At 45.6% G+C, this 506,789-nt stretch overlaps 13 protein-coding genes across 20 annotated transcripts; 9 read left to right on the top strand and 4 right to left on the bottom strand.

The window, feature by feature from the left end:
• The first annotated feature begins 8,691 nt into the window (after positions 1-8,691).
• Positions 8,692-37,132, top strand: LOC125442951 (sodium/glucose cotransporter 1-like). The gene is made up of 15 exons (XM_048514756.1): positions 8,692-9,061; positions 12,488-12,559; positions 17,823-17,927; positions 18,250-18,309; positions 20,098-20,202; positions 22,479-22,584; positions 22,876-22,956; positions 24,245-24,456; positions 27,413-27,548; positions 27,784-27,891; positions 29,825-29,975; positions 31,241-31,409; positions 32,640-32,855; positions 33,706-33,811; positions 35,080-37,132. The coding sequence occupies exons 1-15, from the start codon at positions 8,936-8,938 to the stop codon at positions 35,292-35,294; spliced, it is 1,968 nt and encodes a 655-aa protein (XP_048370713.1). The 5' UTR covers positions 8,692-8,935; the 3' UTR covers positions 35,295-37,132.
• Positions 37,133-42,351: 5,219 nt separating this feature from the next.
• Positions 42,352-115,606, bottom strand: RSPH14 (radial spoke head 14 homolog). Of its 2 annotated transcripts, none has more exons than XM_048513988.1 (7): positions 115,421-115,606; positions 114,765-115,007; positions 113,520-113,622; positions 112,602-112,720; positions 45,772-45,997; positions 44,494-44,630; positions 42,352-42,672 (listed from the first exon to the last, which is right to left on the bottom strand). In XM_048513988.1, exons 2-7 carry the CDS (start codon positions 114,961-114,963, stop codon positions 42,434-42,436), a joined length of 1,023 nt encoding a protein of 340 aa, XP_048369945.1. In that variant the 5' UTR covers positions 114,964-115,007; positions 115,421-115,606; the 3' UTR covers positions 42,352-42,433. The 2 variants fall into 2 exon arrangements, with proteins under 2 accessions (XP_048369945.1, XP_048369946.1); XM_048513989.1 differs by having other exon boundaries at positions 114,765-114,981.
• Positions 60,412-107,225, top strand: GNAZ (G protein subunit alpha z). Its single transcript, XM_048513986.1, has 3 exons — positions 60,412-60,650; positions 81,178-82,480; positions 105,209-107,225. The coding sequence occupies exons 2-3, from the start codon at positions 81,758-81,760 to the stop codon at positions 105,551-105,553; spliced, it is 1,068 nt and encodes a 355-aa protein (XP_048369943.1). The 5' UTR covers positions 60,412-60,650; positions 81,178-81,757; the 3' UTR covers positions 105,554-107,225.
• A 1,785-nt stretch (positions 115,607-117,391) lies between the features above and the next one.
• Positions 117,392-138,253, top strand: RAB36 (RAB36, member RAS oncogene family). 4 transcript variants are annotated; one of them, XM_048514772.1, is made up of 13 exons: positions 117,412-117,450; positions 119,423-119,724; positions 121,675-121,762; positions 121,954-122,045; positions 122,339-122,404; positions 123,114-123,215; positions 126,746-126,810; positions 126,960-127,011; positions 128,902-128,983; positions 129,926-130,016; positions 131,456-131,575; positions 132,418-136,416; positions 136,534-138,253. In XM_048514772.1, exons 3-12 carry the CDS (start codon positions 121,694-121,696, stop codon positions 132,480-132,482), a joined length of 804 nt encoding a protein of 267 aa, XP_048370729.1. In that variant the 5' UTR covers positions 117,412-117,450; positions 119,423-119,724; positions 121,675-121,693; the 3' UTR covers positions 132,483-136,416; positions 136,534-138,253. The 4 variants fall into 4 exon arrangements, with proteins under 4 accessions (XP_048370728.1, XP_048370731.1, XP_048370729.1 ...); XM_048514771.1 differs by lacking the exon at positions 119,423-119,724 and having other exon boundaries at positions 117,392-117,450; XM_048514774.1 differs by lacking the exon at positions 119,423-119,724 and having other exon boundaries at positions 117,395-117,450; positions 121,680-121,762.
• Positions 138,254-141,487: 3,234 nt separating this feature from the next.
• Positions 141,488-243,207, top strand: BCR (BCR activator of RhoGEF and GTPase). Of its 2 annotated transcripts, XM_048515126.1 has the most exons (23): positions 141,488-143,139; positions 187,420-187,604; positions 194,769-194,873; positions 195,129-195,314; positions 199,532-199,639; positions 201,448-201,508; positions 203,439-203,491; positions 204,291-204,431; positions 212,829-212,950; positions 213,636-213,804; positions 214,700-214,819; positions 215,928-216,003; positions 218,442-218,546; positions 219,504-219,578; positions 220,149-220,246; positions 221,945-222,076; positions 226,942-227,001; positions 229,008-229,117; positions 230,697-230,836; positions 232,533-232,667; positions 233,382-233,487; positions 233,972-234,134; positions 234,747-243,207. In XM_048515126.1, the coding sequence occupies exons 1-23, from the start codon at positions 141,837-141,839 to the stop codon at positions 234,834-234,836; spliced, it is 3,843 nt and encodes a 1,280-aa protein (XP_048371083.1). In that variant the 5' UTR covers positions 141,488-141,836; the 3' UTR covers positions 234,837-243,207. The 2 variants fall into 2 exon arrangements, with proteins under 2 accessions (XP_048371083.1, XP_048371082.1); XM_048515125.1 differs by lacking the exon at positions 234,747-243,207 and having other exon boundaries at positions 233,972-234,719.
• Positions 243,208-245,974: 2,767 nt separating this feature from the next.
• SPECC1L (sperm antigen with calponin homology and coiled-coil domains 1 like) lies at positions 245,975-294,158 on the top strand. The gene is made up of 16 exons (XM_048514148.1): positions 245,975-246,223; positions 253,991-254,180; positions 258,713-258,866; positions 260,727-262,360; positions 263,364-263,571; positions 269,189-269,262; positions 270,263-270,438; positions 271,096-271,259; positions 272,656-272,747; positions 273,622-273,712; positions 276,518-276,601; positions 277,315-277,471; positions 280,743-280,845; positions 288,978-289,094; positions 289,845-289,904; positions 291,382-294,158. The coding sequence occupies exons 2-16, from the start codon at positions 254,028-254,030 to the stop codon at positions 291,469-291,471; spliced, it is 3,357 nt and encodes a 1,118-aa protein (XP_048370105.1). The 5' UTR covers positions 245,975-246,223; positions 253,991-254,027; the 3' UTR covers positions 291,472-294,158.
• Positions 294,159-300,887: 6,729 nt separating this feature from the next.
• On the top strand, positions 300,888-330,367 carry ADORA2A (adenosine A2a receptor). The gene is made up of 3 exons (XM_048515050.1): positions 300,888-301,021; positions 319,608-320,414; positions 329,062-330,367. The coding sequence occupies exons 2-3, from the start codon at positions 320,065-320,067 to the stop codon at positions 330,014-330,016; spliced, it is 1,305 nt and encodes a 434-aa protein (XP_048371007.1). The 5' UTR covers positions 300,888-301,021; positions 319,608-320,064; the 3' UTR covers positions 330,017-330,367.
• Positions 330,368-358,908: 28,541 nt separating this feature from the next.
• UPB1 (beta-ureidopropionase 1) lies at positions 358,909-381,550 on the top strand. Of its 2 annotated transcripts, XM_048514259.1 has the most exons (10): positions 358,909-359,259; positions 362,204-362,375; positions 365,844-365,931; positions 368,035-368,129; positions 368,876-369,037; positions 372,493-372,662; positions 376,599-376,680; positions 377,923-377,965; positions 379,043-379,197; positions 381,312-381,550. In XM_048514259.1, exons 1-10 carry the CDS (start codon positions 359,159-359,161, stop codon positions 381,393-381,395), a joined length of 1,152 nt encoding a protein of 383 aa, XP_048370216.1. In that variant the 5' UTR covers positions 358,909-359,158; the 3' UTR covers positions 381,396-381,550. The 2 variants fall into 2 exon arrangements, with proteins under 2 accessions (XP_048370216.1, XP_048370217.1); XM_048514260.1 differs by lacking the exons at positions 379,043-379,197; positions 381,312-381,550 and adding an exon at positions 378,202-379,007.
• Positions 381,551-384,101: 2,551 nt separating this feature from the next.
• On the bottom strand, positions 384,102-394,641 carry GUCD1 (guanylyl cyclase domain containing 1). Its single transcript, XM_048514261.1, has 6 exons — positions 394,131-394,641; positions 391,916-392,000; positions 389,998-390,163; positions 388,419-388,510; positions 386,598-386,839; positions 384,102-385,628 (listed from the first exon to the last, which is right to left on the bottom strand). The coding sequence occupies exons 1-6, from the start codon at positions 394,165-394,167 to the stop codon at positions 385,537-385,539; spliced, it is 714 nt and encodes a 237-aa protein (XP_048370218.1). The 5' UTR covers positions 394,168-394,641; the 3' UTR covers positions 384,102-385,536.
• A 63-nt stretch (positions 394,642-394,704) lies between these two features.
• On the top strand, positions 394,705-396,923 carry SNRPD3 (small nuclear ribonucleoprotein D3 polypeptide). Its single transcript, XM_048514262.1, has 4 exons — positions 394,705-394,863; positions 395,421-395,572; positions 396,223-396,415; positions 396,777-396,923. Exons 2-4 carry the CDS (start codon positions 395,447-395,449, stop codon positions 396,836-396,838), a joined length of 381 nt encoding a protein of 126 aa, XP_048370219.1. The 5' UTR covers positions 394,705-394,863; positions 395,421-395,446; the 3' UTR covers positions 396,839-396,923.
• Positions 396,924-398,483: 1,560 nt separating this feature from the next.
• Positions 398,484-405,541, bottom strand: LRRC75B (leucine rich repeat containing 75B). The gene is made up of 3 exons (XM_048513657.1): positions 405,077-405,541; positions 401,043-401,155; positions 398,484-399,923 (listed from the first exon to the last, which is right to left on the bottom strand). The coding sequence occupies exons 1-3, from the start codon at positions 405,332-405,334 to the stop codon at positions 399,365-399,367; spliced, it is 930 nt and encodes a 309-aa protein (XP_048369614.1). The 5' UTR covers positions 405,335-405,541; the 3' UTR covers positions 398,484-399,364.
• Positions 405,542-427,387: 21,846 nt separating this feature from the next.
• Positions 427,388-441,892, top strand: GGT1 (gamma-glutamyltransferase 1). Its single transcript, XM_048513834.1, has 8 exons — positions 427,388-427,570; positions 432,218-432,397; positions 433,697-433,824; positions 434,670-434,759; positions 435,769-435,961; positions 437,495-437,652; positions 440,253-440,402; positions 441,741-441,892. The coding sequence occupies exons 1-8, from the start codon at positions 427,554-427,556 to the stop codon at positions 441,890-441,892; spliced, it is 1,068 nt and encodes a 355-aa protein (XP_048369791.1). The 5' UTR covers positions 427,388-427,553.
• Positions 441,893-453,223: 11,331 nt separating this feature from the next.
• On the bottom strand, positions 453,224-491,292 carry GGT5 (gamma-glutamyltransferase 5). 2 transcript variants are annotated; one of them, XM_048514949.1, is made up of 12 exons: positions 491,126-491,292; positions 471,254-471,384; positions 470,401-470,490; positions 468,280-468,475; positions 466,954-467,111; positions 463,520-463,666; positions 459,588-459,724; positions 459,314-459,504; positions 457,658-457,755; positions 457,147-457,259; positions 456,168-456,278; positions 453,224-455,365 (listed from the first exon to the last, which is right to left on the bottom strand). In XM_048514949.1, the coding sequence occupies exons 1-12, from the start codon at positions 491,290-491,292 to the stop codon at positions 455,219-455,221; spliced, it is 1,686 nt and encodes a 561-aa protein (XP_048370906.1). In that variant the 3' UTR covers positions 453,224-455,218. The 2 variants fall into 2 exon arrangements, with proteins under 2 accessions (XP_048370906.1, XP_048370907.1); XM_048514950.1 differs by lacking the exon at positions 463,520-463,666 and having other exon boundaries at positions 491,126-491,247.
• Positions 491,293-506,789: the final 15,497 nt, after the last annotated feature.

Genomic DNA, 506,789 nt, shown 5'->3' with positions numbered 1-506,789 from the left:
CACAGCGTGGGGTTCTCCAGGCGGTGTCAGGGATGGCGGGTGGAAAGCAGTGCCTGGCGGAGGCAGGTGAGGCAGATGAGCCAAGCCTTACCTCCTTCCTCGCTCGCTTGCTCACCGCCTACCGCCAAGCCAGACCAGGCTGTGCTGAGCACCCCAAATTAAGGAGGAGAGGTGTGGGAGAGCGGTTGTTCACCCCCCCATGTGACGAAATGGTGGACGCCTGGGAACATATGACACCATATGTCCCTGTGGCCACTCCACCCTGGTCACATGTGATCAATTAAACTTTAATACATTACAAATTGTAAAAAATTTCCATTAAAACCTTCATCAGTGGTACAAATTGTTACAATACGTACCATAAACTAAAATTACTTAAAATCCAAGGCCTTTTGTCAACCCTCTTGGTTACCAGAGAAACAGAATGTTACGTAATTAGCTGTAGGTGTTTCCTCATTCTTGGAGTATCAGGCCCAGGCTATACACAGTGCTGGGGTAGACTTCTATGGCTGGAACTCCAGGTGTGTAATTTGGTGCTAAAAGGCAGCTGTGCTGGGTGTGGATATGGATAGGCTTGGCATTGGCTGGCACCACATCACTAGGGAAAGGGGTCCTCCTGCACCTGCAGAGGGAAAGGGTACCCCAGCTACCCCATACAAGTTTGTTGCAGATATACGGTGAAGCTGTTCTGGTGATTTAGGGTGGACTTTTACTTTTGGTCTTACAAAGAAGAAGAAGAAGAGTTTGGATTTATATCCCCCCTTTCTCTCCTGCAGGAGACTCAAAGGGGCTTACAATCTCCTTGCCCTTCCCCCCTCACAACAAACACCCTGTGAGGTAGGTGGGGCTGAGAGAGCTCCGAGAAGCTGTGACTAGCCCAAGGTCACCCAGCTGGCGTGTGTGGGAGTGTACAGGCTAATCTGAATTCCCCAGATAAGCCTCCACAGCTCCAGCAGCAGAGCGGGGAATCAAACCCGGTTCTTCCAGATTAGATACACGAGCTCTTAACCTCCTACGCCACTGCTGCTCCATTAAAAATTAATGGGGTGGTGGTGGTTGTCAATGGGAAACAGCACACGGTGGAAGAGAGTGGCTTTCCTTCTTCACTGCACATATCCAGTCTTGATGGGCCCCTATAAAGTTGTATATTGGGCCTTAACAAAACCATTTGTTCCAGAATTACAGAATTCTGGTGCTAGGTGTAATTTAGCTCTGCAGTTGAAACAGGGCGCAGCTTCCAGTGTGCTGGGAAACTCCATCTTACTTCCTTCTGGAAAGTCATTAGCGATATTGGGAAACAAGCTATGGAATTTGATTTGTGGGCGTAAAAGCGAGAGTGTAATTTTTTTCTGGAATACAGTTTGAAGAGTGGTAGAGGCCAGAATTCCAGGAACATTTCCCTCAGCCATGTAAATCTCTTGGGGAGGAGAGACACATCTGAACTTTAGGAGGAAGCCCACCAAGGCTATCAAATGATAACTTCTGATGATTTCCTGATCTCTCTTGGCCCACCCATGACATAGACTGTAACCAGAAGAAAGGAAAGAAGTAAAGCTAACTCAGGATCGCTTTAAGTGCTGTGTTATTGTAACCTCAGCTTGTGGGTTCTGTGGGGCAGTACTTGGAAGGAGTTGCAAAGAACCAAATTTAAACAAAACAGTTTACTTCTCTTTACAAATAACATCAAACATCAACATTTAATATTACAGTTCAAGGTCCTGTTCAGGTTGCATTTCGTCCTTCTAGTTACAGTCTACTGATACTGCCAAGTCCAATTCTTCTTTGCAAGTGGGTTGGCTCCTGAAGACTCCAAGGGCTTGATGAACAGGATGCAACATGATGAAGGTTTCCAGGAGAACTCTCACCCATTACAACCACAAAAAGAAACCTTGAAACAATAAACTCCAACATTTACAACATAGCAAAAATAAACTACCTTCCCAGTAGTTCCCAACAATATTGCAGTTTACCCAACAAGGTGTTAAGGGTTTAGACAAACTGCTGTCCGGAGTCTGGTAGCCTTGTCTTCTCCTTAAAGAGAGCTCTGCAGCCTTTCTTGGCATGTTTCCAGCCTCCACCCCCTTACTGGTTCAACCCATTCTGGGCATGGGGGTTACATTATTCTATCAACAAACAAAAGGGAAGGCAGCAGCAGCATTTAATTCTTCTAGGGCAGCCAAGCAAAAAACAAACCCTGAGGTTAGCTCTGAGTCCAGGCTATGCAGCTGTCTCATGGATCTGGAAAGGGCAACACAGTGTTGGAGCAGGCAGGATATTGTGTGCAGGTCCCATAAAAATGTCAGACAGAACCTAGAAAATCTTGTGTAGCTCACTTCTCTCTGTGATACCCCTCTGAAGATGCCAGCCACAGATGCAGGCGAAACGTTAGGAACAAGATCTACCAGACCACGGCCACATAGCCTGGAAAGCCCACAACAATCAGTTGAATCTGGCTGTGAAAGCCTTCGACAACATATGAAGCCCTTCATGACCCTAGATACTTACATATGCGGGACCACCTCTTACCCTATGCTCCCTATGAAAACCTTCGACAATACGTTGGTTTCTGTATTTGTTGAAAAGGGGTGAACTGGGGGCAGAATAGGCTGGGCCAAAGCCAGCCACCCATTACGCAGTCAGCTACTACAGTGGTCAACATACATCATTCTTATATTTAAGGATGGTCTGAGGGCCAGAGTAATTCCAGTAGTCTCCTGAGATGCTAGATAACTGTAATACTCAGTAATCTGTTTCATATTAATTCCGGGATATTAGAATCTGGAAGAGGTTCATCCCAGTTTTACTAATAGCTGGATGAGCTGACAAAAGGGACTGCTATGAAGGACTCAGTTAAACACTGTGTTCTTTTCCTTGTTTCTCCTTAATAAAGTTACTCTGTGTTCATTAAAAGAGACTTTCCACATATTTCTGAATGACAGCAGAATCTTACACTAACTAGTACTTGAGCTGAGATGAGCACCCTGGGATCTCTTATGGTTGGGAGATCTGTGAATGTGTCCCTGCATTGGTTTTTATTGGGAACTAGCGGGCCCAGCCACGCGTTGCTGTGGCTGAGTCTGGTGAAGTAGAAAAGAAAGAAAAGGGGAAGCGAATGGTTCGAGCATGTGTCATTGCACAATGCTTGCAAGGGAGGGGAGGGGCAAGGGGCCCCTCTCTCCCCTCCCTCTCTCCCGTTCCCTTGCATGGCAACCTGGCCGCTCCCTCCCTAATGTTCCCCTTCCTCTGCTAGGGTGGGTGGGCCATGTGCAGGTGGCTGGTCCTGTCCCTTTCACTCCCTTCCCTTGCAGGTGAATTATGTGGTGTAAAAAATGCTGGGAGGCATGAGCTACGTTGTGTTCAAATTTCACACCGTTTGGTCCAGCAAACCCCCGGACCCTCCCTCACCTTCCCCTTCCTCCACTAGGGTGGGTGGGTCATGTCCAGATGGCGGGCCCCATTCCTTCACTCCATAAGGCAGTGGTTTTCAAGGAAGGCATGGTTGGTTCCCTTGTATCAGAGGGTGTTGCTTTGACGGCCAGCAGATGGCGCTGTTGCGGAACAGAACTGTGGTTCCAACTGTCACAGGTGTAGCATGTACACAATAACTGGCACAGTTGTGACATGTACACAACAGGAGGTGTGGAAACAGTATGGAAACCTGGCCGCACACGAATTCGATGTTGTGTGAAAATTTCAAAGCAATCGGTCCAGTAGTTTGGGAGATTACCTGTCAGCAGAAAAACGCACTGATAGATTTGTATATCTATAGATAAAGTAAGAAGTGCTTGCAAAGAAGCTTTATAGGTTGTTTCTGCACAGCACAATTATACCAGGCTACAATTGCTATCTTACAATCTAGGTCTATTTTATCCCAGTTTCTCCCTTAGTTTCTGTGAAAAAATCGAGTGAAGACTGGGAGGAAATACTCTCATTTGTTTTGCATGAGCTTGTCTTTTTTGTCTTTTGTAAAAGACTCTAGTTTGTCTTTTGTATTTACACCACAAGCATATCCGCGCATGTGCAAAAACATCCCCTGTGTCCCGCATTCTGATTAGCTGTTGTTTTTGGACAGCAGCAGGGGCAAACAAAGCCCCCCCCCCCTTCCAGTTCTGGATAGGGCCTGGCGCAGGTCTCAACACAGCAAGCGGCAGCAAAAAACAATGGGGCAGAGCATCACATCACATTTTCACTCATGTTCTCATATTTTTGTGGAAAACAAGAAACTCTCCCCCCCCCGCCGCCGCCCTGTGATATGCCCACTAACATTCAGCCCAAAGTGCACTGGTTCTGCTCCCTTGGTGTTTGCATGGTAGCGGGTTCAACATGGGATTTTTGAAAAGAAAGCTCAAACTGGCGATTTTTGAAAATCCCAGGATGAGGGAAATATCGTGGGACATACCCGCTTTAGGTCTGAGAACTGTGCTAACTTCTTGGCCAAACCGGGATATTTCCCTTGCTCAATCTGGGATAGTTGGACTGTGCCGAAACTACCACAGAGAGCCTCGTCTTCCGTCTGTATTAGTGTGTGGAAAGATCCCAGCGAGACGATTAATGGCCACCACTGTGTATACAGTCACCCTAGTATCGCTCAGGATTAATTGAGATGAGGAAATATGTGTTCTTTAGAATGAGGTGTGGTGCTACGGTTGAAAGGGAAGGTTCACATTTCCTTGTTGCATTTTAAAATGAAGCTCATCTGCTAATGCAGGCAAACCAAGGAACACACCAGGCTTTTTAGCTCCAGTTTGCTCAAAAGGTTTGGCTACTCAGAAATTCCATTGAGGAATTAGCTCCATGGTTTCAAAGATCAGGGGCAAAAACATGGAGGAGGTCCTAGAATTGGTTGTTAGCTAAATGAAACATCATCGGGGTGATGCTTGGGATAAGCAACAAGGGAGGTCCTTAACTCCATGCCCTGCTTGTGGGCTTTTTGAAGGTACCTGACCAAGCAACTCCAGCATGTCCATGAAAGCAAACTGATTTTTTAAAAAGTAAGGGATACAGACTTCTGGTTGCTCTCTTTAAGGGGAAACATTCTTCCTGTCCAAGGCTGTTTCCCCACTTTTAAAATGATGTCAGTTTCGTCTGATCCAGGACCTTTTTAGCATGAGGGTCGTGTTCCCCGGGCTTCCCCACTGCCCAGCGCTCTGCGCAGGGTCATCAAAAGGCGCCGTTTTGAGCAGTGCCAGAATGACGCGCGCTGAGGGGCGCAAGAGCAGCAGAGTCGGGGCGGCTGCGTTGTCGTCGCCCCTGTAGTGGGGAGTGCAGCTGGACCCCACGCTACTTGGCGAGAGTAGTGTGCAGCAAACGGTGAGTGGGGAAAGGGCCCTAGTGATGCAGATCATCAGCTTTTATCTTGGTCCTGTTTGCGCCTTGAATAGAAGCCTTTTGTAAAATTCAGTAGGTGAAGCTGTAGACTAGAGGGAGATTGTCATGCTTAATTATCTGCATATCAAATGGTGCCAAGTTCATGAAAAGATCATTTAGCTTGGTGCTTCTTTTTCTACAAAATAGCTGCTGGTCTAGTTTTCCATTTTCTGCTGATGTGACTAGGACGGCTTCTCTCTGTCATCCTCTCCCGGCACCTTCAATTCAGGCCACTGTTCCATGTAGGATCAAAATAGCTTGAGAAGGCAAAAAGCTGTCTGCCCCGAGCACATTTGAAGGGGAGGCTGAACAGTTCATCAACAGTACAGTTAGTCAACACACAATACATGGAGGCCAGCATGTTAGCCACCACTTCCTGCTTTCTGACCAATGGGTTCTAACGCTCATCTCAAAGGCTTAATTCCAAGCCACTCTTCCCACAACTGGCAGAGTTGCATCTACCTCTCACTGAGGACATTGTTCCAGGTGACTCAATAAGCCAGGTAACAAGCCAGGACTTGCTTGTGGCTTGCACTGGGGCAAGTTGCCCATGAGGCTTCAGGTCCAAGAATTGAATTAAACTAGGGAGATTAATAACAGAAACAGGATTCAGTGGGTTCCACTCTACCTTTCTAGGGAATAGTAGAAACATCAGGCAATTTGGGGCAATCTGACAGAACTTGGTGAGTAAATCCTTCCGTGTCATATTACAATGGAGTTTGAACATAAAATTGTGAAGGGATTGGGACCTCTGGGTCCGTGTTAGCTTACAATGGAGTACCACGGGAAATCCAGAGGAGGAAAGGATCAGTTTGATTTGGTGTGTATGAAAAATGATAAGCTTCATGACAAAAATACGCTGGTACGTTGCCAACCTTCAGGTGGGGCCTGGAGATCTCCCTGAATTACAACTGATTTCAGACAACAGAAATCAGTGGAGAAAATGGCGGCTTTGGAAGGTGGAGTGAGTCTATGGATTTGCACCCCACTAAGGTCCAGCCCCTCCACAAATCCCACGCGAGTCCCCATGCTCTATCACTACATCTCCAGGAATTTTTCTACCTGGAGTTGGCAGCTCTGTTTAACAGCATACATTTATTCTGGCATGATGGGAAAAGATACCTCAACTGAATTCTCCCTGCTTTGCAACTGTTAAAGGCATTGGAGTCTTGCCAGCATGGTGTAGTAGTTCAATTGCCAGATTAGGATCTGAGACTTGGGTTCAAATTACCACTTTGCCATGGAAGCTTGTGTGGTGTCCTTGGAGCAGTCTCTCTCTCTCAACTCACGAGGTTGCTGTGAGGACAAAATGGAGGGGAGTTGAACAATGTAAGCCATTTTGGATCCCCATTGGGGAAAAAAAGGTGTGGTGTAACTAGTAACTAATTAAAACAATAAATAATGTTGGCCACCCTCATTCCTATTGAGATAATATTGGATTTATGTATATTTTGTATGCCAATAAAGGCTTATTGAATCGAAAATATTGGATTTATAAATGGTGTGTTCAAAGCAGCTTTGGCAAAACTCTCTTTCTGAATGGGTGTAAGGAAAAACGTACTCATAATCTGGAGGTATGCTTAAGCAATCTGGTGTCAACTGAACTGAAGGAAGAGACTTCTCTTGTATGTTAATCATTGCTATTAAGCCAGGTATTTTTACTTCCTGGTTTATTTTCAGTTTAGATTTATTCTCCATGCCCAGGTAAGCATAATTGGCAAGATTTTCCCTGTGAGGGTTAGTCTTTACTGTCAGTTAAAAGCACTACAAGAATGTGAAAACTTTTTTTTATTAAAAAACCACAGTGGAATTATAGCAGAGTAAAATGGTATTATGGAACACAGGGTGCTCATGGTTCATTGTGACAATTGATTCTCAGCCAGCAATTAACTGAATAATTACATAAGGAGCAGGAAGAAGCAGAACTTTAAATATACCCCCTCCCCCAATATCTAAATTCTCTTTGCTCCTTAGATTCATGTAGTTTGGTGTATCTATTTGTATCCCACCTGATCTGAGAACTGTCCCAAAAACTGATAGGTTTCCATAGCAATAAGCAGCATCTATAGCGGGGGTGCCCAACCTTGGCCCTCCAGATGTTCATGGACTACAAGTCCCATTAGCCCCTGCCAGTGTAGCATCTGGAAGGCCAAGGTTGGATACCTTGATCTATAGGATAACTGAGCAGTATTAAATGCCGGTTTGGGCTATTTTTGTTTTGAGAAAGTTATTTTTAGAGTAATGTTTTTCTTCCAGTGGATCTTTTTGGAGGCCTATTATTTTGGAAACCTATTGTTTTAGCATGCAAATCAATACCAAATTCAGACTCATTCCAGTTGTGCAAAACCTACATAGGTTTTCCAGTCAAGAGATGTGCCCTAGAATCCCTTGCAATACCACAGGGGATTCTGGGTATAACTCATCAGCATTAAGATTTCAGCTCTACAAACTCTTGTGCCTTCTTATTTGTTTATTTAGAAATGGTAAAAAATTGAATTTTTAAGATTGTCAAAAAGATCCCTGGGAATTAATAAGGGCCTCTGGACTCCTGATTCCCACCACCACCCCCCCCCCACAGCAAACTCACATGGCTATCCTTCTGGAACAATCCACATTTTGCAGGTCCTTTACATATGTGTGGCTGTCAAGGTGCAACCAATTTCTTGCAGCCCCAGCAAGGGGCTTTCAAGGCAAGTGAGAAAAAGAGGTGGCTTGCCATTGTCTTCCTCTGCAGAGTCTTCCTCAGTCGTTTCCCATCTGACCATGCTTAGCTTCCAAGAGCTGTTGACATAATGCTATACCAGTGGTATAGCATTGTGCTATACTGTGCCACCTTCCCTCCCTCTCTATATATCTCCCCCACATCCTTGCTAATCATTCATTGGCTTGTAGGGTGGCTACCTCACAGATTTGAGAATCACAGTATTGGTGTTATCTGGAGTTTCTCTGACACAAAGACTGCATGAGATGAAACAATTGCACTGTTTGGTATCTGTGGATTTGAACTTTGTATCTCTGTAATTAGAGATTAACTCAGCCCTGAAACACCACTGTGCAGTCTTGCCTCCTGCAGGCAACAAGGATGATACATCACAACAGGTATGTCGGTTGTTGAGTCCTTGGGGATCCCCCAACCTGATGTCACAAATCTTTCAAACTCTGGGTGAGCAGGGAACACATGAGTTTACAGGACAAGACATTCCAGAATAACCACTTCAGGACAGCATCTAGAGGCACAGAATATCACCTTGCCAAGCCACTCCTTCCACCTCTTTCTCAGCCACCTGTTCCTGGACTTCAAAAAGCTTCAGCACCGACCACTGTCGGGCATGTGCAGTTGGGACTTCTTCTCTGCAGTTCTCCGTCAGTGAAGAAGATTGGGAGAAAAGTGCCGTGCAGGAAAGGGCACATGCTAGGATTTAAGACATCCCAAGAATACAGAATGGACTTTTGAAGTTACATATTATAACCTGCAGAAGGGGACCACGAAGGTTTATCATTAACTCGGAGGTGTTGCCAGGTGTTATAAAAAGGGGAGCTGCTGAGGAGCAAGAGGCACACCGTCAGGATGTCTACCACCCTGTGGACCACGACACCCCCTGCCACTTCCGACAACACTGTTCCCATCAATAATGCGGCGGACATTTCAGTCATTGTTATCTACTTCCTAGTCGTCTTGGCGGTGGGCCTTTGGGTAGGTCTTGATTTTTCTCCTTTATTGCCAGTTTAGGTTGTCAGGGTTCAGGTGAAACTCGTGCAGAAAGCAAAATGTGAGAAACAGCTCCTTTGGGAAATTGGACGTGGAAGATTACAGGGTGCCTCAAGGGTGCAGACTACATATGATTCCCTGAAAGGGGGACGGGCAAGAATCGGACTGAGGCAGAAGTAACAAGCAGGGTGGAGGCGCTTGGAATTAGGACATTTAAGAAAAGCGAGAGTGTTAGGAATAGGGGCCATGACAAGAGCAGGATGGCATGACTTCTTCAGTGCCAAGACTGATGTGGGGGCAGTTATGGGAACTGGAAGAGGAGGAAGGAACACTGAGGAGATGGAAGAGCAGAGATTGTTTTGGGTGTGGAGGCTGTGTTCTTGACATGGAGGTTGGTATGGATGTAGTCTTAGTGAGGTTCCTGACAAGCAAGATTAAAGTAACATGCAGATCTGTCATCCAAATAATTTTCTACTGAAACAAAAGGCTTGGGAAGGTACCTCCAGGGTTGGCCAGGATGTTTTGCCAGCAAAATGGCTAAGAGCTGCATGGTCAGAGATCCTTTCCCAAGCTCAGTTCCCGTGCAGTGCCCAGTATGGTGCAGCCAGGCCAGGCCTGGTCAAAGATTGCAGGCAAACACAGGGACAGAAAGTGAAGCCTGTATCTCTGTGAGGGCAGGACTGAGAGAGAATTGGTGAGATATGAAGACAGGGCTTGATTTCTCAGGTGAGGTTTGAGTAGGGAGGCTCTAGAGGGCTTCAAGCTTGCCCTTTTTGTTTTAAAAAACTCTTAGCTTCTAATCTCAGCTGTGATTATTCAGTGGGGAGGCCAAAACTCTCTGCACAGGTTCAGTGGCACTCTCTTTGTTATGCTTTGTTATGTTTCAATAGAAATGCCAGGAGCAACTGCCAAAAGAAGCTTGCCTTAAGAGCAAACACGACCGCACATAACAACAGTGGGATGGAGGAAGGAAATAGGGTTCGGAAATCACCGGATATTTGGGGGATAGAGCCTGGGGATGGTGGAGTTTGTGCAGGGAAGGTCCCTCAGCAGGGTATAATTCTTCTTCTTATAAATATTTAATTTTGCAAAAAAAAAACAAAATATAGTGTAGAACATTATTAATAAAAGGGGGAAAGGGAAAAAACGAATTAAATAATTTATGTATAAGTGAAAAACAAAAAAAGAAACACAAAGCAAAAAAGGAATAAAAGAAAAAAAATAAGAAGAACTTCCTCCCAGCAGGGTATAATTCTATAACATTCCTGCTCCAAGGCAGCTATTTTCTCAAGGGCATTAATCTCTGCAGTCTGGAGATCTGCTGTAACTCCAGGAAATCTCCAGGCTACACCTGGAGACTGGCAACCCTCAGAGGAAAGGAGAAAGAAGCCAAACTGCTCAAGCTCCCTCCCTTCTCACACTTCAGTGGCAACTGGGGAGTCACATCTGTGGGAAAGGAAGGCAGCAGGGGTCAGCCCAATCTTGTCAGAACCTGGAAGCTAAGCAATGTTGGTACTTGGAAGGGAGACCACCAAGGAAGACTCTGCAGAGGAAGGCAATGGCAAACCACCTCTGCCTCTCACTTGCCTTAAAAGCCCCTTGCTGGGGTTGCCCTAAGTTGGCTGTGATTTGATGGCACTTGATACACACACACTTGGCGGGGAAACTGCTGGGTTCCCAAGACCAGCCAGGCAGGTGACTAGAAGTGACTGTACTGGAAGCGAGGCTGCTTAAAACCATCTAATAGCCCAGGGATATGTTCTAGAACCTGATTACCACAGGGATACTTTGGTTCTGCTTGGATAGTTGTTGCAAACTTTTATTTCCTGCTGCTGAGCCTTAAAGAGAGATTTCGCCTATGAAAAAATTTTCAGCCTTCTCCCTGCTTCACTTGCTAAACGTTTGCATGCCAGGCAGCTCTTAAAGATACAGAAACAGAGTCAGTTATGAGTTCTGACCTCTCATGACCTGTCCTTGGTGCTTTAACTCCACTGGAGTTGCACAGAAGAGGAGGCAAGTGGCAGTCTGAAGAAACCCATGGGTCCCAAAACCAAGCTTGGAACACTTGCTGCCATCAATACCCAGAGAGTATCTCCTGCAAAATGGAATATACATCTAGCACCATGTACCTGCCTTGCCGTGTGAAGGGTCCACCTGGATCTGGCCCTTGTGATAATCCATCTCTGTTGGGGTTCAGTTAATAATTCAAGATATTTGGCTATGTGCCCCTGTTCCGGTATTATTCCGAGCATGATTTATTTGCTTGCCCCAACAGGATATAGTATTCCTGTTCTAAAAGGTTTGGAAAATATCTCTGGGTGACAGCATACAGAGATCTTCAAGTCATTGCTCATACTAGAAAGGCCAAGTATGAGTGAGGTCACTTTTCAGGGATTATGGGTTAGTGGATAATGTTATTAGTGGTATTGGCCACATCCAGATGTGAATGTCCACAGCTGTTGTATTTCAGATATTCACTGACATATATTCATGGCAGAAACAGTCACAGTAAGTTAAGAGGAGAATCATGTAAGCTGCTTTGGATCTCCATTGGGGGAAAAGGCATGGTATAAATGAAGCAAATACAGAAATAAAATTTACTGGGAAGTCTCTTGGCTTCTCTATAGAATACTTATATTAAGCTTGCTGTGCTATACATTGTCCTTCTCTGCAGGCTCTGCTGCCGGACACATTTTCAGCCCAAAAAGTACATGGTTGTGCTCAGCTCGTTTTCCCTTTTTAAAATTTTCAATGAGCTGTCTTTGAAGCTTCACAGACATGATTTCAGAAGCCATGCTGATTTTCATATCGAGTCTGCATCGCTTCAAAGAAAGCTCATTGAAAAAAATTTAAAAGATAAAACGATATATTGCCAGAATTGGCAGGACGAGCTGAAAATGTGCCCAGCGGCAGAGCAAACATCTCGGGAAAACCTTAAGCAAAAAGCTGCAGGTACGAAGAATCGCTGCAGCGCCACAAAATGTCGGGTGCAAGAACTTTAAGCCTGGGCGGGAGGAAATGGGCTGAGGAGCCTCTTTGTCCTCTAACACCTTTTTTTGCCCATGCTGTCTGAACAAAAAATGAGGACTTTTTAAAGATGTCCCTGGGGGATCTTATTTGTGCTGTGCATAATTGGCCTCTTTCTTTCTGAAGGCAGCTCCATGGGATGCAGCAGCCATTGTAACAGTTATTGCCTATCCCTCCTGAGAAATTATGAGAGTGAATTCATATTACCATTTTCCCAGACAGGAAAAAAAATGAATTTTTCCTTGTGCATTAATACATATTTGTAACAAACAAGCATAATTATATGTAATTTATATAAATGGTCTAGAGACAGATTAATCTAATCTACACATTTTTCAACTGGTTGACAGCCCTAATGTCCTCTCAATTTCCCCCTTTCTCTAGGCTATGTATTCCACAAACCGTGGGACTGTGGGTGGATTCTTCTTAGCAGGCAGAAGCATGGTTTGGTGGCCGGTGAGTTGCATCTAAAAACTGTGATGTCTCTTATGTGTGTGCAGTAGTTGCTGAAAAAAATTGTTTTCATTCATGTTTCTCCTCCCAAAAGTTTTGCTCACTACTTCTGCAAGTGCATCCCAAAGGGAAAAGTCCCTGGTTCAAGCAACTGATTTTGCTCTTCTCCAACCATGGCGTTTGACTGGGCAGGATCATCGCAGGCATTGGTTTGGAGGGAGGTTATGGGAAGCATGCAAAGATCAAGTGCAAATGTGTGTGAGTGAAAGGGGTGGTGTAGTTGGATTTATATCCACCCTTTCTCTCCTGTAAGGAGACTCAAAGGGGTTTACAAACTCCTTTCCTTTCCTCCCTCACAGCAAACACCCTGTGAGATGGGTGGGGCTGAGAGAGCTCCAAAGAACTGTGACTAGCCCAAGGTCACCCAGATGGCATGTGTTGGAGTGCACAAGCTAATCTAGGTCACCAGATACGCCTCCACAGCTGAGCTCAAGTGGCAGAACAGGGAATCAAATCTGGTTCTCGAGATTAGAGTACACCTGCTCTTAACCACTACAACATGCTGGCTCTCCATGGTAATTTATCCCACTCCCATTGCTGCTACAGGGTGATCATCCGCTATATACAACACTTTTTGACTTTCATCCAAAGTGTCAAAAACTTATATCTCACATAAATGGGTTATAGAACTGCTGCCAAGGACCTACGTGTTTGATTGTATTCCTCCTGGTTTTAATATGAAAGCTTTCTTTAACAGAGTTTGGCTGTTTGCATGGCTGTTTACAGCTGGAGTTGCTCTCCTCTGAATTTTATGGCCCTTTGTAAATAGAAGCAAATGGCCTCTGCTGCTTGCCGGCTTGCACCACTATACGTCTCTCTGCGTCTCCATCCATTTGCAAAATGCCCCAATCTCTCACAGGCTTCACACTTCAGTTCTTTTTTCTCTCATATATTCAAGGCTTTGAGATTATTTGTGTCTTGAAGAAATTCTCTTCTAATAAGCTCCCGCTGTAATTAATTGATAACCTCCGACAAAAATAGTTTTGTGTTGCTCTGTATTATAGCGACCAAATGTTCATAACTCTTGGGAAGTGAAATTAATAATAACAATATCATGTCCTCATCAACAATCTGTTTTCTTGCTATTTTAAGCTGGTCAACCAGGCTAAACATTTGGGTTAAGTGTTTCCTCAGATCTCCCTCCTCAGATATGCACATAGTATATAACTCCTGTTGGTAAAACATTGTTGTTCTTGACTTCTTTCCTAACACCTTCTCTAATTCAACCCAGACATCCTTGACTATGTTCATAAGCAAGTCATCAGAGACAGCTGAAATTATAATGCCTCTGTCTTAGTGATTATTCTTATCCCCCAATTCTTGGAGGTCCTCTTGCGTGGGTCTGTCCAATGAGATCATGCTCCATAGCTTCTCTTGTTGTAAAAGTGGTTTTATCTTGTCATATGAGGTGTCATAATTCAAATCTATTAATGCCTCAATGAGGGGGACATGCTGATCTACCAGGGAGGTGGCCATCCTAACTCCTTTGTTTTTGTCTGCTAGCTCTCCTGAGCCTTTAATCAGTACAGCTGAGTCTGGCCCACACAGTGTTGGCAGATTGCTAGTTATACAAAGTGGCAGACACCCTAATTAAAGGTAAAAGTGTTTATTAGGGAACAGCCTTTCAGATAAGAAAGCTGAGAGACAGGGCTAGCTTTCATCTACCTTGCTAGCTAGGGAAGGAGAGATAGAACAGACTTCTAAGAAAAAAAAGGAGGAAATTAGACCTGACATTATCAGTCTAAGGACAGATAAGAGGTGACACAAAAGAATGGAAGGGTCTCCGACCTTACAGCCTTATCAAGCTGGCCACTTGCTTGCCCTCTGCTCAATCCACATGCTACTTCTAACAATAAGTAGATATGGTACGAAGTTAAAGAGGTGTAGCTGAAGAAATTTGCATCTGAAAGGTGGATTATGCACAATCTTAACACCTATAGTGAGTTATAAATTCTCAGTCCTTAATAAGCCTGAGAGGAGGATGCATTGCCATAAATTTGTTAATCAATTTTAATTCAGCAGTTTTGTGTTGGATTCTCTCTTTGATGGTTTTTTTTAAGTGAACCTTTAGATCAGCAAAAGAATGCCATGGAATGTTCCCTCACCAATTTCTAAAAATTGTAATTTTGAAGTCTGATTTATGTCCTTTTGTTGTTGCTGCCGTGGTTGTTGTAAAGCTGGCCCTTTTATCTCCATGGGCCCTGTAAAATGAGATATTGAGAGATTATTTTTTAGCTCTCACTTGGGAGGGTAAGTTTAAAATTAAACAAGTACTGTGGGAAGTAGAAGTCTGGGATTGCAGTTGCAATGCTGGATGTCTTTCTTGTGGCAAAATACCCTCTGAAGCAATATTATTCCCAGTGAAGGTAGACTACGGGTGATGTATGGATTAGACTGCACCATGAAAGGGCAAAGACTAAGAGGTTGTCCAAAGAATGCATCATGACTACTGCAAAGGTGTTGCAAATATGGGATAGTCCTGAGGTGGGAAAACCCAAACATCGCATTTCTCCTGCCAACTCAGATGGGGCGAGACCCGTTTAAATGAATCAAGACATTCACTGTATCTAGGGAGTTGCCAAATTTAGGATTACAAACACTAACAATAAAGCATGAAGAAAAACTCTATTGGCTTTGTTTAAAGACGAGGACGTAATAAGTGCATAAATCAGCAGAGGAGGCGTGGCTGGGATTTTCCTGCACTGAAGTATTCCTAGAGGGGTAGCAGTGACTGCAAGTCTTTCCTGATCTCTCAAGGAAAGAGTCAGAGCGGGAGGAGGGAACTGCTGAAAGAGTTCAGAGAATGCAGTTAATGATTTCTTGGGAAAGCTTTCCTAATAACCCATCATTAGCTGTACACATTCAATGAAGGGGAAACACTTACAGAACTTTCAGGAAGAGAGGCCTCACCCTAAAAGTTTGGGTTAGTCACAATGTGCCAGTTAAAAGAGAGGGGAACTCCAGAGGAAGCTTTGTAAGCCACCCTGCCTATTTGGCTACTAAACTAAATGCATTACAAGGGCTTGGCAATTTGTTATTGGCTACTGACTGCCATGAGAACAACTAAAGCATCAACTTTTCCTTTATAAATAACAGCCTGACAGTTTCTGTTCCACTTTTTGGTCTTAAGTTTGATTTATAATTAAGCAAGTGGCCAGACCCCCCCCCCCCACATTAAAGACATAGCATCTTCCTGATCCCTGTCAATCCCATACTGCCCTTTGCCTTCCCGATTGGCTATTGCCCAATTAAATCTCCTTCAACCGGTCATAGTGGAAGGCTTCAAAGGGACAGGAGCACTCAAATACCAGGGCCTAGGATTGCCAGCACCTGGTCCTGAAGCTATCCTTTCAGCGTTGTTACTGATGTGTAGCTTGCCCTCCCTGTCACAGTTCTGTTGCAGAGATTTGTTTGTATTCAAGTCTGTTGTTGCTAATAAAACCTTCTAAAACACTGGTCTTCTGGCCTCAGCCATAGCCAGCACGTGTGACATATTTCTGGCTAGGATCTGCATCCAGTGGCATTTGACAAGGAAGACCGGGGTTCTAGTCTTAATTCAGATGGCGCCTCAGATGATGCACCAGACACTGCCACTGGCTTGCAGATATATATGACTGTATATGATTGTGTGTGAGAGAGAGAGGCTACAGAACCCAGCCTCTCTTTTTGTCAATCATACACCTGGTATAAATGCACTTGGCATCCTTGCAATCATGCGGTTCTAATTCAAGACCCCTGCCAAGGGCCAAAACAGATGAAAAACTGGGGGTTCCATATTTGGACCTCACAAGCATTTCTCTGAGTAAACAGTAGTCATACCTGACCCCAAATGTGGACCCACCCTTTCCCGATTACTGTTCCCCATATCTGCTTTTTGCCCTCTACCCCATGACATCTGCATGAAGTTCTCTCCTTAACTGGACTCCCTTGGGTGGGTCCCCTTCTAAAATCCTTTCTCCATGAGTCTTTTGTTACATCATAATTAATTGCCACAGAAACTATCATGACATCTGAAAAGTATTAGATACACTTTTCCAGGAGGGAAAATCCCTGACGCTGCTCATCCTTCTTTGCATTAAAAGGCAGGAGGATGCAAGGAATCATTACCATAATAATGAGGAGGATGTATAGATGCTTTCATGGAAGGAAGGATCTGGGGAACTGTGGTGTCAGCTTTCATTGCTTCAGTTCTCCTGAAATGCAGAGCTGCCAAGTGTAGGATTGGGCAAGTGGTGATGGACACATCTGGCTCTAGGTGTGTGGTACTGACAGGCCAGATTAAATATGAGGACAGCACATCTGTCGTTGTGTTGAACTCAGATCTGCTCTCATCACAGCAGGACAGAAGAGTAGCAGGACTACAGGAGTATGGAACTATTTTATCCCTGCTCATCCCCCTGCAGTCTGCTCTGTTGCCTCTTACTGCCCCACTCTCTGCATTTCTCTCTTCTGTTGAATTCAAATGTGAACAGCCTGCTTGGTAAGGAAAATAGTGCTTGGAGCTGGGTGTCTTCCTCTTCACACACAGGCCCATGTAAAATTGATACAACATTGCCTTCCTAGTCCTCACTGAGGTGGTAAGTCTGTGCCTAGGCCAGTGGTGGCGAACCTTTGGCACTCCAGATGTTATGGACTACAATTCCCATCAGCCCCTTCCAGCATGGCCAATTGGGGCTGATGGGAATTGTAGTCCATAACATCTGGAGTGCAAAAAAATTCTGAAACCGCTGCAAGGCTATATACCTCAACATGCAAATAATTTCTTGCACATAGAAAAGGTGTCCATGAAAAGGGATTTAGCTCAGCTTTCTTCCTGACATGCTGGATTTCCAAGTACAGGGAATTTAGAGGATTACTGAAAATCCCAAGATTGGAGTAGCTCCATATGAAGGTTCATGGATCTTTTGCTATCATAGCTGGTTTAGCCACTGAAGCACTGGGATTTAGGGAGGCATTTTGCTTCTGGGGGATTAGAATAAACTCAATCTGAAATGGTAAATAACACTGTCTGGATTAATGAAGACAGCACTCTGGATTGCTGTCCAAAACCTCACACTGTTTATTGTGGCGGGAGCTTCCACCCACTGGATGAGAGTCCACTGCATCAAGTACAAAAAGCCCATTAAAACTTTTAAGATGCCCCGAGGTTGTATTACAGCAAAGATTAAGAATCTGACCAATTTCCCCCCCTCCTTTCTGTGTTCAGATCGGTGCCTCGCTGTTCGCCAGCAACATCGGCAGCAGCCACTTCGTGGGCCTGGCTGGGACGGGGGCAGCTGCAGGAATTGCGATTGGCGGGTTTGAGTGGAACGTGAGTGTGATCAGCTTCAACTGCATGTTGGGAAAAGTGGTTTTCAAATCCTAGCCTGAAATATGTATTTGTGTCTTTCCTCTGATTCCCAAAAGTGCCTTTTGCTGGTGTTGTACCCACTGGGGAGGGAGTAGTTCTGAGGGTGGGTGCCTCTAGCAGAAAATTCTTCTCCTTCCCTCCCAGGTTTCTCAGGGCAAAGCCTAAGCAAGCAGGTGTGGTTGTCCCTCTTGCTTCCCCACTGCAAGTGTAGTCTTGCTTGTGGGCAGGTTTGGCATTCCTGGTGTGTGACCTTTGTTAAAACTGCATCTTCCATTGCTCACAGGCCCTGGTTATGGTGGTGATTCTCGGCTGGCTGTTTGTCCCCATCTATATAAAGGCTGGAGTAAGTATACAAAACAGAGAGCCAATTTCCTCAGTCTAGCTCTTTATTTTCTGTATATACTTGGCAGGAGGGAAAAGGCATCTTCTGAGAACAAAGAGGTGTGGCTTCCTTCTCATCTGTTTTCACAAAAAACCCTTGATACAAACCCTCCATCCTCATTTGTGAACAAAACCTAGTCCAATCATGCAAAGTGGCATGAACTCCAATTGATTTATTGTTATTTAACTGGAGAATTTATACTCTGACTGTTTGGCGTGACATCCTCAAATCAAAAATGAAGTCAACAATATTGACAACAAACAATATTGACAACAAATCATATTACAGCAGCTCTAGCAGAATTATAATCATTTAAAAAAACAGCAAAAAAGCCAAAAGCCAAGATTTTCAATGTAATGAAAAGCATGAGAGACCAGGGCAGCCTTTGCCCCAGTATACAGTGTAAACAAAGAAGATGCAACAGACTGGCTGGAGGAGAGTTCTGAAGGCTGGGCCACCACCAAAAAGGCCCTCTCTCTGGTAACCCCTGCCTCACCTCTTGGGCATTAGGAATCTGCTCTTTTGGCATGTACATTTTTAAGACTGTCAATTCTAAGGTATGCAGGTTGACCTCAGGCCAGCTCTCCACTTCCTGCTCCTGACCAACAGGGAGGCAGAGAGCTGGAATGGTGGTGAGGAACTGGCGTGGGGGCAAGCCAAGTTAGCTTGTGTGCTGCTGCTGCTACTGCTGCTCTTTTTGGGACGATGGCCGAAGATGGGTCCCTGAAATGACTTCTCACTGCCCTGAGGCCTCCCTCCCTTCCTTATCACTCCCCTCCAATGTATTGTTGAAGGCTTTCATGGCTGGATTCAGATAGTTGTGGTGGGTTTTCTGGCCTGTGTGGCCGTGGTCTGGTGGATCTTGTTCCTAACGTTTCACCTGCATCTGTGGTTGGCATCTTCAGAGGTGTATATAACACAGAGAAGTAACAAGCCCAGAAAACCCACCACAACCACTCCCCTCCTATTTCCCAATATCCAGGAGATATCAGAGGGCAGGCTGTCTGTCATTCTGCCCTGGGCTGGGATGTGGCAAAGAGATTATTATCAATCTGCAGGTGGGGTCTGGAGTTTTTCCAGAATTACAACCCATCTCCAGGCTACAGAGATCAGTTCCCATGAACTACCTGTAAATGGCAACTTCAGAAAGAGGACCCAAAGACATCACATCCTCAACGAGCTCTCTCCTCTCCCCAAATTCCACCGTCCCCACACATGGGCTCCAAATCTCTAGGAACTTTCCAACTCAGAGTTGGCAGCCCTTGGCTAAAACCATTTAGCAGCTTTTACACTGACAATAGCTAGGAGTTAATGCAGACACCCCGCAGTAGGTTCAGACTGCCCCACTTACAAACTAGGGAAATGTTGCTGCTTAAATGGTGGTTCGTAAAGGAGGAAGCAATATGTGGCTACAAGCTCTGCACCTTTCCACCCACCCACTCCTGATTTGACACCTCTATCTGCAATCACCCAGTGACCCTTTTCAGCCCAAGCTCTTGTTGTAGCTGTAACCACAGGCAGATCATTTACAGCCTTCATCCCATCCATTCATCCAAACATCCCTGATCCTCATTACTTCCTTGAAAAAACAAACAAACAGATGGCTTCAGTGACTGAGATGGGATTCACAGCTGGGCCTTCTGGGGCCATACTGCATATTTTATTGGCTAAATCCACAATGCTCCCAGCAAATAGCTGGCTGCCTTCTATCTGCTCCCTTGAAACACTGTGCTCTTCTTCTCTTTCCAGGTGGTGACCATGCCTGAGTATCTGAGGAAACGGTTTGGGGGAAAGCGGATTCAGGTCTACCTCTCAGTCCTCTCTCTGCTCCTTTACGTCTTCACCAAGATCTCTGTGAGTTGAACTTGTTCACTTCCTTGACCTCTCCACCCCAGTTTGTGTGCAGGAAATGGGGATGGAGGAACCTTTCCCCATGTTTTATCTCCCCCCCCCCCCATTTTTCCCCTTGAGATCAGACTCCCTGCCCCATTGACTGTGCAGAAAGATTGTTACAGGACACAGATTGGCAACTGTTGCTGGGAAGAGCTCCATGCTGTGCATCTATCATGAGATGGACAGCATTGCCCACAGCAAACCCCTAGCGTATTAGTATAACTTTTATTTAAAGAAAGCAATGATTAGAGAGATCTGCAGCACAAGGGATTCCTAAATTATATAAATGTGGTCCTTGTGAGTTGACTTTTTGCTCTAATTCTCACCTTCCTCCCCACTGGCCCAAAACATATTGGTGCCTGCCTGATATATAAAATCCAAAAGGTGTTTCCTCTCCACGCCCTAATATGGGAACAGTCCACTAGAAAGCTTTCTTGCATGAACCCCATTGAAACACACACCCATTCTTGCACTTGTAGCTATCATGTTGCTTTTCTCCCCTTGTTTTCTCCCCTTGAAAACCCTGCCCAGTTGCTTTCTGGCAACTACTCTTTGCCCTTTTGCACAGGAGCCGAAAGATAATTGTACAAATTAACCTAAGAAGCCTGGCCTTTTACCGTCAGTCTCCACCAAGCTGGCAATAACTGATCTCTATCAAAGTTACTAATTAAACATTGATGGGACCCTCCTTAGTGGTATGTTTCCCTTCCAGGATAATTTAATCTTCACTGGTTGTAGGGGCCAAGTGGGATTCTCCCCTCTTACGTGCAAATTAGTCACTTCATTGACCTGTCCTGGGGAGATAGAGGCAGCCCCAGTCCAGCTGTTTTGTTGACTCCAAGACAATCCCTTGCAGGGCAAGCAAGGTCAGATCTAAGACATCTTGCTATCTGATCCCCTAGATTTGTGTGTCCCAGAAAACCTTGCAGTACTGTACCCTGGAACTTCTATTAGCTCTGCGAACTGTTTCAAAAACACGTATCTCACCTTTCCATGACAACTGTGGCACAACACAGCTACCAGAACTTAATATGTAAATAACAGTTTAAAATTAAAACAACATTGTACATCCAGATTTGAATGAGGAACCTGTATTCATTAACAAAAGCCATTCGGGAGGTCTATCCCCAATCTCAAATTGTCTCTAGTATTTGGGCATCAACAGGTCTTTGCTTTCCTCCGCTTTGGGGGTTTGCCATTTGTGTGTTGCTTGTGGCTTCCCAGGTGATGCCTCCCTATGACAAAGTTTAGTACATTAAGCGATATGATAAGGCTTTAAAGAGGGCCATAAAATGAGCTTAATTCATGTGTCAGATGCTGGTCATTAAACTAGCTCCTAGGAGAGAAGGTTTGGAAGGCTTCCTGGGAAAATTGGCATTGTTCAGGAAGTAAGATGACTCAGAGCTTGTTTTCTTGTGGGACCATGTGTAAGGCGAAGAGGCAGGAGCTTGGCCGTGGACCCTAAGAGAGAGAAAGTCTCCTGGGTGTCAGATCAGGAGCAGTCCAGGATATTTTGGCAGAAAATCCAATCTATTTGCTAGGCTACTTAACATGAGGCACCGTCAACATGGCACTACTGAAATGAATGGGGGCTGTGTAGAAGGACCTGTAAATTTTATGGGGGGGATAGCTGTCAGGGGAAGTGATCATTCTTAACATCTGGGAGCATCTGGTCTGGCCAGTCTCCGAATCAAAAGGCTGGGCTAGATGACCTTGACCTGATCCATCCAAACAGTTCTTAGGAAATTTGCCTTGATAAGATTGTTTTCAATTGGCTCGCCAAGCAATCTGTTTAACGTTCAAGTCACCCACCCACATGCTTTACCAATCTTATTTACACAAACGATATATTCCTTACCTTTGTCCAGGCATCAATATGTCACCCAAGAAAGGATAAGGAGTGGCTTCAGAGGCTGATTTGTAGCTGGTGATCCAGTTCCACAGCAAGCAGGGGGTGGAGAATGGCCTGACAACGTCCTCTTTATTTGACCTCTGACTGGTTTGTAGACAAAGCTGGTCAGTGGCACTTACAGTCCAAAGCTTGTTTACTCTGAAACAAGTCACACTGAATTCAGTTGGCTTACTTTCATGTAAATGTGCATAGGAAGGTCACAGCTTGTGTTTTTGTCTTGCATCTTTCATGCATGTGTGAACCTAAATAGCCACAGAGATATTACTGCTGTGTTCTACAGTAGACTAATATGTTGCTGACCATGCCATTTTTGTCCCTATTTCAGGCGGATATATTTTCTGGAGCAGTATTTATTCAGCGAGCTATGGGACTGAATATCTATGTGGCTATCATCATGTTGCTTGCTATCACAGCCCTATACACTATCACAGGTGAGTTCTTCATTTCTGCAAGTGAGTCTCCATCAATGACCTTCTTTTAATTAAAATAAGCGGCATAAGCTGCAGATTCCTTACCCAATGGAGGGGGGCTGCCTTGGGTTGCCAGCCATTTCTGACCATTCCCTGCCTGAATTTGGTTGAATTTTGTGGGCATCCTTGGTCTTACCAAGTGAGGAAACACAGTGCTTCCAGATGGGAAATTGTGCAGGGGAAGACCCACAGAGGATTTGGAAGACAGGCTCATTTACTTACTTTGTGGTTTTTTTGCCCTTGGGCTTTCAGGAGGACTCGCCGCTGTCATCTATACAGACACACTGCAAACTTTCATCATATTGGTGGGGTCTATCATCTTAACAGGAATTGGTAAGCTTGACTAATCCTCCATCAAACCTAAGTCCTGCAGACCACATAATCAAGTTCTCTGTTTTGTCATTGTGCTAGTGTTTCAGTTCCAAGGAAGGTGCACAGCCAGGAAGTATGCAGGCAGTTTTAATACTATCTATCTAGTCACGGTGTGTAACAGACTTCTCTCTGTGCGACACCTCTGAAGATGCCAGTCACAGATGCAGGCGAAACGTTAGGAACAAGATCTACCAGACCACGGCCACACAGCCCGGAAAACCCACCACAACCAGTTAAATCCGGCCATGAAAGCCTTCGACAATATACAAAGCCCTTCATGACCCTAGATACTTACATATGCAGGACCACCTCTTACCCTATGCTCCATGATGACATCTTAATTCTTCGGAGCAGGGCCTTCTATAGGTGCCATACTGCAAATGGGCAAGGTCAACAGCTGTTTGTGCATGTACATTCTCTGTTGGGGCCCCCAATTTATGGGATGGCTTGCTTGAAGAAGTCAGGAAGGTACCACATTCTGGCATTTTGCAAACTATACAAAACTGAGCCATTCAGGACAGTATTTTTACAAAGGAAATGATGTTTTATTATAACAGAATGATTCAGAAAGAGTGCTTTAATGAAGTGAAAGAGACTGTGTATAATATGTATTATCTGCACCAAATGTATTATCTGTGTCATTTAATAGGCCATGTTAATGCAGTCAGGAATCACTGACAAGAAATATCAAAAGGTTATAATGCAACCCATGTAACCCTAGTCATGAAGACTAGCGGTATTAATTGTTTAGAAAAAGCTGAGGCTTCCTCAGTGACAGACTTATGATTATAACCTTGCATGGAATTTCTGAAATTTAAATGGAAAAACATAGCCAGAAGATGTGGAACAAATTATCTGGCGATTGATTTATTTAATTTACATCTCGCCTTTGAGTAGAAAAACAAAATGAAAACTACCCAGGTAGCTTGATTAAAAGCTATACTAAAATACAATGAAAATATAATTTACAAACACAAAAGCAAAACTAGCCAGCCGCTAATAAAAACAGAGCCACCAAGCAACAATATGCAGGATAAAAAACCCCACAGCATCGATGTTATAATTGCCATTTTCAGTTCAGCCTAAATGCTCACAGAAGAGGGTAATTTTTACAACACTTTGGGTTTCAAGGTTGTACAACCATACAATTAGCACAACTCTTCCTTGGTGTGTGTTTGTGTATATGTGGCAACTCTTGCGTGTCACCAATGCTTTGTCTTGCCCTAAAGGATTGTATTATCTTTTGCAGCATTTAATGAAGTAGGAGGATACAATGCTTTTGTGGAGAAATACATGGCAGCAATCCCAAATGTTGGAAATGCGAGTATTCCTGAAAAATGCTACACTCCCCGCCCAGATTCCTTCCAGATCTTCCGGGACCCCATCTCTGGTGACCTGCCATGGCCAGGACTCATCTTTGGCTTGAGTATTCTGGCTTTGTGGTATTGGTGCACAGACCAGGTAAATACTCGTGACACAGATATAGACTGAGAGACCGGGCTCCTGATCTCTTTGTGATGCTAGATGTCAGCCTTCAGTTCCTGGATTATGCACTACACTGGATTGATTCCTTCAGTCTATAGTATACACCAGTGATGGCTAACCTTTTAGAGACCGAGTGTCAGGGGCGGAGCAAGTGAAAGCTGCATCTGGGACACATGTGAACCCTGTGCCCCTGCCATGCCACCGTCCGCTCCCGTCCTGCCCTGGAGTACCCCCCGGAACGCCCCCACCATGCCCTTGGAATGCCCTTGCCACAGCCCCACAGGGGCGTGCGCCCAGTGCATTGCGCATTCCTCATCCCCTTGGCACTATGCCACTGCTGAGTGCCCAAACTGGGACGACAGTGCGCATGCCCACAAAGAGGGTTCTGAGTGCCACCTCTGGCACACGTGCCATAAGTTCGCCACCACTGGTATACACTACCCTCCTTTTCACTGGAATAACTTCTAATGTAACAATGCTTCTATAATGTGAGTGCTGAGAGCTAACATCTCAGACAAGGCCTTGCTAGCTGAGAGAACAAAACTCTTGGGCAAGGATACTTGACCACAAGTCTCAAAAGCTGAGGCAGACCTTCCACAGGAGGAACAAAGTTGCCTGAGATGGGCCTAGATTCCCACCAAGAGACTCACAGCAATGTAAGAGGTCAGCAGACCTAGCCCAGTGCTCTGCCCCTGGTTTATTTACATAGCCCCCAGTCTTGATCCCAGTGTCCTACATAAGTTGTGTGCCATGGGCAGAGAGCTGGCTCCAGCAAGAAGGCATGTTATCTTGGGGATTCTGCACAGCACAGAGCTCCCACATGGCTAAGAAAAGTAATCCAAGCTATATAACACGAGGCAAGGCACAAGTAGCCTAGGCTGACCAGACGTCCCGCTTTTGGCTGGACAGTCCCGCCTTAAAACAATTTGTCCCGCGTCCCGCGGGTTTTTTCAAGTGTCCTGATTTTTGGAAGGCTGCCGCACTGCCTTCTGGGGCGCAAGGCAGTGTGGCAGTCTCCCACGCACGCAGCCGCAGGAGCGCACGGCCTTCTGGGGCGCTCCTGCTTCCCGCCCTGTGACAGGGCAGGAAACGGGAGCACCCCAGAAAACCGTGTGCTCCTGCGGCTGCGCGCGTGCGGCCGCCCGTCTACCCGCCCGTCCTGGTTCACAAAGGTGACCATCTGGTCACCTTAAAGTAGCCCAAAGCAAAGTCACTACTTAGAAAGAAATTATGTCAGCCCTGCCTGAGGCTACATTTTCTATCTGCAGAACAGAACTTTCTTCCCTCCTGCTGCTGCCGCCAACTGATTTCCACTGAATGCTGGTCCTGGGGGACTGGGGACCTTGAGGAATTACTCTGCTGGGGAAAAGGGAGAATCGCTGGGAATTGCCAGTTTGGTCTGAATCCAGACTCCAGCCTGAGATCAGAATTACCGAAAAAGCTTTGCCAAGGAAATTCTGTGAGGGATCAGTGTCCTGCCCCCAGTCAAATGTGCCAGAAAGGGTACCATGGGTAAAGCAACACAATAATAATTGCATACTGAGCATTTCTGAGATAATCGTCATAGGATCAGTATAACTGATTGAGCCCTGAGCCTCCCTTTATATATATAGAACTCAATTCGCCATCAGTGGTGTGTCCAGAGTCCCTGTGGCTTGCCAGAAGGAAAGGGATAGTATGCTTGCAGCAGAGGCCAGAAGGAGGAATTGATCTTTGTAAAACCTTGCTTTCTCAGCCTCTATTGAGGCAAATCAAATATGACAAACTGGAAGAAACACAGTAACATCACCTGTTTGAAATTGGAGTATATTGTTAATATGTAGGCTTGCAATATGAAGTGGTGACACGGCTGAAGCTGTTGGTTGAGGAGAAAGACTCTTGAGCTGAGGAAGGGATGGGTGAATCCTCCCTAGTTAGTTGGAGTTTCAATCTAATTGTGTGATTGCTGCTTAATAGAAGGGAGATTCACAAAAGAATTGATTAGGTCCTCTTCTATGGAATTGTCCACTCTGAATTTACAGGTGGTTGTTCCACAAGATCAAGCCAATTGATTAAATCCTGGTGAGAGAAATCGATTAACATTTTATTAGATGGACAATCTTTGGTTATCTCAATCTTAACAAAGCTGTTAGAGTCCTGTTAGCAAAAGGAGAAACCAGGAAAATCCCTTGAACCCCACATTAGCTTTTTGTCTCAGTAGTAATCAGTGGTATTCTGGGGGTTTCAAAAGTAAGCATGATTCTCTTTGCCTGTATCAAATGGTTCAGAGGATCAATTGAAATGATGTCTATTGGAAGATGATTAATCCTTAACAAAGTTCTCAAATGATTGATAGTCAGTTGTTTTATTTCCAGGAAAGGAGCTGTCTCTTGTAATGACAGATGGGTAAACGAACTTTTTTTGTGGCTGCAGAATTAAGTGCTGGAATTTCCTTTTGCCCTCTGAATGCTTTTCTTTCGTTAGAATGAAAGGAGGAACAAAAGAATGGGCTGTTTGCAAAAGGGTTGACAGGCTCTCTCTACTTTTTTTGCCAACTAATTCCTTAACTCTCAGGATGAGCTGTGTGCTGATCCAGTTCATTTTAATAAAAATAAGTTCCACAATTCTTGCTATTAGCTCAGTTTGTTTGCTTGGAGTTGTCCTGGCACCCCCACCCTTATCTGGAGCTTCAGCCAAGGAGGAGAAATGATTTGCAGTCAGAATGGCAAATGTCTTCTTATTGCTGTTAACGTCCAATGCAAAAATATTATTCTATTTTTGTCTGCTTACGGGCAGGCTATAAAGTTGTTTCCTCTGACTAATGAAACGCTGGTGTTTGCGGACTCCCATTGTTCGGTTCCACAGCAGCGCAGGTGCTTAGTCAGTTTGACTGTTAATCAAAAGCTTAAAACTTCTATGTAGCACTTACTTCCCTTGTATGTCTCTCTGCCAGGTCATCGTCCAGCGATGCCTGTCGGGCAAGAACATTTCCCATGTCAAGGCTGGCTGCATCATGTGTGGTTACTTGAAGCTGCTCCCCATGTTCCTGATGGTGATGCCTGGGATGATCAGTCGGATTTTGTACACAGGTGAGCACCAGCTCTCCCTTGACTGTACTAGCTGCTTATCTTTCTCAATTTTCAGAGGGGGGTGGGGATTGGGAAATTGGGGCTTTGCTTCTTCAAGGGCCCCTTAAGAGTCCTCTGCAACACTGCAGAAAATCCTCTGATGTATCTCTTGGGCTGTGCAATGCAACTGCTTGCAGCTGCAAAGCACATTAAGCCAGCCTGTTGATAACTCAGTCCTCTTGTCTCCTTTCTTCAGATGAGGTGGCTTGTGCTGAACCTGAGGCGTGCAAGGTGGCTTGTGGAACAACAGTGGGATGTTCAAACGTTGCCTATCCAACATTGGTGGTGAGGCTTATGCCAGATGGTGAGACTTCGGCCACAGCTGCATTGTTGGGACAGTGGACGTGCTTTGTAGAATGGTAGAGGTAAAGCTGGGCCTAGAAACATCAGGAAAATCATGCAAAGAAAAAGTTTGGTGGAAATGAAGACAGTTGTCCAAAAGGCTGCTGAGATTGTGGATACATGGCTTGGTTTGCAATCAAGAGGAGCCATAAATCTGGTTTTACCCTGTACTGAATCTCACTGGGGCCCCTGCAGATAAGAGACTTGTGAGTAATAATAAGGCTTGTGCGCGTTGGTGAGCAGAGGTTATTGTAATGGTGATAGGGAGCTGTGAAGGTGCTGAATCCCCACTAGCACACTTTTTGATTCTTGGCCAAATGATTAGCAAGTCTTGCCTATCTACATGGGAATAACGCCTTTAACGAAAAGTGAGATTCTCAGGAAGGCAAGCTCCCAACCACATGTCCGATTCTGTGCTGCTCACAGGTTGTTCTGCTATCCCTCACCTCCACAAGTATAATTTGTTTTTAAGACAGATAGCATTTGCCTCTTGAGGGACCCCACAAAGGCCATTTGAAATGCAGCTGTATGAACAAGATTACCTTGCAAAACTGGCATGCTTGTAAACAGCAGGCAGGTCGAAGTTGGCTGCAAAAACCAGGAAGCAACTTCAGCCAAGATTTCTTCTGCTAATCCAGCATTTCTTTCACGGGGCCCATTTTGTGTTTGGCCAACAGACCGCCAAAGATATTGCTAGGTGATTGTGTTTTGTGGATGGTTTATAGATGTAATGGATACATCTAATAAATAAATGAATAAACAAACAAACAACTTGATTAATAAATAGCCACATATGGTGGCATAGAATGTGGTTGGTTAGGTGGCAAATATTCCTGTCATCTGTTCAGTATTCCTGAAGCCTTGTCTCTGTATAGGATTGCCATCATCTGCATTTGAAAGATTTTTCATTAATAAGAGCCATAGTATTTTTTAAATTAAAGAATAAAGTTCTTCTGGGCATATGCCAAGTGCTTACCATTCTGACAAGAAACGTTTAATGCACCTCTGAAAGATAGTTTTCTTTTTTTACAACTCTTATAGAACCGCGCTCCCCAGAAATAACAATGAAAACCTTAACCACACACCCATATATTTTCCTGACTGTTTCTAGTAAATTTTGCTTAGATCCTAACTCTAGCTGCTTAAGCTTCACAGCCACTTGAGGTGGCAAAATGTATTTGTTTAAACTCAAATGAGCCTTACCTAAGTGACTGGAAACACTTCTGTCTCGTGGCCAGATTAAGGCATGCTGAGGCCATCAGCTAGGGCAGTGATGGCGAATCTATGGCACGAGTGCCAGAGGTGGCACTCAGAGCCCTCTCTGTGGGCACACGTGCACAGAGTTCATCGTGTGTGTGTGTGTGGGGGGGGGGTGATTCTCCACACACACACATATCTAGGCTGGCCTGGGTGCCTGTGCTCCAGGTGGCTGATGTCCGAGGGGGGGGGGGCAGAGGAGGTGGAGATGCTAGAGAGGCGCAGAGATGTGTGTGAGACTTGCGGGAGGCTAGAGCAGGCTGGCCCCTGCTTGAGTGGGTGGGGTGGAGACACTGGAGCAGCGCAGGGCAGAGCGGCGCAGGACTAAAACCTCAGTATTCAGGTTAAATTGCTGTGTTGGCACTTTGCAATAAATAAGCGGGTTTTGGGTTGCAATTTGGGCACTTGGTCTCGAAAAGGTTCACCATCACTGAGCTAGGGCAGGTTAAAGAGGCCTCCACACACTGCAGGCAATTGTAGAGTATTAAAAAATTAAAGAGGCCTCTCATATTTTACAGGCTTGTGCTGTAGCTTACATAGGTTGTGTATAAATCTTGTTTTGCTGAGTGCCTTCAGTACCTTGTAAACATTTTTGTGATCATTGTTCACCTCCTGCCTCTGTCTCGCTTGCATTTTAGGCTTACGAGGTCTAATGCTGTCTGTCATGCTGGCCTCTCTGATGAGCTCCCTCACCTCCATCTTCAACAGCGCCAGCACATTGTTCACCATGGATATCTACACCAAAATACGAAATCGAGCGTCAGAAAAAGAGCTGATGATAGTAGGCAGGTAATAAAGATGATTGACATGGGTTTGTTGGAGAAAAATTGTTTCAGAACACCAATGATGCTGGACTGCCCCCTTGAGGGGATGTGAGCTCATTGCATGTACATTTTCTGATTGCCTAAGCACCAAGCTCCTGTTATCCACTAGACTAGTAGTTCCCAACCTTTTTCATTTGCATAAATCTTGGCAACCCATTTCCCTAAAATTTTACCCATTAGCAAACCCATTAGATAATTTATTTCACATACCCCCAAATGCTCTGATGCATATCCCCGGGAGTACGTGTACTCAGGTTGGGGACCACCATGCTAGACTTTTCGTCGCATTTCTTCAATTATTAAACAAATTTTGCTTTGGATAACGTGGCTGCTTGCTAGACAAAGGCACAGTAGCATACACTGACTGTACTGTTTAATAGATCATTCTATTTACTGAAGTATTATTATATTTGCATTTAAAACATACTTAGAGATTTAGTTTATCTCTCTAAATATGCGATGTGATCTAGTTAAACAGCCTTTGCTCTCAACCTGTATTGGTTCAGAGGGTGGAAAATGATAGGAGAGGAAAGGTCTTGGTCAGAAAGAGGTCTAAACCTACCTCTTTAGGATGTGCAAATGAAAGGCATAAGGCCTTTTCTGCACAAGTCACCTAGATTGTTGCAGAATATTTTTGATCCCGCCCCCCCCGCCCCCCCCCACCACATTTACCATAATGTTTGTCCACAGTCACCTCCTCCAAAAGCTTCATGGCTGCCATGAGGGTTTAAAACATTTTTTTTTTGCTTATTTGTTGAATTGATGTTTCATTGATTCATTGCTTCGATGCTCTGTCGCTCTATTTAATTGATGCTTCATTGATTCAACCAAACAATGGAAAAACACACACACACACAAAAATGGTGAAAAGAAAGAGGCAAGGGGGAAAGAATTGAGGTCAGGGACGTGAAAAAATGGCACTGAAGCAAAAGTTGGTCAACAGCACAGAGGTGTGGAAAATGGCAGCAGTAAAGATAAAACGTTTTAAATATGACTGCACTGTGAGGGAAGCCGGTCAGTGTCAGTAAAAAGAAATGCTGTAAAAGGGTTTTCAAAAACAGTTGAGAAAAAGTGTTTTGGAAACACTTCCAAAACCAAAGGGGGTAAAACGATGTGGAACTTCATGGAGGAAGTGTTTTATTTCCAACCTGAAAATGCTGTAAGTATCTTGTGCAGAAGTGGCCCCGGTTGCCATACTCACTATAACTAATGCTTTGCTTGCATTTGCAGGTTGTTCATGCTAGTTTTGATTGGTATCAGCATTGCCTGGGTCCCTGTTGTACAATCAGCTCAAAATGGGCAACTCTTTGACTACATCCAGTCCATTACCAGCTACCTGGGCCCACCAATCGCAGCTGTCTTCTTTCTGGCTATCTTCTGCAGGAGGGTCAATGAACACGTAAGCATGATGTGCCATGATGGTGACACTTCCAGAAAGCCCAAGGAGGGCAGATGATCTCTGAGTCTCTTCCTGGAGAGATACATGTGGCAGGACCCCAGGGAGACCAACAAGAAACTGGTGAAAACGAGCAGCACGCTGAAGTTATTGGGGATGGCAGAGAAAAGCCGAGATAGAGTTACTGAGGCAGCTGATCCTCAGCACCTCTGCCCTATCCCGGTCTCCAGAGCACTCTCTTTTGGAAGCAGAAAGGTTAAATATCTGCAACCCTTCTCTCCAGTCACGGTCCAGAGTGGTAGTGGGATGGTAGGTGCCATATGCCCACCGATGTGGCTGGGGCCAATGTCATTGTTCCAAGGCAAGAAATCAATGGAGGAACCTTGCGATCCTGCTGCTGCAGACCCCTCATAAGAACAGAGAAATGGAATATCACTAGTCAACACTCTTCACAGCAGCAGTGGCGTAGTGGTTAAGAGCAGGTGCATTCTAATCTGGAGGAACCGGGTTTGATTCCCCACTCTGCTGCCTGAGCTGTGGAGGCTGATCTGGGGAATTCAGATTAGCCTGTGCACTCCCACACATGTCAGCTGGGTGACCTTTGGCTAGTCACAGCTTTTCGGAGCTCTCTCAGCCCCACTCACCTCACAGGGTGTTTGTTGTGAGGGGGGAAGGACAAGGAGATAGTAAGCTCCTTTGAGTGTCCTACAGGAGAGAAAGGGGGGGATATAAATCCAGACTCCTCCTCCTCCTCCTCCTTCTTCTCCTCCTCCTCCTCCTCCTCCTCCACCTCCTCCTCCTTCTCCTTCTCCACCACGGCATCAGAACTATGGTGTCTGCATAAGCCATATAGAAGGCATAGGGAGGAAAGATGAATTTGGGCACATTTCAAAGAAAATGGTCTTTTCAAACTTTGCATCCAATTCTTGCATATGTATGGCAGACAGTGTGCTAATTCCGCCTTGCTGTGCTCTTTATATGGCTGCACTCTAGTCAAGAACCCTTGATGCTCTCCTAGTTCCGCTTATGCAGCCTAATATGAATGGGCTACAGCACATTAGAGTACTGAGGATGTATATGTGTTGAATATTGGAATGCTTCCCACTACCCAAAAGCCCTTCACCAGACTAAGATGTAAGTCATCATGACTGAAGAAAGTGACAGAAAGCATGAAAGAAGATGTGGCCACAAATAGCAGCCAAATCTCTGACTACTGTTTGATGTCTTCTGCAGGGTGCCTTCTGGGGCCTGGTTATTGGGCTGTTGATTGGTCTCTCTCGAATGATTGCCGAGTTTGCCTATGGAACGGGCACCTGTGTGCATCCTAGTAATTGCCCAGATATCATATGTAAAGTTCACTACCTCTACTTTGCCATGATCCTTTTCGCCATCTCCCTCATCCTCATTTTGACCATCTCACTCTTGACCAAGCCCATTGATGAAGTACATGTAAGTAGTCCCGCCAGCTCCTCATTCTGCTTTCCTCTCCTCATCTACCCTCTGTCTTTGCTCCTCAAGGTACTGGCATTTCACTAAAGGAAAAATATATGTTGGGAATCGCATAAAGTAAGCCTGGGCTAATGCGGGCTCAGTCCAAAGACCTCCTTTGAATCCTCGCTGCATGACAAAAGCCTGTGTTCTGTTGGAAAATACCTGAAGATTTGAGTGGGTGGAGCCTGAGGAGGGTGGAGGTTAGGAAGAGGAGGGACTTCAATGGGGTAAAATGCCATACAGTCTACATTCCAAAATGGCCATTTCTGACTGTATCGATTAACTAATGTCTGTCACCTAAAGATAAGTTGTAATAATGGGAGACCTCTAACCACCACCTGGAGGCTAGCAATCAGGAGTTTGCTTTCCTTTTGCCATTCAAGAAACCCTTCTTCCTTTGAACTCCCAGAGCAAACGGGGTTGCCTCCAGCTTTATTCCTAATACTTCCGCTTTGTTGATGACCTTAACAAGCAATAGAAGCCCACTGGGTAGAAGGCTAGGTGTGTGTGGGGACTGGGAAGGTTCAAAATGGGGGAGGGCGGTTTATAAATATAACAATAAAATAAATAAATAAATAAATCAAAATGCCAAAGGAGTGACCCTTATGGGTCCATTGTGAATGTTTGGGGCCCGAAAGGCAAATTTCAACATCCTTGTGGGCTTTAGAGTTTCTGTGCTTAAATTACTAGGCACAGGTGTTAACCATCATCTCTCAAGCTCTTCTGGTGTTTGGGACCCCTGACCATTTCCTTTTCAGGTCTCACCTCCCAAAGGTCACCTGTGTGTTCTTGTTTTTTGCAATGGCAGCTCTATCGTCTTTGCTGGAGCTTACGCAACAGGACGGAGGAACGCATTGATCTGGATGTAGACGATACAATAGAAACCAAGGCGCCTGATTTTGGCAATGAAACTGGTACTTTCAAATTTAATATTTGGTGCTAAATAAGTGTTACTGATCAGCCCCAACTGGCCATAGTTTTTTTTCTGTACAGCATAGGGACATGTTCAGACAGGATACACATATCAGTAGCTTCTGCGAGCCCCAGAGGAAGATGACAGAAAATGTTGCTGGGAAAGGAGGACCAGCTGAAGAAGTCTGAGGGTCCTTCAAGGGTCACTTTACAAATAGGGTGACTTCATGTGCAGGATTCAAACACATGTCTCACTCACACTGAAAGCAAAATTTGCAGTAAATTTGGCAGGTTTTGCTCAGACAAAACATCTACAGGTATTTTGGAGGAAGTTAAAAGAATGAGCCAGAATTTTTAAAAACTCTATCCCGGTACCAGTGGTCCAAAGCACTTATTCCTGTACTTCCAACAACCCCATCATATCCCATGTCTTTGAAGCAAAAAATCAAAACATTGGGAGACCAAATTCATGTAATATGCAATTTAATCACATGTCTACAGTCCCTTTATTTATTTATTTATTTATTTATTTATTTATTTATTTATTTATTTGCACCCCCACCTTTCTCCCCAATGGGGACTCAAAGTAGATTGCATTATTATCCTCCGTTTTATCCTCACGGCAACCCTGTGGGGAAGCAAGCCGTAGCAAGGGGAACTGTGTCCGGGGCAAACGTCTGCCCTGCACCCCTGCCGCTCCCACGACGGGCCCACATTGGCGCGTGCCCGGTGCATCAACCCCCACCCCACCCCCTTGATGCTATGCCACTGGTGATAGGTTAGGCTAAGACAGTGTGACTGGCCCAAGGTTACCCAGTGAGCTTCCATGGCATGAGTGGGGATCTGAACCCAGGCCTCCCAGATACTAGTCAGACACTCTTAACTGCTACACCATACTAATTCACAACAGGCTTAAACTGGTTTAACAGTCATTCCCTGCTCCACACAAAACCCCAAAACCACTGTTTTGTGAAGGGGACAAAAGATCTTTAACAGAGAATTATCAGCTCCCTCACCAAATTTAACTCCAAGGATTCTTGGTGGGAAGCCATGACATTTGACTGGTATAAAATCAATGTATGTTTTAGGCTGGCTCACAGAATGACCTGCCACAGAGTGTGATGTTAACAGCACCTTTCTCTTCCAACCCCCTTCCCAGCGGCATCCCATACAGAATGATGGGTAACAAGGTGCTTTGGGTGTTAGATGGGTGGGTTTCTCTTTCAGGTTCCACATTTTTGGTCTAATGAAAGGTCTCTCTCTGTTGTAGCCCCTGATGAAGAGGTGCCCTGTTTCAAGAAAGCTCTCAATTGTTTTTGTGGCTTCGATAACAAGAAAGCCCCACAACTGACTGAAGAGGAAGAGAAAGCCCTGAAGATGAAATTAACTGACACAACAGAACACCCTTTCTGGAAGCGTGTCGTCAACATCAATGGCATCATCTTGTTGGCCGTGGCAGTGTTTTGTCATGGGTTTTTTGCATAGTTGTCTACAGTGCTTTTTTTTTAAAGTGAAAGTCTTCTCAATCACTCACTGAAATTGTACTGTGAGCCCAGTTATGTCCTTAACAAACCTATCACTTATTCATTTCTATTGAATTGATTCATATGGTTTAATCACATTGATTAACTGGAATTAAACAATCAGTGGGCTAAAGCGAAACCTTGAGGGTGAGATCATAGAGTCTCCAACACTTCATGAATATCTTCCGTCATGATCCTAGCCCTAGTGTGGCCTCCAGGTCCTAGGGAGGCCTATATTAAAGTAGCTAGCAGGCCTACATATCCCAAGCACCCTCTGGGCTTTGTGATTGGTAAAAGAAGAGTTTGAGGGAAAACTGGGGCCAATCAGGGTGGAGGGGTGGTGCCTGAGAAGAGTACATAAAACGCAGGGTTGCCAGAGAGTGTGCTACAGTTGGAGGGATCCCTCAACCAGAAATGGGTGAGTTGACTTGAACCATAGCTCCAGGAGTTGGCTAGGAACAGTAAAGGGTATTTATTATTTTGTTTATTAGCCTTTACTGATCTCATCCTATATGTGGCTTGAATTACTATTGTTATTAGACCTATTTAATAAACTTTTGTTATTTTGCCTGGGTCCTCAGGCTTCATTTGGTCACCTAAAAGGTATTTCCCTGTTTGGAAAAGAAGCAGTGTGGGGCAAGGAGGGTTCTCAGGGTCCGTACCAGAGTGGTGACAGTCAATAAAGATTCCCTCCTCCGCCCACCCACCCCCCGCCCAATAGGACAGGTACATACAAGCTCCCTTTTCTGAAAGGGATCATACTCACCACATCTTGGATTCCACATGCAAAGAAATGTGGTGGACTATCAGAACCACATCAGAGATGCTCAGGCGGATTCCGCATGGGCCAAAAACAGCAGTGTGAAAATGGTGTAAAATAGTTTAAAACAGTGTAAAAGGGTTTTGATCTGGTTTGAATTTTTTTTTTTTACAAAAGGTGATTTTAAAAAATGCAGCTTTGTTATCTAAAATGTTGGAGGAGTTTGTTCTGTCCTCCCATAACTAATGTGGTTTGTAAAGACAACATAAGGAGAATGTTATTGTTTGGCAAATACAGATTGCTGTGTGGAGTTGTCCAGATCCAGTATTGGGCAGAAACTTAATTGCTTGCTTGCTTTCTGCTTCATGTTTAGCATTGCCTTTTCCCACCCAGGATTGCATCCCCTGGCCCCCCATTAGCTGTTATCATTTGTCTTTTATCCAGGAATGGGAACTGAGACCTTGATTGCCAGTGCAATTTCAGTGGGCTTGAAACACATTTGGAAAACAGTTTTCTTTGATAACTGTCTGTTTATTATTGGGTTTGCCTTTGTACATTGAAGTTAATGTGTGTCTGTGTGAAAATACATGATCTTTATTTTTTGAAAGAATAGTTTTGTATTTTATGGGAAAAGGAAAGCCCCCTCCATTACTGCTGTAATAGGCAGACCAAAGATAGCAACCAGCATCTTGTCCCCAGTATGTGCCCAGTCAGATTTATGGTCCTGTAGGGGTCTAAGTCACAGCAACTGTTGTGGCACTGGGAGGGTGGACACCATAAGTTATGATTTTGAAGAACTGCTGAGGGCTCTGAAATGGCATTGGAGTAAACAAACGCTGGTACAGGCATGGCTCAGCTATTTCAGAGAGAGTGGGGATGGATTCTCTGCATAAGAGGTAGACCAGCTTGCTGCTGCTAAAAATGGTTTGGAAAAGATAAAAAGGAATAATGTATTGAGACATGAATCCAAATCCCTTCCTGGCCTTGAAGGTGTAAGCTGCCTCAGAAGATGTTTATGAGAATAAAGTAAATGACTACAATGTATTGTTATTTACTTAAAACAAAAATTATATCCTGCTCTCCTTAGCCATGTCAGACTCTTGGGATGGTTTACACATCATAAGATCTTGAATATCTGAGAGGCAGTGGCACACACTGTAATCTCTGAGAGGCAGTGGAAGGGAGCAGAAAACAACTGAATAGAGACAAAAGGTGAGCTCTGTGCTTGGGGGGGGGGGTTATTCTTAAAGCTAAATCTTTAACTGTGTGTGTTTTGAGGGTTTGTGTGTGTGTGTGTTTTTGAGAGCTTGGGAAAGCTTCTCTGGGGGAGGGGGCTTTGTTTTTGGCCATGTGATTGCTCAGGCTTCTGAGAGCTAGCCTGAAGAGTTGGATGATGCCTTCCTGAAACAGATGACCAAACTTTCATAAAGGCGAGAAGTAAGGGAAGATTTCAATTCTGCTATTTGTTGGAACTCAAATTTTGCTGGGACCACAAACTCCAACAAGTTTCTCACTTGCCTTGCAGACAGTTTCATGGTCCAGAAGGTGGAAAAGGCAACAAGGGGATCAGCTATTTTATATCTGCTCCTAACCAACAATGATGACCTGGTTAATTGGGTGGAAGTGATAGGATCCTTAGGTGGGAGTGGTCATGTTCTCCTGGAGTTTGCTGTACAATGGAAAGGGGATGCCACATATAGTCTAGACTTTAAGAAAACTGATTTCAGGAAAATTAGGAAACCACTGAAGGTGATCTCGTGGTTCAGAATACTAAAAGAGAAAGGAGTGCATGATGGATGGGAATTGAAGGCACAATTTCAAACTGTTCTAGTGAGAGGAAAAACAGGAGGTGTCTAAGGAAAACAGGATAAATGTCTAAAGAACTCTCAAGTGAGCTAAACTTTAAAAGGGACATGTAAAGGAAATGGAAAAGGGGGGAAATCACCAAAGACGAATTCAAACAATTATCAAGGACATGTAGGAAGAAAGTCAGAAAAGCTAAAGAGCAAAATGAGCTCAGGCTTGCCAAAGAAGTTTAAAAAGCGCTTTAAAATTATTTATGTACCAAAAGGAAGAAAAGGGATATGACAGGGTGACTGCATGGAGAAGATGGAAAAAATACTAACGGGATAGAGAAAAGGCATAACTTCTCAACTCCTTTGTCTTGATCTTTTCCCAAAAGGAAAACAGTGCTCAACCAGGAAGAAATGTAATAGAAGATACAGTAAGGAAAATTCAGCACAGAATAAATAAAGAGGTAGTACAAGAGCTACTTTAAACAAATTGAAATCTCCAGGGCCTGATGAACTACATCCTAGGGTATTAAAAGAACTGGCAGAAATAATCTCAGAACCACTTGCTATAATCTATGAGAACTCCAAGAGAACAGGAGAAGTCGCAGTGGACTGGCGTAGGAGGTTAAGAGCTCGTGTATCTGGAGGAACCGGGTTGGATTCTCCGCTCTGCTGCCTGAGCTGTGGAGGCTTATCTGGGGAATTCAGATTAGCCTGTACACTCCCACACATGCCAGCTGGGTGACCTTTGGCTAGTCACAGCTTCTCAGAGCTCTCTCAGCCCCACCTACCTCACAGGGTGTTTATTGTGAGGGGGGAAGGGCAAGGAGATTGTAAGCCCCTTTGAGTGTCCTGCAGGAGAGAAAGGGGGGATATAAATCCAAACTCTTCTTCTTCTCTTCTTCTAATGTCCCCTCATTAAAAAGGGAAAAAAGAGGACCCAAACAATTACTACCCTGTCAGCCTGATATCAACACCAAGAAAGATTTTAGATCAGATCTGTCAGCAGAGGTAATTTAACGCAATGTAGAACTCGTGGCAAGGAGAGAGTGGTATAGTCTTCTTGCACACAACAGGAACCTTCTTCACTCATGGAAATAAACACTCTTCAAACATGTTCTTCTTTCCATAGGAAGGCCTTACTTAACACCAAGAAAGATTTTAGAGCAGATCATGAAACAGTCTGTACGCACTTAGAAGGGAATACTGCGATCAATAAAAGATCAATAAAAGGCTTTCTCAAAAACAAGTCATGCCAAACTAATCTTATCACTTTTTTGATAGAGTTACAGGCTTGGTAGACAAAGGGAATGCTATGGACGTAGTGTACCTTCATTTCAGTAAGGCATTTAACAAGATACTCCACAATATTCTTGCAAGCAAGCTAGTAAAATGTGGACTAGATAATGCTACTGTTAGACGGATTTGTAATGGTTGACTGACCAAATTTAAAGGGTACTCACCAATGGCTCATCTCCATCCTGGAGATAAGTGACTAGTGAGAAGCCACAGGATTCTGTCCTGGGCCCAGTTCTATTCAATATTTTATCAATGACTTGGATGATGGAATAGAGGGCTTGCCAGTCAAATTTGCAGATGATACCAAATTAGGAGGGGTAGTTAATACTTCAGAGGACAGGGTCAAGATTCAAAATGACCTGGACAAATTAGAGAGCTGGGTCAAAACAAAATGTAATGTCTCATGTGCAACCCTTAACCAGTATGAAAAGACCTCCTGGGCATCTCAATTGGCCAGAAATCACAACTCCTTTAGTGCAATTTCTGTGCCTTTCTGTGATAGACTAGGAATATCCTATGACCCTCTCTATGGATATGCCTCACCATTCTGGACCAGTTTGAAAGGGTTGTAGTTGAGGTTCAAACAAGCCAACGTTCTGGCCTGTCAGTCACTGAAATTGCATTAAAACTCTTCTTGAAACCAGGATGGGGCAAGAAGACCTCTGTGCTATTCTGTCTCCTTAGAAAGCCCCTTTTCTCTATGAGCTAAGAGAGATTATCAAGCCAAGGCTGAAACCTTGCCCTCAGCATTTGTGAGGGACCTCAGCTGATTATTGAGTTCTGGTGACCTTAATTATAGTAATAATCAGTGCTGACTTCAAGTGAAAGAGAGAAGCAGACTATTGTTAGTTGAACGAGGCTTGTGCTGTCATAGCAAATGAAAACCTCATTCCTAAACCCATCGTCACTCACTGGGGTGCTGCAGCAGGCACCGACTGAGGCTGACACATTTTTTAAAAAGCATCAGGTTTAATTACAGGGTGCAAAGGTGCCAGAGCCTGATGTATTAATTGCTGCATTTGCCATAAGCAGGATGCAATACAAAAGTTGGGAGTGGGGGAGATAATTATTTCCGAGTGACTAAGTCTTTTGCATCAAGAACCCCTGGTATGCCCCTGGAAAACCTATGGTTGTTTCAAAACCGTTCACAGCCTTCTGTACATGAGAAGTGTAGAAGTTCTGAGGAGAAAGTGGTTGAACCAATACATTTTGTCAGAACTTTGAAGCAAGAGATTATTTCTGGAGACAAATGATTTGTGAGGGAGGGAGTTTGAGTCTCTTCTCAATTTATGGAGCAGTCAAGATGCAGCAGTGGTTAGTAGACTCATAAAGCCTGAAGAAAACATTAATACCCACAAATATTTAGGAGAAGGCACAGTGTTTCAGCAAATGCAACCAGGAAAATGGTCAAGAAGTGCTTTTTTGACAAGAGTTGAGCAGCACTTTGGGCGACCTAAAGAAGTAGGTGCCAAAATGCAGGTAACCTCTCTTTGCAAAGATATCCTGGACTATTTGAGAATATCACTAGGGGGTGAATTATAGAGCTATTGAAAACACTTGCACAAAGTCTGACTGTTGCAGGACAAGATGTGAGATGTTTTCTAGGGGAAGCAGCAGTAAGCAGATGTAAAGATTCCTTTGACCAACATGCACTTGGAGAGAGATGAAAAAAGAGAAAAGGGGTTGAAAGGTGCATAACAAAATGTGAGGAAGCATGGAGTAGAGGGATAGTTTGAGAGCTGACAGCTTTGCAATTTGTTGAAAGGAAGGCAACCCACAGTACCTGGGAACAGAAAGCCATGTAGCACATAATGGCCCAGAGTTGTGTTAATTTGGTCCTCTCTTCCATGGAACCAATCATTGGGGTTCTTACCATTTTAAATTGCAAAGTGGGGCCAAATTAACAGCTTGTACACTGATGTTCCATCTAGCCCATTTAGGTTTTCTATCTTATGCACCAAAATAACTTTGGCTGGCTCAGGACAGGAAATTTTGATGTGTGAGCATGAGCTGATCGACACAATGGAGGCTGCTCACTTAACCGATGTGCCCCAAGATTGCTTCTCTCAGCAAGCAAATGGCAGCAGCATTTTCTCTTAGGCAAAGTAATCTTTTGGCACCCTACAGTCTGACAGACTACATCATCATGAAAGCATCTGCTATAATAAATTAATTAGTCTTTAAGGTGACTTAAGACTCTTTGGTGGATTCTGCAAAAACCAATGGTGTGAAAATGGTGTAAACTGTTTTCACACCATTTTCACACCGCTGTTTTTGGCCCAAGCGGAATCCGCCTTTGTCAGCTTGCTTACAGTAGACTTCATAGGGCTATCCCTCTGGAATTAGCAGTAAGGCAGTGGCTGTTTTCCAGGAGACCACTGCTTAACACTACCAGTAATAGTTTGGGAGGGCTTTGGAGGAAGTTAATTATTCTGGAGTGAAATCATCTCAGTAGCCCTTTCTTTCTGATCAAGCATTTCCTTGCAGCACTTCACAGAAATCATTTACATATGGGCAGAAGAGAAACGCAAGCTGGAATCAGCAGGTTGGATGGGGCAAAATGGGAGTTCATACAAGAAGAAAGGGAGAGAAGAAGGAAAGTGCATCACATGGGATCACTCATAGCTGGAAACAGGGCTGCTAGCTACTTTTTAGAACACACACTTAGAACAACTTTCCTGTTAGCAAGAGAAAAGGGCATGCCCACATCTCCTAGGTTAACAGTGGAAGAGACCAAGTTCTGTAGCTAAAGTGTGGCATGTTGCTGCACAGAACTGGCAAAAAACCCTCCGTCTCCTCCACAAATAGACATAGCTACATCCTTCCCCAATACATTTCCCTGTTTTCCTACTTTGATGGGGTCCATGTACCTCTCCAATGGATTTAAACTTCGGAAGAACATAACTCATGGGTCTGGCTCTTCAGATACTGTGCAAGGATTGCTTTTTGGTAGCTTGTATTCTATGGCTCAGCTTTGCCTGTCTTCCCCTCTGCCAGTTTTGGACAATGCCTGCTCCCTGGGGCAACCATTTCACACTGCACCTCTGTGTTAAGCCATGTGGCTCCAACTCCTTCTCCTCCCTTTCTTTGGCAAAAAGCCCTACTTTAATATAAACACACAAGCTCTCCTAGCTCACTTGCATTAGTACAACTCCGCAAGTCTTTGGAACTGCTGGAAGTTTACTGTTTATTGCAATGAACACTTCACAACTTAGTGTACTGCTATTTGGCCAGTCTGACTTTTTTTTTTTAAGGTTTCCAAGTAATGACTTCTACAGCAATTGTGGCAGCTCTTCTCACAGCCTCACTGGGGTCTTTCATCAGTTCCTGAAACTCTCCCACTTGGTACAACAACGTCTTGCGACCTTCTGGGGCTTCTGCCAACATGGTCAGAGCTTTGATGGAGTACAGGCGGACTTTGCTTTTTTCATCATGGATCAGTGGCAGAAGAGTCTCAATGGCAGCAGCGTTGATTGCTGCATATTTCCCTGAACAGAGAAGAATACAGTTGGCAATTAGTAATGAGGGTGGCAAGCTGGGGAGGGGGAGGGGAGACCGGGCAGACATTCCTGCTCTATGCCTTATATATTTGGCTCAAATCCCACCAGTTCTGGAAGCGGGTTTGAGTATTGTGTTGTAAGAGAAAGTGTAAATCTGGAACTTCAAATATCACCATTCAAGAAATGGGGGATTTGAATCTGTCCACCCCCAACAGAATGGCATACTCCTCAAAGGTCTCTTTCAAGAAGAGGAGAAGTAAGGTTAGTGCCTGGTGAGTCTGAAGAGCAGAAGACTATTTACTGGGTTGGAGTCCTCACTGGAGAAAGCAGAGGTCGTATGCAAAGACATTCAGTGATACAACAGTGTATGGCTGTAACTCAGAAAGCTGCCTCTTTAACTGGGCAGGGTTCGGGCAGTTATGAGGTCCGGTTTTGGGGGATATATTGGCTCTGACAGCTTTGGACCTAGTCAAACTAGCCTCAGCCTCCTTAGGGAACATTCTCTGGGAGCTGTCCCAGGTCCTGCGGATCCTGGCCCTGCTTTGTACCTCCTTTTTGCTATGAAATTATTCCTGCTGAATAAATGAATAAATTATTCCCCCCAGGGGATTTCACAGCTAGAACACAACTTTACTGGAATTCCCATGGGACAAAAACATCCTGCAACATAATATACCTGTTAAAACAGGAGCAATGCTGTGCAAGGCAACCATGTCAGCACCTTGATATACTGAGTGGACACTAAGGCCAAATCTGCTCTTGGCTTCTGTGCCTGTCCTACAGCTCAGCTGCAACCTACATCTGTCCAACATTTGATGGGAGAATTAGGGCTACTTTATGCCCTAAATCAGAGTGGGATTCCAGTTGCCGGATGAGCCAGCTCCCTTTGTCTTGCCACCCCAATTCTATGCAACTGATGCACAGATATTTCCTGTACTACAGGGAAATACATCATTTGGAACTGGAACAGCAGAATCCACTGCAAGCAACAGAGAGCAGTACGAGGCTGTAGTGGAAAGGAGAAGAGGCAGAGACTCTGCAGAACACTTGGAGGCAGTGGCCAGCCATCGAAGAAAGTGAACCTCATGAAATCTGCCTAAAAATAAACCAACTACCTGAATTACTCTTGGGTCTCAAATACTAGAATTTAGCAGTTCTACTGCAGACCATCCGAAACTATTTGAATTAAAGTTATGGATAGAATTGACACCTGACAGATCCACCTAGGGATCTTTCATCCATGTATTAGGTTACAAATACTTTTGTGTATATCGGAAAACCCAATATTCACATAGCCTAACATTTTTTTTCAGCCATGTGCACCTTTATCAGTACACGTAACAGGGTACTAAAATTGGTTGGTGGCACCATCTGCTGCACATGGCAGCAAATGCACACTTACTGCCACTTGACATGTGAAGTGGCTTGTTTGGTGCTGTGTTGTATATCTGAGGCGGATTTGCTCCAACAAAACTCAGAAACTATGCAAGATCCAGTCAGCTTACTAGCAACTGTCCTGAGCTGCAGCATGGATCTGATAGCTCTGCTGTGAATATGAGCAGATTCCCACCAAGAAATACTTTTGCACCAGTCTGGACGTAACCTTGCAAAATTTACTGGAACTTGGCAAAATACCCCCACTGACGCTTTGTTAATGTCCTGTCCTTGGAGAAGAGTCGCAGAAAACTCAATTTGCTTCAAACTACCCAACCTAGGATTGTCAGGTGCTGCAACTAGACCTCATTCATTTCCCTTCACAAAGGGCGGGATCTCCAAAAGGGCTTGCCTGCTGCACTTTCTCCCTCTCACCTTGTGTTGTAACTGCTGCATTCATCAGTGCCCCAGCTGCATTGGCTCGGACCTCAGCATCCTCATCACTCAACAGGGAGACAAGGTCAGGGAAGACATCCTCTTGAAAGACCATATTCTTCCCCTCCAAAGGGACACTGAAGGTAACAGAAAGTGGAGATGATTTAATCTGTCTGCACATCAGACCACAGGGGTACACAGAGAGAGTAGTTTTGTCAGATGAATGGGTGATCTCAACCTGTATAACTTTCTACAAGGGTAGAGCCAGAGGTGGGATCCAGCAGGTTCTCACACGTTCCCGAGAGTAGGTTACTAATTATTTGTGTGTACCGAGAGGGGGTTACTAATTGGTGATTTTGCCACGTGATTTTTGCCTTAGTTACGCCCCTCCTCTCAGCAGTAGCGCGCAGAACTTGAAGCAGTGCAGGAGGTGCACTGGCGTGCGTGGCAGCCTGCGCCTGCGTGCATTCGTTTTCCACCCAAGGATCAGGGCAGCCGCTGCGTCCTTGCCACAGCCCCACCCAGTTCTATGCCTATTAAAGGTTAAGAAAGATAAAGCCCCGCCCAGGAATGCCCCACCCCCGGAATGCCCGGCCACGCCCCTGCGTGTCCGGCTCAGCCCCATTGGCGCTACACCAGTTTGAATCCCACCACCATGGGAACCTGTTACTAAAATTTTTGGATCCCACCACTGGGTAGAGCTACCATTTTTGAGCACTGGAGGCAGGGGAACTTTATGAGAAATTTACAACAGGGAATACGGAGCATGCAGCTGCTTCCTTGGCCTAACTGTGGAGAAAACTTCTTTAGACTTTACACCCTCTGGATAAAAACAAAGTAGACATGATTTGGGGGCAGTGGGGAGGATCCCTGGAATCCAGCATGGTGAAGTATAATGTTCAAATCCCCATTTGCCAATAAAGCACAATGGATGTTCTTAGGTAGATTACAAATGTGGAGGTTCTCCAGTATAAATTAGAATGAATGGATACTACTAACAGAAGCTCCCATTCACTCAATAGGGTTTGCGTAGGAGAACTTTCCACTGTAGGTGCCCTATAAGTCAACCTGTTATATCTTTCACTCTTGCCACTCTAAATGATGACCAAGACTGTTTGAGGTGGCTGTCTGCTTCTGACTGGGGGGGGAGGGGGTGGTCCTCTATTGACAGCCTCACATTATCCCAAAGATCTATCAACCTCTGTTACTGGATGAATTATTAACCTGACTGGAAGACCCTGGACTGGGGCCTTTGAACATGGTGTGTCTTTCCCTCACCTGATGGCCATTAGGGCCTCAGCTGCTTTACTCCTGATCTCCACAGAAGGGTGGTTGAGCTTCTCCTTCAGAATACGAACGGCTCCTGTGGCCAGCGCCTCAAAAGCCTCAACACGCAGGCAGCCAGACAGTGTATCCAATAGCAGCGGTTGAATCTCTTCATTCTCTGTTTTCAACTTGAGTACTAGAGAGGGAATCAAACTGCTTTCCACAATCTCAACAGCCCCTGCAGGAGCAAACAGAAAAAGCTGAATTTAGTGAATTATTTTAGCATTCCATTTCTTAAGACCGTGCGGGCTTTCCAAGCCAAGAGAATTGCCATGGCAAAGCAGAGAAACCAGAGGAAAACTTGCAGTGAAAGAGAACACACAGTCCACGAGTAACCAGTTGAAAACAATCCTCAGCCGCTTGGTTACTATGACTAATCCTGCTGTTGCTAGGAGAGATGCAGTTTTGCCGAATGTGATTCATATGCAGTTGGATGAGGTGAAGGTTTCAGTGTGTGAGAGAACTGGGAATTTCTTCAAAGGGATCTCTCCTGAGATAATGGCTAGCATTTTCTCCCTTAGTGGTGCGGTGTGGGATGGATAAGGGGCTTTCCTGGCCAACAAAAAAACAAGCTAATTTATTGGGAGTAGAATAGAGTAACTCCTCTTGGTTTTAGAGGCTTTGCAACATCTCACATAATTAGTTTGTTAATGGGAAAAAATGGATGAGATCATTTACTAAGGATTTTGTCTGTATCCTATTTATCTGAGTGATTGGTACACAGATGCAGTCACCAGCAAATCATGCAGTTTAATTTTTAAAAATACAATCCATCATTTGCAGCCTCTTGTATTTATTTATTTATTTATTTTTTCAATTTATATACTGCCCGATCCCCGCACACCTTAATGGAGTGAGGGGGTTTGTGTGTGTCAGTGAAGCAGATTAGTACCATAAGGGGCCTAGACCAGTGGTGGGGAACCTATGGCACTCCAGATGTTCATGGACTACAATTCCCATCAGCCCCTGCCAGCATGGCCATTTGCCCTTGCTGGCAGGGGCTGATGGGAATTGTAGTTCATGAACATCTGGAGTGCCATAGGTTCGCCACCACAGGCCTAGACTCTGTCAAGAGGCTAAACTCCTAGCAGAGTTGATCAAGGCAGGGAGGCCACAGCTGAGACACTAGATTAAGATGCATCCACCCCCTTCAGGCATCTACAGTTCCAATGTTGATGGGGGTGAAGGACTCCTAGAAGGGTAGTTAAACTGGCCAGCAGCAGTGGCGGGAGAGGTAACACTGGCTGAGGATCTTTCATAGATAATGGCAGTGCCAGTTCAGCTAACCCGGTTTAGTACTGCACAGAAGAATGTGATGGTAGACCACTTCTGATCATTTCCCCCCCGAAAAACCCTTTGAGAGTACCCAAAATGAAAAAAGGTCAAGTGTTGGAAGGTGGAACCTCACATGGCACTCGGTCTGCTGCTGGCCAAGAGTTGAGGACAACTATGAGTTAATGCTATTTTAATGGCACAACTGAACTAAAGTTGGAAGGACATTTAATTGTTGATGTGAATGGATGCAAAGGGAAAGCCCAAAGCTGCTCAACACATATAATAGTAACATGCAACATTAACAATTGGAGATATGCAAATGACGCCACATTTGTGTGATTTGTGGTGTCAGAGGAGAATTTTACAGACAAAAAGACAAATAAGTGTACTAGATCAAATCAAGTCTGAACTCTCCCTAAAAGGACTAAACTGAGACTATTTTAGTTTGGTGAGATTATGAGGAGATTGCTTTGTGGCCCCTTTGAGAACTGACTGATGTTAGCATTGCAACATGGTTTTCAGGGTCCTCTCTCATGGGTTTGCCATACCAACAGCTTCATTTCAGAAGCTGTGGTTTGCAGCTTCATGAAAACTGCCTTGCAGTCAGAAGATCTCTGCTTCAAGACCCTGCTTTGCCAACTGCTCTCTGATATTTTGCAACAGACAACACATTTTGACAGCTTGACCTTAAAGCATTTTAGATGAGATGCCATTGCTGAATGCAAACTATAAAAACACAAGTAGGAGCCCACAAGGACTTGTGGGAGGCATCTTATTTCACCTCTCCCATTATCTCCTCTTTCGGTTTTCTGAAAGACCCCATAGCCTCTCCTTTTTCCTGCTTCTGTCCTTCCCACTCACCATCACATCCAACATCTCCCCCTCTGTAAAAAAGCTTTCCCTCCTCCTGCCCCAGAAGCCTTTACCTTGGAAAACTGAAGCAAGTTTGCTGCTTGAGGGAAGTAGCTAAAAAAACCTCCTAGCCATTCTTTCTTGTGTGGAAAAAAGTTGGCCATAGCCATTTTATTAACAAAAATTGGTTCAAGGTAAACAAAGCGTAAGGCACAGCATGGGGGTCTGATCTGTGTACTGGGCAGTCCAATTGCTGTCCCCCAGATACCTAATTTTTTCTACAGCACTCCTGCTGATGGAAAATTATCACACGCTGGAGATTCCAGATGGGCGGTTGCCACTTCCTGAAGACTCTTTGCTACCAGGGGCGCAAGCCATAGAAGCCCATCGCCTGGCAGAGCAGTGCTGCTACTTTGCTGTGCACTCTTTACTCCTCAAACTCCTCATAAGGAGGTCTCCAATAAAGTTGTGTATTCTCTACCCACTGACCCCAAGCTAAAGATCAGTCCCCCATGCGCAATCCGCCAACCCTTTAACAAAACAAACATGCATTAATAAAAAGCCAAATACAGGGCGAGGTGGGAGGGAAACGCGTATGCTCCGGCACATGGGGAGGTTGTTAGGCAGGGCCCAGCCTTATATAGGCTGCCCTGGCCTGCCTCCCCAGTGACGTCAGGGCGCCCAGCGTCACTGCTTGGCGCCCTTGAGGCTTGCTGTGCTTACGTGGCACAGCCAGCCTGAAGCCTTGCGAGCAGTTGGGAGCTCGCAAGGCTACTGGGAGGCGGCAGCCCCCAAAGAGGCTGTCCCTTCCCCAGCAGCAATGGTGGCCACAGTAAGTTGCTGCCGCTGTTTTGGTGCTGACCACTGAGAAAGGCCCACTTGCAGAGTAGGGCAGGCTACATTTCACTTTCCCCTTGGTTTCCCTCCCCACACTATTTCCTCTTTGTCTCTGCCTATAAACCCTTTAAATTATCTCTTTCTCTGCTTCATTCTTCTTAGGTGTTCACCAACCTATCTTTTGTCTGCCTCTCATCTTCTGTTATATTTATAACTCATTTACTTCATTTGTACTCCTCAAACCGCTCCCCCCTGAATGAAAAAAAAAACCTAATCTTTGAAGTAGGTGTGATAGCTTCTGCTTTTATAGCAATGTCTCTGTAAGTCTTGGCCCAAGTGGCTTTTATGATGAAAGGTCAATGCCTAAATGTTTTAAAAGGAGTTGGAGTGTTCAATCTTTAATCCCGGCACAAGCCATCTGGAAAACTTTAAATACATTGGAAAAAAATGACAATTTTTTTTATTTTCTTCTGGCTTTCCAAGGATAGAAGGCTTTTCAGGATGTTCAGTAGTACTCCATAGTTTTCTCTGAAAAGCCTTTTAAGACCCAATTTGGGGACTCAGGAGGGAGATCAGTGGTATCATCATCAGCATAAAGTAGGAGTGGTATGGGTTTGTTTGAAAGAACTGGGCTGTGTGATTTAACATTTGACAATACGTGTACCAGATCATTAATAAATAAGTTAAACAAGACTAGAGCCAATACACAGCCCTGCTTAACACCTTTCACAACGGGAATCTTTGGGGTTAGGTCTCCAGAGTTTGTACATTTTATCTGGCCGGTTATGTTTGAATAGAGAGATTTGATGAGTAATAATAATCTAACATCGATTCCCATCTCTGCTAGCTTAAGCCATAGCAACTCTCTAACAACTGAGTCAAAGGCACTTTTCAGGTCCAAAAAGGCAGCAAAAATCTTAGATCGCACCCTTTTTTTTGTATTTTAATAACAGGAGGTTAAGGATCATACAGTGGTCAAGTGTAGAGCAGCCTTTTTAAAATCCTATTTGCTTGGGGTAAAGAATTTTTCCATCATTGATCCAGGTACAAAGCCTATTTAACAGATGTTTGGCATAAAGTTTACCAGAGACAGATAAAAGACTAATGGGTCTGTAATTAGCCAGTGATATGTGGTCACCCTTCTTGAATATTGGTGTTATTATTGCATTTACCCAAGACCCTGGGACAGTACCTGAACTATCAACCATAGTAAACAGACAGGCCAGAAGGGGGGCCCACCAGTCCGAAAATGCTTTATAAAAATCTGGGGGCATTAGATCTGGGCCAGGTGATTTGTACAATTTCAGCTGGGCAATTAATAGTCTGATGTCTGAGACTGTGGGCCAAGGTGCTACTTGATTGACTACTGTCAGGTCATTCTGTAAGGCCGATTCATTGTCTCCTTCAAATAGACTTTGAAAATATACAAACCAATTCTGGGGACTGATATTAGACATTAAGAAGGTTGAAGTGCGCATGGCTCCTGCAACTAATGACCAGAACTCTCTTGTATTGTTACTCCTTGTGGCTTGTGCTAGAGCGTTCCATAGGGATTCAATGGTCTTTAGTTTGTTTTCATGAAGCAGTTGCATTAGCAGGGACCTGAGAGAAAAATATCCTCGAGGTAAGGTTGCTGCTTTGCTACTTTTGAAGGTGTTGTAAATTTTTCTGATTTGATTTTCCCCTTCTTCTACCTTCTTCAAATTCTTTACATTCCTTTATTTAAACTCCTTTGTCTCAAAAAAATTCCCTTCAGTGATGGAGTATCTACTGGGACTCTGGAGTAATCTTGCAATCCTTTTACCTGTAATTGTTCTCCAAGAGTGCCTTTGGTGCTGTATGTCTCCTAAAAAAAAAATTCTCTGGACGGGATGTTGATGCCGGATTTTCAGCCAAGTCTTGCCTTGCGGCCTTTAGTGCCATCAGGGAAGAAGAAAGAAACTCTTCAAGTTTCCTTTCAGTGACCCTGTTCCAAATAATTCTTGGGGCTCTGGTTAAAACAATCTTATGTGTAAAACCAGAAAATCATCCAGCCTAGTATCCATTGTGGCACCTGATGCACAGTGACAGAGTATGGGCCATTTCCTACATTGTATGGCAGTAAAGCTAGTTATTACAATGAGGCTGTGTAGGAATCATCGACCAAGATAAAGGGTGTGCAGGCTGGAGGACAAGAACCTATATGTTCTGCTTATGCAGGGTGAGGCAGCTTTAGAATGACATAACTCAGAGGCTGTTCAGATTCCATTTGGTAAATGCCACAGGTATCCTTTAAATCAATATCTGACAAAGACGTGAGAACAGCCTTTGCACTTGCGAAGTTCTTCAACCACCTATTTGCCACTTTTGACCTATGATAAACCCATTTTACCCTGTACATTTGGGATGTCTCTATACTACAAACTTTAAACTGGTGTAACAGTCCATGAATATCTGAAGCTGCCTTATACTGAGTCCAAGTCAATGGTGATTTGTGGCAACTCTCCAAGGTCTCGGACTGGCAAAGTTCTTGCCTGGCATGGGCTACTTGAGGTCCTTTTTTGACTGAAGATGTCAGGAGCGGAACCTGGGATCTTTTTGTGCACAGCACTTGCTCTTTTGAGCCACACCCCCTTCCTAAATAATTCAATTTCTCTGGAAAAAAATAGGGACGCTCATTCTTTGAGGGTGGTTACAAATCCCTATTTGAAAACTTCCAGGATCTTCTCCAAACACCAAAAACTAGCGATTCTGTGGGGATGCCATGATCATTTCAGTCATTTTGATTAAGGAAAGCACTCATACCAAAAGCAAGGCAACTGTAAAAATGGCTACTTTTTAAATTTTTAGTTTTATTTGCATTCCATATATATTCCAAAAGTTGTTGTGTCATCCTACTTGTTTAATGTATTATACTTCATATATTGGCTTTTGTCTCACATAAATGTAAATAGAAGCAAAGCAAAAGCCCACGGGGGAAAAAACCTTCCCTATTTTTCCACCTTTTTTTGCAAGTTTTACAATAGTCCTGGTTCATTCATCTTTTTGACTAGCTCCCTCTTTAAAATCAGATATAGAACTAGGTTAGTTATATATAGAAAGACGATGTGTCTCTTTTTAGTACATGAAGATCTGAGCAGGACATTTGTTTTAATTGGGAAGGGACTACATTTTTAGTTCTCTACGCTTTTTTCCCTCCTGTTCAATAGTTCAAAGTATAATCAGATCTTGAGGCTTGAATTGTTGATTATTCACACAATTACTATTTATGTAATTTGATTATTAATCTCCCTCGCTAACATACACACTCTTTTTAGCCATATTAGTTACCAATATCAGATTCAAAATCCATAATGTACAAGTCAAACAATTGAAATATTTTTTATAATTGAAGAAACTTGCAATTCTCTGGCTGACAGAGTAGCAAAATTTGCTTTTGGAGAAAGAGGAAGCCTTGTCAGTGTTGAAGAGAGAATGTTGGCCAAGGCAAATTAGGAGGAGTCTTTGCCCTTGTTTCCAACTTGAAGTATTAACTTCCATTCCTCTTCTGAGCCTGGCTGCCAAAGCTGCTGCTGCTTTTCCTGCTCTCCCCCAGATGTTGAGGTGGGGGGTGGATCCCTCACTTGGGCCAATCTGTTGACAAGCAGCTGGCTGTTCCCTCTTTAATCTCTCTTGTGTTTGATCTAAAGCCAGCATTTTCAGAGCAATAAAAACTTTGGGCGGGGGGGGGGGGGATCAGTGGCACACCAATAACCTGAAAGATTGTTGCATTAGTTTCTCTACGGACTGATCTCGCTGTTTTTTCCTAGCAGTCTATACTGTGTCCCTTTTGTAATGGCTTCCTGCATTCTGAAACAAACTCACCCCTGGAGTCAATCCTGCAAAATCAACAGCTGGCCAAACTCCAAGTAAATGCTCACTGTGTCACAAAGCTGTAATGAAGCCCTTCAGCCCAGCTCTTGTCAAATAGATATTAAAAATTGAGATTGAGCATCCAGGGTGCCAAGAGCGGCCTGCTTTATATTGATTCCATCAAACTGAATGGGCAACAGCTCTGTCTGCTTCCCATGCTCCATCCCTAGGACATGCCAGAGATGGAATCTTTGACCTGTGAAGTTTGTGCCCAAATAGTAAACAATGTTCTCTGCCCATTAATGGTACCGCTAGAATGCCATATTGAAGCGCATTTGACAGCTGTGTCCTTATTCCTCCTTCATGCGTCTCCTAGCTACAACCATGGTTATACTAATGGCCAGATGCACCTCCTTATGTCTCTCTAGGGAGCATGAATGGAGAACAAAATAAAACTAACAAACCCAGCTCAGCTTCCCAAGAAAAGACCCAAACTTTCAGTGTGTGATACCTTTGCAAAGATGTTAGTATGTTTTTAAGAACATAAGAACTCCCACTCCCTATAACATGGCAAGCAGGCGAACTCGTTAAAGGATGCATGGTTTCGCTTCAGAACAAAAGTACGTGGACAATTTTACTGCCACAGTAATAGGCTCATGTGGCATGTTTTTGAATTCTGTCATTTGCTGAACAGAGAGTACAGAGAAGACATCCTGGCTAAATATATGTTTCTACTGAATCTTTGATATGCCAGTTTAATTTAGGCTGCTTCCACACAAGGAGGTTCTCCACAAAATCAGCAGCAGGAAGCTCCTGCAATTTTGGGGAGTGTGAGCAGGATTTGTCTGCCTCTCAAAATTTCTCCCTTTGAGCCAATTAGAAATAACCCAACTCAAAGGGAAGATGGGGAGGGAAGGCATGACTCCAAGCAGAATTTCTATCTGGATGTTGCACCCACAACCATCGAGGATAGGGATCAAAGTAAGTTCTGCCTTCAAAATTGATCCATCTATCAATAATTTGTAGCTACAATGATAGTGAAATGGGACGGGTAGCAGCTGTAAATGATCTTTGCTGACACCTCTCAAAGAAGCTCCTCCCCAAGCACCTTTTAAACTATAATGAATATGTGTAATACTTTTTAATTCAGTAAGCTTCATTGGGAGCCAGTTTGGCTGGAAAACAGGGAAAACACATGGGGAAAAAAGGTTCCAAGGCAGTGGTGGGATTCAAATAATTTAACAACTGGTTGTTTGCAAGTACTATTTTAACAACCGGTTCTGCCGAAGTGGTGCCAACTGGCTGAATCCCACCATTGTTCCAAGCTCTGAGGCCATGTACCTTTTATTAGTAAGTGCTGGTGATGCTTTTTTTTTTAAAGGGAGGGCTATTTGTCGCATCCTGCTGGTGAACTTCCAAAAGACATCTAGTTGACCACTACTGGAAAGAGAATGTTGGATTAGGAAGATCTACCTTGGCCTGATCCAGTAGGGCTGTTCTTAAGTTTATATGAAACTTGGAGTCACTTCATCTTGAAACCCCACAGGGGAAAGCTACCTAGGAGGTGGTTGGAGCAGAGGAACCACAGATGAGAAAATGATGAAGTGCCTCCTCTCAGCATTACTGCTGCCAATCACTCCCTCCTGAAGCTTTTTTTTCTAGTTTACAAACTAGCACTGGAGCTATAATGTGTTTGATTGCACATAGTTAGAGCCTCAGTCTGCTAAATTTACCTTCCTTTCTCTGCATGATATGCACACAGAGGTTGCTGAGTTTGTGATTTCAGCTTTGACTGTTCCAGTAAATACATTTTGTGGTTGAATTTCTCCAGCTGTTGAGCACCATCTGTTGTTGATGCTGCACCCTATATCTGTGTTATATCTGTGTTATCTGTTGCAATATGCAGCTCAAGTCAGTTCACATGCCCTCGAAAGGGCAGAATCATTGCTTTCATTTTCCGACCTTCCATTTTAGGGCTTTTCAGATGGCTTTCAAGAGAATATGGCAAGATCTTGTCTCATACGGATGAGACCATGATCTGTCATTATGAGAAGTTCCTTGGACTTACTCGTTCCTTCTTGCCCTTTCTCCTCCCCTTCCACATAGCTCAGCGAGTTAAGACATCTGAGTTCCCAACAAATCAGTTTGTTTGTATCCCAATGGGATGAAATGACAAGCTAAGATTATTCTCTTGCCTACAAACCAGAGTTTTAAATGATGATTAAATCTTGACTTGTTGGCAAGAGAGCAAACCTCAGGTTTCTCATTGTGTCCAGTTTAAACATCATGACATGAGGCTTGTTGTTAATCTGGACATATTCAGTGTCCAAGCTGAATGTGAGCAGAAGATGGGGCAAATGTGCAAGCCTGAAGATTTCCAAGGCTCATTCCCCTCACAATAAATCAAAGTTTGGCATCACTTCTGAATAGATTCATATTTTAAATGCACTTCCCTCCTGTTATGTACTTCCAACAATTCTGCTTATAAAATACTTTCCTCAGAACATTTTGTAAAGAAATATGTTTTATTAAGCAAACTGTAAGCCAGCGTGGTATAGTGGTTAAGAGCAGGTGGATTCTAATCTGGAGAACTGGGTCTGATGCCCACTCCTCTACCTGAGTGGCAGAGGCTTATCTGGTTCACCAGATGTGTTTCCACATTCCTACATTCCTGCTGGGTGACCTTGGGCTAGTCACAGTTCTCACATAACTCTCTCAGCGCTCCCCCCACCTCACAAGGTAACTGTTGTGGGGAGAGGAAGGGAAAGGAGCTTGTTAAGCCACCTTGAGTCTCATTACAGGAGAGAAAGGTGGGGTACAAATCCAAACTCTTCTTCTTCTTATATTAAGTACCCAGACAGTGTGGCTACCCTTACTTTGTAAGTTGCAACACTGCCTACTGGATGACAGTAAGCCTTCAAGAAGCCATATGTATGCCCTGTAGCCCAACTAAGAACTGAATAAAATTTTCCTGAGGCTCTTAAAGATGTGTGGAGCAAGGAGGGGATAGCCAAAAGGCAGGACAGGGCATCATTTTGGACCAGTCACATGTGTGCAGCCTAACTTATAGTGAGTTGTACAGATAAAAAGAGGAGAGGAGAATAATGTGAGTTGCTTTGGTCCTCACTGTGGAGAAGGGGATATGTCACAGCAGCTCTAAAGGTTTTCAACTCCAAGGTAGTTCAGCAATTTCTCTGTGGAGTTCCCTTATGGATAACTGCATGGAACAACTCCGTTGAAAGAATACAATCTGGCTTCCTCTACAAAATTCTTGGGTTACCACACTCTGTACCATACGCTGTACTATGCTTAGAAACTGGTCAGAACCTACTTGAAACAAAAGCATGGTTGAATACATTCAAGTATTGGATCAAATTATGTTTTAACTCTGATGCGCGCAGTTTAACATTGTGCGCCCTGACCTATTTGCCTCCGAATGGTATCTACTTCTTAAATAAAAAAATTACTCTCTAGATTTAATACTTGAAGATCTCTGTATGCTGTCACCCTGAGAGATTCTTTGAACCTTAAAAAGCAGACTTTTAGAACAGGAATACCTATCTTGTTGGGGCAAACAAATAAATCATGCTCACCCCTTTCTGTCGGAATAGTACTGGAACAGGGGCACATAGCCAAATATCTTGAACTATTAACTGAACCCCAACAGAGATTGATTATTACAAGGGCCAGATGCAATACTTTTCCATCTGCCATTATAAAGGGTCGCTACTTATCTATCCCTCTCCAGGATCGGGTTTGTCCACACTGCAAAAACCAAGTGGAGACTCTTGTTCACATTATACTTGACTGTCCGAGATATGGGGCATTAGGAATTTCTCTCCTTGGCTGGTCCTAGACAAATCTGAAAGAGACTCTGACAGCTCTGTTGTGGAGCTTCTGTTAAATAACACAGATGTTGTGCTCTTGGAAAAAGTAGCAAAATTTCTTTTACAAGCGATAGAACTTTGTAAGTAACGTCCAATGCTAGATACAGTTTCTCTGTCTGTGTTTTGAATGTATTCTTGATTTGTACTTCACAAATGTCTGGTAACGCTCTGGAGCCTATTTTATATGCCTAATAAAGGTGGTTGTTGTTAAACATAAGATTGTTTTTAATAGAGGGACACAGAATCAGCTGCCTTTGCGAAGCAGCCAGTATTCCTTGGCTGTGTGCATCTGTGTTTCTCCTAAAGCCACAGTGCAGGTTGGGCTGCTGATCCTTGATTGGCAGAGAGCTTTGCAGCAGAGCCAAGTCACTGTTTACTAGCAGACAGAACTTGGCAACAGGGTAGCAACCATTTGTGCTTCGTCAACACAATCATCCATAGAACTGTAGTGGCGTAATTCAACTAAGCTGACCGGCACAGACATAGCTAGCACACCCTGGTTCTTCGCTTGTTCCCTGTGGCAGCAGACACCGGGCACATGAGAAGAAAAAGATGGACCGGAAAAGCAGTTTCAAAGTCCTGTGCATGGGGAGGTGTGGGTTCCTGGAGCTAAGAACCTAAGCCGTGTAAATGAGTGTGCACACTACTGACCCCTTTTGAAACTGCAATTAAACTTCAGATGTACATTTCCTGTCTAGGTTTCCAACTTACGCAAAATGCCTTCCAGTCTCAGTTGTTACGCTGCTTGTTACTGCAGCCACAGAATGAAAGCGACAACCAGCTTTCACAAGAGCAAATGGACAACATGTTGATAAAAGAACACTATCAAGAAGCATTGGGTTTAATCTGCTGCTCTGTAGAGAAAAGTAGTTGCTATGGAAACAGTCTCAGTGTTTTGCATCTTAGTAATAGCTTCTTCCACATATTGACTGCCCTTGGTAAGAATCATGGCATACGGTACCATGTTTAGACTGTGCTGTCTGCCCACTATGCTTCTCTCCAGATATTATTTGTTAGCTTGATCTGTCAGGTGACCCTCTTTGGCTCCAGCAAGTACTTCCTCTGCAAGGGCATATGGAAAGGGCCTTCATCATATTTTACTGCACTGGAATGCCAGAGGGGCAAAGTGAACAGACATACGGCCTGATGCCAAGGGAAGGCAAGAAAAGACCAAGAGGGAGGTCAGTGGGAACAGGCATTCTGTGCTGCAGGGTAACAGTAAACTCAGTGGGTCTGGTTCACACAGCTTGTAAGTCTGCTGGACCACTGTACAGCACCCAGAGCAGCTAGGGTCCTACTCTGCAGCTCCTTTGGTGCTTTTGTGTGAGAAGCAGCCCGTGGATAAACAAGGACAATTAAAAAGTAAAAGCAACTCAATAACCAAAAAAGGCTCAGGAGATAGGAGTCACTCTCTGTGCTTAGAAATGCAATGACTAAGGAGACAGTGAGATAAAGTTTATAAAATCAGACATGGGAAATTTCTAAAAGAATATGCTGAGGTTGTTGGTTAAGAATCAATCGTGGAAAAATTGTGCATACGCAAGAGAAGAACCACATAAGTTGCTTTGAATCCCCAATGCATATGCAGGAGTTGGGGATTCTCTGCTGAAACATGCCACGCTCTTCAAACCCATACCGGGTTTTTCAAATCTGTCCTTGGAGCAATGATAAAACAGTCACATTATGATCCAAATACTGTGGAATACAAACATTCTAGATAAACATGGTAATTAAAATTAAACTTTATTTCCATTATAATAATTCTACCATAATTTTTAAATTACAACCTTAGTCAGAAAACTGTAAGACAACAAAAAGAAATAAAAACACGTGTCTCTGTGTGTGTGTGTGTGTGTGTACGCACAAACAAAGACTAGGTTAGCAACATCTGCTTTTTTGCCATCAAGTCTCAGCTGGAGGGTTTTCAAGGCAAGGAACATTCAGAGGTGGTTTGTCATTCCCTGCATTCGCATTGGGACTATGATACTCCTTGGAGGTTGCCCATATAATACTATCCAGGGTCAGGGCTGTGTGTGACTAGGCCACCCAGCAAGTTTCCATGGTGCAAATGGGAATGGGAATTTAAACCTGAGCTTCCCAGGTCCTAGTCCAACTTCTTAACCACTACATCATGCTGGCTCTCTATTCATGCATATATAATAAATATAAATAAATAATACACACACACACATTTGCTTCTACCAGAGACACCCGAGTTATGGTTATGGAATTGCCTGTGTACTCCATAGCTATTATTCTGTATAATACACAGGTCTGTATAATACACATGAAAATGACTCTTTCTGAATGGAAAACGTGACCCTGCAGAACATTAGCTTTGCTGTGATGCTCACAAATATAGTAATTAATGGATCTGGAAACTCATGGCATGGATAGAAAGAGACATTAACTGGAGATGCTAACTGTACTCTGATGGTCAAAAGGAACAAACGTGAAAGGTGACAAACGATAGGATAAGGTGAAAGAAGACAAAGAGAAGAAGGGTAGCAAGCACCACACCACACTTTGTTGAGCACCACACTGAGGATTGCTGGATTGGGAAAACAAACTGATCTTATGCATGCCACTGATAATCTACAATTCAATACCATGAGATGTGGTGATGAAGTGGTGTTAGACCTATTCACAATGGACAGGTCAGCAGAAAGCTATTGGCCAGGATGGCCAAACAGAATATTCCTTTAGAGGCTGTTCACATATGAGTATGAGGCTTGAGGAGGCTCTCTCCATGGTTTATTATGTTTTTTTCCCAGCCTTACCCTGAAGAGGAGTATCAAATATGGTCCCCTTCTTATTGTTCTAGGAACTCTACTGAATCTCAGGGACTGTGACTGGCTCCAGGTTATGTGGTGAGCTTAACCTCTGAGCGGGAGTTGTCCATCTCCCTCTACTCCTGAGCTTTCCAAAGACTGGCCAGGCCACTGACTGCAGGACAAGGGAGAACTTTAATTATTTCATTCTTACATCTCAAGGCATTCCAAGGCGCAAGCAATTGGATTCGGCAGCCCAGCCACTCCAAAATCCAAAGATTCTGAGACAGCCCTGGGAGGTGTAACATGCAGCGTGCACACACACGCAGTGAAGTACGTAGGTCACTTTGGCCAGTACAGATTTGGTCTTTTTCATATGGGAAGTGCAGACAGCGTGAAGCAGTTTCCCAGCTGTGTGGCTGCAACTTGGCAGTTTTTACTCTCAACATTTTGCCCACATCTATGGATGGCATCTTCAGAGGCATGTCACAGTGAGATGCGTTTCTCTCCATGTCACAGTGCGGAATGATTTGTGTGGCTGGGTGTCCATGTCATCTTACCATGACAGGCCTTTGAAAACGCCAGGCCTTAGATGCGACTGAACCGGTCGGAACAAAAGCTACTAGGCCACGGTCGCGAGTGAAGCAGTCTTCAAACACGGCACATGAGAAAATCCCCCCCCCCCCCCGCGTACTGCGCAGGGTGTTTTCTGCCCTGATTATTTTCACACTTTTCGAAATGAAGCAGCAATGCCCCCTTCTTGGAGAGGGAGAATGGAGCGGGGGGGGGGGCACTTTTTCTTCCTTGTTCTCTCCCCACCCAATTGCAGCCCCCCCCCCCTCCCAGGAGAGAAAATATGGATACCAGTACATTTGCCCCAGCGCAAACGGCGAGCCCCTCAACTTCGCACGCGACAGGAAGAATTGCGGCATTAAGAGGAGGAGGCGTCATGTAACGTGTGCACGCCTGTCCCGGAGGGCCCCGTCCGTCGGGGCGAAGGAGGCACGCGGGACTCTCGCTCGCCCGTCTCGCCCCTCGCGCGCGCTCGTTGGCTGGCGCTCTCGCCAATCTGCGTCCGGCCGGCCAACCAGGGAGCGCGGAGCCTCTGCTCGCTCGACAGCCCCGCCCCCGCTCCGAGGCTCCGGAGCGTGGCGTGCTCCTCCTTGCAGCGGGCGGCGAAAATCCCCTCCTGGCTGGCTGGCTGGCTGGCTGGGGGCGCCGCGGCTGAGCCAGCGGGTAGGGCAGGCGGCGGGCATCGGCAGGCAGAACCAGCCCCCGCGGCTGCGCGTCTTGGCTCGTCCTGCCGGGAGGATGGCAGCGCCAGCGCCGACGGAACCCAGCCGCCGAAGCCGCCCGCTCCTGCCCGGGCTGTAGGGAGGTAGGTGCAGCTGCCTCGGACCCCCGCGAAATAGGTCAGGGGCTGCCTCGGCGCAGCGTGCAGGGACGGGGCGCTCGCTGCAGGCGCAGCATAGGGATCCCTGGCTGGTGACCTTCTCTACCGAGTTTGGCCTTGCCCTGAGCCCTGGCCGCCCCCGCTCTCCCCGCGGCATGCCAAATGCAACTGGAAGGTTCCGAAAGGGGTCCGGGGAGCCCCAGGGCGGGGTGTCCCCTTGGAAAGACTCGCGACAACCCCTAGCCCGATGCGTCCCTTAGGAAAGAGCGCTTCCTGCATGCTTGCTGCTTTTCGGAGCAAAATCTGCTCTTGCTCAATTTGCCTGGAGGACGCCTTCCTGCGGGGCGGCAAGGGGCAGGATTGTGCCCAGAGCTGCACCTGTGGACAGCTCCCAGGCAAGCAACTTTGCAGATCTGGTAGGCCTCTGCCGCTCGCTGACGGAGAACTCGCCGCATTTCCAGCCGTCGTGTAACGCATGCTAGTCTTTCCCTCTGTCTTATTCTGCCACTGCTGCTTTATGGTGGCCGCGCTGCTTCATGCACGCTCCTGCGGCGTTTGCACGAGACGGTGATGGACCTAACCTAATTACTTCGTGTCGTTTGCATACAGCTAGACTTTAAAAAGGTCGATACTTTCTATTTGCGTGCTGCTTTCCGAGCGTGCTCTGCAATTCGCATCATAGCGGGTCACACCCTTTGGATGACTGTCTGAATCAGTTTTGCTGCAAAGATTGGAAGCAGCAGATCAGGCCAACAGTTGCCAGTGGGAATGCTGGTTGTGATGAATTGGAAAGGAGGGCTGGGGTTTGTTGTTGTTTTTCCCCCTGCTCCCTGGAGAAGGCTTTTGATATCATAGGTGCTGATGTCTGAAATCCAAGCTTGCAATTGGATTCCTCTTTGTTTGGATAGAGATTGCTGGTTCTTGCAGCTGGAGATGCCTCTGACGGTGGCAGGATGCATGCTTGCAACATGGCTCTCTGCTAACTGGCTGGGTTGGGAAGCTGTCAGCCCAGAAAGGATTGATCCCTGCCCTTGGGCGGAGGACATGAGGAGAGCATAGCCATTGAAAGGAATGGGTGGTGGTGATCAATTTGAAGAACGAGAATACAAACAGGTGGGCACGTGAGTGCCTTTCATATCAAGATAGTTTCAGATGACCCCCCCCCCCCATTTCCCATTTCTCTCTCGGTGAATCTGTGCAAACAGGCATGCTTATCATAGAATGCCCTTTAAAAAGGAACACATGGTTACACGAAGCCGTGTTTTGAGTGAGATGATTCTCTTCTTGAATTGATGATCACTGGTGAACAAGATGGAATCTGGCCTCTGGCAATGTTTGCCATTCCAGGGCAACCTAATTCAGCTTTTGAACAGCAGGACAAGCCTTTAAAGGTAGGCATAATTAAAAGGAAATAAGAAAATAACTGTTCCAGAGACTCTCCAGGTATGAAGAGTTGCTGTGAGATAATAGCATACAGCCATTCTGTCTGCCCATATTTTGTGTCTATTGCCTGACTAGGCTAAAAGTAATCCCTAGACAGAAGGACCAAGGGAAAGGGAGTCTGTTCTCCCTCTTTTGTGATTTATGTTGGCCACAAAGTGAGATGATAACCTTTAATGTTGGAATGTATGGGAACATAGTGGTTTCTACATCCCTTATTGACACAGCCCAGGTTGAACCATGTGGAATATACGTTAATGGGTGATTTTACCAAAACTCAGAAAATAATTATGTATTTAAATGGCTGACTTTGGTCAGTGTGGCAACTGGTGCTTGAATTACAGTAACCCCTATATTTTGCCCTCTGTAACTACTGTCTTTAGAAGGCTGCGCCATATGATTTAGCCATGGATAGGGGCCCACTTCCTGTTCTTCCACTATTCAAGCATGGATAGTGATAGTGGGTCATTTCGTTGTACTCTCATAAGGTATGTTAAGCCAATGTTCGCTTTTCTGTATTGAAGGTGCCCCTGAACTCTAAAAAGCATCTTTGGAGTTCCACCAGGTTAATGGAAGGCAGAGTTAGGTTCTTCTAGAAAAAACTTGATCCAGCTGGTGCTGAAGTCCTCATGAGTTTTGGTAGAAACAGAAGTGTAATGCTTAACTACTTTATGACAGGCTTCAGAGAGGTCATTGGCTTGGTGACAAATTCCGCAACTCTGTGCTGATGTCACTGATGATACTTTACAAGCCATCAAAGAAAAAATCATCTTTGCATTGGAATGTCTGACACTGTTACCTGACTTATGATTAGTTTATGGTAGTTGTACTACTGTATACTATCACTTTTATTATCGTATGTCACCATTTTTTTTCTTTAAAAGAAAGCAGTCACATAATTTTTGTGCTTGCATATATTGTGTTCTTACACGCACCAAGGAGCAAGTCCCTTGGCCCCAAGATGAGCTCCAGAAAATAGACCATTCTGCTCTTCAGGTATACACAGGTGTCAGTCTGTGTCTCAATCACTGAGAGAAACAGTAATAAAGAGGAACAAACGTCAATTGTTACAATGCCACCAAAATAATCCGTAGTCTTCTTGGCATACTTCTGGTTTATAAGAATAAAACCTGTTGAATAAATTGAACAGAGGCTCCTATTCTGGGCATGCTTTCTTGGGGTAAACACCAAGAACTTGCACTGGAGTTAGCACTTAATCATTTTTAATAGTTAGGGCTGGATGTTGGTTTATTTTCATATAGTATAAACCAGAAGCAAAGGTTGTAAAGCAGCAGTGAAACTGGGTAGCAAGAAGTACAACAAGGTTAGTTTGGCATTTCTTTTTAAAAAGTAAGAAAATTAAAGAAATGTATTTTCAACCTACTATTACTGAAATAAGTTTTCCACTTCCAAACAGGTCTGTTTTTTATGAAGCGCAACAGAATGAACCAAACCATTCCTATCAACAATATCCAAAAATATGAATTAACCATTCTACAATAGTTGGAGGCATTGCAGCTTTCTAGCAATAAACCCATACAGTTTTCACAGCAACCAAATGATTTTTCGTTAATAGTTTAGTCGCCCCTTGAAATGCATTTTCTACCAAAGATTTTCTACCAAAATAGTGATTAAGGGATCAGATGTTAACAGCTTCTTACAAGTTTACTAGACCTAAATGGTAGGAATAATAAGTAAAACACTGCTTTATACATTGGAAATCTGAACAGCTAGCTTGTTCCTTAAAACATCAAAGGTACTTGTTTTTTAGATGTTCAATTGTACTCAATTACACAGTACACTGGAACTTCTGTCAACAGGGTTTCTAGTGTATCTCTGAAAATCCTATGCATAGAGACACAAGTGACTTGGGACTGCAATGCAAAAGGAAGGGTGTTAAGTCTTTTCCCTTGTTTTTATAATCTCAAATGGCCCCAGGAGCTAATATTTGACCCACTGGGGCAAATATGCAGGTAATGTAGTTAACTCTGTGTTTGCCCAAATAGGACATAGCTCCTCTATGGGGCCATTTCCGATTTTGAAAATGGCTCCAGGGAAGGCTTAACCCACCCCACCCCCTCAGGGGCTGTGTGTCTGATCCCAACTGGATTCCTGCATGCTTGATTTTTAGAAGGGAAAAAAATGAGGAGCTCCATTCACAGAATTTCCAGCACCATGGCTCTTGAGCAACTAGAAACACTTATGAATGGCAATAATGAAATATATCCAATTTGACATGTAAATCTTCCCTAAGTTCTATCACTTCCCTAGTCCTTCACTGATAATTACAAGACTCCTTCAGTTGTCTGCAGTTTTTCACATTGCATTAATGACCATCAGCTCTTAATTCATGCAATACAAAATTCTATACTATAATTGATACCTACTGATATTTAGCTCCGCTTTTATGCTTCATGGGAGATAAACTTCCATCTAGCATTAAGGGACAAACTTCACATTAAGTATGTTAGATGTAAAAGAGGTCTTTGATGTAGGATGGTGCTGCCAGTAGAAGGTTTTTTTAAAATGCCCCCCAGTTGATTAAAGTGTGGAAAACAGGTACAAAATAGTTACTTATTTTTCCCCCTCTCCTGTTGCATGGTGCAATCTGGGAGGGAGATTTTAATCATGGAAAGGTGGAGAGTTGTATTTTCCCTTCCTCAGTGACCTGATAATATTTTGTATCTGTGGCCCTTTCCGCACAGGTGCTGTGTGGGGGTGCGTCGGCATAAACAATGCTGACACACAGCCCGGGACCGTTTGCATGGACGGTCCTGGTAGGGCTGCAGATGGTGGCGCAGCCTTCACACAGGCTGCGCCGTTGCTGAACGCTGTACCTTGTCTCATGGCTTCCGGCGTGTTGCAGAGGCCAGGGGACACCCCCCCGCAGGCTGGAGCGGCGGCTCTGGAGTTGCAGGCCAGGGGGGCGTGTCCCCTGGCCTCTGTGACGCGCCGGAAGCCAGGAGACGAGGTATGGCGTTCAGGGACGGTGGGGGGGAAACGGCGCCTTCCAGGTGCTGCCGTTCGCACGGCAGCTGTTGGAAGACGCTGCTTCCGAAAAACCTCGCTCAGGAAGCAAGGTTCAGAAGCAGCGTCTTCGCACCGCTTGGGGGTGGCAGCAACGCCGGCCGTGTGAACCCCTCCGGAGGGACACAGTTTTTAGCGTCCCTGGGGCGCTGTATTCCGCCCGTGCGGAAACAGCCCTAGATTTCCCCAGCATGTCAGTATTTGTGATGAAACAAGCTAATTTTCTATGTGTGACCTTTCCTCCTTTCATTTATCAACTGAAAACAGAAACTTTGAAGGGACTGGCATTTTTTCCCTCTTCCAACTTAAAAAAAAACAGCCCATAATGCAAATCACTCCATTCTGCTACCTCATGGTTTTAAAACTGAGTAGGAAGCACAAAACAGCTCTTTTCAGTAGACTTCTATATGGCAGACAAATTAATCCTAGAACATTTTCATACCTGTTCACTTCGTAAAAATCATCCATCCATCAGAGAGACATTTGTATTTTTTCTAGATGGAGGCTCCCAATCTATTCTGGACTTGGATCACACTGAGAATCCACTGGCTTTCTTTGTAAACTTAGGCTCATTCCGCACATGCAGAATAATGCACTTTCAAACTGCTTTCAGTGCTCTTTGAAGCTGTGCAGAATGGCAAAATCCACTTGCAAACAGTTGTGAAAGTGGTTTGAAAACACATTATTTTGCGTGTGCGGAAGGAGCCTTAGATTCTGCTCCATTTGCTGGGGATTCAGGCAGTAGTTGAGCTGAACTGCTCTGTAGTATTTGAAAGCTGGACAAGCGGCTGCAAACAACTATCCTGCTTGCTATCAAGGTCTGATGACTACCTGAGATACAACTTTGAAATATACCAGCAATCAAATGGAATTCATACTGGGGATTTTGCTGACGCTTCCATGCTGAGACCCATGGATTCATAGTCAAACATCATTTAATAAAGAATTGCATATTGGTGTTTGGATAAATTTGTTACCTTCCTTGAGCTTTTAGGACAGAATCACACTAAATAGATCATATAATAAATCTTCAAATAAATGTTATATAACGTAAACTTGCTGTCCCCAATGTTCTGATTTGTTATTTATCTTCTCCCCTGTACTTCCACTTAACAGAGAGGAATAGGGAAACAGGGGAAAAAATCACTTATTTGACCAGTTGATTAAATTGCTTAGGTCCGTAAACAGAAATATACATGCAAAATCATGTTTCCTTGTGGATAGTATATATAATTCTTGGAATGTTTCTATTTGTTGCTGGTCTATATGTGTATTGGGAGGCTGGCATCTGGCAAAGCTGTGGCCCACCCATGGATCAGCTGCACTGTTTGTAGGATTTGATGAGTGGTTTTTCCTGGAAGCTGGTTGTGCCTCCTTGAAGGAACTTGGGACTCACACCTCCAGTGATTCATGTGTCAGTCCCCTCCATAATGACCTGGGATTAATACTAGTGAGAGAAAACTGGTTGAGAATTCTTTTTTTATTTTGTCCTCTGGTTAATAAACCATTCGCCCCATGATCCCCAATATGGCAACCTCTAATGGGTTTCCTGGCATCTGCTTGTTTCTTGAGCCTCGGGAATAAAATCCATAGAGTTGAGGAACAGGCTAAAAGGTGCTTTGGGCTGCTTCTCTTACCACATGAAAGATTAACAAAGCACTACAATTCATCCCAGGTGCACATGTTAATAATGTGTCCTTGGCTTGGCTATAGACACAGATTTATTAATTTTTTTTTACATTTCTAGGTTAGATAACTGCATTAGGGCTGTGCAGTGAGCAAACCCTTCCCTTTCTTTGGAAACTGAAACCAATCAGCATCTTTTTCTCCAGTGAAAAAAGCTAGGAATCTCACAACATTTTGTGACTGGATCCACCCTCACCGCAGCCATTTTTTGCTTGGTTCTGTCAAATGGCAGCCACGTTGAGTGTGGCACCTATTGCCGTTTCTCAGCATTTCAGAACTGCAGGCCCAACAAGGTGGGGGGTCACCTACGTTATGCCATATGCTTTGGGTTCAAAGGTAGAAAAGTATACAATCCTGTCGAAGGCTTTCACAGCTGGATTCAACTGGTTGTGGTGGGTTTTCCGGGCTGTGTGGCCGTGGTCTGGTGGATCCACCAGACCACGGCCACACAGCCCAGAAAACCCACCAGTATAAAATCCTGCTTAGTGTGCTTCAAGGTGCTCTTTGGATCCAAGCTTCTCTTCTTGTTCCTACCATTAAAAAATCTAAGTTAGAATTACTTGGAGTTGCTGGTAGACTCTATAACAGTTTTGCTTGTAATCCATCAAGTGGTTAATTCTGCAGGTGCTTCTTGGCCAAGTCTGCTGTACCTTCACTTCAACATTCCGTAGAAGGCACTTAGAGCCTAGCCAGTTTCATTTCCAAGTATCAAAACATTTATTTATTCTGCCAAACCCAACCCAACTAATTCTTGCATCAGATATGACCTATCACACCTTACTGATAGTGCAAGAGGGGAATCGAGTCACCTTAACTACCTACTTAAGAACTTCTGCGGGGGTTTCAGATGATATTGACACAGCAGCTGGTCAACCATGCACAGAACTTCAGAAAACTGTATGCAGGGCTGTAGCTTTCAGTAGCAGCTGGAATAGTTACAACCAGACTGCCATGGACTTGGTTAAATTTGCATGGGATCAAGTCCAAACTCCATTCTGATTTGCAAGTCAGGCTTTTGTTAGTTCATGATGGCATTATTTAGATGTATATAGATTATATCTACTCCAATAGATACGTTGCTGGGAATATTTAGGATTGGGATGGAAGATGGGGTGTATAAAATGCTTTTTTACTTGTTCTCTCATATATCATTCTGGGTTAAGTAAGATATAAAGAATTTGGGAGAAAAGATAACTGGTTTATTTGACTTGGGTGAAACAACTGTTATGTCACCCTTGTTCAGAAAGCATAGGATGTAAGAGTTAGGCAAAACATTTTGTCCTCCAAGGCAGAAAATTCATATGGTGCTGTCAGCCTGTCATCCAAATCAATCAAAATAGATTGGTTAAAAACTGGCCTGTTGAATGGTTGGAAAAACCTGTCTCATCTACTTCGTCATTTAAGGCTTTGTTGTACATTATGAAAAAGGTGAACGTAAACCCTCTTTTGCTCCCTTTTCCTCTCACCAGACAACACTGAACTACACAAATGTAATAAAGTTTTAAAGAGATGTTTCGATTCAAAGTTCTCTCTGGAGAAGTTAGGTGAAATTGGAGTTGCATTTCTTTCTGGGAACAGAGGGGATGGGGAGAGACCTAACTTTTCTGTAACTAATTGGGTTTACTTTACTCTTGCCTTACCTTCTTTGTTCTAAGTGCTGCAGCCCTAGCTAGGTGTACCTTCTGGACATACTATGAGACCATTTCCTTATTTTCCCTGACAACCCTTATGTCTGAAAAGTGCTAACACTGGTTCTGAAAAAAAAAAGATTGCCTTCTTTGGGTGTTGTGTGCTGATAGGAATACAATTTCACCCTTTTTTTGGGTGAAAACTGAGTTCTGAGAAAAGATGCAGGACAAAGCTTCCCTTTCACAGTGAGCTCCCCCCCCATTATGTCTTCTTCCCCTCATTTATTGGGGGAATAACTTTTGAAGACCTCGTGTCCAAGCAGTCGTTGCTGCCAGAATAAAAGACCGAGGTGCAGACCTTCAATCCCATCTCAGCTAGCTGAAAGCCACTTCTGTTATTATTTTAGCAGCGGCAGTGTACTGCAAAGGCAGCTAATCAAAAGTCACAGATCACATCCAAAGAGTCCCTGTATCTGTATTTCCCTTTCCAGGACAGGCAATCTTGGTGTAGAGAGGATCTACAGTGTAGACTCCTCCCAGGGGACCTGGGACTTCTGATGTTACCTTTGTAAGCACAGGAAATAATAGCAGTAGTTGTGACTCCCATCCCAGTACTGCCATGTGAGAAGGGGCCCTTAGCAAGTGGTATGTAAAGGGAGAGGAATCTGGGTGCACAGAGAATATTGTTGAGCATAAGAATTCAACAGTAGCTTGTCCTGCCATCTACTCACTTGTGTCATAAAACCAACCTGTCTAGTTTCAATCAGTGGCTTTTTAATATTTGCTTTCCACAGAATTATTAACTAGCTGACAAGTTTATGCAGAAGGCCATCATGCATTCTGAAAAGCTAGTGGAAAGCACTCTTTGGCAGCTTTTTCTTTTTAAAAAATATTGCGTTCCACAAACTGTTTTCCCCAAACAAACTTTCACGTGTTAATTCAGACAGAGATCACCCCAATATGTTAGGATTCAGAACTGCATTTCTGTCAGAAAAGAAGTTAAGGGCTTTGTAATGCTATTGGCTCATAGCTGCAGGAAGTGAATACAGAGAGGAATAATTGGTGGGGGTGGATGCAGCATTAGAAAAAGTAAAAAGAGACTTGCAGGGTTTCCAACTGACAGTGTTCATGATAATCACAAGTTGCTTGCTTATAAGACACACTCTTGGGATTCTGAGACTTAACCCAGAATCCTGAAATTCCAAGGTTCAGAACCTCTTAAACCAGAGAGACTGTAAAGCCAGTGTGGTACTGTGGTGCGTGTGTGTGTTGAGTCTGTGGACTTTTCAGGAATTCTGAGAAAGCATACTGGCTACAAAATGGCTACCAAGGCGGCAGGGTCCAATTACAGAACACTGGGCAGTTCTAAGCTGGGGTGTCCAGCTCTGGCCCTCCAGATGTTCATGGACTACGATTCCCATCAGCCCCTGCCAGCATGGCCAATCGGCTATGCTGGCAGTGGAATCATAGTCCATGAACATCCAGAGGGCCAGAGCTGGACACCCCTGTTCTAAGCCAAGTGCTTCTATGACAGACGCTGCTGCTTCCAAAGAGTCGCTCTCTATAGGTGATGCCTCCTGATCTCAGCTAAAGCATGTCCTGCTCCAGTGAGGCTGGGCAAAGCTGGAACTGATTCTCTACTTTGGAGAAGAGATGCTATTTGGTTTCAAGAAAGAAGAGTGTTTGTCGGCATTGGGAGAGGTTGCCAAACCCCAAAACAAAAGAAAGTCTATGTCTTTGGCCAAGAATGTGTCTGGGATGAGCTGAGTTCAGTGTTTTGCTAGTCAGGAGTCAGCTGTTAGGGAGTGACTCAATGCTCTCTGCTTTTTTTTCCCATTAAAGGCACTTTGAGTTCAAGCATACACCAGGAAACAAACTGCAGGTGCCATTCTGAGAGTTACTAGATTAGAACGAGATGAGCCCAACTCAGCCATGAGGCCTACCCAGTGATGTATTGTCAAAGACTTTCATGGCCAGAATCAACTGGCTGTTGTGGGTTTTCCGGGTTGTGTGGCTGTGGTCTGGTAGTTTTTGCTTCTGACGTTTTGCCCACATCTATGGCTGGATCTTCAGAGGCATGTCACAGTGAGATGCGTTTCTCTCCATGGCACAGTCACTTATTGAGTGACCTTGAGCCATAGACTCTGTTAGCCTAATTGACTTCACTAGGTTGTTCTCAGGATAAAATGGATCAGTGGAGGGCCTGAGGTCCTTGCCTGATGGGTGGAACTAAAATGTAATGAATAGTAGGGATGTCAGAGTGATTTGCAGCTAGTGTGGAGCCTCCAGATTTTCTGTGATTAACATTATCAGCTTGGTTTGTTTCTGTTGCCTGGTCAGTGGAGCGGTGCATTTGGCTTGCTGTGCTGGAAGCTTCCAGCTCAGGTTGCTGACCTCTGGCCTCCTGAGGGGGACATTGAACCTTCTGGATCAGAACAGGTACAACAGAACAGCCCCACCTAGTATTAGGGAACAAGCATGTATTCATGACACATGCACACTTCATGTGACCAGTGAGTACCATCATCTCATGTTTCACTTCATCCTCCCTTCCTCTTTATATTTAACAATAATTACTAAAGAAATAAGAGTACCAAATTGTTTTCCTTCTAATTGTCAGAGTGTATATGCACAGTTGTTTTTGCTTTATGTTGCACTATTGTAAGGAGGACACGGAGTACCCTCTAATTATTAAAATTAGAGATTGTACTCCGTACATCATCTGTTGCTTTGGTGGTGTTTTGTGTACCAATACAACAACCTGCATAGGACCTAACTACTTTGGTAATTTTAGAGAAATTTTTAAAAGACAGCAACAGATAAGCCCTCCGGAATAATAGCAACATAAAATGGCTGTCTGTAATTATAGAGGTAAAATCAAGCCAATTTGGTCATCAAGATTAAAAGTTAAACAAAAAAAAACAGTAGTTCATTCTGGGTTTTCTTTGGTTAAATTCACAATGATTCAGCTCTTCCTGTCCCATTTTAAGAGACTGGTTGGACTGAATGTGTGAATGCTATTCTTAAGTACGACAGCATGTGTCTCTCTCCAGTCCTTATAAGGTTCTTGCTATAAAAGATGGTGGCTGCAAAATATAAATTCTTCACATGTGAAATGACATCTTCCTGATGTACCTTCTGATAGAAGAAATGGAATTATTAAAGCTCTGGTGCCCGGGTACATGGCTGTCATGTGAGCATCATTTTAATAACCTCGTAGAGGCTGTTGCTTTATGACCAGCTACTTCCCTGTTTGTGGAATACCTCTCTGCCGTGAGGAACTGAAGGAGCAGCTTTTTATTTAATATATAACCAACATAAGGAAATACAAAAAGTCGAAACAACAACACTATTTAACACAACTATTAGGTGATTTTACAGCTGGACATGTGATTTTTATCACACATTTCCATATATTTGCCTGATGTGTTGATAAAGTTCTTTATAACTCATGGCTTCTCATGTCAAGGAAGACCCCAAAACTGTACGGTCCAGGTAAAGGTTAACTAAGCTGCCTGACGTGACATTAGAAGAGGAAGTGATACTCGGTGGAAATAAACATTAAGTGATATGCAATAAAATGAAACAAAATCCAAATTCAGATGCAGCGCCTAGGTGAGCAGGGAGTGGCAAGTCACGCACAACAACACAAGCACCCAAGAATGTTAGCTTGTAAGTTTGCCAGAGGAAAATAGCCACAACTTTATTGGTTACAGCAGAGTCTCGGCATAGCATTGGGGCAGTGGATCCAGGCACTGGCTGTGTGCAGACTGCCTCTCCCCAGCTCACCTGCTGGAGGAGCAACCTGGGATGGCAACATGTGTGACTCTAGTTGGGCATAGACCATTGCATGATTCCCCAAGCCACTTGGTGTGAGCGTACCCCAACAGCTCCCTGAGCTCAGTGTGTTCCTTGTGAGTCTTCACACCAAAATCCACAAAAGGGGGGGGGGGGGCTCATCGGCCAGTTTCTCCCAGAAACAGATCTGGCCCCATGCTGATGCTGCCAACAAGTTATAACTAGAATAGAAGGAACAGAAATCAAGACCAGAACAACGCGATGCAAGTTGGAAAGGGCAGGTGAAGACATGCAGCCAGCCAACGGTCTTCAGCAATAAAAGGAGGCCCCTTTAAATCCTGGGCAGGTGGACCTGAGGGAGACCTTCCACTCTTCGATCTGCTAGCCTGTTTCTCCACCACCACCCCCATATATGCCAGTAACTGATTGGACAGGTGGGTGGGAGGGGCGGGCGGGGGGGGGGGAAATGCTGCGGACCCAAGCCCTCCCTGGCAGCTTTCTTCCTCTTTTCCATGCCACTGACAGTCCAGGCAATCGGAGACAGCATATCCCTTCCCCGCTTGGCGGGTGCCCTTGAACGGAGCTTTCTTTTGAACACACAGTTGTCTACATATGTGGGAGTTACCCCAGAAAGTAATAACTTGTTTCTGGGACTGGTACCTATTCCAAAAAATACCATTACATCCCTAGCTGAAAATATTCTCATAGTATTCTACAAAAATAGTTACTTAACTTCCATCTGATAGAATACCACAAAGAATCATGATGGAAACACGTTCCACTGAGTTATCTATTAGTATCATATCTTATCCATTATACAGTGATCAGGATCTTGAAAGCCAAAACTCCTATTGTTGGGTATTTGTGCTCTTTGCAAGTGTGAGTTGTAGCCATTTCAGCACTATATATGCTGCTGCCTGAGATGGGGAGAATGAGCTCGAGGGTGCGGAAAGACAACACAACCACCTTGTGTGGAATAAAATTTGGCCACAGCCTGTTTATTGGTATGCTGGCTGAAGGAGGCAGAGGCGCAGCATAGGGGACGGATCCAGCACTAGGAAGCACATCTGCTGTCCCTCAGTAATAACCTTCCCCCAGGCCGAAGCATGGGGGGAAAACCAACACCCAGAGCAGCAAGATAGCGGGAGCCATCTGGGTGCTGACCTCTGGATGAACTCCCCTTGCTGCCATGGGGAGCCACCCACAGCCCCTGCCTAGGCATGCGGTACACATGCTCGCTACCACCTCCTAGGCCCCCACCAAAAGAGGAGGCCCGGCATGCAGGCTCTTCCTCCCCTGAACGGATCAGCCCCCATGCACAACCCGCCAGGCTGTGACGGGTGAATGTAAATAACAACAAAGCCCAACAAACAATAGGGTAACACTACAAGGTCAAAACACGAGGGAGGGAGGGTGGAAGAAACCAAGGATTTCTCAGCCGCGCTTTATTGCTGTAACTTCTTTGCCACAACTTAAGAGTTGCTGATATTAGCATGAATGAGCTGTCACCTATCCTAGTGCTTCTATTAGAGTAATTGTGAACAGTTATGTACATATGCCTACAATACAATACCTTCCCCCATCTTGAACAAAAAGCTATAAGGTTCTAACTAAAAAAATTATTTTACTCTATTGTGGTCAGTTTCAAAGCTTCCAGTGTAATATCTACAATTTCAACTGACTGAATCAATGCAGGCTGGGAGTTCTGGGTAGTGACATATACATTGGAAAACATTTCATTGCCTTCAGTTTTATTTGCAGCAGCCATCTGTTTAGTTCACACTCCCATTTTCAGTCTTGGGAAGTACTATTTGGAAGAAAAGCAAGGAATGGATTATGTGAGTTTGAAAGCTAGCTGTAAGGAAACTTCTTAACAGCGCCGCTTGGCATCTTGAAAGGTGGGAAATCATAATGTGCTACAAGTGCCAATGTTAAGAAACTGAGTGAAGGAAAGAGGAACTTAAAAATGGAGCAGAAAATTTGTGAAGACAATGTTAATTGATATGATTCAGAACAGGCAGAGATGAAATGGCCATTTAATTCACAGACGGTTCCTGGTGGGCTGCTGGTGGACAGGAGCAAGCAGAGCCAAACACCAGTAGCTGTGCTAGTTCCACAGAGGGCATTTGGTTTTGATACTTAAGTAGCAACAATAGTTGGTATCTACTTACCCACTGCCTCCTCAACCACAGTGGGTGAGTCAATGCCTGGGCCTCTCAATTTGGCTTGCCCCTGTGCCATTTTAATTTCCCTGCCTGTCTCTGAGAGCAGGTATGCAAATAACCTAATAACTTTAGTGGCAAAGTTTGGCTTTCTGGAATTTGGACATAAAATGTTATTAGTTTAAGCTCATTTTGAATCTGGTCTAGATTCTCTGCAGTTCAGACCCAGATTGACATGGTCCTTTTTTGGACATACTCTCTGGAAGCCTTTGTTCCCTTTCCCCAAAACATACTTCATCAAGTCTGGAGGGCAGTAAGGAGCACCTACAGTAAGTGTATACCTGATGATGCAGACACAGAAACTGTTGCAAGTTTGTGGAGTAGCATCCGTTGATGGCAAGCTATGTGTAAATTTGAGAACTGGAAGTGGGTAGGAAAGCCTAACAACAGGGGTTGGTAGTGGGCAGACTGTCAGGCCCCATTGTGCAATCAGTGTCATCTTCAATGGCACAAAGGGGCCCAGTTCAGAACAGAAGTAACATTAAAGAATCTTTCTTTCTTTCTTTCTTTCTTTCTTTCTTTCTTTCTTTCTTTCTTTCTTTCTTTCTTTCTTTCTTTCTTTCTTTCTTTCTTTCTTTCTTTCTTTCATCAGTCAGATAAATAAATGCTCACTGAGGGTAAGGCTGCTTTGCCACCTCACCTACTTTCTTGAAGGTGACCAGGTAACATCTGATGGGACTTCTTTCTTGGACAAAAAACCTGGTCCATAGGTAGGACCTTCAGTGCCGAACTCAAAGCTTAAAATAAGTTTATTATGTTATACCATTCATTCCTGTATATTGTGTCATCTTAAAGGTAAAGGTAGTTCCCTGTGCAGGCACCAGGTGATTACTAACCCATGTGGTGATAGTCTATCACAACATTTACTAGGCAGACTATGTTTACAGGGTGGTTTGCCACTGACTTCCCTGGTCATCTACACTTTAAGCTGGGTGTTCATTTTACCTTGGCCCTCACTTAATTATTCTACAAACAGGATGAGTTCTATTGTCAAAGACATTTTGGCTTAGTCTCTTAATCAGAGATGGCCCAGGTAGTTTTGGTATCCTAGGCCAACCACCAGTGGTTTACAAACACACCCACCAGGGGATACGCATGGGTGTGACCTACCATGACTTGGGTGTGCTCTGAGACCTGAAGCCACCATGAAGCTGGAGAGAGAGAGTGTGGTGGAGCTACTGGGCACCTAGTCTTTCTCCCTCCTCCTTTGCAGGGGTGTGGGATGGGAAGGCAAGCCAGACCAGCTGCTATTCCCCAAGCTGCCCTGCCTGTAGTGAAGCTGGAGAGAGGGAGTGGAGTTTGATACAGTAGATCTGTTGGGGAAGGTAGGCGGTGTGATGGTGCTGTAAACCTGGGTGGTGGGGCTGGGGGTACCATCTGGAGCTGCTACCTGCACCAGCAACTGTCTTCTGGTGCCCCTGACACCCTTGCCCTCTGGTGCTCTAGGCAATTGCCTGGATCTGCCTAATGGGAAAGGCTGTCCCTGCTCCTATTTGCAAAATCCTTTATCCTTTTTTATTTAATAGCCATCAGGAGGTCCACCCCAGTTAGAGGACTGCCTACATTCTCCACCATTTGTGATAACTAACCTCGTCATGTTTTAATGAGGTATCATCAGCTCTTCTAATGGAGATCTATAGATCAGATCCTCAGTCTTTATTCTCTGTCATTATCAGTTGCAGCTTAAAGTAGAAGAGCAGAATTGGCAACCTACTTGCCTGAGTGGTTTGCAGAGCTATCACTGAGAAAGATTAGCTGGCTTTCTAGAGCATACACTCCTGATTTTAATCCATGTTTTTGAGGCTGCTGCTATAAGTTACTGTCATTCGCTAACAAACCCATCTGGCTTTCTGAATAGTGATGTGGAGAACTGCAGTCAATGCAGGTTCTGCTGATGTTCATGCTTCTCAGGTTGAAGCTGTGGCCGCAGACTGTGGCTGAGAGTTTGCTGTGCTGCGGTTTGCTGCTGAGCTGTCCTCTTTGTTTTCCAACTCAGGCCTCCATTTGGAAGTACCTGGCGTGGAAGTGAAGCTGCAACAGTATGGCAGCTCAGGTTTCCAGCCAGACTGTCTCTTTTCTCACAGAGTCCAGCCCAACTGCTCACGGTTCATCCTTATCATCCTTTACTTCTTTATAGGTTTGTTTGTCTTGTGGAGTCTGGGGTAGGGTAATGGAGCTGTTGCCTTGTAGGAGTGCCTCTGTGATGCCAAATATGCTCCACTTGTGTATTTGTAAATCACCGACTGCCCAAACAAGAGGCAGATATCATGGCATCCCACAGGAGAACAGGACTTGTTCCTGCGCAGCGGGCCTACCCGAAACAACTGAACACATGCTCCTTCATTGTAAAGATTTGGCAGTTTATCGGTTGCTTTTTCTCGAGGCCATCTTGAAGAAATTTTCAGTGAGATCAGACAAGGAAATAGTTTCTTACTTGCTTAGTGACCATCATCCCCACACTACTGAATCAGTTGCCAGGTTTTTAACAAAGGCACTTGGATCAAGGGTGAAACCTTTGTGTAAATTTTAGTCAATTGGTTTTAACATAATTTGTATTTTACCACTTTTTATATGCCATTAAAGGTATTGTATTTGTATTTGTATTTGTAAATAAAACAAATACTACAAAAATGCCATAAATATTAGCTCCTGGAACTTCTTGTCACTCAGAAGTTGGGTGTGAATTAAATTTCCTTAACATTGCTTTTAACTCACATCGTTTTAATTTATTTAATCATTAATAATTGTAATGTATTATTAGTTTCAATATGTCTACAAACTGCAAGAATGTCAGGAAATGCAGGATATAAATATTTTCAGTGAAATATTTGCAAACAATGAACCCCTGAGGCTCCAGGTCTCTTGGATAATTTCCATAAATAAAGGCTATTATACAGAAGCATGTAAGTGTGCTTGCTGCAATAAACCCATGCTTATTCTTTCCTGTCACGTTATTTTATTTTTTACTCATATCTTACCTTTTTGACCCACGGGCATCTTGAAGGCATTCCCTTTTAGCATGATTCTGAGATGGCCTCTCAGAACATCCAGCTCTGACTAGGGAGTTGTGGCCGATCCTCTCCTTGTCCTCCTATCTCACTTTCCTGGCTGCTGGCAGCTATGAGACTGCCTGCATTTTCCTCACTCCCCCTTCCCCAAATGACAGCAGTTTTCCTCACTTTCCGGGGACTGAGCAAGAGGAGCACTGACATTTTTATTTAAATAAAGAGGAAATGTGTGAGGCTACCAGTTTGATTACAAGAACGGCAGAAGAAAAGGGCTGCTTACACCTTTCTGGCTATTTTCCTAACTCCAGTTGCCTCCCCTTCCAATTGCTTTTTCATTCATGGGAAAAAGTAGGAACACACAAGGCTTCTCTCACACTAACTGGGTAATGCACCCTTGATGCAGTATAGCATTGTGTGAAACAGGAATACCCGGCTGCAAATGACTGCTGTAGTGCATCAAGAGTGGATTAGTCTATGTCATGGGTCTGCAACCTGTGGCTCTCCAGATGTTCATGGACTACAATTGGCCATGCTGGCAGGGGCTGATGGGATTTGTAGTCCATGAACATTTGGAGAGCCGCAGATTGCAGACCCCTGGTCTATGTGTTTGAAAGCAGCCTAAGAGTCAAAGGCAGCCTAGCCCCCCCCCCCCCCCTGCCCCATGGTCTGGAAGGACCTGCTGCATTTCCATCCCTGAAGAGAGATTTCTGCAAGCATGGTCAGTATCTGGATGGGTAACTCTGTAGTAAGCTGCCCTGAGATTACTGGAGAGCCAGACAGCAAGGTATTGATAAATTAAACTTTAACTTGGCATAAAAACAGTTATAACATTGGGTGTTTGGTTGAACTTTTTTGTGGGGTGGGGAGGGCTTTTTGGAAATCTGGAATTTACAATATATTAGCTTATCCTGTGGCAATAAACTGCTGCTAGGCTCTATTGGTGGGCAATAGCACAGCACGACAACTCTAAAGCAGATTTCAACCAATTTATATATGGGATTGGAAGGATTAAGCAATGAACTAGTGCCATGGACGGATTAGTTTCCATAGATTAAAGACAGAGGCCCGATCTAATCCAGTTATCTGGTTACTGCCGCTGCCTGGACCTCCTGAGTTCTTGAAGAACACAATAAGTGTCTTAAGGACTACAGAAGCACGTTTCTGTGACGTCATAAAGTGAAAGAGCATCTCTGGAAGAAAATACCGGAGGGCTGTGCTGACCTTTTTGATATGGAACTTTCTTGCTGATCAGCTTATGGCTGTGCAGCGGTACAGGATAAATGGGAAAATAATTTGCAATTGCAGTTCATCTGGGGAAGTCCTGTTTCAGATGTATTCCAGAGAAAAGATGAGGCTAGGAATGTTTTTATGGTGTTGCCTCTCCAGTGTTGCCTCTCCAGAGAAGGTTCTGGTTTGGTCTCTTGCTGCCCTGTTGGAAACTCTCTGAGTTAGGAATCATTTGCAGGTTTTCTGACCTGATGTTTTGAGTGAAAGATTTATGATATTTGAGTGAAAGATTTATGATATTTAATTTCACTCCTAGCAATAAGTCTTAGTATAAAAACTTCCAACTTTTATAATGACTTCTCAAAATTGAACCCACTTTGGATTTTAGTAAGAAAGGCAATATTTGAATAAGTAATAGCTGCAAGAAATGTTGAATAACAAATATACCAACATTGTTAGAAACCAAAACATACATGAATGGCAAACTATTGTGTACCTGAGAGCAGAGATTATTATAGTATGTTCTTCAGGGGTTTTTTTTGTAATTTTTGATTTGTTTTGAAATAAGTGTTCCAAACCAGAAATTTATCTTAAATTCAGGGTAGCCTTGATCTGGCTTCATAATGATAAACAAGACCCTCAGTAGTGTTTCTACAGTTCCATTTGCATTTAAAAGTTTGCTGTTCTGTTGAAGAGGGGGTGCACGTACAAATCCAAAGTAGTGTTTCAGAATATTCTGGAAAGGACATTGCCATGAGACAAGAGGGTAACCATGTACATCCATACATACTCTCGCCATCTTTTTTTTAATATTTAAATTTCAGTAGTAATGAACACTATTTAACTTTTGCCTGAGGCAGTTGTTGGGTTGTGCTTCTGGGGACCAATTTCTGCATTTTCTCAGGGAACAGTTATGAGTGGTACAAAAAAAATCTGCAAAGTCAGTTTGTTCAGACCCAACTTTTCTGAGCCTTGTAAACATCTTTGGAAATCTGACGTGGCATGGTGTGTGCAGCAGCCACAAAGTGGCTGCTGTAGGAGGTGGACCTAGCCACAAAATGATTGCCATAGCTTTACTTCAGTCACACAGTAAAGATTCTTGTGTTCTGGTGGCAGCTGCTGCTAAAGCAATATTTTTTAAAAATCTGAACAGCTAATCAAATCTCTATTAGCCTTGTTGGGCAAAAGCCCTACCTGGTCCCGCCCACTTCCTAAAAACTCTTGGCAGGCACCAGAAAAGATGTTGATGAGCATCATGGTGGGAACCCTGGTTCAGAATTTTGCCTCTGTAGATCAAACCCGCCCCCCCTCTCTTCAAGGCATCCAACATCAGCCACCTTGCCTTACCTCACAAAAAGGTCAGCTCTGATAAGAATATGCTGGTGATCCCATTATTCAAACCATAGAAGCAAGTCCCATTCTTTTCAGTGAGGTTTATGCCTATTTAGTAGTCAGAGGATAGGAAGGCACTTTGGTAAACTTCAGAAACTTAGGAAGTTATTTAAAAGTATTAGCTATCCGTATAGACAATTTTAGACATGTCCAACAAGGCATGACATGCTTATTATAGAAGTCTCTGCCTTAAAGAATGTTGTTGTTATTATGCAGATTCTTGCTCAAAAGTGATTACTATCTAAATTTCAACAGTGGGGAGACAACAAATGGAAGGGGAAGAATAGTTGGGACAGGTGTCACAAGGGATGAATGAAAACAAATGTAATTTAAGTTGGAGATAAGGACTGAGAGATTATGGATCTATTTGAATACTTTACTATTTGAATACTGGATTATGGATCTGTTTGAATACTTTACTATTTGAATACTGATATAATTAAGCAGAACTGAGCTAGAATGTCCTGCTCAATAAACATAAATTGGGGTGGGGGCCATGGATTCTGCAAAGAAATATTTGTCTAATTTCTGACTCCTTGGCGTGAGATCCGTCTTGAAAATTCTTTTCCACCATTTTACAAAAGAAAAGTTCAGCACCAAGAAGAAAGGAAAAGAAAACAAGGTATGGATGCACGTGCAGGCAATCATCAGGATGTAACTGAAAGAGCAGGGAAGGAACTTGTAGACACTCTCTTGTGTCTTCCACTTTTAGGAAAGCTGTCAAAAAAACAGGGCTGTGTGGGAAAGGGACTGTCATCACTTCTTGCTGCCAGAGGAGGGCTGGTAATCTGATCAGCAGCACTGTTTGCTTTTGTGTGAGCTTGGATAAGAAAAACAGCAAGCTGGAAAGACAAGAGTGTTTGATTTCCTATTGTGTCAGGCATATGTTTTCCAGCGCCCCCCCCCTTTGCATTTCTCCAGCATTCCAAGATTTCTTGCTTTCCATTGTGTACTTTCCATTTCTGTTGTCTAGTTAGATAATAGAAGGTTCAGCAGTACAAATGATGTGAGTGGCTCACATCAGAAAAACCACATGTCCCCGTTGAATTCATTTATCTCCCCCCCACCTCCACTGTCTTAACAGGTTATGAATGCAGATTCACAGATCGAAACTGGACCAGCCGGAACAGCTGGGTATCAAGGGAAAGCCAAATAAACACAGTACAAGATTTGACTGGAGCTTCAGCTGTACTTGACGGCATCACCCCAGAAACTGGAAAATATAAGTGAAACTGAAGCTCTTCAGAAGCAAGTGCAGCTTCTGACATTTGCACAGCAGAGGGGCAATGGAATTATGCCGGAGAACAAGAGGTATTTGACCACTCTGTGGAGAAGGGAAGTGTCTCATTCTTAGCAGGAATGTGCAACTATTTACTTTTGGAAAGGGGGAGTGCCATGAGATCTATTGAAGTGACTGTCTGTTTGTGGTTGTTACAAATAGCTTTGCAACCCTCCTGGGACTGAAATAGTTCCGGTCCATTGGGGCAAATCATACATTGGACAGTGTTATTTTTTTTTTAATTCTCTCTTCCCAGAGACTACACCTGGCACAAGCATTAAGGCAACTACAGCTCCTTTTTGCAGGCTGAGAGAGGGGGGGCAGAGGTAGGGGGTCAAGAAGAACGAATCTCAAAATCTCCCCTTCTGCTAGTCTTTTCTGTACCATGGGATGTAGGCAAAGCTCTGAGGAGAAAGAGGCAGCGCGGCGGTCCCGAAGGATTGACCGCCACCTGCGCTCTGAGAGTCAGCGGCAACGACGTGAGATCAAGCTCTTACTTCTTGGCACTAGTAATTCTGGAAAAAGCACCATCGTCAAGCAGATGAAAATTATCCACAGTGGTGGCTTTAATTTAGAGGCCTGCAAAGAGTACAAGCCTTTGATTATCTATAATGCCATTGACTCCCTCACACGCATCATTCGTGCTCTGGCCACCCTTAAGATTGAGTTTCACAATCCTGACAGAGCCTATGATGCGGTACAGCTTTTTGCCCTGACTGGCCCAGCTGAAAGCAAAGGTGAGATCACTCCTGAGCTGCTTGGGGTCATGAAAAGGCTCTGGGCTGATCCTGGTGTGCAAGAGTGTTTCTGTCGCTCCAACGAGTACCATCTAGAGGACAATGCTGCCTACTACTTGAATGACCTGGAAAGGATTGCTGCATTGGACTATATTCCTACAGTTGAAGATATTCTGCGCTCTCGGGACATGACTACAGGGATTGTGGAAAATAAGTTTACCTTCAAAGAGCTGACTTTCAAAATGGTGGATGTGGGTGGGCAGAGGTCCGAGCGTAAAAAATGGATCCATTGTTTTGAGGGGGTTACAGCAATAATTTTCTGTGTGGAACTGAGTGGATACGACTTGAAGCTGTATGAAGATAACCAAACGGTAAGTCTGTATTCAGGTTTTTTTTCTTTGCTGGTCTCAAGAGTTCCCCTGCTTGTATGTGGATAATAACCTTAGATTCAAGGCAAACTAGCTACTTGTTTCTGTTCTGAGTGCTTAATAAGAAACGTCCTGGTTCCCAAGTGTCTCGGGAGTTTCCCCCTCTCTCCTGGTGACAGAAGATAGGAGTTTTGAATCCTGGTTTGCTTCTCTGACCAAAGTACAGTAGTTTTTGTTATTCTAACAGAGGAGAGTAGAACATATTTTCACTGGCTGAATGCTTCTTTTGAGGCTCAGATGGCAGTGTTAGGATCACAGCGGCTCCATTTGTAGATATCATGGACTTTATAGTCACTTTTAAATGAGATATTAATATTCGTACAACATCAATTGTGACCTTATATATGGGGGAAATCCTGTACAAAGCATTCTGGAAAGACACAGCTTAAAAGGTGACCCCCAAAAAACTTGCGTTCAAAGTTTCAAAAGCTGGGGTAACACTCTGTTCTGCTTTAAGGTGGCCTGGCTTTGAGGTAGGCTTGATGGAGAGTATTATTAGAAGGTTGATTTATGGTGTCAACTATGCAGTTACTCTTATCATTAAAAAGGTCTGCCTTTACATTCTATTTTTATTGTTAATACCAGGGTTCAGTTGCCTTGAGCAAACAGATACAGTAACTATAGCAATGGCTGGATATGTAAAGTGCATGTAGATCATTGCATTCACCTGTGTTGTCCATTCTGTTAATGTTTCCAAGTACCCTTGCTTAATATTGGATTTAACTGTGAGGGTAATATACATAATTGCAGTGCTTCCTTTGGAGAACATTTCCTGTTTGAAAGTCATGGTACCCAGTTACTAGTGAACTCATTTTGTTGTGAAATGTGCTTCATACAGACAACTGTATTTAACCCTGTTCATGGTTATTGCCAATGATGTATGTGCTCTGCAGAAGACGATTTTGTACTATGTTGGACTTTGGTGGAGAATCTCACAGCTTGTCTTATGAGCTATGCAGCCAGCCTCTGCACTGCTACTACAAGTGAAAGCATCTTTGCTCCTTCTTGCTGACTCTATTCGGGGGAGGGAGGTAAGGGAGATGCAAAGAGAAGAGCACAGAAATGAGAGAAGCAGCTTCAGGAAGCAGGGAGGATCCTTTCCAAGTCTTTGATGCATGAATTCCTTTGGGAACAGGAAGAAGAGCTCAGTGTTCCTGGCAGTGTGTTCGTGACACAAATAATTCAGTTTGGTGTCTGTAAAAAAATACAGCCTATAGGTTTTGTAATGAAGCACTTCTATGTGATGGGTAAATGCACCCTTTTCTGTAGGATGGAATTATGTAACATTATACTGTTCTATATAGATTGGAGTGTCCAACTCTGGAGCTTCAGATGCTCATGGACTACAATTCCCATCAGCCCCTGCTGGCATGGCCAATTGGGCTGATGGAAACTGTAGTCCATGAACATCTGAAGAGCCAGAGTTGGACACCCCTGGTCCAGACAGAATCTGAGGAAGGAAAAATGAACACCGGGAACAGAGTTGGTGGTAACACATGGAACTTTGTTCTGTGCATGGTATTTGGGGTCTCTTTGCTTTAAAGAATTGCTGTTATGGATTTCTTTTAGAAAAATAATTTATCCCAGACACATTTTCTACGTAGCCTCTGAATCTTCTGCTTTAGAGGCTAGTGTATGTGAATGTTTTTGGAAGTACCCTAGTTTCTTTCCTCATAATGCAAATAATAGCTCTCAAGGCTGAAGGGAATTTATGTTTGATCCTCAGAGCATTATTACCATTGCTACTACCAACTGTCAAAAATCAATATCATCAATTATTTTTGTATATATACACTCTCTTTTCAAACTGAAGATCTTGGGGAGTCTGGAATAAAAAATGAGTATCCAGCTGTACCAACATCTAGCTTCATTATAACATTTCAAGGATTTGTTTTAACTGGGAACCTTTACCATGACTTAGATGGCCTTAATTTTAATAGAAGTTGCTAAACATAACAGCAGTAATACCCAAAGTGCTGTGGCCCCTTATGACAAAATCTTTCAGTTTTAAGAGTACCATTTTGTCAGTGCCATGTCTTTAAGTGGTTCATATGTAGTTCTGCACCCACTGAAGCCTATAATAGACTTGATGATTAGGGCGTGCTAACACTTAGGTTATCTTGAATGGACTTGAACACTAGAGGATTCCCCCATTGTGAACAAAACATAAACAAACACACCTCTAACATTCTTCCATCACCTAGTGGTTTGAGGGTTTTTCTGCAGAAAAAGTCACCAAGATTTTATATGTTGTCCCCCTATCATATCTTGTTGTTTGGTGTATGTAAGCTTTATTTAAGGGTTGGGAAACTTTACTCTGGATCCATGCCAGACTTTTCCATAATTGTTTGCATCCACATTTGTCCATCCCCTTGGATAGCCTAATTTTTCCCGAGCCTGTCTATAAGAATGCAGAGTTGGTTTTTTCAACTTGGTGCATACTTATAGGGGCCATGTGAATGTGAAGAGCAGATCCACTAGGTTAGTTACTCACTTATTTCTTAAGGTGTGGGTAAGCCTCTCAACAATGGGTTATAAATGAAGGTGAACAAGTGTTTGATTCTTAGGTGTTGACAGAGCTGCTTCATTAGGGAAGCTGTAAAGGAGTTCCTTGAGAATCCCTGGGTGTTCCCATTCATTCAGACAACCGAAGGAGAGCCTTTGCCTCTGCAGTTTTCATTATCTTCAGAGGTATAACATCCCAGTGCTGCATGGCACAATGCACAATGCCTAATAAGAAGTGAACATCTTTTGGAGTGCCAGCGTAAGGGCCCTGTCTAATCTGTATCAATACATTCAAAACCGGACCTCTAACACAAGCACTGTGGAGTGGGAAAGTCCCCCCCCCCCCACACATACTTGCAGAAGGAGAAACACGAGTGAGGATACAGTAAGTATGATTTAGCACCCAGCCACCATGGTCTTTTTCTTGCATTTCCGCTTGAGCCAACAACTCTAGCACAAGCAGAAGTTTTGCACTAGATAGAATCCTCTGGATATGCTTGGATTAAAATGCATGCTAGAAGAAGGAGGCAATGGATGTAAGAATGCCCACTACCGGGGACAATGGGTTCTGGATCACGAAGAAAAAGTACCCAGCAACAAGTCAAACGGTTAAATGGGAGGATTTTACAAAAGAGATTGAGGTCCATTGAACCTGTTTCTTTGACAAGGGGCAGGAGACCCAACATCTTACTTTTTCCTCCTTACAAAGTTATTTGGAGAAAATACTGAAGTCTTGTACATGCTGTTCATTAGTTATACATAATAGGCCCCTACTTGGCAGGGAGGAAGAACAAGCCATTCTGAGGACGCTCACCTTGAAACGCTAATGATTATAAAAGGATTAAAGAGATTATGTTAGACTGCAATAAAATCATCTACGATCTATAAGAACAGCTTCCAAACACTGTTACAGATGAGATGGTCAACCACTAGCTTTTGTGAGAAAAGTTGACATAACTCACAGGGAGATGGTTGAAGCCCACAACAAAAGGGGAGACTTGGGAGATTTACACTGTTGTCAAGACAGCAATAGAAGGAGCTCTCAAGGTTGTTCCAGCTTTGGCCCAGGTCCGGGGTTTTTACAAGTAAACTATCTGCTCTGAATAGAGCAATCCATGTGGATGGACAATGAAGCACAACCAGGGAAAGATGCAAGCTCTTGCTTCTTGAAAATTGGACAAGGCTGGAAAGACCCACTTAAGTATTTGCTGCTGGTCTGATTCTTTAAGGAAACCCCTGTCCCATTTATCCTACTGGTGCATTCCTGAAGACATTCAGAAATGATCAGAATTGTATATTCATTGGAGCAAAGGAGCCATGAAGAAAACAGGGGAAACAAAAACCAGCAGCGGCAGCTGGGGACCATATTGTACATGCAGCTCAACTAAGCACTTAAAACATGAGTGCTCATTTATGAGCTGTGACATTGACTAGAATGCAGTCTCAGCTGGATGAGCTTGATCTCCATATACACCCACATTTGTGATGTATCATAATGAGTGGCTGATGGCTGACTGCTCCAGCAGTTTCAGGTCAGGTTTTTGCCTTCATCTGTTGCTGCCACCACCCTATGGCACGCAACAGCTCAATAAGATATTCCATAAACATGTGTCTTTGGCTGGTTTTCTGAATCCTAATGATGTACGAAGGAGTCACATCAGATGTGGAGTTACTCCTGGTAAATTATCTGATATGATTGATCAGTATGAAGTGCATCCAACATAATGCTGGTGATCAGAAAACAGCTTTAAGTCAGATCCTGCTATTGAAAGAAGGTAAATTGGATCCTGATGACAGCCTATCCCTACAGATGGATTGATGTTACAGCTCAGAAGGCTTAGGAGAAAGATAAGACCCTCTTGCCCTTACAACAAGCAGTACCAGAGAACAAGAAGATTCCCCAAGACCTGTTCAAAACCCTGACAGTTCCATGGAAGGGGGGCTGGTGAAGAATTACAAAGGAATTATAAGACAACAAGGAAACTACTCATCTCTCAAGCTTCCCATGTTGAACCAAATGTTGGATCCGGCACAGTGTGTTCTGCATATGTGAAGTCCTCTGCCTATTGACCCTAACTTTCACACCTCCCCCCTCCAACAACTACTTGAAATGCCTTCCAAATCCTGTTTCTAGGATCAACTCTCTCCCAGAAGCAAAAAATTGAGAAAGCATTTTAGACTGCTGGGGGGTAGGGACCAAAAAAATCAAGCTCCGTCCCTCCATCCTTTGCATTGGATCCAACCCAGAGTTCTGAAGAATGCCTACGACCACCTCTGGGCAGGCTATCCTTACCCGAATAAGACATTGGCACAGCTTTTATATTGCTTATTTTGGCTGTCTTAAAGTCACAAAAAGCTGCTAGCCATGTCCAGTATGTGTCACAAATCTTCCATGGTCCTGTCCAGTATGTGTCACAAAGAGGAAATATCCTCTTTGCACTGGGTCCAGGGGGAAGCAGGAAGTTAGCCATGGACAAGCATCCATGTAGTTACTAGATCCTTCATCAGTCTTGGGAGACCCATCTAAGCTGTCTTTTGAAAATCTCCTTTCCTCCTTCCTTTTAAGGGCTGCTTTTATTTAAGGGGGAATTCCTGAGCTTTGGGGAATTGATTCTTGTCATGTTGGTGCTTTTGCACCAGTGAGAGGAGGGGGAAGGGGGTGAAGTGGAGATGGTAGAAGTCGTATAGAGTTAGGGTGCAGCTGTTCCCACGGGAGAGTTGACTTTTCCCACCCTGTGTGGAAACGATCCACGTGGTGAGGTTCTCATGACTTTAAAGAGAATTGGTCAGGGAGTCTTTGTTTTGGGGCATTTTCAGGATTATTATACAGCTCTGTTTGCAGCGGGGCAGGCATTACCTATCAGCTGCCTTTTTGCTTGCGCCCGTGTGTGTGTGTGATGTTTTGCAGGTTCTCTATTGCAAATGCGTGCTTTAATGTTTTAATATAATATTTAAATTTTATCTTTAATCCTATCAACATATTGATATGAAAAGGTGAACTATTAAAGAAAAGTCTTCAATACAGCATCTGTACATTTTGCCCAGACTTCCACAGTGAAAATTAGCATCAATCAGTTTAGTTTTTTAGCTGTCCCCCTCTACCTTTAACAATGGCAGATGCTATCACCCTCTTAAGCCTACCAGCCAGCCCCACTGCAAAGAGGACGAGAAACCGCAGGGTAAAGAGGCACTGGGTAATACTACCGAACATGCTCCAAAACAAAAGACTCCGTGGTGAATTTTGTTTGGGACCACGGCAAGCTCACCATGCATAAGAGCCCTTCGGGGACAGGGCGGTATAGAAGCCTAAAGTATAAATAAATAAATAAATAAATAAGAACTTGTTGGGTCCAGATGGTATACAGCTGAAGCTTCTTAAGGAATTTAAATGTGAAGTAATTCATCTCTTAGCAAAAATCTGCAAAATCAGTTTCCTTTCCAGAGAACTAGAAGTTAGAAAATGTAATCCAAGGCATTACAGATCAGTAAGTCTAACATCTGTTCCAGGTGAATTGATGGTAACTGTTGATAAAGACAGTATTTTTAGCACATCAGAACAAACCTTACCGAGAATGAATCAGCATAGCTTTTGTAAAGTGCTGTCTCTCCAACCTTTTGAAGTTCTTCAAGAGCGTTAACAGAGTTTTTGAGAAAAAAAAAGAATGCGTAATATATATTGCCTTCTTGTGTTTACATGACTTTTAAAAATAACATGCCGTTGAGCAGTTCATATTAGTGCAGTTCATGTTAGTAATATTCAGTGGGTTTGGTGTTATTTGAGGCCTACAGTTGGAAGGATGAATTCTTCTTACTTAGATACCTCATTAATCTCTTCCCCACCAAGAAAAAAATCCACCCTGAAAACTATTTCTTGGACTTGGAAAGGCCCTGTTGAAATACTTTTAACTGGAGTTAAGTTTGTAAGGGTGGGGCAATATGATGTTGCTTGACTTCTTCCTTTGGCAAATCAAAAATCACAAATTTTACTTACTGTTTTTATAGATATGAGCTTTAAATGCCTTGTTATTAAAAGTAAATCTACTTTTAAAAACAGGCAACTTCCTTAAACACAGATTTAGCTTTTCTATATAATGCAAAGGCACAGCATTAGCTACTGTTAATCTTCATTCACATCTTTCCCTAAAAATGTATTGAACTTGCAGATACTGGCCTATACCCCCATCACCTCAGCTCAAATAAACTTTTTGAAGCCTTCTAATGTAGTCCTTAGCAGAGTTCCATCCTAAACTGAGAATGGTACAACTTGGCTTAGGATTGCACTGTTTTGTTTTGTTTTTGCTGGTTAATGACTCCTGCATTTCTTTGACCTCAAAGCATTCTGCTTTTTAGTAATGCTATATATTGAAGCATTATGAGCCTGATTCTGTGGTACTTTTAAGGGATCCAGTATTACAAATTTGAGACATGCATCACCTTTGCAAACCATACAGCTGTATCAAACATACAAAAGTGCAGCTTTCACAAATGAAGCATGAAGCAATCTCCCTAATGTCAGGAAATACATACAAGGGAAACAAGCCACATAATCATATCCACTAGCTCTTTTAAGTGTGTTTGTGGATGGACAAGAAAATGGAAGATATCTGTTTTATACCTAAACAACTTTGGTAGATGGGCAACCAACAACCAAACAACAACAAAAGGAGGAGTGTAATGGAGAACTGTATCTCTTTATAATGCTTAGAGGATTATGTAATTTGGGGGGGGGCATGAATTCTGGTATAAAGTGGAAAAAATTACCCAGTCAATTTTTGGTGCATAAAAAAAATGTAGCATGAGAAAAATATTACAACTGCATTCTCACCCTCATACTCTTACCTAGTATAAGCAGTTCTTGCTGCTTCAAATTACAGTTAGACCCACAGTTATTACTATGCTGTGCCTAATTATACCTTATGAGTACCAGGACAGAACAGAGAGAAGCTGTAGGCAACTGAAATTATATATTTCTGTACTGTGCAGCCATAATTCATGCTGGATTCCTCAGCCACTGCTTTTGTGCCAGTCTACTTGATCTCAGTCCTGGAGTGAGCAATAGAGAAGCTTCCCCACCCTCCAAACACATACACATTCTCCAAAGCTGAATGGCCACATAACTCTCCTCAGTTTTTAACATTTTTAGTGTATTTGTTGTTTTAACACAAAAATACTATTTGTCAGTAAAATCTGGCATACAATTCTGTGGTCAATCCCCTTTTGACCTGTAGGAATTTATTGACCCCTTGAATAGTTCCATTGCGATATCGACCGTTTTGGAGACCCATGATCTAAGTCCATGGTGGCGAACCTTTGGCACTCCAGATGTTATGCTGGCAGGGGTTGATGGGAATTGTAGTCCATAACGTCTGGAGTGCCAAAGGTTCGCCACCACTGATCTAAGTGCTTCAAGATTATGGAATCCCCTCCCTAGTACAGGCTGGAGGACAATAACCTTTCTATGCTTTTCTCAAAGTGTGTGTGACTTCTTTGCTTTGGTATAGTATCACAGACTTTATTTCAGAGATGTTTATGCTACCTCTGCAGAGTCTTGCTTTATGTTTCTTGGAACTACTTAATTTTTTTCAAGTGGCTTGGGGTACAAAATTACAGTATTTCAGAGCAGAGCTGCAGTGTTTGGGTGGAGACACCTTTCTTCTGCTATTTTCCCGAAGGATCCCCCCCCCCACTACAATTTGCCACACAGGAGAAAGATATGCAGTTACCCTCCCCCAAAATAGACGAATAGCAGCTTTAATTTTAGAGTAAGAAGTAAATGGTGGGGGCACTTCCTTCTTTGTACACAAGAGAAAGAGTAGAGAAGCTGCTGCAGTAGTTTTATAGGGAATGACAAGAACGTGATTGCAGCAGCACTGGAGGAGCGTCAGAGACCTACTTTTAATGGCTTCTTGGGTGACTGGTCACTCCCATGTGAGCTGCCCTTGTCTAAGTTAATGCATTGCTTGACTTGAGTTTTATTTTGTTTTTCTTGATGGCTGCTGTCTTAAATTTTGTTAAAATAATTTGATCCACTGTTTTAAGTATTGTTGCCAAGTGTTTTGTTATTCATTCTGCTGTACACCACTAGAAGCACAAGAACAAGGGCATATAAATGTCTACAAGAAAGCAACAGCTCCAGCAATGAGCTCTGGCACTTGCCTCTGATGTGAGCTGCAAGTTAATGAATGATTCCTTCCGCTGTGTATTCCTTGATGAGTTGCCCCTGCCCTGGGCCTTGGAGCCCTGCCAGTTCTGCACTGGGTACCTCTTTATTATGGTTTTGCAAGTGAAGTAAGTGTACCTATTTTACAAGTCTGTGTTTAGCTAATATATTTTTTTGCTGTGGGTCTAACAGTGCAGTCCTGAGGGGAGGGGCCAAAACTGCTCTGGAGGCAGTATGACCCTGGCGCTGACCTAAATGCCACTTGTGCTGGCATAAGGGGCATTTATGCTAGTTCAGAGCCACTTATACTGGTGTTGGGGAGCTGCACAGCAGCATGGCACTCAGGCACCAAAGCTGCTGCAAGCCAGTGCTCTTCCAGTACAGGACCCGGCACTGATGCACTGCACTGATGCCACAGGGGGCATTCCCAGGGGGTGAGGCTGCTTTAGTTGGCTTCCAGAGCCCTTTTGGCCCAGGAATGCCTCCATTTGGTGGTACAGACTTATACCGGCAAGAGCTCATTGAACTGCCCAGGAAACTTTTACAGGGGAAGGGGCAGTGTCACTTTTGGCATGATGTCCATAGCATTGCAAGCCTCTTTGGAGGCAATGCAGCTGTGCTTTATCTGTGCCGTCCCTGGCGCAGTTTCCCCCCTCAAGAATGCATTGCCCATCTACCAAAACTACCACCAAAGTTCGGTGTTCTGATCATTTCAGTACTTGTATTTCCAGAAAAAGGATATTGTTATTTTTCCAAGATATGAGCATCTGTGTGGAGATGAGAAGCTTACGTCCCTGACTCTGTGCCTGCTTCAGTGCTACAGCATCTGCCACATAAATAATCCTTCTCTGTGTTTCTGAATATATTAACACCTATAATATCACCATCCCTATTTGCTATTTCCATGGAAACCTGAAAAGGAACTTGGAGTGATTGCATCCACGTACAGTGTTTAGATGAGAAAGTATTTCCCCCTTTTTTCAGGCCTTATTCTGATGTAAAGCAACCGTTTTGTATTGATTACACTGATTATGCTACATGGCTTGGCATAGTATTAATTGTGCTATATGGCTTAGGACTGGTTACAATTGGAAAACAAAACTAAAAGACACATTTCAGTGATAACAACGTCAAAAGCACTTCAGATGGAAGCTCACAGAATGTCTAAACTCCCTCCTGTAAGTCCCTTTGTCTGTCTCCCACCTCCTCTGTATGCTTGTAGCCTCTTCTCTCCAGGGGACTATCTTTTACTCCCCCTCTTTATCCATTTGCTTAGCCTGGCTCATCTGTGCATGGTTTCCTATTGATCTGCAACATCCAGATAACTCTCCTCAGGACTTAAAATCTCTAGAATGGCTCCTAGTGTGTTTGAGATGGAGGTGAGTTCTTCATAGTCCAAATGAATGAAAACAAAAAGGACTCTAGTAGCATGTAAAAGTCTTGCATATTTATTGTAGCATACAACAAATGCTACAATAAATGTGTATCTGAGAAAATTGCCTTTCCTGTTTCAGAGAAAGCAGGCGAGTATCCCTCCTGCAGCAGAAACCCAAGGATGATAGAACTTGGGCTTGTCTCACAATATCAGTAGCCTTAAAGTGTTCAAAATATTTATATTCCACTTTTCTTTCTGAAGAACAGGGATCCAAGAGGGCTCACAAGATGTACATAAATATAAGAACATAAACCAGGAAGAGGTGGAAAAAACAGCCAACTATAGATGATAATTACCAATTAACAACTGAGAAAACCACCCACCATTTCACCAAACCTATCAGAGTGTCTTTTTAAAACCTCTTTGAAATAATGCAGCCTTATAACAGTTACTTGAAAATTGGGAGGGTAGATGTTATCCAACTTCCTTTAAGGGCATGTTCCAGAAGACAGAGGCAAGAGCTTTAAAAACCTGTCAGAGAATGGCTGAATGCATCATCCCATATGATGGTATATAGTGTTAGCAAGAAGCTGGCACACAGGTTCATACTTGGAAAGGCAGTTCTTCAGATATGTAGGTTCTAGTAGTTTAACCCAGAAATGGACAGGCAACCAATTCAGATCTGTTAATATTTATGATATATGATCACATCTGGGACCTGCAATCATTGTATTTTACATTAATGGATGCTTCCCATTTGTATTTGGACAGCCAAACAATACAGTGTGTCAAAACTGTTCAACCTCAAGGTTATAGTAATGTGGTCCAGTGAGGTCAGGTCAGCTGAGACTGGAAGACATAACTGAAAGAATGCACTCCTCTAAATAGTACCCACCTGCTGTTTTAAAAGCAGTACAGGAACAATACTAAGCTTTTCACTGAGTCAGTAGGTGCTATACTCACTTCTGGAGTTCTGCCTCTACCCACTGAAGTACTTTACCCAAAAAAAGGCAAATTTGAGATAGGCCTGTAATTTCCTACCTCTTCTTCAGCTAATAGGTAGTTCAGCAGAAGTCTAATTATTACTTCTTTAAATGGATTAGGGAGGGAAGGAGTCTTGGTATAGCCCAGCCTCATCTGGTCTCAAGACGCTAAACTGCATGGGTACGTGGATGGGAGACCACCAGGAAGACTACAGAGAAAGTCAACGGCAAACTACCTTTGCTTCTTATTTGCCTTGAAAGGCCTTTGCTGGGGTTGCCATAAGTTGATTGTGACTTGAAGGCACTAACATATGTATGTAACTTGATTAGCAAAAAAAAATCCTCCACCAGAGATGCATGTATAATACTAGCAGAATTCCAACTTACAGGAGGTAGCCTTCTCAACACGCAGAGTCTTGTCAATATTGATCAAGGAAATAGATCAGAAACTATTCATGTTGTTATCCAAAAGAGAGTCACATACAGATGGAGTTAGGTCCCTGACACACCTGAATAATTGTTGAATGTTTCGTGTGTTCAGGCAGGGCCAGTCAGATCTCTTCTGAAGCAGTGCCTTCAGGTCTAGAGCATCACCAGGCGCTAACAGCCAGAAACAAGAATGGGAGCTGGCACACAGGCTTGGATGGGTTGGTCCAGCAAAACAGCTTCTCTAAGCCAAAACAGGAATCTGGCTTAGCTGTCCTGCTGGCAGGTGTTGAGCTCCTGAGGCTGCACTGTACTTTGGCCAGGATCCTGCAAAGAATTAGTGTTCTCACAGTCTGGCTCTGGGATGGGGCTGCATGAAGTCTGTTTAGGACTTTGCCTCCTTTGCACCACCTTGGCCCAGGCCTTCTGTCATTGCCATTCCTGCAGAATGACAGTGTCCCCTGGGGTCTGGTCTCCAGTCTGTATCCTACCCAGCAGAGTTATGGTGTGGCCAGTGGTGAGGCCTTCCTTGCAGGCTCAGCTGGGAGGGCCACTGGTGCTGCTGGACCATCATCAGCAGGTGCCTCAGCCATGTCAGGCTCACCCTGGTCCTGCTGGTCCTCCTCAGCTGGTGGCCTTGGCACATCAGGCTCTTCCTCTGAGGACTGTTGATTCTGAGTTGCTGAGCTGGTCAGAGGGGATGATGACAAGATGCAATTTTTCAGACATTGTGGTAGCAGAGGGAAAAAAAGCTTTCTCCTGGGGGCGAGGCTCGGGCATCCTGATTGGGTGATTCCCAACTCATTCTCAGGGAGGCAGGACGAAGTTTGTTGTCACTTCCTGTAGATGGGTTGGGCACACCCCTTCTGACGTCAGTATTGTTCCTGCCTCAGGACAGGGAGGTCAGGTCTTGGAGTCTCTCCAAGCCCACCTAGGATTTCTTCCTAAAAAACCTCTTCGTTTCTTTTGTCTTCCTTTCTCTCCCCCCCCCCAGCCCTACGCCCAAAAAGGAGCAGTTAAATCGGGCCCTCTTAGCAATGGCCTCTCTACGCTCCTTCTCACCAACCCCATCCGAAACTTTCGCTAGGGCCACGGCAGAGGGCACACGAGCCTCTACTCGTGCCGGATCAAAGCGTACCGGCCAGTCCCGCTCCTCCGTTAGCCCCGACAAGCCCAAAAAGGGAAGCAGCAAAGCTCCTTCCAAAACGGCCGCAAAAAAGGCGCGCAAAAAAGCCGCGAAAGAGGGATCCAGTGCGCATGCGGCCAAACGAGCGCACAGCGCAGACGCGGCTCCCGCTAAGCGCCCGCGGCGCCAGGACAACAACGATCCCTCGCCCTCCCCAAGGAGCACCACCGTCCCTCGGGACGAGGCTGGTGTAACTCCGCGCTCCCCTCCAAACACCAGCGATGGCCCAGGCAGAGAGCGTTCCGGCTCGTCTGCGGAGAGAGGGGGCGGAGCCAGTTCAGGCAACGAGGACGTTCCTAGCCTCAATGCGGACATCAATCAACCAACAGATGGCCCAGGCGGAGCTGCTTCCACCAGGCAAGATCGGGAAGAGAGGGGAGGGGGGCCCTCTCTCTTTGATATGAGCTCTTGGGCAAATTCTTCTCCTGCATCCTTAATGAAAGCCTTCAATCAGCATATTAGGCAGGAAATGTCCTTGCGTGAGAAGGAGAAAAAGAAATCCAAGCGCAGGGGGCGACATAGATCTCACAACAGAGATAAGCATAGAAGACATCACAGGTCTAGGTCTTCCTCCAATTCTCACAGCCCCATATCTTCCACATATTCGCGCAGGGACCCCCTCAATGCAGAAGAGGATAGCAGTGAGGGAGAAATAGTGGACTCCTCTGATCATTTCTCAGAGGGAGAGGAAACCGAGTTAGAACCTCAGGAACAGTGCCAAAGATTCTTTAAACAAGAAAACCTGGCACTCATGATGGCAAAAGCTATATCGGCCCTCGAACTCCATGACACCCCAGAAGCAGAGGAACCATCCACCTCCTCTGGGCCCAAAAAACCAGTAAAAGGGGTCCCCAAGGGGAAGAAAGGGATTTTTCCCCAGACAGTGGAAACTCCTAGAGCTCTCCCACTACCAGAATACTTTGAGACAAAAATGAAAAAGGAATGGCTCCACTTAGACATTAACAAGAGCTACCCCTCAATTCTGAAAAAATTATATATTCTGCCCGATCATGTCCAAGCCATGATCCAAACCCCTCTTGTAGACGCCCCCGTGGTCGCCCTACAGTCAGGAGGCCTAGTTACCAAGGACGGCCAAGGCACCCTTAAAGATGCCTCCGACAGAAAGGGAGATGTCACCCTCAAAAGATTACATGACAGGCTAGCCCTCTCCACCAGAGCATTAGCTTCCTCAGCCACTATGGCTAGGGCCGCCATCGTCTGGGCACGTCGCATCCTAGAGATAATCCCAGCCGAGCACAGAGGTATCAGGGAAGGCATGGAAAGGATGCTTATGGCGGTTTCATACTGGGCAGATTCCACCTTTGACGCCTTCTTGCTGACATCCCGAGCCCTAGCCCTGGGAGTCATCGTCAGAAGGCTAGCCTGGCTCCGGGCATGGCAAGCAGATTTCCAGTCCAAACAGGTCGTGGCCACCTATGACTATCATGGCTCACGCTTATTCGGCAAAGAACTAGATGCGGTATTAGTGGAATCAAAAGGACACAAAAAATCTATGCCCAGGTATGTCAGACCCGACCAGGGCTCGTCCTTCAAACCCTACACCTCCTTTCGCTCACAAAAGACACTGGCCAGAGCCCCTAGGGATGGTAAAAGATGGTCTTCTTCCAATACTTTCCGCAGACGAAACACCACTAACAACAATTTCAGCGGCAATAACTCTTCCTTTCGTAACTTCAACTACAGACAGGGCAGGGGCGGAAAATCCTTCCAACCCGACCGCGCCTCCAAACCATGACTATCACGACATCCCGGTCGGCGCCCGCCTACAACACTTCCGGCACATATGGACGGGAACCCACGTCGACCGCTGGACCTCAGAGGTAGTCTCCTCCGGCTACCTAATAGAGTTTTCCTGCATTCCAAAACCGCGCTTTCAAACCTTCCCGGTACACCGCAATCAACTGAAGAGGCTCAGAACACAAAGGGCCATACAACACCTACTCAAAATCCAGGCCATCGAGCCAGTGCCGACCTTGGAACGTGGATCCGGGGTATACTCCCACTTCTTTACCGTGCCAAAGAGAAACGGGGACTGGAGAGCCATCTTAAACCTTCGGTATGTAAACAGACACATACGTCTTCGGCGCTTCAAAATGGAGACCCTCAGATCCATTGTAGAGAACCTCCGGCCGGGGGACTTCCTCACCTCTCTGGATCTCACCGAAGCGTATCTGCACATCCCCATCAATCCACGGCACAGATCCTTCCTGAGATTCGCGGTAGGAGAACTACACTTCCAATACAAAGCTCTACCGTTCGGCCTTGCCACCTCGCCCCGCGTGTTCACAAAAGTCCTCCTCGCACCCATCATGTGCCTCCGAGAACAAGCCATTCACGTCCACCCTTATCTGGACGACATCCTAGTCCGATCGGAGTCCCAGAGAAAGGCAAAGACAGATCTGACCACCGTCATGCAGTGTCTCAAGTCACATGGTTTCTTGGTAAACTTGCAAAAAAGCTCCACCGTCCCCTCAACACGCATGGAACATCTCGGGGCAGTGATAGACACCAAGCTGAACACTCTCTTCATACCTCATGCCAAGGCCCTAAAGATCCAACGCCTCACGGCGTCCATTCTCTCGGCCAAAACAGTTGCGCTACTTCAACTGGCGAAACTGATGGGACTTTTTATATCGATCATAGATATGTTGCAGTGGGGTCGCCTACACGCCAGAACTCTCCAGAAGTTCCTGCGACCTTACCAAGGTCTCATCATGCGAAAGACCAACAAAATGCTAGCTATTCCCCCGGACCTTCGGCGCAGCCTCAGGTGGTGGTCACATCTCCAGAACCTACTAACGGGCAAAGTCTACCTACACGGAGACAGAATCCAAATCTTTTCAGATGCCAGCCTCAGAGGCTGGGGAGCACATCTCCAGGACAACATTGCCCAGGGCACGTGGTCTCCCACCCAGGCCAAACTCCCCATCAACCTCCTAGAGATGAGGGCGGCACGCCTGGCGCTCCTCCACTTCCGGTCCATCATCCAGGGCCGACATGTCTTGCTGAGAACGGACAATGTAGCGACCAAGGCCCATATCAACAATCAGGGAGGGTCGCGATCCCGTCGTCTCTACCAGGAGTCTCTCCTCATACTCAACTGGGCAGAATCCCACCTCTGCTCCCTCTCCTCAGAACACATCAAGGGGAACCTGAATGTAGAGGCCGACTGGCTAAGCAGGCAAACTATAATGGAAGCCGAGTGGATGCTTCATCCATCAATCTTTCAACTTCTAACACAAAGATTCGGAACCCCAGAGGTCGACCTGTTCTCCTCAGAAAAGAACCACCAGTTGCCAACATTCTTCACCAGGTATTACCACCAACGGGCAGCAGCAACAGATGCCTTGACCTCTCCGTGGCCTCAGACCCTTCTTTATGCCTTCCCTCCACTTCCCGTCATCCCCAAACTACTGAGAAAAATCTGGAGGGAGAAAGCAGAGGTCATACTAGTGGCGCCATGGTGGCCGAGACGACCATGGTTTTCATCCATTCTACAACTCTCCAGCCAACCCCCGTTCCGACTGCCAACACCTCAAAACATGCTGTCTCAGGGCCCGATCACTCACCCAGATCCCAGCTGGTTTTGCTTAACCGCTTGGCACTTGAGCGCACTGCCTTAAAGAAGAAAGGCTACTCCAAAGAAGTAATAGACACCATAGTAGCCTCACGCCGCCCCTCCACCTTACGCATCTATGATTCTTCATGGAGATCATTCGTGAGATGGGCCAAGTCAAACAATACGGACCCGGTACGTCCCAGGGTAGCACAGGTGCTAACATTCCTCCAGGATGGTTTTAAGAGGGGCCTCAGAAGTTCAACACTCAAGAGACAAGTGGCGGCCTTAACGACGGTCTGGGGCAGACTGCAGGGTGTACCAGCCTCAAAACACCCGGACGTCGTGCGCTTCCTAAAAGGAGTACGTCAAAGTCAGCCACCAGTCTCTCACCACTTTCCGTCATGGAAACTGAACATTGTCCTGAACGCGCTCACAAAATCCCCATTTGAACCAATCCAATCGGTTCACATCAAATGGCTCCGCATGAAACTAATCTTTTTAGTGGCCATCACATCAGCCAGAAGAATTTCCGAACTAAGGGCTCTATCGGTGAACTCACAACTGTGTGTGTTCCATAAGAGTAAGGTGGTGATGCGCCTAGACCCAACATTCATGCCGAAAGTAGGCTCTCCTTTTCATCTAAAACAAGAAATTGTACTCCCCACTTTCTTCCCCTCACCAAAACACCCCAAGGAAATACTTTGGCATTCCTTAGATGTTAGGAGGGCGCTAAAGGCTTACATCATCCGCACAGAACATATTAGAAGAACAGAATCACTTCTAATTAATGTGTCCGCCCCTAACTTGGGGGCACAAATGTCACACGCTGCTATCAGTACAGCGATCAGATCTTGCATCGTAGAGGCATACAGATCAGTAAACATACCCATACCTCCAGGAATCACAGCACACTCCACAAGAAGCGCTGCAGCAAACGCAGCACTTCGACGACTCATACCGGTGGAGGACATATGCAGAGCAGCCACTTGGTCCTCCGTCACGACTTTTATAAAACACTACAAGCTACAATCATTAGCGGACAACGACACCGCTTTTGGTCACAGGGTCCTAGAGCATATTTTTGGTGAATAATCCCACCCTACAGGGACACTGCTCTGGGAGGTCCCAATCAGGATGCCCGAGCCTCGCCCCCAGGAGAACGGTCCATTGGTATACTTACCCTGAAGGGGCCTTCTCCTGGCGGACGACGAGGGCGACGAGGGCATCCTGGCCCTCCCTCAACATTCACCAATCTCACCTAGGACACAGCATATCACGTTTAATAGAACAGAGTTCCCTAGCGGGGGACAGTTAATCCCTTTCAGCCACTTAGGCTCCTTGTAGTTCAGGGTAGATACCGTTAGTATCAGTTCCTTCATTATTACCCTATGTTATGGTTGTTGCTTCCTGTTATACTCACGTGTTGTACAGTTTTCTCTCTCTATACTACTATGTTACTCCAATACTGACGTCAGAAGGGGTGTGCCCAACCCATCTACAGGAAGTGACAACAAACTTCGTCCTGCCTCCCTGAGAATGAGTTGGGAATCACCCAATCAGGATGCCCTCGTCGCCCGCCAGGAGAAGGCCCCTTCAGGGTAAGTATACCAATGGACCGTTCTGTGGTGCCATTACCACCACTTTATAGACCTGATTGTATAGTGTGCTCTGTTTGCCTTGTCATGTATCTTTCACCAATGCCACTCAAGTTGTTTACCATGATTTCCTAAGTTCCCCAAGACACCAAGGGGCTGGGGCTCTCCCAGGAGAAGACACTAGGGACCATGCATTGAGTCACTTCCTAGGCCCAAGGGAGGCACTCTTACAGGATTGCTACATCCAGCATGGCCAATTGGCCATGCTGGAAGGGGCTGATGGGAATTGTAGTCCATAACATCTGGAGTGCCAAAGGTTCGCCACCACTGTCCTAGGCCCTCAAAATTCCTCAGATCATTCTGGAAACCTGTGGAGTCTACTGGTATGTAGAGGTGACAATTCTGACTGGTACACAGACCCTGTTGAGAGGGAGTACCATTACCAACTGAACCTTAAGCAAATAATGGTGCAAGTAGGGGGGAAAATCACATAAAGGGAAACTTAACTATGATAGTCCAGAGTTCTTTAGTACTTGACAACAGCAGGAATGAGTTTGTGGGAGAGAAAGACATTGTCAAATTGCTGGATTAATTTCAAGCTCTCTCTAGCTGGCAGGAATTTCCCTTCAATGTAATGCTCTCTCAGAATATGATTCAGTCATAGAGCCATTAGTTAAGAGCATTTCCCTCAGCAAACATGAATCTGCAGGAGCATTATTAGCATGGATGGCATGGCTGAAAAAGGCATTTGGCACAGCTTAAGAATTCTTGAACTAATACCAGAACTGCTATATGAACCTCTGCATTGCCTTGCAGAGGGGAAAAACCAGCCTCCTTGAAGAAGAAATACACACACACGTAAGCCATTGATGACTTTTACCAGGGTCTCACTATCTTAAAAGATGGGTGGACCAATATTGAAATAAAGGTTATTTATCAAGTCATCTCAGGATAAATGGTTAAGTTCAGCATTTCTAAACAAAGTGTGCTTAAAATGAACTCAAAAGGAAATGGATTGCAAGCAAATTGGAATAGACACAAACCATAACTACCATAACAAAGACTGGTCTAGCTATGACAAAGAATGGATATCTTTCATTTTTGTGGAAGATTTAGTGTAACCTGGAAGTTGAAACAGTTCTAATTAGGAGCATCTAATGCACAGGTGTCAAACTCGCGCCATCCAGATGTTATGGACTACAGTTCCCATCGTGATGGGAACTGTAGTCCATAACATCTGGAGGGCCGTGAGTTTGACACCTATGATCTAACGCTTGACCTCTTAAAAACTTCTAAGATTTTTTTTCTAAATAAATGTATTTATTGCTGCTCCTTTTCCCCATTGGGTACTGTGCCCATAGTGCAATACTAAATAGTTTTATGTACTAACTGTGATTTCATTTTAGCTTTTTTGTAAGCTACATTGATGTTTATATGAGTTAAAAATAAATAGATGCATCTTGCAGAACTATGGTTCTCACAACATGTAAGACCCCATAAGGCAGAATTCAAAGTTTTGTTCAAGAATAGCAATTTCAGAACAAGGGAACAAAGTGGGGTAAAGCTAAACTTGAAGTTTCCAGTTTAGCTGTGTTATCAGATTGTATAGGTCAATATCATATACCCATTGGACCTGGTATACAGTTGTGCTGTACTAAACTGTCACTTGTATTTCAGCTCTTACTCAAGGTTGAAGGGTGGTTGGGTCCAGGAACAGCCCAAGCTCTAAATCTACTCCTTTAAGGGAGTTAAACCCCATCCAGAAGGAGATAGCCTACTTCCTGGCTCAGATGCTGATTCCACTGGTATGGTATGGTTTCCACTGCCTCCCTAGGATCTGATGGTTGTGTGAGATAACAAGGGATGTCATCTAATTTGGAAACTGCTGCAGAGATTCAGACAGCCCCCTTCTTTGCTTCCCCGTTCACAATTGCACTTTTTATTGCTACCCTTTGAGGCACTGGCTTGACAATAGAGTTAAAATTAAACAGATGCAATGAGCACTCAAATACTTTTGATAAAAGTGATCTTCAGCACAAGTATTGCTGGTTTGAAGACTTCTCTGTCTTTCTTGAAAAGGATTAGGACCAATATTTTTGGAACTTGAATTTTAAACTGCGCTGTTCAAATCGACTACCATGGACAGCTCCATGTGAACACTAAAATCTAGATTGATGTCTCAGGCTGCTTGAAATATTGTGAATTTCCTACACTGGAAAGAAAAGCATGAACATTGTACATAAATCAGCACATGTGATTATCAGGGAAAAAAAACCTGTAGTATTTAAAAGGCCCTTAGTTCAGAGAGACTAAAGTGATAGTTTAAAAATGACTATTGCGTTCTTCCTATCATTCAGACTTTGTCCAAAGTGATCCATTTTCAGTGAAGACTGAGTTCAGGTGTCCCTTTTAACACCTTTTTGCCCTTAGGGGATGGGGCGGTCTACAAATATAATAATAAATAAATAAATACATAATAAATTATGCTTTTTCCTCTTAACATGTAATATGCATAATATTCATGTCAGTGACTAAGAGGGTAGTATGGGGTTCTCAAGTGGAAAAGTGGTTCCTAATGCTATATTCCTTGCCTGAGCCAACTTTCCAGTAGGGGTCCTCGCAAGGCTGTCCTGTTCGTTGCCTGAGCTAATTCTTGACTACATCAGTAGCAAGCCCTACACCAGTGGCCAGGACTGAACAGGCCAGTCTACCCCAGGCTGTTTGTGGCAGAAGGGGAAAGGCTCGCTGCACCCATAATGACTCCATCTGAGGTGGTAAGAGTAGACCTGTGGGGGCAAAGGCCTCACCACACTCACCCAGAACACTTCAGGCAAGCTACCAAGAACTGGGTTGGAGGGTAGAGAGAGAAAGTTAGACCTGGGGCAGAAAGACAGTGAGTGTTGGGGAGAGGCAGAAAGAGACAGAGAGAGCTAGGGTAGGTGGCCAGAAAGAGAGAATGAAAGTTGGGGTAGGTTGGCAGAAACAGAGAATACAGAGTTGGGGTAGGAAGACAGAAAGAGAGAGCTAGAATAAGTGGGCAGAGAGAAGTGGGATAGGGGCGACAGAGAGAGAGTTGGGGTAGCGGGAGAGAAAATTAAAACAGAGCTTGAAGTAATGGGGCAGAAAGAGAGAGCTTGGTAGGGAGCCAGAAAGAGAGTTAGGGTAGTGGGGCAAAAAAGATGCACCTTGCAGAAAATATTAAGAGAAGGGATGACAGGATGGACAGTGAGAGGCAGAGAGTACTTTCCATCTCCACAGGCACTCTGCTGTCTCCCTCCCCCCCTTTGCAAAGCCAGGATCGAGATTTGCAAATGGGGGGTGTGCCTATGGAGGTGGGGAGAACTTTCCTCATCTTCACAGGCACTCTGCTGGTTCCCCCCATTTTGCACAGCCAGACTCCAACTTTGCAAATGGGAGGGGGGATGCAAATATGGAGATGGAGAGAGCTCTCCTTGTCTTCACAGGCACCTTGCTGCCCCTCCTTAGCAAAGCTGGAATGTTTTTTTTGGGGGGGGTGCAATTTCAGTGCTTGCGCCAGGTGCCATTTCCTGTAGATATGCCCCATCTTTGTCTCTTGCCCTGGGAGGATTAGTTTTCTAGGGCCCGTTGTTGTTGTTGTTTTGCACGACGGGCTTTATTGCTAGTTTTCTATAAGGACTTGCAATAAGCATTTTTCTTTCTGTTTAAAATTAGTAGAATTGTTAGTGTGAAATGTAACTACTTTCCTGAAGGAAAATAAACCCTGGTATGTGATTTGAAGATACACAGCACAATCCAGGGAGGGCGTGAAGGGACTGCTGGAATCAGCATGCTCACACTGACACAGGTGTCCTCTGCACAGGCACAAGTGGTAAACAGGCCGGCGGAGGGGGCAAATACCCAGGCAGCCGGGTGCTGTGTGACTCTGCAACGCCTAACCCTGGAAGTGAAAACTGTTACTAATCACCCCAGCACAGGAAAACACGCTGCCATGGCTCGGGTATTCTGGGGACATTCCAAAAGGTGGAGCCAACCTTATTTGGTTTCTAGTAGGCTTTTAGCTCAGGAACGCTGTTAGCGCAAGAGTCCAACTTGCACCATCCAAAAATGTGGCATGTCCATTTTGGGCTATGGGAGATTCATTGCCGGCTGGGTTTTTTCTTATTTTTGCTGCCTTCTTCTGCCCCCTGGATCCCCTCTGGAGACAGCACAGTAGCGGTTCTTTCCTTGGCTGCTGCAGCCCTCTGAATTGGGCTGACAGAGTTTTAGGTTTTCAATATTCACTATCAGTAATGATTTCTAAATCTTAATTTATCTGAATCTGTCCAGTTGGTTTTCTTTGCAATACAATTTTTAGTAATTCTTTGTAATATAATAGTTTAGGAATAATCTGAGTCGCATAAATTGGGTTTATACCAGAGAAAGAATCCAACTTATGATTTGTGTGATCATTTTTCTAAAAGAATTCATTTTCAGAGCAGCTCAGATGAGAAACACATAAGACTTTAGCAGGAGTCCTCCGGCACATTAAAGACTAACAGGATTTTATTCCAGCATAAGCTTTCATGAGCCAGACAGTGCCTACCTGACATGCATTTCACTTTGACCCTACTCTTTGTTTATCTTTTCATACTTCCTACATAGAAGATCTTGCTAATGAACAAAACAGATGAAGATGGGCTCTAGTCTGTAAAATTTATGCTAGAATAAAACATGGTTAGTTTTTAAGGTGCCACTGTACTCTTGTTTACTTTTGCTGCAACAGGATAACATGGCTGTTCCTCTGGGATGTAAGATTTTTATTCACTAATGAGGTTTTGACTTATTCAGTTCATTCTATGTTTTGTTTGGAAGACTGTTGTTTTTTCTGTTCTCCCCACAGAGCCGAATGGCAGAGAGTCTTCGCCTTTTTGACTCCATTTGCAACAACAACTGGTTTATCAACACCTCCCTCATCCTCTTCCTGAATAAGAAGGATTTACTGGCAGAAAAAATTCGCCGTATCCCGCTAACAGTTTGTTTTCCCGAGTACAAAGGCCAGAATACTTATGAAGAGGCAGCTGTCTATATCCAACGGCAGTTTGAGGACTTGAATCGCAACAAGGAGACCAAGGAGATCTATTCACATTTCACTTGTGCTACTGATACCAGTAATATCCAGTTTGTCTTTGATGCGGTGACAGATGTCATCATCCAGAACAATCTCAAATACATTGGCCTGTGCTAGGGAGCCATGCAAACGTGTTTGGTTTCTCAAGGTGATGTAAAAAAGGCTAAATGGAAATGCCAGGGCAGCTTTTGGATGACCCAGTCATGGAAGGGAGAAATATGAAGTATGTTCACAGATCCCTTCAGCTGCCTACATGCATTTTTTTTGCAAAAAAATACATTAATTAAATGTTTTGGAATGTGCAAGGCCTCCCTAAATGGTGAGGTTTTAAACTGTATGGAAATGTTTTCACTACTATCACCAACACCACTGGTTCATTCTATGTGTTTAATTTATTATTCCTAAGATGGTAGAGCTATCCTATTCTGTGTAAGAGACAGATCATTGTCTTTGCTGTCCTAGAAACCATTTAAGGTCAGGAAGATGCCGAGGTGGTTGATGGGAGAGAGGGCTTATGCTGTGGTTCTTTTCCTCCTAAGAGGCTAGAGAACTGACATACCAGAAAATATTGATCCTTAACCACACCCCAATACATAATCAGTTGATGCATATAAACTTGGATCATGTATACAAAGAAAACAGCTTGTAGCGAATAACAAGTACATACGAAGTACACATGTGGTCTTTGTATCATAATTAATCATGAATATTTTACCCATTGAAAGCAATTTTAAAAATGTGTTCTGTCCAATGAAGGAATTGATAGTGCAGGAGAGTTCTGTATGTTTTTATCCAACTTGTAACCCTTTTTGCTGTTGACCTTCAAAATATGCAGCAAAAAAAGATATATGAATGGAATTATTAAATAAAGACTAGGCCAAATTGCAGACAGTGTTTCTTCTACCAGTGAGGAATTTTATACATCAAAAGTCTTCTTTTACATCCTTTTTTGCCAAATAATTGTGCTGTTTCATGAAAACTCTAAAAGTTTAATAAGTGGTTGCGTGTTCTTTTTTTAAAAAAATACAGATATATAAAAAAGAAGACATTTTGGAAAAAAGTATTGTTTTGTGTCTGGATTTATGAGTGTGCCAATGGACAAAACTATGCTGTTGCTCCAAGGAAATTCTGAGAAGTATGGCAACATTTAGAACAGCCTTTCCAAAAACAGGAGCCAATGAAACTGTACAATATAGCCTTTTCTTTTCTTTTTTGGTGTTTTTTATTTTTAAACAATGTGCTGTAATTACTAGGTGAACAGATGAGTGATATGAACAATACCTACATGTCTTGATATTTAAATTTTTAAAATTAAAAATGCAGTTAGTGAAATTAAATAAGTTGAAGCAATGCATTCTTCAGCTTCCTTTCATCCTGTATACAAATAATACTGGATGGTGTATTATTCTAGCAAATTTCCAGGCAAGTTTGAATGCCCAAGAAGCTCTGTGTGATATAACTAGAAACTCTCACACAGCAACAAGGCCATTGGTTGTGCTACTCTCCTCTTCTTCCTCTGATCCCATGCAAAAGGTGTCTTACAGAATTCAGAACTAAGTGTGTAAATAAATGTTCAAGAATTGTAAAGCACATAAATGTGTTCACACTTTCTGTCACATACACACATAGCAAGAATTCAGGGAGAATCTTCTTCCTCCCTCTGTTTCCCACTTGTGTAAAGATTAGTGCGAACTATCAGCCAAGGGCTCTAAGAAAAATATAGAGGAAACAATGAATGAAAATGCAGTTACAGGCTGTTCACTTCAAGGAAATAAATAATCTGAATGATCCCAACTAGTTCATGGCGTGCTCATTGTTGTAGATTTTATTATTCAAAATTCCATGAATGGTTTCCCTCTTCTTTATTTGCTACAGAGTGGAACTCTTATGAAATGAAATCCATTTTAGTTTACATGTTTGGTGGTCTGGCTATATAATTCTAGTGATCCGTCACTGTGTCACAGATACAAAATGATACTGTGTGAATTGGGAGGGCAGCTTCATTCGGAAAGAACTGCAAAGGCCATGGGTTGAAGGGTACCCTTGGGAGTGCTTTGTGAGAGAAACTTTCCCAGTATCATATTGTCTAGCTCCAGGGAGCACCAATCACAACCCCGATTTGTTACAGCAATCTTTAAAGAGATAGCTACTTTTCTTGGAAATTATTTTATCAGTGAGAATTCATGCTTTTGAATATAAGGCTACAGATTTGGGAACCAGTGTTTAAAAGGTCATTATAACGTCCAAGGCTTTAAAGGGCCAAGTAACCAGTAAAATGCCTAACAGACTGATCCTATACAGAACTATTTAGTGAATACTGCCATCTGACCTAACTTTGAAGTACTTGCTAGGTGGAGGGTGCAGCAAAAGAACTGGGTCACTTTTAAGTCTCCTTGACTTCTCACAGCCTGGTGCCACCTTGTGCCATTAGTGAGTAAAAGCAAACAGCTGGCAGGGTAGAGTGTCAAAGCTACTATGGATTGTAAGTTAATTTTCTTGGACCTATTAGCCACTGAACTTAGTGGGACATATTTCCAAGGAAATGTGCTTAGAAAATGTGAGTGACCAAGATTCCAAATCATACTGTAAGTTGGTTGCTGCGCAAGTATGAGGATTTATGGCAATTCAGACCCCTTGGCTGAAATCAAAGTAATCTAACTGAGGTTGCAGGTGGGAGTGGTCAACTGCTGCAGGTCTTTATGCCCAGTTTTTATCCAAATTAAAATTGTACTTAGATCTAGCCCAGCCACATAGAATCTTGTGTTTGGATAAAGATGTTGAAGGTAAATGCTCCAGTGCCATTCATGATTGCAGTAACCAACACTGTCCTCCCAAGGTTTCCCTCTTGAAAAATAAAAAAACACAATAATCATAAAGTATAACTTCAAGCTTCCAGCATAAAATACTGGCATGTCAGACGGCTGTACTATTTATGTATTTTTCAGATGCAGAAGTCATCATATTTAGGATATGTCTCTTTGTGCTTCCAGTTGTCATCAGATATGCCAGTGGTCTAAATTATGCTCCAGTGCTGCAGCATAACATTCAAGTAAATGTTCAGTTGTGTTTTTTTTAAAAAAACAATGATGAAATAAAGTCCAGTCTTGCTGAGAGGAGACATTTCCTAGCCGAACTGCCGTAATCTATAAATGTTCCACATCCACTGGTGGAGGCTGAAGGTGATGTGGATTGAGAGGCCGCAACCGGGCATGTGAACCCAGGACTCTGTTATTGCAAACAAACTGTGAAATAAACCACAGCCGTATTGGCCTTTTTTCCCTGGCTATCTTTTATTGGAGAGGCTGGAAAATTATGGAAGGCTTGGGTGGGTAAGCAGCCCTTCCAGGTTTAAAAGAAAGGCTAACAGATTTATCATGGAATAAGAAATCTCGTACACAAGAGCCTACTTCATTAGATTCTTGAAGTATTATCCTCAGCTGACAGATTAATATCTAACTATGGGAGAGAAAAAATTGTTAGCTTTGGGGTCAGTGGTATGCAGACAATGCAGTGTATGCCATTTTTATAGAAATCTCAACCATGTATGAACGAAGCACAGAAAATATTCACAACAGCAGTAATAGATGATGATAACACATTCTTCTTAGACTAATTCAGCTACTTTAACACCTATAGTGTAAGTGATAGGAATTCATTGTCCTAACTGGGTGTCAAGTTTCCCTACAAACCCTAATTCTGCAGCTTCACACTGAAGTTTATTTCTATGCAGAAACTATTTACAATGCACATAACTTTCCCCAATAATATTAGACAGATCTGGCTGTATTTTCTATATGCATAGAAACCCAATTTAATAAACTACAGCTTGGGCAACCTGTAAAAGTAAAATTAAGAAGGAACAAACATAATTTCACCAAAGAAGCAAAGGTGCCAAGTATTCTTTTTTAAGTAACACGCTTAGCATTATTTGATGGCAAGGTAAAACTACTCTATAGTTCCAGAGATCTTCTGAATTCAACAGGACTTAGTCCCCGGTAAAAGTGCAAAAGAGTGCCACTCCACATTAGCCCTTTTTGTTCTTCCTGTTTTGGGTGTGCTTTCTGCACATACTACTTCCTTCCCCTGGAACTGCAGGCTTTTTTTTATTTCTTTAAATTAGTACTGGAATGTCCTGATACATTTGATTCAGTTTGCGGGGGGAAAGCGTGGGGTACAAAAGTGAAATATATTTAAATTGGACTGTGCTGCTTTTATTTAAAGAAAATGGCAGGCAAATTCCAGTCATTTTTAAATTAAAAGACCACTGACAACAGTGGAGAACCAGGATTTTGTGTCTCACCTCTCCTCCATGGAGTTCAAGGGAGCAAATATACACAGGATGGTTCCCAGGTGGTCTCCCTTCTTGTAACTCCCCATGCTTAATTTCAGAAAGGTTACCATGCTAGATAAAGTGCCTTCCGGCCATGTTCAAGAAGAAGAAGATTACGAGACTTCCAATCAAAAAGCTTATACTTTAATGGAGGATAAATTGTTCCACCAAAAAGCATGTCAAGAGTAACACATTCTCCTGCATTCTTCTTTTGTATAAACCAAAGAAAAAGAGCAACTGGGCGTTAATATGTGTTTTTTCCTTAAACTATTGTGCCTTTTTGAAATGATTTTAACAATTTCTGCTTCTCTAACTTCCTCTGGCATCCTTGAATCAAAAATCCTTCTACTTTCAAAGAATAAATTATGCAATTAACTTTGTATCCATTTCTTCAGTTTTCTGGTTCATCAATTATACAGTATACTAACACCTGGAAGTATAAAAATGCATATGAAAATCCCTCCATTCAAGCAAACCTGGCATTCCCAACATAGTTGCTTAACTTCTGGTCTGTTTTACACTTGGCAACCTATGCAAAAGTATAGGTAGCAAAAAACCCCAACAACAAATCATTTTACTGAATTTTCACAAATAGTATCAATATTCTATGATAAATCTTATACTCTGCCACCACCAAGAAACAATTGTGCTTTTTCTACCACGTTAGAAACATTTTCTAGATACATTATGATTAGCCATTTTACAGGGCCATTTTTAGTAATTTACAAAAAAAAAAATTGAAAACACCAACAAACCTGCTGTAAACAACTTACAACCTTAATGTAGAATGGGTGGAGGGATGCCAGAAAGAGGAATAAGCAAAGGTAACCGGAGATAAGAGGAACATGCAATAAAAAATAGAATCAAGGAAAGGTTCATCATATTATACCAACTCAAATATGTAGCCTTACATACTCAATGACTCCTTCAACAGCCCATAAAATATGCAGTTATCACTGTCCCTTTGTTTCAGATTGGGAGGATATTCAGTGGCTTGCCAGTAGACCAAGATTCAGTGGCTTGCCAGTAGACCAATGCACGCCAAGATTCAACCCCGGGACTTCCTGATCATAACTAATGATTGTAACCATCTTGCTAACAGGAATTCAACAAAAACAATAAAAGTTCAGGTAACTCTCTTAATGTCATGGGAAACAAACAAAATATAAAAGTAAAGTTTTAAAGTGAGGTTCCCCCATAGACCTGCCACGCCAGCAAATCACAGACCAACAAATATCACAGGGCACTATACCGCAAATTTGCAAATACCAGTTTAATTATAATGGCCTTCCCCTGAAGAATTCTGGGAAATACAGATTAGTGAGGATACCAGGAATTAGATCTCTGCCCCCAGCCCTTCCCCAAAACTAGGGCCCCCTAAGCAGAGGGAAGAAATCTTAAAGTAGTAGTCAGAGCTGGTTCAGTGTCACAGTAACTACCAAAGTAATCATAGGATCATTAACGCTAAACAAACACAACAGAGATTCTAAAATATAGGGAGGTGTTTATTCTTAATAAGTGGCTTAATGTCATAATCCCAAATAGTCTCACAAAATAGCATTCAAGCAGAACATGAAATGATGTGCCAATTTATTAAGGCCACAAGAGCAAACTCTATCGGAATAAGGCCTAATCAATAATCTTTCTTGTAAAACCATAGAGGATAAAATATTTAATCTTTCAACGAGAAAAGCTTTACAGTAGAACGCGGTACTTAAATAATACTTTTGTGGAGGTAAAGACCTCAAGGAATCCCAAAAGGCAAGGATGAACAGACTCAACGAGCTCTGAATGGCAAACTCCCACAATCAATTCCTACAACTGACCTTTTAATCAGAGAAAAGGCTTTTGTTTTACCCATTGTAAGAGTAGTCAGTAATAAGAGAAGTCATCACACCAATTAGTGGCAGTTTCTGGTCAATGGCAGGACAGCTAATAAACCATCTTCAGCAAAAAAAAAAGTTTTAATCACAGATTAAAGGCACAAAGCCACGCTCTTGCTTCCAAGAATATTTGACCAAATTCTGCCCCTAGTACAACATTTAATATGGTACATTCAATAGTTTTCTTAAAAACTGAGTGAACGGTTGATCAATATTATCTAAGATAGCTGTAATCCAAATAGCAAGGCCCTTTGCAGACCAACTTTAGTGTGGTACAAAATTATGTCATCATCTGCATACAACGAAACCAGAACATTTGGTGGCAAAAGTCATCAACATTTGATGCTTAATCATTTAAATACAAATGAAACAAAAAAGGAGCTAGTAAACATTCCTGTCTTACCCCCTTTTCCAAGTTGACTGAGTTTGTTATAAATGTCCTTCATACCCACAAGGTACTTGGGCCTTCCAACCCAAATATAACCATTGTACAGCCCTAAAAGCCTAGTAGTGTGGCTAAGTTTACGATTTGGAACAATTTATAAAATCAATTTCTAGAATCCAAACCATCCCACTTACCCATTTGCTAGTTTATATATCTTCTTAAGCTACAACAACACTTGAAGAACCAGTACTGTACAGTTACTCTTAAATACACGATGCTTCTGTTGAATACTCAATTGTTCTACAATCGCTATTAAACCAGCTATTTCACTTATTCGCAAATCATTTCATCCAAATTCGTTTTAATATAAAGTGGTCTAAAACTGTGGACAAATTATCCAAACAAGCAGAACCAGAGTTTGACTATAAAACCTCCTTAACTAAGGTGCTGCAAAGATAGTACCCATTATTGTTCGAGGTTTGGCAGTAGATTCTTATTATTGACCAGCAGTAAAATAAAAGCAATCCATGGTACTTGCTAACAAATACTGAGTTTAACTTGTCGTACCTGTAGCCAATTCTGACATTAGTTTCAAAGTATAGTGCATGTTCCACCGACAGATGTCAATCGGATCATCCAAAAGTTGTGCTAGAGCAGGAATGATTCGATGTTTTATAAAATTGTACCTAAAGTCAGAAAGTACACATTTAAGTAACTAATCAATCCCATTTTTGTTCCATTATTCCTCCAAGATGCTCACTAATGTACATGGCTCTCTGCTCCTTCATTATATCCTCACAAAACCCCTGCAAGGTAGGCTAAGTCAAGATGGGGAGTGACCCATTCAAAACTCTCAAGTGAGCTCCTTACTATCTGTCTTTTCAGCAAAGTACTGATCTCATCCCAAATATATGTATCACAGCTGTGTATTTATGACTTGGACACAGATTTATTTCCATCTCTGGACTTGGTAACCTCTTGTAGAGATGAGGAAAGCAAAAACTGATTTTTCTTTGGAAACTGAAACCAAACTACATCTGACCTAAACCAAAGAGCTTAGCCCAGCTTTTCTGCACTTCTCTGGAGCAAGAGATGTTTCTAAAGAGCCTTGGAAGCACCTTGTATCTGCTGGAATACTTATTTAGAGGCAGTTGTCTTTGTCTGGAGGGAGACACTTGGTTGGAACTGTCCAACATTTTGTGGAACCTCACAATATATTGTTCTTCGCTCTGCCCTGCAGCAATCATTTTGTGGTGGAACTGATTATGTTTTCTCAAAATTCCAGAAGTGCCTGCAGGTTGGCAATACACATACACATGCACACGCATGGCTTCAATCACTATAAAACACAGTCTCCCATGCAACTAAGCATATACAACACTCATTTCCAGAACTTAGAAAATTTGTTGCCCAATGTAACTATGAATCCTTAGGTAAACGTCTATTCTGTGACAGTTCACATAAAACTCTGGATAAAATACAAACCTTCCAACATTATGCGTAGCCATTATATATAGAACCTCCGTTGTTTTCTGTCGCACAGTCTGATCTTCATCTAAAAGCAACTTTTTCAAGTTATCTAGAAATCCTGAAAAACAGAATAAATAATCCGACTGCATTCATAAATTTGGTAATTAATTCCGAAAATACAAAGCATTTAGCTTAAATGCCTGTGAATATATGCATCATGCAGCATATCCTTCCTTGCATAAATCCAGAGTTCCAAACATGCTCTGCCACAATTCCTTGAATTGCAAATGTTAAAGGATTTTTGCCATAAATTACTGATCTATCTTCATTTATTTTCAGGTTCTTGAATCCTAACTAGACCTTGTTTCAACTTCTCCTTATGTGCCTGGTTGCAGTTTCCTTGTGTGAGAATATTATTTATGTAATATCTGACACCATGAAGAAATGTCTGTCAGCTCATCCTTTGGTACAGCACTGAAGAGAAATGTTTGAGCTATTCAAGGTGACAAAGGTATTTTCCCCAGTCCGTCCTAAATTACACAGAGGTCCACAAAACCACCAGTATGTAAATGCATTTTTAAATTTGCTGAATTTTATTAATTTAAATATTTATACCCTGCCTTTCCTTGTTGCTCAAGGCAGCTTACAAGTCATAGCTGAAACATTTCAATTTAAAATCAGTACAGTAAAAAAAAAACCCAATATCCCCTTTTATCATAGTTATTGATACTGTTTGGGAAATAAGGAAATAAGGAATTCCCTACACAGTCATGCATTCACAGGTAAAATTAAATTTGGTGCACCTCCACACACACCTGAACTCCACACACTTTTCCCATTTTCAGATCATTTTATTATAATGTATTGTCGAAGGCTTTCACGGCCGGAATCACTTGGGTGCTGTGTGGTTTCCGGGCTGTATGGCCGTATTCTAACAGCATTCTCTCCTGACGTTTCGCCTGCATCTGTGGCTGGCATCTTCAGAGGATCCTCTGAAGATGCCAGCCACAGATGCAGGCGAAACGTCAGGAGAGAATGCTGTTAGAACACGGCCATACAGCCCGGAAACCACACAGCACCCATTTTATTATAGTCTGCTACATTTACATTTAAGAGGATTCAGAGATGTACCAACTATGGTACTGTTTAATTCAACTGAATTTGTGAGACTGTTACACTAGCATGGCAGGGACATTATGGCAGTTTAAATAGGGTGACAGTGTCCAAGTGAAAGGTGTTGCACCAGTGATGATCTCTTACCTATATTTATTGCTTGGTATGCATTCTCCGGATCATGCACCAGATCACACAGTGACATCAGCGCCCGCTGCCGGGTCAGCAGGTCAGGATCTTGTAATTCCTCGTTGAGTTTAGGAAGGGCCCTCCGGCCAAATGCAACGGGGGCTTTTGTGGGATCGATATCAGGAGGCAGTTTGGATGAGATGCGGGGGAGTGCCATTGCAAATGCCTTCTACTGCTGCAATCGAACTCAAGACAGTAATCCTTTTAGACGGGACAAGGAAGTCAGGAATCTATTGCACAGACATCAGGCTGGAGCGTAACTAATTGGTGGGAGATCCCCCTACCCCACCCACCCGGGAACTGAGAGAAGACTGGAGAAAGACAAACACACCCGCGCGACACATTTGCTTTAACTGCATGGTACACGTGTCGAGAAGATACGTGTCCGTTTCCGGCTTGAGTGCTACGGGCAGGGAGGGGGTCAACATTTAAAATAGGACTCTTTCACACTCTCTCTCACACGTACACTCACACAAATTCTGCGTGAAAAAAAAGAAAACGATAACATCGTGAACAAGCATTCGGGAGAAAGCAGAAGAGGGGATAATTGGTAATGACAAAGTTAAAATGCAAACGAAAATATAACTTTGTGGGCCACAAAGGAAAAAGCGCACCGAACGGCAATAGCAGAAGACCCCTGTTTGCAAGAGGGGCGGAAAAAACCGCCGAGCCCCTCAGCCAGACTCTCTCCACCCGGTTGCGCTCCGGAAACCCGCCCTGGTTGCTAGGCGACAGCGACTCGCTCGCTGCGGACGTCGATTTCTGGGAATATTGGTTTACTCCCGTAGTTAATGGGGCAGCCTGAGTCCTGCGTAACGCTAACGCCGTAGCCGCCCGTGGTAGTTGCAGTACCTGAATGGCCGCATCGACTGCATGGCGAGCCCAGCATGGCGCAAATCGCGACATTGGCGTACTGGAGAAAGCTAAAGGGGCGGGGCTAGAGGGAAAGAGAGGAAGTCCGCCCTTCCTCCTCGGAAGGTGGGAAGAGGGAGGCAGCCTCAGGCGTGGTTATGCCTGGCTCTGGGGTGGCGAGAGGTGCATTTATAAGGAGCGCATTGCATGGTTGCAAAGGTGAGGGAAAGAGCCTGGATGGTCCTCGCCTTCCTTATTCAGCTTGAAGAAGAGTGAGAGACTTCGGGGTGTTTGAAGCCTCAGACATCTAGGCCGGTCCTGCTCTGCAGGGGCGTTGTGCTGAGGCGTTACATTTCGGTTTCTGCCGTTCGAGCAGGGAAGACGGCTTTGGCCCGTCAGTTTACTCTGTCTATGACGACAAAATAGTCTGTGTGTGACCCTCTTGTAGCTAGCACAATGTTTTGGGGAGCAGCCAGTGGAGCTTCTTTCCTCGAGAGCCACTAAATGCAGGCAAGTGATAAAGCTGGCTGCATTAGTGGCTTTTGTTGTAGGATATGGCTCTTCTCCAACAGAAATAAACTGTGTGATTATTTATGTAGATCACCTATTCCCACCCACCCACACACTGACATCACATAACAATTTCCAGTTTTTTAAAAAGTAATTTATAAGATCAGGGATCAAGCAGGTCAACTGGATTTAAATGACTGGATACTGTCTTGTTATCAAAAGTCATTGCCAGCAGTAAACAAATTATAATACAATATTGAGTTATTAGTGCTCTTGATTACCAAATTTAAAAGAGATGAAGATAGGATTAAATTTAAATTTTTATAAATTTAATCCTATCTTGCAGGTCACTTCTGTACAAGGGTTTGACAACTACTTGTTCTATCACTGTGGTAAATTCAATGTTATCTAATATGATAACTGAAATTTGTTTTCCTGTACTGAAAATGATCCATTTGCATTCAAATGACAGTGCCTAGAAATGCAACTATTTAATTCAGGTGAATTTTCTTGCTACAGTTTATGAACAATGGGATGAGAACCACTGGGTTGGAGGTTTAAGATCGGGGTAACAGTGCAAGAGGAACTGGGTAAACTCTATCACCCTCGGTGGTGTGAATCTATTCTTTCCTTTTTTATAAATATAATGGAGCTCTCTTCACTGGTTTCTCAATGTCACATCTGGTTTGACCCTAAGATGTCTTGTGCCAATAACTCCCATTTTTGCCACAGTAAACTATGTAATTTTTACCTGTATATGGTATTTTCCTTAATAGAGCGTGGGGAAAATGTTGAAATCCCTTTCTTGAACTAAATCTGAAGGGCGGAATACCTTAGCAGGCATTAACTAGATGTGGTGATAGATGAATGTAAAGATAAGGTGCAGGTAGATGCCGCAATGCCTGGTGTGGATAGGCAATAACTCATAAACTTGTTACCTTCCCCCAGAGCTCAGACTATCATCTGATTTTTTTTTTATGAGAAAGAGTTATTTGACATCTCGATGTCTGGAATTACTAGCACAGTCCCTTTCACGTGCCAACCTCTTGCAAAATGGCGACACCCAGGAATAAGCTTTTTTTTTTCTATACTGTAGCGCTGGGTTTAGAGGACTGCAAGATCTTTCAAATGGTTGGCCAGTTGTTTTTTGCATTTGAGCTCCGCCTTGTTTGGAGGGCGGTGTTGAAAGTTGCACTTTGGTTGCCATGGTCACACCGCAGCAGGCAGAGTGGTTGGTATATATGTGATGTGACAGGGAGCTTGCTGCATGAACTGCTGCATGGTAAGTCATTTTCTCTCACTCCTTGCTGAACAATCTGAATTCTAAGGGGAAATATCCTGATTGCAAATGCAACAGTAAGTGTTTGATCTGCAGCAGTTTGTTCCATAGAATGTTGTTGTCCAGATACAGGAGGATTTATAGGAAAGAATTTGCTTTTCAACAAAGAAGAAAATCGATATTGTTGTGCGAAGAATGCATTTTTAAAACAATTTACCTGAGGGAGGGAGTTTTTTAGTTGGAACTGAACAGGACAATATTTTTCTGAATGTTATTTCCTGGTCGGGCCCTCGGATCAGGATAGGTTAAAAAATAAACCAACTAGATAAAAAGCCTGTTGACTCTGGCATGAGGCCCTCCCAGGGGGAGACTCCTGTATCGCTTTCAGTGACTATATGGGCTCAGGATGCCAATCACCTTTTCTATAGCAACATACAAAAACCTTTTTATTGGAGAAAGGCCTCAGTATTTTATTACCAATGGAAATGGGAAGATTTTTCAGCAACAAACTGCAAATTTCCTTTCTCTAAAGTAAAAATATGAACAAGTCCAGGGAAACAAATACACTGGCAAGTATTTGCAGCACAATTTAAAGTGGAAAAATTGACTTTTGCATGACTTACAGGGCAATTTCTGTCCTGTACCCTGCAGCCATTTATAGGGTAGTAAAATTTATCTTTTGGAAGTGTTTGTAGTTGTGCTGAAGTGGGGGTTACATGCACATCACTGAAAAAGATGGGTACTTTGTTATCAGACAAGCATGTCGAAAAAGTCAGCATAGACTAATATCAGCTCCACATTGGGGTATGTGAGTGGGTTTATTGTTATTGGTTTACCCATCCACTGCTACCTGTCATAATAGGCATGCCAAGATAATGACTATGTATCTGAGAATTGAGGTCAGACAATGGGATTTGTATGGCACATTTGTGTTCCAAAGTCTTCATGGTGGACCCAGCAATGATGCAGGGATACTGCAATGTATAATTTGGCCCTCAGACTGGGTTTTTTCTTATTAAAAAGTGATTTATAACTGGGTCATCGAAGCAACTGCTTGATTTTGAATTGTTCGTTCGGTGTTGCTTTTGCTAGCCCAATTAACATTTTCTTATCAGCAACAATAACAGTGCAGTCCGGGGCGGGGTGGTGGGGAAGGGGGCTGAAACTATTCTGAAAGCCACACACCAAAGTGGGTGCCCCAGTGTGGGTGCGCAGAGGGCAAATATGCCAGAGGGAGGGTCATTCATGATGGGGGTGGGGTGCCACACAGCTTCGAGCTCCCGAACTCCCGAAGTTGCCCCTGTGCCAGTGCTCCTCTGCTGCAGGAGCCCAAGCTGGCACTGTGAGGAGGAGGTGGTCTGGCAGCATTCCTAGGAGTATAATCAACTTCAGTCACCTTCCGCGGGACTTTTGGCCTGGGGATACCCACTATGCCACCCATCGACTTACACCACATTTTAGTGTAGCATAGCTCATTAGATAGCAGTAGGGGGTTTTCAGATCAGCCTGGGAGCTTTTTATTTTTCTATGTTCCACAAGCCACCTGAAACTTTTTAGAAGATAGTGTAGCTGTGCTGCAACTGCACTCTTCCAAATTTCCACAGACCCCTTCCCCCCAACTGCATTGTTAATTTCCTTAATCATTATGAATATGTTGTACATACAGGCAGGATACCCTCAGCTAAAATAGCAGGTCGTTTTATGTCTATATTAATGAGATTTTTGCTGATATTATAGAAGTTGTAGGTGTTATTTTTGACCACCCTTATTGGGGTGGAGAGGTATAATGCTCTGGGGAACCTTGAGAGTTGTCAGGGATCCACAAGCCCTTTGTAAGGCCAGGGGACCAGGGGACAAGCCCTTCTTGCTCCTATCTAACTATAATGGACACTGATCCCTCTTGGTTTTCTAGGATTGCAGCACAGACTTTTCATTTCGGGAAGGAGATAGTAATCTATTTCCTCTCTTTTAAAAGGTGGGAACTTACAGAGCTGCAGCTTCCCACAGTCAGCTAGATTCCAGATGAACTGTTCTGATGAACCATGTCCAGAACTGTTCAGATACTTGACGACAACAGCCAAAGTGGTATTTGCAATAAAATGAAAGGCAGAAGAATACCGTAGCCTCGAGAACTGGGAAAACAAATCAAGGGTATATGCAGCAATGGCAAAGTTAACAAACTTGTGAATAAGAGACCCAATCAAGAATTCCAATTAATAAAAATAGAAAATGTGTGTTTCATGCTACTTACCAAAATAAGATCAGCAATGAAGAAAGGTTGAAGAGATATTTTTAAAGTGTGCAAATGTATAGCTTGGTTTTAATATACTGGAAGTAACAATGAAAATATTGTCAAAGGCTTTCAATGAAAATACTTTTTTAAAAAGGGGGGAAACTATGAATATTTAAAATAAGTATAAAAATGACGATTTGATATTTTGATTTATTTGTTTTTTATTAATATGGTTTGCTTATAAGAATTTGCTTATGATTTTTAGAATATTGTTATACAAACATGTTAGCTTTCTAATGTTAAGAATTGTATTTTAGAAAACATATGTTCTTTTTTCTGTTGGTCTTATTGTTTTTCTTATATCTTTTTGCAATTATTGAAAAATAAAAAGTATGACCAAAAAAACAAAACAAACCCCAATGGCTAGAATATGTGTTGATTGGTTCTAGAAGCCAGTAGCTTATCCGTACAGATACTTGATGAGTTGGGTGGCACCAAGGACCTAATGCAGCTATTCATAGTTTCTTCCAGTATAAAACAAAACCATTTTTCTCTCTATATTCCAATGCAAAGACTTTCAGCATACAGAGAGAAAAGTAGGACACTTAATCTATACACAGTAACAGCCAACTGTGGTTTTCAAGGTTTTGGGTGACTCTGGTAATTTTTCATCCTTATGAATAGCTCTGAAAATGTTTCTAGGCCCCTTCCTACCCCCAGGTAGCTATCCTTTTAGAAGTTATTAATCAATCAAGAAATTTCTTGCTGTCTCCCCCTGTAAAACCCTATGTACTCAAGAGCTGAGTTAGAATAGAACTTGGGACAGCATTCTACAGACTTGGCCAACCTCTGTAACCTGAGCGTTGTAGGTCATGTACAGACAATATAAACATTTTACTTAAACTTGCTTTCAGAGTATATCTGATAGGACTTTCACTAGGTTGTTTTTGAAGACACAGTCCTATGTAGAACGTATGTGGTTTGCCATGTGTACTTTGAAAAGCAGGTATTTGGCACATGATGGGAGCCAGCAAAGGAGAAGGAAAGGGCTGCGGGTTATCAACATTTTCAAAATCAAAAAAGAGGTCCAAATTCCTGAAGTTTGAAAACTACTGCTCTAAAGCAATACATAAATGCTGTGTGATTATTGTTTTATTTTTTCTCTGGTGGCAAGTCTACCTAGGTGATCCAGAATGCAATGTAACCCTTACCCAAATCCAATCCCCTGCCCTAGACTTAACCCTGACTTGGTTTTTTATAAGAATTTATTCAGTCATAAATTGTCACCCAAACCCTAACTGTGAGCCGAAAGCTAACACGGACCATAGGCCTACTCCTAGTCCATGCCCTAGAACGCAATGTAACCCTTACCCGAATCCGATCCCCTGCCCTAGACTTAACCCTAACCCTCACTTGGTTTTTTATAAGAATTTATTCAGTCATAAATTGTCACCCGAACCCTAACTGTGAGCCGAAAGCTAACTTGGACCATAGGCCTATTCCTAATCCATGGCCTAGAACTGTGGTGGTGAACCTCTGGCACGTGTGCCAGTGGTGGCACTCAGAGCCCTCTTTGTGGGCAAGCGCAGAGAGTTCGTCGGGGGGGGCGGAAGATCACCCCCCTACACACACACATCTAGGCTGGCCTTGCTTCTGAGTAAACTCTCCTAGGGTTGTAATTTACCCGTTTGAAGCGTTGCACAGTTGCTTCACCAAATTTACTCCTGAGTAACGCCTTGGAGCAAACTTTTTTCTAAACTAAAACCTCAGTATTCAAGTTAAATTGCCATGTTGGCACTTTTCAATAAATAAGTGGGTTTTGGGTTGCAATTTGGGCACTCGGTCTCGAAAAGGTTCGCTGTCACTGCTATAGTTGATGTCTGATGTCTTATCCATTAGATTGTTGTTCTATTTTTCAGCAAAAAAAAGTTGTCCTTATTCAGATGGGCTCATGGATGGCAGTTGGAAACTGTTACATGTTTCATATTTTGTAGGACAGATTGAATTTGGGCAATGAAGACCACCTTACTGCATGTTGTACCACCAGTGAGCAGAGACAGAATAATCTCTCACTTCCCAAAGGCAAGTGAACTTTTCCTCTTTGTTCATTTCCTTTGCAACCCTTCAAACATGCCCATTATAAAATTGTGCTTCAGGCGTGGTAAAGAATCCCTTAAGATTTAGCAAGGGAAACTTCTGGGAGGCGGGAAACTTCTGGGAGGCTAGCCATCTTCATCTATAGAGACAAGCACCTGCTCTCTGTGTTTCTGCAGTGGTACACACCTGAAGCCTGCCTGCAGTTCAAAGATCACTTCCACACCCAAGTGAGGAGCGCCTGTCAGCGACGGAACATTGGTGCTGTCGGGTAAGTTTTATATCAAGGACAGTGCAACATTTGCATTCGAACATCTAGTGTGATGTGCTCTCTATTTCCACAAGTGGTGATAGCCCTATTTTGGTTTTTGAGAAAGCAACACTACAGTCTTATTTTTTAAATTTTTCTTTATTAATATACAAGTAGAGCACAGATAAAGATGAAGCGAAAACAAGAGGAGGGGTTATTATTGGGGTCACTACACTTGATCTTACAAAAAGACAAAAAAGCAATAGCAAGGATCAATGTTAATGAAATTGACTAATGTGAGATTGTGTTCACAGGCTGAAAATATCCAAAGTGGTTGTGTTGGGAGACCTGTATGTTGGAAAAACAAGTCTCATCAACAGGTACAGTGCATTGCAAGGGTTTGTCAAAACTGTGTTTTTGCATTTTATCAGCCCCTCCAGTTGACTCATTTACGGTGCTATAAATTCACAAATCAATTTGTTGAAATCCTTGTGGAGAACTCCTTCACAGAATGGTACAAGGCTTTTCCATAACTAATTTATAATTAGTTAGACAGTCATGCTATCTCTGATCTAGATTCAACTACACAGCGTTCTGTCCCATAACAGCATCAAAAGGCCATACATTATGTGGCTTGAGGTCACCCAGTAATCAGTGAGGAAAGAACTAGGTTAAGGGACTTTAAAAAGATCCTAATATCAGTTTCAGTGGCTGACTCTCTATTGAGAACATTGCATTTTATCTACCATCCAAGCAGATTAACTAATGCTGAAATGGTCTAATTTTGCTTCCTTCTTCCATCTTGGGCCCTTCTCCAGTTCTCTGCTGCAGGACTTGATATCAGACTTTTGTCAAATTTTTCAAATTCAATACTGGCTTCTTGAAATTTTGCATTTAATGTTGGATATCCAGTGTAGGATATCAATATTTTCTAGATGGATACTATTTCCTATACTGTAGCTTCCAAGATTTTTTTCAATCAGTGGGCATAAACAGTTCCTAGGTCAATTTTTTCTCTCTTCTTTCTCTATATTTCATCTACCACCTTTTCCTGCTTCAACTTTCTTGTTCTACTTTTTTCCATTGCAGGTTTTGTAAAGATGTGTTTGACCGTGATTACAAAGCAACTATTGGAGTGGATTTTGAAATTGAACGTTTTGAGATAGCTGGAGTTCCATATAGTCTTCAAATGTAAGTTGGAATGTTCCCAGTGCTTGCTACCTCTTTTTCTTTTGTGCATAGGAACTTTTAATAGAACCAGATCAAGCTTTAGCTAATGGCATAACTAAATGGGATAGTAGGAGATTTATGATAGAATGTCCAATTTCTTAAAAAATGTTAAAAGCAACTGATAAGGGGGGGCAAGATGAGATTGAGGCTGTGGTTCTGGAGAAGGCATTTTGAATCCTTTGCCGTTCAAACACCACTATTTCAATTGAAATAATTCCCCCTGAATGTGCTCTTTGCCCCATGGGAGGAGAAAAACCCACATCCAATATCTATACATTTCCCCCTGTGAGGTAGTAACAACTGGGGAGAAAGAGTGTTTAAATTGAGAGTGATATGAGGAAGGGGTAAAATCCTTCCTCCAGTGCTGCGGCCATGATATAATTTGAGGTATCCTACAGGTTCACGAATTCCTTACTGTTAAAACAAGTTTGGGCTGTGAACAACATTAGTTATTTGGGGAAATTGACTTTTCCAGTTATAAATCCTCATGCTTGGGGTTACAATCTGTTTGGAATTAAATTCTACTGAATCCAGCGGGAGTTATTCTGAAGTAAACATACGTAAGATTGCATCCTCAGTGGTATCTGGTGTTAATAAATGAAACAACACAACTAAGTACTGAAGAGACAAGAAATACTGTAGGCAGTGTTTTTCCCCCAAAGTTAAGGATTGCATTGTGGGCTGTAGTTGATTACGCAGTAGCATTTCTGAAGCTGTTTTTGTTCTAATGAGCTATGATCGGCACAAAGAAGAAAATACTGAAGAAAAGCTATCACTTGTTAGAAAACAAAGGACATCTTTAATATGGTTGCCGTGACATATAAACACAGGTTTTTGTGTTTGGATATGAAAGACAGAGCAGCCATCTGTCTTTGGACAGCAGGGAATATTTAAGCAGTATTTTGTAGCAACTGAACTGACACAGTTAAAACAATTACTATCTATGAACATGGGGGAAATTATATATCAGATTCCTTAACAATGAACAGTTTTCATTACTTAATGGTAACTCATGCACATATTATATAGAATTGCATCAAGTGCTCCTGAAGTAAAATGGAGGCATTACATAGGTGTGAAAATCAGTATGTGCCCCCACTTCTCAGTTCTAATTTTCCTGAGCTTGTTCATTCTCAGATGATCATCTCCCCCTGCCTTCTCTCTTCCCTTTCACTTCAGCTCTTTTGCCTGCCCCTGTTTGTCCTACATTCCTCTTTATTTTCCATATCCCCTTACTTCAGTGTTATTTATTTGGGCCCGTCCCTGGTCATGGCAGTGCTGAACTAGATATAGTAACATAAGAAACAGCCTGCTAGATCAGACCAGAGTCGATCTAGTCCAGCACTCTGCTACTCACAGTGGCCCACCAGATGCCTTTGGGAGCTCACATGCAGAATGTGAAAGCAATGGCCTGCTGCTGCTGCTGCTGCTGCTGCTGCTGCTCCCAAGCACCTGGTCTGCTCAGGCATTTGCAATCTCAGATCAAGGAGGATCAAGATTGGTAGCCATAGATCGACTTCTCCTCCATAAATCTGTCCAAGTCCCTTTAAAAACCATCCAGGTTTGTGGCCATCACCACCTCCTGTGGCAGCATATTCCAAACACCATCATGCATTGCGTGAAGAAGTGTTTCCTTTTATTAGTCCTAATTCTTCCCCCCTTGTAAGAATTTCAGGTGGCTGGCTCAAGACTGACTTAGATTTCCATCCTTCTGAGGTCAGTAAAATGAGTACCCAGCTTGCAGGGACTAAAGTGTAAATGACTGGGAAAGGCAATGGCAAACCACCCTGTTAACATAGTCTGCCTAGTAAACGTGATGTGCTGTTACCCTGTGGGTCAATGACGCTTACACCGGGGACTATTTTTACCTTTTAGATGCTATTTAAATTGTTGACAGCCCTATTCAGATAACTAGACGACTTGCAGCTCAGCTGAACTGGGTTGAAGTTGAGTGACTACTTGCTACTGACTTCATTGCATATTATTTGCTATAACATACTGAAGAGATGTTGGTAAAATTCTAAAAATAACCATGCACAATTAATTGAGATAAGTTTTATGGGTATTTTCTTGTTACTTGGTTTCATTACTTAAATGCGATCATAGATAGTGTACTGTATGATTCTGGTCTAGCCTTATTCAGGTGTACTTAAGAAATCCTACAGTCCAATCCAGAGGGAGGTGGATCTATGTCTGAAGCTGGCACAGCCTTGGTGTGGATGCCCAACCTGCTGGTGCAAGGGACAAATGAACTGGTGGAGGGGCCAGAAATGCAGGTGCCCAGGAGCTATGCGGCTCTGCAGTGCCCATTCCCAGAAGTGACTGCCATGCCCCAGCCCTGTTGACTCAGGACACTGTGCTGGCATGGCTGGGAGCATTCTGGAGGTGTGGCTTCCCCCCCCCCCCCCAAGATGTCCTTAGGATGCCTTATCTCAGCTCGAGCCATCCTATTTTGAGGATGCAAAACTACTGACCTTTTCCCCCCAAGTCATCTGCAAGTCATCTCTTCTTGCTGTGCAGAGCTCAAGAGCTAAGAAGGCATCTCATTTTTCCTGTCCAGTTGTTAAGGCTCTTGTCAGTTTTCTCCACCATTTGCATCTGACATTTCATGGCACTGCATGGATTCTCCATGTCTGCAGACACCCTTGGGAAATCTTCAGCAAATAGCTGCCGGCATGGAGAATCCCTGCAGCACTGTAAAATGTTGGGTGCGAGAACTTTAACCTTGAGCGAGAGAAAATGGCGGGCAAGGGAGGAAACCCTCTTTTTCCACTAATGCATTTTTTGTCTGTGCTGTCCAGACAAAAAACGAGGCAGCTTTAAAAAAAATGTCCCCAGGACATCTTATTTATGCTGTGCAGAATGGACCACTGTGTCCCCTTAGGAATGAATGAAATTGACAAGAGACTGCTGTAGAAATTATTGTGCATTATAGCAGATCTAATTTGGCCCAAAAAAGGTGTTTTTGGGAGGGGGTGGGTAGGCTACGTGTTTCTGTTCATTCTGGTAATGGCGCCTTCTCCAGTAAGTTTTTTTTGTGTGTGTGGGTAGTTCTCAATGGTAGATGCTGAGACATTTTTTGAACTGCTGCTTCAATGTAATTGTCCAGTAACATAGGCACACCTGCACAAAAAAAGGGAAGGGGTGTTCTGCATCACGGATGATATCCCGCCACGATTAGGAATGATATATTTCCAGCAGTAGCGTGTGGAATAGATGCAACTGAAGAGTCAAAGGGAAACGCGGCAGAAGGAATAGAGGTGTGCGGAATGATTTCACAGAAAATGTTTCCAAGACACAAGATTTGACCACTGAGAAAATGTGTGGTAAACTGTGCATGTGGAAAAGGCCATAGGGAGTGAGAGTCTCTGGTGAAGCGGTACCATACCACATTCTTCATCAATGTGGTTCAGTCTCTAGTTTCATCAGTGGGTTTGTTCAGGTTGTGCTCCTGTGGACTGGCCTGACTTTCCTTATTTTACCTTGCCCAGATGGGACACTGCAGGTCAAGAAAAGTTCAAGTGCATTGCATCGGCTTACTACCGAGGAGCAGAGAGTAAGTAGAGAGCCACTTCTGGAGTTACGACTTCATTCACATTTATTCCTCCTTTCTTTAGTCTTTAACATCTGTGTAATTAAACTCGAAAGACTTGTATTCTGCTGTCTCATCAAGATTTTTGTTTTCCTATGTTGTTTGCATTGCAGTTATTATAACGGTCTTTGATTTGGCTGATATCCAGACTTTGGATCACACCAAGTAAGTCAGTACATTTTATTTGCAATGTTAAGCTCTTATAAAGCTGAACTGGAATTCATTAGGTCCAAAATAGGAAGGCTGCAATGCCAAGCTATGGTGTCCAAGAAATTTGTCCCTCTAAAGATATGGTACCTAATGGGTTCAGTAGGGCATAAGAATTGCTGGGTTGAGGCTTGCTGGGTTGGATTTTTTTGGTTCCCCTGCTGTCTTCTGCAAAGCTAACTAGGGTATTCCTTAAAGTGCTCTGCTACATGTGCAATATGGAGGAAGAAGGTATATAAGGTAGGAGCTTATTAAAAGTGTATGGCTCTGATTCCCATCTGTTCATCCTCTTGTAACGCAGCAGTAACTCCACTGGCATAAATGTCAGAGCTGCAGCAGATGGTCTCTCTGTGCTTCTGTTGTATGTACATATCCTCCTCCTCTTTGCAACATATTTGCTTCCCCTTAACCTCTGATATTACCTGGGGTTTTTTTTGGTGTATGTGTGTGGGGGGTGTTGCTTTACACTGAAGAGAATCCCAACTCTCCAGGGTTTTTTTCCCTGAAATTGGAAGGATTGACTGAATCATTCCCTAATTTTAGTGGGCAGGAAGGACGTCTCCAAGGGGACCGGCACAGTGTAAAACAGTGTTGTTGGTTTTTTAAAGGAAAGAGCATATGGTGTATGTTCATCTGCCACTTGCTTTTTTTGTGCTTTTAATTTCCTCTACCACATGCCCTTTCCTCCTGTTCTTTTATTTAATTATTTAATTCCTCTCATATCTTCTTTCTATCTCTTGCTCTACTTTCACACCATGGGATCAATTCCATAGGGAATTTTTCAAACATCCTGATTTGGAATAAATAAAATTGTCACAACATGTAAGATTGACAGTTGATTTTTTTTCAATTTTTTAAAAAAATATAGATAAGAATTAACAGGACAGAAAAAAGAGACTGGAATCAAATCCTAGTTACAAATCATTCTGAAGACCTGGGCTCCTTCTGCACGTGCAGAATAATGCACTTTCAAACTGCTTTCAATGCTCTTTGAAGCTGTGTGGAATAGCTAATAGTTGTGAAAGTGGTTTGAAAACGCATTATTCTGCGTGTGCGGAAGGGGCCTCAGAGAAGAAATAAAACTGTACTTATATAAAAACAACTGTCATAATGGTCATTATTGATGTAAATTCTAATAATCCAAAATAAGTTTTAAAAAACCCAAAATGTTTACTATTCTAAATTTCTAGAATTCTCACAAATTAAAAGTTGTATTGGCATGATATTATTGTTTTTCATAGTGTGATTAATCATTTATCTGTTTCCCTTTAAACCCTTTTTCAATATAATATGTCATAAAACGGATTAATAATTAATATATATTTCTACAATTTCCTTCATATTTCACCATTATTGTTTTTTGGGGGGAGGTGGGATATAGAAGTATGCTTTCCATTTATCCTGAAATTTTTTGATTGGTGCCTTATTCACAAAGTTCATTAATTTTGCCACTGTTGCATAATCCACTAGGTTATATTCCTAGTTCTCTTGGCTTGGCCATTCTTATGCCTGCCTTCCTCCCCCCCCCCTTTTTTTTTTTTTGCAAAAAAACCCAACCTCTGGCCATGCAGGAATGGGCTTCCCATTTTGGCACTGCATGCCAGGCACCCCAAAGATTGGCAAGGTGGGTAGAAAACAGGTCCCCCTGCTCACCATGAGTTGGCCTGGTAATATCTATCTAGCTTGTTGCTGCTTCTGCAACAGGGGTGCTTTTTCCTGCCCTGTAATGTCCTGGTCTTGAGCCCGCACCCTCCCTGTTTTCAAATAGATGTCTGTACAATGCGCTAATCCTTACTCTTCTTTTATGGCATGTGAAAGCATTCTATTTCTCATCCTTTTGTGTTTCAGACAGTGGCTTGAGGATGCACTGATGGAGAATGAACCAGAGTCCAGCTTCATCTTTCTAGTTGGAACAAAAAAAGATCTAGTGGTAAGCAGCTAATCAATCAGGAAGAAAATAAGGCTGCACCAGTAGGTAGGGAGAACAGTTTATTTGACCTTTTAGATCTCAGTGTGTTTTGCAATAAACTTCATCAGAGGATCTCAGGCAGAAACTTCTCTGGCTTCCCACCTCATCCGTTTCTCTAAGATGATGGCCAGAAAAGTTGAGACCCCCCCCTCCCCCGCCCCAGAACTCATTTAGCTAATGTGGCTGCTAGAAAAAGTAGTTCTTTTATTTATAACTATACAGCACCTAAATCCTTTTATCTCCTCTATATGTTGCCTGCTGACTGTCACATTTTTGTGCTCCTCTTCTTCCAAGGGGGGAAGAATTAGGACTAATAAAAGGAAACACTTCTTTACGCAATGTGTGATTGGTGTTTGGAATATGCTGCCACAGGAGGTGGTGTTCACAGTTCAGTATTGCAGATCGCCCTTCAAAGTCTTGGTCTGATAACAAATGCCTTCAGGTACTCAGAGACGCTTCAGGTGCCCTTCAGGTACCCAGAGGACGCAAACACATTTTGATTACAGAATGTTTTGCCCCAAGTCCTTTTTCCAGTAATGGTCAGTAGCAAGGCTGAACACCTATCAGCGAGATGGTAAAGAGACAGAAGACCTCCCCTGAATCCAAATCCGTGCTTTCTAAGAAAGGCCATAGTTTAGCAGTGCTGAATGGATTCGCAGCAGTCTCATCAAGGAAATCTGCTTCAGAGGAAATCCACTATGTTAGGTTATTATGAAATTGCTGTCCTTGATGAGAAATCTCCTTGAGACGTTGCTGTGTTGCACATTCAGATGTCTACAATGACCTTGCTGAGTAGAACTCCTGAACAACTACTTCAGGTAATGAGCATGAAGTTTTGTAAGGGAGAAAGCACACAAACAGTGTAATAAACACCAATTCCTGGTGTTTGGCTTTGTTTTTCAGTCTGCTGCCACGTGTGAGCGGACAGAACTGGATGCCATTCGCTTTGCCAATGAGATGCAGGCTGAGTACTGGTCAGTTTCAGCCAAAACAGGTTAGTGGAGCTTATTGAAGTATGTCAGAGTATGTCAACTCTAGGGGTAAAGGTGACATAATTGTCCATGTGCTTGTCTGTATAACTGTTTGGAAAAGCAGTTTTCATTCGTAGTTGCACTCAGCATTTGATCATTTTCAACGCTGTATATGCTTTGGGGTTCTAGTTGATTTTACTTCAATGTGTGCCAGAAAGTTATACCCCAGTAAATTTGAACCATTGTGTTTTGTAGGAAGGATGCCGGATGTGCATTCTCTCTTGTTTTTATTGGCCAGATTTGACTTCTCCATATGCAGCACATGTGTGGCCCTGTATTTCACTATTCAAGTACCTCACTGGCCCATTATACGTAGAGCACTCCCCGCTGCTTGCCCCACAGTGCCTTCGCAGTAGGGTCTCCTCGTGTTTCCTTGTTTGAACACAAGGAGGTGCCTCCTGCCTGCTGCGGAGCTCACTTGCCGTCATTTGTGAGTGCTCCCTCCCCCTCGTGCTCTCCAGATTGCTGGCATTTTGGGGCAGCCTTTTAAAAGGCATATCTCTATTCCTTCCTGAAAGGATTTTTCATAATCATCTGTGAATATCGTACACTTAACTCAAGTTGTAACCCAGTGCACAGACAAGGAACCTCTTTTGTGTCATCCACTCCTCTGGTTTGTTTTTACTGAGAGATCTGATCTGTATTCCCTTTCCTTCCTTTGCCGCCTTCTGCTGGCCCAGCCAGGGATGAAAAGCAATGCCCTCCCCTTCCACCAGCTCCTTTATGCTCATGGGCAGAGACTGAGACGTGCCTCGCTTGTGCTACCCAGGCAGAGCTCCTGCAGGTGGAAGGTGGTAGAAAGTGGTGCAGAATTAGGCAAAGCCATCTTTCCTTCTCCAAGCTGCCTTGTGCCCATTCTCCAGCCGAGAATGAAGGTTGCAAGGTTATACCCCATCTCTCCATCCTGCCAGTTTCTGTTCCAAATTGAAGCTGTATCTAAATATTGCCCCCTCCCCTCCTCCAGCCCCCACTCGCAGAGCTGCAGGAGCAGAAGCCTCCCCTCCACCAGTGCCCCCCTCCCTTGCAATGTCCCCCCTTCTTGCCAAATCCAAGCGAAGGTGCAGGAGCACTTGAGCATTCCAGACACAACACAGCTGGTGACAGAAAGGCATTTCTTTAGCCCTTTAACTGCCATATCAATATTCCTCTTCTTGAAAAAAATGCCGGTCATCAATCCCTGTAAATAGCTGCAAGGAGCAGGGCAGGGCAGGGGGAGACTGGAAGGAGCAAAACCCCACAGCAAGAGAAAACATTGGGGTTTCTCTGCTGTCTCTGTGAAGCTTCCGAGATCTTTGGCACTGAAAGCACATTGGTACAGAAATCTCTCCATCGAAGGAAACATTCCCTTACTGCACAGCAGAGCAGCAGAATATAATCAGCCTCTGACTCTCTTTTTCTGCAGGGGAAAATGTCAAGGAGTTTTTTTCCAGAGTTGCTGCATTGGCCTTTGAAAAGTCCATGCTGATGGAACTGGAGAAGAGCAACAGCCGCATGGCCCAGATTGGTGCAGGAAACCTTATCAGTATGTCGAGCTTAGTAATCTTCAGGCTATTAAAAATCTTTATCATATTAAGGATGATGGATGTGAGAACCTAATTCCATTTGCCTTGGAGACGTTCAGCCCAGTCCACACCCCAGGCAGCCATGGATGGTGCTGCTGCTGTGCCACCCCGCAATCACCAGAAGGCTTTCTAATGGTGCGAGGAGGCAGATAAATGCCCACCCACCCTTGCTGAAGAGCCCTTAACGGACATCACTTAACTGGCTGCAAAGTTAGGGTGGAAGCCAACTAACGTTATCTTCACCCCTGGGAGTGCCTCCAGCAAGGGACGTAGGTAAGGGTTTTTTTCCCCTCCGGTTCAAACCCCTCCCATTACATGTCCAGCTTGCTTGAAAATGCATGGAATGGAACAGCCGGAAAGCCCGAACCCTAACCCGAACCCACCCCATAAAAAATCTATACCTACGTCACTGCGACTCCAGCACACCCCTGCTGTGCTGATGGGGCCAGCAGTGGCATGGGAGTGCTAATGCAGCTCCCAGCACTCTGTCCGTGCATTATGGAGAGCTGTGATGTCCACCTGCTGGCATGTTTGCCCGTCCGACAGGGCAGGTGCTCCAGGGAGGGCCAACCCGCAGTTAAGTGCCTCTGGGAGAGCAAATCCACAGGCCCGCAAGCTGATTTCCCTCCCTGCCACCGGATTGGGCTGTTAGTGCTGAAAGCACTGAAGCTGTCTGCTTTCTCTACAAGGTTGGGCAAAATTTTCTTTACATTGTTAGTGAGACATTGATAATTATTAACATTCATGGAAAGTGATGCTCATGAGGGATTAAGCCAATTATTTCTGTGTTTCCTCAATACAGATATAGAAGAAGCTTCAGTGGAGGCTTCAGAAACCAACCACCAAGCCAACCTAAATTGCTGCTAACGGCCAGACAGACTTCTCCCAACAGCAGTACTTCGGGAAGCTAAAACCTGGAACAAAGAAGAGAGCAGGGAAGAAGCAGTGTAAACCTTCCCTTTGCTTGGTGTTGTGTTGCCTTCAGTGGTGCAGCCTCCTGTGTTTGCACGATGGGAGTCTATCTGCCTTTTCCTGAAGAGGATGTTGGCAACTCAGCCTACCTTGTCTTCAAGAAAATTGTCATATGCTGATCTTATACAACCTGTTTTCTTCTCCAGGAGAAGTGATAGCATGCTTGACTATAGGGAGAATCTGGAACAAGCTGTTGTATCTTTTGGAAAATTGAGTTAGAGTCAGACTGATGGGCTCACCATTTGCACTCTCTTATTATGGCAGCTTCAAATCTTGGTTAAACTGAGCCTTGGTTTAGTGTAAACCCTGGGTTGTTAGCAGTGTCAGTTTAATCTTTAGCCATGGCTGAGATCAGCAGAAGGAATTTGCACTTGACAGAGGATAGAGTATGCAATCCCATAGTTTATTCCTGAATCCTGGTTTAAGAGATAGACCATATTAATTTCCACACTGGCCCATGAATGAATGTCGTCTGTATTATTTTGAAAAGCTTTATAGAATAAACCCACTATATGCTGTTTTAGATCTCAAAGGACTGTTGTACAAAGCACTGGACCCATTTCTAATGTAGTGCAGTCTATATGAAATCAGATACATTACTTTGAACTAAATATACTTCTGATTTCCTTTGTAAGATTTTTTTAGGAGCCAGATTTTTAGAAGCTAATTTATTAGCTTTGACCGAATCTAATCAGAGTGAAGTTCTCAAAAAGACCAGAGGTGAACATGTTCAGAATTCAAAACTGGTCCAAGACAAATCATTTGGTAAGTAGTTTGCCATCTGAGGAGGATTGGGAGCAAGAGATGAACCAATCTTGCCTTTGCTTCTGACTTAAGTTACAGATCTGAAGCCAAATTGTACCTCTAGAAACAGCTCAGGTTTTCTCTCTTTGTCCAATGATACCAGTGTCACATTATTTCGATGGGGAAAGACAGTAGTCATTCTCTTTGGAAGGATGAGAGAATGTGTGGGTTGAATGGAGGCAGGATTCTTTATCAATAGCACTAGCATTTTTAATGCTACTGTCATCTGACGTTCATGCAGCTCCTGTCACGTCTGTTGCAACAGGAGATGACGCTTTGAATCATGTGTTTCATTTCAGCAGATAGCACAGCCCACCTGAAAAACAGAAGGGCAAACAGAAGGGATGGGTTACCCCGGGGACACAGGCATGAATAACAAGGCACTGATCTTGCGGTCTGATCATACGCTGGCTCGAAGTCCTTGGCTAATTTTTTATTTTTAGCCCTTTCCATGTTTCAGGGTACAAAATAAAATACACATTACCCTGTAAAATCAAGGAAAAAGAATAGGTTCGGTGCAGCTCATACAAATCTCACATTCTGAAAATGCTAAGATGTTTGGGACTGCTTGTATTTGTCCATCTAAGGTGGGAGATGGGAGGAAAGAGAGGTTTATGAAATTATGTATAGGCTGAAAAATGACTGAACAGGAAATCTTCTGCTTTTTCATCATCCAGACTAAACATTCCCTAAATCCAGAGCTGCTGTCCAGCAGGGTAGTCATGCAGCTAGTTCCTGCTTTTACTCTGTAATGCCCGCTGTTAAGTAGGTGTATGTCCCTGCCTGTGTTCCACAGCATGGTCCCCTGATTTTGTTCTGAATTTATTACCCAACAATTTCATTGGGTGCCCCCAGTTCTAGAATTATGGGAGGAGAAACGGCCATAGAAAATATATGAAAAAAGTTCAAGAAATTAAAAAAAAACACCCAAGCTCTCCCCCAACAGAATTTATGACAGTGGCCAATAGTAGAAAAAAAATATGGACACTGTCATGTCAGTGACTGTTCGTTCTGGTAACTAAAAATGGACCTACTTTATACATAGGCAGTGAATCTTTGAGCTTCAGATGAGACCTATGAACAGAAGAAAGCCACAAGGTTTACTCTCTGCTTGCTAGCTTCATTGGGCATCAGAGGCAGTTTCTGGCAACAGAAGCAAGCAAGAGTCTTGGACATGTTAAAGCAGCAGCTTTCGTTAGCATTGCCAGTTTTGATCAGTAAATCTTGGTACAACCAGCTATAACCTATGAAAGTTGGAAATAGAGTTCTGCATCAGGTGGACCTTTGATTTCTCGTATCGTATGTCATTCTTTGGAGCATCATATTGGGTCCTTTAATAATGCGCAGTCCTTGCTTCCATCATCCTTTAGCAGTGTAATGGAATTGATTGGATGCCACCACTGTTTCATTTCATTTGGGGCTGCAACCTTTGCCCAGGGACACTGTGGGAAAATTGGAATAGGTTTTGTACCAAATCTTGTCCCATTTGTTCTTCCTAAAGCACATCTATTTTTATTGGAGGTAGTAGCTAATTGGTTTGTAAAAAAAAAAAAATTGGCTTGTACAAAAAAATACAAACCCTGTAACCTAACACAGATCACATTACGGCAGCCAAGAAATTGCTCAAACTGGATGATGTAAGGTTTGGCTGAAGGATAAGACACTCACACCCATTTGTTCGTAATTTCTTGGGCAGATGCTCATGTCGTGGCTTAGCTTTTATTTATGTGTGTTAATAAGGAAAAGCCATCCGAGAGAGAGAAAGTGCTCCTGTATGCTTGTCATGCAGCAGCCTGCCCTTCTTCTGGTAGGAGAAAAGGACAGCGCTGGCAGCAATACGGACTTGGGAAAAGGCCTGACATTGTGTGAGGCCAGCTGGCAAACCCTTCTCCTTGTCCTGCCCATGTGGCCACACAATTCCTTTACTGTCTCCCTTAAGGAATGATTTAGGGAGGCTTGCAGGGGGACAGGCTGTATAGCTGTGGTAAGAGGGAAGAAGCCAAAGCAATTTCTCCCACGAGGAACAGTTACCTTAACTGATGTACTGATTGTTTAGACAGTGATTGTTTAGACATACAAGACAGTGTCATGCTGAGGCGGAGACCCACCCTCTCAGTTTTTACTTTCCTTGCTTCAGTTCTGCTTGCTCCCCCTTCCCCAACTTCCTTTTTGCTGTCTTTCTACCCCCCTGGCTACCTGTGCCATCTTATTACCTGTTTGTCACTTCTCCTGCGTCATTCCTGTCAGAGCACGATGTAACATGTGTCTGATCATCAAAATCTAACTGACAGCTAGCTGTCAGATAACGCCTGACACAGCCTCATTCTGGGATTGATTGGCAATAGACTGTGATAGGCCAGTAAACCAGATGTAAGGCTGCAGTATACTGAGGACTATGAGGCACTTGTCTTCGCTTTGCCTTGCGAAGCACTTTGCTTGAGTGAGCTATACTTGTGAACTAATAAATGTAGGACCGCTTCTGTGAAGCTGAGCTGCTGTGTGTGTCTGACTTCCTACTGCATTCCAGTGTATTGTGCTACTCTGCTATAGGGGCTTTACTCCATACCTTCACAATTCCTCCTTTTCCCACCTGCTTGGCTCCCTCCCTATGTTGGGTATTATGTGCTCCCCTTTTTGGTTCCCATTTTACGTCACCCTTTCGATCTTCCATGTACCTTATTGCCTTCCTCTGTGCTTTTATTCTCCCACCCCATGCTTATGACTTTGTCTCCTCCCCACTTTCATACACTGGCTTCCTTTCTTCCCTCCCATCCCCATAATGTCACTTTGGTCCTCCTGTCTTCTCCACACTCCTTCCCATCTCCCCGCCCCCACCATTTTCTGTGTCATCTTCAGCTGCTGAGTGCTCTTTGTAGTTGCTTTGGGAACCCAAAATACCACCCTAATGGATTGCCCTGTGATGATGCTGTTGCCTTTGTTGATCACCCCTCTTTTTTTATAAAACAGATTTTCTGCAAATCAGAGAGATCCTTCTGTGTGGTAGAAATATGCACCTAAGCCAGTGGTGGCGAACCTTTGGCACTCCAGATGTTATGGACTACAATTCCCATCAGCCCCTACAATTGGCCATGCTGGCAGGGGCTGATGGGAATTGTAGTCCATAACATCTGGAGTGCCAGAGGTTCGCCACCATGGACCTAAGCCTTCTGTGGCCTGTTTGGAGGATTTTTGATTGGAATGGGGGCCATTCAACATAAATACTCTGAAGTCAGGCCCAGGATATAAGTAAAAATTCCATGCCATGGGACCATGGATAGATAGGAGAAATATTTGCAAAAAGAGCTGAAAAGGGTGGGTTTTATAAAAACATCAGAAAAACATTTTTGGGTGTACCAGAAATGGACAGTCAATGCAGATTTATTTATTTCATTTGTAATTGGTATACAACATATTAGCAAATTCATAAAATGAAAATGAAAAAATAAAATCATAAAGTCAACAATTTAAATAAATTTCCCAATATATTAGCCAGGAACAGCACCTTAATCCAGTCTAAACAAAATTTAAAAAAGGGGGGGGGTGTAGAGAGAGAAGCAGAAGTAGAGTGAGGTCAGTTCTGTTGGAGTGCTGTTGCTGCCATCAACTAAAGGCCTAACACAGGGGTGTCCAACTCTGGTGCTTCAGATGTTCATGGACTATAATTCCCATTAGAATTGTAGTCCATGACCATCTGAAGCACCAGAGTTGGACATCTCTGGCCAACAAAATAGCTCTGTCTTGCAGGCCCTGTAGAACTTTGATAGGTCCCGCAGGTCTCAGGTGTCATGAGACGGAGCATTCCACCTGAAGAAGCTCAGGCCCTGGTGGAAGACAGCCGGATGTCTTTCAAGGGGATCACTAATAAGTTGTTCTCCATAGAGTGAAGCACTCTCCTGGGGGTGTATTTGGAGAGGCTGTCCTGCAGTCCCAGACTATCAGAGTCAAGTCATAGGACTTATATTGTTTTACGTTCTGCTGTCTTTGCTAAGCTTCCATTCAGTCTTTTGTGACCACTAATAGAATAGCATCTACTTTTTGTCATATTTCAAAATCAGAGTTTTTTCACTCTTTGGATGGGATCACTAAAAGGCAATAGAACTACTTAGATGTATGTGTTTGTTTAGCCTTTTCTAAGGGCAGTCACTAGTGTGTGTGTATGTGTGTATGTGTATGTGGCGGGGGGAGGGGGAGCGCAGTGGTTTTCCACAATACTAAATACTTCTGTGAGCACATAGCCATTTTTGGTGCTGGATGCCACAGGAGTCTTGTCTTCATTGCCCCAAAGATTCATTTTTTTGTTTTCATTTTTTAAAAATAAGGCTCTCTGCCTGGATGCATCCTGCTGCTGAGCCTGGTATGTTGAGGCTTGATGTAGTTGCCATGTAAGAAGGACATTGTGCACATGTTCAGAAACACCCTCTTCATTAGCAGCTCATATATTCAAGGATTGCATCCTGGCACTGAAACTAGGGGAACTGATTAATCTCTGGGGAAAAGTCTACTCAGCCTAGGGTGGGTGGCAATGGGCATTAGTGGATGATGGCAGAATTTCAGGAGCTGTGACATTTCCTGATAGATCATCATCTATTTTAGTTACTAATATAAGCAACTGGAGAGCAAACAAGCCACTTGGAAAGTGTTGCTCCTACAAAATGTTCTTGAACAAGGATTGAAGACTGTAAATGAACATTGTCTATGCCTAAACTCTAAATGACTTTTGTTGAGAGCACTGGGTGTTAGCCTGTTTTTGAAAACCATTCTAGCTGTTTTATGGTCTTCTTACAGTTTGAGGTCTGTTTCATGTATATCTTTATGCTGTTTTATGTCTCTGGCTTGTTTTAATAATAAAGACTTAATATTAAGTGTCACGCCTAATTAAAAATATTTGTTTAAATAGGATTTTCTAAACATTTTGCTAACGTAGCATGATTTGATAGTGCTTTTACTACCAAGCCACCTTGAATAGGACAGTGGAGAGGTGGCATAAAGACATCCTACATAAATTTCAGAAGCTACACAAATTCATTTTTAGGAATATGGTGGCAGTTTAGGGAAATATTAGTGTTTTTGCCCACAAGAGGGTGTAAGAGAGAGATTGGTTATCTCAGCACTGTCTTTCTGCCACAAGAGGGCTGGAAAAAAGAGATTGGAAATTGAAGGATGCCCTAATGCTCATCAGTGAAGGCTGCAAAGCAAGGTTTTCAACATCTTCAATTGCTAGCATGCATATATGAGAAACAGGCAGTCCTCAATGTGTTTGTATTGGGCTTCTGATTTGATTGAAAGAAATACAGGAAGGTTGATCAGTGGTTCTATCCTATCATATTGCACCATGCGCTGTGCTTGGGGTTTCAGAATATGAGGTTTGTTTGTTTTTAAACAGACATGGCTACAGACCATGAACCTGAGCTCCCCTTTGTTGTCTTAAACTACATAATTCTTGGGCTCATTCTGCACACGCAGAATAATGCACTTTCAAGCTGCTTTCAGGGCTCTTTGAAGCTGTGCGGAATGGCAAAAACAGTTGTGAAAGCAGCTTGAAAGTGCATTATTTTGCGTGTGCGGAATGAGCCTTGGTCAATTCTCCTGTTTGATTAGCTGTTTCTGGGGTGCCCCAAGGAAATGGTAATCAACACTTCATTGTTACAGTCCCTGAAGAAAGATTAGAAATATGTTTGCAAAGAGCTCACTTTTCCCTATATAAACTCTACTGGTTTAGGCATGACCACAGTCACACCCATAAATCATACCAACAAAAACACAAAAGGACCCCTTCTTGTTAAAAAATGCTCTCCAAACCCCTTATTGCTTCATTCTTTAAAAGGTCTTCCCCTGATTAGGAGAATTATTTCCCATTAAGCAGAGAAGTAATGAAAAATTAAGTTCTAAAAAACAGTTTTATCAGAAGGATGCAGTTTTAATCATACTGATAAATTAGAAACATGAGAGGAAAGGGTATTTGATGTATTACCAAATAACTGCATCCAAAACTCAGAAGGCAAATTCATTCTAATGCTTTGGAGTGAACCTCTGACAATTTTTAGCCTTGGACTCAACATACATTGTAAATATTAATGAATTACCTGGCAGCCTCTTGAGTTCAACATCAAATGTTAATGAATGACTCACTTAATACAACTCATTTAAGTTTTACACACAGTTATTTTGCATGCCTCTCTGGGTCACTGAAAGAAAAGAGAGGCCAGCCACATGGCTGAGCTGAACATGTTGGATCTAAATAATGAGCTGTGTGCAAACAGGTGGGTAAAAGAGAACAGGTGTGCCAAGAAGAGGTAGGCATTGTTTTTTAACCAATGTGTAAATGGAGACATGGATGGTTTATGCTAGAGGTTACAAGGAGAAGTTGCAGTGAATGGGTTTGCCTGTTTACATTTTTAGACTTGGTTTTGCGCAAAGTGCTTCCTCTTTGCGCAAAGTTCTCTTTTCCGTGGGGAAGTGCAGGTGGAACAGAAAGCACTGGGAGCAGGCTTTTATTTTTTAACTTTGTGTTAAGGCTAGTGGGATAGTGAGGACTTAAACCAGTGGTTCCCAACCTGGGGAATGTGTACCACCGGAAGTATGCACCAGAGATTGAGGGTATGCAAATAAATAAATAAATAATGGGTTTGCTAATATGGGGGTACAATTTTAGGGAAATGAGTGCTAAGGGGTACACGAGTGAAAAAAGGTTGATAGCCATTGACTTAAACTATGCCAGTATAGAACTGGCAGTACTGTATGGTCAGGAAGACCTTATGACAGCAGCTAAGTCCTGCTCCTCCTTCCAACACCACCCAGTTTTAGCCCTGACACAGACAGAATTCCACAGGCGATGTGAGGTTGCTGGGCCTCTATCCTCTCTTCAAGAGCAATGTCCCCATACAGTCTTTGTAATTCTGAGCAAATCTCCAGAATGGGATCTCAGAATTACTGCCACTACTGCCCCACTGATTCCTCTCATAGGGAAATCTTCCTGCTGGGGCACGAACTGCAGCCAGCTGCTCTGCTACTCAATGCAGAGCCCCAGGCGAGGTGGATGTAGGTGGCCACAGCTGATCTGGCTGCCCGAGATTTGGACAGGGCAGGCAAGAGCAGCGGGAGGGTCTCCTTTTTCTCTTCTTTTCCTCCCTCTGCCAGGGTGTGGGGTTGTAGGGGGTAAGGGACCCCTGATGTAGGGCCCAGAGCAGTTGCCTATTGACCAAGCCTGCTCTGGTTATGTTATTATGCAGCATTATCCTATAAACACAAGAAGAACCCTGCTGGATTAGACCAGTGGCTCACCTAGTCCGGCATCCTTTCTCACACAGTGGCCAACTAGTTCCTGCACAGCTCTAGCAACAGATCCTAACACTTGTCTTCAGAGTCTGACTGCCTCTGAACCTGGAGGTTCCCTTTAGCCACCATGACTAGTAGCCACTGGTAAAGAACACCGCTTATGTCCGTGACCAGGACCAGGATCACCAATAAAGCTGTGTATGCTACAGACCATTACTAGACTCTGTGGCACTGAGTCCCACATTTAATCACTCCTTCAGTGCAGTACTGTTTCCTAAGGCTCACCAGCTGTCATAAGAAAGTGGCAGCCACCTCAGAAGCATAAACACCCTTCAAGGGGTGGGGTGGGGGGGAGAACATTTCTGAAAACATTACATGGAGCCATTTGCTTCCCGCCTGACGTCCCGGACTGCTAATAAAAACATCACACTGACAGCGGTGAAAATGAAAATCAGATCTAGCATTCTGGATCTCGCAAGCGTAAGCACGGAGCGAAACAAACAGCCCGGCCCAGCAAAATCCGTGCGGGGTGCAAACCCAGATGGCGGCCTTGCTCCAAGGTTCAGAGACTCAGAGCTCGTGCAGACACCGGCATAGCCAGGCCGGGCAAGTTGTCGCCTCTTCTTGGTGGCGCAGCCCGGCTACTCTCCCAAGCTGACCAGCCACAGCAGCAGCCATCTCCCCAACGCCGCCGCCGCCGCCGCCGCCGCTCCCCTGGGCAGCTCCTCCTTCCTCCCTTCCTTCCCGCTGCCCCTTTAAGGGGCCCGCCCGGCCCGCTGCTCCGCCCCGCCCCGCCGCTCCGCTCCGCTCCCCTTCCTGAGCCAGCCCGCCTGCCTGCCTGCGGGAGAGCAAGCCCAGCCAGCCCGCGATGGGGAGCCGCGGCCGTGCGCAGCGCCTGCCACCGGGGCGCAGGACCGGTTGGAGCCTCGTTACGGGCTAAGCGGCTGGGCCTGGCGGGTAGGAGCGGGGCGGCACGCGCGGCGGCAGAGCCACGGGCGGGCAGAAGCGGCCCCGGCCGGCCCCACCTGGGTCCCGGCGCGCGCGGGGTTGGGGGGCCGCTCCCTTCCCTTCCCGGCGCGCCCCTTTGTTTCCCGTCGGCCGGTGCCGCGCGAGATGGGCGGCGGGGCCGGCTGAGCCGCGGGGGCCGGCGCGCGCCTCGAGGGCGGCAAGATGGTGGAGCCGGTGGGCTTCGCCGAGGCTTGGCGCGCCCAGTTCGCCGACTCGGAGCCGCCCCAGATGGCGCTGCAGTCGGTGGGCGACATCGAGCAGGAGCTGGAGCGCTGCAAAGCCTCGATCCGGCGCCTGGAGCTGGAGGTGAACAAGGAGCGCTTCCGCATGATCTACTTGCAGACGCTGCTGGCTAAAGAGAAGAAGAGCTACGACCGCACGCGCTGGGGCTTCAAGCGCGCCTCGCACGTGCCCGAGGACGCCGACCCCCCGGCGGCCGCAGACGGCGGCAAAGGCGCCGGCGAGGAGAAGCTCAAGCGGGGCCTGGAAGACGCCGAGGCCCGCTGCGAGCCCGACGTGTCGCCTTCCAAGCACCGGCCCGCCTCCGGCCGCCGGCTCCCCAGCAGCAGCAGCAGCGGCAGCAGCGCCGACAAGGAAGGGGCCTTCGAGCCGGTGGGCAAGGAGCGGGCGTCGGCCAGCAGCGTGGCGGCGCTGCGCTCCAACTTCGAGCGCCTGAAAAGGGCGCCGTCGTCGGACGGCCCGGAGAAGCCCTTCTACGTCAACCTGGAGTACCACCACGAGCGGGGCCTGGTGAAAGTCAACGACAAGGACGTGTCGGACAAAATCAGCTCTCTGGGCAGCCAGGCCATGCAGCTGGAGCGCCGCCGCGCGCTGCCCTCGCCCCGGGCCCGGGCCGCGGAGGGCGTCTGCGCCCTGGACGGCGAGTACGAGGACGCCGAGCTGAATGCCCGCTTCCTCAAGGACAACCTGCTCCACGCCAACGGGGCTGGACGCCCGTCTTGGCAGCCGGTGGACCTGCAGCCCTACCAGAGCATCTACGTGGGCGGCATGATGGGGGGCGAGGGCGAAGGCGGCCGGGGCTCCCTCCTGCGCCACCCCAGCGCGGCCGAGCCCGAGAAGCACCTCACTTGGCCCCGGCGCTCTTACTCCCCACGCAGCTTCGAGGACATCGGCGGGGGCTACACGCCGGACTGCAGCTCCAACGAGAACCTCACCTCCAGCGAGGAGGACTTCTCCTCCGGCCAGTCCAGCCATGTGTCGCCCAGCCCCACCACCTACCGCCTGTACCGGGACAAAAGCCGGTCTCCTTCCCAAAACTCGCAGCAGTCCTTCGACAGCAGTAGCCCCCCAACCCCCCAGTCCCAGAAGCGCCACCGGCAGCAACAGGTCATCGTGTCCGAAGCGACTATTGTGGGTGTGCGGAAAACGGGTCAGATCTGGCCCAGTGACAGTGAGCTGCTGCCCGGGAGGCCCTCTCTGGAAAGTTGTTTCCATGGAGACGCTGGTGGGTACCTTCCCCCTCCTCCCCATAACGTTAAAGCATTTGGCCTGGAAGCTGGTGGTGAGCGGCTGAGGGTGTCCTTCATTGGGTGGGGTGGTTGACACCTCAGCTGTGGTTCCCTGAGATTCCCTAGGTAGGACTATAGGAAAAGAGGCCACCGTTAAAGTCCAAAAGGCAGACGGTGGGTGTGAAAGCTGGAGGCTGTGCGAGGCCAGATGTTCAGGCATCACTCTTGATCCCAGTGCCTCTGTTTTGCAGCCTGCATTTGGAAGAGACCAAGATGCTCTAGCCGCAGCTGCTGGGTCTTCCATTTCTTTAGGTAGCCCTTGCTACTGGATATGGGTCCTATTGTTGAAGGAAATCCTCCTTTGTGCTGTTATTCTGGGGCATTTCTGCTTTTGTGGGTGGTGGTGTGGGTGTTTCTGAATTGATTTGTTGGTGACATTGGGAAGCAAAAGCCTTCAGGATTCTTCTCAATCCAGCTGTGGTGCCCAGTCTAGTCTTATCCCTTCCTGATGCTAACATGACCCCGTCTCCCTGCACTTCTGTGTGGGGCAAATGGCCTGGTTCATTTGCTTGGACTCCCAAGAGCAATTTGTTCAGCAGGCCTCTTTTTTTATTTGTGCTTTGCTTTCTATGCACTCTGATCTCTGGATTGTAGAGTTTTTGTGTATGGGAAGGAGGCACAACAAAAGAATGTTAGTTCATGACCTCATAGCTGGAGGCTACAGTAACCTTCCTCCAGTCTCTGGACATGGCTGAAGATTACCTCATCCCTCCTGCTTCACCGAGGCAGGCAACTAGGTGGGATCTTTCAGTAGACCGAGTTCAGTGTTCTCCAGAATGGATCAGGAAGGAGAAAATGCAGGCGGAGCATTTATGGGCTTCCCTATGCTCTACCAGTCCTTGAGTGTTGTTCCCTGTGGCCAGGACCTTTCTGCACATTCCTTAAGGCACAAGCTACCCTTGACCCCAAGACCTGTGAATGGGATATGTGTGATTTGCTCCTAAAAATTGCAGTGGGGTTTGAATAATCATAAATAAACCACTAATCTGGAAAAAAAAGGAAGCTGCTGTGGGGAGGGGCAGTATGGGTACAGTACCCGTGGGACTTCACTCTCCTCTTTTTTCCCCATTGACGTTTCTCCCCTTGAAAAAAGGTGCCTTCATCTCCTCCCCTCCTCTTGTGTTAAACCTGGGGTGTCCAACTCTGGTGCTTCAGATGTTCATGGACTACAATTCCCATCAGCCCCTGCTGGCATGGACAATTGATGGGAATTGTAGTCCATGAACATCTGAAGCGCCAGTTGGACACCCCTGTGTTAAACTCTTGAGTGCATATGGGGAGAGACGGCCCAATTTGGATGTTGATTTAAGCCTAGTGGGACAAAGCCCCAGGGGGCAGGCAATTTTGACCAGAGGAACAGCATTGCGGAGGAGGGAGTTAGCTCTCCTCTCCAGGACCATGGCCCTGATCCATAGTTTTCTCTCTCTCACTCTCCTTCCCAGGGCATCTTGGAAGTAGTAAATACGCATTTGAGAGTTGGTCACAGGACTCCAGCTTTGTGTGCAGTTTGTTCTTCGAAATCTATCATCTGCCTGGACTGTTAGAAAAAAATGATTAGCAATGAAAGTGCAGGTTTATTGTTCCTGCATTCCAGTTCTGAGCCAGTGGCCTGCAGCCTGTGCTGTTTGAAGTTTCCTTGACAGAGTGCCAGGTGCTGTACATTGCACACCGGTGGGTCAGCCCTGCTTGGTGGGTGGGTTTAACATCCTGTTTCTAAGCTACAAGGGCTGGTGGAACTGAAAGAGGGAAGGGATGACTTGCCTACAGATAAGGAAAAGTCTTGCAGAATCATTTATTTTTTCAGCTGTTAAAATCCTGTTTTTTATCAATAGGCACTCAAGGCAGCTTAGGGCTCACCATTTTAATGTGTGGTATGCCAAATGCCAGCAACTAAAACCTTTAGCAAGACATTAATGGAGAGAGCATTATAGAGTATGTTGTGCTTGAGAGAAAACACTTCAGTGGTGGAATTAAACTGTATGTTGACTGTCTTTTCTAAAAATGAATGGGTTCACATTGTGCAGTTTCATTTTGCTGTTTTTCTTATAATCTTTTGTCTCACTGTAGGAAGCTGAAGACCCATTTTTTCTTCAGTTTCATGCTTTATGTTCCCTTTTCTCTGCCTTTGTTGGAAGGATTGAGTCTGACATCTGCAAAAGGAACAAAATTCCTGGAGAAGTGGGGAATCTCCCCAGGCTGAAGAGCCTGTGGGAAGGGGAGGGGGCTATCTTTATGCTCCTGAGTTGTTCCTTTCTCAAGGGCTGTTTTCATTCTTGTCTGGGCATTTGCAAATCTGTGAAGACAAACACACCTCTGGAGTGCTGTTTATTGCATGGAAGCTTGCTTGATGGAATGGGAGCGATCACTTGGAAGTAGGATCTTTATGATCACATTTACCTCTGCCATTCCCCTGTTATGTGAGGGAAAGGCTGTTTGGGTCTTAAGCTGGCTTGTGTGCATACCAACCCTTATCCCCTCTCTGCCTCCCTTCCCCCAGTCAGATTAGAGAGAGCAGGATGCACTGTATTTTTTTTACTGTGGGATTTCTCAGGTCTTGTGGATCTTTTGTGAGTCTTTTAAGGGGGAGGGAGCTGAAACTGGGACTGAATGCTGGTTGCAGCTGAATTGCAGCCATCTGTCTGGTGATGCCCTTTAGCTGCCTGGGGAGCCTCCCAGAGTCTTCAGAGTCCTAGTAGGGAACAAAAGGGTAAAAAAGAGAAGAGGTAGCCCTGGTTTGTGTTGGAGGGGCAGATGCAGCTGGCTGGGTTGCTGTAACAGGGAGGCAGGTGCTTTAACATGCAGCTTTGAATTCTTTTTATCTGTGGTTGAAAGCCATGCTAATGAAGAGACTTGGTGCTGGTCCCTTCAGAAAAGAAAAGACATGGGGTAGAACTGAATCCCCAATGTCTCCAGTTTTTAAAGAAAGATCAAGGAGTAGATGATGTGAAAAACCTGTAACTAAGACCATAGAGAGACAATACGGACCTTGATAGACTAGGGGTTTGACTTATTTATTTTATATATTTATATATTAGATTTAATATACCGCCCCATCCCCAAAGGGCACTTGGTGTAAGGTAGTTTTGTGTGTTCTTGTACAGTTTGCAAGAAATATTAAAAACATTGAAATCAGCAATTCAGTGGCAGAGAGAAAAACGAACTTTAAGAACTTCCCACTAACCATACTAAAGAGACTGAAAGAATCCCTGGCTAAAAAACAGAACAGTCTTCACTGACAAGCAAGGGAGAGTAGAGTGTTCTTCACTTGCTGCCAGATATACACTAGATCGGGTGTCAGGTGAGCCTCCAAGGAGAGGTAGTTCCAAAACTGGGGGTCTGTAACTGAGAAAGCATTGGCTGTCTTTTCCATCTGCCTCACCTCTGTTAGAGGATGGAACTAGAGTGCGACCGTGAATTCCTAAAGACTGGGCAGGAACATGGGGAAGAAGATGGTCCTTTTAAATTTCCAAATCAAGATAGCTGATGACCAGCACTTGTTGAATTGGTCTAGACTGGAGGCATCTAACAAGCCAATGAAGTTGTAAGGCTGGGGAGATATCTCTGTAGTTAGAACTGCAGCATTTGTTACCACTTGCAGCTTCCAGGCTGTCTGCAGAATGCATTCAGTAATTACCGTATATACTCGTGTATAAGTCGACCCGCATATAAGTCGAGGCACCTAATTTTACCACAAAAAACTGGGAAAACTTATTGACTCGCGTATAAGTCGAGGGTGGGAAATGCAGCATCAGTTGAGGCATCAGTAGGTTAAATGTTTTTGAATATTTATTTCAAAGAAAAACAGTAAACTGGCTCTGTAAGTGGAAAAGAGGGTCAACAAGAACAATATGGTATCAACAATAACTTTAAAAGTACAAAAACCTTAGCTCAACCAGCAACCAAGCTAAAACACAAGAGTTAAAATCCTTCAAAACTGGATTCCTCATCATCATCTGTATGTCCAAATGTAACCCAACTTAGATTTTAAGAGGGATATTATCAGAAATGAAAAATCTACTATTAGCTTCTATTGTAAACAATGGGGGATGGGGTATCCCCTTTGGAGGTCAATAACTTTGGATCCCCGGACCCAAACGTCACCAATCCTGGCTGGTATCATAAAGAGACTCTCCTGATGAGACCAGCCAGGTTTGGTGAAGTTTGGTTCAGAGGGGCCAAAGTTATGGACCCTCAAAAGGGTAGCCCCATCTACTAATAGCTTCCATTGAAAACAATGGGGAATGGGGGCATCTCCTTTGGGGGTCCATAACTTTGGACCCCCTGACCCAAACTTTACCAAACTTGGCTGCTATCATCAGGAGAGTCTTCTGAGGGTACCCTGAAATTTCGGTGCCTCTAGCATAAAAACTGTGCCCCCTGCTGGCCGGCAAAGTAAAAACACAAAAAATTTTTTAATGACCCGCATATAAGTCGAGGGGAGCTTTTTCAGCATTAAAAATGTGCTGAAAAATTCGACTTATACATGAGTATATACGGTAACTTGGTTGTGATTGAGGCCAAATCTCTGCTTGTGTGTGATGCAGAAGCTTTTGAACTTTGCAGTAGGCCTTTCATATGGAGTTGGGTCTGGTCTTTTTTGGCATGACTGCAGTTGAAACCTGATCTTGGGCCAGAAGTTGAGAAAGCCTTCATGTGTCTGTCTCAGTCTACTTTCTCAGGCCTTAATGCATGTAAATTGGGAAATGGGAATTATTATGGTCCATCTGTGATTCTGCTTCATTTTTCCTCCTGGCAGGGGCTCTTATGTTTCCATCTGACAGATATAGTTTTCTGCATTGTGTTGGGGAAAGACTCACTTGTCCAGATGTTAAAGGTACCGAGTCCCATTGGGAGCAAAGGTGTCATCTCATTTAGAGGGTGCACAAGTATTTTGCTTTGTTGGCCGTGTGCCGTACAAGTCACAGACCTCTTCTGGTGTGCTATTAGATTTATATTCTACTTCAAGCTAAGGGGAAAGATATATCATAAATATTTTAATGAAAATAAATTTAAAGCCTTGTAGCGTAACTAGGCCGTATGACCCATGCTGTTGACATTTGGTCCTGAGCAACCATGGTGCATTAAATTTCTTTGCCTCACCTGGCTCTTGAGCATGGGCGCTATGTAAGATGCTCGCTTTCTCGGACTGACTTTGCTTCAGAGGTTTTGGTGCTGTGTTTGGTTGGTCTTAGATTTCATCCTCTTCTGTGTGTTTGGGGGAGAAATGACTGCTTGTTCTGAAGCCTTTTCATGTTGCATTAAACATGTGTGCATTCCTTTTTGGGCTCTGGCTTAAGCCTTTTTTTGGTATGACTGAGGAGATTTTCCAGGCCCAGCCAGGACAAAACCCTTTCTAAGTGGTTGCTTTGCTGCATCCCAGTAATTATTAGTCTGTGGATTTTTAAACTGGTGCATCTTCCTCGGCTGAGGTGTGGGTTGAAATCTCTTACAACCTCATTGGCATTAGCTGTCCTCACTGTGATGAGTGAGTGAGCAGAGGCTAAACAGTAAGTCTTGTGACCCTCCTCTGTATTCAAGCTTGTTGCTGCCTTATTTCTGAAGATATAATACAAAGCTGTGTGTGGATAGTAATGTGAGATTTGCAGTTGTAGGTTGTGCTTCTTATCAAATGTGTGTGGGTGTATCTTTTCTGCAGGATCTGCTGGGTTCTTGTGACATGGAAAATACATTTAGATGTGCCAGTTCAAAGGTTATAATACATATGAACACATCTGAGATGAGAATGTTGTCTCCATAAGATGGCTGGGGTTCCACACTCAACAGTGAATCTTATCTGGAGACCTTGGGGCTGTCTCTTGGCATAGGAAGCTTCACACCATTGTTATACAGATAAAACTGGTGAAGCCCAATGTACTGGCTTGGCAGGATGAAAATGTGGTCAAATACAGAGATGAAATTCTTTTAGAAAGTTGATTAGGAGAAGACCGTTTTCTGATTAGTTTCCTGTGTTGATAGGGCCAGTTCTTCTCAGCATTAATGGAGAGAGAGGTTAACTCTCCCACACCTGCCATCTTGACAACTTTAATTTCTCTCCACCCTCATAGAAAAAAACACCCTACAGTATGTGAGAAAGATTAAGATAGTTTTGGGTGAAGAGGGAATGGCATGGGTGACGTTCTCTCCATGCCCTGATGTGAATTTCTCCTCTTCCGTCTCTCCCGCCACCCCAAATCTGCTGCTGCTGTTAGTTTCTCACAGTCATCAGATGTTTTGTCTTTAGAACTGTTTGCACCAGTGAGGTTTTAAATTCGAGTCGAGAGCTCTATATGTCCTTTCCCACTTGCATTTGCATTCCACCCCCACCCCCAGCCCCTGCTATGAGGCATTGAAGCTTATGCTTGAGTCATACAAGGTGACAGGAATGTCACTGGAGCATTTTGTCCCCCTTTGCTCGAGCCTGGCTTATTATTTGCAATGGCTTGCTGTTTGTTCATCAGATTTGCTTCAAGCTGGAGTCAATATAGACGGCAGGCTTTGTTGTGTGACTCCACAGGGCAGTCTGTGTTACTAAAAATGTAGTATTGCTGAGGTTTTTTCCCCAGTGCATTTTTCCATGTGGTAAAGGTTGAGGCTTGTGCAGGAAGGCAGTACCTCCCTGCTGTTCCCTCCTGGTTGGATGGTCATTTATAGATGCAATCTAATGACATGGAAAGAAGAACATAATTCTTTGATGTATAAAGGTTCATGATTAGTCATCTTCTGTCTTCCTGCCCTCTTCCCCCCACCCCCGTCTTTAGATTTCACAATGCCAAGTATTTATATATTTACAAAGATAAGGGTCTAGGTGTGTGGGGTTTTATTTAGGCTTGTATGAGGAAAAATATCCTAGTATTACAGAATTTGTCTTGACTAGTATATGTTGGGTCTATATGCAATTTTTTATTGTTTCATATAAAGTTAATTCTTGTGATTTTCCAATGCATCTTTGTCTTTTCTCAGTGATTGTGTGTATGTAAGTGTAGCAAGGGCATAGTTTTTAAAAAGAGAGCAAAATCCACTTGAATAAGGAGTGTACTTATATTTACTTCAGTTTCCCATCCAGGCATTGACTTCTGTAAACAAAGAACCAGGAAGTAGTGGCAAAACACTGCAACTGTGCCCATAAAGAGATTCACAACGGACGACTTTGCTCCATAGCAATAGGAGGAGTTGGTAGCTTGTAAGGGTGAAGCAACCATAGAATAGTTCAAAACCAACTGTGATTTTCTGTATTGCCGCACTTCAGCCCACTTTTAAGAATCAAGTGTAGCACCCTATGCTTCAGAAGTGGTAAGCTGAGCTGCTTTCATACGAGACAATTCTGTATTGTGCTCTTGCAGTCACTGCCACAAATTTGCAGTAGCAGTGGAGTTTCTTCAGGGAATGGTGTTCTCTGTGTTATCTGTTCATACTTGCCACTTTGCTATTGACATTTTTCCAAAAACCTTGTAATGGGTGTATTACCTCAAAGTTTGTTCAAAGTGCAAGATTAATATTTGCTTATATCAGTGGTTTCCAAAGTGGGCAGTACTTCCCTTGGTGGGTGGTGGGATTGCCGGGGGGTGTGTGTGTTAAGAGGCAAAGGGGAGGAAGGAGAGTGCTGGAGATGGGCCCCTTTGCTATTGTAATTATATGCAATTGATTTTAAAAACTGGCAAAAAGTCTCTTGGTGGTGATGAGTAAGATGAGAAATGGACAGGTGTAATGGTGGGACAGAGCATGCATCTGCATCTTGGGGTCCACACTGTGACCAAACTTGCTTTGAGTTCAGGCTTCCCAGAAATATTGTACCAAAATAGGTTTGAGAAAACAGCCTGTAAGGCAGGGCAAAATCTAGAATATGAACAATTGCTTGAGGATGTTGTATGGATGCTGAGGGGAAAAGCACATTGTTGGGTGCGGCGGCAACACAGAACTTAGGATCCATGAAGAAATTTCCCCAGTTGTCTTATTTTCCCTCAACGAGTAACAAGGCTATGTGGTGAACTGTGGCAGAACTTGAATGTTGCCCCTCAGACCAGGCACACATGTGTCTGGTTCCACGCATTGGTGGTATGGTGCTGGGACATGGCTGTTCTGATGTGAGATAAAGTAGCATTCTGGTTCTTTTCTTTCTATGTGTAATGTATCATGAACAGAAGACTTTTAAAAAGGAAGTCTTCAGAGAGCTAATGTGTTCATAATGATTCAAATTTTGGGATCAGACTTGATTGTCTGCACTTTAAAACTCTACTCAGTCTTGGGGGTCTCTTGGTGATTTGGGGCCAGTTGCTTTCTCTTCAGCTTAACCTACTTAATTTTATTGTTGTGAAAATAAAATAGAGGGGATGGGAGAACTATGTATGCTGTTTAGAGCATCCTGGCAGAGGCAGGAAACTCACAGTAAAAATAGCATGTGTAAGAGTGATATTGTTTTCTCAAGATCACTGGTGACGGCCGTCCCTAGTTCTTAGGATGTGTGTTGGCAGAACTTACCAGCTTTGCACAGGGAACTTGCCAATGGCTTTCCCTCCAAACTACTGCCCTTAAATGGGAGGTCTATCTCTGGACATCCCCACTGGTGGTGGCTGGTCCTTAAGCAGTTTTGGAGTCATCCACTTCCTGAACATAGTTGGACATGTGAGTATTCCAGGATGCAGTGAACAATAAGCCCTGCTCATGCGGATGAACTGAATGTGTACACTGTAAATTAAAGGGTGGAAAAGAAAACTAATGTTGACCACACTTAAATAGTCAGTGCAAGCCACTGTTCTTGTAAAGAAGGGATGGCCTCAAAGCATGCTGATTTTTAGACTGAGCAATGCTGATGATTCAACATTACCACCACACAGAGTGAAGGAGGAGGATGGTTGAGCAACATATGTTCCAGCTGTGGGACACCCACATCATGTTACAAATTGTGGAGCAACTTTGCTGGACACTGTTCTCAAATTAGAGGGCTTAGCTGGTTAATTATATGGTTTATAACAGATTCTTTGGTGAAACCTGCATAAATGGGCATAATTTTTGGAAGGAACAAAGCCACAGCAAGGAGGTCTCAGAAGAGGCATTCTTTCCTGTGTATGGAGGCCGAAGACGTCTCTTCCGAAGTGGTAACTATTGTCTGTGCTGTTAGAAGTCTCTTATTAAAAGAAAGAACATTTCTGACAGATTAATCAAGGACACTTCATTAACACATTAACTAATGAATCAACTAAAATCAGGAACCCCAAGTTCCTTGCTGCGTGTTTTTAAATTGTGAATCACCTCAACATTTTTTCAACGTTTAATATTTGCTTATATCAGAGGTTCCCGAAGTAGGTAGTGCCACCCTTGGTGGGTGGAGGGATTACCTGGGAGGGGAGGGCTAAGAGATGAAGGGGAGGAAGGGGAGTTCTGGAGGTGAACCCCTATTGTTCAGTAATCTACAATTGACCAGGGTAGAGCCTAGTTTCTAGCAAATGGCACTCCAAGTTTTTGCCTCCATATACTGCTGAAATCTGGTGTAAACATATCAGAATTTTTTAGTAAATATGCCACCAGGGCTCAAGTCACGCCAGTCCACTGAGTATGTTTTTGTCTCTATCATTTATCAAATTTTTACTGCTAAGTCCTTAGCATAATAGTACTGTATTTATTTTCCTATGTTCTCAGTTACTGAACCTGTTGATTATGAAACAAGTTTTTTAGCTATGGGTTATTTTGAAGTCTGCCCGATAGTGACATTTCTAAGTCATGTAAGAATTCAGAATTTCCCAATAACTGATTTCAAAAAGAAAAAAAAGTTTCCAAAAATGTTTTTTAGGAAACATCTAGCAGGTAGAAGGAAAATTTGCGTAATTGCAGGAAAATGTAGAGTATCACTGGATCATGTTAATCAATTTTGTTGAATAAATTAAACTAAAAAGTTTGTATTAGATTTTGAATAAATATGCAATTAATTGTTATTGTAATGAATTTTATTTTCTTCTTTAGTGGGTTGTCCAAACCACTATTCTGAATAATCCTTTTTATATGGTATAAGGGTGTGGGAGCAAGTTACTGGAACCAGTGGAGTAGTGGCCTGAAAACGTTTGGCTTATGTGGTCAATAAAAAGCACAAGAAAATAGAAGCAAACAAAAACTGTCATAAAATCCATAAAATCCTGTCATAAAATCAGCCAAGCATTAGATAGAAAATGCAGTGATTTTAAACACTGATGACATATATTCCTGATTCCGTTCTTACCAGCATCTTCATTGCTTCATTTTGAACTTGTTAATATTTCCACACAATCTGCAAAGGCAACTCTAAGTAGAAGTTTCCAAAGTCTGTGCTGTTTTCAAAAAGGGGTATTCAAGTGGTGTCATGTCACCTCCATAGCTAAAGGCAATTAATGCTAATTCTTGGAGACAGCATCAGGGGAAGGCCTTGGCCTCTGTGCTCTGTGTGTAGCATTTCTGGGGCATTTGCTTGTTTGAGAAGGTGCTAAATTAGATGGATCACTTTTCTGAGGAAGCAAGGGACCTCTTACATTTTAATATACATAATAAGTCTTTATGACATTAGTACGAACCTTAGCTGGCTTTAAAAATAATTTGTGGGGGTGTAGAGCAATCAGTGCTACCAAGGAAGGCTCTGCAGAGGAAGGCCATGGCAAACTACCCCCACTTCTCATGTTCTGTGAAAACCCCTTGCTGGTGTCCCCATAAGTTGGCTGCAACTTGACACACAGACCAATCAGCAAAAATTACCCATGGCTGCTATATAGAGCTTTCTTAATTGGAGACAATGTGTACCTCTGGATGCTACAGACAGCTAAGGGAGGATGACATCTCCATCTTGTTGTTCTTCTGAGCTTCCTAAGAGCATCTGGCTGACTAAAAGGATCTTTGAGACTCATCCAGCATAGACTGTTCTTATGGATGGAAAATGTTATTGCCAAAAGTGGAAATGGCCATCTGCAGTCTGAAGGCCCAGTACTGGAATGTTAATTTAAAACCAAAATTCTGTTCCAAAAGCCTTCAAGAAAGGTTGAGGTCATTGATTCATTGGTTTCTGGTAATTCTGCTCTGACCTGCCTTGGAGCTCGGCTGGTGATGCCAGCATAGAGCCTGGTAGAATTCTATCTACTTGCGTTGAAAGAAGCAAACAAGAAGGCCTCATAGTTCAGTGGCGGTTCAATATCCACCAATGGTCTACAAACAGAAATGACAGCAAAAAGATTCCAGCTACACTGTACTTGGAAATGATGTTTAGATTTAAAGTTTATTTTTAAAAATTATAGATGGCCTTTATAAATTGTGTTTTGTCATTCCAAAGCACTAGCTCTCACAATAGGTTGTGAGGATGTATGTGTTCATATCTATAATTCTATAGAAAATTCTGGTTTCTTTAACAGTTTTGTGTTTGAGATTGGCAATTTTCTGCCATGTTTTCCTGAGGGTATCCACGGGAGAGATGATATAACTGCAGACCCCAGTATTGAAGGGTTGTATAGAATTGTGCCAAATCTGAATTCAAAGATGCACAAATTATAGTTCTGTTTTCCAGTAGGTGAGTAGTATTGGAATTCTGAATAGCACTTGCAATAAACTGTTCACAGCAGGTGCTTTCTTCTTGAAGCTGTGAATACCAGGGGCTGGTTTCTCACTTGGTCTTTATGTCTCTGGATTTTTCAACCATTAGCAACTCATCATATCTCTAATGAACAAGGACAGCCTGATTAGATATTTAATATCCCATTAGTATTAATTGTCAGGTATGTTTTTAAAAAGTAGCAAAACCTCCACAGTTGAGCATCTGATACAACTGGGACACATTTGTTCAGCAGATACATTTGTATTTCTTATTAGTTATCCAAAATAAATGGCTCAAATTGAGCAGATCAGCTGTTACGTTTGGGAGAGGGAAGAAACGTGAATTGTTTTATCTTGGATATGTTTTAACAAAAAAAAAGTGTGGAACAGAGGTCCTTTAAATATATACCGTGTTAAAAACTCTGATCTAGGACCATTCAGGAAGGCTAGCGTTATCTTGCTTTATGATTCGTGTAACCTTATTTAAGATTTCTGTAATCTTATTTATGGAAATCAGTAATGAGGACCCAGAAACTGTTGGCTGATGAGGATGATCACTCTAATGAGCTTAAATGGAAGGGAAAAAAGGATTTAGGCTACTTCTAATATGATTTTGATTTGCCCCATTTCCTCCTTTCAACCCACTTCACTGTGCTGTGGGCTTTTTCAGGCTTTTGCTTTTGTTCTGTATATGCTGTTGTCAAAGAGAAACCTTCAGCTTTGTCTGCAGATTTTTTTACCTTGCCTTTTCTCCCCAGGTCCAGTCCAAATCTGTGTGCAGCACTGTTCTCCTCTTGCCCTTTTTATCCTTACAACGATAACCCTGTGAGGTAGATTATACTGAAAGAGAGAGAGTGTAACTGACCCTCGATTGCTCAGTGAGCTTCCAAACTCAGTAAGGTCTGAACCTAGTCTCCTGGATCTGAGTCCAACATTAACCACTATACCTTGCTGGCTGTGATAAAGGTGAAGCTGAAGGTAGATTAGAGCAATTGTCTTTTCCTGCTGTGTCCATGGGCAATTCTACAATACAGAGGTGGAAGAATAAATTAAGTGAAGATGGAAAAAGTTTTCTCCTTAAGCCAGAGGATGAAAATCTTATCCAGAATTTGTCATATGACTTGGGTATGATGCTGCTTTTTAAATCTGGGGCAGTGTACTAGAAATATTGGCCTACATATTGAACCAGGCTACCAGAAAAGACTGATATATTATAATTGGGAGTAGCATCAATAACTTCCTGATTGGTGTCATGTTTTCTCTGATTGTGAGAGGTGTTATCTCTGGTTTATTGTTCAGGGAATTTGCCATCCTTCAGACAATGGGAATGATAATAGCTTGCTTCATTTTTAAAGGTAGGATTTTCAGGACACGCTGGAGCATCTGTGTAGTGGCTTTCAGGAATATGAGGTACATGATCCTAGTCCCTGATAATTATTGCCTCTGCATTATCATACAAGATTAAGTGCAAAGATTTCTCCTGCTATTTACAGTATCCTGTGGAAAACGTGAACAGATCTCTAGGATAAAATGTTGTAATAAATGAAGCTGTTCTTGGTTGTTTCTGTGCAACTTGAAAATCCTGTTATTCGTTTTCTAACATTTGGTCAGTCTTCTGCACACTCATTCCTTCATCTGGTTTCCCTTTAAAAGGGCTTTGTTGTCAAATGCAGCCAAGGTAGCAGTAAGTGTGTGGAACAATCTTTTTAATAGGTTTATTCTTCTGCCTCTGGTGTTAAGTGGATTTCCCCATGTGGAAACATAATTTCTGTTCCTGGTCTGGCCCCCACCCCACTATTTAAACTTCCATCCCATTGGGTACAGCTGTATTCTTTTGGATCTCGCCATGGCTTCCTGCAGCAAATTTGATTTGGTGTCTATTTAATTAATCAGCAGTGGAGATAGTTACTGCATGTGGGGGTTACCACATCTCACAGTACTTCAATACCCACAGCTCATCTGTTGTTGTTTTTTAATTTTAATTTTTTGCAGTGTTCTATAGATGTCCAGTTAGTTTTCGCCTCTCTGTAACCTTAAAATTATAATTTATTTGGTATAGTGGCTCCAGTGTCAGACTAAAGGAAGACCTGGGTTCAAATCCCACTTGGCTGTGAAGCTCATGTGTGAATGAATTTTAGCTTTTAGCTCCCAATACCATGGAGCAATCTATGGGGCTGCAAATAATTCTTGTGAATATTGACATGCTTAACACTGTTGAAATGAGTAGCTTCCTACAAGAAACCTGTAGGACCAGTTGGTTTCTAATGTGCAACCCTGGTTGGTATTGTGTCTGTTCTAATATTAGGTCTCTACACTGAACACATTCTATGCCTATCATTTCTGTAAAACCTGAAGGTGCAGAAAAGCCTTTAACTACTTCTTATCCAGTGGAGCGAGGAGTGTTTATTTCTGGTTTATTATTCAGGGAGTTTTTCATCCTTAGCACAATGGGATTGGCTGTTACTGGAACCACATAAATAGCTGATGTCCTTGCAGTGATGTCATGTGTGCTATCAAGAAGATCAGAAAGGAGTTTGGGTTTTTTACCTTCCTTCTGTTTTGTTGCAAACAAGTCTGGCCAGCTGGGCATTTTTGCTAGTGTGGAGGGAGTCAACCTTGAGCCAAGCAGATGCCTTGGGCTATAACTACTTCCTCCTGAGGTGAATTTGGTGGGTAGAATGTCATCTGTTCTCTCCCTAAGCTGAGTTAGCTTTCTGTATGGCAGAACAGTGCAAGAGAAAGTCTGCTAGTAAAGGCACTGATTGATTCGTTTTAGTAAATATAGTGTACCTAGTTGGTACTTGCAGGAGCCGTTTGGTGTGGGGAAAAGAGGCAATCAAGAAAATAGCAGAACCAAGGGAATACATTTATTTCAGATTTGTTTTAATTACAAGCTGTTCCTTTAACCCATAGGCAAATGAAGCAATGCACACTTATTAAGATTACAAGGTACTCATTTTAAGACAATAAAAACTACTATAGCAATATCTTCAGCAGGACCATAAGGACCATAATTTTCATTTTTTTTAAATTGCCTCTACATTAACAAGGGGTGGAACCTCTCCTCCAAATTGGTTCTGCAAAGAATGCAGGTTAGCTATCAAATTGCAATCTAAAAATAAAATTTAAATAAACAAAAATACAGGGTGCATGTCATGAAAAATAAATGTGTTCAGATTGTTGAATCTGTGTATAAACCATGTGTTATAGTTATAAAGCTTTGTGAGGTCACAAGAATCCTTGAGCATTTGCAAGCTAACGCTGTTGTCCAGCTGAGATGGCATCTGCTTCACTGGACCTTACACCAGTGTAACTGGTTAGTGCCTTGTGCTCTCCCAACCATGACATCAAAAGCATGATAATAACAGCAGAAGAGAGCTGGCATAGCAACAGTGACCGCCTCTTCCTCAGAAACCCTAGCAACAAGGTAACGGCATCTCTCCCGATGACACCCCCATGTTAACTGTGTGCACAAGATGTCCGTGTGTTAATGTAAGAGCCTTTACTTTCTCTCCAGGGCAGAATGGGTTAGAAATAACATTGGATCCCTTCTAGGTAGTATAGAGTATTTTGATGATGGTGTTACTTGTGGCTGCTTGTTTAGGAATGGCCACAGTTCAGTTCATACAGCAGATAACTGCTAATGAGCTTGTGGGACAGCGGTCAATATTTGTTTCCCCCATTATTTGCATCTTTGGTTTTCAGGCTATTTATGTTTTGCAGTAAGTACAACAGCAACTGCAGTGCTGGTAAAAAGTTAGGCAGCAAAATGCCACTGCTCTTAACTCCGGAGTTTCATTATTCTTTTTCTGTTCTGCGTAATACTTCTGCCACCTCCTTGTTTTGGTTATTTTTAAATACCTGTTTTGCTCTGCCCATCTGAATTTTCTAATGCCCCTGTTCTACACCATCAGGAAACTGCAAGTGGAAGATTTTACAGATTTCTGGTCTCTTTCCCTTGCTGTTTTTCTTAAGAAACCAGCTCATTTTCCACTTGATGAGAAGCAGACCTGGTATCCAAACCTATTTTTGTGCTGTTGCATTGATTTCCAGCCAAACTGACTTTTCTTGGCTTTGCGTTTTCCTTAATACAGAATTTATGTGATTTTTCATTGCTTGGTGCAGCCCAGTTTGGCCTGAGCTCATCAGGGCTTGGGTGCTAAGCTGGTGAGTACAGACCACCAAGGAAGATTGCTGTTGCTTCATGGGGCAAAGCACTGGCAAACCTCTTCTTATCTCATGCCTGGAATGTCCTATGGAAGGGGTCACCATGAGTGGGTTGTGACTTCTCTTATGGCATGTGCTTCTCTTATTGCTTAGAGAAATGTATGTCTGGTATAGCTCATATTCCTCAGTCATAACCTCAGTCTTTTCTTTCCTAAGCAGAAGTCTGACGTTTGTTTTGGGAAGTTTTTCAGATCGGCACTTCTTGGTTCTTGAGTTCTTTTGGCCACTTTGGAAAAGCCAGTATCCTTTTGAGAGGCTGTTGCAAAATGGGATTCTTCGATTGCCTTTCAGAAGTAGAATTCTCCTGGGCTTTCCTCTCTTACTAGTGTACCAGACATAAGTATCTTAACTTAGATGGGAGGGGGAAGTTGTAAGGGTTGACATTCTTGGGAGTAGCTACCAGGCCATGGCTTTGTGGGACTCTTGAGATGAGCTAAAGATAAACCTGTCTTTGTACATGTGAAAGGCAAGGGCTCCTTTCCACAAATGTAGTGACTGCTCTCTGTGATCCATGTTCACATGCGATTCCTTTTTGCACAAGGTGCCAAATTGCAGTTGCTTCATGGAATTACATTCTTGTGGGTTTGATTTGTGAATTATTTTCTGCCTTGGAAATGTTAAAAATTGAGGCTGTAGTACACGAAGGCTTTTTAAAGTGTGATCTGGTCCTTGTGTTGCTTCCAGCATCCAAATGTGCCCCTTGCCTCATCAGGATAGTAACCCAACACCTTCTTCAAGAGCTCTATCAGATCTCCACTGAGGGAGAGGAATTCTGTTTTTCCCCTTTGGCTTTTTCCCTTCTGATTTTCTAGAATTCCTTTTGGCTGCTAGTTCTGTCCCAGAATGAACTAGTCATAGGAAAGCAGTGGCGTAGCTAGGGAAAATTGAGCCCGGGACAAAATCTGAGTTTTGCCCCCCCCCCCCCCCGGCATATGGGCAGCACCCCTCCCCCTTCCCCACCATGACCAAACACCATCACATTATAGAACATGCCCCAACACATGAATCTGAACACACCCAGTGCTCCCTAGTTTAAACAACATTGAAAGTGATGCTATTTTTGAAGGGGGGGAATCCACCCTGAAACAGCATCACTTTTAATGTTGTTTAAACTAGAGAGCCCAGATTCTCCTTTTAAATTCACCTTAAAGAGAGACTCTGGGCTCTCTAGTTTAAACAACATTGAAAGTGATGCTGTTTCAGGGTAGATTTCCCACCCATCCACCCCAAACAGCACCATTGTCAAAGTTGGTTGTTGTGGGTTTTCTAAGCTGCATCCGGCTGTGGTCTGGTAGATCTTGTGGCTGGTATCTTCAGAGGTGTATCACAGAGTGGCTGGTATCTTCAGAGGTGTATCACAGAGAGAAGTCTGTTATACACTGTGTCCAGACTTCTCTTATAACAGACTTCTCCCTGTGATACACCTCTGAAGATGCCAGCCACAGAGGCAGGTGAAACGTTAGGAACAAGATCTACCAGACCATGGCCACACAGCCTGTAAAACCCACAACAATCAGTTGAATCTGGTTGTGAAAGCCTTCAACAATACTTTCAATGTTTTTTTTAATCTAGGGAGCCCAGATTCTCTCTTTAAATCCACCCCCTTTGGAGTGGATTTAAAGGGAGAATCTGGGGAAAATTTGAGGGTGCTTGTCAGGAGAGCAATGTTTAAGATAACAGTACCAAAATTTTAGGCTATCTTTAGGAGACTATCCTGATTATACCACCCAGGTTTAGTGAAGTTTGGTTCAGGGGGTCCAAAGTTATGGACCTTCAAAAGGGTAGCCCCATCTACCATTAGCTCCCATTGGAAACAATGGGGGATGGAGCACTCCTTTTGGGGGTCCATAACTTTGGACCCCCTGAACCAACCTTCACCAAACCTGGGTGGTATCAGAAGGAGACTATCCTTATGATACCACCTAGGTTTAGTGAAGTTTGATTCAGAGGGTCCAAAGTTATGGACCCTCAAAATGATAACCCCATCTGCTATTAGCTCCCATTGGAAACAATGGAGGATGGGGTCACCCCCTTTGGGGGTCCATAACTTTGGACCCCCTGAACCAAACTTCACCAAACTTGGCTGATATCATCAGGAGAGTCACCTGACGATAGCCTGAAATTTTGGTACCACTAGCCTAAAAACTGTGCCTCCTGCAGACCAAAATTGGAAAAAACAGTAAAAAATACAGAAAGCTTCAAACGAACCTGCAATTTTTGCGCCCACCACAAGGTGGCGCCCGGGGCGCTTGTCCCCGGATGTCCCCATGGTAGCTATGCCTGTGTAGGAAAGCAAGAGGCTGTCAGCATCCTGCATCATTGAATGAATGGCATTCTTGTCAAGTCCATTCCAAAATTCTTGTCCTTCATCAGAGGGATGTCAGGGAAAAGGTTTGCAGATATCTTGACTGAGGAGCTGTATGTATGTGTACTACATACATGTGTTTGTGGGTGGAAAGTATATGAGAAAAGTGGTGCCACAGAGTTACTGCCTGCACCTGTCAATGAGTTAAGGTTACTCCAAAGAAAGCTGAGAGTTGTGAGGAGATATTGCAGGAATCTGCATTTAGAGTGAGATATAGAAGCCCCAACCATGGAATCTTCTTTAGCTGTCACTCTTGTTTGAAATTTTAGCAAATGTTGCCCAAGCACTCACAAATGCACCTCTGTATTCCATGAGGGCTAGAAAGTTGGGTTCTATGTTGTAACTACCTACACTCCTTCAGAATTCAGGCAGCTCTGGGGTAGGGCAAACACAAAACAATTTAGCCTTTTTATCATTTGTGAATGCACTGTTTCCCTTAGCAAAACCTTCTGCCAGTTACTTCTGGTCTGTCTCCTGATCTCACATTGGTGCGGCAGAAAAGAGTATGCCAAAAACTCAGGTCCCTTGGGTCAGAGAGTCCCAGTTCTTGCGTGTGTGCATTGATGCTGCAGTTTCAGAGGCTGCCTTAGCTGAGCTAATGCTGGAGCCCCACTCTGAGTTAATTGCACATAAGCAGGCTTGGCTGCTTGGTTTTCCAGCTGCTGCCACCATTCCCAGTTTTATGCTTGTGTGGATCCAGAGCAGCTGGTGGGGGGCAGCAAGCTGGCACAGTTCCATTTTCATCTTTCTCACAGAATTCAGATTATTGTAAAAACTGTAGACCACAACTTGAAAAACATTCTCCTCAATATCCAGCATGGTTAAGAGGAGTTGGACTCTAATCTAGAGAACCAGGTTTGATTCCCCACTCCTCCACATGAGTGGTGGACTCTTTGTCTGGTGAACCAGATTTGTTTCCCCTATCCTACATTGCTGCTGGGTGACCTTGGGCTAGTCACAGTGAGTTCAGAACTCTGTCAGCCCCACATACCTCACAAGGTGTTTGTTGTGGGGAGAGGAAGGAGTTTGTAAGCCCCCTTGAGTCTCCTAACAGGAGAGAAAGGCAGGGTATAAATCCAAACTTCTCTTCCTCTTCTTCTCCTTCTTCTCCTCCTGCAGGATTGCTCCAAAAGCAATCTGATTAAATATTCTAATTTAGTATTGGCTTCAATTTAGAGAAACAGGACAGTACTTGCTTTTTATTTTATTTTTATTCTTTCTCTTTTATTTTAATCTTAAATTTTGGATGCTGCAGGTGGGGGATACTGAGATAGAGTATCTTTCCTTAGCTTACAAAATCTCTGCAGCGGTGTGCAAACCACTGAGTGCTGAAAAGAGAGTCTGCTTTTTTCCTTTGTTCATTGACACCTAAATAGGGTGAGTCATGGTTGGGGTGTCTTCAGGAGGAGAGAAAGCTACTCTATCCGGGCAGTTCTCTTGGTATGCTGTGGTTTGAATTGGTCATCAACTACATCTAACTCTTTGGGCAACACTTTTTAAAAGGACTGAAGCAAAGCAAATAAATACGAATGTTGTTCCACCCTGTTCACTACTCTAGCTTCTCTGTGAGAGGGAAAGCAGGTAATAAAGACAGCAGTTTTAGACTTTATTCTGAAAGCTGTTTGATAGCCATGGGCAAATGGAATAATGGAGGAGTGCCTAAGAGTACACTAGATGCAGACTGTTTCCTTTCTTGTAGAGTAACCATGTCCAAGCACTACTTTTCTGGAATTCAAGGCCAAGAGTTGCACCCAAGGAAGTCGGTCGGTCGGTCGGTCAGACATTTATTTACAGCCAACGACCAGTAAAACAAAATAAATATGCATCAATTCCACAGTACCATTAGCATAAACTGTATGTGTACGAAAAATACACTAAAACACAGATCAAAGATAAAACATAATCTGCGGTATATACAGAGGGAATATTCTCGTGTAGCTGAATATTATTATTATTATTAGTTTGTTTGCTTGTTTGTTTGTTTGTGGTCAATGACCAGTACTTAAAACCCCATCTCACTATAATAGTGAAACAGTAGATAAATACATTGATTGGAACAGAAATTGGAGATTTAAAATTTACAGGCTTTTAAAAGTACTTATGCAGTCTTACTCTGGTTTCACCCAAGGATATCTGTGACCAGTTCATTCTGAGTGGGTGAACCTTTCTTGGCCTATTTAACCTGTTTTTGGCTTTTTCATATTATGTGTTGTCAAGAAGCAATTGGTTTGCCTTGCTGTTTTATCAGGAAGAAACAATATATCCTAAGGAGAGAAAATGGAAGAGCTGGATTGGGAATAATGAGTAAAATCCAAGTTTACTGAACATTATTGCCTGCTTTGTTGTTGATGGTACTCTGTGGTAGTGGTTCTTTGTTTCTGTGATTTCTTTTCTAGCCTCTTCACTCTCTTGCATCAGTTCTCAAACCCCTCCCCCCAGACTGTGGAGAGCTGCTGACTCTGGGTTCCTCTGTCTTCTTTGTGAAGCACAACGAAAGAGAAAAAGGTTCTGGGAGGTCTTGGAAGCAGTGCTGTCTGATAGGTTACTTGGTTTGAGTCCATCCAACTGGAATTTCATGTATTGCTTGTATGTTCCTGTGTTGGAGTGAGTGAGTCAGATTTATGGATTGCGAGAGATGTTTGTGCTTTTAAACACATGTTGGGCTGTTGCATGAACTGTGCAGAGAACTCATTCTGTCCAACTTTCCAAGGCACCTGTGCGTACAACATGGTTAGGAAAATTCTCAAGGAAGTATCTGCTTGTGTTGACATGCTCAGCTTTGAAATTGTTAATTTTTTCCTTTAACAGTGACGATGAAGCACCTGTGTGTGTCAACACTGATAGACTGATGACATTGGCATTGTTTCATATAGCCAAATACAGTTGAAAAAAGGGAGATTATAATGTTAATGAGGGAAAATCTCTCAGGTTAATCATTACATCCTCATCTTAGAGCCTTTGTGCATTTCCTTCAGGTGTCTCCAAAGTACATCTTTGTTCCTACAATAGATTCCTCCTTAAAGATTTTATAATACAGAGCGTTTTTTTGTTCTTACAGTAGCTCAATTTTTAATGGGGTCAGAAGTTTCCTGGGAGACTGAAAGGCCTGAATTGTGTTCTGTGATGCTCATCACAGTTGCATGCCCTTATAGCAATCTCTCCCCGAGGGGCTGCCTTTTTGCCTCCCCAAATGGTTGTCATAAACACTGTTTGACAGATGGCTCATCAACATGGCCCCTAAACAAGAGTATTCCAAGGATAGTCAGAAGGTAGAATGTTCTAATGAAATAGGGTGTTGGTTTGAGAACTCAAAATGGTTGCACAAGGGTTGAGGGTTGCTTTATCTGGGGAAGGTAGTGCTGCTAGAAGGGCAAACTGTTTGCTTTCCTGGTTGTACGTTCTAATTTTGGGTGATAGTGATGTTTAGCTTTAAAACTACAGCCAATTTAGCTTGGCATAGAGGCTTGGCTGCATGAGGCAGGTCAACTGCTAATGGTGAATTATGTTGATTAAAGTAGGATTTTCTAGTAAATAACAGTTATTTCTAATAGCTTGAGATGGGAATTGTTACTTGTTGGGTATTTATTGAAACCTGGGAGAATATTTAGTGTCTGATTTTCAGCCCAATCCAGACCCTGGGGTGGTTGGGGATGGTGCTGCTGCCATGCCACTGTTCCGCCTCCCAAGGGGTTCCAGGCAGTGCAGGGAGGCAGTGAAAAGCTGAAAAACCCCAGCTGCCTGAAAGCCTTCCATAAGGCTCAGTGAAATTATGCCACTTGTTTCCATTGACAATCCTTCCTGCATTCTCAGGAACAAAGCCCAGTAGAAGCCAATTGGTGTTGACTCCACCTCCAGAAGGCCCCGGCATGCCTCCAGCTGTGTTGGCCGCCATGTTAGGCTGGTGCAGCTGTGGAGAGGCAGCTGCAAATGGGTCAGGTGCTATAGAGCTCTGTGGTGCCTGCCCATTTCCCTGTTTGCCCCCTGACTGATGTAAATGCCACGCCCATGCTGATGCTTTTTCTGTTCTGCCATGGAAGGAGAATATAACCAATAGTTGTTGTTGGTAATACATTGGCACTAAAGGCCTGTGTGAGAATGTTAGGTTTGCGTGTGTGTGTTGACATGCCAGTGTATATCAAAGGAGGAAACCCATCATTGGGCACACGTCATCTGTGCATGAACAATGTAATGTGTTTTTTAAACCAGTTTGCTTGCTTTCCCTGAAGAGAAAACCTGCTGTTCCAGCCAGATGTATCTGTTGGGTAAAGAGGTGGAATTTCCTGTTCATCTCTAGTTAAGTTTGTGTGTGTCGGTGTTTTAAGCTGATCTTTTGTTTTTGGCACAAACAATTAGCAGCTCTCTTATAAACTTTTAAAAGGTAGATCATAAGGAGCCACACATGGCAAAGAAGAGCAGCAGCACAGGGGGCAGAAGATCAGGTCTTGTTTACCCTTTAGGCATTTTTGGTAATGGAGAGCGGGCAGTACTACAAAATGGCTGCTATAAGGACAGCCACAAAATGGATACAATGGAGTGTTGTGGCTGATCACGGAATGGTGAGAAGGCAAAAACCAAGCATCTACTTATGATGGTGGCAGATTTATTTCACTAGGTACTTCATAGTGACACAAAGGAGACATTTCCTTTGTTCTTCTAAACCATTTCCTACTCCAGTGAGGTGGGGGAGAGCCAGGATCCTTGCTCTAGGGTGAGAAACATTTGTCAAAAAAGCAATTGGTGGCCAGGAAACCAGTCATTGGGCACCATGGCACTCACAGGTACAATTCTGGAGATCAATGCTCTATATTGTCTGTGTTATTGACCATATGTTATTCCATTTGTCCCAAAAGGAGCTGTTTAAAATAAGGAACAGTTGCGGTAGAGACTACCAGAGCAATGGGCACTTGAAAATCTTATAAGAGCACCCTGTCTATGGATCCAGATATTTATGAGGAAAGTGAATTGCAGCTTGAGGGTGTTGTCCTGTCAGTTCATTGAAGATTTATGTGTGTATTCATTCTCCTCTGAATAGGAACAGCTCTGTAGCAGAAAGAAATCTTTCCCAGTAATTGTATTCTGAGGGCCCAACTAGAAATGTTAGTTTTAAAGAAGACCCAGCTATAAAGCATCACACCTGGTTTGGCCCTGAAAGCCTTTGGAATCAGATTGAACCCCCAAAGTTCTTTTACAAGTGGTTTTTAAGCAACCTTCAATTTAAGAAACATTTTAAAATCTCTTTTGCAGTTGTCTAAGCCACTCTTTGGCCTAGCTTGCCTGATCCTGTGAGATCTTGAAAGTTAAGCAAGGTTGGCCCTGGTTAGTACTTGGAAGGGAGACCACCAAGGAAGGCCAGGGTTACTATGCAGAGGCAGGCAACAGCAAACCACCTCCATTTGTCTCTTGTCTTGGAAACCCTGCGGGGTTGTCATAAGTCAGCTGCAACTTGACATTGCTTTACACACACACTTATGTATCATTGCATGATATGTAAGTGTCTTTGTCCCATGAGGTTAGTAGCAGTAGGGCTTGGTCATGTATCTGTGCATCTGTAACACTAGTTTCTCTTAAAGTTTGTGAGATTTGCTGGTATTTGAACCAGGAGCCTCCTTGGTCTGCAAGATGGTGCCACTTTAGCGTGCTGTGAAGGAGAGGCAGTAATATTGTCTGCATATTTCCCTGAAGAGATCCACCTCTATCTGCATAGCTGTGGATTTATGCAGATCAGGATAACAGAGCAGACTGCATCATTGGGTCCAGAAACATTTTCCCCCCTCATGGGTCCATGGGTCCCCCTCCATGTACAGGAGGGCAGGAGATTCGAGATAGTCTCTCATTATTTTAAACAAGTTATAGCCATGTTGAGGATGGATTCTGGTTTTTAACTACAGAAGATGGGTATTTGACCCTTCCTCTGTGCCATTTTCTTGATTTAATGTATTTAAATATTTTGCTTTTCCGAACTAAAGCTCAGAGTAGCTAGCACCATTAAATCTACTTAACTAAAATAATTTACCCATAATAACATCATCCCCATTGCCAATATCCAAGATTTGCCACTCACATAGTTCAATTATGAGTAGTCATATATACAGAAGGCTACCTAAAACAATTAGGTTGTATGTGCCTTCTGAAAGGCCAAAGCAATTGGAATTCGTCATATTTCCCTGAGAATTCCACTTCACAATTGCAATGCAAGTGATTAGAGGGGTCAGGCTGTCACTAAAGTTAACTGTACTACCTAATTAAAGCAGGTGGATAAAAGAAATTGTGTGTGCATTGGTCTATATCAGAAGAGGTGGCTCCTCAGTTGTCTGAGCCCAAGGTCATTAAGGGCTTTAAAGCTAATAACCAGCACCTTGAATGAACTCAGAAGCCATTTAACAGCCAGTGCAACTGCTTCAAAAATGGTGTTCTCTGTCTTCTAGTGAGCAGGCAAACAACTTCATTTTTGTACCAACTGAAGCTTCTGTGCTGGCTTTGAAAAAACATATTGATTGAACTTTGCAGCAGTGTAGCCAAATTGGCCTAGTCTGAAAAGAAGGACGATTTCTTGACCAGGTGCATCTCACATAAAGCACTTTTTGCCACAGTAAGCACTTTTACTGGTATGGGAGACTTTTTCAACCCCAGGAGTTGCCACATACAATGTGAAATAGTGTGGCATCTGTTGGAGCTAGCTTTTTGGGCTGGGTCCATAGTTATTTCTTGATGCTTTTCGGGTATGTTCTTTCTGTTGGAAATGTTCTGCATGGTACCAGGTTTGCCTTCTGAATCTTCTCTTCCTACCCTCTCACACAAATCAGTTTCCCCCACCTTCCCATGCAGCTGTTAAAATCTTTCTCTTTATCTCTATAGCAAGCTAGTCAGTCTAGTGAAGAGATCACTTTATTACTCGCCAGGAGACTACTGAATGTGCTGAATAACTTTTATGACCCTAATTGTGACGATGCAGTGGTGGGCAAATGAATGTTGGACTTGTCTTTGTGTGATTGAGGGTAGTCTTGGTTTCCCCTTTGCTCATAGAGCAAACAATCATGAGGTATTTTGTGGCATTGCTCCAGGGTAACCACCCACCATCAGCCTGCACCTGCAGTACTCTGAACAAGCCTTTGACTTAATTCAGAAATCTTCCTATCTACAACATCAGGCACTTCACAGATAACGAGTGATTCCTTTACTGAAATCCAAAACTAGCAACACTCATCCCTTGCAATTTGTGTGTCTCCTTCCCCTTTCTCGGGGCAAAGTTTAATGCAGTCAGCAGAATTTAAAGCTTGTCTCTGATCATAGCATTTCAGACTTGCATGTGAGAGCAGATTTCCTGTTTGACGTTTCACCACGAGGGAATTTTTTTACATACCATTTGTCTGTGATCAGGGAGTTCTGTCTGTGGGGAAATCGCAGGTGTAGTGTTGTATGTTTGAAATCGTCCAGTATTGCAAGATTCTACTGATTATAAGTTCCTTGAAGGAAGGATCTCTTTTTTATTTACAAATGCCAGTTGTGTTGATGGTGCTATTCAGATGAGTTGAAGAGAGTCTTATAGCTCTTTAGGGGCATACAGCTGACTTTGACATAGGAGTGAAGAGGTAAAAAATAAAAAAGGATGCCAACACTTGAATGCAGTGGTTAAATGTTTATATGGGTCTCTGTACAAAAAGAGGCTCTGCCTTTTCTCTTCAGTGTGTACGTTTACAGAGCCCCACATGTTTTGTTTTGTTTTTACTGTGTATCAAGTCCTGGCAATCAGTCAATAGAGGGTGGAAGAAAAGAATGCAGTCCATGTAATAACTTTTATTAGGACCAACCTCATTTTACACACAACATTTTGCTAGCTCATATGAACTCTTCGTCAGGCTGGCTGCAACAAAATTTAAAAAGATAGGATGGTGGGAAACAGATTCTTCAGGCCTTGGTGCAAAGGTCTGAGCTCTAAATAACCCTGGCACTTTGCTCTGTCTCTGCCTGCTGCTTTTCTAAATAAGAGATTCTTTTCCTCCCACCCCCAAGCAATGGTTTTAAATTGCACAACAAATTAGATTGGTCAGGAGACTGTTTTGAATCTCAATTTATTTATTTACTTATTCTCCACCTTTCTTTCCCATGGGCACCAAAAGCGCCCAAATCATTCTCATCTCCTTCATTTTATCATCACAACAGCCCTGTGAGGGAAGTGAGACCGAGTTTGTAGGGACCTTCAACATCTGAATTTTGAGGCACATTCTATGTTCGCTAAGTGCTTCAGCTAAGCCTGTGTGCAGTGGGCATTCGAGTGATGTTTTGTGGGTGAAACTTCAGGATGGGGCAGATGCCTGCTTGCCAGGTGGGCTATAGCATTAGGTTAATGGGCATTTTCCAGACCTACCAGCTGAACAATACTTACTCAGCTAAAGAAAGAATGTAGAAGAAGCCAAGCAACATTCTGCCTTTCAGTTGCCAAGAAGGGTGTGCTGAATTTCTGGCTTTTCACCCACTCTTTATGTATTCAGTGGAGTCGGTGGGGGACAAACAGGACACAGCTTGGAATTTCCTGGGTTTTTGTTCTGAAGCTGCAGCATTCTTTGGGGGCTTTATTTCCTATTTTTAATTTTCTCTGAAAACAAACTGCTTTCAGCCTTCCATGTTTGCTTTGCAGATATAAACCTCATAAAACCTGCTGAGCAAAGTGTCTTGTTTTTATCTGCTGGATAAACAGCGTGCAACATTTAACACCCAGCATGGCAGCTCTTCCGCAACCAGACAGCAGCTGTGGGTAAGGGCTGTGCACTGTTGCTGCCATTGCTTTCTTCTTACATATGAAATGAGGATCCTCTGTTTTATTTTAACAGACACATGGGAGCAGAGTGCAAGCATCTGTCCAGTTTGTTTTCACTCAGTTGGTTATAACTGATGTCCAAGGTGGTTTGTCTTCAGACTTTGCACTGTCAGTGGAACTATGGAAATGCCACCCCTAGTTTCTGTGGTTCCCATAAGTAGCTTGTGTGTGTGTACTAAGTGCTATCAAGTTGCTTCTGAGTCATGGTGACCCTGTGGATTGGTGTCCTCCAAAATATCAGTCATTAACAGCCTTGCTCAGGTCTTGCAGACTGAGGTCCGTTTCTTCCTTCATTGAGTCAGACCACCTTACGTTGGGTCTTCCTCCTTTTCCTGCTGCCTTCAGTTTTTCCTAGCATCACTGACTTTTCCAGTGATTCTTGGCTTCTTATGATGTGGCCAAAGTACAAAGGCCTCAGTTTAGTCATTTTAGCTTCATGGTAAAGTTCAGATGATTTGATCTAGAACCCACTGACTTGTCTTTTTGGCTGTCCATGGTATCTGCAAAACTGTTAGTTTGCCTACAGTTTGTCCAAAGAGGGGAGCAATTGCACAACTGTGGGATCACAGCTGGAAAAATATTTGTGCATGCTGGAATAAGGAACCAGCATTATTTTGGTGCAGTTCCACAAGGTACAAAAGCAAAGGTCTGTAGAAGTGTGTTGGCCCTAACAGACATTGTTGCTTGGATCCATTATTTTTTGTAGGTGTAAGAACTTGTGCCCACTGAGCTTGATTTTTTTCCTGCCTCCCCACTCCAGCAGCAGGCCAGAACTCTCACCCAGGGACAGGTTTTCGCAGGGGATTTTGGGGAACTGTGGGAGGGGAGAGGTGGAAAAACTCTGCTACGTGGGCAGAAGTGCTCTCACCACAGAAATGCCAATCTGGGTCCAAACCATAAGGTCAGGCAAGGCCAAAACATTTGTGGTCAAGGAATAATGAATGTAGCATTTATATTTCCTCTTCTTCTTGTCTGTTTTTTTAGATTTTTAAAAAAATCATCCAACAGAGCATCCCCATGCTGAACACAGCAGTAAGAGAAAAAAAATGTTGATCTAGTTTACAGAGCAGCAGCCTTAAAGCTTTGCAAGAAAACTGAAAACAATCCTCTAGTCCAAAAAGGAGGAAAGTCTTCTCTTGGCCAGCTGTAGCCAGGAGTTGAACCTGATCTCCCCTGAGTAAAATGGATGTTGTTCTACTCTAGCATATCATGAGGTCCTAACAGAAGGGCTGAGACTCGTCTGACTGCAAATTCTAATCCTGCTTGGCTTGTGAATCTCAGAAGGTTTTGCTTGAGTTGAGCTATGGTTGGAGGAGGGGAGTGTGTGTGGAGGGGTGGGGGTCGGGAGGAATATTTAAACAAACCAGGGCTATTATCTGCCAGACACTGACTGAAAGGAAGGCTTATCTCTTCTTTCCATGTGTCCCAGAGGAAGCAGGGATGAAAAAGGGAAGACCCCATGCTGCTTGACAACAGAGAATAAAGCATAACAGGCGTGGGCATTAATAACGGGAGACTGTGGAAAACAATTGCACCAGTCCAACGTCTCTTCTCCCAACCCCTCCTCCAACCCCCTAACACTTCTGCTGAATTTTTTTAAACAAGTGCAGTTTCCATTTCTAGCTGTGCCGACTTGGCATTTCAGCAAACAAGACTTGAGGTCAAAAAGATCATCTATCTACAGATAACTTTTTGTGTAAGGTTACCTGAAAAATGTGCCTAGTAGATTGTAGATCAGAGCAGTATAGTGAAGGGGTGTTTTTTTATTGGGGGGGGGGTGAGGAAGAGAGCTTTGTCATGTTGTATTTCTTGAAAAGGTCACAGTTTGCCAAGAGCGCAGGCACTGGGGGCAGGTTGGGCTGCTTTTGCGGCAGTACCTTTTGATGGGCTGGTGTGGTGATGTGTGACAGAATAGAGTTTGAGCAGACATTTAGGTTGCCATGTAGCTGGCTTTCTTTATTTGCTGTCTGGAATTCTGCCCTACTTTCCCATCATTTACAGCTTTCTTTTGCTTCTCGAGGACAACACAGAATTCGGATTTGTGGAACAATACCTCCAAAGGAAAGTTGTCATTTTTCACTCTGAATATGAAGTTGTGTTCTTTTGCTTGAGAGTGTTACATGAGCGTACCCAGATAGAATATATCTTGGCAGCTTACATATATAGGGCTTCTTGCCAGCTAGAATTTTATTGGCATGGCTAAAATTTTGTTCACTTGCCAGTACTGGAAGGTGCAAAGCCAGACTCATTTCTCAGCCTCCAGTTATTGCTGTTAGTGTGTGTTATCTGATACGTGCATTAAAGTGTGGTATGTTGTTCCATAGTTATTGTGCTAGTTTTCTGACAGCTACAGTGTTTGTCATAGGTGTTATGAGAGAAGAGAGCTCTGTGTCTCCTTGTGAGCTCTCTGGCATGGGCTGTCAGATCTTTTGCAAAGTTGGCAGCTCAAAAATATGAGATTAGATTTATTTCATTGTAGACACCTGTCCTTCAGAGGCTTGTGTTGAAGACTCGATGCAGACTCAATCATTCTTCTTTCCATCTCTATATCTCAGCACAGGCAAAAACGTTATGCCTAGATGTTTACCATGACAATGGGGTTCATTTATTATCTGCTGCCAAAGTGTGCATTAATTCAGTTTGCTCGGAGAAAACTGTCTCTGCTCAATCAATTTGGATCCATCCCCAAAGGGGATAAAATCCAGCATGCAACATATGGCATGCAAGCAACACCACCAGCCTCCTGCTATACCGGGAAGCAGTGAAGAAGGGATGAGTCAATGTAAGTCATGGAAGCACAGGTGGCCTTCTCCCATTTAGGGTGGTTACCTAGGGAGCGGCTGTGGCTCACTGATAGAACATCTGCTTGACATGAAGAGGGTCTTGGGTTAAATTCCTACAATCACTCCTTAAAAGACCTCTACCTAAGACCATGGAGAGCAGGGGCCAATCAGTCTAAACAACACTGACCTAGTTGGGCTGTGGAGAAATGCCTTCCGCCCCTGTTATGTTGATGATTTGGGCTGCATTCTACACATGCACCAGAAGTTTTAATACTAGTGGAAGGCTGACTAAAGGAAAACAGTAGGAGATAGTTAATCTCTCTCCCAAGCACAGAGCACACCAGTGCTTAGCTATGCAGGTGGATCTGGCTAAAGAAGAGCAAAGGGTTTGCCACATGACACTTTGGGTTGAGGTGCCAAATGCTAGACTGTATCTCTTTCTTTTGGGTTAAAAAGAGAGGAATAATCCCAAAAGGGGATGGACCCCCAAGGGGGAGTCTATAAATTCTCTGGACACATTGGAGAAGCTCGCTCTTCTATTGCATATTATTCATTTGTACCCCACTGTTCTCCCTAAAGGGGACCCAAAGTGGCTAAATCATTCTCCTCACCTTCATTTTGTCCTCCTAACAACCCTGTGAGGTAGGTTAGGCTGAGAGAGTATGACTTCCCAAGGTCACCCAGTGACCTTGGGGATTCTATTTTTCCTCTTCTGCTCTTCTTAAAGGCTAGGCCATGAAAGGCTAGCTTTTATATCAGGACTCCATCTTGACATTGTGTTGCGAGTCAATGGACAGAAGCCCTTAAATTGGAGAAGCTGGTAATGGAGGACTTTTCAATTGTCGTATTCCCAAGAGTTAAATAGCCTGTGTTAGTAACACTGTTGATAGGATGTGTTTAGAGTTGGGGTTAGAATACCACATGTTTTCAGCTTCTCTTTATAAGCTTGCTCTGTCTGATGCTTGAATAGATCATGAGTGTTTTTCTGTGTTTTTTTACTTTTCAATTTTTGCATTTATGTTTATTATAGACCACACATTCCATAAAAATAGCCAAGACACCATAGTGAAGTATTTGCATCCCCACAGTGTCTCGGTTGGACTTATTTCTTAGCTATGACTTTAGCACAAAACCTTAGGCTCATTCCGCACATGCAGAATAATGCACTTTCAAACTGCTTTCAGTGCTCTTTGAAGCTGTGCGGAATGGCAAAATCCACTTGCAAGCAGTTGTGAAAGTGGTTTGAAAATGCATTATTTTGCGTGTGCGGAAGGGGCCTTAGAAATCCAACTTCTAGTTTCTTCTCCCAAGTGGAGGAGTCTGTTTCCAGCTTTTCAAAAACAAACACTGATTACAGGTAAAAATTGGGTCATTGGGAACAGAGGCATAGCTGGGCCAGAGTGCACCTGGTGTGCACTCTGTGTCCATGCCCCCCGCCCGCAGCGCCTTGCCTCTCCGCCCCCACCCCTTACCTTAGTGCAGACTGGAGAAGTGGCCTGTTCCCTTCAGGCTGAAAATGGCCTCGTGGGAACTACACTTTCCATGAGACTCTGGGGCTTGCAAGGTCTCCTGGGAAGTGTAGGTCCCACCAGACCGTTTTCAGCCTGAAGGGAACAGGCTGCTTCTCCAGCCTGCACTGTTTGACGAAAATAAATGGGGGGGGGGGGGACGCGCCTGGTGCAATGCGCACCCCCCCGGCTGCCTGGTATCTCCGCCTCTGATTGGGAAAAAAAATCAAAACCAGCAGTGTAATGTTTTTATTAAGACCTCAACAGTTTTCTTACTGCTTTGAGACACTTTGATATCGCACTGCTATTTGGATTATTATGGATTGGTTTTCTACATATCACCAGCAATGAGATGCTCTTCCCTGATTGAATGGGTAAATTAAAATTGAAATGCTGTTAAGTACTATCAAATGTTTGCTGCTATTGAAAAATCTTTGGATGTCAGATACTTAGGTTGCTGATTATTCATACATCTTGAGAACGTGCATTGAACAGAATAATTTTAAGGAGAATCTTGAGAGCCAATCTGTTTTGACTCTTTCTAAAATTTGATCAGTATAAGAACTTATTCATCCCTGAACAGAATTTAGCAGACTTCAACCAAGACTCAGTAGCACCATTGGAAATCATTTGGGCCCATGTTGCCTTGGCAGAAATCCTCAGATTATATTATAATTTTGCAGTCTGCAGCCTTGGTGGAATTCTTTTTTGTTTCTGCTTCCTCTAACTGGTGGGTAGGCAGAGTTTTATTTTTAATTCTGGGGACCACTATATAGTGGTTTATTTGAACCACAAGAACAGGAAGGGTTTGGCTGTGGGACTTAGGAGTATGCCTTGTACAGCCAAACCCATTTCTGCAGCTGAATTTTTAAATCTATGCAATCCCACAGAAGTGAGCAACTATGCTACTTTTGGCTTTCACACACTAGAAATTAATTGGTACCCACTGCCATTTAAAGCAGAAGCTGAGCAAAGACAACCTCAAGGCTGGCCTCTGCAAATCTAGGCCCTGGTTAACCACATGTGATTTTGGAAGGTTTGAAATGTTCCTTGACCATGTGGGTGGAATCATGTTCATAAAAGAGAACCTGGAGCCCCAAAGGCAGGCTCTTTGTGTGAAGCGATCTTGTCTGATGACCTCAAATGAGCAAAGTGTTGGGGTGATGAGGCACCAGATTGGCAGCTGTGATTTGCACTGCCCTTAAACTTCTTTATCAAGCCGCGCAACAGCTATAAGTTGTCCATCTGCGAGGCAAGGAGAGAATTTTGTGCAATTGTGGTTGACAAAATAGGAGCAAGATAATTGGCTAATGGCATACAGTCCAAAGGAGTTGTTCAAGAGGACTCCTGTTTCTAGAACTGAGTGCTAAAGTTTCTTGCAGATTGTACCATCAGGGCTACAGATGAGACCAGCCTGCATGGCAGAATCTTGCTGTGTCGGAAGGAGTGGTGAACAGGAGAGTTCCTTGCATGTAACAGCCAGAGCTGGAATAAGAAGCTCCCCCAGCTTTCTGTGTGAGGGGCCATTCTAACATGCAACTCATTTTGCTCATTTTGCTATTGGAAGTGATGCAGTCTGGGAAAAGCTTTGTCAGGCAGCTTTGCAGATTGTATAGGCTGTCCATAAGAATTGATCAGCTTCTCTTATATGACATACCAGAGCTGTGACAGTACACAATGGCATGCAGCTTTCTATTGCTTGTTGGGGGGGGGGGGGGCTAATGGTTCCCAAGCAACGTTACTGTCTATAGCTGTGCACCTTTTGTTGTCTCCCTCCCCCAAAGGTTAATCCCCTGGATGCTTTGATGGCTCTGCTGCCTCTGTCTGCCGCCTTGCAAACCAGAAGCTATTAAGGTCCATTACTGCTGATGGCTTATCTATGTGGATTCCCCCCAGGATACACTGGCTTGGTTTCTTGAAGAGACAGGACTTGAGGCTCTCCCATTGCTGTTTGCAATCTTTTTTGACGTGCTTGACCATTGTGTGAGTTATGATGCTTGTTAGAATCTCAGCCATTAAAAAAAACCAAAATGCTGGTTTTGCAGAAAAATACGACAGACTGAAAGTCTGTTTAAGGAGGGTGGAGTGTCAAATTGAATAAAATAATTTTTTTTAAAAGCAAGAGGGCAAATAATCAAGCATGGGAAATTTGCCTGCAACAGAGTGGTAAAGGGAACATGTTGTTTCTGGCTCTCTCAATCCCTTTTCTGTTTCATCTCATTCTCCATGACTATCAGCACTTACAGTAAGAAGCTGATAAATCTTTCAGTGGAATAGTTCTGGATCGGTGCTGCTTTGCAGTAGGAGAACAAAACTCATCCAGAGCTTAAGAAAAACACTTCAGTCTGCAAGTTGGAAAAGGCTAAACTGAACCTTGACACAAACTGCCTGTTTTCCAAGTAGAGCTCTATTGCACAAGTAGTCCAACTGCTTATTGGCTCTACCTCACCAGAGCGATGGTGATGGTTTAAGGCATTGAAATGGGGTTAAGTGCCCCCAAAGGCTACATTGACTGCCAGAGCAAATCAAATTAGGGAAGAACCATTCTGTTGCCTCTTAATGATCAGCTGGCAGCGGGATTCAGCTGTGGTCTGCGACATGAGCAGAGCTGAGTAACTGGCACCCGAAGTACAGAATATGCAAGCAGTAGTGCCTTCCCATTGGGAAGTAAGGTGATGACAATCCACCAAGATATTCTCTTACATACAAGCCACACTGAAATGAGTGCCCTTTCCCTTCTTTAAGCGTGTGTGTGGCTATCGCGGAAGTACCTTTCGTCATAAGTGATCTGAGAATTCCTGAATCATAGTCCAGCTTCAGCCACTTTGCTGCATCTGTTTGCTTGGACTCTGCCCTTCTACTGAATGTCCAAGGATGCTTGCTTTCATCCTGTCTTGGTTCCAACTAGTCTCTAAGAGCCAGACAGAGTGACTGGATGAGCTGTTGATGAGCAAGCATTGGGGGAGGGAAGGTGAGGTCTTTGTTCAGGCAACTGTGATTGCAGTTCAGTATTGTTAAGAATGTAAGGGTTGTGTTTAAATTCTCAGTGGATAAAATAAACCTGTTAAAATATGAAGCTGTTTATCTTCACGAAACATTAAAGTAGAGCATTTAAGTTCAGAAGCTATCACTCAAAGCCCATTTACAAAGAAAAGCTTTTACTTCCCTCCTAACAAGTCCTAGAAGAAGATAAGTATCACATGGCAGAATTCCACAAACATAAGACTGCCATCAAGAAGGCTGCTACCTGTAGACATTTGCTTTTGTCTCTGGTTATAGCACTTATAGGAAGATCTTTCATTGGAGCTCTATATATCAGGAGCTGGCAGACTTCATGTTTTTGGGAGCTACCAGTCCCAAAATGGTGGCTTGGTGGGTAGAGCCAGTGACAAAATGGCAGTTTATAGAAAGGTTACCGTGTCTAAAAGCAGGTCTGCAGTCTGCATTTAAACTTCCCTCTCCTTTTCCCCAAAGCAAGCCAGCACCTCAAATTGTAGTTTGCCCTGCTAGGGAGAAATCCGGTTTTTCTCTTCAAGAAACAAATACTAACTTTGCTGAAGGAGAATAAGAGTCATTAGTGAGCACGTTCCTTTCCTGTCCTGAGTAAGCGTGTATGTGAAGGAAGAGATGTAGAAGGGAAAGGTTGCTGTTGCTGCAGTTTTCCCCTCCAGAACAAAGGTGTGAGAGAAGCCACTGTGGCAGATTAAAAATAAAAGATAAGAAAATTACTACAGAAGCAGTGGAGTTGGGGTGGAGGCATACTTTTTTTTTATTGCTGAGTGCCCATCTCTGCTCTGTATTACTCCTTCAATAATTCAGGTCCAGGCCACATCATGTTTTAATATTAAAAATCAGCCACGTGTCCTTATCTGCCAGTGAAGCTCTTGTATTCCATACAGTTTGCTTCCATGCTTTTAACCAGCACTAGTTTCCCAACTGGCTTCAGGGACAGCTCCATGCATAAAGCAATACAATAGTCAAATCAGCCCACAAGTCTACTTAAATGACCATGGCTGGTGCCTGGTAGCTCACTTGAATAATCTGAAGTTTAATAAAAATCATTTTCTAAAGTGGGAATCCAGGGGCAAGCCTGAAAGCAGGAAGAATTTCCAAACTTCAAACCTGATATTTGAGAGAAGACTCTACTCTGGACAGGCATGTTCGCATCCCATGGTGTCTGGGTTGGATGGGTCTGTTCATCTTCCAATCTAAGCAATTCTTCCGAGATTAGGCTTCCACTGCTGGGAAGGAGCCAGTAGAGTTGGGTGTCATTAGGATGTTGATAGCATGTCACTTCATGCTCACCTCTCACAGGAATCCTGTGAACATGTAGAATTGCAGAAGCCAAGTCATGCATAGCCAAAGCAAGCATGCTTTTAGAGTCTGGCAAGGATGCTTCTGTTGCAGACTTTTCGTCATGCTAGCATAGCATAGCCAGCTGGCAGCAGCTAGTCCCTTCCCCCATTTTACTAAGCTGGGTTTCCTGATTCTAACCAGGTTGGTCACAGTGATGGGTAATCAAGGTCTTCTTGAGGACTGACATGACATGTAAATGCATTGGTTTAGTGGGAACCAAGGGTTAGGAAGTGGCCTGGAAGAGCTCTTAAGTATCTGAGCAAAATGCCTCTTTGTAGCACTTCCTCAGCTCACCCAGGATCAAAGTATCTTAGCTATTTCCCACAAGCAATAACCAGAGGATAAATACAAAAACAGCAAATCCTTGTGTGGCTAAGAGTTCATCTTGTTTTCATTCCATAACACAGCTTCTCTAGCCCCATGTCTGCTTAGACCAGGCACCCTGCAGAAGGGCTTCCTTGTATCCCAGCATATTCTGGTGCTGTTCCATCTGTCCGTGGTTTTTGCTTTGTCTTGTAGGCTGATTGGGAAGTGGTGAATTTTGACAGGAGCACAAGAGAGGGCCTTTTCTGTTATCAGTGTCTCTGAGTTGTTACTTGGGAATTGTTTGCTCTGCAGGAACCTCTGTGTTTTGACAAGCTTTCACCCAGTGGTGGTGGTGGAAAGTGCCATAAAGTCACAGCCAAGTTGTCCTCTATATGGTTTTCAAGGCAAGAGACGTTCAAAGGTGGTTTGCCACTGCCTGCCTTTGTATAGCAACCTTGGGTCTCCTTGGTAGTCTTCCACCCAAGTAGCAACCCAAGTTGGGTAGTGGTCTCCCATCCAAGTACTAGCCAGTTTAGTTTCTGAGATCTTTCATCAAGTTGCTTGGGAAACCAGGCAAGGAAGCTTTAAAGTTATTATATCCGCCCCACCCCCATTGGATATGTATGCTAGCAAAACCTCAGCGACCTTGCTTGCCAGAGTAACCTTCAGTGTCCCTTTTCTTCCTTTCTCTCTCTCTCACTGCCCTGAGTGATTCAAGCAGACATTCTTCTAGTGGTGAAATCTGTTAGCAAAGTCTTGAGTGCCAGGTCCTTATCTGTCTGCAGTGGGGTCAGACTAAATGATCACTTAGCTCTTGCTGTTTTCTACACTTGGTTAACTCAATACTTTTAACCTTTTAAAATACACCATGAGGAATTTGTCTCGTCCCCGCCCCGAATGCATTAATGGGGCAAAAGAAGTGGCAAAAGAAGACACCTGGGTGTTTCCTGTCTGCTTTAGTTGAAAGAAGCCAACCGTGTTCTGAAAAGACCTTTTCCCCACTTGCGGCTTGATGTGCGCTAGTCTCCATCACCTTAGCAAGAGCCCTCCCTGTGGGCTGCTGCAAGAAAGTTAGGGAGGAAACCTGTGCTTTCATAGCTTAGTCGACTCTCTCTTGCTGGTGGTCCTTCTGTGCTTCCTTCCTTTTGCATGTCTTATGCTAGTCATCTCTGCTTTTTGCTTTGACAGCCTCCTTGTTTTGTTTAGTGCCCATAGGTCTGGGTACTTCCGGTGCTGAGCACCTCTTCTGTTTTACGGAAACTATAAGTGCTAAGTGCAGCTGAATTTGAGCTGTTGCTCAATGGAGCCAGCCTGAGAGTGGATCTGCTGGCGGCGCTTCAGGCTGTGGGCAGGCAGGAGGAGGGTGTTGGGTTGCAGAACCAGGGCTTTTTACATTATTTATCTTGGCTTCCTCCTCTGTCCAACCTGCTTGCCTGTTAAAGCTGTTGGAAAACAGAGCCTTGCTTGCCATGCAGAAGGCATCTTTTCTCTTTATGCAAGTTTTGTTTTCTGCCTCCAGAAAAATTCATGAGCCAGGAAACCATCTCAAAAGGCTTGCCCAGACTGATTGGATCAAAATCTGGTCTCATAGTGAGTTGTCAGCAGCACAGTTTTATAAGTTTATTTAATATACAGTAAAATCATAAAAGAATTATTAGGTGTAGGAAATTTAAGTTGAATACTGTTTGAAAAACTATTTTTGGAGTATATTCTATATATTTTTTAATGGCGTGTTTGGTAATGTTTAATCTACCTTGTATTTTTTGTGTGCAGTGTATATTTGCATCAACAGTCTTTGATGGTGTAGATTCAGAGTGGCAAATCTTCAATTTCCTAAAGGACAAGTATCCCCCACCCCAAAATGGACTTTCTGTTGCTGTGGCTTCTGATATAGAAACTAAAAATGGGAAATAAAATAAAATACTTTTTACTCCTTGCCAACTAAAGACTAAAGATGTAATGTTATTTTTTATTGCAGTTCAGAATTCTTGCTTTTTAATCTTCTTTTAAAATAAATAAATTAAAGACATTAGTACTTACAGTAGTGCAATTATTTCTGCTATATATATATTTTTTAAACTCAACATAAAGTTTAGGGGAAATATACAGATTTTGAATTGGATTTAGGACCCAGCTTTATATGTAGATATTACACTGAAACTATCCGCAAACAGTGTTTTGAAGCAGAGAATATTCATATGATTCTGCAGTCCTCTCAGACCTTTACCCCACAATGCCGTGAATGTTACTTGAGTGAAGGATGAATCAACTTTATGTTCTCTATGGCAATGTAGGACTGGACTTCTCTTCTGGCAGTGGTATGAGGGCTTTTTCAACACAGACTAGCTAAAACGTTAGCTGCCAGGCCTTCTAGGATCCTGTGAATGAAAATGAGAAAACTAGGCCCAAAGCGCTAGTGCTTTGTGATTTAAAGAGTGAGATGTGTAAAGTACCTGAATCTGGAACAGGTGCAAGATGTGATCTCCTAAGCCAGGTTTGGTCATATTCTGACCGTGTGCCACAGGAGGGGACTTGCTCTGCATTTAACTGGTTTGTTGGGAGCCTGGCTCCTTCAGGAAAAGCATGGTAATGTATTAGAGACTCTTTTTTTGTTGGATGATGCCCATGAAGTGTGGGCGTGACCAGCTGTCACTGAGGCAGGCTGTTGATGCCTTGCGCAGAGTCCAGTGGTTGTATTTTACAGTGTGGGGTTAATAACTAAGGAAGCTAAGGAAGGAGAACAATATACTGGCCTAGTCTGAGTCTCCCTCTCTTCCGGGAAGTGCTTAATTTGATGAACTTTCAGGAGATTCTGAAGGGCAGTTGCTAAACTGTATGAAAAGTGCTTGTATTTCAGAAACTGGAGTGTCAGAAGAAACGGAACTGATAAACATGTTTTTTTCTGATGCAGCACAGTTTAATGTAGCATGCATGTGAGTCACATTTAAATGTCTTCTGTGAGGTTTTTTAAAGAAGCAGCTTGGGCCAGAACCTCCTGCTAATCCTGGAACGTTCTGAAAAATGGCAGATGAAAGTTCCTAGTGGGTGTGATCAAACAGCTTCTATTGAGAGACAGGATTCATTTGGACATTACATAAAAACATGGTTTGATTTTACTAGCTATGGTGAGTTGGTCTTCTGATGTGGGGCACTCTGCTAAACAGAGTGGGCTCTGTTTCCTTAGTGAAACCGACCATTGGTCTATCCAGGTTAGTATTGTCCTCTCTGAGTGGAAGCAGCCCTCCAGGGTGTCAGACAGGGCTTGGACCAGGAAATGTCAGGGATTGGACCAGGACCTTCTGCATGCAAAGTGGGCGATTTCAACTGAACCATGACTCCCCCCCCCCCCCCAAGAGAGAACTGACTAATTAATACTTGGTATTTGCTTCTATAATAAATAGTCCAAAATACTTGGGTGACTGTTCTGTGCTTCCTTGCACAATAGGACACATTCCAGATTTCCTGTATGGATGTCCTTGAAATAAGGTACAGTTCCCTTGTGCCATTCCAACTCCACTGCTTACCTAAATCTAGTAGCCTCTTAGCTTTTTATATTAAGATCAAATTAGAAATGTTTCCCGGTTTGAAATTATTTGAAATTCCACCTCAGTCTTTGAAATTCCACCTCAGCCTGGATGTTGTTCCACTGTGGCGGCAAGGGTAGAAGCATAGCTTGATGGCAGCTTTAGTCCTGAGGTGTACAGAAGAAGAAGAAGAGTTGGTTTTATACCCTGTTTTTCCTCTATCTTAAGCAGGGGTCCCCAAACTTTTTAAACAGGGGGCCAGTTCACGCATGGCCAGAGCCCAGCCGGGGGCCGGATTCTGCGTCGCCTCTCGCTTAAGCCATCCCATCCGGGCCTCTGGACCCGCTTCCCCTGGCCAGGTGTCCCCCCCCACCCCTCAAGGGTCCCCTTCCAATCTGGCCCTGAAGCTCTGTCGCCTTTCTCTCTCCCCCCTTGCTGCATTGGTACGGTCCCCTCCGGCCGCTTGGAATGAGCAGCGAGTCGCCCGCCCTTAATGCTGTTTGCAAACCTGGGGAAAAGGAGGTAGAGAAGGGGGAGATCCGCTTCTGCCCAGCGGGCCGGATAAATGTCTTCCGGGGGCCTGATTTGGCTCCCGGGCCGTAGTTTGGGGACCCCTGATCTTAAGGAATCTCAGAGCCACTTACAATCATAATCCCTTCCTCTGTCTATGACAGGCACCTTGTGAGGTAAGAAGGGCTGAGAGAGTTCTGAATGAATGGTGACTGGCCCAAGGTCACCCAGCAGGCCTCATGTGTGAAGTCTGCTGCTCTTAACCACTATATCACACTGGAAATAACAAAGATGCCTATAAAATAAATACAGAATATAAAGATTCCTACGAAAGGGAAATAGTTTGGGCCAGGCTGGAGGAGGTGCTTGTCTCTACTTTTATGGAGTAACAAGCCCAAGACATTTTGGTGTCTGCGGAAGGAAATCCAAATGGCATCTCCTTCAGCATTAATTATCAGGGAGCACAATCCATCTGTGCAGGCCTTGGGGAAATGAACGGGAGATGCGGAAGATCATGCTCATTTCAAGGGAACATCAGCAGGAGGAACTTCCTGCAGGTTTGTGACTGAAGCCTGCCTGCTTCCATGCCTGTTAGCTTTCCCTTTTGTTGATGCTCTTAGTAGCACCCCATCTCCAATATCCATCGCCCAAGGCCGCTGCTTTGCTTTGCAGTAAGGTAAGGCTGCTTCCATTTGTTGTTTAGCATGCACACAATTGTACACACAAGATGAAAAGCTTGCCTGTATTCTTCTGGAAGGAACTGCAGGCTTTTAAAAAAACAGTTGTTAACCAAGGCATCAGGTAAACTGATTATTTCAACAGCGGATCTGACAAAGCTGGATACTTTGGAGCAAAGATATTTTTTGAAGGAAATCACACTGTTTAAACATGCATAGTTTCCCAAGCACACCTGACTGTCTTAGTGCAGCAGCATTCCCATAGCTCTTTCTGAGGTTTTGTGCAAGCTGGAAACAAATTTATACAATTGCAGAAGTGTAATTGTATGTGCAAAGTATCTCTGCTGATACCATTCTTGACAGAAGTTTGCAAAACTGCTCTGACCAGCTTCTCTTCCTTGAAATGTGCATGTTCTGAGAAAGACCTTGGGAAAAGCGAAGTGAAATAAGGACGAGGGGACCAGTGAGCCATCCCAGTATGACTTATCTTAGATTTGTGATGCAGTGTTTCTCCACACTGTGTGTACTCCTTTGCTTAAGATGGCACATCTCTTTCTGGTTCAGCAGGGAAAAGTGTAAAGAAAATTGCCCCCTTTTTTTGTCCAGGGCTTTATAGTAAGGACTGTCCCTAGTGTCCTTTTGGTTCCAGCCCATGAGCAGGCTTTTTTGAAGAAGCCTGGAAGAGATAGGCCGTCTTCTGCCCTAGTTTTCGCCTGGAGCATAAAGGAAAAGCATGGAAGAAAAGCTCAGTGCTGTTTGCCAGGATCAGCCTGTGCCAAGAGTTAGATGCCCACTGCCAGGCTACTGCTCTGAACTGGTAAATTCAGAAGAATGAAGAAAAAAGAGCAGAATGGCTTTGAGCTGTTTCTAGCTGGTGCTGTGAAGGGGGTGGTGGTGGAGATGAGGAGAATCATAACTGGTTGACATCCTGACCTCTGGGGGTTGTGAGCCCAAAAGTTCAGGAGCATCTTCAGAATCCCAGAAGGGGGAGCCTTTAGGGTGGCTGTGGTTTGGGTGGGGGTTGGGTTGGCATACAATTGAAGTCTTGACAGTGGGATCCTGGACAGGGACTCATCTGATTCGCATGCTGTGCTATAGGCAACTGTTATGCCTTGTCTCAACTAGAACCTCAATGCTGAATTAATTTGCAGCCATTTCCTTTGTATTGAAAGAAGGTGGTAGACATCTTAAGGGACCAAGAAAAATGACAAAACTGTGTGGAAAAGAATCCCTAGGTTACCCCAAACAGAATACAGTTTAAACCGCTGTGAATAGCCCAAGGGGTTCCAGAGTTACAGGGGGGAATAGGGTGAGCTGAGAGCAGAGGATATGTGAAGCCTAAGGTCAGATTTAAGTTGTGTGAAATGGCCATGAAATGCAACCTTGTTTCTGTATAATGTGATATTATTTGTGAATTCTAAAAATTGAAAATCAGGCAGCATCCTGCCACTTGATGCCAGGAATGTCTTACTTTCCCACATCCTTTTTTGTGGACCCTTTCTTGTGGACCCTTCTCATTCCCAGAAAGATAATTCCTGGGTTTCATGGCTGTGGATTATGGGGACTGGAGCAAGAAGAGCAAGGAATTGAAGTCAGTCTTCCTCCCTCTTCCCCAAGAATTGCACTACTGAGGAAAGGAGTCACTTCCATCCTTTTATCCTTCCTCACAACAGTCCACTAATCCTCATGGCTATTTTCTGCGTCAGATTCTGTAACCCCAGAAATTATATTTTTTTGGGAAAGGAGAGGGACGTAGGAAAATTCTGTTTGCCTTATAGTAGGATACTGCCCAGTGTGTTCAGTGTTAACTGATGTGTTTTAAGTTGGGGAAGAGGAAAGTAGCATGGAGTTACTTTGCAGCTGGGTCCTGAAAAGTAGTTAAGTCTTAAAATTGGAACTCACTTCAAAAAGTATGAGAACCGCATCTCTGAGTAAATAAATGAAGCTGTGTGTGGCAGGCCTCTTTGTGTTCTTCCAGACTCCTGTGAGACGAACTCCTGTGAGAGGGAAGGTTTTGGAGTTCAGTCATGGAAGAGTGCAGGAGGGACTGGAATAGTAACTAGACAGGTCTCTTGCAGTGACTGGTATTGCTTGCTATGTTTATATTTAGTGAAATAAAATATTCCACCTCTCTGCTCAGACTTGACATGGATTTCTCATTTTTGTAATGTAACCATCTACTTCACTGCTTTGTCTTTGAAAGAGGGAATCTTATCTTAGTGGAAAAAGAATCAAGTATGCTCCCCTGTGCCTTGAGGGCAGTGAGAATAGTTTGATTTAGCGCATTTCTTTTATTTATATTTATTAAACAAAGTTTTTAAAGTGCTCCAAATTAATGTTATGCCCTAATAACAAATACTTGGCCTTGACCTGGATGGCCTAGGCTAGCCGGAACTCGTCAGAAGCTAAGCAGGGTCAGCCCTGATTAGTACTTCGATAGGAGACAACCAAGGAAGTTCAGAGTAGCTACTCAGAGGCCGGCGATGGAAAACCATCTCAGTGTCTCTTGCACTGAAAAACTCATGAGGAGTCACCATAAGTTGGTTGTAACTTGGCAGAAAACACTTTGGCACTATGCCGTGCCCTCCTCTCAGCTGTCCTTGAAGGCTGATAACAGGAAGATTCCTTACTGGGAAAAACAATGACCCTGTGAATCTGGACCCATAGAAACAATAGAACATGTGTTTCTCCAATGTCAGTATTATAAAAATACGTGTACTAGTTTTATTTCACCACTGCTGCACAGATTTCCAGGTCACACCAGATAATTTTATACTTTCTTCCTGCTTACAGAGACCAATCTGGACATAATGTACAGTTGGTTGTTTGGGGCTTTCCAAGCTGCGTGGCCGTGGTCTGGTAGATCTTGTTCCTAATGTTTCGCCTGCATCTGTGGCTGGCATCTTTGAAGATAAAGGCAACAGTGGTTCCCAGTGTTCTTGGGCTTTTCTTTGACCTTGGAAAGGACCTGAATGTCATGCAGACCATTACCAATGATCCCTCACTATCTGGATTACAGAGTAACATTAAACAGAGCCTAGCACATTTCAGTCTAGGGGACTGCTTCTGAGCCTGGCCATACACTTCAGGCCTGTGGACTGCACTTGCACATTTGGGGTACAACTGTGCCATCACAGCTGATAGGGATGCCTATTCTGTGAGACCGGATTGATGTAAAATAAAGTGCAGTTCCAGTATGCTGCGTTTTAATGAGATGGGGTTTTATTTTATATAGAGCCAGGAAACTAATTTAATGGATTTTAGTTTTTAGTCGTACGTGCTCTATTTATGCTTATGCTGTTCACCGCTCTGAGCCCTCCGGGGGAGAACGGTATATAAATATAATCAATCAATCAATCAATCAATAAAAAGTTTGGAGATGATTTGAAGATTTTTCAGTGCATATTTGGGGAAGGCAAAATTTTACGGGCTTCAGCAGGCATTGAACATCGCTGCAGGGAAACCAAGAATGACAGTCAAAGATGACCAGAAATGCTATAGTATAACTCTTAGGGCTATTAAGAATGCTTCAGGGTAAGAAAGGGTGTTTACTGGCATGGTAATAGTTCAGTTTTCTGAATTGCTGCTTATTTTCTTCTCTTCTCAGATGCCTCCTTCAGTGGGATACCCCCCAGCTATGCCTATGATGTGGACAGGGCTGAGGAACAGCGGCGACATCATGACCAGATGCCCTACATTGATGACTCACCTTCTTCCTCACCACATCTCAGCTCCAAAAGCCGGGGTAGCCGAGAAACCCTCTCCTCGGGTTCGCTGGAGTCCACAAAATCAGTAAGCGCCTTTTATTTATAACTACAACCTGTGAGGATAAAGGATAGGCTAGAAAACACGTGAGCTATTTTAGGCTGTTAAATAATATGAAAAAGACAGTGAAATGGGCACTAATGCTGGTAGTGGGTACCTGTGTGACTCTGCATCACTGGGATGGGAACACTGGTGCTGGACCAGTGCTCCTCTACCATAGGAGCCTGTACCGGGACTGATGGGGGTAATTCCAGGGGCAGAGTTGACTGATGGCTTTCTGAGGGCTTTCAACCTGGGAACGCCCCCTTTTACTGCCAGCATGGGGCTTTCCCCACTTACCTTCTGCTGCGCTCTACTCCGGGAAAGTAGCACGGGGTCCAGTGGCACTCCCCACTTGCAAGGGCAGCAACCACGCAGCTGCCCCGACGCTGACGCTCTTGCACCACCTCAGCGCACGTCATTCCTTGCGCTGAAGAAACCGCACCTTTTTATGACCCTGCGCAGAGCACGCCAGAGTGGGGAACACGCAGAGTGGGGAACCCCGAGAGCACGCCAGGAATGACGTGCGCTGAGGGGGCGCGAGAGCAGCGCGCAGCAGAAGGTGAGTGGGGAAAGCCCCCATGTTACACCTGCACAAGGGCAGGTATAGCCCATTGAAATAAAATGGGGAGTTTAAGATCGTGGATGAGTTTTTTTGTTTTTTCCTCCCTGCCATGCCTCCCTGTTCCTTTTGGAAGTGGTGTGGCTACACTGTCTCCAGCTGCTGCAAAACTACCCCACCCTCCAGATTGGGTTGCTTGTTGTGAATGACTGGCTACGAGCCAGTGTTGTGTGGTGGTTAAGAGCAGGTGGATTCTAATCTGGAGAACCGGGTTTGATTCCCCACTCCTCCACCTGAATAACAGAGGATTAACTGGTGAACCAGATTTGTTTCCACACTCCTACATTCCTGCTGGGTGACCTTGGGCTAGTCACAGTTCTTCGAGACTCTCTCAGCCCCACCTACATCACAAGGTGTCAGTTGTGGGGAGAAGAAGGGAAATGAGCTTGTAAGACACCGTGAGTCTCCTTACAGAAGATAAAGGTGGGATATAAATCCAAACTCCTCCTCCTCCTTCAAATATGTATATTATTGTTCGGATTTTTAAAAAATGCGTGTGTTCTATGGCTTTTATAAGCCACTTTCAGAACACCTTAGTAACAAACAGCAGCACATGAAAAAAAATAATGAAGAAAATATAACATGGGGGAGGAAAAGAAGGCAGACAGTTGAGAATGTGGAGAGAGGACAGAAGAGAAATTTGGCCTTGGTTCACTAATTGGGTACCTGGGGCATTAGCATTCACAAGCAAGAATGTTAACCTCAAATGTCTATGAAATTAATATTCTTTACCCTGACAAGCTGGATTCCACAAGCTGTATGTGGTATTTCTGGTCTTGCACAGCTGGCTCTGCAGTATTTATAATTTTACACAATTTGTTCTGCTTCTGTAAACCAAGGTGTGCAAACTTGAAACCTCACCCACAACCCCTGGGAATTTTCCTGTTTTCTTTCAAGCATACCATCACATCCTTGTGTGGTAGGTTCTTTCTTCCTTTCCTCAGGGAAAGGGGAATCCAAGCTTTGCAGTTCTGGGTCCACAGATGGGATTGTGGCAGATTCTCAGGGTCCTTTGGACAAGGGTGATTTTTTTCTTGGCTTGGCTTTGCACAGGGTTTTGTTAGGCTTCACCAGCCCGTTGACACTTCCTAGGATCTAGTGCAGTGTGGTCTGCAGCTGCTTCAGGCACCTCCTGGTAAAGGAAGCTCCTGTACCGATCTGGATGTGCGAGACCTGACTTTCCCAGAGGCTGCCTCTGCCCTTTGCCAAGCTGCCAGTTAAATTTTTTCCTCCCTGAGTCTGTCTCTCTGTGTATGTGTGTGTAGGCAGGATGTCAGATAAAGCAAGCGCAAATTAACCCCTTGATTGATGGAAGACCTTGCTTGTTTAGAAATGCAAGAGGCAAACTGTTCAACATGATGGAAGTTTCATTGAAGCAGCACTGATGGAGAACAATGAAAGGAGCCTTGCAGCTTCCCTGTTTGATTTTAATCGTGTGGCGTTCTTGGAGCTTTTAATAAATAAAAGGGAAGAATTTTAAATCACTGGCACATTGTAAAGAAGAATCCAACCCAAGGAGTAACTCAGGAGTGTTTTCCTCTGTATGTTTTTTGCTCTGCAGAAACGAGCCCATTGGAGGCTGTTGCTAGTGCCTGAATTTCCAAAGCTATTCCTGCGGCTTACCTTTCTGTGGCTCCTTTTGCTTTACAATTCATTAGCTGCAGCTCGCACAAGAAGCAAGGCTTTTTAATTTCCCTGGAGTCTGGTTTGGCAAGAGGGGGAGGGAAGCGGCAGCTTGTGCAATAATGCCAGTGTGCTTCTGAAGGCTGTATTTCTCCTTGTCAAGACACTGATGGCAGCTCTGGCTGCTGTAACAGGGACTGAATCTCTGGAAAAAGAAATTCAGGAGCTGGAGCTTTTTCCCACCAGCTGTTGTAAAAAAACAAGAAGAAGGTCTTTAGGCTTCTTAAATACAAAGTCTTACACAATAACTTGTGCCAAGTCAGCCAGGCCATGGGTGGCACTGGCAGCTGCTGGAAAGACGGCCTTGCAGCAGCCTAGCCGGGGGTGGTGGTGATGGTCAGTACATTCTTTCCTAGATGGACGTGAAGGGCAGCCAAACCAGTTCTGAAAATTCATCATTACTGCTCCTTTGCTTGCAGCTACTGAGGAGTCAACCAGATGTTTCAGTTTCTTCCACATTTATTTTAAACAAAGTATTTTCTTTTTTGCAAACACTGCCTCTGGTGTTGCATTATCGAGGGGGAGGAGATCAGCATGAAGGGAGAGAGGAACATTTTCACACTCTTTTCTCTCACCGTTGTTTATTTTTTTTGCTGGAAAAAGTAAACACAGATGCTGTTGCACCCACAGAGGGGAAAAATACAGGTACCTCAATGCTCTTTCCAGAAGAAGTAGAAACAGTTTTAGGATGGCTTTTTGTCCGGCAAGAAAATAGTAGGAGAAAAAAAAGAGAGAGAAAGTCCTATTCATTTCTCCTCTGTATAGTCAAAGGCTTTCATGGCTGGAATCTACCGGCTTTTGTGGGTTTGCCAGGCCACTGTGTGGCTGTTGTCTGGTAGTTTTTGCTCCTCACATTTTGCCCACATCTATGGATGAGATCTGACTTCCATATGTCATGGCGAGATATAAAAACGGCGAGGAACAAAAACTTTCAGACCATGGCCCCACAGCCCTGAAAAGCCATAATTGCCATTTCTTGTCTGTTTCCAGGCTTTAACACCTCTGAACTCACACTAAAGCCCCACCTATGATTCCACTGTCTGCACACTAACAGCAGATTAATCCTCAAAAATCTGGCATTCCCCCCCCCCTGAAATTATTGTAACCAGTTTTCATGGAAGGAACTGGGAATGGGCCCTCTAGAAATCCTGTTTGGCAGGGAAGGGTGCGCTTACGAATGACTGCAGGTTTAACTTTGGATAGTGGAAGGATTGAAAGCAAGAGGTTCATGGATAGCCTTGGCAGATGGCAGGGGAGGTTCATACAGGAGAATTCCCTCCCTAAGAGATCTTCGGGAGACTATTTTGCATCTCTCAGAGTTGGCACCAGCACTTCCAATAGCATATCTCAAGTAATTGGTAATCACTGGCATCCCTGGCACCTGCTGGCTGACTCCAGAGGTAGCCTTATCTTACACTGCCCCTGTCCAACTGCATAATGTCATGTAGCTGCACTTGCATCCTGTGCTTCATGGGCTGTCCTGGCTTCCCAATCATCCTTGCAGTGCTACCCTGTTCTATGTGCATATGCCAGATTGACCCTGGCATTGCGAGCAGGACACATCAATTACCGGTAAACTGTATCACCCCTCCTCTTTCTTTCTTTCTTTTTTTTTTTTTGCAAATAGACAAAAGTAGAGACTTAAATGACTGGGAAGAGAAGGATCTGTCCAAGCAGCAGGAGAGAGAGCGCTTGGACCCTAGAAAGGCCAATACACCAGACCTTGGCAATTCGTTTTGAGGGTGGAGGAGGGACTAGGAAAGCCTTTCCTTCCTGAGGGCTTGGTGCTCTACTGTCCTCCCTTCAGCAAGGGCAGAGAAACTTCCATGCCCTCGGCTTGGGAGATATTCAGACCCCTGACCAAAGTTCATGCTCTCCCATTAGGCGCCCTTTCCGTCCTCAGCATCTCAGCTTTCCCTTCCTTGTGTTGCATTTTGTTTCCACCTCAAGGTCATCTGCTTTGTGGCAGGCTTTCACTTTCCCTTCCAGCACCCCCTCCCCCACAGTTCTCCACTTTTTTAACGGTTTTGCCTGAATGTACAAGCCCTTCCTGAGCAGAGGTTGGCATGTATGCCATTGGATGGTTATAAATAATACTGGCTTGCTCCTCCACCTCTCCCCACATGGAGCAGAGTTGGCAGGCTATGCTGAAAACATTCTCTGCTCAGCATCACTCAAGCAACGTGTGGCTTCAGCCGCTTGTTAAACAGAAGCCTCGAAAGATAATGTGCATTGTACAATTCTTAACGAATTGGCTTCTCCTCCACCCCATTTCCAGGCACTCTCTGGGGGCCTCCCTGGAGGCTCTGCTTTGCATTTGAACTACTTGTTAACATACTTTTCTAAAATTTCAGGAAGAAGTTTCTGTTTCTCCTGAAATGTGCTTGCTTGGAACCAATGTTTTCCCTTGCTGGGGGAGGTGTGAATGAAAGATGCTGTGCAATATTTATTATTCATTGAGTTTCCAAAGGTTAAATCTATATCTTCCAAATGCAGTGGCATAGCGCTTGGTGGAGGGGGGAGTCTTGCACCGGGCACACACTGGTGTGGGGGCGGGGGCGTTCTGCGGGCATTCCATGGGGCAGGCAGGGGCACAAGGCACGCACTTGCCCTGGGCACAGTTCCCCCTCGCTACAGCTCTGTTCAAATGAATATTAGCAGCTGGAAAAGGTCCCAAGCCCCTTGAAGGAGGCTTGCAGGACGGAGCAAATTCTGCCTGATCCTTAGGGTTAGTGCAGTTCCCTAGTTTTCTGTCATTCACTTCAACCTGCAGCAGACCAAGCAGTCTGGCCAATCAGCCAATGGCAGGTTGAGATCAGCCGTGACACTCTCTTAAGAATACAAGAGTTCTATAAATTGTGTATGTTGCTTTGGGTTCAATGCTTTGGTTTATTAACGATGTTATTCTGCATCCCACTGGGAAGGAAGCTTCACTACACAATGCCCTGAGATGCTAGAGATGTTGGGCTCCTGAAAGTCTTAAAGCCCATTCTTCTCTTCTGCACAATCCACTTTGGAATCTCATGAAGAATGCCAATCACAACACATCAAACTGGCTTCTGATGTAGATGAGGGGTGTGATAAGTGAGACCGCAGAAGAAAGAAAGGGAGCACTAGAGGCCTGGCTCATCCTGCCAAGCAGTATGGATTTTAGCAAGCTTCTATGAAACTGCTTTCGGATACTTTGTCATTCTATAATACATATAGAATTATAAAATCATAGAGTTGGGAGAGATCTCCAAGGGCCATAAAGTCCATCCCCCTGCTATGTAGGAATACACAATCAAAGCACTCCAGTCAGATGGCCATCCAACCTCAGTTTAAAAACCTCCAAAGAAGGAGACTCCACCAGCCTCTGAGACAGTGTATTCCACTGTTGAACAGCCCTTATCATCAGGAGGTTTTTCCTAATGTTTAGGTGGAATCTCTTTTCCTGTACTTTGAACCCATTACTCCTTGTCCTAGTCTCTGGAGAAAACAAGTTTGCTCCTCTCTTCAACATGACATCCCTTCAAATGTTTCAACATGGCTATCATGTCACCTTTTAACCTTCTCATCTCCTGAGTAAAAATACCTAGCTCCCTAAGCCACTCCTCATAGGCCATGGAATCCAGACATTTTACCATTTTGGTCACCCTTCTCTGGACCTGTTCCAGCTTGTCAATCTCCTTCTTGAACTGTGGCGGCCAGAACTGGACACAGTATTCCAGGTGCGGTCTGACCAATGCAGAATCAAGTGATACTATTACGCCCCTTAGTCTAGACACTATGTTCCTATTGATGTAGCACAGAATTGTATTGGCTTTCTTGGCTTCTGCATCATGCTGCAGACTGATGTTCAGTTGGTACTCTACTAAGACTCCCAGATCCCTTTCATATATATACTGTTGTCAAAACAGGTATCACCCATCCTGTATCTGTGCATTTCATCTTTTCTGCCAAAGTGTAGTATTTTACACTTATCTCTGTTGAAATTCATTTTGTCAGTTTTGGCCCAGCTCTCTAATCAGTCCAAGTCATTTTGAATTCTGTCCCTGTCATCCGAGGTATTGGCTACCCCTCCTAATTTGGTGTCCTCTGCAAATTTGATTAGCATATGCCACTAGTATGGGGGAAAGCTATTTGTTGTTGTTGTTGAGTTACAATCCCTCCCTTGATCTAACAAGTTCTCTCCCCTCTGAAAGTACAAAGGATTGTGTACAGGTTTCATAGAGTCTCCACATGTTAGAAAGAGTGTGCTTTCATGTAGCTCTGTAGTATATGTCTGAATGCTCTTCATCTGGTCACGAGAGTTCCTTGGGTTACAGGCATACACACTAATTAAAAATTCACACCAGAAGTGAGTCCAATCCTCTTGTCTCATTACCCCCCTCATACACACACCCTTAATCTTCCAGGGTCAAACTGCATAATGCATTTGGCCATGAGCCTCATTGTGGCATCGTGTGTCCAGTATTAAGTGCAAATGCAGCTATGCAATGAGGCAAGTAACACTCCCCCACCCTTCCCACCCCCGGACCTGTTTCAGCTTGGGAAAACAGTGTGGAGAGGAACCTCTTGTGCTGCTGTATTGATAAAATTTCTCATAGCTGTCATGTGGCTATAGGAAAAATGAGCTGGGCCAGATGTATTTATTGTGTAGTTTGTTCCCCGGTCTTCACAATCCCCTTCCCTCCACACTTCCTTCTATCCACTGCTACCCTGAACCTTTGTCAGTGTAGATATTTCTCTCCTCAGCAGACCATTAGAATATTCATGAACCTTCTGTGTTAAGGCAAGTTACCAGTATAGAAGCTGCCCATTTTACCTAGTCTAACTTTTTTTTTTTGCTTATTTGTTTTGCCTAGAGCGAGCCAGACTTGGAGAAGGGCTTGGAGATGAGAAAATGGGTCCTATCTGGAATTCTGGCTAGTGAAGAGACTTATTTAAGCCATCTTGAAGCTCTGCTGCTGGTAAGACTCACAGGAGTATGTTAAATGGAAATTCTCTCTGTTCAGAGATGGAAAATCAAGAAGGGGGTGATCCCTGTAGTGCTCTTGAACAATTACTGTTCATTTCAGTGAAGCTTAAGCGGAACCTCCAGGGTGGAATGATAGGTTGGTGAGCTCTGTTTGCTTCACTCCCCCAGACTGGAGGCCACACAAATGACCCTGGATCTTGGCTTGCATCTGTGAATGTACAAGATCAGTGGTGTCTTTTTTTTGCAGCCCATGAAGCCTTTGAAAGCTGCTGCCACCACCTCCCAGCCTGTGCTGTCAAGTCAGCAGATTGAAACCATCTTCTTCAAAGTGCCTGAGCTCTATGAGATCCACAAGGAATTCTACGACGGACTCTTCCCACGTGTTCAGCAGTGGAGCCACCAGCAGCGGGTCGGGGACCTCTTCCAGAAGTTGGTGAGTGAACGTCTGTGCTTTACTGAGCCAGCGTACTGTAACGCTTAGAGCAGTGGTGGCGAACCTATGGCACGCGTGCCAGAGGTGGCACTCAGAGCCCTCTCTGTGGGCACTCGCACACAGAATTCATCATGTGGGAGAGGGACGGAAAATCAACCCCCCACAAACACACACACACATCTAGGCTGGCCTGGACATTATCCTTTTCCTGGGAGTAAGCTTGGTTGCTGGCAATGGGGCTTGCTTCTGAGTAAACCCTCCTACGATCATGATTCACTCATTTGAAGTGTTGCACGGTTGCTTCACTAAGCTTACTCCTGAGTAATGTGTGTCTTGGAGCCAACCGTTTTTTCCTAAATTAAAATCTCAGTATTCAGGTTGAATTGCCGTGTTGGCACTTTGTGATAAATAAGTGGGTTTTTGGTTGCAATTTGGGCACTTGATCTCGGAAAGGTTCGACATTACTGGCTTAGAGTGTCAGATTAAGATGTGGGAGACCAGGCTCAAATCCCCCCTAGATGAAATTGGGGTAGTCACATTTTCTCTTGACACGGTCTACCTCTACTTGGTTGTTAGGATGAAATGGAGGAGGGAAGAAAAATGATGTCAGTTTGTTTAGGTCTTCAATAAGGGGGAAATCAGGGCATAAAAGCTGATTTGTTGGATTGGAAGGTGCATCAGAGGGAGAAAAATTGAGGAGACCTTTGGTGTGGATTTGGAGGTTACTTTGTATGTTGTGAATATATTTTCACAACTTATAGCTATTTGAAAATGATTTTAAGATTTGTTTAGCCTAGTTTATTCATATTTTAATGTGGTACTGGTACTCAAAATCCTTAAGTTAAATTAGAAGAAGAGGAGTTAGGATTTATATCCCACCTTCTCTCCTGTAAGGAAACTCAAGGTGGCTTACAAACTCCTTTCCCTTCCTCTCTCCACAACAGACACTATGGCCCCTTCCGCACACGCAAAATAATGTGTTTTCAAACCACAACTGTTTGCAAGTGGATTTTGCCATTCCGCACAGCTTTAAAGAGCATTGAAAGCAGTTTGAAAGTGCATTATTCTGCATGTGCGGAATGTTTGTGAGGTGGGTGGGGCTGAGAGAGTTCCAAAGAACTGTGACTGGCCCAAGATCACCCAGCAGGAATTTGGAGTGTGGAAACACATCTGGTTCCCCAGATAAGCGTCTGCCACTCAGGTGGAGTAGTGGGGAACCAAATCCGGTTCTCCAGATTAGAATCCACCTTCTCTTAAACACTATACCACTTTGGCTATCATTAGTATTAGTATCATTTAGTGTAAGTAAGTAATACTAATCAGTAAGTAATACTGATTTGTATCATTTGTGTACTGTAATACTGATTTGTTTAGATGTCAAATCTCTCATGGTCATCTTAGAACTTCACTCTATCTGTTGTCCCTGCTGCTCAGCATGGTTCCTGGTATACCACTGTTTGCCACTTACTGGAATGCACAGCACAGTGGGGAAGTAAATATGGCTGCTGGAAGACAGTTCCCCTGTGTAACAGCCGTGTGGGGCAGAAAGTCTCCAAGGTTAATAGCTGTGCTCCCCCCACCCCTAGTAATTAATACTACCCAGTCACTGTATCTCTACAGGGATCACAGCATCCTTGAACTTTGTCCCTCTGATCTCAAGCAAGGCCTTTGGAGCCCTCCTGTACACTGGTTTGGAGCTTGCACTGTTGTGTAATAGAGTAGAATGTAAACTTTCTGGTTCATTTGTCATACTTACTAGATCTTGAGACACTTCATAAGAATAAGTTATAAGGCACAAGGTGAATGAGGAGGGTGACAAATTCAGCTGCAATTATTTCCTTTGGTTACATTTCTCAGGACAAAATGTTTAGGGACTCATGCATTTTTACTCTGGTCATTTTTCAGTAGCCTTTTGCATTCGCATAAGAAGCAACATGGTGCATGCTGAATATCTTTTGGCATTTTGTAAACGCTTGTTAGAAATTCATAGGAATTGTTAAAATTTTGCCGTGGCTTCAAGCAATCCAGTATAAATTTTCCTACATAGATCTGTAGGTCTAGGGTGGCTGATTTGGTAGCAAAGAATTCTAAGTGTGATAGTCTCACCCTACTGCAGTCCAGTTTTCACATCCCTGCTATGTTTTGCACATTATTCTGTATGAAACAGAGTGCTACTGGCTCTTTCCTCACACCTAGGGTTTCTGTTTTTATGTAGTCAAGACTATGACCAAATAGGCAGCAGCACAAAACAAGAAAACCCTCTTCTTTCCAGCTTGCCTTCTCAACTTTGCAGAAGCAGACATAACCTTAGGAGTCTCACTGGGTTGGGGGAAGACTGCTGGGCACACTCGGGGGTTAGAGAAGCCAAACAGTTTGACCAGATGAACCTTAAGTGATCTGTGGGGCACTTGCTGCAAGAGCCTCACATCCTCCCCTGCTCCACACCCACTGCCTTTGATGGTCCCCTTTTACATTCTTTTACATATACACTTTATATATATATATATATATATATATATATATATATATATATAGAGAGAGAGAGAGAGAGAGAGAGAGAGACTTATATATAGAGTTATATATAGAGTTATATATATATAGAGAGAGAGTTTATATATATATATATAGAGAGAGAGAGAGAGAGAGAGAGAGTTATAAATATATAGAGAGAGTTATATATAGAGAGAGAGTTATATATAGAGATATATAGCATAGAGACATATATATATATATATATATATATATAGCATACATATATATATATATATATATACATATATATATATATATATATATATATATATATATATATATATATAAAAACACTATATATATATATATAACTATATATATATATAACTATATATATATAGTTCTTCAGAGCTTAAACTTCACAAAAGGCAGTGCAGAAACATAAAAAGCTCTTTCTCAGGAGTCTGGTGATCCCCCCAGCAGACTCCAAGCTGCCTGCATTCCAAAAGGAGCTTCCTCTCCTCTCCCCAGGACTGTCTGCAGAAGGGAAGGTTTCCAGCAGTCTCTTGGGTAATGGAATTCCTTCTCTTTAAAGAAAAGAGACCTGCATTCCTCAGGTGCTTCCGGTAGAGGAGGGTCATGCCAGGGTTCCCGCTTATGTATCCAAGCTGCAGTTCTCTTCTCTGGCTGCTTAAGGAATGAGGAGATCATGGGTCAAGGACTCTTGAGACCCCAGCCCACAACTAGTGGGTAAAACCAATCTCTACCTCACCTCATGTTCTCAATAAGGAGGAAAGAGGCCATTTTCTGCTTTTGTAACTTTTGGTTTGACATCTTTTTAAATGAATTGCAGTAAAGTCAGGGAATCAAGAACCAAAAACCAGGTGGAACTTTTCATTTCTGAACCAGAAGGAACTTGAGGATTTGCAGCATGAGTAGGAGATTGCAAGGAAGACACAGCCCAGGACACGGAACTGAGCCAGATCAGCCCCAGAAGATTGACATTGGATGGAAGGACCGGAGGGATGAAGGACAGCAGTCACTTAAGAGTTCAGGTGGAGGACCAGGAGGAAACGAGGCACTGCCTGTGGAGGAGCACACACACATGGCTGCTGTTTACAAGTCAGCTAACGAGATCAGTGTTAAGTCCCAGTGATTAAAAGAGGCTTATTCCAGCATTTCCAAAATTGCTGGTGCAGTCACTTCTTCCGTCTTGCCGTTCTTGTCTTTCAGCCATGAGTTCTGTGTTTGCTGATGTGTCTTTGATTTTTTTGTGTTTTGTGGATAGGGCCATCTGCTTATGGGAGGTTTTTGGCCTTGGTTCCTCCTTGTGGGCAGATGTTCAGGGATGGGCACAGCTTTTGCTGGGCTCTGTCTGGTTCATGCTACCCTACTGGTCCTCAGAGGTTGTGACTGCAGGTCAACTGCCTCTGGCAAAACTCCCTCAGTGGCCACACACAGGACACACAGACAGAGTGGCACTTGTATGAAAAGCTGACCACAGACATGGTGACTCTCATAGTTGTCACTGCCTGAGCAGGTGAGTGACCATTTCTTTTGCTTTCCCAGATCCTGAGGAAGGAAGGTCCCTTGGAATGTTGCACACTTTTATAGGAATTGTTAAAATTTTAGAGAGAAGCCCACATGACAGAAGGTCCCCTTTTCCTTCCTTGTTGTATTGTGAACATAGCCAGCAACCATCCCTCTTGTCGGTGTTTATTTCCTTTCATGTTTGTTTCTTACAGGCCAGCCAGCTGGGAGTGTACCGGGCCTTCGTGGATAACTATGAGGTTGCCATGGAGACGGCAGAGAAGTGTTGTCAGGCCAACACTCAGTTCGCAGAAATCTCTGAGGTAACGTCATGATGTTCAGACACACGCAGTGCCTTGGTCTGGCTAATGTGCTCAGATGGTGCTCTGGGGATGTTCTGGCTGATGCTCCTGGACGATTCCTGCTTGTTCCATGAGCCAGAGTTGGCTGCCTCTCACAGCTATTCATGTTACCCAGGATCTGCATCTCTCCTTATGAACTCCCCCTCCCCCCAATGAAGCAAGAGAGCCTTACTGTAATGAGATGCTAATCATGGAAATTCCCGGTGCCACTGATTCTCATGTGGCCTCTTTACCAGAATGCCTGTAATAGTTGCCTGAAATGGTGGCTGGAGGAATGGAATTAATGGAAGCTGCGAAGGAATAGTAGTGAGCCGAAGAGAGGCAAGGACAGTGTTAAAAGGACATACAGGAGAGGCACGTGTCAACCCTTGTCTGGAAAATCACAGGCTTCATTAGCCTCAAGTGTAGCGAGGAAGAGTAACACAAGAAGGTGCTTGTTTTCCAAGTGACAAGTGAATTCATAATATTATGTTGCATCCTGCTTTGATTTCCCTGGAAAGTAAAGCCCTTTCGAGTGGGATGCCTTGTGACAGAGGTTTCTTGGCCTCCTTGCACCCTGTATGGTCATTGAATTAGTCATCGTTTCTACATTTGGTATTGGGACCTGTTTCCTTATGTGATACAAAGTATATTGGCCCACCCCAGACACTGGGATATTCGTGAAATCCAAGAATTACACTTCTCAAGGAACATAAGAATACAAAACCAAGAAGCCTAATCCATATTTTCCCATCTCTTTTTTTTTTTGAGGCTTTTAGACCGCCCCATCCCCGGAGGGCTCTGGGCGGTGTACAACAGGTAAAAGCGGCAATACAGAGTTATTAAAACATTAAAAGCAGCAACAGTTGAATAATAATTTTCCTAAGTCCCACCTTCCCCACCTGGTATAGAACTTCAGAATTTATTTTTTTAAACTTGGAGAATTCCTTTCCCACCTTGCTTTAACTGGGGAATTACCACCTAAGCTAAACATGTCTTTCTGTTTTATGTAATGTCGAAGGCTTTCACGGCCGGAATCACTTGGGTGCTGTGTGGTTTCCGGGCTGTATGGCCGTGTTCTAGCAGCATTCTCTCCTGATGTTTCGCCTGCATCTCTGGCTGGCATCTTCTTTCTGTTTTGTTCCTCACTGTTCTCTTAACTTTTTACCATAAGCTTACTGCTTCTTGGATTCCTCTGCTTTAATAACACCTCCTTTTCCCTGTACAGATATTGCAAGGGATTTATTTGTTACCCAAAAATACAGCAAGGAAGTCTGCTACAGAGCTTAGTTAGATTCCTTCCCTAAATTTCCTTGTTAATAGATGCATGTGAGCTCACACCTGCCTAACATAGCCACTTCCTTCTCCTTAGACAAGAATGTCACAATTACTGGAATCCTTTCTTTGCTGTAACCAAATTGAAATGGGCTCCCTTTCATCCGTCCTTTAGCAGGGAGTCCTCCTGCTAGAACTGAAGGTTCACAGAGGAAGTATGTAAGCTTAGAGACAAAATGGTTTGGTGATGGGCTAGGTGTTGCTTGTAAGGTATACTAAACCCACCCTAGAGGACTCATATTGCTCTGTTGCAGCGCTACAGGTACATGGACATGGCTTGATTGTATCCCAGGCTTCTGTTTCTTTTACTTGAGAAATGATGTAATATCTTTGGAGTTAGTTTGAAGTGGATCTTCAACAATAGAGTGTTCTTAAGCCTGGCAGAATGCATTTGACAGCTTCATGCCTCGCCTTGAGGAAATCTCACCTTCTGGCAATTTTTTTTCTTTCTGTAGAATCTCAGGGCTAGAAGCGCCAAGGATTCTAAAGACCAGACAACAAAGAACTCCTTGGAAAGTGAGTAGAGCGTATGTGGCTGTTCTCCTCACCTGACCAGGCCTGTGGGTGTGTCCAGACAACCTTGCCTGTCTTTTCTTAAGAGAAGAACAAATTTCATTTTGTTCCAAACTATGGAAGAAGCAATAGTTAAGGATCTGTCACAGGATAACTAGCTCTGTAAATGACTAGAATGTTAGTCTGTGTACCTTTGAATGTAAGATTTGGTATTCTTGATTTTTTTAAAATGTATTATTGGCCAGCCTGTATTATGGGGAGATGACCTTGTGTATAGGACAGAGCAGAAGCCACAACAAGACCAGCTCAAAGGGCTGTCTTGTACTTCAGTGGTTCAAAAGAGAAGTGGATTTGAGTCATGCTTGAGAAAGAGGCCAAAGATCCTTCAAGGCAAAGCCTATCTTTGCATGCCTTCTTACAGTAGGTGTTATTTTTCAGAGGTAAAGGTGGGGATGGTGAACGTGTGTGTGTGTGATTCTGCCACCTCTCCCCCCCCAAAGCTCAAATACACTTTCCCGCCCAGTCTTTCTTCTCCAATGAATCTAGGCTATGTGACTAAAATGAACTTCTTTGTCTCAAATGATTCATGAGAGGGTGGGGACTTAGTTCTTTGTATGTAATGTGCCAGGCCCACTGTTTGCACTATATGACGACAGACACCTGAGGCTGTGCAGTAATAAGAGCTTCACAAAAGTGGAGGCGGAACAGGATTTCAACATCATTTCTTCTGGGGTCTCTGAAAGCAGGCTGGCTTCTGTAACATCATTTTTATTTTTGCAGTCTCTCTGCCCATGAAAGCTGCATATTGGGCTAGAAGATGCACCTGTCTCCACTGTTGCATCTTTGTGCTGTACGTTACTGTGCCTGCCGCGTGGCTGTCATATGCTCTGGACAAGAGACTGTAGCACTAAAAGGGCAAAGGGAACAGTCGGTTTCCCAAAGGCCACCTCAGCCACCGTAGGCTTCTCTGATATGTATGCCATTCAGAGTTGGAGATTATCCTTGCTTCTGGGCATGCCGAAAGGCTACCGGGTTGTAGGGAGACGAGAGGAAACAAAGGGTAGAAATGAGTAATGAGTATCAGTCGACTCAAGGGCTCATAGTGAGCACCTAATCACAAGCACTGAGAAAGATACATGAACCTGTGAAGTTGGCTTTTCTGAGTCATAATCAAGAGTAGCCACAGACCAATGGGCCATCTTTTCCAAGAACTTGCTTCACCCAGTGGCCAACCAGGTACCCTGGGAGACCTCCAAGTAAGGCATGGAGGTCAAGGTTTTCCCCTACTGTTCTCCCCCCATCCCATCACTGTTGTTCAGACCCATTGCAGTCTCTGAACAGAGAGGTTTCATTTTTCATCATACCTGATAGCTGTTGAAGGATCTGTCCTTTAATAAAATCAGCACCTATTGCCACATCAGCTGGTAGTGAATTCCACATGTTAATTTCTGACTGAGTTCCGAACTGTTACTTTTTATCTGTCCTGGCTGGGCCTTGTATCATGTCAGTGTAGTGTTATGACTGACTGTGGCATAATCAGAATCCTATTGTTGGTTGCGACTTGGAGGCTAAAGAGGGTATGGTGGCAGAGGGGGGAGATGCTTGGTCTTCTCTAACTGGGAGTGATTTCACTAACACCACCAAATTCTACTGTGGTTGGGAGTGGGACTGATCTCTATTTTGACTAGTTTATGCTCTTTTTCCCACTGTGCCTTTCCCACTGTCTCAATTTCTGACCTGGTGCCAGTGGAGTCTGTGGACACAGTGGTTCTGCCTGTGTTTTCCTTTTACCAGTGGTACAGATTGTTTGGTAGTGCTGCCTTCTCTCCATAGGCTGAGGGTGTTGGATTTTTCCATCATACTCTGCTCTCTTGTGGGTCACTTTTCTAAGGTAACATTTATTCTTCCACTCCTACTCTTTTTTTCTTCATAGCTCTCCTGTACAAGCCAGTGGACCGAGTAACCCGCAGCACACTTGTCCTTCACGTAAGTAGCTTTGTGTGGCTATGTTTAAAGCAGTGATCAGCACTAAACAGATGTGGTAAGTTGGGGATATTTGTGAATATCCTATAGACAGAGGTGGGATCCAGCCAGTTCTCGCCACTTCTCTAGGTTGATGGGAATTGTAGTCCATCAACATATGTCATGCCAGAGTTGGACATTCCTGCTATAGAGGTTTGCACAGGACAGAAAATAACAGAAGGTATCAAAACAGCTGTGAAAGGTCACAGGAAAAGGGCAGCAGTGGCTATATCAGAAGAAAAAAGTCTTATTCCGGGTATCTGAGTTAGAATTTCTTTCAAGAAAATGCATATTCATATGTATTGTCGTAGGCTTTCATGGCTGGAATCACTGGGGTGCTGTGTGGTTTCTGGGCTGTATGGCCGTGTTCTAGCAGCATTCTCTCCTGACATTTATATTCATAAATCTTAATATGGCTTGTCACCATTTTTTAAAAAAATGGGCTTAATCAAACACATTGTCTTCAGATGTAGCAGGAGTTGACTTTTTAAACTGCGTACTGAGAAGGTTAGATGGCAATTCATGTCAGAATAACTTTTCTTTGAAATGTGTCAGGGATACAAAACAAGGCATTTCACCTAATCACTGCTGCTTTTGCTTGTTTGCAGCAGCCCTTGTAAATTCTTCCCATTGGTTACTGGAAGGTGTTTTTTGGGTTAACGTTGGAAGGCCATAGAGGTCACGATAAGAGACTCATAAATCTTTATGTCTATCCTGGCTGGCCATCAGCTGGAATCTTTACAGTGTTTTTCTTCTGGAGCAGGACTTACTGAAACACACTCCTTCAAGCCACCCTGACTACTCACTCCTGCAGGATGCCCTCCGCATCTCCCAGAACTTCCTGTCCAGCATCAATGAAGAGATCACTCCCAGGAGACAATCCATGACTGTCCAGAAGGGAGAGGTGAGGCACCAGAGGGCTTGTGGGTGTTTATATGATGTCTTTGTGTGTGCCTCAAAGATGTTGGCCTGCTGAGAGTGAGAAATGGCAAAGGTGTGGAGGATATGTTTAATCAAAAGTACCTCTGGCAAAGATTTCATAATCACCTTCCTCTCTTGAGAGGCAAGAGGAGAGAGAGACACAATGTGGTAAGAGGAAGGAAGTTCTCAACTATTCCTTAATGGCTTAATTCTGGCTTCTAAATGCTGACTTCTAAAGTAGGGATTACTTTCTTGGGCTTCACATCTCAAACTGAACTGGGGAATACTGGTTGGATGGAAGGCTTGAGTTTTAACAGCTGGTTGATAATTTTGCATTCAGAGTTGCTGAGTTAGGGCAGCTCTGGCTGAGTCACCATCTCTTTGCCATCTGTGTAAAATGTTGAATATTATTGCCTGAGCCTCTGAAAGAAGGTGAAAGGGAAAGATGATTACAACAGGCTTTGTTTACTACATGCAGGATCTGTGTCAACAAAGATGAACAATGGAAGGCTGGGGGCAGCGGAAGATTGCATTAAATGGATGCTGATGGAAGGAAGATGCTGAAGGGGGGGGAGTTATTCTGTCACCGTCTCTGGGTGGGATGCAGGCTTTGAAGAAAGCCCTGCAGAATCTTAATGAGGAGAGGGCCAGGCGCGCAGAGGAAGGAGGAGGTGGTGTTGATGTCCCCTGTGGTGATCCATGTCTTTGTCATCATTCCCAGCTCTGAAAATGCCAGCTCGTAACATGCCTGGAAGGGTTTTCATGCATTGGGGGCAGCCCTCTACACCAGCCCTCCGTTCATACAGATGTTGGTTAGGAAGGACAGACTTTCTCCTTCCAGCATTTGCTGCTGGAAGCTCTCTGGCTGTCAGAAGCTCTCTGGCTGTTGTTCCCTTGCCATCTCTGCTTGCAGTCTTCTCTTCCTGTTCTCTGTTTCCCTTTCAGGCAGGCAGGATTGATGCTTTGGTTTGCTCAGCCTTTGAAGCTTTGCAACAAATTGTGATCTTTCTGCTTGTGGCCAGCTCCAATCAGGCAGATTGTGAAAGACATGGCAAACCACGCTTTGCATTTCATTTCTCATGTGCCATTATAAGATGAGGCATTTATTCTACACAGGCTTCTTTCTGTTGTTTTGGTATTCAGCACGAGCATGTGGCTGACTTGCATGTGGTCAAATGGCAACCCTGAAGTGAGAGGATGCGGTACTATGATTGGCAAACAGTTGGGGAGATGATGAGATGCAGATTAAGTGCTGCAGCATGTAATGCAATTTGATTCAAAACTAACACAATAGTTAGTTGTCTTAGTTAGCAATGTAGCTGGCTGCTTGGTCCAAGCAGGTAAAATAAATTGGTGCTTTGCCACATTGTGGTTTTGGCACCGCTGAGGGTTGTATGTCTTCCCTCTGTTTCTCCCTTGTTTGCCTTAAGAGGAGACTCTGCATCCACAGCGTGGGGTCTGTGCTTCAGCCTCTCTCCCATTTCAGGCACATCCCCTGGGGTAACACGACAGCATGCTGTTTGCTTCACCTGATACATAATGCATTTTTCTTTTAATGACTCGGGAGCCTGCTTTGATGGCTTTGGGGGCATTTATTTATCCTCCCTTCTCTTGGAAATCACTTTGGAGGAAGGCAGGACAGCTGGCGAGAGACCTCCTTCCTAGAGCTGTCATTCAAGGGCTATGTCTGTCTTTGTCAATCCCTTTTTGCTGCTCCTTTCCTCTCATTTATTGCCTTTGAAAGGCTGAATATTTTGCCCTCTCATTGGACTTTGTTCCTGATGCACTGGTGAAAGCAGCAGCCTGATGCTTAAGCTGGTTAATTGTGTGGAAGGGAGTAGCAGAACAGGCTCTGCAGTTGGACACCTGCAGCCACTGGAGTGTCTCATCTATCCTGTATTGCAAGGGGCTTCCGTTCCTGCCTGTTTACTCGAGTTAGCTGGCACTGGAACCTTCACCCAGCCTCCTGTCTCTGTCCTTGTGGCAAAGCTAGATTTGAGCCTGGTGGCACTTTAGAAATCGTCTAGATTTCGAGGTATAAGCTTTCAAGAGTCAAAGATCAGTCAAATAGAAGTAGGCATGCCTGAGCCCTTATATCTCAGAGATCTCCATTTCTACTTGTGTCTGACAAAGGGAGCTGTGACTCTTAAGAGCTTATACCCCGGAAATCTCCAAGGTGCGACTGGACTCAAATCTTGCTCTTCTACTGCAGATCAACACCTGGAACTATCCTTGAGGCAGTTATTCTTTGTGGGGAGGGGCTCTTGAGCCCACTGGAATTGCTTAACTAAGGTTGTCGTCGCAAGCCTGTTTCAGAGTCCCATTGACAAATCTAAGTAGGACTCCTTCAAATGCATTTATCAATTACATTCATTTTGCCCAAAAACTTGAGTGGCACACCTATGTATTTCCTTTGTAGCCTGAAGCCATGCATGACTTTTTCCCGCTCCGCTTCTCCGTGAGAAGGTTTCTGGTCAGTTGCTGCGTGTTTGGTTGCAGGCGATGAAACCAAAGAGGTCTTTGAACCCTGAGCACCTTTGTTTTCCTTTTGTTGCCAAAACTGAGGTTTCTAGTTCTTTGCCTGCAAAACCATCAAGGAAATCCTGGAGCAGTTGTGCCCCTCCCTGCCGCGCACACTCTGCATCCTTGTAGAGCAATTGACCTCCTTCTCTCTATCTTTCAGCAGCTCTGCCTGTGTCTTCCACAGCATTTTGTTCCTTGCTGTTAAGAGCCTAGAATTTGAAAGCCACATCTCATGTGGACTCAAGGGCCTTCTTTTCTTCTTGATATATGGTCAGAGACTAAGCGTGGGCTTTGAAAAGAGATTCCAAGTGGACTTGAGTGGGCTGTTGGTGCTTTGTGTGTCCTTTCTAGCAGATATTCTTCTGTGTGCAATTTTGTTAGCTGCTTCTATGAATTTCTTCTAAAGCATATCCATGGGGCGTTGTGCACTGACTGGTGCTATAACTACCCAGTGGGTGGCAGAAGCAGGCCAAGGTTGTTCCTGGAGACCCTTGTTGACCTTTTCCAGGCTGGGTTGTGTGTGCATTCGTATGTGGCACTGCCTTTCCCCCAGGTATACTTGACCTCAAAACTCACCCACCCCTCAATGTCTCCTGCCTGCTGAGCTCCTTCCCTCACTCCTTCAAGTTAAGTTATGGCAACGAAAGAGAATGCCCCAATGCTGACTCTGAGTTGCAATACCTACATCGCTGCAAACCTGAAGGCCCTGCAGATACTCTGGTCTTCCCTACAGTGCTTAAGGCTCCTAGGATACCAGTGGAGGTGGCCTACCTTCTTTCTGCTGAGGATTGTTGAGTCCTCAGCCGGAGGGCCCTTAGCATTTGCATGACTCCCAGAATCATGCCTTGCCTGCAGAATGACGTGTACTCCTGAGTCAGCCTCAATCACACACCCCTGAGTCAGTCTTAGCCACATACACGCGCAGTGTTGGTATGACTAGCCTGCCTCCTGCTGTTATGTTGTTATGTGGTAGCATCTGCTAATTCTCTTTTCTTTGCCACCCCCACCCCAATTCTCTCCTAGTTCTCTGGGGCCATCCTGGGGTATTCCTGAGTGGGGACTGGGGTTTGTTTGAATGGTGGTGAATGTAGTTGAGGTATTTTGTCTGTGAAAGGGAGAACCAGGGTGGGGAGAGAGAGAGACTGTCATTGGTGGGCTTGGGATGATAAAGAGTCTTGGAGCCTTCTGTTGGTAAGTTCCTGGGTTTCTACTGTTGATCAGGCATTGGTTCCTCCAGAATGGAGAATGGTAACCTGGATATACCTGACATTTGAGATCTCACTGAAGTCTTTTCTTTGTATCAGTGGGGTGAATTGGCAAGAGAATGCACGAGGAGCTTCTTCTGTGTCTGCCTGCCAAGCCTTGTACGAATTGCAGAAGCTGAGGGAGGGGAGGGAAGCTTGGAAGGTCCATATGAAGCTGCCTTTTACTGAGTGTGACCATTGGTCCATTAAGGTCACTATTGTTTGCTCTGGCTGGCAGCAGCTCTCCAGGATCTTAGGCAGGGGCCACCACCAATTGCCTGGCCCTTTTAACTGGAGATGCTGGGGATTGAACTTGGGATCTTCTGCATCAAAAGCAGATGCTCTATATCACAGGTGTCAAACTTGAGGCCCTCCAGATGTTATGGATTACAGTTCTACAGATGCTGGCAGGGGATGATGGGAACTGTAGTCCATAACATCTGGAGGGCTGCGAGTTTGACACCTATGCTCTATACCACTGGACCATGGCCCCTCCCACTCTTTGCTTCAAGTGGTTAGCTACAAAATGCTGAACCATTGTAATGCATGAAGCAGTGCCTTTGTGAGGGTGAAAGGGCTCTCAGCACTGCCACAGTTAATGCTGCTGGGTTCTTGAAGCATGAGACCGTCTTTGTACTTTGCCAGGGATGGCATCCTGGGATTGCTTGTCTGGCCCAGCGGAGTGGAACGCAGTTGCGTTTTAATCATCATTCATTAATTTGTTTCAAATTGAATTAGAATTCTGAATCGCTGAAGCATTTTCTCATGTTGATGACCCTTTACAGTTGAATCACTTCTCACCCAGCTTTAGTGGCTGGTTGGTTATGTCATCCTTTAGTTTTCATCTGGCATCTTTAGCTCTCCAATGGGAATAGGAGAGATAATTGTGCATGAACAGTGGATGCATTAATGCAGGCAAGCATCGCTAAAGCCTTAGGGACCTGAGATGGCCAGAAAGCAAATACTGTCCTACTGGTGGTCTGTCCATACCAAGCTCTATGTGGAATTCAGCTTCTCCTGTCCAGGGATAGAGATCACTAGTGAACCATTCCTTGGCAACTTCCTCTGTCTCTTTCTGACTCTCTTGTGTGTGAACAGCTGTTGTAATTGAAGGCTGAGGCACAGAGCTGTTAGTTTTCCAAAAGCTATATGTCTTCTCTCCCCAACTGCATCTGTTTCTGGTGCTCCTGCTTGATGCAAACAGGCATGAAAAGTCTAAAGGCCAAAGACTGCCTGCAGCTGAAACTGTACACACCAGTGTAGGTAGGCACATACTTCCAAACATGTAACATGTGTTTGGGAAGTAATGCTTTACAACATTGCATTTTGCACCGAAGAGAGGAGGTTCTTCTCCATCCATGTTGTCCCTACACCCCATATGTCCCTACTTGGCCTCTGCGATCAGCAGAGGCCAATTTGCTGGTGGTCCCCGGCCCCTCAATGATGCGGCTGGCCTCCACACGGGCCAGGACTTTCACAGCGCTGGCCCCGGCCTGGTGGAACACCCTCCCACCAACTGTCTGGGCCCTGCGGGACCTTGGTGAGTTCCGCAGGGCCTGTAAGACTGTGTTGTTCCACCGGGCCTTTGGAGTGTCCAGCCGCTGATATGGTGCCCCCCCACTGCTCCTGCTTTGGCACTGGTACAACAGAGCTCCTCATATTGAGGGACCTGCTGTCCCCCCCTTCTTGGGGTGGGTTTTTAAATTGAGCCTGGATGCCTCTTGTTTAATTTGCTAATTGTTAGCCGCTGTTTTTATGTATTTTAAGATGTTTTATTGACGGAGCCTATGTTTGTATTTTACCGGATTTGCTCCTGCTTATTGTTTATATATTATGTTGTTCACCGCCCGGAGCCCTTTGGGGATCGGGTGGTATAGAAATTGAATAAATAATAATAATAATAATGTGGGAAGCAATATCTGCCTGGGTTTCTTGCATGTTGCACCAGCGGGACCGAGTTCCAGAATCTGATCTTTGCAGCCTTTTTTGGAAGAGTATGAAAATACCTGGATTTGACCTCGGTTCTGAGACAGTTGCTTATTGTTTGCTGTAACGCTTCTCTAATGGAAGCATTTTGGATTTTTGAATGTGTTAGGAAAGTTTTATTTAGGCTATATTATTTTCACACTGTTTTGTGTTAGTGTTGGTCTTAATGAAGGATGTTATGTGGCTTTTGCTTTTCAAGATTGCTTTAGGATGTTTGTGCTTTGGATGTACATGTTTACCTACAAACTCTGTTTTAACAAATCCATTTATTTTAGATACAGAGGGAAAACTTATCTACCTGCTCTTTTTGTATGCTTGCTAGTAAAGGGACAGACTGAGAATTTGCAAAATATACTTAGTTCTAAATGGTATTTAACAGCTCTTGTGGCTATGGGTGAAGTAGCAGCAAAGGTTTTTGCTGGCAGGATTAGCAAACGCTACGGTTGAAAGGGAACAGGATGTAATTTGTTCCTGCAAATAATTATGACCCAGTATTGCAAAGAATAGTTTTTTGCTGACCTCTGGTGGTGAGTGTGAGATACATATAATTTGTTAAGCAAATTATATATGTAAGCAAAGAGGATGGTGATTTTGGTTTGACTCTTGAGGATGATCCATCCACAGCTGAAGGAAAATATTTGTCTTCAGCTGAAAACAGAGACCAAGCCAGACTGATTCCCTCCAGCATGGTTTAATTCGAGTATTATGATTGCTGGTTGGAGGCAGTACAAGAATGCTTCCAAACACTGCTTCCAAACACTTCATGGGAACTATGTAATTCTTGCAAATTGTTCACCATGTGGTTCCTCCAGAAAGTATTTCCAATAGCTACCAGGAATGTACTGTAAGTCATCAGAAGTGTTTCCCACACTCACATATACATGAGAGGGCTTAAGCACACAAGGTTTTTGTTGTTTTTTTTAAAAGATCACTCTTGTCCTGAGTCATTCAGTCCAGTAGAGCTCTGTCTACACACTAAGAGTAGTGTAGTGGTTAAGAGGTGTAGTAGTGGTACATGGTGTAGTGGTTACGAGCAGGTGGATTCTAATCTGGAGAACCGGGTTTGATTCCCCACTCCTCCACCTAAATGGCTGAGACTTATCTGGTGAACCAGGTGTGTTTCCGCACTCATACATTCCTGCTGGGTGACCTTAGGCTAGTCACAGTTCTTTGGAACTTTCTCAGCCCCACCTGCCTCACAAGGTGTCTGTTGTGGGGAGAGGAAGGGAAAGGAGTTTGTAAGCCACCTTGGCTCTCCTTACAGGGGAGAAATGTGGGGTATAAATACAAATTCTTCTTCTTCTACAATGTCAGACTGTATCTCTAAAGCAGGGGTAGGGAACCTGTGGCTCTCCAGATGTCCAGGAACTACAATTCCCATCAGCCCCTACCATCATGGCCAATTGGCCATGCTTACAGAGGCTGATGGGAATTGTAGTTCCTGAACATCTGGAGAGCCGCAGGTTCCCTACCCCTGCTCTAAAGGGATTTCCCCTTATCTTGCTGCTGGCAACTTTTTAATGAGAAATTCCAGTGAGTGGGTCAGGTAACCTGTGTTGTCATTGCTCAAAATGTGCAAACCGGAATGATTTGTCATCCACAAATTTTGGTAGAAAGCTGCTTTTTTAAAGAACTCCCAGCTTCTTTCCCAGGGTTGTGAGCCATGCTTCAAGAACTGTTTCCTCTGTGTCATGGCTTCTCTTCCATCACCTCTAGTGAGGGGAAGACTCAAGCCTTGAGCTACCAAAGGTTGAATGCCCACTGGTCAGTTGCTGGCTCCCAGGAGCAATCTGTATAAAGGTAGGGAACCTGGCTGGTTTATGGCATGACCATGAACAGTGGGCTCACTCCCAGATAACACACCATATCCAAACTGTCGAGTCACACTTTCCTGGCAGTAAGTTGCTTGCAAACAGCTGTATTCCCTGCTGTGGAGTCTCTGCAGTGTGTAAGTCTTTTCCAGATGCCCCCCAGTGGCCTCATAAGATTAAAATGGCTAGTAGGGGAAGAACATCCTTTGATCAACCCCTCTGACAGTTTCAGTGTTTCCACATCCTTGGAATAGAGAAAGGGGACTGGTTAGTCATTAGAATAAGAGCACCAAAGCAGAATCAGGAGGAGGAGAAAGGCAAACCTGTCTTTTATTTATTTTAGCATGCAGAATATCCCGTGCCATTGTGGATGGAACTGTTCAGTGCAGAACATGAGACTGGTGTGTGTGTATGGGGGGTGTTTTTCAGGAAATAGTTGTAGGGAATTTTACTGGTCTGTTTGCAATGATTCCTTGCCTGTCCCAGAATGAACTCAACACAGTGGGATTCTACACGGCAGTTTTTGTGCCCATTTCTAAATAATCTGTAAACTTAATGTTTGGGTGTAGGTGATTTGCTGTCTCAGTATCTGGAGTGGTTGTTGTTGCCCTGTTTGTTCTGGGGATAGCCAGCTAAGCCTGTGACTGCCTGTAGGCCCCCACTCCTACAATTGCCCAACCACCCTGCTTTCCGACAACTGAACATATCTATTCCCGCGGTGGGTGTTTCTTGGTCACACCCTGTCCCCCAGCCCAGGGATGCTGCTCTTTCTATCTGCTGCTTCCTTAACTGGAGCCATTTCTTTCTTTTTGGCAGCACCGGCAGCTCTTGAAGGACAGTTTCATGGTGGAGTTGGTTGAGGGAGCCCGCAAGCTGCGCCATGTCTTTCTTTTCACAGACTTGTTCCTGTGTGCCAAGCTCAAGAAGCAGGTTGGAGGGTAAGGATCTCTCTGCTGGATGATAAACAGGAGACCATGCCTTTCACGAGTGTGTTGGGGAAAAGCTGGCTGGCCAGCTGGTAACCATGGCAAGACCCAGGATGGGGCAGAAAAATCACATGTTCTGTGGGATCTGGAGCCTGCAAGTTGATCATTGTCATGTACCTAGGGTGGCTTCTGTTTGGAAGCTTCAGCTGCAGAAGTATGAGTTTCCTGGCTCCAGGTAGGGGTGAGCCTAGAAATCAGAAGGGATAGCATTGCACTGTCAGGATGGGCATTTGATCTGAAATGTGTGCCTGCAATTGCTTGTGAGGCAGTGCCCATGTCCTCCATTTGGGGTTCTTTTATATATTGTTATTCATGATTTTCCCTGGCCTAGGTATAAATATCTGTGTTGGAAAAATATATGAAGGGCCTCTAAAAAGCTTTGCAGGATTATGGAAGATGTTCAGTTAACCTTTGGGGTTGGGTCTTATCAAGATGTTGATATAGGCAGCTGCTAAAGAAGGGGGCATGCAAAGCTCCATGTCTGCATAAGGACCTTGCCGTGCTTGCATGGCCATGGCCTAACCGAATGCTACTTTCAGGCTTAGCTGTGGCCACACAGCACAGTCTTACGATGTTGTGGTGCTCAGAACATCCAATGTGAGTAGAGGGCCATCTTGGTAACCTTCTGTCTTTGCAGGAAAAGCCAACAGTATGACTGTAAATGGTACATCCCACTGTCGGACCTCAGCTTCCAGACTGTGGATGATTCAGAGGCCATGCAGAACATCTCGCTTGTGCCAGATGAGGAGCTAGATGCCATGAAGATCAAAATTTCTCAGCTCAAAAGTGATATCCAGCGAGAAAAAGTAAAGGCAGAAATTAAATTGTACCAATTGGTTATAATTTAACGACAAACCTGAGATTACTCATGCATTTCTGTACAGTCTTTTCAACAATCTCATGATTTGACCATCATCATTTTTATTTATACCCTGCCCTCCTCCAACAAAACCAGGCTCATGGCAGCTAACAATATTATAGTATATATACAATACATACACAATATACATAATATAACAATACATTTAAAACCACAATTTAACATTAAAATACCAATAATATTTTAAAATACCAATAATAATAACACTAACTCACGCCATGGTGGTAGAGATTGTACTCTGTCTTCCAGGAATGGAGCAAGGGGAAACTGTGCCCGTCGCTTGATCTAAAAAGTTGATGTGTGTTCTGAATGGGCTCAGCTGGATTAAGGGGGCCTAAACTATTTGTATTGTGGGCACTCATATATTCTGGAGTGGCACAAAGGTGTTGGGACCTTCCCACTGTGGCTGCTCCTCCTTGGAAGACTGGACACTGTGATGTGAAAAGCTCAAAATCTTGGAGTGAAATAAACTATGTAAATCAGTAGAATAGGTACACATGTGATTATTACAATCTACATTTATGAGTTCTCTCAAACTTGAAAGTGGAGATCCTACAAAAAGCAGCCAGGTGGCAAGGAGTGAATTGTTGGTTAACAATGATGTGGTTGGGTGAGCCAGGGCATCCTGGTGGGGAGTGACCAGTTGTCTTGTAGAGCACAACACACGTATGCAGGCACAAGATTTCAAATGCATCCCTGCAACTGAGAGAGCCAAGGACAAGCGTTAAGGAAATGTAAGTGCTGATGTGCTTATGAACACCACATGTCAAATGGTGAGAAGCAGAAAGTTCATGTGTATTTCCTTGCTTTTCTTTACCCAGAGGGCCAACAAGGGTAGCAAGAATACGGAGAGGCTGAAAAAGAAGCTTTCGGAGCAGGAATCCATGCTTCTGTTGATGTCTCCCAACATGGCTTTCAGAGTGCATAATCGGAATGGCAAGGTGAGAGGGGCTCGGGGAACTCTAAATTCAGTAACCTAAAATGTAGATACAGTAGAGTTATAGTATCCATCAGGGATATGCACTGCTGGCTTCAGAGATTCCCTTGATGTAGCTGACTGAAAGTCGCATAGTTAGCATAATTGAACTGAGGCTTTTGGCTTGTTTTTTCCCTTGAGAATTTCATCCGCACCATTATAGTTCCAAAGTGACTTATAAGTACACTAGCGCTAAAGCCCATTTTAAATTAAAATAAAATGGGCTCAAGAATGGGGTTTGGGTGGGCGTGGGACTCTCGTCCTCTTCCCTCAAGGAGAACAGCCCATATTGTTTGGGGCGAGGAAGGCTCCTGGGTTGGGGGAAGGTGGGCAGGGACAGGATGGAATGTTGTGAGTCCTGCACACCCATTGGCTGGGAGTTTGTCGTTGGACATTCTATCCCTTAGGTCAGTGGTTCTCAACCTGGGGTTCGGGACCCCTTTGGGGGTCGAACGACCCTTTCACAGGGGTCGCCTAAGACTCTCTGCGTCAGTGTTCTCCATCTGTAAAATGGATAAATGTTAGGGTTGAGGGTCCCCACAACATGAGGAACTATATTAAAGAGTCACGGCATTAGGAAGGCTGAGAACCATTGCCTTAGGCAATGATGTCTAACGATGGATATCCACATGTACAGTTTCCTCTGCAGATTAAACCAGTAGATTTTCTTGCCTCATACCAGAGTGATATATGCATGTGAAAAAAAATTGGGAGAGATTTTTGTTCACATAATGAGAAATAAGACCCTGTTGCCATGGAATTTCATATGAACGTTGCTTTCCAAGTGAGGCGATACAAGTGTACACCGAGCAAGGGACAACTGGGTTGAGTTAATTTAATTTCTGTGGTACTTCCACAGAAATTAAAAGAAAGATTCCAGTAAGAAGTTCCTTACTCAGGAACTTACTCCGTAGGTGTGGGGTTTTGAACTGGCAAAGCTTGGTGGTCCATAGCGTTCTGTCATTTTTTTTCCATTTCTAGATTGTTGTGACATATTTGAGCTGATACATAATGATCTGCATGATCAATAATTTAAACAACTTGTGTTTCTCTGTCTTTCCTGGGGCACACAGAGCTACACATTCCTCATCTCCTCGGACTATGAACGGGCAGAATGGCGAGAGATCATCCGGGAGCAGCAGAAGAAATGTATGTGAAGGGCTCTGACTTCTGAGGGCAAGGCTATGAGACATCCGGGGCTTTTAAAAAAAATTAGAGCACATCCTGTGGCACGTGCTTCTGTGTGCAAAAGATACATGTGCTCTTGTTCCCTGTGTGAGTGGCTGACTTCCTCACATACTGCTGCGTAAACTTCCCTACCTTCTTAAATTCAAAACTGGCTTGGCAAACCAAAATGTTCCCATTCATCACTACAACTGATAAATAGCCACTTCCATGTGGGGATTTTTCCTCCAGTGGAAAACAACATGGCGTGGGGGTGGGGATTTATATTCAATGTCATACTGTTTTGGGGTACAGTGTGTGCAGGGCAAGCAGTGAAAGCCCCTCCCCCCCCTCCATTGTATTACCCAAATCAGGGAGGCATTATGACCAACCGAAAAAATATCCAATAGGATTCCAGTTTCAGCAACAATATAAAGGACCCGGAAAAACCACTTCACCCTAGTATATAGGATATCTCTGAAACTGATCCATCCAGATAGTTTTCTTGTGTGTGTGTCCATGATGCAGACATCTCTCTCCCCTACAGCTTAGAGCTGCCACCACATTAATCAGCCCCCGCTGCTGTGCTTGCTTTGCAGAAATTCGCAAGCAATAGATAACCTTTCTCTTCAAGGCATGAAAAGCGTCTTCTGCTATCATTGCCAGTTTAAAATGCTGTGAAAGATGCCGCAGCTGTGAAATATACAGCAGGGCCTGCTTGACGATCAAGTGAGCATCGGCTGGAGTAAAGCTCTCAGGGCAGTATAAAGCAAACCAAAAATAAATGCAATCCTCAGAAGGTTTTTGTGAGGGGAAAAAACAGAGAAGAGAAAAATAATATAAGTTCCTTTGGACTGCCATTGGGGGAAAAACTGGGCCACGAATAATTAAAAAATTAAAAAGAGAAAGAAATGCTCCGGGGTGCTCTTGGAGAAGCTAGCCAGGATAGCCAATTAGGAGATACCTCTCCCCACCCACCGACCCACCGACCCACCCACAACCTGAGTGTGCCCCACTATACAAATTCCTCCCAAAGGATGAGATCAGAGAGGGAGACTGCTTTGCCCATGCCAGTCCTGGGGAGCACCCCAGAGAAAAACTCATCCCTGTTAAAGAACTCAACCTTTACAACAGCCAGTAGAAGGTGGAGGTATGTTTTTTGCAGAAAGGGAGGATAAATGAGCCAGCTGCTGCACAGTCCTTCCCTGAAGAAGGCAAGACCACCCATCTGATTCAATATAAGGCGACTCCATGTTGCCACTTCTCCAATTCACATGCGAGTATATTATAATTTACAAAATTCTGAAAGAGGCAAGGCCATTTTTCCAAATTAGATATTCTTCTCCAACTGGGATCTAATGAGACTCAAACCCCTTCTTAAAATGCAGAGCAGTGTGGTTCCAGCTGGATCCCAACAGAACATAAATCTTGTATTAAATACCCCCATGCTATTAAAACTTCAAAAGAAACTTCAAAGGAAACCAAAATGTAAAGGACTGTTGCCACTCCCACCAGGACTTGCTCTGATTTAAGGGAGAAATGGTGGGGTGGCTGCAGGTCATGTTCGACTGTGTTTAGCCTGCAACCAGGCTACTTTTGGGGGATGGGTGTGGAGGTAACCTGCCCATTTTTTAAAAATTCAGGTTTTTCTGCAACTCTAGTGCTTCCCTCAGGTTTGTAGGGGAAAAAATCCTCTTGCCTGTCCCTGGCCACTGGATTTTTTGAGCCGCATGCTAAGGTCCAGTTCAGAATTGGGTATCACGATAGTTTATGCTTTCCCTGTAAGCCAGAATTCCAACCTAGAACTATTTGGAATCCTGTCATTTGGAATCCTGCTGTTCAGTGAGAGAGTGCAAACCACAGTTCACCGATTCAGAGGTAATGACAATCTATTGTCTGCTGCGAGCCCAGAAATGTCTAATTTTATGGCTGTGCATACAAAATTGGTCTGGAGATATACTGTGAATGCACGTCTGAGGGTCTCTAGATTTTTCAAGACATCAGTATGCTGTTGCGTTTCAACCAAGCCACTGACTAGTGAAATAATCATGAGGTATACTAGTATTTTTAAAGATGTGTGATTGAACTGGAACTGAATATAAATACAATACAGAATTTTTGAGATTTGGGACATCTAATCTTCAGCATAGTTCCCTTGGCAGTGCTGCTGTTAAGTGTGCTGAGTTGGAACTAAATCCCACCGAGTTCTACAGAGCTACTGGGACTCCAGCCTTAACTTGTATAGGAATGAGATCTTGTTATGACATATCAGAGTACACATATAGCCACTCCTTTCATTTTTCCCTGAACCTCAAAATATCTAGAAGTCTTACCTCTTTGCTGACAGCTTGATCTCTTTCCAAGAGTTCAAAAGGACCCTGTTTTCCGTTTTTCAAAGCATTTATTCTTTTTTGAACCTGCAGGCTTCAAAAGCTTTTCACTGACATCAGTGGAACTTCAAATGCTGACAAATTCCTGTGTGAAGCTTCAGACTGTGCATCACATTCCCCTCACAATCAACAAAGAAGGTAAGGATCCCTCCCTGACCTGCCATCACACCAATCCCAGAATCCTGGCCTGTGACAGCAGGTAGTGCTCAGGGGTTTTCCAACAGATGGGTGGAAAGCTGTATGGAATCTATGTAGAGTCTTTGGTTGGCATCGGGTCTTTACAGCTCTAAAAGGTTCCTTGAGTTAGAGTGATCTTGAAGAAAAAGGAATCATCTGTTATATTGCCATTTCTCCCCCTTGTATAAGAAGTGAAGTGAGTTTTTGGTACAACAGAATAATGGATTTGTGATGGGGTGTGTGAAACTGCCTATCCATCTTGATTGTTTCTCTCAAAACTTTGACAACTGTGAGAATTCATTAATCTTGCCTTTGTGCATGTATGATGTGTGTATTTTTTTTAATTGGGCATTCTTATTCACAGTCTAGTCACCTTTTAACAAAAAGGTTTCATTTGTCTAAATTAAGTGGGGAATGTGTGTAAAACTAAACATACTTCTTTTTATGCTAGAGGATGTAAAAGGCTTAGAAAAATCCAGATTAAAAATAATAACTTGGGGAAAATATAAAAGTGGTTGAGAGGAATTCCAGTCCAGTGGATCATGATCTGGACTTGAGTGAAACAGATGATTCAAATCGTAGACTTGCTTAGATGGTTTCAGTTCCTTATCTGCTGAATGGAGAAAAAACAGTGCTTGCCCTGAAAGATTGTTGTGATATTCAATAAAGACATGGGCTGTGTAGTGCCCTGGGTCCCTGATCTGGTCATCATTGTATTGCACAATCTCTCAATGGATGAAGGAGACCTTTTCTCAAACTACAATAGAGGATATTTGAGCTAGTTACATTTGAGGAAAACACACTTATAACCCCCAGAACAAAATATGAAAATATTCCTGCTATGTTGGTGGAACTTGTGGAAAAGCCCTCTCTCTTCCCTGCCTCTCTAATAATAGTTGTGCTTTTTCACAAATACAGATGACGAATCTCCTGGTCTCTATGGATTCCTGAACGTCATTGTCCATTCAGCCAGCGGCTTCAAGCAGAGCTCAAGTGAGTTGTAGGTGTATGGCGTGCTTGCATTTGATGGAACACACAGAGCTAGAGTTACCTAATAGTTCCAAACAAAAATTTATTTATTGGAAATACTTACATCCTGCTGTCAAAGGATATATAAGTATTTATATATCTATACCCAAGGGCTGAAGAAAGGTCTTGGAAAATTCCTGACGATAACTATTCCAACAATAGAAACGCAAATTAAAAATTCCAGTAACGTACCAAGATCCCATTCTATGCCACTAATCCTTTGCCTGCATCAGGTCTTAAAGGGTAAGACTCAGAGCCTTAAAAGGGGAATGACTTCTCAGCTTAGGCCCTTGGTGTCCATTCTCTTGCCTCCCCTTGCAAATCATGCCTCACAGTCCAGAGAAAAGGTGTATGACTGAAAAACTCCAGGGGCTGGAATCATGAGACTCAAGCTGCAGGTTGCAGGAAAATACATATAACTATTTTGCTAACCCTGAATGTGAACACACTGTCAGATAATGACCAGCAAAACTGCAAAATGTTATTCAAGGTGATGATATTCAAGGTGTTGCCTTTTTGCCATCATTCCTCCAGACCTGTACTGCACCTTGGAAGTGGATTCCTTTGGGTATTTTGTAAACAAGGCCAAAACGAGAGTCTACAGAGACACAACAGAGCCCAATTGGAATGAGGTAAGCTAGAATGGCATTTGGGTCTGCCGTTCTATCCATTGGAGAAGCTGTAGCCAGTTAATCAGTGATACTGTTTGTGTCAATTGCAAATACTTCCTCCTTGCACGAGGGAAAGGGATTTCTTTTTTACTCCAGTGGAAGGGAGGCTTCTACGTTATGGTTCTGACCACCTTAGTAGTAGATAAGCTTCACTTTCCAAGGCTTCTTCATTTCCAGAAGCGTCTTTGCACAAACAGTCACATTACAGCATTCTATTTGAAAAGATGAGAGAACAAACCAGGATCACGGTGATGGTCTTGTTCATCTCCCTTTAATTTCTCTGAAGTCTGCACAGGAGAACTTCCTTCATGTGTTAAGTGAGGGTGGCTGGTTTTGTGTTGGATGCTGATTTTTTGATTGGCTTGTACATTAATCTTTTTGCTCAGGTCAAGTGGCTCTCACAATGAGTCTGACAAACAGAAGGCAAAGGCTTTTTCCCCCCTCATTGTTACTCTCTGGCTGCATCCCTGGGCCCCTGAACCTTCTTCCCTGTAGGATGAGGAGGCAGGAGAGGGCACAGTGTCCAGAAAGTGGCAAAGTCTTGTTCTGGAGGCAGCAAGACCCTGCAGAAGTGGTCAGACCACCTTGCTGCTACCTCCTGGCTGTTCAGTCGTTATGGTGTTGGCTGTTCAGTCGTTATGGTGTTGCATAGAGCATGTTTCGATGTCTGCTGCTAGTTCCATCAGATCTTTTTAAAGATAGCTTTTTAGAACTTACTGATCCTTTGGTATCTTTTCTGAAGAAACTGAGAATGTGCCTCTGTGATGGCCTGGAGGTGTCCTGCTCCTGAGAGATAAAACGGCCACTCAGCTGTTTTCACATTCAGCATCCAGCCTCCTTCCAGTGGGGAGCTGTGGGTTTCCTGAGGGAGAGTGGAGACAGGGGAGGAGAATTGTCTCAGCAAGGGAGCAGACAACGCCTCACATAGCTCTGCCTGGTAGTGTGGCAGAGTGGGCGAGGACAGAGTTGTGAAGCCTGTCTCTGGTGATGATCAGACCTGGAAACGACAAACCTTAAGAGAATTCACCACATAACCACTACATAATAAATCTTCTTTGTTATTCTGTTAGGGCCTTTCCCCACTTACCTTCTGCTGCGCGCTACTCGGGCCAAGTAGCGCGGGGTCCCGCGGCACTCCCCACTACAGGGGCGGCGACAATGCAGCCGCCCCGTCACTGCCGCTGTCGCGCCCCCTCAGCGCGCGTCATTCCTGGCGCTCTTCAAAACGGCGCCTTTTGATGGGGAAGCCCGGGCGCATGCCAGAAATGACACAGCGAAGGTGGTAGAAGGAAAAGTGGGGAAAGGCCCTTGGTTCTCCTGCTTCAATGATCCTTGTACTCTTCATGCTCAAAAGAAAACTTACCTCACAGCAGTGACCCAATGCCCTTACACTTGCCACTCTTAAGAGCATTTTGTAACTGAGGGGGAGGCATAATCTCAAAACCAAGCACAGAGACAATGTCTGTCACCTCAATATCAAGACTGGGGCTGTTATAGCTTCCCTCTGGTAAGGAGAAGAATATGTCAGTTGCCCTTACCCTGCCTTCTGTGCTCAAGAAGGCACAGTTCACCTGCGGGAAGAGCAATCAGCAGATTCAAGTGGGTTCTGTTTCCTTATTGCTTTCTTGGTTGGTAACCTTTGCTCTTCTTCCCCCACAGGAATTTGAGATTGAGCTGGAGGGCTCACAGACCTTGCGACTTTTGTGCTATGAGAAATGCTACAACAAATCCAAGCTCACCAAAGAAGATGGAGAGACAACGGACAGACTGATGGGCAAAGGCCAAATCCAGGTGGGAGTTTGCTTTTGCCTACCTGTTCAGGAGTCTGCAAGGATGCCGGAGATCAGTCTGCATGAGGTGTGGTCACAGCTGTGCTGAGAATCATGATGAGAAGATAGGCAACTAAAGTGTTCTCCTAAGAGATCGCACAACATTTTGTTTCCATAACCCCAATGGCTGCCTAAAGCCATCCTCTCCAGCTGAAACAAATTGAAGCCAAAATCCAATCCTTTTGTGCCAAACAGTGATGCCAGTGCCTAGAAATAAGGGCCAGTGTTCACACAATTCCCAGGTTTCATGGTGATCTGCCATCATTTGTCAGAAAGGGGGGGAAAAGAACAGAACAAGGCAAGGTCTGTCCACCTTACCACTGCCAACATCTTGAGTTTGCAAAGTGAGACAGCTGCCAGGCCTATCCACCAGCAAGCGAGCCAGACTGCCCTTCTGCTGCAGCTGCTGATTTTATTGATGCAGACACATTAATATTAATAGCGGCAGTGTTATCATGCTTCATAAAAGAGAGCATGTTCTTCAGTCCTTTGTCTATATCAGTAGAATCGGCAGTGCTAGCAATGTGGATGCCCTGCCTGGCTTGCTTCTAAGGAAGGATTGGGGAAGAGAAGAGAGGTCCTGTGCCAGTAGCTGGTTGTTGATAATAGTGATTCTGCTGTCTGTCACTTGCTGTTCCTTCTCATCTTCAGAGGTCCTATTGCTGCTTCTGCCTTGGCCCTGCATGCTCAATGCCAGCAGGGGAGAAGTGTCAGCAAGCTGACCCATATAAAAGGGTCAGTTTTGCTCCTGGGATGTTCCTCAGTTTAGAATATTTCTGTCACACTTCTTAGCATGGGATGCATGCACAGCAATATAGTAACTGGGTATAATGAAAATTGCCAAAATAATCCACAAATAAAAAAGCTGATTTAAAAACCCAGCAATTTGAAGGGGGTCCATTGAGGCCCCCTTCCTTCTCCGACTGTATTAGGACTTCTGCCAGAGCCCTCGTTTTGTTCATGGAGTCGTCATTTCCTGACTGTTCTTCAGCTACCCCAGAGGGATACTGTCTTTGGGAATGCCTGCAGCTGCTGGGAATTGACCAAGACCTCTTGTTGAGTCAGTTGTGGGAGGTGGAGGAGGACAGCCTTCAGGCATCCCATCCCATCCCTCTGCTAGAACCAGGGGGAAATGATTTGGGCTTAACCAAACAAAGGTCATCTTTGACATTGCTCTCTATTGTTATGAATGTTGTGAATCACAACATATTTTATTGTAGGGAGACAGTGAGGCTCAGCAACTGGAGTCTGGTGTGAACAGGGTATTAGTTCCTCCACCCTAATTTCTCCGTTGCGTGGAGGGTTGAATAGAGAGGAGAGCCATAAACAGAGTCTGAACAGGCTCCATTCCAAGGTGTCTTACAAGAACAGACAGCAACGTGGTTCCCTGTTCCTATGGAAAAGAAGGTGTAATTTTCTTTGTAGAGGCTTCCAGAGATTGTTGCTGAGATTTGGACTGGGGAGTTTCTGTGGGGGTATCTGTGTTCAGAATGTCTTCACGTAGCTTTCCATTCACGCTAAAAATCCTCATCACTTTGGATTTGTATGTATTGTACGTCTTCCTTGGTATTGATTGTGTGGGAGCATTGAAGTAGGGCCAGTGAAACCCAGGTTCAAATGCTTATTCACCCAATAAACTTACTGTGTCATCTGGTCAGTCATTAACTCTCAGTTAATGGGGGGGGGGGCGCAGAATCCCAGTGTGACCATGCAAAAATGAGTTGCATTGCATTCATATACTTAGCTCACGTGTTGATTTAACATAGTATTCTTTCAGAGAGCACTGTAGGGATTCCAGTATGGGCAAGAGCATCTTTAATTTGAAATTATCTTATCATTCCATTATTTAACAAAAAAGTGTTGCTGATTTACTACCACTGAATTTGGATTTTTGCCATTGCTTTGTCATGGAGCAGTATTAAAGATCAAAGGCACCTATAGTGCCTGTGCAAAGCAATTGCCCTCCATATGGGTGAGCCACCTGGAATTTCCAGACTCTCTCTCTATAAATAGGCTTAAAAGTAGACTTTTTCCATTTGCTGCTTATTTATATGTTTTCCCAGAGGAGCTATGTTATCTGTATATTTCAGCTGTCCTTTTCCCTTCCTCCCTTCCTCCCTCCCTCCCTCTTCACATAAATCATGTAAGCTACTGTGTTTCCCCAAAAACAAGACAGGGTCTTATATTAATTTTTGCTCCAAAAGATGCATTAGGGCTTATTTTCAGAGGATGTCTTATTTTTCCCCCATGATTTTGCACCCCCCACGTGACCAGATCAGCTACACTGGGAAAGCTGTAACTAGGGCTTATTTTTGGAGTAGGGCTTATATTTCAAGCATCTTCCAAAAATAAAAAAAATCATTCTAGGGCTTATTTTCGGGATAGGTCTTATTTTTGAGGAAACAGGGTACTTGTCTGGCCTATGTAGGACAGGGACTCCAACTTTTTTGAATCTGTGAGCACCTTTTGACTTCTGACACAGGGTGGTGGGCGCAGCCATAAAATGGCTGCTGCAGAGTACCACAGGAAGCCCAAGTGCAGGAGATGAGAGGGGGTAATCCAGAGAATACAATTGGAGCAAAAGGAAATAAATCCAACACTGGGGTGGTAGATGACACTAAAATAATGTGGTTTTAATCTGCAACGCCCATCCAATTGCCATTGGTGAGTGAGAAGCCCTGCTGGGCAAGAGCCCCATCTGGCCACACTCACTTTTGAACGCACTTGATGGAGGCCAGGAAAGGGGTTATTAGGCCTGACCTAGGAAGACTGGACTTCTATTGTGGAATATCACTGATTTCCTTTGTTAATTCCCCACTTAATTCTTTGTCCTAGTGACCTCATCCGAACTGCCCTTTCTTCCTCAGATAGCTCTGTTGCATGCTCTTTCCAAGTCCCATTCTTCTCTGTGGGTGGAAGGAAGAATCTGGAGTGGAGTATCTCTTCCCACTTGCTCAGCAGGCAGAGCATACTAACTTGCTGAACTAGTTGAGGCCAAGCACATTAGCTCCCAGCTTGTGGAAAGAGGACCTTCCCAGTTCTCTCTTCTGCACTTCCTTTCTTTATGTCTCCTTCCATTTCCCCCTGAGCTTCTAGAGAGTTCTTTATCCAACATTCTAACCTTTTTTTGAGAGGTTCTCTGTGAATGAGGCCTTGTCTTCTGACTCCATGGCCTCTGTTCTAGCTTCCAAGAATGGCCCACCATTCTTTGTGTCCCAAGAATGTTTAGCTTGAACGGAAAGATCAGGTACACCCCAAATGCTCTGAGATCCAGGCAACAATATCCAAAGGAGAAGAAGGCCTCCACTGAGATTGATGTGGTATGAATGGTTCCCATTATACAACTCGGCTACTGCAGAACTGGTGCTAGATTGAAATGGTACCATCTAACACCAACTTGAAGCATTCAAGATTGCTCTACAGGCCTTTTTTTAAACCAAGCTTTTCCTTTGAAATTCTAAATAACTTGGAGTAAATATTTCCAGGTGTCAGACAGCAGTAGTTGGTACTTGGCATCCAGTGGCTGGCTGGTAGTTGCCTTAGATTGGTTTTGTGAAGGGCCACCATGACTCCTGAAAGGCAGTGTGGGCTTGTTAAGCTTGGCAGTTTCACAAACAAAGGCAGGCATCTCAGAAGTGTTGACTCTAGACAGAGAGTGGACAAATTTCAATTCTTGGTAAGAAAAACCTCCGTTCCTTTTCCCCCTTTTTTTCAGGGAGTTTTCACTTTTTGAAGAGAAAAGGAAATGGCTTGTTGGGGCTTTGCTTGGCCATACCCAAAAGGGCAGGTCCTTCTGAAAGCACTCTCATCAAAGATTTCATGACACAGGAAACTCTGAGGGTTGTTGCTTACGAGTCTCACACAGAGCATGAAAAAACAAAATCTAGGAGCCGCTGCTAACCATCTTCTAGGAGTGTTTAGGTCTTTTTTTCCACAACTGCGTTTGCAGGTTTCATCAGTGTACTACCCTGTCTCACCAAGTCTGTGTCACAGAGAAAAAAATTGGCACTAATTCTGTCCCCAGTTCCATGAGATCTATGCAGTGCAGGAAGTTTGAAGAATGGTTTTGTTTTGTGCGATATTGGTGGGCACTGTGTAGTTCTACACTGTGTAATTCTCACCAGCAACAAATAAGTTGTGTCTGAACTGCACCTTTTCAGTTAAGATTGTCACAGGGTGAAACAAAAAATTCCCTGAAAATTTAAAAATTTAAAAAACTTATTGAAGATTAGTTTTTCTGCTGTTTCCCTGACATGCTAATTTTCTGTGTGCATGGTACGCTGTTAATACGAAGGAGCTTTTAGTCACACATTCATTTTGAGGTAGAACAGTTCAGGCACAGATTGACTGCTTCAACTGTAGTTTGGGAACACAAAAAGAAGCCTTGACTCCATGTTTTCAAAGCTAAGGTTTGGGCAGGTCTCAGTGGGGCTGATGAAACTTGGCAAAAGAGAACTCCGTGCCAGAAGCTCTGCTGGAAGTTTACTGGCAAACTGCCAGGTTTCTGTGCAATTGTATGGAATGTCTGTTAGGAGGATAAATTTATAATATAATTAGTTGTAGTTGGTTTGTTTGGCAAAACTTCGATGTTGTTTCTACCATTTAGGTTTTTTAACTGTTTGGAAGAAGATTTTGGAAATAGAAAGGGCCTAGAAAGGTTTCTAATAGTTTTTTTTTAATTAAGTATGTACTGTTTCTTTCCTATGAAAAATTAATCCGATTATCCTGATTCTTCCATTCTGATTACTTATCTTTAATGTAATGCATAGCACCCAATGTAGTCTCTGCAGCTAATCACTAACATGCTAACAAACGTCTGTTTTTCAGCTGGATCCACAGACATTGCAAGATAAAGATTGGCAACGCACAGTCATTTCAATGAATGGCGTAAGTACTGAGAGAATCCAAGATGGCAAGTTGGCTATCAGTGCTGTTTAAATTGTTGCCTTTTGAGGGTCTGGACTCCTTGTTGCCCATGATCAGTTCTCAATTTCTGCCTCTCTAGACCAGACACAACAGCAGTACACATATACAGCACAGGTATGCCAGACCCTGGTCAGTTACTCTTGGAGAGCCAAATTAATTGTTCACTAGGCAGCTAAGAACCAAACATGTTGGCAGATACAGGAGAGTTTAGGATATTTGTTTGCTCCTTGGGTGTGGCAGACTTCAGTTCTCTGGCTTCCTGTTCCTCTGGGCCAGTATGTTGGAAATTCAGCATTTAATATCTTGTGTGCAAGAAACAAGAAGGCAATATTTCCAATGTGAATGTTGTAGAGATGCAGAGTCTTATGGGGAACTTGAAAAATTCTGTTTCTGCATAGTGACAGAACACCCAAAGTAGCTTGCAGGTTCTGCAGATGGCTTGTGAGGTTTGGCCATGAGGCCAGAAACCTGACCAGTTGGGTCCAGTACAATAGTGAGTATGATCAGAGCTAGCCCAATATATTTTGATACCTTTTCTCTTGCCTTGAAAACCCTATGGAGTCACCCTCAGTCAGCTGATGTGCCCACAAGCTAGCTGAGGCACAGATTTGCTGGGGGTGCTCTTCTGTGCAAGCCTCATTGAAACGAGAGGGAAGCTCATGGGACTCCTGCGTGCCTCCCATTTATTTCAGTGAAGCTTGTGCAGGATAATGTTCTGGCCCCCTTCGGCTCTCAGATGTCTGTCTGTACATAACAATTGGGGTCTCTTGCCCCCTTTTTAAAAAAAAATGGGGAACTGCTTATGTCGTCCTGTGACAAAGATTATTGGAACTTATTTGGGTGGAAGGAGAGTTTTGCACAGTTGAGTTTTCTGTGGTATTTTATTAAAGTGTTTTTAGTATCCTATTAAAAGGGCAAACAAAAGTGGGTTAGAAAGAGACCATTCAATGAGATGCACAAGTAAGCTCTGTTCAGTTGGAGAGCTGGTTTTCTGTGGGGGAAGCCTCTCCAAGGGTAAATGTCATTAACAAGTAACAGGAGCTTTTTTCCTGTGTCTTTGGGCCTCTCCCCACTTTTCCCTTGGCTGCCGTTGCTGCGCGCAATTCCCAGCGCGCGGCATCCCTGGTGCGCGCCCGGGTATCCCCACGCCCCCGTGCTCTGCGCGGGGTCATCAAAAGGCGCCCTTTGCAAGAGTGCCAGGGATGCCTTGCGCTGAGGAGGCGTGACAGTGGCAGCGTCAGGGCGGCTGCGCTGTCACTGCCCCTCTCGTGGGGAGTTCCGGGGGACCCCGCGCTACTCTCCTCAAGTAACGCGGGGCTTAAGGTAAGTGGGGAAAGGCCCTTTGTTAGTATAGCTAGTCCAACCTAGTCCTGGACCATTAATGTGGAGGTTGGTGATGATGTAAAACAGCATGATCAAAGTCTTCCCCAGTTTATGTACTCCCAAACCACTTTAATTCCCCTTTGCCCTTTGGTGTGCTATACTTCTAGTTTTAGAGCACCATTAGGTCAAAAATGGCAAAAAAGTCACGTAGTGGAAGTGATCAGAGAATAAAAGGGAACAACAGAACCATCAAAATGTTGCATCTGCAGCTTTGGGACACATTTGGAATGAAAAGACTTGAAGTTGAATAAAAGTTCCTTCCTTTTTGTTGGACCTTTTCATTTTTGCTTTATCCCTCCTTTTGACATTGAGCTGTTGCGAACATTCAGATTCCTGAAGCTCTCCATTTCTGTATTTTAAAAAAATACGATCCTGGTACAGCATATATCTGAATTTCACCATACCTATTCTGGGCTGAAGAAAAGCAACCCAGACAGGCCTGGCAACTCAGGGCAGAGCAATGAATGAAGGCCCGAGTCACCTGTAGCATGCAGCACATGCCTTTTTGAATGGTTTACTAGCAAAAAAAACAACATGAGAACTGCTGTAGTTGGCAAGAATCTCTGCCACTCCATGTCTCATAGGCTGAAGTGAAGCTGTCCGTGAAGTTCACGAGCAGGGAGTTCAGCTTAAAGAGAATGCCGTCCCGCAAGCAGACTGGAGTCTTTGGAGTAAAGATTGCTGTCGTCACCAAGTGAGTCACTCTGTTTTGTTTTTGTTTTTCTTCCTCCAGGTTTCCTCCTTGAAGTAGATTTTTTTCATCTGATGCTGAATGGACACTTCCATCTATTTATTTTCCTGCTTTCACCTGAGTTGTTTTTTTTTGGGGGGGGGGGGGATATTGTATGTTCTGAGCTTCAGCATCTCTATGCATGCTTTTTCACATGCATGCTTGAAAAAAAAATGTAGCTTGTTTACTTTGAACATCAGGCATTGTGCTGTGCTTGGGAATCAACCCTTGGCCTTTTCCTCTGCTATAGATAACACACCCTGGAATTTTCCAAACTATTAAGCTTTTGTTTCATACTTAGCAAGTACGTGTTAACCTGAATGACAGTGTAGTATTTGAATCCCTGATTTGCGATGTTTCGTTTTCCTTCAGTGTGCTGTTTGTGAGAACTTGAGAGAAAATTATTTTTCACTGTCTGTGAACAAGATGACCAAGACACCCTTCAGTTTTACATGTACAAAAATTGAGAGGTTGAATGACGATACTTATTTTCCTAAATATTTTTCAGCCTGTTGCTTTTTTGAACAAGTGTGATACTAAATATTGTGGTTAACTCAATAAAGTTATAGGAACCTGGAGACGTTGAGCTGAAATGTGAAGGGGGAGAGCCACACTGATGGTTCTTCTCAGAGGGGGTGGGCTTCAGAAGCGGTCAGCTTTTGACTGCTGCTACTCTTCATCTCTCTGACTGCCAGGGAGTAGTTTGTATTCTTTCCATTTCCATAAAAACATTCCATTTATTGTTATACAGTCTGTTGACCTAAGAGTGATTGAGCAATTATTCCCACTCCTCACTCTTCCCATGCAGCTGAATAGATTGACAACATCACTTAATCTATTCTACTACCCCATCACTTCATGCTTTTTAATCAGTATGGAAATGATGCATTTTTCACTGTTTCCAGAATCAATTCAACAGATAAATGAGTTTAAAAATTAAGGATAACTTTGGTTTCACATTCTTGGTTTATGTGGAGGATAAGAAAAGCTGAATTTGGAAGGAGAGCTTAGACATGTAGAACTGAGGAAGAGACAAAACATCCAAGCTGCAGGATTGTATAGGCAATTTAAGATGCCAAATGAGAGAGAAACTGGTTGTGGTGGGTTTTCCGGGCTGCATGGCCATGGTCTGGTAGATCTTGTTCCTAAAGTTAGGAACAAGATCTACCAGACCACGGCCATGCAGCCCGGAAAACCCATTACAACCAGTTGAATCCAGCCGTAAAAGCCTTTGACAGTACGAGAGAGAAAGTTCAGCAGTGGAGATGGAGAGTGCTGGAAACTGGTTATTGATGCTACTAAAAGCCTTGGGATGTGATCAAGTCATTCAGAGACAATATGTAGAAAGAAAATAGAGAAGGATCAATAACAGATCCCTAGGGGGTCTTAGTGTGTAGTTTGGCACTCAGTTTCTTGGGGATTGCCCACTTCTGAATGAGATCCTAATAATGAAAGGTTGCAGAGATGGGGGGTTGAATGGACAAGTATCTTCCAGGCAAACAGTTTCACATTAAAATACCCCTTTGCCTTTCTAAACTTACAGGAGAGAGAGGTCAAAGGTGCCTTACATTGTACGTCAGTGTGTGGAGGAGATTGAGCGCCGTGGCATGGAGGAGGTGGGCATCTATCGAGTCTCTGGTGTTGCCACCGATATTCAGGCCTTGAAAGCTGCTTTTGATGTCAGTGAGTATATGCTTGTGAGGTTTTCCTTTTCCTTTTCCACTGAAGTCAATGGTCAGTCTAACTCAGCAGGCGTCCAGGAACAGCCACAGAATCCGCTTTATGGCAGAGCCCAAAAGTTAGTATGTATCCAGCATGGTTACACTTCATACCTGCTTGTGCCCCTCAACAAACTCCAGCTTCCTTATTAATATGTTGAACAGTACCTCAGATGGCCAAAGGAGGTCGCCCTGCAATTGCATACTGATTTCAAATAGCACTGCACTTCAGATGAGATGGTGTTTTACAGTACTTATAGGACAAAGGCCAGGGGAATAGCAACAGTTCATTGACGCTATCTTGTGACACCAACTTGGGGAGTGGAACCATTTCCACATCCCTCACATGCAGTCTAGGAAGATTTTTCTGAACTGCCTGCAGGAACGAGTGTTGGTGGTGTTCTATATTGAGAACGGTTTTGAACTTTCCTTGAAGTTGGGCTTCTGAAAATTATGCTGGAGGGGGTCCAACAAGGTTCCATCTTCCCTTCCATACTGTTTAGTAGCTACCTGGTAAAAGGAAACATGAGGGTTTAGAGTGAGTTGCCATCAGCAAGCTGATGACACAGAACTCTATCTCTCTTTTCCATCTAATTCCAGGGAGGCAATGGGTGTGCTTAACTGGTATCTGGTGAAAGTGAAGGTGAAAAACTGGATTGACTAGAAATGTCAGCCAGTTCAGAGTGTGGCAGCCAGAGTTCTGACAGTGGCTTGCTACAATAAGTGTAAGAGTTCCACGAACTACCATCACACTTCAGTATGGTATGGTGCACCATGTCCAATCATCCTTTCCTCCACAAGAGTGTTAAATTGCTTGTGACCTCTGGCTTGAATAAAATTGACAGTGTAACACCTATCTATTCTGCACCAACTACATTGGCTCCTTATTCTGAGCTTAGTTTAGAATGCTAGTTCTGACCTTTTAAAGTCCTAAATTTTTGCATCTCAAAGAACTTGAAAGGCCACCTCCATCAACCACACCTGGCCAACTCTGACACTGTCTGATAAAGTACTATCTGAGGACATTCCAGAGGTATGTTGGGTGACCCTCACAAAGACCACTTTGGTGGCTTCCTCTAACCTCTAGAACTCCCTTCCTTGGAAATTATGTCAGGTACTATTATTATACCATTTGAAGATTTTTTTGGGAAGACCTTTTAAAATTAGTATCTTGCCTTTTTTTTAAAGGACTTATTGTCTTAATATTTAAAAAATGATTTTGGTGATCCATCCTCCCCACACTGTTTTTAATTGTTGTTTTTGTGTATGTGTATTTTAAACTTCTATTTTTGAATGATGTGTTTTTGTTTGGTTTTAATTGTTTTAATATATGTTTTTATTTTATGTTTTTAACCAGTTAGCATCTTGGTGGCCCTAATGAGGGCAGAAAAGTGGGTTAAAAACTTTAGAAGAAAAAAATCTGGAGGCAATCCAGATTTCTGGTAACAGTGGTTTGCTTAATTCAGATGTCTCAACCAACAGTTATCACTAAATGAGAAATGGAGGAAGGATTCTGAGTGTGAGATGTGAGAGCGTTGGGAGGATCACTAATGTGGTATCCAAATTCATCAAGCACTTTAGCAAAGGGAACATCAAAAGCATCATATGAGGCGCTGGAAACTTTACTTCCCTCATTCCTTCCTCCATGTGCCCTCTTTCAGATAACAAAGATGTCTCTGTCATGATGAATGAGATGGATGTCAACGCCATTGCAGGGACCCTAAAGCTCTATTTCAGAGAACTGCCTGAGCCTCTCTTCACAGATGAACTCTATCCCAACTTTGCTGAAGGCATTGGTGTGTATTGACATAGGCATGAGTTCAATAGCTAACCAACATTCTTTTCCAGGGTTGCCTAATCAATAGTGGGAAAATCCAATGCAAGATGGTAGAAGCCTTGCAACTAGCTCTGGTGCAGCGGGAAGCAAGGGCTGATCTTCTTTTACCCAACGACTAATGACCCAAAGTTGAAACAAAACTTTTCCCTGCTTGTGCAAGTTACATCCTGGGAGGTTGTCAGCTGCTGATCTGTGAATCCTTATTCTCAGGGATCTGGTATGCTCTTTCAGGCCATCCTAATCTGTCAGTCTACATATCTCCTGATCTTCAGACCTAGCGGGTCCCTTTGTTGCAAGCTGTTTTGCACAGCAGATGGAGCTTAATAGCACCTTAATAGCACCAGTTCTGTATCTTGCAGTTTGAATTGTGAGTCTGAGTTTGTTCCATGTCACACTGTGGTTGTTGCTTTAGAGGGCTTTTCACAAAGTGAAACTTGGATCAACTCAATTTTGGAAGAGTACCCTTCAGAGGGAAGGATAAAGCTTCCTAAGGAAGGTATGGACAACTGAGCTTAGGATATCCAGAAATAGTAGAAATTCATCTGGAATGAACTTGGCTTTTCCTAGAATGTTAGTGCACAACACATTATATATATTCACTTGAAGGTCTTGTGAAACAGTACATTGGAAAAGCTCTTGTTTCCCTCTATTAAAAACTGTGTCTCTTCTGCAGCTCTTTCGGATCCCATTGCAAAGGAAAGCTGTATGCTGAACCTACTGCTGTCTCTTCCAGAACCTAATCTTGTCACATTCCTTTTCCTATTGGACCATTTGAAGAGGTAATGCCAATGCTGAAGGGAAAAACTGTGAACATCTATCCACACAATGTCTCTGCCTGGGAGAGACATTGTGTGTCAGGATGCTTAGTGTGTTTTTGACTGTGCACCCAAGTTGTATGTGATCAGATGGTACTGAAAAATGAAGGACTGGTATTATAACATGTCTGATGAATGTCTCCAGAAGGCAAATTTTCAAGCAATATATCTTATTTATTTCAAGTTCATTTTACAGTTTTGACAGTTTAAAATGTGCTGTTCAGCCAAACGTCTCTTTTCAGCTGGGTTCCAACAGAAATTGTTTTTTGATCCTCATTTTGCCCATAGTGGTAGCCCTTCACAAATATGTTTGATGCTGCCTCACCTTGCTTTCTTACAGCATACACTGTTGTGTATTAGGATACGTGGTATGAATGAGCTCTCTTTCAAGGTGTTGAAATGGGTTTGTCTCTCTCCCCCTCCCCACCTTTTCCCCAAACTCCTTCAGGGTTGCTGAGAAGGAAAGCATCAACAAGATGTCCCTGCACAATCTGGCAACTGTTTTTGGACCTACGCTGCTCAGGCCATCTGAGAAGGACAGCAAGATCCCTGCCAATCCTACCCAACCCATAGCCATGGCTGATAGCTGGTCACTAGAAGTTATGTCCCAGGTAAAAGGGAGTGATTCAGCCCAGGAAAAGTGTTGCAGCTTGAGTCTGTGGGACACACGAGGCCAAGGGAGAGCCTGGCAGAGTTTAGGTTTGTTCTTGGCTGGAGTGGTGGAGGTACTGAGGGACGTGGAGGTCACAGGGAGGGAAGAAAGCAGGGTCGCATGATGCCCTATCTGCTTCAGTGTTGTTGTGGAGATATTCCTAGCACTGATACCCAGTGAAGATATCAGGGAAAGAGGGAACTGTGCTATGACTGCTGCTTGATCAGTCTACAAAAACATGTCTTGCCTCAGGAAATCCATTAAGCTGTGTGTGAGTATTTGAACACTCCGCTATCCCAGGTGAGCCCAGAATATTGTGGCTTGTTTCTTCTCCATAGCCGCCACTAATTAACTTGGGATGCAAGCCACAAAGAAGTTCTCCTCCACTAAGTCTCTTGTGTGTGTCAGTGGATCATGTGCCCCAGTATGGTTGTTGTCTCTGCCCACTGTGCTGCTTCCCTTATCTGGAGTTCAAATTCTGCTGCCTGCAGCAACTGCCTCGTTTTGCTTCTGACATTGTTCTGGCCTCACACAATGCACTCCTTGATTCTGTGTCGTCTGTACTTTGCAGGTTCAAGTTCTCCTCTACTTCCTGCAACTAGAGACGATCCCTACACCAGACAGCAAAAGACAGAGCATCTTATTCTCCACTGAAGTGTAGAAGCTTTGTTGAGCACTGAAGGGGCTTATGGACTTGCCCTTGGGGTGCACTGCGTGCTCTGGGGACCAGAGAGAAACCATTCCTTTTCTAGACATTCCTGGCATGTCCTTGTCCACATGGGGGAAGCAAGTCCTCCTTCTGTTTTGTCTGGCAAAGACAGGCTGAAGATTAAGAAAGAGAGAGAGAGAGAGAGAGACTCCTGCCTGTTTGACCCCTGGTGGGAAGGACCATGCCAGGTGGCAGAGCAAGTACACTGTGAGTTTCCTCCACAAGAGGGAAGTGGTGGCCAGCAAGAACTGTGTTCGTGGCTAATCAGAGAGCAAGTTTCCAAGATACGTGTGTGTGTTTTAAAATTAATTCAGTTATCATTAGGAAGCTTTGTGATGTCTTTTTGGACCAGCTGTGAAGACAAAGGAAATGGAACAAAAGAGTGTGTCAAATAGGTAGCTTTATTGGCTGCTATTTTTAATTGAATACAGAATCTAGGGTCATTCATCCATGTGGCATTTCCTTGGAAATACAAACCTTAATTGATTTGGTTTCATATTTCTTACCTACCCTTACCTACCTCTTTGCTTGGACACATAAAGGAGGAGACACTATTTTCAGTCTCTCAGATTCCCCCCTCCCTTTGTAAGAGTGACTTGCTCAAGGAGGCAGACCCTAGTCTATTATATAGAGGTCCATATATGAAAATAATTCTGAGGAAGGAAGGGAAATACAAGGATAATTAGCAAACTTTTCTTTTTGTCTGGACCAAAACAAAAACAGGCAGTACGAGTCCAAGAGACTAGCTAGAAACTTCAGGCCTTTCAAATGTATTTGGATGACATGTAAAAGCAGCCTTCACATCTGTGGTTTTCTAACAAAAACTTTTTCTGATTATCTGCCCATGTTGACTCTCCAGCATAAACACGATGCGTTTTTCATAAAGATTTTTTCCAAGATCTAGATTTAGTCAATGGCTGTGTTTAGGGCTGGTTAAACTAAAGTTTTCTCAGTATAGCTTTTTTGATACTTGAATTTTTATTTTCTTTCCCGAGACTTTGTATGTTGCTTATGAACAGTGTCTTTCCACACCCCTTCCTTTTCTGGTAAATAGGAATGTTTTTATAAGATGTTTAATATCCTATACAACTGGCGATTGATGAACAGGTAGAATTTTGTATTTTTTCAGAAGTTGAAACTCTTGTTTATAATTAAGGTTATTGCAGACATTTCTGTAGTGGAATAAACTGCCCATGCCATTAGCACTAAAACAGCCACCTCTGGAAGTATAGTACTGAAAAAGAGTCAGTACTCGGAGTAGGAATCATGAACGAACTGCAGAGTCCCAGAGCAGGCAAACAGGGATTGTTTTTGCTCTGAGATTTCATTTGTCCTTGTTCCTGTCCCCCCAGTCATACAGCATAATGGTTAGTTATGCTTTATTCTACCACCAACTTTGCCAAGGTCAGAAATGGAGTGCTGACAAGAAAGAAGAGAAATCCACTTCTTGCTCAGAGTGTGAGGACTAACGAGTTCTACTGGGTGGAATGGGGGGGGAAACTTCCCCAAAAGACTCTAGTACCTCTGAGTTCCGATTAAAAAAAAGACAACTGTTCTTAATAAATGAGAATAAAAAGCAGCAGAGAAACAATTGTTTCAACAACTGCTCTGATTCTTACTGTGACATAATGCCAGCTGCCTTTGGTACTGTGACATCACAAATTCTGAAAGAAAGAAGCTTCATTGGCTTTGTCAGTGTTTTTCATGCTAATGGGAATTATTCGTGTAGGAATTTAATATCGCTTAGTGCTTTTTCCTGCCAGGGCACAGCTGTAGAAACCTCTGTTTGTGATACTGTGCAGCAACAACCTTTTGCCTGAATAATTCCACTACTTTCCAAATGTTCTTTCTCCTGTTTTCTTGCTGTTGACTCAATCCGTTAGTTACTCTTTACAGAAGTGTGGTTTACAAAGTATTGGGAAGGTTCTGCAAAGCAATTTGGAAGATATAAAATGTGCTTTTAAAGTTGGCTTGGTCTTTAATTATTTATTATTTAAAAGCAGTTGGATCATATTAGGGCAAGTGGCTTGTTGTCTGAATTGCCATTTTCTGCCTTGCTGTATTTGTCTATAAGCAACCTTGCCTAATAATGGTCTGCGTACTTTTGTCTCCTTATGTTCATCTACCTGTTCTTCCAGGCCAATGGTTGGGGGGTTGGGGGGAACCTCTCCAAAGGGGTATGACTTATTGAGGTAGAAGGTGAATGAGCAGGCTATTGCTCCATCCCTCCCATTGGGTACTGCACAGGAAATTGAGAATCCCGTAATCTGGATTCATTCATTATCAAAGCAGTAAAACAAGCTGCCATTTTTTAATTTGGGGAGTGGTCACACTGGGCTGAAGGACAGAGGGATCACTTAGTGGTTACAGGACCTAAGTGTACTGAACTGAACCATTTTTTCTGTGTTAGTTTGGTCTACTGATAGAAATGGGAGGAGGCAACATGGACCATCTGTCCAAGTGACCAAAGGCACCAGGATTCTCTTACGTTGCATCATCATCCTGTCCCTAATTTTGTTCCATCATTAACGTTTCTGTCTGGACACATTCTTTAGATTTATGTTTATGTTTTTATGTTTTAAAGTTTTTGTACCGCCCTCCCCCAAAGGGCTCAGGGTGGTGAATACAATAATTTAATATTTAATCACTTAAAAAACCCACTATTTTAAAACATAAAACAGTAAAAGATTTACAGAAGCCCGATGTTTGCCCTTAGTCTGAAAGGAAACCTTTATCTGTATTTTGTTCTAGAGAGCATCCCAGGGTGTGCATGCAGCTGGGAAATGGTAGAAGCAAATAGTAACTATTCCCTTCTCACTGTTTGCAGGCAGCCCAACCCTCTCCTGTCTTATCCAACTGTAGAGGGCCAGTGCCATGTGAACACAGAGGGACTGTGGTGATGCAAAAGGCATTGATTGGATTGCCAACGAAAACATAGCAGCTTATGTTGTACTTTGGGGGGCTTCTTTTGAAAGCTTCAGTTTTTAAGGGCTTCTCACACCTTTTTGGCCTGATCACTCTGTTGCTCTTCCTTTCATTGTTTGTTATTCCATAATCCAGGGCTGCAGTTTAAAACTGGAAAAGCAATACTACAAAGATTGTGCCAATTCATCTTGCCTGCCTTTTTGTGTTTTTAATTTATATAAAAATTGAAATGTTAATATTGAATTAATGCTGCATATTGTATAACTGCAAGGTAGTTGCTGTCTATAATCTTTAAGAGGGGTAGCTGTGGAGGCTTTCTCTGTACAGACCCGGGCTAATATTTAAATGCAGACATGTGGACTATAGGAGAGGTTGCATAATTCCTCGAACTACAAATGGTTGTTCACTGATAACAGTTTCCTCCAAAGTGGTGATTTTGGGCAAGAAAAATAACAGCACTCAATTTAAAATAATCTGAAGGGCAAGTTTGCTCTCTTTTTTTGACGCATTAACCAGGGAAGGCTTTTAGAAAAAAATTATTCTGAATTTTAAGTGCAGCTTCTTTATTGCCTTTACCTGGAGTACTCTTAAAACCACCATAGCTGCCTTTCAGTAGCTTGGTCTTCACATCATGATGGCCTTTCATCCTCTTGTGACCCAGATTAGGGTGATACTTGAGACTACCCCATGGTGGTAAAGACTGGGATTGCCTTTTTCAGGAGATCTCTGCCCCATTGCCTGACTAAGACTGCCTTGGCAAGACCATGGATTTTGGCTTCCTGTTTCCAGACTAACAAATGCCACCTTGTAAGCCCTGGTTTGGACATGTGACTGATATTTCTTTCTCCTTTCCTAATAATCCCAATGCCTCTCTCTACACCAGGCAGAGTGGGGTTTAATAAGGGGTCTGGGCACCAGGTTGGTGTGTGCACTATCATGCATTTCCCATTGGAAGAGCTGAATCAACGCTGACAAATGCAAGAGAGACCTCAAAGATCTCTGCTGTGACAGCTCAGCCAATCTTGTTGGAGACTTCTCCTTCAGTCCTCCAGAGAAGGAGTAAGATGATGGATTAGGAAGGAGACCTTAAGCATATTCCAGACTAGGGGACCAGAAGCAACACTTTTTTTTGATCTCTAAGTGCGTCCTTTTTTTTTTTCCCCTCAATACGGCTCAAGGGATCGGGGAAGATTTCCTATGTTTTTTTAAGTAGATGTCTTAAATAAGGTGGTTTGGGATTTGGCCAAGAAAAATTCACCTTTTGTTGTTTAAAGGGTACAGAATCTTTTCTACCTTCATGAGTTTATAAACAAGAGAAACCCAGATTTGGTCTACAAATTTTGAAAAAAAAAACTTTCCTGAGATGGACAGCAGAAGCAGATCAGGCATTGACCCTACCAGTATTAAGATTATGAGGGAACTTCTCTCATTTTCTTGTCATTATTCCTCTGAAGGATGAACTTTGGCAAGCCATCTCAACCCAATTGAAAACCACAACCAGGAAATTGGCTCTCTAGTACTGGTTCTACAGTGGGGATGACTGAGTTGAAGAGGTCATCATGTCTAGAGCTTTTGAAATAAGTGGGTGATCAGGCTTTTAAACTGGATTTTCAAATTGGTGAGTATGTGATTTTGGAGGTATTGAGTCATATAAAAGCCAAGGATAGCAGTGACTTGCTACAGAATCTTTTGGAAGCCCATTTCTGTACCTTAATATACATTTCTGGAAATCTTAGCAGCCAGTTATTTCTCACTTACGTGGTTCCAGTTTCCCTATCTGGCTCTTCTATGCTGTGGTTTTGAAAGATATGGGGCACAGAACACTCCCTGGTTCATAGAATATTATCAGTTGATAAACTGATGCCTTGAGACTTAAAACATTCAAGCACTCATTAGGGTCCTTAATATGCTACCTCTTTGTCTTACTGTGATCTTTAAAAATGATCAAGAGTACTCCAACTGCTTAATGAGTGTCAGCCATACACCACATCCACACAAGAAGGGCTCATCTTGTGTGGGAAAGGGGGTCCTGACAGATTGAACCACAGTTATGGAAATCCCTCCCCATGGACACTCTTGGGAAAACAAATCTGAATTTTTTATGTTGATTTTGGGTCACAAGTCGAATGTGTTTGGCTGTTATTAGCCGCTTTGGATTCTAATACATTTAATAGAACATCTTTAGATATGCCTTTTAAGGTATCATCTGTCCCAAACTTGTGGAATCAGGTGTGACATTGTTTCTCATGCAGCATTCTGTAGAGATTCCCGTGTTTGGTTGTGGTGGGTTTTCCGGGCTGTGTGGCCATGGTCTGGTGAATCTTGTTCCTAACAAGACCATTGCCAGACCACCAGACCATGGCCACACAGCCCGGAAAACCCACCATAACCAGTTGAATCCGGCTGTGAAAGCCTTCGACAATACATTCCCATGTTTCTCTGTTCGCCTGATCTTCCAATCTGCTACATCCTTGGCTCTGACCATGAATCTGCTCCACCCCATGGTGTATTCTGCATTTGAAAACAGTTGCTAGTGGTGTTATCTCAAGGGGAATGTATAGCCATTGTTCTTTCAAATGTGTTTGTTTGATAAGCCTCACTCCCTTAATACCTGTGCAGATTTTTCTCTCTGATGTTTCTGCAGTAATGAAACTGGTCAGAATAACAGGACTATGAGCAGTATCAAGACACTGCATGTGGCCTTTGTCATTCTTTTCTTACTCTTAAGTTGTGATCTCACAAGTAGATTAAACACTGGCAACTATTCTGTGCTGGTGATCTATGCAACTATTTTACAACATTTAAAAGCTAGCTATTTTCCAGTATTAAAAAAAGCTAGGTTTCACTTGTGTCACCTTAGCATGACCAAAAAAAAACTGAATCCAGGGCAGGGCTGTATATATAGTGCAGAACTATGCAGATAGCAGGAGCCACTGAGAACCACGCTCCTAAATTCATTGAGACTAAGTAAATGATCAGCTAGGCTTTTGAGGGAAGGGCAAAATGTGTCTCACCAAAAAAACTGGTAGTCATTAGGTTGAGATTTAGCTCCCGTGTCAGTGCGTTCCTTGCGTATAAGTGAATGGTTGCCATTCATTCCTACAAGAAAAAAATCACATAGCTAAAGCAGAAACAAGCTTGCATGGGTCACTTCTAGTCCAACCTGGAATGGATGGGGACTGGAAGAGCTTCCTAACTGTAAGAATGATGATGTTTAACAACAGATTGTCTAGAAAAGGTGGCAGATGCTCTATTGTCAGTGGTAAGGGAGAGAGAAACATTTGGCAGGATTTGCTTAGGTGGATTTAATGCCTAAGGCATAATAACTGACTTGGTGCATAGCCAAGTCTGTCTTTCATTAGAAATCAGGGTTTAGAATCCTTTGATAAGGATCATTTTTAATCAGGATGTTGTTTCTGATTGTTAGTTGGATTTGGAAATGACCTTATAGGTTATGATTATGTATTTGAATCTCCAGACTAACCTAGATCACAATATATCTGGGAACAGGGAATTACATGGTCTCATTGTGTGCTCTACAAGTGGAACTTTAAAATGCTTAATTTTGCTTAATTGTGTTACATGATACCGTTGTTTTATACAAACATTTGTCCTGCTGAGACTTTCTTAAAGGCAAGCTGAGATACCCTCCCTGTGCCAGCAAAGATGAGTTAGTTTTGAGAGGGAAGTGTACTTGCATACACAGACATCTTTTGTGCAAGGTGACACTTTCGTCTTTATTGGACAAGGAAGCAACTGTACTCTGTTTAGAAATGAGCATGAATGAGAATTCAGACTTTTGATAAAGTAGATGTGTGTATTGGTCAAGAAAAGAGATGACAGGTATTCCACTGATTAAATGCTTCCATAAATAAAGTGTAATGATGCAGAGCACCATATGATAACTGATAACATCAATTTCACATGTTGAGGTGGTGATCAAGTGGTAGCTGTGTTTATCACATGATAGCATAGGAAGTGCTTGCTCTTGAGTATGTCCATAAACTGTATTACAGTCATAGTAAGCTATAATGAATTTAGGAAGTGATAGTTGTCTAAAATGGAAATAGCAGATAGGGTATTTTATTAATCAGGGGTTTCTAATGTAGGTCAACTGACGGAAAGATTAAGACTATCTCAGCTCAAGGACAGCCTTTGTTTTTAGCTTGTTTGATGGCAAGAAAGATGGAGATGGTTTTGCATCATTATCCTCCTGCCCAAACCTTTGACATGAGCAGGGAGACCCAGAGTCTTAACCATGCTTCAATATTCTGTTTCTTTAGTAACATCGTCCATCAGTGCATGCATGAAACAGTGGCAATGAATGTGACCTAGCCAAAGCGTCACTCTTTTAGAGGGGAAGGGGGGAGGGGAGAAATGCATATTGAATCCTCTGTTACAAAAATAAATGGAAGTTCAAAACATGTAATTTTGCCTGATTTGTGTTATGTGATATTGTTGTTATTTACAGACACTTGTCCTGAGATTTTTATTTTTATTTTAGAAAATAAGCTGAGAAACTTTTCAAACATACAGAGGGTTGTGACCGTGTACACAAGAGCTTGGTGTTTGGTTTAAATTTGAGGGTTATTTTTGGTGAATGATCACACATAGGCTCTCAAATGTATTTGTCTGAAAATTACTTAAGCAATGTCAGTGTGGAAGGTGAAGATATTACACTGCATATACTTGCAAATAACATTAATACGATGTAGTAAAAATATAAAATGAAACCATGAAACCATATGGTACCGCTGAGATTGTGATGATAATATAAATGGAATTAAGATCTGAGGCCACTATGAAATATGCATTTTCCTGTTTCTTTTAAATGAGAATCTTTTCTTGCCTATGTAACATCTGTAACTTTTACTTATTTCTACTGTTGTAAGCATTTATAATTCATATGGAATAGAGGAAAGCAGATGAATAAAACTATTTATTTAAATATAAATGCAATTAAATTATATGCTTAGTGCTGACATTTTCAGCTGTAGAGGGGTTTTGGGGGTGAAGTCGCTGTTGGTGGATCATCAGTTTTCCACTGCAGAACTAATGTTTGTTGACACTGTTTTAACACTGCCATGGTTCATGTTCAAAGCATTTCTTGCTTCAATATCCTAAATATGCTGATGCTGAAAAGGAAAAAAATGGAGTTGTTTTGAAGAGGTGCTGAGCACACGGAGCTGCTGTTAAAGACATTGATTTTGTCTGTCAAGTCCAAAAATCTGCAGCAGAGAAGTAATCATGAAGAGTGTCATTTTTTTTAAAAAAAAGTGATGGAAATGAAAAGGGATTGAGAAACTGGTATTTGGAGAAAAGAGAAGTCTGAGGTATTTGTAGCCCTTGTTTGTACACAATGTTAAATAAATTTCTTCTGTTATCTCTGTTTAATGAATTCAAATGGTGTTTTATTCTCAGCAAGTTGTACTTATAAAACAAAATGCCAACAAATTTCTTGAAGACAAAACAAAATGCATTTCCTGGAGCCCCTGGTCCCAGGGCTCTGCCCCAACGCTTGTTTTTGAGTGGCAAGGCTCATCGATGGAATTTGTGATGAAACACCTCTGAGAATATGCAGAATGCCTTTCCTTTGCCCCTGCTGAGAGCTTCCAAAGGGACTATATCATAATTGATATATACTCTTGATAGTAATCCTTTCCAGTTCTGCTTCAGAAAAAGCATTTGTCAGCTTTTGATGTGTTTTTCATAGTTGTCATACTTCTCATAGCTTTCTTTTAAAAAATCCAAGCCATCTCAAGTAGTATAAAGCAAGTGGCTCTATGACCTAGATGCTACCATTTTGGCATTGTAGAAGTCACATTGTAAAGAAAGCTACACAATTTTGATTAGCAGACACAATCACTGACGTTCCCCAGTGCATCCATGTTTTCAGTGTTTGTTGCAGGATGACGAACTGTTTCTTTAAACACGAATTTGGTAAATTCAGCTGGCCTTCCCACTATGCTTACAAATACTTAAATGTAAGGATATGTCAACACATGATGTAGGAGAATGAGAGATAACCCTACTCTACCTGCAGCAACTGGTTATATTGCCACTATTAGCTAAAAACATCAGTATTCTCCCTTTACAGTAACAATCCAGTTTACCCAAACTTTTCTGCTTAATGTTGGGGTATCGTACTGTTTATATTGTAATTAAATGTGAATGTTGATAAATGCTCTGATATGGTATCATTTCCAAAAGTACTTTAGGAACTACATTTCAGGCAACTATTTTAGTACATTTCTTAATTTTCTTTTAATTGAGAATCTTGCAATGTTATTTGTGTTGTCAGCCATTACTGGCTACTTATTAATGTACTTAGCTTTTATCAATCAAACAGTTCCCAGTAGGAATAAGAAACATGATTAATTGCTCTGGTAAGTGCTTAAAGAATAGGACTAATGATCTGGTTGATGGTGCAATAGGGATTGTGCCTCTGAAAGGTAAAAACTGCCTGAAATAAACAAATTTAAGAACCTAACATATCATAAAGAGCTTTAATCACTATAATCCTACAAGTAATGTAGCAACCGGTAAATTCCACTGAAGTCTGACTGTTTGGGCAGATGACTCTACTGTAACCACAGCTCAGTAGGATAGTTCTGCTACCAATTTTCATGGACCGAAGCTGAGCTACCTTGAATTCCTATGGGTTTGCTCTTCAGATTGACTATTTCCAAACTTGGGTATGTATCTGAATCCTTAAAACATTCTGGTCAGGGTACTAAACTTGTAAATGGATGTTATGCTGTATTAACTCATTTGCATTCATATCTACTAATCTGCATTCTATATCTACTAATCTTGGAAAAGGAGGACACGCAAATTCTTTCCATGTTCAAGTGTCCCTGTCATAATTTCTTGCTATCCTTAGATTGATCTTTTCAAGGGCTTTTTCATAGCCAATAATCACTTTCATCGCAGTAATAGGTCATAACTTCAGAATTTCCACTTACTGAAATTAATACTGAAATTAATGATTTTTTAAAAAGGAAATAAATTGGAATAATATCAGATGGAAGAGAGAATAAGTCAAGATAATAGGTTTGTTTTTTATTGAGATTTTGCAAGTTTCCAGAACAAAAAGGAACAAAACCAGTTTACTGGAGGATAAACCAGGATTAGTGTCTCTTTCAAATTAATTTTACCTCTAAAACTTTTTGCTACATGCCTAGATGTAGTGAGGAGGGCAGAAGCCTGGGGCGCCATACCCTGGGGACATGTGTGGGGCGTGTTTGGCCATCTTCCCTTCCCTGCCTTCCAGGAGCGAGGAGCTGAAGGCGAATTGCGCTGCCTGGTGCTGTCTCCTGCGACCCCATGGTCTTCCCCTCAGGGGGCCCCCAACTGCATTACGCCACACCAGCATAGCTTCCACAGCCCTTCCTCACAGGGCAGCTGAGTCTGGACGGGGGAATCTCAGGCTCCTGAAGACCCCCCCCGCTCCCCCCCACTTTGAATCTGTTGTCCTAGTGCAGCTTCTGCAGCTCTTCCTCATTGAGGAAACGCTGTGAAGACTGTGCTGGAGTAGCAGAGGGTTGTTCAGCTTGGTGCCGCTCCCTCGTGATCTCCCTCACACACCCACACTCCACTGCCCCACTGTGGAGGCGTTGCTGGGGCAGCAGAGTCGGGGAGCGATTGCAGGGCTTGCCCCAGGTTCCATTTTCTGTAGTTACACCCCTTATTACATGGTGCCTAACTTAAATTTATTCTTCCTTTACTCTAGAAAGGAGCCCAAAAGGATTTAAGCGCAGGATCTATACTATATAAGGTAGCAAAGCAAGAATGTTTTGGAGTTTCTTGGGGTTGCAACATGACACGATCACCGAATTGTTTCCCAGCTGATTAACTATTCGCTATAGGATTCTGCATTGGCATAACATCTCACACCCAACATTGCCCGGGATTAGGAGGAAGAAACTCATCCACGTCACTGTCCCTGCACGCCTACACAAATTTGTTCCCTTGAGGAAGACTAACCAAGAGCCACGTTTTCGCTTCGAACGACGCACGTTTCCCACTCTTTTCAGCAGCTGAGATTTCATGCAGCCCACGTGAAGGGAAGAGCGACGCATGCGTAAAAAAACCCGCTGGGGCAGCGAACCCAGCTGTTTAGCCATCCTGCGCCTGCGCGTTGCTTGGCGCCTGCGCAGTACGGCGCCTGGCTCTGAAGCGGAGGAGTATAATCGTAACTGGGGTTGTCACCGCCGCTGGCCCTAGATGCGCTTCATCCGGTTTTCCCTCAGTGACTAAACTAGGAGGGGAGGAAGCAACAGTGGCAACAACGAACTAGCAGGCGACGCAACCCTCTGAAGGGCCGAGTGGGGCCGCCTCAGGAGGAAACGCCCCCCGGCCTTCCTCCTCATAATCGAGAAGGGGGTCGAGCGCCGCCGCCCAGGCCTGCCTCGGTGAGCCTCCCTGTCGTCCTGCGCCCCGTCCGTGTCGTGGCTCGCTCAAACGGACCGCACAGCGCCGGGCCCGCCTGTGGTGTTTTGGGCTTGTCCCGCAACTGGGGCGCTCCTTGCCTTTCGAGGGACCCTTTCGAGGGACAGGGCCCCGGTGGGACTCCGTTGTCGGAGCAAACACAACCGGGGGGGGGGGGGTCTGTCGTGGCGTCGAGGCTCCAGGCGGTGCTGTGATGGCAACCTTTGGGACGTCGCGCGCGAGGTCTTGTTTTGGGGGGTCGGTGGGCTACGGGAGGGGCGGGGGGAGCTGTCCCAGGTTGGTCTCTGGCGAGCGAGCGAGACTTTAAGTGGTCCTCCGAAGCTATCAGGCTTAGTGGGCGCTGGATATTTTTTTGAGCCTGTTAGTGTATACGGTGGTGCTTTCATCCAAGCGTGGTCCTAGAGGGAGATGTCAACAGTGGGGCTAAAGGGCCGTGGAATGCCGAAGGCGCAGCTTGTGACTTTTCTGTGTAAATGTTTTCGGGTTTTGAAATTGTTTCTATCGATAGTCTTGATGTACAAGCTGTTGGGAGCATTGGAAAGGGAGTGCAGTTTTTTCTAGATAAATTAATTCATAAATGGAAACAAGATAAAGGCTAGTAATAGCATAAGTATTCATCCTGTTGCCAGTTATTGGTCTCGTGATTGTTTTGCATACAGCTGATATTTGCATAGAAATGATGCACCTGCTGGATTTTTAACTCTGTTTTTGCAGTTCTTTTAATATTAACATCTGTTCTGAAAATAACTAAGTGGGCAATAGTTCATTAAAATGTGCACATCAGTAAATGTTTGTAATTAGGGTGCCATGTAGAATGTTTGCTTTAATATGCATAATCCTAATGGAAAGAAGGTTGGATGCTAGATCACTAGGACACCCAAGAAGATAGGTAATTAGTTAGTGGAAACATTTGTTATTTGTGAATGCTTTTGCAGATTTTGCTGGTAAGACTTCTCACCATTGTGTTTGAGTTTTGTTAAATTTTAAATGCTTTAAGAGGAAAAAGTTCACTTGACTGGAAAGTCATTGAAGCTGTTTCGTATAATGTAATGTAATAGTTATGTAAGTTGCATTTTTGTTTTCAAAGTGCTTTGTATGAGTTCTATCTCAGGAATTCTCATAATTTATCAGTATGCTAAACCCTTGCTGTTATATCCATGTTGCAGATTTACTATTTTAATTAATTAGTTTGAATCAGGCCGTTCTTCTCAGTAGGAACCCAAAAGAGCTGAAACTGAGAAACATTGACCAATTAGTTTATAGCTAAATTCAGACTTCACAGCAAGGTGAGATCAGTCACAAAAGCTGTTTGTCACAGAGCTTGATTAAATACAGTTTGGTTTACTTGCTTTGGCAAAACAAAAACCAAATACTGCTAGTGTGCTGAAAGTGAGAAAAAATTAAAGGTAAAAATTCACATGTCATGGTAATAAATCAATAAAGTTGTCCTTCTGCAAACATTAACCACAACTTTGGCAACATTCTTACTACCATCCCCAGATTTGCTTTGACCTGTGTTATCTCCCTGTTCAGCTTCTAGCTTGTTGGCTGGCCATTGACCATAGCATAATAAATGGCCATGAATTATTATAGTTCTGGTATTCGTGGATTCATCTTTGTTTTACTTCAGAAATCATTAATGAAATGACAAAAAATATGTTTATGAGTTCACATAAAAATGTTTCTGGATTAAAAGATATTTTATGTGATTAAAAGAAAAAACCCCAGAATATTGCAATTCTTGCATTTTTGAATCATTAATTAAAACATTGTGGTGGTATTAAACTGACACTGAGATTAAAAAAACTTTCATGCCTAAATCTCCTGAGCAGGTGGCTAGTTGCACATATGATGTTTACTTAGCAAGTTATTGTCTGGTTGGTCTTTCAGTAAGAACATCACTGGAAGGCTTGCAGATCCCTTGATAATGAAATTAATATTGCTGCTACTATTAACCAACAGTATTTTCAGGGAGTCTTGAAGAATTTATTTGCCTTTCTTGTTTTAAGCTTTGCCCTGGTAGTTTTGCTTATGTGGTGTTTTACATTATTTTATGAGAGGATTCCTGAAAATCCGTAGATATTAAGAATTGTTGAAGTCGCAATGAAATTTCCAAATAGATTTCTTTTTGTGAACTCACAAAAAGTTGTTGATGTATCACAAATGTTAGCGAAGTTAGTTATGGGGGAAGCTTTGTTTCATTATTGTGAATATGTTGAAATATTGAGAAGCCATCTGAGTACTTGAGCTAGTGTGATTGACCTATATGAACTTGCAACAATAAGTAAAAATCCTGAGAATACCATAAAGTAAACAGGCTTTGGTGATATAAGAACAGGCAATTCGTTCAGTTAACAGATTCATGGAACTCATCAGTAGCTTTTAGCTAAATGGAACCTCCATGTTCAGAATCAGTAACTCTCTGAATGCCAGTGCAGGGGGAGGCTTTGGCCCCTTCCGCACACGCAAAATAATGCGTTTTCAAACCACTTTCACAACTGTTTGCAAGTGGATTTTGCTATTCCGCACAGCTTCAAAGAGCACTGAAAGCAGTTTGAAAGTGCATTATTCTGCATGTGCGGAATGAGCCTTGCTTGTAGGCTTTCTGTGTGCATCTATTTGAAACAGGATTTTGTATGTTCTTGTACACCTGAGGATTTGTAATCCATTTTAGTGTGTGCCTGACAAAGTTAAGTTTAAAGGCAATTCTATCACCATTTGGAAAACTATGGAGTGTTAACTGGAAAAACGGAACAAAATGAAATAGGTAATGTGTTTGCTGATCTGTTTTGTATTTTTCTTGCTGACATCTTGTAATATGGGAAGCATAGTTCTTTAAGAAAAGTCCTGGCCCAGTCCTTTCAAACCGGTTTCTCACTGTGTTGCTTTATGTAAAATGATATAAGAAACTGAAATCAGTTCTTGTATGAGATGAAAGCTTCTAGAACTGCCTCATCCTGTTTATTATCTGCTGCTAAAAGTTTATTCTTCTGATGTCACTGGCTCCTTGCTAAGCTAAATTACTATGTAGCTTTTTGTTACAAATACATAATCATCTTTTCCTCTTGCACTGATTTGCATGCCCCAAATCATTATTTGTAATGAGATGGGATTCTGTCATCTTGCAACAAGTATATTGATTACTGTGGAAGAATTATTGAGGCTTTTAATTACCAAAATCACAAGTCCAGTATATCAGCTATAGTGGATAAAAATATATATTTAAAAATAATTAAATGATTGTAGCAACAAATTATGCATTTTAAAGGAAGTATCTAAATAATGAAAATGTTTCATTTTAATTATTGATCTATCTATGGTTTTAAATCAGCCTCTTTTCTTTTGATTAGCATTAAACCATCATAATTAAATTATATTGGGTTCATTGTCAAGGCACCTGTGTGGTCTCATGTGGATTTTGTTCAAGCCAGCCTTGGGGAGAGGTTGGACGCTCTAAGGGAAGGCACTCCTTTCCCCCTTTCCCAGATTGTTTTCCTGCCTTTTCAGAATGAAAAGGAGCGGGAAGGAGACCATTTCCTCAGTTCTCTTTGCCATTGCTGAGAAACGTTGGCTTCTGTGAATTTCTTCTTTTCTGAGGAGATAAATGAGACCTATTTCTCCTCTTTCCCCCCTATCAGCCTCGTAGTTTGCTGAGGAAATTAATTCTCTTGGGCCTTGTTCTGAGATTGCAAATGCCTGAGCAGACCAGGTGCTTGGGAGCAGCAGCAGCAGAAGGCCATTGCTTTCACATCCTGCATGTGAGCTCCCAAAGGCACCTGGTGGGCCACTGCAAGTAGGAGAGTGCTGGACTAGATGGACTCTGGTCTGATCCAGCAGGCTTGTTCTTACATGCCTGCCTTGAGGTTATAGTGGCATAGATCCTCATGTATTTTATTATAAGCTTTACAAGCAGAAAACTTATAAGGACTTAAAGGGGTCACTTCATTTTCCTCTGTATCCTTTTCCCCCACACTATCTTCCCTTTCTCCCTTCCTAACATCGCCCGTTCACCTTGACTTTCTGTACTTCCATCTCTCTTTACGAATCATCAACCAGCCTGTCTTTTATTTGCTCCCCAGTCTTCAGGCTTATTTATTATTTCATTTATATCCCTTCTTTCTTCCCAATGGAGATTCAGAGCAGTTTGCATCATTCTCCTCTCCTCCACTTTATCCTCATAGCAGCCTGTGAGGTAGGTTAGGCTGAGAGCTTGTGTGTGACTGGCAACCACTTAGCAAGCTTCCATGGCCAAATGGGAATTTGAAACTCAATTTCCCAGGTCGATACTCTAACCCCGTGGTGGCGAACCTTTGGCACTCCAGATGTTATGGACTACAATTCCCATCAGCCCCTACCAGCATGGCCAATTGTAGGGGCTGATGGGAATTGTAGTTCATAACATCTGGAGTGCCAAAGGTTCGCCACCACTGCTCTAACCACTGCACCACACTGGATGTTAGCTTTCTGTTCTTCCCTTCTCCAGGCAGCATCTCCCTGGGAAATTTCAGCCTTTTCTGCAAATCGGGGACTTTTCTCAGGTTTGTTGAATGATCTGTCTCGTCTGCCTGTGGCTCAGATCTCTGGATTTAAATATCCACAAACGGGGCCATACTGAGAATTAGATACATTTCTATTTTTAAATATAGTGGTAACACTGGTGTTATTTCAAACTCCGTACAGAGAGGCTGAAGTGATATTTGATCTTCAGACCAAATTTAAATTTTGAATTCAGATGGTAGGAAGTTATTGCTATGGAGTTGGAAGGTGTTTATTTTCTCTCCAGATATTTTAGCAGTTTGTTTTGGCCTCTGTAATTGGCTGCCATTCTTGGCATGGAAAATGGGTAACTCTCAGTGAAAATCAATGCTATATGTTTTTTCAAGATGTATTCTGAGTCAGACTAGGAGAGTTTCTAGCTGTTGTTCATTAGATTTGAAACCTCAAGATCCCATTTTATTGCCTGGTCTGTGTTAATGTTCTTGCAATCATGTATGTTTTCATCTCTGAAAACATACCCAAACATTATGCTTTTTCAGTTAACATTCTCTGATCCCTCAACCATGGTTTGGGGATCAGTGACACACCATGGCTTTGCAGCTTGCTTTTGATCTCCTGTGGATTTTCTCCTTCCTTTCCAGATTTCTGTCATAGTCTTCATCACTCCTCCAGCATGACACAGCAATGTTCTGTAATGTTCTGTATAAAGACACACAAATCATGCTGTCTTGAGTGTTGAGGAAATGTGGCTTTTGACAGTCCTGAGACATGTAAAAATATGTTCTTTTGGACTATGCTGTTTGTGTACCTAGGGTTTAAAATAATGCTTAAGCGAAAAGTATTGTCAACCAGAAGATACCAGACATAGAGCAGTGGTGGCGAACCTATGGCACGGGTGCCAGAGCTGGCACTCAGAGCCCTCTTTGTGGGCACATGAGCTGTCGCCCCAGTTTGGGCACTCAGCAGTGGCATAGCGCCAAGGGGGCGAGGGGTGCGCAACATACTGGGTGTGGCAAGAGTGTTCCGGGGCAGGGGCGGGGGTATTTTGGGACATTCTGGGGCTATTCCAGGGCAGAGCGGGGGTGTGGAAGGGGCACAGGGCGCACACGTGCCCCAGGTGCAGTTTCGCCTCACTCTACCCCTGGCACTCAGTCTCTAAAAGGTTCGCCATCACTGACATAGAGCAACAGCAAGATTCGATGAGGTCACCCAGTTTTATGTTTTCCTTAAAAGGAAGGTATGATAGGAGCCCAGCTTCATATCTTATTCATTGAGATGTCCATCCCTTAGGAGAACCTTTAACTTAGCCAGGTGTGCAGCCATGCCATCTGCTGTTCTGGAAGGCAGATTCAGATAGATTATGTCCTTGTGCTACAGGAGGAGTTGAGAGTGTGGGTCATGTACTTTTTGCTGCCCTTTTTATAAGGAGTCATGGGCAAAGATTGTTCTCCAGCTTGCTCAGTTAAGGCTTGTTAAGAAAAAAATAGCTGATGAAAATACTAATATTTTGAAGCATGTGGCAAATTTCTGTGCCTGTGTGATTAAAACTCATGACAAACTTGGTCACAAGGCATTTTAAAACAAAATGTTATTATGCAAGAAATGTTTTTGGATTTAAATAATCCCACCCTTAAGTTTCAGTGGCTAATTATATTTACTTTTTATTCTATTTTATACACATTATAAATTGTGAAAAATTCTAGTAATTTCTTGGATGGTATTATTTTCATCCCTGTTTTATTATTTGTAAATAAATAAATCATTAGTGTGGTTGCTGTACAGGACTGTGAGGCCAGCCCTTTCTGCCTCCTCTCTGCCATATCGTCTTTGCTTCTCCCTGTCTGCTCTTCCACTTGCCAGAAATCATCATTTTCCATGGTGTTGAAGGCCTAGGATAAATGAGTGGATTTACCCAAAGGACAGACAGAAGACTGAATAGAGAAACTCTGCTCCCTATTGTCTTTTTCATGCCACTGGGATGTAGTGGGCTCAATGGGAAGAGGACACTGCTGCTTCCTAGCAATCCACTAAAACTAAATCTGTTAGTCTCTAAAATGCCAGAAGGCTCCTATAACATACTACCTATCAAGAATTTTATTCTGACGTAATTTAGGAACTGTTTACCCTTCAGGCAAGCAAGTAGTGGTGATAATTGTTGATCCTCAGATTTTTTTCCTTCTATGCGCAGTACTGTTTATACACTTACATAATTTTATAATCTTCTAAAAGATAGTGATGTTTTCTAATTAATATTCCCTAACTTTAATTTTGTCCAGTCAAATTTTACCCTAGCAAATAAATTTTACATTGGGAGGAAAAGTATATGATTGCTTATCTTTAGTTAATTGCATATTTACTTTAAACAATTGCAGAGGCAGTTGGGAAATGATTTAAGCATAGGTGTGTCAACTTGGCCACAGATTAATACACACTGAAGGATAGCACTTGCCTTGCCAAGGGCATTGGCAGAATCCTTGTTTCTTGTAATGATTTGTGTGTTAAACTTTCTCACAAGATCTTAACCTAAGCAAGCAATTGCAGCACACTAGTTTTAGTATTACCGTGTTTCCCCGAAAATAAGACCTTCCCTGAAAATAAGCCCGATCGTGATTTTTCAGGATTTTTGGAGGAGGCTTAAAATACAAGCCCTACTCAAAAAATAACCCCTACCGGTAGTTACAGATCAGGATGGTGTGATCCAGCAGAGTACTTCCTGCCAATGAGGATGCAGCTTTCATCACACGTGACGAGGAAGCAACAGGGCTGCCAAGAGCCTGTTTTAATGAATTGTGAAGGTATCATATTTCCCCTAAAATAGCCCTACCCTGAAAATAAGCCCTAATGCCGTGCTGGCAGGGGCTGATGGGAATTGTAGTCCATAACATCTGGAGTTCCAAAGGTTCACCACCACTGCCCTAATGCATCTTTTGGTGAAAAATTAATATAAGATCCTATCTTATTTTCGGGAAAACATGGTGTGAAAATGGTCTTGGAAATACATAGCCCAAGACTGGGGCAAGGGGGAAACTAGGGATGCTCTTCTAGGACTCAAGAACAGACTGTGAGCTCATTGCCATGATATGGTATATGAATGTCAGAAATAAAATGATGCTTATTGAGCTTGCATGTAAGGGATGGAATTGGGCATTAAAATTAATACTGGGCCCAAGGATGCTGTTACGTAGAAATATCATGTGTTTCATTGTAATGTTTTTCCATTTCTTTTTTTCCAGACTTGTTTGTAAATGCCTGGCAAACAGGTAGCCAAGAATGAAGAAAGCAAACCGGACTGTTGGTTCAGCACCCAAAGTCCCAGGGATAGGTAAAATACAAACAGTAGAAAAAGTTAAGTCAGAAAACGGGTCCACAGTATCTGTAGTAGCGAAACTTTCAAAAACTGGAACAGCAGCAACTTTATTAAAGGTATTTCTCCTCCACCCCCCCCCCCCCCGTAATTAGACTTTAAATTGTGCAGCTGTTGGATAATTTAGAACAAAATATGTATGAGAAGAAGGCATAGCATTTAAATACTGTTAACACATGTTTGTGCTAAAGGGTTTCTCTAGCCATCAGCCAAGAATACAGCCATGACATATGAATAATTTTGTTTTTCATTTTTTATATTTTAAAGACTTAGTGGTTCATGATATTTAAATTTCATTGGAGCTCAGGTAAGATGTCATGTTGCACGTGTGGACATGTAATCGTGGCCTTCATTCTATGCAGGCCTTTCATTATGCGTCAGTGTGTTTGTAAGGCAATCATCCTCCACTGTTAGCTGAAACAATTGTCTCTTGTTTAGAAATGGAAGGAATGGGGCCAAAACCCAGAGCCTGCATTATTACCTAAGCTAAGGCCTGTAAATGAACACTCACAGGGAAGAATATAATCATTATTAGTTGGTTGTTTTTGCATTCTTTGTAATGCTTGGGCTGTTAACATTGTTGGTGCTGTGCTTTCTTCACATTGTGTGAAAAATAGAAACATGCCTACTCTAACAAGAAAATAGCTGAAGAATTTTTTTTCTAGCCCTGGTAAAATATTACCTCCATTTTCTATCTTATCTAGTACAAGTGGCATGTGATAGGTAAACCTTTACCACTCACTGTTTCCATTTCGGTATGGTAGGAAGAGGAAGTTAAGGCCACAGTGCGCCGGCCATGTAGACATTGTCAGCATGATCACATGACCTACAGATTTGTTGGAGCAGTTTGCACATTGATTCAAATATGATATTCAGCAGCCTACTGCAAAAGTGTGATGTGCACGTGAGTTGATGTTGTAAAATTAGTAACCCTTCACATAGGAGCTGACTAGGATGTTTGTAATGCTTATTTAACAGTTTTCAGCCGTCTTGCTAACATAGGAAGGGTAATGATGCATCCCTGGGGCGGTTTGGCCAGCTGCAGGTATACATTTTCTTGTTTTTGTTTTGTACCTGCATCTCAAGCAACATCAGTTACCCATCAGCCAATTTTCATAATCAGGATATTTTCCTGTTAAAAGAGGCAGTTGTGATGGTGCCGTTGGTTTTAATCTATATTGGAAGATGATTCATTTTTTTGCGCTGCATTTTGCAAGCGGTTGAATGGTATTAAGTCTACATAGATGTTCCCTTGCAGGAGGAATGTTTGTAAATGATACTTGTAAGTTGTTGGATTCTCTGTCACGTTTACTGTTTTGAAAGGGCCTCATGCAGTTTAGTGCTTGCATATTTCCACCTTCCAAAAAATGCAGACTTCTTCAGGAGATACCATTTTTAATTAACTTGAATGTCTGTAGATAAACTGATTCTTATTTATATTTCTGTAAGATGTAGATGAACTTTGATGGTTAGTGTAGTGTTTAGTAGGTTCATCTCATATCTCGACTGTAGTACTGATAGTTTGTGACAGGAATGAGGCAGGAAGTCCACCCTCATGTGTCTTACTCAGGTTAAAGTTTTCCTGCTTGAGAACTTTTAAAAAATGTTGTGATATTTCAGTTGGACATTTTAACAAATTGTAGGTTTAAAGGTAAAATGCCAGATTCTGACATCACATAAATTGAAGTTATGTCTAAACGATAGTCAATTTAGTGGTTAGATTGTTTACAAGTGTGAAAACCTGGTTCAGATTTCACTGTGAAGTTCCCTTTGGGCCTCTCACTCTGTTACAGACTGATCCACCTCAAAAGGCAGGGGGGGGGGCTATCTATACCACTCTGAGCACCTTGGAGGAAAAGCAGAGTTAAAATGGAATAAGAATAAATGGTGCACAAAGGGAGGGAATGCATTAGGTTTTTTTGTTTGTGGTTTTTTCATGACATCTGAATGCAGCCAGAGAGGCCTGTGCTGAAAGTTGAGAGGCCAAACCAATAGAAGGCAGTTTTCACTTTCTAGCTCTAGTTCTTACATACATTTTCAGCCAGTTCTGCCTGCTCTGTCATAAGCTCTTGTTTTGTTTTGGGTTGGTGTTTTTTTTGGGGGGGGGGGCGTAAAATGCTGATGTTTGTTGTATTCTGGAGGAATCTGTTTGGCTGGCTGTGGAAGTGGTAATCTGGACTAGAAGCCTTTTTTGCAAGATTCAAAATAAACAGTTCTTTATTTGAGACAGGATTAGGGCTTTTTTTACTTCTCAACTTGGAACATCATAGGAAGAAATGACAAGTTCTACACTGAAGGGATACCTCAGTGGGACTACCCCTAACTACTACTACTACTATCTGTTTCACAAAAGTTGCTTTCTCCCCTTCTGTATTCCTGAGAACTGTTTCCCAGCTCTTGATGTGGGGCGGAGTGTACAGGAGGCAGAGTGTGTATATATAGCAGGAGGAGGTTCTTGAGCTCTTTCAACAGCTCTAGCATTTGAAACGCCCAGCCTGAAGCATGACTAATGTTAATTAAATGTTTTCACTGTAGATTTTTCCAAGTTGAATCATACTAGAGTTTTTACAACTTGACCTATTTGGCTCAGTAATACATAGTTGTTACCTACATTGAGTTTCTATAATTAACTTGCTTAGCATATCTTTCATACTAGGTGTGGTGGCAGCGCAGACAATTGACAATAGAGCTTAACCAGCTTGGATTTGCTGGCACAACTAATCAGTTTTGCTAGAGAAGCCACAATCAGAAATTATCAAAGTTTGTTCAATTTGCTACGTTTTGTCTTTGTAAACTATTCATGGTTTTAGTGGCCGCCATGCATTTATTCCTTAAATGATAAGATGAAAGAAATTTTCAGCTGCCACTAATGCAATTAAAGCCCTGATCTGGGTGGCCCAGGTTAACCCAATCTTGTCAGATCTCGGCAATCAAGCAGGGTTGGTCCTGGTAAGTGCTTGGTTGGGAGGCCTCCAAGGAATTCCAGGGTCCCTATGTAGAGGAAGTCAATGACAAACTACCTCTTAAGTCTCTGTAAGTCAGCTGTGACTTGACTGCAAAAAATGTTGCAGTGAATGATAAGGTAGGCTTCAGTCATAAATTGGGATTACCGCAGAAAAGGTCTTCCTGAAACCCTGCCCTACCTCCCTTCTCTTACGACTGGGATCCTGACCTCTATTTCTCAAGGCAAACATGGGCTAACTGAAGTTAGGTATTCCCTGAAAAATAGTTGATTTTAACCACTTTTACATACCTAGAAAGAGGATGCCAGAGTTTTCAAGCATAAGGCTGACTATGGTCATGTCTCACAAACTCTGGAAAGAGTTGGGCTACTGCATTATGTACCAGTTGGAACACTCACATATTCTTTAGGAGCCGCTCTCTCTGCCCCCAATTCAAATATATTGCAGTGACCATTCTTTGATGTTACAAAGACATGCCAAGTAACTGCTTGGTCCCTACTAGCGATATAAACTTCAAAAATCATTGTTTTAATTCCATATTGGAAAGCTGGGAGAGGCATGATGACAATGTTCATTATATACCAGGAGCATTATTATTGTTTCAGAAAGTTGTATTAAAAAAATTAGAATCAAATTGAGTGAAAATGATGCACCCCTAAGGTGGTTTGGCCAGCTGCAAGTACACAATTAAGTAAAAAGGATGATCATGCTGTAAACAAAAGAAAACAAACAAAACTGTTTAAAAAGAGCCCTTCCCATTAAGGGATTAGAGGGAGGGAAAGAGAAGTTAGTGCCCAGCCCCCAGATGGGTTCTTTAAACTTTAAAGGGTCTCTTTCTGGGTAATTTACCTGGCTTCCAAAATCTGGAGGTCAGTTTCAGCACCCGTTGAAAATAATGGCTGTTTAGAGAAGCTGATTCTCTATTAACTTGCTGCCCCTCTTTTATGCTATTACGTATTGCTGATGTAGTACCAAAAATAGTGGGCATTTTTTGGGGTTGGCAATATTGGATTTCATATGCCAAAAACCTATAGTTAAAATGACTGTCTTTGATTGTATTGATCATACACATGATAAAGGATGACACCGCAGCTATTTGTAGGAATTCTCTAGTAGTGCAATGTTCAGAAGCAACCCAAGTCTATATACTTGATCCTTCAATGGGGCTGTAAGACCATGATATTTCAGGTATTAACCTCTTTGGGATACTGCGTGGCAAATTCAAGTGAAAAGGCTTTTTGGGGAATCACTTGCATAGGGATACATCCAGCAACAAAAACAGTGATACCTCAATCACAAAAAACATTGCTATGTCATTAATTGTTTGGTTTACAGTTGTATTTTGTCAGGTGATAGTAGAGGAACGTGTCACAGAGGCTAACAGAGATCTTTCTGTGTAGGAGTAACATCCTGTCAACTTCATCTTAAAAACAGCATCCTTTTTTCAAAATGCAATTAAAGATACTGTTGAAGCAAATAAATCTTGCCCTCTCTGTTTTTTACTTCTAAAAAGTATTTAATACCATGTATAATTTGTTAATGAACAATTCTTTTTAATCAATAACCATATATGAAATGTCTAAGTTTAATTACTAGTGACTTGGATTTAACATTATCATCTTGTCTAGACAAAGAGCAATGATGATCTTTTAGCTGGGATGGCTGGTGGGATTACTATGAGCAACGGTGTGAAAGGAAAGAAGAGTACTTGCACTTCTACAGCACCTCCCACTGCAGGGACCACTATGAACAACTTGGAGAACAAACCCAAACCTATTACAGGTAAAGGAAAAAATTGTCTCAAAGATTTTCTTCATGCTGATTCAGCAGCAAAGGCATTGCTCATCGTAATGTACATTATACAGTGGAAAATGGTGAAAAGATGTAGGATGAACCTGGCCAACAGTTGAAAGCCTCTCCTCGTTATGAGTTCTCCCATCTGTTCCATTTCCTTAGCCTCTTTGCCGAGATCTTCATACTCAACAGTTACACTTTCCTGAATAACAATCTTTTGCTTCTTTTGAAAATTTGAAGGTTCAGATATTTTATCCTGATTAGGATCACTACTGAAAAGACATTGCTATAGGCATCTGTTATCCTTACCGCCTTTAAGGCATTTAAATTAGAGTTTTCCATACAAAGTGGTGATCTATGTATGATGTTAATCTGATAACATTTAAGATTCATCTAGGTGATCCTTCTCATCATAGGCTGGTGTTCTGCTAGATTGATTTGGAGAAATGTTCACGGGCGTTGCCCTCTTCATTTTATGTTTGGCACTAACAATAGCTGACATGATTGACATCCAGATCGGCAAACTATGATTATGGCTTATCATTCTGATTCTGGTTTGGAGAGCAAGTATTTACTATACTGTGCCAGTGGGGTTATTATGGCCTAACGGTGCTCATGTTTAAAGATGACTGAGAGAGAAACTAAGGTTTGGAGAGAAACTAAGGTTGGTGGAGGCAGCATGTGAACCTGTAGGGAGCCTTCAGTCTTCAAGACCATGATGTGAAGGAATATCTAACCTGAGCAATACCTAGCAGATGGCATATTTTTACTCTTCTGCTTTTCAAAGACATCGTTTGTATAAATGTGCTGTCTAATTGTTTTTGAGATGGAATAATATGCCTTTAGAATCAGAAGAAATATGTTTACTATCAGTAAAGCCTGCTGTGGTAAACAATACAGCGGGCTCTAAACAGCTGTTGTTGGTGGGCGCAGCAACAAGACAATATATAGTTTCCCCTTTTTATTTTAGAGGATGTATCTTCAAATCTTCACAGACTTGATGTTAGAATTCATGTTGATTCTTGTGTCAAATCTGTGAAGCTTGCAAGACACATCCTCTAAAACAAAAAAAAAGAATGATCCTGCATGCTGGATTGAGCACACTCAGTCCAGCACCCGGTATCAGACTCTCCTCCCCCAATCTCCCCCCCCCCTTCCCAAGACCTGCAGGCCTTTGGAAACAGGGTGGGGGGAACAGTCCTATGTGCTGGAATGAATGCACTCAGTCCAGCAGTCAAGATTGGACTCTCAACCCTCACTCTCACAAGTCTTGGGAAGTGAGGTGGGGGGAACAATCCTGGGTACTGGACTGAGCATGCCCAGTCCAGTACCCAGGATCTGCTTTCTCTCCCCCCACCCCCCCCAGTTCCCAAAGCCCAAGATGTGGTGGAAGAGAGCTAGCAACCTGGGTGACCAGTTGCCATACAGGACTCATTTGAAGCCAAGCATCACATACAGCTTGTCTGGAAGTAAGTCCTATGCAGCAGTTGTCTAGGGCCCCTTCCGCACATGCAAAATAATGCGTTTTCAAACCACTTTCACAACTGTTTGCAAGTGGATTTTGCTATTCCGCACAGCTTCAAAGAGCACTGAAAGCAGTTTGAAAGTGCATTATTCTGCATGTGCGGAATGAGCCTTTGAGTGCCAAGATTAAAATATTTGCTCTAACTTCAAAAACACAATTCTTAAATCCAGTTTTAATAAAATGTGTTGTTACCATACTCTTGATAATTCAGTTACAACTATGAAGATTAGACTGTGCAGCACAGTTCTGGAGAACACAATGCTTTGTGCAGAATTTAATAATTACCAGCCAGTTTAATTGTTTTCTAACCTTTTAAAACACAGGTTCAAGTTCTGTAGCCAAACGTAACACTTCATCTGGAAATAAAGAATCTAGCTCTTCTCGGGAAAGAATTCGTGACCGTTCCCGGCTGACTCAAAGTAAAAAACTGCCGCTAACAGGACAGACCAGCAATGATCCAATCCTTGCCAAGCGCTCCCGTAGTCGTACTAATCCAGACTCTGATATTCGAATGACCAAGTCTAAATCAGACAATCAGATCAGTGACAAAGCTGTTTTGGAAGCAAAAGTGAAAGATCTTTTAACATTAGCCAAAACGAAAGATGTAGAAATCTTGCATCTAAGGAATGAGCTCAGAGAGATGCGTTCTCAACTAGGCCTTAATGAAGATCAGTATGAGGGGGATGAAAAATCTGAAGAAAAAGAAACCATTGCTGTCCACCAGCCAACTGATGTAGAATCCACGTTACTGCATTTACAAGAACAAAACTCTGCCATCCGGGAGGAACTCAACCAATTGAAAAATGAGAATCGGATGTTGAAGGATAGGTTAAACGCATTAGGGTTTTCTCTGGAGCAAAGACTGGATAACACTGAAAAACTATTTAGCTACCAGTCCTTGAGCCCAGAAATTGCAGCTGGAAACCACAGTGATGGTGGGGGCACCCTTACTTCTTCAGTGGAAGGTTCTGCTCCTGGTTCAGTAGAAGACCTTTTGAGTCAGGATGAGAACACCTTAATGGACAATCAACATAGCAACTCCATGGATAATTTGGACAGTGAGTGCAGTGAAGTGTATCAGCCACTCACTTCAAGTGACGATGCCTTAGATGCTCCATCATCTTCGGAGTCTGAGGGTGTGCCAAGCATAGAAAGATCAAGAAAGGGGAGCAGTGGCAATGCAAGCGAAGTATCGGTGGCTTGTTTGACAGAACGGATACATCAGATGGAAGAGAACCAGCATAGTACAGCTGAAGAACTTCAAGCAACTCTTCAGGAACTTGCAGACTTGCAGCAAATTACTCAAGAATTGAACAGTGAAAATGAAAGACTTGGAGAAGAAAAGGTTATTCTTATGGAATCCTTGTGCCAGCAGAGTGACAAGTTAGAACACTTCAGTCGACAGATGGAATATTTCCGATCACTTTTAGATGAGCATCATATCTCTTATGTTATCGATGAAGACATGAAAAGTGGGCGGTATATGGAGCTAGAGCAACGTTACATGGACCTTGCAGAGAATGCACGTTTTGAAAGAGAACAGCTCCTTGGAGTCCAACAGCATCTGAGCAACACTCTCAAAATGGCAGAACAAGATAACAAGGAAGCCCAGGAGATGATAGGAGCACTGAAGGAACGGAATCACCATATGGAGCGAATTATTGAGTCAGAACAGAAGAGCAAGAACACTCTAGCAGCCGCTTTGGATGAGTACAAAGCCACAGTAGCTAGTGATCAGATTGAGATGAACAGGCTGAAAGCTCAGTTAGAGCACGAAAAACAGAAGGTAGCCGAACTGTATTCCATACACAATTCTGGTGACAAATCAGATATACAAGACTTACTAGAAAGTGTCAGGCTTGACAAGGAAAAAGCAGAGACATTAGCCAGCAGCCTACAAGAGGAGTTAGCTCATACGCGCAATGATGCCAATCGCTTGCAAGACACCATTGCAAAGGTATTTTTTAAAGAAATAACATTGAACAAGGGGAAATTCTTTTCATATGACCTGCGTTTTGTGGAGGAGGAAGTAGAAGGAAGGGGGAAGGGGGACATCGACCTTTAATTATGTTGATTGTGTAGTTCCTTTTTTGGAGATGGTTTGTGCGGATTGTTTTTAGCTAAAAATTACAACTTTCCCTAATGATAGCATTACAAGTCTACTCTGTAGAATAGGCACATGTATTGGCTTTATCTGGGACCTTTTCATTTAATTATTTTAGCCTCTTTATAGGTCTCCATAAGCCTATTACTGGTGGGGACAAAGTCTTGGCTTCATCTGTGGGGGACTTTATTTATTCTCTGTTTAGGTTGCCATGAGCCTATTGCTAATTGGCATTACTTCTCTTTTGATAACCTGCCAAAAATATTGCCCTTCCTCTCTGTCCTCTCAGTAAAAGCTGGGGTTGTCTGTTGCTCTGATTACTGCAGATTTCTCTTCTCTGGTCTTCATTATCCTACTTTGATTTACTCACTTCTTTCTAGCAATCTGTTGCCAAAACCAGTCACTTTATTCAATCCCTTTGATAATGTGATAGTATTCTTTATATCTCTAACTGTCAGTCTGGTACAAATGCTTCATTCCTTGCCTTCAGAGGTCTTGATGATCTAGCACCCGCACATCCATACATCTGTACCCATGACCATCACTCCACCTCCCTCAACTACCCAAAGATCTCCCACCTTAAACAAAACCACCCCATATACCCGGAATTCCCTCCAAGAATGTCTCGTTAAGCTGCTTCTCATGATGAGATAATGGGATAAATGCTTTACTTTTGTATATATTTTGGAAGTTTTTGTAATATCCTAAAAATGAGATCAGATATGAGGATGATACCATTAAATATAATTATGTAATATTAATATTTTGTTATGGCAAGCTAGATTTTGTTGGAATGTAGAGCAATATTCAGAAGTGATTATCATAGAAGTAAAATAAGTAATTTTTTAAAATTTAGATAGAAGATGAATATAGAGCTTTCCAAGAAGAAGCTAAGAAGCAAATTCAGGATCTGAATATGACTTTAGAAAAGCTTCGGGCAGAGCTGGAAGAAAAAGAAACTGAAAGGAGTGATATGAAGGAAACCATATTTGAATTGGAGGATGAAGTAGAGCAGCATCGAGCTGTAAAACTACATGACAATCTCATTATATCAGACTTGGAGAGTGAGTAGTGAATCTTTCTTATGTAGGACACGTATTTTCTAAGTTACTGTGGGTTCCCATACAAAGAAGCATCAAAATAGTCTCTGACTGGTAGAGAAAATTCTCACACTCTAATGGTAAATATAGATTTATATTATAAATGCTGTTAGAGGTAGAGCTGGGTATCTCCGCATAGTTGTCATATAGTCCTTGTTTTGCAGCCCTAGGCATTGATTTGCGTGGTGCACCATTGACCTTTATATATAGCAAAATGGATAAATGCAGTAGGGCAAATGAAAAGTGGGATGGAACAGGCCAGTTCAGCAAGCACATGGCAACGGTGGTGGCAACTTCGTTTCACATTAATACAAATGATAATGTTAATGCAAAAATACACAAATTTGAATGGATATTTGCTCATCCCATGAAAATGCATCAGTAGGGATTGGTGCCCAGGACCACAATGGGAGGCAAAAACAGCCCTAGAAAATGACCACCCACCCCAAGGAAGAAGAGCAGGCTGCCTGATACACATGGGCTTCTGGCTTTTGGTGGCAGCACCTTACACCTGTCTTGCACGTGGCAAGAGCCACCAGCTTATGGAGGAGGTTGCCTCAGCAGGAGGGGGACTCTCCAGGCCATTGGCTCCCTGGGACTTTTCCTGATGGCCTTAATGGCCAGTCCATCCCGGTTTACATCTGTTCCTATTTCCAGTCTGGGCCCTGCAGATCAGCTACTGTTTTAATTGAAATGGAGATGAATACAATTATTAGTTTGAAATGGGGTCTATAACTCCTGGTGGAAATCAAAGGTTATTTTTAGCAGCTGTGTGACAGTGTCCGATGGGAAAAGAGTGGAGGATGACACCTTGTGGTTGCTGTGAAGAATAACTGCTACATGATGAGAAATTACAATGTACTTAAAATGTGGCACCTTTTAATATCTAGCTAATATTTCAAATTTGAGGGACAGAGCTTGTTCAGGTTATGTCTAGACAGTTAATTGGTATTCTGGGCAAGAGCAAACTAAAATTCAGGGAGCCTCTGTCTTCAGTCTAGCAAAAATGAATTTATCACACCTGTCTGACTCAGCCTCAGCCTACTGTCTGCATAATAAAGATAAATGTACTAATGAATGTGTAGTGTTACTACAAGGATTACAATAAAACAGCATATGCCGTGTGCCTTATATTGAGATAGCCAATGCAGCCAGAGCGCAAGGCTAGGACTGAGGAGACCTAGCCAGGAAAGTCACCTGATGTATCTCACATTATAGTTAAGTTCAGATGGAGCAGTGGCGAAACCATTTATGCCAGCTTGATCTCTTTGGTCAAGTTTTTTTTTTAAATACTGATACACTCAAGTTTGACATAAATGCTCAGTATTATTTCTTGACCTGTGAATTAAAAAGAAGGAAAAGTTATTCAGTGCTAGTTTGTTCCCATAGCCTGGTGTATGGTTCATTTTTTATTCTTTCATTTCTCTTTCTATAAAAGAAAAGAGTTCATAAAAAATGGGGGTTTGGAAGGCAAACCTGGTGTGGCATAGCAGTTAAGAGCAGATGGACTCTAATCTGGAGAACTGGGTTTGATTCTCCACTCTTCCACATGAGTGGCAGAGTCTTATCTGGTGAACCAGATTTATTTCCCCAGTCCTACATTCTTGCTAGGTGACCTTGGGCCAGTCACCATTCTTCGGAACTCTCTCAGCCCCACCTGCCTCACAAGGTGCCTGTTGTGGCCAGGAGAAGGGAAAGGAGTTTGTAAGCCCCTTTGAGTCTCCTTATAGGAGAGAAAGGGGATGGGATATAAATTCAGACTTTTCTTTTTCAGTATTTCATTGTGGCATAAGTCAGCCTAGCTTGAAGAAAGACATTCAGAGAGGTTGCAAAACAGCCTGAAGTCTCCTCCTCCTTTCAGAACCTAGCCAAAGCCAGGGGATGTTCAGAATGGAAGAATCCCAATATGGAAGCCCTAAATTCTGATCACTGCTCCTGCCTCTCCCAAAGGGTCTTGGAGCCAAAAGGTGGAAACATGACAAGCATGTCCAGTGCAAGATCAACCACTGCTACAACTCGAAATCAGCAGTCATCTGAATTGGAAGCAAGACATAGCCCTCCCTCTCCCCCCCCCCCGCCTTTCTATCTGAGTGTGAGACTGTTCCCTCTTTCTTCCCCATCCCCACATGCACTTTCTGTGATTGAGGGAAACATGCCCTATGCTGACATCTGGGCCTGGATTAGGAGAGTGATGGTAAAAGAGCTCTGTGCTTTCTTTCCCACCTTCCTGTAGCTCAGAGGCTTGAGAATCCATCCTCTTCTTTCCCTCCTCATTCCCTCCAAGACTGCACTTGCCCAGCCAACTTCTTCAGCAATAGCTAAAAATGCAGGAAAGCATCAGATAGCTAAAAACAGGGCAGAATGGCTGTCTTTCTCTCCCCCCCCCCACCTTCCAATTGCCCAGGTATCACAACCAACACAAATCTTATCCAACAGGTGACTGGTGTTGCCTGGGCCTCAACTTTTTGTTTCTTCTTTCGGCAAACAAAATCCTCTGTACTCTAGAACTCCAAGACAGGAGAATCATGGTCCCAAGATAGCCAAACTATGTAGCTGTGGCTGATCTTGCACTAGACATGCTTGTCATGTTTCAGCCTTTGGGCTTTCATAGGAAAATGCCAGATGAAAGAGGAACAGTCTTTTTCTCTTTCCAATAAAATATTTGTTACAGCAATTAAAAAGTTATCTTATACTAGGGCTGTCTTAGTTCTCATAGAGAACTGGACTCTGCTCCAGTTGCCTCATTAATTTCTGGGACAGTGGTCTCCAGTGATGGCAAGAACTCCTCCAAGGACATGGAGTATAGAAAAACAGTTCATTATACGTAAGTCCCAAGAGGCAATGATATGTCAGAGTGCATATCTGAGTTGACTCTGTATAACAGCCAGAAAGCCTATAATTTCAAAGAATTTAGAAATCTATAACTGAAATCTTATCAAACAGCCAGATGCCATCTGAACTGTACTATTAAGAAAATCTTAAACTTTGTATATAAGTCTGCTTCTTTCCTTCTTATCATATCCCTCCCTTGTCTTATTCTGCTGAGGAGTTTAATAAAATTGTAGTGTTTTTCTAGCACGATAATCTCTGAAATCACACACAGCAGAGAGAGGTGGGGAATCACCTCAGTTCCTTAAACTGGTTCAGATACACATTTAATGATGTATGGAATAGGACAATTAAATAACCCCCATCCCCCTGAAGGTTACATATAGTAAAGCTGACCATTGAAAAGTTCAGAAGAAGCAAATATCAGAAGAATTAGGGAACATCCTGCTTCTGGTAGGAGAGGTGGGAGATCCCCTGTTAGCATCACAGTTTCTTTATCCAGATTTTCTGAGTTGGATGTAATATTTGTATAGGGCAGGGGTGTCCAACCTTGGCGCCCCAGATGTTCATGGACTACGATTCCCATTAGCCCCTGCCAGCATGTCCATGCCCAGGGCCAGATCATGCACATAATGCTCAAGTCAGTGGTGGTACTTAGCCCTATGGAAACTGGTTTTGTGGTACTATGTCCTATTCAAATAGTATACATATGCTCAACGTCCAGTAGAGCAATCCCATTGTAAGGATGGAAAGGCACAATCTCCCCTCTCCACCATGCTTTAGGAGAAAGTTGAAGAAACTTGGAACCAACTTAAAAAAAAATCTCACTAGATGGCAGAGTTGGGTTTTAGAAATGGACATTTGTATTCTAGGAAGCCTAAACTGCTGAACTATCACAATGGCAATCTTAAACACATCCCCTCCACCATCTGTCAAGCAGACCTTAAATAAGTGTATTTTGTCTTCATGATTAGATTTTGGTCTTTTAAATTTACAATATACTTGATTAAATATTGAGTTTGTGTCATATGTAGCATTATTAACCATACAGATTATTAATTACACTTTTGTACACAGTTTTTATATGTGCAATAAAGTTATATGTACATACTGGTAGTAATAATGCTTAGGCTTGTATTATTCATTATGCTGTCATATTTAACTTTGTTCAGCTCCAACCACATAGTGAGGCAGCTTTTTAAAAAAGAATTAAGGAACAGCAAAATTGAGGTTGTTCCTGGTGTATTTTGCAATTCTGAAAGAAAGTAAGAACCAACTCTCTCTAAAAAGATATATTCAAGAGTTAGATTACAGAAATTATAGATTACAAAATCATTAAAATAGCCTGCAATTAATGCTGATCAAACACAGCTTTTGTCTGAAAGAAGTGCTGCCAGCATGGTCAGAATGTGTTTCACAAACCATTGATGACATATTCTAACCCTGAATTAAACAGCATAATTTATAATGACTTGCATTTCCAAAAATGCAAAGGTTGCATCTTTTGCTTTGAGAAGTCATTTACACCTAATACTCAAGGAAGGGTAGCATTTCTGAGAAATTTGGCCTGTATAAGTAAGCATTGGAAGGGAGAATGCTCTGGAAATTCTCTCTAGGATCCTCTGTTCTCATGGGCTTGAACAACTCTTTTCCTCATTTTTCCGTGCATTTAGCTGACACATGTTTGCTCTCATCATTCTGTCCCTAGTGGAACATGTTTGGTTCTCATGCCATTTTTAAAGATTTTCTTTTTTTCCCCTCTTAGTTCATTTACTAAGTCATATTTCTTTGCATATTTAGCAAGTTTTTAAAGTATTTTCATACCCTAGGGTATTCTGTTTTTACTACTTTTCATTATCTAATGGAGATCAACATACTCACCAATAGGTATAAGTATCAAGGTATCTATACAGGATTGGGAGGGGGACTGATTTCTTTCAGGATTCCTTATGTTCTTGGAGGCTTTCACAAGTATCCCCTGCCCCCCCCCCTTTTTTTTTTAACTGACACTTAGCTGTTCTGGACTTTGATTTTCTTTTGAACCATGCTTTGCACTCTTTAGACCACACTATTCTGCATACTTAGGGAATTCGCAGAGTCTGCAGAGACCCCCTGTTCTGTCTGTGATTGGCTTGTTGGCCTGATTCTTTAGGCTTTTGTCATCCATGTAGAGGCGCTAGCCAATTTAACTTTTAATAGGGTGATTCTGTTTTGTTGGTTACTCTGTTGCTTAACCAGCATCCATTTATTTTGTAGCATAGTAGTAGAGTGAGGCTCATTTTGGTGGCCTGCTGGCTTATGTTTAAAAATGTTGGAAGCAGAGTTAAAATACTTGTTGGAAGCAGAGTTAAAACTGTTGGAAGCAGAGTTAAAATACTTGATTTTTGTTGCATTTATCATTGAAAGAGCGTTACTAGTGTATTGGGGGTGGAGTCAGGAGAGATAATTGGAAAATTCTTTAGGGACATCTCCCATTTGAATGTTTTCTTTGAAATTGCCCCCTCACATATATAAAGTTCATGCTTGATATTTTTATATAACTGTTTATCTGTTGGCTGTTGTGATAGAGGAGAAACTGAATGCAATCCTCCTGTTGAATGCAGTCAGTATTTACGTTAGGCTTTAACAAATTGCCCTTGAAGAACTAATGCTGCCTTTTTAGCACTTCTGTTAGCACTTCTATTCCAGTTATTATTTCTATATTTAAATGTCTATGGAGACATATACAAATGGCTTTGTTTTGTTTTTCCAGATACTGTAAAAAAGCTTCAAGATCAAAAGCATGACATGGAAAGAGAGATCAAAACTCTGCACAGGCGACTCAGGGTGGGTAACACAGTTTCATGTGCTTTGTTGGGTGGAGCTATAATAATACGTAGTATAAATGAGTACCTGAGCAGCCCCGTGTGGCTGCCTGACATGGCGCTTTGTAGACATTGTTTCCCAATTTGGCATGTGCATCATGCTCCAAGGAATTAAGTGATGTTATTGCCCTGTAGGACTTGTGGCTGGCAGGTGGTTCCCATCCTGAAACTGCCAATGGATGATAAATAACTGACAAGTGTTTTTGAGCCACAATCCTCATTCCAGAGATGGAAGTAAAGGGTCCATCATCTCCAGCAGCACCTCACTCCAGCAGCCTCTGTACTCTCATCCCAGCTGCAGGGAAGAGCATATGCTGGCCAGAGAGAAAAGAGATTACAACCACCACCATTGTCTTGATATCCACTCAAGAAAAGAGCAAGTTGGCCATAGTGGGTGGGGTGCCTTCATAATCTCACTGTATCATCTGAGATGCTGTGCCTCCTTCTGAGGAGAAAGCCAGCAGGCAAAAAGAGAAGCCCTCCTTTAACTCCGGACAGATGGGTGCTGTGGTGGTGGGGTAATGATATCTTACATTATTGTGCTATGTTTGGGGTGGTATAAAAGGGATATAGTAAATATGGCTGTCTTGGTAATTGTTAAGGTGACATTCTGTACCAGTAGTATAATCATGGGGTGAGGTATGTAAGTACTTTTGGAAATAAACCCTGTTTCCCCGAAAATAAGACATCCCCTGAAAATAAGTCGTAGTAGAGGTTTTGCTGAAGTGCTAAATATAAAGCATCCCCCAAAAGTTAGACGTAGCAAAGTTTCTGTTTGGAAGCATGCCTGTCAACCAGAGCATGCAGCTGTGAAGCAGAAAAATAAGACATTCCTTGAAAATAAGACATAGCACATCTTTGGGAGCAAAAATTAATATAAGACACTGTCTTCTTTTCGGAGAAACGGAAATATCTCGTTGCTGCTAATTTTTTTAATTTATGTTTACATTCTCTTTTTTCAGGAGGAGTCTGCAGAATGGCGGCAGTTCCAAGCTGATCTACAGACTGCTGTGGTCATAGCAAATGATATAAAATCTGAGGCTCAGGAAGAAATTGGGGACTTAAAGCGCAGGCTCCATGAAGCTCAGGAGAAGAATGAGAAGCTAACAAAAGAGTTGGAAGAAATAAAATCACGCAAGTATGTTAATGAAGTTTATCTTATCACCGATAATATTTCTGATTTCTGAAGTTTCAAAAGTAAAGAAAACACAAGTTGTCATGCACCAATATAATATAAAATAAAAAACAACAGAGTTCTGCCCTCATATTCTGCCCTTGTAGAAGAAGATTTGGAACAAGAGACACACCTGTGAACATTTGAATAGTCACCTTGAACCAGGGAGAAAGGCAGGATATAAATGTTTTGATAAATTGATAAATAATTTAAAAATCATGCACACATCCTAGTGCATGCACATTCACACTCATTCCAAAGGAATTTTAAAGCAGGCTGGACAGGATCCAGTATAGTTTCACAGTGCAGCTCAGCTGAGTTGGATATAGGTTCCTCTTTAAAACTGCTTTCTCTCTAACAGCTTTAGGGATGCTTGGTGGGAGGAGACATGCTAAGTAGCTGCATTAGGCTGGTTTTTTTGGAGTAGATGAAGAAATGCTGCAGCACGTCTCATCAGTTTTGGGTTTACTCACTGCAGAAGCTCCAGCCACTGAATTTGAGTTTGTGTGTGTGAGAGAGAGTGTGTGTTTTCTCTTTTGACACAAACTCAAGATTCTATTTGCCTCAGCCTATAAGAAGCATTTTCTAAAAAGTTAAACGTGGTCTTACTCTCATTTTCAGGCAGGAGGAAGAGCGTGGTCGTGTTTACAACTACATGAATGCTGTTGAAAGGGACTTGGCAGCTCTGAGGCAAGGGATGGGGTTAAGTCGCAGGTCATCCACTTCTTCAGAGCCAACGCCCACTGTAAAAACTCTCATCAAATCCTTTGATAGTGCCTCACAAGGTAATGTTTTGTTAAATTGTAGCTGTGAATTGTGTCACTATTTGATAACCTCAGCGTATTGTTACTTACAACACAATCTTTTGCCGAATTCTTCTACTCAAAAGTCCATTGAAATGAAAGGCTTAGACTGCAGTAATTTTGCATAGGAGAGCACTGAGCAAAGATAACTTATTTGAACTAAGTAAAGATGATTGATTGAAGTCAGTGGTCTTAAGTGTAACTTATATTAGCATTAAATATAACTCTGTAACTTAGCATAACTCTGCTTAGGATGACACTAAGCAGTAAGATTTCTAAAATAAATATTTGTTGGAATTTGGGAAGCCCATAGACGTGCCCATTCAGATGTTCTGAGTCTTGTCTGTTTTCAGTGTTTCTATCGCTCTTCTCCAAAAACCTTGCCCGAGGAAACAAAAACTTCAACTTTTTTGTCTTCTGTAGAGTTGCTTAAGATCCTTGTTTGTATAGTATTAATTTATGTATCTGTATTCCATGGGAATGCGTATTTTGCCCCTCACTTTTAACAGAATACTAATGTAAATCCTGTTCCGGGGTTTGAATTGTGGCTGGGCGTTTGATAAAACTGAACCAGGAAAAAAAACCCCAAACATTCTTTCTCTGTATTTGGGGTGGGGACATTACCTGAAAAAAGACAGCAATAAAAGCAACCTGAAAATTTTGATCCACAAAAATGCTTGGGGGGCGATTTAGCCCCATTTGGCCTGGCTGCCTTAAAAAAGAAAAGGAAAAAAACTCTTTTCCTCTGTAACTCTTTTACCTGCAACTTTGGAGGTGGAGCCTGCAGTTTAATGTGGGACCCACGTAGGCCGAGCATGCAGTTGAACAATGGGCTTTGCCTATCTGGCCCAGCATTCACCTCTGCTCCTGCTTCAGACTCCATGTGAGTCTGGAGACCGCAGGCAGCACAGAACTGGAACCACGCTGCCTGCAGCCTCTCAGACTCACATGGAATCTGGAGGTAGGCATATATTTCGGGTTTGGGTTTAATAGCCCAAACATTTACGTAGTATTGACTTTTTTCATGTTTTAAATTTTTTTCTGGTTTAACAAGCCCAAACGCCTAAAATACGATCAATTTTTTTTCCTATTCCTAGCTCAAATACTATTTTAAAAGCATTTTCCACCAAAGGGGCACATTTTAGTTTTTATGAAAACACCTGTGTAGGTTAGTCAGGTGGGTTGCTTAAAGTTGGAGATGTGTCAGTTTCTTGTCATATCAGTTGGTCCTGGATTGGCCTCACATGAAGATAACCTCTGAATCCTAGGTTTTGAACGCAGTGAACGAATATTTGCACTATGTGTGTATTTCAGATGAGAAGAGATTTTTCATTAATTTTATGATATAAACATGCATCTTTTAACTTTGTTGTGGTAGTTCCTAGTCCGGCTGCAACTGCAATTCCTCGTACTCCTTTGAGCCCAAGCCCTCTGAAAACACCTCCTGCAGCTGCAGTATCTCCAATGCAGGTAGGTAGGGGTGGGGTGAGAGCATAGCTTAAAGGAATTCTGAAGGTTAGCATATTAAATACAAACACAAGACACAAAATGTTTACAGAGGAAAGGAGCAGCAGTGGCGTAGGAGGTTAAGAGCTCATGTATCTATTCTGGAGGAACCGAGTTTGATTCCCAGCTTGGCCGCCTGAGCTGTGGAGGCTTATCTGGGGAATTCAGATTAGCCTGTACACTCCCACACACGCCAGCTGGGTGACCTTGGGCTAGTCACAGTTTCTCGGAGCTCTCTCAGCCCCACCTACCTGACAGGGTGTTTGTTGTGAGGGGGGAAGGGCAAGGAGATTGTAAGCCCCTTTGAGTCTCCTGCAGGAGAGAAAGGGGGGATATAAATCCAAACTCTTCTTCTTCATTAATGATGTTGTGAGTTAGTTTAGGCAGTAAAAGTGACTGACTTGAGGTGAACCCAGTAAGCTGCTTGTCTGAATAAGAATATGAATCCATGTCTCAGTGATCCAAGTTCTGCTCCCTACCAATGTATTTTCACTGGCCTGTCTGATGCTTATACCACATTTATGTTCTTTAGCTTCCATAGTTGCATCATCAGTTCAAACGTCACAACTGTGATTGTCATTAATTATTGTAACAATGCATCTAAAAACTAATTAAAATGCCCACCCAGTATTTATTGCTATGCATTTTGTTGGCTTTCATCATGTATTTGGTTGGACCTCCATAGAAATGTCATGAAGTCTTAACAATTCTTGTAAAAGCCAGATAAGAGCATGTTGCTCTCCTGTGACTCTAAGGGGAAGAATGGGATGAAAACTATAAATGGATCCTAACATTCAATATGTAAACTGTTTTTTGCCATTTATCTATTTTTTTCCAGAGACATTCCATAAGTGGACCAATATCTACTTCTAAACCACTCACGACTCTGTCCGACAAAAGACCAAGTTATGCAGAAATCCCTGTCCAAGGTCAGTGTGTTTCCTTTATTCTACTAGTGCCCCTCCAGTCTCTCAAAGTATTTCATTATTATATAGTAGATGTATAAGGAATTTTAATGGGTTCAAGAAGGGACTGTAATTAAAGGTTGCTCTTTGCCTCATCAGTCTCAATATATTACTATTAAGTGGTCACAAAGTTATGTAAGATACTGTAATTCAGGTCTCTTCCCCACATGCAGAATAATGCACTTTCAATCCACTTTCACAGTTATTTGCAAGTGGATTTTGCTATTCCACACAGTAAAATCCAGATGCAAAGTGCGCTGAAAGTGGATTGAAAGTGCATTATTCTGCATGTGTGGAAGGGGCCTCAGTGATATAAATAGTGCATTGTATTTGTTGAAATTCTTGATCTAATACTATGATGTCATGTCATGTCTTGTGTTGTGTCTAAGGGACATAATCATCTTTGGTCAACCTATGCTGATGAAAAAATAACATTTATACTTCATATAAAGGAGCTTGATGAGAGAATAAATTTTGAATTTTGGAGTCAGATCTATGAGTTTCAGGAAAACAGCACTGGCGGCTGAGGGAGCAGACAAATCAGATTGTAGGAAGATAGAGCAGGAAAAAAAGTTGCAATGGCAGGATAGAGTGAGCAGTATTGTACAGTAACTGGAGAAGGAAATGGAGCAATGTGAGTGCCATGAAGAAGATTTGAAGAGGGCAGTGAAGTTTTGAATGGAGACCAAGGAAAGGAAAATAGTTAGGCATGTCTTTATGATGAAGATGCATTATAATGGGTACCTAGAGTTGATGTAGGTCAGGGAGTTGTGGTTGTGTTGCTTAGTGGTCAGCTGTGACTTTGACAGCACTCTACACAGTCAGTAGATGATGATGAATAGGTAATATACAAAGTCTACCAACTCTTGTTCTTTGAATTTGAATGAAACCTGAAAATTATGGCTGGGAACCAAAGAACTACTTAAGGAGCACTCAAAGGTTTCTGTTCCTCCAGAGGAAGTTCTGATTGACATTTTCTTGGAAGAATCAATCACCTCAGTGCCAAACTGCTTTTGAAAGTCCCTTCATAGTATTGGGGTTTTTGCATCCAATGCCCAATTCAATTAGGAGTGGGCAAAAAGAAATTATCAGTATTTTTTGGCTTTGGATTTATCAGACCCAGACATTTTTGAAAAACCTAAAAAAAGCCGATAGTATAGATCAGGTTTTCTGAAAATGTTTGGGCTATTAAACCTGAGAAATACACCTGCCTCTGGACTCTATCTCTCAGAGGCAGCAGGCAGCACAGAACTGAACCCACTCAGCTTGCTGCCTCTGAGTCCCACGTGGACTTCAGAGGCAGATGCAGTGTTGAACTCTGGGCCCAGCTAGGCTAAGCCCATCATTCAGCTGTGAACTCAGTCTGATTTCCATAAACACATGAAACTGCCTAATACTGAATCCAACCCTTGGTCCATCAAAGTCATTGTTTATTCAGACTGGTAGAAGCTCTCCAGGATTTCAGGTGAAGGTGTTTCATATCACCTATTACTTGATCCGTAACTGAAGATGCTACTAAACGTGGGATGTTCTGCATTCCAAGAAGATATCCTGCTATTGAGCCATGGCCCTACCTATGGCATGAATATGGAATACTAGCCAGTTGCTGCAGCATTTTCACAATTTTTAACCCCCCCACCCCCAAAAAAGACAGAATTAAAAAAAAAAACTATGGCAGTAAAGTGCATTTTATATCTGATGTTTGTTTCTCCATTTCCTTTTTCTAGCACTTGTAAAGCTAGTTTTTCTTGTAAATTTTCCTTGTGAAGTGCCCATCCTTTAAGAATGAATGGCTCTTGAGTTGGGTGTAGTTCTGTGATTTATGTCTGTTTGAGGGCCTTAAAATAGATGTTTCTCAGGAACAGTTTTAATATGATCAAGCCCTAAGCTTGACTTTCTGCCCAGAACAATGTCAGTTACGCACCTACATTATAAATTCTTTTTGGCTTTACATCAGTCTTTTTGTGTTGGGCTTTCTTTGTGAGTAGCAATGGGACTGTTTGGTATATAGAGAGTTATATTCATATATAAATATGAAACTTGCAGTGTTGTACTTTGGACTTGTTTCATGTGTTGCTAGCAGTGGTCTCTTCAGAGAAAAAAGTTTTGCACCATAAACAGGCAATTTGTATGTACACTGATCAATGTCTGATCCTAAATGATGTGATCCTATTTAGCTTAAACAAAGTTGCGCCTCATGAGCAACGATTTCCATACCTCCCCAGCCTTCTTTATCCATCTAGTGGACCCGCAAGGAACATCATTGGGGTTAAACTGGGGGACTGTAGTGGGGAAGGTGCATTGGCAAAAGGCACCTTTCCCTCCCATATGTGGAAATGCCTACCACAAGTGAAATGCCACTTAGGATCGAAGCCAACCTATACTAAAGTCCTTCAGGCTGGCAACAAGTTAAATAGGTAAACCATTGTAAGCTAATGAAATGTTTTCTACTTCTAAGTAAAGATGGGGTGGAATAAGATCATAGAATTTATTGTACTATTTAGAGCATATATTTTAACACTTGCCTGTTTTCTGTTTTCTTTTTAAGCCCTTCTTGCAGCTAGAACACTAGTATAGCAAAGAGAGGACTGAGTTACTACAACTTATTTCCCTTGTGTGCTAGTTTCTTATTTAAAGGCAGTTTAAAGTTGTATTCTTAACCTTTGGTCAGGAGTGGTGCAGTCCATCCTTTGAGCTCGTTCTTACCTGTGTATGTATCAGGCTTGAGGAAACTTTTATATGAAATGCCCTACTTTGCTTTTTGTACAGATCATCTGCTGAGAACTTCTTCCACCAGCAGACCAGCTTCTTTGCCAAGAGTGCCTGCCATGGAAAGTGCCAAATGTATTTCTGGTAATATTATGAATTTTCAGCATTGATGGGCAGCATTATTATCTGCCTCATCCTATTTTTGCAGTCCATTTTTTCCTTTGGAGCACTGTCATGCTCTTCACATGCTATATAAGATATAAAAAGGAATTGCATTTTTAAAGACAGCATATATTTGTATTTTGTGACACTGCAATGTCTGGCAGAGTGGGGTGGAGCTCTCTAGGGACTTGGCTGTGAATATAATGGTCATAGTACAGGAGGAGATTATTTTCTGTAACTTCAAAGACATATCTTCCTGAAACAATTTCCTGCACTAATTAAAATCTACATCGCTGCACTAAACATTCTGTAGCGACAGCAGTATTTACAAATCTAGTCTCCTACGTTGTTTTGTTTCTGTGTATACTTTTAATTGTTCTCTTTCAAAAGTTCTTAATAAAATTATTCAAAAAGTCTAGCCTCCTCCTGGGCAGCAGAATTTATACTTCTGAAAATATGGAGGTAAAAGCATTTAAATGCAAACCCACCCACCCCTAGAAATTCATTTTTATTCATTTGGTAAATGTAATACCACTTGATGTTGGGCTATATGGGTTTGCTGTCAGCCTGGACAAATGGCAACTCTGTTTCAGCATAGAGAGCAAAATGTGAACATCCTTTCTGCGGGCTATATTGTTAGCTCTTTGGATTTACAGAGAGATGGTTTCCAAAACATTTTTTCCCCTCCATTTCAGTGTCTCGGCGGAGCAGTGAAGAAATCAAGAGAGACATTACTGCTCCTGATGGAGCAACTCCAGCCTCTCTCATGGCCATTGGGACCACTTCACCACAACTTTCACTCTCGTCTTCCCCTACAGCATCTGTCACCCCTACAACACGTAATAGAATAAGGTACATATAACTAGTTACTGCAAAGCCTCAATTGCGCTTCCACTAAGAATATCTTGCAGAATTGTCCATGGAGAGGTTCTTTTACCATTTGTAGACCTTTTTTGATAGATAAAAGGTAACTAGAAAAAAGCCATTGCTTAAACTTTGCTGGATACCCAGTAGGTGATCATCCCATGAAAATTATTTATCTCATAATGCAAAATTAATAGATTGTATATATATTTTAATAACGAAACAGGTGAAGGGCGATAAATAATATGGACAATACAGTGATATGGACAATACAATGAAACACTCCCACAACGAAACAGCAAGAAAGTATTGCACAGAGGATAGTTAAGCACATCCATACATTGGTGGGTCTCTCCATTACTGGGTACATGCAGAGATCTCCCAAGCATTGCGAGATAGAAGCCGGGTGAGGTTTTTTCTTGGTATGAATGGCTTGACCGTGGTAGACTTGGCAACACCAGTGGATGGTTCCTCAGGGTGCACAATTCCATCATGAGCTTTAATAATCACCTGTTGTTCACCCAGATTTGGAAGGGGGGTGGGGAAGGAGTTCTTTGTCATCCATCATCAACCTGCCAACTGCATGCTTACATCCCACTCAACTGTACATGCTCCCAGGTTCAGTCCCAGCTGGACGGATAATGTTTCAGAGCAGAGGGGCCCATGCCAGCTATTGCTTGGGACTTCTTCTTGCAGAGCAGGTACTCAAGCTATTAACCTTGCAGTTCGAATCGCTCCTGATTCAGAAATAACAGTACAACCACCACTGGCCTTTAAAACTGAATTGTATGGTGTCTTGGTGGCAGCAGCAGATCAGTTCTTCTGGGCCAGGCTTGTGGTATTTGAACCCCTCAAGTTCTTCTCTTTGGGGATATGAGACCAACGATCAATTCTGCTCAATCTACCTTGGTGTGTATGTCTCAGTGTCTGGCTGCTGCTGTGCTTCTCAGTAGGTTGCTTTGTGCTCAAGACCCCATAATCGCTGTATTTGGTTGACTTACCTTCTCTATTCTCAGCCACCTTCCCTGTTGGGCCCCATTGTCCCTTGGCACTTCTGCAGCTTCATGAAAGACAGCAACTCTGGAGTGCAGCCCAACCTGGGCCATCGCCAGTGCTGCTCCTCTCCTGGCTGCTGCTTTTTGACCAGGGTTTAGTCACAGTATCTGTTTCCTTTTGAGAGACCAGTCTTGGTATGCAGCATGAGGTTCCGCAAGCACCAGCTCTGAAATTTGTCTAAGTATAGAGAAGCTGTGTCTGGATACACAAGCACAGGTGTTTATATGCTCCCAGTATTTTTCACTTGAATACAAACTATGATTTTAATTAAGTAAATACCTATTTATTTCGGAAGGTGTACAGTGGACTGGTAAATTTTCTGTAGATTGAAAGTTTACAGAAATATTTTTAAAACTCCCTGACATATCTTCATTCTTCCTGTGTTCATTGTTAAAATATCCTGGGGGATGGAAGTGAACGAAGGCCTATAATGCAAGCTTGAAACTGTTAATCAGTTTTTGATTTGGAATGTAGGTGACCTAACAAACCCATTTATAAGATTAATATTTGTTGTAAGCCACTTCTCATTGTGTCCACACAGTTAAATTCATTTGTTTCCTCCAACACTATTTTCAAAACAAAGAACTTGACATAAACTGCGTTCCTTGCAGGAATTTAGAAACAAACTGTACTGTTCTCTCAGAATGTTATGCATGTTTAGCTTTTAAAAAGAAAAATTATTCAAAGTCCCTGAACATTCTCTGTTCATCTACTGTGTTCCTTATCTTTGTATGTTTGCTGAATCTGCTGCCTAGTTTGGATGTAAAGCTCCAATTTAAATCTCTTTCAGACAAAGAAAGCAACACTGATCTTAAGCATAAAGAAAATGTAGTGACATAACATACACATGAGTACAAAATAGTGAAAACTACCAGGTCTTTTTAAAATGTCACTCTAGCGCAGGGGTAGGGAACCTGCGGCTCTCCAGATGTTCAGGAACTACAGTTCCCATCAGCCCCTACCAGCATGGCCAATTGGCCATGCTGACAGAGGCTGATGGGAATTGTAGTTCCTGAACATCTGGAGAGCCGCAGGTTCCCTACCCCTGCTCTAGCGTCTGCAGCGGAATAAGGTTTCAGTATATATCAGTGATGGGTGTAGAATTTATTTGAAGTCATAGTGAGACATGGGTAATGTCATGTTGTAAAATTCAAACTTTTAGTTTGTTTCAAATGAAATTCTTCAGTATGCAAATATTTTTTTTAAAGTGCAAGTCTAGTAGAGGATGAAAGGTGCTCTTTGAAGTATTCCTGCATGTATAGGCAATCAAGTACAGAGTATTTGTATTGCTGGTACAAGTTTTGCTTCATACGCATTAGGAAGCTGTACCCAGTCCATGGCCGGAGCGAGGGGGAGCTGTGCCAGGGGCATGCATTCGCCCTACGCCCCTGCCTGGGAACACCCCTGCCACGCCCCCGCCATGCCCCTGCACCAGCATGCAGCTGGTGCATCGCTCACCCTCCTCTTGGCACTGCGTCACTGACCCAGTCTCATTCTCCTTGCGTATATTACACAAGTTTGCTGGTTGAAGTGGAGCAGAAAAACTTGGAAAGTGATACTGCATTCTTTTCTACCCATTATCAAGGGCAGGAGGGAAACAACAATGGGGTTCCTGATTTCAACAGTAGCTAGAAGTCTCCCATAACATGTATTTCCAGTCTAATCGGTTTGAGGAAGGTAGCTTGTCAGTAGTTAATACTGCAGCTTGCTTTTCTTCCAAGGTGACATTTCCTAATCAGCAATAAACTGTCAGTAGATACTATCAGTTTATTTTCTAAATTCAAAGTAAAGCTGTTCTGTATAGCTTAATGTTTGGTTTAGGATGTGCCGCACTGTTTCTAACCATGGTTGTAAGAGGGTGACATGCATCGTTCCTCCTACAGATTCATTTATATCTATTTTAAAGCATTCCCTTCCCACGTTCATGTATCCCTGTGAAATACACACAGGAAATTATCCTTTTTTCTGTGTACTTGGGACATGGCAACGTCCAGGTCAGTGGCAGCAGATTGCTTACTAGGAATAGGCCCTGAGGAAGAAGCAAGAATGCTTATGAAGTATTGCATAGTCTACAGGGTTACCATATATTACTTAGTTTGGCCCAGCACAATATAAATTGGAAATGGCAAACCTGTTTTAACTTTTTTTAACAGCATGTCATTAAGAAAGTGATGCATTGTGAGCAGTACACTTTTTTTTCTAGAGAAGAAAGGAAAGACCCGTTATCTGCTTTGGCAAGAGAATACGGAGGTTCCAAGAGAAATGCTTTATTGAAGTGGTGTCAGAAGAAGACAGAAGGCTATCAGGTAACTGTGGCTTGGCTTTACTTTATTACAATTTTTACTTCTCCCTTCCCCAGCTGAGGCCAGCCCCAGGACAGCTCCCAACATAGTATAACATACACAGTTCAGTATGCAATATAGATTAACATAACACAAGAAAATAGTTAAAATACTCCTCTTTGTCAATGTATCAAAGTATAAAATTACAAAAGCTTGGTGCCTCAACATTCCTTTTCTTATTTTCCATACCTCATTCCTTGCCTCATTTCATAATCCAGCTACATCAGTGTAGCTCATTCGCCTATTTTCAGCCTATTCAAGAGGGGAGGAAAAGAGGGAGATACAAAGAGAGGAGGAGGAGGAAAAGGGATAAAGGGAGGTGGCAAAGAAGGGAAGGAGGCCAGCAGGGAGCAGAATGGAATGGGGGGAGGGGAATGGGAGGGGAGGAAAGGGGAGGGGAGGGGAATAAAGAGGAGGAAGGGAAGGACTGCCAGTATTGGAGCATCTTCCAGAAACCGTTAGGAGCACTAGTGCAGCTGATCCCCAGTTCACTGCATATATTGTGAGGGAACTGGCTGTATATTGTACTTGCAGGAAAACAAATTGTTGCGGTTATTAATAGTTACTCAGTTACTCTGCAATAACATAAATGCATCTTCTAACATCCCATATTAAAGGAGACTAAAAGTGCAATCCTAAGGAGAGTTACTCTAAACCAGGGGTAGGGAACCTGCGGCTCTCCAGATGTTCAGGAACTACAATTCCCATCAGCCCCTACCAGCATGGCCAATTGGCCATGCTGACAGAGGCTGATGGGAATTGTAGTTCCTGAACATCTGGAGAGCCGCAGGTTCCCTACCCCTGCTCTAAACTAAGCCCATTCATTTCACTGGGCTTAGACCTGGTGTAACTCAGTATACGACTGCATTGTTAAATGCCTAATCTCCTTTTTACACACTGGGAATTCCCATTATGTAGTCTTAATAGTAAGATAGGATTTACTCCAGTGAAAGCTCTCCAAGTACCAACAGCACCGTACTTAGAAGAAAGTATGTGATTCTTTTCATGTGTCTTCATACCGTTTCTAGTAAACGTTCACAGAGCCAGAAAGAACTACACAGGCTTGTCATTCTCTTGTTCTGAGGCTGATTTATTTAAACACAAGGTTTTTCAGACTAGCAAGGTTATGAAGTATCTAGCTAAATTTGTTTTGGCTAACTTGTATTACAAGAGTTTAGAATTTTGAAGCACCCAGAAGGTTTTTTTTTCTTTTTTTCTTTGTCAGTAGCTTGAGCCTCACAATACAGGGGGAAACTGAAAGACCACATAACAGGATGGGGAGGGGGTATGTAGGAAGGCTGCTCTTTCAGTTACAATGGGAAACTTCGAGCTGTGTAGACAGAGGGCATCCCTCCCCTGTTTCCTTGGCATTTTTGCATTTTTCAATGATTCTATTTCTGAACATAGGCCCTTGTTTGTGGAGGTCCTTCACTTCCGCACTTGTTGTTAAAAGCAGGATGCTAAATGTTTCTGAATAAATCATAAAAAAAGAAACCTCCCTGTTTTTTATCATGTATCTGACAGTTTTCTTAATTTGCCACAGAAAAATACTCAAGAGTTTGGTGTGAACAACCAGTACCAAAAGCTGGTTGTCTTGCTGATATTGATTGGCTGCTTGTTTCCAGTCTTCCTAGAGCTTTTTAACTGCTAAGAAAGGGGTGGGAGTGCAGACTAACTTCATGTCTGGCTGCTTGAGCTGCTTATGTGACATTCAGCATTATCTCTTCCATTCCCAATCTCATTGTGATGTGTCTTCTGTTGAGCCAATAAGCTGATTTCAGGATTGGGTAGAATATCTTAGTCGTAATGCCATAAGGAGAGGGAGACACACAAAACTTCTTGTACATAAGGCACTGGTATGTTAGACCCAAAGATTCCACTTGAGCCTTTTCCCTAATATGCAGTACTTCTACTTTTGAGCAATTCATTTTGTAAAGGACCATCCAAGCAGAAGTTCCTTGCCTGCAGATTGTAATAATGCAGACCAGAAACATCTGTACTACTTGGTTGTGTTCAGTATGTAAAATGATCCTTTTCTCCAAAGCACTTTCCTTAGGTTTCCTCTCAACCTTGTATATTTTCATAGTGTTTCATGGGAATTTGTCCTGGAGTTTAAAGTTCTTACCAAAGTACTGGTATCAACTTTCTAATATTTTCGTGGTCACTTCTTGTGGGAGCATTAGCTTATTTAAGTATTCTTTTTGTGATACTTATTCAGGTGCCCATGCTCTGCACCTGTACAGAACTGCATTTAGCATACTTCAGAGGAATGCCAGGGTCTTTACTGCCTTCCTTATCTTTCTGTTTCTTAAATCAACAGTGTAAAGTGTTGCTGAGCAGGTGTTTTTATGTGAATGCCTTTGTCCTCTCTCAATGTTTTGATAATATTTTGGGGGCAAGAATAGAATTACATTATACTTTTTGTCCAGAAGGATTTTTCCCTACCTTGTCTCCAGTTTCAGATCACCTCCCACTGAATAGGGTCTCTTTTCTCAAAGTTTTGAGAAAGGTGTGACTCTGCCTTCAGAGTTCAGTGGGAAGAGCAAGTCTTATCACAATGTCTGTCTTGCCTCTAAAGAGAAGGTACATCCATGATGAATCTATCTTCTATTTTGGTTTCAAGTTGTTTTTGCTGCCTTCCATCGCATAGGTGCGATTGAAAACTCCTGCCACCAGTGGGAACAACTACTGTCTTTTTTGTCTGGACAAAGAGCACAGATTCAGTTTTGCCTCTACTGCCAACAGTTCACTGAATAGATATGGTGGATTCTGCCATATTTCTGGTCATTTTATGGGAATGAGCTTTCCTAACATCTGACTTTAGTTCCGATAAGCTCATTTGCACAGTTGGACTCACTTTCAGTGCCACTGGTCATCTGTGCTTCAGCCAACATGTTGTCTCTGGGAAACATGCCTTTGTAGTCCTAAAGTAAAGCCAGTGTGGTACACTGTTGGACTAGGATCAGGGACACCCAGGTTCAAATCTGTATTCGTCTGTGAAGTTCACTGGGTAGCCATCTTGGTCAGTCACACCTGCCTCACAGAATTGTTGTGGGGAGAAAGTGTGAAAGGAGAAGACTTGTGTATCCCCCCCAGAGCTTCATGGTGGAAAGGTGGTATGAAAAAGTACTAGATGGATGAAGTACCAGGGTACCCTTAAGAAAGGTAGCTTCTATTTGGAGAGGGTAAGAAAACTAACTGTAGAACAACTAACAGTCTAAGACATTTTGGGGGTACTGGGCTGGAGTGATGTGACTGGAAGCAAATGTTCTGTCAGTAGATGTAGCATGTGGCTACATGGTCCACCTTGAAACATCCTGCCTTTCTTTAGTTAGAACCGTTCATTAGTTAGAACTGGGTTTTCTTCAAAAGCACATAATACAAATGCACAGAAGCCCTGTGATAACATGTAAAAATAGTAGGAGGTGCTCTGGTGCAAGCCCGTTCATTTCAGTGGGTGCAAAAATAAATCCAGCATGTAAGCATGGATAGGGTTTAATATTAATGGCTTTTCCCCAACTGCTCAAATAATGAGAGTAGGAGGCATGTTAAATGTAAGGCTCACTGAACAGCAGAAGGCGGAAGACAACTGCCTTCTTACATAGTTAATCATTGCTAAGAAATACGCCTCTGCTGCACGATGGGCATTTGTATGCACACCTGATCAATCCTTCCTTTCTGGGAAGGAGCATCAAGCTCGTATAAGTGCAGGACTGCTTGTTGCCCTTCCCCTTCAGTATATAATTTGGTGAATGGTGCTGTCTCATCTTAGATTCATCATATCCAAACAAGGCAAAAAGCACATGTCCTTCTAGCTGACCTGTGTGCCCTGTGGTGTGATTCATTAGTAGGATTTATAACATTGTAAAAGCCCTTTTCCCTGAATGTTGAATAGTGCCAGCAGCAGCAAGACTTTTCCTGTTTTATAGTGTTGGGAAAGGAACAAGAAATTGTTATTATTTAATAGTTAGAATTAATATAGCATTTTAGTATTTAAAGCACATCACGTACATGATCTTATAATCTTTAACAGTAGTCCTGTGACATAGACTAGTAGTATTATCCTCGTACAGCAAGTGGGGAACTGAGGTTGAGAAAGTAGCTTGTCACCAGTAGATTCATAGCAGAAATAAAATTTAAACCAGGCCTCTTGGATCGTGCATTATTCTCTTAACAATTACCTCAGCTTTAAAAATGTCCATCCTGTTCCTTCATTGAAGAAAAATTAGGGTAGTTTGTAACATAATGAAACTTTAGCAATGTTCTTAAAATTACATGGTTAAAATTTAAATACAGATTCGTCACTTCTGTTGCTCTGTGACTGCAGCGATGAGGGAAAGATAACACTTCCCTCTGCCACTAGCCAGAGGAAGAGGAACATTCTGTTTTGTGACCTCTACACAGGCATATTTATGGGGTCTACAACCTGCAGATAAATTTTTTAGGAGCCTTTTAGAGCTAAACTAAAAGATTTTGGGGGCCAGCTCTGACCACTTTAAAGAGGTTAGCATTAACAAACACACCCCAAGGGAAGAGCAGCCAAATTCTCACTCAGTGATTTGACAACTGCAGTAAAAGCTTCACAGATATTTTTTCTTAATGAATCGTGACCTGGATTCCTTCATCTTTTTTTACCTTTCTACATCTTCAGGTTTTTTTCCTCCCTTCTCAGTGGGGATGTTTCTTTATCCTACAGATTACATTTAAGATGTACTTACAGTACAGAACTAAACTATTTCATACAAGCAGAAGTGCCTTCTCTACCATGTCAAGATATACAGTCCTGCCCACACCATAAAATTATCCAAGCATCACACCCAATCCTTGAGACGCTGCTTAGTTCTTTGGGCATCTGCCTTATAGTTATCCAGCACTGTAGCTCAGTCTTCACTTGTATAATTTTCAACATGACCTGTTTGCTTACCCTGACTTCACCGTATATAATTTCTGCAATCAAGTAACCCAGTCCTATAGCCTTAAGTTTGAAACTAGTGAGCCAGAAGACTAGGTCATCCAAATTCAACATTGGACACGCTCTTCTTTAGGATAAAAGCAAGTAAAACACCAACAGCATCAAATTGTTGTTCACTGCCCTGAGCCCTGCAGGGGAGGGCAGGCTATAAATTGAATGAATGCATGCATGCATGCATGCCATGGACTGCTTCTGTTAAAAGTAAACAACACTACAAACTCTTAACATTGACCCACATAGCCACTGCAAGTACAGACACTTCCAATATCCATATTCTCAATTTTCTGGGCACCCGGATATTGAGCTATACTATAGAATCAATCATGGGCCACTTGGATGACATTTCTCAGAAGCCTGACTGCTTTCCTTGCAAAGAATCCACGACTTCTCCTCAGGATCAGTTACTTTGATATAGTTTCCTCAACACTGATCCTCTCAATGTTTAGGTTTTTCTCACAGGATATTGTTTCTTTGGTACTTCAGAGCTTAATTACTTTGATTTTAATAACAAATATCAGAATTCATAATGAGAGGATTCCTCTTAAAGCAATTTAGTTGATGATGATGAAATATAACAGGCCTAATCTTGCTTCCATCACGGATGTGTGAGGCAGAAGAAATTTCTAACGAGTTAGGAAGCACTTTCTAAAACACTTTTCCATTTGCAATTATTCTGCCTCAGGCCCCTCTTCTGCAAGTAATGAAGTCACATTATTCATAGATCAAGCTAATTCTTATGCACTTAGTATTCTTTGTAGCCTCTTTCAGGTTCTTTGTGTAATGCTACATTTTATGCAAGAAAAGTTAAAGCTTCAGATTCTATCCAGAAGTGTAATAGTTTAACTTTTGTCTAAATATTGCTTTGATTCTCCAGGTGAATTTAGCCCAAGGGGACCAATGTCTGTTGCTTATATATGATTGCCCATATGTCAGTATAACAGAATAAATTCTTAGGGAATAATCATGTGGTGGTATCAAATAATGATCTTCCATCTAGTGCCTGTATTGTTGGAGGATCCTGCCACTTCCCAATACAACAATGCATTTTCCTCTTCTGTAGTAAAATGACTTTATCTCAACTATTGCCTCCATTGTTCCTGAAATAGCTCTATGTGCTGTGGTTGCGGGTGGCTTACTTCTGTCTGTCTTGCATGCTATTCTTAGTTCAGAGTAATGGCATAGGGTGGGACTCACATTGCTAGTCAGTTCGATGCTCATTTGTCATGATTTCACATTCTGAGAGAAACATGGTAGCCTACCAGATATTCATTTCCTAGTCTACATAGGTATTTTTACATATACCAGAACACCTTTACTGACAAAATGCTCAGTTGAGAATTAAAACAACTTATCAACATATTTAGTTGACCTCTCTGTAGTCTCACAGTAAAACGTTAGATACCTCATGTCCTTATGTTTGAGCACCTTTCAGAGGAAGATAAGACCTGAGCACTTAGTCACAGGTGACTTAGCAAATTGATCAAACATTGATATTGACCACATCAGGTTTGCAGTTAGTCAGCATTCCTGCCATAAGCCCATGCTGTTGTAGCAACTTCCTGTTCAGCACTCTACCTCAGTCCATTTCCTTTAGCTGACTTCTGCTTGCTGTGTTGATTGGGTTAATGTTTGCAGCTGACATTAAATGATTGGCATTTTCTATTTTGAAGGCTATAATCCATAAGAAGCAGTGCCCCTCCTAATTATGCACATTACAGACAGCCCCTAAGAGTGATAATGGAAAGGTGTTACACTCTTCTGGTACACTAGTCAGTCTCAATACACACACAACTGTGAGGTGATTTCAAAGGCAGTGCAGGTGGATGCACAAACATATGTAGGGATCAAAGTGTTTGGCATTTCCAGAAACATCTATGACAAAAACAAATCCACCAGAGTGAAAAAAAGTGCCTCTGTTTGTTATTCCTTAACAGCTGTTCTTTGTGAACACTTCATAGCTCTTCAACTGCCCCGCATTTTAGCTGTTTAATTTTACCCATATAGATCACTGTAATGTTTTTAAAAAACCTCTGAACAGCTTGTAAAATGCCCACTATGAGATGTGATTTAAAGGGCTCATAAAGTAGCTGTAGTACTTTTGTTAACCAGTGGACAAGGTCCTTCCTGTTGACATGTTAAGAAATTGTTTTGACTTTAAACATTTAAACAAATGTTCAGATTTTCCTTCAGTGGAATTGGTGTGACAAAATGGATTTGGGTATTAAGGGAGCAAACTCTCTTGAATCTTCCCATAAGGTCACTAAAACACCTGTGGTACATGATGCAGAATGTTACCCTTTGATTTACTGTTTTTATAAGAAAATGTCCCTTTTTCTGGTAACTCAAATTCTAACGCCTTTATTCCATCAACTTTTTTACTTATTTCATCAGGAGGAAGAAGTCTTCCTTTCCCCCTTCTTTATGGTAAAAAAGGTGGTACTTTACTATAAAGAAGTATATTCCTTCATAGTTTGTAAGCTGAGTTGTGAGTAGAAAAAAGACTTTTTTGCACACTGGACAGTATACTAACAGTGCAAGCCTATGCAGTACTACTCCAGTTGATGCCTGTTAAAATTAATGGGCTTTAAGCTGGAGTAGCACTACCTAGGATTGCAGTGTAAATCAAATGTTTTGAATCTTCACATTCTGAGGTGTGGCACCAAGTGATTAAGGTGGGCAGATATTTACGATTGATTCTCTTAATAAAGAGCCCAATATGAGAGGGAAATGCAGTTTGAGTTTTTTAAAGGATATTCGAGGCAGCTTGTATAAAAATACAAAATTACCGGTAGTTCAAAATCCATTTGAATCTAGAAGTCTGAATGCTAGATGCTCCAAACGCAGGCTCTGATTTGGACTTACAGTAGTTAATGCGGTAGCCTGTGAGAAACTTGGTTGCCCTATACAGAGTTTTGGTGAAGCTGGTCATTTACTGATGTATTCTAGTCTTTCTGGGGGGGTTTCCCCATAATGTGCCTTTTAGTCCTTTTCTGCAGTTCAGTTTGCCTCTTTAGATGCCTTGTTCAGCACTCCTATGGTGAAAGGGTGCCTTGCTTATAAACTAAGGAAGCCTGAGAAGTTGTTTTTTTGTTCATCATATGTATGTGTATTTTCTCCTTCTTAGAATATTGATATCACAAACTTTAGCAGCAGTTGGAACGATGGATTGGCTTTCTGTGCTGTTCTCCATACTTACCTCCCAGCTCACATTCCCTATCAAGAGCTAAACAGTCAGGATAAGGTACTGTACTATATGTCTAATGTAATTGAAATACTTCTAGATGCTGTAACTCCCCAGCCACTTTGATATACTGAATTGCTTCTTGCCACATAATGTTGGTGCCTTTTGTAAGAACACTTCATTGTACCCCCACCCCAATAAAGATCTTTCTCAGTATCTGTAATCTGTGCAGACGTTCTGTCTGTGAACCATGGCACCATGACTATGTAGCTTCTTCTGTGAATGAAATCAGTAGAGCATTGGCCCAAGAGAGCATAATTCTTGATTCTAATGCAGAATTGTCTGTACTCACTTCCAATATATGTGTTTTCTTGCTTTCCCTTCCTCCCTTGTCTCGTGATGGAGATGCTTGACTACCACTCTGTGTTTTTTCCTTCCTCTACTGTCTCCCAATGCTGCATATTTCCATGCCTTCTTGATTCTTTGGCTCCAATAATTCCCCCAATCAATATGTTTTATTTTTTAATGTAATTCTTGTAGAAATCACTGAGGGGTAGTTTTGGAATGTGTAAAGCAGCTTCTTCACTAGATTTTCTGAAGTGGTGCTAAAAGCATTTCCTCTTAAGAAAAAACATTTTATATTTTAAAGTCATTAAACAGTGAGTGGGTGTGCATCCCCCAGAATGCTAAGGGAAAGTAAATTAACTTGCTGTTTTAAAATGTGATATACTTTTCGGTCAAGCCATTAAGGCATTTTTTTCCAAAAGTTAAATTGTCAAGCTTTGTAATGATAACGTACTGTGCTTTCAGAGGAGAAATTTCACTCTGGCTTTCCAAGCAGCAGAAAGCGTTGGCATCAAATCCACTTTGGTAAGTTGTTAATTCAGTCTTTCTAAATGTACATTTAATGTTACACAAAGTAATTCTAGGATAGAACCATGGGAAGTGCCTTCATAGTAAAAGCTGGAAGGTTCCCTTTGTGTAACATGCAAGTATCTTTCACTGATTCTCAGTTTCTCTCTTGCGGGCAGATGCTATTAATATGCAAAACAAAGCATACTGAAAATATACTGAAAGACTACCACAACTTATGCCTATCACAATAGTCGGGTGCACATTCTGCTTCAGATATTTTGGAGTTCAGAGGAGGCAAATCTGTAAAAATGTTAAAAGTAGTTGTAGTCTTTGCCAGCTTTTTGTGTGTGTACACAGTGGGAAAACAATGGTAGGCTGCCTTTAAAAGTCAAAAATAGTGCTGTTCCAAATAATGATGTATAGTATGTGAAGAAGGAACTGGCTTTGACCCACGAGACAGCCAGCTTGGTGTAGTGGTTATGAAGAAAAAAAGAAGAGTTTGGATTTATATCCTGCTTTTCTGGCCTGTAAGGAATCTCAGACCGTTTTACAAACTACTTTCCTTCCTCTCCGCACAATAGATACCTTGGGCTGAGAGAGTTCTGAAGAACTGTGACTAGTCCAAGGTCACCCAGCAGGCTTCATGTGCAGAAGAGGGGAAACAAATCCAGTACACCAGATTAGAGTCCACTTTTAACTATTACACCACACTGGTGGTAGACTCTAATCTGGAGAACCAAGTTTGATTCCCCACTCCTCCATATAAGCAACAGATTCTTATCTGGTGAACTGGATTTGTTTCCCTGCTCTTCCACATGAAGCCTGCCAAGTAACCTTGGGCTAGTCACAGTTCTCTCTGATCTCTCTCAGCCCCACCTATCTCACAAGATGTCTTTTATGGGGAGAGGGAGGGAAGGCATTTGTAAGTCTCTTTGAGACTCCTGACAGGAGAGAAAGGCAGAGTATACATCCAAACTCCTCCTCTTCTTTATAAGAGCCATGGCAGTATGATGGTTGGTCAGTGTTTCTAGATTGCTGATAATAACCACATCTGAAGGATGGCTAAATGTCAACCAACACTAATGTCAATTTGATGGGCTCAGTGGCAAAGTAACTGCTTGGCATAAATCCCCAGTATCTCCAGTTAAAAAGTATTAAAGATTAATTAGTAGGTGATGTGAAATACCTTTACTTAATATCCTGAAAAGCCACTGACACAGTGTTGATTTTGATGGACCAGTTGTCTGGCTCTGCAAAACAAATTCATATGTTCAATCCATGTGTATAAGAAACTACAATTCCTAAACAATTCTGTTTATTCTCTACTCCCAGAATGTGCCCAGGCAGGGGAAGGACTTGCAAACTTTTGTTAGCAACAGTCTTCTATTTGTTACTTGAAGTATTGTGGTTTAGCTGAACACCATGTTTTCCTAGACTTTTTGTAAGGATTGCATGTCTTCTGATATTTCGGTCTCTTTCCTCTCTTTGTTAGGACATTAACGAGATGGTACGAACAGAGCGTCCGGACTGGCAAAATGTCATGCTATATGTTACAGCAATTTACAAATACTTTGAAACCTGAGAGCCTGATAACAAGGAAGAATATCAGGGAACACCAAAATCCAACTTGATGCAGTAATCTCGAGGGGCACGGTCCACATCCCTCAGTCTCCAGTGAAACTCCTACTGTCTATTTTGAGTGGCTTTTGTGAACAAAGTTTTGTTATAATGCTTGTGGAAAACCTAAATAGCTAAACTAGCTGGATTAAGTTGTTAGTCCAGAAATCTTGAACTATAAGAACAGCCTTGTACAGACCTGAAGCTCTCCTACTTTTAAGGAAGAGAAGTGAACTGAGTGGATACCACAGAATATGCAAGATTTAAATGGACAGCTGAAAGTAAGAGATCTGTATAATAAAATCACTTAGACCTTTCTTCACAAAATGCCCACAAATATTGGGTAGATCGTCTGCTCATGGCACTCCCAAGTTATGAGAACAAGTTACCTATAATCTAGTTATTGCCTTATATCTCCACCTCAGCCAAGAGCACAACTTTTATACGGAATAAGAGGTTTGGTGTATGTTTTTCCCCTATGTCAAGCTAATCTGATTGAAGATTGGTGTTGATTTTGAGCTGAGAGTGGCTCAGTGAAAAAAGGACATGAGTTTAAGCCTACCTCTACTCATCAATAATGGCTTCCAACTTTATTACTGGATGAACTCCAGCAGTAGCACACAGTCCCCAACTTTCAGGACATGACCATATTTTTGTTCTCCTCGAGGAATCGTCTCTGTGTGGATTTTACTTTCTTCTCCCTGACCCATGGTTGACAAAGTGAAATATTTCCTTTTCAGATGATATAGTATTAAATGAGTAGAACATAATTGTTTTGGTCGTTACATAGGGGGTCTGCTCCTTTTTTAAAAAAAGGAGAAGTTTAGTTTGTTGCCACTGTGGTCAGCTAGCTTTGCAATGTGTTCTGATCTGTCAAGAGCTTCTGCTGCATATCCAAAGTCTAGTTGAAAGGGGTTTCCGTGATTTTCCCTCACAGGCCTTGTTGAAATGAATAGAACTTGCCCAGCAGTATTACTTGGTAGGTCATGTGTATTAGATTAAACTTATTTTTATATAAAGTTAACCATGCCATCCTAAACAGAGTTCCACCTTTTTAAGCACATTGACTTCCGTGGGCTTAGAAGTGGACCTCCACTTAGGATGACGTTGTAAAGCTGGCAAGGGAAGAAAATGCAAAGCCTACCTTGATTCTTGTATTGTGTTATTGGATCCACCTAGCAAAAGTATCTGGGTGAAAACTATTTGTGCAAGTGCCTTACTTGCCCCAAGCTGAGAGAAGCTGCGACTCCAGGGCATTGAACAGAAGATTTACCAATTCCTATGGATGAAGGGCTTCTATGATTCACTCCTTCAGAAATCATGAAAGTCTTCTCCTGCCATGAAACAGTTCAGCCACAGTGGAGATCTTGGAACTGTCATTGCTGAGGGTTTTGTTTGTTTGCTAATGAACTCTGTTAGCCTTTGTTTATAAATGTACTTAGCTGTTTTCTACTCCACAGGCCAATTAGGCATACTAATTTTGCAATTATTTCTGTATATTGGAGCTCTTAAAGGACACTTCGAATGTCATAGGTGTGTGAATTCAGGAATGTAAGCCAGATCCTGGAATGGTTATCAAAGGATCCCCAGGGCAGGGTACAGATGCTAGAACAGTATCTTGAAGGTGGCCAGAATGAACTCTGGAAAATGTAGCTAGAATCAGTTTCATTGTGCCTCTAGTAAATGCTCCATTTTGAACATGGTACAAGGACTACAGCGAAACTTGTTCATGGTGATAAAATGCCTTTCTGGGGCACCTCTTTTTTTCTAACGACTTCTTTTCAGGTCTGCTGCTGACATTAAGGATTGCTTCAAGTCCCTAAAATACTTCAGCCTGCGAATAAACAGGATTAACATTTCCCAATAAAGGGAGTAATATTACAAAATCATTTTTTTGTCCCATCAAAAATTGTAAATGGAACTTGCCCTTTTACATTTTTCCTTTTTGTTCAATCCTAAAACTAGACACTAAAACATCTTTGCCACTTTATTGCTAAGTCCACCACTCTGGTACAAAGGAGAGTGCATCACTTTATTGCCAATGAACTAGACAGTAGCTTGCTCTGCAGTGGTGCTTGTTTTATTTATTGCATTGTATTGCATTGTAACTGAAGAAACATAAGAGACCTCTTTCCTCTACATCCAATGATTGAGCTTCAGCCATTGGTAATGGGACACATTTTGACCAGAATCCTGTTCATAAACTTGCTGATGCAACTTCAGCTGTGCAATTAAATGACATGGACTTGGATGAAAGGGGGAGCTTAAGTTATGAAGGAAGCGAGGGGCAAACAAGTCATCATTTTGGTTTGGAAGTTGGTGTATGGAGCAAAGCTAACTGTCGGTTGTGTCCTTGCACTGATTGTCTGAAACTTTGTTGGCGTGAAGTCTGAACTTTAGAGTGATAAATTATTTCATCAAGAGAAGGTCTCAGAGGGATGGAATGAATTTTTTAATCCCTCTGAACAGCAGAAGAGGGGCTCGAGGAGAGGAGCTCTGCTCTTGGTTTGATATCTACAAAACTTATCTTGAGAAGGCATTACTCAGCTCATTACCTTTAAAAAGACCAATTAAATTACACTTTATTGTAAAATGCATTCTTGCTCTCTTCAATTTTTGTTCTATTAAATATTTTTAAATATAGGGTAAAAAGGACAGTGTGCTTTTTTGTAATTGGTTTGAGGGGGGTGTTTTGTTTTGCATTTCATTAGATATTTTCAAAATGCCTATGTGCTTAATGGAGTCAAGTCAAAATGAATAATGGTTGTATTTCAGGTGGCATGCTCACTGTTTTTAAGCCTCGGGTCCTTTCTGGAAATGAGCAGTGGGTGGCGTCTTCTCCCCTGTAGCTAGAGCAGTTAGAAGCCCGTGGAGGTCTTGTGGTCACTTCTGTCTTCTGCTGCCTGTCACACCAACTGCTCCTTCTGTGCTTTGTACAACCTTCCTTAAGTGAACCTAAAGCAGTCTGTGTTTCTTTGGGGACCTGTAGGCCTGTTTATACATGGATCAAACTTAGTACTATATTTCAGAAATGGAAAGAGGCAATGGATATGTAAATAAGACTTTTATTTAGAATAAAAGGGACAATATATCAAAAAGCAGAGAGAGAGACAGTTCAGAACTAAGCACTTGGTTCAGCGGAATATATACACCTGGGGGAAGTTAGTACACAATTTAGTCCTGTATAAAGTTATTTGAGGGAGAGGGTATTGCTACCTCAATGGACAATAAAAGGAAGAATGTAAAATATACATTGCCAGTCTGATGAGAAGGGCAGCGGATCCATGGTCTAGGGTTCCTTGAAGATTATGGCAGGGGAGATGGTGCTTGGGCAAAACAGTCTAACCTGATGTTTTGGGTCTTAAGGGCGACTGAATCCAAATTGTTTTTTTGGGGGGGGTAGGGGTCTGCTGGGGTTTGAATACAGGAGTGGAAAACCCAGTTTTCAGCAGAGCTGCAAGGGTCTGCTGAAAGGAAGGGTGTGTTAACTGAATTAAAATAAAATTGGTAATGGTATAAATTGACCTAGTTAATGCCTGCTTCTCTGGGCACGGCAGGATATTTGCTTTCATTCTGGGTGCTGTTGCTTAGTTTACTATTATAGGAGGAGAGTGTAGTATTCACAGAAGGGGAAGTTAATATAATTACTAAGCTTCTAAAAGGGGGTGTTGACAATAGGTGTCTTGGGGGTTCTCCTGGCCTTAGGTGGTGTTTTATTTCTTCTAGTCTCAAAGTTCTCTGCAGTGGCAGAAAATAGGCTTTCCAAAATGGGGAAGGGACCCAGTGTCCATTTTTCTTTGGCTAAGATGGTTGAGGGACAAGTTTCTAAAGGTGTGGGGGCTCTTGGGTAGCTTACGCTTGGGACGTGCTTTCTGGGCAACACTGTGGAATGGTGTTATGATTTCTAGGTTAGAGTATTTGGCTTAGCTGAGTTTATTTCTCAGTTGAACCCAAACAACCTCACACTGGGGGGCGGGGGATTCACCTGCTGGAAGAAAATCCAAAAGCTTCTTGAAGTCCAGTCTCCTCAAAAGTGGGTGGGAGGAGCCACCACTCTTCATAGGAGCCCTACAAGCACTCTCATAAGAAATTGCCTCCCGTCTTTTTCCTTTCTGCCTTCCTCCCTGCTCTACTTCATCACCAGCTTCCATTCTTTCTTTCTTATCCCGTGCCTTGTGACCTTAATTATCTTTGTCATTCCATGCTGGGAGCAGGGAGGTCTGGTCTGTTTGTGTTTACAGTAACATAGTGACAAAATAATGTAGGTTATTGCTGGAGAAATATGATTTCCTGCTGCAGCCGTGCTATCTAGAAGGGAAGGCCATGGAACAGCTCTGAGTGGCATTATCCATTAAAATGAATGATCATCTGCAAAAGCTCTGTGCTACAGCCAGAAGCAAATCCTGTGCATTGAGAGGGGAAATTAAACAAGGGCTTCCTTGTTGCCTGGAGTGGGAAGGTTTCTTGTTCTTCATACAGTTTAGTGACTGTAGTTCTTCACTGCTTCTCCTGTGTGTGTGCTTGGAGGGGAAAGCTAAGGAAATCAGTGAAAGGGTCTGGTTTTCATCCAACAAAAGCACAGATAAAACTAACAACTTGATGAGTCTTTCTTTCACGCAAGGCAATGAAGCTCTTATTAGCTACTGTACCTACAGTTGCCCCTCTTCATCTTCATTCTGTTTTTATAACTGAATTCTTCTGTATAGCAAAATTGACACTTGGGTTTTTTCTTTCCTAGTCTCATGTACTCCTACAGCTGGAATTTTTTCTTTGAACTTCATAAAGCATAATATAAAAAAAGTCTTGCTGGAGCAAATCAACATCTAGTCCAGTGGTTCTCAACCTTCCTAGTGCCGCAACCCTTTAATACAGTTCCTCATGTTGTGGTGACCCCCAACCCTAACATTTATCCATTTTACACATGGAGAACACTGATCCAGAGAGTCTTGGGCGACCCCTGTGAAAGGGTCGTTTGATCCCCAAAGGGGTTGCTACCCACAGGTTGAGAACTGCTAATCTAGTCAAGCCTTCCATTTCCTACAGTGGTCAACCAGATACCTCATGAAGACCATAAGCAGGACACAGAAGCCAAAGCCTCCTCATAGCACCTGGCATTCAGAGGCATACTTGTTCCAGACTTGGAGGTCCCAATCAGCCATCACAGCTAGTAGCCACTGAGGGACTTTTCTTCCTCTAATGTATCCAGTTCCCTTTTAACACCACCTAAGTAAGCAATCACTGCCAGATTGCCTGGCAGCAAGTTCCACTATCTGTTTGTTATTTATAGTCCCATCTTTCTCACTGAGACCTAAGGCAGATTGACCTGCATTACTACAAACGAGAAATCAGAAGCAAGAACAAGAGTTAAAAGTGGCACGTTAATGCAGAAAGTGGTACAATGCAGTGAGAACAAGATCTCAGAGAGAGAAAAGGGTGTGATTGGTTGCTTTCTGGATCTTCAGATCAAAAGGGAAGGTTTGCCACCACAGGTATGCAAATTTGGTGAGAGAAAGTTATACTCAGACAGCTGATAAGAGCACCTTTGCTGTGACACAAACTAGCCTTCAGCTGGCCCCTTTGTTTAGCCAGACACATCCCTAGGCTATGGGGAAAGGTTGGCTGCCCACTTCCTTCCTGTCAAGGGTTGTAAACCACAAGATGGATCCCAAAACCACCCAGAGGGTATCTATTTGAGGGGTGGGGTAGTGTCTTGCTCTGATGCCCTTCAAGACTGTTTTACAAAGGAGGGTGTCACTGCTAGATGAGCAAAGCTTTAATTGTGGGGTGGGGGGGCCGATGATTCAGTAGATATGATGGTTCAAAGGCATGAAAGGCTTTGTGTGTTCAGTATCCAGTAACTAATGGACATCCAATGAAGGGGCTGCAGATAGGGTATAATATGCATGCTTCCCCTAGCTTCTGATAGTAATGGAGATATGGCATTGTGCATTAACTTGAGCTCTTGAGTTGACTTCAAGGGTAGACCTGCGTAGACTACATTTCAATAGCCTAGACTCAATGTTACCTTTGCATGGGTACAGGTGGCCAGATAAGTTAATCTAATGATACATTGGATAAAAATGCCATTTTCAGTGCCTCTGACATTCCCAGGTGTGGATTTGCAGTGTGCTCAGTTTTTTACTATGGAGAGATTGGGCATGTTGCTCCAATTAAACTTAGTCACTCATTTTCACTTCTGACATATCCTTAAACATGTTAAGAAGATCAGATCCACAGCAGGTTTTGTGGGGTTGTTAATGGATTATTTCCCAAAGTTTTGCAGATGGTTACAAACCTTATTCTTCAAAGTTCTGTGTTTTGTGGGTAGGTGGTTATAAAGCGTTAGCTGCAGCTGGATAGGTGCTGCTGGCTATGAACTGAAATACCTGTTCTGAGTAAGCCTTCAAACAGGTTAAGTTAAACTTTGGGGGAGAATTGTAGCTGAGTGGCAGGGGGTTCCAGTTTAGTCCCCAGCCTCTCCAGGTAGGAAGTGCTGGGAAAGGCCTCCAGCTGAGAGGTTAGAATGCTGCTGCCTGTCAGAACAGACAATGCCTACCACGAGAGACCAAGGGTAGACGTGTATAAATCTTGATAGAGACAATAGAGGTTTATAAAATTACGCATGAGACGGAGAAAGAGGATAGCGGGAGGTTTGTCTCCTGCATTTTTAATACAAGGATTCAGGGGCACCCAATGAAAACTGTTGGCAAACAGTTTCAGGACAAAAGAAATACTTCTTTTCTCAACAATAATTCAACGGTGGAATTTACCCCCAGTGGTGGTGACAAGGGTCACAAGCATGGAAAGCTTTAAAAGGTGATTAGACAGATCCCTAGAGAAGAGGTCCATCGGTGGCCACTAGCCATGGTGATTGAAGCCTCCAAATATAGAGGCCATAAGCCTCTAAATATTAGTGCTAGGTGGTGGAACCAGGGGAAGGCCTTGGCCTCTCTGCTATGCCTGTTTGACCCTCCAGGGCAACTGGTTGGCTGCTGTGTGAAACAGTTTGCTGAACCACAGGTCTGATCCCAAAAGGTCTACTTATGTTCTTAATGGACTGACTCACTATAAGGCTACTTAGAATTCTGCAATTATTGCTTGTAAGTTAGGGGCAGAGCCAAGGTTCAATGCTAGAGCATCTGCTTTGCATGCAGAAGGTTACAAGTTAAGTATCCAGTTAAAGGATCAGGCAGTAGATGATGGGGGAAAGACCCCTACTTGAGGCCCTGGAGAGCCACTGCCCATCAAAGTACACGGTACTGAATGCATAGACCAAGGGTTGATACAGTGTTTATATGTGTGTGTTAAATGCCATCGAGTTGCTTCTGACTTTGTGGCGACCCTATGAATTAATTTCCTCCAAAATGTCCTATCATAAACAGCCTTGCTCAGATCTTGCAGACTGAGCGCTATGGGTTCCTTGATAGAGTCAATTTATCTCTCACGTTGGATCTTTCTTTTTTCCCTGCTGCCTTCAACTTTTCCTAGCATTGTTGTCTTTTCCAGTGACTCTTGTCTTCTCATAATCTGGCCTAAATACAACAGGCTCAGTTTAATCATTTTATCTCTGACCATATTAATACTTTCTTGGGAGGTAGCATTCCTTAAAGGAAGTGTTTCTAATTTTTTCTCCAGGAAGAGCAGAGTCAGCCAGCTGGCTAGGTAAACTGCACTGAACCCTGTGTTCCAACCCTTAAATGCCCTCTGTGGCAGTGGGGCAAAAGACATCGCTCCGCCTCTTCTGGCTCATTAAAAATAAGCATGATTCTGTAAGCTGCATCTTCATTGCCAAGTTCCTGTCTCGGTACAACTCTTGGCCCTGTAAACCTAGGGTGCCCTGCCCTCCCCGCTGCCATCGATCATCTAAAGAAAGGCTTCCGTGGCAAGATCATCTGATCGGGGCTGACATCTGTTCCTTGCTTCCAATAGTGCTTTCATTGTGTGAAAGTGAATTTTGTTGGACAAACCCAGTCCACATGCAACATCCACATGGCTGTTCAAACTGCCAACTTGACCTTTATTAATAGTCCACAACGGGTGCTTGAATTTACTGTGAATGGGGGGGAGGAGGAGGGGGGGCTGAATTAAATCTTTCTTTCCTGCTGACCTGGAAAGTAGCAGGAAGGGAAAGAGACCTGGCAATCCAGCCCTGGACTCCTAAGAACACACATGCAATGTGAAGATCCAGTTTGGGTTTTGCTGAATCGGATCCCCAGCTCTGCTCTTGTACATGGGAGAGAGGCATGTTCAGGAAACGGGGGGGGGGGGGGGGGTGCCCCGGCTGAGTGGGCAAATGTGTCTCTCTCCTACCTTTCTTAACCGGGAATTGCTCTTAGTTCCTAGCAGGGCTGTTTCCGCTGCAACTTCTCCATTGTGCGGGCTGACCTTCCTCTAACTTATTTTGGGCTCCTTACAGGTCGGAGTGATTCCACAGCACTTCCAGGGAATATAGATAAATACGTTTTGGGAATGTGCTAGCTCGATTCCGGTGGGTCCCATTGTGAGTCCAGCAGCACCACCTAAGATAGAAACACCGACTGTCCAAGTGATAAGCGTTAGTGAGCCAGAACTCATGAGATCGAAGTATCATCTCGGGTCAGGGCACAACTAACTGCCCGCCCCGCAGTCACCCCTCCTGAGTCCCTGCATCATGACGCACGTGCTCGCTTCATTCACTTTACCTTTTCCACTGGTGTGTTTACAGCGTCGTGCTGATACACCTGACACACAAAAATAGGACGGCCGGGGAGGCGCGAGCCTCCTGTGGGGGGCGTGCGTCAAGCACTTTCCCAATGGGCGGCCTCCACTCGGGTTCTCCCACGCCCCGGGGGAAAGAGAGGGCGGTTCTAGCGCGGCCGGCAGGGGGCGCGCCTGCCTCGCCCGGTTGAGGCTCGCGTTGGGCGGCAGGTCGCGGCTGGAGCGGAGTGGCTGAGCTGCTGGGAGGAGCCGCGGGCTGCCGGCGTGGAGCGCGGAGCCGGTGGGCGCTGGAGCCGGAGGAGCCAGGCAAGTGAGAGCGGCGGACGGGCGAGCGGGTTGCGCGGGGCTCCTCCGGCAAGTGAGGCGGTCAGGGTTGGCTGCGGCTCCGGTGCGCTCGGCGCTGGCGGGCAGCCGGTGGGGCGAAGGGAGGCAGGCAGAAGCGGGACCCCGAGGAGAGCCTCACTCGGTGTCCCGGGCGGGTTGGGAACCGTGTGCTGGCAGAGAGCTGGGTTCGGATCTTGCCTTGCCCGGCAGCGGCTCTCGGGTTGAGTTTTGCTCTGGTCAAAAGGGACGGCTAGTCACTAAGCGCCCTCCTGACGCGGGTGCTGAGACTCGGGCACCGGATCAGAACTTGCCCAGGGATGGACGAAACGGCCGCGAAAGCATCTGCCCCAGTCAGTTTGTGTGGGGCCACAAGACACCTTCCTTGGAGGGAGATGCGTTGTTACGCTGCATCTCCCCTCGGGAATTTGTGTCCAGAGAGATCGAGGCTGCTTTTTGTTACACCTTTATTCCTCTCATCTTCTGGGCGCTTCAAGGTGATGTATATCCCCTCCCTTTATTTTCCGCAGCTCCATGAAATAACTGAGGCTATGGCTGACCGATCCACGCCACCCAAAGTACTTCAAAAGTGTTTTGAACCCTGATCTTGCTTATCCCAGTACAGCATTGTGTAGAAGTGCTATAAACATTTGCGCGTCAGGAGCAAAAGGGTCCTCAGCTTGGTGTGTGAAGACAGGTGATGATATCTAAGGTGCTATCAAAGGGCTATGGCATTGTGTAGAGCAACCTAAGCAAAAGGTCAGGTCTCTGCCCCCAAGAGCTTCCAGTTTGAGTCAACTGTTGGGAGAAAAGGGGAGAAGCGGAAATTTTGACAAAATGGTGCCTATGAAATTTGGGTTTGAATTAGGGAACAGGAGGAGGCACTTAATGTTTTCTGTTCTGTGTTTGAGAGAGAGTAAGAGACCAAAGGAAGAAATAATTTCCAGAATGGTCCAGTGTAAAAAGAAATCAAACCAGGGAGTTTCAGAGCTGCTAAGTACAGCCGGCCTCACAGCTTGTTTATCCCTGGCAAGCAATAAGGCCACCTAGTCTGCACTGATTTATACGCATTGTGATGGCTCCTGTTATACAGACTTTAAGGCATTGTTTAGTAGGATGCATGGGAAGGAATGTCCAACGTTAAAAGCATCTGGAACTGCCTGGTGATCTTGCAGCCCTGTCAACCTCCATATTAACTGGCTCCAAAGACCTGGGATCCATGATTTCCCTTCTCCTGGATGTCACTGGAGGTGCCTTGCAGAGTTCTTTGATCTGAGCATACAGCATATTTTTTAAAAAAACTTTTAAGCTCTAACAAGCAGCCATAGGGGGAGGTGATAAAGAGATCACAGAATAAGGGGAATGGTCTTTCCTCCTTCAGGGATTAAAGAAATGGCGGGGGTGGGGCATTTTTGTTTGGGGGAAGAGTCCACTTCCCTCCCCCACATTCCCAGCGTCCTAGCCCTGATCTGTATCAGTTCTCAAACAAAAAACCATCATATCCAGCACAAATCTGGTTTGAGAGGATGAAGAGGCAAGGGCTTGCAAAGTCTCTAAGATGGTACTCCTGGCAGGAGGACAGCATAATATCCTCTGGGACTGAGCAGAGCTTGGTTTGTCAGACTGAAATCTCCCCAAGTCCTCCATTTGTCACTGGAATTGAATGATTCAATTTCCCCAACTTCGAGGAAATTGTAGCTCTCCTGCCTTCCAGCAACTGCCTGTTCTCATTGATCACTGCCATCCTTCCAGTTTCCAACATGCTTCTTTGAAAGGGGGCTGTGTTAACTCTTCCTCCTTGGGTAATAAAGGCAAAACTTCCTCATTGTGGTGCATGATGTGATAGAGTCAGTGCAATACACTATCAATCCAGGGAGACCCAGATTCAAATCTTCACTCTGTCATGGAAGCTTGCCAACTGGCCAGTCTCTCTCTCTCTCTCCCTCTCTCAGCCTGACCTTCCTCACAGGAGTTTTTTTGAGGGTAAAATGAAGCACCTGTTTCAATTTTCCACTTTCTTAATATTAGTAATGTTCTGTAGATTTAAATGGATCGGAGATGCTGTTGAAATGAACAGGTGGCATGTATGGGGAAAGTTGGTCTTGTAGAGGATTCATTAGATCACTCTGGCTGGGAAGTCATTGGTAAACAGGTCATTCTAGTAACCTTCCTCCTGGTAAGGTAGTGAAGGTGAAATGACCACCCAGGGAAACAGATTGTAAGAACATGGAGAACCTAAGGCAGGGATGGCGAACCTTTTTGAGGCTGAGTGCCCAACTGCAACCCAAAACCCACTTATTTATTGCAAAGTGCCAACATGGCAATTTAACCTGAATACTGAGGTTTTAGTTTAGAAAAAACGGTTGGCTCTGAGGTGTTCGTTACTCAGGAGTAAGCTTGGTGGTAGTTGGTGGCTTTGCTTTGAAGCAACCGTGCAACTCTTCCAACGGGTGAATCATGACCCTAGGAGGGTTTACTCAGAAGCAAGCCCCATTGCCAGCAACCGAGCTTACTCCCAGGTAAAGGATCGCTCTTTAGTTCTTCACATGAAAATTAGTGGGGTTTAACAGTACTTAACAGGGTTACCTACACTGCTTCCCCAAAACTAGGTCTTAGGTTTAATGCTAATAATTGAGCCTAGTGGCCCAGGCCAACCTAGATGTGTGTGTGTGTGGGGGGGGGCGACTCTGTTTGTGCGTGCCCACAGAGAGGGCTCTGAGTGCCACCACTGGCACCCGTGCCATAGGTTCACCACCACTGACCTAAGGTGTTCTGTTCTGGTCCTAGGAAGCCTGCGATCCATAGAACAAGTGAAGCAATATATTTTTCCAGACCAGAAACAGAGTCCTTTGGTGATTTAAAGACTTACAGTGTAATGGGGGGGGGGGGGGGGAGGAAGAGTGTGATATTGCTCAAGAGGCAGCATGACTGTGGAGCTGGCATAAATGCCATTTGTGCCAGCATAAGGAGTGTTTACACCTGAGCAGAGGCACTTACACTGGTGCTGGGGAGCTGCACAGCAGCGCAACATCTGGGTGGGGCAGAAGTCTATGTCAGCACTGAAGGTGCATTCCCAGGTGGAATCAGCTTTCATTGGCTTCCTGAGTCCTTTTGGCCCAGAACGCCCCTATTTGTTGGTGAAGATGTATGCTGGTAAAATTAGTGGTGTGGCCTATTGAGCTGCATAGGCCACTTACCTTTGTCTTGCTTTCATGGTTCAGCTAACCTCTTTGGAGGTGGCACAGCTGTGCCGTGACTTCACGATCCCCAGCTATGGTATAACTACCTGTCCCCCCAGGATTGCTCAATAACACAGGTGTCAAACTCACGACCTTCCAGATGTTATGGACTGCAGTTCCCATTATGGACTGCAGTTCCCATTACCAGCATGATGCTGGCAGGGGGTGATGGGAACTGTAGTCCATAACATCTGAAGGGCCGTGAGTTTGACACCTGTGCTCTATAACCTGCTAGCTGTAGTATGAGTTTGGCATTGGATACACCAGATTACTAAAGTTGACTACTGAAAGAGTGTGGAAGCGTGCAGATTGTACAGAACTGCTGAGGAGGCCAAATGAAAGATGTAACAAAAATGTCAGTTACGTAAAGAAAGAGTGTGAATTTGGTAAAGTAGAAAATAAGTGGGCTTCGAGTGATGCTGAGAATGTGGCTGTCCTTTTATGTTCTGTAGAGTGAAAAAGGGAATACTCAGGCAAGCTTATTTCAATCCGTGATAAGAATTTCTGTGGAAGTGGTGCCTTCTCTTTTTCCTCTGCCATCTTCTGTGGATGTGCCACAGATGGAGTCATTTCAGGGGTATCTGTTTTCTCTCTCGTTGCTTTAAAGTTTCACTGCTCTCCTGGCTTAAGCACAGAACTGGGAGTGGCAGAGTGGGAAGATGGAAACGTGCTCCAGAACCAGGCTGCACGAGTGCCGTCAGCATCCCAGAAAGAGTCCTTAAGTCCCCTTCGGACCTTGTGTGCGCCAAAGAAAAGCAAGGCAGCCTCAACATTTTCTATACGAGCATTTTGTAGGCACCAGTTCCTTCCTGGATAGCTAGAAGTATTTCAGTTCACTGTCTTAACCAGAATGAATTCAAAGGAAGAAACTGCACCTCTTTTCCTACCTCTGAAGAAGCTGCCTCTTTTCTCATCTGAAACCAGAATAATTGTTGAGGAGAAACGGAGGCTGTTCATCAGCTCAGTGGGGAAGGTGCCTGCCAGCTATAGACAGGGGGAGCAGGAAATGGGGATAAGTGTACAAAATTGAATTAGGGCCCTCGCCATTAAAAAAATCAATACGCTTAACTGTCATTTTTAGATAATTTGTTTTAAAAGCCCATTTAAATGTGGTAAATAGATCAGATGTCTGATTCTCAGTGCACAAGGCATCAGCAGGGTTGGGTTCATCTGGTGAAGGCCATTGTGTGCTTCCCCACATGTTTCAGACTCTTCACAGCCGGTTTTTAGGACCTTCCCCCCTCCCCCCCCCGCCTTGACTATCTGGCCTGTTTGCTGATCAGCGGTTGATGCGCACCTCCCCCTTCACTGCAGTCTGATCAGGGTGTCATGCTGTAGCCCAGAGCAACTTATTTGGGAGTGAGTTTCACGGAAGCATCAGAAGAAGTCAAGAGTTGTGCCTTTTGCAAAAGCAACTCTCGTTTGTCGCTTTGAGGGTTGACAAATTAGATTTGCTTTTATAAGAGCAAAGTTGGAAAAGCAAATGTGCCTGAATAAAAACTGATAGCCTCAAACACTGACTGCAGATGGCAACCAGAATGGCAACAGCACAGGAAAGGGATGCATGAAGATTTACTTTAAACGTGTTTATCCAGAAGCAAGCCCGGTTGGTTTTGTTGAGACTTCCTCTCTAATGAATGCATAAATGGCTGCTTTCTTTCTTCTGCCTTTTCAGAAGGCTGGCTTTTTTTTTTTGCTCCCCCAGCTTTACATCTAAAACCAGGAACATTGTCCTCCAGAAGGATCACATCGCTGCCCTCTTGGGGAGGAGGGCAAGATTCCTTTCCATTGTCTAATGAGGCGGCCATTTAGTCCCTGGGTGTGAGGAATGAGACTGAGAAATGATAACTCTGATAACTCTGGAGGAGTGTGGAGCCCATGAAATCCCCAGCAGCTCTCCCAAGTAGTGTGGATATTCCTGAATGGAGTAGCTCTAAGCCAAGGACCTTGCGACGTGCATTGCTTTTGATGGGAATCTTAGCAGCTTCCTTGAGGGCTGGTTCAAATGTCAGAATACACATGTGATACGTTGCATGTTTGGCTCTATCCAGATCAAGACCATAGAGCAGCAGAATATCTGAAACCAGGAGGAGGGTGAAAGCAGCCCTCCAGTCTTGGCCCTGCTAGGACCGCATTTCTGAGAAGTTGTTTTAGCTTCAAGATTGGAGTTGTTAACATTTCAAAACAATCAACGACTGGTTTTTACCCTGGAAATGTGACTCTGCCTCTGCTGCCCCTCTGTCATTAGGGTATAGCCAGGCTTGTCAGGGCTGAGCACAAACAATTGTGACTGGTAAATTTCAGGTTAGGGTTTTTAAAGCTAGAATTTTTTGATCAAGCTGTTGGCGTTATTCAGCTTTTTACAGAATGTTTTTTTTTGGGGGGGGGTTCAGTCCACACGGACTTGAGAAGAAGTGGTGGGGAGAACATCCCCCGCCCCATGGGGATTGCTTGCACAGAACTGAGCACTCCGCTCTCTACAAGCCACCTGACAGCCTCTCTGATCCCAAGCTGGTAACTGATTTTGCAATTGGAAGGCAGTGGGTGGGGGTTGCTTGCAGAGAGTGGAGAGCTCTGCTCTCTACAAGCAAGAGCCAAAACCTATTCAACTTTTTTGGCATCAGGCTAATTTGGCTCTACTGAATAGCCTGGATTATTTTTCAGGAACCTCCCTCCCACCCCAGAAAATCCTCCAATAAGTTTTTTTTGCAGAGGGGGGCAGTTTGGGTGATTCTGGTTTACCCGATCCCCATCCCAGTGTCAACCTGCCACTTTCCCTCAAGGCTGTAAGTTTATCAGTGACTTTCTTGCATCCAGATGGACATTCATATCTTCCCTTCCAAAGTGGGATTCAGTCAGTCCTGTGAAGAGATCTGTGCTTTCACAATGGTTTCTGAAGCAGAAGTTGTTTCCTCCTTTTTGGTGGACAGAGGTTCTCCAGAGAGGGCTTGGCTGGCCACTGCTCAGCTAGGATCCATAGATGCAAAAGTGATGATGGAAAGGGCCAACAAAATGCAGCTGACCTATGACAATCCTGCAAGTTTTTCACGGCAAGAGTGGGTTTGCCTTTTCCTGCTTCTGTACAGTGACTCTGGACTTCCTTGGCGCTTGCTTACCCAAGTACTAGCAAGGATTGACCCTTCTTAGCTTCCAAGATCTGATGCGGTCAGGCTACTTTGGACCACTCAGGTGAAGGGAGGCAAGCAGTCCAGAAGTAGCCTTTTTAAAAAGTCATGTAAGAACTTTTATTAGGACCAGTCAAAATGACACGAAACAGTACGTAAGCTTTCAGGTTCTCCCAAACTCTTTAATAGGCGAGGAGAGGAGAGAAAACATGTTTCAGGCCATGCTGTTAAGGCTTCTTTGTGTCCTATTGGATGCTTAGTGACTTCAGGGGGCAAACGGGTATCAAATTGTGCCCCTGGAAATGCTGGAAAGAAGAAACTGAAAATGGAAGGTGTCTTATTGAAAATGCAAAAAACGACACCTGGTCTGATCTCTAATATCCAGATGGGATACATCAGTCTTTCAAATAGCTGAGAGCAGGGAGAGACTGTGGCAGTCCTGGATGAGATAACACTCTTTTTGCATCTGCATTTAACATCTCTTTGGCCTGTTCTGCACATGCAGAATAATGCACTTTCAATCCACTTTAAAACAATTGTAAAATTGGATTGAAAGTGCATTATTCTGCGTGTGCGGAAGGAGCCTCAGTTAGACCGGTACAGAGGACACAGTTAGTGTGTCGAGAGCTAATCCTGAACTGTCTGTTTGGCCATGAACCAAAGTTAGACTCTCATTTGTATGTTGTTTGCAACCAATTACCCATCTGGCTGTTTGTGAGGTGTCAAGTCTGCTGCAAGGGTTAATTCTGGTTCTGCTGTTCTGCCGTGTTAATTTGACTGGGAGTTCTTGCCAAATCCACTTGGCCAGACAAAACACAGCAATTACAACACTCAAAGAAATCGGAAACATGGAGCATCAGGCTTTCAGATCAGAGCCAATAGTCAGGAGACCCGACTTTGAATATCCTTTCGGCCGCTGGCAGTCTGTGACATGTTGACCCAGGGCTTATCTTTGGAATCAGACAGTTATCCATCCTAGAATGAGAGTTTGTGTGTCTGCTGCAGGGAACTGCTTTGACCAGACTTATACCAGAACGACTTCAGAACTAGCGGTGTGGAAGGTGCAGAAGCCAACTTCTTGCTTTGTCACGGGGTGTATGGTTCTTCCAAGGATGCTGAAGGATGTGCACCTGTAACATCAGCAGCTACTGGAGGACCCTACTCTGAGGTTGTCCTGTAGAGTTTACAAGAGTGCCGTCTCCATTCTGTAGACTGAGGTGAAACAGTTTGGGAACATGATCTGCTTCCTGTGCTGACAGCTCTCCACCATCCATGTAGCAAACTACAGTTTGACCCTGGGCTCTGCACTGTTGTGAATCCACTGTTTACACAAACAGTCTCCAGCCTAGAGGTTTCTGTCAGCACCTTCTCATCTGTGGCAGCGTGAACTCTTCCCCAGTTCATTCGTATCCCTTGTGAAGCTGTTACATGACCTAGGCAGTTATAACATCTATGTAAGATCAGCCATGAGTACCTGAAGTGGATTGGGATACTTTTCTGCCAGAAATTGAAGGGCATTTTCTCTGGGCACTTTCGCACATGCAGAATAATCCACTTTCAATGCACTTTAACAATTGTTTGCAAGTGGATTTTGCTATTCCGCACAGTAAAATCCAGCTGCAAAGTGCATTGAAAGTGGATTGAAAGTTCATTATTCTGCATAAGCAAAAGTGCCCTCTGCCTGCTTTGGCAAATGTTAACACTGGGGGATCCTCTGGGGTGGACAAAGAGAGCATTTGTTGCACAGAATGTCCCAAAGCTCAAGTGGTTGGGTCATGTTTCTAAACTCAGTAGCTGACACTAATAAGGAGTCCCTCAAATGTAACCTCTGCAGCCCCCTGCAGTAAAGATCATATTTAAATAACTTAACTGACTGGGGGCTGATTGTTGGTCTTTCTCCTGCAGATCAGGATCTATGGTAGGTTTGCCAGCTTCAGGTTGGAAAATACTTAGAGATTTTAGGGGCGGAACCTGAAGTGGGTGGGGTTTGGGGAGCAGAGAATCAGTGGAGTATAATGCCAGAGAGTCTACCTTCCAAAATGGCCATTCTCTAGGTGAACTGACCTCTGTTGCCTGGCGATCAGTTGTAATAATGGGAGATCTTCAGCCATCCCCTGGAGGTTGGTAACCCTACTCTGTGGTGAGGATCGCCCTGAAGTGGCTGGATTGTAAGAGTATGAGCCCTCCCGTGTGGAAGCCACTCGCAGAAAAGTCATATGGTTAGGATAACATTTCTACCTAAGGTGGACCCTGTTTATAGGGAACTTCCATAAATGGGCAACTGCTGCTTTTGCAAGATCATGATGGGATATTTAATTATTTGTTTATTTATAGCCTTCCTTTCTCAAGGCAGATTACAAAATAGAGACATCCAATAGACTATGCAGTAGGACCAGCATTACAAAATTAAAGTCCAGTGCAATCAGTCTAAGGTATGACATCCCATAAGGCAGAAAGTGCATTCTACAAAGGTAGAAGACAGTGCATTAAAAGCAAGATGACACAGTTCCTGTCGTAAAGCCCTTTCTTCCAAACTGGATTTGCTCACTGATTTTGGAAACAGATATCATGAGCCATAGGATGGAATTGCCCACGGAGGGGACAATGCAACAGACGGGCTTTTTCTCTTTAAGCCCTATGGATGAGTAGAAATTGCCCAAGTCCTCCAGTGGAGCTTCTACTCCCTTCAGTGAGGCCTGTGGAGAAAAACCTCCCTCTGGATGAAGCATTTGCAGTCAAAGGCTTGTGTATCAAGTATGTTCCAAACACAAAAGAAAGCCGCAAGCAGCTACAGATTCTGGGCTTGGCTGCGGGGCACTCTCATTCTTTCGGTCGCCTCCTTTCCTTCGTGAAGGAGCAGCTGCGAGGGAAATCATCTCTTGTTAATATTTAATTTCCTCTTATTACTGGAAACAAATATCTTAAACAAATTAGAGAGATAACCAATAGGAAAGGGAGAAGATTTATATCTGCTTCTCTTTATTGTTATTGTGGTCGATATTTATTTCCATTACTGTCAAAAAAAACCCTCTTGTAAAGTGGCTGTCTCTGCTACCAACCCATCCTCTGCCGCCACCCCCCCCCCACTTCATTGCCCTGTGTTAATACAGATGTTAGAGCATTGGACCCGGGTCTGAGTTCAAATCCTCATGCTAGCCGGACAGTCCAACCCAAAGGGGGTAAGTAGAGCAGTGGACGGGGACAGTGCCATTGCGCTGCCTTTCCAGTCAGCAGCATGGGTGCCAGGGGAGAAGAAGAAACTCCCTACTCCCCTGGGAAAGCCCATAGTGGATGTCTCCTTTTTGGTGGTGTAAGTCTGCCCACTGAAGGGGGGCATTCCCAGGCTGAAAGTTCTTTGGGAGCTGACTGAAGTCAACTAAGGCTGGTGTGGCAAAGGCCTATCATCACCGGGCCAAACTTCTGGGTTTGGCCACCACCCTGACCAGTCAATGAGATAAGCCCCTCTACACCGGCATCCATGCCCATTTGGAAGTACAAGTGGCACAGACGCTGGCCCACCCTTCCACTGCTTCCAGTGCAGCTTGCATTGCACAGTTAAACATGTACTAGCTGACCTTGTATTAGTCACAGTCTTGCAGCTTAACTTACTTTACATGGTTGATCACAATGGGCACCCATGTTAGACTGTCTGTAGCAGTAGAAAAGAGCAAGAATTCAGCAACACCTTAAAGACTAACAAAATCACTGGTAGGGTATGGGTTGAGAGCCATCATGGTGTAGTGGTTAAAAGCAGGTGCACTCTAATCTGGAGAACCGGGTTTGATTCCCCGCTCTGCTACTTGAGCTGTGGAGGCTTATCTGGTGAACCAGATTAGTTTGTGCACTCCAACACATGCCAGCTGGGTGACCTTGGGCGAGCCACAGTTCTTCAGAGCTCTTTCAGCCCCACCCACCTCACAGGATGTTTGTTGTGAGGGGGGAAGGGAAAGGAGATTGTAAACCCCTTTGACTCTCCTTACAGGAGAGAAAGGGGGGATATAAATATAAGTATAAATCCAAACTCTTCTTCTTCTTGTATGAATCACAGCTCACTTCTTCAGATGCAGCTACAATGTGAGTCTTTCTGTCCTTAAGCAGAGAAGGGTGAATTCAGACACTTAATAGCAACAGCATGTAATTGACAATAGCAGATGTGATTGGATTAGGTGTGATATGGAAAGGAGTAAGAGGTGAGGAGAAATCAGCATTGGTTTTGAGACAGGAATCCTAGTCTCCATTCAGTCCAAGAGAATGCATTGTCTGGAGCTTCCTTATTAGTTGTAATTCAGCAGTCTCTCTTTTTAATCTCCCATTGAAATTCCTTGGTAAGAGAACAGCTGCTCTTAAGTCAGCAACTGAATGTCCCAGCCTAGAAGGTTAAAATATTCCCCCAACTGGTTTTTGAATGTTGTGTTTTCTGATGCCAGACTTGTGTCCATTTAATCTTTATCACAGGGACTGGCACGTTTGTCTCATGTAGAGGGTGGAAGAGCATCGCTGGCATGTGATGGCATAAATCACATTAAAAGATGAGCAAGAGTATGAACCTGGGCTGGGCCCAGTGATGGTGTTGCCAGGATCTACATGAGAGCTCAGTTGGCACTTTGGTTTGTTGAAGGCCTCCGTACTAGAGCCCATGCTACAGTTAAGTAGTTTATCATGGTGGGTGAGAAGTTGTTTTAAGTTAGCAGGCTGTATGTAAACAAGGAAGGGCCGCACCCACAGTGCCTTTCATTTGTGAGGGAAGTGTCAGAATCCAGCATTGGTTGTAGGTTGTTAATAATACGTTGGACTGGCTTGAACTGTGAGCTGGATGTAACCACCAGAGGGATTTTATTGTTATTTTGTTTGGGTTTCTTTTGTAGCAATCTGTGGCTGAGTATCACGTTGGCTTTATTAGAATTAGGATAAAAGGAGGAATGGAGATCTATGCATTATGTTGCCTTAAGCCCCTTGGAGGAAGGATGGGATAAAAATGTACTGGAATGATAAATTTTCACATTTTTCCCTGCCAGAAGTTTTGCAGGAAGTAGATTTTTTTTAACAAAAAATGCTTTCAGTGGAAGACTCAAGAAACATCCTAGCAAGCTTTCCTCCCACTCTGGCACAGGCTTCAAACTTTACAGCTGGGAACTAAGGGATTAAACTCTTGGCTAATGTTTTCAAAGCCTTGGATTGTTGCCTGGCACGCAAAGTATGATGGAATTTGGGGAAATCCATATGTTTCCTGGGGTACATATAGGTTTCCCAGCAGGCCCAATAGGGCCCCCTGGGACTCTTTTCTTGGAAAAAACTGGGGAAGATGGTCACAAAGATGAAGGCTGAAGCACTTCCTCCACCTGCACCGTGGTCCTGATCCTCATTGGGGACTGCACACAAAGGAGCTGAGGAGAACTCACAACTCACGTGTGACTGTGTTACCCAGAGCCAGCCTGTGTACTCTGCCATATGTGAAGAGGCATTTTAGAGAGGACGTTGCTCATGTTTGTTGTAAGGTGAGGTGCTGCCATAGTGGATCTCAACAAGCCTGATTTGAACATAGGATTAATCTTTTGACTCCAGTGGAACCTGGTACTGATTGGCTGAAAGTAACCAGCTTTTGCCGAGGTTGAACTGGCATGCCTCAGTTCTTTGACCGTCAGACAAGATTGGTCATCCATGGTTGCCTGTTTGGAATGCCGAATAGTAATACTTGATTTATCCCTTACTTTTTGCTCACATACATGGAGCCATCTCTTCCTGCTAGATCTCTTGGCATGTGAGCTTTTCTTCATAAGTTTGTGCAATGACACCCAATACATTTTACTCCAAAAGTGGCCAGTGAGAGGGGAGACCATGAGACAGCATTGTAAAGTATCCAGGATTTGAACTCTTGCTAGGAAACAATTGGGCAAAATGTCTTGGGTAAATGGACCTGCAGTGGGACAACCCTGCCTCCACCCTGATCCTCTGTTCCTTGTAAGCAAAGTGTGAGGTGGAGAACTGTGGTTAATAGCAGGAGTGGAAGCTGCTGTCAATGTGATAATTGGGATGGGAGAAGAATTAAATCTATCCAGGAGAAACTTGATGCCTACCAGTAAAAGACCAGGGTGAAAAGCTTGCATTGAAAACACTTCCTTAGTAATAGCCCAAGACGTAGGGTTGTCAGGTTCAGGTTCAGGGAAATTCCTGGAGATCCGGGGGTACAGCCTCGGAAAGGCAGGGCTTGGGGAGGGGAGGGACCTCAGCAGATCATGTTGCCATTCAGTCCACCTTCCAGAGCTGCCATTTTCTCCAGGGAATTGATCACTGTAGGGTGGAGAGTGGTTGTGATTCTGGGAGAACTCCAGGCCCCATCAGAAGGTGGGCAGCCCCACCTGCTAGTTAGGTCCCATGGCACATAGGCAGGGTAATGCAGATGACCATGCACCTAACCATATGTCCTATTATCCTCATGTTTTTTCCTCCACACCTTTTCCACTGATCCTGCCAACTAGGCATGATCTGGGAGTTTCATGCTTGAAACAACTTCCTAGTGCACAAGAGCCCAATTCAGTTTAGAACTGCAGCACAGCAGGGGGGGAGGGGGGTTAAGCCTCCCCCAGTGCTATTTTCCCAACCTGAAGTGACCCCGGGGTGCCATTGTTTGCACCAGTAGGGAAAGCAAATGTGTCCTCGTGATCTCATAAGCGCTCCCAAAGACCGCCCCTTCTCCTTTCAGAGAAACGTGCTCTCGCCAGCAACTGCTTTATTGAGTTTTGAGAAGACAAGTTTGTTGTCAGGAACCAAGAGCTGTAATGGAACATCCTGTTCTGAGGGATGAAAAATGGACAGGGGAGCAGTGATAGGTTTGAGAGGAGCACAGAACATTTATTTAATAATGAGAATAAGGCAAGAACATAGCCAAGGGTAATAAGAAGGAATGAATGCAATTAACACAGCTTGAAAAGTAGTGTCAATTCCAGCTGTTTTCGGGTCTGTTATGATAATAGTGCTGGTTTGTAAATGTCACAATCTTAACAGTCTGCTGTTCTGCACTGTGCCCCTCCCCAAAGCATGATTTTTGAAGTGTGCATGCCTCGTGTAGATCTTGAAAATATTGCAGCTTCTTGGCAGGTTTTTCTGTGATGGGGCAAAAAGGTATTTTTTCCCCTGAGCAGAGGGAAAGCAATGCAATCTTCCCATCAATTTATTTTCAGGTTGCATTGGACCAATGACTAAACTGGATGGTTACAGAACCATCCAATGGTCCTGGGACAGTGGCCTGACATGACAGTTGCCAACATTTAGGTAGGAGGAGCAGCAGTGGCTAGTGGTTAAGAGTAGGTGCACTCTGATCTGGAGGAACCGGGTTTGATTGACCACTCTGCCACTTGAGCTATGGAGGCTTATCTGGGGAATTCAAACTAGCCTGTGCACTCCCACACACGTCAGCTAGGTGACCTTGGACTAGTCACAGCTTTTCGGAGCTCTCTCAGCCCCACCCACTTCACAGGGTGTTTGTTGTGAGGGGGGAAGGGAAAGGAGATTGTAAGCCCCTTTGAGTCTCCTACAGGAGAGAAAGGGGGGGGGATATAAATCCAACTCTTCTTCTTACACTTCTAAGGCCTGAAGATCTCCCAGAATTACAATTGACAGGCAGACTATGGAGATCAGTTCTCTGGGGAAAGATAGCTGCTTTGGAGAGTTGACATTATGGTATTATCCCTCACTGTGGTCCCTCTCCTCTCCATACCCTGCCCTCCGCAGACTCCACCCCTACGTCTCCAGGAAATTCCCAACCCAGAGTTGACAACCCTACCTGAAACTGGAGCAATATCAGCTTAGTCAGGATCTTGTATTCCCTCAGCCAAAAAAATTACAATTAAGGGCACAGTGTAGCATTTGTGTTTTCCCTGTTCTGTAGTGGATGTGTATTGGGGTATGGAGGTATTCCAGAAGTATTGTTGCTGTGTGTGGATTGGTTCCTTGCACATGTGGCTAACCTGGGGGCTGACCTGTTGGGGGTATTACTGTGCTCTTCGTTCCTTGTTGAGTTAGGCTGCTTAGTCGTCTGCTTGTTGAGTTAGGCTGCTTAGTCAATATCTTCCATTATGCAGAGTGCCACACCTCCTCTAGATTCATAAGCCTGATTAGTTCTGTTTGGCCCTGTCTGTCCATCCCAGCAACCCTTTTCTCCCCTCTGTCTCACTCTAAATCATGCATCCCAACTGTGGTTTATCATGCCAGCAGTGATTGAGGTGACTGTGAATCTGGAGAAGGCAGTCCCTCCCTTGCTGAATCTGAAGTAGTCAGAGTAGGAAACCTCATTGGTCCCTCTCCCACTGTCCTGAAGAGTGCTGAGGTAATGAATAACAAGCAGGGGGAAGGATGATCCTCTGGAAGGATCATCACAAGAGGCTGACCTGGCATTTGTGCAAGACGAAGACCAGAACCCTTTACTGGAGGCACTTAGGATGTTGGTGGCAAAGAGTGACAGAGGTTAGAGATGCCTGGAGGGCCACCCAGATCTCCCACATCCTGTGGGAAAAAGGGGGTCTGGGTGGTGCAGGAGAAAGGAGCCATTCATCATCAGCTGCTAATCCTCCAGGTCTACAGAGGGAGGGAATTGGAAGTAAGGCACAATCACTCTTGGACTGGGCATCAAGGGGTCAAGAGCACAACGGCCTGTATAGTGGCTCATTTCTTCTGGCCAGTGGTGTCTGAGAATGTAAAATGTTTCTGCAAAACCTTGCTGGTGTGCCAAAGGATGGAGACTGGAGGTCTTTGCTTTTGAACCCCCTGCCCATTAGCCAGATGCCAATCGAGAGGATCGCCATGGACTTCATGGGGTCATTGCTCCAAATGGCACAAGGTTCTTGTTTCCTGCTGGTCATTTTAGACTATGTCATCCACTATCTGGAAGCGATTCCCCCAAGAACTCTCCAGGCCTCATGAGGTTCTTTGCATAAGTCCATTTGCCACACGAGGTCTTCATGGGCCAGGGGACTTTCTTTAAGGTCACCATAATGCAGCAGTTATACAAGACGTTTGGGATCTGGCAGTTGTTTACGGCAGTGCTCATCCTCAGACCGACTATCTGGATGACTGGCTGAACCAAACCTTGAAAACCATGCTGAAGAAACTAGCATGTGACAAACCACAACAATGGGATCTGTATACTGACCCTGTGCTGTTTGCTATTAGAAAGACCCCCTCCCCAAGCCTCCACAGGCTACACCTGGAAGCCCTGAGGGATCCTGGAAATTGTGGAGGAGCAGTGGGTATCACAAGCCTGGTAAGCGGGACAGGTCCCCTCTGAGTATGTACAGCAGCTAAGGGATTAGTTGGAACAGGCCCAGACATTGGCTGGCCAAGACCTGGCCCAGGCCCAATAGGAACAGAAAGGCTACTATGATTATGCGTCATGGGCCTGGCTCAGGGAGACTGGGTCCTGGTGAGTAACTGGGTGCTGGGGCCCAGCCTAGGTGACCCAAGACAGGACCCGTATGAGGTAACTAGGGTAGTAGGGCCGTGGTCCTATGAAGTGCAATGTGGTCCCATTTAGACACACTGGAAGTGCTTACACATTAATGACTTGAAGGAATGGCATCCTTGCCAAGCCCAATTTAGGAACTGACCCACTTGAACTGGGAGATGGAGAGATTCCTTTCAGAACCAGCTGCTAGTCTCACAAGCCTACAGAAGGAGGGTGTTGGAATTAGGGCTTGGTCACTCTTGGACTGGGCATCAAGAGGTCAAGAACACATTTTGTCCCAGTTCAACCCTGGATTAACAACCACTCAGATACAAACCATGGTCGAGCAGGCATCCCCCCTCCCCATGTTCTCTCAGATCCCAAGGTGCACAACATGGATCACCCACACCATAAAACCCCTTCCAGGTAAGGTAGTCCACCTGGCCTGGAGGCCCATTCTGTAACACAGGTGGGAGGCAGTCAACCAGGAGGTGGAAAAGATGTTGCAGATGGCCATGATCGAACCATCAAGAAGTGTGTGGCACAGCCCTATCATCATGGTACTAAACCAGATGGGACTCTCGGGAGGTGAATAAGTTGGCCAAGTTTGATGCATATCCAGTGTCCTGAGCCGATCTCGTAATAGACCAACTGGGTACTGTCATTACCTGTTGGCCTTGGATCTAACAACAGTGTATTGGCAAATACCAATGATTGAGAAAGATCAAGAGAAGACAGCCTTCGCAACACCAACCAGCCTGTACCAGTTCAATGTCATACCGTTTGGCTTACACAAGGCGTCTACAACCTTCCAACGGTTGACTGGGTGCTGGCCCAGTGTCACAGGTTCATTCTTGCATGTATAGATGATCTTTAGCCTGGACTGGGAATCACACCTCCAATATGTTTCATACTCTGGGGTGGAAAATACCCGGCAATTTTAGGGGTGGAGTCTTGGAAGGGTGGGGTTTGGAGAGGAGGGGGACCTCAGCAGGATAAAATAATATAGATTCTGTCTTCCAAAGGAGCAATCTTCTCCAGGGGAACTGATCTTGGTTGCTTGGAGATCATTTGTAATAGCAGGTAATCTCCAAGTGCTACCTAGAGATTGGCAATCATAATTTAGAAGGGTGTAACTCTGTTTAGGATTATCATCTTCTGCCAGGACAGCAGAAACATAGGATAGCACTATATTATCCTTAAAACACAGCTTCCCCCCCCCCCAAGCTTTTGGCAAAATCCCTTAGTTGACCCCTTGCCTCAGAATTGAGCTTTAGGATGTATGACTGGAATAAAGACACATTCTTCTTCTATTTCTCTTCTCTTCTCTTCTCTTCTCTTCTCTTCTCTTCTCTTCTCTTCTCTTCTCTTCTCTTCTCTTCTCTTCTCTTCTCTTCTCTTCTCTTCTCTCTTTTCCTTTTGGTGTCTCCCTTCTGTCAAAGTTTAAATTATAAGGTCTTCAGTGCAGGGATCTGTACTCAGTAAAGCTCCATGGAGTTGATTGGTTTGAATAAATAATAATGCTAATAGTCCACTTTTCCACAAGCTCAACAGCAAAAGACAACTTCTGAAAATATATAAAAGTAAAATATTTGTCCCTTCTAATAGGCAAATAACTGTTGTTCTACATATGAACTGGCTTTCTTCATTTGGTGAAAGAGTGAGGCGTCTTCTCCTCATGCAAATATTTCCGTGTCTGCTTCAGAGTACTTTATACTGGCAGTTACTCCAAAACTGAGCACTGTGCACTGAGTGGATGAAGGATTCAGATAACAATATGCAATAAGAGAGAACTCACTAGTCATAGCAGTCCCAACAGGGAGCAATCATCTGTAGTTCTCTCGTCTCCAGGAGGGAAGATCAGTGAGGCTCTAAGCCAATGAAATCTCCAATATTAGATTATTTCCCTGAGATCAGAAGTGAATCACAAGCTAATGTGGTTTCCTTTAATTTCCATGTTCTTTGTTCTTTATCATTTATATCCTGAGGCAGCTGGACTCTGGCCCCAGCCAAGTCTGCATTTGGTGAAGACAAGAATCCCAGCTGGCGAAATCTAAAAAAGGAGCCCAGCTTCTGCTTTGAGAAGAAACACATAGAAAGAGAGGGGGACAAATGTGTCTGATAAATTCACATGGAGGGGGCTATTTTAGAATCAAGTAATGAATCCTGGCCTGAACTGGTGAGCAAAGAGAGTTGACTGGATGGCAACAAAGAACAGCAGTCCAGAAAATCCATATCAGGTTCCTGAAGGCATAGATCAGTTTTCAGATGATAATCCTACCTTTGCGTTAAAGATCCAAATTTCTGGCCCTTAAGGTTGCAAAAATATACTAACAACTCAGACAGATTAAGGTCTCCACTGCCCCACAGAATACTTGCCTCTTCATAGGAATAGCAAAATCAGAATAAACCTTTGCAAAGCAGGTTTATTTATAAGAACAGATGTGTAGGTCTAAACCAGTGGTGGTGAACCTATGGCACGGGTGCCAGAGGTGGCACTCAGAGCCCTTTCTGTGGGCACACGTGCACAGAGTTCGTCATGTGGGGGGTGGAAAATCACCCCCCCACACACACACACATCTAGGCTGGCCTGGGCATGAACCTTTACCTGGGAGTAAGCTCGGTTGCTGGCAATGGGGCTTGCTTCTGAGTAAACCCTCCTAGAGTCATGATTCACCCATTGAAAGAGTTGTATGGTTGCTTCACCAAGCTTACTCCTGAGTAACGCGCACCTTGGAGCCAACCATTTTTTCTAAACTAAAACCTCAGCATTCAGGTTAAAATGCCGTGTTGGCACTTTGCGATAAATAAGTAGGTTTTGGGTTGCAATTTGGGCACTCGGTCTCAAAAAGGTTTGCCATCACTGGTCTAAACCGTTTATACAGGGCACAGTTTACCTTTTTTTTAAAAAGCACGGAGTACCCTGGACTTTCTGCTTTCTTATTATTTTAACTGTAACTACTGAGCACCGAGTGCGAGCGCAATGTAGTATGTTATGTTGAGACCAACCAAAATAACACGCAGGATTGAACAAGATTCTGAGTTCTCTAGAATTCTTTGCCAGATTGGATGTTGAAACCAAAAAAAGGCAAGGAAAGAAAAACAGGCATGCTGTTAAGGCCTCTTTGGTTGCTTCGTGTATAGGGTGCTTAGCTGACTTCACAGGTGCCCTGTCATGCTGGAAGGTTCTGTGTTCCTTGGTGTCTTCTGCAGTACCACAAAGAAAGTTACCTAAACATGTTTTTCCTGCCGTCCCTTCCCCATCTCTCTCTTTTTTGCACAGGATCAAACAGCCGGAGAAATAGGGATCTCTGTAAGAGTTGAAAGTCCCCAGCCTTATCCACTAGAATATAAAAGCAGAAGAGTGACTTATCCTGGGAGGTTTTGCAAGAAAGACAGGAAGCTGCAGAAAGGAGCTGTCAAACTTCAACGGTAATCTAATTTTCGCATTGGCATTAAGCAGACTCAGGACATATGTTCCGTTTGTATGTACAGAAACAGTACATATGTTCTGTTTGCTTGTTGAAGATCCATGTTATCTGGCACCAGGACTCCTTCTGTAGCATATGCACACTCTGAAAAGTTGCCAGACCTTATGGTTTGCCTGTAATAGGGATCTAGACCTGGCAAGATCAGGAGGAGAGCAGTGAACCTTTTTGGACCTTGAGTGGCTTGAGGTGTGTACCTAACACCCACCGCACTGCAGATATGGACACTGGGCTCGCTGCACCAACTTCACCATGCTAGTCCATGGGAATGAAGATTTCCCCTATGACGTGGTCTACATTATCTTGGAACTGGTCATTGCAGTGCTGGCCATCTTGGGCAACATCCTGGTCTGCTGGGCCGTCTATCTGAACAGTAACCTTCAGAACGTCACCAACTACTTTGTGGTGTCCCTGGCAGTGGCTGACATAGCAGTGGGTTTGCTGGCCATCCCCTTTGCCATCACCATCAGCACTGGTTTCTGCGCTTCCTTCTATGGCTGCCTCTTCATTGCCTGCTTCGTCCTGGTTCTGACGCAAAGTTCCATCTTCAGCCTCTTGGCAATCGCCATTGATCGGATTATTGCCATCCGGATACCTCTCAGGTAAGCCTGCACAAGGTCGGAACTTCATGTGTTCCCAAGGATAAGCTTCAGAGTACCAGGTGGGATACGGTTGGCGCCAACACTGGTGCAATTGTGATGATAACATGAGAGTAGGCTTGCAGGATAAAACAGCTGTAGGACCTAGCAAAACACAGGTGATGTCTGCTTGGCTGGACCCACTTCTGCTTTTCTTTGCTTCCTCTCCTCATCCCTTCATCCCTCCTATGAGCAGCCCAGATCTTGCTGCCACACCAGGTTTCATTGGGCAGGGCTGAGAGAGGAAGAAATGTGGGCAGAAAGTTCCCCTGTCGCAGCTTGTCTGCAGTAGAGAGGAAAAAAGATGGGAGGATGGTGGTACGAATTGTGTGTGTGTGGGGGGGGGGGGGGCTCAGCAACAGCAGCACTTTTCCCTTGTGGCTCCTGAGGGATGACATGTACACATTCATGGGCTAACCAGGAGGACACTTAGGAATACCTGTAAGAGTACATGTGAGAAACATCACATCTGGTTAGGTTCCTATAATGTTGGATGTATATTTGGCTATCTGTCTATCTATCCACTGCATGGATTGCTTGTTGCAGAATAGATAGGACCCACAACTCAGTGATGGAGGCATGTGGGAGGTCCCAGACTGAACCCCTGGCATCTCCAGTTGAAAGATGTGGGTAGCAGGGCTGGGGAAATCGCGGAGAGCTGCTCCTGATCTAAGTAGGGAGTACTGGTCTAAATAGACCAGTAATATGATTCAGTTAATAGCAGTAAGTGTAAAGAAGGACAGTTACTTTCTTTTAGCCACTCCCAAAACCTATTAAATCCCAGTTCCAAAGTGTCAGCTTTGTTAACAAGCTTTTCAGTGTTCAACCCGGATCTTGTATTTGTTTGTACTCAAAACCACCAGCTGCTTTCCTTTGCAATGCTCAGCCTCCAGGTCTCCCTTTGTAAGATAAGAACTTGTGTTTCACCATGCTTAGGTGACTACCCTATGCAAGATTACTCCAAGCTAAGCACAGTGTTTTTGAGGCATTAGCTTGGAGTAAGACATAGGATTGCACTGTGTCCCTTGCATCTGTCAAAGTGGCACTGACTGACCCACAAAAATGGATATCACTTTCAATGTCTTTCCATCTGTTGAGGAAATGTGATTGCTCCTGGGATTTAATTTCTTACATTGCCAACTTGTCTTTAATTGATAGTATTATTATTACTTTGTATTATTATTCTGCGCACCACCTTGGCCATTCTTTAAGTTGAAAGGCGACATAGAAATTCATTAAATTGATTTTTTAAAGGGTCTTGAAGGCACAACAGAACTGGACTTCACTTGTCTCAGTCTGCTGCCAGAGCCAGAGGAAACAAAGGGACTGAATTGTTATGGTTTCAGAGAATTAGCCAAGTTAGTAGTTTGCACCAAAATGAACAGGAGTCTTCTTGTGGCATTTGGAAGACTAATGCAATTTTATTACAGCAAATGCTCTTGTGTACTAACCCCCCTTCTGATTCAAGGCCTTAACTACAGCTAAAAAAACGAATGCCAGATGAAATTTTTGATTTCTGTGACAGTGTTTTATATTTAGATGAGCTATTGTTCAGTCTGCCTTAGAATGTTCTCCAAATGACACAATGTGCTTTGCCTTGAGCTGTGGGCCAAGGAAGGGCAGATGGCTGAACTATGTGGGATGGCCAGGGGTCTCCAAACATTGGGGTGTTGTGTGGTTTCCAGGCTGTGTGGCCATGTTCTAGTAAGCATTTTCTCCTGATGTTTTGTCTGTATCTGTGGCTGGCATCTTCAGAGGATCCTCTGAAGGATCCACGGTCATACAGCCCAGAAACCACACAACACCCCAGTGATTCCGGATGTGAAAGCCTTCGACAATTGATCTCCAAACAAATTTCCTACATTAAAAAAAAGTCAGTGGCAGATGCATGATGTAGTAGGGTTTCACCTGGGGATTTCCCACTATTGAACACCAAGATCAGTTCCCCTGGATAAAATGTCTGCTTTGGTAGGTGAAATTGATGGCAGTATGCCCTGCTGAGGTCCCTCCCTCCCTCCCGAGGCTCCAATCTCAAAATATCCAGCCCAACCCAGAGTCAGCAGTGTGGTGGGATGGGTTGATTTTTTAGCTAGTGGAGAGCCTGTGGCACCTGCAATGGTAGAGCACCTGGTCGACATGCCAGAGTTCCCACATTCAACCCCTGGCATCTCCAGTCAAAGGACAAGATAACATGAATGATCGCTGACTGAGACCCAGGAGAGCCACTCCCTGTCTGATGCGGATCTTGGTAGACCTGACTCAGTGTAAGCTTCATATGTTCTTCTGCAATTTCAATGATCTGAATAATCCCTTTGGGGGTGTGGTTTGCCTCATGAGGAAAGCATGCTGTATGGTACTGAATAATAGCCCCAGGGAGGGGATTTAGATTTTGAAAATGGCACTTGTACTTGGGAGGGAGATTTTAAAAACAGCCCTCTTCTTCATGAATCAGTGCCTTGAATGACTGCAGTGGACCTTTTTTAAAAAAAGTGGGAGATCCATTCATGGCTGTCGCGTCATCATCGTCATCCTGTCAGGCTTCGTTCTCAAGGGCCAGGAGGCATCAGTGCTCTGCATACATTATTCACAACCCCACCACTGTCAGAAGCAGACTCAAGTTACTTTGGGAAACATCTACACTATGTCCTGCTCTGAAAACCCTGCTGTGTTGTGTTGAATCACTCCAGATCTCTTTTTGCGGGGCTGCTTTTTTTTTTTTAAGATGCTGACTGATGCTGGACGATTCTGTTTGTTGAGCCGGTCAATGGAGACCTGCCCCCGTGCATGTCCACAGAAGAGTCTGGCTTTGATGGTTTTTCCCAGTCCTTCTAGGCTGCTTGAATGCAACTCCCTAGAGAGCAACAGGGCGCCTGAGGGCAGGGAGGGGTCGAGTATGCTGGGCAGCTCTCTCTCCAGCCGTGGGACAGCAGCTGAGTAAAGACCAGGCCAGTTCTGAGCCTTTTATTAAAGTTTGTACGTGTCTTCCGGCAATTTCTTCCTTCTCCCCCTCCTCCTCGATGATTGTGTCTTGGCAACATGTGATTTAAAAGCTCAAGTGGGACTTCCAGCACCCTCAACCTAAACAGAGGTTGGGGGTAGAAATGCTGGAAAACCCTTTCCCAAAGTGTAGAGAGAGGCTACATTTTCTTAATGGAGCACTTTTAATAATCATTCATAAATTAAGACAAACTACAGGGTGTGTGAAAGACAAAAGGAGACCCCCTTTCTTACATTTCAGAGGCTTAAAGTAGTGGCTTCTGTGAAATTGATCAAGCAGATGAGAAACTGAACAGCTAAAATGTGAACAGACATGTTAATGAGGCACTGAATGCTCACAAAGGCAGTGTGGATGGGCCAGCTGTTAAGCTATCAAAGGTTCCTAAAGTCACCATAACATTTGGAAAGAGCTCTTGCCTCCTAATGAGGAATTCCGGGGTTTTGCTGAGAGTTCTTTGGGTGGACAGTGCCATTCCCGACCTGTTCTTTCTTATCCATGCCAGTTCTTTGGCACCAAGGGCTAAGATGAGAGCTGTTACCAGAAATCAGACCCCAGCTGAGCTACATACAGATGGTTTCAAGTCCTTCTTTGGCTAAGACTCTTGAAACGCTATGACTGACATGATACTGGGAGTGTGATGGAAGAATCTCCTAGCATTCCCCACCCCCCTCTACAAATTAGATTTACCGGAAACTAAGTCAGACCAGAACTGAGGCAAGAGGGGAGGTGGGTTAAGTCTGCACTATTTTCCTTGTCTAAAATGGCACCAGGGACCCACTATTTGCTTTGCTTTGTGGAAGAAGCATATTGAGAGCCAGCATGATTTAGTGGCTAAGAGGGGTGGACTCTAACGTGGAGAATTGGGTTCAATTCCCCTCTCCTCCGCATGAACCCTACTGAGTGGCCTTGGGCCAATCACAGTTCTCTCAGAACTCTCTCAGTCCACACAGGCAGGCAGTGGCAAACAACCTCAGACTGTCTCTTGCCTTGAAACCCCTACAGGGTCACCATAAGTCAGCTGTGACTTGATCGCATTTTCCACCACAATTGGAGTGGCGGAGAAAAGTAGCCTGCCCACGGTTGTGAATGAATACTATACACATAGATACTATACACACATGTGTAGTATTTGAAACCTTTAAAATCCCCTGTGAATGATACTGTGGATTAGAGCAGCTTCCTTCCCCTGCAGGGGCTTAAACTTCCCCTAGGAGAGAGAAGCCAGCTGTGTAAGTGGGGGAGGGAAAAAGAGAATGATTTTGTTTTTTGTTTTATTGTGTTTGTGAAAGGAATTTAGAGTGGAGGAAGGAAGGGAGCTTGGGAGCCTGACTCTACCTCAGACAGGTCACAATGCACATGCAAGGCTCTGCTCAGGACTGGATCTAGGGGGAAAGGGGGGCAGGTGCCCAGTGGTGGGATCCAAAAATTTTAATAACAGGTTCCGATGGTGGTGGGATTAAACAGTGGCGCCGCCGCACACACGCACCTCCAGTCCCTATTGGGCAGGGAGGTTGCTTTAGTAACCCCTTCTCGGCACTCAGAAAAAATTAGTAACCACTTCTAGAGAAGTGGTGAGAACTGGTTGGATCCCACCGGTGCCTCATGTAGTTGGTGGGGAGGGGGCAGTGGCAAGGGGGGGGGGAGGGCCTCAATTGCCTAGCAGAGATGGCTCATTCTGCAGGACATGCCCCTTGTTCCCCCAGTTAGGCTGCTGCTGGGAGGTGGGGGAGGCTCAGTTGCACAGAAGAGGTGGCTCGTTCTGCAGCACAGGTGCCCGAATGACCCGTTTAGGCTGCTGCTGGGAGGTGGGGGAGACTCAGTTGTCCAGCAGATCTGGCTCATTCTGCAGTGTGCGTGCCTTGTTGACTTGTTTGGGCTGCTGCTAGGAAGGGGAGGCTCAATTACATGAAACAGGTGGCTCATTCTGCAGTGCATGCATCCCATCCCCCCATTTAGGCTGCTGGTAGGGTACCTGATGCACCCCTCTTTCCTACCACCCTAGCTTTTGCTCTGCTGAGACATTTCAATCCATGGAACAGCCCCCACCCCCAGCTATAAAATTGGGAGCTGTGTTATACTTGGCTTTGCTTTCTCATCTAATAAACTTGGTCTTTCCCAAGGAGCCTGATTTTTTACACCTTGGGAAAGGGGGGACCCAACAACAACGGAGGGCCTGTTCACATGCGTTATGTGTCATCAAGTCACTACTGATTTAGGAATCAGTGACCTCCAAAAAGTCCTTTCATTAACAGCCTTGCTTAGGTCATGTAAACAGAGGGCCCTGGCTTCCTTTATTGAGTCAATCCATCTCATAATGGGTCTTCATCTTTTCCTACAGTCTTCAACATTTCCTAGCATTATTGTCTTTTCCAGTAAGTCTTTCCCACTGACTACAGTAGCTTCAGTTTAGTCATTTTAGCTTCTAACAGCATAATTGCCAAATAAAGCTTTCCTTAGACTGCTACAGTGGAGCATGAGGTGCGTTTAGTGTTTCCTGTGTCAAAATTACATGTGAAATATTTTTAAAAAGATTTTTAAAAGTATTTTAGTATTTTAAAAAGGCTGGGAATTGTTTTCCTTGGATTGGGTTTTTATGTGTGCAGAGGAGTTGAGGGAATATTCAAGAATTATAGATACATAAAATAATGAAAAAGTGTAATTATTCATTAATAATTCATAGAAGTCAGCATAATTTATTCCATTATTTAAAAGAATTGTTGATTATATACACATACACACACAAACACACACATATATATAATGAAAAATATGTATATAATGGTGGTGTCATCCTGGAGCAGCCGATTCTCATATTGTGTCTTTGTAGTTTCAAAGACACATCATTGAAAAAAATGGGAAAAGCCACACAATGCGTGTCATTGGCAGGGAAAACAAAGTTTATTCATGTACTTTACAAGATGAAACAGTGGCCAGCTGCGATGCAAGCACAGGAAACAGCCCTGAGAAACCTGTCAGCAAATGGTGGTTGGCACGGAGGATCTCTGAAGTGGGCAGAAAATGGTGGGGGAAAAAACCTGATTTTGCTGACAGCCCTTTATTGTTCCACGCTATCCGAACAAAACAAGAAAAATGAAAATGGTTCTTTTTAAAACGTCTGCAAGATGTTTTATTTGTGTTGTTCAGAAAAGACTACAGACTTGCATTTTCCCCCACTACTGGACCCTTTTAAAGTAACTCTGCTCCTTCAGTACATTCAACAACCAATTTATTTATTTAATTGTAGGCTGCCTTACTCAGTGAGACTCAAAGTGGATTGCAAATTATAAAAACAAACAGCAGAGACCTTCACTAAACAATGCTGGAGGATAACTAGGATTACAGAATTGGATGCTGAAATAAAAAGGGGAGGTGATATGTACAATAAACATTGCGTTAATCTACAACCCTGTCTCTTGTAAAAGTGTCATAGCCACACAAACACATACACACACCTCTAAGCAGTTATAAGCCCCCTTCTTTGGAGAGATGCTCCCCCTTCAACTGTGGGAAAGTTTTCAAAACAATTCCGAAAACTATCCCTATCCCTAGTTGTTCTAGTTACCTGGAAAATCTGTTTTATGTCTGTCTGTGATCGCTGCTGCTTGGCAAGAGGGCTGCCAAGTCAAAGAAAGTCTGGCTTCCACATCCATTTTAAAAATTCAAACAAAAATGACAATCACGTTGTCCGTCACTGGCAAATTGGGGAAAGAATCCTATTCTTCCTATTCTTGCCTTTGGTTTTAAGAACATAAGAACTGGCCTGCTGGATCAGACCAGAGTCCATCTAGTCCAGCATTCTGCTACTCGCAGTGGCCCACCAGGTGCCTTTGGGAGCTCACATGCAGGAGGTGAAAGCAATGGCCTTCTGCTGCCGCTGCTCTTGAGCACCTGGTCTACTAAGGCATTTTCAATCTGAGATCAAGGCAGATCAAGACTGGTAGCCATAGATCGACTTCTCCTCCATAAATCTATCCAAGCCCTTTTTAAAGCCATCCAGGTTAGTGGCCATCATTACCTCCTGTGGCAGCATATTCCAAACACCAATCACATGTTGTGTGAAGAAGTGTTTCCTTTTATTAGTCCTAATTCTTCCCCCCAGCATTTTCAATGAATGCCCCCTGGTTTTGGGCCCATACTTCCTGTCCCATGGTCCAAACTGCACACTGGAGCCTGCCACAAGTCTTTATCAAGGGCTGTTAACCTAACAACTTTGTGGAATTGTTTTTTAATTTTTTCTCAGCAGAGAAAATCTTTTTTAAATAATCCATTTATTTCATATTATACAGTATATGAGATTACATAATACACAACGTATGATGCAACACCCGTGAGGAAAGATTTAACAATCTAAACAAGATTCAATATCATACGCAGTGAATAAATTTTCTGCTAAACACGTCTTGTTCACTGAGATCTCTCTGGGCATTTTGTTCAAAAGAGCTACATTAAAACCTTTTATATATCTATACGTAGAATTTCTCTCCCTAACTTGAACACCTTATTCCCAAGAAGTAACTAATGTTAACAGTAGCCCTAAAGCATGTCTATGAAATCCTGCCACCTCTCCTTGTGATCATGGTCTCCTCTCTCATCCTGTGCTCTGCAAGATCTTTGGAAAGCCTTAAGCAAGCTGATTTGCACCACACTGGCTGTTGCCTACATCTTATTTGAGGCTTACTCCACACGAGCCAGTGTAGCAGTTGCACACTGGGATAAATGACCCTGGTGCAGCCCTGGGGCCGCTTGTACACTTCTGTGTGGGTAGCCCCAGAGCTGCTGCGGCTCGTGGAGGCAGAGGTGTCGCTCCAAGGGGAATGTGGGGGGGTGACGTACCGGGTGCACGCCCCATGGGGCACGGCGAGGTCATGGCAGGGCGGGACGGGACGGGGAACAGAGGACACACCGGTGCATCGGGTGCTTTCCCCCCTTGCTACACTTCTACGTAGCGGCGCCTCCACATGGAGGCATGTCCTTTTAAAAAATCCTTACCTTCTCTTCCATGCGCAGATCCGCAGGGATCAGGGGACACACCCTCATGGCCATGGCAATGCCTTGAGGGTCGGAGGGCAGGAGGCGTGTCCCCTCGTCACTGTGGTGCTGCGCAGGGAAGAGAAGGTAAGTTTTTTTTAAAGGACATGCCGAAAACCAGCACCTCCCACCCAGTGCCGTTCGCTCAGCATTGGGTGCACAATGGTGTTTTTTTTTAATTTGCTAGTTTCACGAGTTTTGAAAGCACCGGTTGGGGGAGGGGGCAGAAAGGACGGCACTGCCTCCTTTTGGAGGTGGCAACCATGCAAAATTCTCTCTCCCCCCCCCCACTGTGTTTTAACTGGGCCCGCACTGGTGTTGTTGGCCCGTGCAGAGTGCGCCTCAATCATAGAGAGACTCTATCTATAGAATGTTCAGAAACAGTGTTGTTTATAAAAGTCACTTTGGCTACAAGAAAATGTACTTAATGTTTCTTTATTTACTTCATTCATACCACAACAAAGGTGAAGGAGAAGTAATGAGCAGTGAGTTTAATTCTGTTTTGTATTTTGTAAAGATTGTCTTGCCTCGGAACTGAAACGAGGCCAGACTTAATGCACTGACTGTCCTTTGTTCTCCTTCTAGGTACAACGCTTTGGTGACTGGCTCACGAGCAAAAGGCATCGTAGCCATCTGCTGGGTCTTGTCCTTCATTATTGGCCTGACGCCTATGCTGGGCTGGCACAAATGCTCCTCAGAAAGCAACGGGCAGAACCGCTCACTCACTGGTAACTGCAGCAATAACATGGTGGCGTGCTTGTTTGAGTCTGTCGTCACCCTGGAGTACATGGTTTACTACAATTTCTTTGCCTGTGTGCTCGTTCCCCTCCTTATCATGTTTGGAATCTACCTGAAAATCTTTATGGCAGCCCGGCGGCAGCTCAAACAGATAGAGAACAAGATGGTTCACGGAGAACGGTCCTGCTCTATCTTGCAGAAGGAGGTCCACGCGGCCAAGTCTTTAGCTTTCATTGTCGGGTTATTTGCCATCTGCTGGCTCCCCTTGCACATCATCAACTGTTTCAACTACTTCTGCCCACTTTGCATGCGCCCTCCCATTTGGGTGATGAACTTCGCCATCATCTTGTCCCATGCTAACTCTGTGGTGAACCCGCTGATCTATGCGTACAGGATCAGGGAGTTCCGGCACACCTTCCATAAAATCATTGGGCAGCATATTATGGGCAAGAAGGATCAGTTCAAGCCAGCCACTGCCAGTCGGAGGACTTCCATTCATGATGGAGATACTGACCATTCCAGCGTACGTATTAGCACCTATGCTCGGTATCTCTACCCCAGTGGGGACTCAGACAGCATCCACACTGAGAGCGATTTGGGGAAAAACGTGGCCTTGGAATGGCACCAGAATGGAAATGCATTGGATAGGGAAGCCAATGGACATATCCCACATTCCTGCAACAACCGGGATCTCATAAATGGTCCCAGGAAAATAGAGCTGCTCAGCAAAGAGTACGTCGGGGTTCCTATCACTTTGGCTGGTTTGGAGGCTTCACCTTTAGAAGCTTCTGATGTTTCCTGATGCTTCACAGGAAATCAGCTTCTGGAATGGATTCCTTAGTTGAAGTGAAAAATGTCCAGGTCATTGTTGATGGAAGGGGAAGGAATTCCTGTCTCGACTGCCAGGAAGACGTAAGAACTGCATAAGAAGAGGGTCCGTAGAAATGAAAGGGCCATAAGATTTTTTTTACCTTTCAAAGGGCCAGCTTGTGGGCAAGGAGAAAAAAAAACAGGCCAGTGTGGACAGGAGGGCGTGTGCCTTTGAGTCTCAGAAAAAGGAGCTGTTGCAATATTGCATCTCTTGTGCATCAGCAGTCATATCTGGCCTGGCCGAGTTGTACTTAGCAAAAAGAAATAAAAGGATGACTGGAAAGCTGCTTCAATGTGTTGAGGCACAGTGGAATGGGAATTTGCTTTTGCTCGAATCCATCTACAACTGTAGGAGCACATCGGTTCCCCTTCCTCAAGTGCTCCTAAACAGCAAAGCTTTGTGGCACTTCCTAAAGTTTGTCAGGGTGGAACTAGGACTGCCAACTTCCAGGTGGGGCCTGCAGTTCTCCCAGAATTACAACTGATCTCCATACTACAGAGATCAGGTCATCTGTTTAAAAAACTGCATCTTTTTGAAGGCATCCCCAAAAAGACAGCACATATCTTCCCAAAATCTTCCATCCCCAGGCTCTATCCTAAATCTCCAGGAATTTTCCCAAACCAACCTTATTGGAAGCCCCCCATCAAAGGCAGAGCTAAGAGTTATTGGTGGGAGAACAGGAACAATGAGTAGCATCCTTTGTGGTTTTCTTGATTTTCCTCTGGGTCAAGCCTTACCTATGGGCATACTGAGATAGTGGCCCAGGGTGCTCGTGATAAATGAAAGTGAGGGCAGCAGCATGAACTCACAAAGAATCTAAAGCAAGATTTTCTCTGGCCAAGAGTGTCTGGGCTCAGTCCCAGGACCCTTGTTTGAAAGTCTTCAGAGTAGGAACCTAGGGAGGAATAACACAGGTGCCCCGGAGCATGTGCCTCAGCCAAAGCAACAGGGAAACCTGAAAGTTAAAGATACTTTTGCTATCTTTTCCAACCAGTTTCAAATTATTTTTTTTCCTTTCTTGGTTTTTTCTTGGCACTTTCCCTCCAATTAAGAACCCCCCCAAATTTAAGATTTGTTTCACAGCCTCCTGACACTCTCCAGATGGGCATGAGCTGATTACCCAAAGAGTCAAACTGATCTGTTGTCTCCTCAGTGTCTGCTAATTAGCCTTCCTTTGAAGTTACAGTTCAGCCCCCCCCCCCCACCCCCATGCATAATCCTGAGTGTGAAAGAACTGTGGCACATATGTTTATTGTCATCTGTGAAATAATGGGGAGTATGTCTATAGTTTCAGACCAAGAGCACTTGGTGAATGCCCTGGAGGTTAACTGCATTCTGTGCATATTTGGTTCCTTATGTGATATAATGTATTCTGTTTCTACTACTCTTGGAAAGGAGCAGAAAACTCATAGTTGGAAAGATTGTGCTATCACAACATGTAGGCTGACTTCAGTCCTGCATGGTTTATTTTATGTGCTTGGTTATTCTTTTTAGAATCCATGTGGTCCAGTGATGGTGTTTTAAGTTTACAGAGCAAAAGCACATGTTCTGTTAACAGCTGAGGCACAATTACAATACTTACATACTCCAATGCAACACTATTTTTTCCCCAGGTTTGCCATGAAAGGGGAATCTTCTTATGTTTGCACACAATTTACTGTTATGTCTAGTAAAATATTTTCTTGGTGTATGACTTGTTTTATGGGGGGTCCTCTTACAATCAGAATTGCCTTCATTTTAAGTAAACGTAATAATTAATGTTATATAATTCTGAATATGAAGCTTTTTCTTAAGGAAATAATTCACTGGATCCGACTAATGTCCATCAAGCATTCACAAATGCTCCGTGGCCCAGCAGAAATTGGTCTGTTCTCTATATTCTGTCCATCTCTATTACAGACTCAGGGGAGCTCAGCTCACATACTAATAATAGATATCAAAGCTAAAATACACTCCTTACATAAAAGTAAGCAGACACACAACTAAAAATAACCTCATGCTTTGGCAGCTAAAAGTCGGTTTTATGAAAGAGACAAGAATATTATTAGAGACTTGCTAGGGAAGGACAGTGTGAGCTGGAAATCAAACCCTGGAAACATCCCACTTCCCCAACACATGTTCTTACCACTGATCAGATCCATGGACTTGGTTGCTAATGATTGGATAATGCCCTCTTTACTGCTGTGATGTCATCTGAACCAGGTGATCACAGTGGCCCTGTGAAGAACAAAATTCCGAGCTCACAATGACTGCATGGAAACATTGTCATGGAAACATCTAGACCTGACCACCTGCTGAAATACAAAGGTGATCTCCTTCCAAAGTTTCACCCTTCAATTCTTCATCCCTGAGCTACTGCCAATGGCATAAGACTAACATTCAGTGAATGCCAGCCTTGGGACTGACCGTCCCTCTGAAATAGTGTTATGTTTTGAGGTGAAACATTTTTGCTAGACAAAGCAATGACTCTGCCGTCACCACAGCCTTAGGTGAAAAGAATAAGCAAATAAGGGAACAATGGTTGAGACACTTGAGTTATATTACTGACATCAGAGAATTATCTCCCCTCCAGACAGACACAAAACCACCCGCATTGTGCAATTTTTCCTCAAGTTCTCTCATGTCAACAGTTGTCTCTTGTCTCATTCTGGTGGCTCACATTTGTATTATTTTTTTCTGCCCAAAGCTTTTGGCTCTTCATTTCTTTCTGCTTAGCTGCTTTCAGAATGCAGGGAGATGGGTCTTTCTCTGCTACCCTTTCCAGAGCTGGGGAAGGATAAGCCAAGATGATCCTCGGGTCAGTAACCCTTAGATTCACGCATAGTATGAACTGTGGGAAAATACCAGTGCAGTCTGCGTTTTCTCCAACAGCCACACAAGGGAGCATCTCAACATGTGCATGTTTCCCACATACCAGCCTCTCTCAAGTGCTGTATGAGTTTTGTGAGAACCAGGATCCACTGTCCAGTGTACTGCTCTGTCAGGGCATGGCACTCCTAGGCGGGTGTGAGGGAGGGAGGGAGGGAGGGAGGTCAAAAAAGAACACCATTCGCGCAATACCTTTCATTGATATCAATCAAAATGGCACAAACCAGTGTGTAAATTCACTAGAACTTTAAATCACACTGGCCATTGTAAACAAAAACAGAAAAGGGCTTGGAGGAAGCAGATTACCTTAAGACCTGTTCATATCAACATCCTGTGCTTGAGGCTGAACAGACATGCAGGGTATAAATGACGCTGGTGTCAGGCGGCACCCCTGGATTTCTGGGAGCAAAAAGTAACAAATGGTTTATCCCAACTGAAAACAAAAAGCCAGCAGTAATCCCAATAGAGAGAGGGTGTGTGTGTGTGTGTGTGTGTGATGGTACAACCTGTATTGCTGTGTAAATCATTGCATATGGATTTTTCTGGAAAGGTCCATGAGGAAGAGCTGATTATGGGTCTTCAGTGGAAAACTTTCTGACATCCTGTTTGTTCTCTGCTTTTCAGTCCTGTGTTCTGTACTGTTGCCAGAAGCATGACATTATGTTACTTTTAATGGCTTGTTAACTAGATGCAGGATTCCCCACCCCTTCACTGTTCTAATTCCTTCTGGCCAGCTGGCTTAATAAAGTAGCAGATAGGAGGCAGGCAGCCCACCTTTCAAGCAAATGCCCATCAACAACTTCAAAACAGAAAAATAGTGCACCCATTTTAGAAAATATCCTTATATTGCTTACATACTTTAGCAGGGAGGATTTTGCAGGATTTGGAAAAAGGTCTAGCCAGAGATTCCCTAGGACAGGAGTCTCCAACATGTCGCCTGTGGATCTCATGGAGCTCATTAGCACCTTTCTTGGCACTTGTCAAGTGTTTTTAGAAAATGAGCAAAGCAAGGCTTCTGATTGGCCATTGGAGATTTGATTGGCTATGCAGATTTTTTAAAATGTTGCTTTGGCAGCAGCTGCCAACTCACAACAAGCCACAACCCTCATTGTGTGTTTGGCTCAACCATTTTGTGGCTGTGCCCACCATACTGTGTCAGAATTCCTAAGGTGCCCACTCTCACAAAAAGATTTGGGATCCCGGAGCTAGGTCATTTAGGTGCCTCGGGTAAAAATCCAAAATAGAACCACCAGACCATGGCAAATTAGTATAATAATGTAATTTGTTTAATAGTTCCCTACCTAATGGTGGGGAATCACTAGCCTGTGGCCTGCCTCATGAGGAATTTGGAAAGTCAGTGTGTGAGGTTAGGGCTCATGTATAAGAAAGAAGAGAAGGAAACGATCTTCATGCTGGCTTCCCACAACCTTAGGAAGTCTAGTGAATATCCCTGCAATAATCCGCTTTGTTCCTGATATTTCAGAAGAACTTAAACATGGCTTCAGACTTTACTTCCTGTTGCAGCTGCGGAGGATCAAATACTTACTGTCATATATTCAGTACACTCTCTATTCCAGATGGCTGAAATGAAAAGGTTGATGTATTGATATATGACTTGAAAGCTGAATGTTCTGCTCCAGCTCAGGATATGTCATGAAAGAAAGAGCCTGGTTTCACAGAAATTAAGGCAGCTACTTGATTGATCTCTGTGCTTTGAAACTAACTGGGTAAATATATGTTGAAATGGTAGGAAGAGAGAATGAGCAGTTTGGAATTGTTAACATGCACTCATTCAGTTTTAACAGAAAATCCAAATGACATTGGCCCATTCCACACAACGCAAATAAAACATCTTAAGGACATTTTTTAAAAGCGTTTTGAGGAAGAATTCTGCACAGTTTTCCCAAAAAAATTGAAAAATGTTTTATTTTTCCTTTAAGTGCACTTACTGTTTGCGGTGTGGCTATGTGCTTCACAGTGGGGTCTCCCAGCATTTCTTTGTTTATATACAAGAAGATGCCCTGCAGTTTCCCCTGAGCCTAACCTCCATTTTGCCTGGCACCTGATTCTGGGTTGGGGCGGCTTTTTGCTGTCTGTCTTCGTTTAAATTTTTTAAAAGCCGTTTTCAGGATCTATTGCTCCTGCAATAGATTGAAAGTATCAAAAAGCCCCATCAATCCCCCGTAAATGCCGATGGGGGAGTGGGTGAAATTGCTCCGATGTGGGTGGGGGGAGGTGGGGAGAAGCAGAAAACCTGAAGGAGGCAAATGCATATTGGTCTGCTTCATTTTCCCTGCACAGCCAGGGGGAAAAAAATAGCACTTTGTCCACCTTCCCAAACTACAGGGCATCTCTGATCTGAAGCCAGGTGAGTTTTGAAGAGGGGAAAACATGCATAATTAAAAATAAAACCTGAAGGAAATGTATGCTGCATGCGTAGGAGACCACAAGTACGAAAAAGACCATTTTAGGAGCAACAGCAGAAAAGTGCAACCAAAATAATCAAAAGGCTGGGACACCTCTGCTACAAGGAAAGGAAGTGGGAGTTTGGAAAAGAACGGAAAAAACGGATTTCCCTAACTTCTATTGGATTTTAGTAAAACACCCATGTTTATTTGCCATTTGCCAAGAATTTTGGACATAGATCTGGCTGGTTTTAGAGCAAAACTCACAAAAAGTGTCCTTTGGAGGCTTTGGTGGCAAACTAAAAGCTGAGCAAAAATTGGCTCACAGCAGACAATTAGGGAAAGTCCACTAACACAACCAGGTAAGAAATCCTGCTGAGAAAGCAATTCTTATATAATGGAAGTTGCTTATGAGCACAAGTGGGGATTGTATCATCTGTGTGCAAACACAAAACTGCTTTTAACACACCATAGTTAAGCTGTTATACTTGCGATCAAGGTGGGTAGAAATACATGAAGAGTGATTTTCAGTCTATGTCTTATATATTAAGTGGAGATTATTCAATGCTTGGGAGTTCAAGCAAGAGGGGTGACAGGTGCAGTAGTTCTACATCAGCTAGATTTGAAACAAGCTGTTCTACCACAGACCAACATGGCTACCCTTGACACTGGTTTTGGATTAGTTATGGAGTGTAAGAATGTGATTTGCAATGGAGCAAGGAGATCTTGAATTAACCAATGAGAGCATCACAGAGATTATTAAGGCAGTAATAACTTATTATTGGTAGTGTAGTGGTTGAACTGATGGATTATGATCTGGGAGCCCCAGGTGGCTTAAGAGTGATATGGCTTAAGAGTGCCACCTAGAGGTTCTGGAAACTTGGACCCTTAGGGATTCCATTAAAATTCCATTCCACACTGGACCATCCTGGCAGATTTACAGAGCAATCCTAATGAGAGTTACTCCAGTCGAAGTCCTTTCATTCCAATGGCTGAAGACAAGAGCAACTCTGCCTAGGATTGTGGTGTTAATCTCTTTTGGACAAAGAACAATCTAGCTAGGACCAGACCATCTATTTGCCATAGACGTGCGGAACCATTACCAGGTGCTTGATAGAGGTGGGACTGTATTGTATATAGCTGTGATTGATAAAAGTAGCCTCTGATATCAGAGATAAGGATTTGTGTGGGATTGGAGAAATCCACTTGTCATTCTTAGAAAGGAGACTGGCTTAGGTCCAACTCTATTTAGCATAACTGTCTGCACAATTGGAAATTTTCCTTGCCTTCAGTCCTCAGTGGAAACTGGGTCCACAAGAAGATAGGTAGGGGAGAAGGATTCCTTTGACTTATTGTTACCACACAAGGAACTTTGTACAGGTTGAGAAACGAGCTATAGCATGGGTAAAGTGTTAGTTCATCAGTATTGCTTTTCATTTGACTATCTCTGTGTTGTTGCTGCTATGTACTTTCCCCTGTATTTTGTGTAGCCTTTTCCCACTCCTTTTGAATGCAACCACCCTTTCCCTCCCCCCCCCCTTTACAATAAACCTTCTCATAAAGACATTTGCTGCGGGTTCCACTTCATTTCTTTCCCATATGCTAGACTGCACAGGTGCTACCAGGTTGGTTATAAGTTATTTTATTTCTGTAGTTTTCTGCACGGGGGAAGTGCAAGTCAGTCTAGAGGTTCTCTGGAAGCCCTGAGTGGTGGCAGCTAGTCACCAGGGAACATTCCAGGGAGCCCTTGGCCTAGGATTTCACCAGCAAGGAAGGGCACCCTTTCCCCCTTCCTGATGCAACAATCAGGTCTGAATTCTCACTCTGCCTTGGGGGCTCACCTTGGGGAAATCACTCTCTTTTCGCTTCATGCACATCACAGGTGGTTGTTGTGAGAATAAAATCAAGAACAGGAGAAGGATGTGGTAAACCACTCTGTGGCCCCACTGGTGAGAAAAATGGGAGCCTTAGAAAATAATGAACTGCTTGCATGCCCAGTATAAGCCGTTCAGTCAGGATGTTTGCTCTTCTCATTGCTCCTTTGCATTGTACTCCCTCAGCAGGGCACCTTAATGCATCTCTTAACATCTCCTCCTGAACCACAAACACTTAATCTTCTATGATGTTCTTGGAATCGAATGTAGCAACATTCAAGTCTATTGTGTTGCTACGGCTGGATTGACAACAGGGAATATGATTAACTCTGCTGTTAAGAACTGCTTTGGTTAAAGGGAAGACAACTGCGTGACAGGGAAGATGGGAGGGAGGGGGGAGAGAGGTGCAAAGGAGAAAGCAGGGCGGTGCAGCAGAGGGGGATTTATTATTTATTTTATTTATTTTATTAGATTTAAATCCCATCCTATCCCTGCAGGGCTCAGGGCGGGCTACAATATAAAATAAATTATACTCTCGTAAAATCATATTAGTAAAAACATCAATTCAATATAAAATGATTAAAACAATACAATTTAAAACAATAAACAGAAATAGGAAAAGCTCTGCCTGATAGAGGTCGAAGTACAGGAGACTTAATGTCCTCTGTTGTATCAGGGCACCGTATCTTTATGATTATTGTTGCTTCATACTATTCATGATGCACCATTACTGAAAGTAATATGTTACAGAGGAGCCTAAGCAAGAGATAGGTCTCTGCCCTGAAGAGTTTCCGATCTAATCTGCAATAATCTAACTAGTGATAACTGGTATTTGACAGAGATGTTGATAAAACAGCAACACTGGCACAGAACGCAGGAAATGGGAAAAGAATGAAAGCAGAGGAAGGAGGATCTTTTTAAAGAACAAAAAAATTAATTATGTGTATTTTTGAAAAAGAGTGTTTCCATTTGTGCCAAGCTCAAAACATGAAATGGTGGTGACCTGTTTTATAATGCAGGGATGCCTTTCTTGTGGAACTCTGCCCACGCAGCTCCCATGGGTGGGTGAAGGTGCATTAGGCGCTCAACTTTATAGGGAAAACAAATATCTGAGACTGGGGCATTGGCAGCCACCAGAAAGGATCCACAGATTGACAGAAGGGCTTCAGTGATCAGAGTCCACCTTCAGCTCCGTTTGGCTTGTCCCTCCAGAAGAAAGAATCAGCAACCTGAACTTAGACCTCAGCTGCTAGGGGTCAACATCTGCACATCCATAGTTTTAGAAAGAGGCTACATCTTTTTTTAGAAGTTCTGTGATGCCCTCTCAGTGCTATCTTCCTTGCCAATGCTCTCTGAATGGATGGTTGACCCCAGATATCTATGAGACTCCTGGTTTCCACCTCCTCCCAGGCAAGCCCTCAATCCCGAAGATTCTTGCTGCTACCACTAGCCACCTCTCTCTCTCACACACACACATACACACAAAATGGCTGACCGACCTGGGCACAGTTTCCCACCTGCATAATTGTTCTTGCCATCAGATGAGAGAAGCCTTCTTATTGGTGGTGACTGTACAACAGATCTGATTGGGTCAACCCCTCCTCTTTTCTCTGCTACAATACAGTACTGTAATAATGCTAACAATTTCCCACCACCTTTTCCTACTGTAAAAATGTATGATTGATTCTTCCATCACAATGATAATAAATAATAATTAATAATATTCGTGACCATGAGAATCTGCCCTCTCCCCTCACAAATGCCCCATCATGGCTGCTTTACTGTGAAGCTATGTAGCTTCCTTTTTTAAACAGGCAGAACAAAAAAGGGGGGCAATTGGGACTGTAATTTGAACAGAATGTATTCCTGTATTCTGAAGGGGGAACTGGTGGAAAGGAAAGATGGCACGGGGGGGAAAGTGCACTTTGGAAACCACAGAACACACTTCGCAACATGGTGGGCAGAAGGAGAATCCACTTAAAATGGCAGTCGACAGAAGAATTGAAAGTGGAAGGAAAGAAAGGCGCAGGTGGGCTGTGAGATCGGAGGAAGAATTATGACACTTTGAGAGCTCCATTCCGCACAGAACATCAGGATACGCCTTGTGGACAACTTGGCCAAAGATGTCCGCTATAAAGTATCTTCAAAAAAAGACACCTTGTCAGAAATAAGGCAACCTGAGGACATCTTGGGAAAAAGGATGTGTGGAAAGCTTTCCTAAGATGCCTTTTTTTGCATCCTCGGGATGTCTTATTTGGGCTGTGAAGAACGAACCCATGTGTCCCTAATATAACAGACCTTCATATTTAATTGTAATTGTCATAGTCCACTTCTGGAGCAAACTGTGGCTGAAAAATGTGGTACGTATGAATAAATAAGGACAGGGAAGTTTGACAGTGAAAAGGGGGAAATGCATAACTTAGTGGCTCTGCTAAAGCCCCCATGCACTGTCCATTGTGAGGCACGGATATGTAGCCAAGTACACATTATTATTCATTCCAAAAGCAAAATGTGCGATTGTCAGCATTGATTTTTCCAGCATTGCATATAGTTTAGAAACTAATGTGAAGTGCATGATCAGAAGCTTTCAAAGTGGCTAGAGATTAAGCATCAGAATTCTGGGAAGCAGATCCCCTGAGATGGGCAGGCAATGCTGCTGCCAAGACTAGAACTGTATCTTGAGTGCATACCCTGTTGTTAAAGTTGCCAGCAATGTAGAACTAGTGATCTAGACAGTTTGGGAACTTTTGGTCCCACTGTTCCTAAGCAAGGTAGGCAGAAGCTAATTTCCCTGCTTCTGTCTTGTTCTCCATTCTTGGTTTTTTTATTTACTATTTTGAATGTGTGTGCATTGAGCATGGGGAAACCTGAAAGTGTGCACACACGTGTGGTGTCAGAGTAAGGGGGAGGGTAATGAAGCCTTCCCTTTTATGCCTCTTTTCCCTGTCTGTATCTGTGGGGCATTGGCATCCAGAGACCCTTAATAAAGGATGTTCCAGCAATCTAGCTGCAGGACCTGAGGCCTCTGAATAGCCCTACAACATTCAAAGTCTGCTTCTGCAGGTGGGAGCTGGTGTTCTTCATGTTCTCGCAGCTGTCCAGCCAAGTGTGAAACTGGGAAACTTTCTACAATACTGGATGTTTTTGTTCTGAAGCATCAAAGAGGGGGAAAAAAGCTGGAGGAACAATGGGTGTCAGAGGAACAAGTGCAGCCAGAGGAGCCAGGGGAAACAATGGCTGTACAATTCCTGAGAAGAAGAAACACCAGCGCACAATTCACCTGCTTGGGAAAACCAGCCATAACTCAGTTATACTCAGCAGAGAGGTACAGGTCAAACTGGGGTCTTGAGAGACGATGCTCTTAACCCTGGTCCAATACCAAGGTTACTTCTTTCCCCCTGTTTGCTCTTTCTTACCCATCAGTCTTTGCAGTATCTGTTCCCTTTGAAGGAGGAAGTGCTGTAGATAGGGTTGCCAACCTCCAGGTGGTGGCTGAAGATCTCCTGCTATTACAACTGATCACTGGGCGACATAGATTGTTTAACCTGGAGAAAATGGCTCTTTTGGAAGGTGGGCTCTGTGGTATTATTCCCCATTGAAATCCCTCCTCTCTCCAAACCCTGCCCTCCTCAGCACCCTAAATTGCAACCCTAGGGTAGATTTATCTTTTGAAAAGAGATTTGTCTTCTTTTTCTTTTTAATAAAAGGAACTTGGGTAGGATTTGGCTTCTGCTCAAGACATGGGGGAGATGCAGAGGTGGGATCCAACCAGTTCTCACCACTTCTCTAGAAGTGGTTACTAATTTTTTCTGAGTGCCGAGAAGGGGTTACTAAGGCAACCTCCCTGCCCAATAGGGACTGGAGGTGCATGTGTGCGGCGGCGCCACTGTTTGAATCCCACCATCATTGGAACCTGTTATTAAAATTTTTGGATCCCACCACTGGGGAGATGCTACCAAGCAGATCAGGAAAACACAAATAGGCTGTTGGTCTCAGTCTCTTCATATATTTATGCATTGCTTTCAGGCTTTCTAGACTGGGGACTCACTGAGCTGCAGACGCATAACAGGAAGTCCTGTGGAATCATGGTATCATGAAGGAAATGAGGAAACCAGGGAGTTATGATGTCACCGGCGTCAAAACCACAGGCCACAGACCAAAACTGGTGGAGACAGGAAACACAAGCCAACTGAGCTCCCCACCCCACCCTCTCAATATTTGCATCCTGTGGTGGTCAGAACTCCAGGAAAGCACCACTGAAACAAGGTTCCACAGAGGGACAAAAATACCCAGCTTGGCCTCTGATAGGCCATGGGTGATCTGATTGGCTATGCAAACGAAAATAATGTTGCTTCAGCAGCAGCTGCCAACACAAGATTGGTTTTTTTCTCTCCCCTCCTCTTTTCCTATGGATTTTAAAAATTACTCCTCATCTGTCCTGCACTTGGACTTTATTTATTTTTTTATTTATACATCAAATCTATAGGCCGGCCTTCCCCAAGGGGCCCAGAGCGGCGAACAACAGAGATAAAATAACATAATATAATCATTTAAAGCAGTTTAAAAACCCATAACACTACCCAATAAAACTATCTGAAAAATTTGGGTGTATGTGTTTGGCTCCACCTTCTGTAGCATCCTTTTTGTGATTACACATACCACCCTGTGTCAGAGTTCTGAACATGCTTACAGGCACAAACCTTTAGTGACCCAAGCTCTGGTCTCTAGATTTTTTGGAGGATCCAACTCTGGTCACAGCAAGAGGTAGGATCATCAGCTTCCCATATAGGACTTCAATTGCTCTTTAGCCTTTAGTAGTATAACAGCTCTCTAGTCTTGCTTGGGCTGTTCCTAGTCAACTTCTGTCAGTCAATCCCTGCCTGCTCTTTTGTGAACATATTCTTATGTTCACAAAAGAGCAGGCAGGGATTGACTGACAAAGTCCAACAACTATTTTTTTTTCAAGAGTGGCTGCCCACATGCTTTGAGAGATTCACAAGTTGAGACTACCTTTTTTTCTGTCTTCTGTGCCTGACATTAAAAGTTATGCTGCCTTTTTAAACATGAGAGTTCCATTTTATCTATTGTAGCCATAGTTGCTGATGCATCTTTTCTCTGTGAACATGTCTGCTTCTAAAAATAGAAGCCAGTTAAGCTTGAGGCCGTCATCACCATGTCTTGGGTTAAATTAATTCCATAAATTAATCCCATAAATAAATTAATATATCCCATAAATTAATGTGCTGTGTTCATCTGGGCCCCCAAACTTTTTTTCCTCTCTGCTTACAGGAGGGTCTTGACTATGGAAGAACACTATTTCAGAGCATCGTTAAGAATTGTTTACCATCTGTGTGTCCGGTCAAAGGAAGATAAAATAAGTATTGCTTGGGGTTGCAAGAGGTACAAAGCCCTGAAATTGCATGGTTGGTCTCTCATCCAAAAGAAGCTAATAAAAAGTCAAAAAGGAAACAAGGCAATTCAGTTATATGGGGGATCAAAGAAATGAAAGTAATGGGGCAGCATTAAATTCAAATAGCAGGGAAGATGCCTCTTGAACCCACATCCTGTTGTTGTTGATGAGGAATGCAGAGGTCCCAGCCAATAGAAACAATGCAGTATGATAGATCCAGATCATATCAACATTACATCCTTCTTAGGCTATATGGAAGGGACAAACATAAGTAGTCTAATGCCAGGACCCGGCAGTGTGCTCCCCTTCCTCTCAACAATGTAATTTGGCCTGGCTTTGTCTAGAGGGCGTTCCTGTCTTGGGAGCCTGGCTATAAGATTAACAGTATCCAAGGAGAAATCCTCCACATGTAGCAGGTGCGGGCAGGCATGTACGTTTTTGGCTCTTTCTTTCTAAAGCCACAGCTTTTTAAAAGAGCTAGAGGATGGGGCGGTATAAAAGTTTAATAAATAAATAATAAATAAAATAAATAAAAAAGAAAACATGCCTGTGCAGGTTTTTATTCTTTGCATATTTTCTGTTAACATGTATTGTTGGGAAGACTTTAAATTTGGATCGGCGTGAACAGGACTCAAATTCACACTAGGATAGTTTGAGCCTAAACAAGAAAAGATTAGGTATTGCCAGGGCCACCAACAGGAGAGGACTGGTGTTAGTTCCCAGTAGCCCAGGAGCAAAGTAGCTTCACAGCCCAGTGAAACGAAAACTATGCTGCATTCAATTAACGTGTTTCAGTTCATTTTACTTCTGATGCAGTTCTGCACTGCAGCCACTAGGGGCACAAGCAAGACAGAACAGAACAAACAGGTAAAGGCTTATTATGCATGGAATACATACCTGGGGACTCTTAACTGCACAGTAGGGCTGTAGTATGGTCTCCTCCTGTTTCTCTGTTCACATGCAAGGAGGCATTCACTGCGTGCTCCACAGCTGGCTTACTAAAGTCACAATGGGCCTCTGCTTTTCCTAGTTTTCTTAACTCTGCCCATCAACTCCCTCTTAAAGGCACAATTCTCATCACATCCGATAGCTGCAAGATAAAGGGCTTTGTTAAAGTTCTTTAAATCACAGTTATATCAATATGCCAGTGACTGCAGTTACATGGATGTTGTAGCCCATTTCCAAAAATACTTCCCCAGAAGAAAGAGGCAAAGTAATTACCTGGACCACACTCTGCTGAAGAAGGGAACATTGTCCTAGAACTGATATCTCCCCCTACACACACACAGACATACAGACACTTCCTGCTGCTGCTGTCATGAGAGGAAAGAGAGGCTTGTTATTAAATGGTTAGCCTACCATTTCTAATTCATCCTACAGACATTACCCCACCCAGCCTGTTGTTAACTGCAATGTCTCTGGAAGTGAGAGCACGAGGGAAATGGCTCATCCGCCATTTGGAGGTTTTCAACTGCAATTAAAGACAGTGATTTTGCAATGATACTCTGATATAGCAATATAATAAATAACAAAAATTGAAATAATAACAAATCTGAAAAGGGGGAAGAAGAGAAGTGTACATGGGAGTATGAGGGAGTGGGAGGGGCTGGCGGGTGGACAGAAGATGTCCGGGGCAAAGCTGTGCTCACTGACAAATCATCCCTGCTCTAGTGGCAAAGAAAATTAAAGTTGCAGTTAAAGTGGTATTGCTTGGTGCAGGGCTCAGGAAAATACATCTGCACAAGAAATCTGGCTGCGTCCAACATTCACCCCTGCTGCAAAGCAGACACCTTGTGCATAATGAGCCAGATGCTCTTCCTAGTTGGTACTGTTTGTCGCCCTTTTCAACAGCAAATTTTTTTTAAAAAAGAAAGCTCTCCATCGTTGCAAACATTTTAAACTATAAGACTCAGGAAAACATTTTCTATCATGAAATGTTACTAAGCCCATCAACCAACTTTGTGTGCCTTATTTTCTCTCTTCCCACACAGTAACAGAAAGCCAAGTGATTTGTTTGGATCAGGTTAGATCAGGTTAAGGGGAGGACAATTTTTTTTTTGTCTGGGGCCCCATGGTAGCTCATGGCAGCCCTGGCTGAGTGTCACTCACTCCTTAGAGCTTCTGGCTTAGGCTTTACGTGCAACATAAGGGAATGCACAAAATCTGAGCCATGACAAAAAAGTGTTTTCCATGCAGAGATAAGCTTGTGTGATTTCCATGTTGCTGCTACAATTGCCAATACAGCACAGTGTGAACAGAGCCTCCATGTGGCAACCTTCCCCACAAATTTCCTGTCTTAGTACTCCAGGCATGGCCACAAGGCGGGATTGCCACAGCCCTCCTCCGCTGGCTGAGGTAAGTGGAGTGGGGGGATGGGGATGGGGGCACTTGAACAGGTGTTGCCCCAGGCGCCATTTTCACCCAGTACACTTCTGGCCACACCCCTCCTGCACAACTCCCCCCATTTTTTAAAAAAAATGGCAATTAAATATCATTATAACAAACAGTATGTGATGGTCTCTGAATTCCCAGCTTTAATTTTTAATAAGTAAGTCTTTCAGCTACCAATTATAAAAAGCTTCTTGGTTGGGGATGGAGTGGCTTTTGTAGGGAAATCTGAACTTTCTCACCCACACAGCACCTATCCAGGTTTGTTGCAATATTTCTGAAATCACAGCAAAGTAGTTTTGGGAACGAAAAAGAAAAGCCAGAGAGAACCTGGAAGGGGCAGGAATGTGCCAAGCTCCTGTGGGGAAGAAGGAGAAAACCCACTTTCCCAACAGCTTTGAACCTAGGACAAATAGCTCATTTGGAAAAGGTCAAGTAGCAACAAAGATATAGACAATGATAAAGTTCCCTGCACAAATCTTGCAGTGCTGCTGTCCTAAGAAGAATTATAGCTTTCTAAGCCATAAACTTTTACTGGCTCTTTCTTAGGATAGTTCTGCTAGATAAGATGAGATCAGGGATAGAAAATAATTAGTAAAACACAAGGATTCCTGTTAAAAATCAAAGCATACTGCAGCCAAAGTCATTCCTAGAATGTCCAAGAAGAGCTAATATTCCAGATGTCCAGACACTATTTCATTCAAAGAAAATGAGGCCAAAGATGCAATGTTGGAGGGTGACGCAAAACTCAGATATATCTATCTGTGGAGCTTCCAGGCACTGGTACAAATGTCTGAGCAGCCAATAATCCAAAAAAATGGTATTCCAAATGGGAAGAGTAGTAGAGACACTAGATGAGTAGGTACCTTGTCACTCGCAGAACATGGGTAGTCCTGGACACATAACATCTGATTTGGGGACAGAGTCTAGCTTTAACTTTAGGGTCAAGGGCTTGAGGTCAAAAATATTAGTGAGTTTGTCAAGATAGTGATTTGCTTTTGATGTTGTCCTTGGGACACATGCAATATTTGGTGAAACTTAGCCTTTTCTTAGCCTGGTCATTACTAAGAAACTCAGAATGCCAAATGCACAATCAAAAATGGTAAACTCACTCCATCAGGCAATTCATGTTCCTAAGAAGACTCTTAGTTTGTGCATCTGTTAGGTTTTCTAGATGGGAACAGGAACAGACGGGTCTCAAGAGTGTGAAAATAGACATTGAAACCCCTCTCCTCACTACACCTCTGCACCCTGAGATTCCTTCAAATGGATTTTGTGTGCAGTTCTTTTTTCTATGGGACTATATTTCCCCCTTGGATGTAGTTCATCAAAAATTATTCATTGCCCTGACAAAAATTGGCCATTGCCCTGACAAAGATAGAGGCTTTATATGTTTTCACAAATGCTGAATAATGCAGTTTACAATCCACTTTCAATATACTTTACAACTGGCTTTTATAATGTATAAGAGCTAAATCCACTTGTTAATAAGGGTAAAGTGCATTGAAAGTGGATTGAAATTCAGTGTATGTGAAAATGGCCATTCTACATTCTACATACCACCATTGATCCTAAGCCGCAAGTGTTTACAGTTATATGTATGCCTGTTGACTGTCTGGAGAAGTCTAGCTGCTCTTTCATACTCACAAGGAAAAATAACAAAGGTGGTTTTGTCATAGCACCTTTTATCCAAGAATGTAAAAAAAATTATTACCAAACAAACTACAGTTTAGCTGTCACTATGCAGTCAGGAGAAAGAAGAAAAGCTGAACGGTACAGTTCCTGTCCTTCCAAAGGAGGTAGGGGAATTGTTCCAGCCAACCCAAACTAGGGCCCCTTCCGCACACGCAAAATAATGCGTTTTCAAACCACTTTCACAACTGTTTGCAAGTGGATTTTGCTATTCCGCACAGCTTCAAAGAACACTGAAAGCAGTTTGAAAGTGCATTATTTTGCATGTGCAGAATGAGCCTGGGTCTCATCTGTCACAAATGCACAACTGAAGTCAGCTTTCCTCATTACTTTTCTGTACTTAAAATAGGAGAGGAGTGTTTGTGAAAATCAGCTCTTCCCCATGGATGCCCACATTTGCCCTCATATTCCATCTGTTTGTTACATGTTCCAGAATTTGTGATCAATCTAAATCCCCTATTCCATCTGGGCCAAACCCTTTGAATCCCTATGCAAGTATAGACTATGGAGCTGTATTGTTCTGACCTCCTTTAGCTCTTGTCAATCACTGCTCACAAACACTGACTTCTTTCACATGGCACACATGCTCACAATCACGCGTTATTTCTCTGTTGCTTCTTTGGGACTCTGAAACCAGTTGTCGCTTTTGGGGTTTTTTTGCAGCTGTTCACACCAGACAGCTATGTATATCCACAAATGGCAGCAACATCAACAGAAACCAGGAAGCTAACACCAAGCATGTGCCGAGGGCGGGTGGGGTCTAATTTGCTGGACACACTTCCATTGTGTATTACATTTGGGTATGGCTCTCTGTCCTTAGCTGACTTTTAAAACAGTTGCAATGAATTTTCCACGCCCCCTTGAACACAACTTTCATTTGATTCTGTTTCAGGCAACAAGATGCCTCTACTGGCCAGTATGATGTAGTGGTTAAAAGCGGTGGACTCTAATCTGGAGAAGCAGGTTTGATTCCCCACTCCTCCACATGAGCAGCAGACTCTTGTTTGGTGAACTAGATTCCTCCCCTCCCCCCTCCTACACATGAATCAAGCTGGGACACCTTGGGCTAGTCACAGCTCTCTCTCAGCCTCACCTGCCTGACAAGGTGTCTGTTGTGGGGAGAGGAAGGGAAAGGAGCTTGTAAACCACCTTGAGTCTCCTTACAGGAGAGAAAGGCGGGGTATCTATCCAAACTCTTCTTCTTCTACTAAAAGGTGGTTTCCTCTGAGTTACTAAAGGGACCTGTTCTTATAAGCTTTTTGAGGGTTAATTTTTTTATTGCTCAGTCAATGGTTGCTCCCATTTGGGATTTCTTGTATAGTAAATTGTTTTGCCTGTTATGGGGCTGGAACAAAACAATAACATTGAGGCTTTGGCTTTAGATATTCCTGCAAATTGCCATCCCAACACCTGTTCCTTACAAAATAAATACTCACAATGAAAGATGGGAAAATGGCATCACTCTGGAATCTGCCTCTCGCAGTACTTGGTTTGCCTTGCTTCTTGATGAGGGTAGCCCTGCCTATTATGATTGCTTTTGCCGGTGTGACTCAGCCCATATCAGGGAGGCATCTAGCTTCTTCTGAACACATAGACACAAATCCAACAGCTTAAATTTCAAAGCATGAGGGGGTATATTCTTTAAATCCCTATGTATTATGTTTGGACTGTTTTCCATCTGTTTCTGGGAAATAACCAACTCATAAACTTTCTTATTAACTGGGAAATGGTTGTAAAAATTCTTCAAAGAGCTTAAGAATTGGGCCAAGACTTTCCTACCTCAGCTTTCTGTTAATGTTTGCAGTCACAACGATTAAAAAGTAGAAAAAGTCCATGTCTTTTGTAATATCAGTAAAAAATTATGAATGCCATTTTTGCCTTTGTCCTTCCAACCTCGGATACAACCTGAAATCCGTTACATCCAGTACTAACTAATCGAATGTAGATATTATTGGCTTTAATTTAAGTCTACTTTTTTCTCACTTCCCCTTGGAAGCCCAAGCACTGCTCAAGAGTCTTAAATGCCAAGAATAATGTACTGGAATGTGATTCTGAAACATCGTGGCTGGGGAAAGAGCTGTTGTGAGGGATGGGCACATCTGAAAGGGCAACCCAATGATACATGAATGTAAGCTGATAGCCTTTTATAATATGACTGTATACCTGGTAAGCAGAATAGCAGGATGCCCTTGACCTGCCTACCTTCCATAGGAGGTGGTTGTAGGTATGTCAGTGCAAGACCAAGGGGTCTGAAAGTCTGGAGTTGAAAAGTTGAAATGTATCAGGGTAGAATGTGAGTTCCCTCTCTGGGTGGATTGTTAAAGGGGAAAAAAATGAAAATTAAAGAGGGGACTGCACTGGTTAAGTAAAGACTTTACGTATTCAATATATTAATTTCCTAATGGTTTCTTTTATCTGACAGTCTCAGATTAAATTTGTTTTATGCAATATGAATAAACTCTAAGGATATGTCATAGCAGGTATCTCAAAGAGGAAGAAGAGTAGAGTTTGCATTTATACCCCACCTTTCTCTCCTTTAAGGAGACTCAAGGCAGTTTACAAACTCCTTTCCCTTCCTCACCCCACAACAGACACCTTATGAGGTAGGTGAGGCCAAGAGAATTCTGAGGGAACTGTAGCCCAGCAGGCTTCATGTTTAGGAGTGGGGAAACAAATCTGGTTCACTAAGTAAGATTCTGCCGCTCACATGGAGGAGTGGGGAATCAAACCTGCTTCTCCAGATTAGAGTCCACCGCTCATAACCACTACACCATGTTGGCTCATGAGTTACAGCTTGCTAGTTGCTGCAGAGTAGCTTGTGAATCCCCTGGAACAGTGGTTCTCAGGCCATCGTACCTGTACCTGTATGGGACACAGAAGTAGTCTAGGTGGGATACAGCATGCAGGGTTTTCATAAGCATTCAGGATTTTCATAAGTAACTAAGTCCTTATTATTACCTTCAAAGGTGATATGCCACCTCCTCAGTACCTGCCATGGATTGTCTTGCTATTTATCTGCTGTCTCACATGATGTCGTCTGCCTCATGTCTCCTTTCTGGTGTTGTGTCTGCTCAAGCAAAGAAACAGAGTTAACTTTATAACTTCAGACGTAAGTGCCCACTAACATGCAAACAATGGGTATCTGATTACCAATATTTAATCAATAGATCAGGTCATAAACAATGACTTCAGCAACTCATTTACATACAAACAGTTAACCCTTTTATAACTGAGTTGTGACAGACACTTGCAAAATCCCAACAGTTTCATAAGATTTGCTCCCCTCTGAGCTGCTTACCTGGTGCTCTTCCTAGTCAGTGTTCTGTTTCTAATAAACAACAAAACATGGTAGCATACCAGAAAGGTGAGTCGCTTGGGTTATATTCATTACACAGAAGTGATTCTCATTAAATAACAGTTTGCAATGCCTAAGCTGTAGTCCATTATTATGCTAAGTAGGCTTACACATTTAAGCTTAAGGTTTCCAAAATGTAGAAAGAAATGGGGACATTATCTATTTGCAGCTGCCTACAAGTGCATTAGAGTTTTGACATTTCTGCATTCTGATCACTGAAGGGAAACTTTATTTTGACTGCTGAGACATTGACTTGCTACATTTTTTGCATTTAGTAAGAATCTATGGGCAAGCATGCCCCCTGCTGTCTACAAGGCTAGCAGATTATTAGTAATTAATTGGAATGCTTAAAATTCCTATATGATGTCTATGTAAAATTATGTCCTTGGGGTCCAAAGCTGCAATCTAAAGAGGAAGTCAGTGAGATCTGTGAAATTTAAAAAGAATTATCCAGTACATCTGAGAAGTTCAGGAGCCCCACACCCACAAAACTGGGTTCAGTTACAGTCCTTTAAAATCACTCACACACACAAATTATTGCACTGTAAGTTTATTGTTGTAACCACAAGGTCATAACAAACATAACAACATAAAATACAGATACAGACACACAAATTAGATTTGCTAATGGCATGTTTAAAAACCAACAGGTAACCACAACAAATGAATGAATTAATGAGATCAGAGAAGGAAAGGGGAAGGGGGGGGTGAAAACCAGGAAGGAAAATAGTTCTGGGAAAGTGCTTTGAGTCTCAAGAAACAAGCGGCTGAGGGTGAAGGAATCATGAGTCACATCTCCCGGCTCTTCTATAGAAACCTGAGGACTTGGGACTTATTTAAAACAAAGAATCTGTAGATTCTCAGGATTCAAAAACATCTAGCCCTTTTTTGTTTTAAGGTCATATGCTGAGCTCTCCTCCATGCAGATATCAAGCACAGAATGGCAATAAGAGGCAAGATGTTGGTAGCAGAGTACCTTCACAGCAACTTGGAGGTGATGCAGGCGGTCTCTAAGGATAAGAGGGTCTCTGAATGCTTGCTTTGTATCTTCTGTGACCAGAGATTTAATTGCATCATCTTTCCAGTGATATGTGGATGGAGGAATGGAGGAAGGGCAAATTTGGTGTAATGGGGAAATAATGGCATAATATGCAGATCCCTTCAGAACTGAGGCAAGCCAGCTGCTATAGGCAGACATATTAATCAACAATGGAAACAGAATGTCCATTCTCAGGGAGCACGACACGAAGAAAGCGGGAAATGCTTTGCAATGTTTTAAGGAACAAAGTCACTGGATCATGTCAGGGTAAATACAATCCAGATGTGATTATAGCCCTCAAGGTCATCCTTTTGAAATTAATGTGAAGTTGTCATCATGATATACAGTTATTCAACCACCTCCCTCCCTACAGATATGATGCATGACAATGGATGGAGGTATGTCAAAAAACAACAACCAAGAGTAATTTAATATCACTTAAAGAAGAAGAAGAAAAGAAGAAGAGTTTGGATTTATACCCCACCTTTCTCTCCTGTAAGGAAACTCAAGGTAGCTTACAACCTCCTTTCCCGTCCTCTCCCCACAACAGACACCTTGTCAGGTAGATGGGGCTGAGAGAGTTCTGTGAGAGCTGTGACTAGCCCAAGGTCACCCAGCAGGAATGTAGGAATGTAGAAACACATCTGGTGAACCAGATAAGCAGAGGTGGGATCCAACCAGTTCTCACCACTTCTCTAGAAGTGGTTACTAATTTTTTTCTGAGTGCCGAGAAGGGGTTACTAAAGCAACCTCCCTGCCCAATGGGGACTGGAAGTGTGTGTGTGTGTGGCGGCGCCACTGTTTGAATCCCACCACCATTGGAACCTGTTATTAAAATTTTTGGATCCCATCACTGCAGATAAGCCTCTGCCACTCAGGTGGAGGAGTGGGGGATCAAACCCAGTTCTCCAGATTAGAATCCACCTGCTCTTACCACTACACCATGCTGGCTAAACATGCATTTAAATTTTCATTCCTCCATCCTTAGGGCCACCTTTTTATGACTGGAACTCTGTGGAAGAGCAGATGTGTAGTAAGCAAATCATCGGTTGAATCTCTGAACCCTAAATCCATGCCCTGCTGGTAGTCCCTGTATACCATCAGCAATAGGCCCTACCTTCCATGATGCATTTAATACATGGGTGGTTATCATCTTATGCTTGGATTTTCTCCCTTCTGTGGGATAATAGCGCAGGAGGGATATTTAGCCATCCCTTCCCCATTATCATGGCCCCAATCCTTACTAACCTTATTGGTTTTGAATTGGACTTCCAAGCATGGAACCCTGTAAAGAATAACAGCCAAGTTTGTTAATAATGGCATGCTTTATGGACATATCAGAGGCAGTGGATATGGGAGGATGAAATGGGAATTTCTAGGAGTTCTGAGGAAGCAGAATTTACTCCACTGAAGTGTTGATCTGAACAGAAGAAAATCGGTGATGCATCACAGTTGTGCCTACAGCCCAACCTCCCTAAAACTTTGAGTATGTTTTGCTTCAAACTGACCTCTCCTTTCTATCAAACACCATTTTGCTTTCCTATCAACATTTTGCCTGGTTTCTTAATAACCTGCTTCTAGATCATGGAGTCAATAGTGTCACAAACCTGAATTGAGCCCAGGAACAAAGGATGAACCAGTAGGTCAGCTTACAGATCCTCTTATCAGTATATTTCTCCAGCAGTGCAAACAGCAGCTCCCTGGGCCTGTTTAGCTTGGAAAAGCAGCATGACAAGGAGGCTTACAGCCCAGTCCAGAGATGGGGAGCAGCTATGTGACATGTGGGAACAGCGCAGCGAACGCAGCACTGTGCCGCCTCCAAAAGGACTTGGGTGGTGCAAAACAAACAAAAAATGCCTGGAAAAATCCCATTGGAAAACATGACTTACGCCACAGTTTCCTGTGGTGCAAGTCTGAGGCTTGCCGGGGGGGTGGGGGGGGGGGTGGGGCATTCCCAGGCTGAAACCCCAGTGGAAGCTGATTACACCAATGTAGCTCCCAGTCCACGGGCACTTCCGGGTTTGAGCACTGCAGTGCTGTGCAGCCCTCCCGTGCTGGGATGTTTTTCTCTCCACTGGTGTAGGCGCTTCTTATGTCAGTGGGGTGGACAAACTCACCAGCGCAGGGCCATGCTGTTTCCACAATCTGGTCCCCTCCCCCTGCCCAAATAGGGCTGCCCATCTCTCTTATACATTACTAAAATGGCGGGAAATCCATTCACAAAATTACCTGCATTACATGTAGCTACAGGCTGCATGCATTTTGCTGCTGAAGTATTTTGTTTCACTTTTATTGCATTTTATGAATACCTGTCTTCTGTGTTTGAGAACATTTTTCTGACTGGATTGTTTCTTTATCCAAGCACAGTCTGGTAAGAACAAGAACTGATATGTCCTGAAACATTCTGAACTCTTGATGTTGTAGCCTGTCATGAATTGGGAGATTCACTGTCTCAAAGCTGGATTTCTCTCTTATGGAAGGAAATTCTTTTTTAAAACATCTTCCTTGCTTCCACATGGTCTTCTTGTCAATCTTCACCTTAACTGCAACAAAGTCTGTTTCCCATGCACATTCTTTGAGCCATTTTGCAAACAAACAAGCCATCAAAAGAGAAGCTGCTGAAAGTTCAAGCTAAAAATAGAAACATAACTTGAAGAGTTCAGCTATGTGACCTCTCTCAGGAGACGGACACCAAAACAACAGCTCTGTGGGTTATTTATTTATATATATTTGTCCTGGAGTGTGCAGTTTGTACAGAACGCATTGAATTAATACCAGAGCACATGTAGCTTCTTTAGACTATCATGAGCAAAGGTATGTAATGCTACGGAGTTATTCAAAGCTGCACATGGCTCTTGGGAGTGAAGACTGGTGTGCCCCAGTGATCAGTAGCTAAAATGTTCAGACTTACTAAAAAAAACCCAAATACAAAACCTTTATTTTAAAAAGTGGGTAGAATTTCTGGGTAGATTGGAGTTGTTACAAATATCATGATTTCACAGAACAGTTTCTTTGACAAAGTTGACAGTGAGAAATTAGTTAATTACAAAGACGTGTGAAGTTAGAGGGAGGGAGGACCACCTACTCCACACCTCTTCCTGAACATCTTCCTGAAAGTAGGGAATACTACTTTCTCTTTTCCTTCCAGGATGTATCTGACCACAGCTCCACTGTACAAAGTATCTGTCTATGGGAACTGATCCCAGTGTATGCACAGAAAAAAAAATCGCCTCCTAAAGATAATAGGAGCACAGTCAATGAGTTTTATGATGATGCATCTAACTACACCCTTTGTATCTTAGAGACAGGAGAACTGTGAAGTCATAGGGCTGAGTCTACATCATGGAACATTTCGCCAAGCATATGTGACCACATTCCTACTGATTTTCTAGCATCTCATCAATGCAGAGCTTTTAGTAAAGTGTTTTTTATGCTGGCCAGGGGTGGCAGGAATTTGCTCTCCTTCTTTGAGATTTGCATTGATATCTTCTTGCCAATGTTTTATTTGGAGCATTTGCTTTTTATTTTGTAGTTTTAAATCAAGGTTTTAAGATGTTTTTATTGTTTCTAATACAGTTATTCATTTACCCGCTTCAGGTGCTATCCTGATGGCAGAGAACGTGGTATGCAAATCTAAGGCCAATTACCCGCTGCAGGCTGTTCCCCGCCCTGGCCCCACTCTGGCGCAAAAAGTCGCACCAGAAGTGCTCTTGCTTTCCCTGCTGAAAGTGAGAAGCACATGTGGGGCAAGAGGGCGTGTGTTGGGATAAGAACTGTTGCCCTGATGCGCCTCATCTCTCAGCATGCCGCAAAGAGGAAGCACATCGGGATTAGATTTCTTAGCCCAAGGTGCTTCTGGTCCCACCACATGCCAGAGTGCTGGTGGGTAATCAACCAATAATAAATAAACCACAACATGCATTGGCTTGAATCCCACATATATTTCAACAGGTGCAAAAAGGGTGTTTAATTTTTGTCAATCCCTCCCTTCCCACAAGAGACCCCCAGTTTCCCCCTGTGCTATTCATGGGATTCCCCCCCACTGCAGTACCATATTAGGGTGTGTTCCCAGCTGCTGCATGAGGGAGGAATCAGTGAGGGAAACATAAAATAGGCACTTATGCATGTGACAATAAGACTTTTATTCCTGCATAACCCTTCCATGAATACCCAATACAAATGTACTCATCTTAGTGCAATGCAACACAAGGAAAGACAAATAAAGAGAGTGATACCTTTTATTAGAAGAACTGACTGATTGTAAGATATTATGTATTTATTTGTTTGTTTCACTTAATATACCACCCACCCCCGAAGAGCTCTGGGCAGTGTACAATAATTATAGTCCTATAATATAGTCTACTGGAGTGAACACTGAAGCAAATGTATGTATATATTTATTTATTCAAATATTTTGTCCCACTTTTCGCCAACACTGGGGACAGCAAAAATAAATTTAAATACAAATTTAAACAAAAAGTACAAAATACAACAAGCCCCTTGGTCACAACTCAAGCCAGGTGATAACTCACAAGTATATCTTGGGCAGATGCTGGTTTTGCTGGCACATCTCAAAGGTCCTTTTTGCACAATCAAAATAAAATGTTTTGAGGCAGGAAATAAAATGTCTGCTCCAAGGAGTTCCACAATATTTTTAGCCCAGAACATTTTATTTCCAGCCTGAAAATATTTTAAATGCATCCTTGTAGTGATTCTTTTGCTGAAATGATTGTAGTGATTCTTTTGCTGAAATGTTTTCAAAATGTTTTGGTTTGCTGTGCATATTTCTTTAAAACGTTTCCCACGTGTCTCTGTAGTCCCTGGATTTCCTCCTTGGGGCCTTTTTCTAAGATCATTCCATCATCTTGCCTGTTTATTTTTGTCAGTTTTTTAATTTGCAGGGGGATGATGTCTTCGTAGTTACAAAAACACAACCTCTGAAGAATCGCATCACGAGGCTTTGAAGCATCTAAGCATTGAATCCATGGAGAAGTTAAAAATCCCCTTGGAATTATCAGAAAATGGCAGCTAGGAATCATTTTGTGGGAGGTAAATGCAAACAAATGTGGGGTGGGTTTGAAAACACTTTGCAAATGTTTTCATTTACTTGTGCAGAATAGCCCTATAGGGACACCAGCAGCAAACCACAAGCTGAGAGCCAAGACCAAGAGCTTTTGGGCTGACTCCTCTGGTCAAGCCTAGTTCAAAGTAAGGAAGAGAAAATTATTTGCCCAAGTTTTATTTAGCTGGCTCAGATGTTAATCCTGGCTATAATATCTTGTCTTAACCTATCTTGCAGGATTATTTTGAGCTACAATGGGATGGCTCTGTATGTTGCTTCTTGCACAAGACATGAAAGGATTTTTTAAACATGAAAGGATTTTAAAAGAATTTTTAAACATTAAAAGTTTTTTTAAAAAAACAAAAGTATTTTTATTTTTGTTTCAGAGCCAGAGTTCAGCCCTGATAACCCCAATCAAGTTTCAGCCCTGTTCAGTTGGTGTTCAGGTGAGTTTATTTGCAGTCATTTGACCAACAGATTGAGGACAAAATAATGCACTGCTGGGTACGACAAGAAGTTTGCTCTTAAGGGTACTTTTGGTAGGGAGATGACCTATGGATTTTAAAAATTTGGATTAAAGTTAAATATTAGTCATTCTTCCTCTGATGGTTTTAGTTAAGAAGATTAATATTTAACTGGAAAAGCTTGTCAGTAGTACGCTCTAAGAATGGTTCACTATATAAAAAGGTGTGTGTGTGTGTGTGTGTGTGTGTGTGTGTGTGTGTGTGTGTGAAGACTGGCTCAATATTTACTAAAATATGGGGAGAAATTGGTTTTCTATTTTTGACTATTATATTTTTTGATTATTATATCTATTCTGATTATCAGCCAAAGTGCCTTGTCTAATAGTTGGATCTGAGATTGGAATTTGGTATGGGACAGCTACAGTGACTCCGGATTTCTGTGGAAGATTAATCTTTTTGGGCTGTAGAATGATTTTCCAGCAATAACCGCACACTCAAAATCAATTGGTGAGAGCATGGTTAATCATTATGGCTTCTGGCACTTAAAATGTGTCCCACTGCCATTAAAGAGAAGGTTTGTGTAATGAAAAACATGGCCTTGTGTGAAAGGTTGTCTATTCCCAATGCATAGCTGTGTTTTACGTAGAAGAAATTGCTTTAAAATAAACTGGTAATCATCTGAGATATATATGATCTAGGACAGTGGTGGCGAACCTTTGGCACTCCAGATGTTATGGACTACAATTCCCATCAGCCCCTTCCAGCATGGCCAATTGGCCATGCTGGATCTAGGAAATTTAGTGGAAATTTTGCTGAACATTACTGGGGTATAAAGTAGCAGGTGGTCTTGGAAGAGGCATATTTTCTTGAATGACCATCTCTGAGGTAAATGGCACCAGTGTCATCTCACAGATATTCTTAGACTGTTCTTACTGAGGATAAAAACATTATTTTGGCTGTTGGGTCTTTTATACACATGCAGATATTCACTGTGAACAGCAAAAGTGCTATTATGTTATTGATGTAATGAATTTGGATATTGGATATAACTTAAATTTCTTTTCAAAATGACTGTGTCTTGTTAAAGCTGCTGATGCAAAGTACTCCAGGCATTCTTGGAATTTTAAAAAGTAGTACAAACTCTTTTAAGTGTTTTAGAGGGTAGCTGTGTTGGGCTGTAGTAGAACAGCCAGATTTGAGGCCAGTAGCACCCTAGAGACCAACAAGATTTTCAGGGTATGAACTTTCTAGAGTCAAAACTCCCTTTTGGCCCCATCGGGGTGGGGGCTAAATCCACTGGTGGAAGCCATGTGCAGCTGTGCTGGCCTATTTGTCCTCCCTGGGCACTTGCCCTGGCAGAAGGACAACAGCTAGCATATGTCCACCACAGCCCTCCCCAGTGCTGGATCCTTGCACCCCTGCCAGGGTAGTGGACATGGTCTGGAGAGCGTGGTGGGAGGAGGAGCCAATGGGACGGCTGACAAAAATGTGGCATAGGGCTATTTTGGCCAATAGGGACTTCTGGACGGTTGGGAGGATTTCTGAGCCTCCCTGCACTGCTGGAAGCCTTTTTGGAGGGGCAGCCAAGCATGGGTATGGTGTCGCAGCCAGGCTCCTGGCTCTTGGATGGGGCTGCCTGTCAGATATGAGTTGGTGGTGTGTGTAAAGTGTGAATGTGGAGCAAGGGAAGGCACATAGCATTACCCCACAAGCATGGCACAGCTTATTTAGTGCTTTCAACTACACTAGTACCAAGGACAAGTCCTGATGGGCAATGAAAAAATCCTGAAATTAACATATAGGATACACTTGAGGATAAGAAGCCAAAAGGATCTTTTAGATTCAGCTGGGGGAACAAGGAATCTTTTGTATGACTCAGTCGTCTGTAAATGGCCCACTATGTGGAAGTCAAATCTGCATTACAGAGAAGCAAAACACAGATCCCTATGTAAATCTAAACCCATCTCCCAGCTCCCCTTTGTGGGTCCCACTAGTGTACTCTTTTTTCAGTTGGGGTGTCCACAAAAATGACAGCCAGCCACTCTCTGACAATCTGAGTGACACACACGAAAACGAGAGGGCAGAACGCTGCAGGCGGCGAAGGGTGGCCTTTTGAAATGCTCCCTTGTGTAAAACGTATTTAAACATAATAAAATAAAGCAAGCAAATTCGTGTTGATTTTCGGTTGTGAGGGGTCCGAATCCAGCAATCAAGTCGGTGTACTAAATTCTGCCACCTCAGGCCCGGGTTCTGCTGTTTGGTTCTTCTGCCTCTAGAACCAAGGCTTGCACGTGCAGAACCTCTCAGCAGTTACACTGATATATGCGAAAGAGGAGTCGAGGGCGGCTCCCCACACATGGTTCTTGGCCCCACAACCCGTTGTAACGGAAACGGAGCCAGCCAAAATGGGCGGAGGAGACTTGCGAGCGGCCTCCACTTGAGGACCCTCCTCTGAGGGCAACGATCATTTCATCGTCCGTTTGCTCTCGGAGCGGTGACCAGCGCGGTCGGGGGACATGGCGGCTGGCATAGAGTCCTTGAATCGGTGCCTAGAGCGCTATCTCCCCGCCGAGCAACTTGGAGAAGTGAAGCGGATCCTTTACGGGGAAAACGGCAGGTTCGCTAGAACTACATTTCCCGAAAGGCTGTGCGTCTGCAGCCCCGGTCTGGCCACGAGGCATGGGCAAGGGTCCGGGGTCTGACTACTGTACTTGGAGGAGTGGCATAGACGTGCCAGGCGGTCTATCAAGCTGCTGCTCCAGACAGTTGCTGCTACAACTTATTTTAAACATTGGTTATGTGGAAAAGAACGGGGAAAGGGAGCGGCCTGGGGGAAGAGGGGTTGAATGTTTGATGACTGTGCAGACAAACACAATTCCCATCTCACAATCCAGGAGATTTTGAGTCCCTTTGAACTCTTCATCAGGCTATATGGTGAAGTACGAAAAACAGCAACAACAGCAAAAGGAGTGGGGGAATTAATTCAGTATAAGAACTTCAGTTTTGTGGGTCAGGCTTGGGCGTCTCTGAATGATTCCGCACAGCATATTTCTAACGAGTCAAAATCGTTAGAAATGAACTCGTGGGCGTTAATGCATGCTTTCTGTTACATAAGTTTTGAAAGATCTAATAAACTCCTTAATATATCGGTCTAAATCAGTAATCAAAGTAGCTAGCCACTCTCTCCATTAAGCCTCTTTGCTTCTATCTTTCTTGTGGTAGCTGTTTCCATGAACATTTATGTTTGTTTTCAAACAACATCAAATAACAAGACTTTTAATGGCATCAATACACAAAGTGTTTGTTTTCAAATGGTTGGGATACAATCAGACTTCTGGTTTAGGAGGGAATTTAATGTAATATAATTCACTGCTGTATGTTAGCCCAGGCATTGAATTTGTTTGTTGCCATTGGACTGTTCAGTTGCCGCCTTTAAAGTCCTAGAGTAGGTTAAGAGGGCAGGATCTTCCATGTCAGGGGTCTGCAACCTGCGGCTCTCCAGAAGTTCATGGACTACAAATCCCATCAGCCCCTGCCAGCATGGCCAATTTAAAAATAATAAATAATGACAAAATAACTGGCATGGACTCTCAGATGATGCAAACTCCAGTGCAACTGAAAAAGAAATTCAACAGATACAGCTTATTTCATAATGGTGTTTGCATACTGGGAAATTAAAAATGCCATTCAGTGGATATATTAATTATTTTTAAAGTGTGGTATTATAGTTAAAACACTGATGCGGATACATGTTCAGTAGCAGATCTTTGGGGGATACTTTACCCATTCCCTGAAGAATTTACACTTACCTCTTTCTTCCTGCTATGACTGTCTCAGACATGTCCATGTATGGTGACATAGTAAGGATTGCTTTTTTCCCTAGCATGTCGCTTGTGCCTTTAACAGCTGTGTGGCAAGAAGTTCAACAGGTGCAGGGTGTTGCACCATGCAGGTGCAGGGAGAAGAAAATCTTCACCTGAATTTCTGCTTGCCAAGGATCTAGAGCCCTATCACAAAAACCGTAGTATTTTAATTTGTTAACATTGTTGAGAATTGAAAGCCATTGACTTGTTGGCTCCCATTGTAGTCATTCCACAATTACATTATGGCAGGAACAATTTGAACAAGAGCTGTCAGACAGACTACTAAGAACCCTGACCATTTGCTCAGGCATTCATTGTGGTTGTGGGATCAAGCATATGGAGAGGCTTTTGGGGTTGTTTGTAGCCACTATTCTTGACTCTTCTTGTCTACAGTTTATCGGGTCTCTCTCAACTGTAGTTCTGGGATATGTATGGGGGAGGAAGAAAATGCTCCTTAACAAACTCTCCTTAAGATATCCTGTTTTGGTTTTTGACAGATATTCATTAACCCCTGATGACATTACTTTGTAAAATGAATATATAAAATTTATGAATAGTGAAGTAAACCTAAGGGCCTTCTAGTCCAGTTCTTCATGACAAGGCACTGTCATTGGCAGAAGTCATTGTGTGCAGCACAAGTAAGGTGCTTGTAGAGCAAATAGCTTCCTGGGGGTGACCTTAATTTTTCCATTAGTTTTGCTGCTGTACTATGAAGGCTGATTAAAAATCTCATAAATGAATGGCAGGGCTTCTACTTTTAGGTACTGGGGGGTTATAAAAGGATTCCACATGTGTGGTCATGGATGGTTTCCATGGGCTGTGGGGTGGGTTGAGAGGATAAGTGGGAAGTAAAGGATCAGGGTAAGCTGGGAGCGGAGGCCGTGTGGCAGATTTGCATTTGCCTCTGCATAATATGCAGAATGACCATAATATGCAGAATTGCTGTTGCTCAGTAATGTCTTGTATTTCTAAATATTAAAAATGGAACACAAATGTGTTCACTGATAACTGGTCTGAGATTCCTGTGTTTTACGTTGAGGGAAGGGGAAAGTAGCATGGAGTCATTTTGCAAGGGGGTATGTCAAGTGTGTCTCTCTGAAAAAAAATTGAGAATCTCTGGTGTGCCTGATTTAACTTTTTATGTAATGAGAGAGAGAGAAGGCTTCTTTGTACCTGCAGTAATTACTTCCCATTGGTAGGTACTGTTTTCTTGTCATGGAAAGACTGACAATTAAAAAAACCGATCATTCAAAAGATCATCATCAAATTGTTGAAGGCTTTCACGGCCAGAATCACTGGGGTGCTGGGTGGTTTCCGGGCTGTATGGCCGTGTTCTAGCAGCATTCTCTCCTTCAGATCCTCTGAAGATGCCAGCCACAGATGCAGGCGAAACGTCAGGAGAGAATGCTGCTAGAACACGGCCATACAGTCCAGAAACCACACAGCACCCCATCAAAAATACATTTTTGTGACTCTGTAATTGCTTGGTGAGTTATTCAATATTACACAAGGAGGGCAAGAAGGAACTAGTGAGTTAATCTAGGTCAAGCTAGTCTAATTTTCCTACAGTTTGCTTGTCCCTCTGGTTGGCCCCTGCTCTGTATTTTTGATTTGTTTTTCTCCCCCTGGTAAATTGCTGTTGCCATACAACAGAGGAAAGGTAGAATGTTTTTGTTCTTCTCTGTTCTGCCTTTCCAGACCACTGGATTTGCCTTCTGTTGCTACGTCAGCAGCCGCTGAAAGGAACTTTGAACTACTGGGCTATGGATTTGAAGCTGAACCAGAGCAATTGAGGCAGCCACGTGTTGTCCGGGTGGGATTGATTCAGAATAAAATTCCACTTCCCACAGATGCGCTGGTTGCTGAACAGGTACTAATGTTGCTAGTAAGGAGGGTAGTTGCTGATTAATGTCATTATTTATTTATTTATTTATTTATTTATTGTATTTGTATACCGCCCTCCCCGAAGGCTCAGGGCGGTTTCCAACAAAATAAAAGGTTAAAACATCATATATATAAATTAATTAAAATACATAAAATATTATCCTTGTTACTATACATTGGGGGGCAGGAAAATGGCAGTAGAGCTAAATTGTGAGGAAACTTCCAATTGTATTGCAGTGGTTTTAAGAATGCTGTATTCAAGGGTAACTGGATATCTGCCTGTTTCCATAATTCTGCACCTTAGTGTTCCATCTGTATGGTGCAGTTTCTGACATTATGGCGCAGGAACAAGGAGTTGTGAACTCCATGCATCGGAAATGCCACCTGATACCCTGAACTTCAGGCAATATGAATTACAATGTTCCTGTCTTGCAAAGTATTTCCTATCTCTCTTAATTTGTTTCAGCATTTCAGTCTCTTTCTGAAACTATACAAAATTCAGAGGCTATAGTGCATTAAGGATCCTTTATGGAGCAGCAGTGGTGTAGGAGGTTAAGAGCTTGTGTATCTAATCTGGAGGAACCAGGTTTGATTCCCCGCTCTGCCACCTGAGCTGTGGAGGCTTATCTGGGGAATTCAGATTAGCCTGTACACTCCCACACATGCCAGCTGGGTGACCTTGGGCTAGTCACAGCTTCTCGGAGCTCTCTCAGCCCCACCTACCTCACAGGGTGTTTGTTGTGAGGGGGGAAGGGCAAGGAGATTGTAAGCCCCTTTGAGTCTCCTGCAGGACAGAAAGGGGGGATATAAATCCAAATTCTTCTTCTTCTTCTTTATAAAAGATTTCTGATTAAAGACTCCATACAACCATTTCTCTTTCCTTATTGCAGCTGCCCATTGAAGAAAGCTGCATGCAAACTTTCTGCATAAAAACACCATAAAACTATCTCTAAAACACACCTCAGACCACAAATGGACGATAAAACATCTGGAAAGATAACTTCCCTAATTAAAAACCTGTGTGAAATTATATGCCAGCTTGTTTCTAGTTAATCTGTTCCTATTCTGATTATGGTTATAATGGCAGCTTTATTTGTTGTTGTTGTGTTTTAAACATCCCTGTGATGTTTTGCTTCTTTCTGAGGCCCCTTATATGTAACAGCTGTAATGGCACCTGTCTGTAGTATTCTGAGATGGATGATATGCTGCCTTTTTTTACCTTCTGTAGTGTTTCCCTCTTATTTTTTTCTGCCACCAAAGGCTCTTACCTTAGTTGCACCCAAAGGATAAAACGGCTTAGACATATTTTGTAGAATGACAGAAGGTGCTCATCACACAGGGGTGACTCAGAGGTAAAAGGGATGCTTTACTTTAATTTAAACAGTTGTTTTCACTTAAACATAGGCTCATTTCACATGGGCCAAAAACAGCAGTGTGAAAACGGTGTGAAAATGGTGTAAAAGGGTTTAAAGCGGTGTAAAAGGGTTTATACCGTTTTCACACCATTTTCACACCTCTGTTTTTGGCCCATGTGGAATCAGCCATAGAGTTTATTTAGAAATAATAACAGTATAATAGTTTTAGATAGGTATGGTTCTTTCCCATAAACTGTTCCATACCTAGCCACACAGGCACATTTTCCTCACTTATCGCATAGGCTAATGACCTCCGCAAAGAACACGTTTTTTTTCTAATTCCACAGGACCTCATTCAATCTCTTCACTCACTCAACTTCTTCTTGTTTTCCCACAAACTCTCTCTCTGTAAACCCAGTTAACTCACCCCAGGCTACAGCTGCCATCCAATCATAACACACTTCAATCACCCATCCAGTTCCCCTCTAGAGCCTGCATTTTAAACTACAGCAATATACATATAAAGCCCCACATTAAATCACAGAAATAAAACACACACAAAATATTTATATAGCAAAAACATCACAAATTGCAGTTGATTGGATGTAACCTCAGAGCTGGGTGTCTTCTTTGTTTTCATGGGTCAGGGATGCGCCCCATAATAACACCACAGCCACAGTAGAGGATCCAGCATTTTGAGAGGCTTGACTGTATGTTACCAGTTGTTACTTCTGCAGCCAGAGAACAGGGATTCTTATTCCTTGATACGACTAGCAGAAATAGGTTGCAGACTTGTGTAAATGATCTTAATTTGTATTGTTTACACAGGGACAGATTTATGTATTGAAATGGCTTGGCCTGGCTCCTGAGCCCCCTTTGTTGTCCCCTCCATATAGGGAAGTTTTCCAGACAGATCTGAGTAACTCCTGAGGTTCATGCTTCCAATGGGGAATGTTGTTTTTATTATTTCTTTATTTCAGTATCAAATCTTCTGCACTGAGCAAAAGAAAATGTAATTAGTCTACAAAGAGCTTCCTGGATCATCTTAAAACCATGCTAATATATTGCATATTGTCTTTTTCTAGCAAAACTTTTCTCTCATCTCTCTTCCTTGTTCCTTTTTTAAAGCACGGAGACTGCCCTGATGATACCCCCCCAGGTTTGGTGCAGTTTGGTTCTGGGGGCCAAAGTTATGGACCCTCAAAACTGTAGCCCCCATCTTCTATTAGCTCCCATTGGATACAATGGGGGATGGGGCACCCCCTTTGGGAGTCCATAACTTTGGACTCCTTGAACCAAACCTCACCAAACTTGGGGAGTAGCATAAGGACAGTCGCCTGATGATATGCTGAAATTTTGGTCCTGATATGTCTAAAAATGCACCCCCTGCAGGCACCAATGTCCTGGTGCAAAAAAAAATTTGGTCATGGTGGAGTGGCCGCTATGGGGGGGGGGGGGCATCCAACTCAGGTTTTGCCCAGGGCTACAGTTTGCCCAGGGCTGCCTCGTTACGCCCCTGATGTGGGCCCCAAACAGTAAAATCAGTTTAGAAATGGGTCCCACTGCAGAAAGCTTGAGAACCACTGGGTTTAAATGAAATAGAGATAGCCATTACCGGTAAACTCTGACAGTGCTTCATATTCTCCTTCATCCTTCAATGGAATTGTAGGGAGTGAAATTCAAAGGGAGTATTGTATTAGTTATAGTTGAAAGAGGAATATAATGCAGGGGAGTGCACCTGTTTCAGCTTGAGAAGTGCTGTACCTCCTAGTTTCGTTGTTCGAGACGATTTAGAATGGAAGGAGATTTTGAAGGAGTAGATAAGAATTTCTGCAGTAGCAGGACTTGCTTGTCTAAGATGCTTAATATCAGCTCTTCTTTAAAAACAGCCCACTGAGCCTACCAGTTCTTTTTATAGAAGCCTTTCAAATCCATCAGAAATTAAATCTGGGATTTAGTTTGTGGCTAAATTGGAAGAAAATGGGAATTTTATTTAATTATTCACTGCTTTTCAGCTGAAGACCTTAATTGAGGTTACAGAGTAACATTAAACTATTCAAATGCTACTTGTGAACCTTTACAGTACTGTTTCTTTCTAGGTCGCTGCCTTGCACAAGCGCATAGAAGAGATTGTGGAAGTGGCAGCGATGTGCAAGGTGAATGTAGTCTGTTTCCAGGAGGCCTGGAGTGAGTAGTGTTTTGCTTTGTTTCCCTTTGTTTGGTTTAATATCCCATACCAATTAAACAGCTATAATTAAACTGCAATAATTAAATAGAAATGCTCAAGATTGCAATAAATCAATGTTAGAAACCAGCATTGTGTGCTGAAAGAACCACACAGCACTCCTGCCACATTTTATGTTTTTCTGCACAATTTGAAGCAACCTGGAGAAGATCATGACCCTGTCAAGATCCCTGAAGCCTCCCTAAAAAGAACTTTCAGTAGCCATTCAATTCATTCATATGTTTCCCCTCACCTCCCATTTCTTTAAACTAATGTTTTCCAAACTTTTGATAGAAGATTTTTTCCCTTGAAATTGGAAAACACTTCACTGACACTCCAAAATTTTTTTATAATATATGAGAATGATCTGCCCTCAAAAGAATTGGCCTCCTTTGTGCCTCACTGGTCTGGAAGGAGACAGGTTTGGAGCAGTCGCTCATGTGGAGATGCAGCAGGCAGTCTTATCTGAAGTGGGTGGTTTTGTTGCATTTCTGCAGCAGTGAATGATTGGATGAGCAGATTTTCAAAGGCACAGTCTTCTTCTTGAGGTTAGAATTAAAAGAGTCCCCAGAGGAGCTAGGAATTGTGAAGCCCTGGCAGAAAATAAGTTTCCTGCTATGAACTTCGCATTGCTTAGCTCCAGATAGCCTGACAACTTGGCTCCTTGTCAAAGTTCTGTCCAGCTTTCCCATTCTGCAATTCTACTCAATTTCCTGTTTTGTAACCTCTTATCCCATCCCTCCCCAGTTTCACCCAGAGTAGAAACAGTGCAGAGTCACCTGTCTGAACTAAGACAGATTGGAAGAAGGCAAGGTCAAAACAGAAGCCTTTAATTATTTGCTTTGTTTGGCACAGTTCATGGGTGTGGTTTACATAAAATTTAAGAATGATTGTGTTAAAGTATATCTCTATAGGGTGAGACTCCTTAACACTGAAGCAGGTGCCAGACTCAAACAAGAAGACCTCAGAGGCAAACAACATTTTCTGGGTATCTGTAGATCTTTTAATGCAGCCAGAGGTGTATCATATGCCAGGGATCACAGTTTTATCTCAGCCAGCGTGGTGTAGTGGTTAAGAGCAGGTGCACTCTAATCTGGAGAACCTGGTTTGATTCCCTGCTCTGTCACTTGAGCTGTGGAAGCTTATCTGGTGAACTAGATTAGCTTGTGTACTCTAACACATGCCAGCTGGGTGACCTTGGGCTAGTCACAGTTCTTCAGAGCTCCCTCAGCCCTACCTACCTCACAGAGTGTTTGTTGTGAGGGGGGAAAGGAATGGAGATTGTAAGTCCCTTTGAGTCTCCTTACAGGAGAGAAAGGGGGGATATAAATCCTCCTCCTCCTCCTCCTCCTTCTCTTTCTTCCATGGAGCGTATCATAGTTCTTCCCTTCTCCAGTTTTTCTTCACAACAACCCTTTGTGGTAGGTTTGTGTGTGTGTGAGACAGAGAGCAATAAGCTCAAGGTCACCTAGCCAGCTGCATGGTAGGCTAGGGTAAATAGTGGACAACCAAAATAACATCTGTTATTGGTTTGGGAAGGAAATTCCTGAGTGAGTCATCCACATACTCAGAGCATTTTATGTTTGCTGTGAATTCTGAATTCAGCCCAACAGTGGGATGGGCTTGAAAAGATAACCATATTAATAATTTATTTCAAGATAAAGAAGTAGCCAGTCATCTGGCACTAAACCAACATACTTGCATAATAGTCCCAAAAATAGAAGGATCTTGTTGTCAAGTATGATAATTAAGGCTGCCATACGGTACATTCAGGTGACTTTGTGAAAATGAAGCCTAGCTTGTCGTTAGTTTCACTTTGGGCACTCTCGCACATGCAGAATAATCCACTTTCAATGCACTTTGGCAATTGTTTGCAAGTAAATTTTGCTATTTTGCACAGTAAAATCCATCTGCAAAGTGCATTGAAAGTGGATTGAAAGTGCATTATTCTGCATGTGTGAAAGTGCCCTTTCATAAACATGGTTAAGATTCAGTTGCAAGAGAAGAATGGGATTTGGTTAGAACCCCTAGGTGACAAAATTAATTTCTCACTCTGGTTTTTCTAGCAATGCCTTTTGCTTTCTGTACAAGAGAGAAGCTTCCTTGGACAGAGTTTGCTGAATCAGCAGAAGATGGCCCAACAACAAGGTTCTGCCAGAAGGTAGGGAACTGAATTCTTGCCTTACTGTTATTTTGCATTCCACTTCCAATACAGCCTAGGACTGTATCCAAACAGACAGTGCACAGTATAAAAGATACTGCTTGGCCATGGTTTACTTACACACTTTTAAAATCTTTACTGGTAAAAATTAAATTGTTTTTTTAAAAAACTGGAACATTTAGATTCAAAAGGTTTTAGCTTAGGTTTACTTTTAGAGTTTAGAGTTTGGATTTATATCCCATCTTTCTCTCCTATAAGGAGGCAGAGAGCGTTCGGAAGAACTGTGACTGGCCCAAGGTCACCCAGCAGGAATGTAGGAGTTCAGAAACACATCTGGTTCACTAGATAAGCCTTTGCCACTCAGGTGGAGGAGTGGGGAATCAAACCCGGTTCTCCAGATTAGAATCCCCCTGCTCTTAACCACTATACCACGCTGGCTCTCATTTGGCTTGAAATGATGACATACACACAAATATCTCCTGTGTCAAAAAATGATCACATATTTGGGTTTCTATGCAAGCTTGAAAAGAGCACCAAGAGCCATGTATGGTGAAAACAGGATTTGAAGTTGGATAGGATGAAATAAATTCATTAGTACTCACAAATATCTCCCAAGGAGGTTAATGCTTGCATCTGTTCCTATTATGTTTCTGACTTGCCTCATTTTTTAACAGTTTGAATCTGAACACAACTTATTCCATTTTAGTAATGGGATGTTAAACTTGGCATAAAATTGGTATCTACAGCTAGCCAAGAAGCACAATATGGTTGTGGTGTCTCCAATCCTGGAAAGAGATGATGTGCATGGAGGAACTCTGTGGAATACCTCAGTGGTGATTTCAAACTCTGGTGCTGTCCTTGGAAAAAGCAGAAAGAATCACATCCCACGGATTGGAGATTTTAATGAGGTCAGTGGGGGCTTTTAGCTGAAGCCATTGCTCAGCACTACCTAAGATTTTCTTTGACTTCATTTGAAACATTTTTGTCCTGCTCTCCCAACCAAATGATTCTTTAGACAGTTCAGTACTCAAATGAAACAATAACGGCAAATAAAATATCATAAACACAGAAAACAACAAAGAGCCTGCCCTACGCTGAAAATAGATTATCTGTAGGGCAGAGCTTCTGTTACAGACACCTTTCCCCCCCTCTCTCCCTCACTGCACGGCAGATCCGATAATCCCTGCTCTTTGTGGGAGTGGGCAAAGAGCAACTTTTTCCCTTGCTTGATAGAGAAGTGAAGCAAATGACCCTGCGTTATTCTTTCCTTTGGACTTTTTGACCCCACCCCAATTTCCCCGCTCTACTTCCACTCTCCTTGATGATTGGGAGGGCTTGTAAAAGCATTTTTTTCAACTTTAAACACTTGTACCGTATTAAGTCTCTTGAAATAATACTAGATCGAATATAAGAATATCAATATTCCCTAATATCGAAATAATGGGGGAACACGGGTTAATAAGTTAAAAAAAAAAACCAAGGCAGCTGCAGCTGGACAAAATGGCCAAATAGGGATCGGATCGGCTTGGCAGAGGGTTTTCCTATGGACTAAGAGGGGAAGGGTGTGTGATATTTCCTGGAGAAGGGGGGATTGAGGTTGACAAGCCTCTCTCTCCTCCTGCAGCAGCAGGAGCTACATCCAGAGGAGGAAGGGAGACTCACTGGTGATTAACTGGCCATTCTCTAGTCCTGTTCTTCTTCCCCTCCTCCTTTCTGGGGAAGGCATTGGTGAGTACGGCAAGCCACAGAGAGACCCCCAAGCAAAGTGAACTGCTGCATAATGGGCCAATATGATCACTAAAATCCGCATTAAAACAGCCAGGGAAGGATTTGGGCGGGGTGGGGGGGCTCATAACTATTTATTTCACAGTAGCTGAAACCATCCTTCCTTCTAGGCAAGGTTCACTGTTTCCCAGTTAGTGCCTCTCAGCTTGATCTGATAAGCCTAAAAAGGCATGGGCTGAACATAGAGGAGGGAGGCATTGCCTCTCCAAGCAACTTGGCCATATCCTCAGGCTACAGCAATGGCAGTTCCCCCAAGCAACTTCTACACAATTACTCTGACAGCATTCTGAGATTGACCTGCCAAACTGATGAAATCTTTCCAGGAGATTAATCTTCTAGTCTCTATGATAAGAGAAGCAGAAATCCTAGAGCATCTACCCTTTGTAGCTTTTGCTAGGCCATGACTATAATAAATTATTGATTGGTTGATATTTATATGCTTGTAGTCACTCTAAGACTTCTGTTTCTACTATGGGCAATGTTATTTGCATGATGCCTTGCAGACAAGTCACACGGTGAGCAACCCAGTTAGCCAAACGTTTATCTCTGGGGGTTTGAGGGTGAAAGGCCCCAGGACAGGTAGTTCACTAAAGCTCTGCTGGATAACTTCGTACAGACACAAGGATAGGAGAGAAGTGCTGTGCTTAACTGCCTCCACTCTTACTCATAGTGTTGGTATGAAGATGTGCTCTAGCTTGCTAGCTTTTTAGTTTTGTTTTCTAAGGCCGTTTCCGCACGGCCGTGGAGGCGCCTCCACGCCGGCAGAATTCTCGCCAGCGTGGAGGCGGAGGCCGTTCGCATGGAAGCATGCGGGCGGCCTCCAGACAGGCCGGCAGACGGCAGGAGCCGCTTTCTTCTCTCGCTTTCCATTGCACCGTGTCCCCGTCGTCGGCCTGCTGGCCGTCGCAGCCCCGCCCATGCTGCCCTCCGACCTCCAGGGGTCGGAGGACAGCGGCGGGGCTTCACGGCCAGCAGGCCACGACGGGGACACGGTAAGTGGAACGGGGAAGGGAAACAGCGTGTTCCCGGCAGTGCTGTTCGCACCGCGCCGCCGGGAACATGCTGTTGAAGGAAAAACAACCCTTTAAAGGGTTGTTTTTCAGGGCGGCTTGACGCCGCCCTGGGGGAGAGGGAGCGGAGTCAGGTCAGCGCTGCTGCGTTGCAGCAGCGCCGCCTGTGCAAATGGCTCCCTGGGGACGGCGTTTATCCCATCCCCAGGGCGCCATTAATGGGCCGTGCGGAAACTGCCTTTCCGATTTGTGTCTTCATGCATCTGACAAAATGGGCTGTCAGAAGGCATGAAAGCTGATGCCACAATAAATTAGTTGTTCGCTAAGGTGTCACTAGTTATTTCCCTGTATAAATTCCCCATTACTGTGTCAGTTATCCCAGTCCAAATAGATGGGATTCATTAAAGGATTAGTATAACATGCAATACAGTGATGTAAAGTAGGAGAAAAAGGTAGAGGGAAGTGATATGAAGCAGGACATATAAAGTTTGGATTTTAATGGGAGGAAGTAACCTCACAAGGAGTGGAGGAGTTGGAGGAGCTGGCATTTGTCCAAGATGTGACATCACAGGGCATATAATTCCCCACTGAGCTCTCTGCCCTCCCCAGATACTACCCACAAATCTTCAGGAATTTCCCAAGCGGGAGTTGGCAGTCGTATATTTTTCCATATCTTCCTCTAACCCTTCACACTTCTGATCTTCCCACCTTAGTTGTACTTCATTTTTGCTCTTGTAAAATCATGACCTGTGTTAAAAGATCTGAATGTTGTATAAATCCATCAAAATTAATTCACACACACAAACAAACACACAGTGTTGTGGCTATACTGTTTTGTTAAAAACCTTCAAATAGGAGAATCGAATTTGTACTTTCTTCTAGCTGTGCTCAGAACTAAAAAAGAAAAGAAAAGAAGGTGCTTGTTAACATTTCCTGTGATAAATCAGTGAGACCCAAAGGTAAAAGTTAACTACCAGCCAAAGGTAATGGGTGCGGGAGTTATTGATCTTTTCAGCTCCAAGGGGGAGTATGTTCATAAAATCAATTCCCTTTGAGACAACAAAATTAATTACTGTGGAGATGATTTGGACCTCCAGTAAGGATCTGGAAAGAAAGAACTAACAAGTTGTTTGTCTCCTTCCTTTCCACCTCAAAGCAACCATTTCCTTTCTTCATAGTCATAAAACACAATTACTAAGAAATCTCAAAGAGAGCAGGTACCTTCTTCAATACCATAGAAAAGTACCACAGAAAAGGCAAGGCTTCTCCTTGATTGCTTTTTGAAGAGTTTCACTTGCTCTTTAACAGTGGGAAGTGATGGTTTGCAGCATAGACTTTTGTTTGCACCCTCCACCACACTGCTGAGCAATGAATGCACGCCAGACCTGGAAAATCAGGAACATTGTGGCTTGGGGCAGCAGAGTGGTACTGCCTGTGCACCCTGTTACTAGACTAGCTCACTGGCCTAGATGCTTGCATTAAGAAGGAAGCTTTTTGAATGGAAGTGTATTGTCAATGTTTACGATGAAGTTTATTCCAGTCTTAATGCATTTGTGTGTGTTTTGTAGTCAACCTACTACATGGAAGGGAACACAGGACATCCAGTGTTCCAGACTCAGTTTGGGAAGATTGCTGTCAATATTTGCTTTGGACGCCACCATCCCCTCAACTGGCTCATGTACAGTTTGAATGGAGCAGAGATCATTTTTAATCCTTCTGCAACTATTGGAAAACTAAGGTATAGTTAGAATCTTACGTGCTCAATGCAGAATGTGTTATACTATGTCATCATCAAATCTTGGCTTTGTTGTCAGAAGTGTACTCTGATGGTTTCCAATGAAATTGTGTTCAGTTTTGGCTCATGTTGCCCTATGACTTCTGCCATTCCATCTCATAAGAGTGATAAGAATTTATCCTCATCAGCCCAAGGGCACTATAAAGACATCAGATCCTGTACTAAGAGAAATCAAATTCCGGACATGGAATATATTATGTGCCAGGATGCATTACTGCAGAAGCTGGAGAGGAAAGACACACTTGGATATTGTCAGCAACAAGATGAGTAGCCATGGCAGACCGGGGGCGGGGGGGGGGGGGGGGGGCTGATATAATTAAGAAAAGGTGACTACTAGACCATTAGAGTCTCTGTGGTGCTATCTAGAGAAGAGAAGTGAGTCTGGAGGGCACCAAGATCCTAACCCTGACCTGTTTTATTTTCACACTTACAGTGCAATCCATGGGGGAGGGGAGGCCAAATGAGTTGTGGAATCAACTTGAGGATACACCAATGCAAGTACCTCATATGCTGGCACAAGGGATAAATACGACAGTGGGGGGGGGGGCACTAATGCCAACTCCAGGGCGTTGTGCAGCTCCATGGCACCCAAACTTGAAAGCTGCCATTGTGCTAGCACTCTTCCAACACAGAAGCCTGTTCTGGTTCTGGTGGGGGCGTTCCTGGGGGTGGAGCCAAGTTTAGCTGGCTTCCTGTGGTCTTTTGGCCTGGGAATGCCTCCTTTGCTTGGTGGAAATTTATGCCAGCTGAAAGTGTGGCACAGCCCATTGGCCTACGTATGGGGTTTCACCGTGGCCAGAGATTTCTTCTGTTTTCCTTGCTTCCCATGACACCTTTTAGAGGCTGCCTCAAAACAGCACTCCCCACCCCCCACCCCACCCCTATGGATCGTACTGCCCCATCCGTGAAGTTCCTGTTAAGTTCCTGGAATTGTTTCTGGAAGGCTGAAAAATTCCTTACTTTTCAGGAAGACTTTTTGTGGAGAGATCATTACTTAATTGTTTTAAGTTTAGTTTTGGTTCTTTTTCATTGTAATCATTTATTTGTCTGTTTTGATCTTGGTTTGTTTGACTGATGTGAGGCAACTTGAAGGCCTGTGTGGCTGTTAGAGCAGGATAAATTAAAATGAAGAGACCCTTGTAAATGAAAAGACAGATCCTACAGCAGGTGAGACTTTACAGAAAGCACCCTGCAGACTGGGTGAAATAATTGTGCCGTGTATGTACAAATCCCATTTCTATAAAGATAATAGGACTATACTGTAACAGAATTATTCAGGAAGGCCTTTTATAAAGGCAAGGACTGCTGTGTATAGGACATGTTGTAGGACAGTCTCTGTACATATCATCCTGATGTCATTTCATTCTTTTCTACTGCTGTAATACTAATTTTCTTCAATAAAGCCACACTCAGTCCTAGTACGTGGCTTGTTAGATGTCTCTGTACATTGACTGTTTCAACCTATACTTGCACTTATTAGATGTTCCTGTTTAAGGACTGTTACCCACATATACTCTGTAATCCACTTTGAATCTTAGTGAGAAGGGCAGACTATAAATACTGTAAATAAATAACTGGATTGTAAACCTGCAGCCAGCTTAATTCCATTATTATACAACACCTAGATTTGAAGGTGCTTTGTAAATAATAATAATAATCTAACTAGGCCACATACGTGATTCTGACAGGCTACTGCCTAACTCGGCCAAGACTCTTTGTTGTTACGAGAGCTGATAAGCGCTAGGCTGGATTGTTCGGCACCAAAAGCATACTAAGTGAAGAAGGCAAGCAACTATCCCATGAATTGAAGAGGTTTTTACAGATTCAATCGTATCCCTCTCCGTGGTATTTGAAGGGAGAGACCGGAATAATCTTTTATGATTTGTGATACAGTGTCTACTATAATACGGAGGTTGAGGAGATTGTGCTTTACTTGTTTAGCTGTTCTGTAACTTTGTGTATAGGACAAATTTCAGAGGTTGTGTAATCAGAAACAGTGTTTTTAAAAAACAGTGAAAATTTTTGGTAAACACTTAGAATGGCTCCGTCTTAATAGTAGCCAGAATACAAATAGTCTTTGTGAAAATTCATGTTCATGATGGTTTAGACTGTATTTATTCTTGATTTCAGTGGATGATTATTCCATTACTGGCTAATTCTTTTATATGTTTTATTTGCATTTTGCTGTAATTTTGTGGCCTTGAGGATAAAACAAATTTATTTGGAGGTTTTGCAGACATTTATTTTAAGAGAAGAAATGCTGTATTTGTGTTTGACAGTGAAGGAAATTTGATGTGCATTCTTCATTGTCTGGGTGAGGCCAGGTTTTGCCCGCTTTTTCCTGCAATGTTTCATGCAACATCTTAAAGGTCAGATGTGGGATGAAGCTGAACTTTGGCTGGATTGTGCCTACTGTTTGAAATGCTGGATTGCTTTAATGCCCATTAGAAAGGAAACTGACATATAATTGTCACTTTTGAGAGGGTTTTCCCTGACTTCTCTGGTTTTATTGCGGCAGGATTATCGGTGCTCTCTCCCCTTAATTGCTTTATTACTTGACAAGGACATCAGATGTGATTTTAATGTGATACTAGTGAAGCAAAAGCATTCACTGGTAGGACTTTGCACTTGGACAGCATTTCATTTATCACATACACAGCATGTGTATTTTGCACAGGCAACAGCCCACTTTAAACAGATACTGGCTGCCTTCAAAGTCATAAATTTAAATCTGGCCTAATCTTAAAGGAGGGAGGAGATTTCATGTGACCCTCTGCATATTACAGTGAAGTGCTTCTCTACTGTTCCTCACTCTCATTTGGCTTGATTTGCAGAGGAAGAGTAGGAGCCCAGTCCCACAACCTGTGTTCATTGCCAGGGACAAACTCGACGTTGCATGGGATGGTTTTGTGTGGCCCTTCCCCAGATTTTCTTTAACTGAAGAAAGAGCAATTTGAGACCTGTGCAGAAAACCTTCTGGTGGATTGTGCCTCATATAGTGGGAGAGAGATTGCACCATTAGGGTTTTCTATCTTGGATGTTCATATATTTTATGCTGACCCTCGTGATCCAGGCACAGAGAGTGCCAGAGCTGGGAATCAGCCCCTGAAAACAGCTGTCTGCTTGTTCCTGCACCTGAGAAATCCTCCCTAGAATTCCTCTGGGTTACATGGGACTATAGGGTTTTCCATACAGGTCATCTTGCGCTGGCTTAGATGCTGTTAGAAAGCAGTTTTTTTCCCTGCTTCCTCATGGTATCATGGAGATTTCATGCACTTCCTGGATTTTTCCTGGCTTTGCTGCATTCTTTGGGAACTTTGCTTTGCCATTAACTTTTTGAAACAAGCTGGGTAAATGTATTGTCGAAGGCTTTCACGGCCGGATTCAACTGGTTGTGGTGGGTTTTTCAGGTTGTGTGGTCACCAGGCCATGGCCACGCAGCCCGGAAAACCCACTACAACCAATCAGGGTAAACTCTGTATGGCCAGGGAACTCCTGGTCTTTCCTGTTCCTGACCACGTTTGTGCTGTTTTTTTCTGCCTCAGTCCTGCTGGAGTGAGGGGTTCATTTTTTAAAAAAATGGTAAATAGCATAATGATGACATGTCACCTACTAATGGGGAAAATAGTGCCATGTGATGGCGAAAGGGAATGGTCACTGGTGAAACTGTGGCAGGGAAAATGTGAAGAAACCCACAGCATGGAAGTCCCATTGCCCCTGCATTGAATCCGCAGCAGCAGTGGGGAAACCACTGGAAAGAATAGTTGCGTATAAAACATGTAGAATGAAACGGGAAGGAAGGTGGTCTCTAAAATGAATTTTTCATGTGCTGCACTAATGGCTCTGCATTATGCATACTGTTTAAAAATATTTTTTCAGTGAATCTTTGTGGCCCATTGAGGCGAGAAATGCCGCCATTGCTAACCACTGCTTCACCTGTGCCCTCAACCGAGTGGGAACGGTAAGGTTTTTCAGATCTTTGAAATTTTAGATATATAACTTAAGCACAGGACTAATGTACGCAATGGGCACAAAGGGCAGTTTCCCATGCCCCACCACTGTTAGGATCCACAAACAGATACACAGTAAAAGTAACACATGCATGGATTGGCCAACCCATATAGAGAGGGAACAGGATATACATACTGACCCTGTCTCTTCCTATGCCTGTCTGGACATATGAGAGGCATTCCAGGTCATGGGGATAGTGTGCCTTGTGTGTACACAGGGTGCTGTGCCCACATTTAAGGGAAGACATTGGGGTTTATGCTAAGTTGTGGAAGGATCATGTTTGATCCCTCTTTCCTTCTGTGTGCATTGGCCTTCCCATGAACATAAGGGGTTAGCAGATCCATGAGAAGTCATGTTGTACAGTTCCCTCCCCCACACCCCACACATACACAGCTGACCTCATTCATGCGTTGTATCTGAAATGATGCTAGTTTCAAAATATAATACTTAACAAAATGATATAGTAGTAGTAAAATACCTGATCATAGATATATGGGGGAAAGGACAATCTGCCCTTTAGAATGGTCTGTAAGCAGTGTTCCATCTCCAGTTTGCCTCCATTGCCTCCTTTCTGGCAAGGACAGGTAAGTATGGGATGCTGTAGCATAGGAAAATATCCTGCTTGTCCTCATGCCTCTGGATAGTGAATTTTGGAACAGCTGGGTGGAGGAGAGGTATGTTTGCCACAAAGTGTGCCCTCGGAGGACCAGAGGTTGCCAGTAGTCATGTTGTCCCTGCAGCCTATTCTTCAGTCCCTACTTTTGGGGGCCTTTGGCCATGCCTCCACCAAATACATGTCAGAATACGAACTGTTGTTTCCATGCAGTGGTGTGGCTATCATGTTTTTTCCCAACCTCCCCTTCCCATTCAGTCCTCCCTTAGTGAGTGGCAGGTGACTAGTGAATGCTTTGGTGCCATCAGCAGAAGGCGGCGGTGGTAGAAAAGGCATCTTCACCTTGCCCCCATTATGCATGGGGTTTTGCCTCTCATGATCATCAAACAAACTGGTAGGCTGCATGTGAGACAGAACACTGTGGAGGGAGAAGGCAGTGCTTTATTCGAAAAACCAGATGGATCTTATTAGATTTACAAAGACGTTGTTAATCTAGTTTCCTGAAGGATGCGAGTGTCATGTTTCCCTGGGAGAGGCTGAATGAAACAAGAGTGCCATCTTCTGTTTGTTTAATTGCAGGAATTTTTTCCACATCCCTTTACATCAGGAGACGGAGGGGATGGTATGTCTGGCAGTTATTCACCTTTGGCTTTCTTTCCTATGGGTTGATGCTAATTGGGAGTCTGAAGCAACAGATCTTTGTTCTCTGCTATTTGCCTTCAATTGCATATCACTGAAGGTTGCTCTGAAGCGGGTGGGGGTGGAGTGATACTTATCTACCTGCTTTACATTTTTATCCTGCCATTCTTCCAAGAGGCTCAGAGCAATGTTTCTCTCTTCTGTTTTACTCTTGCGCAGAGAGTGCTTAACCTGAGGTCAGCCCACTGAAGTTCTTGGCTGGGTCTCCCAGGTGGATGCTTGGGACTACTCCACACTGGTTCTCTGATAACCTGGAGACAGTGGTTCTGAATTCAGCTGCTTGTAGAAAAGCAGTCCCATGGTAGCACAGAAAGACACCTGGATGGAAGCAACTTAGATTTGTTTCACTTGAACAGGAGCCTCGCTTACCACTCAATATTGTGCTGCAAACTGCCAAGGAGTATTTCAAAAACTGTCTATGATTTAGCTGTTCTGCTTAGCAAAGCCCCTTGTATGAATTGGAGCAGCTCTTTGAACCATGGCCATGATCTAAACCTAAAAATAAGTTTAAGCAGTTCTTTTGTCCTTTCATCTTCAAATCTGAAAAGGCCTCTATTTTACTTGCTAGGAGTATAGCTTTTCCATGAAATTTCCCACAATTATTTATATTTTAGAGAGAAAAAATCAAGTATGCTGAAATAATGTTTGTTGCTTTTGTGCATCCGGACAGAGCTTCGTGCTAGAAGTAGTTACTTTGCTGTTGTTTACAGACTGCCATCTGGAGAACTAATTTAGGCAGAAGAGTGGGGGCCAGGTGGGGGGAGAGCTATTTAACTCTTTTGTCTACTTTGTGCTTCCCTTTTAATCTCACTGGGAGAAATCTGCATTTTTTTCAATCTTGAATGTAATGGCAGGAAGCTGGGTATATGTATGTGTATGCATATACACCTTACTGATAACAAAATGTATCTTGAAACCCTTTTAGAAGAGCCCGCAAGTAGCATGTTCAATTATATAATTATCTTGCTTGTGACCTTTTTGTTTGTTGCTGTTTCTGAAGCTCATCATGATTTGGGTCATTTTTATGGCTCGAGTTATGTGGCTTCCCCAGATGGGAGTCGAACTCCTGAACTCTCCCGCACTCAGGATGGCCTTTTGGTGGCTGAGATGGACTTAAATCTTTGTAGGCAAGTTGGTGATAAATGGAATTTTAAGGTAAGGGCTTCTTTGTGCAGATTTGCTCAGATTTCTTTTTTTCCTACAAACATTTGACGGATTCAGTTTTTAAGGCAGCTTTCAATAAATGGATGATATATCCCACAACACTAGCTTCCACAAATTCTTCCAGTTATTTGCTACAGTCCCAATATAAATTCAATAATCTACATTCTTAAATAAGCCCAAAAGCTTAATGAAAGAAAATGGTATTCACCTGCCTTGTAAATTACGTCAGTGAGGAAGTCACACAAACCGCTGTAGAGAGGCCTTTCCACAGCCTTTGGGCTGCCAAAGAGATAGATGTTATGCTACATTTTAAAGTAAATGATGCAAACATATTTAATAGGACAGGATTAAATTGTCTAATAGGGGCACACTTGTAAAATGTGCACAAGAGGCCATAAGTTTCTTCTTCTTCCTGCTTTTTATGACTGAAAGGGACAAACTATTAAATTACTTTTTTTTAAGTATTGCTCTTTTCCAAATGCTAATTCCCTACTCCCAAAATATATCTGATGGCAATTAAAACGCATAAAAACAATACACAGTGAAAGCTAAAATTACAATAATATGTATTGGCATAATCGGCAGCAAGTGAATCTAGCAAACCAAAATCTCACACGAAACACAAGGAATTGAGCAACAGTCCAGATACCTGCCAGAACAGAAATGCCTTTGTCAGGCGCTCAGATGTCTGTAACTGAAGATGTTAAGTGGTTCTCACAGGGGAAAATATTGCTGGGGGTGGTGGTAGGTAGTGCTGCAGTTCAGAAGGCCATAATCATCCCGAGATCCTAACCAACTCATTCCAAGTTCCAAGGCAGCCCTCCATGAACAGACAGTTTGGGAAGTGTTCTTTCAGAGATGCTGGATCAAGACCTAGGAGTTGTTAGGTCAAAATGAGCACTTTGAATTCTGCCCAGAAACAAGTTGAAAGCCAGTGTGGATTGTTGCAGCACTGGGCTGATGGGTCATGACCCTGTTGATAATGTTGTTGCATCATTTAAAACTAGTTGAGACCTTCAAAGACCACATAGAGTGCTTTACAGTTCTGTATCTTTGACATGACCAAAGTATGGACACTGTGGCAAAGCCATCTCCTTCCAATAATGTGCAGATAACATGCAAGAAAAACTGCTTAAAGATTGCAAAAGAAAACAAGGCATCCCATTCCCATGCTTTGAATGATCCTTTATGAGGATTCTGATCCCACCAGAACAGGCTGAATGGCACCATCATGGTCTCCAGAGAATTCCCCATCAACAAGCACTTAGGCAAGCAGACAATCCGGAGGAGATACAATTCCGGTAGACCATGGCTTCTCCACTTCCTAGACTACCAAATTTATGGTGTCGGTTATGTTGGTTAAGAGAGTTCGGACTACTTGTGCTGTTTGGCTAGGTTTCAGTAGAACAAGGTAGGTCAGCTCTCTCACCCAGGATTAAAGTCTTTGTCATTTTCCTGTGGTATTTGGCAGTAGCATTTACAGCTGTAGACTTTATGGCACTTCGACTTGGTAACTACAGGAATCTGCCTATAGTCACATCTCTCTCTGCTATGTGACAAGACAGTGAGATGAGGGAGAGGGATTTGTAATGCCCTAAACAGAGGCAATATGCAGCAGCAGAACCAGAATGAGATTAAAACCGAACACAGCAGATGAGCCAAGGGATCCCTGCTCCTCCTCCTCTCATGCAACTCAAAGCCTGACCAGTTCACCATGCCCCCCTTCCTTTCACTGGAAAGGTTTTCCCACCCCCAGTGGACCAGGAAATGGATCCTATGATATTGCTAAAAGGGAGCTCTTCTGCCAACTCGAGGCTGTCTCCATCAAGCTTAAGCAGCTGCTGTGAGACAAATACCTCCTCTTTTGGAAAAGACTGCAGGGATCAATAGCCAGATATTTTCCATCTCTGGGAAGGAGTACTTTCTCACCTGTGTGGAGATGGTCAATCATATCTCCATGAAGATGGCAATGAGAAGCAAGGACCGATCATTTTTATGAGCTGCATTTGTAAGGCTGTTGTGGGCTTAGGACTGATATGTTTCAATTTTTATAGCAAAATATATGTGACAGAAGAGCATTCAAGGTTTTTTTTCCCTCTTTTCAGATGACTGGGAGGTACAAGATGTATGCCAAGGAACTTGCTGCAGTAGTGCAGCCTAACTTTGTGCCTAATATTATCCATGAGTGATTTTTCTCCCCTCACTCACATGGAATAGGGGAAGCACACTTCCTTTTCTCTTTTATACTTGATCTGTATCTCTTAGTAACATTCAGTGGTGGGATCCAAATTTTTAAATAACAGGTTCCGATGGTGGTGGGATTCAAACAGTGGCGCCGCCGAACACACGCACCTCCAGTCCCTATTGGGCAGGGAGGTTGCTTTAGTAACCCCTTCTCAGCACTCAGAAAAAATTAGTAACCACTTCTAGAGAAGTGGTGAGAACTGGTTGGATCCCACCTCTGGTAACATTCCTCCAGGGAGAATGCTTCAAAAGGTACGAATCAGTTCACCAACAGCAATTTTAGCACATGCGTGCACACACACCTGAAATGTGTATCCCCACAAAACAAAATATACCTTCATGCCAGCTGTTAGAAGCTGTTTTTGAAAGTCTTCTCTCAGATTCCAGAGGAGTACAGTGTGTGGCAAAGAGGGGCTCTTTGAGAAACACAAATTCAGAGTCATGTTGGATTTTTCAGTACAAGGCCCACAGGTTTTGAAATACTGCATTTTGCCTTTAAACCTATGGCCCCTTCTGTACATACAGAATAATGCACATTCAATCCACTTTCAATGCACTTTGATGCTGGATTTTCCTGTGCAGAACAGCAAAATCCATTTTCAAACAGTTGTGAAAGTGGATTGAATGTGCATTATTCTGCATTATCCTATGAATGGATAGAAAGTAGGAGTGCCAGTTTCCTAGGGGGAAAATGTCTTGCCCCTTTAACAGAGACTGTGTTTGGAAATAGGCAGTTGAAGTTTCTCATGGCACAGAAGTCTCTCGTTCACCTGGTACATCATATTTCATAAAAGGGCAGGAGATTTTTCTTCATGTTGTTGGCAACTGTAATGGAAGGGCTGGAGGCTTAAGAAGGAGCAGGTTTTCAAATGCTTCACGTAATAGCCACTGTCATAGTCAGACCATAGTCAGTTTTCTCAAAGTGTGCCACCCGAGCCTTCTTTAATTGGTATTCAGTTTTTGCAGGCAAAGCAGGTCCTGCATAGGAGCCATGACTCCGCTGTAGGTGTTAATGCAGGCAGGATTTTGCCCATTTGGATAGTCCCCACACCATCCCTTCTCAGAGTGAAGATTGCATATTGCTGACCTGCAACAGCTGAACATGGGCACATCTGTGTGGCTTGTTAAAAAGATATATTTCTGTTAACAGCTTTTTAAAAAATAACAAAAACCATTTAAATAACCAGTGTAGATTACAACAAATCTCTTCTGTCCTCCTATTCCATACACACTGAGGTTCTTAGTATTGAAGAGTGAATTTTGAAGATTGCCTGTTTAGAAACCATCTGCTATGAAGCCTCTCAGCTTGGCTGAAAGTAGGCTGCATACATCCTGCTCTTGGATTACAACTTAAACCTTTACTGGGCGATTCAATGACAAAATATATTTTTGGTATAAAGTTTCATCTATGTAAAATATTCCTTTTGTTGTGGACAAGAGCAAATTAAGGTGGGTTGTGACAAACATTTGCTTGAATTCAGCAACCTGATGAACGAGAAAAAAATGAGGGTTATATCTGTCTCCTTAAGCAGACCTTTGACTTTGGCACAAAAGGAACCCCCCCCCCCCCTTAACTTGGGATTTCCCTTAAATTTACAGAATCCACTGCTTGTTTTATATAGGCTTGTAATATACTTTCACTTCTCTTTGTGCAAAATAAGAAATAAGTTCACTGCTTGTACCCTCTCTGGTAGTTATGTCTGCCACTGTTATTAAGCCAGTATCTGAATTAAGGTTTGTTTGGTCTTCTTTCTTTCATTACCTCATTGTAAAACCTCGGCTCCTAAGCCATATAATCTTCGGGTCACTTCCTTAATTACATAAAGGAATGAGGTAGTCATGTTCACCAAGCATTTGTCCAAAATTGTAATTTGGGAACAGTACAGGTCTGTCAGATTACGTGAAAGATTTTGGTAAGAATCGGCAAGCAGTTCCGCTTAATTCACTACAAATATATTTAAATTCTGTGTCTTTTACAGTGCTACGATTCCTGGCTTTTAAAATCATAAAGTGGCCCTTTAGTATTATTAGCCTTAGAAGAATTCAGCAGTCTCTTCAGCGGAAAGGACTATTGTCCCTTCACTGTTGAAAATATACATCGTTTTAACAAAAGATTAGCATAATGATAGACGGGACAGAGATCTGAGATCAAGCTCTTGCCCCTCTTGTGTGGCTTTCATAGCATGGCTGGCCCCCTGCAAACTCCTGTGTTCTCCCCACCCCCACTCCTTGCAAGTGGACTCTAATGCTGGAGCTGTACATAAAACAAGGGATTCAGACAGTCCAAGTGACACACAGAACTATTTGGCGCCTGGTACAAACGGCCGCAACAGCAGGAGCCAAATGTTTGCCTCGTTTTTTAAGATCTGTGTTTATAGTGCAATGGGATTCTTCATTTTTCAGATTATTTAAAGCACTTGTCTCACTGCATTCATTATATGGGGTGGATGAGATTTTGAACCCAAACAACATGGCATTTTATGGCACACGCTCCTTAAAAACCCACAAGCAAAGTCCTGCCACTAGAGTCTCCCTATTTCAATTGTCTGTCCCTGCCAGAATTTTTTGTTCCCACTTCACTGGCTAATGTCAAGAGTGTCACCCCTGATTCTGTGTATTTGCAACACTTTTGAATAAAGTACACAATAGGCTATGCTGTATGAAAGTTTTATTTTGTTTTGTTTCAATCACCAGGGAAGCCCCCATCCGAGCATGAGTGTAGTACTGATGAGGTAGGAAGCGGGTTCTGGCTAGCACCTGTCCTAAAACTCAGCTAAGAGAAGTTTCCCTGTTTCAGTTCTGAATCTGGCTGTCTCTGCCTTGGAAGTCCCTGAATAATGTTGGCAACAGAGTCTAGTCTCCAATTACAGGTCTGTAGCAACTAATGAAGTTTCCCTCCCTGCCTGCTAGCCCTGTGCTGATTCTGCCAACTGCGTGAGCTTAAGTGAATTCTAAAGCATCGTTCTATGGCCAAGTCATCTGCTTACAGATTTGTTCTGACAGCACTGTGTCAGTTTAAAAACAAGACACTGAGGCTGAACCCGTGGGTGGCCATTAGTGTCACTCGAGTGGTACTGGAGGGGGACTGTATTCATAATCTTATGGGTTCAAGTGGTGGGGTTGCAGACCCCACTTCCACTGTTAATCACGCTTAAGATCAAAGAGTTAAAGTTGTTTAATTGTATAGTGTTGGGACTGCCAAGTTAGCAAAGGACTCTTCCCAAATTTACCTTGAAAATATTTATCTTCTTGAGAAGAGGCTCAGTACATTCAGGATTCTGGAACGCTTCCCCAAAAGCTACTCTGAGGAAGGAAGCAGAGTATCTGAAAATAAATGGGTGGCATGCAGTGGGCAGATTCACACCACCGTTTCCGAGGCACTAGTGCAGTCCCTATGCAAAAATGTTCCTCTTCACCTAATGAAACCATCTTCTGAAAGCACTTCCAGCCTGCTGCCAACACAGCTAAATAGATCTCACACTTGAAGTTGATGACTGAATGCAGAGATTCCTTCAGAAGAACGGTGTTACCACAAGCGTGTCCCTTTCTACTTCATAAGTAGCTGTGGGGATCAGTTTCCGTCAGTGCAATCCTTTTTAGACAGCAGTAACTTCTTCCTCTTGCTGCCTCAAAATAGTTTATTTTATTGTGATCTGGATGAAGGATGTGTCTTCATTCATTGCTTCTTCCTTTCTCCATATGCACTCAAGTGACGACTAACATTAATAGAACTGGTTTCTGAGAGTTTTATTCCTGGGAAGGAAAACTGTCTGACATCCAACAGGAAAAGAAAGTCTGGTTTTGCATTTTAAACTGAAGTGTGCAAAATTAAAATTAAATACATACACATCCCTATGTATGTATATAGCATAGTGTATGTACACAGGCTATTTCATTGTCAAGAATAAAAAGATGGCAATGGGACAGCAATGTACCTCTACCAACGTCTCTAAAGCATCCCTTGTTTGCAATTCTGCTGCAGTCTGGGAGCAAAGTCTCTGTGGCAGGAGTCCTGAGACAAGCCAGCTGCCCAGAGGTGCTGGGCAGGCTGGGCCAATGATAAACAGGAAGCACCAGACCCAAATGTCAGCTGTCTGTGTAAATAAACAGGATGTCTTCATCTGTGCCATAACTTGTCCTGGCTTCCTCAAAGTTATTGATGCTGGTGCTGCATGTTCCTGTGGGACAGGACCGACATGTATTCAATGAGGAATTGGAGTTTGAAAGAGTCCACAAGACCAGATAATGTGAATCCACAGTTAGAAAGCAGCGCTGTCTAAGTAGCAGCCTCCTGAATGATAAACCAAGCAGCCCATGCTTCAGAGACTAACTCGGGCTTGGATATTGATCAGATGTTTCATAGAATCACAGAGTTGCAACAGACCATAAGGGCCATCCAGTCCAACCCCCTGCCATGCAGGAACATACAATCCAAGCATTCCTGACAAATTGCCACCCAGCCTCTGTCTAAAAACTTACATAAAATGCAATTCCCCCCCCCCCGGCAGCCCCAAACCCACCAAAATCCTGTTCTGGCAGAGAGGATAGTCCCTGGAATTATTTCAGAAGGGAATTTGGAGCTGCCAAAGAAGGGAGGGAGGAGTAGAAAAATCACAATCCACTGGTGGAAAAACTTGTGCAGAAATATTAGTCTGGATCCAACCCTGAGTGCTGCTATAAACATCTTGCAGTAACAACATAGTTGTTAAAATATTTTACTATTATTATGTAAAATATTTTAAAACAATCATTCTAGCACATTTTTATCCTGCCTTTTCTTCCAAGGATGGATGGATTTATTAATATCTTGATTATTTTATATGTCTGCACTTCATCAGAAGTCAGTTCTGAATGTGGCAGAATTTAAACATTTTAATGAATAAAAAGCTCTGTGTAGTATGCATAGGATCATCCCTCTTCTTTCCTCACAACAACTTTGTAAGGCAGGCTAGACCAAGAGAGACTGCTTTGTGACATGGTGAGAATATGAGCGGGGCTCTCCAGTCACTCACACTGTCACCATTAATTCACATAGCAGACACAGGGCAGAGAAACTTTGACTAGCATTGTTTGAATTTTAAAAAAAATAAAAGCTCACAGAACTGGAGAGGAGGATAAACTAGTGGATACAGCGGGTGGCTACTCACGGTCAGCATAGGCAGGGTTGTTGTAATAAATACTCCCTGAGGCTTCGTTGTAGCCACACAACACAATGAAATGGCCCTGGTAGTCGGGGCTCCTGCAGAAGCACTTCTGTCCAATTGGGAGAAAGCAGCAGTATTTGACCGGGCTGGAGCACAGTTCACACAGCAATAGGACTGCGTTCACCAGCACAATGGCAACATGGCCTTGAGCCAAGTGCTCTTGGATGTCCTGGATAGTCACTGTGCTGTAGAAAAAGATGGAGAGAAAGTAGGCCAGTTAGTGAAGGCCTCAGTTATGTCCTTGAGGACTAGAATAGACACCAAGCATTTTTTGCTGTTCATCTAGATACTGTAAGTAAAAGCAGTAATTTCTTAGGCAATGTTAGCAGAATGTCTACACAACATGTGCTGAAATGCAACATATGGCCATGAATGTGCATTTTGACCTCAGGGAGTTCTTCCAGTAAGCATCTGGCATAGAGATATGAAGTAGTTTAAAAGAACTCCTTGTTCATTGCCTCTCCCAAGGGCTAAGCTGGCCACTGCAATGTGAATTCCATAACTGGCTCCACCTTGGGAAACCTAGTTGGGTGTTTATAATAAATAATAATAAATTAGCTTTGAGCCTGTGCCAGTGATAAGCATGTTAAAAATTTAAGGTAATGACTATATTTGTAAAAATTCCATATGCTTACACATATGAACCCTTCCATCTCTGCATAAAGCTTACGTTATAATTTTCAAGGACAAGAGACTGGGGCTACAATGGGAACACGTGAATAAGAAAATTCCAACTGCACATGCATCATAGTAAATGTTGTAATTTGGAGCTATATGTTGATGTGTTTTATTCTGGAATAAGAGTGTGGAGGGTTTAAAAGTCTGCACGACAGATCTCCATTAGCACATTAGTCCTGCATGGAGGATTTTAAAAAAATGATCTTTTCCCAATAACTGGACTGTGCTTGAGATGAAGCACTATTATTCTTAGCCATGGCCACAAGGCTTGAATGTTGAAACACATCTTAGACTTTGTATAATCAAAAACAACAAGAGCTCCCAGCCCCCAAGTTTCAAATGCGACTGAATGTTATTGGGCAGCAGTGGCATAGGAGGTTAAGAGCTCGTATATCTAATCTGGAGGAACCGGGTTTGATTCCCAGCTCTGCCGCCTGAGCTGTGGAGGCTTATCTGGGGAATTCAGATTAGCCTGTCCACTCCCACACACGCCAGCTGGGTGACCTTGGGCTAGTCACAGCTTCTCGGAGCTCTCTCAGCCCCACCCACCTCACAGGGTGTTTGTTGTGAGGGGGGAAGGGCAAGGAGATTGTAAGCCCCTTTGAGTCTCCTGCAGGAGAGAAAGGGGGGATATAAATCCAAACTCTTCTTTTTCTTTTAGCAAGCTATGTAATTTAAAAGAGAGGTCACAAAGTACTCCCACCTGGAGAGACAGTTTTGAAAACTAAAGCAACAACAGCTTTACGGATCTCAATTTTAACATGAGAATAAATCTTACATGGGCCTTGCTTTCAGAGAAATACGCACAGGATTACAATTCAAGAGTTCAGAGAGACTTATTTCTTAAACTTCATTCTACTGCATTTTTATCTTGTTCCTCCTCTGGGTGGCAGATACAGCTCTTCCCTTCTTCCCTGGGTCCCCCAGTACCAGTCTGAGAGTTGGCTCCCAATTCTCTAAGCCCAGCTGAAAATCTGTAGGAAGGGTTGACTTGAGAGCTTTCACATTTGGGTCTAATGATTCTAGAAGAGTTGTCCCATTTGCACAATAAAGCAAAAAAAGAAAAAGACACCACTGACAGCTCACCACTTTTCCACCAACACCTTGAAGGCTTTGGCTTGCGCAAAGAGCTGGTTGACTCGGTTCTCCTCTGTGTCAAAGTGTTTCCTGTAGAACGACTAAACAAAGAAGACAATGAAGCTGGTCAATATGACTCTCAACACGAGCAAATCTGAAGCAGGTGGCTTGTGAAGGGACCAAGCTATATTAGCATGTGCTGTCCGAAGTTAAGCATTGGGGGATACACAATTATGGGATCTAGAACAACACAGCAGTTCAGCAGAAGCAAAAATCAGACAGACTGCAATATTTATGAATTTTTAATAAAACTGTATTTTTTAAGAACATTAAAAAGAGTCCTGCTTAATGAAACCAGTAGTCCAGCATCCTATCTCACACAATAGCCAATCCAGTTGCTCTGGAGAGCCAATGAACAGGACACAGAGACCAAGGCCTTCCCCCTTAGCACTGATATTCAGAGGTTTACTGCCTCACTGAGAAGAAGCCCTTTACGTACCATGGATAATAGTCATTGATGGACCTATCTTCCACAAATCTGTCCAACCCCCTTTTAAAGTCATCTATGTTTGTGGTCATCAGTACATCCACTGGCAGTGAACTCTATAATTAAATTGCTTATTGAGTAAACAATTATTTATTTCTGTCTATTCTGTTCCTACTGCTAATCAACTTCATTGTGTAGCTCCCAAATTCTAAAATTATTATTACTATCTCCCTCTATCCCAGTGATGGTGAAGCTATGGCACGGGTGCCAGAAGTGGCACTTGGAGCCCTCTCTGTGGGCACGCTCACACAGAGTTCGTCATCGGGGGGGATGGAAAATCACACCCACACACACATATCTAGGCTGGCCTGGGCCACTGAGCATGACATGCATGCACCGTGGTGAGCAGGGAGGACTCGGCTGGCTGGCTGGTGCCTGTGCTCCAAGTGGCTGCTGCCCGGGGGGGGGGGGGGGGGCACAGAAGAGGCAGAGATGCTAGAGAGGCACAGAGCGGTGCACGCAGGACTTGCTGGAGGCTAGAGCAGGCTGGCCCCTGCTCGAGTGGGTGGGGTGGAGGAAGAGGGAGCCAACTGGTTTTTTTCTAAACTGAAACCTCAGCATTCAGGTTAAATTGCCAGGTCGGCAGTTTGCAATAAATAAGTGGGGTTTGGGTTGCAATTTGGGCACTCAGTCTCAAAAAGGGTCGCCATCACTGCTCTACCCACTTTCACCACATGCATAATTTTAAAGACCTCTGAATGATTTTTACAGACAGAAACCAGAATGATATGCAATATTTCAACTGAGGCTGCACCAAGAGACACACCATTTACTATTTCATTCTCAGTCCATTTCCTAATAATGTTTTATGTCGCCCTGAACCCTTCAGGGGAGAGCGACTCATACATTGAAAAAATAAAAATAAATACAATAAATAATGTCCAGCATAGGGTTTGCCTTCTTCACCGCTGGTGTTGTTCTCCTAAGGAAACCATGGACTGGCCCTCAAATGGCCTTCCTAAGGAATCCCAGTCTTCACTTTGTCAGAAAACCAGAATGTAGGTAACATCAACATTTCAGTGTTAGAATCAGGAAACTGACCTGGGTTTTGTAACCCTTGTCTACCCCTAGGGTCTGTGTACAGAATCTGTGCTTCACACCAAAATGGCGCATTAAGTAGGCCAAGTCAATGGTCCATATGCTTTTTGTCAGCCGGAGTTCCTGAATGGCCTTCTGAAATTGATCATCATTCAGAAGATTCAGGTATCTGTAGTTTAAAAAAATGGGCGGATTCAACATTAGGTAAAAAACAACGTTTTGAAACCTTTCATATGGCATATGGGAAACATAGAATTACAGAATCTGCCTAAAACAGATACCACCCCCAGCACCACAAAAAGAACTCAACATTCAAAGCAATGGGATGTTAAATGCTTGCTTCCTTTTGATTCTTTGTTCTTGACTTAGTGTGTTTACTGGGTAATGTATTTTTGTAAGTGTAAATGTATTTTAGAGCTCATTTTTGTAAATGCAGTAGGGATCAAAGAAAAGGGTCTGATAGTTACAGGTGGGGTTTTTTTGAGCAAGTGAAATACTGGAGGATAAAAACTTTGGCAAACATCCAATGGGAAGTTTCCTTAGACATTGACTGAGATACAGATCAAGTGATCTCTAAGACATGCGCTCATTCTGCACATGCAGAATAATGCACTTTCAAACTGCTTTCAGTGCTCTTTGAAGCTGTGCGGAATGGCAAAATCCACTTGCAAACAGTTGTGAAAGTGGTTTGAAAATGCATTATTTTGCGTGTGCGGAAGGGGCCATGGTTCAGAGTTTGCTTCTGTGCTCCCTGTTCCCCGCTAGGTGCTGCAACCCCCATCCCCCCCACTCCCATTGCTTTCTGTAACTACAGTTTAAATGTTACAGCCACATTAGGGCTCACCACTATGGTTTGAAATAACCAGGCCTCCCTTGAAATCACATTTTGAAATGGGCTTCCAAGCCATCTGTTTTGGACAACCTGATCAGCTCTAACCTTAGCCCCAATAAGGCCATAGATCTAAATTACGATTCACACAAACCATGGGGGTAGGGCCATGTAGGGGAAATGCATAAGCCTGTAGCACATTCCCAGAGTGGAAACCACGATGGTGTCTGAACTAGACCTGAATTGTGACAAACAGAAGAAAGACAAGGAAAACATTGGTGGTAGGAGAAACTTCAGGAACAGTAGGAGAGAGTAGCTCATTCAGGATCAGGGTTATGGGATGACCTGATAATGAGAAGAAACTTGCAGGAAAAGCCACTGAAAGAATTCAGAAATGAAGAGGAAAGAAAGTGCAGGGAAGGACGTTTGGTTTCGGAAACTGCTTGGAACGGGTAGGGCAAGAGGAGAGGCGGGTTACAAGTAGTCAAGATGGGAAATTACCAGCGCACGGACTAACGTCTTGGCAGAAGGGATGGAGAGAAATGAAAATCTTCTGCTTCATATCTATTAAGTAGACATCTAAATATTCTCCTGCACCTAAAGCTCATGTTCCTCTGTGGAAGGAAAGACGAGTTCAGCAGGGTAGCTAGCAGGTTGGAAAAGATGAAACCCAGGCAACATAACACAGAGAAAATCAGAACCATTGTTATTTGTGGGCCACAAACAGCAGCAACCTTGTGGAATGGAAAAGGGCAAGATATGCATAACACATGAAGAGGACAAAGGCCACCTGTTGATTACAGTTACTTAAAGAGCAATGCAAATCAGTCATATGATACAAGTGTATACCACTGGGGGAAATAATGATTTCTTAGATATTTTTTTTACATCAAATAAATCAGTCTCTGATAGAAGAATCTATACTGAGACTTCAGTTATTTTTCCTCCATGTTTTCTCCCTCTAACAACTGAGAAGCTAGCACTATAGCTAGTCACACATTCATTAAAGGGCCAGCAACCTTCACTCTTTCTCAGATCCCAAAACTATTTTGGTGGTAAGTGCTATAATTGGCCCCGGCCAAATTTACTTACTGCAGTACCATCCTGGAGCAAGCCAGCCCACAGTCCCAATGGTACCACTGCTGCAGAACTGGCACTTTCAACTGCACGTAGTCCCCTGCGCCAAAGAGGAAAAAGCAATTAATGAACAACATGGCAGAAAAAGAGACATTTTCCTACACATTTATTTGTCCCTTGGGGGAAGCCTCATCTTTCATTCCATTGTGTAAAAATCTGCATGCATTTTTTTAAAACTCCAGAGAACCTAATTTAAATAAAATTTATGAAGCTGATTATGCAAACTGGTATCACAGGATAACCACCTAATGGGATTATTTAGTGTTAAAAAGATGAAAGTGGGCAAAATGTTTATTAAAACTGGTTTTTTTTCATAGAAAAAAATCATGATTAAAAGCACAGTGTTTTAGCATGTTTTTCAGCATGGTAAATGGAGTAGAAAACAGCCAAATTGGGCAGTTTCAAAGCTGAGACCTCCAAATGTTCTTTCCCATCCTCTCAACCAGATGTTTGAGATCACCAGTTCTGCCCCTCTCCTCCTTTGCCTCCTCCTGCAACAGTATCAAATCCTCAGTCTTTCCTCTGCTCCCTTCTGTGTCATAGCAGAATAGAGTAGAGGAAAAGCAAAATCTCTGCCATTCCTGACAGGCACACATTCCTGACAGGCACACTGCCAGGAATCTTGCAACATGTGCAACTGAAGTAGGACACACAGAAACCAGGTCTGGAGTGCTGATGGACAGCCACTTTAAGGCAGCAGCTCAGGAGCAACTGACCCAGTACAGCTTCAGAGGTCAATCATGTTGGTTTGCAGTAGAAGATCTAGACAGGAGTCCAGTAGCGCCTTAGAGATCAACAAGAGTTTCAGGGTATAAGCTTTTGAGAATCGATGCTGCCTGCATATTTATTAGTCTCTGAGGTGCTCCTGGACTCGAACCTGGACATCAGAATAGGAGATCAGGTAGCGTGCATGGAGCAGGGCATTTCTTCTACAATTTTATTAATTAAACAATTTTGGCCAACCTCACTTCTCTTCAGACTGGATCTCTGCTCATTCAAAGTTGTAGGACTAGAGTCCAAACTGTATTCACTGTATTGGAGGTGGGGTCATAATAAACACAAACTCCCAAAACAACCTGGAATAATGCCCTGCTTTTATCAGGACATCTCCAATGATGAACTCTAGAAAGTGGCATCACTGTTTGAAGGGAAACTATGCAAATACAGTTTATAATTATTATTTATTAATTTTTGCATACCGCCCAACCCCCGATGTCAAAGTCAAAACTCAGCTTTCCAAACAGGCTTCTCATCACTTGAATGTGTGCACAATTGCAACTAAACCAATTACTCCCTTGAATAATGAACTTTGCCATATCAGGCCAGCAGTGAAATAGGGTCAACCCATGTAATTTCCCAGGTGTGCAGAAAAATGTGTGCATGCCCTAAAGGAATATCTAACGAAAACCCAGGTACTCCTTGCATTTCCGGAACCACCCTTGAAAGGAAATAATTGGGGCGGGGAGATCTCGCCTTGTAGGGCCTCTAAAAGAAAGGGCCTGGGTTTACTAGTTTAAAGACGAATCAGGCAGGCCAGGTAAGGAGCCCCATTGAGTGGCTGGTGGGCTGTGAGAAAAGTACTCAAAAGATGTTTAATCAACACACTCCCGCTTAATACCAGCAAGGGCTCCCGACGTGCGTCGCTCTTGTTTACGAGAGACGAGGAGTTCGTGCGACTTGTGTGGCCAGGAACAGGGCGTCACGTTCAAGCCTGAAACCCTGGCGGAGTGGCGGCTTCGAAGCGAGCCTGCAGCCCGTCAAGCCGCCTGTCAATGAGCTGCCGTGCCCCCCGCCCCCTCCAAGTGCCGGCCAGGGACAGAGCCAAGGCGGCCTCAGTCGACGTCTGCAGCACAACAGGCACCCTCACCCCTCCACCTCCGCTGGGCGCCCCAGCGCCGGACGGGCGAAGGGACCAGGAGGCGCCTGCCACATTTCTCCGCCCACGCACCCTGGACCACGCACACGTTACACGTCGTTCTGCAAACCTTCCCTGGAAATGTTTTTAAACATGTAAACAGCAACCGCGGGAGTGCTCGCTTGGCCACGGAGCGCGGCAGAGGAGGACTTCCCCTAAGCCCGGATCGCCACCCTGATCAGCCCACAGGCGGACCCAGCGCTCTGCACATGCTCCGTGGGCCTCCCGCCGTGTCCCCTCTGGCTCTTGACCGACCTGCGGGGTGCTCCGCCTCCTCTCTGGGACTCTTCATGGCGGGCGGGTGGATGTTGGACCAAGAAGCCGCTCAGGGGGCGGCCGCGGGCCCAGTCATAGCTCCCCCGGCAGCGGCGGCGGCGGCTCTTCCGCCTCCTCCCCCTCTTCCCCCGTCCCTCCCGGGCTGGCAGAGGCGGAGTCGCCTGTAGCGGGAGGCGAGGCGGGCTGGTGGGGCGGGCTCCTGTCAAGGGAATCCGCCCTGCGCCTAGGGCGTGCCCCCCCGCCCATAGAGGAAACGTTCTGTGGTACAGCCACAATCTCTAGCCCAATGTTTTTTTACACGTTACTGTTCTTGACACGATAGGGCGGCGGCGGGCGGGCGGGCTACACTCCTCCACGCCGGGCAAAATGAGCCGCTGGGGATCGAGCGCGAAACTGAGGCAACCTCACACCAGGCACCCCACTACAGCAGCCATGTCCTACGACCGGTGGCTTTGGAGTGGCGAGGCCGCGCCTTTTGCCCGCCTGACCTACGGAACTGTTGCCCGGGGCTTCTGCTTCCCAGCCGGACCTTTCAACGTGCAGCGTCCCCTATCATAGAGTTTAAACGGTCGGAGCAGAGCGGTCTCACGTTTCCGGGTGATTGGCGCGTTGTTTGGTGGGGTTCCGGAGAACGGAAATCAGGTAGTCGCCGCAATAAAGATCCCAGGCGTTGAAGAACTCGGTTGATGCCGTGGAGGGAGAGACTGCAAGGGTACGCCTGGAGTTTTGTTGATGTGCTTGTAGCGGGTCTCCCTTTCCCTCCTCTCCTCTCCTCATCCTCAACCCGTTCCTCGCCGCTTCTACGTGTGAAGTCAATGGCTGGGTTCTCCTGTAAGGCCTCTTCGCTTGGTTCTGTAGTTCTCTCCGGTACTGGCTTCTTAGCATCTCCCGGTTTATTTGGGTTTTTGGGATACTCTTTATGGCTCTTCGTTCTTTTTGAAGAGGCACGTGCTATTCGGGAAACGCAGTTAGATGTAGCATTCCGTGGATTGTTCACGTGGTCTGGAGGCACGCAGCAAGAGAGAAGGTTGTGGTCACTCGTGTGTCCCACACTCTACCCTTTCGTGCCCATGAAGGCTTGTATGGTAGCGGCGTCTTTTTTTTTGTTTCCTCCCCACCCTTTTTTGTTTTCTCCCCACGGTCTTTTTTCTCAACACTCCCACGCATTAGTATTCTTGACCTTTTTCGCTGACATCTAAGTTTACAAGGTGTTTTTTTTTGGCGGATAATAATGTGATGAATGACTATTTATTTTTACATCTCTTCAAGTTTGAATACAGACAACAACTGCTGCCATGTCTATTGGAGTGCCAATTAAAGTTCTGCACGAAGCAGAGGGCCACATTGTGACTTGTGAGACCAATACAGGGGAAGTCTACCGGGGGAAGCTCATTGAGGCAGAGGACAATATGAACTGCCAGGTAAATTTCCACTGGGAAATAGCAGTTGGGTGGTTGTGGGAAGGAATGGCCTTTATAAAACGTTCTACTTTGGTTCTTCATCCAATTTTGTGGCTCTTTAAGCCAAAAAAAGACAAAAAAACCCTTTGATGGACCCTTTCCCTACTGCAGAAGTAATGCATAAAGTGACCTGGCTGAAAGAAGTGCTGTCTCACTACTCCCCCCCCCCACCTTTTTGAAAAAAATTAGACTCCAATTCCTCCAGTGGCCAGTGTTGATCCATCCTTAGATGTTGTTCATGTTTTATAAGTGGGACATGAGTAATCTGAAAAGTATAGGGAAGGGCCATTAGTACACAGAACAAAAGTATATGCATATTTATTGAGTGTAGCCCATGGGTGCTATCATATTTAGTACAAGAAACACAAACTGAGACATAATGACTGTATTGGTGTTCCATCACAATTTGTTTTCCAGGAGTTCCCCAAGCTCTTAAAATCAGTGCTAATCTGTTTGTTTTAAAGCACTGAAAGCATTCTGCAAACTATTTGCAGGTTTTAACATTGATTCTTGATTAGACAGGTTTTTCTGTGTTGGTTCTATCACAAACCCTGCTCTCATGCTTCTTTTTGCAGAGCCTTTGTAAGTAACTCCCATTTTTTCCATTCTAGATGTCAAACATCACAGTGACCTACAGAGATGGGCGTGTGGCACAGTTAGAGCAAGTGTATATTCGGGGAAGCAAAATTAGGTTTCTCATCTTACCAGATATGTTGAAAAATGCTCCAATGTTGAAAAGCATGAAGAACAAAAACCAAGGTTCTGGAGCAGGAAGAGGCAAAGCAGCTATCCTCAAAGCCCAGGGTGAGTGCCTATCTGTGTGTAATTCCAGGAAAAGGGCTGAGATCTAGAAAGAAGGATTTTCAGTGTAGGGTGAGGGGATTTCAGCATTTGGCACTGGTGTTTCACCCCCTTCTCTCCCTTGGCATCAAGATACAGTTTCCCTGCATGTACAGTTTGCTTATCTGCTTTATATCCTTCCTTTTCTATTTTTCTGGTCTTTGCCTAGAATAGAAGTTTTAGATCTTGGAAATAAAATGAATGCTGCAAACTAAAATGAGCCCATGTGTGGTAGGTTGGTTGTGTGTGTTTGTATTTTGGTAATAGAGAACTTGGCTTCCTCTGGAATATTTACAAGGTTTGTGTGGATTTTTTGTTTCTTCAGTGGCTGCAAGAGGAAGAGGACGTGGAATGGGGCGTGGCAACATTTTCCAGAAACGAAGATAGGTTTGAATTGTGTCTCCTTGGTAAACTAAAAGTTGTCAGAAATTAATTGCATTGTGTGTTCCAATAAATTTTTTCTTAGAACATGGTAATTGTGTTCTGTGAATTAAATTTGTTTTTAATGTATAAATTGGCTGCTGCTTTACTAACCAAATTAAATTAGCTGTAGAGGATATAAATTATATCATTTTAGCTCCTATCTGCCACCTCTCTCTTTTCCTCCATTCTTGATTTGAATGACTACTACTTGCACACTGAGGCAGATTTCTTCATGGGATGGTTACAGTTGAATTAATGACAAAGATGCTCTTAACAAATTTTCAACCTTAGGACTCCACTTAATAACTACAAAAATATTTTTGTTGCATTTTTTAACTTAAGAATAACAGGGCAAGGTCATATCATCATTATATTTGTATAACTTTTTTGCCCAGTGGAATTGTTACGTAGTATTTGAGGTAATGTTCAGTGTCAGATTTTACAAAATTCAGAGTGAGGTATGCATAGTGAGCTTGCAGACATGCTGTGTTAATTTGGATCATCATGAATCCTGATGTTGTACTGAAGCAGTTGTAGATTTGTTTTATTTTTGGTGAACTATAGGGACAATGTTGTGCTTTAGTTTGAGGTATCAGTCACAACAGGAGAATACCATGCACTTAATTGATAATGTTGTTGCCATTGATGTTCAGATCATGCACTTTGATAGATGTTAACCCTGGCTAAGAAAAAAGATTTCTTAAGCAGGTAAGTATTGTTACCTGTAGCATTGTTATTTCGATGTTCTGGCCTTGACTATGATTTATTTATTGTTTGCTTATTACTGCTGTTACATGCCCACTTTCATTTTTGTGCTCCTGTTTGAGAGATTCACTCTATGCAGTGGTTCCATAAAGCTTTAGGAAAAGGATGAGCAAGGGCATCCAAGGCTACACTGACAACTTCTCTGCCCGTTATCCATGGTTAGTACATCAACTATTGTCCTACACGCCTTCACCTAATCCAAAGGCTAATTGTGACTTAGAAAAGAAATTGCAGGTCACTTGATAAAGAAAACTTAAAACTATTAGCTGTTTAAATGTATAAACTAAACTAGAAATCCTTGCTGCTCAAGATCCGGCTAGTTCAAATCAATATAAGACCTGCCCAGACCAAGAAGGGTTCTTCACCTTCAATGACCTTACAATTATATGTGCACACACAATTTCCATGAGCACTAAACTGCACTAGACTCAGTATGACAGCCACGTGATGGGGTGGAGGTAAATACTGAAAAGCAATGTGAAATTTCTTGTATTTTCTTCTAGTGAAGAGTAGTGAAATATATATTCCAACGCTCAAGAAAGTGACACAGTGTGACTACTTCTGTTGTTGCCTATTGCTTTTTTGGCTTCTAAAGTTTTTGAGGAAGAGAAGGGAGAGAGTGCTCAGCCTCCAAAGAAGTTTTAAAAATCCATGCTATTTGCTAGGACAGCATTTGTAATTACATTAATTGAGAATGAAAATACTCTGTTTAAATACAGAAAATGATCTCCTTCTGAGGTGCTCTAGCATAGCTTCCATTCAGTGAGGCAGAGCCTGAATAAAGAAACTTCTAGGTTAGCTGTCCTGGAGGACTGCACCAAGTAAGCTCATTAAAATATTCCACTTTTAGGCAAAACAAAGCCATTTATTGTCCTTCGTTGCATACAACACACTGCCAGTACTGCAGATAAATCCATGAAGTACTGCATTATCTGTTTCAATATCGGCCTTGATATGTTTTAACACCACTTTAAAAGCAAGGCATCCCCAGCGGGTATCAAGCAAGGCAGAGCTGTGATGTATTTCACATAGGTTCACCTCTCTCTATCAAGTGGCCCAGCAATGCAAGCATTCCCCTTCTCCCACCCCATCCTTATACAACAGTAGTTTCTGCAATCCTTGTTTCTTATAATCCCCAAAGACATGTCATAGAGACAGCCATTCCTAATGGCTAGGCTTGAAATATCCTGACACTGCAACCTAGTCACATGTTTTCGTGGTCTGCACACAGAGTTGATGTGGGATTCCACTGCCTTTTGTCTGGAGAGCGAAAACACTGCAGCACAGGGGGAGGGTGCTTGGCACAAGAGAGTAGCTGGTGCTTGCTCTTGTTGAGGTCCTCCCGATGAGCAGCTCAGCTTTTAAATGCAGAACTCTCAATGCAAATAGAAATCATAGTCCCACACACTTATAAATTGACAGGAAGAAAGAAGGCAACAGTTTGTTAATCCCAGCCAGTGCTGCCTGGAGGTAATTCTGAGTTCCTACAAATTGTTTGTCTACTGATGGGCTCCTTGTCATCATGGTGAGTGACTGATGCCCTGTTGTGAAGTAGACGAGATAAAGACTGGCTGTGAAGTATAGCAGCCTTTCACTGGAAATATGTTGATCAGGACTGTTAAAGGCAAGAGAAGTGCCAGATGGAACTGGCTGAAGGCCTGGTGCCTGTACAGTCAAGTACCACTACCATGGTTTCATTCTGTTATAGAAAGTCTTACTGCCCAGTCACCTTTCACAGGACTGCTGAGGGAAGATGCATGACTTTTCTTCAGCCTTTGGCTGCATCTGTACTGCTTGCAGTGCTGCTGCCGCCTCCGTGTCTTCTAGCTGGCCAACCCTGGGACTGCTAGTGAGCTCTGAATCACTATCGAGGGACTCATAGATGGTGGGCAGGGTGGTCTGCAAATTGAGACGCTTCCGCAAGCCGACCAGCAGAGGCTGTGGCATAGAAGACACATCTACATTGTTGCCAAGGTCAACCCAGGCCAAGCAAGGGAACTGGTTCATGTCCTTCATGACATCTGTCAGTTCTTTTACAGTGGCTTTGGTCAGGCAGTTCCCATTGAGGGAGAGATGGGTGAGCTTGGGCAGTGACCACAGAAAAGGAAGCAGGGAGTGCATCTTGTCATCATTCAAGTCCGTGAAGCTCAAATCCACTGTGTCAAGGTTGTGGCCACTGTTCTGCAGGTAATAGGCCAAGTGATGGATGTCCTGGGTGGAAAGAGGGATCCCTGACAGATCAATAGCATCCTGGCTCAGCTTCTTCTGTAAGTTGTTCTTCAGACTAGAGAGACAGTATAGATGGGGAAGGATTAGAAACAAAGACCTTGGCACCTAAGGACCTTCAGGGCAAGGGGAAACAGCTTGGTAATGCTGTCTTGGTTCTTTAAGTGGCACGCCTCTCTAATTTAAAAAATCCAAAAACTCTGGGCCAAGCTTATGCCAACAGGGTACTGTGGAAGAGAGTTGTGATGGCTCAAGATTTACAGTTTTAAGCCTGCCCAGAACTTGAGATACTCCTGTTGCACAAAGCCTAAACTTGGGTCACTCGCTTATCCCATTCTGCAGTGGTTTTGCATGCTCTCACCTGTGCACCCATAATATTTTGTATGTCAAGCAAAGTGGTTGCCATCTGACAGGACCATCCAAGAATACTAGAATCCCAGAAAACTCGTAGATGTGCAACTTGTATTTGTTAGTGGCTGTAAACTACTTCCTGGCAGGTGATTTTTGTGCCTGGAAACTGTTCACAGGAACGTATGTGGATTTGGTTTCCAAAAGCCACCTGGCTAGTTCAAGAGAATACCCAAAGAGCCTTACAGGAAAATGCGACCCAAGTTGCTTGGCAGTACATCTAAGGAGGGACAAGAGGCAACCTGGTGGGCTAGGAAACTGCAACTTAATTGTAGCAAACCAGTTTGGTATAGAGGAGGCTCAACTTCATTGTAACAAGTCAGTTTGGTGCAGAAGAGGCTCAGCCTCTTGGGCCCCTTCCGCACATGCAGCATAACGCTCTTTCAATCCACTTTCAATGCACTTTGCAGCTGAATTTTACTGCACGGAATAGCAAAATCCACTTTCAAACCATTGTGAAAGTAGATTGAAAGTGCATTATTCTGCATGTGCGGAAGGGGACTCAGGCTTTATTTTGGTGGGACTTTTTCAGAAAATTGCTGCTATTTAAACAGGGTAGTAGACTGTGTTTGAAATGAACAGTCAAACTGAAGCAGGATGTTAGACGGCTGGAAGAGATATGCTTCTGTCTCTTCAAGGAACACCAGGCAGCCCCTTACTGGTGTGCCATCTACCATTCTTGCTGCTGATGTCCAGCCAGCATCAAGAGCCTTACACTCATTCCGCCCCTACCCAAGTTTCAATCTGCACCCCACTGTGCATTTCTCACCTTGCCTGTGACTTCCTCCTGGGCATGCTATGCTGGTGCCATATTGAGTGAGGAGTCAAGTGATAAATCAGCTGCCGGCAGATCCGATCTGCAGACTTCCAAGGGTCATATTCCTGAAACCAAAAGATGAAACTACTGACAGGGAGTTGGTGGTTTTAATTTCTAGCACACAGCGATGAAACAGACTGGCAAGGCCAGAATGAAAATGTGGCACAAGACAAGCCCAAAACAGAAAGTGAGTGACTACTGTAGGTAAGATGGAATGGTTTTAGCTTGGAGGTGTAAGTGGCAGTGATTTATAGTGCATCTTGGAAAAGATAAATGCCAAAAATAGAATAGACACATTCTGTAGTAAATATGTGTGTGATTTGGGTAGAAATACTCACAATAGGAGCAGCAGCATGCTGGATTCTGAACTTAAATTGTGTAACGTGTATGACCATATTAAACACATTACATTAAAAGGAGTCACCTTTAAGCAATAAGGCCATTGAAAATATGTGGTATATGCCCATTATACACACACACACACACACACACACACACACACACACACACACACACAGGTACTGCCATTCTCTAACACTGTATATTTCCATCTAAATCTGCATACTACATATTTCAAATAAAACCCTGCTTTAAACAGCATTTTTGTTCCATCTAAATAGTTCCAATTTTTTCTACTTATTGCAAACATGAGCAAATTCCTTAGTGCAGCGGTTCGCAACCTAGGGGTCTCGAAGACCACCTTAGACCAGGAAATTCCCATCACTCTCTCAGCCGCAGCCATGCCGTAATGGCGGATCGGGCGCGGACTTTTTCGCCTTCACCTGAGACCTTCCATAGGTCTTCAGCTGAGAGGACCCAAGCAGCAACCTGCCAAGGGGAAAAAGCCCCCAACAAGACGCGGGAGGACGCCTGGGAGAAGGTAGCAGCAGCCGCTGCGGCACCAAAAACAAAGAAGACCCGGACGAAGAGGGGTGCAGCTCCTCTGTCACAGCAGAGGCTCCTGGCCTGTGGCAATCCAGCAGCGCCAGGATTCTATTCTCTAGAGACTGATGACTAGGGAAAGCGAACTGCAAGCTGGGATTCTGCTCAGGAGTTTCCCGCTGTTGCAGAGAATGATGCCGGATCCAGGCAAAATCAGGTGTGGTGGGCCGGGAAGGCGAGTCATCCAGTGGGGAGGGCAGAGAACACCCAGAGCAATCCAATCTCCGGTGGGCAGAGCAACCCCAGATCCAGAGGGCAGAGCAACCCCCAGCCAGGTGGGCAGGGCTACCTCCCCCATTCTTTCCTCCAATTCAAACGGCCAGGAAAACAGAGCCTTTAGAGCAGGCTCATGGAGGGACGCTTCTCCAGATGAACTCATGAACAGTTTAGAGAAGCCATGGGGGTCACCACAACATAAGGAACTATATTAAAGGGCTGTGGCTTTAGGAAGGTTGAGAACCACTGCCTTAAACTGACCACAGCCCTATTCTCGGACTGCGCCCTAGAACTCAATGTAACACTAAGGCAAGCCTGAGCCCCTGCCCTTAACCTTAACCCTAACCCTAATTTATTATTTTTATTTAATTAATTCAGCCATAAATTGTTCCCAAAATTGTAACAAAAACCCGAAACCTAAAACTGACCATTTCCCTATTATCAGACTGCGTCCTAGAACTCAACGTAACACTAAGGCAAGCCTGAGCCATTGCCCTTGCCTTTCCCTAACCCTAATTTATGAATGTTGTTTAATTTATTCAGTCATAAATTGTTCCCAAAATAGTAACAAAAACCTAAAACTGACCATAGCCCTATTCTCAGACTGTGCCCTAGAACTCACCGTAACACTAAGGCAAGCCTGAGCCCCTGCCCTTGCCTTAACCCTGACCCCAACTTATGAATGTTGTTTAATTTATTCAGTCATAAATTGTTCCCAAAATTGTAACAAAAACCCAAAACCTAAAACTGACCACAGCCCTATTCTCGGACTTTGCCCTAGAACTCAACATAACACTAAGGCAAGCCTGAGCCCCTGCCCTTGTTTTAACCCTAACCCTAACTTATTTTTATTTAATTTTATTCAGTCATAAATTGTTCCCAAGATTGTAACAAAAATAAATAAAATAAAAAATAAGCTAGGGTTGAAACTAACACAAGAGATAAAGGCTTGCATGAGTGTTACGATTGAGTTAATAGGACGCAGTGTGATCATGAACAGGGCAATGGTCGGATTCTGAATTTTGGAGTTTTGCCTACTACCACTAGCAGAACTGCAACCTTAACTTTTTATTTTAATTAATTTATTCAGTCATAAATTGTTCACAAAATTGTAACAAAAACCCAAAACTTAAATCTGACCATTGCCCTATTCTCAGGCTGCGTTTGAGAACTCAACATAACACTAAGGCAAGCCAGAGCCCCTGCCCTTGCCTTAACCCTAATCTTAATTTATAATGTTTATTTAATTTAGTCAGTCATAAATTGTTCCCAAAACCTTAGTGGAAAACATTTTTCCCAGGCCATCACATCACTATTGAATCTACCTGGGCACTTCTAACAGCCCTTCTGTTTCCTCCCCAAAGTAAGTACACCCTCCCCCCCACCTAAGGGGTAAGCAATAAGCCTCACTTTCTTGGGGCATTGCAGATCTCTGGCTAGACTCATCAGAAGGTCATGAGAGATGGGGTCCACAAGGTTGAGAAAGGCAGCATTCTTATAGAGGTAGAGATCAGCAACACTGTCAGGCACCCTGAGGGGAGGGATGATGCTCTGACTGGCTAATGCAAGACTGGAGCATGCCGCTAAGCCACTTTAAGTGATAGGCTCTGTGACTTGCACTCCTTTTTCCAAGCAGTCTTCAGCAAAATGTATCCTGAACGCGTGGTAGGTTTTCTGAAAAAGAAGTGCAAAGACCAACAACAGTTTCTTAACTGTGTACATCCTGCCAAAACCACCAGCTCAGAATTGTAGGGCATTGGCCCATCCTTCAGAATAATCGTCCTTGCATTTTTGCCCCTGGTTTTTTATCCTTTGGAGCTCCACTTCTCACCCAGGTGCCATTGTCAGAGCACTGTCAAACTACAAGTGTCTGATCAGCAAAATGCATTTGACAGTTGTCGCATGACCCAGCCTCATACTGGGCTTAATTGAATCTGCTCCATAATTGGACAGTAATATGTATAAAAGATTGTACTGGCTTCAGTGTGACTTATGTCTCCGCACTGTCTGGTGGAACACTTTGTCGGAGCAAATAACTTTGTGGAAAATATAAGTAGGACCGCTTCTGTGAAGCTGAGCTGCTGTGTGCACCTGAGTTCCTACAAACGTTCCTTTCTGTTTTGCTACTCTGCTGCCCTCGGATACAACCCCATCCTTCACAGGTTATGGGCCCAGCCCATAGGCTTACTCGTGAGTAAGGCCAGAGTGGTTCTGTGTTGGAACATCCTGAAGGGGAGTTGATGTTCCAAATGGCTTCCTCATCAGCTTACATGCCTGTGACAAGCCTAAATGTTCCTTTGTGTTTTGACACTCTGCTGCCCTTGGATATAACCCCCTCCTTCACAGTCATTCAGTCCCAAGAAATACTTGTTTTCCCGGGCTCTGCTACATGTATCTCTCAACCAGATTTGGGGGGGGGGGGGGGTTTGTCAGAATATTACCTGATATGTTCACTTTTATTTCATTAAATGAATATCTTTTACGCTACAGCCACCACCTCGAGCTTTGGTGCCAGGAGGCCAGGCGTGCGCGCGCCCCACCTCAGCCAGCTCCCGAGGCACCCAGGCCAGCTCCTCCCTGCCCTGCCCTGCCCTGCCCTGCCCTGCCTGCCTCCCAAGCAGCTCCGCGCTTCACCAAAGCCGGCCATGCTGCACTGCCCTCCTCTCAGCGCCAGCGCAAGGGGCGGGGGAAGCCCCAGCCCGGCACGCCCCAGCGGAGCCCCCCTGGCGGGTGCTGGAGAGCAGCGCGCCCGCTTCCTGCCGCGCTCCCTGGCCCTCCTCTCGGCCAGCCCCAACGCCTGGGGGCCGCCGCCGCCCCTTCTCGCTCACCTTTCGGAGCAAGCGGAGGACTTGCAGCGCCTGGTCCCGTTGGCGCGCGCGGAGAGTCGCCTGGATCTCGCGGATCCACCGCACTCGCCTCTCGTAGGGCGCCGCCTTGGCCGACCTCCGCGCCGCGGACAGCTTCTGCGAGCCGCGGAGAAGGGAGGCGAGCGGCGGGAAGCGGGTGGGGCGCCGCTCCGACCTCCGCCCGCCCGCCTCCTGCCGCCCCTCGTCCGGGCTCCTGTAGCTGCTCAGCCTGGAGCCCATGGCGGCCACCCACGGGGGCTCAGCCTGCGCGGCTGGGGAGCGGCGGTCCGGGAGGCCTGGCTGGTGCGGGGCCGCCCCCCGGCATCTCCTCCGCGCTCCCTCTCCCGGGCCGGCTGGCTGCGGCTCTCTGCGCCAGGCACGTGCACGGGGCGGGGGCGCTGCTGCTGGCTGCCGGAGTCCGGCTTGTGGGAAGCGGCGGAGCGCGGGGCGGGGCGGGGGGATTCCCAGCGGACGGCGCTGCAGCCATTGCTCTCGCTTGGGCCTGCGCGGGGGACCGGCCCGCCCTGGCATGTTCCGTCTCAACCCCCCCCCCCCCCCAAGTATTGTATGGCCCCTGCCCCACATGCCGGGCTTGGCTCCCTCATCCGCTTTCTCCCTGGGTCCACCCTCGGTGCCGCCTCTTGGCCAAGTGGCTTCCAGTCTCAGAGCTGACCCTGTTTTGCGCAGAGCGGTCCCAGGCGCCAGCAGTTCCGTGATGTTTCGCCAAGTAATTCTTTGTACGCTCCGAGCAACAGTAGGATCCGTCATGCTGAAAAGAAGCTCGCGGGCTCATTCAACCCAGTCTGAGCCTAGGAGCCGGGAGGGCTCTTTTCTTAGGCCACCCAGACCAAACACAGCATATCAACTGGCTGTTGTGGGTTTTCCGAGATGGGTGGCCATGGTCTGGTGGATCTTGTTCCTAACGTTTCACCAGCATCTGTGGCTGGCATCTTCACAGGTGTATCATAGAGAGAAGTCTGTTATAAGAGAAGTCTGGACACAGTGTATAACAGACTTCTCTCTGTGATACACCTCTGAAGATGCCAGCCACAGACGCAGGTGAAATGTTAGGAACAAGATCTAACAGACCATGGCCACTCAGCCCAGAAAACCCACAACACAGTTGAATCCAGCCATGAAAGCCTTCAAAAATACACAGTTTATCAAGTTTCTGAATTCCTACTGAGATTCTGTCAATGGACAGTGTGGACAGTGTATTGGACTGGATCCGGCCAGGTCTTTTGCTCCATTATTTCTGCCATCCAAGTGTCACATGGCTTTTGTCCATGCTGGTTCCTTGATCTCAGGATAGCCATTTTCCTGGCTTTTTCAGCAGCAGAAAAGCTTATTGGATCCACCCCAACACTGAAACACTGTCCTGAAGAAGACCTCACAACATTGGTGGAATGAAGTCTTCCAAAAAGCCTTGCTTGCTCAACCAAATGTGAATATTCTGGGGAACCCAGTAATTCAATATATGAGAACACTTTAGTGCTGAATATTCTGTGAATGTACTCATTTATTGTAATTTTCAAGTCCCATAACTGTGATTGTGCTGAATGTGTTTGCATACGTAATCCCTCTAAAATGGTGCTTAATGGCTGCCATTTTTGACAGTTCCTAAAGGTCACCGCGCCCTGACCTGGCCTTGTCTTGTCAGTTCTTGGAAGGCCTGGGTCACTGCCGGTAGGCAGGCAGCAGGAAACTCCCTCTGTTTATCTGTTGCCTTGACAGCTTTATGAGGGGGTGGCCATGAGTCAGTTGCAGCTTGATGGCACGTCACACGGAAAGAGATCACCTTATGAACAACTCTTTGCCTAAATTCTTTATGATTGTCATTCAGAAAACACTGAATTCCTATAGTAATGTGGAAGGAACTTCCTCTGTTCGTTCATTCTTTTGAGTTCCGGAAAAGGTTAGTGGATAGTCTGGACCTGGAAAAATGGCTTCCTTACAAGAAGGGAAAGGCAGCCAACACCCTCCTTTCCAGCCCAATGGAACAGCCAGTGGACCATGTTCAACGCTATCACTTTTTGTGACTCCTGACTCTTCCTCAAGGGAGTCTTTGCAATACTCAGGAGTCGTTCAAGACCTTTGGCACCTCAAGTGCCCTCCTGTGGTATTTTGTGTGACCATTAACTTGGCATCAGAGGCAGCCTGTAGCACTATCAGTGTTAAAGTGCAGTAGGGAATCCATCTGTTGTTTTAGACAGATGGCGCTCTGAGTATTTAATGCTAAGATCATCACAACTACTGTACAGCATCCCGGTCTGGCTACAAACACACCACAGAGACTCAGAACAAGTTCAAGCTATCTTAAGATGAGTGTGTGGGTGCACCTAAATGTGTCAACTACATGGCCCTTTGTATATAATCCGGCCAATAATTATTGGAGACAAAAGTGTGGATTACAACAAATAGATACTGGTTGAAAATCCACTATAGGACCAACGGAAACAACCTTGTCACATATATGTTAGAAGATTCAAAATTTACCCATTGGTCTGAAATAATCTGCAATAGAATAGGCTGGTTGTGAATAGCCCTGGCGGATCTGGGAATCGGTGGCAAATCTTATGTCTTCCAAGTGATTAAACAAATAGTTCTCAACCATAAAAGGCCGATGCTACTGCCACACATGCCAAGGATATGCTTACCGGATGCTTTAAAAGTATGAAAAGTACCAGAAAAGTATGGCTCAGAGCAACTTATTTGACCTCATTAACCATTCTGCTACAACTAAGACTATTTTCTCTAGCAAGGCTAAATGCCTTTCCCTCATCAGATAGACAGATTCTGACACACATCATTCCAGGAGAGGCTAAGTCCTTGTGGCACTGACACACCAGATACAATATTACATGTCGTCTTATACTGCCCGCTTCACAAAGAAATGCATTCTCCCCTAGTTAAGCCTTTAATAACCAAAGGAAAGAACAGATCAGAGAGATCACCTATCCAGTCTTTTTTGGCTGACAGAAATCCTTGTGCATAATTGCCTAAGGGATGGAATGTCTGATGACGAACTGCAAGCCAATGGCTGTGCACACTCAATGATGTTCCATCCTGTCTCCGCCACCTTCCCCCAACCCAGGCTGCTGTCCTGCTGTCCTGGAGGGAAGAGGGAGGAGGAGGTCCTTCCTGCCCTCCCCCCCTTTCTTGAGCCCCCTTTGTTTTAATTTAAAATGGGCTTTAGTGCTAGTAAGATAACAGCCTCAGTGGCATTTCTCCTGGCCACAGCACCGACTGAAAGACCTCAAATAGAATACTCTAAACTAAAAAGAGGAACAGCAAAATGATAAAGCTTTATGGAGTAGTTATCGTTATGAATATTTTATATCTTGAAATCATTATTGAGGACCAATTAAACCTGCATTTGTTTGTTTCTTTAAATACCATTAAAAGTTTCTGATTTCTGAAGTTTTTTTTAAAAAATGTTCCAGCATAAAGTTTATTACAAGGGCCCTGGATTATGTTTATAACCTTGGTAGAGTTGCATGTTGTAAAACCATTTAGGACATGTTTTTTTCATATTGCATGTTAGTTTGCAAGTCACAGTTTCCACAGGCAAAATGTCCCTGGGAAAGATTCATACCACATTGGACTCTTTGATGAACAACACATTTTTGAGTACTGCTGTGAACAAGACTTTCCCTCATATTCTCAGTTCTCATAAAAAGCAGTCATGGGTTTCTTATCACATAAAGGAATATTCTCTACCAAATACCAATTTTTACAAATACTCTATTTTATGCATACACTTACAAGAAAATTGTGGAAATTGCACACACATATTGTAAGAAAATTGTGGAAAGTGTAAGTTTTGTAAACTAACACACAATATGAAACATTTTATCTTTATTACCCGTTTTGAGTTTTTGTACAGATGTCAGCTCTGTTGCAGTTTTTTTCAATCTGAGTTTGTAGAGTGGCCTATAAATAAAATAATAAATAAATATTACATTGCCTACTAGATGTATCATTCTACAGACTGCATTGATTTGCATGGTATAACTTTTGAATCTCAGTGAGAAGGGTGGCCAATAAGCAGTGTAAAGAAACATGAATAAATGCCCCAGAAAAGAGTAACAACCTCTTTCAGTAGTTGTGAACAAATAGCTGAACTTGATCACTGAGCCTCTGACACAGACTAACCTCATGGGTTGCTGTGTCCCACCCAAGACTCACTCATTCAAAGCAATGTGGTCTTCCAGCCTTAATTATAATGCTGCTATGGTGTGGCTGTGATTAGCAGCTCAGAAAACATTAATACGCACAGAGTCACCTAATTGGGTCTACTTATGTAAGTGGCTTTTTGAGAAGGAAAACTGTAATTTGCCACTAGAGCTAGGATCCAGAGAGTGCCATGCGGGATTGTTACCGCGCTGCTCAGGATAACACTTTCCGTTCCAGAGGTATCCCGCTCTCGGCAGCGCCCAGGAACCCAAGCAAGACCCGACAAGGCTTGGATAAATAAAAGTGATTTATTGAGATGCTGACCTAAGTGTCAGCACCTCCCTTCCGCACAAAACACTGCGCTCACTTCAGCAGCCTTGGCACAACACCTTAAATTACACTTTCTCCCGTCGTTCCTGGCAGAATCAAAGACAGCCCACCACCATTCAAAACAACCAATCATTCATTTGCAACATGCAGGAACCAATCAGTGTCCGATAGGCATCCCCTTCTCAAGTTTCGCGCCAGAGCAGGGCGAGGCGATGACGTGACGCACTGACGGGGGACACACAAAGGTTTCTCTCCAGGTGTCCGGGGTCAGGCTGCAGGGCTCCAAAGGGAAGCTGGGATGACGTGAGGTCCCCTTATCTGCCTGCTGTGTACAAGATTAGGCAGGGCAAGGCGCTTCGGCTGAGGTTTCCCTTTGTCCGCGTGCATCAGGAGACTTTACACGTGAATGGGATAAGTCCGGGTGGGGCAGAGATGGCTCTCTGCCCTGGGCCAAGGAGGTTCCATACAAGCACAAATACAGGGAAACTTACAAATCCTATTTCAACCTAATACAAATCAGTTTCTACCTAAATAAATACAAGACAGAATAAATTTTCCAATCGTTTTAATTCAGACATAGTCCAGGAGCGGGATTCTCTCCTGGCTCTGCTATCAGGATGACGAAATCAGAGGTTTTGTTGCCATTTGCTTTGATGCCTTGCACAGAAGCTGGTGGACTGAGCCAACAGGGACGAACCAAAATCTGGGTAAATTCCTTAGCAAACAGTTACCATGCTCCTTTCCAGGAAACAAGGGCTGGGTGGGTGGGGAGTATGGAAATTCTGAGTGAAAGGTCTATTTCCTCTCTTTATGATGCTGACAAATTAGGTTGCATTTCTCAGAGGAGAATTGTTTTGGTGCTTTAGGTGATGTGATAGCCCTGGATCCTGTTCTGCAATGCTGCAGTGAGTCTGCTCTAATTTAATGGCACAGGTAGATTTGCTGTGATGGTACAAGTCACCACTTGCTTCTTTGAGCACAAGCTGTTCTGGGCAGAACCCACCAACAAACAGAAACATCTTCAGCTGATAAAACAATGATTCATGTCCTCCTCATCTTTTTGGAGATATTGGTCTCATGCTTTAACAGTGATACAGATCAAGAGGCACTTAATACTGGGTTCAGGAAATTTCCTTCCTGTTTTACAAAATAAAAATTTAACCTCCATGTGTTTATTTCTACAGCTTTAATTCCAGTAATTTATAATATACTACCATTTATCTGTATAACTTTCTTCTGAGCCTCTTTTCTCTTCCATTCCTGGGTCTTGAACCAACTAATACTGCAAGATGAAAACAGCAAGCACTCCCACAGTCTCGGAAAAACAGACATAGCTGTAAAGTGTATGCGTGTAGACCGTGGTAGCTTGTAGTGCTGTGGGTGTGACATTCTGCACATTCCTACAGGTACTCTTGTTACATTAGTGGTCTATTTTAAAGCAGGTTTCTTGGCTTGTGCTGTGACTGAGCTAGGATATTAAGGATCTCATTGAGAGGTAATGTATTTTAAGGAATTGCTTCAACTTTCCCCATGCCATTTCCATTTTTTCCCTTTTGATTAGTCCATTTTCATCCCAAAGGTTCTCTCTTTTCCCATCTTTAGATCAAAGGACATTACCATCAGCTTGGAAAATATAAGCAAGTCCTTTTCAGTCAATATGGTGAGAGAAAGAGCATTATGAAAATACCTTATTGTGTTGGACTAGAACATGGTCACAGTATGGGAAGAAATCGTTTTGAATTTGGATCAAGACTGGGGAAGAAGTGGCTTTGTAAATGACCCATGAAAAAACATTGAAGGAAGGATCCTATTTTACGTGCCTCTGCATGTTCATGGTGTAGTGTGTGGCTCATTCAAACCACTCTGATTTCTTGGAGACAAAAATAAGCTGGCTGTGGGTGAAATTGCGTGTCATGTGCAACCTGTTATTTCCCCCAGCAATTCTTGGAAAAGAAAGCAGCCACTGGGGCTGCAATTTAAAAGGTGCAGTTGGGGGGGAGGGGAGTACTTTTAATTCTTTGCCAGGTTTTCCCAGTCAAACTCCACCACCATTTCCCTGCTGAGGACAATGTATGAGTACAATGTATTGTCGAAGGCTTTCACGCCGGAATCACTGGGGTGTTGGGTGGTTTCCGGGCTGTTTGGCCGTGTTTTAGTAGCATTTTCTCCTGACGTTTCACCTGCATCTGTGGTTGGCATCTTCAGAGGATCAGATGGTAGTAAAGCAAGTGGAGTATATATATCTGTGGAATGTCCACAGGTATATATACTCCACTTACTTCAGGAGAAAATGCTACTAGAACACGGCCATGGGGGGGGGGGGGGGTGGGGGGGGGGGGGGGTGGGGGGGGGGGGGGGTGGGGGGGGGGGGGGGTGGGGGGGGGGGGGGGTGGGGGGGGGGGGGGGTGGGGGGGGGGGGGGGTGGGGGGGGGGGGGGGTGGGGGGGGGGGGGGGTGGGGGGGGGGGGGGGTGGGGGGGGGGGGGGGTGGGGGGGGGGGGGGGTGGGGGGGGGGGGGGGTGGGGGGGGGGGGGGGTGGGGGGGGGGGGGGGTGGGGGGGGGGGGGGGTGGGGGGGGGGGGGGGTGGGGGGGGGGGGGGGTGGGGGGGGGGGGGGGTGGGGGGGGGGGGGGGTGGGGGGGGGGGGGGGTGGGGGGGGGGGGGGGTGGGGGGGGGGGGGGGTGGGGGGGGGGGGGGGTGGGGGGGGGGGGGGGTGGGGGGGGGGGGGGGTGGGGGGGGGGGGGGGTGGGGGGGGGGGGGGGTGGGGGGGGGGGGGGGTGGGGGGGGGGGGGGGTGGGGGGGGGGGGGGGTGGGGGGGGGGGGGGGTGGGGGGGGGGGGGGGTGGGGGGGGGGGGGGGTGGGGGGGGGGGGGGGTGGGGGGGGGGGGGGGTGGGGGGGGGGGGGGGTGGGGGGGGGGGGGGGTGGGGGGGGGGGGGGGTGGGGGGGGGGGGGGGTGGGGGGGGGGGGGGGTGGGGGGGGGGGGGGGTGGGGGGGGGGGGGGGTGGGGGGGGGGGGGGGTGGGGGGGGGGGGGGGTGGGGGGGGGGGGGGGTGGGGGGGGGGGGGGGTGGGGGGGGGGGGGGGTGGGGGGGGGGGGGGGTGGGGGGGGGGGGGGGTGGGGGGGGGGGGGGGTGGGGGGGGGGGGGGGTGGGGGGGGGGGGGGGTGGGGGGGGGGGGGGGTGGGGGGGGGGGGGGGTGGGGGGGGGGGGGGGTGGGGGGGGGGGGGGGTGGGGGGGGGGGGGGGTGGGGGGGGGGGGGGGTGGGGGGGGGGGGGGGTGGGGGGGGGGGGGGGTGGGGGGGGGGGGGGGTGGGGGGGGGGGGGGGTGGGGGGGGGGGGGGGTGGGGGGGGGGGGGGGTGGGGGGGGGGGGGGGTGGGGGGGGGGGGGGGTGGGGGGGGGGGGGGGTGGGGGGGGGGGGGGGTGGGGGGGGGGGGGGGTGGGGGGGGGGGGGGGTGGGGGGGGGGGGGGGTGGGGGGGGGGGGGGGTGGGGGGGGGGGGGGGTGGGGGGGGGGGGGGGTGGGGGGGGGGGGGGGTGGGGGGGGGGGGGGGTGGGGGGGGGGGGGGGTGGGGGGGGGGGGGGGTGGGGGGGGGGGGGGGTGGGGGGGGGGGGGGGTGGGGGGGGGGGGGGGTGGGGGGGGGGGGGGGTGGGGGGGGGGGGGGGTGGGGGGGGGGGGGGGTGGGGGGGGGGGGGGGTGGGGGGGGGGGGGGGTGGGGGGGGGGGGGGGTGGGGGGGGGGGGGGGTGGGGGGGGGGGGGGGTGGGGGGGGGGGGGGGTGGGGGGGGGGGGGGGTGGGGGGGGGGGGGGGTGGGGGGGGGGGGGGGTGGGGGGGGGGGGGGGTGGGGGGGGGGGGGGGTGGGGGGGGGGGGGGGTGGGGGGGGGGGGGGGTGGGGGGGGGGGGGGGTGGGGGGGGGGGGGGGTGGGGGGGGGGGGGGGTGGGGGGGGGGGGGGGTGGGGGGGGGGGGGGGTGGGGGGGGGGGGGGGTGGGGGGGGGGGGGGGTGGGGGGGGGGGGGGGTGGGGGGGGGGGGGGGTGGGGGGGGGGGGGGGTGGGGGGGGGGGGGGGTGGGGGGGGGGGGGGGTGGGGGGGGGGGGGGGTGGGGGGGGGGGGGGGTGGGGGGGGGGGGGGGTGGGGGGGGGGGGGGGTGGGGGGGGGGGGGGGTGGGGGGGGGGGGGGGTGGGGGGGGGGGGGGGTGGGGGGGGGGGGGGGTGGGGGGGGGGGGGGGTGGGGGGGGGGGGGGGTGGGGGGGGGGGGGGGTGGGGGGGGGGGGGGGTGGGGGGGGGGGGGGGTGGGGGGGGGGGGGGGTGGGGGGGGGGGGGGGTGGGGGGGGGGGGGGGTGGGGGGGGGGGGGGGTGGGGGGGGGGGGGGGTGGGGGGGGGGGGGGGTGGGGGGGGGGGGGGGTGGGGGGGGGGGGGGGTGGGGGGGGGGGGGGGTGGGGGGGGGGGGGGGTGGGGGGGGGGGGGGGTGGGGGGGGGGGGGGGTGGGGGGGGGGGGGGGTGGGGGGGGGGGGGGGTGGGGGGGGGGGGGGGTGGGGGGGGGGGGGGGTGGGGGGGGGGGGGGGTGGGGGGGGGGGGGGGTGGGGGGGGGGGGGGGTGGGGGGGGGGGGGGGTGGGGGGGGGGGGGGGTGGGGGGGGGGGGGGGTGGGGGGGGGGGGGGGTGGGGGGGGGGGGGGGTGGGGGGGGGGGGGGGTGGGGGGGGGGGGGGGTGGGGGGGGGGGGGGGTGGGGGGGGGGGGGGGTGGGGGGGGGGGGGGGTGGGGGGGGGGGGGGGTGGGGGGGGGGGGGGGTGGGGGGGGGGGGGGGTGGGGGGGGGGGGGGGTGGGGGGGGGGGGGGGTGGGGGGGGGGGGGGGTGGGGGGGGGGGGGGGTGGGGGGGGGGGGGGGTGGGGGGGGGGGGGGGTGGGGGGGGGGGGGGGTGGGGGGGGGGGGGGGTGGGGGGGGGGGGGGGTGGGGGGGGGGGGGGGTGGGGGGGGGGGGGGGTGGGGGGGGGGGGGGGTGGGGGGGGGGGGGGGTGGGGGGGGGGGGGGGTGGGGGGGGGGGGGGGTGGGGGGGGGGGGGGGTGGGGGGGGGGGGGGGTGGGGGGGGGGGGGGGTGGGGGGGGGGGGGGGTGGGGGGGGGGGGGGGTGGGGGGGGGGGGGGGTGGGGGGGGGGGGGGGTGGGGGGGGGGGGGGGTGGGGGGGGGGGGGGGTGGGGGGGGGGGGGGGTGGGGGGGGGGGGGGGTGGGGGGGGGGGGGGGTGGGGGGGGGGGGGGGTGGGGGGGGGGGGGGGTGGGGGGGGGGGGGGGTGGGGGGGGGGGGGGGTGGGGGGGGGGGGGGGTGGGGGGGGGGGGGGGTGGGGGGGGGGGGGGGTGGGGGGGGGGGGGGGTGGGGGGGGGGGGGGGTGGGGGGGGGGGGGGGTGGGGGGGGGGGGGGGTGGGGGGGGGGGGGGGTGGGGGGGGGGGGGGGTGGGGGGGGGGGGGGGTGGGGGGGGGGGGGGGTGGGGGGGGGGGGGGGTGGGGGGGGGGGGGGGTGGGGGGGGGGGGGGGTGGGGGGGGGGGGGGGTGGGGGGGGGGGGGGGTGGGGGGGGGGGGGGGTGGGGGGGGGGGGGGGTGGGGGGGGGGGGGGGTGGGGGGGGGGGGGGGTGGGGGGGGGGGGGGGTGGGGGGGGGGGGGGGTGGGGGGGGGGGGGGGTGGGGGGGGGGGGGGGTGGGGGGGGGGGGGGGTGGGGGGGGGGGGGGGTGGGGGGGGGGGGGGGTGGGGGGGGGGGGGGGTGGGGGGGGGGGGGGGTGGGGGGGGGGGGGGGTGGGGGGGGGGGGGGGTGGGGGGGGGGGGGGGTGGGGGGGGGGGGGGGTGGGGGGGGGGGGGGGTGGGGGGGGGGGGGGGTGGGGGGGGGGGGGGGTGGGGGGGGGGGGGGGTGGGGGGGGGGGGGGGTGGGGGGGGGGGGGGGTGGGGGGGGGGGGGGGTGGGGGGGGGGGGGGGTGGGGGGGGGGGGGGGTGGGGGGGGGGGGGGGTGGGGGGGGGGGGGGGTGGGGGGGGGGGGGGGTGGGGGGGGGGGGGGGTGGGGGGGGGGGGGGGTGGGGGGGGGGGGGGGTGGGGGGGGGGGGGGGTGGGGGGGGGGGGGGGTGGGGGGGGGGGGGGGTGGGGGGGGGGGGGGGTGGGGGGGGGGGGGGGTGGGGGGGGGGGGGGGTGGGGGGGGGGGGGGGTGGGGGGGGGGGGGGGTGGGGGGGGGGGGGGGTGGGGGGGGGGGGGGGTGGGGGGGGGGGGGGGTGGGGGGGGGGGGGGGTGGGGGGGGGGGGGGGTGGGGGGGGGGGGGGGTGGGGGGGGGGGGGGGTGGGGGGGGGGGGGGGTGGGGGGGGGGGGGGGTGGGGGGGGGGGGGGGTGGGGGGGGGGGGGGGTGGGGGGGGGGGGGGGTGGGGGGGGGGGGGGGTGGGGGGGGGGGGGGGTGGGGGGGGGGGGGGGTGGGGGGGGGGGGGGGTGGGGGGGGGGGGGGGTGGGGGGGGGGGGGGGTGGGGGGGGGGGGGGGTGGGGGGGGGGGGGGGTGGGGGGGGGGGGGGGTGGGGGGGGGGGGGGGTGGGGGGGGGGGGGGGTGGGGGGGGGGGGGGGTGGGGGGGGGGGGGGGTGGGGGGGGGGGGGGGTGGGGGGGGGGGGGGGTGGGGGGGGGGGGGGGTGGGGGGGGGGGGGGGTGGGGGGGGGGGGGGGTGGGGGGGGGGGGGGGTGGGGGGGGGGGGGGGTGGGGGGGGGGGGGGGTGGGGGGGGGGGGGGGTGGGGGGGGGGGGGGGTGGGGGGGGGGGGGGGTGGGGGGGGGGGGGGGTGGGGGGGGGGGGGGGTGGGGGGGGGGGGGGGTGGGGGGGGGGGGGGGTGGGGGGGGGGGGGGGTGGGGGGGGGGGGGGGTGGGGGGGGGGGGGGGTGGGGGGGGGGGGGGGTGGGGGGGGGGGGGGGTGGGGGGGGGGGGGGGTGGGGGGGGGGGGGGGTGGGGGGGGGGGGGGGTGGGGGGGGGGGGGGGTGGGGGGGGGGGGGGGTGGGGGGGGGGGGGGGTGGGGGGGGGGGGGGGTGGGGGGGGGGGGGGGTGGGGGGGGGGGGGGGTGGGGGGGGGGGGGGGTGGGGGGGGGGGGGGGTGGGGGGGGGGGGGGGTGGGGGGGGGGGGGGGTGGGGGGGGGGGGGGGTGGGGGGGGGGGGGGGTGGGGGGGGGGGGGGGTGGGGGGGGGGGGGGGTGGGGGGGGGGGGGGGTGGGGGGGGGGGGGGGTGGGGGGGGGGGGGGGTGGGGGGGGGGGGGGGTGGGGGGGGGGGGGGGTGGGGGGGGGGGGGGGTGGGGGGGGGGGGGGGTGGGGGGGGGGGGGGGTGGGGGGGGGGGGGGGTGGGGGGGGGGGGGGGTGGGGGGGGGGGGGGGTGGGGGGGGGGGGGGGTGGGGGGGGGGGGGGGTGGGGGGGGGGGGGGGTGGGGGGGGGGGGGGGTGGGGGGGGGGGGGGGTGGGGGGGGGGGGGGGTGGGGGGGGGGGGGGGTGGGGGGGGGGGGGGGTGGGGGGGGGGGGGGGTGGGGGGGGGGGGGGGTGGGGGGGGGGGGGGGTGGGGGGGGGGGGGGGTGGGGGGGGGGGGGGGTGGGGGGGGGGGGGGGTGGGGGGGGGGGGGGGTGGGGGGGGGGGGGGGTGGGGGGGGGGGGGGGTGGGGGGGGGGGGGGGTGGGGGGGGGGGGGGGTGGGGGGGGGGGGGGGTGGGGGGGGGGGGGGGTGGGGGGGGGGGGGGGTGGGGGGGGGGGGGGGTGGGGGGGGGGGGGGGTGGGGGGGGGGGGGGGTGGGGGGGGGGGGGGGTGGGGGGGGGGGGGGGTGGGGGGGGGGGGGGGTGGGGGGGGGGGGGGGTGGGGGGGGGGGGGGGTGGGGGGGGGGGGGGGTGGGGGGGGGGGGGGGTGGGGGGGGGGGGGGGTGGGGGGGGGGGGGGGTGGGGGGGGGGGGGGGTGGGGGGGGGGGGGGGTGGGGGGGGGGGGGGGTGGGGGGGGGGGGGGGTGGGGGGGGGGGGGGGTGGGGGGGGGGGGGGGTGGGGGGGGGGGGGGGTGGGGGGGGGGGGGGGTGGGGGGGGGGGGGGGTGGGGGGGGGGGGGGGTGGGGGGGGGGGGGGGTGGGGGGGGGGGGGGGTGGGGGGGGGGGGGGGTGGGGGGGGGGGGGGGTGGGGGGGGGGGGGGGTGGGGGGGGGGGGGGGTGGGGGGGGGGGGGGGTGGGGGGGGGGGGGGGTGGGGGGGGGGGGGGGTGGGGGGGGGGGGGGGTGGGGGGGGGGGGGGGTGGGGGGGGGGGGGGGTGGGGGGGGGGGGGGGTGGGGGGGGGGGGGGGTGGGGGGGGGGGGGGGTGGGGGGGGGGGGGGGTGGGGGGGGGGGGGGGTGGGGGGGGGGGGGGGTGGGGGGGGGGGGGGGTGGGGGGGGGGGGGGGTGGGGGGGGGGGGGGGTGGGGGGGGGGGGGGGTGGGGGGGGGGGGGGGTGGGGGGGGGGGGGGGTGGGGGGGGGGGGGGGTGGGGGGGGGGGGGGGTGGGGGGGGGGGGGGGTGGGGGGGGGGGGGGGTGGGGGGGGGGGGGGGTGGGGGGGGGGGGGGGTGGGGGGGGGGGGGGGTGGGGGGGGGGGGGGGTGGGGGGGGGGGGGGGTGGGGGGGGGGGGGGGTGGGGGGGGGGGGGGGTGGGGGGGGGGGGGGGTGGGGGGGGGGGGGGGTGGGGGGGGGGGGGGGTGGGGGGGGGGGGGGGTGGGGGGGGGGGGGGGTGGGGGGGGGGGGGGGTGGGGGGGGGGGGGGGTGGGGGGGGGGGGGGGTGGGGGGGGGGGGGGGTGGGGGGGGGGGGGGGTGGGGGGGGGGGGGGGTGGGGGGGGGGGGGGGTGGGGGGGGGGGGGGGTGGGGGGGGGGGGGGGTGGGGGGGGGGGGGGGTGGGGGGGGGGGGGGGTGGGGGGGGGGGGGGGTGGGGGGGGGGGGGGGTGGGGGGGGGGGGGGGTGGGGGGGGGGGGGGGTGGGGGGGGGGGGGGGTGGGGGGGGGGGGGGGTGGGGGGGGGGGGGGGTGGGGGGGGGGGGGGGTGGGGGGGGGGGGGGGTGGGGGGGGGGGGGGGTGGGGGGGGGGGGGGGTGGGGGGGGGGGGGGGTGGGGGGGGGGGGGGGTGGGGGGGGGGGGGGGTGGGGGGGGGGGGGGGTGGGGGGGGGGGGGGGTGGGGGGGGGGGGGGGTGGGGGGGGGGGGGGGTGGGGGGGGGGGGGGGTGGGGGGGGGGGGGGGTGGGGGGGGGGGGGGGTGGGGGGGGGGGGGGGTGGGGGGGGGGGGGGGTGGGGGGGGGGGGGGGTGGGGGGGGGGGGGGGTGGGGGGGGGGGGGGGTGGGGGGGGGGGGGGGTGGGGGGGGGGGGGGGTGGGGGGGGGGGGGGGTGGGGGGGGGGGGGGGTGGGGGGGGGGGGGGGTGGGGGGGGGGGGGGGTGGGGGGGGGGGGGGGTGGGGGGGGGGGGGGGTGGGGGGGGGGGGGGGTGGGGGGGGGGGGGGGTGGGGGGGGGGGGGGGTGGGGGGGGGGGGGGGTGGGGGGGGGGGGGGGTGGGGGGGGGGGGGGGTGGGGGGGGGGGGGGGTGGGGGGGGGGGGGGGTGGGGGGGGGGGGGGGTGGGGGGGGGGGGGGGTGGGGGGGGGGGGGGGTGGGGGGGGGGGGGGGTGGGGGGGGGGGGGGGTGGGGGGGGGGGGGGGTGGGGGGGGGGGGGGGTGGGGGGGGGGGGGGGTGGGGGGGGGGGGGGGTGGGGGGGGGGGGGGGTGGGGGGGGGGGGGGGTGGGGGGGGGGGGGGGTGGGGGGGGGGGGGGGTGGGGGGGGGGGGGGGTGGGGGGGGGGGGGGGTGGGGGGGGGGGGGGGTGGGGGGGGGGGGGGGTGGGGGGGGGGGGGGGTGGGGGGGGGGGGGGGTGGGGGGGGGGGGGGGTGGGGGGGGGGGGGGGTGGGGGGGGGGGGGGGTGGGGGGGGGGGGGGGTGGGGGGGGGGGGGGGTGGGGGGGGGGGGGGGTGGGGGGGGGGGGGGGTGGGGGGGGGGGGGGGTGGGGGGGGGGGGGGGTGGGGGGGGGGGGGGGTGGGGGGGGGGGGGGGTGGGGGGGGGGGGGGGTGGGGGGGGGGGGGGGTGGGGGGGGGGGGGGGTGGGGGGGGGGGGGGGTGGGGGGGGGGGGGGGTGGGGGGGGGGGGGGGTGGGGGGGGGGGGGGGTGGGGGGGGGGGGGGGTGGGGGGGGGGGGGGGTGGGGGGGGGGGGGGGTGGGGGGGGGGGGGGGTGGGGGGGGGGGGGGGTGGGGGGGGGGGGGGGTGGGGGGGGGGGGGGGTGGGGGGGGGGGGGGGTGGGGGGGGGGGGGGGTGGGGGGGGGGGGGGGTGGGGGGGGGGGGGGGTGGGGGGGGGGGGGGGTGGGGGGGGGGGGGGGTGGGGGGGGGGGGGGGTGGGGGGGGGGGGGGGTGGGGGGGGGGGGGGGTGGGGGGGGGGGGGGGTGGGGGGGGGGGGGGGTGGGGGGGGGGGGGGGTGGGGGGGGGGGGGGGTGGGGGGGGGGGGGGGTGGGGGGGGGGGGGGGTGGGGGGGGGGGGGGGTGGGGGGGGGGGGGGGTGGGGGGGGGGGGGGGTGGGGGGGGGGGGGGGTGGGGGGGGGGGGGGGTGGGGGGGGGGGGGGGTGGGGGGGGGGGGGGGTGGGGGGGGGGGGGGGTGGGGGGGGGGGGGGGTGGGGGGGGGGGGGGGTGGGGGGGGGGGGGGGTGGGGGGGGGGGGGGGTGGGGGGGGGGGGGGGTGGGGGGGGGGGGGGGTGGGGGGGGGGGGGGGTGGGGGGGGGGGGGGGTGGGGGGGGGGGGGGGTGGGGGGGGGGGGGGGTGGGGGGGGGGGGGGGTGGGGGGGGGGGGGGGTGGGGGGGGGGGGGGGTGGGGGGGGGGGGGGGTGGGGGGGGGGGGGGGTGGGGGGGGGGGGGGGTGGGGGGGGGGGGGGGTGGGGGGGGGGGGGGGTGGGGGGGGGGGGGGGTGGGGGGGGGGGGGGGTGGGGGGGGGGGGGGGTGGGGGGGGGGGGGGGTGGGGGGGGGGGGGGGTGGGGGGGGGGGGGGGTGGGGGGGGGGGGGGGTGGGGGGGGGGGGGGGTGGGGGGGGGGGGGGGTGGGGGGGGGGGGGGGTGGGGGGGGGGGGGGGTGGGGGGGGGGGGGGGTGGGGGGGGGGGGGGGTGGGGGGGGGGGGGGGTGGGGGGGGGGGGGGGTGGGGGGGGGGGGGGGTGGGGGGGGGGGGGGGTGGGGGGGGGGGGGGGTGGGGGGGGGGGGGGGTGGGGGGGGGGGGGGGTGGGGGGGGGGGGGGGTGGGGGGGGGGGGGGGTGGGGGGGGGGGGGGGTGGGGGGGGGGGGGGGTGGGGGGGGGGGGGGGTGGGGGGGGGGGGGGGTGGGGGGGGGGGGGGGTGGGGGGGGGGGGGGGTGGGGGGGGGGGGGGGTGGGGGGGGGGGGGGGTGGGGGGGGGGGGGGGTGGGGGGGGGGGGGGGTGGGGGGGGGGGGGGGTGGGGGGGGGGGGGGGTGGGGGGGGGGGGGGGTGGGGGGGGGGGGGGGTGGGGGGGGGGGGGGGTGGGGGGGGGGGGGGGTGGGGGGGGGGGGGGGTGGGGGGGGGGGGGGGTGGGGGGGGGGGGGGGTGGGGGGGGGGGGGGGTGGGGGGGGGGGGGGGTGGGGGGGGGGGGGGGTGGGGGGGGGGGGGGGTGGGGGGGGGGGGGGGTGGGGGGGGGGGGGGGTGGGGGGGGGGGGGGGTGGGGGGGGGGGGGGGTGGGGGGGGGGGGGGGTGGGGGGGGGGGGGGGTGGGGGGGGGGGGGGGTGGGGGGGGGGGGGGGTGGGGGGGGGGGGGGGTGGGGGGGGGGGGGGGTGGGGGGGGGGGGGGGTGGGGGGGGGGGGGGGTGGGGGGGGGGGGGGGTGGGGGGGGGGGGGGGTGGGGGGGGGGGGGGGTGGGGGGGGGGGGGGGTGGGGGGGGGGGGGGGTGGGGGGGGGGGGGGGTGGGGGGGGGGGGGGGTGGGGGGGGGGGGGGGTGGGGGGGGGGGGGGGTGGGGGGGGGGGGGGGTGGGGGGGGGGGGGGGTGGGGGGGCGTGGGGGGGGGTGGCGTGGGGTGGGGGGGGGTGGGGGGGGGTGGGGGGGGGTGGGGGGGGGGGGGGTGGGGTGGGGGGGGGGGGGGTGGGGGGGGTGGATGGGGGGAGGGAGGGAGGGGGGGAGGGGTGGGGGGGTGGGGGGGTGGAGGGAGGGGTGGGGGGGGGGGGGGTGGGGGGGGGGGGGGGAGGGGGGGGGGGGGGGAGGGAGGGGGGGAGGGTGGGAGGGAGGGGGGGAGGGGGGGGGGGGGGGGGGGGGGGGGGGGGGGACGGGGGGGGGGGGGGGGGGGGGGGGGGGGGGTGGGGGGGGGGGGGGGAATGCTGCTAAAACATGGCCATACAGCCCAGAAACCACACAGCACCCCATTTTTAAAACTGTTTCATCTGATTTTGGGCGATTCTGGGCCACCAGTCTGATCAGATAATGGAAGTGAAGCAGGGTTAATCTTGGTTAGTACCTGGATAAGAGTCCACCAAGGAAGTCCATGGTTACTATGCAGAAGCAAGTTGGTCTCTTGCTTTGAAAACCTTATGGAATAATTATCAGTCAGCTGCGATTTGACAGTACTTTCCACCACTGGTGTCATCTACATATTGTATGCTGTTATGTTTCTAGTAATGCACTACTCACTAGGTCAGTGTTTTTAATTTGTAGAAAGACCTCACAAACCCTCTTTCCTGTTACTAGTTTGCACTTCTAGAGATGAGGAACAGGGCAACAGGATGTTGATAAGTCTAATAGCTGGGGAGTAGGGGAAAAAAGGCTGTGTCCTTGTACCAGTTCTTTTAAACCTATATTTAAATGACTTAGCCACCTGCACATAAATCAGTTAATTCACACTGCCCAAGTCTAGCTGGTCATCAAATTCCTCCACTATTATATGCCGATGATGCATATTGCACACTAAAACTGGTCTGAAGTGACTACTAGTGGCCTGTAACATATATTGTTCCAGCAACTGCTTGACACTAAATTCCCAAAAATATAAGATCATAGTACTGTTGAAGGCTTTCATGACTGGATTCAAATGGTTGTGGTGTGTGCCTGAGCTGTGGAGGCTTATCTGGGGAATTCAGATTAGCCTGTGCACTCCCACACACGCCAGCTGGGTGACCTTGGGCTAGTCACAGCTTCTCGGAGCTCTCTCAGCCCCACCTACCTCACAGGGTGTTTGTTGTGAGTGGGGAAGGGCAAGGAGATTGTAAGCCCCTTTGAGTCTCCTGCAGGAGAGAAAGGGGGGATATAAATCCAAACTCTTCTTCTTCTTCTTTTCCAGGCTGTATGGCCGTGGTCATCCTGAAAAATCTGCAGTTGCAGAACATGTGTTAAACAAAACTGGATGTAACATTTTATTTGAGAACACTGAAATTCTGGACAATTCGGACAATTACTAGGTCAGAGAGGGAGGCCATTGAAATTGCGCAGGGAGGCCATTGAAATTCACAAACTGCGCAGGGAGGCCATTGAAATTCACAAACACCTAGACAACTTCAACAAGAAAGAAGAGATTCTGAAAATTTACAAATCTTGGCTACCAGTACTTAGAAAATAGACTGATACCCCCCCCCCCAAAAAAAAAAAACAATGCACTCAACTACACCTTTGCATAGCAAGTTCCACCCAAACACTTACTGACTGGTTCCCCACCCTGGGACATGGACAGTAAACCCCACTAAACTTTCCCTTCTCACTAGACACATTGTGAAACAGACTTTTCTCTGTGATACAGCTCTGAAGCAGGTGAAACGTTAGGAACAAGATCTACCAGACCACGGCCACACAGCCCAGAAAACCCACCACAACCAGTAAGATCATAGTGTTTTCAAGATCTTGGAAGCCCTCCCAATGGCTGTTAGGAGGCCACCAATTGGAACAGATCAAATGCTTTAAATATCTGGGCCTGCCCCTTCACTATAGAGGGGTTGGGCTAGTCACAGAGACCATGCAATTACAAATTGCGTGGCCAGTGTCTTGGCTATCATGCGTTTCTTTTATAATAAGGGCAAACAATATGCACCTGCAGCGATTAAAGTTTTTAATGCCAGGGTATCCCAGCAGCTTTTATATGTGGTTTCACTTTGGATAGGCTCTTGGTCCAATTCAGTCGAGCTGGTACAATCGCGATTCTTGTATAGACTCTTGGGTATGCCTCCTTGTGTGCCCTACGCTACTCTGTGCCTTGAGACTGGACAGCATCTCTTGGAGTCAAGAGCCTGACTAGCCATATTCAAATTCTGGTTACGCCTCTGCTTTAACTGTGATGCCACTTCTCTGATTCACAAATCCTTACAGTTTCTCCGTCACTCTGAATGGTGGGGCCATATTGAGTCCAAAATCCTCAAGTTAGGCTATTCTTTGGATTCCTTGGCCATGTTTTCATCTAAAGAGATATTTCAGTCCCTGAAAAGGAGGCTGCTAGATCAGGAACGTCAGTTTTTAATTGAAAAAGCCACTAGGTCCAGCTTACCTATTGCCCTGGATATCCCCTGCATGGGAAGGGGGGGGGGGGGTAAATAGCTCTATCAAATAATTTCACCCAGGTTACGCAGAGCAATGATGTTGACCCGTTGCAATGCTCTTCCATCAGCTGCACTAACAGGGAGATTTGCTAAAATCCCGTACCATCAGAGGCTTTGTTCATGCAATGGGGACAGCTTATAGCACATATCTGATTCTACTGCCCCCTTTATACTGCACTTAGGACAAAATTGCTATCACCACTGTTAGTTTAAAAAGAGCATGTTTCCAACTCACAGAAGATTGTTTTCTTATTAGACAGTACCAGCCATGATGTAACTGATTCAGTAGCCAAATTTTTTGACCTATTTATAATTCAGAGTTCCAAGGGTGAACCTGATAATACCTCCTTCCTCTTCCTCCTTTTCATTTTATTTCATATGTATTTTTACATATATATATATTTCTTATATACATATATATATTTCTCTCTTTTCTTTTTTCTCTTTTGCCAGAATGAATTCATTGTTTATGGAACTGTATTATTACGTATGCCAATAAAGGTTGTTGATGCTAATTAGTTTTTTAAAAGTCTAATAGCTGATGATAGAGGAAGTATGGATCTGGGTCGATGTATCATTTTTCACCCTAAATTATGATTTTATATATATCATATTTGCCTGTGTAACAACAGCTGGAAATGGTCCTCACACTCTCACAAGTGGATTCATTCCTCCTGCAATTGGATGAAGTTATAAACAGCCTCCCACCTTTCTGTCCTTTACAACTTTTTTAGTACAAGTGAATCTGCTTAGTGGATGAATGTGCCAATGTATCTGATGAAGTAAACCCTGACACAAAATTTATGCTGCAATAAATTCTATTATCCCTTAAGGTACCACAGGACTCCTGTTTTATTTTGCTACTGCAGATTGATACAGCAGCAGGGCTGACCTAAAGATTTTTGGCACCTGAGGCTAGATCGCACAAGCAGCCTAACTCCCCCCTCCACCAAGCTGTAGGAAGTCATTGCTTGCCCTCTCCACCTCATATTGTTGTAATAATCTGCCTACTCTCCTTAACCCCAGCCCCACCCCCAGTCAGGCAAGATGTAGGAGGGCCGCCCATAAAGGGAAGGAATAAGGTAAAAAGATCCCTGCTGACCACCAAATGGTGCTGAAGGCAGCCCTAGATGGTGCAGTGGGGGGGAGGGGGTGACTGGGGGGTGACAGGGCAATCACTGAGGGTGGGCCACTGCAGCTTGGCTGCAGTAATCATAAAACATGAAGCCCATCCTACAGATGAGTTTACCACAGAGATATTCAAGGCAGCATAACAGGGTAGAAAGTGTGTTGGGGCGGGGGGGGGGGGAGAGTGAACCAATTCGTACAAATATTTTGATATTGGTAAATCCACAGGGGAAACTCTCCCATGCAAGAGCCCTGTGGCAAGAAACGGGGCCCAAACAGTACAGTGATAATTTGTGAAATTAAGTTCTATGATGATGTGTAGATTAAAATCTAAATGGCATACCGGTACATGCATGTTAGAGGGCATTTGCGCATGCAAGCAACATGCCTGTGAAGGCACAAAGCACTGGCTGAACATTTCCTGCTTTCTTGATTTTTCTGACATTCACAACTCAGCTGATCATGGAGCCACATTTGCTGATCGGGAATGGTTAAATCTTTTTTTAAAAAACTGTTCTCAAAAAGCTACAATCTTGGTCCAGGGATCATCAAAAAAACCTCACTGTGGGGACAGGCCTTACAGGAGGATTTATAATCCCTCTACTGGGGAGGCAGCTGTAGGAACAACGGAGGTTGTTCTGCCTAATACTGCTCTCCTTGCCATATCCCAGGCCAGATAAGCATCTTCCTTCCTTAGTATCTCTTAGGCTGCAGAATTTCAACCTACTTGTTCATTAGAATTCCACTAGAGTAGCTAGAATGCCATGCAAACACCACACTGAGTAAGAAGGAAAACTTACAATCTCAGGTCTTCTACTGTATGACAAGCGGCAGCTGTTCAAATGGTTTTTCGTTTTCAACAAGAAAGAGGCACTCACCCAATTGCTGGCACCAACATTTGCAACCTGGCCCGAGGCACACTTTAGGCCTCGGGCCTGAATCAAGTCAGTTGCCCTCTCAGGCCCCTCCTCACCTGAAGTCTCGCTTTCAATATCAAAGGGTGGGCTTTTCATCACCAATCCCAGTTGAACACTGGGTTTCAGGCCTTTCCCCAGCTCCTTTTTCTCCCTACCCCACTTCTCATGGAATCACCAACAGGGCACACGGCCAGCCATCAAGTGTCCTTCACCACCACAGCAGAGGCATCAACCTAGGCACTTCTTCCACTCATGCTCCATCTTGGGGCGAGGCGGGGGAGAGAATTTGAACTTCCAAGCCATTGCACTCACCTTCTGGCTAGGACTGTGCTTCCGCCAACCGCTTCTCATGGCTTGTACTCTTCCTTCTGTATTACAGGCTAGCTGGATCCATTCTACTAATGATGGTGGGTTATCTTGCACCAGGGCCCTCTGGGTCAAGCCCCCCACTCCAGAAAAGAAAACTGTCTGAGCCCCAGCCTTGCTCAAAGACAGGAATCAGTACTTGAGAAGCAGAATTCTTGTTTTATGGATGGCAAGCATAGGAAAGCTAATAACTTAACTGTCTGATCTTTACAAGTCACAGGTTATATGTTTCCAGAAGAAATACATCAGATCCTCCACCACCCACCACCCCCTATGTAAGAACTCAATTCCCAGAGAAGAAAGAGCTAGGAACTAGGAGGGGGAAGAGGTGGGGGAGGACAGCAGAGGCAGTTTCACTCAGACATGCACATTCCAAAAGGCAGATAACATCCTTGACTTGATAACTCTCCTTCTCAGAATGAAAGCGTGAGAAAGGCCTCATTAACAAATTGAATGGCAGGAACCGAGCTAAGTTGGTGATGGTCATGATACCTTGGTGGTAAAATTTGAGTGGCTTGTCCAAAGTGAAGGATTGCCTGTTGCCTCAGTACCCTTTGGGTTTTGTGCCCAGGACATTGGTGGTGAATTGTTTCCCATAGGCTAGGTCACTGTCTCCCTCTTTGCGGCTAAGTGCACCTGCAGAAGCAAGTAATGAGCAGAGTCACATGTGGCTATGTAGATACCTGGGGAACCTGTCTGGTTGCTTCTTCAGTTCTGAGGCTCTCAGCCAATGAACAAGGTGAGGGTGTGCTGCATCTTCTATGGTCTGCTGCTTTTTAGGTGCTCGCAGGTTTTGTCAGCAGAGGGTGGAAAGCAAGAACGAGTTGTCTGATTCATTGCTGCTGGGCTTGAGAAGGAAATATAAGTAGCGGGAGCCCGAGACTCCAGAAGGGCAGTTTTATATCACCTGGAACTGTGGCCTGAAGACTTCCTAGTCTGTGTTATCTTTGTGAACAACCTAACAGTGAAGTTGTGCAGAACCAACTTGTGGATAAACAATCTATTGGTTATTGTGGACCTTAAGAAATGCTGTCTGTCTGTCGGTAAGTGCATTCTTCAAGAGGCTGTCAATTCAAAACTAGAAAAACCTAGTTTACCTTGGTGGATTGAGAAGGTGGGGATCTCAAGTACCTTAGAGCAACAGAATTAGTTGATGGTGAAATGGGCTCACTTCTGACACCAAAGAAGATGGTGGGCACAGGGAAGGGGAAAAGGACTCTGGTGTGGAGGTTCCAACAGTATGTATGTAGCTAGGCAATTGCTAGGTATGAGAGATGTGGGTGTTGTCTTTCTGTGGTCCCTTTTTCCTTGAAGTAGAGGGTGCCCACTGTTCTTCTATGTCATGTATCTGTGAAGTGCTATATAATATTTGAGAGTAAACTGGAGTGAATATAGTGGGATTTATGTTTGAGTAAAAATACACAGGATCAGACTGTAAGGGGACATAGGTTTTTTTCACAGCACAAATAAAAGGTCTTGAGGACGTGAAATGAAGTGTTTGGGGGAGGAAATTTGCCTAACTTTCTCTCCAAGATGTCCTCAGTATGTTTTATTTCTGCTTAATCTGACTTATTCTGAAAATCCTAAACTAGCAATCTTTCCCCCCAAAATGGGTTGAAGACGCTTCCTGCTTGCTGTGTAGAGAGCAGGAAATGTCTTATTTTTCCCACTCAAGTTTAAAGCTCTCACTTTTGATTTCTCCACATCTTGTGCCTGCCATTTTCTGCTGCCCGGGGGATTCGCTGTGCCACCTGTCTTAGCTGAGTTGTTCACAGGGTGGCTTCTTCTGCTTGCATCACAAGCAGCTGCTATTTCAGCTTGTAAAATACACAAATAAACGTAGTTTTCCCTGCCAGGCATATGCACATGTCATTTTTTCCATTTTTCCCCACAATGAAGTGTCTTTGAAGCGACGAAGATCCAAGAAGTGGCATGGATTCTCATATCCAGTCTTTGAAGCTTCGAGGCTACCTCCCCCCAGAAATTTTAAAATGGGAACAGGACATGTTGCCATAATCAGTAGGAGAAGCTGAGTTCATTCATATACTTTAATCACTGACAAGGCACCCAGCCATGATGCCAGCAGAGCAAACGCCCCAGGGGCATTTCAGCAAATGACAGGCGGCAGGGAGGATTCAAGCCTCAGAATAGTGAAAAAGAGAGGAGGAGGACTCCTCCTCAATTGAATGCTGAATTTACATGCCACATTCCCTGTTTGCTGGAGGGGTATAAGAAGAAGTGAGTATCCTTTCAGAGCAGGGAAGCTTTGCCCTTCTCTATCCCCAGAAGCGTTTGCATGCAAAAGCCCTCTCCACAAATGCATACAGTGCTGAAAAAACTTCCCCTTTTCCCAGGAGCTGCACGGGACTGTTTCAATTAACAAGAACAAAAAGCAAGCCTTCCAGGCAGACAGGAGGGGGGAAAAACCTCTCTCTCCTCACACGCTGTATTTGTTGCTGTCTAGACAAAAAAATGAGGAAGCACTTTTTTTTAAAGACGTCTCCATGATGTCTTAAAATACTTGTGCGGAAAGGACCAGAGACCCCGAATGCTGGACTCCTCAGCCATTAAAATATGAAGTCACTTATAAACAAACGTTAAGAGGACGTTTGACTGGACTTCTGTGCATCCTGGCAAAAACAGGTTGCAAATCCAGAAATTCTCCTTATCCTGCATAGACTGCAGTAAGACTTGAGAGAAAATAGGTGGTATGAATTGTCTTTTATACTCTGCGTTGATTTTCCAACACTGTCCTCTGTTTTGTCATTTGCCTTCTAAAATCTGGCTTAATGTGAATATAGATTTCTTCAAGATTCACCCCTACCCCCAGCTGAATATCTCAAGAAACTCTTGTACGAGTGCACTTGCATGTAAACACACCCACGTTGATACAACATGCACTCTGCAGCTCTTCTTTCTTCCTCCCATGTAAGGATTCATTCAAACATGTTGCTGAATGTTTCTCATTAGCAGATATAAATACAGTGTGTTGTGACAAGAAACATTCTCAGGAAGTTAATGCTTGTTACAGTTGATTAATTCACTGTGCTTTGGAAGCCGGTGCAGTCCAGGCAACTAAAGAACCACGCTGTACAGCATAAGAACAGGTATAACAACCATTCACTGCTGAACACAGGGGTCATAAAGGTTCATGCTCTTGTAACCTTGTTTTGTTTTCTATATATCTGTGCATAGGTGTTCACAATTGTTTTGGTAAACTGGATTAAGCGTGCACTTAAGCCAGGTTCTGGGGAGAATTATAAAGACCATGTGGTGGTCAAGCGGATGAGGGAGAAACAGGCTGGAGCTGAATCCAGGGAGGATGGGCACAATGTAGCAGGATATATGGATGCTTTGGAGAGGACCAAGTTGCATGTTTTGGATGGAGTAAGGCTATCACTGTCAAGTCCAATGAACTATTAGGAAATTCTCTTGGACTCAGTTTGTGGTTGGAGGGACAGAGTGGCCCTGTTGCTAGGAGTGGCTTCTACCCTCTGCATTCAGTTTGTAAGCTGTCTAATCTTCTAGACCTGGTTTATCTGACCAAACTAATCCAGATAGGCAGGCATGTTGTTGTATGTATGTATGTATGTATGTATGTATGTATGTATGTATGTATGTATTCATTCATTCATTCATTCATTCATTCATTCATTCATTCATTCATTCATTCATTCATTCATTCCATTTATACCCCACCCTATAGTATACACCGAAGTCCCAGGGTGGCTTATATAATGGGGTTAAAAGTACAATCCTAAAAAACATAAAACATAACCTTTAAAAACCACCATAAAAACATCTTTTAAAAACAGTCCATAGAGACATTATTAAAAATCCCTACCCCACCCTCCCCTCAAATCAAAGCAAGTCTAGGGGACACCTTACTGACCAACAGTATTTATTCCAATGAGCTTTTGTGAGTCAGAACTCACTTCCTCAGAAGTGTTGAAAAAAAGAAAATAATCTTCCTTATTTTTTTGTGAAGAATACTAGAAAGTGAAATAATTTTTGTTCAGAAAATTACTTCTCCTTCTGAAATATTCTGCACAAATGATGAGGGAAATGATTTTCTTTCTGTCATTGCCTCTGAGAAAGTGAACTCTGTCTCATGAAAATTCATGCTAGAATAAACACAGTTAGTATATAAAGTGCCCATGGACTGCCTTGTTTCTGGTCTATTGTAATTGGCAGAAGCTTCAACCAGTGCAGAACATAGTAGCACACATGAACCCGGAACTCACATACCTGGAAGTCACTTCCCATATTTTTGTTTAGCTCACCCCACCCAGCAAACTCTTTTAATGATCCCTCTTAATCCAGCAGGTCTGTTCTGCACAAGGGTGATGCCTTCTTAGTTGTAGGATCCACCCTCCCTGAAGTACAGAACAATCTTCCAGAGAACTGTTGTTCTGCACAGATGATTACAACCTTTCAGTTACGTGTGGATGTGTTGTCTTATTACTGTGCCCTGTGGTTGTATGGGGTACTTTAACTGTTTAGCTGTGGTTATCCAGTAGTTCCTTCCTCTATTATTAACCTCATATAGCCAGAAGCCTTCAGCAATTATCTGGTCATTATTACATGTAAACCGTGCAGAACATCTAAGTAAGCATGGGATACACACTATTCAACAAAGAGACATCCCTTAGATTTGCTTTAAGAGCAAACTAGTCAAGGGGAAAGTAAAACCATCACCTTCTTGCTAATGCTATATACTACCAAGGATCTTGACCCTAAAATTCACCAAATGTACACTAATAAGTACAAGTAAATTGTATCACCACTGCTCTTCAAGCAAGATAACGGGGAAGTGGCATTTCCTAATGCAGTAAGGTTGTGAAATTGTTTTGCCAAAAACTGTGGGATCAGCAGGGATGGTGCTCTTATTAAATTTGGCTAAATGCCATTTAAAACCCCAACTGCAAATGAAGGGAGAGGAACTCTTACTTGGGTTATCCACATGTTTGATCTCCTTATCAATTGACTGAAGATAAAAAGTGGATTTTTAATTTCAAGTATCCCTATGCTGTATTCTGTTAAATGAAATGAATTAAGGTTTTATAAAGGTGTGTGTGCGTGGAGGAGATGAGATGGCTTCAGACATGGAGACCTATCATGATGGGGAGCCGACTCATCTGCAAAATTTTGCCCTGTTGGTCAAATCAGAGGAGCTTCCAATACAAGTTGCACAGTAAAAGCTAACAATTTAAAAAGCAATACTAGTAGTGGTTAACTAGAATCAGGCCAATGGAGACTGTTGAGTAAACATGGAATATCTTTCATTCTAGTTTTGTCCTGTGCCCAGATGTGGTGCTGTCTTGCTTGACTTGCCCCTACAAGGGATCTTGGCTTTAAGGTCCCTGGACAGTGATGAAAAAAACAGGTCTCTCTCTCCTTTGCATGTCCTGTTGTGCCCTGCTGACATTCTGTAGATGTATTGCTACTGCAGAGCCTGACAGCCCATCTAATCCTCTGACAAACCTCAGCCACTTCAACATCTTCTGGCTCTCCCTCTCCAGCAATGTCCTGCTGACATGCTACTTTTAAACTCTTCTCTACTTTTTTTATTAGTTCTATGGGGGCTTGTACATTTCCCCCCTTTCTAGGGCTGAAACCATCCCAGTTTGCTTTTTTGCCTTTACTTATCCAGTGGCTCTCCTGACCTTCTTCTGTGTGTTTTTCTTCAGAAAGATGAAGAGGAAGCATCTGTGGATTGGGATCCTGACAGCAGTACTCTTGGTTCTCATTGTATTCCTTGGAGTTTACTTTGGGCTGCGTTCTAAGTCCTCCTTTAGGCAACAAGATCTGCCTGTCTATAAGAGTGCAGCTGTGGCCACAGATGCTGGCCAGTGTTCCATTGTGGGGAGGTAAGCAGATCTCTTCACTTTCCTAAGGAAACGTGCAGTCAAGGAATATCTTATGTTGTGCAGCGAAGATGATGGAACAACACTGATAGTGTTCCTGGCAAGAAATCCTGTCCTTAAGTCGTGGCATATTAAAGCCAGTGTGTGAGGCTGTTTTCCATATCCTCTGTGTGGTAAGGCACACTGGTGTGCCTCTAGGTATTTTATCATCTGAGGAATGTTTGGCCTATTGGTAAGAGAACAGTGTTCTCAAAACGTACAGAGACCTAGCAAACTTTGAAGAAAATTTCAGAGGGTCGCCATGTTAGTCTGCAAAAATTCAAGTTTCAAAGCTCTCTGGAGCTTTGACTCTTGAAAGCTTATACCCAGAAAATCTTATTGGTCTCTAAAGTGCTACTGGACTCAAATCTAACCGTTCCAGCAACCTTTGAGAAAATCTGTTAGCCAGCAATATTTTAGGAGAAACCTCATAGCCACTTTCATGGACTAGTCCCTGCTCCTCTTTCCCACTCATTTCCCACCTACTTTGTATTCCTTCTTATGTGCAAAAACCAGAAATGTTGGTTTTGGTGTACAGAGCTGAAATTGTATTAAGAATACCATGGGGGTATGTAGACATAAATTTTAACTAAAGGTATTGATAATGGAAAGAGAGTGTGCTACTTCTTACAAGGAAGCGTTCTGAGGCTCGAAGTTACTCTTCCATGTTGAAAGGGTGTTTTTTTTTTCAAATGCCTCTTCTGTCCACTTTCCTGGTGCCTTTTACAACTGAAACCTTCTCAGAAAACCTGCTTAATGTTTGCTGTTCTTCAGAACCCCTTCTTAAAACCAGCTTCTTCCATCATCAGCATTTAGATTCCAGAAATTGACTTATACCAGCAAAGAGCTTTGAAGCATCTTAAGCACCAGCTGGGTTCTTGATGCATTTAGATGGTAACATTCTTGAGCCAAGGATGGATTATCATGCAGCATCATTGCTAAGGTTGCCAACATCCATATAGGGTCCAGATACCTCCCAGAACAATGGTTTACATACAGAGGCGTAGCAAGGGGGGAAAGTGCCCGGTGCACTGGTGCATCCTCTGCCCCAACGTCGGCTCCCATTTTGCCCCAGAATGCTCCCATCCCACCCCGGAACGCCCCTGTCCCACCCCGGAACGCCCCCGCCATGCCCCCGGAACACCCCTGCCATGCCCTGGGAATGCCCTCACCACGCCCCCACAGGGGCATGCGCCCAGTGTGCTGCACACACCCCTGTCCCCTTGAAGCTACGCCTATGCTTACATAACTTCTTCTCTGCAGGGATATTCTTCAAAAAGGGGGATCAGCTGTGGATTCTGCCATTGCAGCTCTGCTCTGTGTGGGCCTGATGAATCCTCACAGCATGGGTATTGGAGGAGGCCTCTTCTTCACCATACATACAGCTAATGGTAAGGATGTGTCTGCTCACAATTGTTACATACTGGACATACTGTATACATACTATAGCGACTGCAAAAAATGACCATGGCAGGACAATGGCTCAGTGACTACAATTCAGCGTTGTGTGCCAGGATCCCTGTTTGCCAGATGCTAAAAAATTGGTTAATAAAAAAGGGTGTGAAACAGAGTCAGCAAGCAACAGAGTTGACATATTGGCTTCAACATATTAAAAATAATTGTGTGAGTCAGTTGCTCCTAGCTATGAGGGGAGGCATGACCAACCGTATGCATGACCTAGCTCTTCTTGGGAAGAGTGAGCTGTATTGCTCATGTGCAGGAACAGTGCCTTCTTTGACATTTTAAAAGCAATCTCTGATTCCAGAAACATAGAAGAGGGTGAACTGAGTGGGCCCAGTTGATGAGGTAGTCCAGTCTTCAGAGTGATCGTAGCCTTTTTTGACATGCGTATAGAATGCTGACATATCACTGCAGTTTGCCATTTCTTTGAAATGTGGAATAAGGCAAAAACTTCCTGTATGTGTGTAACTTGGCTGATGTCCTTCTAAAGTGGCTTCACCATTTCAGTTGTTGTTCTGAATCAATTTTTGACAGTGTGATAGCAAGCGACATACGTAAACAAAAGAAGCTGTCTTTATACTGAGTGTGGTGATCAGTCCATCAAATTGGCATCAGCTGTCTAGCCTCAGGCAGAGGTCTTTCATATCCCCTACTACCTGGTCCTTTTAACTGGAGGTGGTGGGGATTGATCCTGGGACCTTCTGCATGCAAAGCAGAAGCTCTTTCACTGAACCACAGCCCCACAAAGATGATCTCATTTCTTCTCTTACTAAAGGGAAAGTGGAAGTCATTAATGCCAGAGAGGTGGCGCCGAAGAACGCATCTCTGAACATGTTTGGCAACAACTCAGCCCTGTCCCAGAAAGGTAATGTGATTTTTCTAAGAGGCAGCTGCTACCTGCCGATTTGGGTAGGCATTCATCTAAATCCTGGCTACTCTTTGCCTTGTCTTCTGCATGATGATGATAAAGATTCTGCAATATTTCACATTCACATGTAACTCACTTGTGGTCTCTTGAAATTAGGAATATCATGTTAAGTTAAGGATGTGTTGGTAATGGGTTGGATCCCAACATGTGATAGAAAAATTTACATAGTTCTATTTACATGAGCCAACTGCGCAAGAACTGCTACAGTACCAGGCAATTAAAAAAAATCCTCATCAGTGTTGCTGTGTACTAAAATCAAAAGGTAATTTAATACAGACACTGCAATCCCACTGGGAGGTGTGATATGATTTGATCGGTTATCAGGATGTGTTTGTAGAAATATACCTTATGCTATGTCTTGCACAAATGGAAATGCAACACAGGGAACTGTCAAGTTCACTTAGACCAAGGGCTACTTTCAATGTCTCTCCTGTACTTCAGTTTATGCAAGTACATTTGTGTTCATGGGATCCAACTCATGATCTCAAAGCAGAGGATCAAGTGGAGATGCCCATTCTTTGACCTTAGATGAGAATGAGGAGGGGATTACTGACATCAAGTTTGTCCATCTGGTTATTCATGCAAATATGTGTTCTCTTCAGTGGTATGACTCAACTGAAAATATAAATACTTAAACGGTGAACAACCAGGAACATTCTCCCAAAGTTCTCCTGGCAAGAAAGGTCATTGCCAGCCCTGTGGAGTCACAAGGAGACTGTTCTGGGAAACTATTCTCTTTCTCAAACAAGCCCAGGTCCAAGGCAATCGCCCCCAGCATTCCCATCCATTCAGCATCTTCTACAGCAAGGAAGCTGCAGTAGACAGAGACTGTGCCAGTCCACTGAACACCCAAAGGGGACTTGCCAACATTTCTGTTCTTGTTGTGCTGTTTGATGACATTGTGTAGGAATGCAGTCACCTGATCTTTGTTCTCTTCTTGCTGCAGGAGGATTGTCCATAGCTGTTCCTGGAGAAATCCGTGGTTATCAAATGGCGCACAAGCGCCATGGCAAACTACCATGGAAGGAGCTGTTTCTGCCCAGCATAGAACTGGCAAGGGAGGGTTTCCCTGTCGGGAAAGGCCTGGCAGGTGCTCTCAGCAGCAAGCAGCAGGCAGTTGAAAGCAATCCATCTTTGTGGTAGGTAATGCAGTTTCTTATATGAAGAGTTCAAGAGAGGTGAAGAGAGAACTAGTTACAGGGGTGTGTAGACTAGAAATGCCCAACTTCTGTATTCTTGGAGTTGGCAAGGTAATCTGCCCTCTGGACAGCGATCTGGGGTTGGAGTGTATTTTGCCCTAGAGACTGACCCACTTGCTAGTGACGAGGCTCTGTTATGATGGTAGTGTTATCCAATTGTAAGAACTATGCTGTTATGGAGTCCTCATACTCAAGCATGGCACTACTTGATGTAATGGTTAGAGAGTCAGACTAGAGACACTCTCAGCTTAACCTACTGCACAGGGTTCCTTTTGAAGGGAAGATCACAAAACTGATGTAGCCTTCTGCTACTGATCACATCAGAGCACCAAATAGAAAAAATATTTGTTGGTTGCCTGGAACAAATACCTCAGCCTTAGAGACTCTGGTTGGTTGGCTGGCACTGCAAAGATTTAAACCTAATAATAGACAGCATAGTTTCTTCAGGCATAAAGATGAACTGATTAAGAACATAAGAACATAAGAACAAGCCAGCTGGATCAGACCAAAGTCCATCTAGTCCAGCTCTCTGCTACTCGCAGTGGCCCACCAGGTGCCTTTGGGAGCTCACATGTAGGATGTGAACGCAATGGCCTTCTGCGGCTGTTGCTCCTGATCACCTGGTCTGTTAAGGCATTTGCAATCTCAGATCAAGGAGGATCAAGATTGGTAGCCATAAATCGACTTCTCCTCCATAAATCTGTCCAAGCCCTTCTTAAAGCTATCCAGGTTAGTGGCCATCACCACCTCCTGTGGCAGCATATTCCAAACACCAATCACACGTTGCGTGAAGAAGTGTTTCCTTTTATTAGTTCTAATTCTTCCCCCCAGCATTTTCAATGTATGCCCCCTGGTTCTAGTATTGTGAGAAAGAGAGAAAATTTTCTCTCTGTCAACATTTTCTACCCCGTGCATAATTGTTGCTCAGTTTGCAATACAAATTGGAAATTGGACCCTAGAGAGAGATAGACAATAGACAACAATAGCTCTATGTCTGTATGGTCTTCTCAGAAAAGGTTAGGTAAAATTTCTAGCGAATCATCTGGAAGAGATGTCACATATTCTCTAAGTTAACCCTTCCCAGGCCCTCAAAATTTTTCAGCACTTGGCAAGGCACTGCAGCATCCCTAGTTGGGACCTTTGTGTTGTAGCCTTGTAGAATCAGTTATCCTTTGACTTATATGCAGTTTAGGAACACATATTTAAATTAGTGTAGCTGACATGGTTTTCACTGCATTGTTCTAAGAATGCTAGAAGACATCTAGTTGGGGCATGTGTGGTTTGCTGTGTGCTTTGAATGGGAGATGTCTGGTGTGGGGCAGGTGCCAGGGAGGACGAGGGGGGGGGGGGCGTGGATTCAGGAAATTTTAAAATTAAAATGGGGGTCTTCGGTTGCTACAGTTTGAGAACTTCTGTTCTAGGCCTAAAGGCCTCTCGGTTGAAGAAGCTTGACTGTCTTCATTCTATCTTCAGTGAGGTTTTCTGCAAAGGAGGAAAAGTCCTCAAAGAGGGGGAGATACTCAGACTGCCTAAACTAGCGAACACCTATGAGACACTAGCCAATGAGGGACCAGATGCCTTTTATAACGGAAGCTTAGCTCAGCAAATTGTCACAGACATCAAGAATGCAGGTGAGAAACTGGTGGAGTACTTTCAATGGAAGAAGGATCATTTGGGTTTTTTTTTAATTATATGTTTACTATAAAGAAACAAGCTGGGGACCAGTGAAACTCACAGGTAAGGGACATTCCACACACCCCTCACAATACTGTCCTTCTTCTCCCTTTCTAATCTTTATTCTCCCACACTTCTGCATTTTCCATGCTCTCTCCTCCCAGCTCTTTTTCATTGCCCCTTCACTCACCACTTTTGCTCCCTCTCCATTAGGTAGGGTTTCCAGCTCCAGATTGGGAAACACCTGGATATGCTTTGGAGTGTGGACTCTGTGGCATTGTACACTGAAGCCCTAAACCTGGCCCTTTCCTAAAATCTCCAGATATTTCCCCAACCAGAGCTGGCAGCCCTCTCTATGCTGCTACTACTTTCTACCAAGTTGGAGATGCCTAGACCCAATCTCTACTACCTCAATTGCTTGGCAACCCACAGTGCTGACTGTGATTTTGAGAGCTTTCAGTTGTCACCCTCCATATGAGTAGTGTGTGTTAAAGTACTCGGTTGACTTCATAAAGTTTTAGGATTTTTCTGCCAACCTAGAGATTCCTTTATGTAATTTTTAAAAATCCTTCCGATCTATATTTGACTTTATCATCTGGATTTTAAAAATCTGTTTTCTGTTAAAATTTGTTTTCTAGAACCATGTTCTAAATGGCAATTGGGCAACCATACATTTCATTTATGAAGACCCTTTTACAGTGTATACTGGAAATTTATAAAAGATATACATGAAAGAATTCTACAAAGAATAAAAGACTTGTAGCATTTTATATACAAACTTGCACTAAAGCCCATTGTAAATTAAAATAAAATGGGTTGCAGAACGCTGGGAGGGAGGCGTCCTCCTCCAGGAGAGCAGCCCATATTGTTTGTGGTGGAGGAAGCTCCTGGGTTGAAGGAAGGTGGGCGGGGATGGGATGGAATGTCATGAATCCTGCACCCCCATTGGCTGGGAGTTTGTCGTGGGACATTCCATCCCTTAGGGCGTAGGCAATTATGCATAAGGATTTATTTGCTAGAACACACACACATGTGCACGTCATTCACCCTGATAAAGATACTAAACCTTAAAAAATCAGATCACTCTGGGCATGCTCTTACAAACTGGCATGATGAAGTTGTTGGGGAACATTGATCCAACCCAACCTTTCCTATATCTTTTGGAATATCACTTTTTCCATTTTGGTTTGTCATAACGTTCAGTATTTACTAAACTTGTCCCAGAAATGCTTCAAACTGGAATTGATAAAAAATGATTGATTCTACAGTGTTTCAATGAATTCCAGTGGAATTCATCTTGTAAACCTAAAATCAGGATTCCAGTTACAAAGAAAGAAATTAGTTGTTTTATTTAGCATTCCAGAAATAATTGATACCGTAAAGAGAGAACACGATTAATTGAGTATCAAGTAAGCACAAGCTCTCTACTACAAGACAAAATGTCTCCTGTCTGGAATTTGTAGTTAAACTAAACCATTGCATAATACTTGGAAAGCCAATAAATAATGGCTATTGGAAAGTTTTGTGCCACCTGCTCACAGGAAGTTAAGAAAAGCATATTCACTCCATCTGGAACCAGCTAAGCTGATCATGGTACTCAGCTTCAAGTTCTAACTTGGGACCTCAATCCTTGTTTTTCAGTTTAATAATTCAGCAAATCTTATACCTGTTGGGTGAAATTTGAATATTGTTGTCCCATCTTTAAGAAATGGAGAACTGCCCTTCAGACTAAAGACAAATAGTAGAATCATAGAACAATTAAAATTGCAATTAACCTTTAAAAACGATAACAATTTAAAATACAAACAACAAATCAGCAAAGCAAAAACTTAACATTGGATTGCAACCCAGAAGATCTCAAACTCACTGGGAGGGGGCCAGGCACAGCAAATAGTGGCCATCAAGATGAGGGGAATAGCGGGGGAGATAGTCAGTGGCCGGGCAACAGATAACCCACTAGGTCAGCCCACTAGATCCAAAAGGAAAGGATTTAATTGTAATCTTCTTACTATCCACTGGCCATTCAATATTCTCTTTTCTATGAGTGACTAGTACTAGTGAGTGGAAAACTGGAAGGGAATCCTGTTCCCCATATCTTCAAAAATAACATAAGAATTTTGCCGGTCCAAACCAGTTCCTGTGCTACTATTAGGTTGGAAAGGATGGGTGGCTAAGACATGATCCTGTGAATCTGTTCTTTTCTATTCAGATCCCCAGAGGGCCAAAATTTAGGGCCAAAATGGAAACAGCCTGTTTACTAGGAACATTTGAAAGGAGCGAAGCTTCTAGATGTACATCTAGGGGACAAGGGATGAAATAGCCTTCTACCCCAGCTCAAGATCAGAGTGCGAAATTTCATTGCATGAGCCAGGACTGACTTTATTCTGGTACATTCAATATGTGAGGGAAGAAAGGGGTGGGCAAGAGGCCATTGTGCAAGCTCAAATGATACATTGGTGGTGTTTGCCATGGGTCCCCAGTCATTTCCAGTAGCAAAAACATGTGTACCCTTAAATATTTGTGTACCTATGCAGAAGGTTAAGCATTTCTGTTCCAGGGGGGATCGTTACACTTGAAGATCTGCAGAATTATGAGCCAGTTCTAGATGAAAATCCATTAAAAGCGACCCTTGGCGAGTTCACAATGTATGTGCCCAACGCCCCACTGAGCGGTCCTGTGCTAGTGCTCATCCTCAATATACTGAAAGGTAAGACTGCCCTATTTCTCCTTGTTATATCCAAAGCATTTTGACTCACAAAGGACTATGGGGTGTTGGTTTTCTAAACAGGTCTTGACACCTTGTTACTATTCAATAAACAGAAGTAATGATCATACTAACAGAGCGGTAATATACAGTCATGAAAAGTGCAAAGGGAGCCCCTCTATATCAGCACAGTAAAATAGATGGGTTAGGGATTGCTTTTGATTTCATGCTAAAGTTTGACTGGGGATCGGGGGGGGGGGGGGGGCTCACCTCAAACTGTCCCACACATCAGTTTAATTACACTGACTGAAAATGTGAAGAACTCCTTTTCCATACAAAGGAAGTATAATGCAAATTAGGAAATATCTGATCTGATCTATTGCAGTTATATACCTTTGAATAACACATGCTAGTGACAAATGGGTGGGTTTTGAGCTCAGAGGCCGCAGCTGGAAACTGTGCACGGTCTAAAGGGATTCTTACTCTGATTCACCAGGGCTCATTTTATGTATCCTTGTTTCATTCTTGAAAACAGTTGTACTGGCTTCCTTTCTGTCCCTGTCTCCTGTGAAGTCAGGCAGTGAGAGAACTGACAGGAGCTTGGTTAAGGATACCAACAGTTCTTGGGAGGATCAAATGCTTGACCTGAAAGAGCCCTCTAAGGCTTTCAGGAAGAGAATAATTCAAACCACTTTGATCAAAGCAGAGTAGTTTTGGTAGAGCATGGTGCAGCACAGACCCAGCACATTTGAATCTGTTTCAAAAACAAGCATAAACAGTTGGCATTTGCATTCCACACCTTTGTAACAGTATCGGGTGGGTTACAAAAGTCCCTGTCTCTATTGTTGCTTTCTCAACAATCCTTTAAGGTTGAGGAAGGTTAATCATTTTGGTTGAGAAATTTTCCCTGTAACTTGCCTGAGGCCTTGATAGCTGGCCAGAGCTTTGAACCCAGGTCACCCACGCCCATACCTGCCTGAGAACTGACACACTCAAGGAGCTTTCAAAAGTTAGTCAGGCAAAACATTTTTTTTTGCAAAACCTAGCCTGATTCTTCTCTTTTCCTTCTTTGACGCTTCATAAAATCTAGCTTTGATAATATTTTCCACCAAACACCTGGGGGGCAGGTAGTAAGCTAAGAACTCTGGGATTTTTCCTGCCTCCCTTTGTAACACTGATGTGCTGGCTTTCATCCTCTAGTCTACATTGACCTTTGAAACAAGTTATGTTATTGATGGGGGAAGTGAAATGTCCATTTTGGCTCAAGTGCCAGTCTGTTCAGTTTAGGCTACGAAGATGTCTGCTTTTATGTCTAATGCCTAATCTTTATCTCTCTGTCAGGATATCATTTCTCCAGCCGCAGTGTTGAGACTCTGGAGGAAAAGGGCTTGACTTACCACCGCATTGTGGAGGCTTTCCGATTTGCCTATGCGAAGAGGACTTTATTGGGGGACCCAGCATTTGTCAACATCACTGGGGTATATAGCACATAAGCCTGTAATACAGGGAGGCTGCTCCCACATGGCAAGAATCTTCCCTGTTTGTTTCATAGAGCTGTGAATCCAGAGATGTTCACACTTGCAACAGATGTTTTCTGTACATTTTTCTCTAGCAGCCCCTTGTGGGCATGCCCAGTATATTTCTCCACCACACCTCCAGAAGGCCTTTTGTTGGATTTTTTTAAAAGCAGCAATTGTTATAGCATTATAACATTATAGCAATGATGGGGGGGGGGAGCGGAATTGAGCCCTCAAAAATCTTTCCAGTGGTGTAGAGTTAAAAATGGCAGCCATAAAGGGTCACCAGTAACAAAAAGATCACTGATGCGGGCTGGACCTGTCTAGATCAGGGGTAGGGAACCTGCGGCTCTCCAGATGTTCAGGAACTACAATTCCCATCAGCCTCTGTCAGCATGGCCAATTGGCCATGCTGGTAGGGGCTGATGGGAATTGTAGTTCCTGAACATCTGGAGATGGTTGGGGGGGGGGGGTGTGGGGTGGGGGGGGGGGGGGGGGGTGGGTGGGGGTGGGTGGGGTGGGGGTGGTGGGGGGGTGGGGGGGTTGGGGGGGGGGGGGGTGGGGGGGGGGGGGGGTGGGGGGGGGGGGGGGAGGGGGGAGGGCGCGGTGGGGGGGGGGGGGGGGGGGGGGGGGGGGGGGTGGGCGGCGCGGGGGGCGGGGGGGCGGGGGGGGGGGGGCGGGGGGGTAGGGTCGGGGGGGGGGCGGGAGGGGGGGGGGGGGGGTGGGGGGGGGGGGGGGTGGGGGGGGGGGGGGGTGGGGGGGGGGGGGGGTGGGGGGGGGGGGGGGTGGGGGGGGGGGGGGGTGGGGGGGGGGGGGGGTGGGGGGGGGGGGGGGTGGGGGGGGGGGGGGGTGGGGGGGGGGGGGGGTGGGGGGGGGGGGGGGTGGGGGGGGGGGGGGGTGGGGGGGGGGGGGGGTGGGGGGGGGGGGGGGTGGGGGGGGGGGGGGGTGGGGGGGGGGGGGGGTGGGGGGGGGGGGGGGTGGGGGGGGGGGGGGGTGGGGGGGGGGGGGGGTGGGGGGGGGGGGGGGTGGGGGGGGGGGGGGGTGGGGGGGGGGGGGGGTGGGGGGGGGGGGGGGTGGGGGGGGGGGGGGGTGGGGGGGGGGGGGGGTGGGGGGGGGGGGGGGTGGGGGGGGGGGGGGGTGGGGGGGGGGGGGGGTGGGGGGGGGGGGGGGTGGGGGGGGGGGGGGGTGGGGGGGGGGGGGGGTGGGGGGGGGGGGGGGTGGGGGGGGGGGGGGGTGGGGGGGGGGGGGGGTGGGGGGGGGGGGGGGTGGGGGGGGGGGGGGGTGGGGGGGGGGGGGGGTGGGGGGGGGGGGGGGTGGGGGGGGGGGGGGGTGGGGGGGGGGGGGGGTGGGGGGGGGGGGGGGTGGGGGGGGGGGGGGGTGGGGGGGGGGGGGGGTGGGGGGGGGGGGGGGTGGGGGGGGGGGGGGGTGGGGGGGGGGGGGGGTGGGGGGGGGGGGGGGTGGGGGGGGGGGGGGGTGGGGGGGGGGGGGGGTGGGGGGGGGGGGGGGTGGGGGGGGGGGGGGGTGGGGGGGGGGGGGGGTGGGGGGGGGGGGGGGTGGGGGGGGGGGGGGGTGGGGGGGGGGGGGGGTGGGGGGGGGGGGGGGTGGGGGGGGGGGGGGGTGGGGGGGGGGGGGGGTGGGGGGGGGGGGGGGTGGGGGGGGGGGGGGGTGGGGGGGGGGGGGGGTGGGGGGGGGGGGGGGTGGGGGGGGGGGGGGGTGGGGGGGGGGGGGGGTGGGGGGGGGGGGGGGTGGGGGGGGGGGGGGGTGGGGGGGGGGGGGGGTGGGGGGGGGGGGGGGTGGGGGGGGGGGGGGGTGGGGGGGGGGGGGGGTGGGGGGGGGGGGGGGTGGGGGGGGGGGGGGGTGGGGGGGGGGGGGGGTGGGGGGGGGGGGGGGTGGGGGGGGGGGGGGGTGGGGGGGGGGGGGGGTGGGGGGGGGGGGGGGTGGGGGGGGGGGGGGGTGGGGGGGGGGGGGGGTGGGGGGGGGGGGGGGTGGGGGGGGGGGGGGGTGGGGGGGGGGGGGGGTGGGGGGGGGGGGGGGTGGGGGGGGGGGGGGGTGGGGGGGGGGGGGGGTGGGGGGGGGGGGGGGTGGGGGGGGGGGGGGGTGGGGGGGGGGGGGGGTGGGGGGGGGGGGGGGTGGGGGGGGGGGGGGGTGGGGGGGGGGGGGGGTGGGGGGGGGGGGGGGTGGGGGGGGGGGGGGGTGGGGGGGGGGGGGGGTGGGGGGGGGGGGGGGTGGGGGGGGGGGGGGGTGGGGGGGGGGGGGGGTGGGGGGGGGGGGGGGTGGGGGGGGGGGGGGGTGGGGGGGGGGGGGGGTGGGGGGGGGGGGGGGTGGGGGGGGGGGGGGGTGGGGGGGGGGGGGGGTGGGGGGGGGGGGGGGTGGGGGGGGGGGGGGGTGGGGGGGGGGGGGGGTGGGGGGGGGGGGGGGTGGGGGGGGGGGGGGGTGGGGGGGGGGGGGGGTGGGGGGGGGGGGGGGTGGGGGGGGGGGGGGGTGGGGGGGGGGGGGGGTGGGGGGGGGGGGGGGTGGGGGGGGGGGGGGGTGGGGGGGGGGGGGGGTGGGGGGGGGGGGGGGTGGGGGGGGGGGGGGGTGGGGGGGGGGGGGGGTGGGGGGGGGGGGGGGTGGGGGGGGGGGGGGGTGGGGGGGGGGGGGGGTGGGGGGGGGGGGGGGTGGGGGGGGGGGGGGGTGGGGGGGGGGGGGGGTGGGGGGGGGGGGGGGTGGGGGGGGGGGGGGGTGGGGGGGGGGGGGGGTGGGGGGGGGGGGGGGTGGGGGGGGGGGGGGGTGGGGGGGGGGGGGGGTGGGGGGGGGGGGGGGTGGGGGGGGGGGGGGGTGGGGGGGGGGGGGGGTGGGGGGGGGGGGGGGTGGGGGGGGGGGGGGGTGGGGGGGGGGGGGGGTGGGGGGGGGGGGGGGTGGGGGGGGGGGGGGGTGGGGGGGGGGGGGGGTGGGGGGGGGGGGGGGTGGGGGGGGGGGGGGGTGGGGGGGGGGGGGGGTGGGGGGGGGGGGGGGTGGGGGGGGGGGGGGGTGGGGGGGGGGGGGGGTGGGGGGGGGGGGGGGTGGGGGGGGGGGGGGGTGGGGGGGGGGGGGGGTGGGGGGGGGGGGGGGTGGGGGGGGGGGGGGGTGGGGGGGGGGGGGGGTGGGGGGGGGGGGGGGTGGGGGGGGGGGGGGGTGGGGGGGGGGGGGGGTGGGGGGGGGGGGGGGTGGGGGGGGGGGGGGGTGGGGGGGGGGGGGGGTGGGGGGGGGGGGGGGTGGGGGGGGGGGGGGGTGGGGGGGGGGGGGGGTGGGGGGGGGGGGGGGTGGGGGGGGGGGGGGGTGGGGGGGGGGGGGGGTGGGGGGGGGGGGGGGTGGGGGGGGGGGGGGGTGGGGGGGGGGGGGGGTGGGGGGGGGGGGGGGTGGGGGGGGGGGGGGGTGGGGGGGGGGGGGGGTGGGGGGGGGGGGGGGTGGGGGGGGGGGGGGGTGGGGGGGGGGGGGGGTGGGGGGGGGGGGGGGTGGGGGGGGGGGGGGGTGGGGGGGGGGGGGGGTGGGGGGGGGGGGGGGTGGGGGGGGGGGGGGGTGGGGGGGGGGGGGGGTGGGGGGGGGGGGGGGTGGGGGGGGGGGGGGGTGGGGGGGGGGGGGGGTGGGGGGGGGGGGGGGTGGGGGGGGGGGGGGGTGGGGGGGGGGGGGGGTGGGGGGGGGGGGGGGTGGGGGGGGGGGGGGGTGGGGGGGGGGGGGGGTGGGGGGGGGGGGGGGTGGGGGGGGGGGGGGGTGGGGGGGGGGGGGGGTGGGGGGGGGGGGGGGTGGGGGGGGGGGGGGGTGGGGGGGGGGGGGGGTGGGGGGGGGGGGGGGTGGGGGGGGGGGGGGGTGGGGGGGGGGGGGGGTGGGGGGGGGGGGGGGTGGGGGGGGGGGGGGGTGGGGGGGGGGGGGGGTGGGGGGGGGGGGGGGTGGGGGGGGGGGGGGGTGGGGGGGGGGGGGGGTGGGGGGGGGGGGGGGTGGGGGGGGGGGGGGGTGGGGGGGGGGGGGGGTGGGGGGGGGGGGGGGTGGGGGGGGGGGGGGGTGGGGGGGGGGGGGGGTGGGGGGGGGGGGGGGTGGGGGGGGGGGGGGGTGGGGGGGGGGGGGGGTGGGGGGGGGGGGGGGTGGGGGGGGGGGGGGGTGGGGGGGGGGGGGGGTGGGGGGGGGGGGGGGTGGGGGGGGGGGGGGGTGGGGGGGGGGGGGGGTGGGGGGGGGGGGGGGTGGGGGGGGGGGGGGGTGGGGGGGGGGGGGGGTGGGGGGGGGGGGGGGTGGGGGGGGGGGGGGGTGGGGGGGGGGGGGGGTGGGGGGGGGGGGGGGTGGGGGGGGGGGGGGGTGGGGGGGGGGGGGGGTGGGGGGGGGGGGGGGTGGGGGGGGGGGGGGGTGGGGGGGGGGGGGGGTGGGGGGGGGGGGGGGTGGGGGGGGGGGGGGGTGGGGGGGGGGGGGGGTGGGGGGGGGGGGGGGTGGGGGGGGGGGGGGGTGGGGGGGGGGGGGGGTGGGGGGGGGGGGGGGTGGGGGGGGGGGGGGGTGGGGGGGGGGGGGGGTGGGGGGGGGGGGGGGTGGGGGGGGGGGGGGGTGGGGGGGGGGGGGGGTGGGGGGGGGGGGGGGTGGGGGGGGGGGGGGGTGGGGGGGGGGGGGGGTGGGGGGGGGGGGGGGTGGGGGGGGGGGGGGGTGGGGGGGGGGGGGGGTGGGGGGGGGGGGGGGTGGGGGGGGGGGGGGGTGGGGGGGGGGGGGGGTGGGGGGGGGGGGGGGTGGGGGGGGGGGGGGGTGGGGGGGGGGGGGGGTGGGGGGGGGGGGGGGTGGGGGGGGGGGGGGGTGGGGGGGGGGGGGGGTGGGGGGGGGGGGGGGTGGGGGGGGGGGGGGGTGGGGGGGGGGGGGGGTGGGGGGGGGGGGGGGTGGGGGGGGGGGGGGGTGGGGGGGGGGGGGGGTGGGGGGGGGGGGGGGTGGGGGGGGGGGGGGGTGGGGGGGGGGGGGGGTGGGGGGGGGGGGGGGTGGGGGGGGGGGGGGGTGGGGGGGGGGGGGGGTGGGGGGGGGGGGGGGTGGGGGGGGGGGGGGGTGGGGGGGGGGGGGGGTGGGGGGGGGGGGGGGTGGGGGGGGGGGGGGGTGGGGGGGGGGGGGGGTGGGGGGGGGGGGGGGTGGGGGGGGGGGGGGGTGGGGGGGGGGGGGGGTGGGGGGGGGGGGGGGTGGGGGGGGGGGGGGGTGGGGGGGGGGGGGGGTGGGGGGGGGGGGGGGTGGGGGGGGGGGGGGGTGGGGGGGGGGGGGGGTGGGGGGGGGGGGGGGTGGGGGGGGGGGGGGGTGGGGGGGGGGGGGGGTGGGGGGGGGGGGGGGTGGGGGGGGGGGGGGGTGGGGGGGGGGGGGGGTGGGGGGGGGGGGGGGTGGGGGGGGGGGGGGGTGGGGGGGGGGGGGGGTGGGGGGGGGGGGGGGTGGGGGGGGGGGGGGGTGGGGGGGGGGGGGGGTGGGGGGGGGGGGGGGTGGGGGGGGGGGGGGGTGGGGGGGGGGGGGGGTGGGGGGGGGGGGGGGTGGGGGGGGGGGGGGGTGGGGGGGGGGGGGGGTGGGGGGGGGGGGGGGTGGGGGGGGGGGGGGGTGGGGGGGGGGGGGGGTGGGGGGGGGGGGGGGTGGGGGGGGGGGGGGGTGGGGGGGGGGGGGGGTGGGGGGGGGGGGGGGTGGGGGGGGGGGGGGGTGGGGGGGGGGGGGGGTGGGGGGGGGGGGGGGTGGGGGGGGGGGGGGGTGGGGGGGGGGGGGGGTGGGGGGGGGGGGGGGTGGGGGGGGGGGGGGGTGGGGGGGGGGGGGGGTGGGGGGGGGGGGGGGTGGGGGGGGGGGGGGGTGGGGGGGGGGGGGGGTGGGGGGGGGGGGGGGTGGGGGGGGGGGGGGGTGGGGGGGGGGGGGGGTGGGGGGGGGGGGGGGTGGGGGGGGGGGGGGGTGGGGGGGGGGGGGGGTGGGGGGGGGGGGGGGTGGGGGGGGGGGGGGGTGGGGGGGGGGGGGGGTGGGGGGGGGGGGGGGTGGGGGGGGGGGGGGGTGGGGGGGGGGGGGGGTGGGGGGGGGGGGGGGTGGGGGGGGGGGGGGGTGGGGGGGGGGGGGGGTGGGGGGGGGGGGGGGTGGGGGGGGGGGGGGGTGGGGGGGGGGGGGGGTGGGGGGGGGGGGGGGTGGGGGGGGGGGGGGGTGGGGGGGGGGGGGGGTGGGGGGGGGGGGGGGTGGGGGGGGGGGGGGGTGGGGGGGGGGGGGGGTGGGGGGGGGGGGGGGTGGGGGGGGGGGGGGGTGGGGGGGGGGGGGGGTGGGGGGGGGGGGGGGTGGGGGGGGGGGGGGGTGGGGGGGGGGGGGGGTGGGGGGGGGGGGGGGTGGGGGGGGGGGGGGGTGGGGGGGGGGGGGGGTGGGGGGGGGGGGGGGTGGGGGGGGGGGGGGGTGGGGGGGGGGGGGGGTGGGGGGGGGGGGGGGTGGGGGGGGGGGGGGGTGGGGGGGGGGGGGGGTGGGGGGGGGGGGGGGTGGGGGGGGGGGGGGGTGGGGGGGGGGGGGGGTGGGGGGGGGGGGGGGTGGGGGGGGGGGGGGGTGGGGGGGGGGGGGGGTGGGGGGGGGGGGGGGTGGGGGGGGGGGGGGGTGGGGGGGGGGGGGGGTGGGGGGGGGGGGGGGTGGGGGGGGGGGGGGGTGGGGGGGGGGGGGGGTGGGGGGGGGGGGGGGTGGGGGGGGGGGGGGGTGGGGGGGGGGGGGGGTGGGGGGGGGGGGGGGTGGGGGGGGGGGGGGGTGGGGGGGGGGGGGGGTGGGGGGGGGGGGGGGTGGGGGGGGGGGGGGGTGGGGGGGGGGGGGGGTGGGGGGGGGGGGGGGTGGGGGGGGGGGGGGGTGGGGGGGGGGGGGGGTGGGGGGGGGGGGGGGTGGGGGGGGGGGGGGGTGGGGGGGGGGGGGGGTGGGGGGGGGGGGGGGTGGGGGGGGGGGGGGGTGGGGGGGGGGGGGGGTGGGGGGGGGGGGGGGTGGGGGGGGGGGGGGGTGGGGGGGGGGGGGGGTGGGGGGGGGGGGGGGTGGGGGGGGGGGGGGGTGGGGGGGGGGGGGGGTGGGGGGGGGGGGGGGTGGGGGGGGGGGGGGGTGGGGGGGGGGGGGGGTGGGGGGGGGGGGGGGTGGGGGGGGGGGGGGGTGGGGGGGGGGGGGGGTGGGGGGGGGGGGGGGTGGGGGGGGGGGGGGGTGGGGGGGGGGGGGGGTGGGGGGGGGGGGGGGTGGGGGGGGGGGGGGGTGGGGGGGGGGGGGGGTGGGGGGGGGGGGGGGTGGGGGGGGGGGGGGGTGGGGGGGGGGGGGGGTGGGGGGGGGGGGGGGTGGGGGGGGGGGGGGGTGGGGGGGGGGGGGGGTGGGGGGGGGGGGGGGTGGGGGGGGGGGGGGGTGGGGGGGGGGGGGGGTGGGGGGGGGGGGGGGTGGGGGGGGGGGGGGGTGGGGGGGGGGGGGGGTGGGGGGGGGGGGGGGTGGGGGGGGGGGGGGGTGGGGGGGGGGGGGGGTGGGGGGGGGGGGGGGTGGGGGGGGGGGGGGGTGGGGGGGGGGGGGGGTGGGGGGGGGGGGGGGTGGGGGGGGGGGGGGGTGGGGGGGGGGGGGGGTGGGGGGGGGGGGGGGTGGGGGGGGGGGGGGGTGGGGGGGGGGGGGGGTGGGGGGGGGGGGGGGTGGGGGGGGGGGGGGGTGGGGGGGGGGGGGGGTGGGGGGGGGGGGGGGTGGGGGGGGGGGGGGGTGGGGGGGGGGGGGGGTGGGGGGGGGGGGGGGTGGGGGGGGGGGGGGGTGGGGGGGGGGGGGGGTGGGGGGGGGGGGGGGTGGGGGGGGGGGGGGGTGGGGGGGGGGGGGGGTGGGGGGGGGGGGGGGTGGGGGGGGGGGGGGGTGGGGGGGGGGGGGGGTGGGGGGGGGGGGGGGTGGGGGGGGGGGGGGGTGGGGGGGGGGGGGGGTGGGGGGGGGGGGGGGTGGGGGGGGGGGGGGGTGGGGGGGGGGGGGGGTGGGGGGGGGGGGGGGTGGGGGGGGGGGGGGGTGGGGGGGGGGGGGGGTGGGGGGGGGGGGGGGTGGGGGGGGGGGGGGGTGGGGGGGGGGGGGGGTGGGGGGGGGGGGGGGTGGGGGGGGGGGGGGGTGGGGGGGGGGGGGGGTGGGGGGGGGGGGGGGTGGGGGGGGGGGGGGGTGGGGGGGGGGGGGGGTGGGGGGGGGGGGGGGTGGGGGGGGGGGGGGGTGGGGGGGGGGGGGGGTGGGGGGGGGGGGGGGTGGGGGGGGGGGGGGGTGGGGGGGGGGGGGGGTGGGGGGGGGGGGGGGTGGGGGGGGGGGGGGGTGGGGGGGGGGGGGGGTGGGGGGGGGGGGGGGTGGGGGGGGGGGGGGGTGGGGGGGGGGGGGGGTGGGGGGGGGGGGGGGTGGGGGGGGGGGGGGGTGGGGGGGGGGGGGGGTGGGGGGGGGGGGGGGTGGGGGGGGGGGGGGGTGGGGGGGGGGGGGGGTGGGGGGGGGGGGGGGTGGGGGGGGGGGGGGGTGGGGGGGGGGGGGGGTGGGGGGGGGGGGGGGTGGGGGGGGGGGGGGGTGGGGGGGGGGGGGGGTGGGGGGGGGGGGGGGTGGGGGGGGGGGGGGGTGGGGGGGGGGGGGGGTGGGGGGGGGGGGGGGTGGGGGGGGGGGGGGGTGGGGGGGGGGGGGGGTGGGGGGGGGGGGGGGTGGGGGGGGGGGGGGGTGGGGGGGGGGGGGGGTGGGGGGGGGGGGGGGTGGGGGGGGGGGGGGGTGGGGGGGGGGGGGGGTGGGGGGGGGGGGGGGTGGGGGGGGGGGGGGGTGGGGGGGGGGGGGGGTGGGGGGGGGGGGGGGTGGGGGGGGGGGGGGGTGGGGGGGGGGGGGGGTGGGGGGGGGGGGGGGTGGGGGGGGGGGGGGGTGGGGGGGGGGGGGGGTGGGGGGGGGGGGGGGTGGGGGGGGGGGGGGGTGGGGGGGGGGGGGGGTGGGGGGGGGGGGGGGTGGGGGGGGGGGGGGGTGGGGGGGGGGGGGGGTGGGGGGGGGGGGGGGTGGGGGGGGGGGGGGGTGGGGGGGGGGGGGGGTGGGGGGGGGGGGGGGTGGGGGGGGGGGGGGGTGGGGGGGGGGGGGGGTGGGGGGGGGGGGGGGTGGGGGGGGGGGGGGGTGGGGGGGGGGGGGGGTGGGGGGGGGGGGGGGTGGGGGGGGGGGGGGGTGGGGGGGGGGGGGGGTGGGGGGGGGGGGGGGTGGGGGGGGGGGGGGGTGGGGGGGGGGGGGGGTGGGGGGGGGGGGGGGTGGGGGGGGGGGGGGGTGGGGGGGGGGGGGGGTGGGGGGGGGGGGGGGTGGGGGGGGGGGGGGGTGGGGGGGGGGGGGGGTGGGGGGGGGGGGGGGTGGGGGGGGGGGGGGGTGGGGGGGGGGGGGGGTGGGGGGGGGGGGGGGTGGGGGGGGGGGGGGGTGGGGGGGGGGGGGGGTGGGGGGGGGGGGGGGTGGGGGGGGGGGGGGGTGGGGGGGGGGGGGGGTGGGGGGGGGGGGGGGTGGGGGGGGGGGGGGGTGGGGGGGGGGGGGGGTGGGGGGGGGGGGGGGTGGGGGGGGGGGGGGGTGGGGGGGGGGGGGGGTGGGGGGGGGGGGGGGTGGGGGGGGGGGGGGGTGGGGGGGGGGGGGGGTGGGGGGGGGGGGGGGTGGGGGGGGGGGGGGGTGGGGGGGGGGGGGGGTGGGGGGGGGGGGGGGTGGGGGGGGGGGGGGGTGGGGGGGGGGGGGGGTGGGGGGGGGGGGGGGTGGGGGGGGGGGGGGGTGGGGGGGGGGGGGGGTGGGGGGGGGGGGGGGTGGGGGGGGGGGGGGGTGGGGGGGGGGGGGGGTGGGGGGGGGGGGGGGTGGGGGGGGGGGGGGGTGGGGGGGGGGGGGGGTGGGGGGGGGGGGGGGTGGGGGGGGGGGGGGGTGGGGGGGGGGGGGGGTGGGGGGGGGGGGGGGTGGGGGGGGGGGGGGGTGGGGGGGGGGGGGGGTGGGGGGGGGGGGGGGTGGGGGGGGGGGGGGGTGGGGGGGGGGGGGGGTGGGGGGGGGGGGGGGTGGGGGGGGGGGGGGGTGGGGGGGGGGGGGGGTGGGGGGGGGGGGGGGTGGGGGGGGGGGGGGGTGGGGGGGGGGGGGGGTGGGGGGGGGGGGGGGTGGGGGGGGGGGGGGGTGGGGGGGGGGGGGGGTGGGGGGGGGGGGGGGTGGGGGGGGGGGGGGGTGGGGGGGGGGGGGGGTGGGGGGGGGGGGGGGTGGGGGGGGGGGGGGGTGGGGGGGGGGGGGGGTGGGGGGGGGGGGGGGTGGGGGGGGGGGGGGGTGGGGGGGGGGGGGGGTAGGGAGGGGGGGGGGGTGGGGGGGGGGGGGGTAGGGGGAGGGGGGGGGGGGGGGGGGGGTGCGTGGGGGGGGGAGGGAGGTGGGGGGGGGGGGGGTGGGTGGAGGGGGCGGGGGGGGGGGAGGGGGGGGGGGGGGGGGGGGGGGGGGCGGGGGAGGGGGGGGGGGGGGGGGGGGGGGGGGGGGGGGGGGGGGGGGAGGGGGGGGGGGGGGGGGGGGGCGGGCGGGGGCGGGGGGGGGGGGGGGCCATGCTGTCAGGGGCTGATGGGAATTGTAGTCCATAACATCTGGAGTGCCAAAGGTTCGCCACCACAGGTCTATGGCATTATAATTTGGAAGCCTGAGGATTTGAAGAAAAGCATGTTAGATTCTACAGGCTGCTGTTGGCTATCTGGTTGTCAACATCTGGTTCCCAAGAGAACTTTGCTGCTGTGGTCACCACAGTCCTTGATGGTGATGAAGCTCAGGCCTCCTGCAGTTAGGAGATAATTTATTATGGCTTTCTTAACCCTTATCTCATTTTAACTTGTTGGCATAGGTGTGTATGCACGTTTGGGAGAACAGCAAGTGTGAAGTTGCTCAGCATTGACTAAGACAAACAGAATCCTAGGAATAGTTGCTTTCGTGACAGTGCTGAGAACTCTATAAAATGTCTCTAGCTTCACTCCTACCCTGCCACAGAGATGTTAGACTGAAGAAAAAATATAGCCACTGTTAGAATAACTGGTGTGAAAGCTTTAACGCAAAGGGTGAGACGAAGGCAAATTGTTTTTCTTCAGAAGAGTTCTACTGAATGGTTTTGATGTTGCTTCCCTGTCCTCTCTTCAGGACTAGGTTGTTTCTCCACATCCTCTCAACTAGTCTTTCTCATTCTTGGGAGGTATCCCTTCACAACACACTCCTACATCTCCCCAGGATTGGTAACTGTGTGCCAGCATGTGTGGTGGTGGAATGTGTCATCATAACTGTCAAAAGTAGAGGCCAACAGGAGAGGAAGGTGTTAAGGCAACAATTTGTAGCCTATGACAAGCCTCAAATGAGTAAGGTGTGTTTTTTTAAAAGTACTTAGCTGAGAAAGAAACATAAAAGAGAGCCAGTAAAACTTATTTTTATTAAAAATATAATTTTGTAGAATATGCACTTGAAAGAACTATGAATTCTTGCATGGATATCCTTTCATTGGGCAATCCATCCCTGATCCCCGGCCAAAATCTTACAATCAGACTGCCGCTACTGCCTTTGTAATAAAGCCACCAAATATATATTTATGCCTGCATGGCTCAGTTTCCTCTGGCTTAAACTCCCATGAGCCAGAATTTTACTTAGGATGTCAAAATCTGCAAGCACCTGAGTAAAGCTATCGTACAAAAGCAGATTTTTCCCTCAAAATACAAGACCAAGCTTAAGGCAAGGGCCTCAAAGACCAAATCGCACAGGCACACAGACTTGTTTGCATGTTAGCAGAGTTTCCTTAGCGGTGACAGCAAGCAACATGGTGCGTACTCATCTACTTGCAACTCTAGTTGTTGAATGTAATCAAAACTTTGTGTTACTGACCATGTACCCTTACAACTTGTGTTAAATTTGCAAGGAAATATATTTTCCTCATCTGTTTTTTGTTACCGACTAAGTCAAAATTTTGATAATCAGACTTTTAAGATGGAATAAAGTACTGAGAAGGAAGTGGTGAGCTTTATGACAGGTTTTGAGGCTAGGCAACTTAACATCCTCTTTTCCAGCTCTGGATAGATGATAGAGGCTGTTTCAACTACTGTATACATCCCTTTTGCAGACCATAGGTACCGGATAAAGTGAGAGGAGTCGTTTGATGCTGATTATAAGGCAATTAAGAGGGCAATTTGTTGTAAACATAGGCAAGTTAGGACATATAACAGTAACGAAACACAGAGCTGCTCAAAAACAATTTAAATAATTCCAGCACCTATTTCTACCCAGATCAATAAGACACCATATGATAATTGTGTCAATCTACAAAAAGGGTGATATTTTGGATCTGCATAATTGCTGTCCTATTAGTTTGTTATCTGTAGTAGGAAGCTTGTTGGAAGAAGAGGCAATTCTGGATTAAGAACAGGCTGGATTCCAGAAAGGCACTAGTGCTGCTGCTGATTGCTGAACCCTCCAGTTCTTGATAGACAAGTACACTAACTTGAATGAGAGCATTCTGGTGGTTGCATTCATAGACCTCAAGGCTGTTGGAGGACATGAGTGTGCCACCTACACTCATTCACTGATCCCTGGAACTAGTCTAATCATTCATTATTTTGGGGCAAAAACTCCTCTATCATAATCTAATAAGAAAATAGAAAGGTGTACTTATCCTAGAACAGTATTTGACAACAGTAGCCTTGCTATCTCTTCTGTAAGGGAGGGGGTAAAAAGATCACATTATTCCAGGAAAGGCAGTCTCCACTGGAACAAGCCTCAACAGCATTGAAAAAGCAACTTTAGGACGGTTACCAGAATGCTAGCAGTACTGAGGTGCAGAGTAAAGTATGGCTCAGTTTGGTAACTACTGCACCTTCCTTTCCACAGACATCTTTTAGTGCACAGTGGCAATTCGTTCATAAGGCTCTGTCCTCCCATTTGGCATGTGGGCATTCCATTAGGAAAAAACAATTGGCTCAGAACATGCTCCTATTTTTCTCCCCCACCCCCTGATGCAGTGGAGCCAGCTCCATTCACACAGTCCTACTACGCTGGAAAAGAACATCCGAAGTGTGCAAGAAAGGATAGACAAAAGAAAGGAGAAAGAATCCAACTCTTGTTCTCTCTCCTCCCAGCAGGCTGTGGCAGAAGGGTTGCGTGAGGCTCTGGCTGTCATTTCTAAACAGCTGTTCTCGTTTACAAATATATATATAATTTTTTTTGCATTGTTTCAGCTTGCAGAAGGAAAGGCATAGAAGGCAAGGCTCCTGTGAGGTTGTCTGTTTGGCTTTGTGATGGATGCAGACGGGACAGCCTCGCTGTTTCAAAGCTGCAGCCTCTTCCCTGCAACACTCAGCAAAGGTGCCTCCAAGGCTCTTGACACTCCACAGTCTCTTTGCCTGGGCAGGATTAATAGCCGGATGCCTCCCCTAGCTTCCTCGGATCAGAGTAAGCAAAGATGCAGTGGCCTTCCTTTGAAATCCCTTGCACCACATTCAGTGTCCTGTTTGCAACAGAGATTTTGTGTCCCTTTTCTTGCAGTCTCTTTAGAACGTCCTGCAAGAGAAGAAGCGGAAGGCCAGAGTTAAACCCGGTCCAGTCATGGATATGGATTCAGGCGCAGCTGTATTGGGAACAATTCTTACAAAATGAGCCATGGTATCAGGCAAAGTGGGATAGTCTTTGCAGGAAGTGGGTTTGAGGCATTCTTCATGCGCCCTTCATGGCAGAAGCAGAAAGAGGGTCAGACCAAGAGGAGTCACAGGGCACACAGCTAGGTAGTTCTCCTGCACAGACCCTGTGCTAAAGTGGATGGGAGTTGTGTGACAGCACAGATTTATTTATTTAGTGTCTTTTTATCTCATCCTTCTCAGGAGAGGAGAGCTAGGCTGAGAGAAAATGAATACAGAAGTTGGGGTGGGGGTGGGTGGGAAGCAGGGCTAGGCAAACATAATTAACAGCTCCCTTCCCTCACTGAGCAATTTTGTGAGCCTTCAAGGGGGAGGGTTAAACCTTACTTTCACTCTTCAGAGGCTGATACACTAATCTGCTTGAGAGCTGAGGCCTACATTAAGGCCACAACATGTCTGGGGCACGCCTGTGGAAACTCCACTCACTAATTAGCATTGCTGGGAATGGGCTGCCAAGCTGAGCAATCAGCAGAGTGGAGCTGAGGAGACAGCAGCTCTGGTTTGGGGAGTGAAAGATGGCATGCGGGAATGATGCCCAACATTTCTGATTCCACCAACAAATCAGGCAATCAATTACATCAATGTTGTTTCTTGCACACACCCCGCCCCCAACTTCTGGCACCACATTCCAGTTCCAGACAAGCAGTGGAAGCTGGTTAGGGACTCACCTTATCAAAGCGTTGCTCAACTTTGATTGAGTTGCTCTCATCAGCAAAGAGAACAGACGCCTGGATGGCATCATCTAGCTCATACCCAAACCACAGCTTGTTTGCAATCACCTGCAATTGAATGAGCCTGGCAGTCAGAGGCGTTTGGTAAAGGAGACCTATCTGTCAGTCAGAGCCGTAGCAAGGGGGAACTGCACCCTGGGCCCCTGCCACGCCCCCACCCACCCCGCACCAACACGCACACAGTGCATCACGCACCCCCTGTCCCCTTGGTGCTACGCAACTACTGTCAGCAGATATTAGTCACAGCAGCTCAAAGGAAACTACAGAAGGAAATGGCATCTCTCTGAATACCAGATGCTGGTGGTGGGGAGATAACCAACCTGGAAGGATTATTTTACATCATGTCTTACATGTAGATTTTCCAGAGATATCTGGTGGGACACAGCTAGAAACACAAGTCTTAGGTTCCCTATGTCCTTTGGGGCTGGGATGGGGAAGATCACCCAAAGACAGCGGTAATGGCAGGGCAAACAGGGACGCCCTTGGCTCCCTTACTGGTGGGTATCTTTCCTGCCTTGTGGTGATGGAACAGTGACAACTACCTGAAGGTGTAGCTTGCAGGTGGACAGAGGCCCTATTTCCTGTTCTTGACTATGCACAAGTCGTGGGGGGCGGGGGGCTGTATACTGCTCATGCAACATACCTGCAACCACTCTTATGACCTCACACAAGGCCTGCAAATATTTAAATGCTGGTGAAAATGGTGTCTAGAGAAGCTGAGCTTGATATAATTTTCATATAGTGTGATTTTTTTTTAAAAAAAGAGCTGTCATCCTATAGGAGACCCACTATTGAGGAACATTACTAGAAAAGTAGGTTATAGCTTTAAGTCAAAAATAGTTTGGTGTACAGCAGCTAATAGGGAAATTGTTTCAAATGCAGATTCCAGGGGGTAGGAGAACAGAGGCACACTCACCAGGGCTACAGCAGGAGTGATAAGAGTCCCACCGGAGCCTCCAATCAACAGCTTGGACTCCCCATTTCTGGAAAGAAGGATGGCTGGTGACATGGAAGACGGAGGCATCTCTCCTGCAAAATGAGGATGCAATAGCGTTACTGACTTGCCTGAACAGAGGCATCTGGCATCGATTTTAAAAAATCAAAACCCCCAAAAGCAGTGCACTGCACTGCATGTAGAATCTTATTTGTAAAATTCTGGAGAACAGCAGGGTGCTTTGATTAGGAACAGAAGGCACAGAGACAATACATTTCTCTGTTAAGAAGTGTTCCCTTTTTGCCATCTGTCAATCTGTCAAGTATGTCTTGAACACTCCTTCATGGGGAGAAAGATTACAAAACGACCCCCATTTTGTGGACCATGCTGCTCCAGGCTAGTAAATTAGCTTTTTGTGGTTTTAATGCAGCAGTTCAGATTCACAAGGAGGGCTGATCATTCACTCCTCCTTGAGAGAGGAGATAGAGCTCACCTGGAAATATCTCTTTGTTGGACTTCTTCAGGCAGAAGTCAGCAAGTTCATTATTTAAGATGATCCCGGTGCTCTGGGAATACACCATCGACCCAAACCTAAGTGTGTGAATGAGAGAGAGAATGAGCATAGATCTGAGGGCATCAGCAGGAGGTACTATTCTACTACAACAGAACAGAACAACAGGATACCTTCTGGGATCACCAATACTGCACACCAGCATTGGCCAAACTCCATTGAAAATGGAGACAAACAGAATGCCAACATCCAAACAAGGCTGTAGTCCCACAATTCTTCTTCCCAACATTAAACAAATGAAAAGCAGCTGTGCAAGGTTCAGACGGGGAGTGGAGGGAAAGGGGGAGGAGAAAGAGCAACTTAACCCCTTCTTTTCCTGTCATTTGTCTGTTTAAAGTGCCGAGGCACTTTAAGCAGAGGGCCTAACTACACATGACAAAGTCCTTATGTCCCTCACATCTCTGCTCCAGTCCTATCAAACAGACATGCTCTGGAAGTCCCAAGAAGATTCAAGAATTGTGAGGCTTGGGCAAGATAAGGTAAATATCTACTTCCTCTTCAATCCCACAACTGGTCTCCTCCCCACAGTGTTGTCCAGTCTGCCCACTCTACAATTGTACCGCACTTTCCACCTTGCCATTGCTTTCCCTGTGCAGGCTCCCTCTGTTGACCTCTGAAGCCGCATATCTGGCTCTTGGATTTTGTTGCTAACAACCAGAGCCATGAATTCACAGATGAAAAGGGGCAAGATTCAATACCTTGTAAGGTCTCAGTCAGTGAGACAACAGTTGCCCGGGTACCCTGGGATTACTCCCTTGGAAGGGCTTTTATTAGAAACAGGCTGCTGTCTTCCCAGTACAATAGAATTTTCTAAAAAAAACCCAACCCTTTCGACTTAGTAATCTATGCAGAACCTGTTTTCATAGCTTCATTTATACTACTGTGTTACCGCTGCAAAGGAGCAGAAAAGTTGGAGATTCTTAACCAGATCTTTCAGCTCTCTAAAATATCTTTTGATAGGATCCACTCTGTATGGGCTTGTGGGTGGAGAAATGACCGAGGTAGCAGTACTCCGGAAGAGGGTAACCATGGGCATTTTCCCATTCTGGTTTCTTCGCTTCTAAGTTTCTGTTTCCTCAGGCAGGATATGTGTCAGTCATGCACACGTTTTGCTTCCTCCAGTGGCTGATTCAATATCAAACAGCTTTAAGTCAAGCACAACTCTCAGCAGATTTAAACTGCAGGTTTTTATGCCAGACTTAAAGCTGTTTGATACTGAATTAGCCTCTGACACCCCCTTCCCCCGCAATAAAACAGGAACTTACAGAAAATGAAAATGCAGAAAGGCCCCTTGTCACCATAGCAGCATTTTCCTAGACATAAATTTCCCACCCAGAAGCTGATTCTTGCCCCAGTAGTGAAAATAAAGTGAGTCAAATAGGAACTATGGGGAGGGTTACCTCAGAAAAGTGGTAAGAAGAGAAAAGGCAAATACCCCCTCTCTCCTAACACTGTAGCGCCATCTGTCTTGCTCCCTGCCCTTAACTCCATGGCTGCAATTAAAAGAAACCTGGAGACACAGAACATCTCACTGGAAATTTCTAGCATCTTGTCTAGTCTGGCCTGCTCCCCACTTACGGGTGGTTGATGGTGCTGGTGACCGAGACAGCGCTGCCATCTTCAGCAAGGACAGACACATGAGAGGTGCCAAAACCCACTGTTTCCAGCTGGGTGAGGTTGTAGTGGGTGGCAGCATGGTCCCCTCTCTCGTCGATTTGCGCCCTGACATGGTTAGCAAAGGAATCCGATACCAGCTCACTAATAACGTCCTAAAAACAGAGTTGGTTCTTAATCAAGCAACCTCCAAAATGGGAAGCTGGCAGCTGTACAGTTGCAAGCAAGCTCTGCCCACCTTCTTCATATGGGAAAATGCAGGATCTTCCACTTTTCTTTTCTGAGCATTAGCAAACTTCAGAGTCTCTGCAATATAGTGGTAAGCCTCAGCCTTCTCCCTGGGTGTGTTCATGGTCGCCTTGGTGAAATTGAACCCTGAAAAACCAGCAACAACTGGTGGTGAGCGTTGAGTGGCCAGAAATACTTGCTGAAGCTGCTCTCAAGACCTCCAAACCGCAACCAGAATGGAACAAGGCCAGGCAAACTAGCTGTGGAGGACAGTACAGGAGAGAACAAGAAAAAGTGGAGTCAGCTTCTAAAAGACCTGACTGTTGCCTGATAGATAACCTGGACTGGCAGCAGCACCATTAAGATGTTCAGGTGTAGAGAAAAGCAGGCAGAACTGAGCAAAAAGACCAAAAGTGGTAAGGAATGTACTTAAGCATCAAGTAAGAGGTGCACTCCAATTTCAATAAGGCCTGAGGGAACCATCCAAGACCAGCCTGTAGAACATTATGAAATCGAGGCTCAAACTAGACATTATACCTTACATGAGTTGGGACAAGTGTGCCCATCCCAACATACTGTCACATGAAGATATCTTACCTTAACAGGGCTCCGTTGGATTCTGAAGCACTGTTATGGGGGAGGAGAGGCATTCTTTGACAGCAGAAATGGTCTCAGAGGGTCCATTTGTTGCTCCTCAGGTAAACAGTCTGTTTTTCTGTGTGAGTCAGGATGGGCATCCATGTCCCAACCCAGGTAAGGTATAACATCTAGTTTGAGCCTTAGGGAGAAGTTGACAATCAAGTGACACAATACAATATCCTTGCATCCTTCCTATGTCTGCCACAGATCCTATTGACAGACATGTGCTGAGAGATCCATGTTTGGAACTTAATTCCCCAGCACACAATTCAGATCAGGATCACAGACATGAAGAGTAGGGTTAAGCTTATCGCCTGCAATTTTCCCAACCTGAAATGACCACAGGGAGTCACTGTTTGCCTTGCTGAAGAAATGTACATACACTGATGGCTATAACAAGTTTCCCAAACAGAAAACTCATCCTCGGTAGATAATGTTGCTGTTTCTACGGTAAATAATTTCACTTCTTCCTTTACCATTTGAATGGTTTTCTATTTCTGTTTCCTATCCTCTTTAGCAAATAGAATTTAACTTGCTATATTCAGAAGTACTATTTAACATATCTATTTAACATCTCTTCCAAACACACTTGTGTATATTTAGACTAAAAGATCTTCTACCGGAGTCAGGTATGTACTTCTGAATGTGCACACATATGTACCCCCCTTGCCCCATGGCAACAGCTCACAGACTCTTCCTACAAGTATTAATTTACTAAGTAGACTTGATGGGGAGAAATTTCTTGCCTGTTATGGTGGGAGGGGATGATGGTGTTGTGCTTATAACAAGAGCGGCAGAGTTTCAATTATTGTCTTGTGAAAGCAGCCGCCATGCCCTCAGAACTGCTGTGCTTCATTAGGAACTATTTACAAGTACAATCTGCAAAATCCAGGGCAGAAACATTTGTAACAAACCACTCACACACACACCCCACGTATTCCCGTATCAACAGCTTCACCCATGTCTTCCAGATGAAAAGCCATGTGCACCTTGTTGATGCTCAGTGTAGCAGGGCTGCTATAAAGGAGACATATGGGGGCTATTTGAAGGCTCATAGGATATAATGGGAGCCATGAACGCCAATAGACTTCAGTTGGTTTGACTGAACCACAATGAAACACTATAAAGGAGCAAATAAAACAAGAAATTGATCATGAAACATAGCAGAATGGATCAAAGTGGAACGACAGACCCACTGGGAGTAGAATGATGGTGTCTAGGAATGGCATGAGGCCAGATCTGGGATGAGGAAAGTGAATATGTGAAAGTCTGCTCAGATCTGAGCTGATCAGTCCTGGAAGTGGATGGCCACCTAGAGGCGAATGATGGTTCCCATAATTAATTATGGGATTTATAAGCCGCCTCACCCCCGAAGGGCTCGAGGCGGCTCACAGAATAGCTGCACATTCAACAACAATCAACAAAACATATCAAATACAGGAGTGCAGCTTAATTCATTAAAACTTAAAACTATAAAACTTAATAGCAGTTTCAATTACATACCGGTTGAAATATCAAAGCGCCCGATCTACAGGCCAACGGAGGGAGGGGATAGGTCGGCCCAAGATGGAAACCAGGGCCCGGCCAGATGGAAAACGGCAGCTTCAGTGGGGGGTGATAAAACCGCGGCCAGCCCCCCCAAAGGCCCGGTGGAATAGCTCAGTCTTGCAGGCCCTGCGGAACTCACCAAGGTCCCGCAGGGCCCGGACAGCTGGAGGTAGAGCATTCCACCAGGCAGGGGCCAGGGCCGTAAAGGCCCTGGCCCGGGTCGAGGCCAGCCGCACCATCGCAGGGCCAGGGATCTCCAGTAGCTCTGCCACAGCCAAGTGGGAAGATGCCTCCAAGACTGGGAAGATGTTCCCTGGAAGTCAAATTATTTCTGCTATTGGAGTGAAATTATGTCCCCTGGTGCTGAGATTAGGTTGGCTGGGACCTGCGAGAGAGCTTGTTCTGCCACTACCTCCCACTGCGGAACTCTCTCCTCCAGGAAATGAGGTTGGCATCATCTCAGGCAGTCAGGTCCAAGTGGACTGAACCCTTTGCTCTTCCAGATGTCCTTTGAATTGGACTAAAGGGATATGGCACTGACTGTGTTTATTCCTGTGTGTGTTTAGATGGTTTTAGGATTTTTTTCTCCCAAAATTGTTTTATTAGATTGTAACTTATACGTTGCCTTGGGCATCTTTGGATATAGCAGCAGTTGTTGCATAGAAATGAAATAAGAACATCTGGAACATCTGGAACAAGTTGAGCATGTACATTCTCCAGCACTTCAACTCATGTTGGGACACACTTCTAAACAAACAGCTCATCCAATTCTTCTTCATGGTCCCAACAGTCATTTATAAATACAGCAGCCACAGAAACCAAACAAAATATTACCCTTCCAGGAAACAAATGAATACAACACTGAGCCTAGCTGTAGAAAGCTGTTCTCACAGGTCCATTCTGCCACCAAAATATAATGCTGTGGAGGGAACTGCAGATACCTCTGCACTTAATAATCTGTGTTTAAGAAGTGTCTGGAAGATCTAATAAAAATGCAAGACTTATCTTATTCCTGCTTGTCTTTGAGTCAGACTCCTCCTGTGTCCTTTAGGTTGAAAGCAGCAACTGGTTGCTCCTTTGTCTTTTGTCTGGGACTTCACATACTCCCCCTCAATTAATTTTCACATGCCCAAAACATACATTGACTATTTATTCATATGATGCTTGCTATTCACTTCTGTGCAAGCCCTGGCCACAGGAAGCAAAAATGAATAGTAAACTGGCCCATGTTGCAAAACTAAATTGGCTGTATACCATTCAAATTCACCAATTAGTAATAAATGGAAGATGAGTTTGAAAAAGAAAAGTTCAGGAGGCAATTCTCACTAAGCATTACTTTCTAATTCAAATGGTTTATCTGACAATGTGTGTAAGGGGAAAGTGCCGTCAAGTCGCAGTCAACTTATGGCAACCCAATAGGGGTTTCAAGGCAAAAGACTAACTAAGGTGGTCAGCTATTGCTTTCCTCTGCATAGCTGAAATTCCTTGGTGGTCTCCTGTCCAAGTACTGATCAGGGACCAACCTTGCTTAGCTTCTGAGATGTGACGAGATCAGGCTAGCCTTGGCCCATTTAGGTCAGGGTTGTCTAATAATGCAGTCTGACAAAGACCAGGCTGTAATTTTTATAGTCTGTAGTCAGTTCATCAGTCCAGAGATGTAGAATACCTGAGCACCATGACAGACTGGGCAGAGCATCTCTTTCTGGCTACACAGCAGCACAGAAGGGGCCAGGCAGCTCTGGTTCCACCATTTACCTTTCAGGACGTTAAGGATGAAGAAGAGAATGGGCCCTGCTGCTGGTGAGGGAGCAGAATACAAAGTGTATTCACCCAGTGAAATATTCAAGGGGTTAACAACTTCAGCATGATAACTCCTGAGGTCATCCAATGTCAAAATGCTACCTGAAAGGTGAAACAAGAGAACAACATTGTGAAAATCTTACAGCAAGCATGTTAACTTTGGAACTTTTCTCTACTACTGTCTGAGTCATATACATCTCGCTATTTACCCAATGGAGGTAAGGCTTAAATATCCCCCCTAAATTGCAGCCTCGACCTGAATAGCACCCCCTTCCTTACTGCTAAAATACGGACAGGTCTGTCCCCTAATCTCCTCTTCTGCCATGCGGAGTTTGGTTCTCAAACAAATTTGTTTTCAGTCAAAAGCATTTAGTACAGATTAACAGTACAATCCTAAAGAGAGATACTCCAGTCTAAGCCCATTCATTTCAATGGCCTTAGACTAGAGTAACTCTGCATAGGAATGTGCTGTATCAGCTCTGCCCCTGAGGTTAAAGAGAGCTCTCTTACTCACAGATAGACTGTCCCTTTTGCTTACTAGTAAAGTTCCAAGTGTGCCACTGCCCCAGATGGCCATTGGTGGTCAGCAGCTAGAGGGCTATTGTGCTGCTGGCAGTACCATCAGGCCATTTGGCTTGGAACCACGGGAAAGACCACGGGAAAGACAACAATGTGAGACCCTGTACCCATTCTAATAGTTGTCAGGTTCTCAGGTTGTTCCAGGGCTGCCGTATATCCTGCCCTGTCCCTGCTTCCACTACATTCTTCTGAATGGTAGGACTCTAAACAAGTGGGGGGGGGGGGGGGCCTTCAGCAATTCAGAATAAACATGTGCTTTTGTTTGCATTCCTAATTATATACCTTTTGAACAGTGCTGAAAATGAAAGCTGAGAAAATGAGCATACTGAAATGTCCACATCAAAAAGTGCATTTAAAGTCATGAAAGATACTACAGCAAGCATTTCTATTTGTAGAGGCTAAACAAGACCCGTGAGTGTGGTTGTGGTGTTTGGAACACCCAAGCCTTCTATCATTTCTTGCAACAAAGCTCCAAGCTGCTTAGCTCTCTATGCAGATAAAGGGGTTCAAAGGATTTATCATTATGATTTTCCTTTTCTGTACTTTTTGAAACTGTACAAATACACACACACACTTATTTTGAGATGGGGCAACCAAATAATGCACAGCATTTGAAATTTTGCTGCACAGGTTTACATAAATGCCCTTTGTATTTTATTTTCAATCCTTTTTTCTAATAATCACTAGTGTGAAATTTGGCTTTTTTTTCCCTGCAGTCAAATACAGAGTTAACATTTCTAATGAACTAATGACCATGGCTCCAAGATCTTTTTCTATGTTAGCTCCTGACAGTTCTGATCCAGTCAGTGCGTGCGTGCGTGCGTGCGTGCGTGCGTGCGTGCGTGCGTGCGTGCGTGCGTGCGTGCGTGAGAGAGAGAGAGAGAGAGAGAGAGAGAGAGATATGGAAATGGAGTCCCAGGAAGGAGAGGAGTAGAGGCCAAAACAATGAGCCAGAGAGATGCAGTGGGTGGGTGAGCTGGCACTGCTGCCACCAACGCAGGAAATACAGGCCGAAGAGGAAGAGGAGCAGAGCTGGCAAGAGGTGGCGGCTGACCGAGCTAGTGGGGGTTGCACCGAGGCAAGCCCAAAGTGTCTGGACCAGGGATGGAGGAAAGAGAGACAGCTGCTGAGAGACCCTTCCGTTCTCTGTATTCTTTGCCTCCCTGCACCTGGCCCTTTTGCAGCACTGGTGGGCACATACCCAGTGCAGCCTCGACCATGTCAAGCCCTGCCAAGAACCGCCAGTAAGCCACCAATGATCCGCAAGGTCTGAAAAAAGCTCCTCCTTCCCTCATTCGCCCAGCCCAATCCAACCCCCAAACAGTGAACAAGTCTCTCTGGGGCACCAGCCTCTACATTCCAGGTCCAGCTGCTGTGTCCTGAGCCGGGTGGCCAAAGCCTGCAACTGGAACAAGCAGTGCTTCATCATGTTGAACCGGGCCAGTGAGACTCCTGTGGGGCCCCAGCTCCGCGCAGGTTAGAAGCCATGGGCTCTGGAGGCAGGCAAGGCCTCCCAGTGTCTCCAGTGGGAACTAGAGAGGAGGAAGGAGGTTGGTATTCAGGCCTGGGTGAGTCACAAGAGCCAAACATTAAGAACAGTGGTGCAAAGCATGTGCAGAGCGCCCAGTAAGTTAGCCTTGAACTGCAGCCAAAAGATTATGAGCCAGCACTTCCAGTTCTTTTCCATATGTTCCGGGGAGGTGGTGCAGGTCTGGTGTCCACACGCGGTCTAGACCGCCAATGGAAGAGGAGGACTCTCCCCTTTCCTCCCTGTCTTGACCTCTGTCAAATTGAAACGGAAGCGTCCTTTGCCAGCACTGAGCTGCCCTTGTTGAATTCCTGCCTGTTTAAGGTGAAGGGTGGGGTTACAGAGCCAAGGTCTCACTCGCTCCCTAATGTCCCCAAGATGCCTCAATCACAGACTCATGGTTCCCCCTTCTGCCACCAGCCACCTCCCTGGCTCTGCTCACATTCTGGAGAGGATGTTTCTGGGGGTCGGGAAGTCCCTCTGGCACAGGTGGGTGGGTGGAGGAGGCAGGGTGAGTGGAAGATGGCAAATACCTTAGGGAGAGGGAGAAATGGTCTGTGAGGCTGGAGAATTGTTTCAGCTCTGCTTCTGTTAACCCGAGGAACTCACTGAACGGTACTAAAAGTTAGCAGTGCTGGTTTGAAAAAGAAAATGGACAGCTCACAGAAGAACTGTTGCCTCTGTGCAGTAGCAGTGAAAATTGCAAATTCTGTGTTGGGATTCTTAAAATCTTTTCAGACGTTGTGTTCTCTATTTCCTGGGTTAGTTATGTGTGTGATCCTGCCCAATCAGTTTCCTGTCTGCTCTCCCCACATTTTCTAGAGCCCATTTTATTGGAACATAAAATGGGCTTTGCTGCTAGTGATTTCATAATATGTTCAATCATGTTCTCTGCCAATTGGAATATAAGAGGCGGGGTCATTTCTGAGCTTCCCTTTTTCAAAACAAGAGGAGCATTGTTCCAGACTGCTGGGACCCCTACTGGAAAGGCCTTGCTCTTCCCACCTGCTGAATTAAGACAGCATAGCTTTAATATCAATTGGCACTAATTAATAACTTCATTACCTTCATCAAGACCTTCTCAAGAAGATTCATGATTCAGTCCTTCCTGTATGCCAAACAGCAATGGGGTCGAGGAACACTCCAACACTCACTGTGAAAGACTCCACTGATTTGAGCTTAGGGTGAGGAGCCAAAAACTAATACAAAGAGGAAGGAAGAGCTGGAGGCAGAATCTTAAGAAGAGTAACACGGCTTGTTAGGAGACATCTTGGTTGCCTACCTTCCTTTCTCACATCCTCCACCAACTTCTCTGCTGTCTTCCCTGTGTAAAATTCGCCGGCTCCATTTTCTGCCACTGCTTTCAGGGTTTCTATCAGGGCTGGCCAGTGAAGGGTCTGTCCTTCTTGCAGGATATTGCCGTCATTTAAAAACAGTTTGCTGAAAGAGAGAGGATGTTCATTGCCCATCAGCTTCCCATTCTGGATCCTAACAGTAGCAGAATCTGCAACAAGCAGACTCACATATTTGCAGAGAGAGTGGGGTCCCCCCAAAGCCTGAAGCCAGAGAGAACTTACCACTTCTGCTCTGATGCAGCAATCTGCCTCCAAGTTTCATATCTCTCTGTAGTGTGGGGGCAATGTAGTGTAATGCAATTGCAGCTAAAAGCCCCTTCAAAGCCAATGGCTTACAATTTGGTTTTGTGGCAATAGCAGTGGTCAACTTTCACTGAATTGTGTACATATAAAAATGCCTTATGCCAAATCAGAGCACCAGTCCATATTGTTTGTTGTCTCAGGCACAGAAAGGTTCTTCCCAAATACAAGCTAATCAAAGCTTTAAGATTGAACCTGGGACCTTCTGTATGCAAAACGGGAGTCTACCAATGAATCATGGCACTACCTCAATTGTGCCTGGCATGCAGTTGTGTTCTCTCTGAAGATGGGCAAATATGTATATGGAACTAGTTTCTTGTCCACAGGATTCAGATATTGGATTTAATGAGGACTGGGATCAAGCAATCCAATTTTAGGGGGAGCAATGCAGCAGCCAGAGGCAGCATGACAAAAGCAGCACCACGCTGCCTCCAAAGGGGCTTCAAGCAGAGCAGAAGGGAGGGAAACTCAAAATCCCTGCCACTGCCTGAATCACTCAATTGCTGCCAATATCTGATGCGCCAAAAGTTCAGCATTCCCAGGTTGAAACACTGATGGAAGCTGACTACTGTTGGAATGCCCTGGCCAGCCCCTCCACCCTCTGCAGGCCAGCATCTGAGTGAACACCAGAGTTGCTGTGCAGCAGCCTGGACTTTTGGGTTTCACCACCATGGAACGAAGGGGCAGCCAGCCACTGGTGCTTCTGCCCCTCCGCCGGATGGGGGTGCCCCTTACACTGGTAGAGGGGGCAATAAGGGACTGTGAGCTGGGATCAAGGCCAGGTTGAATCCCTGGGCTTCCAGTTGAGGGACATCAAGCAAAGTCAATTGTCATGAGGGAATCAGATGTCTGAATTCTTGCCACTCCCAAGGGTTTAGTAATGAGAAATCCAAATGGGACATTTCTATCCTGTGGGCACCATATGTGTGGATATTTTAATGGGATTCTCTTACCTTAAAGAAGAGTTTTTCAAATGTCTCTGTAACATCGGCTCCATGAGAAATAAGCTTAAAACCCTTGGTATCTTGATTCCGGACTCAAGGAGCTCGATAGTGGGTGTGAACAGTGTCTTCCACGGCAATTTGCCATAGCGCTTGTGGGCTTCTTCATACCCACGAAGTTCCCCAGGAACTGCAATCCACTGCGCTCCTAAAACATGCATGTTTAATATTATACCATCACCCATACTGCTGAAGTTTTCCACAGACTAAACTTAGAGATAATATATCAGTATACTGTTAAAAGCTGATACAGGCATGAGCATCAACTAGCTGAAGGAAGCAGTACTTAATAGAAAAATGTGGAAAGAGCTTGCATATCGGGTTGCCAAGGGTCGAGAACGACTGAATGGATAACATCATCTTCATCATACTGTTAAATCTATTCAGACAACTCTCTGGTTCTTACTGATGATCCTCTAGCATTGTGCCAGGATTAAAGGACATCTAACAATCCTAGTTGTCACTGAAAAGCAGTGGGGATCTAGACCTGATCTTTATGACTGGAAGTTTTGGAGCAGATCTTGTAGTCTCTGGACAAGACATTTCTTGTTGTGCCTCTTTCAGTTAAAAAAAAGGGGGGGCATTACTTTGAGGCTGAATTTCTATCAGTATATGAAAAATTATAGCCGTTTGGGGCATGAGTGGCACAGAGGGGTAAGCTGCAGTACTGTAATCAAATCTCTGCTCCCAACCTGAGTTCTATCCCGATGGGAGTCACGTTGCCGGCACAAGGTTGACTCAGCCTTCCATCCTTCCAAGGTTGGTAAAATTACCCAGTTTGCAGGGGGTAAAGTGGGGAAGGCCATGGCAAACCACCTTGTAAACATAGTCTGCCTAGTAAATGTTGTGATATCACCCCATGGGTCAGTGATGGCTTGATGCTTGCACTGGGGACTACCTTTATCTCTGAGGCATGTAGTACCAATGGGACACGCTCCTACCTGAGCTCATTAACCTGTACAGTTTTCTATCTAAATTCCAGAGGAATAGCTGTGTTTTCTGATTGTAGCAAAACAAAACAGAAGTCCAGTCATACCTTAAAGACTAACAACATTTAATAGCAAACCAATTAAGTAGGAGGCAATTTGAAACATGAAAGAATTCACCAACTTCAGTAAAGGGTTAAGGTATGATGCCACATATTATGAACAGGATCTCTTTTTAGAAACTTTATAGATCACTCTTAACATACAGCCCTGATTGTGCCAGAAGGTGGGATATAAATCTTATAAATTAATAAATCAGCATTGTATAATGCTATAAAACTTTACTGCTTCTTTCTTCAAATTGCCTCTTCCACAATAGATTTACCCCACTTGATGGCCCTTTTGCTTCACCAACCTGTGAAAAGAGGTTCTTCCTTACCCTAGAGGTTCAGATCCCCAACAAGGAGATGCACACCTGAGTAATGCCACCAGGCCTCTTTTTACTCAAGTCCTCTTTCCCTTCTCCTACTGCAATCTAACAAGTAACAATGAAGAAACTTTTTTTTTCTTTCCACTGTGAGGAGGTAAACTCTGATTTATAAAAGTTCACATTAGAATAAATGTTGTTAGGCTTTAAGGCGTCACTGGACTTCTGTTCAGTTTTCTGTCTGCCAGTAATTAGAAGTTTTTAGAGAGACATCAGAATCTTGCCTATACTTTGTCTCAGGTAAAGATGTCAGTACACTCAGTTGAGGTTCAGAGGTGGGGAAAATTGTATGCTTCCGCATTAGAATATAGTCTTGAACAAATATGAGAATGATCACTAATTTTTACGTGCTGCCTTTGTCAAAACCATTATTTTGTGCATTATTGAACATGGTACTTTGATACAACAGCATTTATAATTCATTATAAACGACTATCAAACTTTCAAACAGATGCGGGAGCAGGGCTAGGTAGGCACTAGGACCCAAGTGGAGCATTTCAGAACAAAGAAGGTCCAGCATCCTGAGTTCCATGGCAGAGGAATATACAACCTACTAACAACTTTTTATGAGACAGAGAATAGTTAGCAGTGAGGCCTCCTTTCCACCCACCCCACCCCATCCATTCACATAAAGGGATGTGCCTCAGACCCCATTGTTACCTGGCAGGAAAGAGGGTTGACACTGATTCAGCAAGCCTCTAGAAATTGCTTGTGGGGCTTTCTCACGAGCATTAATCACCTCAACCTTTCCTGGAAATTAAACAGGGGCAATGTCACGAAGACTCATCCCAGACTCCAGTCTTGTTGTACTAAGCATGGAATTATTCCCACTCACCAACCCCCCCCCAACCCCCCCACCTCAAGCAGCTCCAGGGATGGTGGTAATAATTTCTATTGGGGAAATAATGTGTGGTTTCCTGTAGCACATTTCTAATTTTTTTAATCTTAAAGAAAGCATTGGGATATCTGATCATAGATCCCTACATAATGCGTTATTTGACTCTCAGGTTTGCTCAGAGATCTGTGGAAGCCGCATGTGACGCCCCTGCTGAAGGAGCAGACAGACAGTGCTGGTGGCCTAACAGATTTCCCCGAGTTTTGACAAGACGTGCTTTCTTCCCATACACTGTATGTGAATAAACTACGGACATCAGAATTACACATATCATATTGCTTTACTGTGAAAAGCAACAGTTATGCAATACCTTTTAATTAGGACCGACTTAAAATTACAGAATTGCAAAAGCAAATGTTTGAGCTCCCCAAAACGTCTTTGGGCTTGTTATTAAGTACAATGTGGAGGGCGTGTGTGTGTGAGAGAGACAAGTTTCTGAGCACGCTGGCAGAGTCTGCAATGTATAGCTTTCTTGAAACATATGCAAGAGGTGCTACCGATAACAACAGAAACAATACAAAGGACACACTAAAAACCTCTTGGTTTGCTGACAGCACCCTTTAGCATCTGTTTACTGAGTATCCACTGTAGAGACAACATTGGACTGACCTTACTTACCTGTGGATGCATTATAGATGGTGAGGATGACACCACCCCCTAAGCCCATGCTCTGGGGGTTCAGGACAGAGGTGCAGATCAAGGCAGCAATGGCGGCATCTACAGCTGAGCCTCCACGTTGCAAGATATCTCTGTCAGACACAAAGAGGAGAATATAAAGACAACATGCCAAAGAATAGGAAGAGGACATGTTTTCAACCAAATGATACACAAGTAGGCTAGTGATGGGGAAGCTGTTTCCACAGATGCAAAGTGGAAATAAGTCTGGATCTTTCTCATCAGTGGCCATGTTCCTATCTTGAGCCACCAGCTGTAGTCTGGGACCCACCCAAGGAAGCAGCATCTTTGGCATCAGCAACCAGAAAATTTCCTGCAGCACAAAGGGCTATTTCTGAGAATTTGTTGTAATGGTTAAAAGGGCAAATTCTGAACTAGGGACCATAGAGAAAGAGACTGGAACATAAAAGTAGCCAATATGTAGCACTCTTGCATACATCTGTGGTTTGGCCACAATTGGCATACTGGTTCTAGCCACCACATCTGAAGAAGGATATTGTAGCAGTGGAAACCGTGGAGAAAGGCAAAATGAGATGATCAAGGGGACTAAACCAATTTTAGAAGATATCATTGGCTAGGAGGTAACAACAAAAGAGAACCATTGCCATATTGCAGGAACAGCTTATGGGCAAACTTTCAGGTGTTACGAATTCTTCAATGCCAACTCAGGTATTTAAAACAGATTAAGTATGACTTGCATGGGAGATGCTCATTTTCTCAAAACCTCAAACAAAATTTGCTTGATGGTCTGTCCATACAGAGGGCACTTACCTTCATGGAAAACAAGAAGGGAGGCTATCAGTCATCTATGCTGCATACTTTTGCTGAGGGCAAATTTCATAGACTTGCACTCAATTCAACTCTTAAAGAACCCTCAGCTGTCTCAGAAAATAATATTCACCTTCAGGCAGCAAAAATCCTTTCACAGTTGCTCTCTTGGAGTGGGAGTCTGAACCAGATGGGTGTTCTATAACTCAAATATTGTGTTCTTTCTGATCCCAAAATTTAAAATGAAGGGAGACCATATTTCTAAGGAGACCCCTAAAGAGATGGCCCAACAAGATTTAAACTGTGGATTGATATAACCAAACCTGCTTACTGGTGAAACGAGCCACCTGGGAAATTCAATAAAGATAGACTTGCTGGAGTCTCTCAAAACTCTGCCTGTGGCCAAACAAACTCCAATTACCAACTGCTTAGGTGAACTTAGAGATAAGCTGATAGAATCTAGAGGGGACAAATTTAAATCTGGATACACTATAACTATATTGTCGAAGGCTTTCACGGCCCTTTCACGGCCAGAATCACTGGGGTGCTGTGTGGTTTCCGGGCTGTATGGTCGTGTTCTAGCAGCATTCTCTCCTGACGTTTTGCCTGCATCTGTGGCAGGCACCTTCAGGTGATACACTATAACTGTTGGACCCACTGGCTCAACTAAAGAACAGTCACTGTGATGGGTTTCCCCCACAGGAATTGTTATCTTTGTCTCAGGTTCCTAATATCTCTCCACCCCTCCTTGATCTAAACTTCTCCTTAGTCCTCGATAACATAGATGCAGTCAGTGCCCTGCAGCACATCCATCATGAGGACAGTGCTAAGGTGGATTATGTCCTTACCTCCCAGCCATTATCATCTATACCAGATCACAATGGGTGCATTTTTAGAGATTAAAATCATATGCTGGATAGGATCATCCCCATGGATGGACATCAATACCAGACGATAGGTTCCACACTCAAAATAATCTCATGGAACATAGCAGGATGAAGGAACAATAATAGAGACCAAGAGCTACTTAACTACCTGAGTGGGTTTGACTTTATTGCCCTTCAGTTGACATGGACAGCAGGAGATATTGAATGAAACGGATTCTCGATATTCTGTATCCCTGCCTTTAAGAACAACCAAAGGCCATCATCAAGCAGGTCTTGCTTTTTGTATTTAAAAACAAGCTGTTATCCTATACAACCACATCAATTTCCTGTCCTCCCATTATCCAGGCATTAACAATACAAGTTCCTAATTCTACAATACTGCTAGTCAATGTTTATTTATCTCCCAGAGAGAATTATGATGATCTCACGTCACTTTGGGACAGTTTTGGTAACAGACTGGAAACATTTGGCGGAACTCCTGATTGTAGGGAATCAAAATGCAAGAATAGGAGCCAATAACTTAATGTTAGCAGAAACTTTAGGCTTTGGACTTGAAGATTCTCTGCCTCAAATGCTGAGCCAATTTAGGCAATCTGAGGACAGCAGAATCAACACAGCAGGAATACTGTAAGCAAAATTTTATATCGCTACAAATAAATGCATCATTAATGGCCTATCTAATTTTCAAGGCTCTATTGAACACACATTTACTTTGTCTGTGGGTAGGAACATTGTAGATTAAGGTCACTGTTTCTCCCAATTGAGAACTAACATCAGCTCATTTCAGATCAAATTCAGACCCAAAAGCAATCATATGTCCCTGTGATTGTCTCTAACTTCTAATCAAAATGTCACCACATTAACTGGGCAATGAAAGATTGAGAAGCCCCATTTTAAGAGAATTTATTGGTCCTCACAGATCACAGAAATGACTGACCATGTAATCCAGTCCACTGAAATTTTACATTTATGGGACAACTTGCTAATCATCAATTCTCCTGAAGAGGTCTTGATAACATATAACTCATTTTTTTTTCACTTTTTAGCACATCCCCCTTCAGCTAACTCTCCAAAGACTTTCACATGGTTTGATCAAGAATGGTACCAATTTAAAAAGACTCTGCGACAGAAGTTTCATGAGGTACAGCAGAAGTTCCTTTGTCAATCAGTACATCTACCAAATTGCATCACTTTCCTTACTATCTGCTCAGAAACCAACCAAAGGTTACTGGAAACTAGAGCCTGGATTACAGCCATTAAATGCTAGCTAAAGATACATTTCCAGACATCAACTCTAAGTCTAATAGCTTATAGGGGTGTCAAACTCTCAGCCCTCCAGATGTTCATGAACTACAATTCTCATCAGTCCCTCCCAACATGAGCATTGGCTATACTGGCAAGGGCTAATGGGAATTGTAGTTCATGAACATCTGGAGGGCCACGAGTTTGACACCTCTAAGAGGATTCGTATCAATCCAAATGGTCCATAAAGATCCAGCAGAGGATTGCCCAGATAGGAATTGACCTCAATTCTCTACTCCATCTTGACAAATATTCCATTCTGAGAATAACCAAACAAAGACTATACAACTGTTACTCTCAACAGAAATTTCCCCTAGACCCAAAAGTTTGCTCCTGTCCACACTTTGGAACAGCGCCAAAACATAACTCTTGTTCAACCTATTTGTCTACTCTGGAGGACCCTAGCCACCAAAGAGTTTTTATGCAAGCCAGAATAAATGCACTACCTTCAGCAGTCCCATAGAATAGATATCAACAAATCCCACATTCAGAAAGACTATGTATCTGCAGAACTCCAGATTTGCTGATTCATATTCTACTGGAATGTCAGTTGCACAGTGACCTAAGGGAGACATTACTAAGAACTGAAGCACCATCTAATTGCAGTATAATGAAAGCAAGCTTCTTCGACTATTACTAGCCGACCAGAACCCAGCTGTTACCTCAGAAGTGACAAAGTTTCTATTAGCTACTTCCAATCAACAGCTGTCTAGTTTTGCTACCAGCTCGACGTAAAATACAGCCCCAACAGGGAATTTTATTAATGTTTTCATCTATCATTTTATGCTACAGCTTTTGAATGGGTCTGAGTGCCACCTGTGTTGCACATATGAATTCTAACTATGCCAATAAAGGTATCTATCTATATCTGCCTGTTGCCTTCTTGCCCTGCTTGCATGTTTCCTGAACCATCTGTCTGGCCACTGTGGCAAACAGGATGCTGGTTTAGACAGACCTTTCCTCTTATCCAGCAGGGCTCTTCTGATGTTCTTATGTAATGACATACAATGGAGTCACCTGATACGCAAGGCATTTTCTCAGGGGCAGCTCCTTGGTGGAAACAGCAGAAGAACAATCAGAGGAAATAAGAAATGGTCCAAAAGAACAAAATGTTATAAAACAGAAATTATTTATAAATGCTCTCCAAATGTTAGCATCACCGCAAGCATAAGCATTTCACGTAGATTTGTGCCTACTCACTGGACCGTGAATTTGTTTCCTTTTATAAAAAACCACCTGATAGTCCTATCTAACTAACCTATCAGTCCTGAAATGAGCCTGACCAGGGCAGATGGGTCTACTCTGTCCCATATGCTTGGTCTTTGATTTCTGCTGCACAGTTCAACTGATGTGACAAAAAGGATGGGAATATTTTTTTGGAAACAATAACAGAGTCTGAGAGGCTTTCCTTTGAAAGCAAGAGCTTCTTACCAAATATCCAGATATCCCAGGAGGCCTAACAGTACAATCCACAAAGGGGGGTGGGAAGGGCTCAAGAGATGGTGTGACCTCAATGTCAGCATAAATGCCACTTGCACTGGCAAAAGGGGCATATATGCTGATGCCAGGGCACTTATGCCAGTAATGAAGAGTCTTGCAGCAGCAGGAGACCCAGGCACCAGCACAGCTGTAGAAGCAGCGTTCCCCAAGCTCAGCAGCTCATGCCAGCACCAAAGGGGGCATTCCCAGGGGTGAGGCCAACATTACTTGGCTTCCTGAGTCCTTTCAGCCTGGGAATGCCCCCCCTTTGTCTGGTCAACTTATGCTGGCAAAAATGATAGTACAGTCCATTGTGCTGTATAGGGCCCTTTCACAGAGGCTGCAGGAATGATGCTTTTGGTTTGCTGGCCACAATGCAGTCAGCCCCTAAGGAAGCTATGTGGGTGCACTGTGGCTGTGCCATCTCTGGCTGTGGTGCACCTAACCCCCTATCCCTGAGATTGCACTGTTAGATATAACATTCAGCCAACTTGAATACAGCAGTGGTACAATTTTGTGGGTTGTTTTGCTGTCAGGAAAGTCCTGGATCTAAGATGGGGGATACACAACCCACCATGTTACTCCGCTTCAGGAGAGAGGATTCTTATCTACCTTTGGAAGATAAAACAACTCACGTTCAAAAGGAGAGGCAGTTTCAGATATCACCAGAGGTCCACAGCTGGCATCTTATGCCAGGTTTGGGCAAAAAAACCCCACCATGCTACAGCTTTCTGCCACCACTCATCCAACAATGGGGAGGTCTCCAAACAGGTTCAGGGCTTCCACTACTGAGAGGAAGGATGTCGCTCATAAAAAAGCAGCTTTGCCGTTTTCAAGAGATTGTCCTCTCTTGCTGTATTCCAGTGGCTAAACTGGCCCTGCAGGGCACATGGCCACACTAGATTAAGAACAGCTGTTTTAGTAGTCCAGCTTCACACAGCTGTTTTAGTACTCTGAACAGCTGCTTGCAATACTCCAGCTTCACACCTCATGGAATCCTGCCTCATTTTTGTAAGTTGGCTCCTGGGGATGTCATTTCTTTGCCTGGTGTTTACAGACTTTTAACTAGTATGATGATGTCACTTAATCTATCTAAACAGCCCGGAGAACATTAAAACATCTGGACAATCAGATAAAGAAGCACCATTTGCCTTGGCTTTATCCCTGAATGGGAGAAGCATGGAATCAAAACAGCCAAATTTGCTTAATCTGTAAAGGGACAGTTACACAAAAGTCCCATGGAGCCACATTTAATTTTGGAAGAGGAAACACCTCCAACTTCTCTGAGATGAGTCTTACACATTTATGTCAGCAGGACATACACATACAAATCCAAATGCACCTCATTCCCCTCCCACCTCAGTGGTGGGCAAAACAAACATTCAGCTACACAGAACAATTCACACTGTGCTATGGAGAGAACACATCGTATGGTGACATGCCTCTGAAGATGCCATCCATAGATGTGGGTGAAACGTTAGGAGCTAAAACTACCAGGCCACAGCCACACACAGCCCAGAAAATCCACAACAGCCAACAAAAGACAGGATTATTTATTATATAGGGGAAGACAACATATACTTAGAATTTCAAAAATCTTTTGTTAAAGACTCTCATTAAAAACTTCTGTGTAAATTTAGAAACCAAGGGAAAAGATTTGTAAATTGTTAAACAACAGGAAGCAGAAGGTAGAGTGAAAATTATAGTTCTCACAATTGAAGGAAATAAGCAGCACAGTCGCTCCGGGATCTGTCTTATCTCTGCAAGTATATAATGGTTCATCTGGAATCAGAGGTGAGCAGTGAAGCAATCAAGTTTGCAGGTGATTATTCAGGGTTATAAAACCAGAGAGGACTGTGAGAATCCCAGTAAGAGCTCTCCAAACTGCTGGGTGGGAATGACATGGAAAATTAGGCTTAATGTAACTGAGAATTGATGCACAATGGGGGGAAATTCTAAATTGTATAGATATTTACACAGACAGGGTCTGAACTGCTGCTGACTAACCAGAAAGAGATCTTGAGGTCACACTAAATCCATGATGCAGAAGTGGAACTCACTGTCTCAGCATGTGGTGATGGCCATCAGTGTACATCATTTTTAAAAGGAACTGAACAAATTAATTGATGATACATCCATCCATGGCTACTAGCCATGATGGCTAAATAAGAGGTCATACTTCTGATCCCCAGTTGTCGGGGAAGGAGAATAATAGGAGGAGCTTTGGCCTCTGTATATGAGCTTTAGAGATGTGAGGGTGTGTGTGTGTGTGTGTGTGTGTGTGTGTGTGTGTGTGTGTGTGTGTGTGTATGAGAGAGAGAGAGAGAGAGAGAGAGAGAGAGAGAGAGAGAGAGATTGCTGGCTACTGTCTTGTAATTCAATCTTGGGGCAACAGCAGAGAGACTTTATATAAAGTACGGTACCAGTTAATGTCTGCATATGCTTAAGTCCTTGGAAATCAGAAGTGCGTATGTAATAAAACAATTCTTTAGAAAAGTTGTGGTCTCTTTTTTTAATTTGATAGCAACATCTGAAGAAGCTTGGACCTTGCATGGTTCAAAAATGCTTGCTTTGCCATAAGCAAACCTTGGAGTATATTACTCACATGCCACATCTAGCAAATGAAGTGCGATGAAATTGCAACATCATTTAGAAGAACTCAGTGGCCTCATTTTTTTTTTCACCACTCATTGAGAACTGTCTTACTGTATGTATACAAAGTACCTGTATTTTCACGGTTGCGGGTACAGCTTAGACATCTACCAAAAAAAAAATTACCAGCAAAAGTCTGTGCCAGTTCCATGTGTCTGCCCTTCACTTGCAGACAGACACATGCAACAGACAGCAGGATAACTGACCTTTCCCCATGGCCAGTTTTTGTTACCCAAAACAACATAAAACTGCAACCCAGAACTCAACGTAACAATAAGGCAAGCCTGAGCCCCTGCCCCACCTTAACCCTAACCCTATTATTTTGTATTTAATGTTTTCAGTCATAAATTGTTCCCAAAATTTTAACTAAAAATAAATTAAATAAAAATAATAGGTTAGGGTTAAGGCAAGGTCAGGGGCTCAGGCTTGCCTTAGTGTTACGTTGAGTTCTAGGGCGCAGTCCAACAATAGGCAAGCCTGAGCTTGACCCTTGCCTCAACCCTAACCCTAATTTATTATTTTTATTTAATTTATTCAGAATATGAGAATTTGTTCCCAAAGATTATGTAAAAACCACCAAGATCCTAAAACTGACCTGTAGCCTTACTCTGCGGACTACTCTCTGGAACTCAGCTGTGTAACTTACTAGAGCCAGAGCCTGAGCCCCTTCCCTTCCCTTAACCTTACCCCTAATTTATTACTTTTATTTAATTTATTCTGTCATAATTTGTTCCCAAAATTGTAGCAAAACCCGAAACCTAAAACTGACCATAGTCCTATTCTCGAACTGCGCTCTAGAACTCAACGTAACACTAAGGCAAGCCTGAGCCCCTTCCCTTGCCTTAACCCTTACCCTAATTTACTATTTTTATTTAATTTATTCAGTCATAGATTGTTGCCAAAATTGTAGCAAAACCCGAAACCTAAAACTGACCATAGCCCCACTCTCGGACTGCGCTCTAGAACTCAACGCAACACTAAGGCAAGCCTGACCGCTGCCCTTGCCTTAACCTTAACCCTAACCCTAATTTATTATTTTTGTTTAATTTATTCAGTCATAAATTGTTCCCAAAATTGTAACAAAAACCCGAATCATAAAACTGACCATAGCCCTACTCTCGGACTGCGCTCTAGAACTCAACGCAACACTAAGGCAAGCCTGAGCCCCTTCCCTTCCCTTAACCCTTACCCTAATTTCTTATTTTTATTTAATTTATTCTGTCATAATTTGTTCCCAAAATTGTAACAAAAACTTGAATCCTAAAACTGACCATAGCCCTACTCTCGGACTGCGCCCTAGAACTCAACGGAACACTAAGGCAAGCCTGAGCCGCTGCCCTTGCCTCAACCCTAACCCTAATTTATTATTTTCATTTAATTTATTCAGTCATAAATTGTTCCCAAAAGTGTAACAAAAACCTGAAACCTAAAACTGACCATAGTCCTATTCTCCGTGTGGCAAGAAATAGTTGAGAGATGTATTTAACGACTGTAAAAAGACCTATTTTGTATGAGTTTAAAAAGTTCAGAAATATAGTGGATTCTAAAAAAAAAGATCACAAGATGGGTGACTGGTGATCTAATAATAACCAACACATTTGGAGGAGGGGGATGAAAAGTTTTTTATCAATTATGAGTGAAACAGCATAATTGATATACTTAACTACTGCATATGATAGAGCATCAACTATAAAACTAGTTACTGCCACTGAAAGGAGTTACAATGGTCAACATCAGGTGGACATAAAGTGAACGGAGACATTCAAATATTTAGAGACACTACAAAATGTAATGAACTATTAGAAAGACTGGCGGATGTATCTCAGAAGGGCTAGGATTCCACAGAGATAATAATACAATAAGCCACTTCCACAGTAGCTTTCTTGGAATTCTTGAGATTATGACTATTTGGCTAACAGAAAGAAACTGAGGGCAGAACAGTGCAAAGACATTTATCTCTCATGGGAGAGTCAGAATTAAGATTGTTGACTTCTGTGGTAATGGGGACTAGAAGGCCATCCTTGCAGAGAGAAAATGGAATCCTTTGTGCTATTATTAGTAATGCTACTGCTGAAGTTTTGAGCCATGAACGACATGTGATGCTGTTGTGATTTGCAGGACTCAACTACTGAATATGAAAGAACCTAAACTGTAAGACTTGTTACTGCCATTGAAAAGAATCACATTAAAGATCCTGAGGTTATCAACTTTGATTTTTAAAAGGAGCATAAAGAACTAAAATGCTAACTGACAGTGGAAGAGTCATAACATTCCTTTTTAGTGATTGTGGGGTCAAACATTTGCCAATGGCTTCAAAACATCAAGGAAAATAAGAAGAGTTCATGCCTCCCCAATGTCTAGAAATGGACTTTGTCATGTTATCTCCCTGTAGTACCCATTCTGAGGCCCTTTCCGCATGGGCCAATAAATCCGGACTAATCATGGGATAAAACCTGGTTGGGGGGAACTTTGCACAGATCCCTCTCCTAACGCGAGTCCGCTCTGCATTCCCCCCCCCCCCTTCAACCTGGGTTTCTCAAGAATTGTGATTTGTGTGATTCTTTTGTTTTAACGCGCCTCACAGCCGTGGCCAAGCAAACGGCTGGGCAGGAGGTGCATTATGAGGTTGCGCTTTCCTCTTTTTAAAAACTCCGGGCTCCCCCCTGGGGAGCCACGCAGGCACTTCTGGGGACATGAGGCGTCAGCAAGGCTCTGGGGGTTCATGTGTGCCTGCCTGCGTAACTGCGCATCAGTGGGAGGGAAGTTAAAAAAAGATGCATCTCCATGCGAAGGTGCACACCCTGGTCGACGTCGATCCATGGGACGGCACGCCATGCAAACTGCCTGGGGCAAGGATGGGTTCACGTATCCCGCTTGCAACTCACTTTAAATTTGCTGTGTGGAAAGGGCCAGAGTTAATGCTGCATCCTATACTGAAACATTAACGCTGGAACCTGTATATAGCAACTTTTAGGACTGGATCACATGAATAAGTTCCCTGCATGGAATATGCCTCTTCTTCAGCTAAAGAAGTACATGATTGATGGTTTTCAGTAGGCCCTTCTGCAAATTGAAGTTTTGGCAGAGAAGAATCCTGATCCATGTCAGGGACTATTTAATGCACATGGAACTTGTTTATAGAACCAGAGGCTTTTCCCCCATGTGAGGTTGAAAATGATGACAGATGGGATACATAGCTTGTTCTGTTTTCAGTCAGATACCTGTCAATGCTGTTTGTCTACTGACAAAGAATCAGAATAAGCGACGCACAAAGCTCGTGTACTGGAAGTGTTCTTCAGCTCATTTTCATTCGTTTTACTTGCTAGTTGCTATCTGATGTCCAGTTATTTTGTGTAACAATAACAGAAACAATGGGGGGCTGTGTGGTTTCCGGGCTGTATGGCCGTGTTCAATGGCTTTGCAGGTCTGCACCTGCCTGTCTGTGTATGTATGTGAGCAAGAAGAGGGGTAGAGAGGAAAGCAAGAATGGGGTGTGGAGAGGAAGACAATAACAGAAACAATGTTTTACAAGCCACAAGAATCTCTCCTGAATCAGAGGCTCCTTCCGCAAATGCAGAATAATGCACTTTCAAACTGCTTTCAGTGCTCTTTGAAGCAAAATCCACTTGCAAACAGTTGTGAAAGTGGTTTGAAAATGCATTATTTTGCGTGTGCGGAAGGGGCCAGAGACGGCTTTCTTTGCTGATATTATTAAAGTAAAACAACTGAGGGGATCAGGAGCCCAAAAGTCTACAGGAAGCATATCTTATGGCAGAAATCATGGAGATTCAGGTTCAAACACCAAAGAGCAAGAGGCATGAAACAGAACCTTCTGACTGGGATATATCTGACAAGCGGAGCTTTGACTCTCAAAAGTTTACTTACACACATACACACACACACACACACACACACACACACACACACACCCCTTGTTGGTTTCTAAGGAGCTACTAGACTCAACTCTAACTTGCACTAACAAAATGATGCTGTCTATTAATTGGAGTGTGCCAGTGGCAAGCAGGCTGCATTCTCTCAAGGTTTTGCCAGCTGCTGGGCAATGCAAGGGAGCTTGGGATAGCTTTGTGGGTTTTGTTTGGAGGTGAGAAAGGAGACAAGGAGTGGACTAAATGGGGTTAGTAAATGAACTGCCATCTGTCATACTCTGATCGGGGTGTGTGCAATATCTGAATGTAACCTATATTTGTCATGACAGACCAAGGGACTGCAAACAGAACATGGCTGAAATCATTCAATATACCCAATTCTGTCTCTGGTAGAGCTTTTTCTGGATGGATCACATGCAAGGATATTTTAATGAACTTAAACACTGATATGCTGGGGTGTAAGACAAATATTTTTAACAGGCCTACTGATGGGTTTTGAAAAAGATTTATTATTTGCTGTTCATTATCTGCATGCAAATATTACCTCAAAAAGGTTTTTGCTGTAGCACTTGGGAAAATTAGAACTAAGCATATGGTGTATCATTGTTTCTTGTAAAGGAAAACATCTAACATAAGGTTACCACAAAAAGCTTTATATATATATTACTATATATATGAGAGTGAACTTTGTGGCATCCTGTGATTTATTTATAAAATATTTTGAGGATAACATCACTTGTACACGTTCCAATTTTGATACTATATTAATTACAATGGCTTTGCTGAGTCCTTTCAGAGACAGAACTTTGTCCCATTTTAGTTGGAACTTTTCAGATTGTGGCAACATCAGGAAGTAGCGAAACCCCATGTGGATGCTAGAACAACCACAAACATAATTTACACTTGCCCTCTGGATGACTAGTAGAATTTCAGTGTTTCTCACAAGGAAAGATGTGTCCTACAAAGTTTAATGAAGCCCTTGGTCCAACCACTTTTGAAGAAGCTGTCCTTTGACATCTCTCCAATTTCTTCAGACCTATATCCAACAACCCATTTCAAGTTGATGTAATCATGTGGTGACTACACAACATCAGCCATTCTTGGATAAAACATCTATATCTGGCTTGATTCTGAAACTATCTCAGTTGCTTTAAAAAACTGAACTGGAAGAGCAGTGGGGGAAATGCACAGTTTTGATTCTCATCAACCACTCAAAGGCATTCAGTACCACTAACCATGGTAGCTTTATGGACCCGAACGGGACTGCGGGAGGAGAGGGCGATAGTGTCCAGAAGATGGTCCTAGGGGACCACAGCTCTTTCCCTTGATATTTGACCTGTGGGTTTCCATGTGGCTCCAAAGGAGACTCCGAGGCAGTGAATTCCACTGTCAAACAGCCCTGACGGTCAGGAAGTTCTTCCTAATGTTTAGGTGGAATCTCTTTTTCTGCACATTGAATCCATTATTCCATGCAGGCAACCCCCAGTGGGGCAAATAACAAAGCCCCTGTGACCATGGGGGCGACTAAAGACCCTTCTCTCTCCACACTGTGGCCCCAATCTGAATTGGGCCCTGTGGAGTTTTGGAAAAGAAGTTTCCTGCCACTGCTGTGTGGCTTTGGGGGATGTGGGTCAGTTCAGGGGAACAACTGAATCCATTCACAAACATGCATCTCAAATCTTTCAGGCCTAACCAGTTCTATTTTATGTGACCCTGTACATGATCTTTACACTAGTGAATTCCCATTTTGTGTTAGCTACTTTAAGGTGGTCAAATGTGAGTTCTAGTGAAGAATCCATACCTTTCCTGTGTTTTCATGCGGCCTCTATGATGGTGGTTTTAGCTGGTCCATTTTTGTTTCATTGATTTACCTTTGATTTCTCTTCTGACCCCTTGAAATATTTGCTGCCCCAAAAAACATGGGAAAATGCCACAGGTAACTGAAGAGTGGAATGAATAAATTTTACTTGTGCTATTCTTGCTGCAACTGATCTCAATCAGCTGTTGGTGCTACAAAACAACCTCCTTCCATGCAGCCATTCACAGTATATTGCTTCCTCCTACTATCAAAGTTACTAGGCAGAACTGAAAAATGCAAATTAAAGACATAATAGTACAGATTCAACCACTCTAATTTCCAAAAATCCCATTGCTATCTGCAACCCACGCTGAAGAACCCCCACATGCAGAAACACAAAAAGAAATGTCCAAGTAATGAAAAAACAATAGGAACAAGTAGTTGAAATTCCAGTGAATTCCCTAAGCAGTTAAAAAAAAAGGGGGGGGGGATCAGATCTTGGCCATGCCACAGACTGTGGCAGTATTTCAACCTCATTGTTTGAATCATTCAGCTTGATGAGGTCTCTTACAACACTATCTCAAGAGATAGGGGGGAAGGGCTGTTAAAGTTCATGGAAACAGATTCAGAGCAAGAAAAAACAAAGCATATAATCACAAACAGAATTTGTCTGTGTGCAACTTGATTCAATTTGTGTGCACGTGCCAACAGAATCTAGGATTGCCAGAAAAAAGTGACACGCTGCCTGCCCTCCTCTTTGTACCTTTAACAGCAGCTTGCTCTGTGCAGAAATGAAGTCAAGCTTAACACGGCATAGATATTATCAAGTGAACTACAATGTTCATGTCCATAGATCCAGAAGCCATCAAACAGACAAGAGTTAGTTAGCAATGGTGTTAGCAATGGTGGCCGTGTTTGACCCTTTTAACAAACAACTGATTTATCCTGCTGTGCCAAAAGCACACAGGATTAGATATTTATCCCAATAAATCCTAGGAAGATTACTCTTGTGTGCAATCTCTGCCGGTATGTGAAAACAGATGTAACTTCTGTGCACTAGTACCCAGAAGGGGCCAAAAGCCTGGGAGAGCAATGTGGCTTGGTGGAGAATTGGAGATCAGGAGATGGGGCCAACACAATACTAGTTACAAGAGTACTACAAACAAAAAAGCAGAGAGCTACTGAAGGACATGTAACCAAAGTTAACAGTGTAAAACCACATTGCAAGACAGGCTATATCTATTTTATATCTCAACCATTAAGAAATTATCTTTCACCTCATGGTCCACTCAGAGTACACTTAGACTCTGGCCCACAAAAAACCTAAGCTAGAAAATTACTGGGTTAGTCTTTATGGTATCACAAGACTCCTGTTTGTTTTTGTTAAGTGATGTATTGTCGAAGGCTCACCCGCAATACAATACAATCAACAACTCCTTTGCATAGCAAGTTCCACCCAAAACACTTACTGATTGGTTCCCCACCCTGGGACATGGACAATATATGCCCCACTAAACATTCCCTTCTCACTGACACATTGTGTTAACACTTCTCTCTGTGATATACCTCTGAAGATGCCGGTCACAGATGCAGGCAAAACATTAGGAACAAGATCTACCTGACCACGGCCACACAGCCTGGAAAACCCACAACCAGTTTGTTAAGTGACTTAGAAGATTATTTGATTTCATTTCTAGCTGAGGGGTCCCAATGCACAGCTGTGACTAGCTGAAGGCCACTGAGTATATCAATTCCAGAGAATTCTAAACTATAGAACTCCAAGCCTATCTTTCTTGCATGTCCCAGACACTTCCCATTGGCCCTGAGCATTCTGTATATGCTCAGAGGTTCTTGATTACTACTTGTTGTTTCTGCTTATGAATTGTGCATTATGGATATGCTGACTGATCTTGTACCAGTCCTAAAACCACAGACAAAAAATCAAAATAAAACAATTAAATACAATTAAATGATTATGTGCAGGTCATGAATTTTTCATACAGACACAGATTCAGGCACCAGAAGAAGTTATTTGAAAGATTTTAATTACCTTCAAGTCATCTTGCTGAACTGATAAAAAGGTTAAATTAAAGACTATTTAGAAGATAAAAACATTATATTTGCTTAACTATAGGAAGTTCTGTAGAAGAACACAGATTAAGAAAGATCTGTTTCTAAGATTAAGGTTCCTGTCACCCTAATAAAGTTATTTGGCTTTTATTGAAGCACATGGCTTCATTACAGGTCTCCAAAGTTACGCAGCATCATTGATGGACATACATGCACCAAATTCCCATCTGAGAATGGGACTCCTTAATCCTCCTTTAAAGATTTGGGACAAGCCTTGCTCCACTCAGCAAAAATTTCAGCTTGCTGCTTCCACCAAGTTCCAGTAGATGGCACTGACATATAATGGACCACTATTTTAACCAAAGGGGGAAGAATTCTCTCAACGCCAACACTGTTCTTCACAAGTAGACTTTGTGATCCACAACCGAATTGTTGCTTGCATTACTGAAGGATTCCACAATAAACTGAAATCACACTCAGTGTAGGGCAATATCCCATTCCCTCAGCAGGATCCCAAGCATGCTTACTCAAAAAGTAGATCTCTGAACTGAATGATTCTGCCCTTTCCCCCAGCAGTGCTGCAATGAAACTGACAATCTCGACTGTGATCCGTCACTGTGCTACAGTGGAACTGAACAATAAGAAGTCCACATAGAAAGACAAAGCAAAAAAAAAACAATTTTTATGTGAGTCAGAAATAATTCCAGGCTACTGAGTTTCTGTAATGCTTGCTTTTCTAAAATGAGAAGTGCTTGAATATTCAAAAGTCAGAACTTCTAGACTAAAAGCATTTCCCCCCTAATCCCACACTGTTCAATTATGAGGAAAGCATGCTTTTTAAAGAGGAAAAAAGCACATTAGCAACATTGCCAACCTGACCACTTCCCTTGGTGAATCCACATGGATCCAAAGTGCTTTACCAGCCCAGAGTAGATAGATAATTCCATTCTGAACCCAAAACTGTTATCCAAGATGGGAAGAAAACAGAAGAATCAATGGACTACAATGATTTGGCATGGTTACCTGGATTTTTCATAACAGTGTCAAGAACTGATGGTTAAAAAAAGAGGAAGCTGAAATCCTATGTACACTTATCCATTGGTAGGTTCCATTGAATGTGATGGGGCTTGCCTCTGAGTTAACACAGACAGGCTGGAGCTAATGAAGTGAGTCACAAGGGGAATGGTGCAGCCATGTTTTAAAAATCTTCAGCAACATCAGCCACAGCTGGCCACTGGGTCCAAAGGGTGCTGCTACAGGAAGCACTGAGGGCCAAAACTAGATGTAATTATGACCTGTGGGAGATCCCACCATTTTAAAGTGATAATAAAATGCAGCTAGGGCCTGATCCAGCCTAGAATGCAGTGGGATGAGGAATTCTTCTTTCCTCTGTGCCCCTTTTCAAGCGCCAAAACAGCTCTGTGTAAAGTGGTTTGTCGTAGAATCAGAGCTATGGTTGCTCAAGCAGGAAGCCAGCTCTCCTCTGCAGAATGGGAACTCCAGTTGAACCATTAGATTAGCACAACTCTCTACCCTTCCATTCCTTTTGCTGATAATAACAGCTCCAAGTAGTCCAGGGGAATTAAATTCACTGTATGACTGGAGAAATAAATGCTTGACACAGTCTGGGGGAGGGGGGAAGGTTTGCAATGCAGAACTCACTTGAAAACAATGCGAAACCAGCTGGATTGTGCCCTTATGCATGTCTCCCACCCGACCTGTCCTGTTAAAACATGTGAATGAGAGATATTACATTTGTTGAAAGGTGCCCCCAAACTGTTTTCTGTTTTTACCATAAAGCACTAATATCGATGACTCTCTAGAACCAGAACAAGTTGTTCCAATGGGAAGAAGCAGCAGGTATCTGGGAAGGGATGAGGTCAGTGCAAAGACAGCCTCAGAACCAGCCGGGGCTCAGATTCCTCCATGTCTGGTGCACCATTTAGATCACAAATGCCATGTCTGTTGAGAAGGGCTTCCACCTCCCCCCATCTCATTTTCACGAGTTATATGGTTTGGCGGGGTGTGTGTGTGTGCTATTTACTATACTGGGAAGCCCACAAGTATATATGCGGGTTTCCTCAACAGGTCAACTAGGACACCCTGGGACAGATGCAGGTCATAAAAACAGCAAAAGGGGAAAGACTAAAGCCTCTTCTGCCACAGTTGTGATCTGAACCACATATGAGGTGAACCCACAACTATTTGTGACTGTGAGGGTGCTGGACCCCATCCTGTGTTCTCCCTAACAGATGATGAATTGGCCCTTAAGGATCTTCTGTATAAAGATAGGAAATACAAAGACTTAAGAAGAGTCTTCCTGGGTCAGACCAAGAATCAGGCTAATTTGCACCCTGCTTCCAACTGCAGCCATAAGGAGGCAGCCACTCTCCACCACTGTCCATCTCCAGCAACTGGTACAAGGTACACTGCCTCTGAACATGCAAGTTCCACTTCACTACCGTGGCTAACAGTAGTCAACAGATCTCTTCTCCTCTGTTTTAGAGCCTCTTTTAACAAGTGTTCAGATCCTCTGAAGATGCCAGCCACAGATGCAGGCGAAACGTCAGGAGAGAATGCTGCTAGAACACGGCCATACAGCCCGGAAACCACACAGCACCCAAATGTTCAGTACCAATTTTCTCAGTCCTGTTTTCAATCTGCAGATCTTGTTGTGGCAGCCTGAAGACAGGAGATATTAAATTGCCTAGATCTTGGGCTTATCTTCATTCACAGTCCTCACTGGCTAAGTACCAGTTCTACTTGGATCCGCCCTGCAGGGATTAGCCTTCCTTCTCTCACTGACTCTCACTCTCTCACTGACACTGCTGTTCTGCTAGTTAAACACAATTTAAGCTGCTTTCCCTGTGGTGAATCTGGCTTTGTAAAATCCTTCCAGAGCCTTTCGCTTATCTCCAGCCGCGCCCCCAACTCACTTGCCAAATTACAGGGCTGTATTGCTTACTTTGAAGGACTTGATGGAACATGCAATATGTAATCCCAAACTGGAACATTTGATGTAAGAACACCTTTTCCTAGCAGCAGTTCCCCATTCATGTTTAAAAGCAGCTGAAGTCTTTTAGGATTCTGAAACTACAGAATTCACTTGCTCCTTCCTCGCCAAAAGCCACACAAGCAGACAGGGCCCTCTTCACAACATTATAAGCCTCCAGCGAAGCAGTGCATTGCAGCCCTTATCTACACAACCCTTTTAAGTTATGTAGTGAGTGAGGTACATACACATATATGCAAGCGTGATTACAGCAGTGTCCACGATACTACATCAGAGGAACATGCCAATGTCTACTTGTAATTAAAAAAAACTGACATTGATATGTCATTATCCTTAGTAAAACACATGCTAAATATGCATTTTCCAATACCATTTATAGTACAGTATGGTATACCATTTATAGTACAGTATAGTACAGTATGGTATTTATTTATTGTACAGCAAGTTACAACATACATAGTTTAGAATGGGGCCTCTATGCTTGTGGGTCCCCAGAGCAACTGCCCAGCGTGCCCATGCATTAAGACAGCTCTGCAAGCAGCTCCATCTGAGGTGCTGCATGGCTCTTGGACTAGGTTGGCTGAAATCCCCACTCTGCCAGGGAAGCTGGCTGAGTGATCTTGCACCAGTGGCCGTGTCCCAGTCTAACATACCTCCCAGGGTTGCTGTGAGGATAAAATGGAGAAGGGGAAAACTGTGATGAAAACAGCTTCTGATCTTCACAAGGAAGGACAAAGGTACAGACAGAGTCCCCTGCACGAACATTGGATAAATACAGGTCCATCGGGTAATGATGTTTTTAAGGGAAACTGTTTACAGGGTGGTTTGCCATTGCCTTCCTGAGTCATCTACACTTTTCTCCCAGCAAACTGGGGGCTCATTTTTCCAACTTCGGAAGGATTGAAGATCGTGTCAACCTTGAGCTGGCAACCTGAAACCAACTACCACCAGGATCAAACTCAGGTCATGAGCAAGGCTTTGACTGAAGTACTTCAGATTACCACGCTGTGCTACAGGGCGCTTACAGGGGGGGAAAGCAGAGTATAAGTATCTCAATAAAATAAAGGCAGCCCGACATAGTTTGTCCAGCAGCCAAGTCTAACTATGCATCTGTTTCATTTGAATGAAATGCATCTAAATGAAATGCATCCAAACAGCCAGGTGAAGACCTTAACCAAAGACAGTTCAACTTCAAGACAAACTAGTAAGGGATGACTGCCTGTCAAGCCTGAACTGGGCGGTGGTGGTAAAAAACAGCTATACTGAACAAGAGGATTATATGGATATGGGGAGGAATATGTTGGAGAGGCTCTTCACATGTTGTAAATAAGTATTTCTGATGTGCAGTGGGCACAAATGGGACAGGTTCCTGGAAATACAAAAGTCATCTTCAGCAGTGAACGCCAGTACAGGCTGTGTGTAGCTCTTACTTAGGATTTTTTTTACTTCATTTTAATTTTTCCTGACTTTTACTTTATAGTTACTTTGAGGCATTCTCATGTCATCATTCTAGACAGGTACAGCTAAATGTGTGACTGAACACTCACATTAATCCAGGTACAGGTTCCTGGATTCATTTGTAAACCACCCTGTGGGGTGGGATTGAAAGGCCACGTTAATTCAGATACCAGTCCTTGGATACATTTAATTCAGATACCAGTCCTTGGATTCATTTGTAAACCGCACTGTGGGGACAGGCCGAAGTGCTGACACCCACCTTGGCCCTGTTCTCACCTTACAGTGAACGCTGGGGTCACAGTGGGTTTCAGCACTTCGGTTTAACCTCCTATCCCCACAGGGCGGTTTTTAAAAGGGCAGCGCGCCAAAGCCTAACTCCTCTCTCGCAGCGGAGGATGCCGGTGAGACGGGCCAGCCAGCCGGTTCCACGTGCCCCTCTCCCGCCGGTGGGCTGGGCAGTGCCCCACCCCCGGCGGCTTCCCCAAGAGCCAGGCGCCCTACCTGCCGGCGTCCGAGCAAGTCTTGGTGTCGGCAGCCACGGCTGCGCGCGGATACCTCGGGGGGGCACAGCGGGGCCCGGTCAGGAGCACCGCCACCAAGACCGCCACGGCCGTCAGGCTGAGCCCCACCACCAGGCAGTAGCACCCCCGCCGCTTGGCCGAAGTCATCTCTTCGCTCTGGGCGGCTGCTCAAGGAGAGCGGCTTTTAAGGGACCGCCCCCTCCTGCCGCCCGCCCATGCTGGGGGGGAGGGGGTGTTGTATCTTCGCCTCCCTTCCGGGAGAGACCCTCGTCCGTGGGACTAACGGGGCACAGCCGTTGCTCAACACGCTGGAGTCTCCCTGCCGCCCTGCCAAGAAGCAGTGTGTGGCGCCTGCACGTGGGAACGCGCCGGCGTTGCTCCAACTTGCAGGAACGCCCAGGGAAAAGTGCAAGGAACGGCTAGCGTCTGAGCATGCCTGGGCTGCTGCTAGCCTAGACCCACTGGCTTTCTCCACTGGGCTCACCCGCCCCGTCTCGTCCTTCGCGGGCCACTCCGCCGCCCTGGCTGGCTGCACTCCTCTGCGCAAAGTTGCTGTCGCCAAAGTTGTGTACTGCAGCGCGGTTCGTGCGTTGTACGCGCTCCTCGCGTCTTAAGGATTCTGATGAGATTCGGCTACGTGACTCTTGTCTGCATTTGCAGCTAGCCGGTGGATAAGGTGCAAGGTTCTTTGCGCTGTTGCAATGGGTCACTGCAGGCGATTCCTCGCAGGTAGCTGGCGCCTGCAGGGAGACCCCACAGTAAAGGCCCACGGGTGTGTTGTCCAGCCACAGCCCGTCTCGCAAGGCTTGTAGCCAGAACATTTTTATCAGGGGGGCAAATGAGTATATGGGGGGCGGGGGAGAGGACATCCATCAGGAGCAGCAGTGGCGTAGGAGGTTAAGAGCTCGTGTATCTAATCTGGAGGAACCGGGTTTGATTCCCGCTCTGTCGCCTGAGCTGTGGAGGCTTATCTGGGGAATTCAGATTAGCCTGTGCACTCCCACACACGCCAGCTGGGTGACCTTGGGCTAGTCACAGCTTCTCGGAGCTCTCTCAGCCCCACCTACCTCACAGTGGGTTTGTTGGGGCGGGGGCGGGGGCGGGGGCGGGGGCGGGGGCGGGCGGGGGCGGGGAGGGCAAGGAGATTGTAAGCCCCTATGAGTCTCCTGCAGGAGAGAAGGGGGGATATAAATCCAAACTCTACTCTTCTTCTTCTTCATCACTATTTACTGTATTTATAGAACCATTTTCTGCTTGGGACTCAAGGGAAGAGTAGATGGTATAAAGCAATGTAATCAAATAGCATGAGAGATCTCTAAGGCAATGCAACAGAACTAAGGGTATAGACATTCAAAAAGTGCAAAAAAGCATCAGACATGGGGTGTCAAGCAATGCAGAAAATTGAATCACAACAACTGAAAACATGCTGGAAGATCATGATGGAACAGCATACACTGTGGCATAGTCCTGTTTCCTGTGCAATTTTGGAACGGCTGCTTTAAACGGAACTGCCCTTAAAGATATGGCGCTGCTGTGCTGATTTTTCACAGACTGCAGTAGTGTCTGCCCCCAGGAAGATATGATCCACATGTAGCAGATGTCCTCCTTTGGGAACATCCTTAGCAGCAGAGTGGCAAATCTGTGCTCTGTGGATGGCTCCTTTTCCTGGGCTGGATTGGGAAGTGGCCTGCTGCATCCAGTGGATGACCAGCAATAGTCAACAACAGAAATCCAGTCTTCCATTATCCCCATTAATGTCCCCCATAGAGGCACATTTTGGGGAAAAAAAATATGAAAAGCAACAGTGGTTTCATAACATATGGAGATACGATAAATTCTCAAGGAGGATTTAAATCTTGGCAAAAGATGAAGGATGATGGCAAAAACAGACTATATTTTCAACTATTTTCAAGATTAAAAAAGGACATTTTCTCAACAAGAGGTACAATAAGGAGGTTGACAGAATCTGAAAACGTGATAATGCAGCAAAAAAGAACACTTATTAGAACAAATTTATAAGCTGTTATTCCAATCTGACACAGAAACAGAACAAGTAAAAACATATGAATCGATTGATGCAAAATTTTGAGGTACAGATATCTCTCCAACAATGGGAAATCTTACGGACGAAAGATTTAAATTAACAGCAAGCCAGACCCTATGAGAAATGTGGTTCAAGATGTTTTATCAATGGTAAATTACCCCAAAGGATATTGAGAAAATGGGTAGGAATTATAAAGGGAAATGTTGGAAATACAACGAGGTAGGTCGTACCTTCTACTATATGTGGACTTGCAAAAAGACAACAACAAAAACACTATTGGAAAAAAATACATAGCAAAATCCAGAAAATAATTTAAAATTGTTTTGCAATGGAAGCGGAGAGTATGTTACTGGGCATCTTGCCCTCAAATATTTCAAAAGTCTTGGAATACTTATTTAGATATATGATAACTGCTCTCAGAGTTATATTTGCAACAAAAGGTAAAGGGATAAGAAAGTGAGACAGCTTTGTTGGGACTTGTGCGATATGACCACCCAGAGACTTGGCTATGAAGAGAACTATAGTGCCCAAAATTGCTTACATTTTCATTAACTTATGCTTCAAATAATTCCAGTTTAGTACTTGTGTTTAGGCAGCAAAAATAAAGAGGGATCTTATGATATCTTAACACTGTCTGGCAAACAGACTAGAACTTAACTATGAGAAATCTAAACTTCTTGTATTTGCCAAGATGCTCTAGCTAGCTGGAAAATTAATGTTCATAGAGTTGAGCAAGTCAGACAGCTCAAACATCTAGGCATCTTATTTCGCTATACTGCAACTTGGCGCCCTCATTGCAATTCAGTATCAGCTATAGCCAACTTAAATGTGTCAGCCATTGTCCGCACTGAAAGTCTTCAATGCAAAAATAGGTTTTCAGTTGTCATTTGGCACCCCATTATGGATCAGCCCTGTTAACCATTCTTTGAACAGCATTCAATCAAAATATTTGCACAGAATTGGGGGGGGGGGGGGCTGAATTGTGTTTCAAACGCTTCCTTGTGCATTGAAACAGGTCAGTACTTTTGAAGATGGTGTTGTTGAGGACATTTAAATGTTGGCTACATATTCACTGTAATACAGACTCCTCTCCTTTAGTTTCTCAGATGCTCATTGAATCTGACTATTCAAATTGGTTAGCAGCACTCATTGATGGTAAAATTAATGACATGGGACTATCTGTTGATGTGCTTTGTGTTCTCTCTGGCCCATTCTGCACAGACCAATACCTGTTGGGGTTCCGAAATGGAAGAGGTCGGCTGTGTATGGATTTCTCCTGGAGTGTTGACACAAAGTGCTTTCCTAATAATGCTAAGTGTCCTTTCTGTGCATTCCCACCACCCAATTGCATGGGTGTTTGCTCCAAGTTTGCACAGCAAGGAACTGTCAGACTGTGTCCCATGCTGCATACCCTGCCTCATAGGTTGTGTGGTATCCTGGCTGGGGCTTTTGTAGGGTTGGGGGGGGGACTGTGATTGGATGCTGGGGAGGGGGCTCAGGCACTGCAGGGAAAGGAGACAATTTGTCAGACTCACAGTTAACATCCTGAGCTGCTTAGGAGCAACAGTGGGGTGACGCTTGATTTTTGCATTCAGTCGCTATGCTGTGATTTGCATGTCTGGCAGGGGCGATTCCCAGGCTGAGAGGGCTTATGGAGCCTACTAACTGCAAACTCACCCTATGAACCACCCACAATAAATTCAGTGCAGAGACATTGTGTTGACATCCAATGTGGGATTGCACCAGCACCCGATAGCAGCACATTGGTGCTGAGGGCCTGTGCCAGTATAACCAGTCCTTATGCAGGTGTAACTCAGAGATATGTTGGGATAAGGATCAGTCAGGTCCAAGTCCCTTTGCCTCAATTTAGGATTGCATTGTAATATGGCTAAAAATAGACCAAATCCATCAAATTGGTATGAGAAATTTCACTGCTGCAAATGCAATGTGAAAGAGATTAAAATTACATCTTTTGCAATGTATTGGGTGTGTGTGTCCTTTCATACTAAAACCAATATAAGCAAAGACATGACTGAATTATTTGCATTGCAATCCTAAAGCTACTGGCATCCTTCCCAGTGCATTGACTATAACAGAGGAGGTATAACTGCTTAGACCGCACTATGTAAAACAAATTAGTAGACAACAAAGCCACATCAAGTTTTAAAAAATGGAAAAGACTGAAAAAGGAGAGGGCCTGTGCGTTTATTTATTTCATTAACAGCTGTGGCCCATTAATTGTTTTCTAGAAGATCAGGAACTAATTTTGTGAATGCTTCATTAAGTGAATCTGGATCATAAATCACCACATCCTGTTTCTGTCCCATTTGAAAGATATCTTCTTTCAGCACTGAAGTTTTGCATTAATGAGATTCTGGCAGAGAGACAGTTTTAAAACTGGGTCTGATGCTGTATAACCCACGGGTGTCAGTTCACTGTATTCTTGACACAGAGCAGTGCTAAAATGTTAGCTGGGGTTTTTCTTTGGAAATTGTTCAGCCCTTCGGAATATATTTGGAAAAATCTGTAAGTAAGGGTTTAGGTTTTGTTTTTGGATTTCTCACATCTGCTGACTGAAAGGGAGAAGGGTGAAAATATAATTTGGATCTCACAAAATGTAAGGGGGAGCTGTGGTAGTTATTACAGCAAACTGGAGAACAGTCTTGTGTCACCTTGGACTTTATTATGAACTTCATTGTAATAGGATGTATTAGTTTTGTAAGCAAAAGCCTGCTTCATCAGTGGCATAAAGTGTATCAGCAGTTGGCATATATGTTGATTTTTCTTACAGTACACCTCTCTCACTGAAACCCAGGCTGCAGATGAAAAAATGTTGGCCTTTTCCACACAAGTCATTTACAATTAATCTTGCCACCCAGTGCTACATTTCTTCTTTGAATTCTGCACATTTTTTCTTCTGATTCCAGAAATGGTTTCCCTTCATTTGTCCTCTTCTTTTCCAGAGCACTTTAATCTCAATTTTTTTTATTTGTTTCCAAGCCAGCTTCTTTTGAATATCCAATCATGTTGAATGGTCTTTGTCTCCCACCAAATACCTGGTCTTTATCCATGCCAGGGATGTAGGTATAGATTTTTAGGGGGGGGGTTCGGGGGGGCCACACCCCCACCCGCCCCTAGGGCATGGCCACGCCTCTCCAAGCCCCGCCCCCAGCCTAGCACTTATAAAAGCAGCTCTCCAAGGCCGGGGACAGCAGACTCCCCCACTCTGCCCTCCCCTGCCCCCCACCAGCTGGGCTCCCAGCCGGCAGCTGGCAGTTCCTTCTGCCCTCCCCTCTGGGCAGAGGCATAATGGAGCCCTGTGCAAAATCTGAGCCCCCCCCCCCCCCCGGCAGCTGCTGTGATGCTGGAATCCACCCCCAAACATCATCACTTTCAATGGTGTTTAAACTAGAGAGCCCAAATTCTTATTTTAAATCCACCTGAAAGGGAGAATCTGGGGTCCCTAATTAAACAACATTGAAAGTAATGCTGTTTTGGGGAGGATTATCCCCCACCCTGAAACAGCATCACTTTCAATATAGCGTAGTGGTTAACAGCAGGTGCATTCTAATCTGGAGGAACCGGGTTTGATTCCCTGCTCTGCCGCTTGAGCTGTGGAGGCTTATCTGGGGAATTCAGATTAGCCTGTGCACTTCCACACACGCCAGCTGGGTGACCTTGAGCTAGTCACAGCTTTTCGGAGCTCTCTCAGCCCCACCCACCTCACAGGGTGTTTGTTGTGAGGGGGGAAGGTCAAAGAGATTGCAAGCTCCTTTGAGTCTCTTACGGGAGAGAAAGGGAGGATATAAATCCAAACTCTTCTTCTTCTTCTAAACTGAAGACCTCAGATTCTCCCTTTAAATCCATGCCGAAGGGGGTGGATTTAAAAGGAGAATCTGGGGAAATTGGGGGGGAGGTGCCTGCTTTCAGGGGTGCAATTGTTAAGCTAGCAGCACCAAACTTTTAGGGTATCTTTAGGAGACTCTCCTAATGATGCCACCCAGGTTTTGTGAAGTTTGGTTCAAGGGGTCCAAAGTTATGGACCCTCAAAGGTGTAGCCCCATCTCCTATTACCTTCCATTGGAAACAATGGGGAGTGGGAGCACCCCCTTTGGAAGTCCATAGCTTTGGATTCCCTGGACCAAACGTCACAAAACCTGGGTGGTATCAATAAGAGACTCTCCTGATGATACCTGCCAGGTTTGGTGAAGTTTGGTTCAGGGTGTCCAAAGTTATGGACCCTCAAATGTGTAGCCCCCATCTTCTATTAGCTCCCATTGGAAACAGTGGATGGGGGCACCCCCTTTGGGAGTCCATAATTTTGGACCCCCTGAACCAAACCTGGGTAGTATCATCAGGAAATTCCCCCAAACAATCCCTGAACGTTTGGTGCTGCTAGCCTAAACATTGCACCCCCTGCAGGCCAAAAACCAAAAAACACTAAAAATGTTTTAAAAACCCACAAACGGGTGGGTGGAGCTTCAGACATGAATGGGGGGGTTGAATCCGAGAACCCCCCCTTACCTACGTCCTTGATCCATGCCCTGTATAGTTATCCAACTTCCCCTTTAGCCATTTTCTCCTCCTCCATTTTCAAAAGGAATATTTTATTTTTGTCATATCGAACTAGTTACGTCACATAATTTTGAGGCAGAAATAGGGAAAGCCAGGTGGAGGATTGAATCAGTTGTGTCAATTTCACATAGAACTTGCCATCTTAACATTCAGGCAGAGATAGAAAGAAGCAGGGTTGATTAGATCAGCTTTGTTGATGTGAGGTTACAGCAGAAAGCAGTTCTGAAGTGGGGGTGATTGCATCAGCAGTAAAATGCTAACATGCTGGGGCAACTGAAAAGTGTACTAGAAGTAATTGTTGCATATGGTCTGGGTCTGCAGCTATAACAATTGTGTGTTACTGCAGTTCAAATTTGCCCCCAAAATGTGGTTCTTCATGTGTATGTTGGGGGTGGGTGGGCTATGTGTTTCTGTTCTTTCAGGTAATGGTGCTTGCTCCAGGAGTTGTTTTTGTTTCCATTTGGGGTTTGTAGTTCTCACTCAAATAGAAATGGAGGCTGAGACATTTTTAATTGCCGCTTCAAAATATAACTGTTCAGTAACTCCAGAGTGCCTGTACAAAAGGTCTTTTGTGTGTCACAGATGACATCGCACCATCATCAAGAATAATATGTTTTCAACAGTAGAATGTGGAATAAATGCAACTAGAGACAAGAGTGGGGGAACCCAAAATGAGGGAGGAGGAAAAGGAGGTGAGTGAAATTATTTAACAGACAGTGTTTCCAATATGCAAGGTCTGACTACTAGGAAAATCTGTGGTAAGCTGCACATGCAGAAAGGGCCATTGTTTCATTCGCTGCATCAGCCATAGCACATGGATCTTCCCGTCTGGCTGCAGGTCTTGGCCATTATTCTCCCTTCCCACATGTTCAGTCTGGTGAGGAGGGGCAGCACTAGAAAAAGACAGCCATCCTGAACCGGGAGGGGGGGGGGAAGCCTGCCCAAATCTGCCAGCTGGATCTTGTCCCCAGTATCGCTGACTCAGCCTGGGACAAAAGTAAGCTGGCTAGCCTGAGCTGGGATTCCAGAGAAAAGCACCTCTTCCCTTCCCAAGTCTGCCCCCTCCCCCAAGTGGGGCTGCTGCAACTGGGGAGAAAAAGATGCCCAGCATGTGCAGGAAAAGTGCAGTCACTCCCACTCAAACCTATAGGCACTGGCTTGTTCTTGCGCTACGGCTGCTGCAGCCCCCTGGGGAGCAAAGCAAGCTGGCTGGTTTGAATGCAGGTATGAAGTTTCCCCAATCAGACAGCAGGGATCCTCAACAAACATTGCAACAGGATTCAAACAGAGAGAAAAAACACAAACAAAAATGCTGAATGCAGAAGACATTGCAGAAAAGGAAAGTGATACACTATAATAGACTGGTGTTCTGTTGCATTATCAAAGCAACCTCCTGAGTCATTTCATTATACTACAGTTCTGACCCCTTCATAAAAATGTCCCCTTGAACATTTCTCATTGGTATATTTTGTGAAATGATCTAAATACAGACAGGGAGAAAGACCAAAGGGAGCAAAGAGAGCAGGGAGATCAGTCTGGCAACATCAGAACAAAGTTAGCATTATACACTTAATCAAGTCTAAACTGATCTTTTATGGTAGCAAGGGAATGTGAAATTTCACATATGCCTTGAACTCTGGCCAGTCAAAGTGATAAGAGAGTCCCCTCGCCTTTGGAGGTTTGGAGGCCCAGCACCTCTACTTTTGAGTCTGAAAGGCTGGATGGATGTTGTCTGTGCTTATCCCCCCCCCTTTCCTCCCATGAAAGGCCCCCTGTTTCAACAACAGGTTTTTAAAGGCCCTGTGCTCATCTATTCCTGTTCCTTCGCCTTGAAATAAAATAAACAGTGTTAATCATTCCAAGAATGTCCAGGATTTTTGCCAAGCTTCCAGCAGTAACATTCTCCCACTGACATGCTTCCTCCCCTCTACTGCTGTCTCTTTAACTTGCCCTAAACTTAGTTAAAAGTAAGCAAGCTGGACAGGTTTTTCTTTTTAATGAGGAATACTGTGAAGCTGTCGGCTGTCTTCGTTCGATGATGCAGAACTGGGGCTACTCCAATGTCATATGTTGCTGAGATAGACCCTCATTTAGGTTCAATAAATGGCAGTATCTCAGTGTTAACAGTTTTTCATGGTCATTTACTTTGGGCGCCCTGAGGAAGTGAAAACGTTACAGAAAAACAAACTACCTCAAAAGCTATGCATGTGTGTTTAACAAAATACCATATGTTTTCTGTCTTTTTAAATGAATTTCAGTTTTTGCAACCTCCCACCTGTTGACTTGATCTTTGCCCTTCTTTATAACAGAAGGATGACTGGCGAAGTCAAGAAGGTTGTTTACTAGGGGAAGGCCATTCTAGCAGAAGCCCTCTCTGGATCTGGTTGATCATAATGAACCTCTCCTTTTGATCCAAGCAGATTCCAGCTGTGGTATCAGGCAGATTCCAGCTGCTGTATTTGTTCTATTGAGTGTCCCTTTCTGTATGCTACTGAACATCTGGGAAAATTTGTCCAAGAATGAAGTGCCACCAGTTTGATATGGCACCCAACCTCTACTTCCTTTAGTCACCTGGCTGCATACTGCTCTGTCAGCCCACAGAGCCTTCCTGCCTCCCCATCAGGCATCCCCATTCCACACTCCACCCACCCAAGCCTCACCTTCCCATCCTCCCACCAACCCAATACTCACATTCCACCTCTCCCCCACTCTAAGCCACACCTTCCAACCCTCCCCCACCCAAACCTGACCTTTCCATCCTTCCCACCCCAAGCCTTACCTTTCCACCCTCCCCTGACGCCAAGCCACTCTTTTCCAACCGCCCCAATCCTCAATTTCCTACCTACCCCAAGCCACACCTTTCCCACCTCTCCTACCCCCAAGCCACAGACTCATGCCTAGGCAGGTACAAAGTATCACATCAGGAGTGGGGGGGGGGAGCGCTTCAACCCAAGTTAATGGGCTTTGCTGCTAGTATAATCATACAATGCTTATCAAACACAGTACCAATATTATGACACCACAATCAAATACATACCCAGACAGAGGAGGAACAATTCAAAAGAAAAGGGGAAAGGCAGAGAAGGGGGATTATCACTAAAGTTTTAAAACATTAACTAAATAGGACAAAATAAAGAAAATATGGGAACAAACAAAAGAGAGATGGGCTAGTGCAGCAAAAATAGAGAAAATTAAGAGAAGGGGTGGCAAGATGGAGAGTGAGAGGCAGAGAAGATGGGGGGGGAGAGAACTGAGGAAAACAGGCAGAGGTGATGTCCTCTCGAATCCCCACTTGCAGGTTCCCACTTCCTAGAGCCTGTTGAATTTTTCCACATAACAGGTTCCCCATCTTCACAGGCACCCTGCTGGCTCCCCACCCACCCCGCCTTTACAAAGCTAGGATCCAGCTTTGCAAGCAGGGATGGGGGTGCTTTGAAGATGGGGAGAACTTTCCCCATATTTAGAGGCAACCTATAGCAAAGCTGGGATATTGGGGTGGGGAGGGTGATTTCAGCGTTTTTAATGCTAATAATTGAGCCCAGCGGCCCAGGCCAGCCTAGATGGGGGGGGGGACTCTATTTGCACGTGCCCACAGAGAGGGCTCTGAGTGCAACCTCTGGCACCCGTGCCATAGGTTCGCCATCACTGATGTAGGCAAATGTCGTGGCAAGATTTCTTGTATGGATGTATTTCCTCGAGTCCCGCTTCCACATTCCGTTCTCTCTGTGGCAAGCAACACTACTTGTAGCGCAACTTTTAATTTGTTTCACTGCTAAAGCAGGCAGATTTGCCAGTGAGCACAGCTTTGCCCCAGATATGTTCTTTCTGCCCACAGCCAGGTGGCCAGCCTACCTAGCTCCACCTTCTCACTCTCTTGCACTGCCCTCCACACCTTCCCCCCTCTCCCCTTCCATGTTGCCAGCTTCTTCCGTCTTCTCTAAACAAATATATTGATATATCAATATAATAACAAAGAATTGACTTTTGCAAGAAACAGTACAAGCAAGGTCTCTTTTTGGCACCACCTCACCTCCCTTGCTCTACTTCCACCCACCCCGATGATTGGGAGGGCTATTTAACTTTATTTCAAACAAGTCTGTGTTCTCCTGCGGTGGCAGCAGCAGGAAGAGAATGAGGGTTAGTGTGTAGTGGGTTGGTTGGGTAGGTGGAAGGAAAGGGAGGAGGACAGCTCTAGCACATGGTCCCTTTCTTCAGCAGCTTGTGGTCCAGGGAATTGTTTTGCCTCTTTCATTTGGGTGGAGTATCATTTTTTGGATGGCCTAGAATATCGATATAACTGCAATAACAGTAATATAGATATAATAGTAATTTAAAGGCTTTTACAAAGCCAGAAGTCTTGAGACTACCAGATGTGATGAGATCTGTGCCTTTAATGTGGGTTGATGGGTGGAGATAAGAAAACTAGGAACTGAGAGGCAGCAGAGTTCAGTAGACAAACTGAGCTGCAGGCTGAGGGCTGCCTCCTTGCATGTAAACAAAGAAATCCAAGGAGACCCCACTACAAGCCCACTGTGCAGTGAGGAGCCCGAGGTAAGTGTTCCATGCATAATGAGGCAGCGAATGAAGGATCCTGCGGCAGATTCATATCATCATTTTTTGCTTTGTTTTTAGGCCATGCAGTAGCTTTGGAATTCTTTAATAACAAATATTTATATGTGAAAGTTATGTGATAAGGAGCTTTAAATGTGCAGCCCCAGTGCAGCCTGTGGAAATTTGTTTCCAGCATGTGGCATTTCAGACTTATGTTACAAGACTTGCAACATCTTGTTTGAAGTATAGGTCCCAAAAATCCAGACTTGCAAAAAAGAAGCTTCAATTAGGGGATTGTGCAAGAAACCAGAAACAAAGACCCCTTCTCCCTTCCCCTTTCCCAGCATAGCAGGGAATTTCCAAAGTCTAGCAAAATAACAATCACATAAGCCAAGACCCCCTCCCCTTTTCTCTTGGATTTTTGAGAAGAGGCCAATATTCTTGCATAAGAATTAAGTCCTTTATATTTCTCAGTTGGAGTTCATCGTAGGCTCAATGAGGCTAGAAGGCAACCAGTTCAAGGAATGGAAACTGGCAAGAGTTAGAAACCAGATGACTGCAGCCACTGTCCTCAAATGACACAGGAATGGTACCAAAGTAAAGGTATCCATGAATTTCCCATCCTCTTGAAAAACAGAAGAAAAGAATTAAACAGCAGATAGCTACTGAAAAAGCTGTCAAAACTGGCATGAGATCAGCCACGTGTATTTCAGACAGTCCTGTAATAGGCATGTTGTAGATACAAGACAAATTACAGAAGATTACTTCCACAGAGCCACATGTGTGGAGGAAATATAGGGCAGTTTAGTCAGTCAGTCAGTCAATCAATCAATCTTTATTATGGTCATATACTAGCATAAGTTAGATAACATACAGTTAAAAGGATAAAATATAAACATATTCCAGAGAATCTACTGGCAGAAGAAAATTAGAACACAAAAAAAGAATGGGAACGTAAAGGGAATGGAATAAGAATGTAAATATTAAAAGGAAACAAGGCATAAGGGAACAATAAAAGGTGAAGGGGATTCCTGCATAAGGTGACTCTGAGGCACAGAGATAGGAAACACAAAGGGTGACAAACCATCTGGCTTTCTGATTTCTCTCTGAAAAAAAATATCCAGTGATCGGTTCTCCTTTGCCACAGTACAGACCTCTAGGCAATGCTTTAAAGTTTCAGCATCCGTCTTGCCTTGCTGCCTCCCCATGGGCCCAATCCAGCACTTTCACACATGCGAAATGATACACTTTTCAATCTACCTTCAGTGCATTTAAAAGTTGATTTTATTATATGGCCTTTTCCTTAAGAGTCTTTTACAATGTCGCCTGCCGCCAAATGCTACATTCGATTGTTAGAATTCTGCACAGTTTTTGAGCCATTTGGTTCTGGAAATGTTTCTACCTCATTTTTCCTCTATTGCTTTCAATGTTTTCCCTGAAACATTTCTGAGCCAGCTTTCCTTGAGTGTGCAATCATATTGATTCGGTGTTCCTTTCTCTGCCCCTCCAAACACTTGGCTCTTATCCATGCCCTGTGTAGTCCCCCACCCTCCCTTTCAGCCCTTGGTTGGCCATTTTCCCCTACCCCCGGCCCCCTTTTACTTTTTTTTCTCTGTCAAGATTAGTGACAGTGTGCTAGTGCAAACAGATGACCCAGTGCTACGCTAGCCTTCTGTTTGCTGCAGTAAAAGGCCAGGATCATGAAGAGTTGCTGGTCCTTCACATGGATGCTGGAATCCAACTCATTGCATATCAACTTTAATTACACATATTTCACAAAATGCTGAAGCCATCATGATAGGCTTATTTATTTAGGAATGTGAGTGGAAACCCAGCGAAATATGCTGCTAATTCACACATTGTATTGCACACTGCAGCACATTGCAGGGTTATACCATGCTGTGTGCTGTGAGGGCATTTCACCAATTTCACTGATTTTCCTCACCCTCACCTCTTTTCTATTCTTGAGCAAAAAAAATGACCCCCCCCCCCCCCAATATTTGGTCTGCTATCAAATGTGCGATAGTTTAATGGTGTGTATGAGCAAACACAAATGGATAAACATACTGGCCTTGTGAGGTTTTTTTAAAATATGCGTGCAGCTGTCCATAATAGTGGATTGCACCTCATTTTGTGACATCAATTTTGAGTGCAAAATTTTCCAAATACAATTGGGTGGATTGGAATGCACTGAATGTGCTTCCCATGCTGAGATTCTGCAACATGCAACAAAAATGGCACTTGGCTGGAAGTCCAGTTCAGAGAATCTCAGGGAACAAGGGAGGCAATTTTTCAAAAAGAGAACCACAGCCATAATGACCAATCAGGGCAGACTTAACAAACTAATGTGGACGCATTAGTGATACTGCAATAGGCTGTATAATAGCTACAGCGCCTGCACAAAAAGAAAATACAAGAAACTAGAGTAAAAGGGGGATGTCTAGCACAATCATCATCACATCATGCCTGAACTAATTGCTTCCTATGTGGTCACGATGAAACTGATAAAAGTGAACCAAAAAACCTTGCGAAGGAAGATGTGTGGACAAAATAATGGAAAATGATTCCAAGCCTCTGAGATCGAGGCCATATATAATATGGGGTAAGTACTCTATGTGGAAAAGGCCTTTGAAAGAGCAAAATCCACTTGCAAACAAATTGCTAAAATACGTTGAAAGTGGATTGGAAGTATATTATTCAGCATGCGTGAAAGTGTCCAATGCTTGGCGAAGGGACAGGAGTTTTTGAGCAGAGTCATAAGTCTTTAAAAAATCAGACAGAAGCGAGGGGTTTCCTTCCTTTCTCAATGACAGCTCAAGTGGGCCCAGCTTGGATGCTGCAAAGAAAACTCTTTTGTGGATCTGGTCCAACCTCTTGCTACTTCTTTCTAGATAGAGTGGTTCTGTCTCTGATGGCAAATGGGCTTTAGATATGGCAGACCCTGTGGAAAGCCTGCTGCTGTCCTAAATAGTCAGATTCCACTTTTACAGACATGTGTGCCTTCCCCATGGATTTGAGTTCATTCCCACCAGCTGGGATCCCAAACATGTAAAGCATAACCCAAACTCCCCAGTATGTTTATTTGAAAACAGAGTCTTCTCCGATGGGAAATATCAGAGGGAGAGCGTTGCCCAAGGTTTTTGTAAAGTTGATTTAGAACACAGAGTATTTTAGACTGGGCAGAGTCCTTGTGGTCTTTTGTACTGTGGCATTTCAGATCCTTTTGCAGAGATTCCATTGTAATAACGCTACACAGCAAGTTCTAAGAATTTTTTTCCTATGTGGTTTGCCCAAAGCAGTCTGGGTAATTTTCCACTAATGTTACAAGGTTCCCTGGACTCGGGGTACTGACTGGTCTCTGGGTCAGGTTAAGTGTATAATGCAGGTATGCAGGTATACAGATTTCAACTGCAATTTTACAAGGCACTCAGCATTTCTTGGGATAGAATTACTGCACATCTCTTTCTTGGCATGTATGCATATAAACTCTGTTTGCAATTTACTGGTGCGTAAGATATGTACTGAGCTATATGAAGTATCAACATCATATCACAGTTCTGTTTCTTTCTCTTGGCTTTTACTAAGGCCGCTTCCGCACAAAGGCGGAAACGGCCGGGTCTACCGACGACAGCGCCCGACCCAATGGCGGCTAAGGACCGTCCGCATAGGTGGTCCTGGGAATTCTTCCAGACAGCTTGGCGCCACGCGAATGCCGGCGAAAGGCCGACCCGGCATATCTCCGGGCCTCGGTAGCGTCGCCCGGGCCTGAGGACACGCACCTTTAGCCTAAAGCACCAGCTCCAGTGAGACGCAGGGCTGATCCAGTGGCGCAGGGGCAGGGGGGGGGCGTGTCCCCCGAACACCTCGGCGACGCTGGCCCGGAAAATTACAATATGAAGTACCGAGGTGGGGAAGTGGCGATGAAGCCGCTACCGTTCGCTTCGACAGCGGCTTCACTGTAACGTTTTCCCAAAAAGAGAGCTGGGAAGCATCTGCGGAAACGCCCGACTTCAGGCCGCGAACAGCGGTAGGGCGGCGCAGCTGGCGTTGCAGCTGCGCCCCATGCGAATAGGCGACCTGAAGGCGGCGTTTTTACGATCTCCAGGTAAGCCATTCGTTGCCCGTGCGGAAACTTGAGCTAACTTTGTCGCTGACTATATTTGCCTACAGCTAAAAAACGGGTGGAAAGTGGCATCAAGTCCCAGCTGATTTATGGCAACTGTTAGAGGACTCTAATCTGAAAAATGTTTCAGTTCCTCACTCCTCCACTTGAAGCCTGCTGAGTGATTTGGGCTAGTCACAGTTCTCTCAGAACTCTCTAAGCCCAGGCAGAGGCAGGCAATGGCAAAGCACCTCTGAATGTCTCTTGCCTTGAAAACCCTACAAGGTCTCCATGTCAGCTGTGACTTGGCAGCACACAGACACACACAGTTGTCAAGGCAAGAGATGAGCAGAAGTGGTTTGCCATTGTCTG

This window comes from Sphaerodactylus townsendi, linkage group LG13 (assembly GCF_021028975.2).
Source record: "Sphaerodactylus townsendi isolate TG3544 linkage group LG13, MPM_Stown_v2.3, whole genome shotgun sequence".
Lineage (NCBI taxonomy): Eukaryota > Metazoa > Chordata > Lepidosauria > Squamata > Sphaerodactylidae > Sphaerodactylus > Sphaerodactylus townsendi.
This window is presented reverse-complemented; position numbering and strand designations above follow the sequence as displayed.

What these genes read in the sequence shown, in the direction of transcription:
- LOC125442951 (XM_048514756.1), top strand. Translation starts at nt 8,936, where the DNA reads ATGTCTACCACCCTGTGGACCACGACACCCCCTGCCACTTCCGACAAC. An exon ending in GAAGCATGGTTTGGTGGCCG is followed by an intron (nt 12,560 to 17,822) that starts GTGAGTTGCATC and finishes TTCTGTGTTCAG; the next exon opens with ATCGGTGCCTCGCTGTTCGC. An exon ending in TATCATCTTAACAGGAATTG is followed by an intron (nt 22,957 to 24,244) that starts GTAAGCTTGACT and finishes TATCTTTTGCAG; the next exon opens with CATTTAATGAAGTAGGAGGA.
- GNAZ (XM_048513986.1), top strand. Translation starts at nt 81,758, where the DNA reads ATGGGATGTAGGCAAAGCTCTGAGGAGAAAGAGGCAGCGCGGCGGTCC. An exon ending in TGTATGAAGATAACCAAACG is followed by an intron (nt 82,481 to 105,208) that starts GTAAGTCTGTAT and finishes TTCTCCCCACAG; the next exon opens with AGCCGAATGGCAGAGAGTCT.
- RSPH14 (XM_048513988.1), bottom strand. Translation starts at nt 114,963, where the DNA reads ATGGCACTCCCCCGCATCTCATCCAAACTGCCTCCTGATATCGATCCC. An exon ending in AATGTCAGAATTGGCTACAG is followed by an intron (nt 45,998 to 112,601) that starts GTACGACAAGTT and finishes TTGCTCCTGCAG; the next exon opens with GGGCTGTTGAGATTGTGGAA. An exon ending in TGCAGCAGTTACAACACAAG is followed by an intron (nt 42,673 to 44,493) that starts GTGAGAGGGAGA and finishes TTCTCTGTTCAG; the next exon opens with GGAAATATGCAGCAATCAAC.
- RAB36 (XM_048514771.1), top strand. Translation starts at nt 121,694, where the DNA reads ATGAAGACCACCTTACTGCATGTTGTACCACCAGTGAGCAGAGACAGA. An exon ending in CAGACTTTGGATCACACCAA is followed by an intron (nt 127,012 to 128,901) that starts GTAAGTCAGTAC and finishes TTTGTGTTTCAG; the next exon opens with ACAGTGGCTTGAGGATGCAC. An exon ending in GAACAAAAAAAGATCTAGTG is followed by an intron (nt 128,984 to 129,925) that starts GTAAGCAGCTAA and finishes TTTGTTTTTCAG; the next exon opens with TCTGCTGCCACGTGTGAGCG.
- BCR (XM_048515125.1), top strand. Translation starts at nt 141,837, where the DNA reads ATGGTGGAGCCGGTGGGCTTCGCCGAGGCTTGGCGCGCCCAGTTCGCC. An exon ending in CTCAAGAAGCAGGTTGGAGG is followed by an intron (nt 212,951 to 213,635) that starts GTAAGGATCTCT and finishes CTGTCTTTGCAG; the next exon opens with GAAAAGCCAACAGTATGACT. An exon ending in CAGTCATTTCAATGAATGGC is followed by an intron (nt 227,002 to 229,007) that starts GTAAGTACTGAG and finishes CATGTCTCATAG; the next exon opens with GCTGAAGTGAAGCTGTCCGT.
- SPECC1L (XM_048514148.1), top strand. Translation starts at nt 254,028, where the DNA reads ATGAAGAAAGCAAACCGGACTGTTGGTTCAGCACCCAAAGTCCCAGGG. An exon ending in CTGCAGTATCTCCAATGCAG is followed by an intron (nt 272,748 to 273,621) that starts GTAGGTAGGGGT and finishes ATTTTTTTCCAG; the next exon opens with AGACATTCCATAAGTGGACC. An exon ending in AAGTGCCAAATGTATTTCTG is followed by an intron (nt 276,602 to 277,314) that starts GTAATATTATGA and finishes CCTCCATTTCAG; the next exon opens with TGTCTCGGCGGAGCAGTGAA.
- ADORA2A (XM_048515050.1), top strand. Translation starts at nt 320,065, where the DNA reads ATGCTAGTCCATGGGAATGAAGATTTCCCCTATGACGTGGTCTACATT. An exon ending in GCCATCCGGATACCTCTCAG is followed by an intron (nt 320,415 to 329,061) that starts GTAAGCCTGCAC and finishes TTCTCCTTCTAG; the next exon opens with GTACAACGCTTTGGTGACTG.
- UPB1 (XM_048514259.1), top strand. Translation starts at nt 359,159, where the DNA reads ATGGCGGCTGGCATAGAGTCCTTGAATCGGTGCCTAGAGCGCTATCTC. An exon ending in ATGCGCTGGTTGCTGAACAG is followed by an intron (nt 362,376 to 365,843) that starts GTACTAATGTTG and finishes GTTTCTTTCTAG; the next exon opens with GTCGCTGCCTTGCACAAGCG. An exon ending in CAACAAGGTTCTGCCAGAAG is followed by an intron (nt 368,130 to 368,875) that starts GTAGGGAACTGA and finishes TGGTATCTACAG; the next exon opens with CTAGCCAAGAAGCACAATAT.
- GUCD1 (XM_048514261.1), bottom strand. Translation starts at nt 394,167, where the DNA reads ATGAAGAGTCCCAGAGAGGAGGCGGAGCACCCCGCAG. An exon ending in AAGGTGTTGGTGGAAAAGTG is followed by an intron (nt 386,840 to 388,418) that starts GTGAGCTGTCAG and finishes CTTTTTCTACAG; the next exon opens with CACAGTGACTATCCAGGACA. An exon ending in CAACCCTGCCTATGCTGACC is followed by an intron (nt 385,629 to 386,597) that starts GTGAGTAGCCAC and finishes CCTGTCCCACAG; the next exon opens with GAACATGCAGCACCAGCATC.
- SNRPD3 (XM_048514262.1), top strand. Translation starts at nt 395,447, where the DNA reads ATGTCTATTGGAGTGCCAATTAAAGTTCTGCACGAAGCAGAGGGCCAC. An exon ending in AGGACAATATGAACTGCCAG is followed by an intron (nt 395,573 to 396,222) that starts GTAAATTTCCAC and finishes TTTCCATTCTAG; the next exon opens with ATGTCAAACATCACAGTGAC. An exon ending in AGCTATCCTCAAAGCCCAGG is followed by an intron (nt 396,416 to 396,776) that starts GTGAGTGCCTAT and finishes TTGTTTCTTCAG; the next exon opens with TGGCTGCAAGAGGAAGAGGA.
- LRRC75B (XM_048513657.1), bottom strand. Translation starts at nt 405,334, where the DNA reads ATGGGCTCCAGGCTGAGCAGCTACAGGAGCCCGGACGAGGGGCGGCAG. An exon ending in TCCTCCGCTTGCTCCGAAAG is followed by an intron (nt 401,156 to 405,076) that starts GTGAGCGAGAAG and finishes TTTTGGTTTCAG; the next exon opens with GAATATGACCCTTGGAAGTC. An exon ending in AGGAGGAAGTCACAGGCAAG is followed by an intron (nt 399,924 to 401,042) that starts GTGAGAAATGCA and finishes CTGTCTCTCTAG; the next exon opens with TCTGAAGAACAACTTACAGA.
- GGT1 (XM_048513834.1), top strand. An exon ending in GAAAGCAATCCATCTTTGTG is followed by an intron (nt 435,962 to 437,494) that starts GTAGGTAATGCA and finishes TTCTATCTTCAG; the next exon opens with TGAGGTTTTCTGCAAAGGAG. An exon ending in CATCCTCAATATACTGAAAG is followed by an intron (nt 440,403 to 441,740) that starts GTAAGACTGCCC and finishes TCTCTCTGTCAG; the next exon opens with GATATCATTTCTCCAGCCGC.
- GGT5 (XM_048514949.1), bottom strand. Translation starts at nt 491,292, where the DNA reads ATGACTTCGGCCAAGCGGCGGGGGTGCTACTGCCTGGTGGTGGGGCTC. An exon ending in GGAGGATGTGAGAAAGGAAG is followed by an intron (nt 463,667 to 466,953) that starts GTAGGCAACCAA and finishes TTCACCTTTCAG; the next exon opens with GTAGCATTTTGACATTGGAT. An exon ending in CATCCTTAACGTCCTGAAAG is followed by an intron (nt 459,725 to 463,519) that starts GTAAATGGTGGA and finishes CTGGTTTTTCAG; the next exon opens with GGTTCAATTTCACCAAGGCG.